The following is a 576,716-nucleotide window of genomic DNA, read 5'->3' as shown; positions in this document are numbered from 1 at the left end:
CTAATTTAGGGTACCTAAGCATGAAGAAAGTAATACAATCAAAGAAGTGTAGGTGATTAAAATTAAACAATTCGGCCTACACTGATTAAGGCAAAAATAGCATTATTACAATAAATGTTTCAGCCAGAAATTTAGGCTACATTTCTAGCAAAAGGAAAATATGCATATATTTGAGTTGTATCTTTAAAAATAGAAAAGATCATGATAGAATGATAAAGTTGGAATTCAAGAGGACAAATTGGGGAAAATATTCGTTTATAGGAAGGGGTGTTAGGGATTGGAATAACTTACCTAGGGAGATGTTCAATAAATGTCCAATTCCTTTGCAATCGTTTATAAAACAGGGGGAACAAGAGGGAAGCCTCCGCGCAGGATGTGTTAAGAATATTGATTAAATTCATCTGGGCGTTCCCTGGGCAAATTACTAGGACATTTTCTAGACGGCTGATTCTCTCACACCAGAAACATCTTTTGTAAATATATTTCATTCAGGTGACCACCTAGCCTTTAACATGACAGCAAAGAAATATCAAAGTAAGTCCTTTTCAGAACCGAAATTTACAACCTGAGCCAAGTTTGTAGAGAGCAAAGCGTTGACGTTGCGTGCATCCAAGAACCACACAGAGATATTAACCAGGTAAGACCCAAAATTCATGGCATGTGACTTATTGCTGAAATACCTCATAGTAAATATGAAAGTGCCATGTTTACAAAACCTGAAACACTAATTCTGTCAACGGCATTGACAATAGAGAATGAGATCGAAATTATAACAATTAAACTTTCCAACTGTACAGTTACATCGATCTACAAGCCTCCAGACTTCAATTTCTCGTTAAAAGAACCAGTGAACTTTAGAAACCAGAAAGTGAATTTTGTGGCGGAATATTTTAATTCCCAGAGTACCGAATGGGGATATGAACACAGTGATGACAATGGTGTGTTACTACAACACTGGGCAGATGCTATGTAACTCTCTCTTATTCATGATAGTAAAGTGCCACCTTCTTTTAACAATGGCCGTTGGAGAAGAGAATATATTCCAGATTTTTTTTTTTTTGCTATTGGCTTTACGTCGCACCGACACAGATAGGTCTTATGGCGACGAATACAATCTAGATTTTATCTTCGTCACTAACAACATAGTTCACAACAATACAGCAAAGGAGTATGCAACCCAGTCCCCAAGTCTCAACACAGACCAATCGTATGTCAGTTTTACTCCGCTATCCGACCTCAGTATATTCCCTTTCGTCGCAGATGCAACTTCAAAAAAGCAGACTGGTCAAAATTCTCTGCTGTACTGGATGATATGGTCTAAAACACCAAACCAGTTCCTGAAGCAGATGAACAGTTTACTGAGGCTGTTAAGAAAAGTTCTCGTAAATCTAATCCCCGTGGATGTCGCACCAGTTACATCGAAGGTCTCAATCTGCTTGCAGTCTCGCAACAAGAGGACTACTACAAGCTATTCGAACAGAACCCAATGGATGAAGAAACTGTAGCAAATGCCCTAACTTCTCTAATAGCCTCATCGAAAAGACTGGTCAAAATTAATGGAAGAATTGGATATGACGCAGATTAGTCAAAAGGCCTGGAGACTCCTAAAGAAGTTGAGCGGAGATTCAACCATGAATAACACACATTCTTCTGTTACAGCCAACCAGATTTCCCACCAACTTCTCATGAATGGCAAAATAAAACTAGAATCCAAAACCCAGAGAGCTATGTGGATGGTACCTGCAGGTAGGGGTGAAGAAACATCTGAGCTCATACAACATTTCAACATTACTGAGTTAGAAAATGCAATAATCAAGTGCAAATCAGGTAAAGCTGCGGGTTTGGATGATATGCGAGTTGAGAAAATAAAGAACTTCGGAAGACACATGAAAGAATGGTTGTTACAGTTTTATAATGACTGCTACAGATGTCCAAGATTCCAAAATTGTGGAGCAAAACACGTGTAATTGCTTTTCTGAAGCCTGGATAGGACAGCAGAGACCCCAGGAACTACAGACCAATATCTCTGCTGATTATAATATTTTTCCTGCAGCTTCATTTTGAGGAATGTCAGTTAGTATACTAATCTCACAGAGCTGTGAATGTTCCGTTGGCTGCCATTTTGTCATGTCGGCAATTCTGAACCCATTTTGCCCACCAATTCTTATATTTCAGGAGTCTAAGTAATCTAGTCCCTTTAAATGAGTGACTTACAATCTGGAGCGACGCAATACTCCATTATACCTCTAATCTCATTGCAGTGGACAACACGCAGACGACAGCAATTAGAGAGCTTTGGTCTCAAAATGGCCGCTGGCGCAAAGAATTCTGGGAGCGCGAATAGACCTGTGTATATAGATAGACTTTCAACGTATGATGAAGTTTGAATTCTTTTGGATTTGGTATACTTTGGAAATAAATAAGCTTCTCAAATATCCAGTACGTCCAATGGTGTAACATGAACCCGTCCTAATGAGGCCCAGAGGTCGCATGAGCTGATATGTCTGCCTTGCAGCTCGCATCTAGAGTCACAAGCCATCTACAGTGAGATTAGAAAGATGAATGGTCTCAGTATAGGAGAAGAGAACTAGGAAGAAGGCGAGGGGCGTAATTACTTTAAGCGGCAAAATAATGGGAGTTTCTACTGAGCGAGCTGGTTTCGTGGTACGATACACGTAACAGTAAGCTGGAGATGGTGGGTTCAAACTTCACGTCGGTAGCCCTGATGATGATATTCCATGGTTTTCATTTTCACACCAGGAAAATGCTGGGTCAGTACTTTGTTTAATTAGGGCCACGGCCGCTTAATTCCATACTTTGCTAATAGATTTGAATGCTGGTTTGTTTCCTGTTTATTTTGTTCGTGCGTTCCTTCGTTGATTCACTCTTTCGCTGTTCATTCTTTGTGACAGTGAATGGCTGCACGGTTTGGGTCACGTAGTTATCAGCTTTCATTCGGGAGTTCGTGGGTTCGAACGACACTGTCGTCAGCCCTGAAGATGGTTTTTCATGGTTTCCCATTTTCACACCAGACAAATGCTGGTGTGAACCTTAATCAAGGCCACGATCGCTTCCTTCCCACTCCTTAGCCCTTTGTGTCCCATCGCCGCCATAGGACTTATCTGTGTCGGTGCGATGGAAAGCAGATTGTAAAAGTAAGTGTAAAAATCCTTCCTTGCTTGCTGATTGCTTATGTATTGGTTGGTTTGATTGTTGTAATGCCTTTTCATTGATTGATTGATTGATTGATTGATTGATTGATTGATTTGTTATTTCGTTTTTTGTTGTTCCCTGATTTTTCTTTCATCATTTCTCTTTCCTTTCTTTGGTTGGTCGTTCGTTTGTATGGTTGTTTGCTTGCTTGTATTTGGATTGACTTACAACCTATAGTTTCCTGGTATGAGATCCCACGGCACAACAGCCCCGAAGGGCCATGGCTTACCAAGCGAGGGCTACTCAGCCCAAAGGCCTGCAGATTACGAGGTAGCGTGTGGTCGGCACGGCGAATACTCTCGGTCGTTATTCTCGGATTTCTAGACGAAGGCCGCTATCTCACCGTCCGATAGTTCCTCAGTTGTAATCACCTAGGCTGAGTGACCTCGAACCAGCCCTCAGATCCAGGTAAAAATCCCTGACCTGGCCGGGAATCGAACCCAGAGCTTCCGGGTAAGAGGCAGACACGCTACCCACACACCGCGGAGCCAGCAGTTTCCTGATATGACGTACTTAATTATTATCAGGACGAGTTCGACATTTCGAAGTGAATCTCTTTTCTTTTCGCCCTTTGATAGAACCTATATTTAAATTCGTGATAATCGGAAGGTAGTGGTGGTAGTGATTATTGTTTTAGAGGAAGTACAACTGGCAACCATCATCTATTAACACGAATCAGATGGAAAAAAATGGAAGGGATTCAACACTTCGAGAAATGAAGGTATCGGCCAAAGAGAGATTAGCGCCACAAAGGGCGTGAAAATGAGAGATCCCTACGCCTCGCAACATAATACCGTCGGGGTCGGAACAGGACAACAGTTCACCAAGGGAGGTCGGATAAAATAGATGAAAGTGAAGAGCCTGCCACAAGTAAGTGGAAGCAATGCCAGGACTCAGCTGAGGGCCCTGTCGTCGCCAACACACGCTCCGAAAGTCAAAACCCCTGTAGCCCCTTTTACTCGCCCCTTACTATAAAATGGCGGCAGTGAAGAAGTGCATGTGAGAGAGCTCCGTAAACCACCTAGCAAATCAGCAAGTTTAACTGCAATTCGTGTGTACTAGGTCAAGTTCCATAACTAAATAACACTCAGTGGCTACATACATCCATTCACAATGTCACTAAAGTCATTGAACAAGCGGATTTCTTCATTCGAAGAAAAGCTAAACGACATCCAAGCTCGCTTCGAGAAAGCAACGCGCGCCGCCAACAGCAGTGCTACCAACCCCGGCGATGTTTCCCTAGACGCACTCGCCCTGGAGTTCCACTCTTTCAGAGCTGCTGTCACCGAGGAGCTCAAGGAGGTGAAGTCCGAACTTACCCAAATGCACAACCAGATCTCCAAACAGGACGACCTAATGGACGAAGCAGAGCAGTACAGCAGGAGAAATTGCCTATTACTCCACGGGGTGGCAGAAGCTCCGAACGAGGACGTCTATGACAAGGTGTTCGGTGTTGTGAAATCCCACCTAGGAATAGACTTGACATTGGACAATTTAGATCGCTGTCACAGGATTGGGAAACCAAGGAGAACAACTGCTGAGGTAGTGACGGGGGGGAAGAGGCCCATCATAATAAAGTTCACGCGATATCACGAACGTGACCGTATCTGGCGTGCAAAGAAATCGCTGAAGGGATCGGGTATGCTGATAACAGAATCGCTGACAGCAACGAGAAAGGACATACTAAACGCCGCGCGTGACCACTTCGGTCAGAAATCTGTATGGACTAAGGATGGACGTATCATTATTCTAAGCTCTGATGGGAAAAAAATTCAAGTGACCACACGAGCTGACCTTAACAATGTTATTCAAGCAGCTAGGGGGTGAAACAGTGTGAAGTAACGACAATGTGGATTAGTTTAAGTTTGTATTATAGTGTTTTATTATTGAGTGTGAATGTGATTGAGTGTATGAAAAGCCGGCGCGATATCAGAGGAAATACGCAGGTAAGAAGCATGTATTCTTCTTATTCTGTTTTGTGTGATGAATACTGTTATAACCACTACCAGCTGTGGACCTGACTGTCCCGCTACCCCTAACCTCTCCTACCCGAGAATGGAGACACCCCGCTGCCAAGGCTCATTAGCGAAAGTATTTCAGGCCAACGCACGTTCATTGAACTGCATTCATTTAAATTCTCAATCCCTACCTGCTCACCATGAGGAGCTAACAACTCTCCTTGAAAACAGTAATGTACACGTAGCTTGTATCAGTGAGAGTTGGTTACGCGCAACTATCCCTAGTAGTATGGTACACATAACGGGCTATAATATTTACAGGCATGGCCGAATAGATAAAAGAGGTGGAGGAGTAGCCTTGTACTGTAGAGATGATATTAAATGTAAAATCGTATGCACATCTGCCCACTGTCCTGACCCGAGACCTGAGTTCATTTTTGCCGAGATAACTGTGACAACAGTTGTAACGTTCCAGACGTTACAGTGTAATTATATTAATTTTATTATGTGTAATTAATTCAGGAATTTAACGTCATGATATTTATCTTGGTATGTAATTGTATTATAATTCATGTTTAATCATTTGCTCATTATCATTTCATTACTTTGTAACTACGACTTATAAACGAGGGCTGAATATCCTCATATTCACTTAGATTCTTGCGACAGTCGGTTAAAATTAACTTGCAGTAGATTTCCTCTATCTTGCCACATCACCGAGGAAGTTGGAAGGACAAATTTAGACATCAAGTTCTGAGAAAAGCGAGCACGTGTTCACGCGTCCTAACGTAAGCTACCGTATTTCGACCAGAATTATTCGAACTGATCAACGCCTATATTTTCAAAGGAGCGTCATGTTGCCATGGATACTGAGTGAAAGGACGAATAGAAGAACAGTTGATATCATAGTTAAGACCCGTCAACTCTAATATCTGGAGTGGGGAGAGACGTGTCATCTGATTGGACCACGTGTAGCGACCTGTAATTAGCGCGAGAGAAGGTTATAAAAGGGCGTGTTGGAGCTCGTGGCTTCATCTTCTACTGATCTATTGATCTTCTACGAGACCTCTCTACATTATTCTACGTATTCATTCGCTACTTGATCTTCTACGTGATAATCTACTTGATTCTTCGTCTCGGTACTTCGAAATTCTGAATGAGGGATGTATAGCCACTCTCATCAGGAATTACGTACAGCACGGCTACAAGACCGGTTTGAACCAGTCTAAGTCAATAGATAGTTTTAATCTAGATAGAAATGAAACTTCAGAGAACATTTTCAGTAAAGTTGGAAGGATTCTTAATTGAGTATCCTCTCCATATAACCCAAGGTGGTTCTTCTAACTATGACTTAGGGCTTATCTCCAATATATGGGATAGAGCATAATAGGGAGTGTTAGTTTTGAAGTCATCTTCCAATTAGTGGTGGGTGCAATTTGCAAGGCAGGAATGGTACTTAGATGCAGATGAAGAGATCTCAAAGACGATCGGTGAAGTTCCAGCTACAAGGATGGAAGCTTTCCAAGGACCAGCAGAACAAGATTACATGGTGAGCAAGCGAGTTAAAGATATTGCAAGTTTTCGCGAAGTAGAGTCATTCAATTTTTTATTAAATTCATTTTTTATTTTAAATTCAGTTCTCGTTAAACCGTCGTCATTTATATTAAATATAATAAATAGTATTTTTTAGTTCATTTTAATCAATCTGCCTTAATTAGCCTTTTGATTTTTAATTCTCCTGCTTAATGATTAGTGCACTATCACCCCACCCCTGTGATAAGAGTCTGTCCAAGCTTGATTATAAATTTTTATCTTTAAGTCCTCAACTTAAAGATTGGCGCCCTTAGCTTGCTTGGTTGCATTTCTCGTTTGATGATTGTTCTCCGAGAGGGGAAGTCACATAAATGCCGCTCCAACGTGTGGCGAGAAAATCATTAAGTACGGAGCAGTTAATGACAGTAACGATATCAGAATTCGTATTATGGGCAAAATTTGGATATCCACGTTTCATTAAGAGTGTTTGATTGTGGGAAGGGTCATGGCTGATCACACGAAAGAGGAGAGGATGTTGCGCAGTGGACGGGCGATAAAAGGCAATAATGTATTGAGTTCAGAGGAAGAGTTGTGTAGTCTTGTAGAGGAAATTGAAGATAGAAGTGTAAGTAGTATGGAGAGTGAAGGCAAGCAGAAAGAAGTCAGTATGGAGTCAGATGATAGTAGGATGGGGGGCGAAGCGGAAGTAAATACTAACAATGAAAGTAATAATAATGATCAGTTAATGGGAATGATGCAGTTAATGTTAAGTAAGATAGAGGACAGTAAAACTGAAATTAAAAATGAATTGGAACAAACTAAATCTGAGCTTAAAGGTGAATTAGAACAAACTAAATCTGAGCTTAAAAGTGAATTAGAACAAACTAACACTAAAATTGAGAATATTAAATATGAACTTAAAGAACAGTTAGAGCAAACTAAAGCTGAATTAAGTAGGGAGATGAGGGAAAATAAGGAGGAAGCGAATCGGAGAATGGACGAACACAGTAGGCAGTTACGCGATCTGGTGGTAAAAAATGAACATTTTAATAAGCGATTAGAGGACCAGAAAAGTGAATATGTACGACAAGGGAAAGAGGTAGAAGAAAAGTTTGCGGAACAGAGAAGTGAATTCCTGGAATTAATGGGGAAGGAAAACAACTCTACTAGGGAGGAAGTAATGAGGCAGGTCACTAGTATTGATAAGAGAGTTGAGACTCAAAGAGGGGAAATACGGATATTTAAAGACCACGTACAACAAAAGATTGACACGGTAAAGCTTAGAATAGAAGATGAGACCCGGGCAAGTGAAGAAAGGTTTGCGATAGCTGAAGAGAATAAGATTGAAATTAGGACATTGAAAGAGAAGCAGGTTAATTTGGAGAGAGAAATTGATAGGAGAGACAGAGATGTAGAATGCCGGATGGAGAAAGCAGAAAATCAGTTAAAACAGGTGGCAAAGGATAAACAGGTTTTCACGGGAAGGCAATGTCTAGGAAATAGCTACATTAGGGAAATTGAACTACCTAAATTTAATGGGAAACAAACGAACCCGCTAGATTTCCTTAAGATGATAGAAAAACGGTTTGAAAAGCGTCTAGAGGAAGGGTCTATGGACTGGGAAGACGTTATGGAAAATATTGACCATGCTTTTGTAGGAGAAACTCGGTCTTGGTTCATGGTATATAGGCAGACGATGACGAACCTGAAAGAATTCAGAAATAAGTTCAGAGAGAAATTCTGGAATGAAGCGATACAAGCTCGGGAGAGAGAAAGGGTGGTATTTGGGAGGTACAAACAGCATGAGGGAGTTACTATGACCGAGTACTTCCTGGCACATGTCATGATTTGTCAGAACTTAGATGGTATAACCGAGGGGTCTGATGTAGTAAGACTACTTTTGAGACATTTTCCGGACAGGGTGAGAGAAGCGGCCTGCATGCAAAAAGTTGGTACTATTCAGGAGATGGAGAACCTACTAGGCAGTTTTGATGCTTTAGGTAACCTTAGGAGTAGAACGGAGAATATTCAGAACTTTAGTCATCACAACGGAATGAGACATAACGGTAGAACACAGAATCACGAAGCTCGCAATCAGTTCAGACCTCAGCAGAACAGCAGGAGTGGAGTACCGGAATATAGGACAGGAAATTCCCAACGGAGGCCAGAGCAATGTACTAATGAGTCCAACGTCAATACACAAAGGGAACCTTTAAACTAACTAGAGGCTGTAATGTTAGGTCAGAATTCCAGCCTAGTACGAAGGTAGCGAAGTGTCTTGCCATGAAAGTGTTACCATATGACCTAGATGTTAGAGACGATTTGTTGTATGAACCCGAGCAGAATAATGGAGATTCAAGTAATAAAGTAGTATATCCCGTTGTTAAATTGAAAGTCTGGGGGGCGTGGGTTAAAGTTTTGATTGATTCTGGTAGCCAAATATCATGTATTAGTTCTCAGTGGTATGAGTCATTAGTGAAACAGGGTATTCAGTTGGAGGAAATGCCTGTTAAGTCTACTTTCATCATTACGGCTGTTGGAAAGAAGTCTAAGCAAATTTGTAAACAAGTAGCTGTCCCGATCTGTATTAATAATTCTATTAGCGTTCAGATATGTTTGGTAATTCCGCATTTGATATATGATCTTATCTTGGGATCTGACTGGTTAACGTTAAAATTGGCTCAGTTAAATTACAATGATCTAGTGCTAAATTTGAGGTGGAATAATGAGGATATCAAGGTCAAGTTTGAGGAGGAAATTCAGAGGAAAACGGAAGTTAGTACAGTGTGGAGAATGAGAGAGGTTTCTAAAGTAAATGAAGAGGCTAGTGAGGGCCTGAAGTTGTGTCAGTTGTGGATTAATGAGGATAAAATATGTGGCTTGAAAGAAGCCGTAAGTAGAAATGAGTTAAATGAAATCCAGAAGGACAAGTTATTAGAAGTGTTATGTGAACACGTGGAGATTTTCTCCGAGAAACCTGGTGTTACCCATCTGTATGAACATTCTTTTTCTGTGCTGGATAAGACTCCATTCAGCGGACCGCGGTATCCGATACCACACAAATATGCAAAAGCCGTAGAGGATCAAATTCAAGCTATGTTAGCCGACGATGTGATTGAATTATCAAACAGTCAATATGTTAATCCCTTAATTGTCGTGCCTAAGTCTGATGGATCAATACGTTTGTGTATTGATGGCAGGGAGATGAACAGACGTATTGGTGCTGATCAGTTGAGATCACAAACCATTGAAGAGTTGATACAGAATTTTCAGGGTAAGAGTTGGTTTTCTACGTTAGATCTTAGGAGTAGTTTTTGGCAGATACCTTTAAGATCAGAAGACAGGCCTCTTACTGCTTTCAGCTATAAGCATAGTTTGTACCAATTTAGGCGTGTTCCTTTTGGGACCCGTACGAGTTCGGCAGCTCTTATTCGCGCACTAAGTATTGCCTTGGGAGATGATACTGGAGATTATGCTACTATTTATATCGATGATTTGGTTATAGGATCTAGTACCTTTGAAGAGCACTTGGACCACTTGGAGAGGGTTTTTTCTAAATTAGAGTATGCTGGTTTTACTCTGAAACTTGACAAATGTGTTTTCAGTAGACGAGAGGTGACTTTTTTGGGGCACCGTGTATCGGCAATGGGAGTGACGCCTGAGAGCACAAGAATTGAAAAAATATTGAATACTACGACACCTAGAAATATTAAGGAGCTCAGATCGTATATTGGTGTATGTAATTTTTTCAGACGATTTGTAGTGAGATTTGGTAACTTACTAGAGCCATTTAGAGAACTATTGAAAGCTGGCAGTAAGTGGGAATGGACACAAGATCATGATAGAGCTTTCCTAAAATTAAAAGGAGGATTCAGGCAGGCGGTTGTTTTGAGATACCCCATGCCCGATAGGAAGTATGTGTTGCTAACGGACGCATCTCACTGTGGTATCGCGGGTGCATTATGTCAAGTAGATGATGATGGTAATTTAGGGATTGTGTCTTTAGCTTCCAGAGGTTTAAGTGCTGCTGAAAAGCGTTATACTATAACGGAACTTGAATTCCTAGCTATCGTATACTCCCTGAGTAAATTTAGGATGTATGTTTTAGGTACCGAATTTGAAATTAGGACGGATCATCATGCTCTTTCTTTTGTATCCAAGTGTAAATTATCATCTAACAGAGTTAGTAGATGGATACTCGCCCTACAAGAGTATGATTTTAAGGTAACTCACATTAAGGGAAAGAATAATGTCCTTGCTGATTTATTGTCACGTGATCCGAAGTTGTGCGAAGAAGGTAGCCTTCTAGAGCCACGTGAGGGCATTATTATATGTACATGTCTGTCTAAGGAAAATGAAACTGCTCTAAATAGACTACGTAACCTATTGGTTGAACAGTCGGTAGACGAAGAATGTCGGGAACCTTTGTCTGTACTTCAGGGAGGAGAGCAGCTCACTGTGTCGCATGGTAGGCACACGTACAAACTGGTTAACGGGTTTCTAGCCAGGAAATGTGGCGAGGATCTCTGGGGGATTTGTGTACCCAAAGCGCTACGTGTGGAATTGATTTGGTTTATCCACAAGGAATTAGGACATTTTGGAGCTAATAAAGTTCTGTATGAGATCCGACAGAATTTTATATGGGACAAGATGGGAAGAGATATAAGAAAAAATCTTTCCACTTGCGATCTGTGTCAGCGTAGCAAAGTTCCTAACCGCTATTTAGAAGGACCTCGTCAGGCAGTAATCTCAGAAAGACCTGGTGACTTGGTGTGTACTGATTTATTTGGACCTGTGGTTAAGGGACAGTTTGGCTTCCAATATATTTTAGTCATTATTGATGCCTTCTCGAAATTGGTCAGATTATACGGTATGAGAAAAGCCACTGGAAAATCTTGTAGTCGTATAATCAAAGAGAAGTATATCCCTGAATTAGGTACTCCTCTTAGAATATTATCAGACAGTGGACCGCAATTTATTTCGAGAAAATGGAAGTCCATAATTAGAGAGCTAGGTATTACACAGGTTCATTCATCCATTAGATACCCTCAGGGCAATATGTGTGAGCGCGTTATGAAAGAGTTATCTCGCATGTTTAGATGCTTAGTGTTCGATAAGCATACAGCCTGGGTGGCTCATTTATCCCGCATAGAGACATGGATCAATGCAGTTCAACATGAAAGCACGAGATTGACGCCGTCACAAGTTCATTTTGGTTGTAAGCCTCAGAATGAACTAGTGAGAGTGTTGGGTTTGCCTGAGGAACCACCTCGTAATGCTGAATTTTACGTCCGACTGGCACGGGAGAACCTGATTAAATCTGGAGATAAACGTAAAAGGCAACAGAAACGTAAGGTACTTGATAACTTTGAGGTAGGTGAGATGGTTTTGGTGAGAGTTCCTATGTTGTCAAATAGTGAGGATAAGGTAACAAAGAAATTTTTTCTTTTATATCAAGGCCCTTATAAAGTACATAGAAAACTAGGACCCTGTGCTTACAAGTTAGCGGATGGCGAGAGCGTAATGAATGGTTCATATAACATTAGTAGTTTACGGAGATACCTGTCGTGTGAGGTGGCTGAACCGGATTGTGAGATATAGGTCAGTAACTCGGGGAAGTTGCTACTTGTTATGTCAGACTTCGAGCGGTATGAGTTACGTCTCAATTGTGGTGGTATTTCCTAGTTGTGTTTGTATACAAAGAAGGTGTTTTGTGTGGCGGTAGATTTACGCTCGTTCATTGACGATAGATCATCTGTTTTCCGTATGTGAGGCCATGAAATTTTATATATTTGTTTTCTGAGATGTTACCGAAGGCTAATTAAAGCTGACGACGGCAATAATTAATTTTCCCGTATGTGCATTTCTAACTTGCAATAATTTTACCGTGAGCTTAAATCACGTGTGTATTTGTGTGAAGTGTATTACATCCTGCTTCAAGATAAGGTTGAAACATTCGAAAGAGTGATAAAAGTGTAAATTGTGTGTATCATTTGTTTTCCATTTTTTTAATGTAAAAGATTGGAAGAGAACGTGTTACTGCTATCTAGCAAAGAATGTCAGAAAGATGGGAAGTAAAAAGGACAAATAGACACTCGGCAGAGTTTGTAATCTGAATTGTATATATATTATGTTATATTCTCTAGGGTAATCTTGTTTTTTTACAAAAGTGAAAAATTGCTTGTGTTGGGCATAATTTAGTGGCTAAACCTCAAGATGAACTGAAATAACAGACATTCGCAATGGTAAGCAGTCTAAAAGAGATATGGAAAGAGTGAGATATAATTAATTGTATGAAAATACTGTCGCTCGTTATGGGCAGGTAATAGAGGTATTTCAAGTCAATGTGGGAGTAAGTGTGTGAGTTCTCAACTCATGTGATATTTGTTAAGAACTCATGGGGGCGTATGTAACGTTCCAGACGTTACAGTGTAATTATATTAATTTTATTATGTGTAATTAATTCAGGAATTTAACGTCATGATATTTATCTTGGTATGTAATTGTATTATAATTCATGTTTAATCATTTGCTCATTATCATTTCATTACTTTGTAACTACGACTTATAAACGAGGGCTGAATATCCTCATATTCACTTAGATTCTTGCGACAGTCGGTTAAAATTAACTTGCAGTAGATTTCCTCTATCTTGCCACATCACCGAGGAAGTTGGAAGGACAAATTTAGACATCAAGTTCTGAGAAAAGCGAGCACGTGTTCACGCGTCCTAACGTAAGCTACCGTATTTCGACCAGAATTATTCGAACTGATCAACGCCTATATTTTCAAAGGAGCGTCATGTTGCCATGGATACTGAGTGAAAGGACGAATAGAAGAACAGTTGATATCATAGTTAAGACCCGTCAACTCTAATATCTGGAGTGGGGAGAGACGTGTCATCTGATTGGACCACGTGTAGCGACCTGTAATTAGCGCGAGAGAAGGTTATAAAAGGGCGTGTTGGAGCTCGTGGCTTCATCTTCTACTGATCTATTGATCTTCTACGAGACCTCTCTACATTATTCTACGTATTCATTCGCTACTTGATCTTCTACGTGATAATCTACTTGATTCTTCGTCTCGGTACTTCGAAATTCTGAATGAGGGATGTATAGCCACTCTCATCAGGAATTACGTACAGCACGGCTACAAGACCGGTTTGAACCAGTCTAAGTCAATAGATAGTTTTAATCTAGATAGAAATGAAACTTCAGAGAACATTTTCAGTAAAGTTGGAAGGATTCTTAATTGAGTATCCTCTCCATATAACCCAAGGTGGTTCTTCTAACTATGACTTAGGGCTTATCTCCAATATATGGGATAGAGCATAATAGGGAGTGTTAGTTTTGAAGTCATCTTCCAATTAGTGGTGGGTGCAATTTGCAAGGCAGGAATGGTACTTAGATGCAGATGAAGAGATCTCAAAGACGATCGGTGAAGTTCCAGCTACAAGGATGGAAGCTTTCCAAGGACCAGCAGAACAAGACTACATGGTGAGCAAGCGAGTTAAAGATATTGCAAGTTTTCGCGAAGTAGAGTCATTCAATTTTTTATTAAATTCATTTTTTATTTTAAATTCAGTTCTCGTTAAACCGTCGTCATTTATATTAAATATAATAAATAGTATTTTTTAGTTCATTTTAATCAATCTGCCTTAATTAGCCTTTTGATTTTTAATTCTCCTGCTTAATGATTAGTGCACTATCACTCCACCCCTGTGATAAGAGTCTGTCCAAGCTTGATTATAAATTTTTATCTTTAAGTCCTCAACTTAAAGATTGGCGCCCTTAGCTTGCTTGGTTGCATTTCTCGTTTGATGATTGTTCTCCGAGAGGGGAAGTCACACAGTTAAAGCCCTAATAGGAGTTGTTTATCGGCCACCACGGGTAGGTCACCTCTCAGACATTGAAGACATCCTGCAGAGACTATTACCTGCTTATGAACATATTTTAATATTTGGAGACTTCAATACTAATTTACTGGAACAGACTGGAGATACAAAGCAACTCTTAAGTATTTTCCAGACGTGTGACATGACAATACTTCCACTAAAACCGACAAATCATACCTCATCTTCACATACACTAATTGACTTAATGGTCACTAACAACCCACAGAAAATAGTATCACATGGACAAATTCCTACCCCTAGTATATCGACACATGACTTAATATACTTATCTTACTCGCTCAAAGTACCGAAGTATAAGTCCAGATACATCACATTCAGGGACATTAAACATATAAACTTAGATCATCTGAGAGTTGACGCCTTGAATAGACCTTGGGATGACGTAAAAAATATAAACGGTATTGATAAGAAAGTTGAAACTTTAAGTTCACTTATACTTGGTCTCCTTGATAAACATGCACCTAAGCGTACAGCCAAAGTCTCCCGACCTCCTTCTCCATGGCTGACCGATGACATTAAACAAATGATGTCTCACCGTGACGCGTTACACCGGCTCTACAGACGCACACACTCTTCCAGTGCGCTTGAACAGTATCGACAACTTCGGAATAGAATTAAAGTAATAATTCGAAATAAGAAATTTTCTTTTTACAATCACCTGGCTGGAAATTTAAATGTGTCAAACACTTGGAAACAACTTCGTTCCATTGGAATTGGGAAAGCTTTGCCCCAGCCATGTAATCCAGACATCTCTCTGGAGAGATTGAATGCTCATTTTTCTGAAGTAAAAATTAAACCGGAAATACGCACAATATCACAGACTATAAAATCTCTTCTGAACCAGCCACCACCAAATAGGCCATTCTTTGAATTTCGCGAAGTCACAGAGATTGACGTGAAACGCGAGGTATTATCAATTACATCATCTGCTGTAGGACCTGATGAAATACCCATACTCATAATACAACACATCATTGACATTATTCTTCCTGCCATTACTCATATATACAACACGTGCCTCACAAGTGGCCACTTTCCAAAAATGTGGAAAAATGCCATTATAAATCCTGTTCCCAAAACTTCCTCACCTGTACTTATAACAGATTATCGACCTGTTTGCATACTTTCATCTCTCTCCAAGCCTCTTGAACGCATAGTACACGTGCAATTAACCGACTATTTAAATAAATACAAACTACTTGACCCTTTACAATCGGGTTTCAAAAAGGGACACAGTACGGCCACTGCCCTGCTGAAAGTTACAGACGACATGAGACGCGCTATGGACGAAAGGCAGGTGACGTTACTTACACTTCTTGATTTTAGCAGCGCTTTTGACACAGTAAATATAGACGTACTGGTTGCTAAATTGAAATCGCTTCACCTTGGACAGACAGCCCTAGAATTCTTTCTCTCATATCTTACGGAACGAAAACAACGCGTAATTATTCAGAATAGGTCATCGGGATGGGTAATGAAATTTTCAGGAGTACCACAAGGCTCTGTACTTGGACCACTTCTCTTTGTTATCTATATTAACGATATATCGACACGGCTAAGACACTGTAAATACCACTTGTATGCTGACGATCTGCAGATCTATTACCATTCCAAAATTTCAGACATCAATCAAGCAATAGGTTATATGAACTCTGATTTAAATAATATCTGTGCATACGCTCATGAAAACTGTATTTTAATTAATCCATCAAAATCTAAAGCTATTATTGTTGGGCAAACGAAACAAATCAGTGCGGCAAAAAACAACAACATTCCGCCACTAACTTTATCTGGTAAAATTATTCCGTACGAAAACTCGGTAAGAAATCTTGGGGTAATTATAAACGACAATCTTAACTGGGGAGAGCACATTACAAATATCTGTAGAAAAGTGTACGCGTCCCTTCACCCACTAAAATATCATCAAAATATGTTGCCACTAAACATGAGAATTAGGCTTATAAATACTCTTATCCTCCCTATATTTTCCTACTGTGACGTAGTACTAATTGATGCCACGAGAGAACAACTAAGCCGATTACAACGTGCTATGAATTCGTGTATTAGATTTATCTTTTCCTTACGCTATGATGTTCATGTTACCCCTTATTATCGACAACTTTCCCTTCTAAAATTTGAACAATATAGAAACCTCCACGTGGCAGTATTAATCTTTCGAGTATTAAAAGAGAATATCCCATACTACTTATCTTCACAACTCAATTTCCTATCCTCTTTCTACCAGCATAATACACGCTCTGGCAGTACACTTGCTATCCCTCTCAGCAGGTCAGCAGCATTCAGCCGTTCCTTTGTTGCAAATGGAGCTAGAATATGGAATTCTCTCCCCCACAACATTAGAGCCATACAATCCTTAAATTCCTTCAAGTTGTCTTGCCGTGAGCATCTCCTCGATATGTGCCGCCAGGCTGAATGAATCTGGCAGAGTGAATGTGTGTATGAATGTACGTTTACTGTGCTTAGGGTATTTAGTGTCAATCAACTTTTAATTTGTAACGATAGTTTAAGACATGACTAAGAATATTTATAGAGTTTATGTTATTATGTTTCATATTTTGTTTCTAGTTTGTAATGGTAGTTTTAAGATAAGATTATGAATATTGCTCTCAGATGTACTATGTTAATGAAGTGTGGTTAAGTGTAAGAGAGGACCATGAGTCCTAACTTCGCCACTACAAATAAAGGCAAATATAATAATAATAATAAATGCATTCTACCGCCCCGTCCCCCACAAGAGGAGGCAATCGGAAGGGAATCTACCGATAAACCCTAGACCACATCAGTGGGCACGTATGTACGAAAGTGCGTACATTTGTTTGTATTATGCATGGGTACGTATGCATGTAATGTGTGCTAACTTCTATGCATTGTACCCTTCATGAGGAGTCAATATAAAATTACAGACGAACTTCGATATCTCGAAGTTAGGCTGAAAATACTTCGAGTTATCAAACTACTACGGCTCCTCAAAAGAACATCAGCTGTACTGCTATTTACCTCCTAATTTTTGAAACTGTTCTCTTTTTTAATCTAAAATGTTAATACTATTCGATATCATATTAAACGTTTTATTTTGCCATACGAAGCAACATTCTCGTTTTAGAACACTTACTAATTCATACTTTTGAAAAGAAATCTGTAATTTTCCTGCTTGGTTTTCTCTGTAATGGTGTGCTCTCTACAACTTTCTCTAACAGATTAACAACACCGCATGCGTCCTCGCCAACTGAGGACGGTCACCTCGTACTGTAAACAGCTTGCCGGGGGTTGGGAAGTGGCCCAAGGAGAGGTTTAAGCCACTGTAGTACGTGGCTGCTGGGGGTAGCGAAGTAGCCCAAGGAGGGGTTTAAGCCACTGTAGTACGTGGCTGCTGGGGGTAGCGAAGTGGCCCAAGGAGGGGTTTAAGCTACTGTGGTAGGTGGCTGCTGGGGGTAGCGAAGTGGCCCAAGGAAGGGTTTAAGTCGCTGTGGTACGTGGCTGCTGGGGGTAGCGAAGTGGCCCAAGGAGAGGTTTAATACTCTGTCGTACGTGGCCGCTGGGGGTTGCGAAGTGGCCCAAGGAGGGGTTTAAGTCGCTGTGATACGTGGCTGCTGGGGGTAGCGAAGTGGCCCAAGGAGGGGTTTAAGCCGCTATGGTACGTGGCTGCTGGGGGTAGCGAAGTGGCCCAAGGAGGGGTTTAAGTCGCTGTGGTACGTGGCTGCTGGGGGTTGCGAAGTGGCCCAAGGAGGGGTTTAAGCCACTGTGGTAGGTGGCTGCTGGGGGTTGCGAAGTGGCCCAAGGAGAGGTTTAAGCCACTGTGGTACGTGGCTGCTGGGGGTTGCGAAGTGGCCCAAGGAGAGGTTTAATCCACTGTGGTACGTGGCTGCTGGGGGTTGCGAAGTGGCCCAAGGAGAGGTTTAATACTCTGTCGTACGTGGCCGCTGGGGGTTGCGAAGTGGCCCAAGGAGAGGTTTAATCCACTGTGGTACGTGGCTGCTGGGGGTTGCGAAGTGGCCCAAGAGAGGTTTAAGCCACTGTGGTACGTGGCTGCTGGGGGTTGCGAAGTAGCCCAAGAGAGGTTTAAGCCACTGTGGTACGTGGCTGCTGGAGGTAGCGAAGTGGCTCAAGGAGAGGTTTAAGCCACTGTGATACGTGGCTGCTGGGGGTTGCGAAGTGGCCCAAGAGAGGTTTAAGCCACTGTGGTACGTGGCTGCTGGGGGTTGCGAAGTGGTCCAAGGAGAGGTTTAATCCACTGTGGTACGTGGCTGCTGGGGGTTGCGAAGTGGCCCAAGGAGAGGTTTAAGTCACTGTGGTACGTGGCTGCTGGGGTTCCGTAGTAGCCCAAGGAGAGGTTTAAGCCACTGTCGTACTTGGCTGCTGGGGGTTGCGAAGTGGCCCAATGAGAGGTTTAAGCCACTGTAGTACTTGGCTGCTGGGGGTTGCGAAGTGGCCCAAGGAGAGGTTTAAGCCACTGTGGTACGTGGCTGCCGGGGGTTGGGAAGTGGTCCAAGGAGAGGTTTAAGCCACTGTGGTACGTGGCTGCTGGGGGTTGCGAAGTGGCCCAAGGAGAGGTTTAATCCACTGTGGTACGTGGCTGCTGGGGGTTGCGAAGTGGCCCAAGGAGAGGTTTAAGCCACTGTGGTACGTGGCTGCTGGGGTTCCGTAGTGGCCCAAGGAGAGGTTTAAGCCACTGTCGTACTTGGCTGCTGGGGGTTGCGAAGTGGCCCAATGAGAGGTTTAAGCCACTGTGGTACGTGGCTGCAGGGGTTCCGAAGTGGCCCAAGGAGGGGTTTAAGCCACTGTGGTACGTGGCTGCTGGGGTTATGAAGTGGCCCAAGGAGGGGTTTAAGCCACTGTGGTATGTAGCTGCTGGAGGTTGCGAAGTGGCCCAAGGAGGGGTTTAAGCCACTGTCGTACTTGGCTGCTGGAGGTAGCGAAGTGGCCCAAGGAGAGGTTTAGGCCACTGTAGTTCGTGGCTGCTGGGGGTAGCGAAGTGGCCCAAGGAGAGGTTTAGGTCACTGTAGTTCGTGGCTGCTGGGGTAGCGAAGTGGCCGAAGGAGGGGTTTAAGACACTGTGGTACGTGGCTGCTGGGGGTTGCGAAGTGGCCCAAGTCGAGGTTTAGGCCACTCTCGTACGTGCCTGCTGGGGGTTGCGAAGTGGCCCAAGGAGGGGTTTAAGCCACTGTGGTACGTGGCTGCTGGGGGTAGCGAAGTGGCCCAAGGAGAGGTTTAAGCCACTGTGGTACGTGGCTGCTGGGGGTTGCGAAATGGCCCAAGGAGAGGTTTAAGCCACTGTGGTATGGGGCTGTTGGGGGTTGCGAAGAGGCCCAAGGATAGGTTTAAGCGATTGTGTTACGTGGCTTCTGGGGGTTGCGAAGTGACCCAAGGAGAGGTTTAAGCCACTGTGGTACGTGACTGCTGGGGGTTGCGAATTGGCCCAATGAGAGGTTTAAGCTACTGTGGTACGTGACTGCTGGGGGTTGCGAAGTGGCCCAATGAGAGGTTTAAGCCACTGTAGTACGTGGCCGCTGAGGGTTGCGAAGTGGCCCAAGGAGAAGTTTAAGCCACTGTGGTATGTAGCTGCTGGAGGTTGCGAAGTGGCCCAAGGAGGGGTTTAAGTCACTGTGGCACGTGACTAGTCAAACAACACACTCTGACCAAAATGTAGGAAGTGTTTTATTTTTCTTAGGTTTATCCTACGGGAACTAATTTTATCTGGGGATTACACATAAGAGTAATGTTTTGCATATACTTCGAGTTACAGAAAAAAATCCACAGTTGTAGCCCTTCAGGCAAGCAACTCAGTATCGAAAACATCCTAGGGATATGAGCTACGAATTTTAGGTAAATAAAGTGTAATAAAGTATGAGAATATACTCTTTATTAATTCCTAAAAATTACAATCCTTTTCTTAATCATTCTTATCCATCGATTAGATAAGCAGTTTGCCTTTTTCTACCACTGCAAGCTCTAATAAGAGTCAATGCAGAGTTTCACTTTCGGTGTGGACACTTTCCAAAAAATTAAAAATACCTGAGGGTATTGAACCAAGTAACATCTTACAGGAAGAATTATGTAAATAAGATGATTTGTGTAGGATTTGAATTGAAAAGGACACGAGTAAAGAAACAAGCGATTTTAGGCCAAAAGTAATTTTCGAAATGTTTACAATTTGAAACCTTTTCGGGCCCTTTGGCCCTTCAGCGTTCGGCACAATTGAGGAAATTGTTTTATTTTACATTTTCATAGTATGGGGATCCTACTTTGTCTACTAAGGAATGTCTTCAACATTAAAATTCACAGCCGGGTTTGAAATATCCTTCAAGATATCGAAAAATTCTCGTAATAGAACTTCGAGTTATCGAAAATATATATTCTTTCGAGATATGGAAAATTCGAGTCACAGACGTTCAAGTTATATAAGTTTAACTGTATATTAATACGGGAGGGTGTATATACAAAGTATTTGGGACGAGGAAACACACATAAACAAGAAATGTTCAACAAAATGAGGTCTGAATGTTTTTTGTCGCAGAACAAGGCGAATCTCTCGGTTAACGAAGCCCACCTGTAGTCGTGCCGTGTGCGGGTACGTGACTGCGAGGTGTCGACGGAGAGTCCATAGTTCCTGACCTCTCAAGGATCACTAATGAGGGCAATTTATTAAAACAGGTGATTAATAGCCTGTGAGGGAGTGTCGAACATACATCATTAGAGGCCTTGTTCTCTATATCAGATGACGGTGACCTTAATAATAATGTCCGCCTCTGTGGTGTAGTGGTTATCTGCCACCCCCGGAGGACAGGGTTCGATTCCCGGCTCTGCCACGAAATTTGAAAAGTAGTACGAGAGCTGGAACGGGGTCCACTCAGCCTCGGGAGGTCAACTGAGGAGAGAAGGTTTCGATTCCCACTTCAGCCATCCTCGAAGTGGTTTTTCGTGGTTTCCCACGTCTCCTCCAGACAAATACCGGGATGGTATCGAACTTAAAGCCACGGACGCTTCCTTCCCTCATCCATGTCTATCCCTTCCGATCATACCAACCCTCCACAACGCCCGTTTCAGCATAGCAGGCAAGGCCGCCTGAGCGAGATACTGGTCCTCCTTCCAAGTTGTATTCCCTACCCATGGACTTGCGCTCCAGGATACTGCCCTTGAGGCGATAGAGGTGGGATCCCTCGCTAAGTCCGAGAGAAAAACCAAGCCTGAAGAGTATATAGATTAAGAAAGAAGAAGACGACAGAATAATAATAATAATAATAATAATAATAATAATAATAATAATAATAATAATAATCCCAGGAACCTACTACGCTGTCGTAGCAAAGGGAGAGGTGATACTCCCGCGTGGCGCGTCCCACGTCGCGGATAGGAGGTTCCTAACTGGCTTGCCGGCGGACTTGAGCGAAATAAAATAGCTCTCGCGGACCAAACACATATTAAAGGCGGCTGACAAGCAGAAGCCGTAGAACAGCCAGGAAACATCTTGAGGCAACCTCTAAGGCTCTTTACCTTAGTTGTAACATCGAGATCGACAATTGTCGGTCTCCCCATTGCCTTCAGCCTTTTAGCATGATGGAAATGTCGGCTGATATAGAAACTACCCCAAGCCCAGTGATTGCACTAAGTTTTCTCGGTCATCGGATTCTGGGGGATCAAGAACATTATGCGGGAATGTATCGGAGCTTCCCAAATATCTTTGTCCCAAACACAAGCATCTTCTTGGCACCATCAACATCAAAACTCAAAACTCAAAACTGGCAAATTGAAGCAATTAACGGACATGTTGGACAGAGTAAAGATAAGAATTTTAGCTCTTCAAGAAACCAGATATACGGATGGAAATCACTTTGAGTAAGGCAAATACAGAATGCACAAAGGAAAACCAGCAATTCTAGTCATTAACACCATTGCAATTTGGCATCAGGTTTACTGTAAGGAAAAATTTCATAACTTCAGTTATGAGTTTCATATCTCCCTCTGAAAAAATTTCAGTCTGACAATTAAATCGGGAAACTAAGCCCATTCACTAATAATTCTCATGCATCTACAAGTAATTACAACCAAAAATACCCAGAAAGGGTGGAAGAATTCTGGGGACTTCTAGAAGAAACAGTAGCCCAAATTCCTAAACATCATACCAAAATTTTCATGGGAGATTTCAATGCACAAATAGGCAAAGGAAAGAAGTACAACCGTAGAACTCTGCCCTGCCCATAAAAGAACCAATGAAAATGAAGGAAAATTATTCAGCTTCTGTGAGACTTTTGATATGAAACTAATGTCAGCTCATTTTCTAGTACGCCCGCAGAAGAAAACAACGTGGAGGTACACGAATATCCATTTAGGAGAATTTCAGATAGACCATGTAGCTATTACAAAGAGAAACCAGAAGGATATCATAAATGCAAAAGTCAAGAAAGGTATCATCGACTCTGATCACCACCTATCTCTAATCAAAGTGAAGTTTCAATCTAACAGACCCAAATGTAGATCGCGGCGAAACACACGAATCGACCCAGAGATTCTAAAGCAAAACTCAACCTCTTTCCTGGCAAATATCTCCGAGCAAAATGCTAATAGTTGGTCAGAACTTAAAGACGAATTTGTAAAAGCAGCTAAGTGCACTAACATGCCACCGAGGAAACGTAAACATAAGTGATGGAACGATACCTGCGATAAGGCGTTAGAACTCCGCATGAAAGTATGGCAAGACTGTAATTCACACAAAACCACAGCACAGAGAAGTGGTATGCCTTCATTAAAATCCATAAGGAAACGTCACAAATTATAAGATTCCGAAAACGTCATTATGGTCAGATCAGACTGGCAGAAATCGAGCAAGAGTTCAAGGAAAACAATACTAGTAACTTTTACAGAACCTTTAAAGAAGAATTTTCGAGTTGTAGGGCAGCCACTCTATGTTTTAAACGGCCGGATGGGACTTGAGAAACAAATAATGAAGAAAACTCTAAACTTTTAGCAGATCATTTCAAAGACTTTCTGAATTGCGAACCTCCTACTGAGCAACTCACTTTCGAAACATCAGAACCAAATCCAGATTCAGAGCATCCAACAATAGAAGAAGTTGAACAAATAATGCACGAGTTAAGAAACAACAAATCTCCAGGGGGAGATGGTATAATTGCCGAAATGTGAAAACTAGCTGGCAGAAATCTCACTCAGTAAATCCATAAAATTCTTACAGATATCTGGACCAGTGAAACAATTCCTGAAGACTGGAAGTGTGCAATGATTCACTTATTACATAAGAAAGGAGGTAAAACTGACATAAATGACTACAGAATTATTTCCCGACTAGCAGTCACCTACAAAATTCTTTCAAAACTCCTACTCAAGAGACATAAAATGCAAACAGATCCTTTGATGGAGAATATCAGGCAGGGATCAGGAAAGGCAACTAGTGCGCAGAACAGATTCTTAACCTCAAGACCAGCCTACAAGTTCGTAAAAGCAGGCAAACGATTATTACTTTTGTGGGCTTCAAAAAGGCATATGAATCTATAGACAGACCGACACTTTTCCGTGTACTGGAAGAATTAAAAGTAGACAGGAAAACAAGAGAATTAATCATGCAAACACTAACAGGCACCACTTCCAAGGAAATTCTTAGAGGAATTGTCTGAACCATTTGATGTTAAAAAAGTAGTCCGACAAGGAGATGGGTTGTCCCCTTTAATTCTTAATCTTGTTTTGGAAAGAGTGATTAGGACTTGGTAAAAAGAAGTAAAAGGAATAACCCTTGGCAGATTATGCGAAAACAAAATTAATTTACAGTGTTTGGCCTTCGTTGATGACTTAGCAGAATTGTCCAATAACAGACAGGAAGCGACTGAATCCATTGAGAAACTCCATGAAACTGCATTCAGATCAGAAAACTCACTACATGGAAGGATCTCTTCGGTGCCCAAATGGACAACCAATGAAAATCCAATATGGCAAAATATCCCAAGTGTCCAAATTCAAATACCTGGTACAAGTCATTCAGCCTTCAGAACTCAATCGTGAAGCAAACTACAAAGAGCATACAGACTCACTTGGAGCAGATATAATAAAAAATCTATATCTCGAAATGCAAAATGAATACATTATAACACTGTAATCAAGCATGAAACTGAAACACTGATCATTGGGGGCAGATCATTGATTAAAGATGTAGAAAAACAAGAAAGGAAAACCTTAAGAAACATTTTTGGACCAGTCTGTACAGGGAGAATTTGGACAACAAGGAAATCTCATGACCTGTACCAACACTCAGAGAAAATCTCAGACATGTTCAGGAAAGACGTTTGAAATATTCTCAGAATGAGTAATCAGAGATTGACCAAAATAATTCTCAACCTTGCCTCATCAATGAAAGTAAAAAGCAATTGGCTACTCGTAGTTGGAAAAGATCTTCAGGAAATAGGCATCTCAGATGATATTATATTAGACAGATGTAAGAAGAAAGTTAGCTGCCTCTGTGGATCCGTGGTAGAGTGTCGGCCTCTGGATCCCAAGATAGTGGGTTCAAACCCGGCAGAGCTAGTCGGATTTTTGATTTAATAGAGAAATGTACACTCAAGTTCGAGCATTAAATAAATTTCATATTTCAGTCTTTGCTATAGTCTGTAATTGTCCTGGTTCTTTTCGTGCAAGTTATGATGTGGTATCTACTACACTTCTGCCCACACAAAGTGCACTTACAATCTTCGTCTGGCTCATGGAACTTCTGGTTTACGCATATCTTGTGGTGAAACCAACGAGCTAGAAAGAGGACTATAGAGTGGCTATTCGACCGCCATATTTGAATCTTCTTGAACGCCGCGTCCGCCATATTATTAGCGATCAAAACAAGTGGGCGTGGCGATCGAGCTACAACTCGTTGGTGATTGAGAACACAAAGTGCACGAAAAGTAATCGTCACAATTTCTTCATTGCGAAAGTACTCAAAGGAGCATAATGTATTCTGCAAGTGCATACATAATTACGCATTAAACAAAGAAGAGAAATCAATGAATTTCCAGTACGGTTCCATAATTACAATAGGAATCAGATTAGGCCTACACTGTCATTAAGCATTACAACGCACGGAGAATGAAAATAATAGAACAAAAAATCACTGAAGGTACGAAATAGATAAACTCTAAATGTACATTAGCTGCAATAAAACCTTTTTTTGCTAGTGGCTTTACGTCGCACCGACACAGATAGGTCTTATGGCGACGATGGGACAGGAAAGGCCTAGGAGTTGGAAGGAAGCGGCCGTGGTCTTAATTAAGGTACAGCCCAGCATTTACCTAGTGTGAACATGGAAAAACCATCTTCAGGACTGCTGACAGTGGTATTCGAACCCCCTATCTCCCGGATACAAGCTCACAGCCGCGCGCCCCGCAATAAACCTATTACCGGTATTAAATGTACATTAGGCCAGCCCAACGATTTAGAAAAAAGACACCTCTTGATACCTCGTGCCTGTCAATAACCGACTCGTAAATGTATTTTTATTTTACAAAATATGGAATATACTTTCTTCTTCGCAAGTAAAACTGGCGTTTCATGTTCATTTTAAAGTTCTCCAGAAAAATGGTTTTATATTTAACTCTATTAAACAGACATAGGCCTATCTTTTAAAACATTATAAATTGCCTGGTCATGATTTAGGTGGTTTATTACAAAGGCAACCTTTTGTCGCTCATACATTCAAAGTTGTGAAATTTGCGGCACATTAGGACTCGGGCAAAAGGGAAATGTTCAATAAATTTCCAAGTTTTTTGAAAACATTGGACAAATGGCTAGGTATACTATTGATAGGGAAGCTGCCATTTGGGCGATCTAACACCTTCACTCACGTGCATCTCTGATGATCCTGATGGAATATGGTGGCAGTAGCATGGGCATATGACATGCTGAAAGCAACAAATACCGATTCTTCCAGCGAGTTGTTTCACTTTGTCGACCAGCAACAGTTTATTTCTCCCTGAAACTTTTTAAAATTTTGAAGAAATCACTCTCACTCACTCGAACACTAGCGACACACACTTTCACATCCGTGTCACAATTTGAATATGATCAGTAGCAGAAATGGGTACTCTTGCCATGCTTACCCAAGTCCTACACGTGCTGTCTATATACCACCAACCTTACAAGCGATGATGTTGAACTGATGGATAAGACAAATGCCTATCAGACAAATATCAAACCTGATCTGGGGTTAGATTCTCAGTGTATCTCAGATATTGGCCTATAGTACATACTGTAAATACGTCCCAGGTACCATGACATTTTTACCATGTTAAATCAATGTAAAACCATTTTGAGCCATGAACAAAAATTCCTTCATCTATAGTTCTTTTTGGTAGGCTACATTTATTTCAATGCAATACAGATCATGATGAACCAATCCAACTACTGGTGTGCTAGCTGTGGAGACCTTAATTTCAATCATCATTAATTTGCATTTAGAGCAGTTTATATGTTGAGTGAGGGCATATGATTCTGCTGATGGTGACTCATCTGTTGGATGGGGATGTCAGGCTTGCTCAGACCCCTTGATAGGAGTAAGATAAGTGCCAACACCGGGTTTCATCCTATCCCTACCTTCGTCATACGCATATGCACAAGTCGCCCATGAGCATAAGCTAGAAAGTCCTGCCTGCTTCTGGCCTCTCCAGAGACCACATAACATCATGTAATGGATTAGAATGAATTCCAATTTCATCCCCAGTGAAAGCATGGTGCCTTTATAATAATCTGCTAATACATTGACTGTTTCCTTCCTACTACTTACCCTAGTTAACTGCAAATACCAAACCACTTAAGCAGAAGTCATCAGACTGATGGCCATAATTGTAACATATTTATAATTTCATATTTTATAGCTTTGTACCGGCACTGTTTATCGTAGTGACATGCTGCTCATTTTGAGCCTTGCCTGTTGGCTCAGTTTTGACATAAGTTTTTCACTCACCTTTGCAGCTGCCCTTCAAATCTTGAGCCAGTAACATGCAAGATTTTGAATGAAACTGTAGCTTGATGATCTTGAAATCATGAGATTTAGAGTCTTGTGAAATTTTTACATTTTCTGTGTTGATCAATATGCTTTAATGTAATGTATTAAGGAGAAAGTAAGTCAGTCAGCTTGTGTTCTTATAACCGACACATCTGTCTGCATGTATGTATAAATATTAATAAAGAGATGCAGTTTTATTTGGTACACCTATCTAGTACTTCAACAAGATACTGCTAGTTTTACATAGAGAATGTCACAGAGACAGTCAGTGTCCAAGCAAAAAGTACTTTTCAGAAAGAGGAAGATATTTGCTTGCTTCATATTGCAAATGCCAAGACAGGTGTTAGTTGGACCGTGAACTTATTTCAAAGTAAAATGTGAATTACAACAGTAGTAAAATGACTGGAATCTACTGAACGAAGGTTATGAACTTTAATCCTGATTCTGACACTGTGAAACAGTTGACAACCTACCCACACGCACAGGCTCATCAGTATTTTAAGGACCTAAAACAAATGGGTGTGGTGATGAATCAAGGACACAAGGTGCAGGAAAAATGAACAGTACAAAATTTTCTTCATTAGGAAAACAGTAAAGTCTCTAATATATTTTTAGAAAGCAGTAACAATACAAAATTGCGTATTACATAAAGGAAAAAAATCATAATATACTCATCAAAAATGTTAAGGATATTTGCAGTTTACCTACCAATTTATGCTGTATTTATGGTTAGACTGGAATACATTGTGAAGAAGATTCAGTAAAAATTGTGACTGGCAATGGATTGTCCAGCTCCATGACTAAATAGTTAGCATGGTCCAAAGGGTCCGGGGTGTTCACCTTCAACAGTTAATTCCCATGATTCGGGGGATGGGCATGTGTGTGCCATCTCTAGCATTAGAATTCATCATAGGTAAGGCCCCATTCTTGCAGACACGCGAATCGCCTAACAGGTATCAAGTTAAAAGACCTGCATCAGGCCTCTTCGGAGGTCACACAACATAATTATTATAACGTACATTATTTAAATCATCAGAGGTGCCAACTTTGAAGTGGATTATCAGTAATTGCCCTCCGCCCCCAAGAAAAATTTCGAGTCAAGTCCAAAGCATACGCCTTCCTTCTTGATAATGACACACCCCTTTTGCCCTTCCCTCTAGCAATCTATCGAAAAGTATATCATATTACACAATAACATTTGCACGCAACCTGTTGGTTCTATGATAAAACATTCCTTGTAGCTTGTTTCTCACGCAGCAGCTGCTTTTCAGTGTAGTTTTTCTTGAAGCATCCTTCCAACTGTGATGACATTTTCGTTTTCTGAACCATAAGCGATACCAGTGCAGTGCAGATCTTTCTGTCAACTGTCAGGTACACTTAACACAGCAAATACAACATTACTGAAGGATTTGTAGAGGAGCTCCTTCATTCACAATTAATTTTACAACGCTTATGGGTAGCAAAAGGAAGTCACGATCGAATAAGTAACGTTGCCAACTCACAAGCACTGAAATAAAGTCGATTTAGGAGAAAGGCTCGAAAGGACTCAAAATTTTTCCTTTTCTTTTGTTTCCGTCAAAAATTATTTTTTCGTCATAATGTCAGCTTTTCCGTAATTATTTCCCCTTTGACGGTAACTCCGTTATTGTGAGGTGAAATCCGTAATAATTACGGACAATCCGAAATAGTTGGCACCTCTGAATCATGGCAGCCCTGCCTTCTTCACAGCTAGGGGCATTTGACTAAGAATTGGTAAACAAACCCAGTACACTAGAACTGAAGTGGCGTACAAGCAAACTTGTCAGTGTGACTCGCTTCTATGAACTGAAATACCTCATCCTACACTGTCTACGGCAGATCGTATCACACTAGATAAGCTGATGATAACATTGTTGACATGAATCAAAGTGTTGGTTCCAAGTTGCGAGAAAAGTTCCAAGACCCCCATTCAGTAACAGATGGGCACTGCGCAGGCCATTCATGCAAATACCACCACCTCAAGAGCAATATATATGAATTTAAGCATGGAAACACCGTATACACACAGCTGCTACTCTGTGACACGAGCTTTGAGACAACAGAAGAGTTATTATAAGTACCCACACTGTGCACAAGACTCCATGGTGGGGAACTAATCAAGATAACCCCCTCAGGACTCCTCCACATGGTGGATTGCATTCGATGGGCTAAAGCACATCAGACTTGGGCACGAGATCAATGATCCAGAATGTGGTTCACTGATGAAGTGAGAATTGGTTTACACCCTGATGATACCTCCCCGCGTGTGTGGAGGGCAAGAGAGGAATGTTACAATGAATGATTCTCGTTAGAATGTCACCAACATCTTGGAGGTTCGGCGCTATCCTGGACAGGCATTGTTTCACCGCTGGTTCACGTTCTACGTGACGGCTGATGTGTACAATGCAACACACTCCAACCCATAGCAAGTCATTTTGCAGAGACTGTAGGAGATGTATTTACTCTATAAGACGATAATGCTTGTCCACATCGTGCAGCAGCTGTGAACATAGCTGGAAGGATATGTGATCGGCAGAATGGACTGGCCAGCGTCTTCCCTGGACAGGAACTGCATAAAGCATGCGTGATCCCTTCTTAGAGTAGGAATTTCAAACCATCAACATCCACCACTAACGATTCAGGTCATAAAACATGCTGCCATCAAGAGGTGGGATTGTTTGCCTCAAGAAATGTTCAATAATTTGGTACTGAACATGTCCCGCTGCATTCAAGAGTGCCACAGGGTTTGTAGAGGACAAACACTCTATTGACTTGTGGATGCATTAAAAACTATCTTTAATTTGTGGGGTTTAGTTACAGACCAAGTGTTTTAATTTTCACTGGATCCTAAGTTATTGAGTATATTTTCATTGTACTTATTATTCTATGTTTCACATGAAGCAATATGATATCGGTTCTACTTGAAAGCAACAGAATCTGGTATATACTGAATATTTTTTGATTGGTGTGTATTTTTACACAGACGTTAACTATATATATACATAATAATTAATTACAAAAGCAATCAGAATACTCTTAGCATTAAGTACATTCAGCAATACAATATTTACAGAGAATGAAAATATTACAGCAAACATGAAAGTTCAAATATACATACACTAAATTTACAAACAAAAAATTATATTACACCTGCCAATAACCAACTGTTAAATGCACACGTGGAGCGAACATTCAAATAATATTTTCTCCCAAAAATATTATTTGAAAAAAAAAAAGAAAAAAAAAGTAATGTACAGCAAGCATTATTTTCAGCTTATTAAGGACTTTCAACTTGTGAGGTTACTTTGATTTTAAACATGATTCTTCACTAGAAAATCAAGTAAAGGCAATATTTCAATCAAACAGGCATGTTTTCGGTTACACTTGGCTTTGAGGTAACAGTCTTTTCGACTGCAATTAGATGACCACATTGTGGCAATGACGTGCCTGGTGTCCAGGCTACTTGAAATTTCTGCTCTTGTTTTAATAAGTGAAGCTAATACAGGAAGCACGAAAAGGAAAAAGGGACTGAGCAAGTTGGCCGTGCGGTTAGGGGCGCGCAGCTGTGAGCTTGCATTTGGGAGGTAGTGGGTTCAAACTTTACTGCTGGCAGCCTACAAGATGGTTTTTCTCTTGTTTTCTTTTTTTTTTTTTTTTTTTTTTTTTGCTATGGGCTTTACGTCGCACCGACACAGATAGGTCTTATGGCGACGATGGGATGAGAAGGGCCTAGGAGTTGGAAGGAAGCGGCCGTGGCCTTAATTAAGGTACAGCCCCAGCATTTGCCTGGTGTGAAAATGGGAAACCACGGAAAACCATCTTCAGGGCTGCCGATAGTGGGATTCGAACCTACTATCTCCCGGATGCAAGCTCACAGCCGCGTGCCTCTACCCTTTCCTATCCCATCGTCGCCAAAAGGCCTATCTGTGTCGGTGTGACAAAGGCAATCGAAAAAAGAGGAAAAGGTCAGGTGGTGACAGACATACAATAGCCAGTTATTCAGCTCCTCATGGGTGCAATGTTTTTCATTCCCTGCAAGCATTCTGGTAAGACTTTATACTGCTGCCAGGCAATGCCTATGGGATGTAAATACATGAGATACACCATAGGGTGGTCGAAAACAACATGAACCGGGAACATGAGCATTTGAATGTTGGTCAACCTGATAAATATTTTGAAAAAAGTAATTCAGTATCTCACGTAGTCCTTTTATCAGCTGTTGAAGGTCACTTCGCAAGCAAATTCAAATGGGCTATGCGAGGCAGAGTCGCTAAATCTCCACACAACTTGATACTGCTTGAAAGCACCAATCGAAGAAAAAAATTTGCTAGGGGAGGAATTAGACGCTGAAACTCTGAGCGGACAGTATCGCACCATAGCAACTATGCTAAAGTGACACCAGCTGAATCCATGGTGTGTGTGTCTTTGATGATGATTTCTCATCATTGGTACCGGAGGGGCAATAGAAAATGTTCATTAAGCAGTAGTGGACATGGACTCGCACTGTAACGCAAACCTAGTCAGTATCGACCGCCGTCCTGTCAGCATCGATTCATCAACTGGTGCTGTCAAACTGGTCTTAACCCTGTGCAGATTTAGTAACACCTTCTCCTAAAGCCCATTTGAATTTGCCCATGACGTGATTGATTTGCTAATTTCGGCAGCTGCTAAACTGACAACAGTGAGGAATATGGAATTATTTATCAGTATGGCCAATACTATAATGCTAATGCACCTGGTTCACTATGTTAACAACCACCCTATATATTCAAAAGCCAATTAAATCCACTTATCCTCAGCATAATACTCCGTATAACTCTCAAAGGCAACAATAATTTAAGTGTGAAAATCAACTTGTTGGAATAACAAAAACATGCCAAAGTAGTCGCAGAACATTGCCAATAAAAGTGCATGAAAGTGCTAAGAGAGTTGCAAAGAAAACACACAATCGGTTTCTCAATCAGCTGAATCTCAAAGTTTGACTATTAGAAATCTAGAGCAGTTTCTAATTTCACACACATTACGGTCAAGGAAATGAACAGGTACTGTGTTAATGTGTATGGTTTAAGAGACTACAGATTCAAAGATGAAAGTGAGCAAAAACATGAGTCTCTGTTAAAAAAGGGCATGAGAAGTAAACACATTCGCTCTACTGAATTGATGGAGCCATTATTGATTCAAAGTATTTCAAAAGATAAATAATGTTATAAACATAACCATGTTTTTAGGAAAGGCCTTGTACATGAATTTATTCTTATAAAATAATAAAATCTATTTCCAGCCACAAGTTTTCTTAAATGATTTACTCCCCTATGTATTTCAAAGACTGAGCAAATCTTTTCAGAGTGAGGGGTCCAGAAAAATGTAGACACTCTTTGATAGTCAATATTAATGAACAAAATGACACACCTTACAATCCTTGCATGGAGGTAAGTTCATTTTCCGGGTTCAAATTGACCCCCATTACCAGCCAAACAACGTCGATGCCACTGAACTGCTGACCGAACTACGGCCGTCAGGGTTGCCAGTCTGATAGCCACACAGGATGAGGAAGCCTCGATGGCTTCTCGTAGCTCGTTCAGTATAGTTGGCTTCTATCGATAAACTTCATTTTTCAACATCCCCCATATGCAGAAGAGTTGTAAGGTCTGAAGGCCGTGGTGAGTACTCAATACTCCAAGTAGGCTCTGACATCTCTGTGGTAGTAAGGTGGAGCGCCATCTTGTTGTAGGTAATATCTTTCATTTCCAAACACCTCTTGGAAGGCAGGCAAAATTGATGTTCGTAGCACATGAAGATACACCTCACCAGTTACGGTACGTTGAAAGAAGAACAGGCCAATCAAACCGCGCAATGACAGACCATACCACACATTAACACCAGGTAGATTAACATGTTGTCCACGTGAACGTGAGGATTTTCAGAAGCGCAGTACACGCAGATGTGGCGGTTTACAGTACCGTTCAGTTTGAATTGCGCCTCATCTGACAAGACAATCATCCCTGCAAACCGTTTATCTTCATGAAGCATGCCTTCAAACCACTCGCAGTACTCCATCGTTCGATCCGGGTCGTCCTCGTTCATAGCGTGCAACGATCTTGGAACGTACACTTTCCACTTTACAGCCTTCAGAATTCATCGCATGGTTAATCGGCTTACCCTGCCTTCACGTGCACCCTGCTTCACAGATTTTTTACGTGATCTGGTAAAATGTTGCAACACAGCAGCGCTGGAAGCTGGATTTGTTGATGTTTTCGGTCAGCCAGACCTTTTCTTATGCACATCCTGAACAGTACCGTCGGCTTCAAATTTATCCCAAATAAGATAAATTGCTGTACATGTTGGTGGCCGAGTACGCCATTGCCGCTGTACCTCCATGTTTTCATACTTCCAGTACCACTTCAATATGGCTTTGCGTTGTTCAAACGACAATCTTACTTCATTCATTGCTGCACTGTCATCTGCTGGAAAACGCAAGCCAAGATTGTTGCGCCATTCTGTTGAGAATACAGTGGACTACGCTACTGTGCAAGAATCGCAATGATATGTCATTTGTTCCAAAGATATTAACTATCAAAGTGTCTACATTTTTTTGGATCCCTCTGTAGAACTTGTGACTGGTAACAGTTTATTTCATAAAGAATTAATAAACTTTGCCTGTATTTTGACAAAGATTGGAAAAGCCTAGAAGATATTACAGAAAAAGAAAATCTCTCTCATTTCACATGGTACGGGCCAAGCTACTGCCCTTTAAATAATATTAATTTAGTAAACATCTGTCTCACTTGCTTTCCTCCTTCCTTCTCAGATCTGCTTCTACAAACATGATGCAGTCTACAGGTAAAATACTGATGTAAAATTAATTTAATGAGCGAGGCATAATGAGATTCCTCACCTGGTTCCACGGCAGTGAACAAATGATCAAATTCAAAAAATAAACAATTCGGCAACAAACTTAACACCTCAGTCTGAAGTTTTAACATTACTTTTCTTTCATGCTTTCCCAGTAGTTCATAATTATTTCTAAAAACTTTTTCAGCAATTTTACATAGTTTTACTACATCCTGAGATGGATTCACAAGAGAACCATTCACATTCTTTTCTACTGCTAATCTGCTTCCGTATGTACTGCTATTAGCCAATAGAACCTCCAAACATTGTAAACATTTCAACTTCTTAGATGCCTGACGAACTACACTCCCTGCAATGTACTCAACTACATTATCAACATATATACTAATAGAATCATAGTTACGACTAAAATAGTCGTGATCCAGTTCCAGTGCATTTAACATAAATCTGTTGTCGATTGTATTCTGAAGAGAACTGATACCACTGGCAGGGACAAGGACATCACAGTCAGAAAGTTCACAATTTGCACTTTCAGATGGCTGCACACGTGCAATCAAACATTTCCTGTACGCCGACCTAAACTGCAAAGCATTTGGATTATTCCTGTTCCCACCTCTAGAGCGTAAAGAAGAAAAAAATAATTCCAAATGATCTTGGCTCAACCTACGCGTCAGAAAATATTTCATAATAGGGTCATCATTCCAAACATATGCCTCAGCCAACTCCTTAACAGCCACAAGATCAACAGTGAGCCCATGAATTGGCATTTTCCAATTTGAGTTGCAAACAAGTGTTCCATCTGAAAGTTTCAGGTGTTGTAGATAATTGATACAGTCCTTAATTTGATTGCAGACAGTTACTCTGTTCTTTCTGGAAATAGGAGATTTTGTGCCTTTACCCAATGGATGACAGGAATTCAAAATATCAAATATTAAATCAATAATCTTAACAAATTTAACAGTGGGTTCACATCCTGCAAATTCCTGAAACCCTAATGCATTACAGAAAGACATAGCACAACCCACTGACCTGCTAAATGTCTGAGCAGCAAGGGCAACTTTCATTTTTTGGGTTTCATAGTAGATATGTCGCCGTCTCAGTTTATTTGCAGCATGTAAACCCTCGTTTTCCTGGAGAGTAACTAGACTACAAAAATACTCCCATTTAATCTTATTTTCGTCACCACCTTGAATAGTGCCATCAACAAGAACTTCCCTTTCTGCCAGCAAGTTCCGCATTAACTTTAACATATGTGCAGCGTCAAAAATACAATACACTTTTCTCTGCTGAAAAGATGGGTGAGGCCAGCACTGTACGTTATCACCAGAAAAAGTTACACCTAATTTCTGCATAACAGATTTATTTGTAGGTGTTCCATCACAGACTACACTTACTATACTGACTCCTGTTTCATGCAGTTTCCTAAGATACTGCTCTATTAAATTAGCTTTCATAGAAGCTGATGTGCCATCTACAAGGCAATAACCAACAGGTATCTTCCAGTTACGATTTAAAGCCGTAACCATAAAAACAAGAGCTTCCCTGGCCAAGGGACAGTCATCACTTCCAATAAAACCCTGTCCTAAATTTACATAACCACAAATTTGATTACCGTCCCACACAAGATCTTTCTTTATTGCCATTTCATCAAACATTAGAGATGCAAGGATAGGCTCGGCACTTCCCTCTACCTCCTGTGTAATTTTCCTGAAACTTTCCTCTGTGAAGCCTGGATTACCATCCAGAACTGATGCCCAACGACGGAGAGTCCTTGGATGAGGAAGTTTAACGTGTTTCCTGAGGTACTGATAGGCTCGTGAGGAATAAAAATGTAGCGTCAAAGCAAATCTTCTTATCTCCTCAGTATAATTCTGTCCACAACCCTTGATCTGAAGTTCTAGAAGTTCCTTCAGTACACCTGTAAAACATTTGTCTAAAATTTCAGAGCCAGATTCACACAGTCTTTTATTAAGTCCTGAAATTAGCTGCTGGTAATTAATTATTTTACTCCTCTTTCTATTAATGTTCTGTTGAAGACATTTAATTTTTTTCTTTAAATTGGCATTTACTTCCATTGCATTGTCATACATTCTTTTCATTTTGCGTGGACTAGGGACGCAGTACGCATGATCATTTCCTATGATCTTCAGTTCAGCACTTCCTGAAAAGAGGAGAAAAAAGTAAAAGTGAAACAAACGAATAAACACAATCCACTGTTACCAGTAGCATTACTATTGACAAATAAGGACTAGATCTTTCTACAAGGAAAAAATTGTCAATTTACTGGATATAGCAGCATTCCGAGAGACTACATCTCTGATGACTTGAAACATGCTAAAGGAAAGCTATACAGTATTCAGACTTTACAAAAGCATTTGAAAGTATTAACAGACAATACATTAAAACCATGATGATACGAAAGGACCACATATTGGTAATTACTAAAATAGTTAGCCTACCGTATTTTCTCATGTATTAGACCCCTTCGCGTATTACATCCCCCTTGGCTTTTCGAGACGAAGAAAATGAAAAAATAAAACTTGCACACAAGAACCCCCCCAGATCCCCTTTGCCTGTCCCTATATCACTGGTTTTGTCCAGGTCCTATCCTAATGTCCGCACGGCAAGAACAACTCCTCACCAATCGTGCAACAATAATCACTACCACCAGCTATCGAAGCACCACTCACTCATCAGTTCCTAAGTACAAAGGTTGACAGTAGGCTACAGAGCACCGCTTGGCAACACCCTTCCTGAGAAGGCCGCGAGCATGTAAACAAACGACAGTCGTTATGCGGGTGTGAAAGTCTTGTCAACCGGGCTGGAGTAATGATGAGCTCACATCTTGTGCAAGTAGAGGGCTGCCATATTCGCTAAAAGTGAGAGAACCATCAATTTCACTCTCGCTTCTTGAAATTTTTATCTAACATATCCAGACCAATGGTTTTGTCACTATCTTACCGTAACCTATCCAGATCAATGGTGGTGTCACGCAGGATACTAAAGGCCTAAGGGCTGGTAAGTGACTCTAACCTGCACGTCCCCCGGCCAATGGTCTAGTAACTAGCCGGACCTATCCAATCCAGACCAATGGTTTTGTCGCTCCTCGGACATAACCCATCCAACCCAATGGTCTTGTCACTAAGATTGTGTAAGTTGGCAAGCCTGCCGAGTGTTACATGTGCCATCTCTAACCTCACTTTTACACACCGGTTATAGAAGTTTTACACCGAATACTGTAACAAACCATCCCATAGCGATAATGATGATAGGCCTAGACCGAACACTTCGTACTTTAAACCATTTGAAATAATTATTGTGTTAATGTCAATTATGTTAAATCGCATAGTTACCTGAATTGTTCAATTCCATATTTGTGGACGAAGATTCGAATAGTGGCGGCGTAGGACTGGAGGCTCTCATATTGTTTCGTATCGTAGGTGGAGGTCTAGTACGCTGTATTTTCATAAGGTGACTCGGAAAATCAAAAACTGTAGGGATGGCTCTGGACAGCAAGCGACTTCTATCATTGTTGATCACTATGTATTTTTCTTCAAAATGTCGTGAACACAGGAAACTGTGCTTTGTCGGAAACCATTTATCACGTTTCATATTTATTACCCATTGTTTCGTGAGTTCCTTATCTTTCAGAGGGAACCTAGAGAGAAAAGCATAGATTGATTTACAAACACTGACAACGGGGAAACATACTCTGCTAATGACCAAACATTGCATTCTTTACTTAAAAAAAACTTACCTGAAATATGATATATCCTTTGAGCTGCCTCTACGGAACGTGCAGTTGATTGCTGCACATATAGGCGGCATAATTTATGCAGTTAATTTATCAGATTCAGGGCAAATAAACCACGATAAGAACACACAATAACCAGAATAAACCGTAAAACACGGGCGGATATAATATGGCGTCGCTATTTTGCCTTGGCACCGCCTAGAGCGCTGTAGCAGACGTGTTAGCCACTCTATAGTCCTCTTTCTAGCTCGTTGGGTGAAACCCATGTATGGAGAGTCGTGTTATCACGTGGCGCTGTGTGTTGCACTCTCTAGTCCATCTATCGTCCGTCATCGCCGGTGAGGTGTAGAAGTCTACGTCAATTTCACTTTTCTTCCTTTCCCTGATGTTTACTAGTGCCCTGCTTGCTTCCGCTGATTGTAGGTAGAATTGTGATCGTATGTCTTCTATGAAATACGTCTCCCGCATCATTTCGTATACCATCCGGGATGGTGCTGTCTTTCCAACTCGGGTAATCGATATTCCATGTCGTGAGATGTCGGCATGTAAAAGATGTCTGGTGATACATTTGTTATTTACCCGACAAAATTCATTAAATCCCAGCCATAGACGCCCAAGAGAGTTTCGGTTTACTCGGTCTGTCATCTATTGGCCCTAGAGTAAAACGGAACGTCGAAATTGACGAGCAGACAGTAAGATGGCGTCAAATCGAAATGTCTGCACACGGTAGCTGAGGCCATACGATTATTACTATTATTATAATAATTATTATTATTTATTTACTTATTTATTTATTTATTTATTTATTTATTTATTTATTTATTTATTTACAAGAAAGTTCAGAAAATTAGTCGACAATCGCCACTTTAAACATCATCCAAGCACTAGCACCAACAAAACCTGGTCAGAAGATCGCAAGAAAACCCACAGCGAGAAGATGAAGAAAAAGGCAACATCAGCTAAATATGTTCAATCGCGCTCCACAGTTTGGTATAACAAAGAAAGAATAATAATAATAATAATAATAATAATAATAATAATAATAATAATAATATAAGATAGATATTAAGCAAATTGTGGTAGTATGATATTCTACCCACGACAATGCTAGCAAACTAGGGAATTCGATCCCGGCCCTTATTTCTAATCCCGGGATTTCGGGATTACACTTGGTCAGTCCCGGGATCCCGGGATCCCAGGATTATCCCGGGATTGAAAGTTACAAATAAAAAATAAGATATTCTTACAGAAATCAGCTGTTTAATCAACAAATCGAAATTTAGACAAAATCAACATATTTTACGATATACACCCAGCTAATCTAATCACTCTAACTAATCAGATTTAGTCAGACTAACCAGATTTAAAATCACTCAGTCTCGATGTTAAAATTATTTTCCAAGAATCAGTGAGATCTCTTTAAACATAAATTTTAAAAAACCCTTATGTAACAAACTAGGCAAATAAACTTTGAAAATTAACAACAATCTCTCTGAACATAGACTAAATAGGCGACTTTCATGCAACAACATAATAAGTAGGTAGAAAGTTTCTTAGCAAAAAGTATTTAAAACTAACATTAATCAGTCAAATTTCACATTTCTCGTAAATATAAAGAAGACTACTTTAATAGGAACATTCTAATTTGAACTGAGAAAATATGATCTGAGAAATAACAACGCGTCCAGTATCTCATCACCAAGCCTGCTTCTCAATTTGTTGCACATATATGCAGCTGCTGAGAAAGCACGTTCAGGTTCGATGGAAGTTGGAAGAACAATTAGTAAATACTTATAAATACTCTAGGTTATAGCTCCGAGTAGAATTCGAAGACTCGTATAGGTTCATTTCCTTCTTAACAATTCTGGAAAATTCATTTACATTTAATGCTTCAGGAGACATAATTTTCCTGCTGTTTTCTATTTCCAGCTGAAGCTTTTCTTTAAGCGTCAAATCACTTTTTTCTGTATTTGTAGGCTCAACTTGCATATATTGTTCTTCTTCTTCGTCACTTTTTTTTAACCATTTAATCTCTCAATTAAAGAAACAAGCTGTTTTTTTTAAATCACGACTTTGATCGGACTTGAAAATGTACGTTGGCAGGTTCGATCCTGGCTCAGTCCTGTGGTATTTGAAGGTGCTCAAATACGACAGCCTCGCGTCGGTAGATTTACTGGCACGCAAAGGAACTCCTGTGGGACTAAATTCCGGCACCTCGGCGTCTCCGAAGACCGTAAAAGTAGTTAGTGGGACGTAAAGCAAATAACATTATGAAAATGTACGCTTTATTTTATCATCGAACGCCAACGCCACATTGTCATTATGAGGATTTTTTAGGTAGCATAATACGCCACTCAACTCATTTCTTCGGCGATTTTTCATGCGATTTTGTAAATGTATCTTGAATTTAGAAGCCAACTCGGAGCTATTGTCATTTAACTGCTTAAAAAGAAACTTAAGGACAGCATCAGCTGTGCATAAATTCGCATCAGTGCGACAGAGTGTCTTCTACAATTAATTTGACTGGATCAAGACTTCAATGATTTCATCGATGAGCTCGAAATCGGACTCTTCCAACTGCACTCGATTATTCAAATTTATAAGCGCCTTTTAGACGCTAAATTTCAAGAACGCATTCACTCACCTCACTCATACGGGAGAGAAAATGTACTAATGCACACATTGTGGTCAGACTTTCACGCACATAGGGGATGAATAATACAGTCATGCGCTAAACGAGAACCGGCATTTACACACCGAAAAGACGCATAAATAACGCACTGATTGTTTCGCTTCGCGAAGTCTATTTTGCTTTTTTTTTAATAACATCAGTCCCGAAAATCCCGGGATCCCGAAGACTTAATCCCGAAAACTACGGGATTGAAAAGTGCTCGGGATCCTCTATAGCTAACATACCAGCACTACTCACACGCCATAGTCCTAAGAGAGTAGTTCCTCGCGTTACTCGGTGACAATGCGTTCAAATCGACTCGTAAAGTGGCACAAATTCACTTAACTGTGGAGGTAACATTTAAACGTATTTTAATCCAGTAAAATGAACGATTCTTCTCCTAAAACTCGAGATTAAAAGAATGAAAAGTGCCAATGTTTGTTTTGGTAGCTTTTACGATATCCTCGTACCCACAAAAATTGGGGTTGGGATATAACTAGGCACCAGATATTAGGCAAAATGTATATCCTTTTTACAAATAATAAAAAAATATTTAATATAAGTTCATTTTGTTCAGCGAAGATTATTCTGCCTATGTCTGCCTATTATAATGTGTGATGCCTATAATTGTCCGTTTGCCCCATTTCTACGAAATTTGCATTGCATTGAAAACAATATTTCTTTCAAAATAATGTGACACCTGTAATTCCTTTTAGAAAAAGATATACTCAGCGTCTGTGTTTTTTCCTACTTAGTGTTAGAAATAACCTAAACTCTCAAGAATTTTTACAAATAGAATTGAAGGTAAGCTTCTTGCACCCTGTAATCAAGGATATGAATATTTTCTCTCAGCACTTTCAGTTTGCCTTCTTCACCCCATTGCAGTCTGGTATTTCTGAAAATTAAACGACAGTGTTGAGTAATTTCTTCTTGATTTTTACAGGTTAGTTATTTCATCATGCCTAAAGAACCGGATTTTTTTAAGTTGCTTTACGTCGCACCGATACAGATAGATCTTATGGCGACGATGGGACAGAAAAGGGCTAGAAGTGGGAAGGAAGCGAACGTGGCCTTAATTAAGATACTGCCCCAGCATTTTCCAGGTGTGTAAATGGGAAACCACGGAAAACCCTCCTCAGGGATGTCGATAGTGGGGTTCGAGCCCACTATCTCCCGAATACTGACCGGCAACATTAAAAATTAAACTAAATTCATTAAAGAAATCGGTGGTGATGTGTTGTCGACTGGCAAGTCAATCCTATGCAGTAAAGTGTTGAAACGTCAGTGACCTGTGCGAAAAATGCCATATCTTGTAGCATATAGAAACCACGAAATTTGGATCTGCTTTGTGTGGACACCAAAGACATATAATCGAATCGTAACATACTAATGTTTAAAGGTTTTAAATTAAATTTCACATTTTATATACATTCATTCTGAAGCTAAAGTAAGGCATCTTTAATAGTAAATTTAATTGCATTAATAAGTAGGCAACAAGCGTACATGAGCACATGCACGCCACTTACCGGTGTATTGAAACTCCTATTCGCCTCGTATTCTTTCTTCGTGAATATGAAAAACAACACCGAAACACCACGCGGGTATTCATCATTCTGCCACACAGTCGTTTTCCGAAAGATTAATGTGAAATGTACATAAAAACAACATAAAACAAAACTGCAGGTAACACAGTAACGTGCATGTTTACTGGTACAGTGAATCTGTAGTGACGTAAGATGGCGGCAGCCGCAAGTTTTCGGCTTCAATAGTACGAGTGCTACCAGATAGGGTGCTGCCTGTCTGTTTACTGTATGTCTGTGGAAATGTCTGTGTCTGCGATAGACAGGTGATGGAAAATAACTTTTACTATCGTCTTTTTTTTTAATGCTATTTGTTCAGGGCGTAGACCCATGTGGATCTTTTGCCCCTACTGGCATCATATTGTACGAACCTGCGTGTAATTGGAATGGCGGTAGTGTGGAATGTTGTGTGTGAGGAAAGGAAGATAAAGGACGTCACAAACACCCAGTACACAGGCCAGGGATATTAATGATTACAATTAAAAATCCTCTGACCCGGCCGGGAATCGAACCTGGGGCCGCCGGGTGACAGGTTGACGCGTTGCCCCCTACACCGCGGGACTGGACTACTATACTCTTAGTAACACACATCGTCTGTCTGTCTGTCTGTCTGTCTGTCTGTCTGTCCGAGCATCATGAAAGAAATGGCTGAAGAGAATTTTATGAAAGTCTGTATCTAAAGTCCGAAAGTAAGGCGCTACAATCTAGGATATAAATAATTGTATTCACGCTGAGTGAAATGATAGTTTAAGGGAAGGCCTAAACTTGAATTCTCAAATACAGTATATTATTAGTGGTCTTATCGAAAATTCCGTCTGTGCGTGGGGGCGATAGAATAACACCCACGGTATCCCCTGCCTGTCGTAAGAGGCGACTAAAAGGGGCCCCAGGGGCTCTCAACTTGGGAGCGCGGGTTGGATACCAAGGGGCCCTTAGCTAAGTCCTGGCATTGATTACACTTACTCGTGCCAGGCTCCTCACTTTCATCTATCCTGTCCGATCTCTCTTGGTTAACTCTTGTTCTTTTCCGAAGCCGGCGGTATTAGGTTCCCGAGACCTAGGAAGTCTTTCATTTTCACGCCCTTCGTGGCCCTTGTCTTTCTTTGGCCGATATCTTCATTTTTCGAAGTGTCGGATCCCTTCCATTTTTTCTCTCCGATTAGTGTTATATAGAGGATGGTTGCCTAGTTGTACTTCCGCTTAAAACAATAATCACCACTACCACCTTATCGAAAAATACTACATAACAAAAATTATATAGAATTCTGGCCATTTATGCCATACATTTTTATCGTACCAATCGACGTGCAGTTCGCCTGCGGACGTCAGATCAAAAGACCTACACCTGGCGAGCCGAACTTGTCCTCGAACATTCCCGGCACTAAAAGCCATACGCCATTACAATACCGTACCAATAAGAGAGACATTCATGAATTTCGATTTTTGTTGCTTAGTTCACATCAACACTGGGTATTGTTAACATGGAAATGTTGTTCAATGATGTTAACTAACGATGGTTTTTGTCATGATTGTGTTACGGTGTAAAACCACCTGGTCATCGGTCTATATCGACAAAGAAAATTGTGAAGATGATCATAAAAATGAGAAGAAATATAAAGGAACGATCACTTGAAGCATTAGACAAGAGGAAGTCGTGAATGAAGAAGGGACTCTCTTTACATTAGATGCCCTCATGTCACAGTCAGAAGAAAGCTAAATGTGAAGGCCTACAACATAAAACTGATCGGCAAAAACATTGCATTGACCATTGTTGTGATGTGATTTGTCTCTTCTGCGTTCTGAGTGAAACAGCATGCCTGAATACTGGCGGAAAGTAGCTGGGGAGTTAGATATCTTTGCACATGCTATACCATTCTTCCGTCAACGAGGGGTACTTAGAGCTAGTTACTTACTTACTCCCTCTTCATGGATTAGGCTAGCCTGTTCCGACCTCAGATTTCATTCCATCTCTTCATAGGACGACCAATATCTCTTCTTCCTGTAGGATGGTATTCCAGTGCAAGTTTTGGGATTCTGTCGTTATCCATCCTCAGAACGTGGTTTTACCAATGTATCCTGTTTTGGAATATTCTTTCATTCACTGAGAATATATTTAATTGTTGCCTTATCTCTTCATTTCGTATTTTATCTTTTAGGGAGTATCCTTTCACTGATCTTAGGAATCTCATTTTAGAAGATTGTATTTTATTCCTATAGCTTGTTTTATCCACCCATGTCCCACTTCCATATAATAACAAAGTTGGTACAGCCATAGACTTATAGAATTTAAGTTGAGTATCTTTTCTTACTTTTCCTTTCAGTATTCGGCGAATTGTCCCACACATATGTTGAAATCGTCATCACCATTAAAAGATATTTCACAACCAAGGTACTTAAAATTTGAGACTTGTTCTACTGGTTGATTGTCAATTACTATCTTCGCTCTGATAGGATACTTCCTTTGCCATGCCATAACTTTGGTTTTCGTTCTGGATAGCCGAAGATTATAACTTTTATAAATGGTGTTTAACTAATGTATTGATTTCTGGAGTTTATCTTCATCATCCTGCAGGATAAATTGATCATCTGCAAAGAGCGTAGTATTTATGTATGTGTCTGTGTTCAATTTTATTCCAGAGTGCACAATTCGTTTCCAATTTCTGATTACTTCATCTATATACATAGGCTTATTGAATAGTGTTGGAGAGAGGCTGCATCCCTGACGTACACCTTGATTAATTAATATTTCTTCCGTTAGTTTGTATCCTAGATCTAACACGATTCTCGTCCTTCTGTACAGACTTTGGATAACTTGAATAACATGTTTAGGGTATCCATTTTTTACTATTATATTCCATAACTGTTCTCTATCTACCCTATCAAAAGCTTTTTCACGGTCGATAAAAACGACATAAGTATTCAAGTTAAATTCTCTTCTCTTCTCCAGTATCTGTTTGAGGCTAAATATATTATCTGTACAGGATCTGCTTTTTCTAAATCCACATTGTTCTTTCAATAAGAGATTGTGTGCAATGATTTTAAGTCTATTGTTTATTATTTTAGAATATACTTTATAGCCAATATTCAATAAAATTATTCCTCGATAGTTACTGCAAAAACTTCGATTTCCTTTCTTGAAAATGATATTATTTTAGCTTTCTTCCATTCTTCGGGTATATTTCTTCTTTTTCAACAAAGATTAATTAAATGTAACAATCTAAATTTAAGAATAATCCCACCATATTTGAACAACTCCATATTTATATTGTCTAATCCTGGTACTTTTCTATTTTTGAAGGATTTCAGAACAGTATTAAATTCTTCTATATCTATTAGGTCAATTCCTTCAACGGCAATATCTATATGTTGATTTTCCTGACTCTCTCCATACTCTCCGATATGCCACAATTCTTTGTAGTGTTGTATCCATGATTCTTCTTCGATTACATTTATATTAGCAGTTTCTCTTTCATCACTGTTGAGGTGCTTCATTAACTTATACGCCATCTCTTGCCTACCATGGATATCATCTTCTATTGAGTTTATTACCCTATCCCATGATTCCTGCTTGAGTTTTCTGGTTAGTGACTTGACCTTGTTCCTGCTGTTTTTATATTCTTTCTCATTTTTTGGTGTGCGATGCTGTATCATTTTCAAGTATAATATTTGTTTTTGCTTGACAGCTTCTGAAATTTCTTTATTCCATATTTTAAGAACAGTTTTTCTCCTAAATTTCTTCTTCATTCCAACGGCTTCATCTGCTGCCCTCTGAATTGCTGAGGTTATGATTTCCCATTATTTGTTAATATCAGTACTTGTCGGAATCTGACCTAAATACTGTTGCAGCCGATTTTGATATAAGTATTTTATTCCATCATCCTGTAGTAAATATACCTTATAGATTTCTTGGTTTCTGTGTATATTTCTATTCAGCCTCATCCTCTATTTAGCAAGAATTCTGATTTTTGCAATGACCAGATAATGATCTGTGTATAAATCGCTACTTCTATGTACTCTGACATCTGCTACATTTGGGCCTAACTTTTTATTGACCATTATATAGTCAATAATTGATCGCTAGTCGGCAGAACCAAAGTAAACTTGCGGAAGTGGGGCTTCTCAAGTGATTCATCACTTTGTGATTGCGGAGAGCAGCAGACGATCCAACATCTATGTCAGTGTGTTTTATGTCCTTCAATGTGCACTATGAAAGACTTGATTGCAGCCTCCCCCAACGCTATTGACGTCGCCCAATACTGGGCAAGCATCATCTAGCTCTTGAATATTGTTGCTCTATCTGTGATTGTATAATAGACTTGTATATTTGTATAGTAGAAATGTAGATGTTGCTTTTTGTTAAATATCTATAAGTTGATACTTCTGACACGAATAAAGAAAGAAGAAAGAAGAATAATTGATCGCTGTCCTCTTGCAGTCCATGTAAATTTATGCATGCCTTTCTTCTCAAAGAAGGTGTTAGTAATTTTTAATTGATTATAGGATGCAAATTCTATCAATAATTTGCCATTTTAATTTACAGTTGATTCACTTTTATTTCCCTCTATTCCTGCAATTGGTTTGTTCCCTACTCGGGCATTGAGATCACCAGCCAGAACAACAAAGTCATTTTTACATATGTTATCGAACACTGATTGAAGAACTTCATAAAACTGTTCAGATTCTTTCTGTTTGTTTTCTTCGGGAGCATACACGGCTACCAAGGTTAATTTCCCTCTCTCTACCTTCAACCTCAGCACTAAAATCATTTCATTTATAATGGTGTAGCTTTCTATTTTGTTTTTCCACTTCTTGTCTATTAATATTGCGACTCCTGTTGCAGCTCTTTTATCCTGTGTAACTCCGCTATAAATCATAGTGTATTTATCAATAGAGCTAGTTAAAGAATTTATTAGCAATGTTTTATTCTCCTTGTGTTTAAGTCTTCCTCTTAAACCTTCCCTACCGAGCTCGATAGCTGCAGTCACTTACGTGCGGCCAGTATCCAGCGATCGGGAGATAGAGGGTTCGAGCCCCACTGTCGGCAGCCCTGAAGATGGTTTTCCGTGGTTTCCCATTTCCACACCAGGCAAATGCTGGGGCTGTACCTTAATTAAGGCCACGGCCGCTTCCTTTTCCTATCCCATCGTCGCCATAAGACATATCTGTGTCGGTGCGACGTAAAGCAAAATAGCAGAAATAAACCTTCCCTACCCCACCTTCTTCCTGTAACACTAATCGTATCAGAAAATCATATATACCACGACTCCCAGAAAAATCGAACATGTCCAAAATTCGCCGTGGGATCAGGCCGAGGAGGTTCAAAATCGGGGTTTGGAAATAGAGCATTAGCATTTCTTTCAGACAGTAGAAACTCTTTCCTGTTGAGGGCTTAAAAGTTTTCCGAATGTTCAAATTCATTTAAAAAATAAACTCCCAAGAGAAGAACACTTTGTTATATAAAGGGGGTAAAGAAGCAATTCTTTTACAATGTGCTTTACGTCGCGCGGACACAGATAGGTCTTATAGCGACCATGGGACTGGAAAGGGCTAGGAGGGGGAAGGAAGCGATCTTGGCCTTAATTAAGTTACAGACCGGCGTGAAAACGGAAAACATGGAAAACACGGAAAACCACCTTCAGGACTGCCAGCAGTAGGGTTCTAACCCACTATCTCCCGAATGTAAGCTGACAGCTGAGTGCCGCCAAACCACGCGGTCACTTGCTCGGTGGTAAAGAAGTATAATTCATCAATAAAGGAAGCCAATACGATCAGGAGAGAGAAGAAAGTAACACCTATGTTGCTGCAATTACGTTGCACGCATTATGTTTACGATTTTCGAAGATCCCTGTAGAAGGAGTACCAAGAGTAGGCCTATTCGTAATGAGGAGATATATCTGTTTTTTATTATTGATAGTGCACCCTACGGGTTAAGGTGAACTACAGTTATTTCTCCAGCTAGTCAGATTTCGTCTCAGGGTATCCATATTTTTAGAAAAATCTTTAATTTTTCTATAAGTTCAATTTTACATACGTTCAGAGAAAGATACTAGTTCCAAGTGCAGTTCTGAAATTCGTATGTCATCACCAAATCGCAAAGTCCACAAATACAAACTTCGATCAACGACTTCCAACGCAAATCCGCTCAGAAAATATCTTACATGCTAAGTATGACTATAATCTAATACTACGAATAATAACTCACTGAATTATAAAAATAATTAAGCTTATTTATTAAATTAATAAAATCGCGAAAGAAATGGTAAAGTACCTAAATATGTTCATGAACTTCCAATTAATATCTCAAAAACAAAGATTCTCATACCTGAATTAATTCTTTAAGTCAGCGCTGGCTTATATTTAGCTTATGTTTGCTTACTACAACATTTTGAACTGGATATTTCTGAAGTGAAATCAAATTTTTTTCTAAATCTTCCATGCAAAAATTAAACCGTGCTACTTGCGTGCACAAATATAGCTTAATTATCTGATTATTGTCAAAGTTCATGGTTTTACCAAGTATTTATATCATTTACGGCGTCAAAAATTCATAATAATCACAACGATAACAGTAATCATATTATAATAATAATGACCTGTATTATAATAAAAATGACCTAAATTAAAAACAATCTGCATAGTCTGTATTATCTGAGTTCTGAATAATAGTGATCTGAATTCGTTGGTATCGGATAAAATAAAGAAAACAAGAAATCGACTGACGTGCTAAGTTACTTGGTCCTACTGCCATTCAAATTACGGCTCCTAGCTTATTACTCACTTTTATAGTGTTTCAATTTAAGAAAAATATAAACGATATTTCATATATATATCGTATTATTTCCCTACTCTAGCTATATAATTCCTTATTTAACGTAACACAGTTCAATGTGCACATAGCCGATAAGCTTCTATCATATAAACATGTGTGCAAGTACCTGCAGTATGATATCTCAGTATTATATTATCACTCTGGCTATATAACAATCTTGTCTTTTACACGATCTATATTCATGGAGAATACGACACAACACACATAAATCTATCCATTACCAGTTATTACTACTGCCAAATCATTCTCAATACTCAGCTAAATACATATAACTTAACCATCCATACCTTGCTATAAGTTTTCCCTGGGGTATGTTTCCTTTCAGTAATTGCTTTGTTTCCATCCATATATCACGTATTGTTCATTTCACACATGTCTCATTACTTACCATTCTGCGCAATATTTCAATTAAATCATAACAAACACTTCCATATTATCCTCAATAACCTTCATTTCAACTCATATTCAACTCACTTAACATTCATATATAATACATATAACCTCCAATAATCATCTAATACATTGAGACATCACGTTCGTTTCACGCAGAATTCCTTTCTTAATACTCAACTTATCGTAAATACGACACATAACCCCATATACGGTATCTATTCTTCATACATTACCATACAGCAAAGAATATGTTGATTTTAATAAAACACTTCCAAATACGCGTTCTACTATGACGTAATCTAGGTTTGGATAGCACTATGTCATTCGTAGATCTTTTAAACTAACTGGCACTCTTTGAAATCAGCTGTTTTACTATGTCACTTTTTAATCGTATGCTCACTCATTGATTGAAATTATACAATAATACTTAACCAGTATATCATGAGATATCGTCTGAATTCCACATTGACTTAATATATTAATAGCATCTTAAATATATCGCACTTCACTTCCTTATATAATTTGCACACTTAATTATTTCATGCTTGGGCTATTCAGTTCTACAGCACATATCATGAATACGTTAATAAAGAACTATTCTACTTATTACTACCACTTAACTCGTCATTCGACATCTCGTGCCTTAGTTGCTCCTCTCCGTCTGCTCCATGGCTGGATCTTAGGTCATGGTTCGACGACTGGTCGGATCCTTCATCTCAAGTGGCTCTGGTTGCGTGACCTCCATCTTTCGTGTCGGGTTGTCTTAACTGCTAGGATGACATCTCTCTCCAGGTTGGTCCATGCCGGTTTAGTAAGCCATCATTTCCTCAGAAGTACTGTAGACAATATAGAATATTTCTGAAAAATAGATATTCATTTTGGATTTCTGATATCTTAAAATTTCTGTGGATATCTATATATTCTAGCTTTCTTCTGTAGATTAATTTTTTTTAAATTCTTGATGTCTGCGTATGGGTAAATCGCCTCGTCTTTTTGAAATATACGGAGATAGCTTATTTGATTTTGGGAATGATTGTTTCTCTATTTATAATATCTCCGCTATTATTTTCTCCAGTTGCAGTTCCAATTTCTGCTCTCGTGTACCACCAGATCTTATGCTTTCAGATGATCAGCATATATATCTGAACGAAGTTTTCAAAATTCGCCGGGTTCTTATCCTCCTCACTGTATTTTATATATTAATACGCTCTTCTCTTCGATATTAATGTCGTTTCAGCTTAATATCCGCGTTAGAAATTGTTCAATCTTCTCAATTCTTCAGAGCAATATCAATCACCTCTTGTCCTTGCGAGATTAAATTTTCAAGTCAGTTTTTCTAATAATCCCTTCGATTCTTCTCATTTTTTTAAACAATTCAGTCGATTCTACTCTGTCGCACATTGCCTTCGTAACATCGTACTTCCGAATCAGTCATGGCCTTTTAATGCTTAAACGTCGATATCTTGCTATATATTCCTGTGTCTTGGGTGGTCTCTACCTTCCGTAGGCGCCATTTTGGAACACGTCCAAGAAATGCATTGGGTACAATAGTTTTTAACGTCGCACTAACACAACGAAGGTTATCGGCGGTGCAAGGATGGGAAGGGGATAGGATTGGGAATGTAGTGACCGTGGCCTTAATTAACACAGAATTCCAGCATTTGTCTGGTGTGAAAATTGGAAACCACGGAAAACCATGTTCAGGGCTGACGACGTTGGGATTCGAATCCACCAACTCTCGAATGTGAGGTCACAGCAACACGACCCTAACCGCACGGCCGTCTCGCTCGGTAATGAGCAGATAAAGAGTAACTCAGAAGTCAAAACATTAGATGAAACTGTGGGGACATGTTAGTTCAGTGGGTTAGCAACTTGGTTTCCACCCCTATCCTATCAGGCTCTATGGCTAAATGGTTAGCGTGCTGCCTTTGGTCCCAAGGATCCCGCGTTTGATTCCCGGCATGGTCAAAAATTTTGACCATCATTGGTTAATTCCGCTGACATAGGGGCTGGGTGTACGTGTCGTCTTCATCATCATTTCATTCTCATAACGACGTGCAGGTCATCTACGGGTGTCAAATCAAAAGACCTGCACCTGGAGAGGCGAACATGTCCTCGGACACTCCCGGCACTAAAAGCCATAAGCCATTTCATTTTTTTACCCCGATCCTGGGTCGAGTCTGTAGTCTGTCTGTCTACCGCTTAGTGCCGTTTCCTGATACAGCGTCGGGGATGAAGCGAGATGAAATATGGCATGTTTTACGGCCGGATGCCCTTCCTGACACCAACCACAGTCGACGAGCTTATGATGACACGAACGATGGTGAATGAAATTGAGTAAGCAGGTGGAAGGAATCGGTTGTAACCTATGGATAGGAACTGCCCCGGCATTTTCCTGGAAGTAACAGTGGGAAACCACAGAAAACCATTCTTAGGGTAGCCGACAGTGGGGTGATTCGAACATTAGATATTAATGCTGTAATATAATGCGTAGGTCTATTATTAAGAACGGTATTGTTATTGTTTCTGTTGCAGCAGCTTAATTATATTGAAACTGCACTAATGTGAAACGAGATAACAAACAATAATAACCGCTTTGTAACATTTTACACTTTCAACTTTCTGAAGACAGTTTAGTAGAGTTCTTTTGTTTCATAGTAATACTTACCTCGTTTCTTTGCCGGAATAACGTGCACGAGTGGCACTGCATTCACAAACGAATTATTATATTAAAATAGTTCGAACAGATTTGGTTCGGATAACACGGCGCATCGATTAATCGGAGGTTGGATAATCAGGATTATTATTATTATTATTATTATTATTATTATTATTATTATTATTATTATTATTATTATGAGCCTCCGTAGCTCAGGCGGCAGCCCGTCGGCCTCACACCGCTGGGATTCGTAGTTCAAATCCCGGTCATTCCATGTGAGATTTATGCTGGAGAAAGCGGAGGCAGGACAGGCTTTTCTCCGGGTACTACTGTTTTCCCTGTCATCTTTCGTTCCAGCAACACACTTCAATATCATTTCAGTTCATCTGTCAGTCATTCAACATTGGCCCAGAGGAGTGCGACAGGCTTTGGCAGCCGGCACAGTTCCTATCTTCGCCGCTAGATAGGGGCTTCATTCACTCCATTCCTGACCTGTCCAAATGACTGGAAACAGGCTGTAGATTTTCCTTTTTAGTTATTATTATTATTATTATTATTATTATTATTATTATTATTATTATTATTATTATTATTATTATTATTATTATATGCGAATAAGCCTATTAGGACTACGCGAAGTACTTAGAGTCCTGCATTTGCCTTCCCTGCGCCCATATTTATTTCACTGTGGCTTCCTTTCTGTCTACAGAGTCCGGCTCCATGACTAAATGGTTAGCGTGCTGGCCTTTGGTCACAGGTGTCCCAGATTCGATTCACGGCAGGGTCGGGAATTTTAACCATCATTGGTTAATTTCGCTGCACGGGGGCTGGGTGTATGTGTCGTCTTCATCATCATTTCATCCTCATCACGAAGCGCAGGTCGCCTACGGGAGTCAAATCAAAAGACCTGCACCTCGCGAGTCGAACATGTCCTCGGACACTCCCGGCACTAAAAGCCATACGCCATTTCATTCTGTCTTCAGACCTCGTTGCTCCAGTCTCCTTTGGTCCTTCCTCTTTGTCAACTAGCTATTTGTGAATTTTGGATTTGAAGATGATTCTATTTTGGACATCTGCTGGTGTAATTCCTACCTGTTTCAAGTCGGTTTCGATTTCGCCAATCCATTTCATCGTGTCTGGGTTGGCTTTACTCCTGTGTTCGTAGAATTCAACTATTTGTTCGTCAGTCCGTCTGAGTGCATTCTTTTAATATGTCCATAGAATCTTAACATGCGTTTTCTAATGTGCATATTTGTGCATTGTTTGATTTCCTGTCTGTCTCTCAGTCGGTATTGTCCGTCGGTTTGTTTTGGGCCTAAAATTTTTCTTGTGATTTTGCATCCCTTTTTATCATCGTTTTCAACGTCTGCTTTCCTGTTCAAAATTAGCGTCTCTAATCCATAAAGACATTCTGGTTTAATGACTGTATTATAATGTCTTAGTTTTGTGTGCTTAGAGATACGTTGTTTGTTGTAGATATTTTGGGTTAGTCGGTGTGCAGTTTCCATCTGTTGGTTTCTGATTTCATTGGCTTTTGTTTCGAGTCCATTTTTTTTTTTTTTTTTTGCTTTACGTCGCACCGACACAGATAGGTCTTATGGCGACGATGGGGTGGGAAATGCCTAGGAAGTGGAAGGATGCGGCCATGGCCTAAATTAAGTTACAGCCCCCGGCATTTGCCTGGTGTGAAAATGGGAAACCACGGAAAACGATCTTCAGGGCTGCCGACAGTGGGGCTCGAACCCACGATCTCCCGATTACTGGATACTGGCCGCACTTAAGCAACTGCAACTATCGAGCTCCGGTAGTCCATTTTTCTGAATTGTTTCACCAAGATACTTAAAGTGTGATACTCGTTTAATTTTGCCATATTTTGTTTCCATGAATTTTGGTGCTTGTTTGTTGCAGGACAACTTTTTCCGCAATTACTTTTGGGAGTTCAATCTGGTTCTGGACTGTGGAAATGTTAAGACTGCTAGGTCTTCTGCAAATACCAAGCAATCTATCGCTATTTTTCCTCTGCCTAAAGTGATTCGTTGGTGAATTTTGAAGTCTAATTTCTCTTTGCGTCAGTCTTGTACCACTTTCTCAAGGACGCAGGTGAAGGGTGACAGCGAGAGTCCATCTTCTTGTCTTGCTCCCGTTTTGTTTTCGAAGGGATCTGCGATTTCCCCCATGAATTTAACCATGGACTTCGTATCAGTCAGTGTCTGTTTTATGTTTGCAAGTGTTTTCATGCCTAAACTTTGTTCTTTCAATATCTGGAAGAGTGATTCGCGATCAACTGAATCACAGAGTTTTTTAAAATCAACAAATGTACAGATTATATTATTATTATTATTATTATTATTATTATTATTATTATTATTATTATTATTATTATTATTATTATTATAAACGGTATGGGCATTCACTCATGAACCTCTCCTCGCAAATTTTAGATATTTTGGATATTTTTATTCGACAGGGGACTCGTGTGTCTGCACAGAGTATGGCGCACTTATAATTGAAGAGTTGTCGTACAACCCTCTCTCTGTCCAGAGTCACCTGTGCGCTCATTTTGCTCTCAGAAAGAAGATGATCTGCTCAGCGAAGCCAACTGGGAATGCAATAAGACTATTAGATGCTCGCTTTTCTTCCACGAAATCCCATTTACAGAAAATAAGGGAGGCGGTGTATACAGGCATTGTAACCATAAATCAAGTTCTTTTCCTGAGGTCATATATCAATGGCTCATTTGATTAGGCCGGCCACGCTCTATTCACGGCTTTGTGCCTGCGTACAATGAACAAGAATATACTCGTCATGCGCAGCAAGGTGACGATCTCTTACTCAGCAGCGCGACAAGAGGCTTTCACGGCGCATTGGACAAGCCTGTGCTACTACACACTCACAAGTCATGTCCTCTGGCAAGCCTCAACAAATCGTAATGCAATCCCTCAGCACAAATGGAAACAACCATCCAACATTTGATTTTTCATATCAATGTTCTGTTGGTGTTTTTTTTTTTTAATTACTAAGCAACAAATGCATTTAAAAATGCTCTCAGAGGGAAACTATAATTTAATTTCATAGACTGCAAATGTTAAAAACATTCAGTATGCAACGGATGATATTAAATTATGGTCTACTTCTGGGGATTTCATTTTTTGGTATAAAAGTCAAAATGAAATGAAATGGTGTATGACTTTTAGTGCCGGGAGTGTACGAGGATATGTTCGGCTCGCCAGGTGCAGGTCTTTTGATTTGACACCCGCAGGCGACCTACGCTTCATGATGAGGATGAAATGATGATGAAGACGACACAAACACGCAGCCCCCTTGCCAACGAAATTAACCAATGATGGTTAAAATTCCCGAGCCTACCGGGAATCGAACCCGGGACTCCTGTGACCAAAGGTCAACACGCTAACCATTTATTCACGGAGCCAGACATTTAAAAAAAGTTAAAAGGCAGGCAATTATATAAGTGGAGTTACATACTTCCCCTAGTGTGCCGGCACTGCATTGTCCTACAAAGGAGGCTTGCAGTAGTATGTTACAGGGTCGGTGGATGCAGATTGGGTCTCGCCCCACGTGGTCCAACAGCTCTGCACTCCGACCGGCCAACCAAGCAGAGGAGGAGTGACCATGGCTCTACGCCTCTGTATTCGGGAGACGGATAGGGGCTGGTCCCCATCGTCGGCTGTCCTGAGAAAGGGTTTTCGTGGTTTTTCATTCTCCTGCACTAAGGCGAAAGTCAGGACAGTTCCTAGTATAGGCCACGGTCGCCCACCCCCTCACCTTCTCCGAACATCTCCTTCATCGTATGATATCTTCCTGGCCTGAGAGACGGCGTTACCGTCTAGGAGGCCCGCCTTCCCCTTCAGAGACGGAATGAAAACGTTTTAATAGTAGAAGTGATAGGAATAGTAGTATGTTATAGCTCTCTTCGTCCGCAAGGACCACAAGTGAGGAAAGGACTGATCGAAGATATACCACGATGAAGCAGCCTAGCTGGAATACAAAGTAGGGAGGATTACAACATTACGAAAGTTAGAATTCAATAGAACAAACTGGGGAAAATATTGTTTTACAGGAAGAGAAATTTGGGGTTGAAATAATTTACCAAGGGAGATGTTCGATAAGTTTCCAACCTCTGTGAAATAACTTAAGAAAAGGGGGGAGAATTTGCCACCCGGGCGACAGCCTGAAATGCAGACCAGTAGTTTCTGACTGACTGACTGACTGACTGACTGACTGACTGACTGAAAAACGTCTAACGGGGATGAATGTGGATGACGGTCGCAAGTTTTGACGTACTGTATAATACATACCACCCGATAGCTACTGTCAGAAGAAAGTACCTAGTGAGGATGGGCTTGAAAATTTTACTGTTGACATTCGATTTCTTAATTCTAAACAAATGTACGCATCCTCTAAACAATGGCGATGTATAGTCGATCTGTGATATGACAAGTAACATACATGCGCTAAAAGAACTACGTCATTTTTCGTTCTTTTCTTATTTTATAATTTGTTTTACGTTGCACCGACACAGACATGTCTTATGGCGACGATGGGGTAGGGAAGGCCTAGGAATTGGAAGGAAGCGGCCGTGGCCTTAATTAAGGTACAGCCCCGGCATTTACCTGGTGTGAAAATGGGAAACCACGGAAAACCATCTTCAGGGCTGCCGACAGTGGGGCTCGAACCCACTATCTCCCGATTACTGGATACTGGCCGCACTTAAGCGACTGCAGCTATCGAGCTCGGTCATTATACTATCGTTACGTTTTTAAACAGGGAGAGGAAGAAACCGGGGAGAATGAAAAAAAAATGCAATATATCCGAGAAATGCGTAACTGAAAAGAAATCTCAGGAAGGCGAAGAAAGAGACGATGCATGTGCAAGTAGTGACGAGGTATATGATATCTAGGACTCTATGAGCTGAAGTCTTGGAAATCTAAATATTACACCCAAACTGCCGTATGCGATATCGGGGAATATTTAATTCATTAATTTTATATTAGAAACGAAGCAGCATTCGACAATTCTAGCAAGGACTGCAGAACATTTCACAGCCCACCGGCGTAGAAAATTTAATCCACCATAGCAGACTTGGAGCAAGCTCGGTTGGGGGGTTGTTAAGCAATGATGTCATAAATGCACTTAGCAGGAAGCTGCACTCAGGCGCTATGAAGTGAGCACTCGTCGCCACACCCTCGGAACCGAAACTTTCTAAAGTTTCCACGCATATTTGTTAGACAGAGTAACCTGTGATATGCGACGAGGATAGCCGAAATCCTTTGAATTAGATGGGTAAATCCCGTAGAAAAATAGCTTAGCCAATCAAAATACTCCATTTTTAAGCGCCGAAATTTCCCACTCAGAATATTTAGTCTATCACGGGAGTTTGTACAATGTTGCACAACTGGGCTTCTAATAACTGTGTCAGAGTGTAAGTAAATTTTGGTGGACTCATTTAAATTACAACCTAATTGAAATACAGTTATCGTGTGCGACTGATCACGTGTTGATGGCGTGAATAGAAACGGAAGTCAGAAAGTGTCGCCATCAAACAAATGGCTAATGTTTAGTTTAATGGAACCCACGCCAAGTGAATTACACAAAACGGTACGATGGTACACCTACTCTTAGCTCCGTACCGTGATACCCGAAAATTAGGAACAACGGACACCTGATAATGACTTGTAGAAGCCTATGAATTAATTTGTGACGCTGTGTAATACAGCGGAAGGTTCGGTTGGAATCACGTAGTCGGACCGAATGTTGATAACGGAGAGGTGAACCGAACCATCAGTTGCAATCAGTCTACCTCAGTACGAGAAGCCATGTGCGTGTAAAGTATTCCTCTGTGTCCAACCGATGTCGAGTGAACGCCAGGCAACCGACTATTCAGGATTAACATCAATATAATTTGGAAATAGCAGTTAATACTCAATATTTATTCACATTCAGTGGGTAGGATAGGCTCCAAGCAGATAACCTTTTTAGCTTAATAATGAGCCATTGCCTAGGACAATGTACGATGTCATAAGGCAAGGTGCAAAACAAAACGCCGGGATGAAGGTAGCAAGTTTGTTATAAAGACAGTTTAGTTGGAAAGACCAGAACTGAGCAGAGACAAGAGGAGCGTACTTAGCAGGTAGTAAAAGGAACATTTTGGTAAATGACAACGTCTTGTGTATTCACCAGTCTCCAAGTTCGCTAGCCTGTAAACAATTGCTAGCCAGCCTTCTATAGCAGGTGTACCGATGACTGATATTTTAAAGGGCCACTACTTTTCCCGCAGAGTTGACCAGCTGATAGGAAATTATGTAAATGCAGGACAACTTCACACCACCATAATAGAGTGAGATTGTCACCGGGCGTGATTAGGTTAACAGTTAGTATTAGAGCATAGAATTAATTTCAAGAAGAGGAAGAAGAGTGTTGCGCGTGTGCAAAAATAAGGCGTATGTTATCAGTGTATAAATAATGTGCCAATTTGGATATACACCAATCTTCACCATGACAACTTTAATATTTAACATGGCTTAAAACCCATGAAGGTGCAGCCAGGAAAGCATGGGATAGCCTGATAACGCAGCTTGGATGATGTGAGTATACCAGATCATTGAAATGTTGTTTTAATTAATCTGTAAATAATTAACGATATCCGTGACCACGCTGTCATCCGATAGATACAATTACGCCACTTTTTAATCTTATGTTTTAGGAAAAACAGGTAAAGTCGTCTGAAATATAAGTGATATGTCATGTACCATAAATTACGGGCATGTCGTGAATTAACGTTGAGGGCCCAGCATTAAGTCATTATCGGCTTAACGTGTGTGATTTCATTATATTCATATGGTGGGGTATCTACTGTGTCACTAAATAATATCAAATATATCTACCGTGTCCCTGATTTCTAAGTCATATGAAAATATTAATAATATGTTTTGTTGCGAATGAAATTTTGTAATGATGGGTCACGACGATTTAATAATTGTCATGATAATTTTCACGACGTGATTAACAATACCTATTTATGAAATCTTCAGATAATAATAATAATAATAATAATAATAATAATAATAATAATAATAATAATAATAATAATAATGCGATTTTCATGAGTTATTTACCCAATTCTAAATTAAGGGGTCTACTAAGTTTTCAACATAACGTCAGAATATGAGGATATTAATATCTTTGGTAGGATCTGTTATTGATACCCATACAGTAATAACATAATTAGGAACTTCTAAGAAATAAATGATAAATTTGTTGTTTATGTAATAGTGAATTAATTGATACAGTGCCAACAGGATGGGTAGAAGTGAGTGGAGATCTGAAATAAATGAAAAATATCGATCAATAAGGAAATTTTGTCCCACAGTGAGAAAGTAATAAAAAAAAACAAGAAGAGAAAAATATTACGTTGAGGTACCAGTGAAAATAATCCTGGATTAATAAGTGACGTGTTACGCCCGTTATGAGAACAAATGTCTACAAGTAAGGATGGAAAGAATATAAATAAATCTCCGAGGAAATAATAAGAGAGAAATAGAAATAAGAATCAACGTTGAAAATAGAGTTGAAATAAATAGGGACAAGACGTGTTGTGATTGAGAAAGGCAGGTGCCTGCTTATAAATGCTCGGACACAGAATATAAACACCGTCATAATCACAACATCCATACGCACTGGAAATATTTAGTTGATTTCAGATTGTGCCCTCTGATATGAAGCAGAGTTAAATTAATTCCCAATTATTTTCTACTTTAAACTTACACCTGTGGATAATAATAATCGTAATCAAATGACAAATACCTGTCACGGTAACATTTTTCTACGAAGATTAGATAATAACATTTATGTTCATGATTTTTGCTTGACCTTTCATGTTTAATTTTATCTAGGAAGAATAATTATAGGATATTATACTAGGATCTTACAACCTGATGTAGGTTTGTGAAGTAGATTGCATGCCTATTTATTTCGATCTGACCCTTTTGATGTTAAAATTAAGTGAAATTTCAGACTTGTTTAAAGCCGGGCTGAGTGGCTCAGACAGTTAAGGTGTTGGCCTTCTAACCCCAATTTGGCAGGTTCGATCCTGGCTCAATTCGGTGGTATTTGAAGGTGCTCAAATAGGACAGCCTCGTGTCGGTGGATTTACAGGCACGTAAAAGAACTCCTGCGGGACTAAATTCCGGCACCTCGGCGTCTCCGAAGGCCGTAAGAGTAGTTAGTGGGACGTAAAGCAAGTAACATTACATTATTAGACTTGTTTAAATTGTTAAGGTGATCATGATATGAGATACTTGGGCTTGGTCACACACCGACCACGGTAAAACATTATCATAGCCACTGTGACGAGTGAAATCATCTGAACATTTAGTAATAATAAGTCATTTGAATGAAAGCTGCGATCAGCATCTTAGAAGTAAATAATAGATTGGTGCGTGATTGTATGGCTCTGTGTAAACAGTATAGGTTAGATATGATAGAGTGTCTTCTCTTTCAGGAGTGTATTTAGATGGTAGAATTAGGACAACAAAGGTGCTTAGCTGATTCTCTCTCGTGCCATTTAGTTTGTTTTATTGTTATCGTGGGAGGATTCACCCACACTATAAAGTAAATATGAGGTCAGTAACGTTAGGGAAGGAAGGCAGCTTGGTTACTTCTTTTGAAACAACATTTCGCTTACAGGATCCAAGCAAATTGCAACTGAATAATAAATCACTGAACATACCTCTGTAAAGTGTAAATAAAATCGACTGCAAATTTAAAACTTTAGACTTTAAGGCATTTCCTTAGTAACTAATATAAAATATCTGGGTTAAAAATTTGAGTGGGTAAAATGTTAATGGGTATATGTTAGGCAGGTCTGTTCGGCTGATCTAAAGGAATAATAAATTGACCCACAGAATCCATGTATCCAGCGCAGCGATGAAATGTGCTCATAACTGTTTACATCTTGTTCATATACAACTCATACAGGCTATAGTTCGCTCGTATTTAATTCATATCCAACTCTGGTCGATTAGGTAATGTAATGAGTTGATGTAATAGTGATTGAGTATCCATCCCATACCAAATCATGAAAAGCCCTGTGCATTTTTATGCTAATTTAGAGAACGGTAATATAACAGGGAGCAGAAAACTCCCAAATTGAAGTGTGTTCTCACGAAACTCCTCTCATTTATTTTGGAACACTTTCAATTCATAAAGTTCAGTGTAACATTTGTTTTATTATCTTAATTTTGATAACTTTCAATTTAATTAAGGATAACTTTAACACTGCTCAGAGTTACCTTATGTAACGATTACAGTATTTGACATTTTAAAATGAAATATAACTAAGCTTACGTCAATCATCACCTTTGGTGTCAGCAATCAGTTTTAAATTACACTCATGTACATATAAACAGAACACCCTGAAAGACTAGAGATAGGAAGTACATATTCACAGGGCATGTTCATTTGTATGCTCTGCAGAAAGGATTAGCATTTCAGTCACCTAGGCTCAGTATGTGTCCTGTTGCCTAGTAGGCACTGGGTCCTTCATGGGCACTGATAACTTCTTCCATGCGAGATGGCATCTACGCGTATAAGACGCGAATGGCGTCCTGGGGTATAGCCATCCATGCTGCATTTACCAGGTTCCACAGTTCTTTGCTGGTTGGCATGGGGTCACAGCACCGCACCCATCGTTTCACCATATCCCACACATTTTCGATTCGCGACAAGTCCAGTGATCAGGCGGGCCAGGACAACATTCGTACATCCTGTGACAACAAGAAGGCATGTGTTCATGCAGCAACATGTGGTCGCGCATCGTCCTGCTGATACATGGCGTCTGGGGTGTCGTGCAGAAAGTGTACTGCTACGGGTCGCAGGATGTCATTCACGTAGATCAAACTGGCCACAGTGCCCTGGACACGCACCAACTGTGATTTGTGGTTGTACCCAAAACCCCCCACACCATAAGGCTTGGAGTTGGCGCTGTATGTCTTGTGCGAATGCAGTCAATGTGATGCCTCCACCCCTCCCTCCTGTCTGCGGCGAACCAAAATGCAACCATAATTTTCAAACAAACAGATCCTGGATTCGTCCGAAAACACTACCTGCTGCCATTGCTGTCCCCAGTGATGTCGTTCCATACTCCATTGGAGTGTAGCATGTTTATGCACGTTAGTCAAAGGTAGGCGGAGAAGTGGACGACGCGCCGGTAACCCAGACCGTACTAACTGGCGATGGACTGTCACTTCTGATAGTGTACGATGTGTTGCACTGTTCGCTGTTGCGCCAGAGCCGGGGAAGATGCAGATCTGTCTTGCAATGCCATTCGGATAAGGTGAAGATCTTCTCGGGAGTGGTCTGGGTGGTGTGTCCAGACCCATCTCGTCGTCTTCTATGGCTTTCTGTGAACCATTCTGTACACACCCGTTACACCGCCGGCACACTTCGTCCCACACGAGCAGCAATTTCCCGGATGGATGCCTCACGTTCTCTCATGCCATTAATGCGCCCGCTTTCAAACTCACTCATTTGACGGTACGGCTCTCGCATACAGTACGTCTGCGAGGCATCCTGCATGTCTGCTCAATTCACACTGATCAGTTTATAGCGACAACAAGAGCCGCAGGAGATTTTACCAGTCGGTGCTGGTACGCCGAGATATCCATGTGGACCTTGAACCTGTGGTCCGACATGGTTCAAATGCTAATCATTTCTACAGAACACACTAATGCACATGTTCTGTGAATATGAACTTCAGTCTTTCAAGGTATTCTGCTTTTTATGAACATGAGTTTAGTTAATCATTGTAATTGATGGTGATCTTGTAAGAGAATTGGAGAATTGTTGCTTGGGACGTAACCCAACTATTGGTTGTTGTTCTACAATTTGAGTAAATTTTATGAATTTTGTTGTACACTGAAACATTTTAGAATTGAATTCAGTTCACGATTACAATAAATTAACTAGTTACAGTTTTGTCTGGGCCATTCTCATTTAGTAGCGATAGTACCCGTAGTATTTAATTCCCTTATTAACCAATTGAGAAGAAGAATCCCGAACTGATCGCGTCTCCGAGCGGTAAGTATATTTTATTACAAAGCACTGTAGCAGAACCCTAGACCAGATTACCGCCACTTCAAAGTTTCCAATGGTACAATATATATAAAGTAGGAGTTTTGTCTGTACTTTGCTAAGAATTTAAAAAGTAATGATATTTCTGATTGGACCGTATCCACAGTAAGAAGGAAATGCAATATTTAATTTGTCTGTCTGTCTGTCTGTCTGTCTGTCTGTCTGTCTGTCTGTCTGTCTGTCTGTCTGTCTGTCTGTCTGTCTGTCTGTCTGTCTGTCTGTCTGTCTGTCTGTCTGTCTGTCTGTCTGTCTGTCTGTCTGTCTGTCTGTCTGTCTGTCTGTCTGTCTGTCTGTCTGTCTGTCTGTCCGTCCGTCCGTCCGTCCGTCTGTCTGTCTGTCTGTCTGTCTGTCTGTCTGTCTGTCTGTCTGTCTGTCTGTCTGTCTGTCTGTCTGTCTGTCTGTCTGTCCGTCCGTCCGTCCGTCCGTCCGTCCGTCCGTCCGTCCGTCCGTCCGTCTGTCTGTCTGTCTGTCTGTCTGTCTGTCTGTCTGTCTGTCTGCCTGTCTGTCTGTCTGTCTGTCTGTCTGTCTGTCTGTCTGTCTGTCTGTCTGTCTGTCCGTCCGTCCGTCCGTCTGTCTGTCTGTCTGTCTGTCTGTCTGTCTGTCTGTCTGTCTGTCTGTCTGTCTGTCTGTCTGTCTGTCTGTCTGTCTGTCTGTCTGTCTGTCTGTCTGTCTGTCTGTCTGTCTGTCTGTCTGTCTGTCTGTCTGTCTGTCTGTCTGTCTGTCTGTCTGTCTGTCTGTCTGTCTGTACACTGGCGCACAAATTATCCAAACAACATGAAATAAGGAATGTAGATTACGGAAAATTTGGCAGTATATTTGTCGAGGTACATACACATTTAATCGATTAAAGGTACAAAACTACATCGTAATATCCGTGCGATACAAGCCATCGCAAATGTGACATGCTGGTCCATTAATAACCGGTGTAATCGCCTGACTGTTGAATGCAGGCATTCACACGTGCATGCGTTGTGTCGTACAGGTGCCGGATGTCAGCTTGTGGGATGGAGTTCAATGCCTGTTGTATTTGGTCCGGCAATACAGGGACGGTTAATGCCGGTTGTGGATGACGCTGGAGTTATCGTCCAAAGATGTCCCATACGTGTTCGATTGGGGACAGATCGGGATCCAGCAGGCCAAGGCAACATGTTGACACTCTGTAGAGCACGCTGGTTTACAGCAGTGGCATGAGGGCGTACATTGTCCTGTTGGAAAACAACCCCGGGAATGCTGTTCAAGAATGGAAGCACAACAGGTCGAATCACCAGACGGACGTATACATCTGCAGTCAGGGTGCGTGCGATATCCACGAGAGTGCTCCTGCTGTCATAGAAAATTGCTCCCCCGACCAGAACTTCCGGTGTAGGTCCAGTGTGTCGACGCCGCAGACAGGTGGAATGCAGGTGCTCACCTGGCCTCCTTCTAACCAACACACGGCCATCACTGGCACCAAGGCAGAACCGGCTTTCATCGGAAAACACAACGGACCTCCACTCCACCCTCAAATGAGCTCTCGCTTTGCACCACTGAAGTCGTAGACGGCGGCGGTTTGTGATAAGTGGAATGCACGCCGCAGGGTCTGGCTCGGAGCTGTCCTTCAAGTAACCGATTGGGAACAGTTCGCTGCGTCACTGTGGGTGTCAACTGCACCGATTGCGAACAGTTCGTTGCGTCACAGTGGTGCCAGCTGCCGCTCGAATTGCTGCTGCAGACGCAGTCCGTTGTGCCGCAGTTATACACCGAATACGGCGGTCCTCCCTCTCGATGGTGCCACGGGGTCGTCCAGAGCCTGGTCTTCTTGCGAGCGTACCTTCTCCTGGCCTACTTCTAACCAACACCTGGCCATCACTGACACCAAGGCAGAACCGACTTTCATAGGAAAATACAACGGACCTCCACTCCTTTCTCCAATGAGCTCTCGCTTTGCACCACTGAAGTTGCAGACGGCGGTGGTTTGTGATAAGTGGAATGCACGCCGCAGGGTCTGGCTCGGAGCTGTCCTTCAAGTAACCGACTGCGAACAGTTCGCTGCGTCACTATGGGTGTCAACTGCACCGACTGCGAACAGTTCGTTGCGTGACTGTGGTGTCAACTGCCGCTTGAATTGCTGCTGCAGACGCAGTCCGCTTCGCCACAACTATACGCGGAATACAGCGGTCCTCCCTCTCGATAGTGCTACGGGGACGTCCAGAGCCCGGTCTTCTTGCGAGCGTACCTTCTCCTTGCCTACTTCAAAGGGTACGTTTATGCTGCAGCTTCGCCGCTGGCACATGGATGCTCTCCCCAGCACCTCGCTGCTGGCAATAGCCAGGCTGCTCGCCATGGACCTTTTACCCTGCACCAGTCCCGCGTGCACGCTGCTGGCATCTCACATTTGTAGTCGAAATTTCAAAACTGCGGAAATGATAATTAAGGTTGTTTGTATTTTGCATAATTTGATTATACATATAGAGGGGCTGAACACTTACACTACGAAGACGTACTTCAAAGTGCTATCCCGTCGAGGAGAAACAACACAGCTCCAGCTGAAGCTTTTGAAGTGTGTAATAAATTCAGAGATTTTCTTAACGAGTGAGTCGCAGTTCTCTTGGCGAATGTGTGTATGTGTATGTTCAGTCTTCAGCCCTAAGGCTGGTTGGATCCTCAACAGCTCTGCCATCAGCTGTAATAAATGGCCTAGGCATCACTGAAGAGGCGTACTAGGGAAATGAGGAGTGAGGTAGTTTCCCGTTGCTTTCCTCACCGAGCCAGAAGTTGCTATTACATATCAGTCTGCCAAGCCCACTGAAATGCATGCACCAACCAATCCTATGAGCAACGTCTTCACACCATTCATAGCAGGGACTGTCTGCACAAGGAATAGCATTACTAGCATCGCTCATACCTCAGTCGCTTTCATATAGTTAAAGCCAAGGATAAGACAGAGACAGATCAATTAAAGTAACAAAATTGCTCTAGCCCATACCAGAAGACTGTAAACACTAAGTCCTGCCAGCAAAGGCATTTGACGAATGTATATTTCAATAATTTGGTGTACTGAATGTGTAATAAAAAGGGTAAAATGCCTCGCCTGGATTTTTCAGTACATTTCTACTGCGGGAGTTGACTGAAGAATGAAGTTACAAATGCTTCATTTTGTAATTTAATAGTGTACTTTTGAATAATGTAAAATAAGGGGTTATGGAGTATCTCATTTTGACTTTAGTTAGGTCTCCTAAAACAAAATATAGTTATAGTTTGAAAGAATAACAGTCGGACTTTCCATGAAAAACGAGGTACTTCATATAAATCACCTGCTTGTAATGAGAGAGGTCCCTTAAATAGTAAGAATAAGAGAACAAAGGTGACATAATCGTTCCGCATTCTTTTGCCACTTCATTTCATAGTTTGATGATGATGATGATGATGCTTGTTGTTTAAAGTGGGCTAACACCTATGACATCGGCCCTTGATGGTACGAGATGAGACGAAATGGATTAAAAGTTATAATTAACCCACTGACCAGGATTAGAAAAATGAGGAAAATTATTATGATTTTAAAATAAACAGTGGATCTAATTCCCAATGCCTTATTTTCCTCTAAAATTAAAACGAGTAAAATGTAATAAAATTGAATAAGGCACTGACATAGAAGTAAAATAATATATTTAATTCAAATTAAAAATACACAAAGATAGATAAACACATAGTCAATAGAATAAAATAGTAGTTAACAATAAAAAATTTTAAAACAAATAGAAATTTCACTTTTAAACACTATAAAACAGGCCACTATCCCTCATAAGACAGAGAACGAGATCTATTGGCCGCTCGTTATCTCGTCACTCCTTTTACATCTTATGAACTTCTTATGATGATCCGCATGCCGCTGGTTCCAAATAGCATTGCGTTCGAAGACAGGTTCAGATAGCATGTGAGCAAGTGATCACTGAACATGTGTATAGAGTGCGAAGAGAGGAAGAGTGGGAGAGCGGGTGACCTTGAAAGAACCAATTACAGTAAAAGTTACAGGATAGCCAGCGATGTGCCAGGCTCGAAAATCAAACGTATTTGAGACCACGGATATGGCGAGGATAGCAGCCAGCAGCGCAGCTATAGGCCGGGCTTCAGGTAAAAGCACCGATTGAGATCCATTGGTTTGTTTCATCATCGCCTAACATCGAGCAGCGAGGCTTGGCGATGTGCCAGCAGCGAAGCTACAGCACAAACGTACCCAACCAACACATGGCCATCACTGACACCAAGGCAGAACCGGCTTTCATCGGAAAACACAACGGACCTCCACTCCATCCTCAAATGAGCTCTCGCTTTACACCTCTGAAGTAGCACACGGCGGTGGTTTGGGGTAAGTGGAATGCACGCTGCAGTGCTTCTGGCTCGGAACTGTCCTTCAAGTAACCGATTGGGAACAGTTCGCTGCGTCACGGTGGTGCCAGCTGCCGCTCGAATTGCTGCTGCAGACGCAGTTCGCTGTGCCATAGCTATACGCCGAATACAGCGGTCCTCCGTCTTGGTGGTGCCGGGGTCGTCCAAAGCCCGAACTTCTTGCGAGCGTACCTTCTCGTGACCACTACTGCCAGCACGCATGCACAGTGGACACATTCCTGCCAAGTCGTTTTGCAATAGCGCAGAAGGAAAATCCACCTTCACGTAGCCCTGTTATACGGCCCCCTTCAACCGCAGTGAGCTGTTGATACTGACCTCTTCGTCGTCGTAAAGGCATTCTTGGCCCCTCACAGTCACTCTGTCCAATTTCACAGGTGACTAACGCTCTCGCTTTTTTTTACGGGGGGCCCCTGTAGCCCGCTCCCCCGCCGTGACCATCGACTCAATCTACATGGCCTCCGACATGCTATTAATTTCTAAGAAGAAAGAGATCGCAGGGAAGAGTGGGAAAGTGATACAAGGAGTATCTGCCGGTTTCCGAGTCAGACTCGCTACCACGGCAAGAGTTTGTACTGGTAAGGTAGTGTTGAGGTGTGGTATTGAAGGGTGAGGGAAAATCCACATAGCCAGAAAGAGCCTACATGTAAAACCTGACATTTTGTGATAGCACATGCAAGGATGTGGACTGGGAAAGGTCCAGTGGTAGCGTTAGTTGAGAAGAGGTATCATGCACCAGCTAGCCATGAACCATAGTCTCGCCGTTCCATCTGCCAGGGGATCAGTCCGTCTGGGCACTGCCGTGACTAGCGCGGGCCTTGCCGGCTGCGGAGCCATGCGTCGAGTACCACTAGGGCCTGCCGCACCGCACCACCTCCTTGGGGTCCCTCGTACCCAGTCTCCGATCCCGGAGAATGAGGCCAAGCCCGCCGAGGTGGGGGCCTCCTGGAAGTGGGTGGGTCATGACGCCGGGCCTCCTTCCTCTCTGCCCGCGCCATGGCCCGGTAGACTAGGCAACTGCGATGGGAGGCCGGGTGGCCCCCCGCGCAGTTGGCGCAAAGCGCCGCCTCCTTAAGTGTCGCGCAGGCCGTGTAGTGGTGATCACCCCCACAACGGTTGCATTTCACTTGGAGCCCACAGCTCTCCTGCCGGTGGCCCCACCTCAGACAGCGGAAACACTGCGAGAGCTGCTGAGGGGGACGTTTCCATCTCACCTGGCTGCCGCTACCCGCTGAGGTCCTCTCCTGATTTGTTCCTCGGCAGACTGCTGTCCTGGGAGCAGTCCTGGGTTGCGGCTGGGCGGCCCTCTCCTGGTGGGCCGGCGTCGCCTTCTGCTTCCTGGTCCGGCGTCGTCTTCTTCTTCTTTCCAGGGGTTGCTTCTCAGCAGGGGAAGAGGCCTCGTCCTGGTGGCCCTCCTCTCGGCCTGGTGACCCCGGGGTAGCTGGTGGCTCCGCTGCGTCGTCGTCATCTTCCATCTCCTGGTTGGTGGCGGCGGCGTCGGTCGGTGCTAACACTCGACTGCTTTCCCTGTCCTGAGGGGCGCATATCGAGGTCTGTAGCTCGACAGACATGCAGGCAGGCTGGGCCTGGGCAGCAATCTCAGAACGCCAGGGGACGTCCTTCTCCACTGCTGTGCTACTGTCCACCATCACGGGCGCGTTCCTGGCTTGCGCCCGGGTAACAGGCCCTTCCTGGTAGGCCTGCGTCTGCGACCACTTCGCCTTGGTAGGTGGTCGACGATCCTGGTTGGCGGCCTTGTTGGTCTGCGTGTACTTCGTAGAGTACAGCCTTCCAACTGGGGTCGCGCCGTCGCAGCGCTCGGGAGCACCGCCGTCGTACTCGGTCCTCGGCTCCGTCTGTATGGCTGCCTCCTGGTAGCCTGAGACGTTCAGATGCTCCATGAGTCCTGGTAGCCGGGCAACCTGGAACTCCTGGGACGCGCGCTCCTCGTAGACCTTGAAGCCAGCTGCGTCATTAGGGCGAATGATGATCGCCCAGGCAGGGACCATATGGCCTATGATCTGCAGGATTAGCTCCCCGATGGACTCCGCGATCGCGTTGAGGTGGTCGAATACTCTCAGCGTCCCCTGTTGGTTGTCCTCCCCCCACCGGTTGAACACCACCAGCCCCGGGCGTTCATAGTGGGGGGCTTCCATCGTGTAGAGCGCGTCTTGTAGCTTCTCGAAGGCTGCCTCGTAGTCGTGCTCGACCAGTCTCACTGGTAGGGTCGGCTTCTCCATCCTGGTCCTCCTGAAAATAATAAACTCCTGAAAGAGAAATAGCGAGCACTGAAAAGTGCTCAGCTCTGACAAATGCTCTTTCGAAGATGTACTAACAAGTACAGCTGCCTGACTAGTACTGGGAAAGTACAGAGCGCCTGGCGAGGAGAGAGAGAGCGAGCGAGAGGAACACGTCCTTCCGCTACGGCTGTCGAACTCGTCCTCTTACTAACGCTCTCGCAAACCTGATGTGCAACGTCGACAGATGTTGTGTGACTTTCTCTGTTCAATGAAATTTTGAAAATAGTGTTTAAAATTTAAGATGATAATAGGTAGTCTCTAAATGGCGAGAGGGAATTTCATCCCCGAGTGAGGACATAGATATTTACTCTCCAAGATCAAAGTACAGCAATGTAAATATCTACCAGATAGGCGTACAGTATGCCTTCAAATATATAATCTACCTGATGTTATTCACGGCAAGAATGATTGGATTGTTCGTGAGTTTATCAGATAATTTGTACCCAAACTACCAAAGACACACCTTATCCACCGTGCAAAATCAAGCAGCAAACGTGTTGAATTATCTAATTATATTACTTTATGCTAAATGAATAACAGGAATTTTAATTTTTTTTAAATCGAAATACTGTCATGTCCATCCAAGGAATTGTAAATCGTAGCTTATACGCTTAAACCATGTACCTTTTTAAATTGTAACAACAAAATTATAACGTGTCAGTTTTCTTTCAATGGACAAATGTGGGAAAATAAAACTGACTGTTTACATCGAGCGCAGTATAAATCAATCCGGAATATCATGAAAAGTTGAGGGATTTTTCTTCCTGCGATTATACCGCTTCGTTTTAAATACTGCAGCCCAATCAGCACTTCACTGAGCAGTGGAGGAGAGCTTTGTAATAACTAGCGAACGTCAATTCCCCCTCCCTTTCTTGCAAAGAGTTTTCGCTCTCTCGCTTCACTGTGACGTATGCTTGTTACGTAAGCTGCCCGCAATTACGTCACACCAGCCCGGCCGCACTGGGCTAGCCTCAATGGGCGCCCAGCTGAGCACTCTACAATAGACAAAGCACAGGGGCAGACCCTTAGCGTGGCTGGAGTAAATCTCAGTGGCGAATATTTCTTCATGGACAGCTTTAAGTGCCCCTTTCATGTGTTACATCAAAACAAAATCTTCATTAGTGGAGAAAAATAGTTATATGTCGCATACAAGGAAATCTTATGTCCTCGGTTAAAATTTAACCTGAAATGAAAATCCTGTTTCCAGTCATTCGACCAGGTCAGGGATGGAATAAATGACGCCTCATCTAGCGGCGAGGATAGGAATTGTACCGGCTGCCGAAGCCTGTCACATTCCTCTGGGGCAATGATTAATAACCGGCAGATGAAATGAAATGATATTGGAGAGTTTTGCTGGAATGGATGATGACAGCGAAATCCGGAGTACCCAGAGAAAAACCTGTCCCGCCTCCTCTTTGTCCAGCTCAAATCTCACATGGAATGACCGGGATTTGAACCACGGAACCCAGCGGTGAGAGGCCAGCGTGCTGCCGTCTGAGCCACGGAGGGCCTTTAAAAGTTTTTCTATCACCCTTAAATTCATAATTACTCTGGTGCGAAGCCGGAGTGCGTAGCTAGTACCCCATAAATCTGCGTTCTTTACCTTTATCTTCATGTCCGTCTTCGTAGCGTAACGGTCAGTGTTATTAGCCCCCGTCCTCGGGGGCTCGGGTTCGATTCCCGGTACTGCCAGAAATTTAAGAATGGCAGGAGGGCTAGTATGTGGATGAAATGGTACATGCAACTCACCTCTATGTGCCTGAAAAAGGCTGCACCACCTCGGAATGAGGACACGAGTTTGTATTTCATTACCTTTATCTTCCACTCCTCGAAGGGTCCATACTCGAGAAACGATCTACGCCGCTTTTACTATGGCTAGGGAACACTACATCTCTATCTTCGTACCCTAGCCGTGCCAATAAAACATAATCAGGCCAGACACCAAACTGGAAGTCGGCCTCCCCCACCATGCCTAACTGTGTACTACCAGGCGTAGATGTCTCCTTCACCGATGCAGCCCTACTGAAGTACCTCAAGAACGAAGGTCACAAACCTAAGCCGGATTCAAGTGGACTTTAGACCCACCGACCGAGTCCTCGTACAACTTGCCACAGAAGAAGCAGTACAAAAGGCCATAAGATGGGGCATTTACATAAACGGAATACCACGCTTCGCCGAACCATGTCCGCCCCATATGGTAAACGACTGGGGACCGGACCCGGGAGCCAAGCCACCCCGACAATTTCAGCAACCAGCAATAAGGCCACCTCCGCCATACACCCCACCACCCCACCCGATAACTTACCCACTCGCCACTACCATTTCCACCATCACTACCACCATGGTCACTACTCCCACCCACACATCCCGCAATACTCCCATAACCACCTCAGTAATGACCCACTCCACTCCTACAATGATGTCTCCCCCACCCCCTACCAGCCTAGTCGATTCAGGCCACTAATTGAAGAAGACGACGCCACCAGCATGACTATAGAAACCGCAAGACAGACGCCATCACCACCTCCAGCTCCCGAGTCCAACGGAAAAATCCCGCCTCCGCCCGAGTCCAACGGAAACAATTCCCCACCGCCACCACCAGCGCCCCAGCCCAACGCCAGCTGCGTCGTCAGAGGAATTAATCCAACCATACCATCTGAAATCACACAAGAGATACGACGCTCAGGACTTAACCTCAAAAAAGCATCCAGGATCCACAACACAGCCGAGCCCACCTACATGGTGCGACTCCTTCTCCAGCAACCCGAAGACGCGCAAAAGCTCATTCAACACGGGATCCAGCTCTTCGGAAAGCAACACCGAATAGAACCATCTCGCTCCCCTCCTAAAACTCACAACCGCCCAAACCCACCTCACAACCAGCCCCGTACCCAACACCATCTCCCGAATCCTCAGCGCAATACCAATCTCCTCCACCTTCTACTCACATCGCTAGCCAACATTACCTCATTCTACCACCAAATTCTTCCCCTCCTACTCCCTAGTACCAGATAAGTAACTATATAAACTGTAATTCGCAATATATGTAACATGTATCCAACCTAATGTAAGAACAATATGTAACCAATGTATAACCAATGTATGTATGTAAAAACCCAATAAAAAGCACGAGAACAGAACTACACCCCTTAGCCAAGAGGTCAACGCCCCAAAGTCTCCAATTAAACACAACACCGTTCCCCCCTCATCCAACTCCTCAAATCTCAAACCCCGCCCAATCTCCTGGCCAGAGAGAAGGCGTTACCTTCTAGGTGGCCCGCCCCTTCCCTTCGGGAAGAGGAATGAAAACTTCCCCCTTGGTCCTTGGTCCTTGGTCCTAATGGAGACGCCTTTGCTACGCTCCCCACTCAGGCGAGGAGCCGGACCTTCTAATCCTCGAGAAGGCATTATGACGGAAGTAGTTCAGTAACACACTCACTCAAAGTTCATTTCACTTTCCTCGAACCGCCGCACTTCTTCAGAAATCATTACTATGTCCAGTTTGTTTCCAGGGAGACTCCTCGACCTTGACCTACCAGCCGCAGGCCACACACGAACTAGGCTGTCCTCTCTCCTTCCGTATGTTAAGACCTCACAGAACATCTAATTACCTCTCTACACTTTCCCTAGGGTTGAAAACTTGAAGTTCTCACAGAGGAAGCAGAACACCCATCACTCACTACAATAGAGTGCATCAGGAACATTTTACGACCAAGAGCCAGCCTAGTGGCCATGATCGTTAAGGCATGAAATCTTAAAGGTCTGACACCGTGGCTCACTGATTCGAGTCCCGTTGCGGCCAGTGGTGGTGGTATACAATTTCTGGATTGAATTCCAAACCTGCCCGCACTGTTCATATGGAGTAAATGAATTGAAATGAGATATGGCTTATACTGCCGGCATGTGTTCGAGGACTTCGGGTCGCCAGGTGCAGGTCTTTTCATTTTACTCCCGTAGGTGACCTGCGCGTCATGATGAGAATGAAATTATGATGAAGACGACACATACACCCAACCCCCGTGCCAGCGGAATTAACCAATGATGGTTAAAATTTCCTACACTGCCGGGAATCGAACCCGGGAGCCTGTGGCCAAAGACCAGCACGCTAACCATTTTGCCATGGAGCCGGACTTCATATGGAGTGAGGGCATATAATGCTGTTGATGGTGATTGATCTGTCGGATAGAGACGTTAAGTCTTGACTGACCCTTGGTGTTATTCGACAGGGTTAGGCTATGGGCCGACACCGGGTTTCAGCTTCTACCAGCATCATCATCATAAGACACTCAGACACGCTGATCGCGCATGGGCGTCAGATTCAAAGACCTGCTCTTAACCTCTCAGAAGCCCATGTCATCATTTCACGAAGATATTCTAAGCGAGCAACATCAGTATTACTTCACTGTTAATATCGTGACCTCTAGGGAACGAACTTTGGACACTAGAACATTGCGTACAAGTGGCTACAGGTTTTAGGAAGATATTACTTCTTCCTTTCTTCAAGCTGTATCTAAATAGAAGACATTGCATGAAAGGAGCTATGTTCATTCGAAGTTTAATGCTGTACATTCCAGCAAATTTAGCAATATGTAAAATATTTCATTCATCACCATTTTCTACAAAGAAGACATCAAATTAAGTCAGGTTCGTAACGTAACTATACAGACCAATGTTTCATTCAAGCATAGTGGTGCTCTGTGCACAGTAAGTCTCTGTATCACCAAGAGTTCATGTAAACAACACGATTACCGGGCGAGCTGGCCGTGAGGTTAGGGGCAAGCGGCTGTGAGCTTGCATCCGGGAGCTAGTGAGTTCAAATCCCACTGTCGGCAGCCCTGAACATGGTTTTCCGTGGTTTCCCCATTTTCACACCAGGCAAATGATGGGGCTGTGCCTTAATTAAGAAAGTTATGTAGATTTTTTAATGTGCTAACCTTGTCAACACTCCTACGGCTTCCTTCTTCCTTAGTTAATAACCAATCAGAAATGTTGTGTATATTTCTGTAGCCAATTAAAATTGTGGGTGTGTACAGGCATTCTGTCGATCTCAAGAGAGTTCTGGAACTTACCCCTCTGAGATACTATAAAAGCTTGGCGCTTCAGGGCAGTATTGTCATCTTCATCGCTCCGGTCTAGTGTGTGTGTACAGTGTAATTAGGAGGCAGGGGCTACCTGCCATCGTCGGAAGGCCCATCTACTCAAGATAATGGCAAAAATTCCTCAACATGTGATAGCTCCAGGCAGATAACTTGAGGGGAAGGTTTCAAACTTCTTTGATTAATGTCAAGTTCTAAAAATCACTGTTTAATTGTAAATTTTCGGCAAGTCTGGCGACGTTGTTCAAATCCCTGCTGGGAAATATGTAATTAGGGAATAAAGAGTGTTCACCTTTGTTAATTCCCATTCAACTTGGTATAGGGTGACTAAGATTGTCCAAACCTCTAAATTCCTCACGCTGCTTTGGTACTTAATATTTTGCATCTAGTCACCCCTCTGCAGTATAGGCATAGCCTCTGCAACTTCGGGCCTAAGCCCATTTAGGATTTTAAGTGTTTCTCTAAAAGGAGTGCAAGTGTTTTGCCTCCTAGCCTTTTGTTCATGGACGATCGTCTGAAACATTTTATTTTTGCATTAAGGCCAATTAATATGGGCATCCATTGCCCCTGTTTAAACTGTAATTACTGATAGACAAATGTGTAAATGACTGTTGACCAGAAATGACTGTAAACACTGTATTTCAAGTTTATCTGGCGTAATTTTATAAGAAGCTTGTGCCTCTGAGAGGCTGGATTGTAGTAACTTTTAGAGTTCAGTCTCCTGGAAATCAAATCAATGGAGCAAACATGTTCTTGTAAAAGTGTACCTGTTTTAGGCTATATTGCTCAACTCCTATAAATTATCGTCTCAATAATTTTCGCTATTGTACCTGATTTTTGGACTGTCAGTCCATTTAACCGTTACTTTTTTGTTTTTTATTCATATTTTCGAAAGAAGGAATGAAATAAGATTTTCAAATTTAGTGCTTTAACTTTTGCTCTGATCATTTCCCTGTTCACCCATTCACCCCAGCATCTTCTCACATCTCTCTGGCCCACAATACCACGGTAATAATAATAATAATAATAATAATAATAATAATAATAATAATAATAATAATTCCGTGTGGGTATTACTAGCCTTGTTAGAATGGGTGTCATCCGTTGTGTGTGTTATTCTGGTGGATGATAGGATTCAGTGTGATATGCGAGTTGCAGGAATGTTGAGGGCAATACGAAAAACAAGTCCCCGAGCCAAGGGAATTAACAATGTATGATTAAAATCTCCGACCTGGCCGTAAATCGAACCCAAGGTCCTCTGAACCATCGTACCATGTGGAGTTCTGAATGGATTTATTTCCACCCTTCGAAAATTCGACCGTCTCTGCCAGATTTGAACCCGGAGGCCGATACACTACCACTGATTCGGAGAGGGAATTAATATTGAAGATTTATTTGGTGGTTTGGTGGTTTGGTGGTTTTTGAGCCGGAGGTGTCCGAGGATATGTTCAGATCACCTGCTGCAGGTCTTTTCATTTCACGCTCATGGATGATCTGGATATGAATATGAAATAATGATGATAACAAGGTAGAGAGAAGGTGAAAGCCGGTGCCAGCACATAGCCTTCTCCTGTTGAATAACACCAAGGTGTTTGCTAAAGCCTTAACGTCTCAATCCGACGGGCGAATCACCATCAACAGCGCCATATGCCCTCTCTCCATATCGATATTGTGGAGAGGTTTATTTGTGAATCCAGGCTTTTGGCACCCAATCTAGGGAGTAAAAATAATATACCACCACGTCTGGCCAGCATTCTGATGGTGAAATATTTTACCATCGACAGGACTCAAACCGGCTAATCACAGAGACCTAACGCCTTAACGATCATGTCCACTGCAAACAGAAAAATACAGAAAGTTCGATAATCGATGCTCAGTGGCGGTTCGCTGCTCCACCGCCTTTTCAAAAACATTTAACGTTATTTCACTGATGTCGAACTGATGTAACTGATTACATAAAGAGATGGACAAATGTAGCGAATCGAACTTACGTGATGTGATATTAAGTTACACAATGTTATCTTTATTATTTCTGCTGTAAACATTACACGTTTTTTTTTGGGGGGGGGGGAAGTGGCAAAGGCTTTCAGACCGTGGCTGCTGTCCAGCCAACACGATGTTTTCTCTTTAGTCGTGAGGCGCTCGGACTGTGGCAGCAGAGCCCTCAGTGGGTCCCTAGACTTTGCAAGTGTGCGGGGTGCGGGAGGAGTTTGGAAGGATGATGTGGTCTTTTCAGGGGAAGAAAGACTGCAGGTGGGTGTAGGGTCTGCCCGGCAGAGCCCTCAGTAGGTCCCTAGACTTAGCAAGTGTGCGGGGTGCGGGAGGAGTTTGGAAGGATGATGTGGTCTTTTCAGGGGAAGAAAGACTGCAGGTGGGTGTAGGGTCTGCCCGGCAGAGCCCTCAGTAGGTCCCTAGACTTAGCAAGTGTGCGGGGTGCGGGAGGAGTTTGGAAGGATGATGTGGTCTTTTCAGGGAAAGAAAGACTGCAGGTGGGTGTATGGTCTGCCCGGCAGAGCCCTCAGTAGGTCCCTAGACTTAGCAAGTGTGCGGGGTGCGGGAGGAGTTTGGAAGGATGATGTGGTCTTTTCAGGGGAAGAAAGACTGCAGGTGGGTGTAGGGTCTGTCCGGCAGAGCCCTCAGTAGGTCCCTAGACTTAGCAAGTGTGCGGCGTGCGGGAGGAGCCTGGAAGGAAGAGTGCAGGAGGGTGTATGCGCTGAACGGCGGAGCCCTTAGCAATATCGCCAACTACTTTACAGATTTTTCCTCCCCGTCTTACATTAATTGTTGTTACAGATTAACTCCAGAGCATTTGACAAAGCAATGAATTCCATTATACTGACTATCTAAACAATTCAGTTCTACAAATAAGCTAATATAAAGATTCAAAATGTAACCATAACGTGACGGCACTATTTGTAGGGTGGTCAAATTCTTAAATTCCTTTTCATGTTTTGAAATTTGAACAAGGAGAGAGAAATTTGGAGGTGCACTGTTTATCTGTTTTCATGAATGTCGTTATTATCACGTGTGATTGTGATCAGTGAAAGAGTGCAGTGCCATGGTAGTCGGGATAATAATTTCGCGTGGCTATTTCTCGCCGGTACGCAGCAGTAATCCCAACTATCGGAGTAGAGTGGCTGCATAAGAGACAAAGAATATCACAACAAGCAATGGTCAATGTAATGTTATTGTTGATCAATGTTATACGTTTTCGATATTGTAGGCCTTCACATTTAGTTTTCCTCCGACTCTAAAATACCACTCTTATCATAGTCGGTACGGTAAAACTGAACAAAACATAAATGATCGGAAATTGTATTCACTATAACTTTTGTTATGTAGTACTTTTCGATAGGACCTATAACAAAGGTATTTAAAAATTAAATTTTAGGCGCCTTCCCCTAAACTACAATTTCATCCAGAGTGAATAAAATAGTTTATAGCTTAGACTGTACTTTCTTATTCGCTGACTCTATATACCGATTTTTATTAAATCCTGTTAACCCATTTTCTCGTGGCTCGGCGTTGATATGGACTTAACAACAAAAACACAAATTCATAAATATCTGTGTTATTATAGCCGGTACGGTAAAAATGTATGACATAAATGATCAGAAATTTAATTCTATATAACTTTAATTACTTAGTATTTATCGATAGGACCACTAATAATATAAATATTTTAGAACTACATTTCAGGCCTTCCTCTAAACTACCATTTCACTCAGCGTCAATAAAATGTTTTATAGTCTAGATTGTAGTGGCTCATGACTTTACATACCGATTTTCATTAAATTCTCTTCAGCCGTTTTCTCGTGATGCGTGTACATACATACATACATACATACATACATACATACATACATACATGCATACATACATACATACATACATACATACATACATACATACATACATACAGACGACAGAAATCACGGAAAAGTAAAAAGTGCGCTTCCTTGTTACTATGGACATGACCGATACAGACATACCATTCGTTTCAAATTCTGAGCAATGTACAGACAAAACTCTTATTTTATATATATATTGCACCCATAAGCGAATTGCGTAATTAATGCATAAATTAAATGTTCAATTTTTTCGCATATGAGAATACAGCAGTAGGCTGGGAAAAGATTGCAGTCCCACAAAGCAACTGCCAGGCGCCGTTCAGACTGAAAAAATATCCACAGAATACGTTTTAAGGCACGAACAGGATGTAGCTAGCCCGAGTGGTACGTCCAATTATATTTTATGATGCCGACGGAAAGTGAAAGCTTTCTATCCAGTTCCCACGTGAATCCGCACGTCGGAATGCACTTGGCCCAGAAGAGTGAGTGAGACACGAATAATACCCGTCATCCCTTAGCAGAAAATGGAAGAATCCAAACTACCAAGAGCGCGAACGTCTCAGCCAATCACAAAATTGCACATTTTAATGTCTTGTCATAGCGGGAATCTACAGCTAGTATTTCGCGATTTGGTGACCGAAGTAGCTGTAAAATATTGTGTCCTGACTTCCAAGTAATATTTAAGGATTTATCAGTGCAAGTGTGTGGTTAATCAGTGGTTAAATAAGAAATTTTCAACTTTTCATGGAAGAGTGGTATCGCCCAGGAAGTGAACCGTCATGGCGGGAAGGCGCCATACTCTGACATAAAATAGAGCCACTGACGCGCGCCGTCGTAGGAATTAACCTGTGATCGTTTCTCATAACGCAATGTAACACATAAATCGGAACAGAATTAGGAAGATTTTGGACACATTTTCTAAAATCCTAACCTACGGACACGTGATAAATCGGTCCCAAGTGCAGGATTATTACGCCACATCCCTTCCACAGGACTATTTTTGAAGTGGGGGGAGGACTGTTTACAAAAGCAAAGACACCAGGGTGGTGAACCTCAGTCTCGTGGTAAACTTCAGTCTCGTAGGAAATCTTCAATCTCGTCGGAATTCTCAGTCTTGTGAGAATTCGCAGTCTTGTAAGAATCTTCAGTGTCTTATACAGTAGTTGACATCCGAGTGAGTAATGTATTTATTTGTGAGAGTAATATCTTAGCCGAAATGAACACTTTGACAAACTTTTATTAACTTTAGATTATGCAGATATAATCAGGCAATTAAATTAACAAATGACAATGGTAGTTATATTCTCAACACTTGCCATGAATGAACTTAAGGTGCTAGGACCGAGGTGAACATTGAATCTCGTCGTAACACGTAGCTGCATAACATTTTCCCTATTTCACGTGTAGCTTGTATATTTCGTGGAAAAGTCATATGTTGGAGAACGATTATTATAAAATTCTCCATATCATTGGGAACATTACATGTAATTTTTCCACACTCTCATAGAACTATTATTGCAAGTGAGATATTTGGGAGCAGAATTAGTCCAGCCAGTTACAGGGAGAAAAACTTTGTTTTCATAATTGGAATGCTGCCGCAGTAAGACCTTGAGTCCAGTGTCATGGTCAGAGAAGGTGAATAACCAATAATCCTTTACACAAACAATCTGAGAGGGGTGAGAGAGAGGCAACAACAGGCAGGTAGCGGAGTCCAGACTTTCGACTTCACGTCAGGTGATCAATGCAGTGTCATTGAATATTCTTCGTAGGAGTGTTAAAATGCGAGTGTTAATATAAATATGGACGTGTGCAACGATATTGTAAAAATGCATCAAGTTTGCGTGTGTGACCTCTTGGATAACATCAGCTTGAAGATGAAATACTAAATTCATCATGGCGGGGTCCGGAGGATTATCTGACCTGCCTCCAGCACAAATAAGGTAAATGAGCAAAATATAAATATGTAAACAAGTAGGGCTATGAACAGTCGATGATCAAAAATGTAGTTTAGAATTTTAGATAGGACTGTAAATAATTCACGGATCGGATGGTAATTATAAAATTAGGATAATAATAATAATAATAATAATAATAATAATAATAATAATAATAATAATAATAATAAATGTGTTAGCGTGTGTTACTTGCGCAGTTTTCTTTTAATGTAAGTCATTTTGATATGTGAGAATCCTATTTTACTAAGAAATTTACCTACGGCGTAGTGCAGATTTTTAAAGCGATGATAATAATAATAATTGTGGTAATGAGCGGTATTTTTGTTGACATTTTGATTTTGTGGATGCTGCCATGTTAGTTTAAATGTTTATTTTTCTATTAGCGCATTAGGTTTATTATTTCATGTTCTGTAATCATTATTCAGATGACCGTTTCCGGTAGCTCTCATAATTTGTATTTCGCGACGAAGGTTGATACGTGAAGATTTAATTTCTTTATGTAACGTGGTTACACAGTTCGATAGCCGTGTTTTTGAGAGGCAATCTCGTTATTTCAGTTATTTAATTAGTGACAGGAAGCCATTGATAAGTTAGCTCTGATATTTCATAAGATGTGAAACGGTGGATGATCAAAGTAAAGAGCAAAGTAATAGTAATATCCCCGATGTTCTGTGGTGAGAAATGGAAAATGTGATATTTGTACCATGTTATTAATAGTGTCGTATAAATGGATGCGTGAACGACACAGTTATTTCGCCCGCCGGATACGAGCGAGGCCGTATTATGAGTTACTACGTCGAGAATATTGATGAATAAATAGAATTGAGAGATGAATTATTTAACCGAGAGTGTTAAATATATGACGACATGTGTTATGGTTGTAGGCGGAAAGCCTGTAGTGCTTCAAATAGTTTCCAGGGAAAATAAATGCTCGGAAAATATGCAATCGAGAGCCCGAGATAAGTTGTGAACAGAGCGACTAATCAATGCGTGTTTCGACAGTCAAGTCTAATCATTGATGACATGTAATGCGAATAATTATTGTCCGTAAAGATTGAATAAGGTCATGTCCAGACATTTTAGTCTGAGGTTAGAAGGTTGCCATCAAATTCACATAATTTTTGCTACTTGGATCAGGGTAACATTTTATGCTTCTTCATTGCGCATATTTATTTTTTTAAATTTTATTTGGCAGCGATTTTGGGGATCTGGATTTTTATTATGATATCATTTCTTTGTATATATTTTGTCACCGTATTATTTTAAAATCGGATACGTGAATTGTGTTTGATTTAATGTCTGTAAATAAAATAAAATAGGTGTAGTCAGGTTATTTTAATTTCAGTATTTCTTGGGAGCAGTGTTTCTCCATTGACATGTTCATTTATGTAAATAAGATTTCATGTGTTAGGGTAAGAGATCATCGATTAGTTCATAGTCAAAACCATAGTAGTGGTATGCTCAAAAAAAAAAGACAGTCAGTAATCACCAAGTCTTAGAAATCCACTACATTTCAGTTAGGCAAATGAAGCGATCTTTAATAAGCAGTTGTATCACAAGTGCCGTAAATGAGTGACATAAATTAGATGGGATCTGCCTCCATCTAGAGTTGGTACCACACAAATATGCGTGCACAATGAAAATGCAGACAGCGGCAAACTAGGTAAAGTTAATGATGTAAAGGGGTCGCTTTTATTTCAGATGTAAACCTGAGGCACTTGGCCTAATTAATTTAAGTAATTTTAAGCGTCCAGACTATCACAGCCAAGTAAATAAGGTTTAACAAATTAAATGAGTGGTGGTAGCACTCAGGTGTTCAGTTCAGTAAAAATGTCCTTGTTTTCAGCCACAAGCAGTTTAAACATGTGGCAAAGATTATATAACAGAAAAAGTACAATGTTCATGGTTGTTTTCCTTTTCTCTCTTTTCGTTATTATTACACATGGTCAGTGTATTTTGTTATTATTTTAGAGTGGGGTGCTTCCCAAATGAATTTAAACATGAGTTAAATATTTGACAGACACCTTAACGTCAATGTCAATTGGATGGATTAATAAATCAATTAATTAATTACTGAATTTATTGTGAGATGACATTTTCAAGGTATTGTAAATCATTCATTCAAATGAGACTATATTTCTGACCAGTGTTTAAATGTGGTCACGTCATCGTCATGGAGACAGTGGTTCGATGTAATTCAGAACACTGAAATTTAATCAACATTCAGTCGAGATTTTATTAAGGCAGATAATTAATTTATTGTAATGCAGATCTTTCAATTGTTTTAAATTTTAAATTTCATTTCACATCATTTTATTTTACACCGGTTTACTTTCATTTACATTTTGCAAATTTGGTTAAATAAACCATTTGATTTATTTCAATTTTAATTCAGTCTTTGGGTACCGTTATTTAATAGTTTAGTTTACCCCATCTTTCATTTCCTCACCCCCCGATCGATGTGTGGCCCATCAACCCGAGGGATCGAAGGACGCACCACCTCTGAGGAAGAAGAGTCTACATGTGGCGGTAGGTATTTTTTAAATGTCATTATTTTCAGGAGCAGCCGGCGCACATATCAAGAAAGAAGACCACCGCATTTGGGTGCCTTTAAAAGGGCACAATAAAGATTGTCGAATAGTGTGATATCAAACATGAACAGAGGAAGAAGACTGACGGATCAAGAAATTGAGGCTTGTTTTGAAGCATCAGACGATGAAGTTGTTGGCGGAGATACGTCTTCATCAGAAGAGGAAAGTATACAAGACAGTGATCATGATTCAAACTGGATACAAAGTGCAGAGAGTGATCAGGATGATATGTCAGAAGACGAAGATAGTTCACACTCTGTAAACATTTCTGAAGATGACATTACCTTGGGAATAAGACTTCATTCCTTGAAAAGGAAAGATGGTACAATCTGGTATAAAGAACCTCCAGATACTAGAGGAGGAACACGTGCTCGAAACATTGTAACAGAGAGACCTGGAGTTAAACACATAGCTAAAACTGTGACGACTGCTGGCAAGGCTTGGAGCTTTTGATTTACAAAAGAAATGATAGATCAGATAGTAAATTATACTAACATTTACATAGATATGAAGAGAGAACAATATTCCATGGAACGTGATGCCACTGTAACCGATGCAGACGAGATCAAAGCATTATTTGGAATATTGTACATTACTGGAGTAATGAAATCTGCACACCTGAACACGAAGGACATTTGGGCATCAGATGGCACTGGCATAGAGCTCGTAATTTTCACTATGTCACGCAAACGGTTCCATTTTCTGATGAATTCTCTTTTTTATTTGCTATTTGCTTTACGTCGCACTGACACGGATAGGTCTTATGGCGACGATGGGACGGGAAAGGCCTAGGAGTGGGAAGGGAGCGGCCGTGGCCTTAATTAAGGTACAGCCCCAGCATTTGCCTGGTGTGAAAATGGGAAACTACGGAAAACCATTTTCAGGGCTGCCGACAGTGGGGTTCGAACCTACTGTCTCCCGAATACTGGATACTGGCTACACTTAAGCGACTGCGATGAATTCTCTTAGCTTTGATGACAGCTCTACTCGGGATGATAGAAAAACAGTGGATAAAATTACACATGTGCGGGAAATATTTGAAGCTTTTGTAAGAAACTGCCAATCGTCACACACAATCTCTGAATATGCAACTATAGATGAGAATTTGGAAGTATTTCGTGGCCGCTGTAGCTTCAAAGTATTTATGAAGTCGAAGCCGGCAAAGTCTGGCTTAAAAAAAATCTTCACGCTTACGGACTCTGTCTCATTTTTCACATCGAACATGGAGATATATAAGGGAACGCAACCTGATGACCCCTACGTAATCAGTAATGCTGCAAGTGACCTTGTCAAGCGACTGATAGCTCCCCTATCGTTGATGGAAGGAATATAACTGTCGACAACTGGTTTCCCAGTATACCATTAGCATAAGATCTGCCTCGACATCATAAACTGACCCTGGTTGGGACTCTCAGGAAGAATAAAAGGGAAATACCTAAGGAGTGCATCGAAGTAAAGAATAAACCAGTATATTCCAGTGAATTCGGTTTCAGCAAGGACAAGATGACCCTCGTTTCCTATGTGCCTAAAAGGAACAAGTGTGTGCTCTTGTTACCAACAATGACACTCCTTCCATAGACCCAGAAACTCGTGAAGCACGGAAGCCGGAGAGGAACAGTTTTTATAACAAGACTAAAGTAGGTGTCGATGTTATACACCAGATGAGCCAAAACTAGTCAGTTAGCTGTAGATCCAACCGTTGGCCACTAACAATTTTCTACCTCTTGTTGAACGCAGGGGGCATCAACGCACAAGTACTTGTGCAGGAAAACACAAATATAAAACATCAAAAAAGGCTTTCACGGCCGCAGATCTTACAATCACAGCAATAGAACCAGCTTTTGGGTGGTTAGGCCGTGGGGCATAATGCAGAGTTTCGTCCAGACGTGCCATTTGGACTCATCAGCTGGAATGGCACGCCCCTCCAGGACTCTGCATAGCAGTGGCAGACCAAACTGTGTGGCCCCGCCGAGTTAGCAAATCAAGTTTGCTAACCTGCTAAAGGAGAAAAGATTTCTCCGTTCAAAAAATGCTCCCCCATTGGAGATACAACATCAAAAAAGGCTTTCACGGCCGCAGATCTTACAATCACAGCAATAGAACCAGCTTTTGGGTGGTTAGGCCGTGGGGCATAATGCAGAGTTTCGTCCAGACGTGCCATTTGGACTCATCAGCTGGAATGGCACGCCCCTCCAGGACTCTGCATAGCAGTGGCAGACCAAACTGCTGCTGCTGCAGAGCTTTCATTCCCCGCCCGAAGGACGGGGCGGGCCCCCTAGATCGTGTCGCGATCTCTCGGGCCGGGAGATGTGGAGAGAACAGTGAGAGGTGTCAAATGAAGAAGAGGGAAAAACGGTGTGAAAATTTGGAGATTTATACAAGAGTGTCGAGAGGGAAGTTTCGTGGGAGTGTAAGGTGGTGAAGTGTTGAAGCGATGTGATAGAGGACAGTTGTGAGGTGTCGGAGATGTTCAAGGGTCGGTGGTGGTGGGAGGGAGATATTAGCAGAAGAAGGAGTGGGACGGACATAGATAGAGCGTTGGAAGGGAGGATGATCAGGCCGGGTATGGCGACGAGAGGTGGAGTGGTGATATCTAGGGCGGGGAGGTGAGCGAGAGGGTTCGACGGGATGACGACGGCCGTAGAGAAGTGCTCCGCTGGAGATCAGGTGGGCGACGGCTGCTGCGCTGGAAAGCTGAAGTCGGATTAAATACGTCGGACCGGTGGAGTTGTAGATACGGAATGCCCTCTTGACGGGTATGGCTTGAAGGCGAAGTTGTTCTTGAATGTCGGTTGCCGGGATGAGTGGGCTTACGCCGCGGACGACGCAACTGAAGACTTCGTTTGTGGCTGATGTGTCTGACGGTGTTGGAAGTTGATGAGCGGCTGCTGCTGTTACGACGGACAGTGGTGGCGGTGATGTCGTGGTCGGCAAGGCAGATGTAGACAGCGTAGAAGGGCGAGTGAAGTAGCGGGGAGGAATACGTAATAGTCGAGGTGGATCAACAGGAGGTAGCGCGGGGAGAGAGGTGGATAGAAGCGGCGATGAATGGGACGACGTAACAGTTGTGATGGAAAGCGAGGAAAAGGTGTGAGCAGCGGTCGCAAAGGTAGTGGTGATGGTCGTGGTGGTGGTCGTCATGGTGGTTGGTGGTAGGGAGGCTGACATCCAACGAGGAGTCGGCCTATATGCTTTGTTGGCTCGGCGCGAGTGGAAAGTAAAGATGTGTAGCCACCCGGCCGATCAAAAATAACAGGAGTGTCTTCTGCGACGAGTTGTGGAGTTCACTTGAGGTTTACCCAGATTTGAGATCCTGGAGAGAAGATACCCCCGGACCAAACTGTGTGGCCCCGCCGAGTTAGCAAATCAAGTTTGCTAACCTGCTAAAGGAGAAAAGATTTCTCCGTTCAAAAAAAAAATGCTCCCCCATTGGAGATACAACATCAAAAAAGGCTTTCACGGCCGCAGATCTTACAATCACAGCAATAGAACCAGCTTTTGGGTGGTTAGGCCGTGGGGCATAATGCAGAGTTTCGTCCAGACGTGCCATTTGGACTCATCAGCTGGAATGGCACGCCCCTCCAGGACTCTGCATAGCAGTGGCAGACCAAACTGTGTGGCCCCGCCGAGTTAGCAAATCAAGTTTGCTAACCTGCTAAAGGAGAAAAGATTTCTCCGTTCAAAAAATGCTCCCCCATTGGAGATACAACATCAAAAAAGGCTTTCACGGCCGCAGATCTTACAATCACAGCAATAGAACCAGCTTTTGGGTGGTTAGGCCGTGGGGCATAATGCAGAGTTTCGTCCAGACGTGCCATTTGGACTCATCAGCTGGAATGGCACGCCCCTCCAGGACTCTGCATAGCAGTGGCAGACCAAACTGCTTGCTTGCTTGCTTGAGAGTTTTCATTCCCCGCCCGAAGGCGGGGCGGGCCCCCTAGATCGTGTCGCGATCTCTCGGGCCGGGAGAAGGGAAAAGAAGTAGAAGGTGTGATAGAAGAGGAAGATGGGTATAGCGATGTAAATATTCATGATGAAGTAACGGTGGGTCCTCTTAGCTGGGGAGATGGGAATGATAGGAATTGTGCTCGAGGAGTGAAGTTTAAGTGAATGTAGCAGGGTGGAAATGGAATGTGAGGAGTTGCAGAATTGTTGTGATATTGTTAAGGGAAGTGATGAGGAGTCGGATGATATCTAGCGTTGGAGGTGGTGGATGGAAGAAACTAGGTGGGGAAAGGCGTGGGCAAACGGGTGTACTAGGTTGGAAAGGAGGAATTGGCCGGGGGCGGCAATATGGTGGGTTGAAATGTTGGCGAATAGGTTGAGGTGGGGAGAGAGAGGGCTCAACTTTATGACGATGGCGATAGATGTAAGCTCCATTGGCAATAAGTCGTTGGACATCTTCGGCAGTTGGAAGGTGTATGCGGACCATATACGTCGGGCCGGAGGAGTTCTTGATCCGAAAGACGCGACGAACTGGGACGCCTTCGGCTTGAAGTTCCTGGAGAATCGTTCGAGCTGAGAGAGCAGGATCCACTCCGCGTATCACACAGCTGTACATGGTGTGACAGGTCGATGAGGACTGCGTGGATGGTGGTGCGGCGGAGGCTGCTGCGTCGGCGGCGTGCGTAGATGGTGGTGACGAAGGCAGTGCTGCAGCTGTAGACGGAGATGTCTCAGTGGGTTAGTTCAGGTGTTGAGGTCCTTCAGGGCTAGGGCAGACAGGGAGGAAAGAAGTCATGAGAGGAGAAGGATGGCATGTTATAACAGTTGTGACCGGGACAGAAGGATAGAGAGGGATGGAGGGCGTGCTGGTCGTTGCGATGGTAGTGGTGATGGTGGTGCTGGTGGTGGTGGCGATGGGAGTTGTGTAGAAATGAGAGGAAGATGGTTGGGACGGAGTCCACTGTGGTGGTGTTTCGTTGGCAAAGTACGAAGGACAAGACGTCACTCGGTGGATCTGGCGGTCCAAGTAGATTCCGCTGGCGAGAAAACGTGAAACGGCGTCAGCTGAGTGGAGATGTAGCAGGACCCGACGTGTAGGGACGAAGTCTTGCAGTATCCTTGAGACGCTTCGGGCTGGGACGAGTGCCATTTGGAGTTTGGCAAGTAAGTCCTGGTCAGAGAGAGCGGGATCGATGTCATGGAGCACGCAGCTAGACATGGTGCTGGGGAGGCTGACTACCAACTAGGTGTCGGCCCAATATGCTGATTGAATCGGCGGGAAGCTAAGTTATAGATGGTGAGCCACCCGGCCGAGCAAAAATGATTTGAAGGTGCGACGGAGTTCGGTGCAAACCAAATCAGAGCTGTCTGTTTTTCCCTGGACCAAACTGTGTGGCCCCGCCGAGTTAGCAAATCAAGTTTGCTAACCTGCTAAAGGAGAAAAGATTTCTCCGTTCAAAAAATGCTCCCCCATTGGAGATACAACATGCAGAGTCCTGGAGGGGCGTGCCATTCCAGCTGATGAGTCCAAATGGCACGTCTGGACGAAACTCTGCATTATGCCCCACGGCCTAACCACCCAAAAGCTGGTTCTATTGCTGTGATTGTAAGATCTGCGGCCGTGAAAGCCTTTTTTGATGTTGTATCTCCAATGGGGGAGCATTTTTTTGAACGGAGAAATCTTTTCTCCTTTAGCAGGTTAGCAAACTTGATTTGCTAACTCGGCGGGGCCACACAGTTTGGTCGGGACACCTGCTCTGGTTGGAGAGGGGAAAACACATCACACACGCCCGAACTTTTTCGGCTGGGTGGCCATCATCTTTAATAGCCCACTCAGTCGGCCCAATATAAACACAAACAGGCAGACGCCTAGTTGGCAGTCGCCTATCCTCATCATGACCTACTGCCTCATCCCTGGCGTGGAACTCCACATTCCCGAAGATCACATATTTGAAGACCTCCAAGCAGACGACGTTCCAGTTCTCAACGCCTTCAGACTACAGGACGGCCAGACCGCAGCACCATCTACTCACGTTTTAGTCCAACTAGAAGGAGAAGCAGCCCAACGCCGCCTGTTCACCACCGGAGCAAACATCCATAATAAAACCTACGCAGTGGTGCCAACCCCCCCATGCATCCTGAACCAAATAAAAGCCGACCCTTATCACATCCCCACCATCCAGGTGCCCCCATCGCCCCTACCAACCTTACCCACAACAACAACAACAACAACAACTACCCTCACAACCATAACTCCGTCAACTTGTACCCCCTCCCCAGACATATTCACCACCGTCACAACTTCCCACCCATCCCCAGTAATGTCATCATCCCAGCAGACCCCAGCCACCCCACTACTGCAATTTCCGCCGGACGCCGCAGTCTCACCACCAGCAAACCAACAACAGACGCCCCCACCAGCCGTCTTCAGCTGTGTACTACGTGGGATATCTCCAGAAGTTACCGAGCAAAACATAATCCAAGAACTACGGAAAACTGGAGTCAATGTACTTAGAGCCATCAGAATTTACAACAGCCACGGACCTACTTTCATGATGCGCCTCCAGATGCCCAGTAAAGAAGACGCCCAGCACCTCATCAGTACCGGCGCACAAATCTATGGTCGCCGCCATCGAGTAGAGCCCTCCCACTCCCCACCCCTACCCCCACGAAACCGCCAACCTTCGATCAATTCACACCGCCGCCCCCAGCCAACCCTCCCCTGTGTTCCCCCATATCTACAACAAACTCCGTTCCCTCTCCCAACTGGACCCATCCCTCTACCTCTCCAAACATACGACCTTCTTCGCCTCCTCATTCTATCTCTCCATAACATCACCACCACCCTCCAGTTCCTAACCTCCCATAGCTACCCCGGACCCTACGTCCGACCGACTTAGGCACATCATACTCATCTTTAAGAATTGTATCACCTCATCCATCAGTCTGCATTGTAAAACTCACCAAATATCAATAAAGTCTTATATACCAGCACTTAGACAAGACGCAAATCCTCTCCCACCTCCTAACTCTCCACATCCTTTACCCACCTCCTTCTTCCATCACATCTCCCCAACCCGCCCGCATCTCTTGGCCAGAGAGAGGGCGACACCCTCTAGGTGGCCCGCCCCACCCCTTCAGGGTGGGGAATGAAAGCATTGAAGCAGCAGCAGTTTGGTCATACTCCTGTCCACATATTTTTTCGGTTGGGTGGCGCTCTTCTCATCGCCATTTTCTGCTGTCTCAACCGCCCTAAACAACAAGAATTGGGCAGACGCCTCGTTGGCTGTCGCCTCTCCACCATGGCTCCCTCTTGTCTTGTGAAGAATGTGGACACTGCCTTTTCCCCTGCCGCAATTCGCAAGTGGCTTTGTGACGTCGGGACTGACGTTCGATTGGTCCTTCGTCTTCAGGATGCCTTCTCTGGACAGCCGTCTCCTGACATCGTGGTTTTCTTCAGTGATCCCAACATGGAATCTTTGGCCCTTCTTCGTGGTGACTTAGTGATTTTTAATGTCGCGCATGCCGTTCTTCCTACCCCTGCCCATATTTTACAGCACCTGGCCTCTGATCCTGCCTTCCCTCTCTCTGTACCGTCTCCCCTCCCTACTTCTACAGCTGCTTCCCCCACTCTTACTATCACTACCACTACCGTCACCACTTCCGTTCATCTTTCCCCATCTTCTTCCACTCTCACTCTTACGTCTAGTCACTCCTCCCCGTTGCCATCTCCCACTGTATCCTCCGTCTCCACGGCTATTCTGAGTCCCCAGCGGCCCCCTGCCGTTTCTGTTGCTCCTGCCAGCGCCACTCCGCCAGCCTCTGTCCGCGAGTCTGGCGCTACTACGACGCATCCTCCGTCTTCATTCAGCTGTGTTCTCCGTGGCGTTGACCCAGCTATTACTGACCACGACCTCCTGCTCGACCTCCATCAGGCAGGCGTCCCGGCGCGGCGAGTTTTCCGCATTTTCAACATCCATGGGCCGACGTACATGGTTCGCCTTCAGCTTCCTACCGCTGAAGACGTCCAACGATTGATCACCAGCGGTGTCCATCTTCATCGGCGGACTTATCGTGTGGAACCTTCTCGTTCCCCACCCCGTGCCACGAGCTCCCCTCCCCCTTCCCCCAACGCCCGTTCACGACCACCACCGTCACCCGACCCCCCGTCGCCCGCTTTTTACCCTCCTGTTCCGCACCTACTTTCCAGCCCGCCGTCTCTTTCCTTTTTCGAACTTCTCCGTTTACTTGCCACCTCCATCACCAATATCACTACTACACTCTATTATCTTCTCCTCCAATCTTACCCCTCTTGTTCTCCTTTCACTACTGTTCCATCGTACTCACCCCCTGCCCCACCTCACTCTCTGTAATACTCTTTTGTGGCTCTCTGTACTTTTGTATAACTCACTGTAACACTTTCACTTTTCTGTAATGCGCGCCTGAGATTTTCTCTGTCAATAAATTTCTCGCCCCTCTTCCCTCTGGTGTTCGCGGGGGTTCGCTCGATCGGGTGCTTTGCGGCTCCTCCCTGGGTCCCGGCTTGTTGTCACGGTCTCCCTGCGCCACTTCACTTACATTCATCCCTTTTCGGTGTGTACGGTACATGCCTTCTACATGTCATTTTTACTATTTATTGCTTTACCCTCTGGCCGAAGAGCTGCTTTGTTCAGCTGATGGCCCGCCTCCCTTTTGGGAGGAATGAAATGACCTCATGGACGACGACGACGACGGGACGACGACGACAGTTTGGTCTGCCACTGCTATGCAGAGTCCTGGAGGGGCGTGCCATTCCAGCTGATGAGTCCAAATGGCACGTCTGGACGAAACTCTGCATTATGCCCCACGGCCTAACCACCCAAAAGCTGGTTCTATTGCTGTGATTGTAAGATCTGCGGCCGTGAAAGCCTTTTTTGATGTTGTATCTCCAATGGGGGAGCATTTTTTGAACGGAGAAATCTTTTCTCCTTTAGCAGGTTAGCAAACTTGATTTGCTAACTCGGCGGGGCCACACAGTTTGGGACAGATATCACAGACTTCACTTCTCTTGGGGAGCGGACGCATACTTCCCGTCGCAGCCACTTCAGATCTTTTGCTCGGCCGGGTGGCCTTCATCTATATTCGCTACCCAGCCGACCTCAATTCAAACATATAGGCTGGCACCTAGTTGGAGGTCAGCCTTCCCAACACCACCATGCACACCTGTCTTCTCAGCGGTGTTGATCCCGCTCTCACCGATACTGACATCTATCACGAACTCCGCTCAACTGGCGCCCCCATCTACGATGCCTGCAGGCTGTTGGATGGCACTACTGGATTACGGTCATCAACGGTTCTTCTTTATCTCCCCAGAGTGGACGATGTGACCCGCCTCCTCGACACCGGCGTTACTATCTATCAACGCTTTTACCACGTGGAGCCTACTCCTCCGAACATCATCGCCCAACTCAACACAGATCCTGCTAACCTGCTCGCCGAAGTTGATTCTCCACCCAGGACGCCGCAAGAAGAGTCACTGCCCCCTTTTCCCACTTCCACGACCACCACTACCACCACCACCATTACGACTTCAGTCTCTACCACTTCCAATACTCCCCCCGCTACTGTAGTAACCTGTCATCCTTCGTCAATAATGATATCATCCCTTCCTCTTACTTCACTTCCCGCACAATCTATCCCCCAGCAACCCCCTACGAACGTCTTGGATTCCCACGCACCACCGCCACTATCTCCATGCCCTGACGCCGCAGCAACAGCCAATTCTCTGTCATCGCCAACGCAGCTACCACCATCATCCACAGCTATGCCTAGCTGTGTACTTCGCGGCATCGACCCTACAATCTCATCACGGGAAATACTCCGGGAACTTCAAGCAGCTGGTGTCCCCGCCCGCCGTGCGTCCAGGATCCAGAACGACTCCGGTCCTACATACATGGTCAGACTACACCTTCCAACTGCCAACGATGTACACCATCTTATTCACAACGGAGCAACTATCTACCGTCATCGGTATAAAGTGGAACCCTCTCGTTCATCGCCCCTACAACTTCGTCATTCCCTTCCAAACACGTCTCGTCGCCCCCGGCCAGTCCCTCCATCCTTCGAACCTCGTCAACCAGTCTGTCCGCCCCTTCCCCCGCCAAGTTTCTTCGCTACACCCCTTCCGACGTACGAACTCCTTCGTCTCCTCACTACCTCCCTTTGTAATCTCACCGCTACCCTCAATCTTCTAACCTTTCATCTCCACCCAAGCACACCGCTCTAACCTCCACACCTCGCACATAGCCCATCTGTCCTTGTAAATCTGTCACTAAAGCAATCGATAACCGACACGTCCTTTCTTCTCATCTCCATTACTTACTCATACCGCATTTTCCCCATCTCCCCCTTTTTCTCACTTCCTCTCAACCCCGTCATCTCTCCTGGCCAGAGAGAGGGCGACACCCTCTAGGTGGCCCGCCCCACCCCTTCAGGGTGGGGAATGAAAGCATTGAAACAACAACAACAGTTTGGTCTGCCACTGCTATGCAGAGTCCTGGAGGGGCGTGCCATTCCAGCTGATGAGTCCAAATGGCACGTCTGGACGAAACTCTGCATTATGCCCCACGGCCTAACCACCCAAAAGCTGGTTCTATTGCTGTGATTGTACAAATATAAAAGTTACTCACCGTTCCTTCCTAAAAGACCTTGGAAGGAGTCTATTGGATGACAATCTCAAGAAGAGGGCAACAATCAACACCTTGCCGAAACCTCTTCAGGAAAAAATAAAGCATCTAATTGGATCTCAGGAATCAACTGAACCAGTAACCATAAGGAAAGAAGGAAGGTGCTGCTATTGTCCTAGAGCCAGGTATTGCAAGACTACGAAGTAATGTGCCAACTATGGGAAACCAATCTGCAAGGACCATGTGGTGGAGTCCTGCCCACAGTGTGTGTCAGTGAAGTGAAAGTGTGTGTAGGATCATGTGCTGGGAGTATTGTCCAGAAGGTTTCTCAGTGAGAAAAAAAATGTGCCTAAGTGTGTAAATAAGTGTTGAGTATACATTCTTCAATGAAAAGCACGTTCATAAATCATATGTAAGTAAGTGTGTAGTGCAGGTGTTTCACTAAAAAGCTTATTGATAACGACAAATAGTCCGGAAGATTTGTCAGCAAGACAAAAATTTTCCCAAGTATGTAAATAGTGTTTAGTGTATCCTCTTGAATAAAAAACTTATTTACAGTTCATAAATATGTTAATAAGTGTTTAGTGCAGATATTTCAATATTAATCTTACTCATGAAGATAAATGTTCTAGAAGGTTTCCCTATGAGACAAACATGTGCCATGATATATAAATGAGTGTTTAGTGCATATTTTTCAATACAAAACTTATTCATAACTCACTGTAAATAAGTGTTTGATGTTCAATGCACAGTTTTCAATTTTTTTAAAAAAGCTTATTCGCAATGACAAATAACGAGTCTAAAATGAAAGTAAGTCAATGGGAAAAATTTACCCCACGCGAGTCCTAACGTAAATCATGCAGGTGCGTATTAAGCACCTTCAAATATCACCGGACTGAGCCGAGATCGAACCTGCCAAGTTGGGGTCAGAAGGCCAGTGCCTCAGCCGTCTGAGCAACTCAACCCTGCGAATAAAAACTTACCTGGTACAATCGAGATACTCAGAGTGACACCCCTCTGCTCTCAAACACATTCGGCACCACCTAAACAGGTTTGCAGAAACTCGACGGGTCTCATCCTATGAAATATTCTATATACATGGACCGATTAGCAGTGTGTGCCGTTGTTTTAATGTAAACAAAACGTTCTAAGCAACACTGTACTGAAATCTATATAACTTACATAAAATAACATGTCCAGACTGACTGACTGACCTGACTGACTGTCTGATTCATCTTGGCCGAGCTAAAACTACTGGACATAAAGAAGTGAAATTTTGACGATACGATTATACTGCAGTGTAGGTGCTCACTAAGGAAGGAATTTTGGGTAGTCCGTCGCTAAGGGGGTGAAAACGGAAGTGAATTTTTAAAATGAATATGTCCATATCTTAAAAATGAACAGTTCAAAGACGTGAAATTTGGTATTCTGAATCTCCCTTAAAAACAAAGAAATGCATGTTATTTTTGTTACGGGGATTTCCGTGGAACGTAGAGGTGAAAGAAGGTGCCGGGGTGAATGGGTCTAACTACAATGTCAAGAATTGAATTTAAAACTTAAACTGAAGGTTATATTTTCAGAACTTCAAACTTAACATTTTTTTTAAATGACAATATTACAGGTACAAGTAGCAATCATTAAACAAGATTGGGAAAAATCCAAGATTCAGAATCTCAACACTTTGGGCTTTAAGCCCCTAGCTTTACATTTCCTGAGCTACAAGCTCAAATTTACAAACGAACACAAATTATTCAGGGGCAGAAATCCCCTAATTCCATAGCACTTGCTCTCTAAAATCTAAATATCCAGCCTTCCAGAGGCACTCTTTACAATTACAAAATTTTGGAAAAGAGCTAACAGGCTCTCTGTTCCTTCTAGCCTATTCAAGGCAATATCCGAAAATTACAATCACTCGCCCATCAAGGCACAACTTACAAACTGAAAGGTAATGTTATACAGGGATATCTAGTAATCAACCTACAGGGCCTTTGCGGAAAAGAACAGGTTAAGTAAATGACCCGAAACACAAACTGAATGGAGGCGTATACTTGCACTCCTAGACATGAACACTAAAACAACCTAAGGGGCTCTAGGCTGATGAAACAGGGGCTATTCCCAAACTACTGAGGTGACTCATATAGAATTTACTTTACCGCATTAAAGAATGAAAAACAGTTATAAAAACATAGTCACCTCAACCAAATTGAAGAGAGGGTACATCACTCTCTATCCCCGATTTACAGTTAAAGATTTATGAAGGTTTTACATTTGCCGGCAGAAAGTTAAATTTTTAGAAAAGAAGGTTACATAGTTAGCGATTCGGACCTTTCCCTCGGGTTAAACTGCGGAGTTAGCAAGAAAGAAAGAAAGATGTTATATGGCCATTACCTTGTAGATGTAATGTTGAGTGAAGAAAGAGGCCGCCCGCCTCCTGATTTGGCACACACACGCAATAAGATGCCGATCAATTGCGTAAGAAACGTGAAAAGCCGCAGTTTATAAACCCTCAGGGAAGTTCCAAGATCATTCAAGATGAATCAAGACACGCCCTCTTAATTTTATTGGCAGATACAAAGTGAAGAAGAAATACGGGATTGGTTGGAAATTAATTACAAAAATTAGGGATTGGCTAGATTCAAAACTGGCGGAAAGAAAAGGAAGAATTGCCAACCCAAAAATAAATGAGCATCAATCAGTTACAAAAACCTAGAAAAACAAAACTTCTTTAAATCATAAGTTCTTTCACTTCACGCCAGGGTGCATGATCATAGTTTTTTGTTGTGTCATCTGTGGAAAAATGTCCAAACTTCTTGATGAATGGCAAACAAAACAAGGAGAAATTCACTCAGGTTAGGCAACAGCACAATAACAAAATTACATCATATTTCTGTGGTGACATCCTCTGAGTAAAGTACTAACTTGTTGTATTATTGGTTTCACTTTTGATTGATAGAGGAGTTCTTTTAGGCGATAAATTTTGAATGCGGGGCGTTGGGGTGTACCTTCCGGTACAATTTTATTTTCAGAAAATCCGCTTAAGGGGGGTAAAAATAAGAGAAAAGGGGGTTGAATCTCTTTTATGAGAATACTTATGTCTCAAAAACTGAAGATGTTATAGACGTAAAATTTGGTACATCGAATCTTCTTTTAAAATAAATAAACACTTGTTTTTGCTTTTGGAAAATTCACTTAAGGGGGTGAAAAGAGAGAAAAGGGGATTAATTTTAAAATGAGTATATTTCATAAACTTATCATTTTTTTTTTTTTTGCTAGTTGTTTTACGTCGCACCGTCACAGATAGGTCTTACGGTGACGATGGGACAGGAAAGGGCTAAGAATGGGATGGAAGCGGCCGTGGCATTAATTAAGGTACAGCCCCAGCATTTGCCTGGTGTGAAAATGGGAAACCACGGAAAACCATTTTCAGGGCTGCCGACAGTGGGGTTCAAACCTACTATCTCCCGAATACTGGATACTGGCCACACTTAAGCGACTGCAGCTATCGAGCTCGGTACTTATCATATTACAGGCGGAAAAATTGGTATATGGGATCCTTTTTTAAAAATAAAGAAACATGTATTTTTTGTTTTCGAAAAAATCCACTTAAGGCGGTTAATAGAAGTGAAAAGAGGGTGACTTTTTAAAATGAGTATATCTCTAAAACTCAACATGTTACAGAAGTAAAAGTGAATATTTGGAATCTCTTTTAAAAATAAAGAAACGCGTATTTTTTGATTTTCGGAAAATTCACTTAAGAGGAGGGTGAAACTGGCAGAAAATAATGTTGAATCCTTTAATTGGGATACTTATATATAAAAAAGTGAATATGTTAAAGAACTCAAAATTGGTAGGGAAATCTCCTTTAAAAATAAAGAAACACGAACATTTTGTTTTCGGAAGATACACTTGGTGGACTGAAAATAAGTGAGGAAGGAGTTGAATTCATTTTATGAGGATACATATATCTCAAAAACTGAAGGAGTTACAAACGTGAAAATTGGTATTTAGAATATTTTTTTAAAAACAAACTTGTATTATTTTTGTTTTCGAAAAATCCGGGGATGAAAAGAATTTAAAAAGCGGGTGAATTTTCAAAATGAGTTTATAAACTTAACATGTTACAGACGTCAAAATTGGTATTTGGGATCTCCTTATCTCACATAATCATCACCTCGCTCAGCTGCTGGCCTGAAGCTGCAGATAACTCCGCTACCGCGGTCGCATGTTTTGAGTTCACCGTACCATCAGCATCCCGCCTACATTGCACAGTTGTAAAATACTCTGGCGAAGAGAGAGCCTGTACGTCTTTTACCCAGACGCCCCGAGTTCAGCTCCTGTTCACTTAGCAAACGTGAGCCCAACTGTGGAACTCTTTCATATAAGAAGCTGTGAAGCTGGCCCAAAGAAAGTCCTAGCTGGACGGCTGAAGACGCCAGTACACTAAAACTCTAATGTCTGGAGGTTATCTGCTTGGCAAGCCGAAGTCCCTCATGGGCTCTATGTGCTACTGGATGTATACTAATGGAGCAAAATGGAAAGCAAAGTCATCTCCGTACAGGCCATGAAGGCTCTTGTAGGGGTGGAAGGTAAAGGCATCCACCGTCCCTAACCTCGGCACTCGATGGGGTAGAATGGTTAGCTCTACGCCCGGCCGCCTTTGCCCCCAGGAATTAACCTGGTACTCATTTTGGTGTAGGCTGAGTGAACCTCAGGGCCATGTGCACCTCCGAAAGTGGAAATTTCGTTTCTTAAATGTTATTACTTCCTGACGGGGAATCGAACCACGGCCTTCCGGGCGAACCGAGCACCCCTTTACCGCCTCAGCCAGCCAGGCAACCCCTATACTGATGGAGAGTTATATAGACACGCGATATTGGTACTGAATCACAGGTTTCTATCGTCATCCAGAATTCCGACTATTCTCTTCTGTTCAGATAAATGCACATCCAGAGTACGAAAAACACAGAAAAATCCCTCCAGACTTCATGTATGTATGTTTAGTCTTCAGCCCGAAGGCTGGTTGGATCCTCAACAGCTCCGCCATCAACTGTCATAGATGGCCTAGGCATCACTGAAGAGGCGTACTAGGGAAATAAGGAGTGAGGTAGTTTCCCGTTGCTTTCCTCATCGAGCCAGAAGTTCCTATTACATATCAGTCTGCCAAGCCCACTGAAATTCATGCACCAACCGACCCTATGAGCAATATTTTCACACCATTCATAGCAGGGACTGGCTGCAGAAGGAATGGCATTACTAGTATCACTCATACCTCAGTCACTTTCATTTTGTCAAAGCCAAGGATAAAGCTGAGACAGATCAATGAAAGTAACAAGATTGCTCTAGCCCATACCAGAATACAAACCTATTAATTATAGACTGTTATGCTTCTCAGCGTTCAGCCTGTAAGCCTGTGTGAAATAACTAACTGCCTCCACAATCCTCCATTTACAAATAGATCTGTGGTTTCGTTTAGTTCCACACCTCTCATCATCAAATCACAAAAAACCGAGTCTATATCATCACTTTGATCTCCCCCACTTCTCTTACCATCCATGCCCGAGTCCATTATTCACCTAGGTAATCTACCTTCCTCCATTCGCCTCACATGACCCATGGGCCTTTATCTCTTGACTCCGAGAATCATCTTGCCATTGCTCCCACTCGTTAAAACCAACATTTCCTCTCTGTCCCTTCCAACTTATGAATAAAATAGCCCGCGGCCACCCAGCTTTCACTGTCTTACAATAAAGCCGATCTGGAAACAGACCTATGTAAAGATAATTTAGTCCATAAGCTGGCTTACTTTTTCAGAATACTGTTGATCGCAAGTGCGAGCTCACTGTATTAGATTTGCTGCATCTTGATTTACTTCACTTAGTATACTATCATCCTGAAAGAATGCACAGCCTGAATACTACAAATGATGCACCTGTTCCGGTTTCGTTTGCCCTATCTGGCATTTAGTCCACTTAGGTTTCTCCCCAACAGGCATCACTGTATTCTTGGAAATTCTAATTGCCATATCATACTCATTGCACTTCTTTACAAACTCTCTGCATGCTTTCAGCACAGTCTGCCATTAAAACCAAGTCGTCGATATAGGCTAAATAGCTTATTCCATTTCCACCCAACGGCATACCTCCTCACGTAGCTATCAGCTTGTATTCGGAAGATAGTGGGTTCAAACCCCATTGTCGGCAGCCCTGAAGATGGTTTTCCGTGGTTTCCTATTTTTACACCACGCAAATGCTGGCGCTGTACTTTAATTAAAACAACGGTCGCTTCCTTGCCATTCCTAGCCCATTCCCCAGAGGCTGGGGGCGGTAGAATAACGCCCACGGTATCCCATGCCTGTCCTAAGATGCGACTAAAAGGGGTCGCAGGGACTCTGAATTTGGAAGCGTGGGTTGGCAATCACGGGGCCCTTAACTGAGTCCTGGTATTGCTTCTACTTACTTGTGCCAAGCTTCTCATTTTAATCTATCATGTCCGACTTCCCTTGGTCAACTCTTGCCCTTTTCCGACCGCGACCCTATTAGGTTTGCGAGGCCTACGGAGTCTTTCATTTTCACGTTCTTCGTGGCCCTTGTCTTTCTTTGGCCAATATCTTCATTTTCGAAGTGTCGGATCCCTTCCATTTTTTTTCTCTCTGATTAGTGTTATAGGTTACAGAAAATGGTTTCCTAGCTGTACTTCCTCTTAAAACAACAATCACCACTACTACCACGTTTCCTATCCCATCGTCGCTTAAGACCTATGTGTGTCGGTGCGACATAAAGTAAATTGAAAAAAGAAATACCTCCCTGCCATTAAAGTTACCTGTAAAAGTCTATACTTTTGGAAAAGATACAACATTGTGTACACAAGGGAATGACGACTCCTTCCATTATAGCGTGTCCCCCATTGCTACCTAATTATTCCCTTATCAATTCTATAGGGCTCTTCTTTTCTGGGAAATTTGTCCACTACTATAGCGTGGTAAAAGGCAATTTGCTGTCTATTCACTGGCTCTTAGGACGCGGTCTCGGCGTCTTTTTCTTCTTCTTTCCTTCGGAGGCCGACCGAGAACACAATTGTTGCCTCCTTGTGTGACCGATTTCTCTATAAAGTGATTGAATTCGGGACGAGAGTAAATAAAGATGTGAAGACCAAGGACAGGCGATTGTGGTGACATTAGGAGCAGTCAGCCTGGACACAATGTGTGTCGTATTCAGGCTGAAGTTACACAACTACTGTACATCCTGTTTACAGAAAACGAAAGTGAAAAGATTGAGAAGGAGCGAGATACACCCAATATACATTCTTCATTTTTAAATGTTATAATTCGCATTTCTTCTATCATCCATACAGTAATAATATGGAAGTGTAGCGACGTGTAGGCCTACAGGCAAAGATATATATGAAAATCAAAATATACTTGAACTGACTTGGTACCTGAGACAAAGAGACTGAGATAGCTCCCTCTTGTATAGGATTTACCACGAAAATTAAGCCTCATAATTACTCTTTTCATCATCATCAATGTCATCATCATCATCATCATTCAGGGGTCCGCCTCCGTAGCGTAACGGTTAGTGTGATTAGCTGCCGTCCTCAAGAACCCGGGTTCCATTCCCGGTACTGCTAGAAATTTATGAATGGCAGGAGGACTGGATGTGGTTGAAATGGTACATGCAGCTCACCTCCACTGGCGGTGTCCCTGAAAAGAGCAGCACCACCTCGGGATGAGGACACGAGTTACCTTTGTCCGACTCGTTGGCTGAATGGTCAGCGTACTGGCCTTCGGTTCAGAGGATCACGGGTTCGAATCCCGGCCGAGTCGAGGATTTTAAAACCTTCGTTGGTTAATTCCAATGGGTCGGGGACTGGGTGTTTGTGCTGTCCCCAACATTCCTCCAACTCGCACACCACACATAACATGCAGTTACCTACACATGACAGATGCGGCCCACCCTCATCGGAGGGTTTGCCTTACAAGGGCTGCACTCGGCTTGAAATAGCCACACGATATTATTATTATTATTCAGGGGCGTAGCCAATGGGGGCAACTGAGGGTTAGAACCACCCCCCTCTCCATCGAAGTTTTACAAAAGAAAATAAACGAAAACTGACAATAAACAAATGAAAGTCGACTCTTTTAAACATTCAGAGAGACATAATTGTAAAACGAACAGATCTCTCGAATCTATTTTCTAAGAAGCCTTCAAAGTTGGATTTTAGATTGTAATCTGAACATTCGTCCGCCTCTGTGGTGTAGTGGCTAATGTGATTAGCTGCCACCCCCAGAGGCCCGGGTTCGATTCTCGGCTTTGCCACGAAATGTGAAAAGTAGTACGAGGGCTGGAACGGGGTCCACTCAGCCTCGGGAGGTCAATTGAGTAGAGGTGGGTTCGATTCCCACCTCAGGCATCCCGGAAGTGTTTTTCCGTGGTTTCCCACTTCTTCTCCAGGAAAATGCCGGGATGGCACCTAACTTAAAGCCACGGCCACTTCCTTCCCTCTTCCTTGCCTATCCATTCCAATCTTCCCATCCCCCCGCAAGGCCCCTCTTCAGCATAACAGGTGAGGCCGCCTGGGCGTGGCACTGGTCAACCTCCCCAACACAGAGTCTGAAGCTCCAGAACACTGCACTTGAGGCGGTAGAGGTGGCATCCCTCGCTGAATCCGGAGGAAATACCGACCCTGGAGGGTAAACAGATAAAGAAGAAGAAGAAGTGCTTTACAACTTCCCGCTTCTAAGATTTGCTTGAAAAGTGTTCTTCTTCAACCAATTTCCCCACATCTATGGGGTCGCGGGTGCGAACTGTGTCGCACATGTGGATTTGCCCTGTTTTACGATCGGATGCCCTTCCTGACGCAACCCTATATGGAGGGATGTAATGACTATCGTGTGTTTCTGTGGTGGTTGGTAGTGCAGTGCGTTGTCTGAATAAGAAGATGAAAGTGTTGGGACAAACACATAGGCCTATACCAAGTTCCCGAGCCAGAAGAATTAATCACATGCGATTAAAATCCCCGACCCGGTCGGAATCGAACCCGGGACCCTCTGAACTGAAGCTGTCGATGGTGACCATTCAGCCAATGAGTCGGACTATTGCTTGAAAGGATTTAAAGAATATACTATTCAAAAGTCCTGAAAACGAGTCGGCAAATATTTCAGTTTCTCGGAATAAATTAAATACGTTTTTAATAAAGTATAGAAATTGTAGGAATAAAGGCAAAAATAGGTTCTAAAATCAATTTAGCCATTTTTAGGTACTGTATGCCCTCTGTTCTTAACCTTATACAGTAAATACATGAAACTTGTAAATACAACTTCATTTTAAGTTATCTCTTCAGGAACAAAATAGATTTTTGTCCAAAATCCGATGTCTAGTGGTATGTCCCTTCAGTTTCTGTGAAGCTCTCAAATTTGGCTTTGTAGCTGCCCATGTTGGTGTGGAGTATAAGAGGTTTTTTTTTTTTCATCTTTTGTTAGTCTGAAGGACTGCAATAAACCATGCGAATTCTATTCCTCAATCCATTTGACGTTACACTTTCTTAATCTGCTTACACTCCAGGGTTGGTTTTCCCTCGGACTCAGCGAGGGATCCCACCACTACCGCCTCAAGAGTAGTGTCCTGGAGCTTCAGACTTCTGCTCGGGGGATACAACTGGGGAGGATGACCAGTATCTCGCCCAGGTGGCCTCACCTGCTATGCTGAACAGGGGCCTTCGTTGGGGATGGGAAGATTGGAAGGGATAGACAAGGAAGAGGGAAGGAAGCGGCCGTGGCCTTAAGTTAGGTACCATCCCAGCATTTGCCTGGAGGAGAAGCGGGGAAACAACAGAAAACCACTTCCAGGATGGCTGAGGTGGGAGTCAAACCCACCTATACTCAGTTGACCTCCCGACCTTCCAGCCCTCGTACCACTTTTCAAATTTCGTGGCAGAGCCGGGAATCGAACCCGGGCCTCCGGAGGTGGCAGCTAATCACACTAGCCAGTACACCAAAGAGGCGGACTTGACGTTACACAACAAAAAATTAAATCTACTGTGAGAAAATGAAGTGCAATTTACAGTAGTCTAATATAGTCTTACATACCTTACCATGATAATGATACCGAGTAAAAGTTATGAAATTAACGTTGTTGTAAATATTTACACCGTCATCTAATTGCAATGAGTTCAAAAGACGGCTTTTTTACTCTTTCGATAAATTGGTCCTGATCTTTTCACGGTTATTTCTGATTCTCATTTTGATTAAGACCTTACAGAAGAGAATCGAATTAATGTTTTTTTTTTCTACATTGCTGTAATCATTATTGAAGCAAAAGGTACAATTGGTTAAAAGTTTCTCAGTTACAGACTTGGTAGAGGCAGAGGCGACTGACATGACTGAAGATAGCGTTTTCATTATTACAACCACCTGCCAACATTTTTATTAACGTCATACTTGTTTGTAGTTCTTTTAATTTGGTTTTAATGGTAAATTAAAATGGAACAGAATACTCCTGCCCCATGGTTTCAGATCACCCATGTCAGTGCCTGTCGTAAGAGGTGACTAAAAGACGATCCAAAGGCTTTCAACTTGGGAGCGTGGGTTGGCAACCACGGTGCCTCTAACTGAGCTGGCCTTATTTCAACTCATTGTGCCAGGCTCCTCACTTTCGTCTATCCTATCCGACCTCCCTTGGCCAACGCTTGTTCTCTTCCGACCCCGAATGTATTAGAGTATTTGAGGACTGGGGACGCCCTTCGTGACCCTTGCCTTTCTTCTTCACCCTGAGAGTGGGCGCGATAGAAAAGCAACCACGGCATCCCTTCCTCGTCGTAGTAGGTGACTAAAAGGGGCCGCAGGAACTCTCACCTCAACTCACTTCCAGTCCTCATACCACTTTCCAAATTTCGTGGCAGAGCCGGAAATCAAATCCGGGCCTCCGGGGGTGGCAGCTAATCACACTAACCACTAAAACTAGGCGGACAGCTGTGAAGCACACTCCCTGAAAGTCCGTACAAACCTCCTGTGTGTCACGAGATGGGAAACATTACCCATTGACCTGATGGGAAAAAACTCGTTTCATTCTGTGAAAACATATGTTACCCATTTGTTCAGTGCGTGCATTATGCGTGAAATTGTCAGCTTCCAAGTCGTGGTTACAGGAGTTTCCCTATTTCACGTCGTTATATTCTGCGACGTTTGTAGCAAAGAGTTAAGTGAAATTTGTTTTAAATGTCCCCCTAAAGAGTTATTGTCAAATTAATATCAAAATCAGCAAAATAAAATGGTATTATTAATAGATATTTTAATTGATATTGAGCTTATATTAGACACCTAAAACAACATTTTTAGCACTTAAAAATCCAAGGTATACATTATGACCGACACTTAACATCTACTTGGACAAATGTGTTTAAACCGAGCGAGTTGGCCGTGCAATTAGAAGCGCGCAGTTGTGAGTTTGCATCCGGGAGATAGTGGGTTCGAAACCCACTGTCGGCAGCCCTGAAGATGGTTTTCCGCGGTTTCCCATTTTCAATCCAGGCAAATGCTGGAGCTGTAGCGTAATTACAGGTCACGGCCGCATCTTTCCCACTCCTAAGCCTTTCCTGTCCCATCGATGCCATATGACCTATCTGTAAATATTTATTTATTTATTTATTTATTTATTTATTTATTTATTTATTTATTTATTTATTTATTTATTTATTTATTTATTTATTTAAAAACTTAATTTTTCTCGATTTAGTATTGTACAGTAACAGACATCGCCATGAAACTTTCCCTAAAAGTTCTCCCGCCCATCATGAGCCTCACATTCATTAAAAAGCTGAGAGGCCCGTTGACACGCGTACTCTGTCCTCGCAGCTCGTTGTGTTTTTGTTTCAGGCTCCGTCATTGTTCAGACTTCCGAGAAGTGTGAAACGTCCGTGACTGGACCACGACATGTCATCTACCTTGACGCTCCTCGCTCATAGCTGGTACTGGTACAATTCCAGCACCTTTCTGATTACTGCTCTTCTAAATGAACACATCTCCATTTCACCGCCATGATTTAGATGCAAACACAAGTAACCGTTTGGTTCGCGTACGATTCTAGGCTCTGCGGATGAGTGGTAGAGTTCTACCAAGCTCGATAGCTGCAGTCGCTTACGTGCGGCCAGTATCCAGTAATTGGGAGATAGTGGGTTCGAGCCCCGCTGTCGGCAGCCCTGAAGATGGTTTTCCGTTGTTTTCCATTTTCACACCAGGCAAATGCCGGGGCTGTACCTTAATTAAGGCCACGGCCGCTTCCTTCCAATTCCTAGGCCTTCCCTATCCCATCGTCGCCATAAGACGTATCGGTGCGACGTAAAGCAAATGGCAAAAAAGAAAAAAAAAAAAGAGTTTCGACCATTCGGATCCCTAGAACGTGTGTTCAAACTCCGCATAGGTAGCCTGATTTTTGAATGGTAGAGAAAGTCAATTCGTCCGCCTCTATGGTTTAGTGGTTAGTGTGATTAGCTGCCACCTCCGGAGATAGGGTTCGATTCCCGGCTCTGCCACGAAATTTGAAAAATGGTACAAGGGCTGGAACTGGGTCCACTCAGCCTCGGAAGTTCAACTGAGTAGAGGTGGGTTCGATTCCCACCTCAGCCATCCTGGAAGTGGTTTTCCGTTGTTTCCCACTTCTCCTCCGGGCAAATGCCGGGATGGTACCTAACTTTAGGCCACGGCCGTTTCCTTCCCTTTTCCTTGCCTATCCCTTCCTCCTTCCCATCCCCCCGCAAAGCCCCTGTTCAGCATAGCAGGTGAAGCCGCCTGGGCGAGGTACTGGTCATCCTCCCCTGTTGTATCCCCCAACCCAGAGTCTGAAGCTCCAGGTCACTGCCCTTGAGGCGGTAGGGGTGGGACCCCTCGCTGAGTCCGATGGAAAAACCGACCCTAGAGGGTAAGCAGATTAAGAAGAAGAAGAAGATAAAGTCATTTCGACACTCCATGTTGAGGGATGTACGATCTCTGGTGACACATCAGTGTTTTCCCGGCCAAGTTAACTAAAAACTACCAACTATCAGCCAACAAAAATTCGTTTCCCTGTCATCTGGAAGAGTAAAACAGAAAGTCAAAACTGACACGTAGGCAGCTTAGATAGCATAAAGTAAAAATGTCTATACTCATATAATTATTATTATTATTATTATTATTATTATTATTATTATTATTATTATTGTTGTTGTTGTACCGGGAGGTGCGCCTCAACGCCGCGAATTCAAAATCAGCGCCTTAAGAACTCCTCTATCGATCAAAAAATGAAACTAATAACACAACAAGTTGGAACCTTAATCAGAAGATGTCTCCACCGAAATATTAAGTAATTTTGTTATTGTGCAGTTTCCTAAACTGACTGAATTTCTCCTTGTTTTGTTTGCTATACATCAAGAAGTTTGGATACTTTTCTACAGATGACACCACTAAAAACTATGATCATGCACCCTGGTGCAGGGTGAAAGAACTTATAATTTAAATAAATTTTGTACTTCTAGGTTGTCCCTAACTGATCTCTGTTCATTTATTTTTGGATTGGCAAAACTTCCTGTTCTTTCCGCCAGTTTTGAATCGGACCAATCATAAATTTTGGTTATTAATTTTCAACCAATCCCGCATTTCTTGTTCACTTTGTGTTAACCAATAAATATTAACAGGGTGTGTCCTGATTAGTCGTGAATGGTCTCGAACCTTCCCTGAGGGTTTATAAACTGCAGCTTTTCACGTTTCCTTGCCAATTGATCGTCGTCTTTCTGAGTGTGTGTGTTTAAGTAGGAGGTGGGCGGCTTCTTTCGTCGGCAGCTAGAACATCTACAAGGTAATGCCCATATGAATTATATATTTCTTGTTGTAGCTACCTCCGCAGCTTAATCCGAGGGGAAAGGTCCGAATCTTTAACTATGTAACCTACTTTTCTAAAATGTAAATTTTCTTTTGGCTAATGGTAAACTTCATAAAGCTTTAACTGTAAATCGGGAATGGAGAGTGAGCTACCCTCTCGAGCTCCCCTCCATCTTGGTTTGAGATGATTACGTTTCGTAACTGTTTTCTTCCTTTCCGTAATGCATTAATTCAATCTTATTCGTGTCACCTCAGTAGCTTGGGATTAGCCCCTGTATCTCTGGGCCAAGAGCCCCGTTAGGATTTTATTCTTCATATCTAGGAGAGCAAGTGTACGCCTCCATTCATTTTGTGTTTGGGGCCAGTTATCTAACCTGTTCTTTTGCATGAAGGCCCAGTAGGGTGGGTATTAAATACCCCTGTAAAAGTACTGTAAGTTCAATTTGTAAATGGTGGTTTGAGAGACCAGAGATTGTAAATTTTCATGTAACGTTACCTTGAGTGGGCAGTAAGAAACTGGGAGCCTGTTAGCTCTTTTTCAAGTTTTGTAATAGTAACGAGTGTCTCTGGGAGGCTAGATATTGTATTTTGGAGCAAAGTGCTCGTGAGTTAAAGGATTTCTGCCCTTGAGTAAATGGTTCCTGGGTTGAATTAAAGTTGTAAACTGGATCCGGTATCTCTGGAATTGTAAAACTAGGGGCTTGAAGCCCAGAGTCTGTAAAAGTCACTAATCTTGGGTTTTCCTAGTCTTGTTTAAAGATTGCTATTTGTACCTGTCGTGTTGTTATGTTCACTCAGTGAAAAAGATTGTTAAGTTTGTTAAGAAGAATCGACGAGCTCAGTTCCTTTATAAACGAGGTAACTTAATTCATTTGGCGTCCGGCTCCATGGCTAAATGGTTAGCGTGCTGGCGTTTGGTCACAGGGGTCCCGGGTTCGATTTCCGACAGGGTCGGGAATTTGAACCATAATTGGTTAATTCCCCTGGCACGGGGACTGGGTGTATGTGTCGTCTTCATCATCATTTCATCCTCATCCCGACGCGCATGTCTCCTACGGGTGTCAAATCAAAAGACGTGCACCTGGCGAGCCGAAGTCTTCGGACACATCCCGGCACTAAAAGCCATACGCCATTTCCATTTCATTTGGTAGTAATTAATCATTGCCCCAGAGGAGTGCGATAGGCTTCGGCAGCCGGCACAATTCCTATCCTCGCCGCTAGACGGGGACTTCATTCATTCCATTCCTGACTCAGTTTCATGACTGGAAACAGACTGTGGATATTATTATTATTATTATTATTATTATTATTATTATTATTATTATTATTATTATTATTATTATGATTATTATTATTAAGACATGACGTTAACATTAGAAGACATTTTGGGGTTTGTAGGCCATGGTATTTTTAATTCCAGACGTCTCACCGGATGCTGCATCCGGCATTTTACAAGATCTAGCCTCCCACAAGTGAAAATAAAAGACTCCCCCAGGCATTGCAAATCTAACGCCATCGCCCATCGGGGTCGGAAAAGGTGGTGGTGGTGGTGGTGGTGGTGGTGGTGGTGGTGGTGGTGGTGGTGGTGGTGGTGGTGGTGGTAATTGTTTTAAGAGGAAGTACAACTAGGCAACCATCCTCTATTTAACTAATCAGAGGGGAGTCCGACTCCTTGGCTAAATGGTCTGCGTGGAGGCCTTCAGTTCAGAGGACCGCGGGTTCGATTCCCGTCTGATTAATTCTTCTGGCTCGGGAACTGGTTGTTTGTGTTTGTCCCTACACTCTCCTCTTCACATTCGCATAACACACCACAGAAACACGCAATAGTGAATACATCTCTCCATAGATGTTGCGTCAGGAAGGGCACCCGGCCGTAAAAAAGAGCCAAATGTACAGGTGTGGGGGGAGAGCGTCAGAAAAAGGAGGAGGATAATCAGAGAGGGGAAGGAGTCCGACACTTCAAAAATGAAGATATCGGTTAGAGAAAGGCAAAGCCCACGAAGCGCGTCATAGTGAAAGACTCCGTGGACTTTAGGGGTCGGAAAGGAACAAAAGTTAACCAAAGGAGGTGGAATAGGAAAGAACGTGAGGAGTCTGGCACATGTAAATGGAAACAATATCAGACTCAGCTTGAGCCCCATGGTCGCCAACCCACGCTCTCAAGTCGAAATTCCCCGGGGTCTCCTTTTAGTCACCTTTTATGACAAGCAGAGGGGTACCTACACAACATTGTGCTTTCCCGACCTCGAAGTGGGAAACATTCCTTGTGAGGACCAAATTTTAGACTATTCAGTCATCAGGTGAATATTATTGTATTTATCTATTTATCGTATGGCAATATTATGTACAAATATTTACAACTATTTACATTTACAAATGACAAGGAGGGCTTAAGTTATAGCCACAGACCTAATGTGCTTATCCACTCTAGGGCTGCCAGCTGAAATCAAATAAGTCTCCTTGATTTGCCCTTCTCTTGTACTCCGACATAATATGCTGAATAGACTGTATTGGAGCCCCACACTCACACTGAGGAGATGGAATTTTTCCCCACTAGTAAAGGGATTCTGTCAGATTCCATAATTGGTCCGAAACCTGTTAAGAACAGTTCAAGTTTTCCTTAGTAGCTTAGAGCAAGGCGCAGGGTTGTTTATCTATATATATAAAATAAGAGTTTTGTCTGTACATTGCTCAGAATTTGAAAAGAATGGTATTTCTGTATCGATCATGTCCACAGTAACAAGAAAATGCAGTTTTTACTTTTCCGTAATTTCTGTCTGTCTGTCTGTCTATCTGTCTGTCTGTCTGTCTGTCTGTCTGTATGTATGTACACGTATCACAAGAAAACGGCTGAAGAGAATTTAATAAAAATCGGTATGTAGAGTCGGGGGTTGAACCGCTACAATCTAGGCTATAAATTATTTTATTCACGCTGAATGAAATGGTAGTTTAGGGGAAGGCCTAAAATTCAATTCTCAAATATTTATATTATTAGTGGTCATATTGATAAATACTACATAACTAAAGTTATATAGAATTAAATTTCTGATCATTTACGTCTTATGCATTTTTACCGTACCGGCTATGATAACACAGATAGGCCTACTCATGAATTTGGATTTTTGTTGCTAAGTCCATATCAATGCCGAGCCCCGACAAAATGGGTAAACAGAATTTAATGAAAATCGGTATATAGAGTCGGGGAATAAGAAACTACAGTTTAAGGTATAGACAATGTTATTCACCCTGGGTGAAATGGTAGTTTAGGGAAAGGCACCTAAAATTTAATTTTTAAATACCTGTGTTCTTGGTCCTATGAAAAAGTACTACATAACAAAAGTTACAGAGAATATAATTTCCTATCATTTATGTTCTATTCAGTTTTACCGTACCGACTATAATAAGAGTGGTATTTCAGAACCGGAAGACAGTAAATAATGTGAATATCGAAAGCGCGTAACATAGATCAACAATAACATTACACTGACCGTTGTTTGTTGTGATGTTCTTTGTATCTTATGCTGCCGCTCAACTCCGATAGATGGGATTACTGCTGCGAAACCAGTATAACAGCCTAACTGAATATTGGCAGGAAATAGCTGAGGAGTTAGAAAACTTTTTTCTTTAGCATGCCAATCCTCTGGTTCATACATTTTCTGATACTGCTGGTACGTTACACACTGGTTCAACATAGTATGCCAGCTATTCGATACCTACTCTGACGCTCTGTTTTGAATGAGCAGTGTGCGCACTTAAGTCATCAGAGGTTAAGTTAGTAGTAGTAGGAGTAGTAGTATGAACTGGTCTAGAATTACAATTTAGCCCTATTCCAAATTATAGTACCACAATTCACCAAATAACTCAAAATTCAACCCTGAAAAGAGCCGTTTCTTATGAAAAGCTTCTTCCTCTTCACTTTCATTAAATCTACATTAATTTTCTTCCAAATTAGCAGCGAAGATGTGGTTTCTTCTCTGGCTTGGAGGAAATATTGCCTCCACGTCAAACAGTTCTTTCCCCCGCCAGTGTAGTGAATTGAGATTTTCCGACTCATCGGGTACTCCCAGGAAACAGATAAGTAAACGGGCATAGTTTTTGCCCTGGTACTATCCACTGTTTGACCCCCCCCCCCCCCCCCCGCCGAAAAAAGGACGAAGATTGTTCACGGATCACGGATGTCTGCGTCTTGGTCATTCCAGCTATGTAGCTTTGGACTGTTAGTTTGGCAGCACAGTACTGTTCATTAAAAGTGAGAAAATGTGTGGTTTTTCATTTGATCGAGTATTTCATATGAAGGCATTGCTTTTAATCGCGCCATTCCTACTGACGTCATTGTAATGACCCATGTTCATTTCAGTTGGGAAAACCACTGAGTCTTTCTGAGAATCTGTACAGGCAGGCGGAGAGTGAGTGTCTGCCATTATAATGAAAACTCCCCAACCTGATTGTGACTGACGGTAGGCAAGCTGGCCTACCATTACAATGAAAATTCCCTAATCCAGTCTTCATATGTGAAAAGACGTTGGTGACTTGCCCGTCGTGCTTCTAGGGCAACGTTAAGAGCTATGCAACTTAATACAATCTTGCTCACAACGTTTACACTACCTAACCTAGAATTCTGTATAAAATTTAGAATTCCGTAGCGAAGCACGGGTACATCAGCTAGTCTTTAAATAAGACCAAAGCTGAAGTCTGGTGCTCTGGTGTTCTTTCCACTGGCCATCTGCATCGAAATGGCTCTTTTTTAATCTCTGGGCATAACTGAATGGTGGATATCCACTGTAGCTCTGAAATGTATATCCCTTCAGAATATCATTATCCAAGAGAGAAATGGTAATTAATATTAGCACTAGAATTACAAAAAGAAACCACTTTTTCCTTTGCGAAAATCAAATGATCAAAAATATGTCTCCGGTGGTGGTGGTGATTATTGTTTTAAGAGGAAGTACAACTAGGCAACCATCCTCTAGGCCTATATAACACTAATCAGAGAGTAAAAAAGGAAAGTATCCGACACTTCGAAAAATGAAGGTATCGGCCAAAGAAAGACAAGGGCCACGAAGGGCGTGAAAATGAAAGACTCCCTAGCCCTCGCAAACCTAACAGCGTCGGGGTCGGAAAAGAACAAGAGTTGACCAAGGGAGGTCAGATAGGATAGATGAAAGTGAGGAGCCTGGCACAAATAAGTGGAAGCAATGCCAGGACTCAGCTGAGGACCCCGTGGTTGCCAACCCACGCTCCAAAGTACAGAGTCCCTGGGACCCCTTTTAGTCGCCTTTTACGACAGTCAGGGGATATCGTGGGTGTTATTCTACCGCCCCCACCCACAGGGGGAAAATATGTCTCCCAGTCATGGCCATCCGTCAAAGGCTGCTAATTCCAAATAGTAACCAGCCATAAGACACAGTCTGCACGGTTGTTATGGTTACTCTTCCATCACACATTCTGTCGCATTACGTTACATAAATTTCCGGATGATCCTCAGCCATAAGACATGTTTATGTCAAAATGGCCACCTATCTACACTATTCAGTGCAAAATACTTGCAGATATAGCTTTTTGGAACATTATAAATGTTGACGACTTGCAGACTTCTTGATCTGAGCTTGTAAATATGAATAAAATCCTCAACACTGAACCAACATAATCTTCTCCAGTATGCCTTCAACTTCGATGCTCCTCCCGAAGTACACACATTACCTTGTCAACTCGATTCCAGCTTCAGTTCCATGTTAGCAGATTTATTCCCATGACCTGGGGATTTCATTCATTTTTGTTTCTTTTCAACAAAAGATGGGGGGCCAACCGAACAGGTGTTTCGTAAATACATTTCTATCTTTATCGCCAGTCATCTGTCTCCACTCAGTGGATATTGAAATACTGTCAATAACTCTAGTTCCCAGGCGCCACTATTGACCCGTATTCGTCAGTGCAGGTGTTGGCGGCCTCTGAGGAAGTCCGCACGGAGCCCTATGGAGTTACAAATAGAGCCAGGCGCCCCGCCGAGCGAGGCCAGCTCATAAATTACCCGCTCAGGACTTTGGGAGCCAATTAATTTTAAATCGTTAAAATAATACTGGGAAAGTGATGTACAATTCCTTCGGAAATAAATTCTCTGCAGACATTGTGTTGTCCTTAGCTTGATTGGTCCTGTGTAACAAACACACACCGACAACTCAGGACTTCTCCTTCGAGCCCGGGTTGGATCATCAACAAATCATCCCCCTGTGGGTAGGGCGGTAGAATAATACCCACGGTCGTGGTGGTGGTGATTATTGTTTTAAGAGGAAGTACAACTAGGCAACCATCCTCTATATCATATTAATCAGAGGGAAAAAATGGAAGGGGTCCGACCCTTCGAAAAATGAAGGTATCGGCCAAAGAAAGACAACGGCCACGAAGGGCGTGAAAATGAAAGACTCCCTAGCCCTCGCAAACCTGATAGCGTCGGGGTCGGAAAAGAACAAGAGTTGACCAAGGGAGGTCGGATAGGATAGATAAGAGTGAGGAGCCTGGCACAAGTGAGTGGAAGCAATGCCAGGACTCAGCTAAGGGCCCCGTGATCACCATCCCACGCTCCAAAGTTCAGAGCCCCTGGGGCCCCTTTTAGTCACCTCTTACGACAGGCAGGGGATACCGTGGGTGTTATTCTACAACCCCCACCCACAGGGGGTAATACCCATAGTATCCCCTGCCTGTCGTAAAAGGCAACTAAAAGGGACTACTGGGACTCTGAACTTGGGAGTGTGTTTTGGCGACCACGGGGCCCTTAGCTGAGTCCTGACATAAAACCAAACCCCATGGCACTACAGCCCTTGAAGGGCCTTGGCCTACCAAGCGACCGCTGCTTAGCCCGAAGGCCTGCAGATTACGAGGTGTTGTGTGGTCAGCACAACGAATCCTCCCGGCCGTTATTCTTGGCTTCCTAGACCGGGGGCGCTATCTCACCAACAGATAGCTCCTCAATTCTAATCACGTAGGCTGAGTGGTCCTCGAAGCAGCCCTCAGGTCCAGGTAAAAAATCCCTGACCTGACCGGGAATCGAACCCGGGGCCTCCGGGTAAAAGGCAGGCACGCTACCCCTACACCACTGGGCCGAATGAGTCCTGAAATTACTTCCACTTACTTTGGCCAGGCTCCTTACTTTGATCTATCCTATTCGGCCTCCTTTGATCAACTTTTGTTCTTTGCTGATCTCGATGGTATTAGGTTTCCGTGTCTTTCATTTGCACACCCTTCGTGGCCCTTCTCATTTTTATGGCCGATACCTTCATTTTTCGAAAATGTCGGAGCTCTCTCATTTTGTCCCTCTGATTAGTGTTAACAGAGGGTAGTTTTCCAGTTGTACTTCCTCTCAAAACAATAATCACCACCACCATCAACAAATCAACTCGGTAACAGCTAGCAGGTAGTGCATTGATTGATTGATTGATTGATTGATTGATTGATTGATTGATTGATTGATTGATTGATTGATTGATTGATTGATTGATTGATTGATTGATTGATTGATTGAGAAATGCAGACCTGAAGTACTTAGTATTTTCTAGACCTACTTTACATCACTGCGTTCACGGTTGTTAAGTTACACTTCCGTCATACATTTTGTTACATGACACTATTTCGTTACACTAATATTTGGATTACCCCCAGCACTAAGACATATTTATGTCAAAATTGCTTTGACAATCATCATCATCATCATCATCATCATCTGTTTACCCTCCAGGTTCGGTTTTTCCCTCGGACTTAGCGAGGGATCCCACCTCTACCGCCTCAAGGGCAGTGTCCTGGAGCTTCAGACTCTTGGTCGTGGGATACAACTGGGGAGTATGACCAGTACCTCGCCCAGGCGGCCTCACCTGCTATGCTGAACAGGGGCCGTGTGGAGGGATGGGAAGATTGGAATGGATAGGCAAGGAAGAGGGAAGTAAGCGGCCATGGCCTTAAGTTAGGTACCATCCCGGCATTCGCCTGGAGGAGAAGTGGGAAACCACGGAAAAACACTTCCAGGATGGCTGAGGTGGGAATCGAACCCACCTCTACTCAGTTGACCTCCCGAGGCTGAGTGGACCCCGTTCCAGCCCTCGTACCACTTTTCAAATTTCGTGGCAGAGCCGGGAATCGAACCCGGGCCTCCGGGGGTGGCAGCTAATCACGCTAACCACTACACCACAGAGGCGGACTGCTTTGACATTAAATCAGTTAATATCAGCGAATAGGTCTGGTTTCATTATTCTTCTATTTAATGCTATGAAATACGTGAGACGCTTTGTTAAGCCATCTTTCATATTTCTCGTCGACATTAACAGCCAAAATGATGACAGTAAAGAAAGACTGAGGGGCTGCCTGGCCGAGGCGGTAAAGGCGTACTCGGTTCGCCCGGAAGGACGTGGGTTCGAATCCCCTTCAAGAAGCCGTAAAATTTAAGAAATGAGATTTCCACTTCCGGAGGTGCATATGGCCCTGAGGTTCACTCAGCTTACACCAAAAATGAGTACCAGGTTAATTCCTGGAGACAAACGCGGCCGGGCGATCAAGTGCTGAGGTTACCAATAGTGGAAGCCTTTACCTTCCACCACTCCCAGGGCCTTCAAGGCCTGTACGGAGATGACTTGGCTTTGCTAAAGAAAGACTGACTTCACTACAAACAACATAGTCTAATGATAGCATATTTAGTATAGTGGAAGTGGAAAAATGTTACATTATCAGATTCGGCGGACGATTTCCGAAATTTACTGAATGATCTTGGGATGTTAAGTAGGCTACACGCGTGAAAAAAGTCTATCTTTTGCTGTTATGCATTCCTCTGCACTGAGACTGCTAGTCACCAGTAATTCCGTATTTCCTAGCTAACAAGTATAGGCCGCTCATGTACCCCCTGGGAGAGGCGAGACGGGAGATGGATGGAGATGGGTAGCAGTTGTCAGCGCGAGGAAATTGATTTCTAAATGAGGCAGCCCTTAATGTATTTGTATAACCGGGGGAGGCTAATTAACAATTAGGGCCAAGAGCTCTGCGGTTTAGCCAACACGACACGACTGAGTGGGAGAGGATCTTCCTCTTCGTCTGCTCAGTATTGTTCACAGGAGAACTGATACAAAGTTAACCCTTTGCGCTCTTCCACCAGACATTTCCTAGCAATAATATTTATGCACTACAACAATACTGTTACTCATGTTATATTTATTTAGCAGCATATTTCAAATACATTTTCTCCGGCTTATCACAGTTATTTCTGAGGTCTCAATCCCAAACGCAATCCCCAGCTTTGCGGTGTAATTTTAATTCTCAGTGAGATTATTATTACTATTATTATTATTATTATTATTATTATTATTATTATTATTATTATTATTATTATTAATATTATTACATCATATATGCACATACGATATGATCGTGCTGTTTGTGAGGTTATGTCATGAAACATGTGCTATGTATAAATATTCATATCAGTTCAGTTTTGCACAGCTAAGGAGCGCGATTGAACTTTAGCAGATCAATTTGCTTTATGTTTTATTAGCATATGTGCCCGTTCTTCGCACGGTAATAGATTTCATGATTCCATCATGGATTTATGCGAAGTTACATCCCTGTATTCAAACGTTTAATACGGCATGTTAAACTCATATTCTCCTACAAAAGCAAGTGACAGTAGTATAACGTGAAGTACGATAAAACTGAACAGAGTGGAGACAGAATGAGGATGATCACAGAGTTTATTGCATGGTTCAGTTCCTGGTCGGAAGTTTTGCGTAATTCTCGTTACATATTGTTCTTCATCTGAAACCGCGAGTGGCGCTGTGGCTGAGCAATCATGAAACCAATCGTTGACGAAAACATCTCTTATTATCTGTTCTAACGAAAAGAGTAAAAATGACATGACAGCAGGTAGAATTCTAATAAGTTTGGTTGTGTAAACTTTGTGGCAGTGCAAAATCACGGTTTCGGTTTCGTATAAACCCCCAGTCAGTACAAGGATTTAGAAATAACATTTGCCATAAAACCTACCCAAGGACGGGAGTGGATTCTAAATATAAAGTTTGGTAGAAATATACCCAGTTGTTTTCAAGTTATAAGAACTCCGACAAACAAGCAAACAGACATCAAAGACAAAATAACTTATATGCAGATGGTCATTATTACACCTGAAACGGATAATTGAACGAAAATTTCGCCAAATTAGTCAATGTACAGACACACGGTCGTAACGATGTTATTTATATAGATAAGGAATCTGCTCCACGTACACCTTTTGGGCTACGTCCACTGGACATAGCCTGCAAAACCATCCGTTAATAATATCTCCCTTATTAATCATCCTATCGAAAAAGAATATATAGAAAAAAAAATTAGAAATAGATTTCCATCAGGGTTGGTCGTTTCCCATCCAGGTTCGTCTCGTATATTTTGTGGCAGAGTAAAATCACTGTTTCGGTGTCCTATAAACCCCAGTCCAGTCCGAGACTTTGAAATGCTAGGGACCATAAAACCTACCTTTGGACAGGGGGATGCTAAATATGAAGCCTGGTTAAAATATTTCCAGTAGTTTACACGCACCCGCTTTTAGGCTAATTCCGCTCGAACTCAGGTTGAAAAACGGTCCGTTAATGATATCTCCCTTATTAATCCTCATATCGAAATGATGCAAATCAGAAAAAGGTTTTAGAAATTGATTGCCAGTAAGGCAAGTAGATTTCCATTAAATTTGGTTGTGTATATTTTGTGGGAGTGCAAAATAACGGTTTCGTTCGTTCGTTCGTTCGTTCGTTCGTTCGTTCGTTCGTTCGTTCGTAATCGGTTTACCCTCCAGGCTCGGTTTTTCCCTCGGACTCAGCGAGGGATCCCACCTCTACCGCCTCAAGGGTAGTGTCCTGGAGCTTCAGACTCTGGGTCGTGGAATACAACTGGGGAGAATGACCAGTACCTCGCCCAGGCTGTCTCACCTGCTATGCTGAACAGGGGCCTTGTGGGGAATGGGGAGATTGGAAGGGATAGACAAGGAGGAGGGAAGGAAGCGGCCGTGGCCTTAAGTTAGGTACCATCCCGGCATTTGCCTGGAGGAGAAGTGGGAAACCACGGAAAACCATTTCCAGGATGGCTGAGGGGGGAATCGAACCACCGTCTACTCAGTTGACCTCCAGAGGCTGAGTGGACCCCGTTCCAGCCCTCGTACCACTTTTCAAATTTCGTGGCAGAGCCGGAAATCGAACCCGGGCCTCTGGGAGTGGCAGTTAATCACACTAACCACTACACCACAGAGGCGGACATAACGGTTTCAGCTTCGTATAAACTCCTATTAAGTTCAGGTATTTAGAAACAATATTGGCCCTAAAACCTACCCAAGGACAGGTGGATTCTAAATATGAAGTTTGGTAGAATTATATCGAGTAGTTTTTAAGTTATAAGAACTCAGAAAAACAGACAGACAGACAAACATAGGGACAGACACCAAAGCCAAAATACATGCAGATGGTCATTATTACACCTGAAACGGATAACTGGACGAAAATTTCGTCAAAATAGTCATGTACAGACACACGGTACTTACGATTTTATGTATATGGATTTCCACTTCTAGATTTCATGTAATAAAAATTGCATTTATAAAATGGTGTAAAATTTCTCTTCCCAGAATCTCTTCTTCCTTTCGCGAGTTTTTTCTTCCGATCTTCCGTCCATGCAGTGGTGGTTAACGTCGTTCCTGACGCCAAACTTTTGTGGAGGGATGCTATCAGTATTGCGTGTTTCTGTGGGGGTTGGTAGTGTGGTGTGTGTTGTCTGAATATGCAGAGGAGAGTGTTGGGACAAACACAGCTTTTAGGATGTGAAGAGTGGGCATTTTTTTATCCACTTCTCTTATTGCACTGCAATCGCATTGCAGCCCGACAAACAAGTCTCAAGTTCATGACATCTCATGGCAAAATTACATGAGGTTACCATGCTGATTCCAAGACCACTGTCATCCTCCTGAGGCTACCATTCCTCAATGGTCATGCTAATCCAGCTTCTGTCATCTCCTGTAATCATCAGCATAATCAATTTGTTGAACTGGCGGATATGAAAGATCCAATAATTCATTCTGAATAGCTCTGAAAAGTTAATTTACCACTAGGTTGTTATGAAGTCATATGAATATCTAAGAGATTGTAAGACACACTAATCTGTTGTTCTTATCACCAAATGCAGTTTAATAAACGCTACAATGTTAACAACTGAAATTCAGAGGTTTATTCTGCTAGCTGAGGGGCTACGTTCAACGAACACACTTTCAGTGGATCCATAAATTCGATATTCAACTGGACTGAGCCGTTAAGTGATAATCACTGTTTTTATATAGACTTTGGATTGATGGATTTTCAGACAGTGTTACCTAGCAACAATGCAGGCTTATGGTTGGCGGTTGTCTGAAATTAGCTACAGTTGATGGATTGCCATGACCGAGAGACATATTTATCATCAATACCCTCAGGCGTCCTTTGATTTTTGAAAAATGTCTACACCGAATGGAGTTACAAGGGCTTGAATAAAACTCTACATTGGCTCACATTAGCGCTCGTAGTGGTAGTTAAAGGTGAACTGCTAAAGTAATCGACCGGAAAACTATCATTAAAAAAAGCATTGTAATTTTTAGAATAAATAAATTATATATTCTCATACTTTATTATATTTCAATCACCCACAATTCGTAGCTCATATCCCTAGGATGTTTTCAACATTGAGTAGTTGCTTCCCTGAAGGGCTAGAACTGTGGACTTTTTAAATGTAACTTTTTATTACATGGAATCTGGAAGTGTAAATAAAACATGATAGGCCTTTGCAATTGGTGACGTAATGACATATGACCAGTCTCGAAATCTATTCCCAACACTCACTACCAGTCCGGCGCAAAGTCGTCCCTGTCTCGTAAGTAACCCCTTCCTTACCTCTCTTATTATGAAATAATTTTAGGGTTTCAGCGCCTTCTCCCTGAACTGTGACACTGATAAATCTCTCCTTGATTCCCACATCCCTTGTTCTGTTGTTGAAAGTGTTTAACATCGCACTAACTCATAGGCCTACTAGATTTCCGCGATAATACGAAGGTAGTGGTCGTGGCCTTAATTAAGGTACAGCCCCAGAATTTGCCTCCTGTGAAACTGAAAAACCATGAAAAGCTATCTTCAGTGATGTCAGCAGCTCAAATTTACCAGGTTCCGCTGTATCTAAGAGATTGTAAGCCCGCCTGACCTCCAGCATTTTTCCGTAACATCACTTTCCAAAAGCGTCTATTGTCATTTTCTGCACCAGTTATTTATAAAGTTTCACTTCCATTAAGTCTTCAAAACATATTTCTAATATGCATATCGATGTTTGAAGTGAGAACATTTCTTAAAAAATGCCTTCCTTGCTTTTTCCTGTATTTTATGTCCGTCTTACTTCTGTCATTGTCAGTTATTCTACTAGCCAAGTTGCCCTGCCAATATTCATCTACCTCTAGTGTGTAAAGCTTACCACCACGTCTTGTCACAGTTGTGTTGTCAAACTACAGAGACCTGACTTCTCTGTGTCTAGCCAACTTTCGACTATCGTGTGACAACCACTCATTAAAATGGGATAATTTCCGTAAGGAAGAAGAATGTAACAGGGAATCTTAAACTGCTATTGTTTCTGATGTTTTGCTGATTCACGAGAGACTATAGTCTACCACTTTGACGGTGACGTTCGGATATGTCTTACACCACTCACGATTCTTGTTGATGACCTCTTTGACGGTGAAGGAATTCAATTAATAAAATAATGGGCTTTTCAGTCGGTCAAAACGTATTACTTTGGACGGGTGATCAAATTAAACAGCAGTATGAAAAAGCACTGGTTAGTTAGAAACAAAACAAGAAATAAAAGAGGTTGTATAAGTATCCAAAAGAAAAATAAGGTGGAAGTTTCATACGAGTGTAGTACATAAAGTAAATACATGCATAGGCCTACCTCTCCATTGAAAATACCTTTGCCTTTCAGCATTTAGTCTGCACTTCTCTGTGAATAAATACACGCTTCCAGAACAAAAACAAACCCATAGGACAACAGCTCTCATAGAGTAGGCTAAACCGTGTACTATCACGCGGCCACTGCTCAGCCCGAAGGCCTGCAGATTACGAGGTGACGTGTAATAAGCGTGACGAATCCTCTCGGTAGTTATTCTTGAATTTCTGGACCGGGGCCGCTATCTCACCACCAGATAGCTCCTCAATTGCACTTATGTAGGCAGACTGGACCTCGAACCAGCCCTCAAATCCATGTAAAATCCCTGATCTGGCCGGGAATCGAAGATGGAGCCTCTGACTGAGACGCAGGCTCGGTACCCCGGCAATAAGCGCCTCCACAATCCATTATTTGCAAATAGCTTCGTGGTTTCTTTGTTCACTTCTTATCTTATCTATAAGTTATCGGCTAAATAAAGAGAAGAGCAGTAAAGGACGTGAAAATGGGAGTCCGTAGATAGGGCCTAAGAGTCTAACCATCGTCGCCTTGATCTTCTGGTGGCGGTAGTGGTGGTGGTGGTTATCGTTTTAAGAGGAAGTGCAACTAAGCAACCATTATCTCTTAATACTAGTCAGAGAGGGAAAAAATGGAAGGACTCCGACACTTTGAAAAATGAAGGTATCGGCCAAAGAAAGACAAGGGCCACGAAGGGCGTGAAATTGAAAGACTCCCTAGGCCTCGATACCTAATACCGTCGGGGTCGCAAAAGAACACGAATTGACCAAGGGAAGTCGAAGAGGATAGATGAAAGTGAGGAGTTTGGCAAAAGTAAGTGGAAGCAATGCCAGAACTCAGCTAAGGGCCCCGTGATCACCAACGCACTCTCCCAAGTTGAGAGTCCCTGGGGCTCCTTTTAAAAGTCACTTCTTACGACAGACAGGGGATACCGCCCCCACCCACAGGGGGATATCATCAAGGAGGGCCGACTATCATGGATGTCAGCTGTGAGAAGGGAGACAGCATGGGAGGCACGGTCCCCACCCACGCAGCACTTCGTCCTCCTCTCCCCGTGGTAACCATGGTGACGGGAGTCTGCGGCACCGCCTCCTTTGTACCACCAATCAGAAAAGCGCTCTCACTGATAAAGTGTCAACGTGAAGCAATTAGTGAGCTTATTGCTACCAGGGCCAGGTACAGTCTGTTCAACAAGTGCATGTACGCAGCTTTATCACCTTCTGGTAACATGGACCACCGCATCCGAAATTACTGCCTTAGACTACGGCACGGCAAAGTACTGTGACTTTCCAACGTGCAAAATACCAAAAAAAGTTAAATTCTACCCCCGGTAGGCATATTTAGGAAACAGAAAAGGCGTAGAAATATAATGTGTAGCATACCTTAGGCTAAGTAGCAGAGACAAGGGATCCTTCCTTTATGCTTGCCAGGGACCCAGGAACGCGACCGAAGAAGTATCATTATTTAGGCGTATACAGACTTTAACAAGAGAAGAGCAGTAAAGGACGTGAAAATGGGAGTCCATAGATAGGGCCTAAGAGTCTAACCGTCGTCGGCTTGATCTTCTGGTGTCGGTAGTGGTGGTGGTGGTTATCGTTTTAAGAGGAAGTGCAACTAAGCAACCATTATCTCTTAATACTAGTCAGAGAGGGAAAAAATGGAAGGACTCCGACACTTTGAAAAATGAAGGTATCGGCCAAAGAAAGACAAGGGCCACTTTCAGGTCACATTTCTCACTTGTAGAAAAAGAAAGTACTTTATATGGAGATGAGTCCGGTAACGCTTAGTTCTTCTTCTTCTTCTTCTTCTTCTTCTTCTTCTTCTTCTTCTTTCGGTGCCTATCCGTTTCGGATGTTGGCGATCATGATGGCTATTTTCGTCTTGTTTGTGGCAGCGCGGAACAGTTCAACTGATGACATATTGCACCAGCCTCTAAGATTGTCAAGCCAAGATATTCTTCTTCTTCCAGGACCTCTTTTGCTGTTGATTTTCCCCTGGAGTATTTTTTGGAGTAGGTTGTATCTATCTGTGTTGCGCATTATATGTCCCAGATACTGCAGCTTTCGGCATTTCACTATCTTGATCAACACTTCATAGTACATCAATCATGGAAAACACACAGGAACAGAACGTACCAGCTACAACAGTGAAACTCTTTCTTAATGAAATATTAAAAATGTCCTCCGTTAGTACTGATACTAACATCAACCCGCCGTCGCAGGGATAGACTGAACGCGATTGACCTGCCTAAGGCATTTCATAGGGTAGATCATTGAAGACTACTGGCAAAAATGAGTGCAATTGGACTAGACAAAAGAGTGACTGAATGGTTTTATTTCTAGAAAATAGATCTCAGAGAATTAGATTAGCCGAAGCTTTATCTGACCCTGTAATAATTAAGACGTGAATTCCTAAAGACATTGTTATTGGACTTCTATGTTTGCTTACATATATGTAAATGATATGAGTAAAGAAGTGGAATCTGAGATGAGGATTTTGCGGATGATGTTATTTTGTATAGAGTAATAAATAAGTTACAAGATTGTGAGCAACTGCAAAATGACCTCGATGAAATTAAATGGCATATGGCTTTTAGTGCCGGGAGTGTCCAAGGACAAGTTCCGCTCGCCAGGTGCAGTTCTTTTGATTTGACTCCCGTAGGCGACCTGCGCGTCGTGATAAGGATGAAATGGTGATGAGGCCGACACATACACTCAGCCCCCGCGCCAGCGGAATAAACCAATTATGGTTAAAATTCCCGACCCTGCCAGAAATCGAACCTGGGACCCCTGTTACCAAAGGCCAGCACGCTAACAATTTAGCCATGGAGCCGGACAATGGTATGATGACAAACGGGGTTAAAAGTCAGGTTGTGAGTTCCACAAATAGGAAAAGCCCTCTCAGTTTAAATTACTTCGTTGAAGGGGTGAAAGTTCTTTTTCGGGATCATTGTAAGTAGGGAATACGTAGGTGTTAAGATAAGGAAAGATCTTCATTGGGGTAATCAATAAATGGGATTGTGAATAAAGGGTAGGCTACATATCTGTGCACATGGTTATGAGGGTATTTAGTGGTTGTAGTAAGGATGTAAAGGAGAGGGCATATAAGTCTCTGGTAAGACTCCAACTAAAGTACGGTTCCAGTGCATGGGACCCTCGCCACGATTACTTGATTCAAGAAATGGAAAAAAAATCCAAAGAAAAGCAGCAAACTTTGTTCTGGATGATTTCCGACACACACAAAAAGTAGCGTTACAAAAATGTTGCAAAGTTTGGGCTGGAAAGACTTGGGAGAAAGGAGACGAGCTGCTCGACTAAGTGGTATATTTCGAGCTGTCAGTGGAGAGATGGCGTGGAATTACATTAGTAGACGAATAAGTAAAGATCACAATATGAAGATAAAGTTGGAATTCCAGAGGACAAATTGGGGCAAATATTCGTTTATAAGAAGGGGAGTTAGGGATTAGAATAACTAAGCACTGGAAATGTTCAATAAATCTCCAAATTCTTTGCAACCTTTCAAGAAAAGGCTAGGAAACAACAGATAAGGAATCTGCCACCTGGGCGACTGCCCTAAGTGCAGAACAGTAGTCAATGAACAGCACTACCTTTCAGAAATTGTTTGAAGAGAGACAGGTGAGTAACTTGCCTGAGAAGAGTGTAATAGTAATGATGAACAATGCCCCCTACCATCCCTACCATTCAGTCATTCTTGACAAAGCTCCAACGATGGCTGTTAAAAAAAACAAAAAGTGATTTAATCAAATAGTTGAAGGATCACAATATTTCTTTCAGAAATGGCAAGTGAAAGGGAGAATTACGGTATCTTGTGAAGCGAAACAAGCCCCAGGTCCAAGTTCACGTGGTCATGTCGTCACTAATAACAGACGTTTCTCACTTTTTTCTTTTAATAAAGCTGGTTTATAATAGCTTTAACCCTAAAGTTTTAACGCAACTTCTAACTCTAAATTTTACATTAAATTACTGTAGCAATTGGGTACAGAATGAAGAACAAGAGGGATATAAGAGATTTCGGTATTTAAAATTGAATAGTTAAATTGGTTAATACAGTCCAGTGCCTTTGAGAAACTTAATGACTTGATTGCTCATTGAAGGAGATGAGAATGCCTCCTTAATCTTTTTAGGTATACCGTGGTACTGGGGCCATTGGTTGTACAGCGAACAGTCTGATGACGTGCTTCACGGTCAGCACACTATTGCATGTTATGCAGATGGGAGGCTGTTTCTTCTCAAGGGAGTAGCTGTGATTTATCTTGGAGTGACCAATCCTTATTCTACATTGGACTTGATCTTGCCTGTGGAGGCTGTGAAAAATAATATTGTGACGCTAGTGCGATAACAGGTATAACTTGAAAACAATATTCTCTCACCCATGGGTAACTAATACAAGTATCAAGCTCGAATTATTAGTTTATTATTATTATTATTATTGTTATTATTACATCATATATGCACATACGATATGATCGTGCTGTTTGTGAGGTTATGTCATGAAACATGTGCTATATAAGTTATAAATATTCATATCAGTTCAGTTAATGTAAATACCTGTAAATGAATATTATAATTTATTCTTACCTGTAGAGAGCCTCCGTGGCTCAGGCGGCAGCGTGCCAGCCTCTCACCGCTGGGTTCCGTGGTTCAAATCCCGGTCACTCCAAGTGAGATTTGTGCTGGACAAAGCGGAGGCGGGACAGATTTTTCTCCAGGTACTCCGGTTGTCCCTGTCATATCTCATTCCAGAAACACTCTCCAATATCATTTCATTTCATCTGTTATTCATTAATCATTGCCCCAGAGGAGTGCGACAGGCTTCGGCAGCCGGCACAATTCCTATCCTCGCCGCTAGATGGGAGCTTCATTCATTCCATTCCTGACTCGGTCGAATGACTGGAAACAGGCTGTGGATTTTCATTTTCATTCTTACCTGTATATATAAATTGTAATCCATAATTGTGAAGCACACTATAACTTCCAAAATGGTATTAGGCACGAGAACGATTGAGAATATTCCATACATTATAATCTATGTATTATGCACTCTCGAGTTTCGAGAAGGTATTGGTTGTAACGTATCTTTCTGGAAGCCTGGCCAGGATACCTATATAAAGAGACGATTTTGACGGTGAGGTTAGTTAATGTTAAGTGAGTTGTTGGAAGAGTGTTATTGTGTAGTAAGATTATGCTTGTGACCACGAGTGGACATGCTTTTAAGCCTGCCGAGGCGGGATAAAGGGAGTGGCTGTATGGTTGCCATGGAAACGAGGGTGGAGCGACTGCGGTTGCCATGGAGATAAAACTTTAGGGCAGCTCGTCTTGCTGGGAGTTGCCAAACCTGTCACTGTCACTGATAAGAACCTGATTGTTTGTATAAGAGTGATCGCAAATGGGACGACACCGCCTGGCCAGGTAGTCTACAACAGATCACAGCGGTCAGAATGAAGGAGGGAACAAGTGAGCCGGAAGCGAGGGGTAAGAGTATGTAGAAAGGAATGCTGGAATGTGGCAACATCGTGAAATGGCACGTGCAGTGCTCCTCCCTCCAACCTTACCTGTCAGACGCCAACTTTAGTTAAGTCTAGTAGATCACGTAACGGGAGATATGTAGCTTCTTTAGCTGCCTGATTAGTGGATTCATTGCCATGAATACCCCTGTGTGAGGGTATCAACACAAGGATGGCTTGTTTGCCTTCGTTCATGATTTTATTAAATAGGGCGTAACAGTTGTATTTCTTGTACAAGAATGTGTTTCGATGATGGACTCTCTATTGTTTGTAATGCAGTTTTTAATGAGAACAAGTCACGAAGGATTTTTTCTCATTTGCGGAAGTTGGTGGTGGTGGTGGTAGTGGTAGTGATTATTGCTTTAAGAGGAAGTACAACTGGGTAAGCATCCTCTATTAACACTGACCAGAGGGTGGGGGAAGGAAGCGATCCGACACTTCGAAAACTGCAGTTATAGGCCAAGGAAGACAAGCGCCACGAAGAGTGTGAAAATAAAAGACGGTCTAGGCCTCAAATGCTTTAATACCGTCAAGGTCGGAAAAGAACGAGAGTTGTCGAAGGGGGGTCAGATAGGACAGATGAAAGCCAGAAGTTGCTATTACATATCAGTCTGCCAAGCCCACTGAGATGCATGCACCAACCGACCCTCTGACAACATTTTCACACCATTCATAGCAGGGACTGGCTGCATAAGGAATGGCATTACTAGCATCGCTCATACCTCAGTCACTTTCATATTGTCAAAGCCAAGGATAAGACAGAGACAAATCAATGAAAGTAACAAAATTGCTCTAGCCCATACCAGAAGACATAGTGCACTGTAAACACTAGGTCCTGCCAGCAAAGACATGTTGGACACTACATCAGTTAAAATAATGTCTGTGCAATAATTTAGATTGATACAAAGCAAAGTCATCTCCGTACAGGCCATGAAGGCCCTTGGAGAGGTGGAAGGTAAAGGCAATTAATGAGGTAGAATGGTTAGCTCTACACCCGGCCGCCTTTGCTCCCAGGAATTAACCTGATACTCATTTTTGGTGTAGGCTGAGTAAACCTCAGGACCATGTGCACCTCCGGAAATTAAAATCCCGTTTCTTAAATTTGTCGAAGATTGATATAAAATTAAATAAGTAATGTAGGTAGATGGTAGCCTACTTGAATTCAATTAGGCCTATATGAAATGAAAATTCACAGCCTGTTTCCAGTTTCAACCGAGTCAGGAATGGAATGAATAAAGCCACCATCTTGCGGCGAGGATAGGAATTGTGCCGGCTACCGAAGCCTGTCGCACTCCTCTGGGACAATGATTAATAACTGGCAGATGAAATGAAATGATATTGGAGTGTGCTGCTGGAATGAAAGATGATGGGGAAAACCGGAGTACCCGGAGAAAAACCTGTCGCGCCTCCACTTTGTCCAGCACAAATCTCACGTTGAGTAACGGGGTTTGAACCACGGAACCGAGCGGTGAGAGGCCGGCGCGCTGCCGCCTAAGTTACGAAGGCTCGAACGCAGTTATTACGAGTATGGCAATGATTATTTGCGCAAGTTTGAATAATAATAAAAAGTTCAAAACTTATTTTCCAACCTAGAATACAAAATTTACTTTTAGATCATTCTTTAATTTTAGGACATTTTTGAAGAATTTTAGGACATAAATGCCTTGCTTATGGGGCATTTTGTAATAATTTATAAGTCATAAAATTCCTAGCCTTTTGTAGGCGTTTCCTCAAGGAGATTGAAACTCTTGCGCATGTTCTGGGATCTTGTTCTCATGGTGAACTTTTAAGGAATACGCGTCATCATAACATTCGCTCATTAATTGCGACAACACTGAAATACCATGGTTTCCATGTATTTGAAGAGATTCATGGCTTGGCGGACAACGGAAGCCACAGAAGAATCGACATCATTGGTTTCAAAAATAAGAAGAGAGGTTACATCATCTACCCCACTGTTCGCTTTGAAAGCCATAATTCGCAGCCCTCAGATGTCAACCTAGAGAGGAGGAATATTAACCTACCAACAATTCCTTACGACAGGGAGAAATACCAGCTAAAGGAAATCGACATAGTGGATCTGATGATTGGAACGAAGGGAATAATTCCCGCTTTTGCCGCCAATTTCTGGAAGCAGATGTCTCTGCCCTTTACAACGTTAGTGGAGATTGCCATCATAGCCTTAAGAGGTTCATTGATAACAGAAACCATTATTACAATTAGGTTACCACCAAAATTTCTCAAGAATATTTATCTTCTAAAAAGGAATTTGTCGCAAGGCAACCTCTGCATGAGAGGATGTATTTCATAAAATAAAATAATTATAACCTAAATCATTCGTGTAATGCATTGTCTAAGTGCAGAGCCAATGGTTATTAATTTCAGAAGTGGAATCTCTGTTCTCTCATACGAGAGATGTCTGAAGACAAGTGACTCCTGAGTCTCTCTAGCGGGGAGAATCTGAACCACCTCAACTGCCTCGGCGTTGCATTTCATTTTGTCAGCATTAACGGAGGAGGGCGATTTGCTACAGAAATGAGATCTGGAAGAGACCAGCTTATCGGCACGACGTCTACAAAATCAGGCTGTATACCTTTGAACCTTAGCGTAACAAGATCATGTACTCACATTCGAGATGATAGCACCGGAGATAAAGATCCGATCCGAACACTTGGGGTACCATTTGTCTGAAAAAGTGGGGTCTGAGAGGAAATATGACACTCGGTGCAGAGGCGTAACGAAGATGCAGGGAAAAAAATCGGTCCCCTCAAAGCAACTGAATAAAACCTATCAATGAGACATATAAATTTAGCTACAGCAGATACTTTAATATATACAAAGAACTTACTATAAGATTATAAAACTAATTAATTTAGGTCTAGAGCCACCGTGGCTCAGACGGCAGCGCGTCGGCCTCTCACCGCTGGATACCGTGGTTCAAATCCTGGTCACTCCATGTGAGATTTGTGCTGGACAAAGCGGAGGCGGGATAGGTTTTTTTCCGGGTACTCCGGTTTTCCCTGTCACCTTTCATTCCAGCAACACTCTCCATTCTCATTTCATTGCGTCTATCATTCATTAATAAATCACTTTGGGAGTGGCGACCCCATCGTACTAATAGCCTATATCTGCTTCATTCATTACATCCCTGACCCGGTCGATGACTGGAAAACAGGTTGTAGGTTTTCATTTTCATTTTCAATTTAGGTCTATATCATCTTTCAGACAATATATATATTTTAGATGAACATAATTTAAAAAAGGAATACCGTGTTTGTTAAAAAGGTACTAGCAAAATTTAGAATGAAATATTTTTTTCAAACTAGAATTAATTCAGAGAACCCGCAATGGACATCGTGCAGAAATAAATTGAAATTAGTATAACTGGAATTATATTTTGCTTAACCACAATAGGGCTACAGACGTGGGAATTCGGAAACCTTACCTCAATTGGATTTACAGTATATTACATAGTCATTTCCAGGTCCTTAGGGGTAAAGGATCGTCAGTTTTCAGACAAACATCGAGAAACTTCTCTCCACCCCAACGGATGTTAAGGATTCATACATGAATCAAGCGAGATCTTCCTCTTCAAAAACACATCAAAATTTTCTCCTTTCAATATTTCACTTATCTTGCACATAATTTGATACTCCTGGTTTCCTTCAAGCACTAGTTTCATTTACATTTCACTTTCTGTCTTTTCAGATATGCTTCAAATATATGTAAAACTGTATTTACGAGGGAAAATATGTTTAAGAGGTGATGGATGAACTAATCATTCGAACTGAAAATGGGCAGTAAAAATGTAGTCGAAAGAAGGTGAAATTGCAAAAAGAAGCCGTTAAAAAGGGCTAAAAAAGGTCCAACAAGCCCAAAATGTAGTCGAGAGAAAGTGAAATTGCAAAACGATGCCGTTAAAAATGCCAAAAAAAGGTCCAATAAGTTCAAAATGTAGTCGAATGAAGGCGAAATTGCAAAAAGAATCCATTAAAAAGAGCTAATAAGGTCCAATAAGCCCAAAATGTAGTCGAAAGAAAGTGAAATTGCAAAACGAAGCCGTTAAAAATGCGAAAAAAAGGTCCAATAAGTCCAAAATGTAGTCGAAAGAAGGCGTAATTGCAAAAAGAAGCCGTTAAAAAGGGCTAAAAAAAGGTCCAATAAGCCCAAAATGTAGTCGAAAGAAAGTGAAATTGCAAAACGAAGCCGTTAAAAATGCCAAAAAAAAGGTCCAATAAGTCCAAAATGTAGTCGAAAGAAGGCGAAATTGCAAAAAGAAGCCATTGAAAAGGCTGAAGGTCTAATAGGCCCAAAACGTAGAAAGAAGGCGTGATTGCAAAACGAAGCCGTTAGAAAAAGGGTAAAAAGGACCAATAAGCCCAAAATTTAGTCGAAAAAGGTGAAACTGCAGAAAGAACCCGTTAAAAAGGGTTAAAAAGGGTCCCACAAACCCAAAATGTACTCAAAAGAAGGTTAAATTACAAAACGAAGCTAAAAAGGCCCAATAAGCCCAAAATGTAGTCGAAAGAACTTGAAATTGCAAAAAGAAGCCGTTAAAAAGGCTAAAAAAAGGTCCAATAAGTGAAAAATGTAGTCGAAAGAAGGTGAAATTGCAAAAAGAAGCCGTTAAAAAGGGCTAAAAAAAGGTCCAACAAGCCCAAAATGTAGTCGAAAGAAAGTGAAATTGCAAAACGATGCCGTTAAAAATGCCAAAAAAAGGTCCAATAAGTTCAAAATGTAGTCGAATGAAGGCGAAATTGCAAAAAGAATCCATTAAAAAGGACTAATAAGGTCCAATAAGCCCAAAATGTAGTCGAAAGAAAGTGAAATTGCAAAACGAAGCCGTTAAAAATGCCAAAAAAAGGTCCAATAAGTCCAAAATGTAGTCGAAAGAAGGCGAAATTACAAAAAGAAGCCGTTAAAAAGGGCTAAAAAAAAGGTCCAATAAGCCCAAAATGTAGTCGAAAGAAAGTGAAATTGCAAAACGAAGCCGTTAAAAATGCCAAAAAAAAAAAGGTCCAATAAGTCCAAAATGTAGTCGAAAGAAGGCGAAATTGCAAAAAGAAGCCATTGAAAAGGCTGAAGGTCCAATAGGCCCAAAACGTAGAAAGAAGGCGTAATTGCAAAACGAAGCCGTTAGAAAAAGGGTAAAAAGGACCAATAAGCCCAAAATGTAGTCGAAAAAGGTGAAACTGCAGAAAGAACCCGTTAAAAAGGGTTGAAAAGGGTCCCACAAAACCAAAATGTACTCAAAAGAAGGTTAAATTACATAACGAAGCTAAAAAGGACCAATAAGGCCAAAATGTAGTCGAAAAGGGTGAAATTGCAAAAAGAAGCCGTTAGAAAGGGCTTAAAAAGGTCCCACAAGCCCAAAATGTACTCGAAAGGAGGTGAAATTGCAAAACGAATCTGTTAAAAAAAAGGCTAAAAAAGGCCCAATAAGCCCAAAATATAGTCAAAAGAAGTTGAAATTGCAAAAAGAAGCCGTTAAAAGGCTAAAAAGGTCCAAAAATCCCAAAATGTAGTCGAAAGAATGTGAGATTGCAAAAAGAATCCCTTAAAAAGTGCTAATAAGGTCCAATACGCCCAAAATGTAGTCGAAAGAATGTGAGATTGCAAAAAGAAGCCGAAAAACACCGAAAGACGCAGAAAAGGTCAAATAAAACCCACCATCTTCTAGTCTACAATGACCCAAAATGAACATATATATATATATATATATTACTAGCTGATGTGCCCGTGCTTCGCTACGGAGTTCTACATTGTGTACAGAATTCTAGGTTAGGTAGTCTACACGTTGTGAGCAAAACTGTATTAAATTGCACAGCTCTTAACGTTACGGTACCCTAGAAACGCGATGGGGAAGTCTCCAAACGTCTTTTCTGATGTGAAGACTGAGTTAGGGAATTTTCATTGTAATAGTAGGCGTGAGCCATGAACACTCTTTAACTTCGGGGGACAGGGGGGTGAAGGCGAGGGAGAGGGGGCGAATAGTGTAGAGTCCCAGGGCAAGAACTATGCCCTCTTACTCATCTGTTTAATGGGAGTACCCGATGAGTCTGAAAATCTCAGTTCACTACAGTGGCGGCGGAAAAATCTGTTTGACTTGGAGGCAAATTTTTCCTCCAAACCAGAGCAAAAAACCCCTCTTCGCTGCTAATTTGGAATAAAATGAATGTAGAATATAACGAAAGTGAAGAGGAAGACGCTTTCCTTAAGAAACGGCACCTTTCAGGGTTGAGTTTTGAGTTATTTAGTGAATTGTGGTGCTATAATTTGGAATAGGCCTAAATTGCCATTCCAGACCAGGTACTACTACTACTACTACTACTACTACTACTACTACTAAGTGAGCCTCTGCCTTACATGTGCACACGGCTCATTCAAAACAGCGCGTCAGAGTAGAGATCGAAGAGCTGGAATATTATGATGAACCAGTGTATTACGTACCAGCAGTATCAGAAAATGTTGAACCAGAGGAATGGCATGCTAAAGAAGAAAGTTTTCTAACTCCCCAGCTATTTCGCGCCAATGTTCAGTCAGGCTGTTATACTCGGTATGCAGCAGTAACCCCATCTATCGGAGCTGAGTGGCAGGGACAAAGAACATCACAACAAACAACGGTCAAGGTAATGTTATTGTTGATCAATGTTACGCGCTTTCGATATTGTAGGCCTTCACATTTAGTTGTCTTCCGACCCTCAAATACCACTCATCATAGTCGGTACGGTAAAATTGAATAAAATAGAAATGATAGGAAATTGTATTCTCTTTAACTTTTGCTATGTAGTACTTTTCGATAGGACCAATAACATAAGTAATTAAAAATTAAATTTTAGGCGCCTTCCCCTAAACTACAATTTCTTCCGGGGTGAGTAAAATTATTTATAGCTTAGACTGTAGTGTCTTATTCCCCGACTCTATATTCCGATTTTCTTTAAATGTTGTTAACCAATTTTCTCGTGGCTCAGCATTGATATGGACTCGGCAAGAAAAATACAAATTCATGAATATCTGTGTTATCATAGCCGGTGCGGTAAAAAATGTATAAAACATAAATGATCGGAAATTTAATTCTGTATAACTTTAGTTATGTAGTTTTTATCGATAGGACAACTAATAATGTAAATATTTGAGAATTACATTTTAGGCCTTCCCCTAAACTACCATTTCACTCAGCGTGAATAAAATAATTTATAGCCTAGATTGTAGTGGCTCATCCCCCGACTTTACATACCGATTTTCATTAAATTCTCTTCAGCCGTTTTCTCGTGATGCGTGTACATACATACATACAGACAGACAGACAGACAGGCAGACAGACAGAAATTAGGGAAAAGTAAAAAAAGTGCATTTCCTTGTTACTGTGGACATGACCGATATAGAAATACCATTCTTTTCAAATTTTGAGCAATGTACAGACAAAACTCTTATTTTATACACTGACTGACAGAGCAAATGCAACACCAAGAAGGAGTGGTCAGAACTTTATGCCAATTGCAGGGTAGACTGACGTCACTGAGGTATGCTCATGATGTGAAATGCGCCGCTGTGATGCGCACGTGGCGAACGATAAATGGGACACGGCGTTGGCGAATGGCCCACTTCGTACCGTGATTTCTCAGCCGACAGTCATTGTAGAACGTGTTGTCTTGTGCCACAGGACACGTGTATAGCTAAGAATGCCAGGCCGCCGTCAACGGAGGCATTTCCAGCAGACAGACGACTTTACGAGGGGTATGGTGATCGGGCTGAGAAGGGCAGGTTGGTCGCTTCGTCAAATCGCAGCCGATACCCATAGGGATGTGTCCACGGTGCAGCGCCTGTGGCGAAGATGGTTGGCGCAGGGACATGTGGCACGTGCGAGGGGTCCAGGCGCAGCCCGAGTGACGTCAGCACGCGAGGATCGGCGCATCCGCCGCCAAGCGGTGGCAGCCCCGCACGCCACGTCAACCGCCATTCTTCAGCATGTGCAAGACACCCTGGCTGTTCCAATATCGACCAGAACAATTTCCCGTCGATTGGTTGAAGGAGGCCTGCACTCCCGGCGTCCGCTCAGAAGACTACCATTCACTCCACAGCATAGACGTGCACGCCTGGCATGGTGCCGGGCTAGAGCGACTTGGATGAGGGAATGGCGGAACGTCGTGTTCTCCGATGAGTCACGCTTCTGTTCTGTCAGTGATAGTCACCGCAGACGAGTGTGGCGTCGGCGTGGAGAAAGGTCAAATCCGGCAGTAATTGTGGAGCGCCCTACCGCTAGACAACGCGGCATCATGGTTTGGGGCGCTATTGCGTATGATTCCACGTCACCTCTAGTGCGTATTCAAGGCACGTTAAATGCCCACCGCTACGTGCAGCATGTGCTGCGGCCGGTGGCACTCCCGTACCTTCAGGGGCTGCCCAATGCTCTGTTTCAGCAGGATAATGCCCGCCCACACACTGCTCTCATCTCCCAACAGGCTCTACGAGGTGTACAGATGCTTCCGTGGCCAGCGTACTCTCCGGATCTCTCACCAATCGAACACGTGTGGGATCTCATTGGACGCCGTTTGCAAACTCTGCCCCAGCCTCGTACGGACGACCAAATGTGGCAAATGGTTGACAGAGAATGGAGAACCATCCCTCAGGACACCATCCGCACTCTTATTGACTCTGTACCTCGACGTGTTTCTGCGTGCATCGCCGCTCGCGGTGGTCCTACATCCTACTGAGTCGATGCCGTGCGCATTGTGTAACCTGCATATCGGTTTGAAATAAACATCAATTATTCATCCGTGCCGTCTCTGTTTTTTCCCCAACTTTCATCCCTTTCGAACCACTCCTTCTTGGTGTTGCATTTGCTCTGTCAGTCAGTGTATATATAGATATATAGATGTTGGGCCTCGTCTTCGGACACTCGAGAGAAAAAGGATTTTCCCTCGACTTCCGAGTCCTAGTAATCACATTTGAGTCTAAAGAAAGTGGACCATGCAGCGAACTTTCTGGGATGGAAAGTCATGGACGATTTCAATTATATCCTTGCTCGATGTTGAGAAGGCTAGGCTCACATACTATGTCTTGGGTCATAACATTTCGTAGGTAGTTTCCTTTTATACATTCCAGTTTCAAAAATGGTCGTTTTGCAGAAGAAGCGGAAACAGGAATAGTTATTCCTAAAATTTGAGATTTTATTACCAGTCTTCACTGTTATTTTAATAATAACCTGGCGCAGATATTTGTGAGAGAGCATGCTACTTGTATTACGAGAGAGAGCTGTCTTAGACTCAACACAGTCACAACAATTTGCAGACAGATGCAACCATCCAGCAATTACTCTACATACGCACGGTAAAAACAAACCGATTCGGCCCATTCTACAAACACACCACCGTGCAGAGCGGCATTCGGGTTAAGTTATTTATTCATTTATTTACACTTCCTTGGAAAGTCCGACGACCCCGTGAGCCCCGGACCCGTCTGCATTTTAGGCCTTGGAATTACGTTACGCCACTGACTAGATGGGCCTCGCGGGATTCAGGGTGAAGGGGATTAAGAAAGGGACTATTGGTTTGTGATCAATAGCTCGAAAATTAAAAAAACATACGAAGGTCGAATTGAACCCGGACCTCCGGGGGTGACAGCTAATCACACTAACCACTACACCACAAAATGGTCCGGGTCACAAAAGAGTAACGCAGGAAGGTAGAGGCCCAAAATCTTAAGTTGGAAAATGGTTTTGAAAAGTCATCGAGTTCACCGTTTAAGTATCTATAGACTGCAACTCCTCGTTTGGAATACCGTTCGAAAGCTGTGAACCCACAACAGTTGCTCTACGACCCTTAGGGACACAGTTATGCTGAATAAGTTGGTTGAAAATTAATTTTAATTTTCTTATTCACTTCAGAGAGTAAGTTCCGACTCATGATGAGTATATCTTACGCCCGACATAACAGCACCATTGCGGTAGACTTGGGACAACTAGGGCATAAAATATACCGTGTAAGAAAATTCAAAAATTATAAAATGTTTTGAAACATTATCGTGTTGGTATCATTTGAAAGATGAATTCAAATAGAGTTGAATATATCATCATGATTTCACACATTATAATAGCACGAAATCATACGATTTCCGGCAGAGGTATTCGAATATTTGAAGGGCGAAAAAAAAGTCCATTCGACACTCCATGTCATTAGGATATCGACATATAAAAGATCTCTGTTGAAACATTTTTTGTTAGTGGCTTTACGTCGCACCGACACAGACAGATCTTATGGCGACGGTGGGATAGGAAAGGCCTAGGAGTTGGAAGGAAGCGGCCGTGGCCTTAATTAAGGTACAGCCTCAGCATTTGCCTGGTGTGAAAATGGAAAGCCACGGAAAACATTCTTCCGGGCTGCCGACAGTAGGATTCGAACGCACTGTCTCCCGGATGCAAGCTCGCAGCCGCGCGCCCCTAACCGCACGACCAACTCGGCCGGTAATATTATTATTATTATATTATTATTATTATTATTATTATTGAGGAAAGCAATGGCAAACTACCTCACTCCTCATCTTGCCTAGTATGCCTCATTTTGGTGCTGCCATTGGTTTTTGGAGTTTTCTTATAACCGCATAACCTTTGGTGGTGCTATTTGAGGATCCAACCAGCCTCTGGGCTGATGACCTAACAGACATTATTATTATTATTATTATTATTATTATTATTATTATTATTATTATTAATATTATTATTATTATTATTATTATTATTATTATTATTATTATTATTATTATTATTATTATTATTATTATTATTATTATTATTATTATTATTATTACAGTCTTGCCTAAGCCACCGACAAAGGAGGTCGCATTGAGCGGTGAGTCCCGGGAGGGGGAGTGGAGTTCGAGAGTGTGGAGTGCTGGAAGGTCGCCGAGAAGTGGGCCGACAATGATTGGTATAGAGCAGTACAGAGCGACGATAGGAAGATGGCAGAGGAAAATGAAGAAAAAAGAAAAGAAGCCAGGTGGGTGTAAAATGGATATGGAAAGGAAAGGAGAACTATTGTTATCGGCAGCAGTGATTATAATTTTACTATGTATTGGGGGAGTCGAGTTGAACCCAGGCCCGTCATCTAGTAGAAATGAGGAAAGAGAAAATATGGACGCAATCAAAAGAGCTGTAAGAGAGGTGTTGACAGAAGTTTGCCCTTTCGGGCAAATAAAAGAGATGATTGAAGAACAGACCAGTAATATTGAAAAAATGGAAGTATGTATAAGAGGAAAAACGGACGACATAGCAGCACAGGTGAGAAATAACACCGAGGAAGTGGTAGCATTAAGGGAAAAAGTAGGACGACTTGAAGAGGAGAATTTAAAGCTGAAAGTAGAAGTGGAAGCGAATACTTTATATAGAAGGAAGAAGTGCTTGTTTATTTATGGAGTGCCTGAAGAGACGAGTGAAGTCAAAGTAATTACAACTTATAAAGTAGTGGACCTAATACAGGGAAAAATGAAAATAAATTTTAGTGAAGTGGATATTGACGATGTGCAGAGAGTGGGGAGAACTAGAGGCAATAGGCCTATAAAGGTTCAATTGTTTTCAACATTGATGGCGGATATTGCGTTAGCAAATGCGGGCAATGTCCAGAGGGATAAAATATGGATAAAGAGAGACGTGGGAAGTGACGCGATCAGAAATGAGAGGCTACTCAGCAAACACAAGATACTGGCTGTAAAACAGGGGCTGAGGGCAACTATCAGAGGTCAAAATCTAGTGGTGTCAGACAGAAACTGGAAGAGAATCTGGTCTGTGGATAGATTGATGGATTTAGAATCGAAGTTAAAACAAGAGGGAGAAAAGGAGAGTAGTGCAATAAACTGTAGGCAAGTGAGGCGAAATACAAATAACAGTGTGCTGAGGATGGACTTAGAGATGAAGTCAAAGCGTGCTGAAGAAAAAGGAAGTAGTGCAGCGATTAGTGGAGAGGATAGGCAAAATACAAGAAGTAACAGTGTACCGTGTGAAGAGAGGCAGGGAGAGGTGTCAAGTGATAAAGTGACCAATAGCAGTGTTCGGAGTGAAGAAGTGCTGGCAGAGAGGCCAAGTGAGAATGTGACTATTTGCAGGGAAGAGAGAAGTAAGGGAAGTGTATGCAGTGAAGTAAGGGAAGAGCAGGGTAAAAAGGTAACGGCAAGGTTAAACTTGAGGAGTCTCGACCAGAGTTTGGCCGGATTCAGGAACAGAGATCTGACAGAAATGTGGGGTACAAGTGGACATGAGAGAGGGGTAGTTACTAGAAGTAAAAAACAGTAGTAGGTCATTCGGTTACTGAAAGTAGAGTTGAGAAGCGAGAATGGTATTTATTTGTGGAGGTTGAAATGTTGTGATGGAGAAGTGGTATATAAGTTATGATATGTTATAGGGTTGAAATGTGGTGTTGGAGAAGTGGTGGTATAAGATGGTGGATGGCAGAAGGTGAGTGTAATGGTAGAAGAAGTAGAGGTGGTATATGAGGTGGAGTTGGTGTTGTATTGCTGAAATGTGGTGTTGGAAAATATTGAGGGCTAGGTATTTTTGATTATGTGTTATGATTGAGGAGGTAAGGTGGAGTTGGTTTTGGTCTATAACTGTGGCGTTAGGTCTTTTTGTTTTATTGTTCATTTTATTTTGTATATGGTGGAGAGGGGTGGCTTAGGTTGGACTACGTTTATTAATTTTATTAGTTATTGATGTTTTAAGTGTGAATTTAGAATTAGACAGGGGAGTAGCTGGACGTGGCATGAAGAGACGGAGGATGACTACCGTGGTGACCTAACTTTTGAGGTCACGTTTCCGGAGTATCTGACGGGCTTCATGGCACGGCCAAGGTGTACAGTAGCAGTAGTTAGTATTTATTTATTTATTTATTTATTTATTTATTTATTTATTTATTTATTTATTTATTTATTTATTTATTTATTATTATTGTACCGGGCGGTACACCTCCACGCCGCTAATTTAAAATTTGCGCCAGTTGAAACTCCTCTGCTGGAGGAAGTCTGAACTTTGTCTACGCTATTAATTCTCTACTTTCTCAGAAGATGTCACCACGTGGAAAATTTTGAGTTTTTGAACTGTGTCATTTTTGATGTGTTTTTGTTTCGCTTGAAGTAAGAAGTGTGAACTTTCTCTTCTAGAGGACACTACTGAAGATCAACAATAGTGCACCCTAGTGCGAAGTCAAAGAACTATTTTGTTGGAGAATTTTTTTTTCAAATGTTTGTCTTTGCTAATTTTTTTTCAGTTATTGTTTAAGTTGGCTGTATACCCCTCTCTTTCCCCTTGTTTTGCATTTAACCAATCCCGAATTTGTTATTAATTTCTGACCAATCGTAGGTATCTTCCCCCAACTTGAATATGTTGCTGTATCCTACCCAATAAAAAGTTTGTGGGAGGGTGTTTTCATTCCCCTAACACCTAGAACCTTCCGCGAGAGGATATAAACTGCTGATTTTAGGGTCTCCGGGCCACTTCTGTTCAATCTTTCAGTGTATTAAGTACATAGCAGGAGGCGGGAAGCGCCTCTTTCCTCGGCAGCGGTCAACAACAAGGTAATGGCCGATTAATTACTTCTTTCTTTGCTAGCTCAGCAGTTTAACTCTCGGGGCGGGTTCTAGGCGTTCCACCATGTAACCTTTTCCTAAATGTAACTACTCCTTTCATATATTCTCTTTTAAAGCTACATACTGGGGTAGAGAGTGCTAACCCTCTCGAGCTCCCACTCATATTGTTTTGAGGTGAACTTATTTTTCTCAACCTATTCTTCGTTAATGTAAAACAAATTGTTCTCTTCTTAAGTCACCTCTTTAGTATGGGATTAGCCCTTGTATTAACGGCCTAGTGCCAAGTAGGTCTTAATCAAAGTGTATTAGGAGTGCAAGTTCGCCTCCTCTCAAATTGTTTTTTTTTAGAGGTCATTTAATTAACCTTCTTTTCATTTAATAGACCTCAGTAGATTGGGTATTTTACCCCTGTGTTTATGTCCGTTGAGGACAACTTGAAGGTGGAGTTTGGTGTGGCCTGGGAGAGGCTTAAATTTGAGAGCGAGTGGCTCTTTTGAAAATTGAGTGTTGCATGCCTCGTGGAGGCTTTTCAGTGTAATTTGGAGCTAGGGCTCCTAGGCATGAATGGGGTTTTCTGCCCTTCTGTTGAAACTTGTGTTTGGAGGTAAAACTGAGCTGATTGCCCAAGCATTGTGTTTTCAGGGCTCGAAGCCCAAATCCTGTAAATATTGTAACTACCCTTTGACTTGCTACTTTGTACCTGCCATGCTTGTTACCGTGTTTTTGTGGTAGTTATGCGTGAAAGAAGGTGCGGGGTGGTGAACGGGTCTCAAGCTACTAAAGTAAAATTAATTTAAAATTTAACCAGGTTATATTTTCTTTTCAAAAACAAAGAAATAACAAGCATGGCAGGTACAAAGTAGCAAGTCAAAGGGTAGTTACAATATTTACAGGATTTGGGCTTCGAGCCCTGAAAACACAATGCTTGGGCAATCAGCTCAGTTTTACCTCCAAACACAAGTTTCAACAGAAGGGCAGAAAACCCCATTCATGCCTAGGAGCCCTAGCTCCAAATTACACTGAAAAGCCTCCACGAGGCATACAACACTCAATTTTCAAAAGAGCCACTCGCTCTCAAATTTAAGCCTCTCCCAGGCCACACCAAACTCCACCTTCAAGTTGTCCTCAACGGACATAAACACAGGGGTAAAATACCCAATCTACTGAGGTCTATTAAATGAAAAGAAGGTTAATTAAATGACCTCTAAAAAAACAATTTGAGAGGAGGCGAACTTGCACTCCTAATACACTTTGATTAAGACCTACTTGGCACTAGGCCGTTAATACAAGGGCTAATCCCATACTAAAGAGGTGACTTAAGAAGAGAACAATTTGTTTTACATTAACGAAGAATAGGTTGAGAAAAATAAGTTCACCTCAAAACAATATGAGTGGGAGCTCGAGAGGGTTAGCACTCTCTATCCCAGTATGTAGCTTTAAAAGAGAATATATGAAAGGAGTAGTTACATTTAGGAAAAGGTTACATGGTGGAACGCCTAGAACCCGCCCCGAGAGTTAAACTGCTGAGCTAGCAAAGAAAGAAGTAATTAATCGGCCATTACCTTGTTGTTGACCGCTGCCGAGGAAAGAGGCGCTTCCCGCCTCCTGCTATGTACTTAATACACTGAAAGATTGAACAGAAGTGGCCCGGAGACCCTAAAATCAGCAGTTTATATCCTCTCGCGGAAGGTTCTAGGTGTTAGGGGAATGAAAACACCCTCCCACAAACTTTTTATTGGGTAGGATACAGCAACATATTCAAGTTGGGGGAAGATACCTACGATTGGTCAGAAATTAATAACAGAAATTCGGGATTGGTTAAATGCAAAACAAGGGGAAAGAGAGGGGTATACAGCCAACTTAAACAATAACTGAAAAAAATTTAGCAAAGACAAACATTTAAAAAAAAAATTCTCCAACAAAATAGTTCTTTGACTTCGCACTAGGGTGCACTATTGTTGATCTTCGGTAGTGTCCTCTAGAAGAGAAAGTTCACACTTCTTACTTCAAGCGAAACAAAAACACACCAAAAATGACACAGTTCAAAAACTCAAAATTTTCCACGTGGTGACATCTTCTGAGAAAGTAGAGAATTAATAGCGTAGACAAAGTTCAGACTTCCTCCAGCAGAGGAGTTTCACCTGGCGCAAATTTTAAATTAGCGGCGTGGGGGTGTACCGCCCGGTACAGACCTCCCCCCCCCCCCCCAAACGTTCCTCCAGGGGTGACACATGAAATTGTTTGAAAACAAGGTCCAAGTTTTGATGTAGATATGGGGATTAATTGCCAAAAAATTTATAAGATTTTCTTAATGTGGTTTGATTCAGTTTCAAAATTTTTGTTGTAACTGGAGGTGAAGTAAAGTCTTTATGGTTGTAGAAGTGGAATTCAGAAGATAAACTTTTAATACTTGAAAGGGAAGAAGAATTTTGCAATGTCCACCAAATATTGCTGTGGAATTCCCAGGTGTAGTCATTGCTTATCGTAACTGTCCATGTAGTTGATGTTGATTAAGTTGAATGGCCAGACCGGCCGTTGCAGCTTGCGTCCAAAGGGAGGCCGCTCGGACCCCTCAAGTACCCTGAGATACCGCTCGCCCGCACTATGAGGGGAGCAGAGGTGTTGAAACACGCCGCGCCCGCGGTGAACATATACAGGCTGCGGGCAAGTAGCAGGTCGTGCGCCGCGCATCAGCCTTGGCCGGGAGGAGAGCTCCGGCTCGCCGTGCACCTGACGTCCTCGCTGGAGAAGAGGGGGCCCGTCCTCTGCCCCAGTTGCTGCACGGCGCCGCGCGGCTGCGGGGGCACTGAAACATTAAAGCTAGGCGGCAGAATTGTGTTGGACCATCATTTTTTTGAGGGCACAGGCTTGGTGAAGAGGTTGAGGGGTCAGCGGCGTGCAGATGTCCATGGCACTTAATATAATTCAGCCACAGTGTGTATTGGAGCAGGAGACGGGAGCGTGGTAATGGCCGAGGCAAGGACAGGATGGCAGTTTAACAAATCGGGGGAGGTTTCACACAAATGCTTACATATAAAACAAAATATTATAGAAGGGGCAGAAAGCCTTAAAAGTGAAACTCAAAAAAAAAAAATATATATATATATATATATAACCTTCTTAATCCTTTCAAAATAATATGAAGCAAGTTAACACGGAAATTACACCGGTTTCACCTGTGACAGGTGAACCCTAAATATCCTCTCGGTAGCTGGATTGCTTACTAACAACGTAACTGGCGTAAGAAAATCGAGAATGATACAAGGCCCATGAAATCTGGGGGCAAGCTTGCCCACGGGAACAAAGTTCTTGACCATCACCTGGTCACTTACATTCAAAGTGGTGGGTCTCCGTCCACGATCATACCTTTCCCTAACATTTTCATGAGATACCTTAAGATTGGCTTTAGCCTTCTTCCAAAGATCTTTAATATTATCCGGATCTATTGTCTCGGGTAGAATGTCACTCAGAGACCAGAGGTTAGAGAGCGGCGAGTTGGGAACAAACTTGAACATCAAAGAAGCTGGAGTAAATTTATGTGATTCATGAACCGCCGAATTCAAAGCAAAAGCTAACCAATGCAGGGACGTGTCCCACCTGGAATGATCATCATGATGATAGGCAATAAGTGCGGACCTGAGATTACGATTAACCCGTTCAGCCAGAGATGGTTGAGGGTAATAAGCAGAAGTAGTTACATGAGAGATGGATAAGTCAAAACAGAATTTACGAAATAACTTAGATGTAAAAGCCTTAGCATTATCAGATACAATATATTGGCACGGACCAAAAGAAGCAAAAATAGAATTTAAGCAAGTAATGGTAGACTGAGCGGTAGCCAGCTTAGTCGGAAATAACCAGGAAAATCTTGTAAAACCATCTACACATACAAAGATGAATTTGTTGGCATTTCCCTTCGACTGGGGGAAGGGACATACATAATCAATATACAGGCGTTCCATGGGGCGCGACGCTTGATGCGAAGACAAAAGGCCTACCTTGGTGGACATGGTGGGTTTACTGAGCAAACAAGATTTACAAGCTTTTACAAGTTCACGGATTTCACCGTCCATACCTTTCCAGATGAACATTTCACGAATCTTTTCACGAGTTTTAAATATTCCCAGATGCCCCCCCAATGGGGTCTCATGATAGTATTTGAAGATCATAGGCACAAGGACAGCTGGAACGACAACCTTCATCATCTTGTCATGCCTCGAAGGGCAACATAAAACACCATTCCTCAGAACATAAGGGACGACATGTTCCCCAGAAGAAAGGGTTTCCATTATCGGAGCCAGCGTCGGATCTTCATGTTGGTATTTCTCGATATCCCTAAAGAGCATGGGGGCATCCGTTAAGATGGCATTAACATCAGATAGTATGGACTCGGGAGGTGATGAACTGTCGACCGGTTCTTGGGTCTCGACGTCGTTTGAAAACATACGGCTGAGTCCATCAGCGACAATATTTTCGGTACCTCTGATATGTCTAACATCAAACTGGAAGGCAGAAATACGGATGGCCCAACGGGCTATACGACCAGTACGACGCGGCCTACCTAAGACCCAGCTTAAGGCTTGATTATCTGTCTCCAGGTCGAATTTAACATGTTCCAGATAGAGACGGAACTTCTCTAAGGCGAATAAGACTGCCAAACCTTCGAGCTCATATATGGAATACTTGGCTTCTTGAGCCGACAAGGTCCTAGATGCATAGGCGATGGGTCGCCTCCCTAGTTCAGTCTCTTGAAGAAGGACTGCCGCTACTGCTGACGACGACGCGTCGGTTTGGACGATGAATTTCTTCGAGAAATCAGGCATAGCAAGTACAGGGGCATTACAAAGAGCTAATTTAAGGTCTTCAAAAGCGGCTTGTTGAGAAGGTCCCCACTCGAATTTGATGCCTTTCCTACGAAGAAGGTTTAAGGGCGCCGCTCTATTAGCGAAGTTAGGAATAAACTTCCTGAAGAAATTCACCATACCAATAAACCTGGCGATGCCTTTGATGTCCTTGGGAGGTTTAAAATCACGGATGGCCTGTGTTCTAGAATGATCGACGGTTACACCATCAGGTGACACAATATGCCCTAGGAAAGACATAGAGGGCTTAGCAAAGGCAACCTTGGACAACTTAACAGTTAACCCAGCTTTACGAAGGCGATCGAGAACTTCTCGCAGATGACCTAGATGCTCTTCAAAAGTCTCTGAAAATACGACGACATCATCCAAGTAGTGATATAAGTACTCAAATTTGATGTCGGAGAAGACCCTATCTAGCAGCCTAGAGAGTACAGCTGCTCCCGTGGGGATCCCGAAAGGCACGCGGTTGTATTCATATAAATTCCAGTCCGTGGCAAACGCTGTAAGGTGTTTAGACTCTTCGGCAAGGGGAATTTGATTATAGGCCTGATTCAAGTCCAAGATAGTAAAGAACTTGGCCTTACGAAACCATGAAAAACAAGAATGAAGGTCGGGAAGGGGCACAGATTGTAACACCACCTTCCGATTGAGAGCCCTGTAATCAATGACAGGCCTGAAGCCCCCTTGGGGTTTCGGGACTAGAAAAATAGGCGAGGAATACGCTGACTTAGAGGGCCTAATAATACCATCCTTCAACATCTGATCGATAATTTCTTTCAGAGCCTTCATTTTAGGTGGAGATAGCCTATACGGTGGAAAACGGACAGGAATCGAATCCGTGACCTCAATTTTGTATTCTATCAGGTCAGTAACACCAAGAGTATCAGAAAACACCTCTGGAAACGACTGACACAGCTTACGAATACTATCAGCCTGCTCCTCAGGTAGATGTCTAAGGTCTAAGAACATCTCATCCTGGGTAGGCGAAATAGAAGAACATGATGCAGAATTACACTTTAATAAAGGGATGCTACAATTAGAGGCAAATTTGAAAGTGCAAGACCTACTCTGAAGATCGAGCACAAGACCAGTGTGAAAAATAAAGTCGGCTCCCAATATAATGGGGCAAGACAAGAGCTTGGCCACAAACAATTTAACTTTCCAAGTGAATTTAAAAATACGAATTTTGACCAATAAGGAACCTAGAATTTCTAATGGGGATGAATTAGCCGAAACATATTGAACAGGAGATGAGACATAGTCAGGTAGTTTACAAACAGATTTCAATTTAGAATACCATTCAGCCGAAATAATCGAACAAACACTGCCTGAATCTAAGAGAGCTGTAATAGGTTCGTTATTTAACTCAATCTTAAGAAAAGGAACAGGTGCGGGGGAATCCGCCGCAATTCTAAGACACTCTTTGGGGCATTCAAAAGATGAATTTGAAGACTGATCGTTCTCTGAATTTACAACCTGTTTACTAGGGGCTGAGTCTCGGGAAGATGGATTAGTCGACTCAGCCGAAGCCACTAGTCACTTTTTATTATTGCCATAGGTAGAATTTGCACCAGAAGTTGAGCAGGAGGGGGTGCTAATCGAGTTTGGGCAATTCTTGGCGATATGTGAGAAAGCCCCACATTTAAAACAGCCTTGTGCTGAACCAGCTCCATTATTTGCCCTTCTAGTTTTGACCAATGGACATTTATTGCGAAGATGGTCAGGCGACCCGCAAGCATAACATTTACGGGGTGTGACTGGTCGGCGAGGTGGAGGCCGAGTATTACTAAACGAAGGAGGGGGTTCTTTTGCCACACGCAAAGAATCGGCGTACCTAACTCCTTCCGCTGAGACGGCCAACGCTTCAAGTTCAGAGAAAGTTTGCGGGCACGCCGCGAAACACAAGTATGACCTATAAGATGGTGAAATACCTTCCACAATAGCTTGTACAATCTGATCTTCAGGAAAATGAAGGGCAAACACCCTAGTATAAAACTTAATGTCTTGTATGAAATCAGCCAAGTTCTCATCCAAGCGCTGTACACGATAATAGTACTTCTGAATCAGAGAAGACATCGCGCGGCCGGGAATAAAATTTGCAAGCAAGTGTGCATGAAAATCTTCAATAGATGACTGTTAGGCTATGGCTCTTACTATTTTGTCAGAAAGAATACCAATTGCATAAGGATAGATAATTTGCAAAATTTGACATGGAGAAAGAGAAAACACAAGGGCATGATCCTGAAATTCAACCAGAAATCTTAAAAATGAAATTACTTCACTGGTGGTATTAACCGAAAACTTAGAGATACCTGTGAGCAACATTGCCAATGGGTGAGGCAAGCTGCTAAACCCGGGTGACATAGTAGGTAAAGGTTTCAATGGCAAGGAAGTTAATTCCGAACGGATGTTACTCAACGATGCACGGCGTTCAGATTCGTTGTCCAATGGGGCAGAGATAGTTTGAGCAGCAACGGTTATCCTATTGACTTCTCCCTTATGAGGCTCTTCCTCGCTACCTACATTCACTGTGGTGGGTAGATCGCTTTTGGGAGGAACCTCCCCTGTTAACAATTGAGTGACCTTGCTAGATAATTCAGACATATTTTCAAGCAGCGTACTAGCTTCCTTCTTCTGAACGTCATTCAACTTTAGAGACAACAGATCGTTAACTCTATTTGAAAAGTGATATAGCCTAGCTTGCACACGCTTAATTTGATTAGGAGAAGGATCATTTTCATCAAAAAAACTAACTACAGAAGCTAGCCCAGTAATATTCTCCGTGATCGTGGAAAGAGAATCGTCAATTTCTTTCTCTCCCAAATTGGGGATGGAAATGGGCAAATCTAGGGACTCTCTAAGCTTGTTTGTGTCTACTGCAACCGTGCCTCCAGATTGTACATTTCTAATAGTCAATTCATAGATCAACTCCTCCTTGCGCAAATAGTTAAGATGGAGAACATCGCGAGGGCCGGGCATTTTGACAGAACAATTTTAAAAAAACTCAAAAGATTCCAGCAACTGGGAAAATAGTTAGAGTTCGGAACAAAACAATGTTTAGCCGTCAAAAGGGGCAAAATTGAGACCCATTCAACCACGCTCTGCTACCACTTGTTACCGTGTTTTTGTGGTAGTTATGCGTGAAAGAAGGTGCGGGGTGGTGAACGGGTCTCAAGCTACTAAAGTAAAATTAATTTAAAATATAACCTGGTTAAATTTTAAATTAATTTTACTTTAGTAGCTTGAGACCCGTTCACCACCCCGCACATTCTTTCACGCATAACTACCACAAAAACACGGTAACAAGTGGTATCAGAGCGTGGTTTCGATCCACGGACCTCTGGGTTATGGGCCCAGCACGCTTCCACCACTTGTTACCGTGTTTTTGTGGTAGTTATGCGTGAAAGAAGGTGCGGGGTGGTGAACGGGTCTCAAGCTACTAAAGTAAAATTAATTTAAAATTTAACCAGGTTATATTTTCTTTTCAAAAACAAAGAAATAACAAGCATGGCAGGTACAAAGTAGCAAGTCAAAGGGTAGTTACAATATTTACAGGATTTGGGCTTCGAGCCCTGAAAACACAATGCTTGGGCAATCAGCTCAGTTTTACCTCCAAACACAAGTTTCAACAGAAGGGCAGAAAACCCCATTCATGCCTAGGAGCCCTAGCTCCAAATTACACTGAAAAGCCTCCACGAGGCATACAACACTCAATTTTCAAAAGAGCCACTCGCTCTCAAATTTAAGCCTCTCCCAGGCCACACCAAACTCCACCTTCAAGTTGTCCTCAACGGACATAAACACAGGGGTAAAATACCCAATCTACTGAGGTCTATTAAATGAAAAGAAGGTTAATTAAATGACCTCTAAAAAAAACAATTTGAGAGGAGGCGAACTTGCACTCCTAATACACTTTGATTAAGACCTACTTGGCACTAGGCCGTTAATACAAGGGCTAATCCCATACTAAAGAGGTGACTTAAGAAGAGAACAATTTGTTTTACATTAACGAAGAATAGGTTGAGAAAAGTAAGTTCACCTCAAAACAATATGAGTGGGAGCTCGAGAGGGTTAGCACTCTCTATCCCAGTATGTAGCTTTAAAAGAGAATATATGAAAGGAGTAGTTACATTTAGGAAAAGGTTACATGGTGGAACGCCTAGAACCCGCCCCGAGAGTTAAACCGCTGAGCTAGCAAAGAAAGAAGTAATTAATCGGCCATTACCTTGTTGTTGACCGCTGCCGAGGAAAGAGGCGCTTCCCGCCTCCTGCTATGTACTTAATACACTGAAAGATTGAACAGAAGTGGCCCGGAGACCCTAAAATCAGCAGTTTATATCCTCTCGCGGAAGGTTCTAGGTGTTAGGGGAATGAAAACACCCTCCCACAAACTTTTTATTGGGTAGGATACAGCAACATATTCAAGTTGGGGGAAGATACCTACGATTGGTCAGAAATTAATAACAGAAATTCGGGATTGGTTAAATGCAAAACAAGGGGAAAGAGAGGGGTATACAGCCAACTTAAACAATAACTGAAAAAATTTTAGCAAAGACAAACATTTGAAAAAAAAATTTCTCCAACAAAATAGTTCTTTGACTTCACACTAGGGTGCACTATTGTTGATCTTCAGTAGTGTCCTCTAGAAGAGAAAGTTCACACTTCTTACTTCAAGCGAAACAAAAACACATCAAAAATGACACTGTTCAAAAACTCAAAATTTTCCACGTGGTGACATCTTCTGAGAAAGTAGAGAATTAATAGCGTAGACAAAGTTCAGACTTCCTCCAGCAGAGGAGTTTCAACTGGCGCAAATTTTAAATTAGCGGCGTGGAGGTGTACCGCCCGGTACAATTATTATTGTGAACATGTATTCGGGGCTGAACGCCTGTTATGTTCATTAATAAATACGATATTATTATTATTATTATTATTATTATTATTATTATTATTATTATTATTATTATTATTATTATTATTACCGGTACAGTACATAACCGCACGATCCGATCAGTACAGAGTTAGGGTTGTTACTTTCTGCCAAACAAAATAAGGGGCACATCACTAAAAATATGGGTCATTGTAAGACACTGCTGGTTTGAAAACAGGATTAAATTGCCTTGTGGAGATATCTGGCCCCAACCGTCGGCTGTCCTGAGAATGGTTTTCCATTCTCCTACACTAAGGCGAATGCCGGGACAGTTCGTAGAATAGGCCACGGCCGCTAACCCCCTCACCTTCTCCGAAAATCTCCTTCACCGAACAAATCTCGTGGCCTGAGAGACGGCGTAACCGTCTAAGAGGCCCGCTTCCCCCTTCAGGGGAGGAATGAAAACATTTTAGTAGTAGTGTTTATGGATATGTTCGCAGACTTAATGCGGACAGTACCAGACCGATACCCCCTACCAAGCGGTGACGACTTCCAGCACATCTTATTCGGCAAAACAATTTTCTCGAAAATTGTTCTATTCAAGGCTTACTTCCACATACCGATGGTAGAAGAAGATATGCTCGAGACAGTTGTAATCTTGTTGGGCTCACTAATTGTTCCTTTTCTTGGTTAATATTCGAAGTGCAATATTACAAATAGACGACACCAAATCTAAACTGTATAATTATTAATATTATTATTATTATTATTATTATTATTATTATTATTATTATTATTATTATTATTATTATTATTATTATTATTATTATTATTTCGGGGATTCCGTGGAGCAGAAAGAGTGAAAGAAAGTGCTGGTGTTGAATGGGTCTAACTACGATATCAAAAATGAATTTAAAACTTCAAATAAAGGTTGCATTTCTTTTAGAATCTCAAACTTAACAAACAATATTTTCAGGTACTAGTAATCAGGTACAAAATAGCAATAGAGATACAAAAACTGGAAAACCCAACAATAGATAATTTACAAATTTTGAGCTTCAGTCTCCAAATTTACAAGTTTCGCAAATGTTGCATTAGTCAGATAAGAAGAGATATCTCCCAACACACAGTGTTCACGAGCACTTGGCTCCAACAGTAACAATTTATGGCCTTCCAAAGGCATCCCTCAATATTACAGTAAACTTAGAAAAGAGCTTACCTGCTCTCCAACATTAACCGATTTCTAACAGACCGCTTAAGGCAACATTACACAAAACCGTACGATCTCTGGTCTCTCTCGGCACAATTCACAATTTAAAATTTTTTGTTTTCACAGGAGTCTCAATTGCGCAAACTACTGGGCCTTTATGGAAAGAAGAGCAGGTTAAATTACTGGCCCGAATACAAAATGAAAGGAGGCGTACACTTGCACTCCTAGAAAATTAGAACACTAATTGGGCTCTCGGCCGATGATACAGGGGCTAATCCCAAGCTACTGAGGTGACTAGAATGGGGATTAATTTAACACTTTACAGGAAAGAGAAACGGTTACAAAATCATAGTCACCTCAAATTAAATTGAAGGGGAACTCAAGAGGGTAACGCACTCTCTATCCCCGATTTACAGTTTTAAGAATTTATGAAATTTTACATTAGCCGAAAGAAGGTTTACATTTTAGAAAGCAGGAGGTTAAATAATTCGAAATTTGAACCTTCCCCTCGTGTAAGTCTGCGGAGGTAGCTACAGAAAAATAAGACTGGTGGTCATTACCTTGGCTGATGGACTGCCTGGCGAAGAATGAGGCGCTCCGCCTCCTGTCTTAACACACACTCTCAAAAATACGGCGATCAAAAGGCAAGGTAGCCACAACAGCCTCACCTTATATACCCGAGGGGATTGCTCGAGATGATTCTGGACTAAATCCGGACCCACCCTCTCATTTTTATTGGCCGAATCCAAAAACCAACAAGAAGCCTGTGATAGGCTGAAAAATAATTACATAAATTTCTAATTGGCCAAGTTCAAAAGCTGGTGGGATGAGAAGAAAGGGTTGCCAACCCAAAAATAAATGAACATTAATTTAGTTATGAAAACCTGGAAAAACAAAACTTCCTCAAATCACAAGTTCTTCCACCTTGCACCAGAGTGCATGACCTCAGTTTTGTAAGAACATCTATGGAGAAAATTTCAGACTACTTGCTTTACACCAAAACAAAACAAGAAATTCAGACAGTTTAGGAAACTTATAAATGACAAGCTTCTCAATTATTCTGATTAATGTCCCAACTTCATGCAGTAGCAATTTCACATTTTGTTTAATAGATGGCGTTCTTTAAGGCGCTTCTTTTCAATGTGCGGTATTGAGGTGTACCTCCCGGTACAATTATTATTATTATTATTATTATTATTATTATTATTATTATTATTATTATTATTATTATTATTATTATTATTATTATTATTATTGTTACCGTGTTTTTGTGGTAGTTATGCGTGAAAGAAGATGCGGGGTGGTGAACGGGTCTCAAGCTACTAAAGTAAAATTAATTAAAATTTAACCAGGTTATATTTTCTTTTCAAAAACAAAGAAATAACAAGCATGGCAGGTACAAAGTAGCAAGTCAAAGGGTAGTTACAATATTTACAGGATTTGGGCTTCGAGCCCTGAAAACACAATGCTTGGGCAATCAGCGCAGTTTTACCTCCAAACACAAGTTTCAACAGAGGGGCAGAAAACCCCATTCATGCCTAGGAGCCCTAGCTCCAAATTACACTGAAAAGCCTCCACGAGGCATACAACACTCAATTTTCAAAAGAGCCACTCGCTCTCAAATTTAAGCCTCTCCCAGGCCACACCAAACTCCACCTTCAAGTTGTCCTCAACGGACATAAACACAGGGGTAAAATACCCAATCTACTGAGGTCTATTAAATGCAAAGGAGGTTAATTAAATGACCTCTAAAATAACAATTTGAGAGGAGGCGAACTTGCACTCCTAATACACTTGATTAAGACCTACTTGGCACTAGGCCGTTAATACAAGGGCTAATCCCATACTAAAGAGGTGACTTAAGAAGAGAACAATTTGTTTTACATTAACGAAGAATAGGTTGAGAAAAATAAGTTCACCTCAAAACAATATGAGTGGGAGCTCGAGAGGGTTAGCACTCTCTATCCCAGTATGTAGCTTTAAAAGAGAATATATGAAAAGAGTAGTTACATTTAGGAAAAGGTTACATGGTGGAACGCTTAGAACCCGCCCCGAGAGTTAAACTGCTGAGCAAGCAAAGAAAGAAGTTATTAATCGGCCATTACCTTGTTGTTGACCGCTGCCGAGGAAAGAGGCGCTTCCCGCCTCCTGCTATGTACTTAATACACTGAAAGATGGAACTGAAGTGGCCCGGAGACCCTAAAATCAGCAGTTTAAATACTCTCGCGGAAGTTTCTAGGCGTTAGGGGAATGAGAACACCCTCCCACGAGGATTTTATTGGTTCATCCATAAACCCCCTACACAATACTAAGAAGAAACACATAATTGGTGGAAAATTAATTTAAGAAATTCGGGATAGGCTAGATTTAAAACAAGGGGAAAGAAGGGGTTAATATTGCCAACTTAACCAATGACTGAAAGAAATTTAGCAAAGAACAAACATTTGAAATAAAAATTTCTCCAACAAAATAGTTCTTTGACTTCGCGCTAGGGTGCACTATTGTTGATCTTCAGTAGTGTCCTCTAGAAGAGAAAGTTCACACTTCTTACTTCAAGCGAAACAAAAACACATCAAAAATGACACAGTTCAAAAACTCAAAATTTTCCACGTGGTGACATCTTCTGAGAAAGTAGAGAATTAATAGCGTAGATAAAGTTCAGACTTCCTCCAGCAGAGGAGTTTCAACAGGCGCAAATTTTAAATTAGCGGCGTGGAGGTGTACCGCCCGGTACAGATCTCCCCCCCCCCCCCCCAAAAGTACCTCCAGGGGTGACACATGAAATCTGTTTGAAACAAGGTCCAAGTTATGCTGTGGATATGAAGATTGATTGCAGAAGCATTTATAAGATTTTCTTAATTTGGTTTGATTCAGTTTCAAAATTTTGTTGTTGCAGGTGAAGTAAAGTCTTTATATTTGTAGAAGTTGAATTTCTGAAGATAAACTTTTAATACTTAGAGGTAGAGAAAAAATTTTTCAATTGCCGCCAAATATTGCTGTTGAATTCCCAAGTGTAGTCATTGCTTATCGTAACTGTCCATGTAGTTGATGTTGATTCAGTTGAATGGCCAGACCGGCCGTTGCAGCTTGCGTCCAAAGGGAGGCCGCTCGGACCCATCAAGTACCCTGAGATACCGCTCGCCCGCACTATGAGGGGAGCAGAGGTGTTGAAACACGCCGCGCCCGCGGTGAACATATACAGGCTGCGGGCAAGTAGCAGGTCGTGCGCCGCGCATCAGCCTCGGCCGGGAGGAGAGCTCCGGCTCGCCGTGCGCCTGACGTACTCGCTGGAGAAGAGGGGGCCCGTCCTCTGCCCCAGTTGCTGCACGGCGCCGCGCAGCTGCGGGGGCACTGAAACATTAAAGCTAGGCGGCAGAATTGTGTTGGACCATCATCTTTTTGAGGGCACAGCCTTGGTGAAGAGGTTGAGGGGTCAGCGGCGTGCAGATGTCCATGGCATTTAATATAATCCAGCCACAGTGTGTATTGGAGCAGGAGACGGGAGCGTGGTAATGGCCGAGGCAAGGACAGGATGGCAGTTTAACAAATCGGGGGAGGTTTCACACAAATGCTTACATATAAAACAAAATATTATGGAAGGGGCAGAATGCCTAGAAATTGAAAACTCAAAAAGAAATATAACCTTCATATCCCCTTTCACAATAATATGAAGCAAGTTAACACAGAAATTACACCGGTTTCACCTGTGACAGGTGAACCCTAAATATCCTCTCGGTGGCTGGATTGCTTACTAACAACGTAACTGGCGTAAGAAAATCGAGAATGATACAAGGCCCATGAAATCTGGGGGAAAGCTTGCCCGCGGGAACAAAGTTCTTGACCATCACCTGGTCACCTACATTCAAAGTGGTGGGTCTCCGTCCACAATCATACCTTTCCCTAACCTTTTCATGAGATACCTTAAGATTGGCTTTAGCCTTCTTCCAAAGATCTTTAATATTATCCGGATCTATTGTCTCGGGTAGAATGTCACTCAGAGACCAGAGGTTAGAGAGCGGCGAGTTGGGAACAAACTTGAACATCAAAGAAGCTGGAGTAAATTTATGTGATTCATGAACCGCCGAATTCAAAGCAAAAGCTAACCAATGCAGGGACGTGTCCCACCTGGAATGATCTTCATGATGATAGGCAATAAGTGCGGACCTGAGATTACGATTAACCCGTTCAGCCAGAGATGGTTGAGGGTAATAAGCAGAAGTAGTTACATGAGAGATGGATAAGTCAAAACAGAATTTACGAAATAAATTAGAGGTAAAAGCCTTAGCATTATCAGATACAATATATTGGCACGGACCAAAAGAAGCAAAAATAGAATTTAAGCAAGTAATGGTAGACTGAGCGGTAGCCAGCTTAGTCGGAAATAACCAGGAAAATCTGGTAAAACCATCTACACATACAAAGATGAATTTGTTGGCATTTCCCTTCGACTGGGGGAAGGGTCCTACATAATCAATATACAGGCGTTCCATGGGGCGCGATGCTTGATGCGAAGACAAAAGGCCTACCTTGGTGGACATGGTGGGTTTACTGAGCAAACAAGATTTACAAGCTTTTATAAGTTCACGGATTTCACCGTCCATACCTTTCCAGATGAACATTTCACGAATCTTTTCACGAGTTTTAAAGATACCAAGATGTCCTCCTAATGGGGTCTCATGATAATACTTGAAGATCATAGGTACCAGAACAGCTGGAACGACAACTTTCATCATCTTATCATGCCTCGATGGGCAACATAAAACACCATTCCTCAGAACATAAGGGACAACATGTTCCCCAGAAGAAAGGGTTTCCATTATCGGAGCCAGCGTCGGATCTTCACATTGGTATTTCTCGATATCCCTACAGAGCATGGGAGCATCTGTTAGGATGGCATTAACATCATATGGTGTGGACTCGGGAGGTGATGAACTGTCGACCGGTTCATGGTTCTCCACGTCGTTTGAAAACATACGGCTGAGTCCATCAGCGACAATATTTTCGGTACCTCTGATATGCCTGACATCGAATTGGAAGGCAGAAATACGGATGGCCCAACGGGCTATACGACCAGTACGACGCGGCCTACCTAAGACCCAGCTTAAGGCTTGATTATCTGTCTCCAGGTCGAATTTAACATGTTCCAGATAGAGACGGAACTTCTCTAAGGCGAATAAGACTGCCAAACCTTCGAGCTCATAGATGGAATACTTGGCTTCTTGAGCCGACAAAGTCCTAGATGCATAGGCGATGGGTCGCCTCCCTAGTTTAGTCTCTTGAAGAAGGACTGTCGCTACTGCTGACGACGACGCGTCGGTTTGGACGATGAATTTCTTCGAGAAATCAGGCATAGCAAGTACAGGGGCATTACAAAGAGCTAATTTAAGGTCTTCAAAAGCGGCTTGTTGAGAAGGTCCCCACTCGAATTTGATGCCTTTCCTACGAAGAAGGTTTAAGGGCGCCGCTCTATTAGCGAAGTTAGGAATAAACTTCCTGAAGAAATTCACCATACCAATAAACCTGGCGATGCCTTTGATGTCCTTGGGAGGTTTAAAATCACGGATGGCCTGTGTTCTAGAATGATCGACGGCTACACCATCAGGTGACACAATATGCCCTAGGAAAGACATAGAGGGCTTAGCAAAGGCAACCTTGGACAACTTAACAGTTAACCCAGCTTTACGAAGGCGATCGAGAACTTCTCGCAGATGATCTAGATGCTCTTCAAAAGTTTCTGAAAATACAACGACATCATCCAAGTAGTGATATAAGTACTCAAATTTGATGTCGGAGAAGACCCTATCTAGCAGCCTAGTGAGTACAGTTGCTCCCGTGGGGAGCCCGAAAGGCACGCGGTTGTATTCATATAAATTCCAGTCCGTGGCAAACGCTGTAAGGTGTTTAGACTCTTCGGCAAGGGGAATTTGATTATAGGCCTGATTCAAGTCCAACATAGTAAAGAACTTGGCCTTACGAAACCATGAAAAACAAGAATGAAGGTCGGGAAGGGGCACAGATTGTAACACCACCTTCCGATTGAGAGCCCTGTAATCAATGACAGGCCTGAAGCCCCCTTGTGGTTTCGGGACTAGAAAAATAGGCGAGGAATACGCTGACTTAGAGGGCCTAATAATACCATCCTTCAACATCTGATCGATAATTTCTTTCAGAGCCTTCATTTTAGGTGGAGATAGCCTATACGGTGGAAAACGGACAGGAATCGAATCCGTGACCTCAATTTTGTATTCGATCAGGTCAGTAACACCAAGAGTATCAGAAAACACCTCTGGAAACGACTGACACAGCTTACGAATACTATCAGCCTGCTCCTCAGGTAGATGTCTAAGATCTAACAACATCTCATCCTGGGTAGGCGAAATAGAAGAACATGATGCAGAATTATACTTTAATAAAGGGATGCTACAATTAGAGGCAAATTTGAAAGTGCAAGACCTACTCTGAAGGTCGAGCACAAGACCAGTGTGAAAAATAAAGTCCGCTCCCAATATAATGGGGCAAGACAAGAGCTTGGCCACAAACAATTTAACTTTCCAAGTGAATTTAAAAATACGAATTTTGACCAATAAGGAACCTAGAATTTCTAATGGGGATGAATTAGCCGAAACATATTGAACAGGAGATGAGACATAGTCAGGTAGTTTACAAACAGATTTCAATTTAGAATACCATTCAGCCGAAATAATCGAACAAACACTGCCTGAATCTAAAAGAGCTGTAATAGGCTCGTTATTTAACTCAATCTTAAGAAAAGGAACAGGTGCGGGGGAATCCGCCGCAATCCTAAGACACTCTTTGGGACCTTCAAAAGATAAATTTGAAAATTGCTCGTTCCCTGAATTTACAACCTGTTTACCAGGGGCTGAGTCTCGGGAAGATGGATTAGTCGACTCAGCCGAAGCCACTAGTCACTTTTTATTATTGGCATAGGTAGAATTTGTACCAGAAGTTGAGCAGGAGGGGGTGCTAATCGAGTTTGGGCAATTCTTGGCGATATGTGAGAAAGCCCCACATTTAAAACAGCCTTGTGCTGAACCAGCTCCATTATTTGCCCTACTAGTTTTGACCAATGGACATTTATTGCGAAGATGGTCAGGCGACCCGCAAGCATAACATTTACGGGGTGTGACTGGTCGGCGAGGTGGAGGCCGAGTATTACTAAACGAAGGAGGGGGTTCTTTTGCCACACGCAAAGAATCGGCGTACCTAACTCCTTCCGCTGAGACGGCCAACGCTTCAAGTTCAGAGAAAGTTTGCGGGCATGCCGCGAAACACAAGTATGACCTATAAGATGGTGAAATACCTTCCACAATAGCTTGTACAATTTGATCCTCAGGGAAGTGAAGAGCAAACACCCTAGTATAAAACTTAATGTCTTGTATGAAATCAGCCAAGTTCTCATCCAATCGCTGTACACGATAATAGTACTTCTGAATCAGAGAAGACCTCGCGCGGGCGGGAATAAAATTTGCAAGCAAGTGTGCATGAAAATCTTCAATAGATGACTGTTCGGCTATGGCTCTTACTATTTTGTCAGAAAGAATACCAATTGCATCAGGATAGATGATTTGCAAAATTTGACATGGAGAAAGAGAAAACACAAGGGCATGATCCTGAAATTCAACCAGAAATCTTAAAAATGAAATTACTTCACTGGTGGTATTAACCGAAAACTTAGAGATACCTCTGACCAACATTGCCAATGGATGAGGCAAGCTGCTAAACCCGGGTGACATAGTAGGTAAAGGTTTCAATGGCAAGGAAGTTAATTCAGAACGGATGTTACTCAACGATGCACGGCGTTCAGATTCGTTGTCCAATGGGGCAGAGATAGTTTGAGCGGCGATGGTTTTCCTATTTACTTCTCCCTTAGGAGGTTCTTCCTCACTACCTACATTCACTATGGTGGGTTGATCAGATTTGGGAGGAACTTCCCCAGTTAACAATTGAGTGACCTTGCTAGATAATTCAGCCATATTTTTCAAGCAGCGTACTAGCTTCCTTCTTCTGAACGTCATTCAACTTTAGAGACAACAGATCGTTAACTCTATTTGAAAAATGAAACAGCCTGGCTTGCACACGCTTAATTTGATTAGGAGAAGGATCATTTTCATCAAAAAAACTAACTACCTATGCTAGCCCAGTAGTATTCTCGGTGATCGTGGAAAGAGAGTCGTCAATTTCTTTCTCTCCCAAATTGGGGATGGAAATGGGCAAATCAAGGGACTCTCTAAGCTTGTTGGTGTCTATAGCAACCGTGCCTCCAGATTGAACATTTCTGATAGTTAACTCATAGATCAACTCCTCCTTGCGCAAATAGTTAAGATGGAGAACATCGCGAGGGCCGGGCATGGTGACAGAACAATTTTGAAAAACTCAAAAAATTCCAGCAACTGAAAAAATAGTTAGAGTTCGGAACAAAACAATGTTTAGCCGTCAAAAGGGGCTAAATTGAGACCCATTCAACCACGCTCTGCTACCACTTGTTACCGTGTTTTTGTGGTAGTTATGCGTGAAAGAAGGTGCGGGGTGGTGAACGGGTCTCAAGCTACTAAAGTAAAATTAATTAAAATTTAACCAGGTTATATTTTCTTTTCAAAAACAAAGAAATAACAAGCATGGCAGGTACAAAGTAGCAAGTCAAAGGGTAGTTACAATATTTACAGGATTTGGGCTTCGAGCCCTGAAAACACAATGCTTGGGCAATCAGCGCAGTTTTACCTCCAAACACAAGTTTCAACAGAGGGGCAGAAAACCCCATTCATGCCTAGGAGCCCTAGCTCCAAATTACACTGAAAAGCCTCCACGAGGCATACAACACTCAATTTTCAAAAGAGCCACTCGCTCTCAAATTTAAGCCTCTCCCAGGCCACACCAAACTCCACCTTCAAGTTGTCCTCAACGGACATAAACACAGGGGTAAAATACCCAATCTACTGAGGTCTATTAAATGCAAAGGAGGTTAATTAAATGACCTCTAAAATAACAATTTGAGAGGAGGCGAACTTGCACTCCTAATACACTTGATTAAGACCTACTTGGCACTAGGCCGTTAATACAAGGGCTAATCCCATACTAAAGAGGTGACTTAAGAAGAGAACAATTTGTTTTACATTAACGAAGAATAGGTTGAGAAAAATAAGTTCACCTCAAAACAATATGAGTGGGAGCTCGAGAGGGTTAGCACTCTCTATCCCAGTATGTAGCTTTAAAAGAGAATATATGAAAAGAGTAGTTACATTTAGGAAAAGGTTACATGGTGGAACGCTTAGAACCCGCCCCGAGAGTTAAACTGCTGAGCAAGCAAAGAAAGAAGTTATTAATCGGCCATTACCTTGTTGTTGACCGCTGCCGAGGAAAGAGGCGCTTCCCGCCTCCTGCTATGTACTTAATACACTGAAAGATGGAACTGAAGTGGCCCGGAGACCCTAAAATCAGCAGTTTAAATACTCTCGCGGAAGTTTCTAGGCGTTAGGGGAATGAGAACACCCTCCCACGAGGATTTTATTGGTTCATCCATAAACCCCCTACACAATACTAAGAAGAAACACATAATTGGTGGAAAATTAATTTAAGAAATTCGGGATAGGCTAGATTTAAAACAAGGGGAAAGAAGGGGTTAATATTGCCAACTTAACCAATGACTGAAAGAAATTTAGCAAAGAACAAACATTTGAAATAAAAATTTCTCCAACAAAATAGTTCTTTGACTTCGCGCTAGGGTGCACTATTGTTGATCTTCAGTAGTGTCCTCTAGAAGAGAAAGTTCACACTTCTTACTTCAAGCGAAACAAAAACACATCAAAAATGACACAGTTCAAAAACTCAAAATTTTCCACGTGGTGACATCTTCTGAGAAAGTAGAGAATTAATAGCGTAGATAAAGTTCAGACTTCCTCCAGCAGAGGAGTTTCAACAGGCGCAAATTTTAAATTAGCGGCGTGGAGGTGTACCGCCCGGTACAATTATTATTATTATTATTATTATTATTATTATTATTATTATTATTATTATTATTATTATTATTATTATTATTATTATTATTATTATTATTATTATTATTTAATCCATTTACCGTCCAGGGTTGGCTTTTCCCTCGAACTCAGCGAGGGAACCCGCCTCTACCGCCTCAGCGTGAGAGGTGGTGATTACTGTTTTAAAAGTAGGCTACTACTGGGCAACCATCTATATCCATCTTATATATATATGAAGTGTATAATAAGAATTTTGTCTGTACATTACTCACAATTTAAAAAGAATGGTATTTCTGTATCTGTCATGTCCACAGTTTACTTTTCAGTAATGTCTGTCTGTCTGTCTGTCTGTCTGTCTGTCTGTCTGTCTGTCTGTCTGTCTGTCTGTCTGTCTGTCTGTCTGCCTGCCTTTAATTTCGTGTGGCTATTTCTAGCCGAGTGCAGCCCTTGTAAAGCAGACCCTCCGATGAGGGTTGGCTTTATCTGCCATATGTAAGTAACTGCGTCTTATTGTGGTGGAGGATAGTGTTACGTGTGGAATGTGAGTTGTAGGGATGTTGGGGACAGCACAAACACGCAGCCCCCGGACCATTGGAATTAACCAATCGAACCCGGGACCCTCTGAACCGAAGGCCAGTAAGCTGACCATTCAGCCAACGAGTCGGACATGTATATATGTATGTATGTATGTATGTATGTATGTACGCGCATCACGAAAAAACAGCTGAAGAGTATTTAATAAAAATCGGTAAGTAAAGTCGGGGAATAAGCCACTATAATCCAGGCTATAAATCATTTTATTCACGCTGAGTGAAATGGTAGTTTAGGGGAAGGTATAAAATTTTATTATCAAATATTTATGTTATTAGTGGTCCTATTGATAAATACTACATAACTAAAGTTATATAGAATTAAATTTCCGATCATTTTTGTCTTATACATTTTTACCGTACCGGCTATGATAACAGAGATAGACCTAGTCATGAATTTATGTGTTGCCATTTCAACGCCGAGCCACGATAAAATGGGTAAACAGAATTGAATGAAAGTCGGTATATAGAGTCGGGGAGTAAGAAACTACAGTCTAAGCTATAAACTATATCATGCACCCTGGATGAAATGGTAGTTTAGGAGAAGGATCCTAAAAATTAATTTTTAAATTCCTATGTTATTGGTCCTATCGAAAAGTATTACATTGGGTAACAAAAGTTATAGAGAATACAATTTCTGATCAATTATGTTTTATTCAGTTTTACCGTACCGACTGTAATAAGAATGGTATTTCCAAGTCGGACGAAAACTAAATGTGAAGGCCTACAATGTAGAAAGCTCATAAAATTGATCAACAATAACATTACATTGACCATTGTTTGTTGTGATATTCTTTGTCTCATGCTGCCACTCATTTCTGATAGATGGTATTACTGCCTGAATATTGGCGGGAAATAGTTGGGAAGTTGCATAACTTTCTTCTTTAGCACGCCATTCCTCTTGTTCATACATTTTCTGATACTGCTGGTACATAACACACTGGTTCATCATAGAATTCCAGCTATTCGATCCATACTCTGACGCGCTTATTGGAATGATGCACATTTAACGGAATACTGGCAGAGGCTCACATATGACCTAGTCTAGAATTACAATTTTGGCCTATTCCAAATTATAGCACCACAGTTCACTAAATAACTCAAAACTCAATCCTGAAAAGAGCATTTTGAAGAAAAGTTTCTTCCTCTTCACTTTTATTAAATTCTACATTCATTTTATTCTAAATTAGCAGCGAAGAGGAAATATTTGCCTCCAAGTCAGGTAGTTTTTTCCCCCGCCAGTGTAGTGAATTGAGACTTTTCGACTCTCGGGTACTCCTATTAAACAGATGAGTAAAAGGGCATAGTTTTTCACTTTTCCACCGCTCCCTCCCCCCCCCCTCCCGCCCGAAATTAATGAGTGTTCACGGCTGCGGCCTGGACATTCCAGCTCTGGAACATTGGGCTGTTAGATCGGCAGCGTAGCAGGCCTACTGTTCGATAAAAGTGAAAAAGTGTGGTTTTTCATGTGGTCGAGTATTGCTTTCAATCTCGACATTCCTACTGGCGTCATTGTAATGACCTATGTTGATTTCAGTTGGCAAAACCACTAAGACAGTCTTCATGAGGATGTAAAAAGGCAGGTGGAAGATGACTAACTGCCATTATAATGAAAACTCTCCAACTTGATTGTGACTGATGGTAGGCAAAAGGGCCTAACATTACAATGAAAATTTCCTAACCCAGTCTTCACACAAGAAAAGACGTTTGATGACTTTCCCGTCGCGTTTATAGGATAACGTAAAGAGTTATGCGATTTAATAAAACCTTACACACAACGTCTATATTACCTAACCTAGAATTCTGTATACAATGTAGAATTCCGTAGCGAAGCGCGGGTACATCAGCTAGTCCTCTGTATAACACTAATCAGAGAGAGAAAATGGAAGGGATCCGACACTTCGAAAATGAAGATATCGGCCAAAGAAAGACCAGAGCCACGAAGGGCGTGAAAATGAAAGACTCCCTAGGCCTCAAGTGCTCTAATAACGTCGAGGTCGGAGAGGAGAGATGAAAGTGAGCAGCCTGGCACAATTAAGTGGAAGTAATGCTAGGACTCAGCTTAGGGCCCCGTGGTCGCCAACCCACGCTTCTAAGTTAAAAGCCCCTGGGGCCCCTTTCAGTCGCCTTTTACGACAGGCGGGGATACCGTGAGTGTGTTCTACCGCCCCACCACCAGCGGGACTGGTGGTGATGATTATTGTTTTAAGAGGAAGTACAACTAGGTAACGGTCATCTATATAATACTGATCAGAGGGGGGAAAATGGAAGGGATCCGATACTTCGAAAATTGAAGGTATCGACCAAAGGAAGACAAGGGCCACGAAGGGCGTGAAAATGAAAGACTCCCTAGGCCTCGAGTGCTCTAATACCGTCTAGGTCGGAAAAGAACAAGAGTTGACCAAGGAAGGTCGGATAGGAGAGATATAAGTGAGGAGCCCGACACAAGTAAGTGGAAGTAGCTAGGACTCGTCTAAGAGTCAACGAGACAGGAGCGTGAGACATTTAGTAAGGGATACAACTGGGGAGGAGGACAAGTACCTCGCCCAGCCGGCGATGGGAGGATTGAAAGTGATAGGCAAAGAAGCGGCTGTGACCTTCAGTTATGTACCAACTCGGCATTTGCCTGGAGAAGAAGTGAGAAACCACGGAAAATTATTTCAAGGATTGCTGAGGTGCGAATCGAACCCCTTCTACTCAGTTGAGCTCCCTAGGCTGAGTGAGCCCCGTTCCCGTACCACTTTTCAAATTTCGTGCCAGAGCCGGGAATCGAACCCGGCCCTCCGGGGTCAGTAGCTAATCACACTAACCACTACACCATGACGATCATCTTCACCCAACAAACCATGTCAGAAAAAATGACACTGCAACTCCTGATCAAATAAACTTCACTTGTATCACAGCATCTTTGGCGACCAAGACCTACGGTAACGACTCATGTAACGTCACTGACCGTACATTGCCTTCCAGATAAGCTATATAATTTCGTGTGATTCTTGTTAGTGTGGTGCAGCCCTTGAATAAAGTAGACCTTCCGACAAATCTGCCATGTATAGGAAACTCCCAAGTTATTGTAGAGGAGGATGTTATGTGTGGTGTACGAGTTGCAGGTATGTTGGGGACAATACAATGACCCTTCCAAGTTAAGGAAATTAATCATTTAAGATTATAATCCCCGACCCGACTGAGAATCGAACCCAGGGCCTCTGAATCGAAGGCCACTTCGCTGACCATTTATTCTAGTAACCGGACATTTCTTCCAGGCCTGTCAAATGCAAGCAGCAGATTCTATCATGGTATGGAATTCTTGACATGACATTTTCATTTAGTTAAGTTCACTCTTCATTAGAATATACGTTCAGCAAACGAGGAAGTCTGTAGCGTAGCTATAAATTGTACATATTATGTAACCGCTACACCAGGGGTCTTCAATTATTTTTCCTCGGGGACCGGATTGATGGTAACATTGCTTTAAAGGAGATTCTGGGGTCCAAATATTTGGTTGAGTAAGACATATTCTGGTCTTGCTTACGGTGATTGGTTTTACCGTAAAAATAATTATAGAAAATGCCTTTGCTGGCGAGACCTAGTGTTTACAGTGCACTCTGTCTTCTGGTATGGGCTAGAGCAATTTTGTTATTTTCATTGATCTATCTCAGTCTTGTCCTTCCTTGGCTTTGACGATATGAAAGTGACTGAGGTATGAGCGATGCTAGCAATACCGTTCCTTATATAGCCAGTCGCTGCTACGAATGGTCATTGCACATAGGGTCGGTATGTGCATGCATTTCAGTGAGCTTGGCAGACTGATATGTAAAAGCAACTTCTGCCTCAGTGAGGAAAGCAATGGGAAACTACCGCACTCCTCATTCCCTAGTACACCTCTTCAGTGGTGTAAAAGTTACGCCGAGTAAAAGTTGCGCCGTGTTAAAATCAGTAAAACTTGAGCCGTGGTCATTAATCATTCTAGGATCTCATTAGCGAGAGGTCTTGTTTGTCTGGGAATTCCACAGGGAAGTTTCGTGTTTCAGAATGTGACTGTGTTCACTGCCTACGTACCCCTTATCAGGGTTTTCAAAAAATATTTCTGATTTCTTCATCTTTATATCGGCATCACTGTGTACAACAATTTCATTTGTCATTTATTAATCTTTTATACCCAGGGGAATACGACAGGCCTCGCCAGCGCACACACTTTCCTTTCCTTGGTTCATTCTTGACCCCTATCACTTCATAAGGGGTGCATGTCAGGGGAAACGTAGGATGAGACAGTTTTTTCTGTTTTCACTGGTCACTGGTTCAACAAATTCGCTATCATTTCATTTGCCATCCATTAATCTTTGTCCGGAAAAGAACGCCAGACCTCGAATTCGGCAGCATTTTCTTCCTTTAGTGGTATTTCATCCTTCATTCATTCTATTCCTGATCCTGTCAGTTAGCTACAAACATTCTGTAGATATTCTCCATAAGACCGAAAAGCTGGTTCCGTGTTTTCACACTTGGTTTGTAAAGAAAGTCAAACTACGTAGTTATACACATTTCACCCACTGATATAAATACGATGCAGGTCTTCCAAATGTGCAAGAAACCAACATTGATAGAGTGAATAGCATTTTATATATATATTAACTAGCAATTACCGGCGGCTTCGCTGGCGTGGATTTTGTAATTTGAACAAAGTAATCGTTCCTCAGCATTTTACTAAGACATTACCGGTATCTGAAAATTCATAAAGTATAAAATCTCACCTAAAAATTGAGTTCCATTTACCCCAGAAATTCTTTGTAAACCATGTTTGTGGTATTACCTTTTGGGGCTAATACGACCGTGCGACATAGAAGCGAGAAATGGTCTTCTCTTAAGTCGAAAAAATAAATACATGTTTCTTTATGTTTAAAGGAGATTCCAAATACCTATTCCCACATCTGTAACATCTTCAGTTTTTGAGATATACAAAAGTATCCCCATAGAAGTAATTCAAACCCTCGGTCAGTCCTTCCCCACTCCCAACCCCATTTAAGTGTATTTTCCGAAAATTAAATTCGTGTTTATTTATTTTTAAAGGAGATACCATATACCAGTTTTCACGTTTGTAACATCTTTAGATTTTTGGTATATATTCTCATACGAATAATTCAACTAATTTTTCAATTCTTAAGGTGTTTTGCCAAAAACCAAAGAATACGTGTTACCTTTTTAAAGGAGATTCCAAATACCAATGTTCAGGTCTGCAACATCTTAAATTTTTCAGATATACTGTAGATATGCTAATTTTAAAAATTCACTCCCTCTTTTCACTTCCTCTTACGTGGATTTTCCGAAAACAATTATGTTTCTTTACTTTTACAGGAAATTCCAAATACCACTTTTCAAATCTGTAATATGTTACGTATCTGAGATAATTTGCAGATATAGTCTTTTTTAATTCACCCCGTTTGTCACTCCTGTTCACCCCCTATTCGTCGGTTTATCCAAAAACACAAAAATGCTTGTTTCTTTATTTTCAAAGGAGATTCCAAATACTAATTTTCACGTCTGTAACATCTTAACATTTTAAGATATACGTAGTACAGGCTGACCGCATGATGGCGCTGTGGTACACTATAGCGCATAGGTGGTGCCGTGGTATTGTACCATGTCAGTTAGTCTCTCGTCTCTGCAAGAGACAGTTTAGTGCATGCACTGGAAGCAGGTGTACGGTCGTTATTGTGACGGTGATTTGAATGCGTCTGTCGGACCTTGACATGCCACAGTTTGAGCAACGGGCAAACATCAAGTTCTGCCGGAAATCAGGCAAAACCACTGCCGAAATGTTTGAAATGATGCAGCAGGTTTGCGGTGAGGACGCTTTGAGTCGCAGTGTTGTGTTTAGGTGGCACCGATATTTTGTGCACGGACGGGAAAGTTTGGAAGATGATGTGCGTACTGGTCGGCCACAAACAGTTCGAACGGAATGCAAGATCCAAGAAGTTGCAACGTTGGTGCGTGCTAACCGCTCCCAATCGGTAGACGATCTCGCAGCAGCAATAGGGGTCAGCCGTGGTACTTGCCACAAAATTCTGACGGATGACCTCTACATGTCTCGTGTTACCCAGCACAGTGTGCCACGAATCCTGTCGCAAGACCAACGTGATGATCGCATGACGATTTGTGGTGACCTCAACAGTGCTGCTGACGATGATCCGACGTTTCTCAACCGGATATTAACTGGAGGCGAAACATGGTGTTTCCTCTACGATCTGCAACTGAAACGACAAACCGCCATCTGGAAAACGCCATCATCATCACGACAAGACAAGTCAAAAGGCAAGGTGATGCTGGAACAGTTATTTGATTCAAATGGAATCGTTCATATGGAATTCCTCCCAGACGGTGCAACGGTAAACAAAACCCGCTGCAAGGAGATCCTTGGCCGTTTACACGATGCAATTCGCCGTAAGTGACCTGGGCTTTGGCGTAAAAAGAATTGGCTATTGCTACACGACAACGCCTCTTCACATCGTTTTGTCCTTGTCCAAGAGGAACTTGCAAGCAAGAGGAACTTGCCACACATTCCGTACTCGCCTGATCTCGCACCATACGATTTTTTCCTCTTTCCTCGCCTGAAAGCACTCCTCTGTGGGCGCAGATTTCAGTCGTCCGAAGAGGACATGACGGCGACAAGAGAAGCCATACGGGATCTTCCTGCCAACTGCTTTCAGCAGTGCTTCCAGCAGCTATACCAACGTTGGCAAACGTGCATAACGGCCAACGGCGACTATTTTGCGGGTAGATGTGGTTCTGTGTAGGTGCACGCCGTGTAATGCGGCAACGTGTGCAACGAACAGAGTCGTGTGGGTGCCTATCATCCAGGCGTCAAGTCTCAGAACTTGACTGTACTACGTAAGCATCCTCACAAAAGGTGGTTAAAGGCTTTTTTCCCCTTTTTCACCCCCCCCCCAAATGGGATTTTCTGGAAACAAAAAAATACGTGTTTCCTTATTTTTAAAGGAGATTACAAATACCAATTTTACGTCTGTAAACTTTCAAGTTTTGAGATATAGATATCCTCATTTTAAAAATTCACCCCGTTTTTGCCCCCTCAGTGGCGGAATATCCAAAAGTTCTCACTTAGTGAGCACCTACACCCTAATATAAATGTATCCCGAATATTTCATTTCTTTATGTCCAGAAGCTTTGGCTCGGCGATGATGAATCAGTCAGTCAGTCAGTACATGTTATTTTATACCAGGTGTCTCACGAACGCCGTACTTTCTACTTATAAATGTCCCGCATGCATAAGTGATGAGTGGGGTGTCTACCAACTGACTTTCACAGGGGCACTTCTGCCAGCGGGTAGGTTACGTCAGAATATGAAGAGACAAGTATCGGCTTGTCGCTTGCAGCATGTTACTCAGCGGTACAGGTCTAATGCACCCCTTGTATTAGGGAACCTCTTTTTCCACCGCATAGTTCTAGGCTGGTGAATGGTACAGCCGCACTATATTTGCTGTGTGAATTTCGGCAATGGCTAGTGTGTTCAGCAGCGATAAATACACAGACATCATGTTAAATTGGACAACCTGGTCGCAATGCAGCCGAAGCTCCAAATAGACGTCTGCCTTCTACACGCGTATTTCGCAGAACAGTATTAGTTTTAGTTTCATACGAGTAACTCTTTTATCGAGTGAAATGTCTACACGTGTATAAATTAATAAGTTATTATATTTTCTTTTCTACATCATTGGCGTGTTTACAAACAGTAGCAGCCATTAGGGGGGTGGGGCGAGGAGGGACAGTCGCCAACCTCCCCCTCCCCCACTCCACTTACATTTTTATTCCACTTTAGCCAGCTGGAACTAGGAATTATTCAACTATTTGTACATGCCTTTTCGTCTTATCTGCTAATTCTCTCCTTTATTTTTAATTCTTCTTCTTAATCTATTTACCCTCCAGGGTTGGGTTTTCCCTCGGACTCAGCGAGGGATCCCACCTCTACCGCCTCAAGGGCAGTGTCCTGGAGCTTCAGACTCTGGGTCGGGGGATACAACTGGCGATGACCAGTAGCTCGCTCAGACGGCCTCACTTACTATGCTGAACAGGGGCCTTGCGGGAGTGAGAAGATTGGAAGGGATAGACAAGAAAGAGGGAAGGAAGCGTCCGTGGCCTTAACTTAGGTACCATCCCGGCATTTGCCTGGAGGAGAAGTGGGAAATCACGGAAAACCACTTCCAGGATGGCTGAGGTGGGAATAGAACCCACCTCTACTCAGTTGACCTCCCGAGGCTGAATGGACCCCGTTCCAGCCCTCACACTACTTTTCAAATTTCGTGGCAGAGCCGGGAATCGAACCCGGACCTCCGGGGTTGGCAGCTAATCACACTAACCACTACACTACAGAGGCGGACTTTTTAAATTAACATAATTATTGGCGGAAATACGCACAAACTACCGTTCGTCACGGCTAACTGATTTGTATAGCACTACAGCAAGTAGGAGAGTTTGCTTGTGCTATGAGGAAAGGTAGTAGGTACATATTTTTTTGCCAAGGTCGTAGACACTGAGTTATAATTCAGCCGGTTGTCGCGCGCATTCTGTAGTCTGGCAGTCTCTTTAGTGTCTGTTAGTTTCTTAGTAAGAATTAAAATACTAAATGATTTTCATTGCATAATCATGCCGTACTTCTGTTTAATTTTATCAGGCGAGCTGGCCTTGGGGTTAGGGGCGCGCAGCTGTGAGCTTGCACCCGAGAGATAGTAGTTTCGAATCCCACTCTCGGCAGCCCTGAGGATGATTTTCCGTGGTTTCCCATTATCACACCAGGTAAGTGCTGGGGCTGTACCTTAATTAAGGCCGCGACCTCTTCCTTCCCACGCGTAGCCCTTTCCTGTATCATAGTCGCCATAAGCGCTATCTGTGTCGGTGCGACAAAAATTCAATTGTAAAAAATATATATATTTAATTACAATTGTGATTTAACGGGAGATAATACCAACTTTCCCTTCACTGGGCTAAATTATTTATTTTGTGTTATGAGTAAATGTATTTAACCTGTCCCGTGGTTTGTTTGTGAGACCTGATGAAAATTTTATTATACAGCATTGAATCAAAGTCTCAAAAAAGCTATTATTACAAATAAACCCCGGGGCAGGTTAATTACATTTACATTATAAATAACATAACACAAACGAAAGAATTTAGTCCGGTGAAAGCAAAGTTTGTATTATCTCCCGTTGAAATTACAATTAAATATATATTTTTTACAATTGACTTTTTGTCGCACCGACACAGATAGCGCTTATGGTGACGATGATACAGAAAAGGGCTACGCGTGGGAAGGAAGAGGTCGTGGCCTTAATTAAGGTACAGCCCCAGCATTTGCCTGGTATGAACATGGGAAACCACGGAAAACCATCTTCAGAGCTGCCGAGAGTGGAATTCGAAACTACTATCTCCCGGGTGCAAGCTCACAGCTGCGCGCCTCTAACCCCACGACCAGCTCGCCCGGTACAATTAAATAGAAGTACGGCATGATTATGCAATTAAAAATCATTTAGTATTTGAATACACACTAAGAAACTAACAGGCACTAAAGAGACTGCCAGACTGACGAATGCGCGAGGCAAGCGGGCGAATTATAACTGTGTCCACGACCTTGGCAAAAAATGTGTACCCCCACAACCCTTCCTCTTAGCACAAGCAAATTCTCCTACTTGCTTTAGTGCTATAAAAATCGGTTAGCCGCGACGTACGGTAGTTTGTGCGTATTTCCGCCAAAAATTATGTTAATAATTGAAGAAAATAAAGGTATGAATCGGCAGATAAGACAAAAAGGGCTTGTACAAATAGCTTTTCTTAAATAATTCCTAGTTCCACTTGGTTAAAGTGGAATAAAAATGTAAGTGGGGGAGGGGGCGACTGTCCCTCCTCACCCCACCCCCTAATCGCCGATACTGTTTGTAGACACGGCAAATATGCAGAAAATAAAATGTAATAAATTAATTTATACACTGTAGACATTCCACTCGATAAAAGAGTTGCTTGTATGAAATAAAAACTAATACTGTTCGGCGAAATACATGTGTAGAAGGCTGATGTCTGTTTGGAGCTTCGGCAGCATTTCGACCAAATTCTCTGTAGATCAAAATGATGTCTGTGTATTCGTCGCTGCAGAACACACTAGCCATTGCTGAAATGCAGACAGCAAATATAGTGCGCCTGTACCATACACCAGCCTAGAACTATGCGGTTGGAAAACGAGGTTTACTAATGCAAGGGGTGCATTTAACCAGCGGCGCTGAGTAACAAGCTGCGAGCGACAATCTAGTTCTTATCTCTTCATATTTTGACGTAAACTGCCCGCTGGCAGTAGTACGCCTGTGAAAATCAGTTGGTAGACACCCCACTCATCACTTTATGCACGCGGGACATTTATAAGTAGAAAGTACGGCGTTCGTGAGCCACCTGGTATATATAGATTTCAAAATCTCAGTTGTACAGATATTCACACCATTCGTTGAACCTGGAAATAAGACCCCGCGGTGCAGCGCAGGTAGCAGTTGCTTAAGACAGCTGTCAAACCACTTTTACTCCCGGCGGAGAATCTCCACGGTGCAACTTTTACAGTTCCTCTTCAGTGATACCTGGGCCATCTATGACAGGTAATGGTGGAGCTGATGAGGATCCAACCAGCCTACGGGATGAGTACTGAAATGACATGTCGTATGGCTTTTAGTGTTGGGAGTGTCCGAGTACAAGTTCGGCTCGCCAGGTGAAGGTCTTTTGATTTTACGTCCGTAGCCGACCTGCGCGTCGTGATGAGGATGAAATGTTGATGAAAACGACACATACACCCATCCCCCGTGAGTAGTATAATTGGATGGTTCGGGAGCCGCCACCGCCACCGGGCTCCCAGAGGCCACCTCCACCACCACCACAGCCAGAGGCCTCCCAGATGCCTCCTCCACCACCACCACAGCCAGATGCCTCCCAGATGCCTCCTCCACCACCACCACAGCCAGAGGCCTCCCAGAGGCCACCTCCACCACCACCACAGCCAGAGGCCTCCCAGATGCCTCCTCCACCACCACCACAGCCAGAGGCCTCCCAGAGGCCTCCTCCACCACCCGCGGGAAATTTGAATTTGTAAACAAAGCCACGTGCTTTTTGACAGCTGTCATCGACAACAACGTATCGCTAACCTCAGTACTGCCATCTTGACGGGCCTAAACCTCAGTAGTGCCAACTTAACCTAACTAGCGCGAGATAAACAAAGCCACGTGCTTTTTGACAGCCACGTGCTTTTTTGACAGCTCTCATCCGCCATCTTTAAACCACAGAGCACTGTGCTGCCCTCTTTATCGTAGTAGATGTAAATTCGTCACCTGTCATCGGCAGTGCTGCCATCTTGGCGGGCCTAAACCTTAGTGCTACCAACTTAACCTCACTAGCGTGAGATAAACAAATCCACGTGCAGCTGTCATCCGCCATCTTTAATCCATAGAGCACAGTGCTGCCCTCTTTAGCTACTTACCTTCGACGTGCAGCTGTCATCCGCCATCTTTAATCTATAGAGCACAGTGCTGCCCTCTTTAGCTACTTACCTTTGAAATGTGGTGGCGGATAATTTGAAAAATGCTTTTTGACAGCACCCATCTTTGAGCACCGTGCTGCCCTCTTTAGCTAGATACCTGTGGTAGTAGACAATTCTACGTGACAGCAGTCATCTTTGAGCACCGTGCTGCCCTCTATGTGGTGGTGGCAAATTCTACATGCTCTTGTTTGGAAACAAACTCACGCGCTTTTTGACAGCCGTCATCCGCCATCTTTAATCAACAGAGCACAGTGCTGCCCTCTTTAGCTACATACCTTTGAAATGTGGTGGCGGCAAATTCTGCGTGCTCTTGTTTGGAAACAAAGCCATGTGCTTTTTGACAGCTGTCATCCGCCATCTTTAATCAACAGAGCACCGTGCTGCTATCATGCGGGCAATTTCATCAGCTGTCATCCGCCATCTTTAATCTACAGAACACCGTGCTGCCCTCTTTATGGCTACTACCTTAAGCACGTAGTAGCGGGCAATTTGAAAAGTTCTGTTAGCTATCATCCGCCATCTTTAATCAAGAGAGCATAGTGCTGCCCTCTTTAGCTAGATACCTTTGAAATGTGGCGGCGGCAAATTCTACATTCTCTTGTTTGGAAACAAACCTATGCGCTGTCATCCACCATCTTTAAACCACAGAACACCGTGCTGCCCTCTTGCGTCAGCTGTCATCCGCCATCTTTAAACTATAGAGCACCGTGCCGCACTCTTGCGTCAGCTGTCATTCAAGGAATACCTTTGTTCTAAGAAGATATTACAAGAGAAGTGATTAAGAATATAATCGAACACGGTACTCGATACAACATATGATTAAAACATCGGTTGATGTGTTTACAACATATCTAGCGTATACCTTTGTTCTAAGAGAAAAAGTAAGACAAAAATTTTGAACAGCTTACGTAAGATAGCAACTCTTATAACTTCCTTTACTTTGCTAAGGCATAGCTTTATCGAACGCAATCTTGCACATATCGCGTACCTGCATGTTTATACTTGAACACATACTGTTGTTCATAGTTCGATATTGTAGAACACTAAATTGCAAGACTAGAATCAAACACTTTTGAGGAAAAAATTCTGTTCTCGACATACTTACCGAACTAGACGATAACATACTTACGAATTTAATCAACATCTTCTTTCTTGCTCTTATTCTTCTTCGAGAGGAAGGAGTAGGAGGAGAAGGTAATACCTAATCTAAAATAAAATAATATGCCAATTCTACATTATTTATTTACATCTTGTATGTACAAGTTTTATCTCGAATCGTTTTACCGTAGTGATGTTTGCGTACTTCTCGATGCAATTCTTGAATGTACAAGTTTAAACTTGCCGTACTACGCTCTCAGCGTACCTCTCCCTGCAATATGTACAGTGAATTGTGATGTAAGACAGCGTAACGTAAGTACACACTTCTAACATAATGTTTACACACACACATCTGCTTTATGTAAAGTAGTACCGATCAATACTACTATGCCCCCAGGCTAGAGTGTTGGTAGAATTTGGAATGACAAACCGTTTGCAATCAATATTATTAAGGGCTACCTTACTAATTAAATGAGTGTACACCTGGTGCTTCTTGCTTCTAATGACAGACATTTGCTTATGCAAAACAGGTGGATTACTTTTAATGCAATTGTTATAGTTTTCAAAACTTAGCTGATTCTGAACGACATTCTTTTTAATCCCCTTCAATCTCTTTATTTGTAACTCATTTAAGAGTTTTATGCAATATGACTTGGATTTAGTACCTACAAATGAATCGATAATATTCCCAGCACATTCATCTTTCATTTTACCTAGAACCTTTTTGTTCACTAGCGGTAGATGATATTGATTATTTACAGGATAGTTACTTGTATCAAACCTACCCAAGTCTGGCTTTATATCATTGTAATAGTCATAAGTTTTGATTTGATAAATAAACGAATCGGTATCTGTGTAGAGCAATTGCGCATAATGCGCGTACTTCTTCATCATATAATCGTAATGGAATTCATACATGAGTGTTTTAGCCAATTCAAGTACTGCGAAGCCGACGTAGGTAGGTTTGTCATACTTAACCTTAACACGATTCATCTGTATAATAACTAAATTCTCATGTATGATGGTGCAGCTGTGGAAATTTGGTTTACTTATTAAATAGTTAGCACCATACCTTTTCTTAATATTCTCCCAGTTTGTAATCAATTTTACATCAACGCGTTTGTCAACATTTTCCATAGTCTTACCAAACACACTGTTATTCATGAGCTTGTAGAAATCTTTTTCAAACTCGTTAACCGCATTCGTTCTTAAATTATTGTTCAGATCGATATATGGCTTAAGCCACGGTGACTGATTAAATTCTAGTACGCGATGAATTTTGGATAACTTCAAACCATGCTGCAAACACTGTTTTAAATTTCGGTAATGAATGATATAATTAGATTTATCGCACAAATTAGCAATTAGCATTTTCGTCGTTGATGCGATGTACGGGGGCTTCATATTTTCAGGGCAGAACGGTAGGTCATTATGAGAAGTGTGTAACTCTTTAGGATACTGTAAGTCAACTTCGAGGAAATAGCCTTTATCAGCTTCATCGCCTAGGGCGTGCAGCTGTAAAGCATCAATTTCGCACTGCGTCAGCCAGCGGAAACCACTCACCGGTAGATGCTGACTCATCGCCCACCCATACTGATTATTAGCATCGAGATAAACGATATACTGAGATTCCTGACTAGAATCGAAACTCGGCATGTACTTATTATTTGCCTTGGAATACCGCCCGCTGCACTGACTTAGACCGCCTCGAATAGATGATTTTATAAAGTGCACCATATCAATACCAGTTAGCAGTTCCAAATTCACCTGCGTGTATTTTAACATCGCGTCCCAACTTAACCCAGGCGCAGTAAAATACTGACATGGGTCAAGGCTGTAGGTTTTCTTGCAAACACAGCGAAAATTTTCAAAAACATCAGCTAACAAAAGTACATCCGTCTTTAAATATAAATCGGAGTATTCACCCAGCGTTTGAATGTGGAACTGCTCCCAGATATGTTGTGCATGTAAATAGTCATCATCACTAATATCTGCTGAATTCAGCGAGCTGTAAAAGGATTGTTTCGATGGTAAGGCACGTTCTTCGAGGCGTTCTAAGCAGTCAAGATATTCATAACAAAAAACACCCTTACGCCGAAGTGAATTAAACTGCGCTTCTTCGGGAAAAACGCGTCGAATATCCGTAAATTGTTCAGGCTGTAAATGACTAGAAAGTTTATCGGGGCTACTCGCCATAAAGCGAAACGAGTCAAGGAATCTCAGTTTTATAGAATGCTCAGCATCTACTTTTACAGACTTTGCAAACGCAATGTACCGCTCTTTATTCTGAGGGATTATATCTACTTTTTCATCCGAAGCTCCAAATTGTGAAATGATGAAATGAGAGTCGTAACCAGATAAGTTATGAAAAATTACAGGGATAAATTTAGGAAATCTATACTTAAGATTACAGCTATAATGAGCGGCACATCTGTAGAAACCAGTTAAATGATCATGATCAAAAACTTTAGGGTCATTTTCGGAAAATTCCCCATCACAAATGCTACACTTTGTAGCACGTTCATGATCATTTAACTGAATTTCGGTGAGTGGCTTCATAGGAATATTACTATTTAGAATACGACCAAGACGAACTGCATCACTTTCAAGTCTTTCTAAAAATACTTTAGCAGCATCATGTCCTCGATACAGCTCTAACTTGTTCAGCGTACTATCGTAACTACACTTGATGTAATACACGAAGCTATACGGGACATGCATGTGCGTAGTATTAGTAAAGGAGTTGTCAGGATTAGGTAAGCATGCGTTGCATGGCGTGAGGATGGCTTCAAAGTCTGCATAAATCACGAACGGTACCCACATCTGCTTGTTAAAATTTGTAAATTTTAAAACATTATTGCCTGTAGTAGCTATCTCTGTACGTACATGATTGCAGTCATTCTTGGAATGCTTCGTTAACTGAACTTCAGTTCTAAAATACTGCAAGCATCCATCACATAGCCACTTTTTGTTACACCTGTTTGACAACTGACTACCAACAAGTCTACTCAGATTTTTAATCCAGCAAAAGTGGCTATTCTCACTGTTTTCAATATAGAGTAAGTTAACATGAGTACTCTTCTTATGACATGTATAATACAGAGGACCTACTACAGACTTTTTCTCTACACTATACACATTAATGCTAATGTTATTTAGTTCCTCAAAGCGGTTAATATCCTTTATCTGCACAGGAAATTCTATACTATCGAAATTTAGTTGCGTTGAATAGTGTAGATACGATGATGTTCTATTCGCTACATTCCGTTTCACAGGATTTAAAGCCGACATCACCGCCCATGCAAAACATGCTTCGTCATTGTTTTGGATGTTTACAACAGCTTCTTTTCGCTGAATCCATGTCGGCAGCTCGATGTGCGAAGATCCACGCATAGGATTGTACTTATTGATGTTAACTTCTAGATACATTATTTCAACTAAAGCCCACCCTGATTTCTTTTCCTGAAATTCCTCGTTCTTAGTTGAAATAATGTTAGAGACATCCCTAAGTACATCACCAAAATTAGTCGACTCACTTATGACAAAATTCTTCGTATTAAATGATTTAATGTCCGTTATTTCGGATTCATCCGTGCTTTTAATGTACAAGGCGAAAAGTTCAAAATTAACTTTAAATAAACTATGATTGGACAAAGATTTAGCAAGAAGCTGTTGTACATCCGGTTGAACGCAATTTAAAAAGTTTGAAGTGCTCTGAAACTTTTGACTGGTGCGAATTCGGTAACTAGCAATCCTACTTTTAAATGCTGTATTAATTTCCTCGATGTTTGCGTTACTACCACTTCTACACGCATTATTTTTATGCGCATTACTCCGTAAGTGCCCCTGAAAATGCGAAGATGGAACATCAGTGTTACAGTGCTCGCAGTGAATAGTTTGAAGTTCATTTTTCCTAGGTTTTTTACTACTAGTACTTTCTACAGCTACATCGGTAGCTGCACGCTTTTTCCCTACTACTACCTGAGGGCAAGTAGATATTTGATGTACCTCTACTAAGTGAGCCTGGTATTGGTCTACATTAGCGAAATACACCCCACAAACTTCACATAAAGCGGATGTTATGCTAGGGTGTTTTACTTTTTTTATGTCGCGTAAGGGCATCTACCCTCGTAAACGATGCCTCACACTGCTCGCAGGTGAACGTGTCAGACGCCTCACGATGTTTCGATTTTTTATGACGCGTAAGGGTATCTCGTCTTGTAAAAGTTACATCGCACTGCGAGCAGGGGAACATCTGAAAAGAGAACAACCAATAGAGATTAGGAGAAAGTTACGATGTTCGGAAGAAACCAAGTTTCAACGTATCGAGGTCGGACATAGCTGTGAGTTTGAAATTATAAGATTGACCTCGTCTATAGCATGAGGATTGAAGAGAACAACTATTTATCAATAGACTAAAGTTACGATGTTCGGAAGAAACCAAGTTTCAACGTATAGAGGTCGGACATTGCTGTGAGTTTGAAATTATAAGATTAACCTCGTCTATAGCACGAGGATTGAAGAGAACAACTATTTATGATTAGCTTAAAGTTAAGATGTTCGGAAGAAACCAAGTTTCAACGTATAGAGGTCGGACATTGCTGTGAGTTTGAAATTATAAGATTATCCTCTTCTATGACATGCAGATTAAAGAAAATAACTATTCATCAATAGACTAAAGTTACGATGTTTTAGAAGAAACCAAGTTTCAACGTATACAGGTCGGACATTGCTGTGAGTTTGAAATTATAAGATTAACCTCGTCTATAGCATGAGGATTGAAGAGAACAACTATTTATGATTAGCTTAAAGTTAAGATGTTCGGAAGAAACCAAGTTTCAACGTATAGAGGTCGGACATTGCTGTGAGTTTGAAATTATAAGATTAACCTCGTCTATGACATGCAGATTAAAGAAAATAACTATTTATAGACTAAAGTTACGATGTTTTAGAAGAAACCAAGTTTCAGCCTGTTGAGGTCAGACATAGCTATGTGTGTGTTTGAAATTATAAAATTAACCTCGTCTATAGCATGAGGATTGAAGAGAACGACTATTTATCAATAGACTCAATTTACGATGTTTAGAAGAAACCAAGTTTCAACGTATAGAGGTCGGACATTGCTGTGAGTTTGAAATTATAAGATTAACCTCGTCTATAGCATGAGGATTGAAGAGAACAACTATTTATGATTAGCTTAAAGTTAAGATGTTCGGAAGAAACCAAGTTTCAACGTATAGAGGTCGGACATTGCTGTGAGTTTGAAATTATAAGATTAACCTCGTCTATGACATGCAGATTAAAGAAAATAACTATTTATCAATAGACTAAAGTTACGATGTTTTAGAAGAAACCAAGTTTCAGCCTATTGAGGTCAGACATAGCTATGTGTGTGTTTGAAATTATAAAATTAAGCTCGTCTATAGCATGAGGATTGAAGAGAACGACTATTTATCAATAGACTAAAGTTACGATGTTTTAGAAGAAACCAAGTTTCAACGTATAGAGGTCGGACATTGCTGTGAGTTTGAAATTATAAGATTAACCTCGTCTATAGCATGAGGATTGAAGAGAACAACTATTTATGATTAGCTTAAAGTTAAGATGTTCGGAAGAAACCAAGTTTCAACGTATAGAGGTCGGACATTGCTGTGAGTTTGAAATTATAAGATTAACCTCGTCTATAGCATGAGGATTGAAGAGAACAACTATTTATCAATAGACTAAAGTTACGATGTTTTAGAAGAAACCAAGTTTCAGCCTGTTGAGGTCAGACATAGCTATGTGTGTGTTTGAAATTATAAAATTAAGCTCGTCTATAGCATGAGGATTGAAGAGAACGACTATTTATCAATAGACTCAAGTTACGATGTTTTAGAAGAAACCAAGTTTCAACGTATAGAGGTCGGACATTGCTGTGAGTTTGAAATTATAAGATTAACCTCGTCTATAGCATGAGGATTGAAGAGAACAACTATTTATGATTAGCTTAAAGTTAAGATGTTCGGAAGAAACCAAGTTTCAACGAATAGAGGTCAGACATGCCTTAAAATCTTCGCGCTGCACACTGTTACTCGGATGAATAAAATGGGTGCGTTCAAGCCTGAAACTCGAATGATAATATTCTGGTCGTACCTAAAAGAAAAGAACAAACATATATGAATGTAGTGTAGGGTACATCAGTTAGCCTAGCTATCTTTACAACTCAAAGTTCGAAAACATACCTTAAAATGCATGTGCTGCAGACTGTTACTCGGATAAATAAAATTCGTACATTCAAGCCTGAAACTCGAATGATAATATTCTGGTCGAATCTAAAAAGAAAAGAACAAACATATATGAATGTAGTGTAGGGTGCATCAGCTAGCCTAGCTATCTTTACAACTCATAGTTCGAAAACATACCTTAAAAATGCACGTGCTGCAGACTGTTACTCGGATGAATAAAATGCGTACTTTCAAGCCTGTAACTCGAACGGTACCTAAAAAAAGAAAAGAACAAACATATATGAATGTAGATGTCTATTACCTAGCGTAGAAGTTGCTTTGCAAACAGTAACTAACAGTTCTAGCTTACCTTAAGATAAAGGCTGAAGAATAATATTCACAGCAGACAGTACTTAGACGGGAGATGTGTACGTAATAAACGCATACAGAGAACTGTGAGCGCTTCACGCAGACTGCAGCGAGTCAATATGCTGCTTGTTACCAAGCGGATGTGAAAATCGCTGACAACTGCAATACAGTCGGGACTAAATGTTTATGCAACAAGAGCTCTCCTGAAGGTCTTACACTGAGTCCCGCAGGCTGACATATTTAAGCCGGGATCGAACCTGCTGTTGATGCCGAGGTGTCAGAATTTAAGAGTTCTGCCGCGGATCGAGCCTTGGAAAGTTAGCACGCGATCCTCGACTTCTGGACTTAAACGGGAGGGTACTAAGCTACATCCGCGGTATTCCTTACCTGTAGGCACTTAAAGGTATTGAGCTAAAACTACATTTAGCTAGATCATGTAATTACACGTTATGACGATCGCGCAGGTCCCTCGCCTAGCATTTGCTATTTTTTACGGCTTCCAACAGTAGGAGTTCGAACCTGCTATCTCCCGAAGTAGCGGGAATGATTGCGGGTACAAGAGTGTTGAGGGTGATTCATTTGTCGGATGGAGGTGTTAAGCTAAGTGCAGGCTTCTTCGGTAGGAGTAGGCTATGTGCCGGCACTGGGATATCTAGTTATAAAACCCGCTACAACAAATTTATCGCGTATATTGCGATTTAAAATCCTAGTCAGGAAGGGTAACCGGTCGTAAAACTATGGTGTATGATCTAAGAGGCGGGGTGTGCAAAAAAGCCAGCATTAAGTACGGGCTGTTGATAGGGGGGGCGTTAAACCTTGTGCAGGCTCCTTCGAAAATGATTTTGAGTACACGACGTTTATGGTGATTCATCTGTCGGATGGAGGCAATAAGCCTTGTGCAGGCTTCTTCGGTAGGAGTAGGCTATGTGCCGGTACCGGGATATCTAGTTATAAAACCCGCTATAACAAATTTATCGCGTATACTGCGATTTAAAATCCTAGTCAGGAAGGGTAACCGGTCGTAAAACTATGGTGTATGATCTAAGAGGCGGGGTGTGCAAAAAAGCTAGCATTAAGTAAGGGCTGTTGATGGGGACGTTAAACCTTATGCAGACTCCTTCGAAAATGATTGTGAGTACAAGAGTGTTGAGGGTGATTCATTTGTCGCATGGAGGCGTTAAGCTGTGTGCAGGCTTCTTCGGTAGGAGTAGGCTATGTGCCGGTACCGGGTTTTACCCTCTCCCTACTATTGTATATTACATTCTTAGGTAGTTTCGAGGGCGTGCAAAAAAAGCCAGCATTAAGTAAGGGCTGTTGATAGAGGGGTGTTAAACCTTGTACAGGCTCCTTCAACAGGAGTAGCCTACATGCCGGCGCCGTGCAGGCTCTTTCGATAGGAGTGGGCTATATGCTGGCACTGTGTTTTAACCTCTCCGTACAATCATGATATTTTATGTTAGGAGCTTACACGGGCTGAATGCTACTCAGCTAAGAAGACGTTCCGCGAGTTACAAGTAGCTTATCACCACGCAGTGTCTTCGTTCAAGGTTACTACAGCCGGAAGATGCGTGTACAATTTCAGCCAACACATGCATTCCGCACCTCGCTGTGAATGACTGCGCCGATACCGCTTCAAAGACTGTGGAACAAAAAATGTAACCTATAGCCTACAGTTTGGTTTAGTGTGCATGCCTCTCACCCGGCAGTCTCGGGTTCGATTCTCTTTGGGATTAAAAATATGTTTTACAGCCGAGTGCCCTCCCCTCCTGACGCAAGAGTTTAAATCGCAAGAATCCGTTTTACGGCCGATTACCCTTCCTGACGCTGAAAGACCAGGATTTAGCTAGTTACCCTTTCTGATACAACAACTCTAGGATTTATATTTTTAGACTGCACTTGGCTAGAAATAGCCACACGAAATTATTATATAGAAAGAGAATTACCGGCTCCTACAGTTTGGTTTAGTGTGCTTGCCTCTCACCCGGCAGTCTCAGGTTCGATTCTCTTTGGGATTAAAAATATGTTTTACAGCCGAGTGCCCTCCCCTCCTGATGCAAGAGTTTAAATCGCAAGAACCCGTTTAAGGCCGATTACCCTTCCTGATGCTAAAAGACCAGGATTTAGCTAGTTACCCTTCCTGATACAACAACTCTAGGATTTATATTTTTAGACTGCACTTGGCTAGAAATAGTCACACGAAATTATTATATAGAAAGAGAATTACCGGCTCCTACAGTTTGGTTTGGTGTGCTTGCCTCTCACCCGGCAGTCTCGGGTTCGATTCTCTTTGGGATTAAAAATATGTTTTACAGCCGAGTGCCCTCCCCTCCTGACGCAAGATTTAAATCGCAAGAATCCGTTTTACGGCCGATTACCCTTCCTGACGCTGAAAGACCAGGATTTAGCTAGTTACCCTTCCTGATACAACAACTCTAGGATTTATATTTTTAGACTGCACTTGGCTAGAAATAGCCGCACGAAATTATTATATAGAAAGAGAATTGCCAGCTCCTACGGTTTGGTTTAGTGTGCTTGCCTCTCACCCGGCAGTCTCGGGTTCGATTCTCTTGGGATTAAAATACGTTTTACAGCTGATTGCCCTTCCTGACGCAAGAGTTCAAATCGCAAGAATCTGTTTCACGGCCGGTTACCCTTCCTAACGCTAAAAGACCAGGATTTAGCCAGTTACCCTTCCTGATGTAACAAGACTAGGATTTATTATTTGTTTTAGACTGCACTTAGCTAGAAATAGCCACACGAAATTATTATATAGAAAGAGAATTGCAGGGCGGATGACAGCTGACGCAAGAGGGCAGCACGGTGTTCTGTGGTTTAAAGATGGTGGATGACAGCGCATAGGTTTGTTTCCAAACAAGGGAATGTAGAATTTACCGCCGCCACATTTCAAAGGTATCTAGCTAAAGAGGGCAGCACTGTGCTCTCTTGATTAAAGATTTCGGATGATAGCTAACAGAACTTTTCGAATTGCCCGCTACTACGTGCTTAAGGTAGTAGCCATAAAGAGGGCAGCACGGTGTTCTGTAGATTAAAGATGGCGGATGACAGCTGATGAAATTGCCCGCATGATAGCAGCACGGTGCTCTGTTGATTAAAGATGGCGGATGACAGCTGTCAAAAAAGCACATGGCTTTGTTTCCAAACAAGAGCACGTGGAATTTGCCGCCACCACATTTCAAAGGTATGTAGCTAAAGAGGGCAGCACTGTGCTCTGTTGATTAAAGATGGCGGATGACAGCTGTCAAAAAGCGCGTGAGTTTGTTTCCAAACAAGAGCATGTAGAATTTGCCGTCACCACATAGAGGGCAGCACGGTGCTCAAAGATGACTGCTGTCACGTAGAATTGTCTACTACCACAGGTATCTAGCTAAAGAGGGCAGCACGGTGCTCAAAGATGGGTGCTGTCAAAAAGCATTTTTCAAATTATCCGCCACCACATTTCAAAGGTAAGTAGCTAAAGAGGGCAGCACTGTGCTCTATAGATTAAAGATGGCGGATGACAGCTGCACGTCGAAGGTAAGTAGCTAAAGAGGGCAGCACTATGCTCTATGGATTAAAGATGGCGGATGACAGCTGCACGTGGATTTGTTTATCTCACGCTAGTGAGGTTAAGTTGGTAGCACTAAGGTTTAGGCCCGCCAAGATGGCAGCACTGCCGATGACAGGTGACGAATTTACATCTACTACGATAAAGAGGGCAGCACAGTGCTCTGTGGTTTAAAGATGGCGGATGAGAGCTGTCAAAAAAGCACGTGGCTGTCAAAAAGCACGTGGCTTTGTTTACCACACGCTAGTTAGGTTAAGTTGGTACTACTGAGGTTTAGGCCCGTCAAGATGGCAGTACTGAGGTTAGCGATGCGTTGTTGTCTGCCAAAAAGCACGTGGCTGTCAAAAAGCACGTGGCTTTGTTTATCTCGCGCTAGTTAGGTTAAGTTGGCACTACTGAGGTTTAGGCCCGTCAAGATGGCAGTACTGAGGTTAGCGATACGTTGTTGTCGATGACAGCTGTCAAAAAGCACGTGGCTTTGTTTGCAAATTCAAATTTCCCGCGGGTGGTGGAGGAGGCCTCTGGGAGGCCTCTGGCTGTGGTGGTGGTGGAGGAGGCATCTGGGAGGCCTCTGGCTGTGGTGGTGGTGGTAGAGGTGGCCTCTGGGAGCCCGGTGGCGGTGGCGGCGCCCGAACCATCCAATTATACTACTCCCGTGCCAGCGAAATTAACCAATGATGGTTAAAATTCCAGACCCTGCCGGCAATCGTACCCGGGACCCCTGTGACCAAAGGCCAGCACGTTAACCACTCATTTAGCCATGGAGCCGGACGGGATGAGTAATGAACATACAGTTATAGAAAAACGTATATATAGTGTATATTAGTATCAATTAGCACTACCGGGCGAGTTGGCCGTGCGCGTAGAGGCGTGCGGCTGTGTGCTTGCATCCGGGAGATAGTAGGTTCGAATCCCACTATCGGCAGCCCTGAAGATGGTTTTCCGTCGTTTCCCATTTTCACACCAGGCAAATGCTGGGGCTGTACCTTAATTAAGGCCACGGCCGATTCCTTCCAACTCTAGGCCTTTCCTATCCCATCGTCGCCATAAGACCTATCTGTGTCGGTGCGACGTAAAGCCCGTAGCAAAACAAAAAATCAATTAGCACTGTACTGCTATGCATTTTTAAAATTTCAACTAGTGTTTACACACAATACCTTCTCATAGAGACAACATTTTAGATCAATAATAGGCCTATTTGAAATATAGCACCAATATGCAATGAAGTTTCTCTGACTGTGATGATGTTCGATTTGATATTCATAAAGAGTGTCCTGCCTTACGCTGTAGGTGCTATTCACAATCATTATGGTGATAGGAGTATGGAAATGTGGAACCAGTAATCATAAGAGTATATCAGCAGATTGACGCTGTCTGCGAGTTTCAAAATATTTAAACAGAATCTCTTGTAAATAGCGTCTGTGTGATGACCTTGTGCACCAAAATATATATTGTGTAGTTCTGCCTAAAACTACAGTTGTATTATTTTTAAAATGTTGTAGTTGAAAAACAAAAGGCAATGACAGATAATGCAGATATGTCAATTTTGCCTGAAATAGGAGGCAGGTGGCAACACTATACGAAGTGGTTCCTTTCGCTATGATCAGCTATCCGTTACGGTAGGCGACCAGCCGGTCGGACTAGCGTTGCGCGACGTTGTCACGAAAATTCAACGAGAGACAGTCCCTCACCTGTCCCCACCCTTATTCATTAAATATTAATAATAAACTTTAAATGGATGGATTATAAATAAATTAAATATTATTAATATTCCTAGTCCTTTTTCCCAATGTATTGGGGTCGGCAGTGGTCAGTAGCGGCGATTGGTATTTAGAAGAGGGGAGGGGAAAAATGTACAAACAACAAAAAGTACCCGAGTTTGTGGGATGCAGTGGCCGGAGGGTGGGGGTGGGGGGTAAAACATCAAAACTGAAAAGAAAAGAAAGGTTACAAAATTGTAAGATTTTTGATGCTCTGTGAGCTAATTTCAACAAAGAGGTAAAGGTTGACAGTTTACCGACTTAAGTGCGGTAATAATGGTTATTTGAGATTTTGATTCGATACTATATGTCTTTTCACGAGGGTTTAATCCTGATGTAAACATGGTATGTCCACACCTCCGTCAAAGAAAGAGTTGTGATTCGCTGAGCGTGTAGTACCGACCTCCACCCCGTCAACTTCTCGTGTTCGAACGTACAGGGTTGCGCATTACATACGACAACAGTGCGAAGATCTGGATCCTGTTCACTTAGTTTATTGAACACATTCACAATGCACTGCCTATGGTCACTTCTCAGCGGTTTTCCTCTTTTGTGCTTCACTACACGCGATGGTCTTACCTCTTGCTCCATTTTTCTCACTATGAATACTGACACTGACTGCTACTGGAAGATGCAACACCTTATCTCCACGCTGTACAGCTTGGGACTTTCCCTCACTACGAGAAGATTTCCTGTATTACACCATTTCTTGTGCCTTCGTTTCTCGTTAGGGTCTTTATTTATGCTTGGCAAGGACTATCTCGCTCGACCTTGGCCGCCAGTGATGGTTCAGTTGACGACTACCGGTCGTGCGTACGTACGGCAGAATACGGTGCTCAAAATCATTATCAAGCATTTTATTCACCATGTTTACAGTTTATGCTCAAAATCATTATCATGCATTTTACTCACCATTTTTATAGTTTATGCTGAAAATGTTCCCCATGCGCTGCCAGACATAATCGGCATCTCCTAATGAAGTTTTCGGTTACTCTACCAAGTTCTTCAGCACTGATGGATGCAATTGCAGCTCTTATATTGTCTTTAAGTTTAGTGTGTGAGGGTTGTTCCCATGAACTACATTTTTCAATATTCCCCACAAATAAAAATCACATTTCGTCAAATCTGGGCTACGAGAGGGCCATAGATTTTTACTTATGATCCTCGTATCAAACACGTTTCAGTAAGGAGATAATGACCTTTACGTCTATTTTTATTGTTTACTGAACCTGTACGTTTGAATCTCTTGACCAGGTGTTTTATTGTCCGATTGATAGGAATGGGTCTCCCTGGAAATTTCGCTCGAAACTTTTGTCTTGTCCCAGCGCACGATTTTCTGCACTTAATGTAAGTATTGCGCAGATATACACGTTCACATAACGAATATTTCACATATGACAGCACTATGCACAGTCACAATAAAACATTATACAATAAGACATACAGTACGCAGTAGCTTCATTGAACACCCTACTATCTCGGAACTCAGCTCTCAACTGGAGGAAGTGCCGGAAACCGCGCGCGCCAGCGGCCGGTAGCGGCCTGTCATCGGCGGCCAAGGTCGAGCCAGAAATTCCTTGCCAAGCATAAATAAAGACCCTGTATATACCGGTATGTATGACAACCCTATTTTAATTTGATTACGTACTCTTCCAAACTCTCTGAATGTAATAAAATAAAATAAAATAAAATAAAATAAAATAAAATAAAATAAAATAAAATAAAATGAATGCGTCGTACTACTTTTCTTCGAGCTCACATACAGTCGAGTGAGTGCGACGGTTGCTTCTCCAATCAATTACGTCTATGTCCACGTGGAAAGGCAAGGCACTCCGCCTATTTGTTTACATCAGGATTAAACTCTCGTGAAAAGCGGTATATATAAGAAAACTTTCACCAAAGGAACAATACTACACATGTATTACAATTAAATAGAAGTACGGCGTAATTATATAATAAAAAATCATTTAGTATGACTACACACTAAGAATCTTAGATACTAAAGAGACTGTCAGACTGACGAATGCGCGCGGCAAGCGGGTGAATCATACCGCAGTGCCCATGACCTTGGCTAAACAATATACCCAGGGAGGTGAAAAGAGTAATTGGAGTGGCCCTTCGCCATAGCTAGCCTGTGAAGAAAGTGGGCCCACTTCGAAGGATAAGGAAGCCTTTGAGGCCATGCCCTCTAGGCACAACCGTGAGCTACTGAATGAGGGAGAATGCGGTTAAAACTAACTGTATTTTATTCCCATTCAAGAACAAGACACCTAATTATAATAAACTACACTCTACACAAAATAATAACATACAAAACTACATTTTATCAAACTAAAGCCGCTCACAGACCACAAATTGGCAAGAACAAGCATTGCAATCACAGTCCAAATGTGAGCATTACTGTCCTTTGAACTGCGTAACTCTGGTGAAATATTGTCTAATTCTTGTTCCCTGGACCTTGTCATCTTGCGCTTTGAACATGTGTCTTAGTCCAATGTTGAAATACAGTTGTCATATTAGCCTAATCAGATAGAGGACATGGTTGTCTTCTACAGACTGTCCAATACAATGTTCTGTCAACTCAGTGAAGACGGATTCATGTAAAAAAATTCTTAACACTTGCGACGTCTCTAGCGTATTTCCCGTCGCTCTATTAGCGGAATTTTGTACTTCCCTTATCCTTTTCTCAGCTCGCCTGCACACACTAATTACGTCTTTCGATGCGAAAACGAAACCACCTCTACCGTATTCTTAATCTTTATTAGGTGACAGTTAACACCCGAATTTTCAACTTTTCTCAAACAACGAATGCATTGCTCAAATGCTATTTTCCGCTCAATCTGAAGCACAACAAAATGAGCGATGTGTTTCACAACCTCAGATGAAAACTCACTGGTATCACTTCCGGAAAGTTCCTCGAGATAATGATGACTCGATTCAGTGTCATTTTCCGTTCCATATTCTTCGTTGTCAAAGCGTGGAGACGAAAAATGTATTCCCTAGACCGGGTCCTTCTTCACAGTAAAAAGGATGTCCTGTAGGGCCAGGCAATTCAATCCTCTTGGTGCATGGAGTTGTTTGTGAATCAGTATTTTCTTGAAAGCTGAAATGAACTGTTTAGCCGTAGGCTTTTTGTTGCATCCGAATCGAGAAGAGGTATAAAAAAATGTCAATATGATCTTGGCTCACTTTATACACTGACTGACAATGACAATGCAACACCAAGGAGGAGTGGTTCGAAAGGGATGAAAGTTGGGGAAAAAACAGAGACGGCACGGATGAATAATTGATGTTTATTTCAAACCGATATGCAGGTTACGCAATGCGCACGGCATCGACTCAGTACGATGTAGGACCACCGCGAGCGGCGATGCACGCAGAAACACGTCGAGGTACGGAGTCAATAAGAGTGCGGATGGTGTCCTGAGGGATAGTTCTCCATTCTCTGTCAACCATCTGCCACAGTTGGTCGTCCGTACGAGGCTGGGGCAGAGTTTGCAAACGGCGTCCAATGAGATCCCACACGTGTTCGATTGGTGAGAGATCCGAAGAGTACGCTGGCCACGGAAGCATCTGTACACCTCGTAGAGCCTGTTGGGAGATGCGAGCAGTGTGTGGGCGGGCATTATCCTGCTGAAACAGAGCATTGGGCAGCCCTTGAAGGTACGGGAGTGCCACCGGCCGCAGCACATGCTGCACGTAGCGGTGGGCATTTAACGTGCCTTGAATACGCACTAGAGGTGACGTGGAATCATACGCAATAGCGCCCCAAACCATGATGCCGCGTTGTCTAGCGGTAGGGCGCTCCACGGTTACTGCCGGATTTGACCTTTCTCCACGCCGACGCCACACTCGTCTGCGGTGACTATCACTGACAGAACAGAAGCGTGACTCATCGGAGAACACGACGTTCCGCCATTCCCTCATCCAAGTCGCTCTAGCCCGGCACCATGCCAGGCGTGCACGTCTATGCTGTGGAGTCAATGGTAGTCTTCTGAGCGGACGCCGGGAGTGCAGGCCTCCTTCAACCAATCGACGGGAAATTGTTCTGGTCGATATTGGAACAGCCAGGGTGTCTTGCACATGCTGAAGAATGGCGGTTGACGTGGCGTGCGGGGCTGCCACCGCTTGGTGGCGGATGCACCGATCCTCGCGTGCTGACGTCACTCGGGCTGCGCCTGGACCCCTCGCACGTGCCACATGTCCCTGCGCCAACCATCTTCGCCACAGGCGCTGCACCGTGGACACATCCCTATGGGTATCGGCTGCGATTTGACGAAGCGACCAACCTGCCCTTCTCAGCCCGATCACCATACCCCTCGTAAAGTCGTCTGTCTGCTGGAAATGCCTCCGTTGACGGCGGCCTGGCATTCTTAGCTATACACGTGTCCTGTGGCACACGACAACACGTTCTACAATGACTGTCGGCTGAGAAATCACGGTACGAAGTGGGCCATTCGCCAACGCCGTGTCCCATTTATCGTTTGCTACGTGCGCAGCACAGCGGCGCATTTCACATCATGAGCATACCTCAGTGACGTCAGTCTACCCTGCAATTGGCATAAAGTTCTGACCACTCCTTCTTGGTGTTGCATTTGCTCTGTCAGTCAGTGTAAAACGGCAGATACTTGAGCAGTTGTTTCTAGATTATCAGATAACCATACATTGCAATAGCGCTCTGCATACACACTCCGAAGCCAAGAAATCCAGTTTTTCGGCTACCGGAGCAAATAAGAGACCCAGACGCATCTTTCAGGTTACTGATATAGTCATCACAGTGAACAAAAAACTATTTCTTTTTGTTGCGTTGTTTGAATTCATCGCCTGTTTGGAATAGTTTTGTAGGACACTCCGAGAGTTCAAAATGTCGAACAATCTATTAAATAATTTAAGGAAAATGGCCATCCCCTTCACATTCTCAAAACCTTCAATATTTGTTTCTAGACAGAATAGCAGGGCATCTGCGACGGATTCACTGAGCAACTTAGCAGCAAGCTTTACAAGGAAACTTCCATTCCATATAAATAATCTTCGACAACAGCGAGTACAGGTGTTCTACCAAGACCATCAAGTGTTCAAAGAACCTCTGGAAAATCCAGGACTACTAATATGGTGGCATAACGACAGTCCACCCTGTGTGACTCTGCCAATCAACATAGACACCCTTCCAGCCAGTTGGAATTCACGGGATATAATAAGACAAACGGTGCAGAAATGGTAGGTGACACGATCACAAAGCTCTAGAGCTGATGGAGAAGAACCTTCAATCAATCAATCAATCAATCAATTGGGTCCCATACCCCAACGACAGACAAGGAATTTTAGCAACTGACCAGGAGCTATCCCAAATGATCCCATGCTCACTGGAATAGAACCCAGAACAGTCAGATGACAACCAAGCGACAATATCATGAGCTCCCCGAAGTTTATTAGCTAAATGCAGTCCTTCATTCTCTTGTACCTTCTGCAGAAGTGTGATATGATTCCAAGATATCATTTGTCCAACCTTGCCATACAAAATTTTCTTTTCATCTAGTGTATTTCGAACTAGTTCAAGCATGTGGAATGGATCTAGGAAAAAACTAATCGGAGATTTTGTCACAGGATGAGGAAAAGATGACAATAAACCATCATGCTTGATATTGCAACTTAACTTATTAGCCATGCTTATATTTATTCACTGATCCATCATATGTCAGTGACACCATAGTAACTTTGGCATCATTCAAAATCCGCAAGCATTGCGTAAGTAAAGAACACCGTTGTTCCCCACTAATCCCATCTGTAATAATATGTTTATTGCAGCCGAACTGGCCATTTAGTGTGTGAAGTACACGAATGTACAAATCTTATTTACAGGTCTTATTCACTACAGAATTTCACCAGCGACTCTGTTCTCATCTTACAGTTTAACACGTGGTATATCTCACATTAGTCACCGCACCTTGCGCATGTACAGTTCGTGCCAGCCTCGTGAAAACTCTGGATGTTGCACAGCTTGTGGTGAAATCCGTGCACTGAGAGTCTTGTCACTGTGTGGCGGAGTTCGTATCCTCCCTGCATCCATTCACGGCTTGTCTAGCGTCAGTAACGTATAATTCCTCCCATATCTTGCGTTTCTTCTCATGCAGTTCCCTCAGTAAGTCCTGGTAAGCTAACGTCGCTGGTAGTAAGAGCTTATGTCGCAGCTGTTCTATAAAGAAGGACTCTCTGGTCAATTCATACACGAGCCGAGAGGGTGTGTATTTGGAAAGACAAGGCACCCTTTTCAAGTATGTTGCCTTCAGCTTCTCTATCATTTTGAGATTTGTCTTCTTCAGATGTGTCCATAAGTTTTCCAGTCCGGCAGGTTCAACTTTGAGTTCGAACAGTCGTAGGGCGGTTTCCAGAGAGAGTTTACCTATTGACTTGATGTCACTTATGGCTCTCGTCGCGGCGCTAACTCTGCCGTTTATATGACGTGTGAATACGTTTCTCTGTGCCTGGAGGTTAACTCCCAGGTACGAGAAGCTGGTGACTGACTTAAGCGGTGTCTCGCCAGTGTAGAAAGTGCCAGCCAGGTCTCCCTCTTCTTCTGAAGGTCATGGAGACTGTCTTCCCTTCATTCAATGCCTGGTCGTTTTCTTGTGCCCCGTCCACCAACTGGTTGAAGGTTTTCTGCAAGTCGCCCTGTCGTCCGCATACATCAGGTTTACATGGTCGTGTTTTATTGTCTCGACGATGTCCTGCTGTAGCTACGATGAAGAGTAAAGGGCTTAGTGGGTCCCCCTGCAGTACCCCAACATTTGGTTGTATCAGGCTCGATTTATCTATGACATCATGTATTTCCACCCAGTTATTACTGAGAAGGTCTCTGATGATTGGCAGCAGGTAATGTCTTGAGCCTAACGCGGTTTTCAGCTTCATTAGAATTGATCTATTGATTGTGTCGAACGCCTTGGTACCGAGATCGATAGCTGCAGTCGCTTAAGTGAGGCCAGTATCCAGTATTCGGGAGATAGTAGGTTCGAACCCCACTGTCGGCAGCCCTGAAGATGGTTTTCCGTGGTTTCCCATTTTCACACCAGGCAAATGCTGGGACTGTACCTTAAATAAGGCCACGGCTGCTTCCTTCCCACTCCTAGCCCTTCCCTGTCCCATCGTCGCCATAAGACCTATCTGTGTCGGTGCGACGTAAAGCAACTAGAAAAAATGCTTTGGTGTAATCTATGAAGATTGCATGAAGCTTTCTCCCTTGGTTTGCTAAGGCCATTTCTATATCAGCTTGGAGACAGTGTATAGCTTGTGTAGCTGATCTCCTACACCTGAAACCAAACTGCGAATCGGGGAGTTTCTCATCGATAATATCTCGAAGACGCTTACATAATAGTATTTTAAGGATCTTGAGTACGGTGTTCTCCATCGCAATGCCCCTACACACATGTGGATCAGCCGTGTTACCTTTTTCCTTGTACAGCATTATAACCTTTAAGTGTTTACACTTATCCGGTACAGTTCCTCGTTTTAGGCACTCATTGAGGAGTGCTGTGAGTGGAGTCACTAGAGCAGGAAGCGTAGTTTGAAGTAAGAGGTGCCTTGAGAAAAGGGAGAAGCTTGACCTTAAAGGAACTATGGGGTAAGAAGGGTAAAAGTGACGAAGGCGTAGTGACGGGAAGTAAAAAGACAAGTAATAGTAGTAAGTAAACTGGACTGCTTTTGAAATGTTTAGTGAATTGAGTGTAACTAAGGTAATTTGGAATTGATTTGGAGTGTTACGTATAGGTGAATGATGAGTTGGTGGCATGAGAGGGATGAGAATTTGTAAGGTCTAGTGAATTGTTGTGGAGTTAGATTGTAATTATATTTATTGAAATGTTAAGTGATTTGAGTGTAATTAAGGTAATTTGGTATTGATTTGGAGGGTAAAGTGTAAGGTAATTTGGTATTGATTTGGAGGGTAAAGTGTAAGGTAATTTGGAATTGATTTGGAGTGTTCAGTATATATGAATGATGAATTGGTGCCATGAGAGGGATGATAATTTGTAAGGACTAGTGAATTAATTGTGGAGTTAGGTTGTGATTATATTTATTGAAATGTTTAGTGATTTGAGTTTAAATAAGGTAATTTGGAATGGATCTGTATAGGTAAAGTATATGTGAAAGATGAGTTGGTGGCATGAGAGGGTCGAGAAGTTGTAATGATTAGTGAATTTTACGTGGAGTTTGATTGTGGCTGTATTTGAGTGCAATTAAGGTAATTTGGAAGAGTGATTAGTTGAAGGATAAGAGCCTGATTCGGATGGATAGGAGATTGGAAAGTTTGATGGTAATTTTTGAGTGATTATGATTACAAGCAGATCTGGTGATATGGTAAGAATGATGATAAAGGGGAGAGTGTGTCTGTTAAGAGTAGTTGAAAGGAATAGTGAATAGTGAAGATAAAAGAGATTATGAATAAGAGGCTGAGTTGGTGGCAGGAGATTGGAAAGTGTGAAGGTAATTTTGGGTGATGAATGCTATGAGGAATTATATGTTGGAACTAGAAGAGTTTATTTTGGTGAGGTAGTTAGGTAATGGCGTTTAGTAATTAGGAAGTACAGTAGTTCATATTAAAATGCTAAGGTGCTTGTGACACACAAACATGACAGGTGATGTAATGCTAGAGCTGGGTTTGCAACCTGAGGAGGTCAGCAGCGAGGACACTGTACGGTCTGGAATGTGCTAGGTTGCGAGTTCAGCCGGAAGAGATATGAAGGTTTTTAAACTACATGTGCCGTTTGCCGATGTTCTTTTATTTTACCACATTTTATTGTTTGTTTATCCTGTTGCCGTATTGCCATGGCCATTGTATCTCCGATAAGGAGTTGTTCATGGGCCATATGACAAGTGTCATTTGTTCATTTTATCTTAATTTATTCTCTTATAGGTGGCTGAACATTGTTATTTTTCTAATTCAACAGATCAATTGGGTAATTTACTGTAGATCTGGAGGAAAGTAATAAAGATACTTAATACTATAATCCAAGAGGAACACTACAAAAATTCACTATATAGGCCTACCACCATCACAGACAACCAAATACAAAATACTTTTACTTCGCGCTTAACTCTCTGTTCATGCTGGGAAACCTAAATATTTTTCTGTGGCAATCGGAACACATACTCTACACACGCCATCAATGCATTGCTCGAAGAAACTGTACATATGCTGAAACCCAAGACTAAAATATATTCTTCTATATTACAATTGATTTCATATACTGGCTCTATTTTAATTAGCAAGACGATGTGCAAGTGGCTATACTGTTAAGATGTTGATATTTTTCTTGCAGTCTCTAGTGTGTGGCGCTAAAGAATGTCAAGTATTGAAACTAACATTACCTTACCTAAGCTACCTGGCCTGTCGCCATTAGTCGCTGTCGGTGGAGGACCAAGAGCACCATCCCGCTCCCTGGACAAGGAAGCTGCAAGTGCATGGGTCACCCAAGCGACCTTAAATTTCGCTGGGGTAGCTCTCTTTTGCGCCGGCAAGAAAACCCACCTCGCTGGTGAAGCTGAACTGCTGTAGTGCGAGCGGGTTGTCGAGACAGCTGTACTTGGCTTGGCTTAGATGTTCGCAATTTTTTAAACATTATAAAAGGCGTTCTATGGAATAATTAGAAAATGTTAATACAAAGTTCTTTACTGCTGGGGTAGATGGGGTTCAGTGCACGCCACTGCTGCAAACCATTATTATTTATAATATCATCCAAACGGAACAATAAAGCATATCAGCCACTATCTTAACGTAAGTCCTCAAGTGATAATTATCTTAGGAGTTAATGGCTGTAAGTAGCTGGGATAGGCAGGGAATATGTTCGGGAACGCATTCTCTCTCAGTTTCGGCCAGGATAAGTATGTATTATTCACTTGATCAGGGCTAAAGTGCTCCGTACAAATAACACTATGAACATCAGGTTTCTAGTTCTTCCTCTTAAATGCCTTAGTCCAAAGGGCCCGACGGTCTGGGTTCTTAACGAGCCTACATCTATATATATAAAATAAGAGTTTTGTCTGTGCATTGCTCAGAATTTGAAAATAATGGTGTTTCTGTATCGGCCATGTCCATAGTAACAAGGAAATGTAATTTTTACTTTTCCGTAATTTCTGTCTGTCTGTCTGTCTGTCTGCATGCATGTATGTACACGGGCGTTTTCATGGCCTGCTCCGTATATCAGGAGAACACGCACGGAAGGCGATAGCGCGGCCGGGTGACTCATTTGCCGAGAGATATTGCTTCATGACCGGCTAAGATCCCCTGATGATAATTGAAGGGCCGCGGTACTTTGACCGTGCAAAGGTAGCATAATGATTAGTCTTTTAATTGAAGTCTGGAATGAATGGTTTAACGAAACATTAACTGTCTCTTTTGAGTCAAAAGGCTTAAATGAATATAAAAAATGCAGTACGGTAGTGATAACCATTGCTTCACAGACAGCAATAGCTCAGTTCATCTGCGGCATTGGTAGCGTGTTCAATGTGTTCGCTTTAAAATAGCGTCGTTTCTGTAGGAATACTAATCGTGTGTTTAACGAGTGATTCATACAGTAGAACAGCGTGTATTCATTGTGTTGTGCTATGCGAAGCATTCTTCTTATACAGAATGCCGCTTTCGATTCATTCGCAAATTTCCTGGAATCCTCCCTCCCCATAGGAGTACGGTACGTAGATTAGTAAAGAAGTTCCGCACCACCGGGTCCATTCTTAACAAGAAATCACGCAGGAGACGAACCGTTTTAACAGAGGAAAAGCTTAACGAAATAGGAGCTCTCTTGGAAAGAACTCCAACAAAATCCCTGTCGCGTCTCGCCGTACAATCTAATGTGTCATTATCTTCTGCCCACAAGGCAACAAAACTGTTAAAAGCAAAACCGTACAAACCGACCTCTGCCCAATATTTAAGAGGACCTGACAGTTTCGCTATGGTTCGGTATTGTAACTGGTTGCTTCAGTCAGTTCACGATGGGTATATTGACCCAGAACTTTTATTTTATAGTGATGAAGCATAGCTACACTTAAGTGGCTATGTAAATAGTCAAAACAATCGCTACTGGTGTGCAGAAAATCCCCACCAGCTGCATGGCCGTTCACTTCATGATGTAAAAATAGGAGTTTGGTGCGCAGTAAGTGCTCGCAGAATTATAGGGCCTATATTTTTCCGCGAAACGATAAATGCTGTTCGATATATAGACCTCATTCTCAGACCATTCTTTCAAGAGCTGACGGAAGAAGAAAGGAGTAATGGTTATCGGTACTTTATGCAAGATAATGCGACGACACACACAGCTAATCGGTCTATGGAGGTAATACGGGAAGTTTTCGAAGATCGTGTGGTTAATTATCCCCCTAGATCTCCTGATTTAAATCCCTGTGATTATTACCTGTGGGGGATGCTGAAGGGAAAAGTGTATGTGAACAATCCTCACACAAGAGAAGAACTACAAGAGAACATTACACAAGTTATTTCGAACATCACACGGGCTGTGATCCGCCGAGTGTCTACAAACCTATTTACGAGGTGTCAGGCGTGTTTGACACCTGAGTGACAACATTATGAACATCAAATGTAATGCCAGGTAGGTTTTAGACTAATAGTTTCACTAGAAATGGATTTCTATAAGTGTGGTGAGTAGTGGGGAGGAAAGCGCGCATTATACCCGCTAGCGACGGAGTGTCATTGCGCCAGCCGTGACGTGCTCTGAGTGGTGCTGCGAGAATGCTAAAGAAAAGACCCGTACTACAGTATTTTATGGCACATGTATTATAATATAAATGTTATTATAGGCCTAGCTACCAACACATAATTTCCAACCTCTTCAATAATTGTGACTTGTAGGTAGTGATGGGCAACGCTCTCGCTCGAGACTCTCGAGACTGACGTCGCAGATCTCGAGACTCTCGCAAGAATCCCGAGACCGATCCTCCTGTAGCGCAAGCTGTGCGACGTACCAGTAACTACGACTGTAAACTTGATAGTATATCATTGGCAGTTATTGCGTGAAATAACGTTCCCTTATGAAAACGTGTGAGCCAATACATTTTGTCAAAAGCCTGGAAAAGTACATGTTCAACTATGAACCCCTTAATACCATTAACTAAAGTGGAAACAGAATGTCAGTATCTTAAATTGTTCACGACTTATTTGGGGTGGACATCTTAGATGAATAACAATGCATAATTTGTGAATAATTGTAGATAGGATGTACGCCTACTTGGATACTAGAGGCGTGCATTATTCGAACCTGAGACGGGGAAGATGTGCTTTGCTACATACGCAACCCCCATTGCACGAGTGGAACGTGTAATAGGGGTGATGGGCAACGCTCTCGAGACCGATTCTCGTGTGCTGCGAGCTGTGTGACGTCCCAGTAACTACGAGTGTAAGCTTGATAGTTATCATCAGCAGTTCTCACATAGAAACGTGTATGACGATAATTTTTGTCAAAATCCTATGAAAGCACTGCATGTTGAACTATGAGTTCCTTACCATTAACGAAAGTGAATACAGAATGCCAGTATCCTAAACTGTTCACGAGTTATGTCAGGTGGACTTCTTAGATGAATAACCCGTATAATTTGTTAATAATTGTTATTAGGATGTAATCCTACGTGGATGCCTCACAATCGTTGTCGGCAGGGTAGTTTCTTGTGATTCAGACCGGACCGGAGGTGTTCTGTGACGATTCCTCTTCATTGATATTATGCGTTTGTAAGTACCGGATCGTGCCTTTGCTGGCAGGACCTAGTGTTTACAGTGCACTATGTCTTCTGGTATGGGCTAGAGCAATTTTGTTACTTTCATTGACCTGTCTCAGCTTTATCCTTAGCTTTGACGAAATGAAAGTGACTGAGGTATGAGTAATGCTAGTAATGCCATTCCTTCTGCAGCCAGTCCCTGCTATGAATGGTGTGAAAATATTGCTCATAGGGTCAGTTGGTGCATGCATTTCAGTGGGCTTGGCAGACTGATGTGTAATAGCAACTTGTGGCTCGGTGAGGAAAGCAACGGGAAACTACCTCACTCCTCATTTCCCTAGTACGCCTCTTCAGTGATGCCTAGGCCATCTATGACAGCTGATGGCGGAACTGTTGAGGATCCAACCAGCCTTCGGGCTGAGGACTAAACATACATACACAAGTACCGGATCATCCCAAAAGTATTTCTGCCGATGTATTTTACTTCTTTTGAATAAGCAACAAAGTGGGCTTTGCTATGTGACATCTCTTAAAAATAACCAACATCCACGACTTACGTTGCGTTTCGGACATCGTCTTCAAGTTGTCGCGTACAATTCGACACAGTTCGCATTGCACCGTCATATATCGAAGTACCTACCTAGTTATGACGCGAATACTCTATAGCAATTTAGATTGAACATTCCACTCATGCGTAATGGTGGTTGCATATGCAGCAAGGCGGATCTTGCCTCGTCTCGAGTTCGAATGAATAATGCACGCCTCTAGTATCCAGGTACGTGTACCTACAGTTGCTGTCAGGTTCTGTACTTAAACCACTCATTCGTGTACCTACCAGTGCATACAATGCCCGAATGCGTATCCTTTATAATTATGTTATACTTCGTCAAAATAGACCTCGGTATAAATGAACGCCCTAGTCGCTTGTTGACACGTAGGCTATTTACGAAAATGAGAAGGCCCGTGGTTGGCTATTCGCATATTCGGAACAAACAACATTCAGCTCCGACTACCTGCAGGCCTAAGACACGCAACTCGCCGCAAATTGTGGGGACAACGCTCTCGAGATTTCTAGAAATTTCTCGCGAGAAATAATGCCTGCGCTAGTCTCGAGAAATCTCGAGAAATCTCGAGATCTCGTCTCAGACTGCCCATCACTACTTGTAGGCCGTGTATGTATATACATGCATAACGAGAAAACAGCTGAAGAGAATTTAATGAAAATCGATATGTCAAGTCTGGGGATGAGCCACTACATTCTAGGCTATACAGCATTTTATTCACACCGAGTGAAATGGTAGTTTAGGGGAAGGCCTAAAATTTAATTTTCATATTTTTATATTATTAGCGGTCTTATCAATAAATACTATATAACTAAAGTTATATAGAATTAAATTTCCGATCAATTATGCCTTATATATTTTTACCCTAGCGGCTCTGATAACACAGATATTAATGAATTTGTATTTTTGTTGCTAAGTCCATATCAACGCCGAGCCACGAGAAAATGGGTTAATAGAATTTAATGAAAATCGGTATATAGAGTCGGGGAATAAGAAATTACACTCTAGGCTATAAATAATTTTATTCGCCCTACATTAAATGGTAGTTTAGGGGAAGGCGGCTAAAATTTAATTTTTAAATACTGGTACCTATGTTATTGGTGCTATCGAAAAGTACTACATAACAAAAGTTATAGAGGATACAATTTCCGATCATTTATGTTTTATTCAGTTTTACCATACCGTTTATGATAAGAGTGGTATTTCAGAGTGGGAAGAAAAATAAATGTGAAAGCCTACAATATCGAAAGCGCATAACACTGATCTACAATAACATTACACTGACCATTGTTTGTTGTTCTTTGTCTTTTATGGTGCCACTCAACTTCGATAGATGGGATTACTACTACGTACCGTACCGAGTATAACAGCCTGACTGAATATTGGCGGGAAATAGCTGGGGAGTTAGAAAACTTTCTTCTTTAGCATGCCATTCCTCTGGTTCATACATTTTCTGATACTGCTGGTACGTAACACACTGGTTCGTTATAGTATTCCAGCTATTCGTTCCCTACTCTGACGCGCAGCGTGCACTCTTAAGGCAGAGGCTCACTTAGTAGTAGTAGTAGTAGTAGTAGTAGTAGTAGTAGTAGTAGTCGTAGTTCGAAAATAAGACTGGCAAAGGACATCCAGTGTACTGTTAAAGGAATACAACAAGGATCGGTACTGTTCCCCCTACTTTCTCTTTGTATGACATATAATCTCTTGAAATAGAGAGAATGTGGTACTAAATCATTAGAATATTCCGTACTTCCAAAACAATTAAAACAGTTCATACGAGTATTTGTATTCTATTGTATTCTATCCTACTGGCAGAAGAGTAAGATGAAGACCGCAAGGTTAATGGAAGTGGCTAAAGATCTTCAGGAACTAGGAGTATTCGAAAGTGACATCAGAGACTGTTCACCACTCAGAAGTATTCTGAGACAAAGGAGGTTCCAGCTCAATTTGCCCCATAACAGGTGCCCTCTGGACAAAGAAAAGGAAGGAACAACATAGCCAGAGAATGCACACGTACTGGGCAAACATCAAAGACCACTCCCACCAAAAACATTCAATATCTTGGTCCTTAGTTGGCCTTATTGAAACAGAGAGAGTTTATATTTGCACCACTGAATTGCAATCAATGCTAGTGTAGTCTTAACTATCAACAATCTCTGCTAGACTAGGTACAGGACAAGCAAGTGGCTGAGTAATTAATTAATTGATTTCAGTAGACTAAGTCTCAAAGTCTCCCTTGATGATATGCCACTGAATTTATGCACCCTCAAATGACACTGATCTCAGCTGGCATTAAACTCACAATCTTAGGAACAGAACAACTAACTGACTGTGCCAGTCAGGGAGTCTGTCCTTATGCACTTAAAAAAAAACAGGATCAGAGATATGAAAGAAATCTACACAAGTACACATATTTTTAAATATAGGCTATGTATTGGTTTTCAAAGCATTTCAATTCTATCAAAAAATAATCTTCACCTTTCATTAAATACAGAGGAAAAATAAACTTTGGTATTTTATGTACACTTACAGTAGGTCTACTCACATTTTGCTTTAGGCCATAACTTGAACTAAATTATTTTCTTTAAAGCATCTAGATTATTGCTATTTAGCATAGTCAGTGCAGCGTTAGTGTCACCAGTTTAAACCAACCACTGGATTAGCTGAAGTTCGGTGGTGATTGTACAAGAAATGATGAACAGGATTTCCACCCTACTATGTACATGGTGAATAGTCTACAACAGTAGCCAAACATGAAAGGTTTGGTGAAAAATGAGTTTAGAGTGCTATATGGTGAAAACTGACATACAAAATGCAATACAACTCTGAATACAATCCAAATAGAAGAAAATAATCATTTAAATCATAACTCAATCTTTACATCTGCCATCAATTTTCCCCACCAAATATATACAAAAACCAATAGGTACAATTTTAAAGTAGTTTGGAATAACTTTTAGGGAGGGATAAGATAGAATTTCAGAAGAGAAAGGTATATTTTGATAAATTCTTGTTATAATGAATACATCTTCAAATAAACTTGGGAGTTATAAATAAATAACATATTTGTGCACTCATTCTTAATTTTTGGTTTTTCTTAATACAGGCTTACAAATCTAAGGACTGATAATTTGGCTTTCTCCTATAAACACCAATCACAGTACAATGTAAACTTTAGTTAAGATTTTTTGGAGGTGTGCTAAAAATTATTAGTATTTTTTACCACCTTTTTGCAGGTAGGTACGAACAGGTAAAAAGATCATTGATAATTTTGCCCATTTCCTAGGCTGCATGGACAATTTCTACTCTAAAAGTCTTCTTTACATAATGTGCTACTTAAATGCAACAGTGAGGCTGAATATTGTGTTATAGAATTGTAAATTGTGCAGAAAACACTGTTTTAAGGTTCTGATTGTTTTTAACTTCAGGTCATATTGATATTATATCAATAATATATAATTATTTTTAATATTTTCGTTCATTTATTAGGAACATATCCTGCTTTTAAAATGTACCAATAACCATTGAGATTCTCAGCAAGGATATTGTATGGCAAGCAACAGTTAATTTCATGAGTCATTACTATTCTGACACTGACTGTATGCCTTTAGACATCTATAAAGGTTAATATTGCTAGTTAGCAACATGACCTATCACACAGAATTGTTCAAAAATTTAGTGGTTATAACAAAGGGAGCTATCTCACAATGAGCTGGAAAGAGAAGTTACTAGATTGTTCATGAAGCAATAGTAACCTACACAGTGGCACACACAATGTCATACACTGAAAACTGTTGATAAATTACTCATTTCCAGTTCAGAGCCGACATGATGGTACAAGTCGTTGCTTCGACACTACCTTCCAGTTAGGAAACATGATGGACAAGAGTCAAGGTGAAAATTGTGCTATTTTATGCAGAAACAAAGAGTATAGCTCACACCCACAAACATTTTAGTGTTCATTTTGATATGCAGTGGGCTCCCTGCTGGCAAACAGTGGATAGACTAACCACCAAATTTGAAACCAATGGCAGTATTATGGAGAGAAAACGACACCGTGCTAAACCAGTCTGATCATTAAAATGCATCGAAGCTGTGAGAGAGGCTGTGACTTGAACTATGGAATTATCAGGCCAATTTTTTTCCAACAACACAGTCAACAGTGTGTGCTATATGGTCATGTCGCAAAATAGTTTCCTGCCAGTACTCCTGGCAAGAAGACTACCAATGGAAACACAATAGAGAATGCAAGATACAGCAACAAACAACCACCAGAACAGATTCATGTGAGTTGGGCTACTCTTACAGTTCGATTCATATAACATTGCAGCTTGATAATGACATTTTAACATAGAAATTGATAACAGCTAATAAACTGATGGCATATGACAAGGAAGGCGAGTACGGCTTGCTGTTTAGGCTATGGCAGAAAATTATGCCATGCAACACAACACATAGTTCATTGATGAGGCGTATGTTTACCTAAACAGTGCTGTGAACAAAGAGAATGTCTGATTTTGGGAAAGGAAACCACATAATATAGTGAATGAGGTGGAAAATGATGGTCCAAAAAAGAGTGTGTGTGGGCCACAACTGCCAGTCAGGGAATTGAGCCAAATTTTTTCAAGTCAACAGTGTGTGCTATGTGGACATTTTGCAAATATGCTTCTTCCAGAACTCTTGGCAACAAGACTACCAATGGAGACACAATGAATCATGCAACATGGAGCTCATATGCATACAGCAAATGTTGTTCTGGATTTCCTGCGAGAACATTTTGGGTCTTGTGTGATGTCCCATTGATATCCTGCATATTTTCAGGGTGGTTCGATCTGGCCACCACATAGCACCAATATTAATCTCTGTGACTTCTTCCTGTGGGGATATTTGAAGAAGACAATAAACCACCACAAACCAGAAAATGTTCTGCAATTGCAAGTGGCCACTGTGACTTTTTCCCAGAAGTTGGATGAGTACTTGTGTTGTAATGTGGTCACAAACATGAATGTCCTTCTCAATGAGGTTTTGCATCAAGAAGGTAGACACATCAAACACATACTGCAAACTGTATAACCAGAGAGTATTTTAATACCAAATTGTATGGAAGATGTGGTATATTAAACAGTTTATAGGCCATTTTCAGGGTATGACATTTCATGGACCACCCTGTATGACCATTAAATTTAACATACGGTAACTGTATTCTACTGTATGTGTTTCTGAACTGAGTTAATGTAACTCCTTAGTCCTCTTTTTTTAACATTTTTGCCAGTGAAGCTAATATTAAATGTCGGTTCTCTGAATGTATACTGAAATAAGAGAATTTTGTTGCAGAGGATGTAATTGATGTTTTACAATGTTAAAAAAATTCAAAATTTCTCCCCTGAAAAATTCTAAGATATTCTATGAATCCTACAGTAAATATCATAGCTTTGCAAGTAAATGGTATCAAAGGGTAAATTATGAAAATGTGACCATCCATGGAACTTGAATTGCAATTCCTCATGGTATGGACAGATCTGTGCACCAATTCTGCCAGGGTGACCAAAGCACAAGATAGCCACAGTCAGATATTTTAATTTAGTTAGTTGTCTGTGAAACAAATCCCTTCTTAAGGACTAAGTCACTCAAATTTTTCCAACAATATCTGGGTGCTGAGCAATTTTGTCCAAGTTTCAGTCCCATACAGTACTGTAAGTACATGATGATGGTTTACCTATTGGCAATAACTCAAGAAATAAACAGTATTGAGAAAAACATTTCATTTTAGTAACCAATTTCCTTTTAAAACAATTATAAAAAATATTTAAAAAATTCTCAAAGTGTAATCTATCACACCATTAAAATTATACAATTCCTTCATATGTGCACTGCCTTTTCTTTGGCAGGATTGTTTCATAAGCTGTGGCAACTGTTTTATATCTTCTGATAAAGTAGCAACAATATAAAACCACTATATGTGTTCGAAGGCCACTGGAATGTGTTTTTCAACCCGAACACCATGCTGGGTCCAGGTATAAGAGCTAACGGCAAGGGGGAAATCGAAAGACAAGAATAAAGGAATCACTGTTTTATTATGGACAAAATGAACATAAATCTTGTGCATCTGCAAGTCCTGTTGTAAAATTCACAATATTGTCAACATTTTTTAAGCACTTTTCAACAACAGTCACTGACATCTCTCTGAAAGCAGTCACGAGATTCCACTCTGAACAGTTCAACAGTTGCTGCATAACTTCGTTGAAGGGCCTAGCTACAACAGATTTTCAAACGTATATACTGGTCGAAACAGACTTCCAACGTATTAGGTCGTGTTACGTACATGTAGTACGTGTTGAAGAGATGTTAAGTACAGAACAAAAATGGCCAGCCAGACACCAGTGGGAGCCGAACCCACAACCTCCCGATTTCGCGTCGGTTGCTCTACCAATTGAGCTATGGTGGCCTAGGCCATCTTTGTTCTGTGCGAAAGGATCTGAGCTACAGGTCTGGCACTGCGGCTAGCACACTGTAGAGTGCATTTAAGTCGCCCATTGTGCGGTATGTCAATAAATATTGAATTTTCACAACCGCATTGTAATCGAAACAGACTTTCAACGTATTCATTGTATATACTGGTCTTACCATGCTCCCACATGTTCTGAAGGTATAACACAGCTGTCATGAGTTATGAACTGACCTCCACATTTTAGAGTAAAGGCTTGTTCCTTCATTTCTCTGAATGATATTGTGATGATATGTTAAAAGTGATTCTCAAATGCAGCATTTTGAAGGATGTTAAGGTATCACCCACTACTCTACAAAGCCATTACAATATAAAAAAATATTTTACCACTACAATTATTTTCTTACAACTAGAACATACAGTCTATGACCATACTCTGTGAGGAATGTATACATATAGCAACAGATCAAGACTAGAAGATCAGAGAGCATAGAAACTATGCACCAAAACAGCTTTTGTCATTTCATATTCTAAAATTATCTATTGATATATCCATGAGAAAGATTTATCTTCCACATGAAGAGTGAAGGCTACATTGTCTGTATAAATACCTATTTCAGTTTAATAATAATTTTCTACTTAAATATATAATTTAAAGAAGGATATTTGAAGGTACTACTGGGGGTAACAATGGAAACCACCTCTCAATAATTTCAGTTATTGAAATGAGCATTAGCAGCATCATCAGTTAAAGTGATTACAATACTAGAACCTCCTTATGAAATATTGTAACAATTTATCTTACATAGGACTTTCCTTCCAGGATCAACTGTTAGAATCAGGATAAGCTTTTCTTGAATGAACAACTTACATCAAAATGAGCATCTACTGGATTGACTGTTAGTTTTTGCTTAGATTCACAAGTAACATTTAAATAAGCTCTTTCTAATATGGACAAGACTACTTCTTGCTCAAGAGTGTTGGGGCAAGCAGTCAAAATCTCCTGAATTTAATAAGCCCTCCCAATCCAAAGTAAATTGTGTTACATTCTCTGTGCGCATGTATGAACTACAATATTTTTAAACGTTTCTCTCTTGAAGCATGTGACTCAAACTGTTTTATTGGATCACATTTTCAGAGAGGAAGGTAGTCAGCATTAAGGTCACTATTGCCAGTGTAGTAAAGAAGCACAGACTTCAGTGGTATGGGCACATTATGAGGATGAACAACAAAAGACATGCCAGAAAATACTTTGACCTTATCCATGGAAAAAGACCAAGGGGAAGGCCAAGCCAGTAAAATCAGATGTGGAAGAAGAAACAGTCTCAGAAGGAAAGATGTCCTGGAAAAGAAGATGTAGCTACACCACAATTGGAAAATTGAAGTTGGAAAATAATTACAACGATTAAGATAATTTTCAGATAATCTGTCGTTACACATGAGCAAAATCATTTTTAGAATTCCTTGCCTTCAGAGTTCTGTCTATTAGATCCTATTAGCCAGCATACAGGCATGATATGACAAACACTGAGCTGTTATTTCATATCACCCAACATGGCTGGAAGACAATTGATTCCTACTCAATAGTCTGGCTGACACTGAATCAATTAGATCTACATTTATGAATTTGTAATATTTTAAAAGTTTTTATATTAAGAGGAACAACAATTTTACTGAATCAACTGTCATTTTTGCATGAAACGAATTTTAAGAACAGAAGAAACTTTTAATTACATCATCATCATTTTACATGAACTGTTCTAACTTCATCACATTACATCTAGCGACTTATTAAACCTGATGACGATTCAACATGCACTTATTTTAATTTATAAATAACCTATATCACATGAGTGTGAATTTTATCCATGTTTTGTAACTTTTAGTATATTCATTTTGAGTTAATTCTAGACAGCTCAACATGACATAATGCAGCCGAAACATATCCTGTAATTTTAATAAGATGCTTTTACAACTCTGAATTGTAAATAAACTTATACATATTGACTCGGTGGAACCAATATACCAATTTTTCAATTTATATAACATAATTGTCAATACGGATCCAAAATTAAATTTATTTCATGCAATTATAGCTACAAACACAGCCTGCAAAGACCTACTAGCCGATGCTCGACTGCCTTGAAATATCTCGTAGCTATTCAAATGGGGAATCGTGTCCAATGTATTTTTGCTTTCAATACTTAATATACCAGAAACAAATATTACATTGCACTTTATTTTCTGTGTCTTCTGTGAAATTCTACCAATCTCATAACTTTCTTTTGCTAGCCATTAATGTGCAGGAAATAAATGAAATGACAGATTCTTCTATCTACCACAGAGAACGACAGGTATACTTCCTCCTTCTATCTTTCTCCTTACTTGTACATACGTCTACTCTATTTGCTCATTTACTGTAAATGGAAGATCAGACTGCATCCTGATTTGTCCAGTTGACTGAAATGTTACAGAATGTTATCGGTCTTAGTGTTCTGCATGATGTAAGGTGTGTCTTCATGAGATGTGTCTCCTTAACAAGATATCAAGAAGTTCTCAAGCTTCTCCACTCCCTACTTTGCAGATCCACAGTTACAACACGATCTTAGCTTCCCACTGACAGTGCAGATAAAGAAAAGTTCTAACAGTGTTGATTGTTGACGTCAACAAACATATTTTGGATTGATACCTGCATCAAAATAATCTCTTCCAGACTAATCAAGCTAAGGACTTACTGTAACTGTCAATGGTTTCTTAGTTATGATTAAGTCTATATCATGAGACAGAATATAACATTCACATCAAAACAATCACCTTAAGGAATATATGTGGCAGAAATGCTCTGTACTGTAGACAAACAAGTTCCATGTAATGACTGACTGTCACAACAAATACAGCAAATTTTGTGTCGATTTCTTCATGATTGTTCTCATATGGTAGAGTTGGCCAAGGAATTAATAATTGAGGAGCGTTTTTTCAAAACTCGACATTTGCAGCAAACATCATTTTTCAGGAAATGTGTTTTTTTAATTTCCACTTAGAAGCATATGCATGAAACATTTCAAATTTTCGTCGATGTTAGTTCTAATAGAGACAAGCACGATGTCTGAATAGAACTTGTTGAAACTTAAGGTGGATGAGGTAAGATTAGAAGATAATTTTCTCAAGTTTTTTCAAAAGTCGATATATGCAAATATTCTGGTAAAATGGAACTTCACATTAATACCCTAACTGAATGATATACTTTTGTTTATGGAATTATTTACTTATTTTTATTTTTGTTATTTTGTGAATAATATTTTTTGAAAATTTATTTATTTTTGAGCTCCATTGTCATACATGTTTTAATATAGGCTACTTGGTATTGTAAGATTACATAATATTATTAGATTCTAATATACTGAGCATCAAGCAGTGTAACATAAAACAAAATAAGGTATTAATCTATAATATGAATCCTATTGTAATGAATGAACACATTAATATCACGCAGGTTAAATTCAAGTCTTACAAAATAAAGTCTGCTCCAAGAACTCATCAAAACACTTAGCCATCAGAAGGCTGTTACTTGTCTTCTAACACGAGCCTGTAGAAATTCACAGTATCATCCGGTATTTCAAAAAACTTCAACAGAGCTTGAACATCTTTCTTCTTTTCTTTGCTCACCATATTTTTCTTTGGTAAAACAGAGGATTTTAGCAATACTTCATGGCTGGATTTCATTTTCAGAACTTCAACTTCCACTGGGTATGCGAAGTAGGTATCCTGTACTGATACGAAGACTCTTTTATGTCTCTTATTATATGTGATAACACGTTGACTATTCATTTTAAATGGCAACCTAGCTCGTAGTACCTTCTGTGAACTCTCTTTTAGATCTTTGATTTCCCAGTCCCTGCTCAGAATTTTAAGGGTGCCATGCTTCTCTAAGATATCATAGTATTGTTTGGGAGACAGTATGTTTTCCTGTCTTCTGTAAGATTTCTCAATTCTACCGAACACTCTGTCTGGAGCCATGTAGCTGTGTCCCCGAATAGGGAAGAAATGTAGAATATTACTGAATAATGTGCTTTTTGCCAAGAAAGCAGTAAGTGTGGCCAGGATGACACTGTTTTTGTTTTGGCTGCTACAAGAGTCTGAGAATAAATGTATCGTGGTAGGGCTATCTTTGTGCAGTTTCTTTTCCAGGTTAAAAAGAAAGTCCAATAAAGCCGAAGCAACTTGGTTGCAACCTCTTGAAGATTCTGTTTCTAGCCAAGTATAGAAAAATATGTCTTCCTTTCTCTGCTCCTTTGAGTGAATCCTGATGCAGAGATTGTATAACCACACTTGTCTAGCATAGAAAACCTCACTCACTGATAACTTTGGGATTGGTTGATTCTGTTGCATGTCAAAACATATCTTGATGACACCTGGGTTTTCTTCTTTCATTATTTGATAAAACCGCTTTGCACGAAGTTTATGCAATCTATAACTTGTCCTCAGTTCATTCTTCTTCTCTAGGCATGTTTCTGTCTTTATTTTCATTAGACTAAATTTACAAGTGGAGCAGGTATCAGTGTGAGGAGTTTTGAATGACAGATTGAAGCACTTATAGAATATATACTTGTATTTTGACAGCGAGCACAGTTTCAATCCAGAACTTTTCCTTTCTTCACAGAATGTCTTCCACATCTTATTGACTGAGAGATATGACGGTAAATATCCTCTCTTAGACTTTCCTCTGCCATGATGGCTCTCTCTGCATTTATACCTTTTGATGTGATTCTTAATGGCAACTGTAATGTCCTTGTGTTCCTTGCCTGTTCTGTCACCACCTCGATTTTCCTTGGGTAACTTCCCAGTGTGATGAAACCTACTAGCCAGGTAAGATAATCTGTCCTTTGACATCCCCGAAATTCCTTGAAAAGTTGCAGCACAGACAGGAAGCATTTCATCAGTTTTCTTCCTAATGCTGTACTTCACAGAAACAGTTTTCTTCTTCCTAGCACTTTCAATGTTCACTACCCTGCGCTGAGGTGTGGAAATGTGCATATACTTCAAAAGAAACTTGTCTTGATCGATCTTGTTTAAAGATGGAATTCTGTGATATCTTCATAGCAGAGTTCAGCAGCTTTGCATTGTTTCATCGTTTTAGCTTCTGTACTTGTGGGCAAGTCTTTGAGTCCATGCATGCATTTAATATTAGGTTCGTTTTTAGTTCTAGTCAGCTTTCCAGCTACTCTCGTCTTGTATCTAGACTTTCTTCCACCGACACATTCCTGAACCGGCACGCCAGCTCCAGAATCTTCAGATTCATTATTCATACTGTTGTAGAGTGAAATAGTTCCTCACGCAGTAACTTGCTTAAAACTTCTCAAGAAGTGAGTTTTATTCTGTCGACGACAATGAGAGCTAATCGCGGGAACATGTGGTATGCAGTTCCAAGAATACATCCTTTCAATAATGGAGTCCGGCATTCCATTGTACCACAGAATAACACTTCCGATTATCCATGAGAATGCCACATGATTAATAGTTAACTGCACTTATCGAGTTTTGCTTCAACTTTCCGAGAGCATATATCGACTTTTGCAAAAACCTAGTGATTTCAACCACTTCTATACACAGCAAATATCGACTTATGCAAAGGATGATTGCACAGGATGGTGAGCAAGGTCAAACTGATAACATTAGCATGCATAACTCAATTTCGAAAAATTTTGCATTTATCGAGTTTTGAAAAAACGCTCCTCAATTATAATATACTAGCAGAGAGATATTGAGCCCTTCTGATAATCTTCCGTTTCTCATTTTCAACAGTCACATCCATCATCAGGACCTCCAGGAGAAGAGAACCTTTCAAACTCCAAAGAGAAATAATTCTTGGTAAAAGGTATGATAATCTTATAACATGATGGAAACAGGTGGTTGATACAGACTGTAGTCTTCATTATACAAAAACATATATTTCTTATAGCCAAATGAAAGTTCTTAGGAGTGTAAAATAGACAACACATATTGTCTGTTACTGCAATACCTATTAACACTGTTGCAAGATTTACTCAAAAGAAGCAGAATACAGATGCAATATCATGACAATTAGTCCTCTTCAACACATTCACTACTGCCTTAATTAAACCTACACTTTGCCCCTGAAGGTGATATGTTTTTATTTCTTTTTATTTGTTAGAAGGTAGTAGATGGTTTTTACAAATACACATGAAAAATCATTGATGATACACATGTACGTATGTGCGCCATTGGTACTGAAGAACAATATAATATCCTAGGTGCCAGTAGGTGCACATGTGCGTCATCGATGTGCGTGTTACTAATACAGCATATTTATATTGTATTGTAACAAATGATGTTATGTAATAATCATTCACACCAAGAATACCCCTCAATAACTTTTTTTTTGATTCAATAGTGAATATTATTGTAGTCATTCACATCATGTGTAGCACTAGTAGTAAATCCTAAAGCAAGGCTCAAAGCAAACTGCAGGATTTTCAGGGCACTGAGAACAATAATAAATAAAAGCAACAGGTCATTAACCAATAACCTGAAAACATACCCAAACCTCAATCTGAGAGCCGTTACAGAAGAATAAAACCCAATTACTGTGCCGACACGTGAAGACCAGCCAAACCGAATCATACGATGCACATGCACATCAATAGCATGTAGTGCAGGAACAACATGACACTCAAGCATGTCAGGCAATGTGAAAGAAAATGGAATCATAGGGTAATTGAAAAAAGACTTTAAAAGAATATATGGTATGATTTGATTTGGTACCTACTCTAATTTCAGTTACAGTTATAAATCACAACTAACAGAGGAATCTTCCAACACATGCTATTTTCACTAAATAGGTTATTGAAAATTAATGATCTACAGCTGTCATTATTATTACTCAACCAAGGCACACACTATTTATAAACTAAAGCAAAACAAACACCGTGGCGACTGCTGCTCAAGCCTAAAGACCTGCAGATTACAAGGTATCGTATGGTCAGCACAACGAATCCCCTTGGCCATTATTCTTGGCCTTCTAGACCAGGGCCACTATCTCATCGTCAGGTACTCCTCAACTGTAATCACGTAAGTTGAGTGAATTTCGATCCAGCCCTCAGATCCAGACAAAAATCCTTGACCTGGTCAGAATCAAACCTGGGGCCTCCGAGTAAGAGGCAGACATGCTACCCCTACACCACAGGGCTGGCAAAAACTCTGTTTATAGCAAATGAAAACTGTATGTAACAAAATAAAAAATAAACTATTACTCATGCTGATTGATTGCTGCTTCAGTTTATGGAGTATCACCAACTGGCATTATCAATCCTGCAGCAATAATGTTTGCTTTGAATGGATACTCTGCAGAAAAATCTATGCATTTCAGAATATTTGCTGATGATTACAGCATTATGTCTGAATGAGGACTTAACCAGAGAAATGAAGTTGTCCGGTTGTCCAAATTGATCTAAACAGTTTAAAAAACTATTATGATAAAAGCTCCTGGAGTCCTTACTGATTATTCACTGAAATATCTACGAACAGTATATAAGCAGCCAACAGTAAATTTGAAATTTTTCTATAATTCCATAAATATTAGTATCACACACACATCCTACCATCACAGTGACCATTTAGTTCACATACCAAGAGACAACAAGGAAAGATGACAAAATACATTTAAAGGCACAAGATAGCAGCAAATAGAGCTGCAACAAGAAGAGAAGAAATGATGGGTTATTTTTTCAGTCATCAATTTCTTTTAAACAGTTCAAATATGAAACGAACCTGACAGAGTACACACCAGTGTGAGTCCAAAGTTTACCGACTGGTGCTACAGTAAAACTTGTTCTAAGTGGAATCGCAAGGGACCAAAAAACTTTTCCGAATTAGTTTCTGTGTTACACAAAACATCAGATTATTTTTATTTTTTGCCTTAAAACAGTAATTTTAAATATTATTTAGAGCTTGTATCTGCCTATGCATGATAATTGGCTACCCAGATTGATGTACATAGTACTGTAGTACACTGATTTGTTTATTATTATTATTATAGCGGTTTATTATTACATACAGAATGAAACACAGTATATTATTTTGGCACTATCACAACATTATATTATACACTCAGAACACTAGAAATATGCTCCTTAAACTTACTAAGCTTTCTTTCACAAATCAAACAAAGAAACTTGTTTCCTCTTCTTTCTAATCGTGTATTTCTGAATGTATTCCTGAACTGAGTACCTTAGTGGAAGCGTTAGAGGTAATGGCAAATTACTTTACGTCACAAGAGCACTGTGGGCCTGTTCCTGGGTTTGGATCTGTTTTTGATCTTCATCTTCTTGTTCATTTCTTCCTTCCATCTCCTCCTCTTTCTCACAAGGGAAGTATCAGGTAAGACAGGTCGAAACCTACCTTGAATTTTTTTTCACACAATCGTTGTACACTAAGAGGATAGCGTGCAGAGAATTTGCATCCAGTTTTAACTGCAAGGCTCCAAAATCACACTTGGAATCCTGGTACACAAGCATGATGGGCGGCGCAGCTGGACGTCCCTGAGCCAGCTTGGAGTTGTGGTGTGGTGGAACGTATACGCATCCAGTCTTTCAACCCGCCCTGAAGCTGTATTGTTTCACTCACTAGTCAGTCACTCTCAAATGTAAGCAGAAATAACTGGTATAAACTGCATGATGACAATTTAGAACTTCATTGTCACACTGTTCTTCACACGTTTCTTTCTACTTCTCTGAACAATATTTAGTGGGCACTATGAACTCAGAAGGTCGCTCTCTTGTTTAATTCATTGCAAACGATGAATATTTTATCATATCCTGAAATCATGGGGGTGAAAACTGAAAATGTATGAAGGACAGCAGTTTAAGGATTGTTTTCTGTGGTGAACGTCAACTTTAACATCACTACGCAAAGCTAGAATTTCTGTTAATCGGCAGTAGTAAGTTTTCCATTGCTGGAGGAAGAATTTGTCTAACAGTTGAATTATGCCCTTGGTACGTGGAGGAATCTGAAGCAGTTCAATTGTTTTGCATGGGGGGATGTCTTCATGACAAATTGTACCACTGTACGTGGTCCACAAATCGAAAAGTTGTCTTCAGAGAATGGAAAAAAAAAAGGCTTCTCTAAAACATATTTTCAGTTCTGTTTTCCCTACTTTTCCTCATTTTGTGGCAGTGACGACGATGTCATCTGTATAAACATATTTTTTGAAACCAGAAACTGAAGAATCAAGTCGACTCCTGCAGTACGATAAATAATTTAGGGAACAAAGAACCGTCCATACCGATTGTTGTTATTATGGTGTATGAATGTATGAGTGAACTAACCGATTGGGCTATCGAGTGAGTGATTTTCTCATCTACAAAAAATAGAGTCCTTTTCGATCACATTTCGTACTCGAATGCGCTTTGATCGTGTTTTAAATAGAAAACAGGGTGTAATGGAGAATCGTTCTCGAACTGTCTCTAGAATTTCTTCTGCAGATTTATTCTTTTGTTTTTCGTCCCGAATATGCGAATGGGATACACATTTCGTAATTTTCCTAATCTCAATTCTGTGTTGTTTCTTGAAATGGCTGATCCAGGCATGAAAGGTGAAGAAATTACTTTTTTCGATAGATAGGCCTAGTTCACATGTAATTTCCGAAGCCCACAGTCATAAATTTTCATCACTTACTTTCACCTACCCTTTCTTGCCTCCTGGAAACAGGAGAGTTTTTCATACATAATTTTTTTTATTTTCAATCAGACTTGCTGAAACACCCATATTTTCCAACTGCTTCTTCCACAAGTAAAGATATCACTCTGACTTCACCAAACTAAAATGTTTGTGGATGTGTGAAAGTGATAATCGCTTTTTATCACCTTCGTTAAGCCCAAATTTTACAGCTCTATTCTTTTACTCCATACTGATGTTTTCTGGCACACTTTTTATGTGACTAGGAACATAACTAGAATTGGACGACCGGGCAAGTTGGTCGTGCGGTTAGGAGTGCGCAACTGTGAGCTTGCATCCCGGAGATGGTGGGTTTGTACCCCACTGTCAGCAGCCCTGAAGATGTTTTCCCGTGGTTTCCCATTTTCACACCAGGCAAATGCTGGGTCTGTACCTTAATTAAGGCCACAGGCGCTTCCCATTCCTAGGCCTTTGGTATCTCAGCGTCGCCATAAGACCTGTCTGTGTTGGTGCGACATAAAGCAAATAGAAAGAAAAAAAAAAGGAAAGGAAAAAAAGAACTGGACGACTTGCATGGCAACATCACTGGATTCCGGGGAGTCATATTCTAGATTCAAACTGGGATCCGGAGCTTCGCTTGCAATTGGCAGAAGATTTTGACAAACGGATTCACTTGAGTTACTTTTATTGTCTCCACTGTGGAGAATCCTCCTCAATACATTGCCCTCCTGTACGATTATTTTCCATTAAATCAATCAGATATTGTCCCATTTCCTTTTACCTGGAGCTAATTTTTCCTGAAAACGAAAATGCCTTTACGTAGAAATAACTCATTACAAACTCCACTACGTTAATGGGATTTAAAATGTCATCCTCCGAGGAACTCATTTTCACTGTCTTGCTTTCTTTAAAACAGCCATCGAATCCATAAGGTTATTGCTGGATACAGTGGACCACCTCACAGCTAGCGCGTGCGGCTCTCCTCATCACTGGCTATGGGTATGCCAGCCACCAGGGCTGTCCACTCCAGTCAACATGTACATCCCATTGATCTATATGAGAGATTCAATACATGATTTTGGAGACTTGCAGTTCAAACTGGAGGCTGAATTTCCGCACATTGTCCTCTGAGAGAACAATGATCGTGTCAAAAAGATTTCAAGGTAGGTTTCGACCTGTCTTATCTGATACTTCCCTTGTCAGCCTTTCTCACTGCTAGGAGGGCTGTATGTGATTTGAAAATATGGTGTGTCATAAATTGTTCATCACTTCGAATGAAGTTCTCTGCCTTGCAGGGAATGTTTCTTGCTTGACACAAGTTGGCTATTGCCAATGAATTTTCAAGCGCTTCATTCGTTCCACCATCCGTATTATCACTTTCTCCAAACACACGTGTTAGTTTGTTGAAACAATGACACTGATCATACCAACACCAGAAGTGCACAAATATTGTACTAGGACTACATTTCCTAATACTTTCCGCATTGTACAAGTAGATTTTAAAGAATTCTTCCATTTTTCATTTCCGTTTCTGTGTTAAGGAGATTCCACATTATACAAAAGTAAGAACACACCATTTATTATTATTATTATTATTATTATTATTATTATTATTATTATTATTATATTATTATTATTATTATTATTATTATTATTATTATTATTATTATTATTATTATTATTATTATTATTATTATTATTATTATTATTATTATTATTTTCTACAAATTGTAGGTACAATTTAAGGATGGTGAATGGAGAAAGGGCATAGCCCCACATACACAAACATGCTTCGACCTCCACTTAAAATTACAATATTAAAATATAAAATAATATATTCTAACACCGTAAGCTTCGCCAGGACCGAGACAATATTTCACAGTGAACCAGTGTAGCCTTTATTCAAGTTCCACTTTGAGCATGTTTTACTGTAATTCAGTCCACTGTTCTATGAAAAACTTACAGGGAAATGACTGCTATAATCTATTAGAGCTATCAATAGTATGAGTACTGAAACGAAATAGATAAAACAACACTTGTTACCATTTTATTTCCACATTTATTGCAGCAAAATAGAAATTAAATAAAACATGTAACTTTTTCAAGTTGTATTATGCTTAGGAGCTTTAATAAAAGAAAAATCCTCAAGAGATGATCAACATATAAAATAAACTTAAATATAAAAATGTAAAATATATGAAACATTTTAAAATACACTCCATATATTGTTCACTTAAATTATAACAAACAAAAATTGTCCTATGGGACTGATCATACAAAAAGAAAATTAAAGCAACAGTAAAAACTAAGCACCAATTTTTATAAATAGATGGCAGAAATGGGCATCACACAGTCAGTGTTCCTGAAAAAACAGACAGCTTACCATTTGTCCTCAAAAGACTCTGACCTTCATACCATAAATTAATTCTTTGGTAGAGCTAGTATTTACCTAATATATTCTGAACTAAGCCAGCTGTATTATTCACTATAGCAGTATGGCAATGAAATACACTTGTCTTTAGTATGATTTAGATGGCAGAGAATGTGGGAAAGATTTTAAGGAAGCACTTGTCTACAGGCAATAATGTGCACTTGACAGACAGGCAGATAGAATAGGAGACTAGGGAAACATTTTTAGAACAGATGATGAAAAAAGAGGGCGAACATCCAGAAACACAGACTAGCATCAATATATTTGGTGTAAATTATTTCTGAGATGAATTAAACACTTCTAAAACTCAATAATTTAGTAAAGAATAGTATTTGTAGGTACAGGTGAGGGTAACTTCAAATGCTGATTACTTTGGAAACATAGGGATGACAGAAGGTAGAATCTAAGAGAATAGTGGCCTCCATAAATCTTACTTTTCCTTATAACACATATGGCAGAAGAAATACAGCTAATGAGTGGGAAAATAAACAATAGAACATAGGAACTGTAATATCCATCAATTTCAAAAGAAAAAATTACACTAAAATGCAGGCCAAAATTAAATATTAACTACTGAAGAAGAACTTACACAGATTTGTAATTAATATTAAGGTTTTAAAGACATTGTACCAGTACATAGATCATCTTCAATTTTCAAGGTTAAAAAAAAAAAAAATGCAACATTTCTCTGACTTATGTATAAAGAATGGACACTAGCTTATATCAATATCAAAATTTGTTATATCTGGTGGGTTGCTGACTCTCGTTTAACAATATTTCATGCTTAGTACCTGTATATATGGACTATTTACTTGACTACAAACCCATAACTACTAACAAAGAACATCACAATATTTCCCAGTAACACTACAGCAGGGTTGCCAGGTCTTTAGGATGAAAATGTACAAAACTTTGTTACATTGAGAATGTTCTACTATGTATTAAAAACCCAAAACAGTGAAAATCAAATTGTAGTAGTAGTAGTAGTAGTAGTAACCTATGGCTTTAATGAGAAGACTCCAATACAAAACTGATATCTCTAGAGAACATTAATACACAAACAACAATAATAAAGAACAGATGTATTGTTTCATCTTGTCCGTAGCCCTCCTTAAGCTACACGTGTCCCCCAGATGGTGCAAAATGAGTAACAGCATGGTAACGATATTTCGATCATATTAAAGTTTAAAATTTATTTTAGTGATAAATCAAAAATATATGCCACATGCCACTAAACTTTGTATGTACATTTTCACTGTTGTAAATGAAATGAAATGGTGTATGGCTTTTAGTGCCGGGAGTGTCCAAGGACAAGTTCGGCTCGCCAGATGCAGGTCTTTCGATTTGACACCCGTAGGTGACCTGCGCGTCGTGATGAGGATGAAATGATGATGAAGACGACACATACACCCAGTCCCCGTGCCAGGGAAATTAACCAATTAAGGTTAAAATTCCCTACCCTGCCGGGAATCGAACCCGGGACCCCTGTGACCAAAGGCCAGCACGCTAACCATTTAGCTATGGAGCCGAACTTCACTGTTGTTATCGGTGTTTACAAAGAACTCGTTACAAAACAATATCTAACAATCCAGTCCAAAAGAATTATCCCTACAAATGCTAAAACAAACACTTAATACAAAAAATTTGGACATACACATTCCAAATAGCTGCGGAACTACCAATTATATTACTGTATTTTATTATATCAATAACCCTTCAATAGTTGATTTATGAACAGGGAAGTATAAACTGAATGATGTATCTGTAGTGTGACATTTTCCTCATATGAGTTTGGAATAAACAGTCTTTGATTCATAGAAAACATAATTCATAGCCATATCTTCGAATGCGATGTAATGACAACATGTCAACATGACAATTTTATTAAAATGAAATATGTGATAACAGAATTTATGAGGATGGAATAATACGTCATAATTCACACCATAATTTAATATAATATTGTCACATTTATATTTAAAACGCTACATATGGAAACTCAGAATTCAAGATATGACATGACTGAAGTTGTACGAACGCAGCAAGATTGTACTGCCAATTGTTATTACTCCTCACTCTTTCTTTGGATGTGATTGAGACCACTTGGGAATGCCGAGCATTGATATATTTGCATTCGTAACCGCCACGTTATATACACGCATATCGTCGCCGTGTAGACAACAGAACGGGTCACAAACTGTCGTACGGTCGGACTACCAGAATTCTAATATTAAAGAAACTATGCTTCTTTGAATATTGCATTTGAAACAACTTCTCAACCGCGTGTGTTCTTTTTAACTAATATCTAATTTGCATCTACTTGGCCTACATAACAATGTGATATTATTTTTCAGTGCGCGATGGATGTGAATGTATTCTTAATTTGTGAGTGTGACATCAAGATGGAATTAACATGTGAGGCGTAAGGACACCGCCCAGGAGAGATTAAAACACAAAACCAGACCCCGGCAGTGGCCAGTTCATTGAAAGCTAAGCCCTTGCTTCATTATTTAATAATCAGTTATTCTCTTTCAGGATGTTGAATTTCTCTACATATCTCTTAGTGTAATGAGCAGAGCATGTAGAATATTTAGAAATATGAAGCTGATATTGTGTCGAGTGAAATTAAAGGATTCAAGGGTGCAAGTCTTCATTCAATAACCTAAAGCTATTACAAACTGTCCACTTCATGTCTGTATCGAATTCACATCTTTGACTCATGGAAAACATAATTCATAGCAATAATATCTTTGAATGCGATGTAATGACAACATGTCAACATGATCATTTTATTAAAATGAAATATTGAAAGCTATGTGAGAATTCGATAATTTAAATGTACCTCGGTTCATATAATTGAATTTCTGGAAGTCATTCGTCAATATATATTTATTTCAATGATGTTACATTGGCCAGACTAAATTAGGATCTTCAAGATGATAATTATACATCGTAGAATTATGTGATTTTGTATCTGTATTGCAGTGTAGAGCAAGAATTTTATTTCAGTGCAGTGCAGCAGAATTATGGAACAATTGTACAGTAATTTTATTACAAGAGGAGCGAAGACTGTGATAGCTATGTGTTTACTGTGAATCTACATGTTTAATGTGAATCTACATTTATTGAGATAGAGAGGAATTATGTTGAGTATAGAATCTTCGTGTATGAAAATGAGTAGGTCGTTTACAGTAATGAATAAATATGAAGACGACAGAATAAGTGATCTTCGATATGAATCAGAATAGATATTAAGAGCTGTATGTCAAGTTCTGCTCTTGTTGTATTTCTTTTAGGTACATTGTATGGGAGCCTGACCAGATCCTGTGACCAGCATCGTTATTGTAGTATTGTGCATGTGCATGATGATTTATTACAGCTATTCGCGACAGAGTGATCCAGAATCATCAATCCAGAATGGCTATGCAACTGAAGTGTATTTTAGGAATGTATTTTATCCATTCTAGGGAACAAGCCAATGCCACATTTTTGTTATTTCTGCTTGCATGTTGGTGTATAATTCTTTTATTACTCTAAGATGTCATATTTGTATATCATATCTTCAAAATAAATCCTTTCACTTTCATGATATCCACATTTACACTGAATTACGTGATTTGGTAGAGGGAAAAATCTCTTTCATATTTTAATGAATATCCGGATGTTACTGCCATTAATGTAATATTAATTTTATATTTGTTATAACTGGAAACAACCTGAAGGTGAGTACTGATACTGATGTGAGGATTTTTCTTTGGAACCGCAGGCGAAGGAAACGATAACTCACCAAGTTATACATATACATTCCATATATATCAAATCGTATATTTCATATATTTCAAGCCATTATTTTCAAATGGTACTTTAAGTCATTTTCTTATAAGATTTTCAGATATTATACATTTTTAATATTGTTATCATTCATTGATTTAACATAATGTAAAAACTTATTTATATTCTTCACATGGGCTAATTACTATGATAATTATTTGTAAATTGAATTAGATTTCACGAACATGTTATCTTTGTTTCGAGTATGTCATTGTTAGAGATCTTTCTACCGCCATTATCGTCAACTTCTCTCTTATCAACAATGTAATATTGTGCCTCCACAACAATGCCAAAAGAATGTCAATAAACCACCCATCCCATATTTAATATAATTTGTAGATATAGGGAATCCTTTCATATCCCTTCATTTATATTAAATTACTGCCATTGCACAAGACGCCTGTCTGTCTCAGGTATTATCAATACCTAAGTGGTGATTATCTGTCGTGAGAACCTACCCTTACAAGATCGAATTTTATGCTTAGCTGGAGTTATAATGTGATATTTACATGTTTATGTGCAAGCCCTACATACCGGTATATAAATAGAGTTATTTGATGAATCCTATTTTGACAATAATTCAGATCCGATTATACTTAAGATGTATATATTTATTGTGATAAGCAGACCCAGCCAACAGCTGGAAACTGCAGATGATGATGATGATGATGATGATATTTATTGTAATGACAACCAGGTTTGCTAGGATGCCGTTGTATGATTGATACTGGTTGCGCACGATTACTATTAGTGACATTATTTGAGACATTCACCACCCTCATTCATTGGTATCCATTGTTTTGGATACCTGGCGCTTAACGTACCCATCTGACATTACCACATGTTACATTTTTGACACCCACTTTGGGACATGTCACAATAGCAAACCATGATCTTCAGGACAGAGAGCTACAAATGTTGTAAGTTTACAGACCTTGAAAAACCCACACCATATGATTGGATAATATTGGAATTATCTGGTTATTTCCCTCCACTTTCATGTATAACTTCTTATAATTAGGTCTCCCAGTAGGAGTGCAGGTTAGAAAAGTTGGGATGGCATAATTCAGTAGGTGCTTGAAGCCTTCTTACATTACTGATAGAATTCATTCAATCAGGTACGAACATGTGTTCTGGTTGAGAGAGATATCACGCACGGGATGGGGCACGGATAGCTGAAGTACATTTTCAGGTGCTGTGATACAAGTCTGATTTAGATGCAATAAACAACATTTGTTTGCCAAATAGACTATTTTCTTGGATGAATAGAGATATTTAATCAGACGTTTTAATATGGGTGTTGTGAGCAAGTAAACAAATTAATTTTAGTGTAAAATTAGCAAATAGTATTGCATTACAATGGCCAAATCCACCCAGGTCAAAATTTCAAAATTGAGGAAATGTGCTCAAATTGACAGAGCACATAAATAAACCTTGGAAAAGTCTGCTAGGAGTGGAGCTGAATGGACCATAAAGTGAGGGGAATAAAGAAAGCACAGCGCAAATGGTTCACTAAGCTGTGCACGAGTGCTCCTAACCCTTTTTCCGCTCACATGTCCAAGGATTATATGTCCAAATGGTGTGTTCAACAGAAAACATGTCATGCCGAATCCAAAACGTGCCATTCACTAAAGCTGAGAGGCAAAGGAGGTACAGGGAATGTCAAAAAGCACCAAGTGGAGAGGCATGCAACCACCTACTTTGTTATGGACAACCGATCCAAATTTACTACAGTCGTGGACGTTGCAAATGCTCTTAATCTGTCTTCATTGCTAACAACCAGTCGGGCATAAAAATGTACACTGCAAAACATCCACAGACAAAAATATCCTTGGTATACAAACGTTCATCTAATTGTATGTCCAAAAATGTTATTGTATAAATGTCCAATTCATCTTTCTTTCCTTCCTCTTCTTCTCAGTGTCCTCTATACAATTTAAACTGTATGACATTCTAAGAAGGTATAATTATTATTCCAGATCTCTTTGTCAGAACTTCCAGTATCATAGATGGTCGACCCAAGGTATATAAAGTCATTTACCATTTCCAGTTCCCTTCAACGACCTGTCAGCTGGATCTGTGCCACTCTGTCAATTACCAATTACTTGCTCAGGTTGATCTATAGCCCATATTCTAAACTTGCATCTTTTAACCTTGCTAGTAATTCTGCAAGTTCATCTTCACTGCTGACAAGGAGAGTGGTGTCATCAGCAAAGTGCAGGTTACTGATTTTTCGTCAACCAATTGATATGCCTCCAGTCCAGTCATTGAGGCCTTTCTTCATCATATATGCAGTATAGATGTTATACAGAATAGGCGATAATATGCAGCCCTGTCAGACACCCTGTGAAATAATGAAAAATTCTGAAATGCCTTTCTACCTTTACAGTTACAATGTTGTTCCCATACAGACTTTTCAGTAATGATATTAGATGTTGTGGAATGCCAAATTCACCAAGAACCTGCCAAAGTTTATTCCAGACAACACAGTCTACGTTTTTTTTTCCTTCGCTATTTTGCTTTACGTCGCACCGACACAGATATGTCTTATGGTGACGATGGGATAGGAAAGGAAGCGGCCATGACCTTAATTAAGGTTCAGCCCCAGCATTTGCCTGGTGTGAAAATGGGAAACCACGGAAAACCATCTTCAGGGCTGCTGACAGTGGAGCTCGAACCCCTCCCGATTACTGGATACTGGCCGCACTTAAGCAACTGCAGCTATTGAGCTCTGTGACAACACAATCAAAAGCTTTCTTGTAGTCAATGAAGTATATTAACCTAGGAACACAGAACTCAGGAGAATTTTTTTCAATTATTTGCCTCATATTAAAAATTTGTTCCCTTGTTCCTTTTCCTGCAACAAATCCTGCTTGCTCAATGGATATGCGAGGCATTATGTAAGACTTGAGGCACTGGTTTATGATGCACAATAAAATCTTACTTGCATGAGATATCAGAGCAATTGTACGATAGATGGAACACTTCCTGACTGACCCTTTCTTGTGCAAGGGGATTAAGTTAGAGCTTGTCCAATCTTTTGGCCATTTTCTCATCGTCCATATCCTATTACACAATGAGTGCATCACGTACAAGCTTTCTTCACCCATTTCTTTAAGCATCTCTCCAGAAATACCATCCAGTCCAGGTGATTTGTTTCTTTTCAAATGGTTAATGGCGTTCTTGATTTTACTTTGTAGAATGGAAGGTTCCAATGCAGAAGGCCCTCCTGGTTGCTGGACTGCTACATCATCATTTCTTCCAGAATACAGCTTTTCACAGTATTGTTTCCACCTCTCTAGCACTTCTTTTCTATCTCCAATTAGGCATCCATTCTTGAATTCTATAACCCTTGTGATTTTGTTGAAGAGATCCTTTGTTTGATTTTGATTCTGGTTTTGTTCTATTTCCTTGTAAATGCTGTGGATGAACTGTGATTTATCATTCCTACAATTATGCTGTATCTCTCTACACAAGATCCTGTACCTATTTTCATCCTGAAAGGATTGGATGCCATGTTTCTTCAAGCTACTTCTTTCCTCAATCAGTTGCAAAGTCTTGTTGGATATCCAGGGATGTTTTGCACTCTGTGTCCTCCTAGCTGGCTCTGGGAGAGATGAGGAGACAATCTTTTTTATTCTGTCCCAGGTCTGACAAGGTGATTCTTCTTCCTTTAGTAGCAAATCTGGGAGCTTTGGCTGTACCAGTTGCCCGAAGCATGAAAGAGATTCCTGGTTAGTGGGTCTAAACTGTCTTGTTCTTATCTTAAACATACATGTTTCAAAGTTTCTAAAGTGATTTAAAGGAATCTTTAATGGTGTTCTCTCAAGAACAAAACATATCATTTTTGCTTAATAGTATATTTACGGTTATATTTAGTGTTTGATAGACTAAAAAGCTTTAAAGTTACCTTCTTTCAGTTTGATTATAAGGGCAATTATTTCAAATTCTTGAAAATTTTGGATATTCAGAGGTTGAACACTGTTTGGTTTTTTATTGACATTTCTTCTAAGATTGTTTCTTTCAGATAGTTTTGCCTCATATGTTTTATAAAAAAAACTGTAAGGTTTAAACAACTCAGAGGTCAACCAGAGAGGTTAGTTGAGAAAAAAATGTATCTACAACGTAACAATCCTCAAATTAAAATCTTCAACACACACATGGAAGCATCTCCAGTTTCCCATGAAGGACACCTGCAAAATTTTACTGATCTTTTGTGGGATTCCATTAGGTTTTCAAATCACCACATGAACAGTGCTTAAGTATTTCATAAGCTGATGATAATCCTTTCCAATTAGACATCTTAGACATTTTATTTTGCAGGGTTAAAAAATCTGTTATTTCTATTACCATGTCATTTTCAGCATACTGTTAAAACAGGAGTTTGTTTTTTGTTTTGTTTCTTACATTCTTTCAACTGTAGAGGAAAATAATCTTCCAAGTGAAAAATGCATAATAACCTGTATTCTTTCTATCAGTAAATTGCACTTCATTCCAATTTTGAAACACATTGAATAGATTAATACTGTAATTTATTTCTTGACAGTGACTAAAATAACAGGAAATCTATTCCACAATTTGGTTGTGAAAATGAATTGACATTTTTGTCACTTGTACTATAATGCTATTCAGTACTATGGATACAGAGGAATCACTGAGGGTTGCATATTCCTAAACTTCACTTACTCTGAAGGAGAGATAACTTTACTTTCATAAAAAAGGGTAGAAAAAAGATCATGTCAGTAAAAATGTATTTCTTCTACGATGGATAGGTGTGTTGACTAAGTGCTATGGCTAATGAATCACTTAACAAATCTGAAATTATTTAAAATACATAACAGCTGTTTTCTCATTTCTAGGTCTCTCATCCACTAATCATCTTGGACAGAGTGGCTACTTCATGTCATACTTCTTGTTTTTGTTATATGTTTATTTTTATTTTATAACAGAATTACAACAAAACTTTCAACTACTGGTAATCATATTCAGTTGACTGAAAGTACACTTATGCTTCTTTATAGAAAGAGACCACTAGTTATAGATTATTACTGAAATTTGTATTATTATTATTATTTTTTTTTTTAACTAAGGAATAAGGAATTATTGAAGTCGTGGAGAACTTCAGACACTGTGGAACATAGCTCACTCTTTAAAATATAGATGCCTGGCAACCCTGCACATGCAAGTCTAGAAATATGTATGTTACAAATGATTCTCAATGGTAGTGGAGCAATACCTTATGAGACCATCAACAGATTTCCATTATTATTGCTGTCTTCCACAGTTTTTTAGGCTAGCTCCTGCTCCATAACCTTGAACTGAAGTTAACTTAAGCCTCTTAATTATCCACAAAATAAGTCTGTTATGTTTGAATAAGTGACTTAAGGAAACAAATTTTACCAGAATACCTCTTGCATATGGACCAAAAGCAAATAGGAAATCATGGCAACAGGATTTAAATTTTGCCCACCTCAAGAGTTTTAAGAGTTCTATCCCCACTTTGGTTGGCAAGTCACTTTATAGGAAAAGACCACTGGTTACAGGTTACTACTGAAAGTGAGAGTTGTTTTATTTATTTTTTAACTAAGGAATAAGGAATTAGTGAAATTGAACTATAACAACACATAAAAAACACACTTCTTGGTTCAATTCCACATAAACACAAATTTTCTAACACAAATGTACTGTGTTTCTTATTCCAAGATTGATAAATTAACTGTCAGCTGCTATCCAACAAGCCTTTATACTGAAGTTTTCCTCAGAGAAATGTGTTTCTTGATGTATCATTTAACAAATAATTCAACAGCATATAAGAAGAAATGCACTGAAAATGTTGAATATACTTGAACTCCCCGAGTCTTGATGGGTGCACTGTTCATGCCAGGCACTTAACAAGTCACACTGTAATAATGAGGTACATACAAGGACAAAGGTTTGTACAAGTGATTTTAAGGCAAAACACTTAACAACTATCTCTTGAGAGTGGCCCAATAGTAAACAACAGGACAGACAAGTGATGAACACAAATTTATAAGCATAGTCAATACTCATTCTAATATTCTTGAGTGTGATTGGTTCCAAGTTCAAATTTGGGACAAATTGTTTAGTGATGGTGTAGTAGATTGGTTTCTCAATATTTTTCTGACTTTTTCTTATATTTTGAAACTAGTTGTATCAGGTAAATACATGTGTGAAACTAAGCAAAGAAATCAGTAACAGTGTAAGTATATATATGAAATGAACTCCACTTTTTGTAATATTTTATTAATAGTAACCAGCTATATAATAGGCCCTTTTAACCATCATCTTTAAAACTTTCTGCTATGAAGATTGAATAAGAAATTCACAATCATCAGAACAGATTATAACCATTTTTTGCTTTTTCTTCAGTTAATTTATGTATACTGAAAACCTACACCACACCCCCTCCTGCTGAAATTTAAATTTTCATTGGTTTTTATTTAGTGCATTTTCTCTCAATGTTTTTCTAATTACTAGACCAGTAATCAAGAATAATCATACAAGGAAAAAATTCAGAGGATTACCTTAAGTCAGAAAATGCTGGTGACTGAGAGTAATGTCACTCTGCAGTTTCATACAACTTGTTCCAGATTTAATATTTGGAAGTAATCCCAAGCTCAGGAACATCTGGATGACCACTCAACATACTTCTAGATCAGTAACAGATTAGGAATGGAAGTTGACAGATCTCTCTCAAATCCAGCACGTCTGCTCTAAAATATGTTTAACTATCTTCACAAAGAGAACTATACATAAAAGAATATGTCGTATTAAAACACTCTTCACAAATATACATCAATAAAGGGGTAAAATATCAATTCTTGTACAGTATATAAATATAAAAATATCAAACAGTATAAAACATTATGAACATTCCTTCAATAAACACATTAAAGGTATGCACTAAACAAAGGGATAGTCTGGGTTCTAAAGGACACCTCATATGTGGAACAACTACCAGAGAAAATTTAAAGAATAATTGATTAAAAAGAGATGAAGGAAAGCTTGACATTATTGGTCAATAAGAACACATGCTAGAGGTCTAGTTATGAGTACTTTATCTTCCTGAACCCAAAGCTGCATCACACTGACCCTTCTTTTTTGGCTCAAAAATTAGGCTAAATTTTGTGTATGGGTCCCAATGCTTCTCTGCACATTACACATAACTGGAAACTTTGCACTCGTCTCAGTATCAAGCTAATTGCTCATCATAATAATTGAATTTCCATAATGGTATCAACATAAATATTACAATAACCCATACATCGAGGAAATAAATCTCCTGGAGCTCAAAACTTTCAAATGTCCATCTCAAAATGCCCACATGGATCTGGTTTTCTTTCTATACAGTGTCGTTTTGATCCTATTTTATACTTCAAAATTCAGATGTTAAAGATTTAGAACAAATGTTAGCATTGTTTATATATCTTATCATATCCTAGATTTAGCAGTGCTGAAAGTGTCACACAAATCACACAGTTCCCAATTACATAATAAATTGTACAAACAATTCCTCAGGCATTAAAAAATCTCTCTAAAAAAATATAGAATTATATTTTTAACAAAAACAATTATCTGGCTAAAACCACATGATCCAACTGAAACATGGACTGTGAGGCACTTAGACCAGCATGAAGTTGTCAGTGGTGTACACCACAACAATAAGCTTGCCCTGAGTAGGAGAAGGATCATCAACTTTCTTGTCCATTAGGGGAAGTTCCAATGGAGTTGGTTGCTGGTTCAAGGGGGCAGGCAAAAGGACTTGGCCTGCAAAGTTGTTGGATAGACATACTTTGTGATGGAAGACCTGCAGGACAGAAAGGAAATCTTAGAAATGATAGTAGTTTTCAAAAATACGAAGCAGATTCACAGAATACACATCAAAAGAAGTTTCACACCATCTATGCACTGAAGGAGTTTATGACATTTCACACAAGAGTGGACACGATTCAACTGAACTCATCCACAATACCTATTGTTCCTCAAAAGACAATGAACAAAGGCCTATTCAAGAAGTTTCTCGGGGTGCAATATGCTCATTGCTCACTAACCTCAGCAACTTTCATATTTGCTCATTTATCTTTCACAGTTATGCCTGTGTAACATACCATGCACCAGCCCTTCAACTGTTAGTACAATGTGTACTAATCTTCAATGGCAAATCCATGAAGAGCTTTTAGATTGTGTGATCTGTCAGGTCTAAAAGCAGCTTTTTATTATTATTATTATTATTATTATTATTATTATTATTATTATTATTAATAATAATAATAATAATACCGGGCGAGTTGGCTGTGCGGTTAGGAGCGCGCAGCTGTGAGCTTGCATCCAGGAGATAGTGGGTTCGAACCCCACTGTTGGCAGCCCTGAAGATGGTTTTCTATGGTTTCCCATTTTCACACTAGGCAAATTAATTAAGGCCATGGCCACTTCCTTTCCATTCCTAAACCTATTCCATCATCACCATAAGACCTATTTCTGTCAGTGTAACGTAAAGCAAATAGCAAAAAAATTATGATAATAATAATAATAATAATAATAATAATAATAATAATGACGATTATGATGATAATAATGATAATGGCAGCAGATACATGTGTAATTTTGGTGCAGCAAATCTCCACCTGTAAGAAGGAACTGTGCTTTGTTTATGATTTTCTAGCAGTGTTTGAGACAATATAACATGTATTGAGAGTGTGGTAGTGTTGTCTAGTGGATCTGAGATCATTTCATGTTGATATTTTGACAAATATTATGTATCTTTTGTACCCTAAGTGTCAGCCATTTTGTTTTGCCTACAATTCAGTCCATACATAACACTACGTAGAGAGACAGTCGGTGTATTTGTTTATCATGTTTACTCTAAGTGTCAGCCATCTTGTTATATTTCCCATTAATGCCATGGAAACCATGAAGAAGACAGGTACTCTACATGCTTCACAGACATTGTCTAGGACATGGAGTTTATACTTCTGGGTGCAATTACAATGGACGTAATGGTTTTGTATTGCTTTCCTCTGTATTCATCTATGTCCTATTATCCAGCACCTTCTTTCTACATACTACCACAATATTACCTGTGTAAACCTCAACAATAGTGAAGGCAGAGATGATGATCATCAGTACGGTGGAACTGGCAGAAGAGGGAGTCCTTCCCAACTAAGGCTGATTAATAAGATCACTGCCCTGTGGTTAGAGAAAGGATTCTCAAAGGCTTGGATACCTACCCTGAGAGAAAAGGGCCCTAGGGCTTACAACCTCAGTTCTACAGACGTGTTCAAATTATTAGACTAAAGAATATATTTTGAATAATCCTAAGTTCCATAGTATAAAAATAGGAGAGAAAAGTATAATACCTTATTATTTTTACTGGTTAATTCATTCTTGATTGATACTAAGACATTTCCCTTTCAGGCAACTCACAGATCAATAAATTTTATCACGGTTGGCAACATTTGTCAGATTTCCTCCAAATTGTATGAGTGTAACCTTGCAGTGCACATGCTTTGACATTCCGTTTATGGTGTTATTTTATGTTTGTCTGGTGAACTTAGGCTTGGTTTTCATTTTAGCATACCCCTTTCTACCTTATCAAGACATTATAAAGCCTGTAAACTTGATTTTGTTTAATATAAGGATAACTCTTCAAAACTCTGAAAAATAAAGTGAGGTTATGGGAAGACAAAAAGACATTTCACCTAGGAAAGCTGCAGTTGTGGCTGCACTTATCGCTAAAAACTGTTATACACAATAGGAAATAGCTAACAAAATGAAAATATCATAGAAAACCGTCAGCAGAATCAAACTTTCAGTCCAGGAAAGTGGTAAATACGAGACAAAGAGAGCAAATAAGTGTGGACGCAAGAGGAAGATAACTCCTAGAACAATGAGACGACTCGTGAATATGGCAACACTGAATCGTACACTTACGTCTACTGACTTGAGCCATCAACTAGAAGGTTTTGGTGTTGAAGTGTCTCCTGTGACATTGAAGAGGAGTTTGTTTGAAGCTGGTTTAAAAGGATGCCGACCAAGGAAGAAACAGAAAAACACAACAGCAATGAAATCCAAGAGACTGCAGTGGGCCAGACAAGTGCAAGAGTGGACAAGTGAGGACTGGGCAAAGGTATGTACAATTCTACGACAGATTAATGGGGATTTCATTGCAAAATTAAGAGTTTGTGCTCCAAATTGTTATGCAAATTGTGATGTCATTCGAAAAATACAAATCTGAATTTTGGAATTGTTGGGGTTTTCTGTGCTAATATTAAATTAGCATCATTTTTAATTTAGAATTCTGTTCATATCCTTCAGGTATCCTTCAGCGAAGAATCTGTGTTCTCTGTGATGGAAGAAGGCAGCCAGTATGCTCGTAGGAGGCCAGGGGAAGCCTTCAAGTCCGAATGCGTGCAACAATTTGTGAAGCATTCCACATCAATTATGGTATGGAGTGTGATGTCTGTGAAAGGGCCTGGCAAATTGCATATTGTAGAAGGGACAATGAGGCAAGATCAATATAAAGAAATCCTTGAAAAGGAACTCTTTCCCCAAATAAGTGAGTGGTTCCCAATTGAAGATAGCATTTTTATGCATGACGGGGCACCTTGCCACAAAGCCAAAAGTGTCTCCAAGTTTTTGGAAGAGAAGCAGCTGAAAGTGTTACCCTGGCCAGGGAATAGCCCTGACATGAATCCTTTTGAAAACTTGTGGGCTATTGTCAAGCAAAGGATACGAAAATTCAGAATAACCACCAAACAAGATCTGATGAACAAACTACAGGAAATTTGGTACCACGACGAAGAAATTAAAAACTCATGTGAAAAGTTAATAATTACAATGCCAAACAGGATAAAGTTGTTAATTAAGAACAAGGGTATGCACACCAAGTATTAGATGTACAAATGTAACATGTATGTGGATGTAATCTTGTAATAAATGTAAATATTTAACCAAACATGTCTTTAGTCTAATAATTTGAACACGTCTGTATATTGAAAAACAAGAGCTCCTGTTTTCTCAATGACTTCAACAATTTACATGATGAAAACATCTTCGGTGACAACTACTCCAGGGGGCAGCCGGAAATGGTAATGCTTCACCATGAAAAGTGATGCAACTAGGCTTTTGGATTCTGGAGAGCACGGAATGTGATATAAGGAAGAATCTATTAAAGAAATTATTTAAAACAGACAGTTTATGTAGATAGTTGTAGATACACTTTCAATGATTGAAAATTATCACATCGTTGTCGTCGGCTGTAACTCGATCCAAGTACGTATAACTTCTTCCTGCATACAATGACCAGTTCAACTCAGTTTATGGATGTGTTTGCGATGACTAAACAGACCAATCCTGGCATAAACACACACACACACACACACACACACACACACACACACACACACACACACACACACACACACACACACACATCACACTGAATGGATGCAGGAGGACGGGGTTGTAATCGACGGAGTTTTCTTGCTTATCGCTTGGCCTATTGATGTCTGCGGCATTCTCTTTCAAGCAAGTTGACAGCAGTGGATGTAGTGTTCCGCCACAGTGAACAGTCCACCGAACATTCTTCCCATGTCTGTACATTTATACCAGTTGTCTTCACGATCTGTTTCAGCTGGGGCTCCATGAGGTCTACCGCCGGAGCAAAGTTCACCACAGAGAATTTGGCGGGGAAGCCTGGTATCACCCATGCGGTGAACATGGCCTCAGTTGATGAGTGATGCTATTTAGCTGCGCTTTGTCGAGAACTGCCATGTTGGTCACATAGTCCTCCCACTTAATATTCAAGATGTATCTCATTTTCTGTTGGTGGAAGCACTCAAGTTTTATGATATCACGAGCAGCCCCAATTCTTTTATCAATGTCTTGTTCACAGATACACCATTTAGACAAGATGCTTCCAAGATATGAAAAATGGTCAACCTGTTCCAGAGTTGTGTCTAAGATGAGAGAGAATCCACAAGGGATAGCTGCCCTAGAATAAGGGGTACCGTATGGTAACAGCCTCAAATACCTTCGCTGTTTTCTTGTTTTGTTTTTTAGGATTAATGGCAAGACCAAAGCGATCACATGCAGTTTTACAGGAGTTGAATGACTGTTGTAGTTCAGCAGGTGTTAGAACAGGAAATGCAGTGTCATTGGCAAACTGCAGTTCTGTCACCCGGGTAACTTAGAGTACATCTTTGCGAGTGATGTCTTGCCAGACTGAAAAGGCCTAAGTTGTCTGCAGATGATTCATGCACCATGGCAGCCATGTACAGTGCAAAGAGTGTAGGAACAAGCACACAGCTATTGATGAGCGGAAAGTGACTATATTTATTTTACTTGACTTCAGTAGTGCGTTTGAAACAGTAAATATTGACATATTATTAGCAAAACTACAAAGATTTAACCCGAGTCCCTCTGCTATTCAGCTCTTTGCTTCATACCTCACCAATTGACGACAAAGTGTTGTCATAAACGGCATGACCACGGACTGGAAGACGAAGCAAACAAGTGTTCCACGGGGATCTTTGCTTGGACCTCTTTTGTTTACTCTATATATCAATGATATATCTTCTCAGTTCAATAACTGTAAGTATCATTTATATTCAGATGATCTACAAATATATTATCACTGTAAAGCTGTTGATACTCAGTTTGGAATTCATCAGATTAATTCTATTTTAAATCTGATTAGCTCCTATACTAATAAGAACTGTTTATTAATTAATCCTAAAAAGTCACAAGCTATTATAACAGGGAACAAAGGCAGTTAAATATCCTTAATAAGAAGTTATTGCCTTCACTTTTGCTTTGTCACTACGTCCTCTCAAAACTCGCCAATCACTTCTTCCACTAAGCATGAAAATTAAACTTATCCAGACCCTCATATTTCCCATACTTAATTATTGTGATATTGTAATGATAGATGCCACCATGGAACAAACATTAAAATAATAGAGAGCAATGAACCCATGTATTAGGTTTATATTTTCAATTAAATTTTCAACTCATATCTCTCCTATTATGAAATTCTCTTCTGGTTAAAAATCAATAAACTACGACATCTTCACATTGCAACTCGTATATTTCATCTGTTGAATGAATCTAAACCCCAGTATTTATCCTCAAAGTTTAATTTACTCTCCTCCTCTTATGAACATAACACACGATCGACTACTACACTATCAATTCCTGTGCATCGCTCATCTTCATTTAACCACTCCTTTCAATGTCTGGTGCAAGGCTATGGAATTCCCTTCCAGTCAGTGTTAGGAATTGCACTTCTTTAGCGTCTTTCAAGCGGTCTTCCCGAGATTACCTATTAAATGTATAACCAGCTTGTATGAATGGCAGTATGGATAGAAGAATGAATGAGGTTAGGATATATATTTTGTTATATTATTTCATTATTCTGTTTTATGAAGTTTACTATAGATAATATGTGCTTAAGTGTAAGAGAGGGCCGTGAGCCTTAACTTTGCCACAAATGAAGGCATGAAAATAAGTAAACAAATAAATAAATAAATAAATAAATAAATGAATGAAGTTCTTGGTACACCTTCAAAAATCAACAATCAATATTGCTCGTATCAAGCTAGGGAATGAATGTTTTGGAGATTAATAATAATAATAATAATAATAATAATAATAATAATAATAATCGTATGGCCTCAGCTACCGTGTGCAGACATTTCAAGTTGACGCCATCTGGCTGTCTGCTCGTCAATTTCGACATTCCGTTTTACTCTAGGCCCACTAGATGGCAGACCGAGTAAACCGAAGCTCTCTTGGGCGTCAATGGCTGAGATTTAATTAATTTTGTCGGATAAACATCAAATGTGTCACTAGAGATCTTTTACATGCCGACATCGTACGACATGGAGTGACGAATGGACATTTTTCCGCCCTTCTAAAAACCGACTACCTCTACCGGGTTTGAACCCGCTATCTTGGGCTCCAGAGGCAGACACACTACCAACTGATCCACAGAGGCAGCTTTGGAGATAAAAGTAACATTTGCAATGCCCTGAATAATTATTTTATCTCAGTCCCTGCCACACAATTCTCAAATATTGTTCCCAGTCCTGAACGCACTGCTACAATCAACAATCGTCCTAATTCCCTTTTCTTAGAACCATGTTTTCCAGAAAAAGTGTCTGCAATTATCAATTCTCTCAAACATGCTCACTCAGTTGCTAGCGATGGTATTTCCAGTAAACTTCTCAAAATCTGTAATCAAGCACTCTCGTCCAATATCTGAACTATCTTGGGATCCGGAGGCAGACACACTACCAACTGATCCACAGAGGCAGCTTTGGAGATAAAAGTAACATTTGCAATAGGCTTTGCCCCTGATTCATAAAAAATCTCTACAGTGGTTCCTATGCACAAAGGGAATGATAGATCCGACCCAGGAAACTACCGACCCATCTCGATACTGCCTAAATTATCTAAAATCTTAGAAACTGTTGTCAAAGTTAGGCTTATTAGTTACCTTGGAAAATGCAATTACTTTTCCAGACTTCAATAGGGCTTCAGAGAAAAGGCTGGGGTGAATCCTGCCATAATGGATATTATAACTGAACTTCAAAATCATACTGATAAAGGTTGGAAGACTGCTGGGCTGTTTATTGATTTAAAAAAGGCTTTTGATAGTGTTAGCCATGAACTTATAATATACAAACTGGAAAAGGCAGGTGTGAGAGGTCCCTCATTGCTCTGGATTAAGGATTTCTTATCAAATCGACAACAATATGTTCAGATTGGCATGAATGAAAGTGAACTACAAAAGATCTCATTTGGTGTACGACAAGGTTTCATACTGGGTCCAATTTTGTTTCTCATATATATTAATGACATAGCCCTGTGCTCTTTCAAGGGTAAAATATCACTTCTGGCAGGTGATACTTCACTGTTCTAGTCATCAAATTCTGAAGATCAAATAGTTGCAGATATCCAGCATGACTGTCATATTTTAGATGAATGGCTGAGAAAAAAATCTCCTAACAGCCAATTACTCGAAAACTGTCTGTATGATGTTCCATAAATCACAAAATGACTTAAATGCAACTACAAATATATTATTTGGCACCTCGAAGATGCAATGGGTTAAAGAAGTTTATCTTGGACTAATAACTGATAGTGCTCTCTCCTAGACACCTCATATATTAAACTTAAAAAATAAAATCTGTCTTGGCTGGTATCATTGGCGAGATTAAGTACCTACTAACAATTGATACTCGTCGTCTAACTTATTTCACAATGATACAATCTTGACTTAATTGTGTTTCATTTGGGCCAAAGCAACCCAAAATAACTTAAATACTTTAGAGGTCTTACAAAACAGGGTTATTATATTTATGTATGGATTCCATCAACTATATTCTCAAAATAAAATTTACTCTGAAACCAATATATTACCATTTAAGAAATTAATCTCATTAAATGCATCACTTCTTATTCATAAAGTCTTGCATAATAAAATGTTCACCAACTCTGAATATCCTAAAGTCACTGACATCCATTCATATAAGACAAGGCTAAATAATAAATTTCATGTTTTTCAAAATTATATAACAAGGTTTGGCACTTAGGGAGTGCAACACTTACTAATATCTGAATATAACAGCATTCCTGACAATATAGCAATCATCTCTAAAACTGTGCCATTTTGTAATAAGTTTAAGAAGTACCTGTTAGGCACTATGACTGTCTAACAGTTATTTCTCATATTCTTTATTTCCAAAGTCACCTAAAAAGTCAAAAACGTTGTTCCTCCTGTATTGTTACTTTGATAAAAATCCACTTACTTAATATAATTCTCTCCATTAGGTAAATAGTGATACTCAAATCATATGTAAAACCACTATTATTACTCTTTCACTTTTAGCCCTTACGGCTGGTTTACACGGGTAGAGTAGCGAGGCGAGTAGAGCGGATAGTAGAGCTACTAGCATTGTGTAAACGACTGGGATAGTAGCAAGTAGAGTAGAGGAGCTAGTATGCAGTAGAGTAGAGTGGGTTTCCACTGTGGTAAAGTAACTCTACCACAATTCTACCCCCTCCACCGGAACCGAGCTCCGAGAGCTGGCAGAGAAGGCCGAGGATGCTCGATTTTTTCAGTTGGCGCATCATTTGCCTATTTCCATGTGTGTACTGACGGTATTCCGCTGAGTAAACTGAGCATTTTTGTGCGTTTATTTGGTGGCAAAATCAAGTGTACGGAAGAAAAAACATGTAAATTTGTAGAACTGACAGTGAAAAAAGAATGTTTATGGAACATAAACAGCATTATTTACAGAAACTGAGACGGGCAGCGGAAGAGGACTTGATTACGAAAATGGGTAAAGAAAGTTTTGGTTTCATGGAACTTAAACTTTTTTTTCTTTTTAAATACGATGAACCTACAATCAAGAACTGACGAAAATTCATAAATCCAAGAAGTCTGGAGGTGGTGCCACCGACATCTACACTCCCTCTCTTAAGTGGTTTAGTAAAGTATAATTTGCAAGGTAATACTGAAAGCCGTCCGCCTCTGTGATGTGGTTAGTGTGATTAGCTGTCACCCCCGGAGGTCCGGGTTCGATTCCCAACTCTGCCACGAAATTTGAAAAGTAGTACGAGGGCTGGAACGGGGTCCACTCAGCCTCGGGAGGTCACCTGAGTAGAGGTGGGTTCGATTCCCACCTCAGCCATCCTGGAAGTGGTTTTCCGTGGTTTCCCGCTTCTCCTCCAGGCAAATGCCGAGATGGTACCTAACTTAAGGCCACGGCCTCTTCCTTCCCTCTTCCTTGTCTATCCCTTCCAATCTTCCCATCCCCCACCAGGGCCCCTGTTCAGCATAGCAGGTGACACTGTCTGGGCGAGGTACTGGTCATCCTCACCAGTTGTATCCCCCGATCCAATGTCTCATGCTCCAGGACACTGCCCTTGAGGCGGTAGAGGTGGGTCCCTCGCTGACTCCGAGGGAAAAATCAACCCTGGAGGGTGAGCAGATTAATAAAGAAAGCCACAACATAACATTATAGCTCAGTGATATTAAGGGGAGGTACACCTTTAGAGGTCAAACAAATGCAGGTGTATTGTCCTATAATGGAGAACAGACCTCCCTCTTTTCGATGGAAGAAGGATTTTAAAAAACCTATAATAGTTTCGAAGATGCAAAAACAAATATAAACAAGTGTCAGCTGGATTGTCCCTTTAGATGAAGGTTTCTCAAGTTTCAGTGTTACACAGCGTGTTCATCATGTGTCTCGACGTGTTTAAGTTAGACAATGATGCAGGACTTTGTACTTTAATCATATTGATAACATACATAGGGATCTTCTACCTCGTATCACTTGACAATGCCATTAGTTTTAAGCAATAACAGTAATGTCCACAACAAATAGAATAATGTTCATATTTTGTTTGGAATATCCAAAATAATTATTGTTTACAGTACAATGTCAGGTCTTGAAACTTAATCTCTACACTTGGGCCGTACAAGCAATGAATAAATGAATTATATAAATAGATCAGTCATTGGGGTATTTATGGCAAAGTAGCTACTACAAATTAGGCCTACGCCAGCGTGATTTACAGTGTATTGATGGCTATTATCATTGGCCAAGAACTTCAGAGTCACCTCAAGCTTAAATCTCGGTGTTATTGCATTTCTCATCACTGTGTTGTGTCTTTGAATTTGCGGTGTTATAGCATCTAACAGTGTCTGAAAGTTATCAGGCTTCGATCTCATACACTTTCTGTATTCTTCTTTAGCCTATGCTCTGTCGCAAGTTCTCTCAGAATTAATGTTGATGCCCCGAGTATCTCTCCTAAGCCAGCCTCTTACCTATTCCCTTCTTTCCTCATTTGCTTCTTCTAATGCTTCACTAACCTCTTGCATTATTATTTACAGTACAATGTCAGGTCTTGAAACTTAATCTCTACACCTGGGCTGTAAATGCAAATGTCTTTAAACTCTTTGTTACGATGTGCTTTCGTCTTGACATGGTGCTACTACTCTACTCTACTGTATGACTACTCCCGTATGAACGATACAAGTGTCAACTCTACCAGACAGTAGTAGAGTAGAGTAACGTGGCTACTCTACTATCTACTCTACTCGCCTCGCTACTCTACCCGTGCAAACCAGCCCTTAGACCTTAATCTGCCATTGTTGAGATCATCTATGTATTGTTCCTCCTGACAGAGCTCTTGCTCTCTGGAACCCTATTTATCAACAAAATAAAATAAAAATAAATAAAAAAAGGAACCATAGTGAAATGAAGAAGTTCTGGGAGAAGAAATAAGGACTAACCAGGAAGTCATTTGTTTACTGTGGATCAAAGTGGGCCAAAATAATAATAATAATAATAAGAAGAAGAAGAGCCTAGGCTTGCTTACAATAGCATAGCAATAAAATTAAAAGGAAACAGCAACAACAACAACAACAACAACACATCCAAAGAATTGCCTGAAAAAAATTACATGGAATTATATCAGAGCAAGAGAGGGTTCTTTTGAACGCTTTAACGTCACTAACGCATCTAAGATTTTTGGCAATGCAAGAATGGAAAAGGCCTCTGTTAATTGCTTGGCATGAAAATGGGAAACTAAGATAAAACATCTTCAGGGATCCCAACAGTGGGATTCAAATCTACCATTTCCTGAATGCAAGCGCTCAGCTACGGCACCTGAACTGTGGAGCCAACAAATTAAATTTATATTGTATACAATCAACTGAAAAACTTAAAAAACTTCTATTATTAGGCTATGTTTAATTCAAATCCATTTGAATTATCAACTTGAATGTTAATCTGAGCCTTCAAATTGGCTTCTGTGTTGTAGTTTACTTGTGGTTAAGTAGCTGGCTCTTTCATTCCTCTATCAGCCAGCAGCAGTTGTTCGTTTCTACATGTCTTGATCATGCCCAATATTGTTGAAATTCAGAGCTCTTACAGCTTCCAGTCTTTCAATACAATTAAGACATTTTTCATAAATCACTCCATACTATGTAATCCCAAATAAAAGTATAACATACCAAGTGAGTTGGCTTACAAAATCTTACATTAAAATACAGAACATAACCAATATGATCAAAGTGAATAGTTTTACAGCGAATGGTATGTTCAGATAACAATCTAAAATCCAACTTTTGAGGCTTCTTGGAAAACAGATTCAAGAGATCTGATGGTTTTACTATTTTGTCTCTGTGAATGTTCAAAAGAGCCAACACTTTGAGTTAACTTTCACCTGTTTATTGTCAGTTTCTGTTTATTTTCTTTTGTAAAAATTGGATTGGAGGAAGTGGGGGTCTAACCCCCCAGTAAACCTCCCTTGGCTACGCCCCTGATGCTGGGGTTATACCTTAATGAAGGCCCTGGCTGCTTCTTGCTAGTCTCTTTTCTACGCCATCGAACTAAAAATCATGTGTGCTAGTCCAGCGTTAAACTACTAGACAAAAAGAAGGAAAAAACATTTACTTATCTAATTTGAACCAAGGAGGGTTTGCCATTACAACACAGAATAACTAGATAGGTTCGTTTTATAAAATAATTCTCGAGTTTGTACTATAAAAAATTAACAATGAATGCCATGCAATCCATACAAATAATTTGTTAGTAGGGATACGGAATATTTTATAATTATTGTGATCAAAATAATATCTTGAACACATTTTATAAGGTATGTTCTCCAGTTAACAAAAAAATCTGTAATTGTTCCCCTCACACCAAAAATAAACCAGTCATCTTAATATCTGTGATTCTGAAATTTATCTGAAAAAATATGGAAAGTAATAAACAAATAGTGGAAATTGTTACCCTTATTCTGATGGGAGAATCCATTTTCTTGCGATAGAATACAAACGATGCATTCCAAGTCGGATTTAAAGAGTTTCCAAGGACAACTGTTCTTCCTGAATTGCCTTCACAGTCAATCTTGCAAAAAGCATCACAAGCTGAAAACACCAATAAATATTCAGACAGGAAATGAGTTGTTCCATGGATCAGATCTTTCCAATAACTGAGGATATTTCTAGTCAATAAACCAGATAAATAAGAAAGAAACTTTCTCTAATAAATTGTTATAAATTAGCTTTATTCCAGATTTTTGCTATAATAATCACTAAATTGCATTCTCATGATGTAAAAGTCCCACTGTACTATTCACCAGTCATCAGCAGCAGCTCCATTTATCCAACGCTCCCACATGCCTGCCTTCACAATAAAAACCTCCATTACAAATCCTGTGATGTATACCAGAAGAGCATGATATTAAATTAACCCAACACCAACTAAATTGTACCTGTTTACAAACTGAAGTGTTGTGAATCTATAGCAGCAGCCAGTAAGAGCCATTCAGGCAGAAAGTATATCGCAGAGTGATCAGTAGTCATATTACTATAAACACGCACAAGTGTAGTGGTGTAAGTTTAGTTCGTATGTTGTGTAGTAGAATTTAACAATGGGAAGCCACAGCTAAGGGGTCACTGATTTCGTTCAAACTTTAGAAAGCTGATCTGCACCAAAATTAAACAGATGGAATGAAGGCTTTGAGGCGCTGGCTCTTATTGAATGAAAAACTAACCCTTTAAATATAACAGCCTGCATACCTGTTGGCACTTTGCGTGTGTCTGTCTGACATACTGCTGATCTAGTGGTAAATGTACCTGACTTTCACGCAGGTGTCATGGGTTCAAGGTGCACCTGCATCTCAGTTCACCTTCTCTTTTCTTCTTCATTTCTCTTTACCTTTCATCTGTTATTCTTTGTGCACGTGGTCTAGAAATTGTGTAGATTAAATATACACCGTGTCATAAACCCATTTACAATCGTCCTGCTGTGTCACTCGTGGCTTGAAAAATCTTCCCCTTTTCTGTTACAGTATTGTTATAACCACTGCTGTAGTTATGATAAGAGATGGAAAGAGAGTGAAACTGTTCATGTTTTACAACAAAGAGTCAGTAAAGGTAAAAATAAAAAAGTGCTGATACTACAAATTGTTTTAAGAATTTTTTTATTTAAAATGCCAATCATACAAGTTTGTCATACTTTTTCTTTGCATTTTAATTTGTCATAGAATAAATCAATGAAGGTCAACATTGTAAGATGTAGTGAAACCATCTTCAAGCAAATACATTATGAATTAAGCATTTTGTTAGAATGTGGACATATATTTGTTTAGTAATTAGAGGAATATTATACCTACAACTCAGGATAATAAACATATTTATTATGTAGCTTAGAAGTGAAACTTCCACAGTGTGTAGAGTTATTTAGTTCTTCTTCCAGTTTGAACCGTGTTGTTGTTTTCTCTACATTTCGTACAGTTTGCCAACGTCTCGAATACATTGCAGTATTCTGCATCAAGGCGATGGAGGTAATCAGTCTCCCAGGCAGCAATCAAACTACGAGAGTAGTTACTGTCCTTTGCTTTAAATATCCTTCTCTCTCTGGATGACGTAAACTCCTAGCGTTCTCGTGAAAATTCTGGAACACTGTGCGTCATAGCTAGGTGGTGGGAATTGCCAGTGCTATTACGTAACTTGAAGTTCGTCCTGCGTGTTTATGTTGTGGTCTGCATATCTAAATCTATGTATAAGAGGCATCCAAGAATTGCTAATTTTATATTCTTCTTCTAAATCCATATTGTTTGGGTGTTTCTTGATTTCAATGGCCTCACAGATGTTCCTTTTGAGATTCCAGGGGACAGGACCAAGATCTTAGCAGCTATTCTCTGGAATCTCGAAAGGAAAATCCATGAGGATATCAAAATTAAGAAACACCCGAACAATATGAATTTAGAAGAAGGATATAAAATCAGCAATTCTTCGATGTCTATTATACATAGAGTAAGAGATGCAGACCACAACATAAACATGCTGGAGAAACCTCAAGGTTACGTAATAGTACTGGCAATTCCCAACACCTGGCTGTGACACTTAAGGATCCAGAATTCAAACAAGACTGCTAGGAACTTATGTCAGCCAGAGAGAGAAGGATATTTAAGGCCAAGGACAATAACTACTTTTGTAGTTTGATTGCTACCTGGGAGACTGATTACCACGGATCAAGAAGGGGTATTTCAGTCGCCTTGACAAAGAATACTGCAATGTATTTAAAACATCAGCAAACTGTACGGAATGTAGAGAAAACAACAACACGGTTCAACCAGGAAGAAGAACTAAATATTTGTTATGTTACTTCTCTTATTTAATCTGTGCATTGTTTACATGGACAAAAGGAAAAAAACAGACTTTTTTTAAAAAGAAGAGGGAAAACAAAAGGTAAATGAAAAATGATGTTCTGACATGTCAGGGACACTGGCCACCAGATCAAAGGTGCTACAGTTACTTACGCAAATAGCCAACGGGTATGCAGGCTTTAAATTTAAAAGGCCATTGTCTTATTAAATGAAGGCCAATGGCACATATTTTCATACACATATCTGCTTATTTTTTTTTTAAGTTTGAACAAATTGAGTGAACACACAGCTGTGGCCTCTCCTTGTGAGTCAAAGACAAAAATATTCTCCTGTTTCTTTTTTTTTTTTTGCTAGGGGCTTTACGTCACACCGACACAGATAGGTCTTATGGCGATGATGGGATAGGAAAGGCCTAGGAGTTGGAAGGAAGCGGCCGTGGCCTTAATTAAGGTACAGCCCCAGCATTTGCCTGGTGTGAAAATGGGAAACCACGGAAAACCATCTTCAGGGCTGCCGATAGTGGGATTCTCCTGTTTCAAGTTATTAACTGGAATAAGAAAAGAGTGACAGTATTGTTTAAAGTATGTTTGTATCAGTTTTGCAGACACATTCACATATGAGAACACTTCTGTATTTAGCTGTATTATGTTTCATACTTCTGTAATTACTGTACAAAACAAAATATTTTGTTACCTTGATCTACCACAGTTGTAAAGTCTGGTTTTCACACACATGTATTGTCATTCTCACTGTGATGGACTGAAATTTCTGGACAGTTTACAATAATTTACCTTCTGCTGCAATAATCCTATTTCAGAAGAACTGAGTGCGCTCTGGACGAGCACAGGTGCCGTGAAGTCACTGTTCAATTGAATTTTAACAAGCCTTACTCTGCATACCATGCTCAGCACGCAGAGACTGCCGAGTAGGGAGTGCAGCTGCTCTCAAGTATGACATTGCAAAGCATGTAACATGCTGGTTACTGGCTACAGCTACATAACTTTGTGTATCAAGTGCTCTGCACGGAAGAGCTGAGTTTTAAATCATTCTGACCCTGCAGTCACAAAGATGAATTTCCACATGAATATGTAAGTGTTAGAGATACATTGAGTCATATGATGAGCTTCACATGCAACAAAGTTTCTTCTGTTGTATAAATATCAGAAAATTAATTAATTACCCATGACTTAAAAAATATGGACTAAAGCATGTCCAGCTTATGTATTTACAACAACACCAATTTTTCTATTCCAAACTCAGATAGTCCAGCTTTTATCTGGGAAGTTTGGCAACCTTGTTCCTATGCAAAATAAAGAACAAGAAATACAACATACTAAAAAAATTCAGAACAAAGAGATATACACTACAGAAGCATACTTCAAACATCACACACACACACACACACACACACACACACACACACACACACACACGCACGCACGCACTCTCTCTCTCTCTCTCTCTCTCTCTCTCACACACTTATTCTCCTAAAAATACTCAGCAAATTATGATACACAGCAGCATTCAGAAAAAGGAAAAGAAAAAACACTTAACAGAATGTAATCTAGGAATTACACCCAGCACACAGACATCTATAACTTACCAGGTGTTAACCAATGGAAATGCTGATTGATTGATTGATTGATTGATTGATTGATTGATTGATTGATATTTGTTGTTTAAAGGGGCCTAACATCGAGGTCATCGGCCCCTAATGGTACGAAATGAGATGACAAATTAAAAGTCCAAAATCCTCCACTGACCAGAATTCAAAGCCTGAGGACAAAGAATGAATGGATTGTTATGAAGTTAAAATGATCAGTGGATCCGACCCAACCCACAGTGCCTCACCTGCACAGAACCTGACACAAAACAATAGTAGTATGGACCAAGGGACTGCTTCTATAGCACGATGCTGAATTGATTAGAATATGCTCGTTCTCGAAACGGGTCCAAAATCTAGGTCATCGGCCCTCATAATGGTATTTATCGCTAGAAACGCAGAACCATGGTATTTCCCATGTTGCGGTACTAATCAAGAGTAGCGTAGACTCGTGGTATTCCATACATTATGTTACGACTCACAGGTAATGAAATTCGCACATGTATTACAGGCCTAATGTGTTTCGCACATTGCGGCGCCCTTGACAGGCAACGCAAACCTATGGTGTTCATCATCTAAGTGTACTAACCACAGGGACTCGTACTATCCCGTGGTGTTCCTCATAGAGTGGGTACTAATCATAGGCAAGCCAGAACCATGAGTTCCTTCATCCCATGGTGTCGCTCATATAGTGCTACTAATCACAGGTACTGTTAAAAGCAGTCATGCCCACGTTTGCTACTAATCACAAACCTATATGGTACCCAACACAGTGGTACTACATGCAAGTAAAGACGACGCATGGTGTTCCCCGCGTGGTAGTACTAATCACAAATAGTTTCTTGGTTCTAATTTGGTCATCCCTTGGTCGCCCCTCTTAGTCCCCTCGTATGACAGGCAGAGGATACCATGGGTGTATTCTTTGCCTGCGTCCCCAACCCACAGCGGGTCAATGGAAATGCAGTGACGCCCCAAATTCTATGACAAATTGGACAAACCTCGTGGAGGCTGTTGTTCATTTCCGAGTACACAATTTGTCCTGCTTAACCCCAATAATAATAATAATAATAATAATAATAATAATAATAATAATAATAATAATAATAATAATAATAATAATAATAATAATAATAATAATAACGTTATTGGTTTTACGTCCCACTAACTACTTTTTAAGGTCTTCGGAGACGCCGAGGTGCCGGAATTTAGTCCCAATTTAGTTCCCAAACAAAATTCCTATTTTCTTAAACCGAAATTGGCCGAGAAATAAAATGTGTTGCATTATATATTGAACACCCCTCGTATAAACCAGGAATATGTATTTTAAAACAACACTAGATTTTATTGTTCTTCATTGTATATCATTGGGTCATTGTTATGTCAATTTTTAAGATTCATGGCTGAAGATGACTTCCAAGAAAAGTAGTAACATAGTGTTTTAAACTATAGTTATTATAATAAAAGTATATGGAATACGTGGAACTCTTTGCTTCATTTCAGTTGTAATTATCTTCAATACAGATCACTATGAAAATTATGCAATTTGTGTGGACGTTTATTTCATGCTAGAATTGTCTTGTTCAGTCATTGGAAATACAAGCACAAACAGCTTTAAGTGCAAGTGAGTTAAGTCATATTTTGAATTTTATAGGTCATATTTTTATGTCTTTTAGGTCATAAATGCATACATATTTCATATATTTTTAGGTCATACAAATCCGCCCTCTACTCATCACTTTGGTCCAACCCTGCCTATTTCTTTCACCTGCTCCTCCACTTCTTTCAGCCATCTGTCCCTTGATGTATCTCCTGGTTCCTTGCCTTTCACCTCCTTCTCATGCATTTCCTGAGCATCCTCTTCTTCTCCATTCTCTCCACATGTTCATACCATTTTAGCCCTGATTCCTCTGTCTTATGCTGTAATGGTTCCACTCGCACTAATTTTCTAACTTCCTCATTTCTTATGTTATCCACTTTTGTTACTCATTCTACTTCTCAAAAATCACTGTTCTGGATCCTGCTTTTCTTCCCATCATTACCGAAGTTTCTGAAGGTTATGTCAATATTGGGATGTTGCACATCTGGTAGATCGCTCTTTTTCTGTTTTCGAGAATATCTTTACTTCGCACCAAGCTTCTAACATTTTTGAGGAATGTTTCTGCTTGTCTCTCTCGCACACTTTTTTCCTTATAATTTCTTCCATTTTCCTGTATTAAGCAACTTAGGTTCTTCTTGGTTGTGAGCATCATCTCAGTCTTCTTTTACTAAATTTCATGTCATATCCTTGTATAATTTCATCCCATGCACCCAACTGCTCCTGAACTTCTTTCTCCCTATTTCCCCACAGCATCAGATCGTGCTTTCATCACTTTTGTTCAAATTGTTGTGCACTTTAGAGTGTCGTCGTATAAATTTTGCTGTTCTCTCCGAATATGTTTCCATCCTTCACCCGAAAATACATCACTTGCTTCAAAAGTCATGAGTTTGGCATGCGGGAAACACGGCTAGCCCATCAAAGTTGATATTTTGATAATCATTAGCCTCCATGTTAGTGGAACTGTTCTCTTGCAAGATACTGATGTTGATTCAACATTTGAGCCATTTTACTCCAAGTACAGCGTTTGTGATATTTTTTCCATATTTTAAATGTCTTTTGTTAATCAAAGTCTCACATCCATAAGTACGTGTTGGGATCACTATAGTATTGTAAATTTTTTTTTTTTTTTTGCTAGTTGTTTTACGTCGCACCAACACAGATAGGTCTTACGGCGACGATGGGACAGGAAAGGGCTAGGAGTGGGAAGGAAACGGCCGTGGCCTTAATTAAGGTACAGCCTGGTGTGAAAATGGGAAACCACGGAAAACCATTTTCAGGGCTGCCGACAGTGGGGGTTCGAACCTACTATCTCCCGAATACTGGATACTGGCCGCACTTAAGCGACTGCAGTGTAAAAATTTAGCTTGGTCAGGGCACTATGGTCATGATGCACAAAATTCCTTTGAAATCTTTATACAGTATTCTTATTTGCTTTCTTTATAGATTTTAATAGAACATCATACCTATTATCATATCAAATTTTCCGGCCAATGCTCCATGTTAACTTGAAAAACGAAAAACCTTGTTTTACACATTTATTCTTCCACCAAATGTGCTACTTTACTCAATTGTCCTCAAGTTTTAACATCGACAGACCTACATAATAAGAATGTATTGTTTCCAGCATTCAAGAGGTGATTCATGAAGAACCCAGACATTTTTTGAAAAAAGACTAATTTCCATTTTTATTTCATCAAGATGGATATTTTTGTACGAAAATTTTAACTATTTTCAGTTTACATCATATATTTTTTTCATTTTATTCCATTCATGTTCTTAAATATGTGGCTGAAGAAGGTCTAAATATAAGCTGAAATGATGTTTCAAGGTTTCAATCATGACCTTTATGTGTTTTTAATAAAGGCTATATTGAATTGTTTTGATAGGTGGATTTTTTAATTTTCTCCTTTTTCAAAGGAATTTTGTGTATTATACATCATCAATATGGAACATTGTGAATATGAGTTTCATAAACTGTAGTATTCTGGTCATGGTTGATGAAGACTAGTTAAGGAGATGATCAAACACTGCACTAAAGCATTTGAGTCAAGACTGTATTTCAGCACTTATCTTAGCATTTGTTGAGAGGTGAATACCGAGGGAAGGAAAACTTTCAATACTGTGCAGGGAGTAGCCACTGATCACGATGGCAGTAGCTGCCATATCACAGTAAGATGCAGGTTAGTAAAGAACTTTGTATTGTCAAAAGTGAAGTTTCCAGAGGATACCATAATTAATTTCACTGACTGTGAAAATAAAAGCTCTTTACACTTTTTGAATCATGAAATTACTAATACTTCAGCCTAGTGTGGCATCAGGCTCATCTGTTAGAATGCCACACCTCTCCAAGATGCTGGCAGCTAGTATGCTGCTGAGACACCACTGCAAACCAACTTTGAAGCAGGGCACTACGGGAGATATGTAGCTCCACTTGTATAAATGCCTGCCTTTGATTTTTATATCAAAAATGAAGTTACCAGAGGGGAATAATACTTTAATATCACTGATTCTAAATACTGATATAACTGTTCTAACCTAATACCAATACACACTTAGTTAAATAATAAATACTGTAATGTTATTCTTTTTACATCCCACAAACTACTTTTGACAGTTTTTGGAGACCCCAAAGTGCCATGATTTTGTCCTGCAGGAGTTCTTTAATGAGCCGGTAAATTACCAACACAAGGCTGACATATTTGAGTACCTTCAAATACCACCAGATTGAGCCAGGATTGAACCTGCCAAGTTGGGGTCAGAAGGCCAGCACCTCAACTGTCTGGCCACTCCGCTGAGCTATGCTTAGTTAAATGCATTCAAAATAGCTTGCAGGTCATCCTCTGATAAGCTGAGAATATTTTTCACAATAATTCTTCATGGTTCACCAATTGAATAACAGTTTAGACTATCCACTTAAATATAAATGCTATATATAGTCATGTTAAAATTAGTACATGTTTTGATGTTTGTTGGGTCATTTTCAGCTAATAAATAATTATGGAAGACATCTTAAAATTCATAAAATATGTTAGAGAAGAGACATGGTAAAATAAAATTTTTAAGACATTAGCACATTAAGAAATTTTAAAAAACAAAATGCAGTGTCTTCCTTTGTCTTGAGTATATCATCTTAATCAAGTTGGTCAGTGATGACAGTGTGAAAGTCTCATATTATAGTAAGCAGAGATAGCACTAGTTAAAAGGTCATAACAGGCTTGAGGGAACTTCTCTTTTATCTTAGGCAGTGAACCTTAACATCTCACAGAGTGCTTCTAAACATTAAGATGGAACGCTGAATATGTTGTCCAGTAGTAGTAGTAACTTAGCTCTTCTATGACTTGGTAAGAGATATCTAGAGAAAAAGAAAGGTAAGAAAACTGAACAGTATGCCAACGAAGATTTGACAAGCAAGAATGAATGCCGAAATGCAGGCGACCACTTTGCAACAGGTTCAGTATGGAAGAACATTCATTATTCTCCACAGCTTCCACAAGCTCTCTACGACATTCTTTGGCACTGCAACCCCGGTCTGATACACACGCTGTTCTTGTCTCGTCATATCCATTCTGCATAGTGCCCGATTCACTAATGCCATTCCATCAGCCTGTGCGTGGTACCTGTCCAACATACTGTGTCCATGTACTGCGAGTGTCATGCTTTCCAGAACATATGACCACTGTATATGGTAGCACCATGCAATTGTGAGGAAAAAAATTGTTGCTATAACTTATTCCCCAAGCCTCATGTATATACATATTCACCAGACTCCTTAGCTCAATGGTCATTATTGAGACCTTCGATTCTGCAAGTCCTTGGTTCAATTCTTGGCTGAGTCAAGGATTTTAAACACGTATGGTTATTCTTCTGGCTTAGGGACTGGGTGTCTGTCCCCCCCCGTCACGTAGGGTTGGTGTCAGGAAGGGTGTCCAGCTGTAAAAATATGGCCAAATCCACAAGTGTGACCCAGTTTGTGCCTACAACCCCACCAGAGTGTGGGAAAAGTGGGAGATGATGATCCCCCCCTCCAACACGTACATGAAATGAGCACACCTTGGATCATCTCAGGCTCCTTGTGCTAGCTGACAACATGATGGGAAGAGTACAATATATATGGCTTATATTCTGTGTTAATGTTATTGCTGAATAAATGATCCAATCTCTTCAGTTTTATCAAGCAATATATCATCCATTTCAATAAGTAAAAATGGGTAGTGGACAAAACAGTGAACTCTGAGATACGAAAGTCCATTCTTTTGAATTCAAGATGATGATAATGATAATAATAATAATAATAATAATAATAATAATAATAATAATAATGCTGGCCCCGTGGTGTAGGGGTATTGTGCCGGGGGCCCGGGGATGCAAGTATGAAGAATGAGATTTCCACCTAATCAATACTTTATTACAAAATGTTTGAAGTTATCTACATTGAAACAGTACCGGTTTCGACCTGTAAAAAGGTCATCATCAGCTGTTGGTGAACCTGCTTAATAGCGATAGTACGTAAAACATTACTAAAACTAATTTAACAAGAATGCCTTATTCTAATATAATATTGCTTAAGATTTATACATATGGTACAATATGGGGCTTAGACTCATTGGAGTTCCATTAAAAAATCTGTGCTGTTGCCAACATCCGGTCCTGGTCAGGACATGGATTTTTCTCTCGACCTGAGGGCTGGTTCGAGGTCCGCTCAGCCTACGCGATTAGAATTGAGGAGCTATCTCACGGTGAGATGGCGGCCCTGGTCTCAAAAGCCCAGAATAACGACCGAGAGGATGCGTCGTGCTGACCACACAGCCCTCGTAATCTGCAGGACTTCAGGCTGAGCAGTGGTCGCTGGGCAGGCCAAAGCCCTTTCAAGGGCGTAAGTGCCGTGGGTTTTTACAATAATAATAATAATAATAATAATAATAATAATAATAATAATAATAATATTTGCTTTACATCCCTCTAACTACTTTTAGGGTTTTTGGAGACAAAGAGGTGCTGGAATTTTATCCCGCATGAGTTCTTTTGTGTGTCAGTAAATCTACCGACCTTCAACTACCACCGGACTGAGCCAGGATCGAACCTGCCAAGTTGGAGTCAGAAGGCCAGCGCCTCAACTGTCGAGCCACTCAGCCTGGCTCAAGACAGCAGTATTAATCATAAACTATATAATTACAATCAGAACTATATAAAAGATACAAATTACAGCTAACAGCTCAATGTCCTCTTCAAGAGAATGTAGCTTGACAATGAAAACCTTCAATTCTGTACATATTAAGTATGCAATAAGAACTGCAAAGAGTAAGAATTACAACCATGAATTTAATCAACATCAATAACACAAGGATAATGAATACGAAAAAATCAGTTTGTGTCCTCTTCCCGAGATGATTAAACTCTTTATGTGTGCAACCTCAATGGAGATAAGGTGCACGTACCTCTTTAACCACCTACCAGCCCTCTTGCAAATCTTAAATTTTTGGCAGTACTGGGAATCAAACCCAGATCTTCAAGGATGGCACCCAATACCACTAACCATTACACCATGTAAGTGGACAGAATAAATACCTCAAATGCCTGATAGGGAAGAGTGCTTGCATTAGCAGTAGAGTACAATGGTGGGAAATGAGACAGTGATATACTCTGATCCTTTTCTTATTATTTAGAGAGTTCCATCCAAATTCCAGAAATTTTAATGTGTCTCAGCAAAATTAAAATGTAGAGGGAATAAGTACGCAAAATCTGAACTTCCTAGCTTGTCAGGAAGTCTGTAAAAACCCTGAGGAACAGACAAATTTTTATGTATTTAATTCTATACTTACTACCCGTTCTGTTGAATTGCTTCAAATTTTCAGCTCCCTTAATGTAGACGACAGTGACCCACACAGGATACCGATAGCCAAAGAAACCTGCCTTAGGACGATCTTTGTTGACGCTCCTGTTGGATCATGAATGGTCATCATTAGGACCGGCATCTCTATGCACTAAAACTCCTTCACATATGCATGCAATTTTGCACTAAAATGTGGAAAATATACACTAAAAAATAAATAAATATGCATTGTTGCTACAAACTGAAAGACTTACAGAGGTTGGCTGAAAATGCATTAACAGAGGACTTGGGTTTGACCTGTGTAAGTACAAGTCGTGATTAAAAAATTTCCATTTGAGAGCGTTGCTGCAGCAGACATGCAACGTTGTGCAACTCCGATGTGGGTATATAAGCATGGACATGTAGACAAAGGAATTAGTGTTGTGCTGAGGTACATGTGTTAAATGCAGCCTCGTGAACTACAGCGATGCATCCAAACAGGAGGATCAATGTGCTGTTACTGTTCTTGGCTACGGAAGGACAAATATCGGTGGACATCCATCGGAGAATGAAGATTGTGTATGCAGCATGTCTATCGAAAAACACCATTGTGGAATGGTGCACCAAGTTCCGTGGGGGTCACATTTCCACACAAGACGCCAGTCGATCTAGGAGGCCAGTTTCATCCATTACAGACAAAAACAACTCAAGTGGGGAACACTCGAGCACCCGCCCTACAGTCCTGATCTCTCCCCGCGCGATCATTACACCTTGAAAGTTCGACGCTTCCTGTCAGACGAGGATATGCAGCAGGCGGTTAGAAACTTCTTCACGCAGCAGGACACGGTGTTTTACCACACAGGAATCTTCAACCTGGTGTGTTGGTGGGATGAGTGCCTCAATGCTCACGGCAATTTTGGTCGATTGTCATCTCTATTCGGGACTGTACGGCCGTCGAACGGAAACTTTTTGATTGCCCTTTACAGTATGTGCTGTGTGCTATCCTCCTTTCCCTTCTTTGCCATACTACTGTATGCACCAAAACAAACACTGAAATGTTATTTAATTGCATTGGTACAGTATGGGGTTCAAAATGTGTACCAAACGTACCACACATTATTCATAACTGTTCTGAAGCATACTGAACATGTCGATGAACAATATATACATTTTCACAAGAACATCAACACACGGATTGTGTGTGACCACAAGGATCCTGAATTTTACAAAAACGCTAGCAGAGGTAATGTTACAACTTGGAAAAAAATAAATTATTTGTATGCACAAATATAAACACTGCTTGGACTGTTTGCTACAAACGGAAAGACTTACAAAGTGGGCTAGACTGACAATGATGAAATATAAAGGTGGTGGTGCAGAATGCTTAATGAGTCTTTGATAATGCTTATTAAGATGTTGTTGTTGTCGAGTGTATTTCTGGGGATACCTAAACCTTTCAAAATGTTCCAGGCGTAACCCCCCTTGCTACCACATAACAATCCTTTATCTGACCAATGTTCAAGGTGGATATTATAATATTTCCTTAAATATGGGAGGCATGGTTCACAAATATCTCACATTAATATATGGAAGTGGGTCTATGTCTTGAAAACTGATTCTTTCAACATGCCCCATAGCCATCATCTGAAAACCATATGCTGCAGAAGAAATCAGGATCCTCATACATCATGGACGACACTAGGCTGCAACACTGCAATAGGGCTCACTTATCCCTTTCTGTTAGAAACTGAGCAACTTCAATGCAGTATGCAAATCCACCTAGCATCTGCCAAACAGACTTATGGCTCAAACCAAGTTTCAGATATGTTCAAGTAACTAATCTCATTTTGGTCCTATTGAAGTTACAATAAGTAAAACACTGAAGTGTTTCAGATATGTTCATCGTACACTACATTCTGAGGACTGTAACACCTCTTGGAGAAGTCATCCATGATTCCAATCTGTGGTGACAGTTCTAGGACGCCCTGTTGTCCCCCACAGATGGAAGACTAATCCCACAGGATGGAAGTTGTCATCGGCAGCAAACACTGCTCTATTATTTGGTGTCTCATTATCAAAATCACTCCTTGTACTGTTCTTTAATGTGAAGCAAACTCTGCCCATTCCGATGCCCCACTCCACATGACCGGAAATAAAGTTCCACGATAAAGAACTTCTCCCCTGTTGTGAGAAACATAATTGCAGGAATCAACACGATGCTGAATTCACAATATTTCAAACTATTCCATAGAATAAATAAACACTTCATTGCTAGGGGAAACGTGGACAAAAGATGAGCAATAAATTCATTGTTAGTCATTCTTAAATGTTGTTCAAGTTAAAATTCCTTTGCACTTCTTTGAACAAACTTGACAGCTTATTTATAACTGTTAGGCTCTTCAGTCTACCAAAATCAACTTTGAGTAAGTAAATTTATAAACTATCTGAAAGAGAAAACATATGGTAATGGAATTACACCTGAAAAAAGAAACAACTTAATTAAATTCTATTTTAACACCTGATTCTTTAGTTATTTTCAGCAGACTGAAGAGCCTAACCATTATAAATTAACCCAGTCGAAACTGAAAAGAGATGGCTTCAGATATTACAAACTTGACAGTTCATAATGACACCATCTGTTGAAAGCCACTATTACCTGACACCTGCTGATTTAAATATGTCATGCTGCTCTTTTCTTTAGGTATTTTTAGTAAATGAACATTTAAAAATGAAACGTTTACTAAAGAAAAAAAAAAAAAGAGGAAAAGTCATGAGGCCCTCTGACGAGGTATAAGAAATGTAATAGACAAGTCCTGCTCCCTCCCTTTTGCTCAAGTTGTCTGCTTGTCTAGTAAGTGGTAAATGGAAAATGCCATCACTCAGAGTTGAAAACAGCAGGTCTTTCCTGCTGGAAAGGGATGTCCAAAACATAGGCAAACTGATTTCATTGTTTGATATTTTTCAAACAATCTGTAATTTCAAATATGCTGAAATATGTTATGCTTACAAGGGAACAGTCCGTACTGTCATGTCAAAATCGACAATGAAATTTGGCAGAGACTATGAGGAGACCCATAAAATAGTGATGTACAAAAATTTACTTACCATTTCAAACTGGAAGCTTTCAAAATCTTGATACAAAATCCATGTGACAATGCAGCTTACTGGACAACACTTGATTCTTGCTGGCTCGCACGGCGCATAGCGAAGTGGAGTTGCAGTTGTGCTGGAGAAAGAGAACGAACTGGCAGGCTGCCATGCACTAAAGTCACTTTACTGTTACAGAACGAATGTGAAACATAAATTATGTGCGTTAATCACATGATGAAAACACAAATATTTTTGGCACCATGCACAAGGAATATGCACTTTGAGGCTACATTGTTCTTCACAATTTTCTTTACTTGTTTGAAGGCAATATTTCACAGACACTTCTAACTTGGAAGGTCTCTCCGTTGTATAATTGGTTGCAAACCATGAATATTTAATAATGTCCTTGAACCGTGGAGAAAAATATTTTAAATGAATGAAGGACTCCATTTTCAGTATGCTGTTTCTCTGATAAACATCAAACTGAAAGCCTTCACAAGTCAGCACAATGTCTGTTAAGCGGCGGTACAAAGCCTTCCACTGCCAGAAGAAAAACTTGTCCAAGGGCTGTATTTTCCCTGTAGTGCTCGGAGGAATCTGGAGAATTTCTATACTGTTGCCTGGAGGAATGTCTTCAAGACAGCTCTTATCACTATATGTAGTCCAGGAATCTAGCAGTAGCAAACACTTCTCTTCTGCAAATGGAAAGAAGGATTCTTTAAACCAATATTTTAATTCCTTTTTCCCCATTTTCCCTGATTTTGTGGCTGTTACAATTATATTTCTGGTATGAAACATTTCTTTGAAAACTCTCGGACTGAAAGTTCCAGTTGCCTCCCTGTAGCACAATGAGTACCAGCCACACTAATTGTAGGCATAACTGTGTACGAATGGGTGAGAGCACTAACTGATTGAGCAACTCTTTCTGTATGTTTCTCACCAACAAACTATAGAGTCCTTTTCGCTTTCATTTCGCACATGAAACCACTCTGATCAGTATTGTATATTGAAGAAGGGTTGTAGTCCAAGAATCGCTCTGTAGCTGCTTCCACAAATTTCTTTGCGGCTTTATCTTTTTCATCGTCTTCTTGCAGATACGTACGGGATACAAATTTTGTCATTTTTCTACTTTTTACTCTGTACTTTTTCTTAAAACGACTCAACCAACTAGCACATTTGCTGAAATTAGTTCACCCCATTGAAATCTCTCTTGAAATTTCCAAAGCTCACAGTCACAGGTCTTCATCGCATGCATTCTGCTTCAGTCTTCTTGCTTCTGTAAAGCGAGAAAATAAGTTTGTATGCATCAATTTCCTGTGTTCAGTGGGACTTAATGAAGCAGATTCTAATTGATTCTTCCACCTGTATGGTTGTTGTAGTGATGTCAGCTTACGACAACTTTTGCGAACAGTGGTTAATGAAAGACGCTTCTTAACCCCACTTATTTAACCATAAATTTACAGCTTTTCTCTTGTACGCAAGATCTACAGTTTGTTTCACTTTCAGACTGGAGGCATAGCTTGAACTAGTAGATTTACTAGGTGACTGTGGAGTTTCTTCACTGGATTGATGGAAATCAGACTTGGGGCTCAAAATCGGATCCATAACACATCTTGTTTCTGGCAATGGTGTGCTGCCTTCTCTTTCAGATAACGCAGATGAGGTGTCGCTGCTTCCACTATCACTTTCAATGTCACTATTTCTCTCCAGACACAACTCCGAGACAACGCTGGCACCCATGGGATGATTTTCAATTAGTTCCATCACAGGTCGACCCATATTATTATTTCTTTTTTTTTTTGCTAGTTGTTTTACGTCGCACCGACACAGATAGGTCTTACGGCGATGATGGGACAGGAAAGGGCTAGGAGTGGGAAGGAAGCGGCCGTGGTCTCAATTAAGGTACAGCCCCAGCATTTGCCTGGTGTGAAAATGGGAAACCACGGAAAACCATTTTCAGGGCTGCCGACAGTGGGGTTCGAACCTACTATCTCCCGAATACTGGATACTGGCCGCGCTTAAGCAACTGCAGCCATCGAGCTCGGTAAAGCATATTCTAGAACATTAGCCGGATTCATGGCTGCTCTTTCAAAGGAACATGTGTCAACTGGCTAGCGCAGAAAGCTCAAGGTAACCCAGTTGCTTCAGCTGGTCTCCAGGGCTGTCCGTGTCGAGCTATACACTAACGCGTGCAACTCTATTAGACATTTTTGTATCGATTTCAGGACCTTACAGATTGAAATGGCAGCTGAATTTTTGTACACTGTTTTCTTATAGACCCCTCATCCTCTCTACCAAATTTCATTGTCGATTTGGATAAGACAGTATGGACAGTTTCCTTGTTAGAACATGTAATAACACCAATAATCCTCAAAATATACATTGTCTAAAAATCTGGGCCCTAGTTATCACACAGGGAACCACATACAAATAAAATTACTACCCTACGTCAGTCAATTTCACATGTATTATATATACTCCTATGATACAAAATTCAAACAAATAATTTCATCAAAAATTAATATCCCAGTAGCAAACCTATTGAAAATATCAGTTCAACAAAAATTGACTGTTCAGGCTTATCAATCGTAAGTTATTCATCAACATGTTGGGATCTTAATTTAAATTATAAAAGCCAAGGCATTTATTACAAGAGAAGATATTTATCTCCTGAAGTGCCTCTGAGGGAGTCATTTACCAACTATGTATACGTGTATGTATGTAGTATGTATGATTTTTTTCTTTTTTTACCATTTATTCACAGCATGCCCCATTACATGACAATGATACTACATGCTTGAGTAATCATATTACAAATGTAATTTAATTTTCTAATTACATGTAAGATACATTCTTAATTCGACTGTTGTTACGATGTAAACAAGCAAAAAAAATAAGTAATAATGTTGTTCAAATACAAGTGAGTTCATGAAATGCAAGAAATGTTTAAAATAATTTTTTACTAACCTTCTTTTGCTCACTGGCCATGACTCTGTACCTAAAATATCTTTAAGATACAAGATGGCAGACGAAGTGAATCACCAATTAGCGAGTGCTCTTGATAATATAGTGAATGCAATAGAAATGAGTAGAAATATGAAGAAGGAACTGAAGATGACGATATTTGAATCTCTAAGTACTCATCATCATCATCATCATCATCAATGTCCCACTCCAGTCGCCCAGGTGTGGTTAACAAGCCTCCTCCCCTCCATTCTCTCCTTCCACTTCTCCTGCTCCATTACTTCTGCCACATTCAATCCAGCTTCTCTAATGTCCTTCCAAATTTGATCCATCCACCTTCTTCTCGGTCTTCCAACAGGTCTCTTTCCCTTAACTTCTCTCTCCAATTACCTTCTTGCTACCCGTTCCTTTCCCATTCTTTTTACATGTCCGAACCATCTCAGTCTTTCTTCCTGTATCTTCCGTACTAACGGTTCTATATTTAGCTCTTCTCTGATTTTAATTTTTGAATTCTATCTCTTCTTGTCTTTTTAACCGATGTTCTTAAAAATGTCATTTCTACTGCTTGGATCTTACTATCTTGTCTCTTATTAGTTATCAGCGTTTCTAGTCTGTATGTTACAATTGGTATGAAATACTGTTTATATAATGTTAATTTCATTCTCTTGGGTACTTTGTCATCCCATAAAAGTGTCACCTGTGGTGGGACGGCAAACTGAAAATAATAATTGTGTTTCGTAAAATTATATTATCGAAGTTCGGACATGTAAACTATTCACCTTTTATTTTAAGAAACCTCAAGAAAAGACTTTAGGGCTCATGAACTTTTGAAAATGATCAATTAGGGAATTGCTTAATATGTTGTTTTACCATTTTATTTTTCTAGACAGATCAAGAAATTATTTACCTATTATTTGGAACTGTAAATGAACATTGCAAGAATTATTTTTGAAGTGTTCTTTGTATTTAAATTTTATGTAGTTGTGTTTCACTGAATTTTGAAAAGGTTGTGTATCATTTGCATTAATGTCAAGAAGCTTCAAGAAAAATAAAAAACAACACTCTGGACTTTGAAGAAGAATTTTTTTTTAAAATGTAACTTGAAAAAAATTAATATTGTGTTTTGGTGAAATGCGTACAGTGCATAACTTTTAGAACAGTATGTACTGCCACGTGGAGGAAATAGGTGATGTAATTCTAATTGCATCAGCAGTTTAGAAACTGGCCAGAATAACGACCTTTCCAATTGTCGAAAATTGAAATCTAGAGAGAAATTCTGTGTTCCTATTGGTTACTTCATGATCTGTCCATTTCCGGCCTTGTGTGTGTGATGCGTGATGTCTGCGTCTTTTCCATCTGACTGGCCTAGCGAGCGCATGCGCTGGGGGCCTGTTCCCCTGTCTGGGAACTCCAGCCTCTCTAGGTAAGTGCTATTTCTATTATGTTTGATTTTATTTAATTCATTCTTGTGTTTCGGCCGTTTCTATTTTACGTAACTTTCCGTGATTTAAATTCTGTGTGTCGGAGTTTGCTCTAGATTCCCGCATTCACCAATTTTAATTCTTGGCAGACTGTCACAGAATCTTTGTTTTCAGAGGCAACTCTCTTGTCTGGTTTACCATTTTGTAATTTAATGTAAATGTAATTTTCCCTCTTGAATAGTGATACGGTATTGTAAACTTTGATTTCATTTGAGATTGCCTCCCGTCATTGAGTGTCAATTCCATACTGGAGTTAATTCCTTATTGTCCGAAGAGACTGATTAGATTACGGCTTTGGTCTTTGTGGCCGTTGTTGAACAGCAATGAACAGAAATCAGTGAAGCAACAGAAGTCCTTGTTATCATTTAATTTTGTCTTATCATGTTGGGTAAACAAAAACATTTAAAGAACTGAAGAATTTATGCAAAGCAAATTATTGTATGTAGCTTTCTTATTTAAAAATTATTACATATTTAGGCATATGAAGAAATGGACTATGAAGAATATTTATGTTCAAAGAGATTTTTATACATGACTTGTGGGGCAGGGTGTGCCACGTGTAAGTGGCCCTTTCCTGTCGTTTTGTAATATCCGCTAATATGCAAATTCAGCAGAAAGGATTATTCCAGAAGATAATTATCATTGGCCAGTATATTAGGATTTTTAATTGGTGAATGTGGCAAACTGGAGTGTTGTTATTGGTTATTTGTAATCACTCCAATTCCTGTTTGTGGCTCCTCGCGTGTGCGAGTTAATTTGTCCACGTCTTTGAATTTGAATCACTACAGCGGGCAGATGCGTTCTGCGTCCGTCCAGCAATGGGTCTTCAGCCAGCCAAGGTAAGCGCTATGTTATTGCCTTATGTTATTTAAATGCATTCTTATGTTTAGGACCTTTCCCACTTAATGTAACTATAGTAATTATGTAGAATTTCGTCTTGAAAGCCAGAGTTTCCTCTAGTTTTCCACATTTTCCAAAATAGAGAATTTATACGACTTAGCGATTATGCTAGTCGGCAACGTGTTATTTTCGGAGGCAGACCTTCTTTTCTAACTCTACTTGTGATTGTAAGTAACTGTAACTCTCTTTCTTGAATAGCGTAATTAAATATTTGATTCTTTCGAGGTTGCCTCCTTTCATTCCGTAAAATTAACTTTAATGTGAATCTCCATGTCAAAGTTTGTTCACGACCGAAGAGCTTAATTGTTTCCCTTACACATCTTTTGTTTTGTATCTCAAGTATCAGTTAATCCTCAGTTCATTGATTTGTTAATTTATAATTGTATGTTCATTTTCTTAATAATTATTTGTCTGTTGGGTGTATTATTGTAAATCTTTTCTCCCCCATAACGTCATATGTTCCCATGGACCTTATAGGGCTTCCAGCACCTTCCACTCTCCTTAGTTGTCATTTTTAGGCCTGTAAGTGTTCCCTTGTATTTAATTTAATATTGCATATTGAAAGATACTTGTCACATTTCCATGTTCTGATGTGAATTCTCCGCCACTGCTTCATTTTACTATTTCCTTTTTTTTTTTTTTTTTGGTTCCGTTAATTTTAATTCTTGTGTGGCAAGATTTCGTTTGACCACGTGTTTTGTAGTAAAGTGATAGCTTCACATTAAGTGTCTATATTATTTTACTATTTCTTTATTCACATTTTATGGCTATATTTATTATTTCATTATTATACTGTCTATTATTATTATTATTATTATTATTATATTCACATTATTATTATTATTATTATTATTATTATTATTATTATTATTATTATTATTATTATTATTATTATTATTATTATTAGTATGTGTAGGCATAATTATCCCAATTACGGTTACAGTCTTGTAAGCCTATTTAAATATCCTTTGATTTAATGTATAACTGTAAGCTACTTTGACATCTATTTGTTTTGGTTTATTTGGTTTTGTATCTTTTGTTAATGTTAATATATCTGAGCTCAAGGGTGATCACCGCGCGCTTCCCTTTCCCCACAACGATATGTGTTCCCATGGCTTTATTAGGGTTCCTACCACGTTCTGCAATCCTTCCTTAGTTGTCGTTGTTAGACCTGTAAGTTATGTTTTATAAGTTAACCTTTTTACTTTCCGGCTAGATGTGAAGCCACCGCTACATTCATGTTTTCCTAATTCCTATTTCCCTAATTCATATTCATTTATTATTATTATTATTATTATTATTATTATTTGTAGACATGCTCACCAACTGCTGCTACATTGGTAGCAGAGCATGGTTGTGGAAGAAAGCGAGACACACAGCGATTATCCTTAGCTAAATTTCAAAATTTGATGTTGCATGTTACGTTGCTGTAATTACGAGAAGTGTAATTTAATTAATGGCATGTTTTTTTATAGGTTGTAATTGTCACATGTACATTCTTAATCCCTGTTTATTTGTTTTTCATGATTCTTGCTCAAGTTCAAGACATCACGAGGGAGCTGCCTATTATTTCCAGATGAGGCAGTCGAATGTGTTTTTCGTTCTGCGATGTGCAGTCTGTATTGCTGTGTTTCACCCTGTAATTAATGGTTGGAGGAAATGGTAAGTCACTATTTATAACAAACTCTTTTCAGTTTCATTGTTAATTTTCATTAACATTTTATTTGTGGCAAGCCTTCTGTTGATCACGTGTTTTTTGGTAAAGTTATATTATCACACTGCGTATGCCGTGTTTTGATTTAAATCTTCAGTTATAAATTTCAATGTGTGTTCATTAACTTAGTTTCGTCCATCCATGTTTGATCATAACATCTGTGATCACCTGTTGCTTTGAACTATCGGTATGTCATGAAATTATGCTAAGTGCTATACTCCTCCTGTGATTTTCCTTACCTTCTGAACACCTGATGTACGTGTCTGTGGGAGACAGCTGATTACTTGACCTACTGCGAGTAGTGCCGGCATATTCCAATCTTATAAATTTACTTGTGTCGCAATCTGCTTCTTCTTCTTCTTTTTTCTTCTTCTTCCAGATGACGTAAATTGTAGTGTTGATTGTCGTACTAATCATCGTGTTTGGATTAATAAGTTTTAACATGGAGTCTCATTAGATTTTCTGAAACATTTGTTTTCGTAAATTTTCGGCAACATTTTGAGGTTAAAGTTCATAATTTTTCTTTGGTCTTTTGAGTGTTTTGGGTTTTGTAAATTTTGTGTTTTAGCAGATTTATTTCAAAATTTATATCTTGTCGCCTGCTGTGTTTCCTTTGGCATCATTCTTCGTGTGTAATCTTTTAAAATTATCTGTTACGTCGTGTTTTAGCTCAGTGTGTGTCTAAATTTCTGGACATGTGTTGTGTTGCGTTCGGTCTTCTACTGTACCTGAGTTCATTTCCAAGTAGTTATGGGACTATTTGGGGCGGTTCCCAGCCAGTTACTAAATTCTCTGATCAGATAAGAGTTTATGGGGTCTCTTAATCTGTTTGAAAAGGTTCCTAGTTCTTCTGTTGAGCATTTCCATAGTGTAAGTGTCTTGTTTCCTTGTCACGTATATTTTTTTACCTGTGCATTTCTATACTTGCTAGGGAGGTTTCTATGAGGACTGGGATAGTCTCATAGGGTGAAACATGCTTACCATATTTATAGACCAGCGTCAGCTGAGGCCATTACGGCAAAATTTTGATGGATTACGGATCTGCACTTGTGCTCATGACATTTTTGAAGTCTGGTGTATCTGATATGAGATTCCTCGTAATATTTTTCTTTGTATTAGGCGACTAGATAAAAAATAATGTCAACTGTTATTGTAAATTATTACTAGGAAGATTTTCTTCAAATGTTTATTTCGTTATCAATATTCTGAGCTATTAATTTCAGTTTAATCTGTTGTTGCTTCGCAGGTAGTCAACATTGTGTTTCAGTTATTCTGAATTCGTCATTAAAAGTTGTGGTGAAATTTTGCAGGTGTTACTATTTAGTAAGAGTTCTTCAATTAATATTCCTTCATTATTCTTGTTTTGTTTGATTTTCTCAGTGTTAAATTTTCGTTCGTTTCCGGTTTTGTGTATTCTAAATTTATTTACCCAGTTTGCTCGAGTATGGGATCCTGTGAACTGAGTAAAGTTTTCAAAATTACATAATGAGCCGTGTTATCTGTCCACTAATATTTGTAAATAGTTGTATGTCATTTGTGTTTGTCTTCGGTGCCTTGGGAAGGCATATATGTACTGAAACTTAGGACTTAAGGTGCTGAGAGGCCATTCCTATCCTAGGAGTACGATATTGGTTCTAAGAGTCTCATTGTCATGTGATGGATTCAAGGGTACTTGAGGTCATGTTCTGTCCTTTTTTTATCTTCTGTGGGTACTGCTTGATGTATGGGTCATCACACACGTGTGTGTGTATTGTGTTCTTGTAATGTTGTGTGATGGAATCGGTGGTATTGAGGTCGTTGTATGCCTTTATTTCATGGATTGGTACTGCTGATTCAGGGGTCATCGCACTTGCGTCTTGTGTGTGTTTTTGTGGTGTCATGTGTTGAAGGACAGATAGGCTCGTAGTCTTGTGTGTCATGCTGTAATCTGATATGCCATGGTATGAAGGTGTTATTTGTGCCTTTTTACTTCTTATATCAGTGAGTTGGATTTCGGTATGTGCACTCTTGAATTGCGTTCATTTTTCATTGCAATATACTCTGTTTGTCGGTAAGGTTAATGTGATCTATTCTGTATTTTGGCCTTAATTGGGTTATAATTGATTGGTGTGACACGTGATACATAATGTGAGTTTTGTCAGTGTTAAAATTTTAAAGTAATGACATAGTAAATGAATAGTGACTTACTAACCTCATTTAAGTGAATATTGGAATAACTTAAATATTTCCCTGTATTGAGTTCCCTTGCAATATCCTAAATTTTTTCCTTCTATTTCTTTTTTTTTTTTTTCAAATGTTGGGCAATTAAGAATGCACATAATAATTTAGTTTAGTGGAAAATTTTAAAGAGGATATGGTAGTGTATGATGTGCCTAAACGGTAAGGTTGTATGTATATAGTACTTCAGTCTATGAAGGTCTAGTTTGGATAATTTATTACTTGGAGGATGCTTTCTCTTTTATGCTGACCTGCCATACCTGTAGTGCTTGAAGAGGTGAATTGAGTGAATGGTAATGTGTCATGCTGTATCCTCAGTAACATGTATTTTATTTTACTGGTGAATGTTCTTTATTTGAATTTTGGGGAGTTATAAGGAATTTTAGTTGTAAGCAAATTTTCTTTTGGGTAAAAAGCTGGCCAGCCATTTCTTGGATTTTATAGTTCAATTAGGAGTTGTTTTAGTTGTAATGAGAATGGTTGTTTGTGACCATGCTAAGTGTACTTTAATATAATGTACAAGGCGTGTTTTTTAAGTACCATTTTGATATTCCGCCGACGCAGCACTGCGGTCGGCATTCCGTGCATGCACACTGTGTACCTGCATCTATTGGCAAGGCTGAGACGCCATTACGGCAATAGTCGCCCTTGTGTACGTTTGTTGCCTAGCAATTCAAATGGCCTCGCCAATCGAGAGTCCCGCCGACTGTGAAGTCCGGTCTGTTATTCGTTTTCTGAGTGCAAAAGGTTTGAAAGCTATCAATATTCATCATGAGATCTGTGCAGTTTATGGACCAAATATTATGAGCGATGGAATGGTTAGGAAATGGGTTCGAGCATTTAAAGGTGGCCACAAAGATGTGCATGAAGAAGAATGGAGTGGGCAACCTTCAGTCATTAGTGAAGATTTGGTGCAGGCAGTTGACCGAGTAGTGAGAGAAAACAGACGCTTTATGATTACGTCATTATCTGACGTGTTTCCTCAAGTTTCTCGAAGTGTTCTTTATGAAATTGTGAGTGAACGATTAAATTACCGAAAGGTGTGCTCATGCTGGGTACCGAAAATGTTGACAGAGGAGCACAAAAGCAAACGTTTGGGCAGTGCCTTAACTTTGCTGGAGCGTTACGAGGATGGTGATGATTTTTAGAGTCAAATTGTAATGGGGGATGAAACCTGGGTGGCCTACGTTACACCTGAATCAAAATAGCAGTCTATGGAATGGTGACATGCAACTTCACCCAAGAAAGTTAAGGTTAAGCAAACAATGTCAGCCCGGAATATCATGTGTACCATGTTTTGGGACAGAAAGGGGGTGTTACTGGTCGACATTTTGCCCCGTGGTGAGACAATCAATTCAGCAACGTATTGTGAGACCATAAAGAACATGCGCCGCTCAATTCAGAACAAAAGGTGTGGCATGCTCAATAAGGGCGTCCTTTTGCTTCATGACAACGCCCATCCATATGTGGCTCATCGAACCCAAGACCTCATCATATCATTTCGCTGGAAACAACTTGATCACCCTCCATACAGTCCCGATCTTGCGCCCAGTGATTACCACTTGTTCCTGCATTTGAAGAAACATATGGTCGGCAAATGCCACGACGACGATGATGGTTGCAAGTAATCAGCTTCATTTTCCGTATCAAAATCTAATCACAGAGAGTTACAATAATTAAAAATCTTCCACCTTTTTGATACTTTTTAATGGTGTCGAGATGGCCGTGTTGCAGTGGCTGACAAATCACGTGGCCAACTTCTATGAGGATGGTATGCAAAAGCTCGTTGTATGATATGACAAGTGCCTCAATATTGGTGGGAATTATGTTGAAAAGTAGAGTAATGTACAGGCTTTCATATAAAAATAAAATTAACAAATCTGTTTGTTTTTCATTTATTTCAAAACGGTACTTACTTAAAAAACAAACTACATATTTTAGGGTAAGATTAAGATTTTCATTCATGTGCATAACTAGGGATTCTCTGTAAAATTTCTTGGTACTAGGGTAAACTCCAGTAGATTTTCTTTTAGTCTCTCAATGTTTTTCCTTCTGAAATTTTGAAATAGCACTTGCCAGTGGGGGGCTGGGGTATCCCCAGGTCTATGGGAGGGGACCTACCCGAAGGGGTCTTGTAGAGCCACCATTTTGGTGCTCTAATTTAGTTACTAGTTAATTAAACTAAATGAAAAAACTCCACCCTTGAACTCATCTACATTCAAGTTCTTCTGTAGTTCTGGCCGATGGCCTTATTTCTTCTGTTCGCCGTTTCTGCTGGGTGTGTGCTTATGTTCCAGTAACTGCGATACCATGGTCCTTCTTCAAAATATGGTGCCTGTTTGGAAGCTGCAATGTACCTATTGGCCACTAATATCCGACGCTGGAGTGGACAGGTGTTTCTTATGGTGGCAGTGGGCAGTACTGCACCAGCATCCTCTGCCTGTTATAAGCCTGTACAATGCATGAGTGAGCTGAAAAGAAGCTGCGCAGGTGACCTCGGTGGGACTGAAAGTGTGTGGAGATCGTGGGCATCGGCCGTGGTCAGCGCCTTCATTAATCAGCGATACTGGTGGTCAACTTGTGTTTCTTCGACCTGTATGGACGTTCCTGGCGAGAACGAAGATCAAAATTGATGTGATGTGGCGGATTCATGGTGTTGCCAAAGCCTTCAAATCTTTATTAAAACCTCATTTTAAATTTTTATATAAAGTATTAATTGTTGAGCATAGCTCGAAGATGGGAGATGGAGAATGTCACCTGTGGTGGGACAGCAAACTGGAAATAATCATTGTGTTTCGTAAAAGTATATTATCGAAGTTCGGACATGTAAACTATTCACCTTTTATTTTAAGAAACCTCAAGAAAAGACTTTAGGGCTCATGAACTTTTGAAAATGATCAATTATGGAATTGCTTAATATGTTGTTTTACCATTTTATTTTTCTGGACAGATCAAGAAATTATTTACCTATTATTTGGAACTGTAAATGAACATTGCAAGAATTATTTTCAAAGTGTTCTTTGTATTTAAATTTTATCTAGTTGTGTTTTATTGAATTTGAAAAGGTTGTGTATCATTTGCATTAATGTCAAGAAGCTTCAAGGAAAATAAAAAACAACATTCTGGACTTTGAAGAATTTTTTTAAAAAATGTAACTTGAAGAAAATTAATATTGTGTTTTAGTGAAATGTGTGCAGTGCATAACTTTTGGAACAGTATGTAATGCCACGTGGAGGAAATAGGTGATGTAATTCTAATTGCATCAGCAGTTTAGAAACTGGCCATATAAGGTCATGTATTTGGATTGGTCAGAATAACGACCTTTCCAATTGTCAAAAATGGAAATCTAGAGAGGAATTCGGTGTTCCTATTGGTTACTTCGTGATCTGTCCATTTCCGGCCTTCTGCCAGCTTCGTGTGTGTGATGCGTGATGTCCGCATCTTTTCATCTGACCAGCCTAGCGAGCGCATGCGCTCGGAGCCTGTTCCCCCGTCTGGGAACTCCAGCCTCTCTTGGTAAGTGCTATTTCTATTATGTTTGATTTTATTTAATTCATTTTTGTGTTTCGGCGGTTTCTCATTTTACAATACCAATATAAATGGTCCGTTATTGGACATTATAAATTTTCCAGCTAACTCATTCTTGGTTGCCAGCGTTTCGCCCTCGTGTGCTAGGGTGGGCTCATCAGTTGGTACCTAGCACACCTACCAATACGCTGGCTAGTGCATACCGTGGAGGCCACTGCGTAGGCTAACTAGAGCCACCGGCAGTGCCAATGCACTAAGAGACTTTGTCTCATTATCAAAAATTGATGCCTGCTTGGCCATCAGATGATATAGATGTTGATTCCCATACGGAATCTGAAATATTTGTCCTGAATGAGCAAATTTATAATACCAATATAAATGGTCCGTTATTGGACATTATAAATTTTCCAGCTAACTCATTCTTGGTTGCCAGCGTTTCGCCCTCGTGTGCTAGGGTGGGCTCATCAGTTGGTACCTAGCACACCTACCAATACGCTGGCTAGTGCATACCGTGGAGGCCACTGCGTAGGCTAACTAGAGCCACCGGCAGTGCCAATGCACTAAGAGACTTTGTCTCATTATCAAAAATTGATGCCTGCTTGGCCATCAGATGATATAGATGTTGATTCCCATACGGAATCTGAAATATTTGTCCTGAATGAGCAAATTTATAATACCAATATAAATGGTCCGTTATTGGACATTATAAATTTTCCAGCTAACTCATTCTTGGTTGCCAGCGTTTCGCCCTCGTGTGCTAGGGTGGGCTCATCAGTTGGTACCTAGCACACCTACCAATACGCTGGCTAGTGCATACCGTGGAGGCCACTGCGTAGGCTAACTAGAGCCACCGGCAGTGCCAATGCACTAAGAGACTTTGTCTCATTATCAAAAATTGATGCCTGCTTGGCCATCAGATGATATAGATGTTGATTCCCATACGGAATCTGAAATATTTGTCCTGAATGAGCAAATTTATAATACCAATATAAATGGTCCGTTATTGGACATTATAAATTTTCCAGCTAACTCATTCTTGGTTGCCAGCGTTTCGCCCTCGTGTGCTAGGGTGGGCTCATCAGTTGGTACCTAGCACACCTACCAATACGCTGGCTAGTGCATACCGTGGAGGCCACTGCGTAGGCTAACTAGAGCCACCGGCAGTGCCAATGCACTAAGAGACTTTGTCTCATTATCAAAAATTGATGCCTGCTTGGCCATCAGATGATATAGATGTTGATTCCCATACGGAATCTGAAATATTTGTCCTGAATGAGCAAATTTATAATACCAATATAAATGGTCCGTTATTGGACATTATAAATTTTCCAGCTAACTCATTCTTGGTTGCCAGCGTTTCGCCCTCGTGTGCTAGGGTGGGCTCATCAGTTGGTACCTAGCACACCTACCAATACGCTGGCTAGTGCATACCGTGGAGGCCACTGCGTAGGCTAACTAGAGCCACCGGCAGTGCCAATGCACTAAGAGACTTTGTCTCATTATCAAAAATTGATGCCTGCTTGGCCATCAGATGATATAGATGTTGATTCCCATACGGAATCTGAAATATTTGTCCTGAATGAGCAAATTTATAATACCAATATAAATGGTCCGTTATTGGACATTATAAATTTTCCAGCTAACTCATTCTTGGTTGCCAGCGTTTCGCCCTCGTGTGCTAGGGTGGGCTCATCAGTTGGTACCTAGCACACCTACCAATACGCTGGCTAGTGCATACCGTGGAGGCCACTGCGTAGGCTAACTAGAGCCACCGGCAGTGCCAATGCACTAAGAGACTTTGTCTCATTATCAAAAATTGATGCCTGCTTGGCCATCAGATGATATAGATGTTGATTCCCATACGGAATCTGAAATATTTGTCCTGAATGAGCAAATTTATAATACCAATATAAATGGTCCGTTATTGGACATTATAAATTTTCCAGCTAACTCATTCTTGGTTGCCAGCGTTTCGCCCTCGTGTGCTAGGGTGGGCTCATCAGTTGGTACCTAGCACACCTACCAATACGCTGGCTAGTGCATACCGTGGAGGCCACTGCGTAGGCTAACTAGAGCCACCGGCAGTGCCAATGCACTAAGAGACTTTGTCTCATTATCAAAAATTGATGCCTGCTTGGCCATCAGATGATATAGATGTTGATTCCCATACGGAATCTGAAATATTTGTCCTGAATGAGCAAATTTATAATACCAATATAAATGGTCCGTTATTGGACATTATAAATTTTCCAGCTAACTCATTCTTGGTTGCCATTTATATTGGTATTATAAATTTGCTCATTCAGGACAAATATTTCAGATTCCGTATGGGAATCAACATCTATATCATCTGATGGCCAAGCAGGCATCAATTTTTGATAATGAGACAAAGTCTCTTAGTGCATTGGCACTGCCGGTGGCTCTAGTTAGCCTACGCAGTGGCCTCCACGGTATGCACTAGCCAGCGTATTGGTAGGTGTGCTAGGTACCAACTGATGAGCCCACCCTAGCACACGAGGGCGAAACGCTGGCAACCAAGAATGAGTTAGCTGGAAAATTTATAATGTCCAATAACGGACCATTTATATTGGTATTATAAATTTGCTCATTCAGGACAAATATTTCAGATTCCGTATGGGAATCAACATCTATATCATCTGATGGCCAAGCAGGCATCAATTTTTGATAATGAGACAAAGTCTCTTAGTGCATTGGCACTGCCGGTGGCTCTAGTTAGCCTACGCAGTGGCCTCCACGGTATGCACTAGCCAGCGTATTGGTAGGTGTGCTAGGTACCAACTGATGAGCCCACCCTAGCACACGAGGGCGAAACGCTGGCAACCAAGAATGAGTTAGCTGGAAAATTTATAATGTCCAATAACGGACCATTTATATTGGTATTATAAATTTGCTCATTCAGGACAAATATTTCAGATTCCGTATGGGAATCAACATCTATATCATCTGATGGCCAAGCAGGCATCAATTTTTGATAATGAGACAAAGTCTCTTAGTGCATTGGCACTGCCGGTGGCTCTAGTTAGCCTACGCAGTGGCCTCCACGGTATGCACTAGCCAGCGTATTGGTAGGTGTGCTAGGTACCAACTGATGAGCCCACCCTAGCACACGAGGGCGAAACGCTGGCAACCAAGAATGAGTTAGCTGGAAAATTTATAATGTCCAATAACGGACCATTTATATTGGTATTATAAATTTGCTCATTCAGGACAAATATTTCAGATTCCGTATGGGAATCAACATCTATATCATCTGATGGCCAAGCAGGCATCAATTTTTGATAATGAGACAAAGTCTCTTAGTGCATTGGCACTGCCGGTGGCTCTAGTTAGCCTACGCAGTGGCCTCCACGGTATGCACTAGCCAGCGTATTGGTAGGTGTGCTAGGTACCAACTGATGAGCCCACCCTAGCACACGAGGGCGAAACGCTGGCAACCAAGAATGAGTTAGCTGGAAAATTTATAATGTCCAATAACGGACCATTTATATTGGTATTATAAATTTGCTCATTCAGGACAAATATTTCAGATTCCGTATGGGAATCAACATCTATATCATCTGATGGCCAAGCAGGCATCAATTTTTGATAATGAGACAAAGTCTCTTAGTGCATTGGCACTGCCGGTGGCTCTAGTTAGCCTACGCAGTGGCCTCCACGGTATGCACTAGCCAGCGTATTGGTAGGTGTGCTAGGTACCAACTGATGAGCCCACCCTAGCACACGAGGGCGAAACGCTGGCAACCAAGAATGAGTTAGCTGGAAAATTTATAATGTCCAATAACGGACCATTTATATTGGTATTATAAATTTGCTCATTCAGGACAAATATTTCAGATTCCGTATGGGAATCAACATCTATATCATCTGATGGCCAAGCAGGCATCAATTTTTGATAATGAGACAAAGTCTCTTAGTGCATTGGCACTGCCGGTGGCTCTAGTTAGCCTACGCAGTGGCCTCCACGGTATGCACTAGCCAGCGTATTGGTAGGTGTGCTAGGTACCAACTGATGAGCCCACCCTAGCACACGAGGGCGAAACGCTGGCAACCAAGAATGAGTTAGCTGGAAAATTTATAATGTCCAATAACGGACCATTTATATTGGTATTATAAATTTGCTCATTCAGGACAAATATTTCAGATTCCGTATGGGAATCAACATCTATATCATCTGATGGCCAAGCAGGCATCAATTTTTGATAATGAGACAAAGTCTCTTAGTGCATTGGCACTGCCGGTGGCTCTAGTTAGCCTACGCAGTGGCCTCCACGGTATGCACTAGCCAGCGTATTGGTAGGTGTGCTAGGTACCAACTGATGAGCCCACCCTAGCACACGAGGGCGAAACGCTGGCAACCAAGAATGAGTTAGCTGGAAAATTTATAATGTCCAATAACGGACCATTTATATTGGTATTATAAATTTGCTCATTCAGGACAAATATTTCAGATTCCGTATGGGAATCAACATCTATATCATCTGATGGCCAAGCAGGCATCAATTTTTGATAATGAGACAAAGTCTCTTAGTGCATTGGCACTGCCGGTGGCTCTAGTTAGCCTACGCAGTGGCCTCCACGGTATGCACTAGCCAGCGTATTGGTAGGTGTGCTAGGTACCAACTGATGAGCCCACCCTAGCACACGAGGGCGAAACGCTGGCAACCAAGAATGAGTTAGCTGGGAAATTTATAATGTCCAATAACGGACCATTTATATTGGTATTATAAATTTGCTCATTCAGGACAAATATTTCAGATTCCGTATGGGAATCAACATCTATATCATCTGATGGCCAAGCAGGCATCAATTTTTGATAATGAGACAAAGTCTCTTAGTGCATTGGCACTGCCGGTGGCTCTAGTTAGCCTACGCAGTGGCCTCCACGGTATGCACTAGCCAGCGTATTGGTAGGTGTGCTAGGTACCAACTGATGAGCCCACCCTAGCACACGAGGGCGAAACGCTGGCAACCAAGAATGAGTTAGCTGGAAAATTTATAATGTCCAATAACGGACCATTTATATTGGTATTATAAATTTGCTCATTCAGGACAAATATTTCAGATTCCGTATGGGAATCAACATCTATATCATCTGATGGCCAAGCAGGCATCAATTTTTGATAATGAGACAAAGTCTCTTAGTGCATTGGCACTGCCGGTGGCTCTAGTTAGCCTACGCAGTGGCCTCCACGGTATGCACTAGCCAGCGTATTGGTAGGTGTGCTAGGTACCAACTGATGAGCCCACCCTAGCACACGAGGGCGAAACGCTGGCAACCAAGAATGAGTTAGCTGGAAAATTTATAATGTCCAATAACGGACCATTTATATTGGTATTATAAATTTGCTCATTCAGGACAAATATTTCAGATTCCGTATGGGAATCAACATCTATATCATCTGATGGCCAAGCAGGCATCAATTTTTGATAATGAGACAAAGTCTCTTAGTGCATTGGCACTGCCGGTGGCTCTAGTTAGCCTACGCAGTGGCCTCCACGGTATGCACTAGCCAGCGTATTGGTAGGTGTGCTAGGTACCAACTGATGAGCCCACCCTAGCACACGAGGGCGAAACGCTGGCAACCAAGAATGAGTTAGCTGGAAAATTTATAATGTCCAATAACGGACCATTTATATTGGTATTATAAATTTGCTCATTCAGGACAAATATTTCAGATTCCGTATGGGAATCAACATCTATATCATCTGATGGCCAAGCAGGCATCAATTTTTGATAATGAGACAAAGTCTCTTAGTGCATTGGCACTGCCGGTGGCTCTAGTTAGCCTACGCAGTGGCCTCCACGGTATGCACTAGCCAGCGTATTGGTAGGTGTGCTAGGTACCAACTGATGAGCCCACCCTAGCACACGAGGGCGAAACGCTGGCAACCAAGAATGAGTTAGCTGGAAAATTTATAATGTCCAATAACGGACCATTTATATTGGTATTATAAATTTGCTCATTCAGGACAAATATTTCAGATTCCGTATGGGAATCAACATCTATATCATCTGATGGCCAAGCAGGCATCAATTTTTGATAATGAGACAAAGTCTCTTAGTGCATTGGCACTGCCGGTGGCTCTAGTTAGCCTACGCAGTGGCCTCCACGGTATGCACTAGCCAGCGTATTGGTAGGTGTGCTAGGTACCAACTGATGAGCCCACCCTAGCACACGAGGGCGAAACGCTGGCAACCAAGAATGAGTTAGCTGGAAAATTTATAATGTCCAATAACGGACCATTTATATTGGTATTATAAATTTGCTCATTCAGGACAAATATTTCAGATTCCGTATGGGAATCAACATCTATATCATCTGATGGCCAAGCAGGCATCAATTTTTGATAATGAGACAAAGTCTCTTAGTGCATTGGCACTGCCGGTGGCTCTAGTTAGCCTACGCAGTGGCCTCCACGGTATGCACTAGCCACCGTATTGGTAGGTGTGCTAGGTACCAACTGATGAGCCCACCCTAGCACACGAGGGCGAAACGCTGGCAACCAAGAATGAGTTAGCTGGAAAATTTATAATGTCCAATAACGGACCATTTATATTGGTATTATAAATTTGCTCATTCAGGACAAATATTTCAGATTCCGTATGGGAATCAACATCTATATCATCTTCTCATTTTACGTAAATTTCCGTGATTTAAATTCTGCCTGTCGGAGTTTGCTCTAGATTCCCGCATTCACCAATTTTAATTCTTGACATACTGTCACAGCATCTTTGTTTTCGGAGGCAACACTCTTGTCTGATTTAACTTTTCGTAATTTAATGTAAATGTAATTTTCTCTCTTGAATAGAGATATTGTAAACTTTGATTTCATTTGAGATTGCCTCCCGTCATTCAGTGTCAATTCTAAAATGAAGTTAATTTCTAACTGTCTGAAGAGATTGATTAGATTACAGCTTTGGTCTTTTAAGCCTATTTAAATATCCTTTGATTTAATGTATGCTGCAATTTACTTTGACATCTATTTGTTTTGGTTTATTTGGTTTTGTGTCTTTTGTTAATGTTAATATATCTGAGCTCAAGGGTGATCGCCGCGCGCTTCCCTTTCCCCACAACGATATACGTTCCCTTGGCTTTATTAGGGTTCCTACCACGTTCTGCAATCTTTCCTTAGTTGTCGTTGTTACACCTGTAAGTTATGTTTATAAGTTAACCTTTTCACTTTCCAGCCTAGATGTGAAGCCATCGCTACATTCATGTTTTCCTAATTCCTATTTTCCTAATTCATATTAATTTATTATTATTTATTTATTTATTTATTTATTTATTTACATTTTATGGCCTTCATTGGACCACTCTAGCCAACTTTATACAAAGAATTTTTCAGTTTCCTGTTAGCCCAGTACTTTTTCATTCTCTCTGATCTTATCCTTCTTTCTTCATCAGAAATCACCCTTCCTATTGTCTGTTTGTTGATTCTGATTTGCAGTCTGGTTTGCTTGTCTGAGTTCCTTTATTTTGTCGGTTTTGTATCTTAGGTCTTCCACTGTAATTTATAGTTCATCCATATCTTTCTTTATTTCTGTAATCCACTTAATGTTGCACTTACTATTCCATAATTTTTCTACTATTCTCCTAAATTTTGTCACATTCTGAGGTCCACCAGGCATGTCTTTTACGTGTGCTCAATGGGGCTAAATTTTCAGCTTGTTGCCTAAGAACTGGAACCAGTTCTTCTAAGTTATCTGTCAGTTTTATGTTTTGTGTGACTTCTCTATATTTATCATTCCTAATTAATTGGTGTGGATCAAAGTTCCTCTTTCATTTATTGCGTTTTGGTTTCTTTTTTAGTGGTGTGAACTTAATTTTGATTTTGACTATGTAATGATCTGAACTCTATCTACTCCACTTAACACCTTAACATTATAGATTTCTCTGTGGAAGGTTTTGTCCATAAATACGTGATCCAGCTACCATTCCCCTTTTCTCCAATCAGGATGTTTTCAAGTTTTAAGTTTGTTGGGCTTCCTTTTGAAGTAGGTGGACTTTGAGATCAGCTTGTGTTCTCTGCAGAGTTCAACAAGTCTTTGACCATTCTTATTTGTATGTTTATGTGGAGACCATTTCCCAGTGACATCTTGGTATTTCTTTTCTCTTCCGAGTTGGGCATTGAAGTCCCCTAATAGGATCTTAACGTTGTTAATATTTATTTGGTTTACAGTTGGTCAAGGAGATACCAAAACTTTTCCACTTCTTCCCTATTCTTTGTTAGAAAATTATTTTCATTAATAGGGGCATGGGCATTTATGATGGTATAAATTTTGTTGGATGCTTTTAAACTCAAAGTTGCAATTCTAGGTGAGACGGCTTGAAAATCGATTATCGAATCTATTATTTTCACACTGGCTATAAACCCAGTTCCAAATTGGGGACACTGATTCATAACCCTTGGTCCAGGTTTCCCGTTGTAAATTCTGTAGCCTTGAGATTCGAATGGTTCTTCTGTAGTATTTCTCATCTCCTGGAGTCCTGCTACTAAAATTTTCTGTTTATCTAATTTGTCCGTCAAGTACTTTAATTTTCCTGCTTTAAGTAGAGAATTTTGTAAGTTGCAAAGTAGTTGATCTGTTCTTGTTTGATCCTGTTCTTAAGTGCTGGCATAGGAATGGGTGATTGCCAATGCTCTGACTCTTTGATGCCTTCAAGGTGGCTACCCACCGAATCCGATGTAGCCTTCTCCTGCTTTCTTGGACAGGATGGTGGAATTTTTTTCCTAAAAGACCTTTCCATGGTTGACTTTCAAAGGTAGTTAACCTTGGGTGGAGCAAGCTCCGATTTACAACTACGGTTGTTAACCGCAGAGGGACAACCCCAGATGCTCAGGGTTCTGGGTTGGCATTTCCTCCTAACCCAATGAGGTATGGTTTTCCCCACCAGTTGTTGTTGTTGTTGTTGATGATGTTGATGTTGATGTGTAGACATGCTCACCGACTGTTGCTACACTTAAAACCCAAAAATATCCTTTGAGTCTGACCAAGGAATATATTAATAAGAGCAATCTGCAAATAAAACTTGAACCACTCTGTATGCCAGTCAACCCCATTGAATATATGTAAGTGACTGCAGATCTTACTTTCCTAGAAGAGGCCTGAAAGAAAGACTGTTCACCATATGATATAAAACCTCTGTACAATAGAAGAAAGATATCAGTCTAATCAATGGCTAAAAATATATACAGATGGCTCACAGGACAAGAAAAACAGAACTGGGGCAGGAATACATTCATCTCTCTTCTCACTCCACTTCCCTGTAGGCCAGAACAAGACAAATTTTGATGCAGAAATAAAAGCAATTTCCCATGCACTACAACAGTGATTACCAATGATTACCAAAAATTTGTTATCCTTACAAATTCAAAAGCAGCCATCCAAGCCGTCTCGTCAAATAATACGTCTCAAAATAAAAAAGAACTGAAAAGGTTCTATGTATGATAAAAACCCTCCAAAGACTCCACAAACAGACCTCAGTTCAGTGGATTCCCTCTTATGTTGGAATAACAGGTAATGAAGAAGCAGAAAGATTAGCCAAAAAGGTACCACACTACAACAACCTGTCAGACTGATTTTATGTCAGAAAAAAGGATTCTGAAAAATACTATTAAAACAGGCATGAAGAAATGGAAAAGAAAACAGAAGAAACCAAATTATGGAAGGATACTGATGCTAAATGGGATCAGTATAATATAAAACCAAGAAGAGAAGCTGTAGCCTTCTTCAGATTTAACACTGGCCACGACTGTTTTGCAGCTCATTTGAAACAAATTAACATCCTGAGATCCAAAAAATGCACACTCTGCCATGACCCTGGTAGCAAAATGGATAAGGAGAACACCTGCTACATTGCAACAAACTTGATGTGACAGCCAGAACTTCAGGAAAACTCGCTCAACTATACTGGAACGCAAAAAAGCTGATGGATTGGAATACATTTTTATATAAAAGCAATTTCTAAAGTCAAATAATTTACTGTAATTCTATCTCTCATATTTGTCAGAAATACACTTTAAAAATATAAAATCTGAACCCATCTCTTCAGTTTCAACTCAGTTAATTTATAACTGTTAGGATCATCAGCCTGCTGAAATTAATTTTGAATAAATACATTTATAAACTATCTGAATAAGAAAACACATGGTAAAAGAATTACGGTATACCTGAAAAAGACACTGTTGACTTTGCGTGTAATGCGCTCGCACCACAGTTCTTCATGTCTTCCATCAGTTCATCGACAGTGTTCAAAAGCAGGTTGCGGTGGAAGATGACACCACGAACCAGATTCAAGGTTCTGTGTTCTTCCCCTTTGATGGGAATTTCACCAAAGTGATCGCACTTGAGCAACAGATCAGCTTGCACAACAGTGCGCATCTTTAACAATGAACTACCGTTGCACATATTTTTTAAGGTCTTCCAGTTTGCCGTAGACACCTATGTATCTACTAAACAAAATAGACTTCATCAGCTTGAAGTAATTCCCAACGGTTCTGGTAGCAACCAGGAACTTAGAGAAGCAAGATCCCATAATTCTACACTGCACCTGTTCCCAGAGGGTTGATCCCCTGAGGGAATCAAAAGATAAAGTTTCAGTCGTTTCGAAGCCATGTCCAAAACCATCTTCCCTGAATGCCACCCACTCCGATCAGGGGCATCTATACCGAACCAAGCAGCCAACGCAATACCCACGTGATTGTAGCAGGTATTGCCTGGGGTCCGATGTTGGAGATGTCTAATATGGGCTGAATGAGGCAATGAGCACCAGGGCTCCCTTCCACCTATCAACTCTAATAGTATGTACCACAAAGCATATACAGAATGATAAATATAGATTAAAAAATAAAAAATAAATTGATAATAATATGCTCTTCTGGCATTAGGCTGTGCGGAGTTCTGCGTTGTCAGGTGGATGGTGCTCCCGCCTGATGGGCTGGGGATACTGTCTGGGCTTTTGAGAATAGTCGCACACATAAGAGGTCCTTCCCCAAGCAGCACGCACATCAAATATTGAGTTGGTCTAAAAATAACCCTTTAAAAAAAAAAAAAAAAAAAGAGGGGACCTATGGCCACACGACCCTTTTGGTTGTCTTCTACGATAGGAAGGGGTTACCTGTGGATGTATTCAGACCCCCCCATCGACAGAGGGTACAATTCATGGTTCCAAAGCCACAATCCATTTCCGCACCTAGGGCGCTCCTTTTAGTTGCCTCTTACGACAGGCAGGGATACCATGAGTGTATTCTCCATCTGCATCCTCCATCCACATGGGGTACTGTGTTTGTTTCGATCAGCTGAAAGACAGCTGTTTCACTCAGCTAACGATTCTGAATTTCTCTGTGAATTATGCCTACTTTGACCTGAAGACATACGATTTTTATGATCAACAGATGACTATCTTTCATTTTAAGAAGCCATGCACCAAATTAACAGCGAAACTCCCAACACTTGCACGCTCTCTCAGGCCTCAACTCAACTATTAGTTGTAAAAAGCGGCTGACATAAGCCGGCGATGGCCTTGGTGAGAGGCTCGCATACTCGCTTGCTACTCACGCTCACAACACTTAGCAGGCACCTCGGGTCTAAGGGCAACTTCCCAGCAAGATTTCTGCTTCCTACCTCCAGGGACTTTAGCCACCTACTTTAAAATATTACTTCAAACATTACACGAAAAATCAAGAATGACGGTATCTCCTGAAGTATAGACAAAAATTACTTAATACAAATGACATTTTAATCTACAGTAGTTACTTTTTTCTTTTGCTTGTATTTTATCCTCCATTAGGAAAGGGTTAGGAAGGCAGCAGCAGAAGCCTTAATTAAGGTACAGAAGGTACAGTGAGATGTTTATAAATATGTAGTGATGCAGAAGAAGAGTATGAAGTGAGTCTAAGAGGGGAAACTGTGGATTCTGTTTCGAAACAAGGAACAAACAACGGCAAGTTACTCAATTAGTTACTTGAAGTGATAAACATTTTGATAACAGTTAATTAAATTAAAAGTTGTTTCTAAAGTTAAATATTTTTTTTTACTGAAAATTGTAACATCTAAACACTTATACTAGGAAATGTATTAAAGATAGACAAATGCTGTCACAGGCTTCTTTGTAGAATTTTTTATGCTGAAGAATTCTTACCCTTATAATATTGATCTATCTTTAACAGTTTAGCCAGCTAAAGGTGCTTGTACGTCCGGTTTTACTTCGACTTGCTCCACTTAAATCGTTACTGCTCGGCTTCCACTGATCATACATAAATGTTTCTAAACATAAACCTTTATCGAGAAATGCATTACAGAATGACGAAAACCGCATCAAAGTCCATCCAATGGTTCTCAAGATTAGCCTGAATAGACATACAGACAGATAAAGTGACAAACAGTATTGAGAACTTTATTTTATACTATCATGTCTGCCAACTTCACAAAACCAAAAATCAGGATATTCTGATATCAAAATCAGAAAAAAATCAGGAGATACAATTGGTCAAAACTGCTTATATTATGTCTTGTGCAATACATACATTATCCTAGGAAGATCCATGCAACATGTCATCAAATCCACATTTAAATCAACACATATTTCCAACTAAACTGAGTGGAATATAAATCCACAAATATTTTACTCTCATATGTATTCGTATTCAGTGATACCTAAATATACAACACCAGAAAATTTATAAGAACATGTATGGTATGGTATGCCTACCTTCCTTCCATCTTACACAGAAGCTTCTCCATCAGTAAAAAATTGCTGTTGATTAAAAGAGGCAGCAGTAGCAGATTTTGCCTGTCTGAGAAATCCTCTGTCAAAGGTTTGTTGAAAGCAGTTGCCCTGTAGCCTTAATTTTACTGTCAACTGTTACAAGTGAACTATGTAGGATGAGTGGAATGCAATTTTTTTAAAGACTTTATTGGCGAAGTAACATATAATGTTTTATTTATCATGACCTAACCTGTACTGTTATTTGTAGAGCATAACATAATTTAATGACCTAACCTGTACTGTATAATGTTGTAACATAGGCATTTGTAAATAGTAGAATTCTGTCTATAGTTCCTGGAAAGATCTAGAAAGTTACATAACTTTTGTACTGGGTGTGTTACTTTGTTGGTATGTGTTCTAGAAAGTGTGTTCTGTTTATTCTGGAAAAATACGACTTTCGCGATCATGCGTATTCTAGAATGTTAGTCTAAGTTCTCGATCGAAAGTAAGGTTGTGATTGGTGAGTCTAGGTGGCGATAGGGAACACGTGCACGCAGATTGGTTGCCTCCAAGGCCAGTAATTCCTATATATAGTGAGCGAGGTAGTGTTCAAAAAAATTCTGCACCCTGAATTCTGTCGGTCTCGGTTTATCTGTCTGCGAGCAGCCTATCTGGATGACGTCCCTCCGGTTTTCGGGATGGCACACTCCTCGGGTAAGCACTCTTGAATTCCGTTCCTGCTAAAAATTCCGTAATGTTCCGATTTGGTTTTCATACAGGAGTCTGCCCTAACCTCGCCTAGATTCACCAAATTAGCTACTTATGACGCCTTAGTTTTTCAGCTAGACTTACCTGTTCGTTTCCGAGGCATTCCCGTTTTGTTTCACTAAAATATGTATATTGTAGTTTAATAATATTTCCCTTGGGGTTTGCCTCTGATAGTTTTGTATCACCTTAGGTACGGTACGCTAGATTTTGGATAACCTGTAAATTGCATTGTACTACTGCATTGGTAACTTGACGTACAGTTGATTTGTAATTTGAATTTACACTGCTACGAATAACCTATGTATGCCACTGAACTTATAGCTCATAACTTGGAATGTCTATGTAGAATTATCTTGTAAATAATATTTTAAAAACTAAGGATCACGGTGATTCATTTCGGAATCCGCTATCTAAGCCATGTCCATGCCTTTGGTAGGTTCCCAGCCCTTCCATCTTCCCGTTTTGTCGTTCACTAGTTGGCCCTACTGATAGTTACCTACTTGTTTTGTTGGAGATCCGCGTAAAGGCTAGTTACTGTTTTTCCAAGTGTGTAGTGTTTTCTTATATTGTGTATTGTACTCTTACCTTCCCCTTTTAACTGTGCTTGTGCCTTGTTTGGTGTTACCCCTGTAGTCCGAGGTAACATCAACAACCTCTCCAAGTTTTCAATATTATCTCACCCATACTGTGAGGGATTGTTAAAATACCAAGAATAACACGAACTAATCTATCAGTGAAGTACTTTTAAAATGATGAGAAAAATTCTTCCTTCTCGTCATGCTTCAGATGCTCTTCCATAATATTAATTATCAGCTGACACGTTTCGATCCTACGATATCTTCGAATTTTATTAATCCTGCATAAGCTTTGACAGACTAAAATACTTCACTGTTATAGACATAAAGGGTGGTCAGAACTGACCCAGCAAACTCACCAAGGTGAGAAAGTTTTCGTCAGAATAAGTATAAATGAGAAAGGAACAAATACACTATTGCCAAATTTGTCACCATGGTTAAATTGGAAACGAAAAAATGTAATGTTTATGTCACATGAAAAATAGTATTTACATGGTAATGCAATGTATGCTTCGACTGCTAACCTCTTTCCTCCACATAATGCCATTTTTTTTTGGATCATGTTAGTTTATATCCCGTAAACAAATGTTCTAGGACTTTTTGCAATATTTGAGTATGTGCTGGTCATATCTATCTGGTCCCTATCTCCAATTTACTTCCTCGATCCATTCCAACCACCCTGTATAGATATAGTGTTGAGTATGAAGTGGAATGAATCTTCGTAGAGAGCTTTTATGACTGGATGCCCTTCCTGACAGGAGTTAATGAGATGAAATTAATGGTGTGCTATATGATAGTAGGAAGGGAGAGGGTGAAACTCAGTGCCAGCACATAGCCTACTTCTATTGAATAACACCAAGGGGTCTGCTTAATGCTTACGTCTCCATCCAATGGACGAATCACCATTAATAGCACCATATGTCCTCACTCCATATGAACACTGCAGAGAGGTCTGGAATTGAATCCAGACTTTTGGCATGCAATGCAGTGATTACAAATTGTTTAACACCACCTCTCCTATCCTGCCAGCCAACTTTCTGATGGTGAAAATTTTTTCAACCAATGGGACTCAAACCGGCTAATATGGTGTGAGACCGTATAGACTTGATGCCTTAACAATCATGGCCAACAGGCGGGCTTTATTACAGATGAAGTAAGAAATTTATAATCACTTAACAATTAAGTAGATCAAGCCAGATAAACAAATTGGTTGATGCAGCTTCCAAGAAATGAAAGAGTTCCTTGGATTATGCTTGTGAATGGGACTTGTCCAGCTGTCATCGTTTGCATGCTATTGAAGTGATCAAGCTGTTTTTAACACTAAAATTGCTCGAGGAGTTTGAGTAGAAACAGGTTCTAATTACTCGTAAGGTTCTGGAATCTTGCCAAGAATGAGGAACAGTTGCACAGAGAGTACAAAATACAGCCTCCCAAAGGCAAAGGCATGTGTAATTGAGCATCAAAACATTATCTTACAGTGATAATAGTGTAAACCCACATGGAGGTGAAATTCTTCATACAGTTCATAATAACCAATACATCATCATTTGGGGTTGCACTATTTAATTACACTTAGATAATTAGTTGGGTTACTATATAGAAATGCATACTGGTTACTGTGAAGAACTTCTTGATAATGCCTGTGAACATGAAGCGCCAGTGAGTAACTGAACCTTATCAGATCTTGGTACTGCATGACAACAATCTGAATGTACGTCTGGCACTCAACATGTTAATATTGTTCATTTCACTACTAAAACAAGGAAGTTGAAATGTGCAGACCTGAGATTGATGTTTGAAGAAGTGAAGATACGAATATAGAATGCTCCATTTTCACCCGGTTTGTGGGTTGTTGGCATGATGATATATCGGCCTTGAGGAAGGCGTCCATTGTAATACAGTTCTCTCTTACGGATTGGATTGAAGCAAATTACAGTCGGAGTGAAGTCCCACTGCTTTTTCAGACGATACTTCCGGTTCTCCTCTACCTTGAACAAAATGCAAGCTAGACACAGTACTTACTTACCTAAAAACTGAATGCTTTAATAACACAATAAATATTTTATATATCAAGAAAACTCACAGCCATTAGTTCATGTCAAATACATAATACAATACAATACAAATACAAACTTGCCAAACAGATGTTAAGTACAGGAAAAAAAAATGGTCAACCAGATCCCAAACCCATAACCTTCTGATTTCGCATCAGATGGTCTCTCACATGAGTTACAGTGGCCTCAGTCACTCATGTTCTGCTGGAAGAGATATGAGCTACAGGTCTGACTACTACAACCAGTATAACTGTTGAGTGCATGACAGTCATCTGCTGTCGGCCATTCAAACTGAATATTTAGCTTTCACAACCGTATTGCCTGAAAGTCTACAATGAGACAGGTAGCTCAGATCTCTGCCAACAGAACAAGAATGACCGAGGCCAGAAATCAGAAGATTGTAGATTTGGTTCCCACTGGTGCTCGGGTGGCCATTTATGTTTTATAATGAATATCTCTTCAGCATAGTACTACTATATGCATTCAATGTAACCTAACAAAGGGAAAGTCTATTTCAAGTATTGGCCATTAAAGCTAAATATTCAAAACATTTACATGTTCCATTATCCTCCTGGATCGATATGTATGAAAATGAAAAAATGCTAAATAATAATGATTCCTGCCAGCACAGAACAACACCAAGATAACTGGTCTCAAAAGGCAACATGGAGATTTGAAGAACAACTTATTACAAACACAAATTCAGACAAATAACCAAATGTCAGCAACTCTGTGATGCACTAGTCACAGTTCAATGATTTCTAGAGAGGGAATACATATCATCATCATCATCATCATCATCATCATTTCCTCTCTTCCAGATGACACCTGGTGGTTACTCTAAACTTTGTTCTCTCCTTCAACCATTCTTCATACAACACTGTGTTCCAGTCCAGCTTCCATTGTCTAATACTATTCAAGTCTATCCATCATAATCTCTGTTTTCCTCGCCCTCTTCCCTGTCATCTGTCTTCCGAGTGCTTGTTTTGGTATTCTTTCTTCATTCATACACTTGGTATGTCCAAACCATTTCAGTATGCTGTACTCTGGTTTTTCATTTAGCTTCTGAACTTTTAGCTCTTTTTATGTCTTCATTTCTCACTCTCAAAGAAGACCCGGCCAACAGCTGGTAGCCAGTGCAGATATAACTGCACGGAGACCAAAACCCTGCTCAGATCTTGGGTCAGCGTGACCGTGAATGCTAACGTCACTACATTGTATGATCAAAGATAGCCAATGCCCTGAGAAAGAAAAGGGCTGGACAGTAGATGAGGGAATATCCTGCCTTGCTGTGAATGGATAAGCTCAGAGAGTTGATATGATAGCGTACTCTACTTCCTCCTTCCTTCTCTCTCTATCACGACCCTGTTCTACCTCCCTTTTCCAATTCTCAACTCTTCATTTCCCTCTCCTACCTTTCCATTTAAATACAAACAAAAAAGTTTTTCACCTAAATACATAGTTATATTTACAAGGCGTGTATTTACATTACAAGGGACTAGTTTCAACCGTACTCGGGGTCATCATCAGCAATATTTAAACAATACACAATATTTGACAAAATCCTAAAACATGTTTCTAAGCAGTAAGAACATTATGAATATATAATTAACACTATGATGTGAGGTTGAATTAGGCAAAGTGCTATGGTGCTCAAAATGTTGCAAATGAAAGTGAAATATTATGAGTGACATAGGTGAGCAATATATAATACAATATATAATACACGCTAAAAAGTCCTGGAGATACATTATGGTTGTAGACTGAGTGCTATGGAACTAAGAATGAACACAACATAACGTGACACATATAATAAAAGTATACAAGTATGTACAAATGTTTGAGTAACAAATGTGTAGATGATAGTCTCTGGAAGAATCTGTGAGGAGTTGATTATACACAGTATCAGCTTAAGCAGAAAATTAGATACTTGGTGTATTAAGTAACCAAGTAATGTTGATATGGCTGCATGTTTGATTGATGGAACTGTGCAGACTGAATATGAAGTTTTAGAATTCTTCTGGAGTAGTAAGTAGACACTGCACGTGGTAATATTAATGTGTGGAACTCAGTTCATAGCGGAACAAATGGGACCTATTAAAATTGAGAAAAGCCAGTAAAAATGCAAAGTACTCAGAAAGAAGAATAGATGACAACAAAGCGAATGGACACTCACCTTGCGCGGCAGTGTGTGCAACTTAGCTGGTAGTGTGCAACTGGTTGCGGAAGGAGATATATGGGAGGGGAGGAAGGTGAGGGGCAAGCACATGCAGGTTGGGCAGAGAGGAGGTGGCTTGGGAGGGGATGGGGGTTGGAGGGGGAGGAGGGGGAATTTAAGGCGGAGCTGAAGGGTGTGAGAGAAAGGGTAATCGTTTCGGAAAGTAATGTCTTCTGGTCTGCCCGGTCTGTGCTTTTAATAGACTTTTTAGATAAACATTGATAGTTTTTTCTTAAGAAACTTTGGATGAATTGTGACATTTTGTATAAGGGACTTGGTCTATAGTTGATACTTGGGCGAATGGGAATGTCAGCCTTGTGTATTTTGGGGAGAGCTTTAAAAACACATCAGAGCTAGTAGATAAACTGAACAAGTTCAATATGCAACCTGATTACTCTATTCACTCTTTCGATATACCGGTATATATCTATATGTTTTTTTAAATGTTTTCGAGAAAAGAACTCAAAAAGGATGTCGGGTTTCTCTGAGATTTCATTAAGATTGTAATTGGCGTTAAAATATTGGTCTAGGTGTATGTAGTAATTCCATTACATTGAATAAAGGACCCTTATTTGCTAATTCAAGAATGTCCATGTCTTGTTTGATATTGGTGAAATTATGGTTATAATCTTGCATGTGTTAGCCGATAGCTAAAAATTTATTGTGTTTTATTGCGTTAGTGTGCTCATGGTATCTTATATTGAAGTTTCTTCTGGTCTGCCCGGTCTGTGCTTTTAATAGACTTTTTAGATAAACATTGATAGTTTTTTCTTAAGAAACTTTGGATGAATTGTGACATTTTGTATAAGGGACTTGGTCTATAGTTGATACTTGGGCGAATGGGAATGTCAGCCTTGTGTATTTTGGGGAGAGCTTTAAAAACACATCAGAGCTAGTAGATAAACTGAACAAGTTCAATATGCAACCTGATTACTCTATTCACTCTTTCGATATTGTAAATAAGTATCATCATCATTATCTAACGGCTTCGCCTTGTCGCTGCAACCATTGATCTCTTCTCTCTGCGATCCTTTTCATCTCTCCATAACCTTGGCATCCCATCATCTCAACTACCTCTTCAATGATCTTCCGTGGTTTCCCTCTGCCTTTCTTTCCCATCACCTTGCCTTCGAACAAATTCTTTATGAAGTTATTATGCCAGAGAATGTGACCAAAAACTGACGCTTTTCTCATTTTTATCATTGTTATTAAATGTCTCTGGGTGTTTATTTCTCTAAGCACTGCTTCATTAGTTTTCTTCTCAATCCAGCTAGTTCTTGTCATCTTCCTCCATAGCCACATTTCCACTGCCTCTAGTCGTTTCACGTCCTCCTTCAAGAGAGTCAGCCGTATAGCAGCACACTCCAAATGAACGTTTTGATAAAGAATTTCTTTTGTTCAGTATTTAAGGATTTATTAGTTAAGAACTGCTTCTTCTCCTCAAAGGCTTTCTTACACAGGTAAAACCTTCTTTTTATTTCCACAGTGCATCTGTTGTCATCGGTAAAAACTGATCCTAAGTATATGATTTTTCACGAGAGTTTAATTCTGATGTAAACAAATAGGCGGAGCACCTTGCCTTTGCACGTTGACATAGACGTAGTTGATTGGAGAAGCAACCGTCGCACTAACTCGACTGTATGCGAGCTCGAAGAAAATTAGTACGTCGCATTAATTTAATTTGATCTTAGTTTATTACATTTAGATGGTCTGAAAGAGTACGTAATAAAATTAAAATATGGTTGTCATATATACCGGTATATATCTATATGTTTTTTTAAATGAAACAGTGATTAAATAATGAGATATGAAGGCAGAAGGCAAAAGGCGTGGTGTAATGCAGGAAGTCTTCTCATAGTGAGGGAAAGTCCCAAGCTGTACAGCGTGGAGATAAGGTATTGCATCTTGCAGCAGCTGTCAGTGTCAGTATTAACAGCGAGAGAAATGGAGCAAGAGGTAGGATCATCCCGTGTAGTGAAGCACAAAAGAAGAAAACCGCTCAGAAGTGACCATAGGCAGTGCGTTGTGTTTTTTAAATAAAATAAGTGAACAGAACCCAGGTTTAGCCGTAAAAGAGGTAGAGAAACTAAGTGCAGAGTTGTGTGGTGTGTCGGCTAGTTCGGTTCATAACATGCAGACAGAGTTTAGAAAGACAGGGAAATTAACAACGCCGGGAAAGGAACGTAAACGACCTCAAAGAATCGAGAAGTACGACGATATCATCAAAAGTGGTATTAGAAGGAAAATTCATGAATTTTTTTTCGGAATGAACCACCTACTTTACGCAAAGTATTAGACAGTGTGAATAAAGATAAAACTTTACCCACCTTCAGTTTAACTACATTGTACAGACGTTTAAAGGGCATAGGGTTCCAGTTTGTTAAAAGAGAACGTAAACCTGTGTTAATGGATAGGGAGGATATTGTATTGTCTTTTTGAGTTGTTTCTTTTCGATAGATGTTACAGAATTATCAACAGTTCCGTCTGACATGTCTTATCATGCTATATGCTCTATCATGATAGGAACTCTACAAGATAAGAGATATACATTTCAATTCGAAAGTTGGTATTCTATTAGGTTACAGTCTAACGGACGGACATTTCAAACAGCAGTCCTAAGATAAACCTTCCTACGCGTGTAATTTTGTGTTCTAATCTACGATAGCTTTCTTTAATATTCAGAAATGAATAAATAAATAACGTAGGCCCTAATCTTTAGCAGTAGATGTCCCTTCAAACCCCTCCGTTTAGTTTCACACAGCTCAAAAACTGTTCCTGGTCTATTTTAGGTCATATGAGCAGCACTGTATGTCCGAACACGAGACATTGACGGGGCGGAGGTCGATACTACACGCTCAGCGAATCACAACTCTTTCTTTGGCTGAGGCATGGACAAGCCTTGTTTACATCAGGATTAAACTCTCGTGAAAAATCATATAGCAGAACTTGTGCACCTGTTTTATTAAAATATTTCCAATTCTGAGCTGTGCCTCTGGCTTCATTTTAGATTTGCTTACAACCATAACATTAGTTTTATTTACATTAATGTTAAGTCGGAAATCTTTTAAGATGGATGATAATTTGTTGAGCATGATCTGCATGTTCTTCTCATTGTCAGCCAGAAGTGCAATATCGTCGGCAAATCTAACACAGTGTACAGTTGTTCCATTTATTTTAATGCCAGGTGTTTTGGATTTAAAAATTTTCATGGCCTCTTCAATGTACAGATTAAATAGAAATGGTGATAAGGAACACCCCTGTCTTACTCCTTTCCTGATTCTCACCTTGCATTCTTTATCATTACTTTCGATGTTTATTCTTTGATTGATGTAGATGTTAAGTATTGCCTTTCTGTCTTTCCAGTCCAAATGAATGTCCTTCATAATTTTGAACAGTCTTTTCCACTGAATATTGTCAAAAGTTTTTTCCAGGTCTACAAAAGCTATATATGTATTTCTGTTAAGCTCCAGTCTTCTCTCCAAGATGGTTTTAAGTGCTATAATAGCTTTTCTCGTTTCTACTCCTTTCCTGAACCCAAACTGATCATCATCTAGATTCTGCTCAATTTTCATTTTGATTCTGTTTTTTAATATGTATGTGAATATTTTTGCTGCATGTGAAACAAGACTTAGTATTCTGTAATTGGAGCATTCTGTTGAATCTCCTTTTTTGTGCAGAAGTACTGCTTTGCTTTCTACAAAATCCTCTGGCATATCTCCGTTTTCATAGAAGTACCTGGTGATTTTGAAGAGTTCGTCCTTCATCCTTTTTCCAGAAATTTTCCACAGTTCAGCAGGCAGTTTGTCTGGTCCAGGAGCCTTGTTCTTTTTCAGCTGTTGCAGTGCTGTTTTGAATTCACTTCTCGCTATGGGAGGACCTAGTTCATCTTGTGAAACCTGGTCTTGTTTTATGATGTACTCATCTACATTGTCAATTTCTTCTCCATTATATAGATCCTCCAAATACTCTTTCCATCTCTTCATTACCTCCTCATCTTCTACTAACAGACTTCCTTCCGTATCTTTTATTACACTGAATTTCATTTTAGCCTTGAATTGTGTTCTTTTTACTTGATTGTATGCTCTGTCAACATTTCCGATTTTCATACAATGTTCTATGCTTTTACAAATGTCATCCATCTTTCTTTTGCCTCTCGGCACTTCTGTGTAACTAAGTTTTTAGTTTCTTATAGTTTATCATTCCTTCTGGAGTATTTTTCCGGTGTTCTTTGTTTCTTTCCTGAATGAGATTTAGTATTTCTTCAGTCATCCAGTTCTTCCTCGGTTCAAGAGTCTTTTTTCCTAGCACTTCATCTGCTGCCGTTGTAAGTGAAGCTTTGACAGCATCCCATTCTGTTTCGTTGCAGTTGTTGTACATGATCGTGTCTGTCTTTTCTTCGAATGCTACTTGTGTTAAGGGATCATTTAACTTTTCTAGATTCCATTTCTTGCTTCTTGGTTTCCTAAACTTCTTCAGCCTAATTCGACATTTTGCTAATACTGGGACATGGTCGCTGTCGATGTCTAAGCCAGGATAGCTATGGCATGACGTTACCCGATTTCTATACCTTCTCTTAACTGGAATGTAGTCAATTTGGTATCTGTTATTACCTCCAAAATCCTATGTGTAACGTCTTCTATTAGGCATGTCAAATACAGTGTTCATTATGATCATGTCTTGTTCTTCACAGAAGTCCATCATACATTCTCCTCTATCATTTGTTCTCCTCTATCATTTGTTAGTCCGAGACCGAATCTGCCAGCAACTTTTCCAGTAATATTGCTGCCAACCACAGCATTGAAGTCTCCCATTATGATTATGTTATCTTTGTCTTTGTTTAGTTTAATCATATCTTCTATTTTATTATACATTTCCTCAACTTCATCATCGTCATGTCCAGTAGTAGAGAAGTATACCTGTATTATTACCATATCTGTTGGTTTGGCAGCTATTTTCACCATAATTATTCTATCATCAACATGATACGTGGTTAGCACGTTGTTTGCCCACTTCTTTCCTAATATTACAGCTACTCCATATTGTCCACCATTTTCATTTCCTCTGTACACAATTCTGAATGGGTCACTATGGAAATCACCTTTGCCAGACCATCTAGTTTCACATAATCCCATGATATCTATTTTGTTTTCACCCATAATTCGTTTGAGTTCTTCTAGTCTTCCTGTTTTTAGCATTGTTCTTGTATTCCATGTTCCTATTTTAATCCCTTCTCCAAACTTCTGAGGTTTTCGCTTGCTGACGACCTGGGATACCTCAGTTACTCCCCTGCCGGATCTTGGTGTCCGAGTACCATGATCAGTAGTATCTAAGTTACAATTCGTACTATCCATGGTTGTTATACTAGGAAAAATAATGTGGTGGTTTCCTGTTGCCTTCCACATCGCAGTTTTACTGTCATTCGAGTCTTCCTGACCATGCCAGTAAATTTTCAGCGACAGTCCAGTAGATGCTTACAATATAGTGATTATAGTCCAGTAGACACCTTAGTCCTGCACTGTGCTGATAGTGATAGCGCTGCTTCCACTACCAGGAAGAGAGACTCCTCCACCTTTCCAGTTGTTGGGACATATCCTCATCCACCCTTCAAGCCGTTGGTCCTCTTCACTTGTAAACCTAGGTAGGGGCCCTATAACAGGGTGCTACCGTCCGGAGCCAAAATTAATTCCGATAATTAAAAACAATTTAAACAAAAACAGCCACTTGAGTAAACTAGAGATACAAGTTTTCATCACAGTATTAAATCTAGTTGTAAACAATAATTTTTTCACTTTTGACATTGTCATATACCAGCAGGACGGTTTGGCAATGGGATCACCAGCCTCAGGCATCTTGACAGAAATATACCTAGATTTCCTCGAATACACCAAAATTAACAATGAATTTGAAAACATTCACTTCTGGGCCAGGAAAATGACGATGTTTTCATAATTATGGATGAAAAATCAATTAACACTTCCACCACCCTCCTAAGACACAACAGTATTGATCCTCATATCAAATTCACACTAGAAACTGAATCAAATCAAAAAATAAACTTTCTAGATTTAACTATCACTAGACACTCAGAATCTCCAAGTTATAAAATATTCAGAAAACCTACTCAAACAGCTTCCACCATTCGCCAAGTTTCAATGCAGCCCCAGTCGCACAAACGAGCTACATATAATAACCTAGTTCATTGAGCTTTCAGCATACCTATGTCCAAGAAGGATTTAAAGAATGAACTAAACACAATCCGCAGAATTGCAAACTCCAACGCTTTCAGCAATCATTTTATAGAAAGGATAATCAATAAACACAAACATCGCCCTAAAACTACCCTCACAAAATAAATAACTAAACCTCTAACATTTTCCACCTCCACGTTCAACAATGATATTTACAAGATAACCAATATCTTTAAGAAACAAGGCGTTAAAATAGCTTTCAAAACCAACAATAAGAACATGAACATTTTACACAAGACCAGCAGTATTTTTAAATCAGGAGTTTATAGGATCAAATGCAATACCTGTGACAAGTCCTACATTGGGCAGACCGGAAGAAACTTCAATATAAGATACCATGAGCACACTAACGCAATAAAACACAATAAATTTTCAGCTATCGGCTAACACATGCAAGATTATAACCATAATTTCACCAATATCAAACAAGACATGGACATTCTTGAATTAGCAAATAAGGGTCCTTTATTCAACATAATGGAAAATTACTACATACACCTAGACCAATATTTTGACGCCAATTACAATCTTAATGAAATCTCAGAGAAACCCGACATCCTTTTCGAGTTCTTTTCTCGAAAACAATAATTCAGCCAACCAGAATTCAATCCTAAGTTTAATTAAAGGTACTTTTCCGAAACACTTACCCTTTCTCCCACACCCTTCAGCTCCGCCTTAAATTCCCCCTCCTCCCCCTCCAACCCCCATCCCCTCCCAAGCCACCACCACTCTGCCCAACCCGCATGCGCCTGCCCCTCACCTTCCTCCCTTCCCATATATCTCCTTCTGCCACCAGTCGCACACTACCAGCTAAGCTGCACACACCGCCGCGCAAGGTGAGTGTCCATTCGGTTTGTTGTCATCTATTCTTTCTGTGTACTTTGCATTTTTTTACTGGCTTTTATCAATTTTAATAGGTCCCATTTGTTCCGCTATGAACTGAGAGTTCTACACATTAATATCACCATGCGCAGTGTCTACTTACTACTCCAGAATAAATCTAAAACTTCATATTCAGTCTGAACAGTTTAAAAAATCAACCATGCAGCCATATCAACATAGCTTGGTTACTTAACCCCTTAAGCAGGGAGCTTGGTACACACCGGCTCACTCCCAGGTGGGGAGCATTTTCCCTGATTGAAAACAATATTTAATTATTTGACTGAAAACAATCTTAGACTAAAATGAACTATTGAAGGGCCCTAAGAGAAATATTTACTTGAATATAGTGTATTTAATTGTTGAAAAATGCTATTAATTTTTCAATATTTTGTGCAAGAACGTACTAAGTGCTTTCACACTGTGATATTGAGGTTGCTTCTTCCTAATAGCAAAGCTCTGGTTTTTCGTTTATACAGTAACTTTTACCTGAATATTTTAGACAGTTTATTAACAATCTCTGCCTGAAAATAAATGTTTCTTTATATGCAAATTGTAGCTTTAAGAAGTTTACATGTACATGTACTCACAAAATTTTCTATTACGTTGGTTAGCAGTTTTTGAGGGATCAAGTTTATACACCTACAATTCATAAGTGGCACACACAGACTATATTACTCTACATTACAGGTAATATTTACAGTATTTACAGTCTGCACCGTGTTATGCCTTTTACAGCTGTTCGTTATGATACACAAGGAAACAGATCATGTTATATAAACTGTCTCGGCTTTGCATAATTTGTATGATTCCATTCTGAAACACAATCATTTCCTTGGTATATATGGATGGTTCACATCAATTGACACTTTGCCATCAGGGGTATAAGCTTCCGAAAATTTTGCCAACAGATGGACAAATACTGGAATTATCTTGTACATTTTGGGAGGAATTTCTCCATTATTCACCTCATTGTCCGAGATTTGTAACATGCTGTCGAGGGAAAAAAAATTAATAATAATAATAATAATAATAATAATAATAATAATAATAATATTGGCTTTACGTCCCACTAACTACTTTTCAGCTTTCAGAAACACTGAGGTGCCAAACTTTAGTCCCACAGGAGTTCTTTTGCATGCCAGTAAATCTACTGACAAGAGGCTGATGTATTTGAGCACCTACAAATACCACCGATTTGAGCCAGAATCCAACCTGCCAAGTTGGGGTCAAAAGGCCAGCCAGCACCTCAACCGTCTGGGCCACTCAGCCCGGCAAGAAAAAATCTGCTGTATTATCAACTCATAGAAAATAGGCGAACAATTTATTGTGTGAGAAATATAGTGTCCTAATTTAGGTTTCCGTACAATCAGCTGCAGCAACAGTATAGCCATTAAAAGCTTTATTTTGTCCTTATTTATTCGGATCCGGTCTTGATCTTGAGTCCTTTGTTTCATCTTACTAAATGGGTTTTACGTGCGATTTCTTGCTGGGTATTTGTGTCTGTTCAGCTGTGTTCAGGCTTATCTCGTCATAAAAAATTATTAAAATATTTTGCTTGTTTTTGTTTTTCCTAAAAACTCTACCTTCACATGACGATGGAATTTTGGATCAATGCGGGGCTTTGTCCATTTTCAGTATAAGTTGACGAAGAACTAGCACTGGTTGGATTGTAATCAGTATTATTGTCCTCACTGTCACTGTCCTGATCGCTACTTGAACTGGAATCGAACATGTGTAGTCTTTTTCGAGACTCCCGAACATTCGCATCAGCTGGGCCCCAACCCTGTACATTCAACCCTGCAGTACTTATTCCAGGTAAGTTCATGTCACTTACGAATTCCCCTCCGGCAGAACTTACTTCACTATGATAACTATTCTCCCAATTAAATTCCAACATTTCGTTTATCATGGCCAGTAAATTATCTTCCTCTAACGGTGGGTGTTGGTTATTCCTTTTAGATATTTTAGCGGGAAAAAATTAAGAAAAAGGATCGAATAGAACCCTGATCTCTGTAGTGTGGATGGAAATCATGAATTGTGCCTGTATTATGGATGCGTACGATAATAAATGTTGTGTAACTTGCCGTAAACACACACTCCAGTCGTGATGGAAGAACACAAGACTGGGGATAATGAATCAGGCCACAGTTCCAAAATATCATCAGAGAGGTCTGTTCAGTATCATAATCACTAGAAATCCCTCTTACAGCAATATTATTGCATCCAAGGTACAATTAGGCGATGAACTAAAGCTTCAGCGCGAGGCTATTGGGCTTTAGGTCATTCTTTCCCGCACGTAAGTTGCATACTTAATGATGCAACTCGTGGATGACACATTGGTATTGGAAGAACATAGTTGAAAAAATTCACATCAGAGGGCACTCATCCAGAATACGCTGCTGTAAAATAAATAAACCTCTGCAGGCAAGCAACTGAGAAAAAATATAATTTGAATTGGCGGATATATCCGCGTTCCCACCGAGCAAGCGAATTGTAGTCGCGGATCTCGCTGCGTCACCCACCGAACGGGTTAATACACCAAGTATCAAATTTTCTGGTTAAGCTGATACAGTGTATAATCAACTCCTCACAGATTCTTCTTTTTTTTTTTTTTTTTTGCTAGGGGCTTTACGTCGCACCGACACAGATAGGTCTTATGGCGACGATGGGATAGGAAAGGCCTAGGAGTTGGAAGGAAGCGGCCGTGGCCTTAATTAAGGTACAGCCCCAGCATTTGCCTGGTGTGAAAATGGAAAACCATTTTCAGGGCTGCCGACAGTGGGATTCGAACCTACTATCTCTCGGATGCAAGCTCACAGCCGCGCGCCTCTACGCGCATGGCCAACTCGCCCGGTACAGATTCTTCTAGAGAGTACCATCTACACATTCGTTACTCAAACATTTGTACTTACTTGTATACTTTTATTATGTGTCGAATAGAACCCTGATCTCTGTAGTGTGGATGGAAATCATGAATTGTGCCTGTATTATGGATGCGTACGATAATAAATGTTGTGTAACTCGCCGTAAACACACACTCCAGTCGTGATGGAAGAACACAAGACTGGGGATAATAAATCTTAGTTCCATAGCACCCAGTCCACAACCGTAATGTATTACCAGGACCTACTGAATTCTATCTGAAACACCATCTGTCTAAAATCATATTCAAGTTAATCTACAACATAGACCATCTCATGTGTACTTTTATACCCAGAGTTTTTAGTGTGTTTAGTGTACTTGTATTGCAGTATATATTGCTCACCTATGTCACTCATAATATTTCACTTTCATTTACAACATTTTGAGCACCATAGCACTTCGCCTAATTCAACCACACATCATAGTGTTAATTATATATTCATAATGTTCTTACTGCTTAGAAACATGTTTTAAGATTGTCAAATATTGTGTATTGTTTAAATATTGCTGATGATGACCCCAAAATGGTTGAAACTAGTCCCATGTAATGTAAATACACGCATTGTAAATATAACTATGTATTGAATAGGTGGAAAACTTTTCTGTTTATAATTTATATGTAACCTCAGTTCAATATGGACTAACAACATGAAGTTCATAACCCTTGACCTTTCCATTTGCCCGTAGCTGCCCCCTCCTCTGTAACATTTCCCTGTACCCCATCTTCCCTTTGCTGTTCTACCAGCAGCAACTTGTACCAATTCTTCACTGATACCTCTCATGAAATCTTTCCCCAACTGGACCGCTTAGGCCTCAATTTCCATCCCGTTAAAACAAAAGTCCACCAGTCTTCAACTTCTCCCCTTCCTTTCTCTCCCTCTTGTCTACCTACTGTACCCTGTACATTGTTTGAAGGAAACCTAGCCTCATTCCTGTCCTCTGTTAGCAGCCAGGATATCAGAAAGGAAATCAGCATGGAAAAGCTTTCTGACAGAAAGGAGAGAAATAAACTGAAATGGTTTGGACATGTTAAAGCAGATAATGGACGCTAAAACTGAAAGAATTCCCGCCCCACGGTGTAGGGCGCAATGCGTCTGCCTGTCACCCGGCGGCCCCGGGTTTGATTCCCGGCCGGGTCAGGGGTTTTTAATTGTAAATTATTAATATCGCTAGCCTGGGGACTGGGTGTTTGTGTCGTCCTGAACATTCCTTTCCTCACATTCAACACTCTACACTTCCGCAATTCCAATTACACGCAGGTTCATATCATATGGTGCAAGTAGGGGCAAAAGATCTCTATAGGTTGACACCCCGAGCAAAAAACTGAAGGAAAGAGAACAAGAGGTAGACCTAGACTAAGGTGCCTGGACTTAGGCTAGAGCACCATATTAAAAAGGAACCCAGATTGGAATTCAGTTAAGGAACAGCAATGGTGAATGGATAGAGGAAGATGGGAAAGTGCCATCCATGTCCTGAACCCACTTGGAGCTGGAAAAGGGAAACATGATGACAATGATGACAATGAGTACATAGACAAAAGGTTGATTACGATGTTGTTGTAAACTTCTCTTTCATACAAATGTTATCAGGCAGTTACCTTGATCACATAAAAAGTGATAAGGTGAGACGGCAATCCTGGTTGTCTATCACCTGTATCCCACTGCAACATCTGGATCATAATCTCATCAGGTTCCTTGATATCAAATAAAAACTGCAACAAATAAACAAGGTACTTTATTCCATGCTAAAGAATTAGAGCTCTGCTTGCTAATGCACAACGCAAAACAAAATACCTGAGGGTTTCTGAAGAATGTATCTGGGAAATCAACTGAACCTCCAGCACGATCTGACTTTGAGCCTTTGACACCTGTTGTCCACTCTCCTTGAACTGAAGCTTCTCTCCAGGTTTTGCCCATGGCAAAGATATTAGTATTAGGCGTACGGCAAATGACCAGCTCGGTGAAGTTTGCCACGAAATCTTCCATAGGCATCCTGCCCAACAGTGAGCAAACCAACCTTCATCTTGTATAACAACAGAAGATGATGACAAAAAATATAATATTATTGCCAGTATAATATTACTACACCATGTTATTATACTAATATTAGAATATTTCTGTATGTGGAGGCTAATCTTGAAAATCACTCAACTGATTTCAGTAATTCTTTCACTGTTAGAAAGCTAATTTCTTCCATATTATTATAGACTATATATCGATATAATTATGCTGATTAATCAGGGGAATGAACAACCTGCATAAGCAGAAATGTTTCAGGAAGAAGAAGAAGAAGAAGAAGAAGAATCAGGAGAACAGATAGGGTTATTTTTAAAGCCCAGCAAGTCAGAAAAATTGTGCATCTAGAACTCTACACAGTTAGTCCAATCAAAAGTGAAGCCCACTAAGTTTACTTAGATTTCAATTTTCAGCAAACACACACCATAAACAATTTTGTCGTAAGTCCAGCATTTTTCCAGAAAAATAAAACCTTTCTGCGTTTTGACACATGCTTCATCTGATAAAAACTAAAACAGTATGCAAACGGGGTTTAGAATTACATTTCCCACAAAAATGTTTACATTTATTTTCTTTGCAACTTCAACATTTTGCCAGATCTCATGTTGAGCATGGTAGAGCTGGGGGAGGATTAGGGTGATAATTAATTAATGTTATTTTTACGTCCCACTAACTACTTTTGATGGTTTTCGGAGACGCCGAGATGACGGAATTTTGTCCCGGAATAGTTCTTTCATGTGCCAGTAAATCTACCGACACGAGGCTGGCGTATCTGAGTACCGTTAAATTCCACCAGACTGAGCCAGGATCGAATCTGCCAAGTTGGGGTCAGAAGGCAAATGCCTCAACTGTCTGAGCTACTCAGTCTGACTGGATTAGGGTGAAAATTGTAATTGTTAATTGTAAACCATTAGTGGTGCAAATCCAATTATTGTTATGCTCTTTCACTCCGTGAGAGAAATTTTAGTAGCAGCAGCAGCAGCAGCAGCAGTAGTAGTACCGGGCGACTTGGCCGTGCGGTTAGGAGTGTGCAGCGGTGAGCTCACATCCGGGACATAGTGGGTTCGAACCCCACTGTCGGCAGCCCTGAAGATGGTTTTCCGTGGTTTCCCATTTTCACACCAGACAAATGCTGGGGCTGTACCTTAACTATGGCCACGGCCGCTTCCTTCCCATTCCTAGGCCTTTCCTCTCCCATCGTCGCCATGAGACCTATCTGTGTCGGTGCGACGTAAAACAAATAGCAAAATAGTAGTAGTAGTAGTAGTAGTAGTAGTAGTAGTAGTAGTAGTAGTAGTAGTAGTAGTAGTAGTAGTAGATCTTTTAGTTGACACCGTGTAGGTGATCTGTGCATCTTCGAGGATGGGGACCTACCCAAGATAAATTATAATGCTGAAAAGACAGCACTAACACCGAGCCCCCGTGCCATGGGAATTAACTCTTCACAGTGCTCGTATGGAGTAAGGGTAAATGACACTTGATAGAGATTCATTTGTCGTACAGATATGATAAGCCTTGACTGCCCTTTTGAGTTATTCAGCATGAGTAGACCAACTTTATTATTTTAACCATTATGACTTTTATCTAATAATCACAACACTGGAAAATCACTGGTGCTATGCGTCCCACAAAAAAACTGTTTAATCCATATCTGTAGTACATGATTCGAGAACCATATTCATTCTCTTCATCAGTGACCAGAAGTTCACTAAATAATTTGCGGACTTGATTCAATTACATACAAACAATATACTATCAAATAAGTTATAAATAAAAATACAAGACACTATTCAACATACTTGAGGAATTACAAGTCTACAGAAGAACAAGGGAATTGATCTGGCAATCTCTAACAAGCACAACAGCGAAAGTTAAATTTTTAGGAGAAATTTCAGAGCCATTCAAAAGGGGTCAGACAAGGTGATGGATTATCACCACTATTATTAAATCTAGTACTGGAAAAAGTGGTTTGAGATTGGAAAAATGAAACTAAAGGGATCAGTATTGGTAGACTCCTCAAAAACAAAATTCACCTTGATTGCCTCGCCTTTGCAGATGACTTTTCAATCCTCTCCAACAACAAACAAGAAGCACTCCAGTACGTAGAAAAACTTCATTAAATAGCGGCAAGAACAGGTCTGCAAATTTCATATGAAAAGATTTAATAACCATCCTCTAATCACTAGATATGGGAAAATCTCCCAGGTAGATAAATTCAAATATCTAGGCAAAATTATTCAACCAAACGGGATAAATCAGCAAGCAAACAAACAATTACAAAATTACAAAAGCATACAAAATTGACTGGAGCAGATACAACAAATCTAATATCCCAAAACGCAAAACACGACACAATACAGTTGTCAAACCAGAAGCCCTTTATGCATCAAACTCTGATTGGTGGCAGATCACAAATAAAAAATATTTAAAAACAAGAGAGGAAAATTCTAGGACCTAAATGCAAAAATGGCATTTAGATGAAAAGGAAATCACAGGAAATCTATCAACTAACAGAAAAAAATCACGGACACCATTAGAAAAAGAAGATTAAAATTCTGTGGTCACCTGATCAGGATGGATAACAATAAGCTAACAAAGAATATATTAAATCTCATAGTCTCTCTAAAAATCACAACAACTGGCTTACAGAAATAAACAAAGATCTTCAGGAAATTGGTATAAATGAAGACATCATGCAAGACAGAAAAAATTCAGAAATCTCAAACAAACACAAATTTACTCATCAACCTAAAGGACAAGCTAAAGGATGGACGGAAGAATGCAAAAAGCAGCACAGTGAAAGGATGAAGAGATTCTGAGAAAACAAGAAATGTTGTGCTAAACAAGTTCACATGCGTTCATTAGTTTGATGAATAAAATCTTAATAAATTTTGATCGTGGATGCTTCGTTGTAGGTGTTTTTATGTGGAGAAATGATTCAGGTGAGATGGAATTCTTGGTTCTTTCTTCATAAAATACCAGTCATTCAATGAGGTGAGACTGTCATTTTGTGAACAGAATAACATTAACATCATCCTCATTCAATGAGGTGAGACTGTCATTTTGTGAACAGAATAACATTAACATCATCTATTTGCATAAGATGGAACCAAGTCCTACTCTCTGCTCTGACGTGTGCTCTATTGAAAGCGACAACTGACAAAAGACAATTGTTAATGCTTCTCATTCAGTGCAGTGAAATTGTCGTTCTGGAGCAAGAAGCAACATTAACCTTATCTACTGGCATCATACTGAACCAAGTCCTGTTGCCTGCTTTGATGTGTTTGCATTACATAGTAACATTGGCAAATGACAATAATTCAATATCCAATATATTTTGTCTTCTGGGCACTTAAGCGTTTGAGTAGTTAGACATCATCACCATTTGCTCAGACAGATTTAATGAGTGAATTAGAATCCGATGATTATTTATCAGGAGATTAAAATAATTATTTGTTTCATGACATTGCCTCCAGACAAAAAAAAAAATGATCACAAAATGTTTTTACTTTTTGTTACAGCTTGGAGCTTTGGACATAGTTTAATCAAAGATGCATCCACACGTACGGATACTTAGATGAAATGCCCAAAATGTATTGTATGTCATGCACTGTATATGTGTGTATCATGATGACTTCAACATTAATTGTTACAATACTGTAGTTTATACAGTAATACGTTTATATTTAGGCTGTTCCCGATTCCTGTTCCAATGTTTCATCACAGTGTAGACCAGGGCTGTCCAACCTTTCCATGTACTGGGGCGCACGTGACCCTTGGCCGTTTAATAATAAGGAGCCATCTGATGGCGAGATGGTGGCCCCGGTATAGAAAGCCAAGAATAACGGCCGAGAGGATTCATCATGCTGACTATATGACACCTCATAATCTGCAGGCCTTCGTGACGAGCAGCTTGGTAGGCCATAGTTCTTCGGGGTTGTTACACCATGGGAAAATATAATTAATAACTGATGTATACTTTTCGCAGTCAACATAAATGAAACTTGAGGTCGAAACATTTCAGCTCTTCATTGAATGTAAATCAAATTTAAAACTAAGTTAAAGAGAAGAGAAAATTAAATGCACTTATAGACAAATAGCATACTGCTTCTTGTCTCGATACAATTCAAATTCAGCTGAGGATTCTGTGAAGCTTTTCCACGGCCGTGAACAGCCGATGCTTTGCAAGAATGCTGAGAAAGAAGGATTTATGAAACATTCACAATGCAATCATTCTCCGATGGGTGTTTTGACTGGGAAATGCCAATTGTCAGCATATTTACTTCATCCCCAGCCTTTCTCTTGAACACCTAGCACTCAACAGAAAGCCGGGATTATAATGTACGGAGTTGTACACTGTGTTCTTCAAAAGCACTCAGCACCTGAGAGAATATTCTGAAATAGCAGAGTTTTGGTATGTTCAGGGAGTACTGCTAAAGCAAGAAGAGAAAGAGCTGGATCAGTATTGTGGTAATATCAAAGGAAAATTAACAATTACTTCAATGTTCAAAAATAATCCTAAACTTTCAGGTACGGATAATGATGGTACAATTAAATTTGCGTTTGGAGGGCGCTAAAGAACTATACCAGGGGCGCCATGGCGCCCACGGGCTCCGCGTTGGACAGGTCTGGTGTAGACCATTAGCATAACGTGACTGATTGTGGAGTCTTACACCATTGCTTTTACCAAATCTACTGAAACTTTGCCATAATAGGTGCTGTTATTTACTCTTGTAGTGACTTGTATACACTTTGATGGTTATGAATTTCATGTTTTTGGTCCGTATTGAACAATATATAAGTAATAATAATAATAACTTAAATGTTTCCACCTTTTCAAAACAATATATTCACAAAATTACAAAATTATACGGTACTAGTTTCGACCCATCTAGGGGTCATCATCAGCCGTATTGGAGCAAAGATCATTTGTGGCGAAATCCTAAGACAATATTATTTTAAAGAATAACAAGTGAAATGAGATGTTATGTTATGGTTGATCTTTGCTCCAATACGGCTGATGATGACCCCTAGATGGGTCGAAACTAGTACCGTATAATTTTGTAATTTTGTGAATATATTGTATTGAAAAGGTGGAAACATTTAAGTTATTATTATTATTACTTGTATACACTTATTAAAAACTATTTAAAATAGTATTCTGGTTCAATCCGCCTTGTCACTACACTTTCACCGTACATGTTTCCGGAACAATAACCATTCTCTTCATCAGTAAACATCAAAGAATAAGGATAATATAACAATTTTCCTTTGTTTAGCCTAAATTCAAAGAACCATTATACCATAATTCATAATATGAATGATCAAACAATTATTAATGGTACATTAGGAAATTACCATCATATAAAATACTCAATATTCAGACGATGTTAAATGATACATCAATTAATTATTTTTTAAATTTTTTTTTCAATTTGCTTTACACCACACCAACACAGATAAGTCTTATCGTGACAATGGGACAGAATGACATGATGAGAAGGAAGTGGCCATGGCTTTAATTAAGGTATAGCCCCAGCATTTGCCTGGTGTGAAAATGGGAAACCACTGAAAACCATCTTCATGGATGCTGACAGTGAGGTTCGAACCCACTATCTTCCAAATGCAAGTTGATAGCTACGTGACCCAAACCATGCAGCCATTTGCTCGGTGATGTTAAACGAGATTCACTTCCTAAATATACTCAAGATCTTCTCATCTTATATTTTTCTTCCTTTTTTTCCTTTCTTCCCCATATGATTAAATGGTAGACTTTGTTTCATCTAACAGATGACTTGAATTGTATTGATAGGAGGATTTTATAAATATTTTCTTTTGTAAAGTGGTAGTTTATATAATGGATTTTTATCTGCAATTCCTTCATTGAAAAAGTTACCTTACATGAATTATTTAGAGATTACACTGGACTATGTGTGAGAGAATGATTTTGGCTGCAATTCTGAACGTGAGAAACCTTCGGCCGACTTACGTCGAAACTCGAAGGTGCAAGTTTCAACAGTTGTGCCACCTCTATGTGCTTAAAGATGACAGTCCATTTCCTCACAACTTTTTCCTCATCCATAACTAGGCTATCACAAGACAAATATGCACCATGCTAGTCATCTTCACATGATTATGTTCCTAATCTGTAGGTAAGCTATCACATGACAAATATTTGCTACCCTTTACTGTAATGCTCCACAGAGAATAAATTTATAACTTCTGAGTAGAATGCGAAATACAAGCACAAACAGGCACACTGGGTTATTCAGCAATCTCGCTGTTAACCAGAAAGCCAAACTGAACATTTCTGAGACTAATGTCTTGCTCCAAGCAGGTGCAACTTACCCTGTGGAGCTCAGGAATTCAAGGCCTTTTCCACTTATCATGCAAATTTCCTCGGCCTGCCCCCTGCGGCGAGGGCTCATATCTGTGTTGGAAATCACGTTCCTTTCAAAAGGGATGACAAAGAACATTTTCAGGGCTAGGGAAAATGTGATCGTGAAAATTTGTTGCATGATAAGCGATTTATTTTTATATAAATTCAATACGATGAGAATCAGGACTTTGAATTTACGACATGTTAAGCGAGAAAACGTGTTAATCAGGAACACATTAACGAGGTTTCACTGTATATTGTAATTTCAAAAAGTAAGCAGAATATAAATAGAACCAAGAGTAATATTACTGAGATAATTAAACTTGCATTACTGAAACCAGCTTATTTATATCAGACTCGGCGGTCGGCCACCCCACGTTACAGTATTTGTATTTGATGATCATAGGTCTTGAAAATGTTTGCTCACATAAATATATTGTTGAAAATGACACCACGAACTTGACTGACCTCTCAGCAGCTTCAGGTTGTCATATCACGCTTTAATGCAAAGGTTAGAAAAATGATATTTAGAAAATGCATTTTGCGATGCAGTGTAACATAAAAGTTCATGAACTGTTCTTTTTTTCTTGATCTATCAACACTGTTAGCAAAGAGAAGTAAGCAGTGAAGTATTTAACCTTTCAGCGGAGGGGAACATTTGTGTGCCACTTTACCCAGCAGACGTAGGTAATTCAGATGTGAACGCTAAGAAAATGCAGCGATCTATTTAAAAAAAAATCACTGTTACAACAGTTTAGCTGAGATTATTTTCAAATGTTTACAGCAGAGACTCAAAAGAATGTAGTTTACATTCACTGAATTTTTATTTACCTTACAGTCTGCTAATGGAGAAGAGATCTTCCATATTTTATATGGAATGAAAGTGATGTTCTTGTATTTGCATGGGTTGTTTCACAATGCAATGAAAACTAGGGTAATTGCTGCCTCAGGAACTTTGAGCAGAAAAACCAGGAACAATAGTTCAAAGATTAATTTAACACAAATCCTAGGTTAATGGGTCGATTAGTTCATGAGAAAGAGGGCATGTACTTTGGTGTTTCCTTGTCCATTACTTGGTCACGAGCACCATGCCCTCACATTCCTTATGTTATGCATCCAATCTTTGCTCAGTTCAGTCTGGTGTAGTGCTGTTCTCATCTGAATTATTAAAACTTAATTACTTCTCCTTCATTCATTCTGCACCATACCATCCTTCTGCACCTCGCAATATCGTATTTCAAAGTGGCAGTGAGTCAAGTAATTATGTGAAAAACTTATCAGATGTAAGGCTTTTCAAGCATTTTGCTGTATTAACCAGCGTTTTGTCTTAGGTCTGACACTAGACTCATCAGAGCGGGGATGTGTCAAACCCTACCCACTGACGCTAGGGTGTATGCAGGTGAACATATCAGAAGCCCTTGTAAGAGGCACAGTCTGATAACTGCATACAGGAGATAAATCTCCACAATGGAATTATTGCCCGCTTAGCAATTCCGAAAGGAAAATTCTAAATTCCCATGGAGGGAATTAGATATTTTTCACCAATAGAGCATGTCAAAAATGTCAAAAACGTATCAAATGTAAGGCTTTTCAGGCATTTTGCTCTATTAACCAGCGTTTCGTCTTAGGTCTGACGCTAGACTCATCAGAGTGGGATGTGTCAGACCCTACCCACTGACGCTGTGGTGTATGCAGGTGAACTTATCAGAAGCCCTTATAAGAGGCACAGTCTGATAACTGCCTACAGGAGATAAATCTCCACAATGGAATTATTGCCCGCTTAGCAATTCCGAAAGGAAAATTCTAAATTCCCATGGAGAGAATTAGATATTTTTCACCAATAGAGCATGTCAAAAATGTCAAAAACGTATCAGATGTATTCTTTTCAGGCATTTTGCTCTATTACCAGCATTTCGTCTTAGGTCTGACACTAGACTCATCAGAGTGGGATGTGTCAGACCCTACCCACTGACGCTGGAGTGTATGCACCACTGTTATTCAACATCTATACTAATGATCAGCCTCTACCTGAAGGTACCCAGAGTTTTATCTATGCTGATGATTGTGCAGTCACTGCTCAGGCCAACTGTTTTGAAAAGGTAGAACAGACTTTATCCAAAGCTCTGAAAGAATTTACCAACTACTACAATGAAAATGACTTGAAGCCAAATCCTGCCAAAACTCATAGCTGTGTATTTCATCTCAATAACAGAAAAGCAGCTAAAACCTTACAAATCACCTGGGAAGGAATCCCTCTTCAACACTGTTTGACTCCAAAATATCTGGGAGTGATTCTGGACCGTACGCTTACGTATAAGAAACATTGCCTAAACGTGAAACAAAAAGTGTCTGCCAGAAACAACATAGTGCGGAAACTTCGAGGCACCACCTGGGGAGCTCACCCTTGCACTGTGAGAACAAGCGTGCTAGCACTGTGCTACTCCACTGCTGAGTATGCATGCTCCGTGTGGCATAAGTCCAGTCATGCCAAAAACATAGATGTAGCACTAAATGACACCTACCGTATTATCACAGGTTGTTTAAGACCTACTCCCATAGATAAACTCCACTGTCTCGCTGGTATAGCACCACCTGAAATCCGACGTGAGATTGCTGCTAGGCATGAGAAAAGCAAGGATATGACTACGGAAGTCCATCCTTTGTATGCCTGTCAACCAGCACATCCTAGGTTGAAATCAAGAAAGAGCTTCTTGACAACCACTGAAGCTCTTAAAGGAACTCCACAAGCAAGAATCTCAATGTGGCGGGAAAAATGTCAACATTTGAGAGAATGGATGGTTCCAAAGGAAGAACTTCCTCCTGGACATTCTGAAAAGTGGACAACATGGAAGGCTCTCAATCGATTACGCTCCAGTACCACGAGATGCAAGACCAACCTACAGAAATGGGGCCTTCCTGTGGAGACAGTTTACTGCAAGTGTGGTAAAAGCAGACTAACGAACATCTTCTACTGTGTCCATCTTCTCCAGCCACTTGTACCATTAAAGATCTAATGAAGGCAACTCCAAATGCGCTTGTCGTGGCCAACTTTTGGTCAACCAATGTTTAAAATTTCTTTGTTTAATTTTTGTCTTTCTTACTTTGTACTTCTGACACGATAAATAAATAAATAGACTGTGCCTCTTATAAGGGATTCTGATAAGTTCACCTGCATACACCCCAGCGTCAGTGGGTAGGGTCTGACACATCCCACTCTGATGAGTCCAGTGTCAGACCTAAGACAAAATGCTGGTTAATAGAGCAAAATGCCTGAAAAGCCTTACATCTGATAAGTTTTGACATGCTCTATTGGTGAAAAAAATATCTAATTCCCTCCATGGGAATTTAGAAATTTCCTTAAGTAATTATGTGTCTTAAAAGGCTTCAAGGCATTGAAAGAATTAATAGGAATTCTCAGCAGATGATGTCAACATACATATCAGTGAAAAGAAGGCGATTTATACCATAAATCTACATAAGGAAACAACACTCTGTAATGAAACATACATCTGCTTGAACGCAGCAGAAATTTAGGCCTATATGCTGTCCAGCAGAAAGAGGTCAGACTATTTCAAACTCTTTAGAAAGAAAAAAAAAAAAAAAAAAGAATCCATGTACATACATACATACATACATACATACATACATACATACATACAAACACCTTCAAAGAAATACCATTCCCATCTCAACAAACTTTAAAACCTTACAAGCTAGAACAAAATGATGTTAGGCCTACAGAGGTATATAGCACACATGGAGGTCGGCATCAAGGGGTTAACCAGGTTGCAACAGTGGTTTCTTATGTCAGCTAGCACATCAAGAACAAGCTGGAGCACATTCCCTTCAATGAAACTTTGAAGGAGTACAAACAAAGCCATTCCTTGCCTGTCAATAGGAGACAGACTTATAAAGAACTTCACATTAGGTATTAAAGGCCATGCAATGGTTATTTATTCTAGTATCATTTAAAGATTTTATTTGTGTTTTAAAATATTATACAGACACCTCATTGCATACCACTGGACAACATTTCAAGTACCACAGATGGTATGCATGCTACCAGTTGAAAAATGCTGATGTAGAACATTTTAAGGATGACAACAGAAAATCACTTAAATCTGTATTAGAAGATTGTCATAACTTACCAGAACTCTCCTTCAGTGTCACAATTCAGTCCAAGCCTGTATCTCTCCGAGTCCTGTATTTTTGACCAATGAGGATTCTTGGACATCAAGCGAGTCAATTTGGATGTGGTGTAAACATTCTCAGTTTCGCTGCTACAGAAACAACACATTATTAATAATAGCACAAACTCTGCCATTAACCTTAACTTGATGAGCATTTTTTAAACTTTAGAAACCTTACAAGCTAGAACAAAATGAAATTAGGCCTGCAGGGGCCTACAGCATGGAGGTTGGTGGGATGTGAAGAAAAGGAGGTCTATACGACTTATGAAGGTCTGCATCAAGGGGTTGACCAGGTTGTAACAGTGGTTCCTTATGTCAGCCAGCACATCAAGAACAAGCTAGAGCCCAAGAAAACAAAAATTGAAAGATCTAAAAGAGTGTGAAAATATTAATTAGCATGAAACTATATCTGGGTCTTGACCTTAAGATTGACAATAGGCTGATGATGCCCAAAAACAGGGCAAAACATGTAGTGTATACAAATCACTTAGAATTTAATCACCACAAACAGTGAATTATATTGAATAGGTGGCTACAATAAATTTTATTCTAATAGACACTTAACTTTCCCATTTCTTGGCTTATAGACTGCAACAGTTTCTGCTTCCATTCTATTTGAAGGTACCTTATCCAAATAACATGTTAACTTGTATGCTTTATAAAATATATTATCCTTTCCTTGCTAGTATGATGATGATGATGATTCTTATTTTAGGGGAAAATAATGAGATTATTAGTCCACTTCTGGTCAAAATTTGTCCACTTCCACTGTATTACGACAATGCGCACATGCCATTTTAAAACAAAATATCTTCAGAATTATTATACAATACTTTAATCTAGAACTCAATTTTAATTCATTTTTAATTATTTTTAATCATATGTGTTAAATCCAGTTAACACTACAAAAGAGTACAAAAAAGTGCAAAACATTTATTCTTATTTTATAAGGACTGACCTTTTAGCTTCATCCCTGGCAACTTTGCCACTCGGTTCACCAGGGCCTCTCAACCTAACCATAGAGATCTTTTCATGGCCTCTGAAATAGAAAAAGGTCAATGTCACTACACCATATGTTCAGGAAGTAATGAAAGAAGTAAAATTACAACTCTTAACATTGATGCTTTCACGGCCTGTACTTGTAGACATGATATGGGCTTTTGGGCTAATGCCGTGTCAAGAAAACAAGGTGAAACTCTCCACATTTTGCAGAGAAATTTGCGCCACATCTTCAGAAGAAAATCTTGACTGTTCCCGAGGAAGACTTCTATAATAATGAGGGTTTGAATTTAAGAATGCTTTACCATTGGAGCTGTAGTGGTACATTCATTCATCACCAGATGGCTCCCTGTATGCTGGTACAGTGTAAGTATTCCAAGCAGAGCTGACGACAACATTAAGCTTCAATTAAGATTTTCTATCACACCATGTATGCGTGAGAAGTAACAAGAGAGAACATCAGATGAATCAGGGATGAATGCGGAAGAAAAAATAAATCGAAAGTAATAAAATAAAATGCAACAAAAGACATCAGGATACAATAGAACAGAGCTGAAAAACAACAACAACAACAACAAGAAGTTAACAGAGCAGAAGTGAAAGCAGGAAGCTCAGATAGTAACAGGAGGAGCGTTAATGTTCAGTAATCTTGCAATACCAGGAGCTCGTAAGCTCAAAAGTCTTTACTATACCAGGAGCTCATAAGCTCACAAAAACTTAACAAATCTTGTTGAATGGAACACACATTTAAAGTGGAACAGTCAAATATTTGACCCTTAGGTCTCCAGAATTTTACACTAAGGAAAGGGAAGGCTAGCCTTTACACACCCGGGAGGCTAAATAGCAGTGAAAGAAGCCTTGGCTTCTAGAAAGTTTTACAAGACACAGGTCTCGAACCCAGGAGCAAAAATTACATTAATTTTACAAGTTGCCCCTTTGTGGGCCATGAACATGACCACATCAGCCAACACAAAATACATGAAGCAGTAAATACACTGCTGTAACCATTTACCTATGCTACCCTTGAAACGAATATGAATATTAAGGGACATAAGGCCCATACTACGTGGCCATTAAAAAGGAAAAAAGAAAGGTTATATTTGCGAAGGCCGTAAACCAAAATTGAATGGAGGCAGAAACTCAAGCACTCCAAAGAGTAATTTACACCACACAATACCTAACTGGGCATAAGGTCCGTTGAAACAGAGGCTAAGCCATGCTACAAGGTGACTAAGTTATGGAAAATATAAGGCCGAACAGATGATGATAAATTTAGAAGATTCAAAAGAGCTTGGTCACCTAAACTAAATGGGAAGAAAGTTAACGAGTGTAACCACTTGTGCTTCCTTATATTTTACAAGTTCTCATTAGGGAAAACTATTTCGAAATCTGAAGAGAGGCAAGGAAACCTACATAAATTTAAGTTAGAAACGTGAAGAATCCTACATTTTAAGTTAAGAAGCTGAACCCATGCAGATAGTTCACGTGTTTAATATTCTGCCATTTCTTGTTAAAACTGCCTCCTCATGCAAGTTTCCCCCACCTCCAGCATCTCCTCCTGAGGAGATCTCTCCTTCATGTAGCACACTCAATAACCCACTGCCACAAGATGTTAGTCTCAGAAAAACTAACTTATTATATAGCATATTGGCAGAGATTTCCAGAATGAATAAGTAACAAAAATTGTGATTGGAGGCTAAAATTTAGATGTCAAGCTGTATGATAGGTGGATATTTAATTACAGGAATGGTAACAGTAAAACAAATGAAGGCAGATAAAATGACCAACTTGAAGCAATAACTTTCTTGATAGTAGTTGCTAAACACTAGGCTTCGCTAATGAAATAGATACTAGACACATCTGGTCCCTACAGATGAAACTTCTGCAATATGACAGTTCAGTTAGTAGAACACAGATAATGACATAGTAGAATGTCAGCGGTAGATTTAAGCACCACCACCACCACCACCACCACCATCCTGCTCAGGTCGGGTCGAAATTCTGGAAGATCCCTTTCCATCTTCTTCTGCTCATCTTCTGTCAGCCCTTTCTCCATCAAATCCCTCGCAGGCAATGCAACCATCTTGTCTTCTGCCAGTCTCCTCCTCTGCTCCCTTACACACTCACTGCATCAAATCCTTTTATTAACGTAATCGTCATCTCTTCTCATAATGTGCTCATATCGTTACAGCTTTCTCTTGTAAAATTTCTTGGAAATTCATTCCAGCTAAACATCTTCTCAAATTTTCTTCTTTCGTACTTTGTCCATTCTTATGACTCCACTCATCCACCTCAATATTTTCATTTGCATTGTTATTATTATTATTTTAAATTGTTTTGGAAGTGATTTCAGGATTGATTAATGAGCATTAGCATTTTTTTTTTTTTTTTTTTTTTTTTTTTTTTTTTTTTTGCTAGTGATTCAATTAAAGATAAAAATTTCATTGTTCCGTATTGCGCCAACTTCGACTACTTCAATCATAACCTAATTTTTTTTTTTTCTTCTTAAAAAATAGCGCACTGTGCATATAAGTTTTCATTTGTTTTCCGATATTGCGCTTTTTACTACATTTTTTTCTTCTCTCTACAATTGTTTTTTCAAGTCAACTGTTTACCAAGAACTTATCTGGAGTACGGGTGCTCATTCAGTTGCACTAATTGGCGTCGTATATTTTTATATACCTAATTGGCTTCCCGCAGCCGTGACAGGTTCTGGACCTTAGAAACGTTCTCCACTCTACTTTGGTGTTTGGCCGCAGCGCGTGACCTTGAGTGTGCCGCGCTGGTCACCGGGAGTTGGCGGCTTTCTACTACAGATCTGTTCGTCTGCGAATTCAAGCCTTTTTGATCTTCGTATGTTGATTAGTAGTGTTGTGACTTTATGCAGGACAGAATGTGGTGTCGTGTCTTTGTGCCTAACAGAGTGTGGAACTGACCTCCAACATTCATAAACATTTTATATGTTTTTATGGCTGATGATGACCTAGACTAAGGTCGAAACCGGTCCCATTTAAATAGAAATGTGATTGCTACGTTTCTTTCCTTTGAGTATTGAATAGGTTGAACCTCCTTTCCAGTTATTTAATTAGTGATTCAATGTCGCCCTAACACATCAAAGGTTTATGTCAAGGACTTAAAAGAAGAGTTCATATTAGACACTACATCCACATTTGTAAAAGCCAATATACCTGTACAGAACTTCGACAATCCTGCAATTCGGAGTTTGCTCAAGAAATATGTTTCGGGCAGTGAAGATCTACCATCGGCAAACTGAATCAAAAATATATATATATTCCAATACTGGGTGAAAGAGAATGAAAACAAATCAAGAAAGATGATAAGAGGATGTTTTTGTATCTTGCAAAGAAACAACAAGAATAGTAGAATCTACAAACTTGACCATATTAATGGCCTATACTGGTCCGTATTGACTACTTAAAGTGATAAACTTACTGCACTGGAAACAGAAGATAAAGAATTCGCCTAGTCAATACCAACCAAAAAACTATTTAATATTAATCGTATGTGTTTCGAGAACATATCATTCTCTTCTTCAGCGAAAGTATTTCACAATTTCAATGACTTGATTAAAATAAAAATACACAGATGTTCAGTTTTTATCATAACACAACTTGAACAATTGAAATACAGTATATGGTAGCTATTACATAATGTCAATTTTTTTTTATCTTCAGAGATCTTAAACTAATAAAATGGTCCACTCAGATAAAAGACCAGAATTTTCCTCACACAATGGATCGTATTGCTAAAATCTTTAAACTATCATCCTCATGATCTGTATCGATGTGATGTACAAATGAGAAAAATAAATCAATGATTCCACCTAATCATTACCATTTATTTGCCTTAGGCAGACTAAGAACTGTAGAACATGTTTCATCTAGTGACTAGACATCATCAGCTACGTCATGTTTAGGTGCAATAATCACAAGAAGTAAGAACATATTCATCACTTCTTAATTCTTAAAAGACATTTCAAGGGAATCAGTTGTGGGAAAAAAGTGTGTGTGGGGGGGGGGAGGGGTGAAATTATATTTCAGTTTAAATTATTTTTTCAATAGTTAAAACGGCTTATAGCTAAAATACTTTTGATGACATATTCAATCTAATTTTAAAAGTTAAGTGGTCCTTATGATAGCGTGAGTCTCAGATGTTTTGGGAACGTGATGAGTTATCTTCTGACACTTGTTCTAGTTTGAAAATTTTTTAAAAAATTTTAGTTATATTATGCATGTGTTGATGAGAATTATAACCACACTGGAGTTAGCATGCCATAGGAGAATCTAAAGGGTTGTTTTCCATTAGACTGCATTTATTAGTTGGCTGGTGGCTTGCAACTCATCACGTTCCCAGAACATCTGAGACTCACGTTATCATAAGGACTACTTAACTTTTAATCACCTCCTCCCCCGCCCCCGACATACACACACTTTTTTCCACACCACAGTCCTTTAGTTTGAGCTAAGTTAATTATTTTTAAGGTTTTCTAAATGTCTTTTAACACTAGAAAGACAGAATGAGTCACACCACCCAGAAAGACGGAGGGGTCAAATATGACCCTCATGTGATTAGGGTTACCAACTGAACATTTCCAAATGCAGGACATTGCTTAGCAAACAGTAGGACATTTAAGAAAAATGCCTGACAATTTCAATCGATAACAAAATTATACATATATTACGTACAACTTTTTACAAAAGGAAATGCCTTACTTAATGATCAGTCCTTGCTGCAGTTCATTTCCTTGAAGCTGTATTTTTCAACAGAACCTACTTTTGAAAGAAGACACAAGTTATTTTCTTGAAGTACATATTTATAAAATTCTTCACACGACACATCTTTGAAATTGAACTTCACAAGTAACATTCCTTTCACTGATTCTACCAACAAACGGTTCCTTTCCTTTGTCCACTGAGCATTTATGAATGAAAACACATGTTCAGTGGAGACATTGCTGCCTGGTATGGCAAAGAAAAAATAGCAAATGTTCACAAGTTCAGAAAATACCTTAATGTTCTGGCACTTACTGAAAAAAAACAGACCATTGTTGGTCTAGTGTTGTATCTTTATCCAAAGTTGAAGTTTTAAAATAAGCCCTTACGTTGCAGAACTGGTCGAATAATTTTGAATCATCTATTTCTACACCTTTTGACTGTAAGTACTGAATACATGGTACAATATCATCAAAGCTGAGGTCTTTAATGTTTTGAAGTTTCAACCATTAGAAGTTGGTTAAGATATAGTCTATTATGGATTTGGTACCCCTAGCCTCCCATGTGTAGCAGTGAATAGCCTTATGCTTGAAGAATGTATTCATAACAGCTAAACCCATACTAGCACAGAAGTCCAGCAAACGCTTCCCATTCCCATTAGCTTCCATATCTTCCCCACATTTACCAATCACCCTTTCGTATCCTTCAGTTCTATTCCCAACTCTTGCATTGAAATCGCCAATTAGCACTATTCTATCCTTGCTGTTGACCCTGACCACAATGTCTCTCAATGCTTCATAAAACTTGTCAACTTCATCATCATCTGCACCCTTACATGGTGAATACACGGAGACAATTCTAGTCCTAATTCCTCCAACTGACAAATCTACCCACATCAATCGCTCATTTATGTGCCTAACAGAAACTATGTTGTGTGCAATGGTATTCCTGATAAAGAGCCCTACCCCAGACTCTTCCCTTCCCTTTCTAACACCCGTTAAGTACACTTTATAATCTATCTCTTCCTAGTTATCTCCCCATACCCGAATATCACTTACTCCTAGCACATCCAGATGCATTCTCTTTGCTGACTCAGCCAGTTCTACTTTCTTTCTTCCATAAGCCCCATTAATATTGATAGCTCCCCATCGGATTCCATTTCGTTTGCCAAGTTATTTCCAAGGAGTCACTCGCCTGTCAAATGGGAGTGGAACTCCGTTACTCCCATAGGTCCGAGACTTGCTTAAAATGTTCTGAGCTCGGTAAAATCATGAAGCAGGATGCTACCCTACTTGCACATAGCCCAAGTGAGGATCTCTCCTCTAACGGGTTATGGACCACCGGTGGATTGTATAGTCCTAGCCGCCTGAGCACAAGGCCATGACTCAGAATATGTCCAAGATACCCACTTCCATTCCATAGCAACTGGATCTCGACTCTCAGAACCACTAACTATGCCACTCAGCCGTTGCCCATGGTTCACGAACTAGGACGTGACTACAGTAACCCACACCATGAACCATAATTGGTGTCTCAACTAAAACACCAAAATACAAAAAGACAGAAACATTTCAATTTTTAAGAAATGAGTATGGATGGTAGGACAAGCCATCAAAACACAGATATGCAAAATACAAACCTATGATAATCCTACCCTCACAGCACTTTTTGATGACTTGATGCTTACAGAAAATCTCGTTTAACCCTACACAGCATCCATCTTTTCCTGTACAAGACTAGTACATTGATTCTTGAAATATAAGAGGGAAAAAAAACAAGCATCAAATGTTCATGATTTTGAGAACATGACGGAGATATTACAATGCAGAGTCACCAGATTTAGGTCATGGATTGAGTTTGCAGACAATGACTGATGATACACAACGAACAATATTCAAAATTAGCCTTTTTTTAAAAAATAAGTATGAATATTTGCCAATACAAACTCATATTACTGGCATTCTTTTTGAATGATCACAGTTGATTCAGACTACAGAGCAAAAAGCATTCTACTTACCTAAACATTGCCTGGATGCTTGATTCTCCCAAATGAATCCTCTTGACCGAAGTTACACAATATGCATGTCCTATGTATAAACCAATGTCTGTTCTTAATCCACGGAGCGTATCATTGGTGGCCTATAAATAAGGTGCTCTTTCAACACAACATGTAACACAACAGCATCAAATATATAAAGATCAAATGGATACAACAATTCAACAAAGTACTTCTTGCCTTTAGCACTTTCATGTCTATCTTTCACTGATTCACGCATACTACCGACTCATCATTTTTTGGGTTAAAAAAAATTACTTGAAACAGGATAAAGATAAAACTATGATTTTTCATATTTATAAAGCTAAACATCTGCTCTTTCAAATACTGAGTGGTCCATCCACCCCTTGTGATCTAGTTCTATGCAAACCGCTGCATTTACTGCATTTACTGCATTTCTGAAATACATCGGTCCCTCTCCCTAAACTGGGGTAATATAATGAGGTGTGGTTATGGACTAGCAGACAAGAGGAATTGTGAGTGCCACTATTAATTTATTATAGGTACCCCGAATGAACTGGTAAAACGAGCACAGACACCAAGAACACGTATTTTACAACAGGAAGTACCCACACACCAGAAACAGGCTTTGTATTGGCAAGGAACTGCCCTCTGCATGTCAAGCCTTGCAACAGCTCACTTGGCAGTCAGAGATGTGATAGTGGACAGTGCACGGCTTTTGGAGGTCTGAATCTGACACAAGTTTTGTGTGTGGTTTTTTATCCAATTGCCTTGGATGTGGCAAGGTTGCATACTTCATAGTTTCTACAGCCTGATTTGTTCATCTGACCCTAAGAAGGGCCATTGGTATTGTGGCATATGGTATGGAGTTGGGTTGGAAGAACCTACAAAACATGTGACATGATCTGAGTTACCTACGTCATTTAACGCAGCACCTGCTCGACTGACAACCTCCATAGTCGATACAGAGCTGCGTGCAATGTTGTAACAACTGTCTAACACGTTGCAACATCTCCGGCATAATGGATCGGCATGGCTTGGTGATGAGCTCTCTAAAGTGACCAGGGCTGGCCAGCTCTGGTGCATACACCAGTTATTTTGCACGGGCCCACAAAAAAATATTAAGGGGCGTAACATCGGATGATATGATGGGCCAGGGGAAAGGTCCTCCCCTGCCTATCCATTTACATGATACGGCTGCCTCCATAGTGTAATGGTTAGCATTATTAGATTCCATCTTCAGAAGCCTGGGTTTGATTCCCGGCACTGCCAGAGATTTAAGAATGGTAGGAAGGCTGGTATGTGGTTAAAAATGGTACCTGCAGCTCACCTCCAATGTGGGTGTTTGAAAAGAGCTGAAACATTTTAGGATGTGGGCAAAAGTTTACTTCTGTCCGGCTCCTTAGCTGAATGGTCAGCGTAGTCGCCTTCAGTTCAGAGGGCCCTGGGTTTGATATTTTAATCTTAAATTATTACTTCCCCTGGCTCGGGAACTGGGTGTTTGTACTGTCATCAACATTCCTACAACTCATACACCATATACAACACTATTCTCCACTACAAAAACACTCAAGTTCCTATACACAGCAGATGCCGCTCACCCTCGTTTGAGGGTCTATCTTACAAGGGCTGCACAAGGCTAGGAATAGCCACAGAAAATTAGTATTATCAGGATAAGACGCATGGAGATATTTCCAGACAACCACCGCCGTGTGCAGTGAGCTCTGCCATACTGAAACAGCATCCTGCAGCAGTCAAGGAGTGGCACATATTCCAGTAATGGTGGTAGTTCATCTTGGAAAAAAAAATGCAGATAACATTCTCCCATCAGATGACTCTCAAAGAAATGGGGACCAATGAGGTGATCACCCACATTACCACACCATCTGCTCTTGCCCCACTGTACCTGAAAAGATGTCTATCGTACCTAATGGGGATTATCCATTATTGTTTATTTTATTTATCAATGATATTTTAGATGGACATGGGGGGAACAACTGGGCGGTACCGGTGATTAATGGGTTGGAGATTCCGGGATTTATTTTTGCAGACGATGTAATTTTGCTGGCTCTAACCACAGATGGGATGCTGAAAAGTTTAAATGCAGTGATGGGTTATGCAAAGAAATAGGCCTTGAAAATTAACGGGAATCAATCTACAGGCACAGGCACATAAAGGAAGAAAAAAAGAATTGATTTGGATGGTGCAGGGAGAGAGGCTGGAACAAGTAAGCAAGTTGGAATATCTAGGAGTGATTTTTAACAGAAAAGGGTCTTGGAAGGATCAAATTAGAAGAGAGAGAAGTAAGGGGATGACAGCCCTAGCCTCAGTCATCAAAAACTTAAGTAGCCAAATTTCCGGGAATTAGCTATAAAACTTTGAGGTCAGTATTAAGAACGGTTGTATTCGGTAAGATTAAGATAATGTATGGCGTGGAAGTATGGGGGTTGGAGGAAAAGAGTAGATATAAGACAAACTATTAGCAAATTTGGTAAGGCTGTGATGTTGCTCTCTCAGTGCACAGCAAATGCAGGGGTGGAATTAATGTGTGGGGAAGATATACTGTAGAGGTGGAGTGTGTGATAAGAGTAGTTAAATATTGGATGATTTTGAAAAGAGAAGAAGACGGGAGGGTGCTGCAAGCCGCATATAACCAACAATTGAAGAGCATGTATAAGGGGTGCTGGCTAGAAAAAATTAAAAAATACTTGGAGTAGGTGGGGTTGGGGTACATATGGGAAGAGGTTTGGATGAAGAAAGAAGCTAGAGGACTGAGGGTGCTTTTGAGGAGGATTAGAGATTTACAAAGGTGGAAATTATTAGAAGAAAGTAGGCAAAGAGGATAGCTTAAAGTTATGGAAGTGGCAGGGATAAATATTAGATATGTGGAAAGGTTAACTAGAGGAGGATTATTATGGTGGTTGATGGGACTACACAAGAATAAGGGTTAGTTAAAGGGTAGAGATAAGACAGTATGTGTATTATGTGGGATAGTAGGCAATGATTTTCACTTAATTGGTAATTGTAAAGAAACAAGAAAGGTAAGAAATATATTACTGAGTGTCAAACAACGTGAATTATTAGAAAAGGGGGATGAGCAGAAAATTGTAAAGTGGATTATCAGACAATGGGAGGTTGGAGGAGATTTTAACAGGTATTTATGTGCGATAAAGAGAATTTGTGAAAGAAAGTTGAGGGAGGAAGATGCATAGGAAGAAAGGTGAAAGAGTGAAAGGTGCAAAGTGAGAGGAGTGTGTAAGAGTAATAAAATATTCTATTAGGGATAAAGCTGTGTATGAGTAGAGTAGATGAGTGTGGTTAAGTGTGAATTGTGAGTGAAGGACTATTATACCAAAGTGTAATAATTTGGAGTGACATTGAGATATTGAAGGTGTGGGTAGTGTAATTATTGTAGGGATCTGATTAGATATTGTAATTGTAGAAGTGTCAATCAATTGTGATAGGACATGATATTATGTAACTGTTGACTCATAACTGTACTGGAATTTAGTGGTAGTAGGTTAGTGTATAAGAACTGCTAAGTCAGTAGGTAAGCAGGCAAACACATGTGCTGAGGATGATGAAATGTGAAGTCAGTGTATTTGGCAAACAGTGTACTGTTGTAATAACTGTGTGTAAAAGTTAAGGAAGATTTTGATGAGAGGGATGAATAGGTAGGGATAGATTAAGATTTATATATTAATGTTTAAGTTCAGGAAGAGTTAGATGAGAGAGATTATAGGGAAGGGCTAGATTAGACTTACTTATTTCAACTTCATTAGGTCTTGTAGTTCTATTTTATTTATATTGTATATTCTGAAAAGGCAATGTGAATATCCAGGGGCGACATTGGACGTGGCATGCAGGGACTGGGGATGACTACTGTGGTGACCCTCAACTTAGGGGTCACGTTTCCAGAGTATCCGATGGACCTCGTGGCATGTCCAAGGAAAATCGTTTTTCCTTGCGTTTTATTATTATTATTATTATTATTATTATTATTATTATTATTACTACTATGAAGGTGGTTTGAAAAGTCCATGCAAAGTCCGAGAGATGGCACCACAGGCGCGTATCGAGGTCATGTTTAGTTAGTAGCATCTCTTGAATGAATGCACACCAAGTTTCAGCCATATTGGTCTATTTCTTTGTGTTTGGCATTTGTGTGAATCAAGGAAGTCGAGTGATTTTCGAGAAATGGATGAAAAAGAATTTTGTGTGGTGATTAAACATTACTTTATGAAAGGCAAAACGCCTCAGGAGACTACAGAGAAGCTTGATAAGCATTATGGTGACTCTGCACTAGTGATGGGCAATGCTCTCGCTCGAGACTGACGTCACAGATCTCGAGACTCTCGCAACGATCTCGAGACCAATCCTCCTGTATTGCAAGCTGTGCAACATACCAGTAACTACGACTGTAAACTTGACAGTATAGTATATCATTGGCAGTTATTGCGTGAAATAACATTCTCATATGAAAACGTGTGAGCCAATACGTTTTGTCAAAAGCCTAGAAAAGTACTGCATGTTGAACTATGAGCTCCTTAATACTATTAACGAAAGTGAAGACATAATGCCAGTATCTTAAAATGTTCACGACATATTTGGGGTGGACATCTTCGCTGAATAACCCTGCATATTTGTGAATAACTGTAGGTAGAATGTACACTTACTTGGATACTAGAGGCGTGCATTATTAAACTTGAGACAGGTAAGATGTGTTTTGCTACATATGCAACCCCCATTACACATGAGTGGAACGTGTAATCTAAAATGCCCGACTTTGCTCCAATTCTTTCAGCAGGGGTGATGGGCAACGCTCTCGAGACCAATTCTCATGTGCTGCGAGCTGCGCGATGTGCGACGTCCCAGTAACTACAAGTGTAAGCTTGACATTTGTCATCAGCAGTTCTCATATAGAAACGTGTGGGACGATAAATTTTGTCAAAAGCCTAGGAAAGCACTGCATGTTGAACTATGAGCTCTGCAATACCATTAACGAAAGTGAAGACATAATACCAGTACGGTATCTTAAACTGTTCACGATTTATTTCAGGTGGACTTCTCAGCTGAATAACCCGTATAATTGGTTAATAACTGTTATTAGGATGTAAACCTACCTGGATGCCTCACAATCGTTGTCAGCAGGATAGCTTCTTGTGATTCAGACCGGGCCGGAGGTGTTCTGGGACTATTCCTCTTCATTTATGTGTTTTTAAGTGTTGGATCATCCCAGTATTTCTGCCGACGTATTTTACTTCTTTTGAATAAACAGACGAGTAGACTGTGCTATGTGGCATCTCTTCAATACAACCGAAAACCACAACTTATATTGCATTTCGGACATCGTCTTCAAGTTGTCACGTACAACTAGACGCAATTACACATTACACTGTCATATATCGAAGTACCTAATTATACAATTAAAAATCCACCAATCAATACTTATTTATTGCATATATTAAACTACAGGACCAGTTTCGACCTCATATACAAGGTCATCTTCAACTGAACCATACATACATAATTATATAATGAAGCTTTGATTAAGATTGTGTTGTTAAAGGAATGCATATGATGATGATGTACATTTAGTCACATACAAATGGGGCACGTCTTAGCGTGAACTGGCGTATATGTCATTCTGTACAATATTGCAACTGTATGTCTAAAATATTATGTTGAAGGTCTTAAAATTAGTGTATAAAATATGTCTTTACTTAAACTAACATATATATACACATACAAGATAAATACAATATATAAAAAAACTTCATGCATATGAACATTCGTTCTTGCTTGTTGGTCAATACATCGACTAACTTCCGTATTTAAGTCTTATTTACAGTGGTACACTTTAGCTGCTATTCTTGGAGTTTGTAAAATTGCATAGGGTAAAAAAAAAAAAAAAATTGTCTTCCTGTGTATATGTGGGATAAAACACTTTCAATTTTAAAAAGGTGCCAAATGTATGGATGAAATTCAACTAAAATATGTTCAGCTCTGCTGTGTGTGTTGCCCTTTTATTGGAACCAATTCATGTTGTCCTGTGGCGTCCGTAAATTTGGATGACATTGGGTTCAAATGAAGATTATAGATTACGGTACCTAATTATGACGGGAGTACTCTATAACATTGCAAGGAATTATTTCCTTCGTCACTAAAATATCAGCAAACACAAGCAGTGGTCATATGTTACTGAATGTGGGGTCTGAAAACGCTGTACACCTACCAGTCGAAAGAATTGGAGCAAACTGAAGCATTTTAGATTACACATTCCACTAATGCGTAATGGTGGTTTCATATGCAGCAAGATGCTTCCTGCCTCGTCTCGAGTTTGAATAATGCACGCCTCTAGTATCCAGGTATGTGTACCTGCAGTAGCCGTCAGGTTTTGTGCTTAAACCACTCATTCGTGTACCTACCAGTGCATACAATGCCAGAATGCGGATCATTTATAATTATGTTATACTGCGTCAAAATAGACCTCGGTAGAAATGAACGCCCTAGTCTCTTGTTGACACGAATTTACGAAATGGAGAAGGTCCGTGGTTGGCTATTCACAATACTCGGCACAAACAACATTCAGCTCCGACTACCTGTATGCCTACGACTGCTCGCCGCACAATGAGCGGACAAAAGTCTTGAGAGCTCGTGAAATTTCTCGCGAGAAATAGTGCCTGCGCTAGTCTCGAGAAATCTCGAGACCTAGTCTCAGACTGCCCATCACTACTCTGCACCTTCGATTAGAACAGTTTATAAGTGGTTTCAAAATTTTTGGACTGGCCACATGGGCACAAGTGGCGCTGAGCGTTCTGGACGGCCTGTGGAGGTTACGAATCCAGAAATCATTGATCAAATCCATGATATGGCGATGGATGACAGAAGAGTTATGGTGCGTGAGATTGCTAGTCCTTTGGGCATCTCAACTGAACGGGTACATAATATTTTGCATAAACATTTGTAGATGAGAAAGCTATCCGCAAGATGGGTGCCACGATTGCTCATGCTTGACCAAAAATGGAATCGTGTGAAGTGTTGCAAGGATGGTTTGCAGCTGTTCCAGAAGAATCCGGAGGGCTTTAAGCGTCGTTCCGTCACTGTGGATGAAACATGGATACATTACTATACTCCTGAGACCAAACAACAATCTAAACAATGGGTTACCAAGGGGGATAATATATAAGTAATAATAATAATAATAACGTAAATGTTTCCACCTTTTCAATACAATATATTCACAAAATTACAAAATTATACGGTACCAAGGGGGAATCTGCACCAAAAAAGGCAAAGACCGTTCCTTCAGCAGGAAAGGTTATGGCGACTGTCTTTTGGGATTCGCAAGGGATAATCCTCATCAACTATCTGGAAAAGGGTAAAACTACTACAGGTGCATATTATTCATCGTTATTGGACCGTTTGAAAACCAAGCTGCAAGAAAAACGCCCGTGATTGGCCCACAAGAAAGTCCTTTCCCATCACAACAACGCACCAGCACACACCTCAGCAGTTGTGGTCGCAAAATTAATGGAAATAGGATTCCAACTCGTTTCACATCCCCCCCTATTATCCAGACTTAGCTCCCTCGGACTACTATTTGTTCCCCAATTTGAAGAAATGGCTGGCGGGACAAAGATTTCATTCAAACGAGGAGGTGATTGCAAACACTAATGGATATTTTGCAGACTTGGACAAATCCTATTATTCGGAAGGGATCAACAAACTAGAACATCATTGGATGAAGTGTATAAGCTTAAAAGGAAACTTCTTGTATATAAGGAACACAATATACAAAGCACAACATAAAAGTTTGTAAATATTCACACAGTATGTACAAAAATGAATGAAAATTGACTTGCTGCTTGAAGAGCTGTACATGTTAAATAACCAGAAACTCATTGACTGGTAGTCCGAGAAATATATACATTTACACACTCGGATTTTTATATGTACAATGATATCTATCTTGATGAGATAGGATGTCCGAAGGAATGAATGTTCGTGATACCTGATGACTATCTGTAGTTTGGAGAATTATAAAGGGAACTTGGAGTAAAGTTCGTGGTAGCAGAATGCTAGGCAGAAGTTTGAGAACTTGAAGGGAACTCGGAGCAAAGTTCATGAGTAGCAGAATGCTAAGCAGGACGTATGTCTATGATACGGGAGGCAGGATAACTTGAGGCGAAGATGTCCTGAGGTGAAACCTCCTAATCAGAATTAGTCCACCTGTTCAGTACACGTTTTTTTTTTTTGCTAGTTGCTTTACGTCGCATCGACACAGATAGGTCTTACGGCGACGATGGGACAGGGAAGGGCTAGGAGTGGGAAGGAAGCGGCCGTGGCCTTAATTAAGGTACAGCCCCAGCATTTGCCTGGTGTGAAAATGGGAAACCACGGAAAACCATTTTCAGGGCTGCCGACAGTGGGGTTCGAACCTACTATCTCCCGAATACTGGATACTGGCCGCAATTAAGCGACTGCAGCTATTGAGCTCAGTAATATACACGTTTTTAAGAGGGTCTGACATACGGTGTAGTCTGATCGCTGGACACTGCTGAGCGGCTGGAGTGGAGAAGACATCGCCCAATTTATACGTGCTGGCTGACGTCACACAATTACGTCAGCGCGCTGTTGTCCACACCTTGTGGTCTCCAGAAACGTTGATGTGAGTGCGGGTTGCGGAACTTTCAGGCAGTGGAAGGACACACGTAAGTAGTTTTTATTTTTGCATGGACTTTTCAAACGCCCTTCGTATTATTATTATTATTATTATTATTATTATTATTATTATTATTATTATTATTATTATTTTGTGTGTTCATTATTCTGTTTATTCCAAATATGAACCATGTATTGGGTGGAAACCTGAGAGGTTCAATAAATCTACTACTTCAATGGGGATTATCCACACTCCCGTAGTGCATATTATGGCAATTAACGGTTCCAGTGTTGTGGGGACTTAATTCTTATTAAAAGGTTTTATTATCCATCTAATCAATACAATTACATACATTGATAGTCATTTATTCATTTAGGACTAATTTCAACTGCTAAACCAGTCATCTTCAACTACTTTTTTGACAAGATAGAATCTAAAAAGGACATAATCTTGAAGTTGAAATAAAATATCATATTAAAAGATCAAATTAGGAATATGAATCTTCAAAAGTTATAAACTCACTTAGTCAAAAGGAACATATATACAGTGGAATCATTCAGTACTATGTGTAGTCTATCTTCAATCCTGATGAACAAGTATTAATATGAAAATCAACACTAACACTTCATTGGTCTGTATACATAAAAAATAATATAAAAGAGGTACCAAATATGGACATACACACAAATTGATGACATTTATAACAAAGTACAGTCCTCCAAGAAATTATGCTGCTATGTTAAAATTAAGGGATATCTGAGCATCTTTAAAGGATATCTTGTTGAGGTGAATAATTGAATAACATTATCTCTTCCTTAGTCTAGCAAACTAATATAAAATATGAAGAGTACACTGCACATAAAATTATGAAAGTGTGGATACAATCCTCTGTAAAAAGTATAACACTGTTGCATTAAACCAAGGGATATTCTAGTGGTGAAGCGAAGAATTTAAGTCATATCAATCCGCGTCGACGAAGTAAAAGATATCAAGAAGAAAAATGGGAGAAATTGGTCTCAGAGAAGTTGATGTGAAAAAGTTAATGGCAGATCTTATACAATAAAATAAGCTTACCCCTCTAAGTTCCAGCAGGAGTGCACTGTTCAGCAGCTGTTAGTACTGTGTGGGTTTGGCCTCAAGGTGATGGGAAGGGGAAGTAGAGGAAAGGAGGGAAGATGACCGGTTTAGCAGTCAAAACCAGTCCTAAATCAATTAATGACAATCAGTGTATGTCAATTAATTGATTAGGTGGATAATAAATTCTTTTAATAAGAAATAAGTCATATCCATAAATATGGACCTTCAAAATGAAGTTCACTGCTTATACATTATTGTGAAACTGCACTTATTAAGTTCTTTGATTTGTAATAGTAATTTAAGCTCCTGAAGAAGAGAACTTTGGTTCTTGAGACATGTTCAGTGTATTGAAATTGTAATAAATTTCATATTAGTGTTGATAAGGTGGACATTCATATTTAATTGACCTCTTAATGTGATATATTGGTTGTCAATATGGATCAATTTACTATTAAATGTTAAACATTAATTTATTGAAACCACCTATTCAATACTGGTTGAGTCTTTATGACTATAACAATGTCATTACATTAAGTTTGAGTATGGTACATGTTTCGCCTCGCATTGCAGGCATCATCAGCCATTTCTATCTCCAAGTCAGAGCTATGAGTGGACGCTATTTTAGGATTAATCATAGTCATTATTATTTATATAACAGTGCAAAGGAGTGATCGAGCCGTCCATGTTTTAAAGTTCTAATGTGACATTCTACTCTTGTTCACATTTAATGGAAATATATTGACTGTTAACTTTCATAATGTCGGTAATGAGAACGGGTTGATGCAATTGGGATTAATCATCTGTACATTTTTACAACTTATTGGAGATTAACATGTGCTAGAACTATTCTTAAAAACTATTTTTACACAATTTATATAATATATTCAAACTTATGGTACATTTTGGAACTGAACTGGTTGAACTTGTCTTGAAGTTTCAATGGGATGTCTTACTCATATCCTGTTAAATGGAGAATATGCTGATACTGGGATGGCATTGTAGTCTATTGAAGTCATAGCATTTAAATATTATTTTTATATTTGTAGGACATTGAAACATGTTCCTCTTATATGGTTTTTTTGGGAAGGTCTAAATATTCTACAGATCAGCATCACTTCTTAGAAGAATGAGCATCAATATTAGGTGCCTTATAGTGGAATGGCAAGTATGCTGTTGGAGAGTTTGATCAAGATTTGTTAGATGACGGATTAATACATGACAGAATAAACTTGTTGTATGTTGTTTTGTTGTGGAGCTTTTTGAGGTTATTCAGTGTAAGGTTGAAGAGCAGTTCACTGGATTCTGGATGTAGTGTGTGGCTGGTGGGTATGTTGAAGTCCTTTAGACATTAGGAGGAGGTCCTGTTGTGTTGTTTGTGTGAGGTAGTCTGAACATCAGTTTACTACTGAACATTAAGGTCAAGATTATCAATTATGTAAATAAGATGGTCGCTAAAAAGGCAGGATCAGCGTCCACATGCTGTATGGTCCATTGACAGAATGCCACCCGGGCTTTGAAATCATGACCTTGGAGTTCCTGGTTAAGTTCAGACGGTACAAGTGAAACTGCTGGGTATGCAATATCCGCATAAGAGATGCCCAGCTGATGTCCATCTCCTGTGCAATGGCCGGTATGCTAGTGTGAGGGTTATTATGCCGGAGAGCATCTAACACAACCTTTTCAATGTGGGCAGATGTCACGGGATGATCTCAAATAGGCTTCATTCCCAGGGACGCAGTAGGCTGCAGACATCTTTCCACACTCCAAAATGTCACGTCTGTCTGTTGTAGTCTATCCAGATAGCGTTCTTGATACAGGTGGTGGGCATTATATGCATTCTGCCTAGCTTCTCCATAGATGAGTAACATAACCACATACTCGTCGCTCTGGAATACATCACGAGGCAGGAATAAGCTTTGTGTTGTCCTACGAAGGTTGGAAAATGTACTATATAGCTAACTGGTTGCCTGTGTCCTAGCCACAGACCATCAACTCCCCATCCTCCCCCAAACCAGCTCCATACCCTATGTAACTATACCAACCACATCTACAGGGCCAAATAAATAAGTCTAACGAAACTATTAAGTACACAATCTTGACACACTCCAAGCAATTGGCGGTTAAAAAGAAATTGCTTGCATGCGATTCGAACCTCCGTACCCTCGAGCACTGACCACTATGGCATCTCCGATCACACCCCTGCCAAGTGAGCTATTGTGAGGCTTGACATGCAGTGGGCAGTTTCCAGCCTATACAATACCTGTCCCTGGTCTGTGTGTGCACCTCCTGTTATAAAGTATGTGTTCTTCATATCTGTGCTTGTTCTACGAGTTTCATTTGAAGTACGAATAATGAACAAATAGTGGCACTCACAATTCCTGCTGTCTCATATTACTCCGGTTTAGGGAGGCTAGCACCAAGTCTAACAGATACTTGAATCTCAAGGTCAGAGTTGGCAAAATCTTTAGGGAGGGAGACTGATGTACTTCAGAATTTTAGTAAACATGGCAGTTGCATAAAACTAGATTGCAAGGGGTGGCTGAAGGTGCCTGAAGGAAAATAGACAACAACAATTCTATAAATAAATGAAGTACGAGGCGTGATTTTTAAGTAGGGCCGTTTGAAAATAACTACACAACGAACCACGATTTTCAAACACCACATTTATTTGCAGTTTCTACATACTTCATTTTTCAACATAGCCGCCAGGTTTGTTTCAACACTTATCATACCTTAACGACTAAGTTTTGAATACTCTCTTCATACACACTTGCCACCTGGTCCGATAACCAAGAGTTCTTGATCTTGCACTGGGACAGAGTCTGTTTGGCCTTCACCTTTACAGGTGAATCTGTGTCTCTCCATTCCATGCTCTGTTGTTTCAATTCGGGCGTGATACGTGAAACCCATGTTTCGTCTCCCGTTATGATCTGACTCAACATGTCATCACCTCCTTCGGCATAACGAGTCAAAAACGTCATCGAACACTCAAATCTGTACAAAAACAAAAGATCTGCACAAAATCTGTACAAAAACAAAAGGTTTGAGTGTTCTATGACGTTTTTGACTCGTTATTCCGAAGAAGGTGACAACATGTTCAGTCAGAACGTAACGGGAGACGAAACATGGGTTTCGCCTGTAAAGGTGAAGGCAAAACAGACTCTGTCCCAGCGCAAGATCAAGATCTCTTGGTTATCAGAGCAGGCAGCAAGTGTCTATGAAGAGGGTATTCAAAACTTAGTTGTAACGTATGATAAGTGTTTAAACAAACTTGGCGGCTATGTTGAAAAATAAAGTATGTAGAATCTGCAAATAAATGTGGTGTTTGAAAATTGTAGTTCATTGTGTAGTTATTTTCAAACAGGCCTTACTTAAAAAACACGCCTCGTATGTAACAATTATTACTACAAAATATATTTGTAGATCATTCTAGACATATCATTAAGACATCATGTCCGACTCGTTGGCTGAACGGTCAGCGTACTGGCCTTCGGTTCAGAGGGTCCCGGGTTCGATTCCCGGCGGGGTCGGGGATTTTAACCTTAATTGGTTAATTCCAATGGCACGGGGGCTGGGTGTGTGTGTTGTCTTCATCATCATTTCATCCTCATCACGACGCGCAGGTCACCTATGGGTGTCAAATAGAAAGACCTGCACCTGGCGAGCCGAACCCGTCCTGGGATATCCCAGCACTAAAAGCCATACAACATTTCATTTTTTATTAAGACATCATAATAATAATAATAATAATAATAATAATAATAATAATAATAATAATAATAATAATAATAATAATAATTTTGTATGACTATTCCTAGCCTGGTGCAGCCTTTGTAAGGCACGCCCTCCAAAGAAGGTGGGCGGCATCAGCCGTGCATGGGAACTGCGTGTTTTTGTAGTGGAGAATAGAGTGTGTGGTGTGAGAGCTGTAGGAATGTTGGGGACAGTACAAACACCCAGTCCGCAAGACATGGGAAATAACCATTTAAGGTCATAATCTCTGACCCGGCCAGGAATCGACTCTGAGCCCACTGTACCGAAGGTGAATACGTTGACCATTCAGCTAAGGAGCCGGGCATTCTGACAGGAAGTTAGGTCTAAAATGAACAACACGTTTCCAATGACAATGTGTTCGGTTCTCTATATTTCAGTGTTTTACTAGCGATTTATGTATTTTACAGAGGATGAGAATGTGGTCAATGTGGAAGAAGATATGGAACATGTTCCCATTACTGTCAGGTTTCCAGTGTAGCAATAATGTCACTATACATCGCAACAACATCAAATAATCACTCCCAAACAAGTGAGATTCAAACATTACATGGGAACATTTTTTTCTAGTAGTATGAAAATTCCCACCAGACAGATGCACGAGGTGGTATACTCAAGACAACTATTCAGAGACACACTCCAGAATGATTAAATTTTCAAAAAAATAACTGTTAGGTTTTTCAGTCAGCCAAAACTAATTTTGAGTAATCTGAAAAAGAAAACATGGTAACAGTATTATACTTACATACATAAACATTATAGACCGTTATGCTTTTCAGCCTTCAGGCTGCAAGCCTCTGTGAATTTACTGGACGTCGCCACAATCCTCTATTTGCAACTAGTGCTGAGGCCTTATTTAGTTCTGTACCTCTTATCTTTAAATCGTTAGAAACTGAGTCTAACCATTGTCGTCTGTCTCCCTCCATTTCTTTTACCCTATATAACAGAGTCCATTATTCTCTCAGGTAACCTTTCCTCCTCAATTCGCCTCACATGACCCCCACCACCGAAGTCGGTTTATGCGTACAGCTTCATCCATCGAGTTCATTCCTAAATTAGCCTTTATCTCCTCATTCCGAGTACCCTCCTGCCATTGTTCCCACCTGTTTGTACCAGCAATCATTCTCGCTACTTTCACGTCTGTTACTTCTAACTTATGAATAAGATATCCTGCCGTAAAGCAAAGTTGATCTGAAAACAGACCGATGTAAAGATAGTTTCGTCCGGGAGCTGACTTCATTGACTGTTGATCGCAACTGCAAGCTCACTGCATTAGCTTGAATACGCCTTAATTCAATCTCACTTACTATATTACCGTCCTGGGAGAACACACTACTTAAATACTTGAAATTATCTACCTGTTCCAGCTTTGTATCACCAATCTGACATTCAATTCTGTTGAATTCTTACCTACTGATATCAATTTAGTCTTCAAAAAGCTAATTTTCATACCATACTCATTGCACCTATTTTCAAGTTCCAAGATATTAGACTGCAAGCTTTTGGCACAATCTGCCATTAAAACCAAGTCGTCAGCATAGGCCAGACTGCTTACTACATTTCCACCTAACTGAATCCCTCCCTGCCACTTTATACCTTTCAGCAAATGATCCATGTAAACTATGAACAGCAAAGGTGAAAGATTATAGCCTCATCTAACCCCTGTAAGTATCCTGAACCAGGAACTCATTCTACCATCAATTCTCACTGAAGCCCAATTGTCAACATTCATTTAATAATCTACCTTTAATTCCATAGTCCCCCAGTATGGCGAACATCTTTTCCCTCGGTAACCTGTCATATGCTTTCCCTATATCTACAAGACAAACACAACCGTCCATCCCTCTCATAGCATTTTTCAATTACCTGGCGCATACTGAAAATCTGATCCTCGCAGGCCCTCTGTGGTCTGAAACCACACTGGTTTTCATCCAACTTCCTCTCAACCACGGATTGCACCCTCCCTTCTGAGATGCCAGTGAATACTTTGCCTGGTATACTAATCAATGAGATACCTCGATAGTTGTTGCAATCCTTCCTGTTCCCATGCTTATAGATATGTGCAGTTACTGCTTTTGTCCAATCTGAAGGTACCTTACAAACACTCCATACTAACCTTACTACTCTATCAAGCCATTTCATCCTTGCCTTCCCACTATACTTCACCATTTCAGGTCTAATTTCAGCTATTCCTGCTGCTTTATGACAATGGAGTTTATTTACCATCCATTCTACTTCCTCAAGCGTAATTTCACCAACATAATTTTCCCCCTCCCCATGAGCTTGGCTGTTCGCAACACCACCAGGATGATTTCCTTTTACATTGAGAAGATGTTCAAAATATTCCTTCCACCTCTTCAGTGATTCCCTGGGATCTATTACGTGTTCACCTGAATTACCCAAAACACTGCTCATTTCCTTTTTCCCCTCTCTTCCTAATATTCCTTTTTATTGCCCAGAATAGTTTCCCCTGCTGCTTAACATAGCCTTTTCAGGTTATTATCAAAATCTTCCCATGACTTCTTTTTGGATTCAACAACTATTTGTTTCACTCTGTTTCTTTCATCTACGTACCATTCCCTGTCTGCATCGGTCCTTGTTTGGAGCCATTTCTGATATGCCTTCTTTTTAAGTTTACAAGCAGCTCTCACTTCATCATTCCACCAAGATGTTCGCTTTTCCCCATCTTTACACACAGTTGTTCCTAGGCATTCCCTTGCTGTTTATACTACAGCATCCCTGTATGCCACCAATTCACTTTCTATATCCTGAACCTGCTTAGGGTCTACTGTTCGAAACTTCTCACTAATCATATCCATGTACTTCTAATTTCCTCGTCCTGGAGATTTTCTATCCTTATTTGTTTGCAGACAGATTTTACTTTCTCTACCCTAGGCCTAGAGATACTTAGTTCACTACAGATCAGGTAGTGGTCTGTATCATCGAAAACTCCCCGGAAAACTCGTACATTCCTAACAGATTTTCTGAATTCGAAGTTGGTTAAGATACATTCTATTATGGATCTGGTACCCCTAGCCTCCCATGTGTAGCGGTGAATAGCCTTATGCTTGAAGAATGTATTCGTAACAGCTAAACCCATACTAGCACGGAAGTCCAGCAAACGCTTCCCATTCCCATTAGCTTCCATATTTTCCCCACATTTACCAATCACCCTTTCATATCCTTCAATTCATTCCCAACTCTCGCATTGAAATCACCCATTAGCACTATTCTATCCTTGCTGTTGCCCCTGACCACGATGTCACTCAATGCTTCATAAAACTTGTCAACTTCATCCTCATCTGCACGCTCACATGGTGAATCCACGGAGACAATTCTAGTCCTAATTCCTCCAACTGACAAATCTACCCACATTATTCGCTCATTTACGTGCCTAACAGAAACTATGTTGTGTGCAATGGTATTCCTGATAAAGAGCCCTACCCCAGACTCTGCCCTTCCCTTTCTAACACCCGTCAAATACACTTTATAATCTCCTATCTCTTCCTCGTTATCTCCCCTGAACCAAATATCACTTACTCCTAGCACATCCAGATGCATCCTCTTTGCTGACTCAGTCAGTTCTACTTTCTTTCTTCCATAAGCCCCAATAGCTCCCCAACAAATTCCATTTTGTTCGCCAACTTGTTTCCAAGGAGTCTCTCACCTGTCAAATGGGAGTGGGACTCCGTTACTCCCATATGTCTGAGGCTTGCTTAAAATGTTCTGAGCTCTGCAAATTCATGAAGCAGGATGCTACCCTACCTGCACATAGTCCAAATGAGGATCTCTCCTCTAACAGTTCAGGGACCATCAGTGGATTGTATAGCCCTAGCTGCCTGAGCACAAGGAAGGCCATGACTCGGAATATGTCTGAGATGCTCACTCCCATTCCATAGCAACTGGTATCCTGACTCTCAGGACCACTTACTAGGCCACTCAGCCGTTGCCCATGTTTCACGAACTAGGACACGACTACAGTAACCCACATCATGAACCATACTTGAAAAAGCAAAAACTTACTTAAAATAGTCAATTGAAATCTTGGAACTTTTCTTAATGAAGTCCTCTTTTCTCTCCACTCTAGCATAGAATGCGAGGTGTTGAAACACTGTTGCTCTGTCATTAGCGTTATTAGCCAGTTAAAATTCAAGATTTCAAGTTAGTAAGTAATTAAACATAAATTAACAAATGTTAATCTGAGTGTGATTTCATACAATCTAATGATACTTTCAAGAACAAAATATGTCATTCTATTTTAATTAAGTTGTTTCTTTTCTAAGCATAATACTGTTGTCATATGTTTTCTTTTTCAGGTAGTTTATAAATTCAAAATTAGTTTCAGCAAGCTGAAGAACCTAACAGTTATAAATTAACGAAGTTGAAACTGAGAAGATATGGCTTCAGATATTACGAACTCTCCAGATTGTCAAAGCCTGAGAGCAGCTCTGGTTTCTCAGGAAAAGAACCAAAGATAGTAGCCTAAGGCAGGCTTGGGCTTTGGCCAATGACCAAATTACCCATCCCAAGTTTCAGTTGGGCTTAGCCTGGATCTTGTCAAATTTTCCCTAGTTAATTCTAGTTCAGAGCATAGATCAAGTGCACATATTTATTTATTTTTTTTTTTTATCATATAGCATATACACAGAAATAATTATAATTTAATATTTATATATGCAAAATAACTGAGGTGTCCTTAGGTACAGATCTTTCTCTTCACCCTAATAAAAACTCTCAGAGCAGTCGTGAGTGCTCCTTGGTGCTGCAGTCCAACATAGTGGAGATCTTTTCCATTTGTACCAGTGATTTCCATATACCCCATGATTTGTCCAAATACAATTTAATTTGGTTCAAACTATTTGATGTTGATCCCAAGCACCCTCCCAATGATGGAAGGCATATAAGAATACTCGGAGTGTGTAAAATTATCCGTTCACGTGATTACTGCTCATGGACAACAAAGTTGGTTGCTACAATATTCTCTGCCATACAAATAAGTGGATGTCTTGATTAAGTCGATTGATACATAGTTGATAGATATCTGCACAATAGACAGTTGGTGATTATTCATGATCTTTAAGTATGCCTTCGTCAGAATATTGCCTCTCTATGGACGTGGTAGAGGAATGTGGCCAATGAGTTAGAGCTGACCTGATTGCTTCAGAAATCATGCATATGCATATTAAAAACAGAATCAAAATGAAAATTGAGCAGAATCTAGATGATGATCAATTTGGGTTTAGGAAAGGAATAGGAACGAGATAAGCTATTATAGCACTTAAAACCATCTTGGAGAGAAGACTAGAACTTAACAGAAATACATACATAGCTTTTGTAGACCTGGAAAAAGCTTTTGACAATGTTCAGTGGAAAATTATGAAGGATATTCATTTGGACTGTGTACCGGGTGGTACACCTCCACGCCGCTAATTCAAACCTTGCGCCAGTTGAAACTCCTCTACTGGAGGAAACCTGAACTTTAACTACCAGGTTAATTCTCAAGTTTATCAGAAGATGTCACTACCTGTAAATTTTGAAGTGTTCTGAACTATATCAATTTCGATTCAATATTGTTTTTTCTGTAGCAAGAAGTGTGAACATTCTCTTCTAGATGACACTACTTACGAACTACAATTGTGCACCCTAGTGCGAAGTGAGGGAACCCTTTTTTTTTTTTTTTTTTTTTTTTTTGTGTAAGTTGGCAATGTTAACCCTTTCTTTCTGCCAGTTTTGAAACTGGCCATTCATAATTTTCTATAATTTTCCACCAATCCTGGGTTTCTTCTTCAGTTCTGACATGTAATCTTTTGGTCGTCCAATAAAAGGCTTGTGGGCGGGTGTTCTCATTCATGAAAGGTCTCGAATGTTCCGCGAGGGTATATAAACTTCTGATTTTCGGGTCTCCGGGCCACTTCAGTAACATCTATCATTGTGTAAATTATGTAGCAGGGGGCGGGAAGCGCCTCTTTCTTCGGGCAGCAGTTCAACCACCAGGTAATGGCCGTTTTATAACTTATTTTCTTGCCAGCTCAGCAGTTTAACCCTCGGGGCGGGTTCGAAATCTTTTACCATGTAACTTTCCCCTAAAATGTAAAAGACTTTTGGTTTAAATTCTGCCTCTGTAACTACATATTGGGATAGAGAGTGCTTAAACCTCTCGAGCTCCCACTCATATTGCTTTGAGGTTAACTTATTTTCACAACCGTTTCTTCCCTTCTAATGTAATGTAAATCGTTTTCTTATATAAGTCACCTCTTTAGTATGGCATTAGCCCTTGCATTAGTGGCCTAGTGCCAAGTAGGTTTTAAAGAAGTGTATTAGGAGTGCTAGTTACGCTTCCACTCAAGTTTGTATTTTGGGGCCTTGTAATTTTCCTGTTTATTTACTAAATTGGCCTCAGTAGGTTGGGTATTTTTACCCCTGTGTTTATGTCCTTAGAGGACAGCTTGAAGGTGGAATTTGGTGTGGCCTTTGATAGGCTGGAACTTTGAGAGCGGGTTGCTCTTCCAAAAAATTTTTGATTTCTGTGTGCCTCGAGCAGGCTTTACTGAGTAATAGGGAGCAAGAGCTCCTAGGCATGATTGGGGTTTTCTGCCCCTTTGTCAAACCTGGTACCTGGCTAAAGTTGGGCTAATTGCTCAAGAATTATGTGTCTGACTCTCGGAGCCCAAATCCTGTAACACTGTAATTGTACATTTTCGATTTGTTGCTAGGCTACTGAGTACCTGTTATATTTGTTATTTCTTGATCTTCAAAAGAAAATATAACCTTGTTAAATTATAAATTAACTTTAATTTCGTAAGTTGAGACCTGTTCATCCCAGCACCTTCTTTCACCTCTAACTACCACGAAAAACTCCGTAACAGACTGGAAAGACAGGAAAGCAATACTAAACCACTACATCAATCAGAGAATAAACATCGAAAGTAATGAAAAAGTATGCAAGGTGAGAATCAGGAAAGGAGTAAGACAGGGATATTCCTTATCACCGTTTCTATTCAATCCGTACATTGAAGAGGCCATGAAAATGTTTAAATCAAAAACATCTGGCATTAAAATAAATGCAACAACTGTACACTCCATTAGATTTGCAGGTGATATTGCACTTCTGGTTGACAATGAGAAGAACATGCAGATCATGCTCAACAAATTAACAACCATCTTAAAAGATTTCCAACTTAACATTAATGTAAATAAAACTAATATTATGGTTGTAAGCAAATCTAAAATGAAGCCAGAGGAACATCTCAGAATTGGAAATATTTTAATAACACAGGTGCACAAGTTCTGCTACTTAGGATCAGTTATTACTGATGACAACAGATGCACTGTGGAAATAAAAAGAAGAATTTCCCTGTGTAAGAAAGCCTTTGACGAGAAGAAGCAGCTCTTAACTAATAAATCCTCAGATACTAAACAAAAGAAATTGTTTATCAAAACGTTCATTTGGAGTGTGCTGCTGTATGACTGAAGGATGGACTCTCTTGAAGGAGGACGTGAAACGACTAGAGGCAGTGGAAATGTGGCTATGGAGGAAAATGACAAAAACTAGCTGGATTGAGAAGAATTTATTTTCTTTTTTTTTTGCTAGGGGCTTTACGTCACACCGACACAGATAGGTCTTATGGCGACGATGGGATAAGAAAGGCCTAGGAGTTGGAAGGAAGCGGCCGTGGCCTTAATTAAGGTACAGCCCCAGCATTTGCCTGGTATGAAAATGGGAAACCACGGAAAACCATCTTCAGGGCTGCCGATAGTGGGATTCGAACATACTATCTCCCGGATGCATAGAGAAGAAAACTAACGAAGCAGTGCCTAGAGAAATAAACACCCAGAGACATTTAATAACAACGATAAAAAGGAGAAAAGCGTCAGTTTTTGGTCACATTCTCCGGCATAATGACTTCATAAAGAACTTGTTAGAAGGCAAGGTGATGGGAAAGAAAGACAGAGGGAAACCATGGAAGAATATCATTGAAGAGGTAGTTGAGATGATGGGATGCCAAGGTTATGGAGAGATGAAAAGAATCACAGAGAGAAGAGATCAATAGTTGCAGCGACAAGGCAAAGCCTTTAGATAATGATGATGATGATAAGCTGAACATCTATTCTCTTCATGTAATGATTGCTTATCTGGACTGGGGCACAGAATTCAGCGACAGAGTAAATTAAACCAATGACTGAACATCAGAGAGCAGTAGCACTGGGTCCCCAAGTGCTGAAGAGACATATAATAAAAGTAAGCCACACACTGAATTATATACTGGTGGAGGATTAATAGTCAACATCAGCTGACAGCATATAAGTTGTGTTGACATTGTAAATAAGTCAACATTATGCCAACTACTGAGCAGCAGCTGTTGTCAAAACAAAATGGAAAAGGACAAACAAGTGACAAATCACGAAATAAAAAGAAAGATATGAAGACATAAAAAGATAAACATAATGACAGGTCAAGGCAGGAAGAGGGTGCAACAGAAAGTGATATAAAGACAAACAAGAAAGCAAAAAATGACAAGACAGTCTCCACATCTTATACATGGTCATCTCTAAGTATAAGAAATACATGTAGAACAGAGCTGCGGGCGCCCAGCTCTGTAAGTGGGCGGGCAGGCAGGCATGCGATGAGCGTATAGTATTCAGCCACAGTGATGTTGTGGTCACGTCACACACCGTGAAGTTCTCCCAGTCAATCTAGATCACTGCGGTGATACACAAGTTTGAAATGGAGGCAGACATTAATGAAAGTAAGAGGGCAGAAATCAAAGTAATTTTCAATTTACGTTGTAAGAAATAAGTTATCTATGTTTATTGCAGTTTATATATTTTGATCGGATACAATAAAGAGTCCTACAACCTCAAATATTTTTGTAATGTTCGTAATGAAATAAAATTTTCACTATGAAATTTTAAGAGGCGCTTTAGAAGCATTTCTAATATGATATAGTTAAGGTGGATAAGCTAAGCTATGGCTTGTAGTTGCTTGGGTTTAAATTATCTGATAAACTCACCAACAAACCAATCACGCTTACTGGGAATAACATCAGTTAGATTATTTACTTGAATGCATACTGTAAATCTATTTGGTAGATACATTTACACTGTTGTACTTTAATCTTGGACAGTAAATATCTATGTCCCTCACTCAATATAACACTCCCTCACCATTTAGAGGCCAGCTATTTTCATCGGACACCTGATAAGTTTTAAATACTATTTTCAAATCAGTGAACAGGGAAATTCACACAATACAACAACACTGTGCAAAATCAAGCAGTAAACTTGTTGAATTATGTAAACATATCACTCCTTGGTGACTGAATAACAGGAATTTTACTTTTTAAGAAATGGAAATACTGTCATTCCCATCCAAACAATTGTAAATCATAGCTTGTACTCTTAAAATTGTAAGACACAAATTATGTGTTATTTTCTTTGAATGTATAAATATAAGAAAATAAAACTGACTGTTTACATCAAGCGCAGTATGAATCAAACTGGAATATCTTGAAAAGGTCGGTTTTCTTGCAATTATAGTGCTTTTTTTTCTTCTTAAATACCGTATCCCATTCAGCATTTCGCTGATTAGTGGAGGAGAGCTTCGTAATGACAATCGAACTTCACTGTTCCCTTCCCTGCAAAGTGCATTCGCTCTCTCGCTTCACTGTGATGTATGCTTGCTATGTAAACCGCCTGCCATTTATGTTACGCCAGCCTGACCGCACTGGACAAGCCTCAATGCGCACCCAGCTGAGCACCTCTGATTAGAAGAACTGGGATTGGTTTGACAATGGTCACCTGTGACTTGTCAGTGTGCTTATCTTATTCTGTGTGTCCTTTAATGTTCCTATCTTTTTATACAGAACTTGACTTGTCACTTATTTGTTCTTTTCCATTACTTATATTCCTTTTCTCCTATTGTTTGTCCCATGTACCAAGTCTTTTTTCTATACCTATCCAATTTTTTTTACAATTTGCTTTATATCACGGTGATACAGATAGGTCTTAATGACGATGATAGTACTTATAGGGCTAGGAGTCAGAAGGAAGCGACCGTGGCCTTAATTAAGGTACAGCCTGATGAGAAAATGGTACACCATGGAAACCATCTTCAGGGCTTCCAACAGTGGGGTTCAATCCCACAATCTCCCGAATGTAAGCTGATTGCTACGTAACCCAAACCACGCGGAAACTTGTTCAATCTCTGTCTTCTTCATCCCACTGAGCTCGATAGCTGCAGTTGCTTAAGTGCGGCCAGTATCCAGTATTTGGGAGACAGTGGGTTCAAACCCCACTGTCGGCAGCCCTGAAGATGGTTTTCTGTGGTTTACCATTTTTACACCAGGCAAATGCTGGGGCTTTAACTTTATTAAGGCCATGGCTGCCTGCTTCCCATTCCTAGCCCTTTCCTGTCCCATCATTGCCATTAAGACCTATCTGTGTCGGTGCGATGTAAAGCAACTTAATCCTATACGAGTTCCCTTTCATGTTCTTATCTTTCTAAGTACCTTTATAGCAGCGACAAGGCTCGGTATTAGTATCAGCTTGCCTCACGCTCTCTCAGATTAAGTTGTCAAGACTTGTGCAGGATGACTTAGTGTCATCCAATAGCAAGTAACAGTTACCAAATTCTGATAATCTGTAGCCCCTCTTCTTTCTTGTTGAGATAGCTATCAATTTTCATAATCTCAGTAGCTTCTCAGTAGGGATAAATAATCCTAACCTGGATGGAAACTGAACCTGGGATCCACTGACCCACAGACCACTTTGCTGACCACGGCCTTATTTTGTGATCAAGGAAGAGGCGGGCACGTTCCACCACAGCAGATTTTTCTGGGTGGAGGGGGCAACAATGATGCTTATGTTCTTTCAGTCTGATGTTACTGCTGTGGTTTTTTTTTTTTAGTCCTGGTATATAGTAAACCTTCACGGATGAACAGGGAAAGTTAGTGCTATTCTGAGTTTGATTTAATTTCTGCTCATTCTTAATACCCTTTGAAGCTTTATATTTTTCCTCCAAATTTTACATCAGAACAAATTTTGTGTTTCATAGTCAATATAAAGTTTCAAATACAATAAAAACTCCTTAACACAAAATCCAAGGAAGAGTTTGTGTTAAATCTTTTAGCGTTAAATGAGTCCACAAATTTAAGGGTTAGAACAATTGCTTAACAGTACAGTATTACAGAGCGCTGGTGCATTGTACAGTATATGACACCACATATGCAATGCACTGTTCAGGTACTCCAGTCATTTTCAGGAAAAAGATTCAAGTATGTTTTGCTGTCGCTTAGCTTCAGTAAACTCAGCGGTGACTTTGGATTTGCAGCAGAACACTAATATATTCAAAGTGATTAAAATTTTCTGGCAGCTAGGTGGAGTTATCCTGTCCTTATCACTGTCTGTACCTAAAACAATAACAACTGACAATGTTCAACAGTGTTCTTTCCTTACATGCTATAAATTTCATTTTTGTTCTATATTGAAGTGCAATTATAAGAAATAAATTCAATACAATATTGAAGTAAATTAAGTAAATCTCTAGAGGTACTACCTCCAGGACTAAAGTTTGGGACAGTCTGGTGCAAAAAGGAATTGGACAAGGATTAATAAAAATGATCATGGCAATGTACAAGGAATGTTGTTGTTGCATGCAAACACAAGTTGGCAGGACAAGTTGGTTCAAAATCACCAGTAGGCTGAGACAGGGAAGTGTTCTATCGCCAATCCTATTTACAATAGTAATGGATGACATCATGAGAACAGCAAAAGCATCATATGGAGGAAGAGAAATGAACACGTTATTTGCAGATGATATTGTGATTTGGGGAGAAGAGGACATGAATGTTCAAGAACAGTTGGATGTGAGGAATGGGAAGATTGAAGAATGTGGATTGAAAATAAGTGCAGAAAAGAGTAAAACTCTTGTTATGACTAGAGGGGAGAAAGAAGGGAAAGGTCAGATTAGTCTTTCAGACAAGCCCCTGGAAGTAGTGGAGACGTTCAAATATCTGGGGGGTGAATTAATGGAGAATGCTCGACTGGATGCTGAAATTAGTAAGAGGATTCAAGCTGGAAGCTGTTTCTATCATATGTTATGGGACAAAGATGTAGCAATGGAAGCAAAGAAAATTATGTACAAGATATACTACATACCCATAACAACTTACGGAGCAGAAACTTTGACAATGACAAAGAAGGATGAGAGTCTAATATAGGCAGCCAAAATGAAGTTCTTGAGGAGTATGATACAGAAGAGCAGAAGATACAAAACAAGGAATGAGAAAATCCAGGAAGATTTTATGGGAAAAAATGAATGATATGGTTTGGGCACATAAAGCAAATGAGTGATGAGTGTGTGCTGAGTCCTCAGCCCTAAGACTGAATGGATCCTCAACAGCTCCGCCATCAGCTGTCATAGATGGCCTAGGCATCACTGAAGAGGCGTACGAGGGAAATGAGGAGTGAGGTAGTTTCCCGTTGCTTTCCTCACCGAGCCAGAAGTTGCTATTACATATCAGTCTGCCAAGCCCACTGAAATGCATGCACGAACCGACACTATGAGCAACATTTTCACACCATTCATAGCAGGGACTGGCTGCATAAGGAATGACATTACTAGCATCACTCATACCTCAAGTCATTTCATATTGTCAAAGCTAAGGATAAGACTGAGACAGGTCAATGAAAGTAACAAAATTGCTCTAGCCTATACCAGCAGACACAATGTACTGTAAACACTAGCTCCTGTCAGCAAAGGCATATGAGTGATGAAAGAATGCCAAAAAAAGTGACAGAAATTCAAGGAAGGAAAGACCACGGACGACCACGAGTGAGATGGAAGGACACAATCCAACGCAGTATTAGAGAAAGAAACCTGGATCGGGATACAGTGTTGGAGGAGGAGTGGTGGAAAGACCGAAGAAAGTGTAGAGGAACCATATTTGCCCTTATCCGGCTACAGCTGATTAATGGGAAATGGGTGGTGGTGGTGGTGGTGATGATGATGATGATGATGAATATTTCAATTATCACATGATCTATTTAATTTTTATTTTGGCTGAAGATGACCACTAAGTGGCTGAAACTAGTCCCAAGACTAATGTAATAGTATTTACTTGATATATTGTATTGAAAAGGTGATTTATTTCTTACATTTAATGTGCACTTTATTGAAATTAGTTTGTAGGGTAAGAATACAAGCTGATTGTTGACTCGGTAACATTCATCGTTCATGATGGCCACTCTAATTGCACCAAGAAACAGGCTTTAACTCACTTACTCGCAGCTTAAGATCCAAACAAACTGTGGTTTGACAATGGTTACCTTTCAACTATGTGCATTTCTGGTAGAGCAACAAGTTTAAAAGTTCAATTAATAGCATCAGTCGTCTGCGTTAAACGAGATATAATGACATAGGGGGCTGAAAAAAAGAGTTTGTAGTTTGTGGTAACCAAAATTCGTATCATCCAGGAAGACTGCCGGAACCAACAGTTGGTTGATGTTAATTGAGTGTTCACCTTGGGCGAGTTCGTGATACTGAGGTTTTACTGTATTGTGCGCATATTTTTGTTTTGAAGATGTTTTTTCTGAAATGAAAGTAAGAATGTATCATACCTTTTCTGTACCCATTAATAAACATTCATATCGCCTTTTTCTGAACAGTCCGCTCCTTGGATGAATTGTCAACAGAGTGGCTTTGGGATCAGAGAGCCCCAGGTTAAAATTCCTACCTGACTGTGTCTGGAAAATTCCTTGAGCTCAGAGGCTGGGAAGTCAATTTATTGTATACAGTGCTACAGGATTTTCATCCCAATTACAGCAACATTCTTTGTTATACAAAGTGAAATTAAACCAAGCCTAACATAATTAAATCTAACCTAAACTTATATAATTAACCGTTGCTTCTTAGCTGGCTACTTTCCTGACGACTGGAAAATCGCTAACATCACTCCGGTTTTTAAAAGTGGAAAGAGGTCTGATGTCAGAAACTATCGTCCGATTTCTATATTTCCCACTCTGTCACTCATCTGTGAAAAGATTATCCACCAGAGTCTTCTTTCTTTCACACTTCCTTATATATCGTCCCAGCAGCATGGTTTTCTTCCTGGTAGCTCCTGCCTAACTAATCTGGCTGTTCTTCTCCATCGCGCAACATCTGCTCTTAACGCCGGTTCTCAACTGGAAGTGTGCTACATTGATATTGCAAAGGCTTTTGATACCGTAGACCATGCACTTCTTTCCTATAAACTCTCAGAACGTTTTAATATCCATGGTCGCTTCCTAACTCTCCTGCAGAGCTTCCTCAATACCAGAACTCAGCGTGTGGTTCTTGACGGGTTCAGTTCGACTTTTGTTATGGTACATTCTGGCGTCCCACAGGGCAGTGTCCTAGGTCCGCTTCTTTTTGTCTTATTTATTGATGATCTCATTAATTCTATATCCTCCGTTTCTTGTGAAATTCTACTATTTGCAGATGACTGTAAAATATTCAAACAAATCGATTCTTTATCAGACGTAAACTCCTTACAGAGTGGGCTTAATTCACTCTCTGAATGGTGCTCCACATGGCGTCTTAAGCCTAATCCTGCCAAGTGTTCCACTATTTCGATTACGCTTCGTAAATCCCCTATTCTCAGTAAATACTCCCTCCTCGGTAACCCGTTCCCAACTCTAACAGAACAAAATGACTTAGGAGTGATGTTTGAAGTAAATTGTTATTTGTCCCCCATATACAAAAGATAACCGCACGAGCAATATCACTTCTCGGTTTGTTGTATAAATTTTCTGACACCACCGATATCCATGCCCTCTGAGCCTACTATGTATCTTGCATCCTACCGATTATTGAATTCGCGTCTCCCATTTGGTCTACCTCTTCACCCACTAATCTGAATCATATTGACCACGTGCAGTCATTCTTCTGTGCCATTGTTAGAGCCAGAGTATCTGACTGTCAAAACTTGAGCAGTTATCAGATACTACACAAGTTAAACCTTCACCCGTTATCTAGTCGCAGGAAAGTAGCCGGCCTTAGATTCCTATATAGCACTGTTAACGGTTTATTTCGTTCTCCTGAACCTGCATCCTTTTCCTTACATGTTCCAACTCGCAAAACCAGGGTTAATCCGCCCCTTCATATTCCGTATTCCCGCCTCTGTCTCTTTCAAAGAAGTTTATTTATCCGCATACCAACTCTCCTTAACTCTATCTTCTGACAGGAACTTGGACGTTTTTTCTTCGTATGCCTCCTTTAATCAATTCTTCCCTAACTTAACCTAGTTCATTTTCTTCATATTCCTTTTTTCTCTTCTCATTGCTGTCCTCTCTTTTGTACATAATATAATATTTATTTTTCACTGTACTATACCATTACTTAAGTGTTATATCTGTATTTACATGTATCTTACTGTGCCTAGCTATAAGTTCTTCTCTTAGTTTTACGTTCAATCTTCAATTTTTCTCGTTTCTTTAGCCTTTATGTTTTGTTGTTATTTGTTGTGTCTCTACAGTTAGTTTGTTTCTTTTTAATTTTTTCCTCTATTTTTATCGTTAGATGTTTTTTTGTCATTGTTCTCCCACTCATTTTTTATGTTTGCCTTGTGCTACTCTATTGTAAATATGTTTTTCATTGCGGAACTCGGTAATTCGGCTTCTCGCTGTTTTGGTTTCCCAAATAAATAAATAAATAAAAAGTAATATATCCCGTTATTATGGTCTTGGGCTTAAAAACATTGTTCTGAAATAGAATACTGTATGTACTGTGTTGATTCATAATTGCCATCTGTCAAAGCTAACCATGAATTATTTTTAAAATATTGTCATATTTGTTCTGAAATCAAGAACATCATTTTTTTGAGATGCATTGTTATATAGTAGATAGTCTGTAAAGTGGTGAATTTTGATGGGCAGATGTTCTAACTTTTTTATTTAAAAATGATAAATTGTATCTTGAATTTGGGTGTGGCACATGGAAATTCAAGAGGGAAAGGAACTCAGGATTATCAATTCGAAAATTTATGATTTTATAAATGAAGTTTACTGCACCTTTCTGGCTTTGATCTTATGAAATCTTTAATTCTTAAATTAAGCAGAAGCTCACTGTATGAAACCAAATATGGATAATGAGATGTTTTAAAATATAAATATTTCAAGTATTTCTTCTGAACCCTTTCAAGTTGATACATATATTTTTTGCACCTAGGGCTCCATGCCACGCTTATGCATTTTAGTTTTGGCCTGACCAAGATGGTGTACAAATTATTACATGCTTTAATGTTTTTAAATGGCTTCACATTTCTGATCACAAATCCCAAAGTTCCGCATCCTTCAGTGGTGATTGTCTCAATACACATCTTAATTTACATATAACATATCACACTAACAACAAAAATCCACAAGAGAGAATATATCCACCCCACCGTAAAACTGGGCTTGATCCACATTAGTGCTGAACCCAGATAACTGGAGAATAGGTCAGGAAAAAATATCTTTCTTGAACAACAATCACCCATTAAAAAAAACAGCATCCAAATCATAGTAATTTTTCTTTCAGTAATGTATTAAGTGTCATTTAGAAGCATCCTATCCAACACTATATTGCTCTGGATATTAAATTTGTAGTTTGTTGTGTATTCTACATGTTCTCATTGATGAATGATAATATTTGACACACATATAAACTTATCATTATTCTGAGAAGCTTCTTATCATTAACTACACCCATAGTTACGAGATAAGATTAGACCAGTTTCTCAGAGTATTAATTGGCAGTATGCTGCCTGTAGCATGTTCTCTAAGCATGGATATTACTCAGTCTTCTAAACAAAAATCAACATGACAGTAGTGTATCAGAAACAGTCAGCATTGGCTACACAGCCAACAACTTTGATGGGAGTACCTGTAACAGCTGATCAGCAGATCTGGTTGTGTTTGTTGGTGCCAACTGTAGCTCACTTCATCATCTATGTTCTTGACCTTGCTTTCTGTATAGCAGTAATCCACTGTCATTACAAGGAGGGAAATTTCTTCTGGGCAGGTCTAAGCCTGTTTGTTTTGTATATCACACCATTCATCTTCTTCACATCCATCGTCTCCAAACCTGATGAGTGGGACGAGCAGCTGAAGCGATCCAGAGCTCCATACTGGTTCACAATACGACTCACCAACTTCCTGCTTTTCCCAGCATGGGGAATATACAGGTAACCTGCTTCTACAACCTTTACACTTAAAACGGGAGATTCAGAAGACTAGATTTTAATGTACAATTGTATGCATATTTGCCACTCTATCTTTTGTCATTCATTAAAAACCAGCCTTAAAACTGAGGCATACATACATTATATACATAATATTAGACTGTTATGCCTTTCAGCATTCAGTCTGCAAGCCTCTCTGAATTAACTAAGCACCTCTGCAATCTTCAATTTGCAACTAGCTTTGTGGTCTCACTTAATTCCACACCTCTTACCATTCCGCACCTGAGAGGTAAAAAGGGATATGTCAATTTTTAATGATTCTGAGTTAAGCAGTTGTTCTGTTACCATTCCCTGCAGAGTTAGTGTGACAAAGAAGTGGTAATCCAAAGTGCTTTTAAGAGGGAAAAGGCACATGTGGGACATCTTCATTTTGCCGGAAACTTAACAAAATGGACATTAGCCCTTTCGCTTCTCACGTATAGCATTACATCATTAAAAACCGAGTCTAACAATTGTCGCATCGGTCTCTCTCTACTTCTCTTAGCATCTACTTCCATTGTTCTTCTAGGTAACATATCCTTCTCCATCCACCTCACACAACTCCCATCAATGAAGCTGGTTTTTATATACTCCATCCATCAAGTTTAGTCCTAATTTAGCATTCAACTCCCCATTTTGAGCACCCTATTGTTCCCACCTGTTTGTAGCTGCAATCATTCTCACTACTTCCATGTCTGTTACTTTCAACTTATGAATACGTCATCCTGACCACCCATATTTCACTCCCATGCAACAAAACCAGTCTGAAAACAAACTGACATAGATGGTTTTGAATGGGAACTTGCTTCTTCCTTACACATTTCAGTTGGTCGCAACTGCCAGCTTTGCAGCACTTTGGTTCAATGTCACATAGTATACCACCATTCTGAGAGAATGGACACCCAAAATACTTGACATGATCCACCTGATCCCATTTCATATTTCCTCCCTGGCATTCACTCTTTTGGTATCTTCCCAACTGACATCACTTTAGTCTTGGAAATGTTAATTTTTCTGCACATAATTGAATAGAATAATAATTCGAACACTTATTTAGTTTATGTCACTGGTTTTGTGGGCAGCTGATAACTTAAGGCACTTGACTTCTGTACCCAAGGTTGTAGTATCAAATACCAGTATAATCAGTTAGCATTTGAACCAAAATTTTACATGAGAAGTATGTTTCAGTAGATTTACTAGCTCGTTCACAGTAAGATTTTTGTCACTTTGGCATCTTTTAAGGCCACCATCAATAATAATGAATGAATGGTCAGGCCTACTTAGGACCAGATTTGATTTCCCTTCCCTCCCCTTAATAGTATACCACCATTCTGAGAGAATGCACACCCGAAATACTTGACATGATACATCTGATCCCATTTCACATTTCCTTCTTGGCATTCAGTCCTTTGGTATCTTCCCAACTGACATCACTTTAGTCTTGAAAATGCAGAGCAGGATGTTTCCAAGTCTTCATTGTCGCCATCATCACCAACACTGTCATCATTTACACCATCACTATCACTCGATCCACTGTAAACACTGCCTTAAGTGTCACAAAGTTTTATTACAAAGTTATCAACTACATCTTCCAAATAACAGTCTTCTACGTGTTGCACTTCATGACAGGAAGTAGCTCAGTGGGCTTTTGTAAGTTTTCATTCATGCGTTGGCTTATCTGTTGTCTTTGTTTAGCAGAGAACTTGCCCTTCTCCATTTCTTGAGTGTTTACTCTAGCAATCACTCATTTCTGGATGCCGTTTCTGCATGTCGTCCTGTCATGTGTACTGCCAGGTTGCTCTAAGTCTTCCCTCATTCTGTCAATACCCATGGTTCTGGCAGAGTTTCTCGTAGTATATCAATTATAAATTATATTATTATTATTTGATACAGCCATTTATGGGCTTGAAAACACAACAGCCTTCCATTCCTTCTTCAAGGTGTCTTTCCTTGCCTTTTCCTTTCCTACCAGAGATCCTTCAGCCTCCAATTTCTTTTTATCCATCTCCTGCAGAAATCTTCCGATGTACTATGGGCATGTTGCGAGATGGCCGGGCAAGTGCTTAGATGGGGGGACAGGAGCTCCTGACAGTACACTACCAGTCAGTACTAAAAACATTGATCATTTCAGTGCAGAGGGAAAATGCAGAGCATGATGTTTCCATGTCTTCACTGTTGCCATCATCACCAACGCTGTCAGCATTTTCACCATCACTATCACAATCGCTTCACCCACTGTCAACACTGCCTTCAGTGTCACAAAGATTCATTACAAAGTTATCAACTACATCTTACAAGATGCCATCTTTTTGCACTAAAAGTCTTCTACTTGTTGCACTTCATGACAGGAAGTAGCACAGTGGGCTTCTGTAATAGTCGCTATTCCTTCATACACTAATGTCTGCAGTCATGTTAGGGACATATCATCTGTATACTGTGTGATTTAACAGTCCTTTACTTTACGCCACTTCTCATATTGTTGCCGCAGGGCATGACATGTCGAATCAGGTAGTCGTAACATCTCCCTTTTTAAGAATCTCTGAATGGGCAGTTTGTCAATTACTACAATTCAAGGCTGAGAAGTACCTTCTCCTTGATCCACGTCTCAAAATTTTTCAAATTAATTTGACTGTGATAATCACCGGTAGTGGTACCCATCTTGTAAACCAGCTGGCAGCATTCTATAAAACCAGGCGACCCTCCAATATGTACAGTTATAACTCTGTCGGAAGCCATTATATTTGTTAATACCTACATAACATCAGTATGCTGCCAGCATTTCCTGAAGATCAAATATGCACTTGCCAATTTTTGCCTAGATATAATATTGGCATACTTTCCTGTCTGAATTTTCTAATTTTCTGTAGGCATGAACACCTCCAATTTACAATATTCTTTCTCTATATCAATTTTTACCATCCATCTAAACCATAACTCCTTCAATATCTGGCTTAACGTTGACGTCTTTCACTTGAAAGCAATTAGTCTTTCTAATACAGGAAGGAGTTTCTTACAGGTAAGCAATACCTTCTGCCACAAATAAAAGTTTTCATCTTTCATCACCTGACAATCAAAGTCATCTATTTTGTTTTCAAGGACTCAGGTCATGGCCATTTCTCGCCCAGCATGGACAAGATACCACCCTTGTCGCTAAGTTTGTCTCTTATACACAGTATTGTTCACTCTGAAACATAACAGTACTTCACAATAATGTTTGCCCTTTTGAAGTCCTGGTGCACTCATTGTAGGGTTAGTTACAGGCACAGAGAGACATTTACTCTGAGCTTCATCATCACATATCTTTATAATTCCTGCATTAAATTTCTAGCCTCACTGTGAATTGTTTTACCCCTTGGTCTCTTTGCCGCCATATTATATACCTATGTATACTTAGTTTGCTATGGCCTATAGTAAGTACTAGAAACTATAACTGAAATTAAAAACTTCAACAAAGTATGACCTATTAGATTACTCTCTATAACACACTGAAAATGTCAGTGTTGTGCACATGCTCAACCCTGTCCCTCTCCCCACCCAACTGTTCGTCCGGCCATCTCTTCGCGCGTTCATAATAATACCTGCCCGTTTTAAGTCCTGGTGCACTTCCTGAAGCCAAGAAGATTGTGATTTCCACTTCTAATAATAATAATATTTCCCATGCCAATCTCACAATCCTCATTTATCCTTATCGATCGTGAGCCTGCTCTTCAGAGTTATAAATTTGGAGGATCCAGCATACCTTGTTGATCTCCTTCTTCCAGGTGTTTCGGGCTCTTCCTGAAGGTCTTTTTCCATTAAGAGATCCCTTGTATAGATCTACTGGTACTCTGTTATCCTGCATCCTCAGTACACATCCAGCCCAGCACATTCTGTTGGATTCTATCACACCCATTATAGTGTGTTGTTGAGAGAGGGTATAAATCTCATAATTAGATCTTTTTTGCCAGCTTTGAGAGATAGGATTAAACCATGGGGCAAATAATTTTCTATAAAATTCATTCTCAAAGACTTGGAACTGCTGCTGCTCTTTCTTGGTTATACTCCATACCTCAGAACCATACAGAAGTACTGGTTGAATTATTGTATTCTTGATAATCATGTTTGCATTGCTTGTTAAAAGCTTGGAGCCTAATATAGGGCTCGTAGAGTAAAATGCCTTATTTGTATTCTTAATTCTAGCTTGGTGTTCCTGTTGCCTTCGGTTTTGCTCATCGATTAAAACACCAAGGAATTTAAACTGCTCTACTCTTTTAAATATATATTTTCTAATCTTCAAAGGCAATCTGTCAACCTCCTCATGATTCTATCTTTGTACAACCATGTAATGTGCCTTTTTATCACTTACCTGTAAGCCAATTTTTACTGTCATTTCCTCTAGTTCCACACATACCAGAGCCATCATATCAAGAGGTATTACAAAGTATTATACGTTTAAAAAACAATAAAGCTTCAGGTAGTGACAACATTCCTGCTGAGCATATTAAATTTGCCTGGTATGAAAATGGGAAACTATGGAAAACCATCTTCAGGGCTGCTGAGAGTGGGGTTCGAACCCACTATCTCCCGGATGCGAGCTCACAGCTGAGCGCCCCTAAGCGCACGGCCAACTCGCCTGGTAAATCCTTTTTTGTGTTGACAATTCCATACATCTTGCAGATGTTCCTGTGAGGGACCCACCTGGAACATAATTTATGGAACTGTAGGTCATTTGTGATGATTGCTTGACAGCTCCCATAACTGATTCTGACTTGTTTTGCAATTTCTGATACTCTCGCCCATCGATCATTGTCAATAATGTCTTTAACGGCACAAATGTTTTTGTCTCCAACGCTGGTCCAAGGATGGTGATGGTGTTGCTGATTTTCCACATGTTCTCATCCTTCCTTGAACTTTTTATGCCAATCAAACACACGCATCTTTGACAATGTTTAATCATCAAACTGTGCAGTCAATCTCTGGCAAATTTCCACCACTGCAACTCCTTCACAAGCAAGAAATTTTATAATTATGCACTGCACAGTGGAGGGGTGCACTTGATGCTCCGACATTGTGAGCATTACTGACAAACTGGTGGAAAATATCTAACAGCCCGCTCTCCCCACTCATAATGGTCCCGCCTAAGCATAGCAGAAGCGCGGAGCCAGTCCTATCTTCTCACAGCTTCTGCTTCTTTAATATCTATAATCTTTAACTGCCATAAATCTGACAAATCAAAGTTGCAGTTGTTGGTTAATGTGTTCATCAGATTATTTGGACTTTTTCCTGGTATCTGAATCATCCAGCCTAATCTTGTTTCAACAGCAACCAGATTTTCATCTAATGACCCAGTTAGAAGGGATCCTGAAATGTCAGCTCCTACCTGTAATCCTATGTCAGGTGGATTCTTCCCTGTGAGAGACAAACTGATGCATTTCTCAATGATCTCTCAACACTTTGAACACAACCACAAATTTTTGCCTGATCTGAAACACTTACAGAGCCAGGAAATTTAACATTTAAACTTCTTAAAATTACATCATCATAGATACTGTGTCGGTTTTGACTGGTTTCAATCCCCCCCAAAAAAGACCGTGGCTCAACACCTTTTTTCTATTTTTTTACCAGTTGTTTTACGTCGCGCCAACACAGATAGGTCTTATGGCGATGATGGGACGGGATAGGGCTAGGAGTGGGAAGGAAGAGGCTGTGGCCTTAATTAAGGTACAGCCCCAGCATTTGCCTGGTGCAAAAATGGAAAGTCACGGGAAACCATCATCAGGGCTGCCGACAGTGGGGTTCGAACCCACTATCTCCCGAATACTGGATACTGGCCAGACTTAAACGACTGCATCTATCGAGCTTGGTCAACACCTCCCTCCCAGATAGTTTTATACTGTATTCAGTTCCTTTACAACATCTGTAGAAATATAGGATCTTTGTGGTCCACTGTCAAAAAGCACATGCAGTACACTACTTTCACTACCTTCTAACTCTTAGACTGCATAGGTAAATCTGGACACATTACTATTACACAACCCTTAAAACATATAAGACACTAGCAAGATACCCGTGCTTTGCTACGGTTTAAAACTGAAAGTTGTTATTCAAAGTTTTACATTTTGGAGAGTTCACTGTCAGCTGAGCCTGTAAAATACGCCCTCAGTTCATACATCAAATGGTTTGGGGAGAATAATTGTTTATTTTCAGATCTAACATTCATTTGAACACCGTACAGAAGAATTTGAATGTTTTTAACCCTATCTTATTTAAGATCTAGAATGTAAAAGCGACCAACCTGTGAAGTTTTAATTTTGTATGTCGAACAGAAATGGAGGAATGAATGCTTTTTTTAGGGGTGAATGTTTTTAAATATTTATTAACATCTAGGATATACAAGACCACCCTTCATATAAAATTTTAAGTTTGTGTCTGAAACAGTTTTGGAAGAATGGATGAAGAGTGGTGTTGAGAGTCAACCACTATCTAAGACCTTAGAGGAGAAATATTTTCAAGTATACGATATTTTACACCTAGGGCATAAAAGAAGAACTTCTCGTATAATTACAACTTTGTACATCAAGCAGTTTCGGAAGGATGAATAATTTTGCTTATGACCGAGCTCGATAGCTGCAGTCGCTTAAGTGCGGCCAGTATCCAGTATTCAGGAGATATTAGATTCGAACCCCACTGTCGGCAGCCCTAAAAATGGTTTTCCGTGGTTTCCCATTTTCACAACAGGCAAATGCTGGGGCTGTACCTTAATTAAGGCCACGGCCGCTTCCTTCCCACTCCTAGCCCTTTCCTGTCCCATCGTCGCCGTAAGACCTATCTGTGTCGGTGCGACGTAAAACAACTAGCAAAAAAAAAAAAAAAAAAATTGCTTATGGAGCTAACAACATTCAACACTTTTGAGTGGAACGTTAGAAAAGATTTCTTATTTCACACCTAGGATTTACAATATATACCGCTATTTGGAATTTTGTCTTCATACCTTAAACCATTTCAGAGGAAGGAATGAATATGTTTGTTTTCAAATCTTCACCCCCATTTAACCTTCTGAGCAGTTAAATTTGTTTCAAACTTTCTGTTATTTAACACCTAGGATATCAATTGAAATTTTAACTTCGTAATTCAAACGGTTTCATACAAATACAGTACATAATTTGTCATCATTCCTCACCCCCCGCAGCAGTCAAAACCCTTTAGGGATGTATTGTTTTAAGTCCATTTCTTATCTGTATCCACATAAAATGAATTTGACTCCATTCACAACCCCCTTAAGCTAATTCCCTCCCCCTCCCCAAAAACGTATTTCTTTACTTTTAAAGGAGATTCCAAATACCAATTTTCACGTCCGTAGCATCTTTAGTTTTTGAGATATAAGTATCCTCATACAAAGAATTCAACTCATTTTTCAATTCATTCATCCCCACTTAAGTGGATTTTCCAAAAACAAAAAATATGTGTTCCTTTACTTTTAAAGAAGATTCCAAATACAAATTTTCATGTCTGTAACATCTTCAGTTTTTGAGATAAAAATATCCTCAAAAAGACTTCAACCCCTTTTTCAGTGCTCTTTACAACCCTGCCTTAAGCAGTTTTTCCAAAAACAAAAGAATATGTGTTTATTTTTAAAGGAGATTCCAAATACCAATTTTCATGTCTGGAACATCTTCAGGTTTTAAGATCAGTATCTTAACAAAATTATTCAACTCCTTTTTTCAGTCTCAAACTGCAAAATTATTCAACATTACTGAGCGAATGTGGGGAAGTTAACTCATGTAGGAAATGAACTCATACATGCATGTTAGTTAGTGACAGAATTGTGCCTAAGCCAACTAAGAGACAATACAACTTTGTTGAAGTCTAGAGCAATTCGATATGTAGATTATAGTTATAGCGCAGAACATCTGGTATATCACTCCTTTGCTGTTTTGGGAGACGTCTTTACTCCATACTAAGCTTCTAACATTTTTTTGGAATGTTCAGCTTTCTACAAGAACAAGTTACGCAGAGTGTGCTTATTAAGGTTTAAAACAAAAGTAACATTAATAGATGATAAGGAGTTGTTCTTGTTTCCAGTTATTCACATTTAGTTGAGATTGTTGGCATATTGCACCACATCAGATTACCTTTAATCGCAAGGCAATTAAGAAACTACAGTTCAAAAAAATAAATAAATCTCAATTTACAATCTGTCTATCCTTCATTCCTTAAAAACTCTGTGGTAGCGAATTAAAAGTACATCTTTGTGATGCTAAGCAAGTTAGCCTGGTTCAATAAATTATTTAAATTATATATAGTGACTTTCTTTTATCATTTTGTGTGACTGTCTCAATTATTCTGTTTTATGCTTCTGAATTTATATATGCAACTATCGCAACATAAGAAACTCCAACAAAATCCATCATACAATTACTCAACTCATACAAATATGACATCAATTCACTGACAACTGTACTGTAGCTTTTGTGCTCAGGTACCTTGATAGATAGATTTTAAAAAAAAAATGTGGTAATAAGAGAAATGCTTGCAGGTATGCAAAACAGTTCTTCTGGGCAGTCGAAGCACTAACTCACAATGGTGATGAAAGAGAAGAAGCTCTGATAATGGCAACCAAGACAAGCCGCACAGAATTAATGCTGTTTCTACATGCTTTCCTCAACTGTGCTCCACAGAGTCTTCTTCAGCTGACTATACTCTTTGTTGAGATCGACAACAATGTAGAGACAGGTGAGAGATAAGACTACAGTGAGTAATGAAGGTTAATAGGCATTAGTTTAAATTTTACTGATTAACTCTCATACCAAACCAAACCAAACCCCATGGCACCACAGCCCTTGAAGGGCCTTGGCCTACCAAGTGACCGCTGCTAGCCCGAAGGCCTGCAGATTACGAGGTGTCGCGTGGTCAGCACGACGAATCCTCTCGGTCGTTATTCTTGGCTTTCTAGACCGGGATTAACTCTCATACTGAATAATATTCAATTACTTCTGTCCTGTTCTCAGGAGAAAGAAATTTATCATCCTCACCATTATAATTTTCCCATCCCACTTATTCGGGTATGGTTCATGTGCGGTCTTAATTTCAGTCTGTCCGTGTAGCACTCCTCTCTTGGGACTGCATCCCAGCAGATCCCTCCAGATGTTAGTTTTTAGAGCTTTTTTTTTTCCCCCTAGTTCTTCCAACAGGTCTGTTTCCAATGTTTTAAAATACTTCCTCCTTCCATGTGTCCATAAACCCAAAATCCAAAAAGTAAGGCAACGAATGACTTAATTCAATGTTTTTCTCTTATTCTGTTATTCCTCATTTTGTCTATCCTAGATTAGTTTGAAACACACTTTAACGAGACTTCAATTTTTCCACGGGAAGTATCATCTCTTGACAGTCTACACGATTCTAATCAGGATACAGTATTATAAGAATAAAGCATGTTCAAAGCAGAAGTTATTTTGATCTCAGAGGTATCTGTTCCTCTAGAAAAAAAGCTACTGAACTTGATAACAGGAATGAGCAGATTTTGTTTAATGTAGTTATTGAATTCAGACTGTTCACTATTTTTGCTTGTGATAATACATCCAAGATGTCTGAATTGGTCAACTGTTTCCTTCCAGCAAAATATGTATTCATTTGTCCTGCTAATAGATGGACATTGTAGAAATGTATGTATGTATGTATGTATGTATGTATGTATGTATGTATGACCAACCCTAGTTCCATATCTCTCCATGGAGTTGGGTATGAAGAGAGAGGAATCATCGTAGCAAGTTTTTACGACCGGATGCTCTTCCTAATGTAAACCTAATCAGAGGAGTTAATGAGATGATATATGATAGTGGGAAGGGAGAGAGTGAAACATCGTGCCAGCACATAGCCTACTCCTGATGAATAGCACCAACGCGTCTGCTCAAGGCTTAACATTCCCATCTGACGGACTAATTACCATCAACAGCGTCATACGCCCTCACTCCATACGAATGCAAAGAGGTTTGGAAATGAATGCAGACTTTTAGCACACAATCTAGTGATTAGAAATTGTATTCCACCACCTCTCCTACCATGCTGGCCAACATTATGACGGTCAAAATTTTTCGACCAACAGGACATGAACCGGCAAACCATGGTATCAGACCATATAGACTTGATCATGGCCACCAGGTGGGCTACCGTAGAAATGGATGTGCTTATTTTTAATTCATATGCCTTTAGATGATCCATCTTGGACCTCCATCTCAGTGCATCTCCAGGAAACTAAATCACCCACAAAAGCAAATGATCTAGGGTCTATGATGATGTTTTGCTTCACATCCTCTGCTAGATTAACTGTGATCAGTCCAAGAATAGTTCATTTTCCTTCCTCCTATTCTCTTCAAAAGATTTTTATTTTTTATTCTTTTTTACAATTTGCTTTACGTTGCACCAACACAGACAGATCTGCTGGCAACAATGGGATAGGAACGGGCTAGGAGTGAGAAGGAAGTGGACATGGCCTTTATTAAGATACAGCTCCAGCCTTTGCCTGATGTGAAAATGGGAAACCACAGAAAGCCATCTTCAGGGCTGCCGACAGTGGGGTTCGAACCTACTGTCTCCTGAATGCAAGCTCATAGCTGTACGACCCTTAACACATGACCAACCTGCTTGGTTCTTCAAAAGAACAGAACTGCTTGTAGTTTTGCATAACTGTCAAATTCGTGATCATAACTCCAGGACCTCCAGTTTTAGTTTAAATTCAAATGACAGGACGTGTCTCTCATTTTAAAATTCCACATGTATTGGGATTCGAAGAGTGGCTGCCTTGGTGAGAAGCCAGGGACAATACTACTTGTCTGTCATGCCCTCTTATTCTTTTCACTCACAGTCTCTGATCAATGCATCTCTGGTGTGATTAGTATTTCTTATCTTGTATGGGATCTGCCTTGTCAATACCTAAACATACAATTACAAATTGTTGTCTACATTAATTTTAAGAGTATATGTTTCAAGAACTTTAATTTTCATCAGCTCACAAATTCTAAGACATCTTAACATAAAAATGCACAATCACGAAATATAATTTAAACAAAATCTAAAAACTAAGCTTCATAAACTCAATAAATCACGAATTAGATGAATGGCGTACAATGATCTTATATGAAGTTATAATAGTTGTACAGTCCTATATTTGATTATGTCACAAATCAAAATTTTAAAAAGCCATAGGCAGCTCTGTTCACAAATATTAATTCAATGTGATGAACATCAGAAAGGTTCTATTGGTTATCTATATTCCATTTGTGTTTGGCTTGATGCAGTCACAAAGATGCACACAAAATGCTGATAGTTGTGTACCCTAATTTTATTTACAAACTTCATACATTTATCACACACACACACACACACACACACACACACACACACACACACACACACACACACACACACACACACACACAAAACCACCATTTTGAACAGCTGCCTATCATGAAGAATAAGAAGAAGACTGCACAAGATGCATGTCAACTACCAACTCAACAAAACAAATTCACATACTTGACTTCAACAACATGGCTAATACGACTTCCACACAAATCATCAAAACAACTCCAACTAACCAATAACGCAACTCCACCATCAAGACCGCCTTCTTACATATATTGCCTGGCCAGGCTTCTAGAAAAATATGACGCAACATGTGTTGTATGTATGTTGGGTATTCAGCCCGAAGACTGGTTTGATCCTCTGCAGCTCTGCCAACAGTTGTCATAAATAGCCTAGGCATCACTGAAGAGGCATACTAGGGAAATGAGGAGTGAGGTAGTTTCCCGTTGCTTTCCTCACCGAGCCAGCAGTTGCTATTACATATCAGTCTGCCAAGCCCACTGAAATGTATGCATCAACCAACCCCATTCATAACAGGGACTGGCTGCATAAGAAATGGTGTTACTAGCATCACTCATACCTCAGTCACTTTCATATTGCCAAATCCAAGGATGAGACAGACAGGTCAATGAAAGTAACAAATTTGATATAGCCCATACCAGAAGACAATATCTTCTCATAAATTCTATAGTGCCCAATAGCATAGTTCCTATTTAACAAAGGTTCTACATAGTTCTCGTCATCCATGGCGTTGTTCTGGATATTACGGTGTATTGCACAATATTGTAGTGGATTATACATCATATATACAGGTAATAATAAATTATATACTATTAATTATGTGTTCTTACATTAACTAAACTCATATTAATATATAAACAGCACGTTTCATGACACAACCTCACAAATAATACGATCGTCCGTACACGACTGTGTAAGTAATAATAATAATAATAATAATAATAATAATAATAATAATAATAATAATAATAATAATAATAATAAGCTAAGCTAAAGCTTCTAAAGCATGATGGTAAAACAAAGACATGAAATTAATACCCCAGGTGGCAACTTTTCAAAGAAATCCACCGTCGCCGACAAGCGACGCATGCATCCCGTTCAGATTCTGGTGGGGATGCAACATCATGCTAAAGACGAGTTGGAGCGTCTTGGAAATCCTGAACAGTCACGAAAGCTGAAACCCATATCTAAGACTTTTGTTTTGGCAACGTTCAACATAAAGAGTCTAATACAAACTGGTAAGATAAAACAGCTGACCAATGCCCTCAATGAAAATAAAATCACAGTAATGGCTCTGCAAGAAACTCACTTCACCGACGAAGATACATTTGAGTCTGAAGGGTATCGGTTCTTCAAGAGCAGATCCCATAAGAGTAATGAAAAACACCCCTATCTTCGGTATAGCTTTTGCTGTCAACACAGAATCCTTACGTCAGTCTCAAATTTTGAAGTTGTTAATGATAGGTTATGCCTATTATCCCTGCATTGTGCAAAAAAAAACATACGCTAGTCAATGCACATGCTCCAACTAATGAACAAAACAAAAAAGACCTAGAAGGCACAGATAGATTCTGGAACGTCCTGGATGCCAGATTAGCGAAAATCCCGGAACACCACGTCTAGATCCTAATGGGTGATTTTAATGCACAGGCAGGACGTGAACGTAAACACAGGAAAATTGTTGGGCTCTACCCAGCACACAAAAGAAAAAACAAGAATGGAGAACACCTCGTTGAACTATGTGATAACCACAACCTCCAAATGATGTCAACACACTTTCGTCACTTACCAAGAAAACAGATGACGTGGAGATGCCCAAACAAAATGGGAGAATTCCAAATAAACCATGTTGCTATATCTCGAAGATACAGTCCGTAAATCATGAACGTTACCGTAAAAAAGGGAATAAACATAGACTCAGATCACTACGTATCAGTAATCAAGTTTCGGCCAATCCCTCTCAACAAAAATAAGAACGAACCTACCACAATTCGCTTTGACACAAAAAAGCTCAGAGAAAGAGAGAATGAATTCAAAGAACTTTCCCAACCAGTAAAAATCGATAACTGTGAGAAGACCTTAGGGGATCGCCTGAATGCCTGGAAAAAGTATTACACCTCGAAAAAAGAAGAAGATTGGAAGATGTACAAAACGCAACAAGCACAAACAGCAAAAATAATACGCAGTGAGAAATGCAAGTATGAAAAGGAACTACTGGACAAGATTGAGCAAGACTTTCATAGAGGTGAGAGACCCGTGAATACTTCAGAAATTTTAAAAAGGTGCAACATCAAATGAAGAAAACTGCAAAATCTTAGCTAAGTATTTTAACGATCTTCTAAACTGTGAAAACCAGCCAACCGCATCAAAAACAAACAAACCAGCAAGCCAAAACCTGCCACCTTCTCCATCAAATCGCGATGAAATCAAACGCCATATAAAGAGACTGAAAAATAACAAGACTCCTGGTGAAGAATCCATGATTGCGGAACTGTGGAAACATGCCCCGGAAGCAACCGACATCCTACACCAAACCATTATAGATACATGGGAAAGAGAACAACTACCAGAGGACTGGAAGCTAGCCTTGATCCATCCTTTACACAAGAAAGGAAATATAAAAGATGTGAACAATTACTGTGGAATTTCTCTTCTGTCAGTAGCCTACAAGATCCTGTCACTATCCATCCTTGAAAGACTAGAACAGCAAGTTGAACACAAACTCGGGGAATACCAAGCAGGTTTTTGTCAAGGCCGATCAAGTGCAGAACAAATACTTAACCTAAAAAGCATAATAAGATACCATATGCTGAGAGGTCAAACCTATGTGTCTACATTTGTAGACTTCAGGAAAGCATACGACTCCATCAACTGTGATGTGTTGCTTAATATCCTTGCAGAAATGGGAGTCAATGAGAAACCGCTGGCGATAATAAAGCAACACTAACTTATACCAAATCCAAAGTAAAATTCCAAGGATGTCTCTCTGAACCCTTTGAGATCAAGACAGGTGTTCGACAGGGATATGGGCTGTCACCTCTTTTGTTCAACTGCATACTTGAGAAGGTAACACAGGAGTGGTGAAAGACGTTAAAAGAAAGAACTTTACAAACCCGTAAGGATTGGGACAAAGAAAAATGGAGTGGAAATAGATTGCTTAGCGTTCACTGATGATATAGCTCTTATGACAGAAGAATGTGTTCAATGTGTTGAAGGAAGTAGTAGAACGAACAGGTTTACAAATTTCCTTTCAAAAGACAGAAGTAATGTCAAATATCAAAGATGATACGGCACAACTAAACACCAAATATGGAACGATAAACCATGTTAATAAATTTAAATACCTTGGGGAATGGATCAGCAAAATGGACTTAGAGGCCATAGCAGCAAGAATCAAGAAAATAAAGTCACTTTCCAAACCACCCACAACATATACAACAAAAAGTGCTTTTTCCCTGAACACAAAAATTTGTCACTACAACACTGTCATAAAACCAATATCGCTGTATGCATCTGAATGCCTCATCCTGTCCGATTGACCAGTCTAAAGCATTTGATAGGGTGGATCATGGGAGACTACTGGCAAAAATGAGTGCAGTTGGACTAGACAAAAGAGTGACTGAATGAGTTGCTATATTTCTAGAAAATAGATCTCAGAGAATTAGAGTAGGCAAAGCTTTATCTGAACCTGTAATAATTAAAAGGGGAATTCCTCAAGGCAGTATTATTGGACCTTTATATTTTCTTATATAAATGATATGAATAAACAAGTGGAATCAGAGGTAAGGCTTTCTGCAGACGATGTTATTCTGTATAGAGTAATAAATAAATTACAAGATTGTGAGCAACTGCAATGTTGTGAGATGGACAGCAGGCAATGGTGTGTTGATAAACAGGGTTAAAAGTCAGGATGTGAGATTCACAAATAGGAAAAGTCCTCTCAGTTTTAATTACTGCATTGACGGGGTGAAAGTTCCATTTGGGGATCATTGTAAGTATCTAGGTGTTAATATAAGGAAAGATCTTCATTGGAGTAATCACAAAAATGGGATTGTATATAAAGGGTACAGATCTCTGCACATGGTTATGAGGGTGTTTAGGGGTTGTAGTAAGGATGTAAAGGAGAGGGCATTTAAGTCTCTGGTAAGACCCCAACTAGAGAATGGTTCCAGTGTATGGGATCCTCACCAGGATTACCTGATTCAAGAACTGGAAAAAATCCAAAGAAAAGCAGCTGGATTTGTTCTGGGCGATTTCCGACAAAAGAGTAGCGTTACAAAAGTGTTGCAAAGTTTGGGCTGGGAAGAACTGGGAGAAAGAAGAAGAGCTGCTCGACTAAGTGGTGTGTTATTACAAGTGATGAAAATCATTTTTCGTCCGTATTGAAAGTTTCATAAACTGTATATAGGATAATATTTTTTTGTTTATTTCCACCTATTCAATACATTACAAGATGTTGGCATTTACTTTAAAACATTATTCAGATGAGACATGTTTCGCCTCCTACTGTGAGGCATCCTCAGTCATTATCAAAAACCTTATTATTTTACCAGGCATCTGGTTAAAGATATTCAAAAATGTGTTTGATGATTATAAGAGAGGTAAGATTTACGTTTGTTATAAACATGTTCATGAAGTAACTAAAAATCTAATATATTGATAAAAACATATGTAGTTCTTTGTTGAATAGGACTTGTTTGATTGTACTATAGTAAAAGAAGGTGGCTTGAAGCCGTAGTCATTAATAGATGTCTAATACATAGTGGAAAATATATGGTAAAAAGATATAAGTCAAAATATAAAGCTTAGTATAAAAAATATGAAGGAAAAACATTCCAATTGCTTGACAAAAGTTACTTGACGTTGGCATGCATTTGTCCGTGATATTTATTGGTCAACAGTTCGTAGGTTATTTTAAATTTATTCGGCAAGATTGCGTTGACAAGAAGTTAGGCCAACTATAAACATCTGGTGAACTTCTTGTCAATGCAATCTTGCCGAATAAATTTAAAATAACCTACGAACTGTTGACCAATAAATATCACGGACAAATGCATGCCAACGTCAAGTAGCTTTTGTCAAGCAATTGGAACGTTTTTCCTTCATATTTTTTATACTAAGCTTTATATTTTGACTTATATCTTTTTACCATATATTAGCAGTTATTGACCTATACTTTAAACTTTGACTACGGCTTTAAGCCATCAACTGTCACTTATAGTCACATGACGCCTTCATTTTTAAATGTACTGCTTATGAATCTACCAGTTTTTATGTATCAATTGATTGTATTATATATTCTCATTGAACTGATTTCATATGCCTTCCACTATGTATTAGACTTCTATTAATGACTACGGCTTTAAGCCGTACAATCATACGACGTCCTAATCAACAAAGAACTACATATGTGTTTATCATTTTATTAGATCTTTAGTTATTTCATTGAACATCTTATATGTACTACCTATGAATCCACTAGTTTTTAGTATCAATTGAATGTAATGTATATTCTCATAGAACTGATATTTTATGCCTTCCACTATGTATTAGACATCTATTAATGATTACGGCTTCAAGCCACCTTCTTTTACTATAGTACAATCAAACAAGTCCTATTCAACAAAGAACTACATATGTTTTTATCAATATATTAGATTTTTAGTTACTTCATGAACGTGTTTATAACAAACGTAAATCTTACCTCTCTTATAATCATCAAACACATTTTTTAATATCTTTAACCAGATGCCTGGTAAAATAATAAGGTTTTTGATAATGACTGAGGATGCCTCACAGTAGGAGGCGAAACATGTCTCATCTGAATAATGTTTTAAAGTAAATGCCAACATCTTGTAATGTATTGAATAGGTGGAAATAAACAAAAAAATATTATCCTATATACAGTTTAAGTGGTGTGTTCCGAGCTGGCAGCGGAGAGATGGCGTGGAATGACAACAGTAGACGAATAAGTTTGAGTGGTGTCTTTAAAAATGGGAAAGATCACAATATGAAGATAAAGTTGGAATTCAAGAGGACAAATTGGGGCAAATATTCATTTATAGGAAGGGGAGTTAGGGATTGGAATAACTTACCAAGGGAGATGTTCAATAAATTTCCAATTTCTTTGAAATCATTTAAGAAAAGAAGAGGAATACAACAGATAGAAAATCTGATACCTGTGCGACTGCCCTAAATGCAGATCAGTATTGATTGATTGATTGTTTGGCCATCTTGATAGATCTTCAGTCTTCATGCAAGAGGTGTAGGATAAGAGGAAAGTTAGGTAAATACAGGAAAATGGAAGAAACATAAAGATGACATAAACGCCCTCTCGTGTTCATTCTATTGTGTGTTCAGGTAAATACAGTAAAAGGGAAGAAACATAACAAAGATAAATACACTGGCAGAAAAAAATATCCAAACACCAGGAAGGGGTTGTGCTTGATTAACGAACGTTGGTAGACGTGTTTATATATCTCAAAGATGACAATTCAAATTTCCCACAAATCGCATTAGAGTGGCGCTAGTAATGGCCCCATGACATCGCACATCAGGTTTGCTTTAAATACGGGCTGTACTGTGTGAGAGCATTAGTTACCTGTGAAATTGGACGAAGTGACTGCGAGTGGGTCAAGAATGCCTTTACGACGACAAAGAGGCCAGTATCGACAGCTCACTGTGGTTGAACGAGGGCTATTGCAGAACGACTTGGCAGGAATGCCTCCACTGTGCTTGCGTGCTAGCAGCAGTAGTCATGAGAAGGTACGCTCGCAAGAAGACCAGGCTCTGGACGTCCCCATGGCAGCACCAAGAGGAAGGACCGTCGTATTTGTCGTATGGCTGTGACGCAGCGAAGTGTTTGAAATCGGTTACTTGAAGGACAGCTCCGAGCCAGACGCCCTACGGTGTGCATTCCACTTACCCCAAACCACTGCCTTCTGCGACTTCAGTGGTGTCAAGCGAGATCACATTGAGGGATGGAGTGGAGATCCGCTGTGTTTTCCAATGCAAGCCGGTTCTACCATGGTCCCAGTGATGGCCATGTATTGGTTAGAAAGAAGCCAAGTGAGCGCCCACATTTCATCTGTCTACGACATTGAGACACTAGACCTACAACGGGAGTTCTGGTCTGAAAAGCAATTTCCTATGACAAGAGGAGGATTCTTGTGGTTATCCCAAGCACCCTGACTGCAAATGTGTATGTCCATCTGGTGATTCAACCTGTTGTGCTGCCATTCATGACAGCATTCCCGGGGGTGTTTTCCAACAGGATAACGCACGCCCCCATGCCGCTGTTGTAACCCAACATGCTCTACAGAGTGTCGACATGTTGTCCCAGCCTGCTCGATCACCCGATCTGTCCCCAATCAAGCACGTATGCCACATCATTGAACGACAACAAAATCCACCTTCACGTAGCATCATTGGAGAACGACATCATCCACAACCGGCATTAACCGTCCATGTATTGACCAACCAAATGCAACAGGCATGGAACTCCATCTCGCAAGCTGACATCCAGTTACCTCGACAAATTTACTGCCAAAATTTTTGTATTCTACATTCCTTATTTTATGGTGTTTGGATTGTTTCTTTCTGCCAGTGTTCATAAATGCGCCCTCGTAGTATTCATTCTATTATATGTTCACATAAAAACAGGAAAAGGGAAGAAACAAAATATAAATATACATATGCCCTTTGTGTTCATCCTATTATGTGTTCCTTTTCCTGTTTCCATCTCTCAATATGCAAGTTGAAAAAAAAAGTTATTTATAAGCTGAATGTAACAGGCACAAAAATGCTACAATGACTCTGGATTCAAACTGATGACAGTAATGACAAAAAGACATCTGTAATGAAAAGATAAACATTTTTATGACAGATGTAGCTCAATATATTATATTCATCCATTCATATTTCCAGACACACACTGGGTAGGGTAATGTACCAAAACCATCCATTTTATTTCATCTTTCCATCATTCTTCTACAATCAGCGTGCTACTGTCTATGTCCATATAACAAGGCTATAATGATGGAGCCATTTTATACGAATCTAAGAGGGCAGGTACAGGGGAGATTAATCCTTACCCCTTGAATTAAAGTTCTCTGTGTTGCCTCTACTATTTGTAATTTAAATGTGAATTTCTACCTTATATGATCTGTATTCATCTTTCATGATTTTGTAAATAGCACGTGGTCTTAAATTATGTACTTAGGCCTATAAACATTTACAGCAATATATACGGAAGCAAATAAAAGCAATATGTACAATTTAATATATATTATCATCACTATCGTTATTGCATACAGATTGGGTTCATTATTTCACTGAACAAATCATTGATAAAAAACAATTTAAAAACTAATTCAGTCTCTGGTTTCATACCTTGCGGTGGTTTATCGTCTGAAACCACTATAAATCGGGATCTGTTGATTTATAATTGCGCCAGCCATCAGCATCAGCTATGTGTTGGGTTACGGTACAGAAGTCGACAATTGACAGTTCACTTTTAGGTGCCGTCAAATTCTACTAGATACATTCATTTGGGTACAAGGAATGAGCGGAAGTGCAAAAATACTGGGATTTTGTACAATAACCTGACATACAACAATGAACAGTACACTGTATATGACTAAGAGAGCACATGTTTTGTTTACTTTCGCTCGAGCCTTCATGCGTGAGTGGACTGGATACAGCTGACGGCTACACTGCCATCTAAATAGTAGATTTTTGACTGACTGTCAAATAGTATCTGGATTCTACAAAATTTCTCGCTGAATCAAAAGATGGCAGTACAGTATAGCATCGTGTATTTTGTCGGCTAAAAGACGGCAGGCGAGCGGTGGGCGATACAATGTCACATCGGGCCTCACCTGAAATGTGACCGGAAAGGGAATATCGTAATGTCGGGGCTCTCCTGAAAGATGAGGGATAAGGGTTAATGAATATCTGAGAGGGAAAGAGAAGCATGAGGAATTAGAAAATGATGGTTAGATTTTGTATTGAATGATTTCAATGTAACAGACATAAAAGTAAAAGTCACAGCACTGTATGATCATAAGGGTGCTTTGTCAACTCTAAGGCTTGTAACTAAATAAAGATGGTCATTTTAGCTTCCAGATCTTTCCAATATGTTTGCTTTAGGACAGCAAAACTCTGGAATTTCAATTCTAAAACTGATTTCAGATAAAATGGGATATTTGAGGTGCAAATTGAAAGTTTCAAAAGAAAGGAAAAAACACAGAATTTCTAACTACTCTTGTTTTGTCTCACTGTGTTCTAATTTCCCTTCTTCTCACTTAGATTCCATGCAGGTTCTGTGCATCGCATCATCACTCATGGTGCTAGCAGCTACAATTGTATCATTTCAACGATTTGAGAGTCAAAAAGTGCTGGGAAGACAGAAGCCTTGGGCTCAAGAGAAGGAGAGCATAGCCAGTGTTCAAACCATCAACAAACCTCAAACACAGCCACCGAAAGAAGAGGAAACAACCACTAATGATGAAACAGAAGGAACACCATACCTTGAACCTAAAGCCCAACAACATTCTCCATTAACAAATGCAAAATCTGACTGGGAAATCATGGGTCTGGATCTGGAACGCGATATACCTTCTGTGAGTTTATATCTTTTTCCCAGACGCATGTCACTGCCTCAACGTCCTCCTCCAGAATCACCAAAACATGATGAAGAACTGTCCAAGTCCGAGTCTAGTGTGAGGATATTGTCAGAACCATGGTCTCCATCACCACTACCATCACTTAAAAACACCACACTGGTTTTATCACCTCCAAATTGTCCACCACCTCCTCCACCATCGTCAATGTCAGAAATATCCCAGAACACAGCAAAAATATTACCTTCAAATCGCCCATCATCTCCGCCACCACCAATCCCAGCAACTTCCAACTACATAGGAGGAATATCACCTCCAAATTCCCCACCACCACCTCCACCACAAACCTCAGAAACATCCAATTACTTAGGAAGGATATCCCCACCCAATTTTACACCTCCCACACCACCAAAGCAAGATGTTCCACAAGTAATTAGTACTGAAAGGCTGGCATTACCTAGGTATCCTCCTTCCCCTGAACTGAAACCAATAAAACTCCAGCCAAGTGATCAAACAGACAGAGAGAGAGTATCACAAGAACTACCACTGCCCAGTCGCAAAACTAAGTTCAAAGGACTAGAGCAAGATGACCTTGTAGGTAAGAGTGTATTATTTATAGGTTGGTGGTTCTTTCTCTTATCTCGCATTCTATCCCTGGTATCTTTTGCACATTTCTTTCCAGCAGTAGCTGCAGGAGTGTACATTGTCCATTACCTCGCCACAGTTGGTTACATGGTTAAAAACATATCATACACTGGTATAAATAGAATACTAGTGCCCATATACCTGGGATATGTGTACCTTTTTTGTATTATAGAATTCAGAACTCGGTTTAAGAAAGCACTTCTCACCTTATGCGTCTACATTGCTCTCGTAACAGCAGAAAATGTAACTTTAAGCTCAATATGGTATTTTGAAGTTGAATGGGAAGGTTGGTGGTACAAATACACATACATCCTTATAACTGGTAGTTTGACAATTAGTATTTCAGCAATGGTCACCTATTATCTGATGTTAAAGCCAAAACCAAGAACTTTCTATGAAGACATCTGATCTACTCACAACAACTGAAGCACACAAGATGGAGCTGTGGTTCATTTCTGTGGCTAGGACAGAAAACAGTAGGGACTGCCTCTCAAGACTTCGATAGTCTTCACTCTTGAGGTCCATGATCTCAGACACTCCTCCAGTGAAATCAACCAGTGCATTAGCCAGATGACCTCCAGCCAAGGCATCATACGAACCATGCAGCCTGAAACAACCGCATTTATTAATTTGCTGAAATGGGGAAAAGAGAGAAGTAAAGAAACATTGTCCTATATATAAAGGAGAGAAATGTATGTAGGGTAAAATAAAAGCTGCTTTTGCTCTTTCTTTTTCAACCACATTTTCCACACCATTGTGGAGTCATGAGCATGACCCATGTTGCACATGTGGACTTGGCCCAGTTTTAAGGCTTGATGCCATTTCTGACTCCAGTCCTTTGTGAAAGGATGCACTTGACAATTTCAATGATGGTCGGCAGTGTATCATATTGATGAAAATGAAGCGAGTAATAAGATAAACACAAACACAAACACTCAGTCCTCGACCTGGGACCTCTGAACCAAAATCATACAGCCTTTTGAAGGCGTGATCAGCTGAGTGGCTTAGCTGCTGGCTTTCCGCCCGGGAGACAGGTTCAAATCCCAGTCGATCCTGGATAGAGGTCTTCATCTCAAGAAACATGTGGTGTCAGGAAGGGCATCTGGTCTTAAATCCTCAGCCAAAACAAAAATGAGCCTGGGTGGATCCAGCGGCCCCAGAAATAAATGGGACAAGCTGAAGAATCCTATGGCCTCAACTACCATGTGCAGGCATTTTCATCTGAGGCAATCTACGCTGCCCGCACGTCAACTTTGGCGTTCTATTTTACTCTACTAGATGGCAAACAGAAACAGATCTATGGCTGAGTTTTCATTAATTTTTGTTGTGTGAATAGAAAATGTCACCAGAGATCTTTTACAAATCAACATCATATGATATGGAGTGCCGAATAGACTTTTTTCCACCCTTCCAAAATCCAACTACCACAGCCAAGTCTGAATCTGCAATTTTGGGATCCAGAGACCAACACTCCACTGCTGATCCACAAAGGGGGCAAGAATCAAAGGTTACAATTGTGACCATCCAACCAAGCATTAAATCAACTCTGGACTGAAAATATATATTGTCTATTCTACAAGATGAAGATTTTTAGTGAACATATGCGATTGGCTTCTTAATATTTCATATTTAAGTACAGACATATCAAATATCGAAAACAAAACCTAGACAGCAAGTCGTAAGCTCCAAATCATTACAGCAGATTATGAAGGAAATAAATAGTGTCCCATTTACAAGTACAATAAAGTTGCAATTCAAAAAGTATGTTTGTTTGGGAAACCACATCATGTTATAAACAGTTTATAAAAGTTTATTTTTCCTAAAAATGTTAAACATCTTATACTGTACTCTCCTGCCATTCCTCTATCATTCTTTCTTGTTGAAACATCTGTTGGAACAGATTACATAGCATTTCTGTTCTCACTTCAACATAGTATATCCATGCCTCAACAGGGATTTCATCGGTGTCAGTCATTTTCCCATCTTTCATTTTCTCCATGACATTCACACTCTCCTCCCTGCAGATGCCAGTTGTTACACTTTGATTCGAAGTGCCATCACTCAACACAATCACTGCATTCTCCTCATTAAGTAACTGTTTGAAATACTGTTTCCATCTCCTCTCAATATTTCCTTCGTCCTGAATCACCATTATTGCTCCTCTTAATCTGTTTGAAATGGGTGAGATCTTTCAACGCTTTAACTCTTGCCTTAGCTGTTCTGAGGAGATTTGCTTCACCTCCCATGGTCTTCAGGCAGCTGCCTTTGCTTTCCCTATCGCCACTTTTTAGCGGCTTTATTTGCCTGTCTATAGTGCTCTCTTTCTTCATCAGTCCTGGATTCATTGCTCTATTTCTTTGGCATTTATTTTGGACATCATCACTCCACCACCATGTCTCTCTATCCAGTTGAGCATCTTTCCCAGAAATTTTACCCAGAACTTTGATATCTATTTTCCTGACTTCCCACCATTTCAAAACTCCTTCCACCAGCTGTATTTCTCAGAGCACTTTCTCCTTGAATTTATTTTGCAGACTTGAAACATTTAACTTCCGCCATCTAATTCTAGGCATAATTTTCCTCATTGTCATTTTCTTCATACCAGTGTATTCAAATTCAAGGACCAACACTCCGTGCTGAAGAGCCACACATTCCCCAATTATAAGCTTACAGTTCTTAACTTCCATAAGATGCTGTCTTCTACAGGGTCTTTTTTTTTTTTTTGGCTTGCTCCGTGTGTCAGGGGAACATGCACAGAAGGCGATAGCATGGCCGGGTGACTCATTTGCCGAGAGAGATATATTGCTTCATGGCCGCCTAAGAAGATCTAATGCAGTACGGTAGCGATAAACATTGCTTTACAGCAATAGTTTAGTTTAACATCTGTGGTAGTGGTGGCGTGTTCAATATGTTCACTTTAAAAAAGCGTCGTTTCTGTAGGAATATTAAAGTAATTGTGTGTTTAACAAGTGATGTACACAGTAGAACAGCGTGTATTCATTGTGTTGTGCTATGCGAAGCATTCTTCTTATACAGAGTGCCGCTTTTGATTCATTCGTAAATTTGCTGGCATTGTCCCTCCCCGTAGAAGTACGGTACGTAAATTAGTAAAGATGTTCCACACCACCGGGTCCATTCTTAACAAGAAACCACGCAGGAGGCGAACCGTTTTAACAGAGGAAAAGCTTGATGAAATAGGAGCTCTCTTGGAAAGAACTCCAACAAACTTCCTGTCGTGTCTCGTCGTACAAGCTAATGTGCCATTATTTTCTGCCCCACAAAGCAACAAAACTGTTAAAAGCAAAACTGTACAAATCCACCCCTGCCCAATATTTAAGAGGACCTGACAGTTTTGCTACAGTTCGGTATTGTAACTGGTTGCTTCAGTCATTTCACGATGGGTATGTTGACCAAGAACTTTTATTTCATAGTGATGAAGCATGGCTACATTTAAGTGGCTATGTAAATACGGTAGTCAAAATCACTAAAGTTGTGCAGAAAATCCCCACCAGCTGCATGTCCGCCCACTTCATGATGTAAAGATAGGAGTTTGGTGCACAATAAGTGCTCGAAGAATTATAGGGCTTAATTTTTCCATGAAACAATACATACTGATCGATATATAGACCTCGTTCTCAGACCATTCTTCATTCTTTCAAGAGCTGATAGAAGGAGAAAGAAGTAATGGTTACTTCATGCAAGATAATGCGACGGCACACACTGCTAATCTGTCTATGGAGGTAATACGGGAAGTTTTCGAAGATCGTGTGGTTAATTATCCCCCTAGATCTCCTGATGTAAATCCCTGTGATTATAACCTGTGGGGGATGCTGAAGGGAAAGGTGTATGTAAACAACCCTCACACAAGAGAAGAACTACAAGAGATCATTACACAAGTTATTTCGAACATCACACGGGCTGTGATTCGCCGAGTGTCTGCAAACCTATTTACGAGGTGTCAAGTGTGTTTGACACCTGTGCGACAACATTATGAACATCAAATGTTATACCAGGTAGGTTTTAGACTAATAGTTTCACTAGAAATGGATTTCTATAAGTGTGAATTGCCGTGAGTAGTGGAGAGAGGAAAAGTGTGCATTATACCGGCTAGCAACGGAGTGTCATTGCACCAGCCGTGCTGTGCTCTGAGTGGTGCTGTGGAACAAGCTAAAAAAGACCCTGTACAAAAGAGGAAATCTATTTAGCTCTCTCTTCTCTCACTTTTTTAAGTTATCAGGTGCCTGTTGCTTTACTGGAAGTAGATGTTATATATCACTAGACATAATTCCAAATAAAAATTTACAATACTCTCGCTCTCCTCATTCCTTGTATCAAACCCCCAGCCTCTGGGCAGCCTCCTCGATAGCTGCCCTTCCTTATGAGTGTATACTTGTCCATTCAGGTCGCAACACACAAATACCCTTTTCCATTGGTACACCAGTTATTTCTAGTTCCAAGTTACTCCAGAAGGCATTTTCTCTTCCTCCTTGCAGCCAACATAGGCACCAGCAATGAATGAAGGAGCACTGGGCAAAGATCAAAGCCCAGAGAAGACAGCTGAAATAACGTGGTCCTTAGCAGGCTGATACAACAACAACAGCAGCAACAACAACAACAACAACAACAACAACAAAAGCCTCTATCTAACCATCAGATAGCTCTCTCAACTGTTCTTACACAGGTTGAGTTGGCCTCACATCAGCTCCCAGATCCAGGTGAAAATCCCTAGATTGTGGGACAGGCACACAACCTGAACAATGTGATTCTGAAAGTTAAATATTCAATGTGAATGGCCCACAGTGGATAACTACTGCACTGTACAGTTATACTGGCCCAAGGCTTACACCTATACTTCAAATCACAGCCAACAGAATATGCATGCCAATGTGACCATAGCTCAGGCAGCCTCGAGTATAAACAGCCTAACACACGGTCTGTTAAGAGGATGTTTACAAGAAGTTATTTTGAAATGTCAAATCTACCATTTAGTTGCTTCATACCATATGAGGAGAAACGGGCTCTATATATTATATTACAGAGAGTGACCTTCCCACATTCACAGGGAATGTCAAGCTTAGTTTGGGACCTGCCCAGGGATTTAAGATAACATACCCCCATTTACACAAGGGACAGAATTTTAATAGTGGTAACCATATAACTAGTTATACAGAATATATATCTTTTTGTTTCAGAATTTCACAGCCCTTCCATGTAATCTCCTGCATTGTGTACCACCCACTGTTAGTGACAGTGAAGTCGTAGGACAGCACTGGTAGCATCAGTTGAGTTGAACACTTGAATAAAATGGTCTACTCCCTGAAGAATGTGTAGAAAATTTATCAGTCAAATGCTGAGAAGTGGTTCCTGAATTTAACTCAAATGAGTTAATTAAACAAACATGTAGCGGTTCTTGAGAGCTTAATATAACAATTATAAAAGAAGGAAATTTGGAACATGAAAGTAAATTTAGAATCATTAAAACACATCACAACATCAAACTTAAACAAGGTAAAATACATGCCAACTAATGGCAGGATGTGGACAGTGGAAAGAACCCTACAAGGTTATGGATCAAAGAACTTTTGTGGCCAAAACTTTGACCTAAGAATAATTTAGTTAATACCAATTTGTTATTAAAAAAAACATCAAAGAAAGGGAAATAAGGAACACTACCAGTAACAAACACAAACCCTGATGCAATTAAGTTGCAGTCTTACAATCTTGCCAGGACTAGTCTTCATGGAAAATACTCTAAAACTTCAGAAGTGAAGACAAATGAGTCCACTGCACAGAGTGGGTCGATATTCAAGGACAATTACAAAATGACGTGAAGCGATCGCTTCACAAAAAATAAAATCCAGGTCATAAGGAAAATAACATAAAATAAAACAGATTTACTAAGGTCAACCTTGCATAGAAACTTAATCTTAAGGTACAAAACTGTTAGAAAAAGTTTGCCTCATGCCAACATGAAGATGGATGTAAAACCTCTTTATACCATCATAAATTATAATTGATTTCTGACAGAAAAATCAATAGGTAAACTCCTATGACAAATTAAAACTTGAAATTAAATTTCATAATGTAACTTAATTTTATTTTAAGATTTTCTTACCCCAAGAGAAGCCAGAACTCCCGGACAACACGTCCGCTCTACATGATCCCGAAGACAGAGAATAAAGGTCCCCTGTGACGCACTTCCCGAAAGTACCCCGTGCTCGGTGGTACAACAGGAAATGGCACAGCAAAATTAATGACCAATGACTGTACAGGAGTTACCTTTTGATTTATTTGAAACAATCAAATTTAAATTTTTAATTTGATGTTTGTTGGCCTGTCCTTGGAAACTTCTTGAAGATTGTATCTTGAGCAAGTCCCAGAAAAATCACCACGTGCAGTGATTTACTAAGGTCAAGCTTAGAGAGAAATTTAATTTTAAGGTACAAAACAAGGTGTCCCACAAATTTTGACAATAAAATTTAATACAATTTTAAATGATCCAAAATTTCCTTGAAGTAGACCAAACATATAAACTCTTGCAGCACACAACACCAATAAAAAAATATCAACTACAGTTTGGGCAACACGTCTGAGAATTGCCAATGCAAGACAAATGACGTTCTGCAGAAAGTTCATCCATTTTTATACCAAAGCCAGTCACTTACAGTCATTCTTCCTCTTTTGTTGATTTTCTCTCACCCTGGAGAAATCGTGAGCATGAAATGTGTTGCTCACCAGGACTTCGCACTGTTTTACGGCCGGATGCTGTTCTTGACACCAACACTATTGGAAGGATGCCTTCACTATTGTATGTTTCTGTTGTGGTTGGCAGTGTGCTGTGTTGTGTGTATATATGTGTATATGAAGAGAAGTGTATTGTGACATATACCCAGTCGTCCCCAAGTTAGAGGAAATAACCAGATGCAGCTAAAATCCTTGACGTGACACACATCTGAACCCAGGATCCTCAGAATCAAAGATCGCGATACTAACCATTCAGCCAAGGAACGAGACAAAGCCAGTCACAAGATAATGTTAAAAATGTTAAAAAAGAGCTAATCCATCAGTTTGCACAATGACAGTTGAGCACATGTTGCATAAATAATAATAATAATAATAATAATAATAATAATAATAATAATAATAATAATAATAATAATAATAATAATAATAATAATAATAATAATAGTTTTATACCTCACAAACTACTCTTAAGGTTTTCAAAGACCCTCAGGTGCTAGAATTTAGACCTGTAGGAGTTGTTCTGTCTGCCAGTAAAGCTACCGACACAAGGCTAGCGTATTTCATCACTTTCAAATATGGCCAAACTGAGCTGGGATCAAAACCGTCACCTTCGGCTCGGAGGACCAGCGCTTCTCTTTCTGAACCACCAGCCCAGCTACACAAGATGAAATCTGAGTTGTTCAATAGATGGTACTGGGAAGAAATATATGATCCACTTTACTGCCCAGATTTAAGCACTTGCAACTTCTACTTAACCCTAAAATAAAGGAATCACTTTGTAACATCTAATCCATACATTTTTCAGGTAGGAGAACACTACCTGAGCGATTAACTGAACAGGTACTGTCAACATCACTCTGCAACTTCAGTGTCACTAGAAATATGTATTACACTAAGCTGGAAACTACATGGAAGAGCAGTGAAATTCTGGAACAAATATCCGTTAAATAATTGCAATTTTTAAAAGTCTAACCCAGGAATTACAGAATATAATCACCACCACCTAGAGCAGTTTCCAACCACAGGCCAGGTCTGCTTGGAACATAAGCCTCTGCATCGTTTTCTGTCCATCAACCACTTCTCTTCTCTCACTGTCGTCCAGTTCCCTCTTCTTGCCTCAATGCTCTTCTTTACACCTTTCAGCCATCTGTCCCTCAGTTTTCCTCTAGGTCTCCTACCCTTCAACTCCATTTCTAACATCTTTCTTGTAATCCTCTCCTTTCCCATTCTCTTAACATGTCCATACCACTGCAACGTTGATTTTTCTATCTTTTCCTGTAGGGGTACCTTCACTGACTATTTCCCAAACTCTCACATTTCTTACTCTGTCCATTCTTGTTACACCTACTCGACACCTTTAAAACTTAATTTCCACTGCTTGTATTTTACCTTCACCCCTTTCCATCATCCACATACATCAAAACTGGCACAAAATAAGTCTTGTAGATAATTCCTCTACATCTCTGTGGTACATCCCTGTTCCATATCAATCCTCAAGCACTCTTAAAGAATCCATCTGCACAGATTCCTGTTTCAATGATTCCCATCCTGTTTCCCCCATTTTCTTCAATTACATTTCCCAGGTATTTAAAGCTTTCATCTCTTTTCAACTGCTCCCCTCCTAATGTCATGCCATTGTACGTTCGGTTCTTGTTTTGTGTCATTACCAGTATAATACAGAATTTAAAAGTTTATTGAGAAATGATAAATTTTTAAATTTCCTATTGGGAAATACATAATACAGTATGAAATTTGGATATTTATAGTTATTTCAAAAAGATAACATAAAATCTTCCCCACAAACCTTTTCAATGAGAGACACAGGTAATGATGCAATTCTAATTTTAAGATTACTAAATTGTATTTCTGAGATTAAGATTTAACAATCTTTGATCTGACGTTTATTCAGTTAAGACTATGTTCAAGCTACAGTATGAATTATATCTACAAATAAAATTTTAGGTATGCCCAAGTAATTTATATTTTACCAAAGATTTTGTTTTATAATGAATACCGAAATATTTTGTAGAAAAATTTTGTACAATGGAAATTAATAAACATACTCTATTTTTTAAAATAAAATGTTCTGCACAATCCTTGCAATCTTTTCCTATAACTTATTACCAACCTACTACATTCTACTCTGCTGGTGACAACTTTCTTTTAATCAATGATAAACCATCACTATATCCCAAGATTTCAAGACAAAGAAAGAAACCGAAGTTAAAGTATTATCTCCTTTCATCCGAGGGAATGGATCGCCAAGGAGAGAGAGAGAAAGACTAACATACCAGGTGTATACATAAGTCTTTTCTGGTTTCAATAGCGCCAATGAACAGTACACAGCGTATGAATTTGACACATACGTCAGTTTGTTCGTCTGACATTAACGTACCAACAGACACAAGGGAAGTTCACCAAATACCAGCGTCTGTGTTGTATCGTTCAGTGATCACGTCGATATTTGTGCCTGAAAACGAACATTTGCAGAAAAAATTGTTCTTATTTAATCAAAAGAAAAAGGCTGCAGAAAGTCATTGCTTGCTGGTATGGTGAACATGCTGCATCGATTAGAACATGTGAGACATGGTTTTGACAATTTAAACGTGGCGATTTCAATGTGAAAGACAGTGTGCGCTCTGGTAGACCACAAACGTGCCAAGACGAGCAACTGCAGGTGAAGCCCAGCGAAACCGTCAATGTACAACACTATCATCAACAAATGATTAATTTAAATCATGCATTGATCAAAAGATAACCGGAATGGGCCAGAAAGCATGGCAAAGTAATTTTGTTACACAACAATGTGCCATCTCACACACCAAAACCAGTGAAGGACACCTTGAAATCGTTTGGATGGGTCATCCTTCTGCACCCGCCGTAATGCCCTGACCTGGCGCCATCTGACTCGCCTCTTCGCATCAATGGGGTATGCACTCTCAGAGCAGCACTTCAGTAATTTCGAGGATGTTGGAAAATGGCTCGACGAGTGGTTTGCAGCAAAAGTCAAGCAGTTTTTCTGGCATGGTATTCATAACTTACCTGAAAGATGAGCTAAGTGTGCAGAAGCCAATGGCCAATATTTTTGTTACAGTAGTTCAAGACTTGTGTACACAAACAATAATAATAATAATAATAATAATAATAATAATAATAATAAGGTACAAATTGAAACACTTCAAGAGACTGCTGTAAAGACGGGACTTCAGATATCCTTCGAAAAGACGGAACTAATGATTCAGGACAAAAAGGATCCGACACAAAATATTGTCACCAAATATGGAACAATTAAAAGAGTACAGAAGTTTAAATATCTAGGGGAATGGATAACCCCAACAGGACTACCAGGAATAGCATTACAGGAAAGGGCAAGAAAGATGGAAGCAGCATACCAGTTATGTCAAAATGTCTACAATAAAAAAATCAGTTTCATTCACTGCAAAAATCAGACATTACAACACTGTCATCAAACCAGAAAGTCTATATGCGATCGAATGTATTCCACTGAACAGGAAGGGCTTACTAGAAAACATAGAAAAGACAGAAAGGAAGATCTTGAGGAAGATACTAGGGCCCAGGAAAGTGGGTCAAGAATTTAGACTGCGTCCAAATGAGGAACTATACAAAAGGACTGAAAAAATCACAACATCCTTCAAGAAGAGAAGACTCTGCTTCTACGGACACATTAAAAGAATGCCACCAGAGAGAACAGCCAAGCGAATTCTGGAATACATGGAGAACAGGAAGACACAAACTAGCTGGCTTAAAGGGGTCAAGGAGGATATGGAGGAAAATAATATATGACAGCAGGTAGTATACAACAGACTGGAATACAGAAAAATCATCAACAAAATTAAGGGATTCCAAGATCAAAGTAGCAAAAAACGGACCGACAACAACTGGTCACGAGAACGTAAAGAAGCCCACTCCGAAAGGATGAAGAAGTACTGGGCCGATCGAAAGAGGAAGAACCGTAAATGAATGATGCTTAACGTGGTCCATAGTAGACCCATTCGAAAACAAGAATAATAATAATAATAATAATAATAATAATAATAATAATAATATAATATGAATAAAGGAATACTGGTAGTAAATAATATAACTTAGACACTTAGTAATATGAATAAGGAAATAGGAAATGACGCAGTAGCGGTGAATTCATATCAAAACGTGGAAACGTGACGAGTATCTTTAGATATGCAATATTAAATCAAATACAGGCAATACTTACAGGCCTAAAAATGACAACTAAGAGAGGAGAGTGGAAGGTGCTTGGATGTCCTATGAGGTCCATGGGAACGTATGATGTTATGGGGGAGAAAAGACTTACAAGAAACACCCTCAGACAAATAATTGAGAAAACGAACATACAATTATAAATGAACAAATAAATGAACTGCGGATTAACTGATACTTGAGATACAAAACAAAAGATGTGTAAGGGAAACAATTAAGCTCTTCGGTCACGAACAAACTTTGACATAGAGATTCACATTAAAAGTTAAATTTACGGAATGAAAACTTTGACATAGAGGTTCACATTAAGGATAAATTTACAGAATGAAAGGAGGCAACCTCGAACGAAACAAAATTAATTACACTATTCAAGAAAGTGTTTCAGTTACTTACAATTACAACTAGACTTAGGAAAGAAGGTCTGCCTCTGAAAACAATACATTGCGGACTAGCATAATTGCTAAGTCATATAAATGCTCTATTTTGGAAAATGTGGAAAAGTAGAGGAAACTCTGGCACAAAAGGTGATATTCTACATAATTAATGAAGTTACATTAGGTGGGAATAGTCCGAAACACAAGAATGCATTTAAATAACATAAGGCGAAACAACACATACCTTGGCCGGCTGAAGGCCCATTGCGGGACGGACGCAAAACGCGCCGGCCCGCTCAAGTGATCCAAATTCAAAGACACGGACAAATTAACTCGCACACACGAGGAGCCGCAAACAGGAAATAGAATGATAACAAATAACCAATAGCAACACTCCAGTTTGCCACATTCATCAATTAAAAATCCTAATATACTGGCCAATAAAAACACTAGAATTTTTGCCAATGATAATTATCTTCTGGAATAATCCTTTCTGCTGAATTTGCATCTACGCGGATATTACAAAATGACAGCAAAGGGCCACTTACACGTGGCACACCCTGCCTCAAGTCATGTATAAAAATTCCACATCCCATTCTATACTTAAGAAAATAATACAATTTAAATCAGGAAATGTAAAAGAACATAAATCTTCTTCATAGTCCATTTCTTCATAGGCCTAAATATTTAATAATTTTTAAATAAGAAAGCTTCATACAATAATTTGCTTTGCATAAACACTCGAGTTCTTTAAATGTTTTTGTTTACCCAACATGATGACAAGACAAAATTAAATGATAAGACAAAATTTATATCACAAGGACTTCTGTTGCTTCACTGATTTCCGTACACTGCCGTTCAACAACGGCCACAATTTTGAATAAACAAAAAACAAATTTCCCTTGAAAATTAGGTGTTTTCTTTACCACAAAAACTGGCAAAAACTTATGCATACACCTGTTAATGGCAGATCAGTAAGGAAGAGGGAGCAACAGAAAGATGAGAGAAGAACAAATATGAAAATACACGAGAACAAAGACATTCTCCACATCATCAAATGCAAGCTCATGACCATGAGCCCCTAACCGCATGGCCAACTCGCTCAGTAGTTTAACAATTTATCACCCATCACGAAGTGGGATGATACATACAGGTGGTAAAAGGTTAGGAACAAAGGACAAACACAAAAGGAGAAAACAATTTTAACACATTAACATCAGTACTGGAAAGGAACGCATCGAATAAAGACAAATACAGAGGGAGAGGAACAAGAAAAGGTAGGCATAATAGGACAAACATAATGGCAGAACAGTGAGGGAAGTGCCACAGGAATGTTAATGGAGCAACTCTGTACATTGCCTAAAAAATAAAATTAAAAAATGATATGATTTTTTAATTATTATTTAGGTACTGTGTAGGTATCATAGGAATGAAATGTTTCAAAACATTCTTCAGCCTGTGTGCACCAAGCAAAAGCCTGGATTCTACTATGTTGCTAAACCAAAGAAGTTACGAACCTTGAAAGACACTGTTGTTTTTGTTGTTGAAATCATCTACTTTAGCTATGATACAAACCACTTTCCCCCATTTTTTAATATCTATGTCTGTACAGCTACAACTTATGTAGGATAAAGACTCGCTGTAGAAATATGAAAAAAGCTAGCGTAAGTCAATTTTTTCCTTTTCTTATTTTCTTCACATTTTACTTTATGTTGCATTGACACAGATAGGTCTTATGGCGATAATGGCATAGGAAAGGAATAGGAGTGGGAAGGAAGCGGCTATGGCATTAAGGTACAGCCCCAGCATTTGCCTGGTGTGAAAATGGAAAACTATCTTCAGGGCTGCCAACAGTGGGGTGCGAACCCACTATATCCTGAATGCAAGCTCACGACCATGAGCCTGTAACTGCATAGCCAACTCGCTCGGTAGTCGGACAATTGATCACCCATCACGATGTGGGATGAACTGGACCGTAAGGTAAAACAATCTTCGGCGAGCAGTTGTTAAGATCTCTGGCAATGCCTTTTACAAGCATAGGGAACACTTAGAACATGAGAGAAGGAAAGACAGTGGTCGAATAAAAAAATTCATTGTGGCTCCATGTTAGTGTGGTGTACGAGATGTATAAAGCCGGAAATTCGGTATGTTATGGCATCCTCCTAACACGGGTTTAAGCCCTTGATTCCTTTTTTCATTAGAACACAAATGCACTGAACTCTACAATTAAAATAAAAACCAGATGATGGCAAGTAAGTTTATGCCTAACCAGCAAATGTACCAGTGCTTCCCAACGGTATTGTAAATTGTAGATGGATCTCTACATAAATTACTGTACATGCAGTATTAAATAGCATGTCTCTTAGCGTTATCCAAGGAACACCACGGGGATGTCCACATACGTGATTTCCGATGTAAGGTGCCCGCTAGGGGATTTTGATGATAATGGCAGGCCACGTTTCCTACTGCCATTTGCAAGCGGGTTTAGAAGTTTCGACTGTAACAGCAGGCTCACTAGCAGATGGCTACTGGCTGTTTCAGTATGCGTGCCAAATTTGAAGATTCTATCCTTCTTATACGAACGCAGATCAAATATAAATGGGAATTTGAATGTACCACTGCTGTTAGTAATAATTCTGAGGCAGAGTGTTGGCAGGGTGTTGGTGGGGGTGTCTGGACAAGAGGTTTGCGCACACGAACGACGGTGGAGAGCTGGGATGCTTCAGTACGCCATAAGTGAGCAAGAGGTGCACACGTCTGCTGCGCACCACATCATTATCAAAATTTCTTGCAAAAGAGAGCACCAAAACTTCCGAAATTTTGAGACGGTTCCACGCACAGTTTGGGGAAGAGACACTTTCGCAGACTCAAGTGGGCTAAAAAATTTGTGGCAGGAAGAGAATCTGTGAAAAATAAACCTCATGAAAGGAGACTGCAGTCAAGCAACACTGCAGACAACATTACTGCCATTCGTGACATATTGGTGTCGATTGGCAAATAAAAATTTCGCAAATTATTTTAGCCATAGGAATAAGTTATGGAAGTGTCAAAACCATCATCTGAGATGAAATCCATTTCAGAAAATTGTTTGCCAGGTGGGTTCTTCATCTTCTCAATCAGGAACAAACAAGTTTTACGCCAGGAAGTTGTCAGAGACTCCTGCGTCATAATGAGGAGGAAGGAGAGGATTTCTTGCGTGGTATTGTAACTTGTGATGAAACTTAGGTGCATCATTACACCCTAGAGTCAAAGCAAGCAAGCACAGAGTGGCGGCAAAGAGACGAAGCAGGTCTGGTCAAGGCCAAAACATGCCCATCTGCTGGAAAGGAGCTTGCAACCATTTTCTGGGACTCCACAGGCATTTTGCTGGTGTCTTTTCTTCACAAACAAAAGACAATTAATGCAGCCTATTACTGCTGCCTTTTGGATGAAGCAAAAGCTGCATATCACAACAAGCGACACCGGCAACCAATCTCAAATGAAATTCTCCATTACAGACTATGAATCTCATAAATTCTCACAAAATTGTACAAAACTATTTTAATCCTCCTAGTCAATACTATACATTATATATACTTGTCCATTATGTAAATTCCATACGCTTAATAATAATATTATATATTATACCATAATTATATATTTATGAGAGGAAGTTTCATCTTAATTAGATGTAAAATATGTAGTACTGACAAGGAGGATTAAAATAGTTTTGTACAATTTTGTAAGAAATTCTTCTCCACAACAATGCAAGGCTGCATACTGCTACTTTAACGCAGGAAAAACTGGAGGAAATTCACTTGACACCTCTGGAACACCCTCCATAAGTCCAGATTTATTGCCCTGCAACTACCATTTATTTGTATGGACCACTCAAACAAGACCTAGGAGGACAGCAGTTTGATGATGATGCAAGTGTAGAAGAGTTTGTGTGCAATTATCAGGACAGCATCAAAAACTTGCCAATTCAATGGAGAAAATATGTATCAAAGGCAGGACACTATGCAGAAAAGTGATCTCTACATGTATATTTTTTGGTTGATGCAACCACTTTGTGTCCAGCCTTTCTCATGGACAGTCGAGATTTCTTCTGATGGAGCGGAGCACAGTTCTCTGCAAAACGTAAAGAATTTCACCTTATTTTCTTGACACGACATAACCCCAAAAGCCTATACAGGATCATGTCTAAGTACGGGCCGTGAAAGCATCAATGGCAACAAAGTAATTCCTGTTTATATTTGATCCGCCCTCGTAAATATATGTGTAAAAAGTACAAAATTAATCTAAAATGAGAAATGCAGCTCTATCTCAAGTACACAGGGATAGAGATACAACAAAAAGTCATAGGACCACAAAGTTGTAGATGTTTCCAAATTGAGCTGCAACTGTGCTATCTGTTTTAAGATACGACTTACCGTTTAGCCACCAATTCCCCGAAATGGTCTCCAACGTCATTAAAATTGCATCCAAATTCTTATATTTTTTGGAACAAAAAAGTTACACAATTGAATATCCTGGAATTTTTCCTCAAAGGAAAGAGAGCCCAGTTTTCAGGATTAGCACCTGCATACATTTGGAGAAATTAAGGAAGAAAGTAGACATTAATTTAATATATGACAACAACTGAGGACAGACAAATAGGAAAAATATGTTAATAGCAAATGCATATACAGTGAAAACTCGTCAGTGCGTTCCTCATTAGCACATTGCCCGCTTAGCATATCATAAATTTGAAGTCCCGATTCTCATCGTATTAAATCTATATAAAAATGCCTCACTTATCGCATAAATTACTGTACACACAGTAAGTAAGATTATATTAAATATCATGTCTCTATCCCTTATATGTTAAACAGAGCTGCATTTCTCGATAATAATCAAATCTCCACAACCCGACTGAACGGCAGTAGGCAACTCATAGGATGAAAGCTGTAGATCACTGCAAATTGAGCAGCAATTATGTTATTTGTTTTTTTGATACAACTTGCTTTTAGCGACCAATTATCCCAATAGTAAATAGAGAGCTGGAGTCAATACTGTATGTTAAATTTTAAAAAAAAAAATTATACAGTATTTACATTTCACATTTACATTATATCTAGCACATGTTTCGGGAATATGCACATTCTCTTCTTCAGCTACTTACGTTGAAATTCGTGTACTGCAATAAGACCTAATGAAAATGGGGGCCCTCTTTAAGAAAGCTAAAACTATGACAAGTACAATATAACATTAAAAACTGATGGATAGTGGCATGGATTTAATTCCATCTTGTCATTTCAATATAAACACAGTAGGATGATGTCTATATGGATAAAATGTTGTGCACTGAGGACTGTTGCAATGTGATGGCACTGCGCCCTTGGTGATCCATACTCCCTTATAAACTTAAAGTAGGATGAAATTAAGAATAATATAAAATTATGTAAAACCAAGTTGTCAAGCCGATACTCTCGGCAGGTGTTTATGCAGCCAGGTTGATATGAACTTTATATGGTCTGTAAGAAGGAAAGGTAAAATAAGAACTGTTAAGTGCAAGAGTGTAACAAACAAAATGAGAATACAACGCGTACAAATTGATTAAAACTTACCGATGTTATAATACAAGTGGTACCCAAGGCTGTCATGCGACTGTCAAAGGGATATAGAAGCAACTGAAGACCATGTGAATGCAAGAAGATATTCCAGATACTCTGCCATGTGCGAACATATGTACGAAAACAATCATCATTTCACTAATATTGAACAGGACATGGTATTATTACACCCATTAAATAAAGGCAAACAAATGGATGTCCTTGAGAAGTTAGAAATTTACTAGTTACAAAAATTTGATAGTGATAATAGCCTTAATGAACACATGGCAGAGGATAATCAGTTGTTTAAATTGCTGACCCAATATTCTAGAAAGAGGGAAAAAGAGAATTAGAGAAAGCGTGGAAGGAGAGAAACATAATGGTAACACGTAGACGTCACTCTCCACCCCCCCTTCCATCCGCCGCATCTCCCACTGCAACTCCGCATTCAATCGTCAAACTACTTCAGTTGCTTCTATATCCCTTTGACAGTCGCATGACAGTCTTGTGCATCATTTGTATTATTGTATTTTGTTGAATTCCAAGTCAGAGGAGGAGATGGAGGAACTTAAAGAATGGCCTTCCACAAGGGAGAGTGCTAGCTCCTATACTTTCCACACCAATGATCAACCTCGCCCGCAAGGGACAAAAAACTTTATTTATGCAGATAATGTCGCTCTGGCAGCTCAAGAGAAAATGTTTGAACTTGCTGAAGAGAAGCTCTTCCATGCTCTACAAATTCTGAGTGGTTATTTACCAAGTGAACCAACTAAAGCCAAACCCATCAAAAACACAAGCCTGTGCCTTGCACCTAAAAAATCAACAGACAGCGAGAAAATTGCAAGTGATTTGGGAAGGTAAAATATTATAACACTGCTTCACTCCCAAATATCTAGGAGTAACTTTTGTCCGAGCATTAACCTATAGAACACACTGTCTGAACACCAAAAGGAAGGTATTTGCAAGGAACAATAGTATCCGTAAATTATCAGGTTCAACCTGAGGGATGCATCCTCTTTTTTTTTTTTTTTTTCTAGGGGCTTTACGTCGCACCGACACAGATAGGTCTTATGGCGACGATGGGATAGGAAAGGCCTAGGAGTTAGAAGGAAGCGGCCATGGCCTTAATTAAGGTACAGGCCCAGCATTTGCCTGGTGTGAAAATGGGAAACCACGGAAAACCATCTTCAGGGCTGCCGATAGTGGGATTCGAACCTACTATCTCCTGGATGCAAGCTCACAGCCGCGCACCTCTACGCGCACGGCCAACTCGCCCGGTCATCCTCTCCTTTTAAGAACTTCAGCAATAGCCCTCTGTCATTCAGCAGCAGAATACGCCTGCCCTGTCTGGTGTAGATCTAGTCATGCTAATCAAGTGGATGTCGCCTTAAATGAGACATGCAGACTCATTACAGGATGTTCGAGATCTCCACCACTTGATAAAGTTTATTGTCTAGCAGGTATCCCACCTCCAGATATTTGCCGTGAGTGTGCGTCCAGACTGGAGAAATCTAAAGCACTGAACCTGATGACCCATACGTTATATGGGTACCAACCAGCAACCCAACGGATCAAGTCAAGGAAAAGCTTTCTTCATACTACTGAAAGCCTCACTGAATTACGATCGAACTTCAGAGTGAATTCATGGCGTTCATGATCCAGCCGCCTTGCAGGACGGATGACGCTTTCCGAAAGACTTCCTTCAGGCCACGAGGAAAGCTGGTCAACATGGAAGATGTTCAACGGTTGCGTTCCAGAGTTGGAAGAACAAAGACCAACATGAGAAAGTGGGGTTTTGTCTGTGACTCCACTCTATGTGAATGTGGTGAAGAACAGACAATGAGCCATCTTCTTGTTTGTAACTTGTGTCCAACCACTTGCTCTCTCCAGAATGTGATCGACGCTGCCAAGAAAGCATGTGAATTACCTGCTTATTGGTCACACCACACTTAATTAAATTTGTATTTATGTAGAGCTCAATCACATTGTTACCTGCCATCATCAGAAATGATTAATGGTTATAGTACCAGATTTGTTATTGTCCTGATATTATTGTAAGTTATAATGTATGTTTCTGACATGATTAAATAAATAAATAAATAAATAAATAAATAAATAAATAAATAAATAAATAAATAAATAAATAAATAAATAAATAAAATCGGTAAGTTTTAATCATTTTGTATGCGTTGTATTCTCATTTTGTTTATGATACACTCTTGCACTTACAGTTTTTATTTAACTTTCCTTTTACAGACCATATAAAGTTCATATCAACCTGGCTGCATAAACACCTACTAACTGAGAGTATCAACTTGACAACTTAGTTTTACATCATTTTATATTATTCTTAATTTCATCCTACTTGAAGTTTATAAGGGAGTATGGATCACCAAGGACACAGTGCCGTCACATCACAACAGTGCTCAGTGCACAACATTTTATCCATATAGACATCACCCTACTGTGTTTATATTGAAATGACAAGATGGAATTAAATCCATGCCACTATCCATCAATTTTTAATGTTATAAACTTGTCATAGTTTTAGCTTTCTCAAAGGGGGCCCCCCCATTTTCATTAGGACTTATTGTAGTACACTAATTTTAACCTAATTAGATGAAGAGAATGTGCATATTCTCGAAACATGTACTAGATATAAAGTAAATGTGAAATGTAAATACAAAAAATAAAAAAATTTAAAACACACTATTTTGATTATGATTAAGTCAATAAGGACATAATACTGGCCATTATGGTCAAGATTATTAATAGTGATTATGCCAGCAAGCAAGAAAAAATGATAAATTTAAGAATACAAAGGTTAAAATTCTTAGTATTTCAAAAGACCTGAACTTTCTAAAGAAATGTATTAAAGGTAATGTTATACCTAAACATTTGAATTCAGTACAAAAGAGGAGTAGATTGCAGCACCACAAAATGAGAACACAGCAGAACGTAAATCACTTGTGGATGAAAGATTAAATTAGGTTTTACACCTAAAAAAAAAAAAAATTAAAAAAAAAATCGAAGATGAACAACACACTTTATGAATTACATCTACTCATCACTAGCCAAATTTCGGTTTTGGAGTGGGAAGAGGCACAATTTAACACTGACCTCTCATTATTTACAATACTAAAGAAAAAACAAGAAGTTTTGGATAGAAAATACCAGAAGCTCATTGAGGACAAATGCATTACAAGAAAGGAAATGCGTAACAATATAACACACACATTTTATCCACCATTTAAAAACGTGACCAATGTTGATTTCAACAATGATGAAGTTGAGATCTTAAGTAAAGGTCCTAAACATAAATGGCCACACATGGGTAAGACCATTCAAAATAGGGAATTAGTGAAACTGATAGCGGAATCTGAAGTAGCAATTGCAGAGGTCTCCACAGATGAACGGGAGACTGAGGTTCGAAGAAAATTTGTAAAATAATGGAACACAAAACTATCACAGATGTCAAAGTGAATGATAATCTCAGAATGATTAACAAGAAGATCAAAGATAATAACATAATTGTTACGAAGGCTGATAAGGGTAATACTATAATTTTGATGAATAAAGAAAATTACGTTAGTTAGGGCAAGTATTATAATAAAGGTTCAAACTGTCGGTTCGATTTAAACTTCTGTTTATCTGTTAGTCGTGTATTATAAAACTTAATCTTAAGTTTAACTAGAGATTAATTTTACTGCCACTCATCTACCATTCAAACTGGAGTTTAAGAATACATAACCTTAGAACATGGCAGAAGGAATGGATCTCGAAGATATTTTCGAGGTGTTTGAAGAAATACTAAACGATGACGAAGAAGTGGTACAAATTATTGAACGACCACGGGCACTATGAGTTTTACAAGCAAGGGGACGTCACTTTCATATATGGAATGAAAAATAGTTTTTAAATAGGTTGAGGCTTAGAAAACAAACTGTCATAACCCTATTTCAGCAAATTGGTGCTAGAATAAAACAAGAAATGAAAAGGTAAGATTGTAAAAATGACTTTTTGAACTGTTCAAATATCAAAAGTGGAAATTTTAGAAAATAAAGCAACTTCCTTCTTTTTCAGAAATCATGCTGTAGAACCCCTCGGTCAGCTACTAATAGCATTGCGGTTTTATGCCTTCCGAAGTATGTTTATTAAAATGGGAGATTTTGGAGGAATTCATAAGACCACTGTTTCACGGACTATATAAATATTTCAGTACTAATTGCACAAGCAATTCTATATCCTTACAAGTAAAATTAGGATAACGTTTAATGCTTTTATCCACCATTTTACCTACAAGAAGTAAACAAAACATTATCGATAGTCATTTTTTCTTGCAAGTCACTGCAAAACATTATCGACAGTAATCTTTTCTCACAAGTCACTGCTATCAAAATCATATATTTCCTTCTTCACCTCAGTTTAACTTAGGCCGGCTGTTAAAAAACTCTACATCGGTTTAAACTCAAGTTACAGTTTAACTCAATCTTCAGTTTAAACCCTCATTATAATACTGGCCATAAATCCATTTTTTTTTAAAGGGGAGATAAGCTTTCGTCAGATAGAGAAGCACCCCACCAATGCTATGCAAAATAAATTTAAGCAAATTTTAACCAATCCTAACTTTTCGATGGAGTCAAAAGAAGCAAAACGATTGGTAAACATGAACCCAAGGTTACCTAAATTGAGGGCAATGCCTAAGGTACATAAACAAGGCATACCCATTAGACCGGTCGTAAACTTTAGAAGTAGTTCCACATATAAAACGGCCAAATTTATACACACGTTTTTAAAGAAATATTACAGATTTAATGTAGATACTAGTCTCCGCAATACTATAGATTTTTGTAATAGGACAAAAAATGTAAGTTTATCAGTACAAAATACTATCCATAGCTTTGATGTTAAGGATATGTACTCTAACATAGTGATTACGGAGACTATCAATATTGTTAAGGATAACTTAAACACATACAGCCCATTGAGTTAAGTAGAAATAGATGAATTCATCAACGTATTACCGTTCACACTTGAAAACAACTTTTATAATTTTAATAACAATGTGTACAAACAAGTTAATGGGTTGGCCACGGGATCACCAGCGTCTGGTATCCTTGCGGACATATATATCAACCATATGGAATCTAATAAAATAGTAGACAAAATAAGAGGATTAGATTTATGGTTGAGGTTTGTTGATGATACGTTCGTTATCATTAACGTTCAGGAGCTCAAACCAAACAAGCTGTTAGACCAGTTAAATAACTTAGATAAACATATAATGTTTACAATCGAATCAGAGGATAATAAAAGTCTGAACTATCTAGACTATCAGTAACTAGAGATAATAAAAACATGGTATACCAAGTATTCAGAAAGCCTACACATACAAATGTTGTGATCAGGAAAGACTCAAACCACCCGGGAGAACACAAGAAAGCAGCATTTTATAGCATGATCAATAGAGCAGTAAATATACCACTAGATAAAAATGAATTTAATAAAGAGATAAACATCATCTACGATATTGCCAGAAGAAATGGTTATCGTAAGAGCTATGTCAATAGGATAAAGAGTAAGGACATGAACAAAACAAACACTTTACTTGTAGACAGGAAAGAAAAGAAGAACTTTGCTACATTCACTTCTATTAATAAATAATCATACGGCTTGGCTAAACTCTTTAGGAAACACAATATCCAAGTATCCTTTAAAACAGATAATAATAAAATCTTATTCGATTCAAATGGCATAAACACCAATAGTATTTCCAGTAAGTCGGGAGTATATAAACTGTCATGTGAAGACTGCAAAAAAAAGTATGTAGGACAGTTGGGAAGAAGTGTGTTGGTACATTATAAAGAGCATGTGAATGCAAGAAGATATTCCAGATACTCTGCCATGTGCGAACATGTGTATGAAAACAATCATCATTTCACCCCTCCTTCCATTTTATCCATATAGACATCATCCTACTGTGTTTATATTGAAATGACAAAATGTAATTAAATCCATCAATTTTTAATGTTATATTGTACTTGTCATAGCTTTAGCTTTCTTAAAGAGGGCCCCCATTTTCGTTAGGACTTATTGTAGTACACTAATTTTAACCTAATTAGATGAAGAGAATGTGCACATACTCGAAACCTGTACTAGATATAATATAAATATAAAAATTTACAAATAGTATTGACTAGGCGGACCATCCATCCCTATTTACTGTGATTAAGTCAATATGGACCCAATACTGGCCATTATGGTCATGATTATTAATAGCAATTATCCTAAAATGAAGGTTTGCACTGTCATTAAAACTGCCTCAATATTTCAACATTTTTTGGGGCCAAAAAGTTGCAAAATTGAACATCTTGGAATTTTTCCTCAAAGGAAAGAGAGTCCTGATTTTGGGATTAGCACTCGCATACATACAGAGAAATTAAGGAAGAAAGTAATACAGTGAAGAAAGTTGACATTAATTTATGAAAACTGAGGACAGCCAAATAGGACAAATATGTAAATACCAACGGGATACATTGGAAAAATGAAATATCCCTCGCTAAATCGTGATCATACGAGTTAAGCATTCCAGAAAGCGGTAACAGAGGATAAATTTTGATGCAGGGATTCTTAGATAAGAAAATAACTTGTGGTATTATCACTTCAGCCTAATAAGGAAAGGCAGAGGTAAGAAATTAAAGCAGAAAATGTAAGTAGAAGAGAACAGTAAAAATGATAGTAAACGCCATAAAACACTCTACAGTATGAGATAATGGGCTACACTCTGAGGTACTGTTGAAATACACAGTTAAAAAAAATTAGGGGAACATGTTTTTGAACATGTGTCGTGCTCCACAAAACAATGCCTCACACCCAAGTATATTACCAACTAAACCTTTATTCTTTACCGTTGAAGTATACAAAAGAACATCGATGGATTCACGTTCATTTTCAGAACACAAATGGAAATGTCCAAATAGGGGTGAAAAAGTGATAACAGTCCTGCAGGGTGGATTTTTATCACAGTTGGAGAGCTTCAGTTGGTGTATGTCCCCCACAAGCATCTATCAAGCTAGGCACCTATGTGGCATGCTCCGTATAAGTCAACAGATGTCACATTGAGGTATCAGGTCCCTTTCTTCAATGAGAGCCTGTTCGAGGTCTTGGAAAGTCTGTGGTGAAACAGGACGCTCTGGAACACTTCTGTCAAGCCTATCCCACACATGCTCGATGGGATTAAGTTCGGGACTCACTGCTGGCCATTCCAGCTCCTGAGTGTCCAGTTCTCGCAAGACAGCTCTGGTGATATGCACTACATGAGCCCTGACATTGTCGTGCAAGAGTATGAATTCAGGGCCAACACCATATGCAGCAACCAACACATGCTGTGGCAGTATCTGCTCGATGCACCCCACAGCGATAAGATTACCACGGACGACGACAAGATCCGTATGGCCATCAATACTGATGCCACCCCACATCATCACAGAACCTTGTCCAAATCGGTCGTCTTCCTGGACAACATTTGGCATGTACTGCTCACCACGGTGTCTCCATACACGTTGACATCCATCGTGCTGTGTCAGAGGAAATCTGGACTCGTCTGTGAACAACACAGGTCTCCATTGGCGAAGTTGCCAGTTAATGTAGATACGGGCAAACAGAAGGCAAGCTGTGCGATGTTGCTGCATCAAACGGGACACTCGATCAGGACATCTGGGTCATAAAGACACTTCTCTTAACCTGTTCCTTACTGTCTGGTCAGACACCCTTAGTCCATTGACCCTCCTGAGGTGGTGTTTCAGTTCTCTGGCAGTTGCTGAAATATGTCGCAACACAAAGATGGTCAGATAACGGTCATCCTGTGGGGTTATGCGTCCACGACCTTGCCCAACCCTCCTTGTGAACTGGCCTGTCTCACTGTAGCGTTTCCACAAGGGGTGAATAACTGATGGGGAGACATTGAGATCCACAGCAACACGACAAATAGTCCATCCTTCCTGGATCAAAGTGATGGCCCTTGCGACTTGAACTTTGTTAAGATGTCTCTTAAGATGTGCTGGTTTATGTACAACGTGCTCAAATGACTGGAGTAGCCTGTGTGCCTCACAATGACACATGGATGCATCAATATTCACTTTGTTTTGAGGGGTCACCTGACAGTTTAATGCAGGGCTATGCCTACAGATGAAGTATAACTTTGACGATATGACATACCCTGAGTAGCTAAGGTCTCAAGGTATGCTGTATAACCACTGGAACTCTACCAAATTAACGCTCATATACCAGATGTTACAAAACATATTCCTCAAATTTTTTAAACTGTGCATTAATAGCCACCCTTAATGCTATTCGAAGACTATTGTAACCTCCAACGGTTACAAGATATTAGTATCACTCCATATTGACGGTTTACAATAGAAAAGCTATTCTACTGTAAAAACCTCCAATGGTATTCTGTGAATATCCCACAGAATGGCAACTTGATGTCTCTCTCCCCTTCTACTCAATGAACAACCACGAGTTTACAAGAATAATGATGAAAATGGCATTATGTTACTTCCCTGCTAGAGACGTTGCACCATGGTAACCAGGTTCGTTCTCGGTCTGCACGAGTGTCCGTCACTCAATGCAAAGCATGAAACCCGCAGAAAATAGTAATTTTCTCTGTTATTTGAAGAGTAAGCAAAATTATGTACACAACAAAAGTCCTTTAAAATGAAGGGATGTTTCACATATACTGTAGTCCACAGATTTCACAGAATATCAATAGTAATACGAGAAAACTGAAAATTCCTGTTCTGGACTTCCTACAAACCTCAAGTCTATTCAGTGATTTTTAAATCATATGCATATCTAAACCTGCTCCTGGATGAGTATACTCTAAATATGAACATTGGTCGAGATCTAACCAGCCATTTCGTCATGATGGTGGAACATGGTCAAACAGACACCAAAGCTACAAATCACTGAAACGGTCTCAAGTTGACCTAAAACGAATATCTGAAAAACTGTCAAAATAAACAAAATTACAGACAGCAGACCCCCTACACCTTTATTTACATAGATGGACAAGTGCAGATCTTCATTTCAAGATTTACTACCTTTAAACGGTACGTGATATCAACAAATGGACTGTAACATCAGACACCTCTTCTTGTCCCACTAACTACTTTTATGGTGTTCAGAGACACCCAGGTGCCGGAATTTAGTCCTGCAAGAGTTCTTTTACGAGCCAGTAAATCTACCAACATGAGGCTAATGTATCTGATCATCTTCAAATACCACCGGACTGAGCCAGGATCGAACCTGTCAAGTTGGGGTCAGAAGGCCAGAGCCTCAACCGTCTGAGCCACTCAGCTTGGCACACCATTTTTTGTGTTCTACATGGTTGGTCCTATGACATTTCCTCGTATCTCCTATATTCGTGGGTTACACTGAGTTAGAAACTTCAAATAGGGTGAAATTTGGGTACAGTTTTCACACACTGCTTTATTTTTCGGATACTTAAGTGACAGAAATATGGCTGGCAGATGGCCACTGGTCATGTCAGTGTGCGTGCCAAATTCAATGCTTTCCTATAAGTATGTCAAACTATAAAATATATGTGTAAAAGGTACAAAATTAACCTGAAAACAAGAAATGCAAAGATGACAAAAAGTCATAGGACAAAGTTGTAGATCTCTCCAAAGTGAGCTGTTTTGAGATACAACTTACCGTTTAGCCACCAATTCTCCGAAATGAAGGTCTCCACTGTCATTAAAATTGCCTCCAAATTTGTATATTTTTCGAGACCAAAATGTAATTCACAACTAAGTATTTATTTTCCACCTAGTCGTATAGGGACTGCTTTTATAGCACAATAATGAATCGCTGATACTTGTAGTCGAAAGGGGTCCAAAATCATATCGATTAGGTGGAAAATAAATACTTAGTTGTGAATTTATTGAAGTGTGATACAGACCATGAAGCTGATTTTATGTAAACCAAAATGTTACATAATTAAATATCTTGGAATTTTTCCTCAAAGGAAAGAGTCCATTTTCGGGATTAGCACTCCCATACATATGGAGAAATTAAGGAAGAAAGGAATACAATTAAGGTAGTTGACATTAATTTAAGATATGATGAAAAAATGAAATGGCGTATGGCTTTTAGTGCCGGGAGTGTCCGAGGACATGATTGGCTCGCCAGGCGCAGGTCTTTTGATTTTACTCCCGTAGGCGACCTGCGCATCATAATGAGAATGAAATGATGAAGGCAACACATACATCCAGTCCCCATGCCAGCTAAATTAACCAATGATAGTTAAAATTTCCGACCCTGCCGGGAACTGAACCCGGGACCCCTGTAACCAAAGACCAGCACGCTAACCATTTAGCCATGGAGCTGGACTAAGATATGATAACAACTGAGGACAGCATAATAGGACAAATATGTAAATACCAAGTGGATATACAGTGAAACCTCGTTAGTGCATTCCTCATTAACACGTTTTTCCACTTAGCACGTTCTGATTCTCATCATATTAAATCTATATAAAAATACCTCACTTATCGCAACACAAACTTTTGCTATTACCACTTAGTATAATCACATTTTTCGTAGCCCTGAAAATGTTATTTCTCATCCCTTGTGAAAGGAAGTATTGATTAGGTGGAAAATAAATAAATAGTTGTGAATCTATTGAAGTGCGATACTGACCATGAAGCTGATTTTATGTGAACCAAAATGTTACACAATTAAATAACTTGGAATTTTTCCTCAAAGGAAAGAGTCCATTTTCGGGATTAGCACTCTCATACATATAGAGAAATTAAGGAAGAAAGGAATACAGTTAAGGTAGTTGACATTAATTTAAGATATGATAACAACTGAGGACAGTATAATAGGACAAATATGTAAATACCAAGTTAATATACAGTGAAACCTCGTTAGTGCATTAAAAAGGAATGTAAACTTACATTTCTCATTTTAATAGTATTGAAAAGTGGAACCATTATTTCCTTCTTTTAATATGTAAATTTATAACAAGAAGTTTACCATTTCTCTACTGGTGCTTTAAGTATGTTTTTATGATACATATAGTACGGTTAAGTTAGGTGTCGCTGTTTGAATAAGAAAACTGAAATGTTTGCTACAAAATGCAATCAATCATATTAGGAACAGTATCGTATTGAGCTTTCTCGTCGACATTCGAATGCGGTGTTGGAGGAGTCGATTAGTAATACCCGTCAACTGGTGTTTCTTAAAGAAAATTAGAAATGAAAGAGTACATGTTTTCATAACAAATACGTAAATAACGTGGTCTAAAGTAGTTGTTAACTCGTTAGAAATAAAGGCTAAGTAAAAGATTGCTTACTTTTAATACTCTAGACGGAAATTAAGTAAGAATGCGATACACCTCGAGACATGGCAAAGCGCATCACTAATTTCAGAGTTTTTATTTTTTATTTTTAAGAAATTTTATTTATTCGGGGTGTTGACCTACAGAGATCTTTTGGCCCTACTTGCACCATGTGATATGAACCTGAGTGTAACTGGAATGGAGGAAGTGTAGAATGTTGAATGTGAGGAAAGGAACGTCAAGGACAACACAAACATCCAGTCCCCAGGCCAGGGATATTAATCATTTACAATTTAAAACCCCTGACATAGCTGAGAATCGGACCAGGAGCCGCCGGGTGAGAGGCGGACGCGTTGCTCCCTACACCGTGGGGCCGGACAATTTCAGAGGTTAGTTTATATTTTCTGTGTCTAGTTAAATTTCGGAGAACTCTTTCCATGTAAATATATAGCGAGAATGTTATCATTTCTCTACTGGCGCTTGGAATATGTTTTCATGGTACATATAGTATGGTTAATTTAGGTTAGGTGATGCAGATTGAATAAGAAAACGGCAACATTTGCCACAAAATGCTATCAATCATCGAACCATATTGTTTTCTCACAATGTACACTTGCGAGCTCTCTCGTCGACATACAAAATTGCTGAACAAATGCATCGTGTAAATCTCGAGCCGACTCCTACTTAAAATAACTTTTACATATGAAAATACGGTGTTGCAGTGATAACTGTCTCACCATGTTAACAGCTGAGGTTGAGACTGGCTATTGATGCTAGGACAAACACGTGCACACTCCTTACTTCCTTTTTAATTAAAATTGGTACCAGTTTCGACCAGTATTCATGGTCATCAGCCAATTACAAATAAGTGTAAAACAATGCATAGAAAAAATAAAATGAGAAGTTTAAATAATTCTGTGTGGTTTCTGTTAATGAAGCACTAAAATCTTTAAGGAGCACTGTGCGTTGAAATATAGCCAAAAAACACAAATAAAATAATAAATAATCGTATGGCCTCAGCCACCGTGTGCAGACATTTCGAATGACGCCATCTGGCTGTCTGCTCGTCAATTTCGACGTTCCGTTTTACTCTAGGTCCGCTAGATGGCAGACAGAGTAAACCGGATCTCTCTTGGGCGTCTATGGCTGAGATTTAATTAATTTTGTCGGGTAAATACCAAATGTATCACCAGAGATCTTTTACATGCCGACATCGTACGACATGGAGTGTCGAATGGACTTTTTTCCGCCCTTCAAAAATCCGACTACCTCTGCCGGGTTTGAACCCGCTATCTTGGGATCTGGAGGCCGACACACTACCACGGATCCACAGAGGCAGCACAAATAAGATGCACAGTTAAAAAATGAAGTTTGGATGATGCTGTCGGATCCAGTTTATATAGCATTATAACACATAAGAGAGCACTGTCTGTTGAGATTTCAAAGTTAGGTAGAAATCTAAAGTCAAATACGTATTTTTAGTTGTAGTTTATGGAGCACTGTATAATTTTAAATATCAGTAATGCGTGTCTATGAAGAAGTCTCGAGATCTCCTTACAAGGTCAAGAACTATGTGCATGCCTTCCGTACATCTGCTTAGGTCTCGGAGAGTAGAAACTCCGCTGGACAGTCTGGGTTTATAAGAAAGATCCTGTACATACTGCCTTCCTTTATTAAGAAATTAAAATTGGATATATGTTTCGTCCTTTATCAGGACATCTTCAGTCGAAAAATAAATGTACAGACCTTGAAATTAAGTATAAAAATTCAATGACAATTGCATCCAGCTGAAATGCGATGTATGAAATGTCATGTCATAACAGTACTAAAATATTAGTGGATTTGACCCTTACCCCTCATCTGTCGGGTGAGGCCCGACATACAACCGGAATGGGAATATAGGAACATACAAATTGTACAGCGAGAGAGAAGCAAACCTCACCCAGCGAGAGAAGATGGCTGCTGCTTTTCGTAGAACACATGCTCTATACAAGAGGAAAGCCATCTTAAGGTGAGCTAAACTAATACACAGTAATCAAAACAGAGTGTCTGTATGCTAGTGAATGCCTCCGAATGACAGCAATGTCGGGACTAAGAAAGATCCCCCGCAAGACAATGGGTCCAAAAATCGTGGATGGCCAGTATAGGTTACGAGGAAGGGGAGAAATGTAGCAAGAGAGTGAAAGATTGAGTCAGTGAAGAAAAGAAGACAAGTTTTATAGACATCTGTTTAGAATGGATGAGAACAGGCTAACAAAACAGATTTTTAAAACATTTTATAGTAGACCTAAAGTTTCCGACAAATGATTCAGGGAGGTAGGAAAGGATCTTGAGCAGTCTGGATTAAATCGGGAAGACATCCTAAACCGAACAAAGTATAGATCGGTAACAACAACAAGAACAACAACAACAATACTAAAAATAATAATCTATGGCCTTATCTACTGTGTGCAAACATTTTAATTCGACACCATCTGGCTGTCTGCTCGTCAATTTCAACGTTCCGTTTTACTCTAAGCCTACTAGATGGCAGACAGAGTAAACCAAAATTCTCTTGGGCATCTGTGGCTGAGATTAAATGAATTTTGTCGGGTAAACACCAAATGTGTCACCAGAGATCTTTTACGTGCAGACATCGTACGACATGGAGTGTCGAATGAAATTTCTTCCACCCTTCAAAAATCCGACTACCTCTGCGGGGTCTGAATCCGCTACCTTGGGATCCGGAGGCCGACATTCAACCACTGATTCACAGAGGCATAGATATAGATCAGTGATCGACAGCTTCAGAGGCTTCCATGATGAACAGAAAATGAATAGGGAATGGACAGAGGAAAGAAGAAGATTTTGGGCTGCAAAGAAGGCTTCCAGTAATGTGGGACTGTTGCTTAGCGTGGTCTCAAATGGCCATAAACGAAAATAATGATAAATAAGTTGGACTTTAATCATCACTGATGAAGGGACTCTATTATGTTCCCAAAACATGTTCGATGAAAAAATGGTTTTCAATGATAAAAGTGTATTGACAAGGTGGATTCAAGCATATACTATTTTAAATAGTTTTTAATAGGTTTAGACAAGTCAACACAGGAACAAATACAAATACCTATTACGGTTAAATTTATCAACAGTGTATAACATACTGGAAATGAAAATAAGGGAACTATATCATAATTACATAATAGAACACAGGAGGGAGAGGGTTGCAAAGAGAGTAGGGGAAAGTGGAGCTGAGGGGATCATTGCTGCACTATGTGAAGATCTTGCTACCCAACTACTAATCTGCCATCCTGGTTGACACAAAAATTATAGAGATGCATCCCTGTAAAGTTCCCTTCGGTCTAAACATACTGTACCATACCTGCCTTCAAAATATCCCGGGCTAGTCGTGGTAAGAGCGCATGGTTTCCGTTCGAAATATGATATGGGCAAAACTAATAAACTAATCTCTCCACGAGCTTAATACCAAAGGTACATGACAGGAATACGGATACATAGACTACGTGAATACGAGAGAGAAATGGGGTAAAATGGATTTATTACAAAAGACACTAACCTATTCACTAACGCCACAAAATATATTACAACAACAAAGCCTGATGACCTAACAAAATCAAAGAAATATGTGTCGCACACATGTCCATCATAACACAACAATTATAACACAAGGGACTCTGCCTTAATAAAGAAACACATGACTTGGGAGTGACTTCGGATGATTACATTTGTTTAAATTAAGTCGACGCAAACTTCGCTTCAATGTCATAATCCCCTAAGGAATGCGCTTCGAAAAGTGTTTTTACACGACTGCAGTAGATAGTTTAACACACTAGTAATCAATCCAAACTATACATATATACATAATAACAAATTAATTCAATGCAATGCTAGCCCTGAGCTGCAACTTATAACTACACAGATTCTAAATGTGTGGCCGCCGACACAAAACTGAATGGCATGAATACCAGCGACCATCTATTTAGCTATTGAGCTAATTAAACGCAAAAATAATCTAATGCAACGCTGATCACATCGACACGTATTTCAAAAAAACAAACATAAAACAAATCAAAATCAGCCATCACCATCTCACACATATAATGAATCACAACCAGATAGGCATTAAAACACATGTAAATAAAGTAGGGTGTTGAACCTGTAAAAGAAACACATGAAATATGCATAAATTCTCCACATGTCGTCATCGAGATCTCCCTCAGCAGGCAGACACATGGCTTACGTCCAGAAGTCAGATGCAAGGGCTATTCATTCTGGAACACTTTCACTATCACAAACAGCTGAGACCTGTAACATCTTAATTTTCTGGGGAGAACACGAATAACGGTCCACCTAGCACTCTACAAAACATGGCCTTGGGGTAGTGCACTTGACTTGTTACGAAAAGGGGTGTGTCTCTACCTGCTAACTCTCCTTCAGAGACAAGGATAAATTCACAACACTTGCAGCTCTATTACTGCTTCACACATAAAATGACCTGCAATCTCAATTTGCAGATTAAAACAAACTCATATCAATAAGGGCTTCAGCCTCTTTGATATGAATACACACATCACATACAATAAATCTTGAGACCATACTCAGGCTTTGCATTTGGCAGTGTACGGGTTCTCGACCCTCCTCATGTCATCATTACGGCAATTCCAGCCTCCTTCAAATGTCCCAATCTAGCAACCCCTGAATTATACATCAATGTCCTTGTGATTCCACACTGCTTTCATAACCAGCCCCAGGTTAACATTCATCTATCTTAATGTTCACTTCTGGCGTCTTATACGGCCAGTCAGCTGTTCGATAAGACTGTTAGTCATGCTTCCCTAGAATAGCAATGACTAACTAACAGCGTTGAATTTTCTGCGATTCTGCTTCCGGACCACATCTGAAATTCCCATACATGAAAATTAAAAAATAAGATAAAACTACAGCTGTAAACTGATCTCCCATACGTCATCACCGGCGTGTAGCCTATGTAAATAATGATCAGAGCTTGCATACTAACCACACAATGGAATACACTGAAAATACACAAAACACTCCTATATCTATAATGGAATACCCTTAAACCCATCTACCTAACTGAGAAAAAGATATAAAAGAAATATAAAAGGCACCATTGTGCCCTCTGGCTGAAAATTAACTTTAAATTATTTATTTACAAGTGATCTAAAATAGTATGCAACTATCCCCCAGGCATGCTATAAATAACAAGAAGCTTAGCTTGCATCAGCTTCATCACCCACGCCAGAATAGAGGAAGTCACTCCATCGAGCCTCGGCACTGGCTCCATAGTGCTGATTGACGTTGCTCCTATAAAAAAGCTGAATTAGGCATTTCTTCTTTGCCGCTAGTCACACACGTGTGAAAGATCGCGCCCTTAATGCTTGGCCATTAATTGGCTACAGCCTGCAAGCAAAAATTAGTTTGTTCTGCTCAAAATTAATTGAAGAGCAGCTAGGCCCAGACGCAATCAGTTCTTAGCGTGGCACAGCAACATACGGTCACGACAGTTCTCACGATTGCGCACGCGGATTGTTATAGAAGTTATACTTCTATAGACGTGAGTTATTTGCTGGGATATAGGTGGCACTGAATAACACCGTTCATCACCGTCCTGATAGCGTCAGATAAATACGCCGCTCCCGCACTAGGCGTCACTTCCACGACCGTTAATATGTTCATACTGATCACTTCCGGATTGAATTAAAACACTGCACATACATTGTGCCACAGTTAAACACAATTATTAATTGTACTTGTCACAAATACGTATCACTGGTTATTATTTATAAATTGGTTGGTGGAAAAACACTTTTCTTATCTATACTTTCTTATCTATACGTATCACTGGCTCAATTCTCATATATCAGAACAAAGCGTCTTCTGATAAATATGGTCTCGGCGGGCGATCAACCAACCGGCATGAAATTCAGACTAAGAATGAGATAACGCTCCCCTGTTACTCGAAGTTATAAAGACCCATAGAGTTTCATTCAAAGACGGGGACTCCCCTCTGATGAATAAAATGTCTGTTGAGTGGGCGGTTTAGTTTGAATGAAAAGCCGTTGATAATGTGAAATAAACATCTTGGCCTTAAGTAGGCACCAAATACATCTTCAGGAATCAGAAAAAAAACACTTGTCTTGCTGGACACATCAGAACTGTGGAATATCAGCGCAATGACAGATTACTATTATAAATGAAACTGGTTCAAACATGCAGTCAGAAAGTTGGTTATCCTGCCATCGCGGTTCGGCAACTCGCCAAATCCTCCTACTAGCTTGTGATTGGCTGAGTTTGAAACTGGCTGGACAAAGAGTGCTGCAGCGGTTCCCAGTAACAACGTTCAAATTTAAAAACAAAAATCGTTGTCTGAAGACCTGCACTGGCCGCTCCCTTTGTGCTGACGTGGGCCGGTATCTAACCGTCTTCCAACAGACTCCCACACAAAGCCATGTTGCGCATTAAGCCCACAGTGTTATATCATTATTAAAATTATGCCAATGAAGCATATAATGATATGGTTCAGTACCAAACAAGAAAAAAAAAATTAACAGTTGATGTACTGACATTGATGGTAATTTTAATAATACTATTGTTTTTTACATCCCACTAACAACATTTGATGGTTTTCAGAGACAATGAGGTGCTGGAATTTGCTGATGTATTTGAGCATCTTCAAAGATAATATATTTTCCTCCATATCTTCATTTTACAGTTTCTTTAATCTTAATTTCAGAGAGAAATCAGACCCTTTAATAACACATGGTTCACACAAAACAGAAAAAAATATGTTTTTAAATTATCATTATTAACAAATACATTACAAACAGGAAATATCCCTGTGGTAATTGTCACTTACAGTAGTGTAATAATAAAGTAAAGTTAACATAATTACCCAACAACAACAACAACAACAACAACAACAAAAAACAAACAAACAAACAGACAGACAGACAAACAAACAAATAGCATAAGTACAACAAGCAATTCCATCGAAACAAAATATTACAAGAAATACTACTAGTTTAACATTCTAAATCCAGCATCATAAAAATTCACACACAACTTCAGTATTTCCAGTGCTTAACACTACGGCTTACAATACTATAGGTTGAACTTACTACCAACTTAACACTAGAACGGACAGAGCGATCATTTTGACCGTTAGCCAATTTCAAGGTATTGCCACGCTCGAACGTTTTTACGCATGAGATTGCACTTTGGTGACTTTTAGTCTTTTAGAGTTATGTACATTCACGCAAAAAAATTACATCCGTAGATGATAAGGGAACACTGATTTTGTCCATTTTGACCGCTTCACTTCCTTGATACTGAGAGCTCTGTTCTGCTCACTGCTTGCTACCTGTGATATATTTAGAAGTGGCGCTATAGGGGTGTATGATGTAACTAAATAGTATGGCTCTAACTGTGGTCGTGAGTGGATGAGTTAGTGCCTGTTCCTTGTGTAGCATAGCGAGTAATAATGGCTTTGCAGCAGAAACTTACTCCTGTTAAATTATTAGCAGAACTTGAAAAGCTAGGAGAGGATGAATCAGGTGACGAAGATACATTATCAGATATAGACGCAATGAGTGACGATGAGGATTTTATATATCAACAGTGTGGTAATATGTTGGACAGTGATATTGAGTCGGCTAATGCAAATGTGCACACAGTGGACTTCGCACTTCCTTATTCCTTCAACCAGCCATGATCAATCTTGCAGCAGAGGATGGTCTTTTAGCAGCGGGCAACCTGTTTGAAGAGGAAGGGGGCGAGGTGGGAGAGGTCATGAACTGGTAAAGTCTCCTTCATTTGCACCAGGGGATCAGGTATGTGGTAAGGATAGAACAACTATTTGGACAGTTATCGACAGTAGTGGGAACCCCCCTGGAAGAATGGCTGTTCAGAATGTACTGAAAGAGGCAGCAGGGCCTACTTCTCATGTTAAGCGTAACATACAGACTAATAGCAAGGTTAGTGCCTGGCATTTATTCATTGACACACCCATGTTGAAGCATGTAAAGATGTGCACAGAGACCGAAGCTCGTAGACAGACAATGGATAATAAATGGTCTATTTCTTTGGAAGAATCAGATGTTTTTATTACTTTGTTATACGGCCGCGGAGCTTGTGAACTTACTAGTCTAGCCGTAGGACACATGTGGTCTTCTTTGTGGGGTCCCCGTTTTCAGTAACACTATGGTAAGAAACAGGTTCAAAGAAATTCTCAGGTATTTGTGCTTTGATCTCCGTAAAACTAGATCCACTCGTGTGCAGAGAGATAAATTTGCTTTGGTGTCTGCTATTTGAAATAGATTTATTGAGAAATGTTATGCATGCTATAAACCAGGAGCGAATGTCACAGCTGCTGAACAACTCTTCCCCAACAAAGCTCGGTTCAAGTTCACGCAGTATATGGCAAACAAGCCAGATACATTTGACATAAAATTCTGGTTACTGGTAGACATTGATTCTAAGCACATGTGCAATGGGTTTCCTTATCTTGGGAAAGACTGAATGCGACCTGCCAATAAGTCCCAGGCTGAAAATGTTGCCATGAAACTTATGGATCCATACCTCGTGAAAGGACGTAACGTGACCACTGATAACTACTTTACATCGGTAAAGTTGGCTGAGAGACTGAAAGAGAAGAAAACTAGTATTGCTGGAACAATCAATTGAGTAAGGAAGGAAATCCCGGAGTCAATCTAAGCATTATGTATGAATCTGTACGATACTGTCAAACTTCAGAAGGAAGATCACACTACTCCCACAATATATCAAGAAAAAGTGCACAAGAATGTGAATGTCAAGTGAACTCTATTTGTAAACAGAACAAAACCTCTGACACGTGTTCTTCCTGCAACGAAGTAGTCAATGGAACTGTTTGTTTAAGGTCATCACTTGCATAAATTGCTTGTCAAATGCCTGAATAAACTTGTAAACAAAGAGAGCCTTCTTTTTATCATGAGTTTTCACAAAGGCATTCCATAGCAAGTCTGCCAAAATATTTCATCGTTACCTATCAGAAGTGAGAGAATATGAATGATATTTAACAATGGATTGATCTGTATACAATACATCCCAATGGTTAACTATGTTGTTTTAAAATATTTTATTGAACATTCACGTGTTTTCCAGTTCATGGATGGTAGATATATATCAGTAAGCGGCAGCGCTTAAAATGACTGCCTGCTGTCTTTTTAGGTATGAGGTAAGGTCGGCCATTCTAGTGTTAACATAAGAGATAATAAAGTGAAGTTAAAACCATAATTACCCTACAACAATAACAACAAGAGTACAACAAGCAATTCCATGGAAAGAAAATATTACAAGAAATACTACTAGTTTAACTTTCTAAATCCAGCGTCATTATATACAAATTCACACACAATTTAATTATTTCAAGTACTTAACACTATGGCTTACAACACTATAGGTTGAACTTACTACTAGCTTAACACTACAAGTGATAATAAAGTAAAGTTAAAAATATAACTACCCAACAACTACAAAAAGAGTACAAAAAGCAATATCATGGGGAAAAAAAGTATTACAAGTTTAACATTCTAAATCCAGCATCATCACATACAATTTCATACAAAACTTAATTATTTCCAGTACTGAACACCATTGCTTACAATACTATATGTTTACTACTAGTTTAACATTCCAGGTTCAAAATCAAATCAAAATCACTTTATTTGGAAATGAGGTGTCTACCTCGGTGGCAAATGGTACACTAAAATACATTACATTTTAAATTAAAAAGAGAAGACATTTTCCCAGAATACAGTATTTATTTACAATAACAATTTTTTCAATTAAACACACAGCTCATCCGTAATAAATTTATATTGTTTACTATACAAATGCTATAAGATTAAAATTTACATTGCATTTATTTATTTATTTATTTTTTCACTCATTTTGGAACATAAGTAGCATAACGACCTGGTGCGTCTTAACCAGAGCGCCTTTTGCCGCTGCTTTTCAGAGTTCCTGAAGGGGCTTCACAGCTACCATAGCAGTTCCAGGGCCCCTCGAAGTCCCCATTGTACTTCACCCCTACAGGCAGTCCCCTACTTTGGCTGTCCAATCTCCATAGACCAGGGGATGATATTAATTTATTCACAAAAATGTTTTATTTACAATAACCTGCAGTGGTCGAATGCACTCTAACACTTCTCTTCTCTGTTGCTGTTGCTGTTTATTCTCTTCTTGAATATATCTACAGATTTTGGAAAAGGATCAAACACTACCCCTGGTAAACTGTTCCACTCCTTCACACCCTTCCCAACGAATGAAAATTTACCCCAATAGCTTCTGCTAAAATCCTTTCTAATTTTATACTTGTGGTCAGCCCTGCCGATATAATTGTTTTCCAATTGAAGCCTCTCATGGATTTCTCCTCATGCTTCCTCTCCTGTATAGGCCCTATATGATCCTATAAGTCTAGTTTTCTCCCTTCTCTTAAAGTTCCCCACCCAGGTTTCTCTAACATTTCTGATACACTACTTTTTCTCCTGAAATCCCTTGTTACAAATCTTGCTGCTTTCCTCTGCACGCCATCTATTTCTTTTATTAGGTATTCCTGGTGGGGATCCCAAACATTGTTTGCACATTCCAATAATGGACTTCAGTAACTTTTCTCTTTTAATTCTTTGTTGTATCCTTAAGTAGCCTCATTATGACATGCAACGATCTGTATGCTTTCCCAACAATGTCATCAACATGACCCCTCCAATGCAAATTACTTTCAAATCTCACACCTAAGTATTTGCACTTTCCATCTTTTGGGATAATTACTTCATCCAAAGTATATTTAAATTCAGTTTTAAAGCTCCTGTTTGTAAATGTTGTAACAGTTGATTTGCCTCCATTAACCTTCATATTATTCTCTTCAACTCATTGTCGGACACTGTCAAGGTCCCTTTGTAATTCTGAACAATCCTCAATGTTATTTATTTCCCTATAAACAATTATGTCATCTGCATACAATCTTATTTTTGATGTTATATTTTTCTCTAAATCGTTTGCGTATATTAAGAAAAGTAATGGACCGATTATCCTATCCTGTGCAATTCCCTTCCAAACTTTCTCATCTTGCGATACATTATATCCTACTTTGACTATTTGACTATCTGAATCCTTGAAATTAGAAATCCTCTTATCCAGCATACAACCCTTATGTTCAATCCTATTCCCTCTAATTTTTTAAAATAATATTCCATGTTCCACTCTATCAAAGGCTTTGGAAAGGTCTATGGCTATGCAATCTAACTAGCCTCCTGAATCCAACTGATACTAAAGTAAGGTTAAAACATAATTAACCAACTACTACTACTACTACTACAAGCAATTCCATGGAAAGAAAATATTACAAGAAATACTTTTCGTTTTGTACTTTGGAGTACGCTTTGGAAGATTTTGTTAGAATTAATGCCAAAATAATTTTATCATGCGGTTATATACGTTAATTAAGGTGTGTGTTGGAATCATTTTTATCATGGCCAACTTTTACGCATTATTTTATTTATGGAAGAAACTATGCGGTGGTGATGTAACAAAGTTTTATCTGTGCTGTTTGTACCAGTTACAGGATAATGCCTCAGTTGGTGGAGAAGAGGTACAAGCATGCAGTTGCAGGTTGTAAAAACTACAAGAGGCCCTTTTTGAAGGCTGTTCTCAAACAGGTTGGTGAAGGGGGGTGAGAGGAACATACCAACATTTTTTGCTGCTTTGTATTCAGATAATATCAAACAGATAAAGGCCACCGCAAGAAATAAAAAAAATTCTGTCAAGATGCACCTGCGAGGTTGGAGCAGACCTATGCCTTTGCAATCCTTTGGAAATAGCTTAGTGAATAGAATGAACATTATATTTGAGGAAAGTGAATTTGAAGTTGATTCTAGTTTTGACATGCTCTGCAAGGGACCAAGCTTGCAGCCTGTCAAGTATGAGGCAGAGTCACAGAGGATTTTGCAACTGGCAGGACAAACCATCACTGCTACAGTCTCCAGGCTTGAGTTCACCCGGTGAACTTACTGATCCTCCATGGGAAGCAAGAAAGAAAACTGCAAAGGCGACCTTTAAACAAAGAAAATTAATTGCAAAGATTAAGAAGAAAGACTTATCAGATTCAGAAGAGGATGAACCACTTAGTACATTGAAAGACAGGACCAAGCCAATTCTGATGAGAAACAGGGTCAGAGAACGGACCAGGAAAGGTTGTGTGGAACCAATGGTGCCTCCAGTGTATAAAGATGAAACTGAATCGTGTGAGGAGGTGTCCATTGATCATTGTAGTAATCAGATGAGTCCTACTGATGATCTCTTCACGTCTGAGGAGGAGAAACCTGTGGCTTTGTACTTAGAGAAGTGTCACACGGACAACACAGTCTTCTGACGACGTCAAAGAGGTGCGTGAGTCGGTGTTTATGCAGGCAAGAGTTTTCAATGAAGAGACACAGGGGGCCCATGAATGAAGACGATCTAATGAAATTCACGGAATAGCTGAGCAAACAAGTTTTTGTACTGGGGGGGCAAGAGTCGAGGGTTTTACAGGCAAAAAAATCTGAGCAAGTCCCGAGTTCAACAAATTCAGGATTTGTGCAAACTAGTTTGTGTACTGAAGGGCAAGAGTCAAGGGTTTTACAGAAGGGACAATCTGAAGAAGTCCAAAGATCAATAACGCCAGGGTTAGTACAAACAAGTTTGTGTACTGAAGTGAAAGAGTCAAGAGTTTTGAGTCAAGAGTTTTACGGACAAGAAAATCTGGAGAACTCCCAAGGTTAACGGAGACAGGGTTTCTACAGTCAAGGGTGTCTTCCAAGGTGCAGAAGACTCTCTTATTTGCAGAGGATGAAGAACAGGGTGTAAACTCGGAAGACAATTGTGACACGCAAGATGACAAGATGATTGTCAATTCCTCACAGAGTGATTGAGACTTTCAATCACTCAGAAGACTGTCCCAGCAGCTGCAGGTAGTGCTTATACCTGTCACATTTAGTTACTCCCCTGGAGAAGAGAAGGAGAATACGGGCACTGATAATGGGTTCTATTCCAGTGAGGTTGATGTGCTGGATAAGGAAGATTGTATTACTGCCGAGGATGTAAAAAAAATTCTTGCCAAAATAACAATTTAGTAAAGATGGCGATTCTGCTCTACGTAATGTTTCAAACTCTTCTGACTTTATTGAGAAGTCACCGTCACCAGTTAGTTTATGGACAAACGGAACATTATTAGCTCGTCGTATTCTTCAAAAGCCTGCCGATACTGCTCTATACCCTACGCGTAAGACGTGTAACTGTGGACAGTCTTGTCATACCACATCTGAGTCGGGGGCAACACTTTCGTCAGAGGAGACTGCAAATGACATGAATTTCAGGGTGGTTCTGGAAGAAAGTGAATCAAAACAAATTCAACCTGCTGAGATTATTGGGGAGGTTTTGGAAGAAGGCGAATCAAAAACAATCCAACCTGGTGAGATTATGGGGGAGGTTTGGAAGAAATTGAATCGAAACAAATCCAACCTGTCGGTGCGCTACATTCAAGCCGAGCGACTCGTCATATCTGCAGATGGTCTCGGCATGTTGTTTCTATGGGCCATAGGACACTGTTGCGGGACCGGACCACCAATGTTATAAGTTTAGAGCAAATTTTAGAAGAAAGTGAATTGAAGCAGATGCATGCTTACGATGCTGTAGACTCTAGACAAAGATGTTACAGTGGCAGAAGGTCTTATCGCACTGTCTTACCTGTTACAAGTAACTATTCTCATTATGTATTACGTATAAATTTTAACCACATGAAATAGTGGATTGTATTGTATTGAACAGGTGGATTTATAAATATTATTATAATATTTGTCTTACCTGAGCGGAATTCAAGCAATACAAGTTTAGAGCAGATTTTAGATGAAAATGAATCTGAGGACATTAATCCTGTTTCTGTTTCCTGCTTGGATATGAGTTTGATGCACAGATCAATGTCCCACCGTATAGTTTTTCCCATGCCACGGACGTCTGTTCTTGAAGAAGTCTCATGGTTTCGTTGATGTCTTCGCTAACCCTACACTCTCCGTTCTCAAAGACGTCAGCACTGTGGCATATGACGATTCCGGATCTTCTATTGGTAATGATGAAGTACTGGATGAAGCAGAATCTGTGATCACAGCAAGAGATGTGGTGCTACGACACTGCAGACAGACTGAAACCCTGCCCTTCAGCGAGGTTTTCCCTGACTGGTGGTTGGAGAAGTGCAAGAAGATTGGTGAAGGAGTATACGGAGAGGTATTCTCATTAGAGCGCCCCAACATTGCCCCTTCTGTTCTAAAGATCATCCCAATAGAAGGAGAGCCGGAAGTCATGAGTGAACCACAGAAAACATACGGAGAGATCTTTTCGGAGATTGTCATAGCCATGGAGCTGAGTGAACTGCGCCATAGGACTGATTTTTAAACTACAGGTTTCTCGGAGTTGATCCGCTGTTGGTGTGTCCAGCGGAAGTATTCTTCTAGGCTTCTTTATCTGTGGTTCGAGTTTGACAAAGAGAAAGGTTCAGAGAATGATGCCCCTGATGTGTTTTCTGATTAACAGCTGTTTACTGTTCTGGAGCTAGCCAATGCTGGGATTGACCTGGAACGTTACGCCCTGAACTCCACGGAGCAGGCCTTGGAGGTGTTTGTGCAGGTTGCCAATTCCCTAGCTGTGGCAGAGGAAGCACTTGAGTTTGAGCACCAAGATATTCACTGGGGAAATATTCTCCTCAAACGAACTGCTGAGAAGACCAGCTGGTCTGTCTTGGATGGGGAAGAGTGTTATGTTCCTACCAAGGGACTACAGGTGACCATAATAGATTTCACTCTCTCTTGGATGACTTATGACTGCTGCTGCATCTAAAATAATCTGGCGCAGGGCCCCTCACTCTTCACCTCTCAAGGAGACTTCCAGTTTGAGGTTTATAGACTGATGAAAACAACTGGCCAAAACGACTGGCAGTTATTCAGGCCATTTCAAATGTCCTGTGGTCACGCTACATCGTGGACAAGATGGAAACAGCTGCCCGCTACCGCAGGAAGAACACCAAGATCCACAAATCATCCCCCAGTGAATTGAGACATCTTAAAGAAGGGATTCTTGACTCAGCTTTTTCAATAGCAGTGATGAAATCGAACTTAGTGTCTGTTTTTTAAGACCGGTAGACAGAGTTCGTGTGGATGACATTACAGCAGTGAAATGGAAATGGCGTATGTCCGAGGACAAGTTCGGCTCGCCAGATGCAGGTCTTTCGATTTGACGCCCGTGGACGACCTGCATGTCGTGATGATGAAGATGATACATACACCAGTCCCCATGTCGGCGAAATTAACTAATTTTAGTTAAAATTCCCGACCCTGCCGGGAATCGAACCTGGGACTCCTGTGACCAAAGGCCAGCACGCTAACCATTTAGTTATGGAGCTGGACATTACAGCAGCTATTGGCATATGCCTAGCACTGCCAGTGGTGAAGACATGTTAAAAATTGCATGTTTTAAAATCAGATGTGCAGTATTGCAGTCTATGCGATGACGTCAAATTCACTACTATGTTGCAAGTGCTCGTATTGTCAATATTCTTGGCACAACTAGTAGATGCCATGTTGCTGCAGTGTATAGGTCAGAGATAAAATATAGGTACTTACTTGACATATGCCTTTTCAATCAAGGAAACCCAGAACACATTAGGCCAAACAGAGCGAGCTGTGAGAAGTCGAGTGTCCAGCACTGGAAGTTTATCATCAATGACAACATCTGTCCACTTGCCAAATCTCCGAAACCTGAAGTAGAATATACCTGCATAATTCTGATTTTAATTTTTTTTACACTAAGATCTTTCGGCACCTCGGCATCTCTGAAAACCGTCAAAAAAGTAGTTAGTGAGACATAAAACTACTAACATTGTTGTAGATGGAAATAATGGTAATACTTTATAAGTAGTACATGTTTTGACCAACGTTGGATTATCCTCAGCTACTGAATACTCAGTCAAGTGGACGTTAGACTGAGTGCTAGCAGCAAGCGTTCCCATCGACTCATTCACAGTAACAGTTTTCCCAGCTATCGGCATATGCCTAGCTCTGCCAGTGGTGAAGAAATGTTAAAAATTGCATGTTTTAAAATCAGATGTACAGTTTTGCAGTCTATGCGATGATGTCAAATTCACTACTATGTTGCAACTGCTCGTATTGTCAATATTCTTGGCACAACTAGTAGATGCCATGTTGCTGCAGTGTATAGGTCAGAGATAAAATATAGGTACTTACTTGACATATGCCTTTTCAAGCAAGGAAATCCAGAACTCACTAGACCAAACAGAGTGAGCTGTGAGAAGTCGAGTGTCCAGCACTGGAAGTTTATCATCAATGACAACATCTATCCACTTGCCAAATCTCCAAAACCTGAAGTGGAAGATACCTGCATAATTATCATCTCCTTCAGGATCCCATTCTTGTTTTGCGCGCCCAGGAACTACCTGTCGACATGATCAAAACAAATTCAAATTGTCAATACGCTGTGATATTTCTTCAGGCAACAAAAATGAGTTCCTCCGTTCTTGTCTATGAAAAGAACAAAAATGGATAAAATAAGGAAAGTGGATATCTGACAGCAGCTTGGATTTGAAAGAAGCCAGTTGGAGACCCTAGAACTTATGAAATGACAATGGTATGGTCACATGAAAAGAATGGCTCCCCTCAGGACTCCTCGAGCATACTTTAACCACAGTCTTCCTGGGAAGAGACCAAGAGGAAGACCTTGTGATGTTTGGGAGAAGCAGATTTTCAAGGACCTTAAAATTAGAGATGTAAACTGGCATCGCATATATCAACAACATTGATGGATGGACAGGACAAACTGGAGGAGGCTCGTACACAATCACACCTGGCTTGATGGAGCAAAGAAATGATGATCATTGAAGAGACCATACCTCCAACCATCTGAAGTCTCTCTCTCTCTCTCTCTCCCTCTCCATAGCTTTGGTTAGTAACAGACAAGATGTTTGAATTGCAGACCTTGAATTCTGAATGAAGTCCAATTTAATGACCAAGTGACTATGTGGTTTGGGTCACGTAGCTGTCAGCCTGCACTCAGGAGATGGTGGGTTTGAACCCTGCTGTCAGGAGCCCTGCCGTGATTTCCTATTTTTATTTACAATTTGCTTTACATTGCACAGATGACGACTGTGGGATAGGAAATTACTGGGAGTGGGAAGGAAAGCAACTGTGACCTTAATTAAGGTACAGGTGCAAAAATGGGAAACCATGGAAAACCATATTCAGGGCTACTGACAGTGGAGTTCAAACCAACTATCTCCCAAATGCAAGCTGATACCTATGTGACCCAAGCAGCATAGCCACATGCTTGGTGTTTCCCATGTTTTCACCAGGCAAATGCCGATGCTGTATGTTAATTAAGGCCACAGTTGCCTCCTTCCTGCTCCTAGCCCTTTCCTTTCCCATCACCGCCATCCTATCTGTAACACCAATAGAGTTGGTCCGTTATTGGACATTATAAATTTTCCAGCTAAAGCATTCCTGGTTGCCAGCGTTTCACCCCAGTGTGCTAAGTTGGGCTCAATAGTTGGTAAATAGCACACCTACCAAGACGCATGGCTAGTGCATACAGTGGAGGCCACTGTGTAGGCTACTTGGAGCCACCGGCAGTGCCAATGCACTATGAGAGACTGTCTCTTTTCAAAAATTGATGCCTGCCTGACCATCAGATGATATAGATGTTGATTCCCATAGGGAACGTCCAATAACGGACCAACTATATTTCAGGTTCCCTATGGGAATCAACATCTATATCATCGTATCTGTCGGCGTGACGTAAAGCAAATAGTACATACATACATTATCATTATAGACTGTTATGCCTTTCAGAGTTCAGTCTGCAAGCCGCTGTGAATTTACTAAACATCGCCAGAATCCTGAATTTGCAACTAGTGTTGTGGCTTCATTTGGTTCTATACCTCTTATCTTTAAATCATTAGAAACTGAGTCTAACCATCGTCATCTTGGTCTCCCTCTACTTCTCTTACCCTCCTCTATCCTCCTCCATTCGCCTGACATGACCCCACCATCAAAGCCGGTTTATGCGTACAGCTTCATCCATTGAGTTCATTCCTAAATTACCCTTTATCTCCTCATTCCGAGTACCCTCCTGCCATTGTTCCCACCTGTTTGTGCCAGCAATAATTCTTGCTACTTTCATGTCTGTTACTTCTAACTTAAGAATAAGATATCCTGGGTCCACCCAGCTTGCGCTCCTGTAAAGCAAAGTAGGTCTGAAAACAGACTGATGCAAAGGTAGTTTCGTCTGGGAGGTGACTTCCTTCTTACAGAATACTGTTGATCGCAACTGCGAGCTTACTGCATTAGCTTTACAACACCTTGATTCAATCTCACTTACTATATTACCATCCTGGCAGAACACGCAACCTAAATACTTGAAATTATCGACCTGTTCTAGCTTTGTATCACCAATCTGACATTCAATTCTGTTGAATTTCTTACCTACTGGCAAACAGTAAAAAAAAAAAAAAAAAAAAAAAAAAGTCCAATTGTATTACCATCTAGCTGTTGTACCCATTGTTGACGGTAAAACTGCAGCAGTACTGTCATCCAACAGAAATAACTGGCAGCAAGAGAGACAGAGCATACTCTACTACAGTAAAAACAGTCAGTGTAATGTTATCATTAATTAGTTTTAGAAGTTCCAGAACATGTGCTATAACAAGTAAAAGCATAAATTCATGGAGAACTATTAGAGTTGGAAAGAAAATGCACATCAGCTTTCTTTGCAGAAACATGAATTTTAAGCATGGCCATGCATGCTGGGCTTAATTTTGTGATCATCATTAGTTGTTCTGCTCCTACTGAATGTTGCAAGCAGATTTTTAAACATTTTAGTATTACATCCCTGACGAGAAGTCTCCACCTAGAGTGATCTTCAGCTCTTCTTAAGATAATCTAAAGACCCAAGTCAGTGATCTTTGCTTGATCTAATTATCCACTTGCTGTTCTCCCTTGTGGTCTACTGTGATAAAACTGACTATCCGCCCATTATTTTGGGTTTTAGCATATAAATCATGTGCAAGTTCAGTAATTATCGGTCCATCCATTTTGGAAAGGTTAATTAGTTGTTTTAGAGAATGACACTAGGGGACCAAGAAAACTGGATAAAGACTTTCCACAAAGATAAGATCTTGCTTTCCTTCTGTTCAACTTGCACATACCAGATTTGCAGAAACAGAAGTGTGGAAGTTTATGAATGCCAATGAGCTTGCTTTGGCTATCAGGCAAAAATCAAAAGAACAAACTGAAGTGAAACTAACAGTTCTCTCTTCAGATAGGTTTTATGGCGATGATGGGGTAGGAAAGCACTAGGAGTGGAAAGGAAGCGGCCATGGTCTTAATTAAGGTACAGCCCCAGCATTTTCCTGGTGTGAAAATGGAAAACCATGGCGAACCATCTTCAAGGTTGCCGAAAGTGGTGTTCGAACCCACCATCTCCCAAATGCAAATTCACAACTGTGCACCTCTAAACACATGGCCAACTCGCTCAGTGTTCACCCTTCTTGGTAATTACTGCTGCAAGTGGAGAATGAAACCTAACTGCTCCAAAACAGAGGCCATTTACTACTTTCATCTGAGCAATTTGCTTGAGTGTACATTTTAATGACACCCCACTTCAAAACAATCTGACACCAAAGATGTACCTGGGAATAAGAGAGAATTTTGTCCATAAACAGCATTTAAAGTATCTAGCTAACAAGCTTAAAACCAGGAAAAGTAGTATTCACAAACTGTGCAGTACTAGGTGAGGAGGCTCGGCTCTGCTTAGTGTACTCAGCAGTTGAATATGGATAAACAGCACATATATAGGAAAATTGAAATTAAATGGCATATGGCTTATAGTGTCGGGAGTGTCCGAGGACAAGTTCAGCTCACCAGATGCAGGTCTTTTGATTTTATGCCCGCAGGTGACCCACGAGTCGTGATGAGGATGAAATGATGATGAAGACAACACATACACCCAGCCCCCGTGCCAGCGAAATTAACCAATTATGGTTGAAATTTCCGACCCTGCCGGGAATCGAACCCGGGAATCCTGTGACCAAAGGTCAGCACGCTAACCATTTAGCCGGACATAGGAAAAGTGATACCCAGCTTAACAACACAATGAGACTGATCTCTGACTCCATTATACTCCGCACGGCTTTACTTCTAAATTGAAGTTTCACAAAACAAATGAGCATCGCCTTACCCCTGTTGCCAGCGGCCAACCGTTACGAGAACAGCTGATGCAATACAACCGCGATAAACAGCCCTCGCAAAATGTAATACCATACTGAGAAAAGAGAATGATTCGGGATTAGAAACAAATTCACAAAAACTACACGTACTAACAACATCCAACACTTAAAAAAAATACATTATTAATAATAAAAGAGGAAATAACACATCACTCACCACCAATGGCTGGCACAGGAAGGAGGTTATGGCCTACAAAGGGACCACTCCACTAATCTCAGAGTCACTTTCTTGCCACTTGTCTTTCCCGAAATACACTGAGACATTCTAAATATGCACAAACGAAGTACACTAACCAATACATGGACGTAAATAAAGCTACAGCTATTTTTATACACTGAACTACTAAACCTAACTACAAACTTATGCTATGCTAAACTGTAAACTACGCTATACTATGAAAAACACTCATTACTGAAGAAAAATGCTGAAGATTGCGAACCATACCGAATACCATACACGCTGAGCAAGACAGGTTAACCACGTAAATATTAGAGTTGCCAACTAGGTTTCAAGATCGCACTCTGCCGATATGTCAATATGAATGGCAGCTTAGGATTGGTTGTATGCCTATGTTTCAGCAGATAACCACCAGACAGAGCCAAAATCAGCCAAAATGTCAATTTAGAAATAAAGCAGTGCGGAGCATAGATCCACGGCTCCCTAGCCTCAGACATACAGTCTCTCCTAATCTTTGCGAACATGATGCTCTAGTTTGCAAATATACAAGAATAAATCTTCCAGTTCAAATACGAGTCTATCCTAATTTTTCAATCATTATTTTTTTTATCATATGGCTGCTATGCTAAAATTTATAATCGAGTTACTCTATCCACTGAAGTAAGGATGTGGTAGCCATCAAAACATCATTCATACCTCCATGGTATGAACATTGAAGGCATTCATTCACAATGTGTTGGATAATCTTCTTCCACTACACATTGACATCCCTGCAGCCACAGGAAACGAAGTTCAAATCAAGAAAACATCCTATCGCAACAGCCCAACAATTGGACAAAGAGAGCTTCTACGTTACAACAAAATGGACAAAAGAATGTGTACCATTACACTATTCCAAAAGTGAAATTCACCAGAACGAATAACTCAAAAAATAATATAGAAATCTAGAATAACACAATGTCAAAATTTACATAATTACGAGGGCGGTGAGAAAGACAAAAACTGGCTAATTAGATTGTTATGAAACTCATCATAAAAAGATCCTTTACAAAATAAATTTGCTATCTTCGAGAAAAGGCGTATCGCAATTGAGTTGGAAGCACATTAATAGAAGAAACTACAAGAAAAAAAGAGATTTTAACGAAATAATATTATCTACAAGAAGACGTCAAAGGAACGTATAACAATATCAGCGAATACTGATAAGACGCGTAAAGGTCAAGAAAAGCAGCCAACGAGATTTGAAAGACTGCCAAGCTACTACACCAAGAAAGAAATACCTACCAAAGAAGCAATAATCCAGAATTACATTACATTACAACAAGAGAACTGATTACACAAATCACACACAGAACACACATTGAATTTAAATCAGACATGTTGGTAATCTGAAATAGAAATTAGTAGATAACTAGAGAAGCCTTAAAGGAATAATCATTACTACAATAGAAGGTCTAGAATATAACATTAAGCATCAGCTGATATCACATGTCTTTATTCATTTTTATATTTGCTCAAGATAAGACGAAGTGTCTTTAAGAAGATGTGTGGAGGACTGTCCGGAGTGACCTAAGCTAGATCGAGACGAGCCAAGACCGCAGCCGACAACTGCAGCACCAGCCATGGAGGTGATGATCGCCACCATCGATGCAGGATGAAAGAGAGATAAATCGTCCCAGAAGCACAGAAAAAAGAGAAGTTTCTTTTATAAAACATGTAGATTAGTAGATCTTATTAGAGTAGTTCATTTCTTATCAGAGAAACGTTAATTGTGTCAGTTAAATGTTTCATACAAGCTTTAATATGTTTGATTCTCGTGAGCGATTGATCAACAAGTGGAAATAAAGAGAGTAGGTAGTATTTTACAGCAATATAACCAAACCACAATAAGACTTTAGAGTAAACAGGAGCAGTTATGATGCTAGAGTTTCCAAGTGCTAGGCTAAAAATGAAGGTAGTTGAGATAGGTCATTAATCATGAAGGGAGTACATGAATACGATAAGATGCAAGGTCACAAGTAATGAAAAGATATCAGACAGAAGAGATATTTGTACAAACTGAGAAGACAATGACCGCAATGAAGAGAATGCAGAGGAAGAAAGTCATACATGCGTCAAGAAAGGGTAAATATGAAGAGAACAGAGAATATAAGGAGGGAAATGGATATTGAGGAGATTATAATATTGTAATAAGTAAGAAATGGAAAATTAAATGGATAGGCATACTACAATGAAATAAAAGAAGAAAGTGAATGACTGAAGAAAAATATTGAATTGATTGATGCAAGCAGGGGTCAAGATAAGACAATTAAGTGTCTTGAAGATGTGTGGAGGACTGTCCGGAGTGATCTAAGCTACATCAACTTAGGTAATGAAGCTTACATTCCCAGACTCAGATTGTAAATTTCAATTTCAGGCACAAATGTTATCATCATCATCATCATCATCTTCTAAAGGCTAAGCCTTGTCGATTCTTACTTCACGGATATTACAAAGGAACTCCCCATTCCGCTGATGAAGTTGATGAAGGAAGAATATGAACAATGATCAGCAAGATGAACTTTACAGACATTACCAAGTCAAATATTTTGAACCTTAATGTAATAATTTCACTTTTCCTCCAAGATTTTCTCCCTATGTTAATAAATACTAGTGGTTAAGATTAACTTGAGTCTCATTTATGACTTGATATAATAATAAGATGCGTTAGAGTTAAGATAATGAATTAAGAGGTAATCAACATTAATATGTCGGATGGCGACGTCCATGAGGTTGACCGGCAAGTAATATTACATTGCAGGTTATAAATTTCATTTTTTTGTCCGTATTGAAGATCTGCTTGTGATACAAATTCTTATAATTTTGTTAAATACCACCTATTCAATACAATAATAACATAACAAAAACTTGCATATTTATTCAGTAGTTAATATGGTACACGTTTTGCTTCTTTTTCATGAGCATCATCAACCAATTATCATTTACTTACGGTTATATAAGATCGTGAATCTATTCTATTGGATTAAATTATGCTTGTAAACCTGATTGACAAATCTTATATTTTACAAGTCATATAACAATAAAATTATGTCTTTAAGTTAAAACATATTTGTCTAAAATCTATCTAAGTAACATTTTATTGACGAAACTCATCTGGTGAACATCCTTTAAAATTATTTTAAAAACCTTTTGAGATCTGGCTAATTATATTTATTCAATGTTGCTTGACTTGTCTGATTGTCGTTGAAACTTTGTTAACTATATTAACAGTTTTCTACAGTTGATAATTGCCTATGTTATGAACATTTAAATTTGTTCTCGATGTTGCTGGAGTAACATTTGTACAAAATGTATTGGCATTAATCTTATGTTGCCAGTACGAGAGTATTGTTTATGAACAAACTTGTTGGTGAATAAAAACTTTCAAATGTGAGGTAGAATTTGAATGGTTCTCGTATGTTCCAAATTGTAAATTTGTCAACCTCCCCTTGGGGTTACAAGTTACAGAAATAATAAAGAGAAAATATTTGCTACCGTTGTGCATTTACCAAATATGTACACTACACGAGGCATATCAACATGTACAAAATTAAATTATAAACACTTTAACCACAGAAACTAAAATGAACACGATAACCAACATGACAGCTACGAAAGGATAACAGGGAAGCGGCTGGGAACCATATCCAGGGAGTGGAAGGTATTGGTAATACTGAAGAAGCGAAGTCAATGTAATCCTAAACTTTACTTAACAATTTCGATGCAAATTCAAATATAAAACAATAACAAATACACCATTAAAATTTGACGACATTACAGCTGTTATTACAGTATAAAATGAGTTTAGATATAAGTTATGTAAATTTTCACCGAAACACTGCACATGATGTTCCACTGTTTGTGGCGATACTTTTAAAAAGCGTACAAAATTTAATTTACCAGAACAACAAAACGGGAACTGTCTCTTTGCAAAGATGAGGCGACTTACCGAAATGGCTATGTCATATTAATTAAATTCGGTAGCTAAAGGAAACACGGGTACGCTCCGGCAAAGAAAATTAAACAAAACACTACATTTGAAACTGAATACCAGAAAAGTGAAAAATAATAAAGTGCTTACCGGATGGCGGGGCCAAGAAGACCCATACCTTAGGAGGTGACCGTTCCCTTCACTGGTTAAACAGAAAAGACGCCTTCGCAGAGCCAGGCTCTAGCGACAACGCTTCTCTCCGGAAATTAGGAAATCTCACAAAAGGCCAATGAGCGTCCGATCTTTTCCTTCACCTACCAATCACATTCACTTTTATTTTCTCCAATTGGAGCACAGAAATTAGTGCTGACCAAGAACATTTGGGAATCCTCGAGAAATTAAGAAATTGATGCAACTTTACGAAACCGGAAATCTCCCACGCCGATGTGGCGCGTGTGGTACAGTATGCACCAGAATTACCATGACGAATGAATAATTTTAAAATCATATTAACATCAAACAAATTAAACAATTCTAAAATTCACATACCGAGAAGAGACAAAAGGGAAAACAAATGAACAAATACATTACATATATACAATTTCATCGCCATTTTCCGAGTCCAAATAATAGAATCCCAATAATCACAACATACTCCCCCCCCTTTAATTTGGAGCACAGCTCCAAAAATAAAAATTTTATTCACAATTTTAGCAGTCCAGTTTCTGCATATTTTTAAATATAATTAATTTACCTTTTAAAAAAAGTCACTGGAAAACAAAGGAAAAAACGTCACTGAAAAATAAAGGACATAATGTTCACTGAAAGAGCAAGCACATAAAATATACACTAAAGAGATACAAATTTTCTTCTCACTGTTCCTTTCATGTTCTTAAAGCACCACACTGAAATTATTTTCTTTCAAAAAATTTAAACGTTCCCTGAAAAACAAAACATAAAACTTTGGACACCAAACAAAAATGACATCTTTTAGAATGAGTTCGTGAGTCTCTTTTTTTAAATTTATTTATTTACACTATGGCACCACGAGTTCTTGCTGTCCATGTGACTGATGACGCGGCCGCGGTCTTCAGCCTCCACACTACAGTTCAAACTGGGCGAGTACGCACAGTCTAGCACGACTGGCGTCATTAGAATTTTCATTTACAGCGCTGTTAGTTGACATGTCGAAGGATAGATGAGATCAGAGTATGTCTGGTAAACATTTGATCAGGATCTTAGTATGGCATGATGGTCACCATCATGCAGACGGTCCCCCTTTTTGACTAGGGACTTCAGGTTGTCAGGCAGGAACAGTAGTTGTCACCTGGACATCTGGTCACTGGGTTGCAGAGCAGAATGGCAGAGCCCAAGACATATCACACCTCTCCACTGGGCACGATAGCAGAAATGGGGATAGTATCCCCCTCCGGCTACTGCAACAGAAATTTACCCGCAGCAGACAGGGAATTTACAAGCTAAAGCCACCCTGGTGGACAAGAGCTTGGAGGCACCCAACTGGTGTCTCCTCGACCTTCATTTGGGAGGTTCCCCCCACCGGTTTGGGACTAGCTTAGCCCCCCCCCATTCAGGCAAGCACAATGAATACCTCAAGATAAAATTTAGGAAAAGTTTGAAAGAATCTCAGAAAACTCTACCGGAGTTTACCCCGATTTCAAAATTTGGACAACAATCCCTAGTTATGAAGGTCTTAATTCTACCCCAAAATACACACTAAATTATATCTAACATGATTATAAATAACCCTTCCCATTACAACTAAAGTGACTTAATTAAATTATTAACTACAGAACCCGAAAAAATGGTGTGCACCAATTAATTAAAATTTGCTTACAACTAATTCCTTATAACTACCCCAAAATAAAAATAGTTTCTAAAGTATTATCTCATAACTAGGGAATCTTTATCTGAGACAAATGCACACGACTGATCCTCTCTCTTTCAGGATCACTGACTAACAATGACACAGGGGTTAAAAATTTCAAAATTGTGCAGAGACCTCTAAGGGGATAACTTGCTAATTGCATGGTCCGCAGCACTACTAATGGGATGAGTCTTCACATAGACCTGGTCACCCACAGACAGATTGTGCGGTCTTCGCCCGTGATTATAGTTACGTTGAACTTTAGCGTAATAAACCTTCAAATTTTTACGCGCACGATGCCAAGCAGCACGGATCGTTTCTGGATTAGCGACATCAGGTAGAAGATCGTTAATGGACCATAGATTAGAAAGAGGAGTATTTGGGGTGAACGCTAGCATTAATGAAGCAGGAGTTTGCTTATGACTTTCATGAACAGCGGTATTGAAAGCAAATGATAGCCAATTAAGTGAAGAATCCCACTTGGAATGGTCAGAAGAATGGTATGCAATAAGAGCAGATCTTAGGTTCCGATTAACTCTTTCAGCATAATAAGGCCTGGGATAGTAAGGTGTGGTAGTCACATGAGAAATAGATAGGTCAAAACAGAAGTCACGGAATTGCACAGATGTAAAGCTCTAGCATTATCACTCACCAAAAATTGACAGGGTCCAAATGAAGCAAAGATCTGTTTTAAGCAAGAAATAGTAGTACTAGCATTAGCCATGCGAGTAGGAAACAGTTATGTAAAACGCGCGAACGCATCAACACACACAAGTATGAAACGATGGCCGGTCCATGAACGCGGGAATGGTCCAATGTAGTCGATAAATAGTCTCTCCATTGGGCGAGAAGCTTGCTCAGATGACAACAGACCAAGGCGAGTATTGGGAGCAGGTTTACTAATGTTACAGGTTTTACAAGATTTGACCATGGTGCGGATTTCACCATCCATAGATTTCCAAATGAAATGTTTACGAATTTTCTCCCTGGTTTTAAATACACCAAGGTGTCCGCCAACAGGGGATTCATGAAAATATTTGAAAAGAGCAGGAACTAAATTAGAGGGTACAACAATTTTGGGATCTCTGTGACCACGAGCAGGACAACACAGAACACCATTTTTGAGGACATATGGTTTGACATGTTCACCAGACGTTAAAAATTAAATAATTGAAAAAGAGGTTCAACCTATTCAATACATAAAAGAAAGAAATGTAGTGATTACATTCTTATTTAATAGTAACTATAAATGGGACCGGTTTCGACCCTAATCCAGGTCATCGTCAGCCGTAAAAACATGTAAAACAATGCATATGAAAAAGAAAAAGATTAAGTGAACTCTGGATCGGTATAAGATGAAACATAAATTAACGATGGGCGTAGAAATTGTGAGTTACTTAAAAGAAAACAGTACGTAATATTAAGAATGGTAGTATGGCACACGCAGTGATAGGCGAAGTCTCACAATGTTTATGAATATTGGAGAACGGTCAAATGGGTCAGTTTCCACACTCTGTTAGGCACAAAGTCACAACACTATCACATAATATATATATAATATATATGAAGATATGTCCTTCAATTCAGGATCGTCTTCCTGATGTTTAGAAATATCTTTGAAAAGGACAGGGGAATTGGTCAAAACCACATTAACAAAGGCCGAAACTTGTTCAGGAGGGGGATCAGCAGACTCTAATTGAGGATCAGAACTGCCAGGGTAGAACATCCTACTAAGAGTGTCAGCAATAACATTTTGAGTTCCCCGAATGTGACAAGCTTCAAATTGAAAAGCTGAGATGCGTACTGCCCAACGCACAAGACGACCAGTTCTTCTTGGCTTGGCCAGTACCCAACTCAATGCTTGATTGTCCGTTTCAAGATCAAAAGGTAGATGTTCAAGATACATTCTAAATTTCTCCAAGGAGAAAACAACAGCTAAGGCTTCCAATTCATATATAGAATAGTTGCGTTCAGCAGGATTTAGACTACGGGAAGCATAAGAGATAGGATGACGTCCATCTTCAAATTCCTGAAGGAGAACACCAGATATACCTGTAGATGAGGCATCGGTTTGGAGAATGAAACATTTAGAAAAATCTGGCATTGCCAGCACAGGAGCATTACATAAGGCAGATTTCAGATCATAGAAAGCTTCAAGTTGGGCATCATCCCACTCAAATTTAGCATCTTTCCTCTTCAAGGCATTTAATGGGGCTGCTCTTTCAGCGAAATTAGGGATGAATTTACGGAAGAAATTGACCATGCCAACAAACCTAGCGACAGCTTTGACATCGTTGGGAGTTGGAAAATTTTGGATAGTTGCAGTACGAGATTGGTCAATAGAAACACCTTTCTCGGACACGATATGGCCTAGGAAGGACATCTGAGGCTGTAGTCCTGCTTTACGGAGTCTTTCAAGGACTTCACTGATATGAACAAGGTGTTCTTCAAAGGTTTCGCTAAAAATTACCAAATCGTCGAGATAATTATAAACGAATTGAATTTAATGTCTGACAACACATTATCCAGCAGCCGAGTCAACACAGCGGCTCCCGTGGCTAGCCCAAAAGGCACGCGCTGAAATTCATAGAGGTTCCAGTCAGTGGCAAAAGCCGTGAGATGCTTGGATTCCTCAGCAAGAGGTATCTGATAGTACGCCTGATTCAAAACAAAAGTGGTAAAAATTTTGGCATTAGCAAACCAAGAGAAACAAGAGTGTAAGTCAGGAAGTGGAACATATTGAAGCACAACTCTCTTATTCAACATCCGATAGTCTACTACAGGCCGAAAACCACCCTGTGGTTTAGGGACTAGGAATATGGGAGAAGAGTACGCAGATTTAGAAGGACGAATTACACCATCAGAAAGCATTTGGTCAATGATAGCCTTAAGGGCTTTCATCTTAGGAGGCGACAGCTGGTACGGAGGAGAACGAACAGGTATATTGTCAGTTACTTCAATTTTATATTCCAAAACATTGGTCACACCTAACTTGTCTGTCAACACATCAGGAAATTTATCACAAAGATTCCTAAGCTGACTGGCCTGGTCAGCAGGCAAATGATTAAAGTCAAAAGCTTTTGTTTCACTTGTGTCCTCAGACACAGCACTGACATAAGGAAGGATAGGAGAACAGTTACACAATTTAAAGATCTTCATGGCAAACTTAAACTGGAATTCATTGTATTGAAGATCCAAAACCATACCAGTTTTGGCAATAAAATTTGCACCGAGAATGAAAGAACAAGATAAATCTTTAGCCACTAGCACAGGCATTTTCCATGTGAAATTACGTATTCTAATTTTGAGATTCAGACTTCCAATCAAATTCAAGGAATTAGAATTAGCCGTATGGCAGGTTAAAGACGCAGGTTTTAAAGCAGGGAATTTACAAACAGATTTTACAGAGTTACACAAATTTTCACTCATCAAGGTGAGGCTACTTCCAGAGTCAACTAAAGCACAAACAGGTTCATCGTTCACTTCTAGGCAAATGTAAGGTAATTTACATGGAGGAATAGCAGAAATACCACAAGATTTTGGAAAATTGACACTAGGGTCAGACTGAGGCTTATAATCGACTACAGGCTCGGGTGAATCATCATCTAATTGACAGCGATAACAGACGAAACATGAAGATACACTATGAGTTTTGGCACAAGAATCGGCGGTTAGTCATCTGGAATTGCTATTACCAGAACGCCCAGAACCAGAAGAATTGTGGGGACACTGTCTAGAAAAGTGTCTATTTGACCCACAGTATCTGCAAGAACTAGTGGAGGGAGAAACTCTATTCTCATTCGGATTTGAATTGCCTAAGGACTCAATCTTAGGACAATTTCTTGGGAAATTTTGAAGTTGACCACCCATGACAGGTTTTGATTTGCCTAAGGGCCCAATCTTAGGACAATTCCTTTGGAAGTGATCCGTAGAACCACAACTATAACATGCACATGAATTACGTGGCTTGGAAGAAGTAGAAACGGTACTAGTGACCTGAGAAAACATGCTCACAGGAGGAGCTAACGCAACACGTAACTGGTGGGCATACCTAATGCCTTCAGCAGAAACAGTGATAGCTTCCAACTGAGCGAACGTAGCGGATCATGGTGACAGAGCAAGATACGACTGATATTTGGTGCAAGACCCTCAATAATGCTAGCAACCATTTGAGACTCAGAATAATTTAGCATAAAAATCCTAGCATTGAACTTGATGTCCTGGATGTATTCAGACAATGTCTCATTCAAATGCTGCACACGAAAATAATGCTTTTGCACCAAAGAAGACAAAGCACGGGAAGGAATAAAAAACTCGAGCACATGTGCGTGAAATTGGTCAACTGTCCACTTTTCTGAAATGGCTCTTATGACATGCTCGGTAAGAGCTCCAGATACATGGCAGAGGTGCCAACCTCTGAAGTAGGTTATCAGTAATCTCTCTCTCACGAAATATTTCTGGTCAAATTCAAAGCATACTTCTCCCTTCCCGATAGTGACACTTCCTTTGCGCTTCCTGTCAGCAATCTAATCTAATTTAAAGTATATCATACCACAGAACAACATCTGCACATTACCAGTTAGTTCTGTGATAAAACGTTCTTTGCAAGCTAGCTTGTTTTGCACCCATCAGCTACTTTTCAGTGTACGTTTTCTTGAAGCATCCTCCTACCTCTCGCCCCCTCCTCTTATGACGGCATTTTTTACTTCTGAACCATTAGCGATTTCTATGTAGCTTAATGTAGTGCTGAATTGCCTGATATTTTCCATCAACAATGAAAACACTTCCTAAGAGAGAGTTGCTGTCATGTAACAAATACAAAAATTACATAAGGGTTTACAGCGGAGAAGAGCAATGAATTTCACAATGCTCAGGGGTAGCAAAAGTCTGATGATGATGCTTGAAGTAAAGGGGCCTAATATCCAGTGACTATTGAACTCACAAGGTGTTTGAGCAGTAATGTTCGAAAGGATTGGATAGTTTTCCTTCTTTCCTTTTTCTCGTAGATTTTTTCATGTCATTTTTCCGTAATAATTTTACCTTATGGCCGTAATGCCGTAATCGTGAGGTGATATTCGTAATAATTACGGACAATTTGTAATAGTTGGCACCTCTGACATGGGGATATAACACTTGGAAGAAATTGTCACTACTTAAGGAATACACAATACCCTGATCTTTAAATTCAACCAAAAAACGTAGAAACACCATGACTTCGTCAATCGAATTAGCAGTGAACTTGGCTACACCCTTAAATATAGCAGTTAATGGGGGAGGCAAATTAGAAAAAATTTGAGAAGCGGCAGGTGTAATAGGTACCTGAACAGCACTGGATTTATTAAGAGAAGGCATCACAGTAGTAAAGAAATCTTGATTTGAACGCTCCTGGGATATGGTAGGTGTACTAAAAGTGAGGTTAGGACTGCACCTCGATTGCATCGAAACCAGCACAGGTATTCGCATTTGTGAAACATCTTCACACACTTGTGACACCCCTGAAGCATTTGCTACAGGTGACACTTGGACACGGGGATACCTTGGCACAATAGGAAGAGAAACAACTTGGGTCGCAACCAGAGGTTGAGATAAAGACACAGTAGAATTAACAGTTCCCATAGGATCGGTTGACATAGCAACCTGCGTACAAGAAGCACCACTATAATTATTGATGGGCAGAGAAGCACTAGTAAATACAGCAGGAGAAGCTAGCAGGGGAATATCATTACACGTTACCACTGTACTAATTTGTGAAGCCGTAGATACAGAAATAGTATCACTATCACACGTTTCAGATCGAATAGGCACATTAACTATTGAACTTGAACTAGGTAAAGAATTACCTTCCAGCAATCGAACAATTTTATCAAAAATATCACCAAACTGCAATAACAACGATTCGCACTCGCATCGCTCGTTTTCAGATAAATTATGAGCCAACAGGTCGCGAATCCTGTCCACGTAATGCTGTATTTAGCCTTTCGCACGTGTTAACTGTGCGTCAGACGGTTTAGAAGAACAAAATGACACAATAATAGCTTTATATTCTACGATTTTTTCTCTAACAATCGACAAAGATGCACACACTTCATCTGTTGATAACCCTGGGACGAAAACAGGTTCATTTAACGATTGTTTCAACAAGCTCATGTCATCCCTAACCCTTCCAGTCGAATTCAACTTACGAATGCGAAGTTCATAAGCCAATTCCTCCTTCCTCAAATGGGACGGACCTGGGATAGCACGAGACATGTTGATAAAAAAAGGAACAATATGAGATAATACTTAAATTTTAGGTTATAAACATCGAATTACCGTCAACTTTGCTTCTTCAGCAACCACGCTCTGCTACCATACTGCAACCTCCCCTTGGGGTTTCAAGTTACAGAAATAATAAAGAGAAAATATTTGCTACCGTTGTGCATTTACCAAATATGTACACTACACGAGGCATATCAACATGTACAAAATTAAATTATAAACACTTTAACCACAGAAACTAAAACGAACAGGATAACCAACATGACGGCTACGAAAGGATAACAGGGAAGCGGCTGGGAACCATATCCAGGGAGTGGAAGGTATTGGTAATACTGAAGAAGCGAAGTCAATGTAATCCTAAACTTTACTTAACAATTTCGATGCAAATTCAAATATAAAACAATAACAAATACACCATTAAAATTTGACGACATTGTTACAGCTGTTATTACAGTATAAAATGAGTTTAGATATAAGTTATGTAAATTTTCACCGGAACACTGCACATGATGTTCCACTGTTTGTGGCGATACTTTTAAAAAGCGTACAAAATTTAATTTACCAGAACAACAAAACGGGAACTGTCTCTTTGCAAAGATGAGGCGACTTACCGAAATGGCCAAGTCATATTAATTAAATTCGGTAGCTAAAGGAAACACGGGTACGCTCCGGCAAAGAAAATTAAACAAAACACTACATTTGAAACTGAATACCAGAAAAGTGAAAAATAATAAAGTGCTTACCAGATGGCGGGGCCAAGAAGACCCATACCTTAGGAGGTGACCGTTCCCTTCACTGGTCAAACAGGAAAGACGCCTTCGCAGAGCCAGGCTCTAGCGACAACGCTTCTCTCCGGAAATTAGGAAATCTCACAAAAGGCCAATGAGCGTCCGATCTTTTCCTTCACCTACCAATCACATTCACTTTTATTTTCTCCAATTGGAGCACAGAAATTAGTGCTGACCAAGAACATTTGGGAATCCTCGAGAAATTATGAAATTGATGCAATTTTACGAAACCGGAAATCTCCCACGCCGATGCAGCGCATGTGGTACAGTATGCACCAGAATTATCATGACGAATGAATAATTTTAAAATCATATTAACATCAAACAAATTAAACAATTCCAAAATTCATACCGAGAAGAGACAAAAGGGAAACCAAATGAACAAATACATTACATATATACAATTTCATCGCCATTTTCCAAGTCCAAATAATAGAATCCCAATAATCACAACAGTTAACTATATTAACAGTTTTCTACAGTTGATAATTGCCTATGTTATGAACATTTAAATTTGTTCTCGATGTTGCTGGAGTAACATTTGTACAAAATGTATTGGCAATAATCGTATGTTGCCAATACGAGAGTATTGTTTATGAACAAACTTGTTGGTGAATAAAAACTTTCAAATGTGAGGTAAAATTTGAATGGTTCTAGTATGTTCCAAATTGTAAATTTGTCTGATATCGCCTTTACGGATAGTGAAATGAGCTTACTGAATGAAGGAGCAAAATGTAATTGGCCTAACCATCATCAAATAGAAGATATAATAACCACTATAGCTGAAGTAGAATCTAATATAGGCAAATTGCCTTTAGACTCATAAAATGATACAAGATTCGAGGTTAAAAAGAAACTTCCCACCTTAGTAAAAGAAATAAATAATAACTTAAATCCCGACCTCACTAAACAAATCAAAGAATTAAAGACTAAAATCAACGAAAATGATATAGTAACCAAAGCTGATAAAGGGGAAACTACAGTTATTTTAAATAAGCATGATTACATTAAGAAAACAGAAGAATTTTTTTTGAATGGAGCCTATTCGATAATACAGAAAGATCCTACAGTCAAACTTGAACGGAATCTAAAGAAACTGCTTAAAAATTCGCCTTTCCTCTTTAATGAACTAGAGTGTCAGAAGCAGATAAATATGAATCCCAAGATACCAACAGCCAGAGCCATGCCCAAAGTCCATAAAGTTAATATACCTATGCGACCTTTGCATGAATAGCCCAATGTATAAACCTTCTAAATTTTACATCAGTTTTTTTAAAAAGCAGTATAAATTTTACAATAATTCTACAATCAATAACTCAATAGAATTCTGTGATAAGCTTAATAAATTCGAACTACAACCGCATCATAAAATGTGTTCATATGATATAACTAGCATGCACCCTTGCATACCGATTAATGAAACTATTAATATAATCAAACTCAATTTATTGGTGTGAAACAGACGAATTCATAAATGTATTGAGATTAGTTTTATATAATAACTAGCAAGATACCCGTGCCTCGCTACGGTATTATACTGAAATTTATAACTGAATGCTTATTGTTTTAGATATATAATCTGCCGAAATTCGCGATCTGACTCGTTTGCTGCGAGAATCCACCGAAATTCCTGATCTGACTCATTTTCTATTATTTTACGGCACGTTTCCTCCCATTTTTCAATCTTCCTTTCCAGCAATCGATTTCGTACTTCCCGGGCTAGGCTCAGGTATTCCTCCCTCTCAGTTGGGTCCGTAAATCTTTGCCATCTTTTCCTATAATCATTTTTAATATGGATAAAATCCTTCAGGAGATCCGGCGTGGTGTCATATTGGGTGCCTTGGCGGCACTGAACCCGCGGCCGGACTGCATTCTTAGTCATTACCCGTCCAGGAGCCGTTTCCGGCGCGGTCTGCACATTTGACGACGGTCTGGAACATTATTATTATTATTATTATTATTATTATTATTATTATTATTATTATTATTATTATTATGTGTTGCTGGAATGGCTGATGACAGGGAAAACCGGAGTACCCGGAGAAAAACCTGGCCCGCCTCCGTTTTGTTCAGCACGAATGTCACATGGAGTGACCGGGATTCGAACCACGGAACCCAGCTGTGAGAGGCCGGCGCGCTGCCGCCTGAGCAACGGAGGATCCTTATAAGTACATTAATAACAGTAAAATCAATTGGTCTCACCTCTTTCTACACCCCACCGCCGTTAAGTTTATTTACCGCCACCCCCCCTACCCCAAAAAAATAATTGAAAGAAGCCTTGTTTCTTTATGTTTAAGGGAGATTCCAAACACCAATGTTCACGTCTATTACCTTCAGTTTTGAGATACAAGTATCCCCATAAAAGTAATTTACTTTCTTCACTTCATTTCACACTACTCCCCCCCTAAGTGAATTTTCCCACAAAAATACTTGTTTCTTTAATAGTAAAGGATCTTCTAAATACCAATTATCACGACTCTAACTTCTTCAGTTTTTTATTTACGTGTCCTCATGAAAGGAATTCAACTCTCTTACACTCCCGCCCTCCAAGATGGTTCCCCCCCCCCCCCCCCAAAACGCGTTTTTCTTTGTTTTTAAAGGAGATCCAAATATGAATTTTCACGTCTGTAACAACTTTAGTTTTTATTAGATGTATGTATTCTCATACAATTAAGTCAATTAATTTTTCAATTCTTTCACCCCCCCTTCATTGGATTTTCCGAGAATACGTGTTTCTTTACTTTTAAAGCAGATTGCAAATATCAAATTTCACATCTGTAACATCTTCATTTTTGAGATATCAGTAGCCTAATTAAAAGAATTCAACACCATTTTCAGTCACTTTTAACCTCCCCCCTCCACCCAAGTGGTATTTCCGAAAACTAAAAATACACGTTTCTTTATGTTTAATAGAGATTTTAAAAAATACCATTCTTCACTTCTGTAACATGTTAAGTTTTTTTAGATATACTGTAAAAATTCTCATTTTAAAATTTCACCCCTTTTGAGTTCCACCTAAGTGGAGTTTCCAAAAACAAATCACCTATGTTTCTTTACATTTACAGGAGATTCCAAAGACCCACTTTTTACATCTGTAACATTTTACGTTTCCAAGATATCCTGTAGATATAGTCTTTCAAAAAATTCACCCCAATTTGTCACTCCTGTTTAACCGCCATTAATTGGATTTTCCAAAAACTAACAAATACATGTTTCTTTATTTTTAAAGGATATCCCACATACAAATTTCCAGTTCTGTAATATCTTTCGTTTCTGAGATATATTTATCCTCATTAAAGGCATTCAACCCATTTTTCACCCTTTTACACCCTTCCTATTGGGATTTTCAGAAAACAAAAGAATACGTGTTTCTTTATTTTTATAGGAGATTCTAAATACCAATTTTTAAATCTATAAACTTAAAACGTTTTGAGATATAGATACACTCATTTTAAAACATCACCTTTTCACCCCCCCCCCCCACCCACCCATTAATTGGATTTTCCAAAAACAAAAAAATACGTGTTTCTTTATTTTTAAAGTAGATCTCAAATACCAATTTTCAGGTCTGTAATATCTTCAGGTTCTGAAATATAAGTAGACTCATGAAAGGCATTCGACCCCTTTTTCAACCTTTTCCACCCTTTCTATTAGGATTTTCCAAAAACAAAATATATGTGTTTCTTTATTTTTACAGGAGATTCTAAATACCTGTTTTTACATCTGCAAACTTTAAAAGTTTGGAGATATAGAGTCACTCATTTTAAAAATTCACGCCCTTTTCACCCTCCCATTAATTGGATTTTCCAAAAACAAAAAAATACGTGTTTCTTTATTTTTAAAAGAGATCAAAATTACCAATTTTCAAGTCTGTAATATCTTCAGTTTCTGGGATATAAGTACCGGTATCCTGATTAAAGGCATTCAACCCATTTTTCCCCTTTTCACCCCTCCTATTGGGATTTTCTGAAAACAAAAAAATACGTGTTTCCTTATTTTTAAAGAAGATTCTAAATACCAATTTTTACATCTGTAAACTTTTAAAGTTTTGAGATATAGATACACTCATTTTAAAATTTCACCCCCTTAACGACGGAATATCCAAAAATCCTCTCTTAGCGAGCACCTACATCTTAATATGAATATATCCCCAAAATTTCATTTCTTTATGTCCAGTAGTTCTGGCTCGGCGATGATGAATCAGTCAGTCAGTCAGGACAAGTTATTTTATATATATAGATATAATGGTTACTGTGTCCGCCATGTTGGAATATGGGAGAGTCTGGCGACGTCACCATCCAGTCCACCCGTTTACTCTTAGACTCTGATGAGAAAAACAGAGAGAAGAAAGAAAAGAACAGCAGAAAGTGTCATAGCGTCAAGAGTAAACAAACATTGTGTGAGAAAGAGTTCAAAAGAAACGTGTAGTAGGGAATCCTGACTGTGTACCGAGGTGTAAGTGATTTACTAGCATTAGTTAATAAATTTTAGTATAGAAGCTACCATTCTAGTGTTAATTTATCTCACTACTCCACCAACTCGTCACAATTTCTTCACATTTAATCAAAAGATATATCATCAAATGTGTTTGGGAATGGGTGACCCTGCATCACGTATACTAGCTAACATTTATATGGATCATTTAGAACATGTTAAAAATTTTAATAACATAGAAGGACTAAACATCTGGCTGAGATACGTGGATGACACGTTTGTTATAATAGACAGTAAACTGAATAATGTGATAATATTGTGGATTTTCTAAATAAATTAGACAGCAACATACAATTCACTAAAGATGAAAGTAACAATTCGCTAAGTTTTCTTGATATAAATGTAAAGAGAGCAGGAAATAAATTTGATTTCCAGATTTATAGAAAACTGACGGTTGCTCCAATAATGATTAAAAATGAGTCACTCCACCCCAATTCTCACAAACAGGCAGCATTTTTGAGTCTTGTTTACAGAGCCCTAAAAATTCCACTAACAAATAAGAGTTTAAAGAAAGAACTTAATTTCATAAAGGATCTGGCACTCAATAACGGTTATAAAATAGAGATCGTTAACAAGATCATTAATAAGGTGAAAATAAAATTGGCCACAAATCTCATACCAAATAAAAATAAGAAATCCAAATTTGTAACTTTTACATTTACTAACCCAGCTATATACGAAGTCACTAATACCATCAAAAAACGAGATATTAACATTGCCTTCAAAACCCAAAATATGAACCGAAATATTTTCTTCAATGGGAACACAAATGCAAGAAACTGGGCACAGTTTTACAACTATTGAAAGAGATTTAAGAATTTTAAGAAGAGTAGAAAAAGGAAAAGAAATGACGGAATTGGAAAACATATACATTCATTTAGATCAGCAATACAAGAAAATTAAAAACTTAAATGACGAAATTGAAATAAAGAACCCAATCTTAGTACAATTACCGGAATTAATACAAATGCTTAAATCTGATATAAATAAATTCTATAAACAATTTAATCCGACAAAAGTTAATGGCTTATTGACGCAAACAATCTCAACTCCTCCCCTTACTTCTCTTAGGCAGTTCCCTCCACAATCTACTGCAGCTATCAATGCACCGCCTACCTCAACTTCCCCTTCCAACTCCCCGCCAAAACGTAAACTCATCCACACTCACTCATATAATACAAGGAGTGCAAACAGAACAACAAGTAGTTCTTAAGAGGGTAGGAGTAACACTAGACAATTATGCAGCAGAAAGAAAAGTGACAATTCTTTCGATAAGAAGTTTATACAGAATTATAATCAAAACCATAAACATATACACTGACTGACAGAGCAAATGCAACACCAAGAAGGAGTGGTCAGAACTTTATGCCAATTGCAGGGTAGACTGACGTCACTGAGGTATGCTCATGATGTGACATGCGCCGCTGTGCTGCGCACGTAGCGAACGATAAATGGGACACGGCGTTGGCGAATGGCCCACTTCGTACCGTGATTTCTCAGCCGACAGTCATTGTAGAACATGTTGCCGTGTGCCACAGGACACGTGTATAGCTAAGAATGCCATGCCGCCGTCAACGGAGGCACTTCCAGCAGACAGACGACTTTACGAGGGGTATGGTGATCGGGCTGAGAAGGGCAGGTTGGTCGCTTCGTCAAATCGCAGCCGATACCCATAGGGATGTGTCCACGGTGCAGCGCCTGTGGCGAAGATGGTTAGCGCAGGGACATGTGGCACGTGCGAGGGTTCCAGGCGCAGCCCGAGTGACGTCAGCACGCGAGGATCGGCGCATCCGCCGCCAAGCGGTGGCAGCCCCGCACGCCACGTCAACCGCCATTCTTCAGCATGTGCAAGACACCATGGCTGTTCCAATATCGACCAGAACAATTTCCCGTCGATTGGTTGAAGGAGACCTGCACTCCCGGCGTCCACTCAGAAGACTACCATTGACTCCACAGCATAGACGTGCACGCCTGGCATGGTGCCGGGCTAGAGCGACTTGGATGAGGGAATGGCGGAACGTCGTGTTCTCCGATGAGTCACGCTTCTGTTCTGTCAGTGATAGTCACCGCAGACGAGTGTGGCGTCGGCGTGGAGAAAGGTCAAATCCGGCAGTAACTGTGGAGCGCCCTACCGCTAGACAACACGGCATCATGGTTTGGGGCGCTATTGCGTATGATTCCACGTCACCTCTAGTGCGTATTCAAGGCACGTTAAATGCCCACCGCTACGTGCAGCATGTGCTGCAGCCGGTGGCACTCCCGTACCTTCAGGGGCTGCCCAATGCTCTGTTTCAGCAGGATAAGCTGGACGAGATTTCCTTTTACGGTCACCATCCTGGATGTGGGAAGGGCGTAAATGTAAAATTGAAAAATTAGGATAGACTTGTATTTGAACTGAACATCCGAGATATATCTACACTAAATTTGTGCTCAATTAGTTCAGTAGCATAGGCGTGTTTTTGCAAGAAACACAGACCATCTTATTTTAAGCTATTATATGATTTTTGCAAATCATTTTGAAAATGTAGGCCTTTAGGTCAATATTTTGCAATAAAGCATAGTAATGTGAAAGTTCCCTTTAGGAATGTTTGTGCAAAATTTCACAATATTCCGCTCAGTAGTTTAGATATGATATTTCAGAAGACAGACATTTCATTTTTATACATAGAGATTAATAGATAATAATAATAATAATAATAATAATAATAATAATAATTATAATAATAATAATAATAATAACAGTAGCAACAACATTTGATTTTACCTCCCACTAACTACCTGTTCACAGCTTTCTGAGATGCCAGGGAGCCGGAATTGTATCCTGCAGGAGTTCTTATATGTACCAGTAAACCAACAGACACGAGGCTGACTTATTTGAGCACCTTTAAATACCACCTGACTGAGCTAGGATCGAACCTGCCAAGTTGGGGTCAGAAGGCCAGAGCTTCAACTGTCTGAGCCACTCAGCCCGGCAAGATGTGCAGAAATGAAAATCATTTCTATTTCAGAATTTATGAACAGTTAAGTTGAATTCTGGTACATATCTCAACTGAGTCATCAGCCAGAAGTTATATAGATCTTTAATAGGCTTGGCTAAGCCTACTGGAAAAACTCATTCCCTGAGACAGTACTTAAGGGACATACTAGGGACAGGTGACATATTGGACAATTTCATTCCTAATTTGGATTGTTGCTGGTCTTTTAACAACAATTTACAAATATGAAGACAAATAGCAAAGTGATGGCCTATCACCAAATCTGTTCAGGTGTATCTTGGAGAAAATTGTAAGAATTAGGAAAAAGAACATAAAATTTCGCCAATAACATTGGGGAAAAAACCAAAGGCGTAAAAACGGCCAGACATTTGAAGATGATTTTGCTATACTTTCAGAGAGCCTAACCGATGCAACAATACAAATCAATCTCTTGGAAGACATAGCAAACAAAACAGGTTTGAGAATCTCTGTAGAAAAAAACAAATTTTTTTACAAATAAAAACTGCTCCAAAATATTTGAGGACAGATATTGGTCGAATGGAGAAAGTAAAGAAAATCAAATACCTGGCAAAAATAATTCAAGAAAATGGTTTAGAAAAATCTGCTGTAGAATAAAGGCTAGGCAAGATGGCATCACTAAGAATTTTTAAACAAGAAATGCTTATCTAAAAATCTTAAAATAAGATGCTACAATACAGTGGTAAAACCAGAATGTCTTTACGCAAGTGAATATCTAGTTCTGAACTACTTTAGATAAAATGAAAATAACAGAAGGAAGAATCATGGGAAAATTCTTAGGTCGAACGAAAACAACAAAACAATGGAAATTAAGAAGTAATAAAATATACCAGAACATAGAAAATACAGTAGAAGTCTGCTATAGCGAGTACGGGATATAACGAGAACTCCATTATAACATCAGCTTTTTTCTGTCCCTTCAAAATTTCTACCTTAAACCGTGCATGATCCTTCAGTTACTGTAGTGATAACTTTGATTTGATTATTTGGACTCGGAAGACGGCGATGAATTGTATATGTAATGTATTTATTCATTTGGTCTTTTTGTATTTTTGGATTGTTTGATTTTATTATGGCCTTAAGATTGGTTCTTTATCATGTAAAGTAAGATGTATTAGGAAACTCCACTTCTTGTTGTGTACACGTGCCAGTTCGGCATGGATATGTCCGGATATTGCATCAGTTTCGTAATTTCTCGAGGCTTCCCAAATGTTCTTGGTCAGCACTAATTCTTGTGCTCCTATTGGAGAAAATAAAAGTAAATGTGATTGGTAGGTGAAGGAAAAAGATCGGATGCTCATTGGCCGTTGTAAGATTTCCTAATTTCCGGAGAGAAGCGTTGTCGCTAGAGCCTTGCTCTGCGAAGGTCTTTTCTGTTTGACCAGTGAAGGGAACAGTTGCCTTCAAGGGTACGGGTCTTCTTGGCCCCGCCATCAGGTAAGCACTTAATTGTTTTTCACCTTTCAGGTATTTATTTTCAAATGTAGTGTTTCATTTAATTTATCTTACCGGAGCTTACCTTGTATTTTCCTTCAGCTTCCAATTTTAATTAAAATGACTTAGCATTTTCAGTAAGTCACGCCATCATAACAAACAGGTTAACAAACATGACGACTAAGAAAGGATAGTGTGGAAGGTGGCTGGGAACCATATCCAGGCGTTGAAGGTATTGGCATTGCTGAAGAAGCGAAGTCAGTGATGATTCAAAATTAATATACCTTTACTTAAAATTAAATTGAAATGAAAGCACAAATGATCCACAAAATTACACCTTTTAAAATCGGTAAAAAAAATCAAACAATAATTACAATGATTACCCAGAAGGTTCAAATTCGGTGATTTTACTTAGTATAACTTGATTACGGAAAATTTCACACATGGCGTAACGTTTAAATTACGTAAAACTGTCAGAAGGAATAAAATTTTGGTAACATGTCCTTAGGTTATTCATAGAAAATACGGAAAATATATTTAAGATAATTACCCTAGTGCAGCGCATTTTTAGCGGCCAGCCTCCTCATAAACACTTCTGAGGTAGGTGCCTTTTCTAAAGGTGTATACATCAGCCCCAAGGGGAAATTAATTTACGAAAACAACAAATGGGAACTGTCTCTTTACAAATGTGGAGTGACTTACTGAAAATGCTAAGTCATTTTAATTAAATTTGGAAGCTGAAGGAAAATACAAGGTCAGCTCCGGTAAGATAAATTAAATGAAACATTAAATTTGAAAATAAATACCTGAAAGGTGAAAAACAATTAAGTGCTTACCTGATAGCGGGGCCAAGAAGACCCGTACCCTTGAAGGCAACTGTTCCCTTCACTGGTCAAACAGAAAAGACCTTCGCAGAGCAAGGCTCTAGCGACAACGCTTCTCTCCGGAAATTAGGAAATCTTACAACGGCCAATGAGCGTCCGATCTTTTTCCTTCACCTACCAATCACATTTACTTTTATTTTCTACAATAGGAGCACAAGAATTAGTGCTGACCAAGAACATTTGGGAAGCCTCGAGAAATTACGAAACTGATGCAATATCCGGACATATCCATGCCGAACTGGCACGTGTACACAACAGGAAGTGGAGTTTCCTAATACATCTTACTTTACATGATAAAGAACCAATCTTAAGGCCATAATAAAATCAAACAATCCAAAAATACAAAAAGACCAAATGAATAAATACATTATATATACAATTCATCGCCGTCTTCCGAGTCAAAATAATCAAATCCAAGTAATCACTACAGTTACAGTGAGAGCCCTGTCACTGATGCATTCGTTATTACGAGCGATTAAGCGTGCACGATTTTTTCCATTACCGATATTTATGCATCCAACCATTCTATTGCATGCGATCGATCATCTCTGGCATGGTTTTCTCACTATATCCACTAGCGAGCTCTCTCGTCGACATTCGAACGAGACGTCAAAATCGATTAGTAATGCCAGTCAACTGATGTTCAGCAAAGAAAAATGAAAATGAAAGAGAACATGTTTTCGTAATAAATGCGTAAATAATGTACTGTGGAACCTCATTTCTCATTTTTGGAGGGACCACGATAATAAAAGGTACAACACGGGAAAACAGAAAATCTGGGAACGAATGAACCATCAACAACATCAACAATAAACATTTTTTAAAAAAAATATGTATACTTATACTCTTACAAACACCCCTAAACCAAACCAAACTACAGCCTCAAAGGTCCTTCCGCCTACTAAGCGGCCGCTGCTCGGTCCGAAGGACTGCAGATTACGAGGTGACTCATGGTCAGTGTGACGAATCCTCTCTGCCGTTATTCCTGGCTCTCTAGACTGGGGTCGACATCTCACCATTAAATAACTCCTCAGTTAAAGGTAGCGGTAATCGTAGAATGAGTGAACCTGGAATCAGCCCTCATATTTAGGTTGAACCATGCTAATATAGCATGTTCAGTGAGATGATGTTTCCCGTATTACAAAGAACTTGTATCGGCCTCGCCTCAATTCACTTAAGTGTTTCCATGTTTGTATCAGAGAGGGCAGCTTCCTCGGACGTGAGCATGGGAGATCATTCTTTCGGCGAGAGAGTAGTTTTATCTCTTTGCAGCTCTTCCTTGCATTGTTACGTGTGTGAAATGTAAACGTGGACCCCAAGCATATTTGAGTGGCGTTTTTGTGCCACAAATGGATCTTAAACAGATTTAAACTTGATCCGTACTACCTTTCTTCTTGATGTCTTGAGTATTGATATGGCAGGTATGGTAAATCTTGTATTTATATTATTACTATACATAAATTGTGCCCTTCGCCTTTTAGTAATGATGGCCGGTTGATATGAATCCTTATGCTCTACTGCATGAATAGGCCGTGTGTCTGTGGTGGTTGTGATTGCGCTATATTAATAACTGGATCTCTGATTATTTTCGTGCACTTCATGGTATTGTGTCTAGCCGTCAATGAATGCACACCCTGTGTGTCGACGCGAGATCCATTCATGTTGTACGCAACGCGTGAGATGATGGTTTTTATGTGCTACTACTGAGTCCCTATTATCCTGCTGGAAATTGTGCGCGCCATTGATGCTGCTCTGTCATACGCGAGACCCTGGTTTGTGACAGTGTGAGTCATACTACTAGTGATTGAGTTTGACTTCTTTATGAGGGCTAATGCTCAGATTTTTTTTGCCGTTCCGGCGATGTCTGAATGTTTGGGAGTGTGCTTGTGAGTGAATGGGGAGAAATAATGACATCTCAATCTGCTTATTTTATATTTTAACCTTGTTTCTGTGCCTCATGTTTGTTTCCGACGCGATAATATTTGTTTTGCCTTGGTTTTTATCGCGGCCGTTGTTTGCCTAGGCGGCCGCCATTTTATTTTCTTATTCAGGCCATGCGCACGCCTATGATGCTCCTTGAGTTTAAACTTTACTTCCGTGGTCCAGAGATATTTGTCTATTGTTATGTTGCGATCTCCCGCATTTTTTTTCTGTACTTTTGCCCTCCATGCTGCGTGGAAGCTTTGATCTGTGTTGTAATTGTTGTGGATGTGGAATTTAAATAGACAGGTTCATAACGAATTTTATCAATCTCGCGGAAAGAATGACCGAAATAAGCCGTACGTATTGTATTTGCATTACCAGATTATGCTGTGAGATTGAGAATATAACGGCAAGCCCGTGTTATGAATAATTTGAGGTTGGTATTTGATAAGTTTGTGCTCACGCGTTAGCGTCATGGCTTCAATTGGATGGGCTGTGTACATGTATCATTTATTTATTTCATTGCTGGCTTCATTTCTTGTTTCCACTTGATTTTATTATTATAATAAACCCTCATTTAAATTTTCTTGGCATTTTATTGCTAATAGCTTTGTGTTTTTTCCTGTTATGATTTTGATATGAGCACAGTTTCCAGTTCAGGGCTGTGTTTGGCCTTTCCTAGTCGAGATCCACGCCTCGAAACTCCAACGTGTGAGTTTTATGCGTAGGTGTGTTGTTGGTAAGGGTGGGGGTGTGGCTCAAGGTATAAATGCCTAACCCGGCCGGGAATCGAACCCGGGCCCCCTAGGTGAGAGGCAGGCAAGTTAGACAGCGGGGCCAGCTTCAAACAATTACCAGTACGCAACTTCAAAATCTCGAAACTTTACATTCAGTTTTACCAGGACAACTTTGCCAGTTTCTCCTGAAAACTTCTTTCAGTGCAGCAACTTTGATCAGCCAAACACTTTGAAAAATCTACTCCAACAACAATCTAACACAAGTAGTTTTTAATTTCCTATCTAATAAAATAAAGCACATTAGATACCAAAGCACCCAACATGATGGCGAAATCTTTTTTTTTTTTTTTTTTTTTTAATCTTTCATTGTAATTTGCTCAGCGGTACCATACTGTTCATAGTCAGTTTATGGAAATCTTGCACCGTGTAAATTAGGCCTACATCGACTTTTAAAGGTTATGTTGAACTCGAGAATATGGTTTTGAATGTAAGTATCGATCCTCAAGTTCTCGAATGCATTATATTCAATTCTGCCTAACACTAATCACAATCAAATTGGAAAGAGAAAAAATGGCATTAACACTTCCGAAATTACGGTTACTCGCGACCTTGAGCTCAGCTGGAAAGCACGCTCACTGTACAAGTCGGTACGGCTGCAAAATGATGCATAGTTTCTAAATGTAACGTGCGCAAATAAAACTACTGCAGTTTTTATAGTATTTTAACACAAAAATGAGAAATTCCCAGTCTTCTGAAAATCCACAGCCTGTTTCCAGTCATTCGACCAGGTCAGGAATGGAATCCCAGTCTTATATTAGGACAAAAACAGTAATAGGCAATCCCAAACTTTCCATGGTTTTATGTATGTAAGGGAGGCTACAATATCTGTTCTGGTCTCGATAACATAATTGTATATGATAATATTAAAATAGAGGCCGATGACCTTTAATGTTAGGCCTCTAGAGAACAAGCATCATCATCATCATCATCATCATCCATATTAAAATACTAAATTTGTGTTACTTAAGAAGGATGTTTCGATTCCTGCCTGAAAGCCCAGTGACTATACAGTGTCCTGAGGGAAGTGCCAAAAACCTGTTCGGCGATACACTCTGGGAGAGAAAAAAAAAGAACGTAACCCTGGACATAATGTAGACGTTTTGCAAGTTTTGCGAACATTTGAAGAAACTCGTTCTGTCTTCAAGTAGAGCTGTCGAAATGCGCTGTCTCTGTCCAATTGTTATGGACACACTCTGCTTTATGATTTCCGAGGATTCTGTAAACAATACCACCCGAATGCGATGTTAAGATGGTCCTTAGGCTAGTTCACCGCCAATCGCTTTTCCAGTATGGTACAGTACTTCAAGTTCCTGCACTGATGGGACATCACGGTAATAAGATCCGTAAGTATGCCGTAGCCGTCCTTTCGTGACATACAGTTTCTTGTAAACAGTGTGATTGAGGATTTAGCGTTGACGGGACAAATTTCCAGATGGTTGACCCGGGAAATCGTTTCTTCGAGGAACGGATAATGCAGGATATTTACAACGTGATTTAATTAGGATGCTCGCAGGACCACATAATTTGAACGAATAATGCGGGAAAACAGTTTCCGGGAACATATAATCGAGGTTCTACTGTATCCGATAGCAATTGTAAACTCATTAAAAATAAAGGCTGAAGTAAACGATTTCTTAATTTTAATGCTAAATAATGCAATTAAGTAGAATGGGATACACCTCAAGATATGGCAGAGTGCAACATTTATTTCGGAGTTCAGTTCATATTTTCTCGCATCTGGTTACATTTTGGAAAGGCAGTTATCATGCAAATTTATAGCGAATAGTTTACCATTTCTCTACTGGGACTTGAATTATGTTTTTATGATACATATAGTATAGTTAAGTTAGGTTAGGTGACTGTTAGAATAAGAAAACTGAAAAGTTTGCTACAAAATGCGATCAATCATCTTCGGAATGGTATAGTTTTCTCACTACGTGTACTTGCGAGTTCTCTCGTTGACATTCGAAGGTGATGTTGGAGTCAATTAGTAATACCTGTCAACTGCCGTTCTGGAAACAAAATTAGAAATGTAAGAGGGGAAGAGGTTTTCGTAATAACATGGTCGATAACAGTCGTTAACTCGTTCGAAATAAAGGCTAAGTAAAATATCACTTAATTTTAATTCTCTACACTGAAATTAAGTAAGAATGCAAAACACTTCAAATATGGCAGAGCGCATCACTAATTTCAGAGGTTAGATTATATTTTCTCGCATCTGAATTGTCGGTAAAGCTATTCTATGTAAATTTATAGCGAGAAGGTTATCACTTTTCTACTAGCGCTTGATATAAGTTTTCATGGTACATACGCTGTTAAGTCAGGGTAGGTGACACTGTTTGAATAAGAAAACTGAAACATTTCCACAAAATGCGATCAATCATCTTTGGAATGGTATTGTTTTCTCGCTACGTGCACTTGCGAGCTTTCTCATCGACATTCAAATGCGGTGTCGGAGGAGTTGATTAGTAATACCCGTCAAGTGGTGTTCCGTAAAGAAAATTAGAAATGAAAGAGTACATGTTTTCGTAACAAATACATAAATAATGTGGTCTAAAGCAGTTGTAACTAATTAGAAATAAAGGCTAAGTAAAAGATTGCTTACTTTTAATACTCTACACTGAAATTAGTAAGAATGCAATACATCTCAAGACATGGCGGAGCACATCACTAATTTCAGAGGTTAGTTTATATTTTCTTGTGTCTGGTTAAATTTCGGGGAACTCTTCGCATGTAAATTTATAGCGAGAATGTTATCATTACTCTACTGGCACTTGGAATATCGTCGCTGCTGGGACAAAACCTCCTATGTGAAATAATTTTAGCTTAGAACTTTGGCTGGTAAGGTTCTGTCATCTAAGGTGCAATATCGTGTGCATATTGTCAAGGCATTCTCGCTCTTCACAATGTATGTGCTGCGGGTCAGTATATCCCCAAAACATTATCACATAGGAGGTTTTGTCCCGGCAACGACGATATGTTTCCATGGTACATATAGTACAGTAAATTTAGGTTAGGTGACGCTGTTTGAATAAGAAAACTGAAACATTTGCCACAAAATGTGATCGATCATCGAATCTTATTGTTTTCTCACTATGTACACTTGCAAGCCCTCTCATCGACATACGAAGGCGATGCCGGAATCGATTAGTAATACCCATCGACTGCTGTTCTCTCAAAGAAAATTCAAAATGAAAGAGGATAAAACGTTTTCGTAATAAATGCATAAATAACATGGCCGATAGCATTCGTTAACTCGTTAGAAACAAGGTAATAAACTATCGTTTAATTTTATTGTTATATACTGAAATCAAGTAAGAATGTGATACACCTCAAGATATGGCAGAAAATTATCACCGATTTCAGAGGATAGTTTATATTTTCTCGCGTATAGTTAAAATTCCAGAGAAACTATTTCCATGTAAATTTGTAGCGAGGAGGTTATCATTTCTCTACATGCGCTTGAAATATATTTTTGTGATACATATAGGTTAGGTTAGTTGACGCTGTTTGAAGCAGAAAACTGAAACGTTTGCCACAGAGGTCTCCGAAGTGATACTATCATTTTTTTCAAAATGAAATTAGATCCAAACCTTCACGTAGTATCGGCTTTCAAAAAATAACGAACGAGTAAGCCATAGTGCAGATATTATCCACAAAAACTCAAGTTTTGAACAAATTAATTGCTGTTTCATACCCATTTTAATGTGCATGGGGTTTTCCCCAACTTTTACAAAAAATTAAATACAGTAGAGGTCTGCTATAACGAGTACGGCATATAACGAGAACCCCGTTATAACAATAACTTTTGCCCGTCCCTTCAAAATTCCTATATAAGACTTTGATTACAGCGAGAGCCCTACACTGACGCATCCATTATTACGAGCGATTTATGCCCCACCAGCAACCTCCCTCGTCGTCATTCGAAGGCAATGTGGAGTCGATTAATAATACCCATCGGCTGCTCTTCCGCAAGGAAAATGAAAATGAAAGACGAGAACATGTTTTCGTAATAAATGCGTAAATAACGTGTCCAATAACCGTTGTTAACTCGTTAAAGATAAACGGTGAATAAATGATTGCCTAATTTTAATGCTAAATACTGCAATTAAGTAAGAATGAGATAGGCCTACACCTCAAGATATGGCAGAGTGCGTCATTGATTACGAGGTTAGTTTATATTTTCTCGCGTCCGTTAAATTACGGAAAGGCTATTTTCATGTAAATTTATAGCAAGAAGGTTATAATTTCTCAACTGGAGCTTGAAGTATGTTTTCATCATACATATGTTAGAGTTAAGTTAGGATAGGTGACGCTATTTGAATAACAAATTGAAACATTTGCCACAAAATGCGTTCGATCATCTTCGGTACAGTATAGGTTTCACACTATGTGCATTGCGAGCTCTCTCATCAACCTTCGAAGGCAATATTGGAGTCGATTAGTAATACCTGTTGATTGCTGTTCTCTAAAGAAAATTTGAAATGAAAGAGGATAACACGTTATCGTAATAAATGCGTAAATAATGTGGCTGATAGCAGTTGTTAACTCGTTAAAAATAAAAGCTGAAGCAAAAGATCTCTTAATTTTAATGGTATACCGTATACTGCAATTAAGTAAGAATGTGATTCACCTCAAGATATGGCAGGGCACATCACTGATTTCAGAGGATAGTTTATATTTTCTCGCATCTAGTTAAATTTCGGAAAGCTATTCCCAGGTCAATTTTTAGCGAGGAGGTTATCATTTCTCTACATGCGTTTCAAATAAGCTTTCATGATACACGGTTAGGTTAGGTGATGCCGTCTGAAGAAGAAAACGGCAATGTTTGCCACAGAAGCCTCTGGAGTGATACCGTATTTCTCCGAATCCAAGATGTTTTTTTTCTCAGAATCTCATGTGAAAAATCAAGGGTAATTTTGTATTTGTGGCCTGATAGTAATAAACACCACTGGCAACTACCGCAGTAACTACGCTGTTTCTTTTCACCCCTGGGCGCGCACATACACAAAACTCATTGACAATAACTGACCGCCTCTTTATCATACATTGCTAGCCGCGGCAACCGGTTGTACAGTGCCTATGTGTAACGTTACTGGATCTTGGGAAACAGTGAAGAGAGAATGACATTCTATTATCCTCCAAAAAAAGTTTCTCAAATCTGCAGAATGGCATCAAAACCTGCGAGCCTTTGAATTCTTAGAAAGGCCACGGCTACTCAGTAGCAGAGTTACAACGCGTCTGCTGTACCTGACGCTTAGTAAATTAAGTTTTATAGACAGCAGAAATATTTTTGTGATGGATCGTTGTATTGTAAAGATACGTGGAACAGGTATTGCCGGCAAATTTTCAATGGGTTCTCGTCGATGTTATGATGCCAATTTTAAGTTAATAGCTATTAAACACTCAGGAATGTATAATAATTGTGCAGCCGCAAGAAAATATGGCATAGGCCTAACTAAAGCCAACATACGGCGTTACCGTGAAGACAAAGATGGATTAAAAATGCGAACTGCACAAAAAATGCATTCAATGGCCTGCAACAAGGACGCTTTAAAGAAGTCAAAGATGAAATTGTGAGGTATGTGCACAAAAATGCAAGGGTGGAATTGCCATACCGCAGCACAATAAACTCATTCATTGACTCTCAAAGTCCGCGATTAAGACCTATACATCGCTACCATCGCTACCATAGCCGCTGAAGTCGGCCGAATCCGGCAAGCAAGATGTGCGTATAACGGCAGCCAGTTATATCTGACGCTGAGTGAGTGTAACCATTTTACAGTGAACAAGAATATCTTCCTGATGGATTGTCGTATTGTAGAGACGCGTGGAATGTGTATTGCCGGGAAATTTTCAACGAGTTCCCTTCGATATTATGATGCCAATTTTTCGTTAATGGTTATTAAACGCCGTGAAATAAAGCACAATTGTACAGTCGAAAAAAAAAAATGGCATAACTAAAGCCAATGTTCGACGTCTACAAATAGTCCAAGAATGCGTACTGTATAAGAAAGACATTCATATGAATTTACAAAGCACTTTCTAAGCCTGATTAAAATTTTGTGAAGGAAAAAGTGAGGGTCGTCTTGGATTCGGAGATATACGATAATATATATTTTTCATACATACATATCAGTCTGCAAGCCTCTGAAAATTTACTAAATGTCGCCACAATCCTCGATTTGCAACTAGTGTTTTCGCCTCATTTAGTTCTATCCCTCTTATCTTTAAATCGTTAGAAACTGAGTCTAACCATCATCGTCTTGGTCTCCCTTTACTTCTCCTAGGTAACCTATCCTCCTCCTTTCTCCTCACATGACCCCACCACCGAAGCCGGTTTATGCGTACAGCTTCATCCATCAAATTCATTCCTAAATTAGCCTTTATCTCCTCATTCCGAGTACCCTCCTGCCACTGTTCCCACCTGTTTGTACCAGCAATCATTCTTGCTACTTTCATGTCTGTTACTTCTAACTTATGAATGAGATCACGAGTCCACCCAACTTTCGCTCACGTAAAGCGAAGTTTTCACAATGAAATTAAACACACTTTCACGCAGTATTGGATTTCAAAAAACAACAAACAAGTAAGCCGTAGTGTGGATATTATATGGGGATATTATCCGCGAAAATGCAAGTTTTGAAGAAACTGATTGCCATTTCATACTGATTTAATGTGTATGGGGGTCTTCCCGACTTTTACAAAAAATCGAATATAACGACAATCCGCTATAACTAGTAAATTTTTCACTGTTATGAATTCTCACTGCAACAGACTTCTATTATATACAGAAACAATGAGAAAAGGGAGATTGCTATTATTTGGACATATCTCCAGAATGGATGATACAAGATTGTCAAAACAGATATTCAAATACCTTTGGAAGAAAAATTCAACAACAAGCTGGATACAAGAGGTTAAGAAAGTTTTAGTAATAAAGTAAGAGAACAAGAAACTACAGAGAGATTTTTAGTTTTAAGAATGAAAAGATTCCAAGGAAGAATGAAAAGGAATCCCAGTCCAAAATAGTCTGAGAAGAAAAGAATAAAGCATAGCACAATTATGAAGGAATACTGGAAAGAACAGAAGAGGAACTAACAAGGAAGGACGAGTTGAAATTGAAATATAGTCCCTAGCAGGCCTTATGGGAAAGGAGAAGACAAATGCCATAATTTCATTACTGTGTGAGCTAGTTCTTTTGCTCACACTCTCCACTACAAATGATACAAAAGAATCAGAGCAGCTGAAGCTCCTGGCAGAGCCAAGGAGGCTAGACTTTCAGTAGACTTATAGTGTAACTGTACAAGAGTATGATTCCCAATTTTAGGTCAGGAAATTTTTCATAAAATAATTTTTAATATAAAGTAGTAAATATTTTGTGAGTTTTCAATTGAGATGTAAGAACATTATATTATAAGAAGAATTGGTAGAAAGGAATTTTGTATCTGTGTATCTTTATATTGGTGTAACTTTAGTTTGGGTAAGAGTCTGCCGACATGGCAGAGCAGTAAAGATTATGCAGCCGGGAAAACAGCTACTATATCAGTAAAGTTGGTTTAATGTGTTGCAACATGTGGATTTCGGCGGACACTACGCTGCATGGAGCGAGTCTATATATGTGTGTACATGTTACGAGTTTATTGGTATTATTGTGCACGACTGTTACAGTTGCTGATTATTGCTATTGATATTACTGTTGGTGACGACTGATACCACGAAGTGGGTGCTGCACGAGTTCTTTACAGGAGCATTACTGCACAATTACGGAGTGAAGAGTGCATTGCTCGTTAATTGACATTCCCAGTGAGCGGTTGATAGAAGATGCTACATGGTGACATTTTGTAAGACTATGGATTTTTCCTTGCCGAGGAAATGCACATTGAGGGCAGCCTTTTATATGTGTAGTTTGGAGATAATATGTGGTGCACAGAACTAATTATGACTTGATGAAATATAGCCCAATTGTTCATTACTTGCTTATTCTTGGAAGAATACAACATGCTCGCTGCTATTTAATATGGAGAGAGCCTTTATAAACTTACGCAAGAATGGAACTGGGTCATTATTCTTTTTACATTGTCCACTGTGCATTCAGATTCGGTAACCTGTATGGACTCAGTAGGTGAACAATTTTCATTTATACTTGTTTGGCTGCAGTTCTCTTCGCTTCACTTAATTTGATATTTTCTTCGCAAACACATGACATGATATTGTACGTAGGTAAGATTTGATTCGATTTCACCTAGCATGCTGATGTGACTATGTTAATTCCTCATACAGTGCCAGTACTTGGTATTCTCAAACGGTGATGGTGCTTCTTATTCAATGTATATACGAGGTCAAAATGGGATGAAGGTCTTGTACTTCTAAACTGTCAATAAGAGGCTAAGCAGTCTAATCTGGATAATTTGAATAACATGCCCATCAATCCCATCACTGCAGTCTTTATTGAAGGGGAGAAGGTGAAAGTACTAATGGATACAGGTAGCCAGATGTCCTATATTAATAACAGCTTCTACGAGGAGTTGAAGTGTAAAGGAGTGGAGTTTGAGGAGATCCCTGTGTCTAATATATATGCAATTTCTGCTGTTGGCAACAAGTTGCAGAGAATCAGGAGTCAAGTCCTTGCTAAAACGAGTATTGGGGATGTAGTGATTGAACAGATATGTTTGGTGGTTCCAAATTTGATTTATCCAGTTATTTTGGGGTCAGGCTTTCTGAGTAGGAGCAAGTGTAAATTGGATAATATGCATGCTGAAGTAAGTTTGCAGACAGGTGAAGATCTGAAATCTGTTAGGCTAGCCAAATGTGTGACAGAGAACCAATTTGCATATGGGATGTGTTGTATCCAGGTGGAGATAGAGAACAACTTGTCTTTGTTGACAGAGAGAGATTTTGAAGAATATGATGATTCAAAGAGAGAAGAGGGAAGTATGTCTGATGAGAAAGGGAACATTAAGTGTAAAGAAAAGGAGATTAGAGAAATTGTTGAAGAGACAGATCTAGATAAAGATAAGGGAAAATTATTAGAGTTATTATTAGATTGTAAGGATGTGTTTTCAGAGAAACCTGGAATCACCAATTCGTATGTGCATTCCTTCAATGTTACTGACAGGTCGAGTTTTGATACTTATCGGTATCCTATACCCCATACATATGCTAAGGCAGTAGATGATTTAATTAAAGAAATGTTACTGGATGGGATTATTAAGAAGTCAGTGAGTCAGTATGTTAACCCATTGATTGTTGTTGGTAAGAAATACGGCAAGGTACGGGTTTGCTTAGATGCTAGGCAAATAAACGCATCACGGCTGATCATGAGAGACCTGAGACTGCAGAGGAGCTAGTTCAAAGATTCGAGGGTAGTCCCTGGTTGACTTCTGTTGACTTAAGTTCAACTTTTTGGCAGGTCCCTCTCAGAAAAGAAGACAGGCCATTAACAGCCTTTGTTATATCGTGGGAAACTGTACCAATTTTGCCGCATCCCAGTTCGCACTAAAACAATAGTGAGCAGTTATCATAAGTAGAGCCCTGCACGGATGCAGATATCCGCGAAGTTAGTGCCTTGGTGGATACAAACTCCATGGCAGTGCGGATAATTTTGCTGATTTGATTGATATTCACTCAGGTATGCTCTTATTTTTCCTGAAGATTAGGCGACCCCTGACAGTGGTATGGAAGAATGGTGATACGTAAAGAGCCTTGAGACCATAAAGCCGTAAATCTAACCAAGCCCAACTGGCTCCTGCCTGCAATTAATGGAAGGAAGGAACAAAGGTCAATACATCAGTAGTCACAACAGAAAATCCCTCATAATCCTGTGACTGTAGAGGTTCTGGTGCCAGGTGTCAGGCCTATCGTATTATGTTAACAGATCTGTCAGTTTCAATACCTTGGGAGCAATACACTGTAGTTAAATTTTTAAAATATCCACGGATAATAATTCGCGGATGCGGATCACCATTCGCGGATACGGATATTGCTTTGTATATCCGTGCAGGGCTCTAATCATAAGCATGAGCATTTCAGTGGTACACGAGTTTCGTGAATGGCTGCAGAGGATGCTTAATAAGGTTCCGATGTTTCCATGGTCGTCTTTCCAAACTTCACACAGAATTTTATGCTCATACACTGTTCGGTTTTCACATCCATGCTCTAATGCCACCCTGACAACAATATCACCATGGCACAGACTCCGGCATAACTAAGTACTACCCTGCTCCTTGGTGGAATTGTGCAGAATCACGTCTAAAGGTCACTTGAAGGTTACACGGTACCATACCACTACTGACAAAGTCATTATGATCATCATCGCCATCGTCAATTCCCATTTTCCAGCTACGGCTAAGTAGAGGCAAATATGGTTCTCCTCCATTTCCTTCTAACAATCCACCCCTCCCCATCTAATAATGTGTTCCAATCCAGGTTTCACTGCCTTATGCTGTTTTGGACTAAGTCCATCCATCTCAGTCTTGGTTGTCCTTGGCCTCTTCTCTTTCCATAGTTTCTTTCGGCATTCTTCATCACTCATCCTGACAAAGTATCTACAGTTAATTCTAATTACAAGTACAGCCAAATTCTCCAAACTTTCCGGTAAATCTATACATAAAAATCTCTAAATGTGAGTAACTTGTATGATATAGATTTTATTTCCCTTAGGGAACCTGAAATATTTGTCCTGAATGAGTAAATTCATAATTCCAATATAATCAGTCTGAAAATTATTTGGCAGAGGTTCACCCCAGTGTGCAAATTTGGCCTCATCAATTGGCAACCAGCTAGAAAAATTTCCAATTTCCAATAACAGACCAATTATATTCGATTTATGAAAAAAATGAAAAAAAAAAAAATGTTGCACACAAGGACCCCCAATATAATTCATCAGAGAAAAACGACGATTCCGCTTCAAAGCGGGTACAAGTCTTATTGCAGCTCTGATGACATTGCACAAATTTGTGAATAGTTTCGTCCGTACAACTCAAACAATGAAAACAAGCACCGAAGTCATGCGGTGCATGTGTGTTTCGTAGTTAAGAAATGTCCGCCTCTATAGCATAGGCCTAGTGCAGCTCTGATGACGTTTCACGAATAGGTGATTAGTTTCATGTCCGACCTGCGCATTGCAAGCATGCATCAGTCATGCTATATGTCTGTGTTTTGTAGTTAAGACTCCTACATAACTAAGTACTACCCTGCTCCTTGGTGGAATTGTACAGGATCACGTCTAAAGGTCACTTGAAGGTTACAGGGTACCATACCACTACTGACAAAGTCATTACAATCATCGTCAATTCCCGTCAATACATCTACCAACTGGGAATATCAGAGACCATCCAGCGTAATGGTTAGCATAATTAGCTGCAGTTATCGGGAGTCTGAGTTTGATTCCCGGTACCATAGTGCCAGAGATTATGAATGGCAGAGAGGTTGATATGCGGTAAAAATGGTACCGTACATGTAATTCCCCTCCACTGGGGGCATGTCTAAAAAAGAGCCACATCACCACGGGATGAGGAAACGAGTTTACTTTAGTTGAGAAATATTCACGGTTGTTGCTATTAATATAGCAAGCGAGATAATTAACAAAGGGATTGTTTAATATCTTGCAACTCAGGCCAATATAGGTACTTTTTGGAGAGAAGTAAGTTTAAAATGTGATAAAAACTGTCACAGGTGAACATGTAGTAGAAGTGGAAAATATTTATTGAAGACTTTATTTGTAAAGTGTGGTAGTATGTTTTATTTGTAATGACCTAACCTGTACTGTGTAATATTTGTAACATATGGTATTTGTAAATAGTAGATTTCAGTTCTGTACTTACTGGAAGTATCCAGAAATGTTACATGAATTTTTGAGCAGGGTATGTTGTATTTTGTTGGTTATGTGTTCTAGAAGGCATATTCCAACTATTCTGGAAATGGAAGATTCGCAACCGTGCGTATTCGAGAATGTTATTTAAAGTTCGTGACGGGAGTGGGAATTGTGATTGGTGAACCTAGGAGAGGATAGGCGGACTCATGCATTCTGATTGGCTACTCCAAGGCCAGGGTTTACCTATATATAGAGAGCAAGGCAGCATTCATGATAATTCGGTCTGGTCTTGTCTTGGCCTGGTCTGCCTTAGTCTGTCTCGGTCTGAAGTTTTACGTTGTGTGCAACGCCTTGCTAACGGGATAGGCCACCTTCGTGTAAGCACTCTTGAATTCCGTTCCAGTTAAAATTTCCGTAATGTTCGGTTGTTATTTTGTATAGGAGTCTGCCCTAGCCTAACCTAGATTCGCCAAATTAATTATTTATGACGCCTTAGCTTTTCAGCTAGGCTTGCCTGTTTGTTTTCGAGGCATTCCCTTTTCTTGTTTCACTAAATATGTAGATTGTAGTTTAATATATTTACCTTGCAGTTTGCCTCTGGTAGTTCAGTGTCTCTTGATGTACGCTCGAGTTTTGGAGAGTACGTTTACTTCACTGTAAATTGCATTGTACAACTGGATTTGTAACTAGATGTATAGTTGGTTTGAAATTTTTGAACTTGTAGAAAGATATTATCAAAGAATCTAAGTTACGTGTACCACAGAGAATATAGTTCGTAGGTTGCAAGTTGGTGGATTTTGTTCGGAATGTATTTGTAAAATTTCATTTGTAAATAATATTTTTCAAATTTAAGGATCACGGTTGATTTATTTCGGAATCTGCAATCTAAGCCATGTCCATGCCCTCGGTAGGTCCTACCTGCTTCCACTTTCCTGGTTTATTGTCCATTAGTCGGCCCTACTGATATTTACGTACGTTTTGGTCGGCGGAGATCCGCGTAATTTCAGCTAATGTTTCTCTGAGTGTGTAGTGGTTTCTGATATTGTGTAGTTGCTCTTACCTTCCCCCCTTTACTGTGTTTAGTGCTTTGTTTTGTGTAACCACTGTAGTAGCGGTTAAAAAAACTATCCAATTACAACAATTGTTTTACTCACCAACGTACCTAACAAATAATAATAATAATAATAATAATAATAATAATAATAATAATGATTTTATGTCCCCAGTTACTTTTAACAATTTTCAGAGACGCCAAACAAAACATACTAGGGTATATGCATTAATATTTAATAAATGGAAACAACGAACATACGAAATAAACATTATGATAATAAAATGTATTACCACCACACTTATAGATATCCATAAATGCGGCAAACTTTCCTGTTATTTATTTTTATTCTTTCCACCGTGAAACTTTTGGCACTATCCGGGTGACAGCATACCTAACCTAAACAATGTGGTCTCTCGTATCTCAGTTACATCTGTTTAGGTAAATCCTGATGTGATAAATGCAGAGAACAAGCATGAAATATACTTAAAAATAAGGGTTTGGCTTTCAATAGTCGCAGTTATCAAAATAATGCTTCCAGTCAATCTGTATTACATTCAGAGGTACAACTCTTAACATACGTGAGTTATCAGCTGGTGGTTTGGCACGCTTGCTATAGCACGGCTTAGTTCAGAAAGAATGGCTTCTGCTATACATCTACCAACTGGGAATATCAGAGACCATCACCAGAAACCATTTGGGAATAGAATCACATTGTCTGGACTCTACAGTCAGGAATGAAACTATTCGTAAAAGGTTCATAAAGACGGGACCTCGAATGCTCTCGATTGCAAAGCACGACTGACGCGATAGCAGTGAAGATGACATTAATTGGAATGACGACACACCGGTAGAAGGGAAGTTGGCAGCGCAAGATGATAATTCAAATGAAAGCAGTAATCAGGTTTACTCAGCTTTACTGTGTGATAGGCCTACTGCTCAACTGACAAGAGACAAATGACTGGCCATTAAGTTATTTTGTATCAATATTGCATAATATGATAATACGACAACCTCATCCCTTTTCTCTACAGGGTCGAGTATGAAGTGAGACAAATCTTCATAGCAAGTTTTTACGACCATCTGCCCTTCCTGGTGTCAAACTCATCAGAGGAATTAATGAGATGAAACGAATGACCTGATATGAGTAACTAAAACTAACTAACTATATTTACTTTATATCCGGCCAAGCAGTGTAGGGGGCAACGCGTCCGCCTGTCACCCGGCGACCCCGGGTTCGATTCCCGGCCAGGTCAGGGGTTTTTAATTGTAAATGATTAATATCCCTGGCCTGGGGACTGGGTGTTTGTGTCGGCCTTAATGTTCCTTTCCTCATATCAACACTCTACACTTTTGCAATTGCAATTACTGTACAGGAGAAAGTAGGGGCAAAAGATCTCTACAGGTTGACGCCCCAAACAAACAGCACTTTTTTTAAAAAGGGGCAGGGGGCCTAAAAGTCGTGTTCACAGTTTGTCTTTTTACATTTAGAAATTAGCCAGTATAAGTCAAATACATTCATAAGTTTGTTAAAATTTCTTAGCATGTTTACATGTACAATTTATAGCTCTTTATAGCTAAGAAGTCATGTGTTCACTGCACAAAATTGGAGGTTATTGCATATTGGACCCTCCTTTACTTTTTTGGCTGTAAAAGTGGGGGGAAAAGGGAGTGTAATATGCGAGTAAATATGGTATTTCAGGTTCCTTATGGGAATCAAAATCTATCATAAGATGGTGTGGCAAGCATCAATTTTTGTGGAAGATACAGAGTCTCTCGTAGTACTCTGGCACCGTCTGAGGCTCCAAGCAGGCTGCGCAGTGACCTCCACAATACGCATTGGCCATGCATCTTTGTGAGTGTGCTGGCTGCCAACTGATGAGCCCAAACTGGGACACTGGGGGTAAGTGCGGGCAACCAAGAATGAGATAACTGAAAAAATGTCTAATTTCTAACAATCAACCAATTATATTGGAACTTCTAATATAACAGCGATGGCCGATATATTTTACATTTTCTCTTTGTATGTCCAAACACTTTGAAGATGTCACCTGTGTATCATCAAGAAAGGACAGCAGAATTTCACTTTTGTCTCAAGAAAGGACTCTGGACACTGCAGGAGTTATTTTTATGTAACTAGAAGAAAATATTAATCTGAATATGTTTGTAATATTTCTTAATGAAAACAAGGCATATAAACATACTGGGTCTCAGTGAAACTAAGTGGAAGGGAAAAGGATCAAAGGAACTCAGAGAGGGATATCATCTCTTCTGGTCAGGTGGAGATCAAACAAAAAATGGAGCTGGTGGTGTTATGGATCATCAAATGAAAGATCATGTAGCAGAAGTAAAATATGTTTCTTATCAGATTCTTCACATAATGCTGAAATTGGATTCTTCCCAGAACATCAACACCATTCAGTGCTATGCACCACAGACTGGTTATGAAGATGAAGAAAAAGAACATTTTGAAGAAGACATAAAGGAAAGAATAAGAGGAGATGGAATGATTTATCAGCTAGTTGTTTTACATCGCACCGACACAGATAGCTCTTACGGCGACGATGGGACAGGAAAGGGCTAGGAGTGGGAAGGAAGCGGCCGTGGCCTTAATTAAGGTATAGCCCCAGCATTTGCCTGGTGTGAAAATGGGAAACCACGGAAAAACATTTTCAGGGCTGCCGACAGTGGGGTTCGAACCTACTATCTCTCGAATACTGGATACTGGCCGCAGTTAAGTGACTGCAGCTATCGAACTCGGTGGAATGATTATCATAGGGGATATGAATGCTCAAGTAGGAACTGAGAGAGATGTCTATGAAAGTATTCTAGGAGCACATGGATGAGGTCCACGAAACCCAGAAGGAACTAGACTACTTGATCTCTGTCTGAGGAACAACCTTGTAATAGGGAACTCATGATATCAAAAACAAAAAAAGCCGTAAGGTCACAAGATATGGATGGGATGGAAAAAGTGAATCTCTTATAGATTACTTTTTGATCGAGAAACAAGTACAAAATAAACTGTTAGACGTAAAAGTGATTCCTAGTGTCTCCTTGGAAAGTTATCATAGACTCCTCATTGGATACTTCAAGTTTAACAAGTTAAAAGAAGTAAGAACCACAGAGGTAAAGAAACTCAAGACTTTGAAGCTGAAGGACAATGACAGAATAATAGAGTTCCAAGAAACATCAAAACAGTAATACAAAAGACAGATGAAAGAACAGTTGCTACTTTTGCTATTGGCTTTACGTCGCACCGACACAGATAGGTCTTATGACGAAGATGGGACAGGGAAGGCAGTGGCCGTGGCCTTAAGGTACAGCCCCAGCATTTGCCTGGTGTGAAAATGGGAAACCACAGAAAACCACTTTCAGGGCTTTGAACCCACTATCTCCCGGATGCGAGCTAACAGCTCCATGCTCCTAACGTCACGGACAACTCGCCCGGTGAAAGAACAGTTGAGGAGGAATGGAAGGATCTGAAAGAAAATCTAGTAATGATAACTGAGAAGGTATGTGGACGAACCAGTGGCACAAGAAGATGGAAGGAAACTCCATGGTGGAATGACAGAACAAGAACTGCTGTCCTGAACAAGAACAACATGTTCAGAAAATATTTCAAGAACCGGACTGACCATAATAAGGAACTATACAGGGTTGCTAAAAAACAAGCAAACAAAGTTGTTACAGAAGAACAAGAGAAGTAGTTGAACAAGTGGAGTGATGAATTGAAAGAGGATTTTAATGGTAATAAGAAAATGTTATATGGGATGAAGAAAAATAGATACACAACACTCCAAATACCTAAGAGATTATAATAAAAATCTAATCACTGAAGATGAGAAGATCAAAGAGACTTGGAGGACTTACTTTGATGAATTCCTAAATGTGAATTGCATGCAGCCTACACAAAAAGACAGTACTGGTACTACCTCCTGCAAGTCTGCCTCTGACAACAGGTTAGACTTAACATGGAGGGATGTAGAATACGCCTGGAAATACATCAAAACTGGAAAATCAGCTGGTGCTGATGAAATTAATGGAGAAATGATCAAGGCTATGGACATTTCTGGAAAACATTTGATCTACAGACTCTTTCATAAAATCTGGAAAGAAGGGGACATACCAGTCGATTGAAAAACGGGCATCATAATTCCAATTTTCAAGAAAGGAGATAGAAAGAAATGTTTCAACTATAGCGGCATCACTTTAACATCTCAAGTTGGTAAATTTTATGAAAGAATTAGAGCCTATAGAGCGTAAAATAAGACCCCTTATTGAAGAGAACCTCTTCGAAGAACAGTATGGATTCAGGAAGGGGAGATCAACAACTGATTTAATCTTTACAGTCCGTCAGTTAATGGAAAAATACTACAAACACAACCGAGATTTGTGGTTAGCCTTTCTGGATATCAAGAAAGTATTTGATGCTGTGAACAGAGCGAACGTGTAGGAAACACTGAAGAAAATTGGAATACAGGATGACACGATACATAGGATCAAGAATGTGTATGAAGATACCCAAAGTAAAGTCAAAACACCTGCAAGAATGACTGAAACCTTTGATATAAAATCTGGGTTAAGACAGGGTGGTGTTTTGTCTCCTTTTCTTTTCATCACTGTGATGAACGAAATTCAGAGAAAAGTTCACCAAACTATTGGAGGCAAGTAAATGAAAGTTATCTTGTTTGCAGATGATATATGCTTGTGGGGAGACTCCAAAGAAGACCTTCAAGGACAAATAAACTCCTGGACAGAAGCTGTTAAGGAATATGGACATCTTCTGCCAAGAGAAAAGTGAGGTTATGGTCATGAAGAGATACGGACAACCAATGGGACACATTGAAATGGAGGGGAAACAGCTAAAGATGAACCATCAATTCAAATATCTTGGAAGTGTTATCTCTGATACCGGTTCTATAGACAAGGAAATTTCCCAAAGAATTCAGGCAGGTAGCAACTTTTACAAAATATTTAAAGACATAATATGGAACAAGAAAATACCAACAAAATGTAAGAGTCATATTTGAAACCTATTACATACCAATCCTGACCTATGGTTGCAAAACATGGACCATGAGAAATAAAGATGTTAGTAGAATCCAGGCAGCAGAAATGAGATTTTTCCGTAGCATGATCGGTTAAACATGGAGGGACAGAGTCCGTAATGAGGAAGTCCGCAAGAAGGCTCAAGTTGTAAGACTGCAGGACAGAATAACAGCGCAGCGACCGAGATGATATGGACATATGCACCGCATGGGAGATAACAGGTTACCGAAAAAAATGTATGATCTAAAACTTGAACACAAAAGACCAAGTACAAGGATATGGTGAAGATTGACATTCAACAGCGAGGACATACTTTGGAAAGCATCGAAGAAGAAGAAGAAGAAGAAGAAGAGAAGTTCAGAGACCGCAATTGGTGGAGAAGCCTCGTTCGCCAACCCATCGCTTAAGATGGAACGACGTGGGATATGTATATGTATAGGGAAACTTCAGTGTATCATTTAAATTAATTTAATTTCAGGAAGTGTGAAGAAAAGACATTCTGTATGTTTTAATGTAACTTGAAGAATTTCATGTAGTTGTGTTTTATGTGTATCATTTAAATTAATTTGAAGAAGCATGAAGAAAAGACATTCTCACATTTTAATGTAACTTGAAGAATTTATTGAAAATTAGTTTTATTATTGTTATTATTGAAGAAGAAGAATTACTGAAGGTATTATCACTGTATATTCTGTACGTCAAAAATTGTAACACTGTACTTTGGCAAAATGTGTGCGGTACATAAATTTTGGATCAGTAGATATTACACATGGAGAGATTAGGTGATGCAATTCCTCTTGCATCAGCAAGTTAGGAAATGACCATATATGGTCAGGTAATAGGGATGTATAGAACTAGCACCGATAGAGTGCACTGCTGTTTTACTGGGTAAGCGCAATGCGCTCTTCATTTGTCTCCTATGTACTCATGCCACTAAATATCCACGAATTTAAGTTGCTTAAACTGTTATTTTCGTGACTATTGTCAAGCTGTTGAAGTGTTCCTCTTTGAAAATGTCAGGGAAGCCCATTTTCGTTTCACCAGTTTCCACAAAATAAAGAAATGAGGAAGAAAGGGTTACATGCTATTAGAAGGAAGAATTTCGGTGAGAAGAATCTGACCGAAAGTATTAAAGGGTGTTCCCATTATTTTTAACCCGGTGACTTCACGAAAATTTGTTGGGCAAGTGTGATTTACGAAGGGGAATAATTCCTATTTTCTACCAATAAACTGATTAGGCATTTTGATAACAACCACCGAATTTATGCGTTTGAATTTAAAGGTGAGAGAGCAAGATTAAAACCGGGCGCTGTTCCATCGCTTTTTCCCCTCGACCACGAACACAACGAAAACAGTGAAGAAAGAGGCCATACACTAAAAATTTGCCTGATTACCACGATAAGCCTACAATATCGGAATACGCAGAAATAACCTCCCTTGAAGTACGGGAAGAAATCGTGAATATACCCGAAGAAGTGCATGTTACATTTGTGACTCCCATTTTCAAAAACACCAGCATTCAAAAAATTCTACAGGTAATTTGGTTGTTGAGCAAGCAATGCGTAATCGTGATGCCATATTGCTTTATACAGGGTTTGTAGACGTCCAACATCGTAATTTGGTGTTTGCTGTTCTGGGAGAAAACAGATATAATTTACAGATATTCCCTCCTGAACCCAGACTGTTTCTTCTTGACTGTTATGAAACTTAAGGACAACAAATCTGACAAAGAACTAGGGCTTAAATTCGGAATCCATAAAACTACTGTTGGGAGAAATTTAATGTTTGGATTAATTTCATGTACTGCCAATTTAAAGAGTTGAACATTTGGCCTGATAGAGAAAATATCCTTGAAAACAGCCTCCTTGCTTTCAGACAGACATGCCTCTCGACTAGAGTTATAACTGGTGCAATTGAGATTATACATAGCAAAACTTGTTCCTAGTTATAATAATAATAATAATAATAATAATAATAATAATAATAATAATAATAATAATAATAATGTTATTTGCTTTACGTCCCACTAACTACTTTTACGGTCTTCGGAGACGCCGAGGTGCCGGAATTTAGTCCACGTGAGTTCTTTTATGTGCCAGTAAATCTACCGACACGAGGCTGTCGTATTTGAGCACCTTCAAATACCACCGGACTGAGCCAGGATCGAACCTGCCAAGTTGGGGTTAGAAGGCCAGCGCCTTAACCGTCTGAGCCACTCAGCCCGGCACTTGTTCCAAGGGCAAACATTCCACTTTCATAGGGCTAACTGGCCTCAACCGTTTGGTAGGGGGATGTTGAAAAGTTTATACATTTTGGCTGCATGTTTCTGAACACTGAATAATGCCAGTCTTGAGCAAGTGCTCTAATGCGTAGCTTACAGCAGCAATATGCTTACAATATGCCTTGGGGCCTGCTCCAGCAAAACGTTCACATTCCCCTCCTATAACAACACGAGGTAATCCTAAAATAAACTTCACATCATAGGTCTTATGTTTTGTGTACTCTGATTTCACAGCATTGCATTTTAGAATTTCAACTTTTTATAAACAAAACAAACTTTCCACTGAAAAGTCTGTATTCAACATAACACAATGTGTTATACAGGGTTTGTAGATGTCCAACATCGTAATTTGGTGTTTGCTGTTCTGGGAGAAAACAGATATAATTTACAGATATTCCCTCCTGAACCCAGACTGTGTTTCTTCTTGACTGTTATGAAGCTTAAGGACAACAAATCTGACAAAGAACTAGGGCTTAAATTCGGAATCCATAAAACTACTGTTGGGAGAAACATCCAAGTACACAAAACATAAGACCTATGATGTGAAGTTTATTTTAGAATTATCTCGTGTTGTTATAGGAGGGGAATGTGAACGTTTTGCTGGAGCAGGCCCCAAGGCATGTTGTATAACACAGGTGTTCCATCTATTTCCGATTTTCTAAATGCGAAATAATCCATCAGATGCAAATTTGTGATAGTGATCTTCACCTTATGGCTGATGGTCAAATATTCAAAGGAACCGGCACTGGGAAACTCAAGAATATTTACATGCCTTTGGTGGTGTACAGAGGCTGTATCTGCAGTTTCATGTAAGCCATCAACCTTAAAAAATACACGAATCGAAGTCTATAAGCAAGGGGAGCAAGTGGATGTTTAAATATCTATTTATGATTTAAGTCTTGTGGAGGTATATTTATATATTTATCAATGTACAATACTCAAGTAATTGTTATCTTAAGGAAAAGGCATGCTGACTCCTATCTAATTACCGCTGTACCGGTACTAATTCTTCCTTCCTCCCGCTAGTTTTAGCGTTTCTGGTCCGTAGCTCATTTTGTAGCTGTTCAAGGCTTAAACGTTGAAAATCGTCCGTAATATACCAGGGAATATACCTATACAATTAATTAATATAGTCTTGTAGTAAAACTAGAGAAGATACAATCGGCTTTAGCTCAGAAAAGTCGGTTACATTCTATACATTACTCGCAGCTGACTGGGATAAACATAAGACGATCGCCTTGCGCTTACCCAGTAGTACACGAGCGCTATCTGGCGCGAACTTTCTCTGGCTACATCCCTATTGGATTGGACAGAATAAAGACCTTTCCAATTGGTGAAAAACAGGAATCTAGAGGAATTCTCTGTCCTATCGGTTATTTGTAATCAGGCCATTTCCGGCTTCCTGTCGGCTTTGTGTGCGTGCTGTGATTCAGCCGCGTCTTTACCATCTGACCATCCTTGCGAGCAGGTGTGCTCGGGGACTAGCTCCATTGGGGTCTCCAGTCCTTCACGGTAAACGCTAATTTTCTAATTCATTTGCATTTACCTTAATTTAAATGCATTCTTATGTATCAGCCTTTGTTACCTTTAACGTAACTTTCCATGATAATGTAAAATTTTATTTTGTGCGCCAGAGTTTCCTCTAGATTACCATATTCACTATAATTGAGTTTTAGTAGGATTTGCTGTTAGGCTAATCCATTTCGTGTTGTCTTCAGAGGCAATCCTTTTCTGGCTCAAAGTTTTGTTATTACAGGTAAATGTAACATGCACTCTTGAATAACGTATTGTATTAATTTTGATTCCTTTAAGGATGCCTCCATTCTCTCAGTGAATTCTTGATGAAAGTTTATTGCATTTATTTTGAAAATTAATCGTCAACTACTCTGCCATTTATTTGTGTCTTTGATTCATAATTGCATCTTTCAATTTTTTTTAATATTATGAGTGAGGTGGATGATCGTAAACCTTTTCTTCCCCACAACGGCATACCTTCTAATGGACCTCAATAGGGCCCCTACATGTTCCACAATCGTTCCTTAGTTGTTTATTAGACCTATAAATTGTTTCCATTGCGTAGGGTTCAATTTTGAACATTTATAAGTCTACCATCGTACTCCAAGCTTAGAAGTGAAATCGCTGCTACTTTATTATCATGTGTTCACGCTTATTTCCTTATTTTTATCATTATCATTTTTATTATTATTTATGTACGTGCAATCTCGAAAGGTGCTACAGAAGAAACCACAAAATTCCTGCAACTGAAGTTATAATATAGCCTATGCCAAGTGGGGGCATCACACTAGTATAAAATAAACATTAATAAACTCACCTTGTAGAGAATTTCCCCAATCCCTGCCAAGACAGTGATTGCTGCTACAAACCAAGGAGTACTCAGCTGTCCTGCAATGATATCTTCAGGAGCTGTAACGTCTCGAGCAAAGAAGTGAGGGTTAGGACATAGATCCTAAAACAAGGAAGAAAAATATTGTATTTTACTGTAAGCAAATTATTTATTCATTTACAGTATGGTATGAAAAACGGTATACACAAATTATGTGCATAACACAAGCAGGCTACAGTGAAATCACAAGACCATAATATTAGTCAATAATCCAGATTAGAATCCATAGGAAGGCTTCACCAGATGTGAGATGAAGATCTCTTTAAGTGTCCAGAAAACCTGAGGTGGGCACTCAACAGCAGTATGTTCAACCGTCTGCAAATGCTCACTACAATCCCAGTTCGGTGAGCTCCGCCATCCCCGTTTAGTGAGTGTAATACCACATCTACCTTGACCAGATGAATTGATGTTCTCAATTGACAAGTTACCCACATATGAAAACCTTACAACAGCCCGTGGTTCCATGGGTGAAGCTAATGAATGACAACACTAGGATGAGACCAAACTGTATTAATAGACCTCTCAGTCAAAAAGTATGAAGAAACAGAAGTAGAAAAAAAAAAAGGTCCTTCTCAGGACCTACAAATTCAAAATATTGGACCATCATTACTCATCTATCAACAGCAAGTAATAAGTAAAAATACCACATTACAAATAGAAATTACAAATATTACCAACCCGAGGTCGTTTCCACTCAATCCTTGACTGAGCAGGGAAGGAACCAATGCTTGTAGTGACGTCGCCAAATACTGGATCACAAAACAGAGACTTTTGTTTCAGATGAGTATTCCTCAGTGTTTTGTATTTTTGATCTGAGAATGGCACAGGAGATTCAAGAGTCCCTTTTCCCATCCTGCAGCCCTACAAAAGAAAATGTTTCATATTAAATGAAGAAACAGAAAGATCATTTCTGTAGATGAGGGAGAAAAGGGTGATTTCCAACAAAAGAGCAGCGTTATGAAAATGTTGCAAGGTTTGGGCTGGGAAGAACTGGGAGTAAGGAGACAAGCTGATCGACTAAGCAGTATGTATATTATAAAATACAATTTGTTTATTGACAACCACTTACAATCACTTGTAAGCAATATGCTAAAGCTGTCAGTGGAGAGACGGCGTGGAATGACAGTAGATAAACAAGCCTAAGCAGAGCTTTTAAAAGTAGGAAAGATCACAATATGAAGATAAATTTGGAATTCAATAGGACAAACTGGAGCAAATATGTTTATAGGAAGAGGAGTTAGGGATTGGAATGATTTACCAAGGGAGATGTCTGATAAATTTCCAAATTCTTTGAACTTATTTAGGAAAAGATAAGGTAAACAACAGACAGGGAGTCTGCCACCTGAATGACTGTCCTGAATGCAGATCAGTGGTGACTAATTTCTTTGGAAGCCAGGCTGAGTGGCTCAGACAGTTGAGGCGCTAGCCTTCTGACCCCAACTTAGCAGGTTCAATCCTGGCTTAGTCCGGTGGTATTTGGAGGTGCTCAAATACGTCAGCCTCGTGTCGGTTGATTTACTGGCACGTAAAAGAACTCCTGCGGAACTAACTTTCGGCACCTTGGCCTCTCCGAACAACGTTATCGTAGTTAGTGGGACGTAAAGCAAATAACATTATCATTATTATTAATTTATTTGAATGACTTTCAAGCTCCAAAGTAAGCCATTCCCAATGCAATACCTTAGTAAAAAAACTAAAATCAGAGTGTAAGAGAGGGCCTAGAGGCCTAACTTTCCAAATGAACAAGGCACTATGTATTAATTAATTAATTCTAATCCAATTTCGACAGGTTTCTTCTGCTTCCTAGCTTCTTAGGGATGGTGGGCTTCACAAACATTGAGGAGTCACCTTGACAAATCTTCAGTTACTCTAGGAAGTGCAGGATAAGAAGAAAGTTTGATCAAGACAAGGAAAAAGGAAGAGAGAAGAAGATGAATATAAATGTATTCCAATTTATGTCCCTATTTTTCTATATGCGAGTCATTTCTGTTGTAGGGTGAACGAATTGCATGGCCATGTCCTTCCACAGCACAGAAATCATCTTCTAAATTTCATATCTCCCTAACAAGATATCAAATGGATATCATTTCAAATGAACCAACCATGCCTTTACTGCCTCAGTAGGTAGGTCCCCCGTCCCAGATAGAATTTTCTCAAATATGTACCCCAATATGCTCCCTGAATATTGTTATTTGTTCCACACTGCACAGATACAGAGGTCTTACAATGGGATAGGAAAAGACTAGGATTGGAAAATAAGTATTTGTGGCTTGAAATTTTGTACAGGCCCAGAACTTGCCTGGTGTAAAAATTGGTAACCACAGACATCTTCAAGGCTACTAACAGTGGGGTTCGAACCCCACTCGTGAATGCCTCACAGCTACGTGACCCAAACCATGCAGCCAACTTGCTCATGAGCCATGCTGTTCAAGCAAAACACATTGCTTTTAGTGTTATGTTGAATAATCTCTTCTTGGCATGTACCTCTTAGTCTCGTGAAGATGTTCAGCAGCTAGTCACGTAGGCTACAACAATGGTATATCAGGAAAGAATCCCCCTCACCCATGAAAGGTTTTTCACCGTGCAGTGCACAAATTTCTTTAAAGCCCCTTTCAAAGGAGTCTACAACCAAATGCTTCAAATGGAAACAAAGATCAAGAGACCTCTTTAGTTGCCTTCCAAAACAGGCCGGGATAATCTACTGATAATTCTACCCTATTATTCACAAGTATTTCAATTAGCAACAAAGGCTGGAAATCACAGGATTCTCATTCAATCATCTCTCATGACAGATGAGAGACTTTGCACATCCATTCTAAACCTCACCAGCAAGTGGTAATTTAAGATCTTCAATTGGGTCCACGAAGAATTAAACCTGAGGTTAGAAATTAGATATAATAACTAGGTAATATTTTACAAACAATTATACTCTCAGAGATTGTCATTACAGTTACAGAGAGACAAACAATCTGATTCCTCTCACAAAAGTAGTAGCAAAATATTAGGCCCTACATGGAATTGAATAAAATATTACAGCAAGCTACCTGCACCAGTTTATTGCCTGATGTAACCTCTTTCAATGGTTTGGTTTATCCACAACAGAACCATCAAATGTGAAAAGAACAACAGTTAGAGACAAAAGCAAAGAATAATAAAGTTAAATAAACAAAGATGCTGAGAGAATGATTATGAATCAAGCTGAGAATATTTTGGGTTGCTGATTCCTATATTCATAAGTGACAACACATCAGAAAGTAGTATGCTTGGAGGAAATAATGAACAGTGATACCATTATCAGTCACATAATCAAAAACTTCATAAAATATATTCCATATCCTCAACAAACCAAATTCCATTACAGAAAGATCTTAAGTATTTTGACACACAAAATTTATCAGTTAAAATGAAACAGTAAATACAATATCACTTTCAAACAGCAAAAGAGCAAAGGTTCAATCAAATTATGGCATATCTTAAATATGACTTTGATTTTTTAAATTATATTTTCATTTAATAACCCAAACCAGAAGATAGTTTACCTTATTCTCAGTTGAAATCGGTAATCGTTATGAACTCACGTTATACGACATCACCTTAAAATTTCCCATCAGATCTTCTTTGTAACACCCTCTCAACCCCATCATGCAGTGGTCGCGGTAGATGGGAAGGCATATTACTTTCTCCTTTTCTGTCACTGTCAAGCTACATTTACCCATACATTTTTCTGAGATTATTGACGGTACTTAATTTCACCCAGACTTTTCGAGGACCTAGTTGAAACACAAAACAAAAAGACATAGTTAAAAGTAAGCACACGGAAGTAACTAGCTACGAACGCATTTTTATATTTATAATAAAAGAATTTCACTTTACCGGTGCACTTGACATACTTGAATTAATGACCTTTATATAGCATTACAAAGAGAGAAAGTAAAGTTGAGACTGACATTTGAAATTCCTGTCTCCATAGGTCACAGGCTATAAATAGTAATGACCAGAAACATTAGGGTTAAGGCTGACATGTCAAGTGGCGCAATTGTTAAAAATATGCATTTAGCAGATTAATAATCTTCATTAACGGGCATACGAACTTAACCTACCGAAATGTTACAGACGATCTCCAAATCAACACTAGCAAATGCACCGCCCATCAGTTATTTACATGCAAACTATGCGAGTTTACACTATCGATGCAAAATGTCGATCATGGTCATCACAATACCAACCAAGACAAACTACAGTACATACAGTACAATTGTCTTGGTCATCATCAAATTCGATTTCCCTTGATCGATAATGACGGCAATACATCGAGGTAATCAGAACCAAGACCAACTACAATATCCGGTCTTGATAATATTGTAGTTTCTTTTTCCTATTTTGTTTTACGTCGCAGCGTGAGATAGCGGTTGGTCCAGGGGAGAGGGGAGGTGAGATATGCCCCTCAATTTCCACCAACAAGTGAAAATTAAAATTTCTTTTAGTAGGGTTAATTTAGCAGGCAGTAGTTGGCATTACACATGCAGTTGCGTGTGGTACGGAAAAGTCATAACACAACACCGTTCACATGATCCTTGGGCAGGTCTATTACGGTGACGATGGAGTAGAAAAGGGCTAGGATTGGAATCAACCGTGGCGTACGGCCCCAGCATTTGCTGGTGTAAAATGGGAAATCACGGAAAACCATCTTTAAGACTCCCGACTGCGGGATTCGAACCCATCGCCTCCCGAATACAAGCCCTTAGTTATACATGACGCAAACCACGCAGCCAACTTGCTCGGTACTGTAAGTTTCAGGCTGTATTTTTTTTATTTCGTGTCAGAGTGTTGAAAAAACTTAAAATATAAATAAGGCATTACATACAAACAAAACAAAGTACATTTTATGTCACAAAACATGTTTCACACAATGTCTCCCCAGAAATGGCCAACAGAAATTCCCTCTTCAGTGGCTTGAATCAAGTCTTGATGTGTACAACGAACAGGGCAGGACTGATAGTCTTACAGGTGTTGGATAGTTTTGCTCCCCACAATCGCAGAAGTCTGACTGATATTTCAAATAACCACATTTTTAGGTTATCATTGAATTTACCTACTCCCTTCCTCAAGCGATTGAGTACCTTCCAGGTTGTTAATTCCAAATGATGACCAGGGGGTGGAGATTCAGAAGGCACCATCCAATCAGAAAGATGCTATATTTTTGCTCGCCACATATCACAACGTGCTGTCCTTGTTGGTTTATCCAGAGCCTTGGAGACATTGAAGAAACGTTTCCTGGACTTCAGTGTTCTGGGTGGAGGTCGATGTCCAAATAACGGGTGGTTACTTGTGAGATCCACCTTCGAACTCTCTTGCCTTGCAAACACTTCTCGCCGAATGTCTGGAGGAGAAATACCAGCCAATCAATCAATCAATACTGATCTGCATTTAGGGCAGTCGCCCAGGTGGCAGATTCCCTATCTGTTGTTTTCCTAGCCTTTTCTTAAATGATTTCAAAGAAATTGGAAATGTATTAAACATCTCCCTTGGTAAGTTCTGAGAATCCCTAGCTCCCCTTCCTATAAATGAATATTTGCCCAAATTTGTCCTCTTGAATTCCAACTTTATCTTCATATTGTGATCTTTCCTACTTGTAAAGACGCCACTCAAACTTATTCGTCTACTAATGACATTCCACGCCATCCCTCCGCTGACAGCTCGGAACATACCACTTAGTCGAGCAGCTCGTCTTCTTTCTCCCAATTCTTCCCAGCCCAAACTTTGCAACATTTTTTGTAACGCTACTCTTTTGTCGGAAATCACCCACAACAAATCGAGCTGCTTTTCTTTGGATTTTTTCCAGTTCTTGAATCAGGTAATCCTGGTGAGGGTCCCATACACTGCAACCGTACTATAGTTGGTGTCTTACCAGAGACTTATATGCCCTCTCCTTTACATCCTTACTACAACCCCTAAACACCCTCATAACCATGTGCAGAGATCTGTACCCTTTATTTACAATCCCACTTATGTGATTACCCCAATGAAGATCTTTCTTTATATTGAACCATTCAGTTCATATTCGGAAAATATGGATTTTAGCATAAATTATAGGAATTACATGAGACCACAAAGAATGTCGCCTTGGGTGGCATTTTATTGTCAGAGTGGCTGAGAGGCTGCACTTCTCGTGGGAAAGTTGCATCAGACGAGACCTGAAGTTTCTGGAAGCTCATAAAGATTTATTAACCCAAGCTAGCCTCTTGAGATTAGCGTGGGACGCGTACATCTACGTGAGAAATCCCGCGGAAATTTAGAGGGGCGGGAAACGAATTTTATGTAATATCTGCTCCCACATAGGGAATCTGCAACATTGCATTACAAAAACTGCAAGCAGAATATTTCACTGGAAATTTTGATATGTTGCACGACATTAAAGACATCATAATTGAAGGATAAATAAGTGTGCATCAGGACGTGGGAGAGTTTTCAGCTTCGCGGGCAAACGTGTGAAGCGACCGCACACGTTGAGCTCTGTCGCGTGGATGACTGATTATTTATAAATACAGCCGTACAAGGTCTGTCTAGGGAGGTCAAGTCACGAATGCTACTTATGGAGCCGCCATATTGGGTCTTTAAGCGAGCGTAACCAAAGGCATGTGTATTCGAATTTAGAGGATTTCGCTACCGTACATTGAAATAAAAACAAAATACCAACTATTTTTCATAATGAATTTAATTCGGCATCTACTGGTCATGTATATATAACTGTATAACACTTAAATGATATGAATACATCCACAGCTATTTGAATAGGAAGATAATTAACAGAACCTGAAATTCTTTTTTTTATTTTCTTGAGAAACAAGAATCAACAGAAAAGTTCATGTTCTTCTCTTTTACTTCCTTACAACTTGGTCTTACTGTGTTTCTTATTAATATCATCTGTCAAATACGTAATCTTATTGATAGAAACATAGAAATTTGTACAATACCTGTGTCATATTATGATTACCGGTACATGAAATACTGAACTTGAAGTACTGTACTTAAAGAACTAAACGACGGTTGTAATAAATTACCTTCAGCGTTTTCTTTATAAAAAAAAGTATTTTCCGATACTGCGTTTCTAAAAGGTTGACAAAACTGAATGCCTCTCGAGTTGAGTGCATTAAATTATGTATGGTAACTGTTGTTATCCATTCATGTGGTATTTCTTTGGGTTCTAAGGCAAAAATATTCTTCACATATGCAACAAGAGTGATGTTCTTAGCTACTCTTAACTAGTTTATTGATAACCCATGCAGCTATACAGTACAAAGTGGTGGTGGTGATTATTGTTTTAAGAGGAAGTACAACTGGACAACCATCCTCTATAAACACTAATCAGAAGAAAACAAATGGAAGAGGACCAACAATTCGAAAAATGAAGGTATCGGCAAAAGAAAGATGAAAGCCACAAAGTGCGTGGAAATGAAAAACTTCGTAGGCCTCGAATGCGCTAATGCCGTCGCGGTCGGAAATGAACAAGTGTTGACCAGGATAGGTCGGATAGGCTAGAATACTGAAAGCAATGTCAAGATTCAGCTAAGGGCCTCGTAGTCACAACCCAAAATAGATTTCCTCCCATGGGTGGGGGCAATAGAACAACACCCACGGTATTCCCTGCCTGTCATAAGAGGCGACTGAAAGGGGCATCAGGTGCTCCTAACTAGGGAGCGTGGGTTGGCGACCAAGGGGTTCTTAGCTGACTCCTAATATTCATGCATATAATAATAATAATAATAATAATAATAATAATAATAATAATAATAATAATAATAATAATAATAATAATAATAATAATAATAATAATAATGGTTAAGAAAATTAAAGCCATTGGTAGACACGATTCCATAAGAAATAGGAATTCATTCACTATTAAGTTGAGTTAACCTAGGTTAGGCTATTTTAGGGATTACATTAGGATATTATGTTAGGCTACGGTACATTAAATTACAGTAGTTGGTTAGTGCGAGTGAAGCGAGTTTTGTGATCTCTAAGTATTTGTCCAGCCATATAATGTACTCTATAGAGCATATAAGATGACTGAAATTTAGCTGTAAATAATAACTACAGTACAGTATAAGACTGCTATTATCAATGAAATTGTTGTAATGATGGCCATCTGGACATAAATTGTTGGTTTGAAGTGAGAGGTCTATTGTTTGTTATGATTATAATTGGTAAATGAACAGGAACAAGCATTTCAAATATCTGTGAAATATTTCTACGTTGCATGTAGGGTTAGAATGATACTGTCTGTAGTTTATATGAAAAGGAATGAAATGAAATGGCGTTTGGCTTTTAGTGCCAGGAGCGTCTGAGGACAAGTTCGGCTCGCCAGGTGCAGGTCTTTTGATCTGACTCCTGTAGGCGACCTGCGCGTCGTGATGAGGATGAAATGAAGATGAAGACGACACATACACCCAGCCCCTGTGCCAGCGAAATGGTCCAATTACGGTTAAATTCCTGAACCTGCCGGGAATCGAACCTGGGACCCCTGTGACCAAAGGCCAGCACACTAACCATTTAGCCATGAAAAGGAAATTTTCATAAACATCAGTACTACTATTACACATTTCCTGTTAATTTTCTTGCTTGTTTTGAAAGACAATTCTCTTTCTTTGGGAGATTTCCTATTATATGTCAAAGACTTAGGTGGAAAAGGGGCGTTGAAAATTGTTGGGATGGAATTCCACGTGAGTAGTTTCCGTCCATCTGCCCTCTTTAGTTCAAATTGCGATTCTTCAAAATGATGCTAGAAGAAAATACATAATAAGGCCCGATAAATATAAACATCGTTCATATAAACATACTATTATTCAGGAATAATACGAATGTATAACTTCACTAACCTCGTACAAGAAGCAATTATCTGTAGGTTGCCATTTGTCACGCCTACAGTTTTGTACCCACTGAGCTCTCCTTTGCTTATCTCTCGGGAAGCGAAACACTCAAATTCCGTCAGTCGTCTTATTTTGACAATTTGGTGCGGCGCAGTATCCCGTTTTCCTTCAAAATACAAGTAAGAACTCACATCATTACATCGGGCACGCCCACATAACAGCGATATATGAGACCCAATATGGCCGCCACCGCAAAGGATTGTGGTAGCGTGACCAGACCTCCCTAGACAGACCTTGCAGCCGTAGGGAGCGCAAGCTTCATTCTGCTTAGCAGAGGGGTGACACTTCATAGGGAGCGTCCGAAGCAGTTCCGAGATGGGCCAATCGATCTCCGCCAACTAGTGAAAACTAAAATTCTCTTTTAGAGGGTTCATTTAGAAGGCAGAGGTTGGCATTACACATTCAGTTGCGTGGTACAGCAAATTCAGAACACAACACCGTTATCACTGCGCGCGAAGGGACCTTGGTCGTACGGTATGTAATAGTGCTTGTTAGACGAAAATTTGTTGAGATTCTTTCGCATTAAACGAGATTTTTGATCCAGTTTTTTGAGAGTATGGTGTGAAATTATAATTATACGCGTTCTTAGTGTGAAGAAATAGTATTATGATCATGAACGTACTTCACATTGAACTACCTAGCTGTTGCGAGTAAACGTCTGTGTGATTGTGCTTCTTACCTGCTGTTTGGAATAAATAAATTCAAAATATAAACTGTGTGCATGATGCTATGTTTTACTTCTTCCTTTCCTTCTCGTGTTTTCCATTCCCATACATAAAAGTCGTGGGAAGGGTTCAACGAACGAACGAAAGAATGAGGTTATGTTAGATCGTGATTTAGGCAAGTATGGGCGTTTTGGGGTTTTATATGAATTGCATTAACATTTTTAGTAATCAATGTTGCATTTACCACTTAATAGATGTAAATTTACATTAAAATGCGAACGGTGAAACAACGATACAAGCTAGCGTTATAACAGTATTGCCAACATACAAATACGGTAATTGCATTTTACTTTTCAAGTAAAAGACACGAGAGAAGCTTTATATACAACTTTCCTACCGAAATACAATCATTATCTCTATCACAATTAAAATTTTAACAAAGTAACAACTATCATCATCGTGTTTACTACGAGGTGCTAACGTGGGATTTATTTCCTTATGTTGGCAGAGAGAAAGTGGCCACTGTAGCTTCCATGACCTGTTTTCTCAGCCAACTTTATTATACAGGAGTGACGGATCTATTTCTCTTATATGATCCTTGCTGCTGGGTACATCGACGCTGAGAAGCTGTTACTCGCACGACGATTGACGACGATCCAGTGCGGAGCAGATCATCATTGTCTTCGACCAGAGTAGTCTGAATCTATTATCTACAGGAATTGTAAGTAACAACTTGATGTGACTTTGATAACAACTTACTTCAGTGAAAATTTACTTGATTGTCTGAAAGAATACTTCTCGGCTTGTAATTTATTCACGTAAAGTCATGCAGCATAAGTTGAGGCTCATATTGTTCTAAACTGAAGATAAATGCTAGTGTAAGCTCAGAGGTCTGATGTACATTCAATCCGTTCTGTACTAATATCGGTCTTGAACAGAGTCTAATTGATCCGCAGAAATACGGGTGTGAGAAAGAAGGTAGTCTACTATTAAAGAAGCAGTCCAAGGGAAAATAATCATCGGAAGGGAGCTATAGGCATTGACATCAAAACACATTGTAATGTGACTTTCCTTACAGTTCTCATACGTCACGAGTGTGCCGGACGCTGTACCTTCATCTGCGGCAAAGCAGCCATCAAGCAGAGCCGCAGGACCCACTTCACTACGTCGAAGCAGTAACCTGGACCAGCAGCGAAGTCCATCCGTCGCATCAATTACATCAAGGAGGCGGCAAGCACGTCATCCGCACGCGCTGAAGTGAAACAACCACCGACCAAGATGACACCAGTTACGAGTGATATTGTCCGTCTACCGTGTCATCATGATGGCTTAAGCCACCAATGTCAAGCCGGGGAACTGTTTGGGAAATGTCACAGGACCAAGGTTAGATCTTTCCATTATGAACATGCATCAGCTAGTTAAAATTCAGGGTCGTAATAGACGAATTTTGGCCTTCCGCCAATCTTAAGAGGTATGTAAGGTGAAGTATTAATGTACAGATGTTCGGTGTATGTCAACAAGAATGTGTAAATTCTTGTAATCTTGAGTGAACTTGCCAGGCTTTGTAGACTTCTTTACTGAAAAGTCTGTGATTTGATCAGATCTATTATAAATAATCTTTACAAATCAAGGGGAGGTGTTTGTTGTAACTGTACGAGTTTATGACTTCGCAATTTTTAGGTTAGGAAGTTTTCATAAAAATAATTTTAATATAAATTAGTAGATATCTTGTGAGTTTTGAATTGAGATATAAGAACATGATACAGTACTGTAGAAGGTAGATACGTGTGTGATAACGTGACAGATAAATACCGGTAATACGAAAATGAGAATGTGATCAAAAATGTAATTTTAAAGCATGTAGCCTACAGTTTCATAGTATTTCCTCATTAGCATAATATCCGAAGCATTGAAATAATTTAAACCAAAATACAAGCCATATGTGGGCAGAATGTAGAAACGTGCACGATGGCAAATGATAAATAACACGAAAATCAGAGTGAAACAAATGTGTGGTTTTAACCACACATGTATGTTCATACTTTCAATGCCGGTACCGGTACCTTCTTTCTTTGTAGGCTATATCCATCATGATTTTAGCAAATCTCGGAAGGAAATGTCTAAGGCTTTGGGATTAGGCCTAACTTCATCCAAATTACAAGTGATGTGCAGTAGGAACGAAAGAATAAATAAATTATATTTATTGTTATTAGCTTTACGTCGCACCGTAACAATAGGTCTTACGGCGAACATGGCATAGGAAAGTGGCCTTAATCAAGGTACAGACCCAGGATTTGCCAAGTGAGAAAATAAGCCACAGAAAACCATCTTCTGAGATGCCGACTGTTGGGATCAACCCCCTACTTCCTGAATCCATAACTAACATGTGACCCAAACCGTATAACGAACTCGCTCCGTAGATAAATAGGCCCAATGTGAAAGTGAGAGTAAAAAATATTGTACCTTATATACAGGTCTATGTACTGAATGTTCCAAATGAAACATCTGCCTGGCATTCTGGGTGACCATAAAGGTCCAGAAGGAAAACACTTGTGTTACATTTCTTGTTTACGGACTCACCACCATAATATGTAGGCCTAACATGAGTGCAGTCAAGAGCAGTCGTTGCTGTTGGAGAAAATTATACTTTCTGCCGCTCTGGTTTGGTAACAGCAAGTTTTGTATTATTTTGTGGAAATGCAATTCACACTGCAGCTTTAGTCGCAAAGTACCGTACATACCCTCAACAATAAGTTTACTTAGTTTTTGTTGGATACCAAGTCCTCTATAACACATTGAAACCCAGGGTGACCGAATAGTCTTTAAAATGTGTTTATTTAACTATATGCTAAATAGCACCTCTTTTTTCCTTTCTCAAATAAATTCAATTTTGAAAAATAATATAGACATAAGATTCTTAGAATTCACATGCCCATGTCCCTCCTGGAAACAGTTCTCACATTAATAATAAACTCAGCCATTTGCATAATACTTTTAAGGGCAATAAATCAGTAAATGCTCATACTTGAGACACATAGCAGCCCTACTCAAAACAGACTGAGATTCAACTCATCAATCTGAGAATGTACTCTCTTGTATTCATACCACAAATGAGAATCTACTCTCAGACTCTTAAATTTGTGAGTTTATACGACACGACCTCCAAGACATGAGTATATACCCAGATAGTGAGTACATTCTCATGAACATTATTCTTATGAAGTGGAGTGTGTTGTGTTTGAGTCATCAGTTCACAGACTGGTTTGATGCAGATCTCCATGCCATCCTATCCTGTGCTAACCTTTTCATTTCTACGTAACTGCTGCATCCTACATCTGCTCTAATCTGCTCCTCATATTCATACCTTGGTCTACTCCTACCGTTCTTACCACCTACACTTCCTTCAAAAATCAACTGAACAAGTCCTGGGTGTCTTAGATGTGTCCTATCATTCTATCTCTTCTTTTCGTCAAATTTAGCCAAATCGATCTCCTGTCGCCAATTCTATTCAGTATCTCTTCATTTGTGATTCTATCTATCCATCTCATCTTCAACATTTTTCTGTAACACCGCATTTCAAAAGATTCTATTATCTTTCTTTCTTAGCTAGTTGACGTCCATGTTTCACTTCCATACAATGCCACGCTCCACACGAAAGTCTTCAAAAACATCTTTCTAATTCCTATATCAATGTTTGAAGTGAGAAAAATTTCGTTTTCTTAAGAAAGCTCTTCCTTGCTTGTGCTATTCTGCATATTATGTCCTCCTTACTTCTGCCATCGTTAGTTATTTTACTACCCAAGTAACAATATTCATCTACTTCCTTTATGACTTCATTTCTTAATTTAATATTTCCTGCATCGTTCGACTGCATTCCATTCCTTTTGTTTTGGACTTATTTATTTTCATCTTGTACTCCTTACCTAAGACTTCGTCCATACCATTCAGTAGCTTCTCGAGATCTTCTGCTGTCTCAGATAAAATAAGAATATCATCGGCAAATATCAAGGTTTTGATTTCCTCTCCTTGGATTCTGATTCCCTTTCCAAATTTTTCTTTGATTTCCTTTATTGCCTGTTCTATGTAAACATTGAAAAGGAGGGGGACAAACTGCAGCATTGTTCTCACTCCTTTCTGGATTGCTGCTTCTTTTCAGAGCCCTCGATTCTTATCACTGCAAACTGATTTTTATACAGATTATAGATAATACTTCGTTCTCGGTATCTGATCCCAATCACCTTCAGAATCTTAAGTAGCTTGGTCCAGTCAACATTATCGAATGCCTTTTCTAGATCTGCGAATGCCATGTACGTGGGCTTGTCCTTCTTGATTCGATCCTCTAAAATCAGACGTAAAGTCAGGATTGCTTCACGTGTTCCTACATTTCTTCTGAAGCCAAACTGATCTTCTCCCAACTCACCTTCAACTTGTTCTTCCATTTTTCTGTAAATAATACGTCTTAAAATTTTGCAGGCATGAGATACTAAACTAATGGTGCGATAGTTTTCACACCTGTCAGCACCAGCTTTCTTGGGAATAGGTATAACAACATTCTGCCGAAAATCGGATGGGACTTCTCCTGTCTCATACATCTTACACACTAAATGGAATAGCCTTGCCGTGCTGGTTTCTCTTAAGGCAGTCAGTAATTCAGAGGGAATATCATCATCAATTCCAGGTGCCTTGTTCCTATTTAGGTCGCTCGCAGCTCTGTCAAACTCTGACCTCAAAACTGCGTCTCCCATTTCATCAGCATTAACAGACTCTTCTTGTTCCAGAACCAAATTATCTATCTACATCTTCACCTCGATACAACAGTTGGATATATTCCTGCCAACTTTCTGGTTTGTCTTCTTTCCCTAGAAGTGGCTTTCCATCTGAGCTCTTGATATTCATACACCTAGATTTCCTTTCTCCAAAGATTTCCTTGATTTTCCTGTATGCAGCATCAACCTTGCCTAGGCCAATACAACCTTCGTCATCCTTGCACTTCTCCTTCAGCCAGTATTCCTTAGCTACCTTGCACTTTCTATCTTCATTCTTTAATCGCCTGTATTCTTTTCTGTCCTCTTCATTTCTAGCATTCTTGTATTTTCGTCGTTCAGCAATCAGGTCTAGTATCTCCTGAGTTATCCATTGATTCTTAGTTGATCTTTTCTTCCTTCCTAACATTTCTTCAGCAGCACTGCTGACTTCATTTTTCACGACTATTCACTCTTCCTCTATTGTGTTTCCTTCAGCCTGTTCATTTAGTCCTTTTGCAACATGTTCCTTGAAATAATACTTCACGCTCTCTTCTTTCAACTTGTCTAGATCCCATCTTTTTGCATTCTTTCCTTTCTTCAATTTCTTCAGCTTCAGATGGCGTTTCATGACCAACAAGTTGTGGTCAGAATCCACATCTGCTCCTGGCAAAGTTTTACAATCCAAAACCTGGTTTCTGAATTTCTGCCTAATCATAATGAAGTCTATTTGATACCTTCCTGTGTCTCCAGGTCTCATCCACGTATAAAGCCGTCGTTTGTGGTGTTTGAACCAAGTATTGGCAAAGACTAAATTATGATCAGTGGAGAATTCAACTAGCCGACTTCCTCTTTCGTTCCTTTGTCCCAATCCGAATTCTCCTACTGCATTACCTTCTCTTCCTTGGTCTACCACTGAATTCCAGTCTCCCATCACAATCGGATTCTCGTCACCTTTTACATATTGTATTTTGTAAGTCTTCATATGTTCTTTCGATTTACTCATCATTCGCTGAGCTAGTAGGCATATAGATCTGCACAATTGTGGTGGGCATTGGTTTGGTGTCTATCATGACGGCAATAATTCTTTCACTATGCTTGTCGTAGTAGCTTACCCGCTGTCCCATTTTCTTATTCATTATTAAACCAGCTCCTGCATTTCCTCTGTTTGATTTTGTGTTGATAATTCGGTAGTCGCCTGACCAAAAATCCTGTTCTTCCTGCCAACGTACTTCACTTATACCAACTAGATCTAACAATAGTCTATCCATCTCCCTTTTCAGATTCTCTAATCTACCACAACGATTCAAACTTCCAACATTCCACGCTCCGACTCGCAGAATGTCAGTATCCATCTTCCTGATGACCGTCCCCCTCTCGTTTAGTCCCCACCCGGAGATCCGAATGGGGGACTTGTTTACCTCCGTAATATTTTACCCGGGAGGAAGCCATCACCAGTACTATACTAATATTATAAAGAGGAAAATTTTGTATATTGTTTGTAACGGATAGGCTCAAAAACTACGGAACCGATTTTAAAAATACATTAAAAAGCTACATTGCCAGTGAGTAACATGGGCTGTATTTTTTCAAAAGAATTCGAGGTGGGGGACACGCGGGAAGATATAAAAATAATAGGCTAATATAGGCAGAATATGGAATTTGCCGTGCAAGGACGAGACAAAGTTCAATTTAATCGCCTTGACGCAAAGAACAAAATTTGTTAAGCCTTACGGTCCCGAAAACAATGTTTTAAGGCCCTAAAACCAACCGTTACGGAGATATTGCCACCACACTACCCCTGCTCCAGGAATTCGATAGTCATGAACTGCCGTAACCATGGCAACGTCAGCTCCAAGATTCTACAGCAGCGAAATTATCTACAATACATCACAAAAACCTAACATGTTACAGACATGAAAATTGGTACTTGGAACCCCCTTTAAAAATAAAAGGACACAAATGTTCGTTTTCAGAAAACCCACTTAAGGGAAAGGGTGGTGAAAAGAAGTGAGGAAGGAGTTGAATGATTTATATGAGGATACATATATCTCAGAAAATGAAGATGTTACAGACGTTAAAATTGGTACCTGGAATCTCCTTTAAAAATGTACACAATTTTTTTGAAAATCCACATAAGGGGTGAGGGGGCGAAAAGAATAAAAAGGCGGGTAATTTTTAAAATTAGTATCTTCTTCTTCTAGCGATTTACCCTCCCCTGTAGGATTACGGCTGCGAACTGTGTCGCACATGCAGATTTGACCCTTTTTTACAGCTGGATGCCCTTCCTGACGGCAACCGAATGTGTAGGGATGTAATTACAATTGCGTGTTCCTGTTGTGGTTGGTAATGTGGTGTGTTGAGGAGAATATTGGGACAAACATAAACAACCTGTCCCCGAGCCAGGAGAAATAATCACACGTGATTACAAACCCCGACCTAGCCCGGAATCGATGCCGGAACCCTGTGTATCGAGATCTCAACGCTGACCACTCAGCCAAGGACTGGGGCAGTTTTGATAATGAGTATATCTCATAAACGTAACATGTTACAGACGTGAAAATTGATATTTGTAGTCTCCTTTAAAAATAAAGAAACACGTACTTTTTGTTTTCGGAAAATCAACTTATACAGGAGATCGAAAATAATTGAAGAAGGAGTGGAATTCTGTTTATGAGGATACCTATATCAGAAAAGCTAAGATGTTACAGACGTGAAATTTGGTATTTGTAATCTCCTTTAGATATCAAGAAAACTTATCTTTCGGCGTAAAAAAGGACTGTTTCTCACACATAGAGTTCCATGTCCCGAGTTCCAGATATAGGTCTGCCAGTAGCCTGGTCATCTTAGCCGCAAAAAGCAATGCCACGAACGTGTTTTAGAAAGAGGTTCTGGGGTAAATGAAATGCAATTTTTCGGTGAGTTTTTATACTTCAGGGATTTACAGATAATGTCTTAGTGCAGTACCGAGGAACAAATAATACGAAATCCTCGCGAGCGAAGCCGTGGGTAATAGCTGAGTCATTCATACAGAGAGAGAGATGCATGTCCTCGGGAGTTAGTTACGGCTGTAGTTTCCCGTTGCTTTCAGCCGTGTAGTATCGACAAAGCGAAGCCATGTTGAGTATTATTACAAGGCCGTATCAGTCAATCTTCTAGACTGCCGCCCTTGCAACTTCTGAAAAGCTGCAACCCCCCTTTCGATGAATCATTCCTTAGTCGGGTCTCTCAACAGATACCCATCCGATATGGTTGCAACTGTGGCTCAGCTATCTGCTTCATTGGGACACGCAAGCCTCCCCACCGCAGCAAGGTCACATGGTTCGCAGGGGAGGTGAAGTGAAGTATAAACTCAGAAATGCTGAGTATATACTAAATACTCATGTTTATTCATACCAACCAATGTTAACGTCCGCCAAGAACAGAACGGAACGGAAACCTGGCTTCTAGCGGCCAAACCGTGAACACGATCGGCAACAATCGAGCATGGTCGAGCAAGATTGAGGAGCGCAGAATTCCCTCGTGACGTAGGCGTGCATGCGCTCTAAGCAGGACGTGCGTGTTGTAATTCGAGCCACATTTCCGTCTTCACTCATTCTTTTTGGTCTTCACATTCCGGCATTACATTGTAGTAAAGTAATTAGCGATCATTCTACATAAGTACAGACGTACCACAAGTCGTAGTGAACGCATCATTTTATTAAACCCATATATGATCAGAATAAATTTTTGATATCAAATATAACTAACTGCTTGACATGAAGATGAGCTCTGCATGGTGATAATATTTCTGGTTTTCCTGTCGTTATTTGGTCACTACTTCCATTTCTGGTTCTTCTGATCATTGGATGTATCATTTGAATTTTTCAGTTTTTATTATAGTGCTATGATACTCTTTCTAATGCACGAAGACATGTTTATATACAATACACCATTGGTATGATGGGACCTTCGATATTTAATTTGTATCCATTCAATTTATAATTATTTTGCTGCCGTATATGCTAATTACAGAAATTACGGGAAGGGAAAGGAGGGAGAATAGTAGTAATAATAAGAACATTTGAACAGAACAGAACTGAACTCCTGAGTCTGATAGGATATAACTGAACTTTCGGAATTTTTAAAATTACATATTTCAGATCGTAGCTATTGCATGTTACGAAAATGAATAATTGAACTCATATGGCTGGTATTATGTTATGTTCTTATAATGCTAGTGGATTAGTCATTAATAATTCAATACATTTCGATATAAACTTTTTTATTACCACGAACGTGCGGTATTTGACATCAAAGAGCAAAGAAAATTGCCACGCCAAGACCGACTCCAATCCTCAGACCTTAATGCTGCTCTCGATCGTTCAAAGACGGCGAATCGAGTAGCCGGAATTGTTTGAAATTTGGGTTTGTTTGATTTGTTTTTATCGTATGTAGTCTGTGTAATTTTATGAAAGTTGACGATAAATGTTAGATTTTTTTGTAGAATATAAGTGTGCGAGTGTATTTATATGAGTCAGTGGATACATACGACCATTAATTATACGCAGTAATGTGAAAATATGCTTGTTTTGATCATGTTTTTACCCATTAAAGATCATGAGTGTGCTAGGTGGACCAGGTTATAGTCTAACTATGGCAACGCTTTCATACAACTATTCTTAAGTTTCCTACGTAATAGAACATTAGGAGATAAATCGATTAGGAATATACATCGTGATTATTTTGAACTCCATGACAAAACTGTAGTGTGCATGCATCATTTTGAGAATAAGTCTGAGTTTAGGGAAACCATTTCTCTACCTCCAAACTATTCGTGTTCCTCGAAAAATATTAATTTAGATAGATATTGTGTTATTCCGTCAGTGTCTATGTGCTTCAAAGTGTCGAGTGATTTAGATGCAAGTTTATAATACAATAATCTGCCTGCGGAAATATTTGGCTGGTTCTTGGAGTATAACAAAACTTGTAAGTGTGACAGTTGGAGCAATCTGTATACTGTTACACAGAAGAAGTAGGTAGTGACTTAGAGGGATTAGGGTAGCGCCCTAGTGTAGGCACTCCAGTATATAACACACAACTTCGCAAAGAAATATATATGAATTGTCCTTTAAATCCTTTAGAAGAGAGATGTGTTCATTACCAATGCCAGGGACCCACCATCCCACCCAAAAAGGTATGTTTACTTTTATAATACAACGAAAGTTTTGACGCACCAATGACCATTAGCTGGCCAGCTACGAGCACGGCCATTGGCCGACATAAAGTCATTACCATAATTCTTAACTGGCTGGTTCCTTTACCAACCCATGCAGAATAAAAACACACCAATAAACACGCCAAGAAAAATATGTAATTTAGTAGCTGTAACCTATCTTTCCAAATCCAGGCCAAGCTCTGTCATGAGAACAGTGGCACCCTTTGGGGGCCTCACTCCCTTATAGAGGCTCTTAACTATTGCCGTGGTGCATACTGCCTGCACGGCAGGAAAAATAAAATGTAATTTAGTAGCTGTAACCTATCATTGCGAATCCAGGCCAAGCTCTGTAATGAGAACAGTGGCCCCCTTTGGGGTCCACACTCCCTTCGAGAGGCTCTTAACTATCGCCGCGGCGCATACTGCCCACACGGCAAGAAAAGAGTAATTTAGTGGTTGTAACCTATAATATATTTCGCAAAAACAGTCCGTTGGGCATTTCCTTAACAGTTGGCGACAGTTCGCAGATCGTTGGTAAATCGTAAAGGACACTCCTATCGGCGATCCCATGAACTAAAATTACAAGAGCATCACCAACCGTCGAGCTTCCGTGTACAGCAAGCGGAGTGAGTGGAGTGCCTACACTAGGGCTATGCCGGGATTAGCTGGGTTTGTAACGTATGGTTTTACACCACCAACATCTTCCGATTCATGCTGTGGTTATCTGTTATCAGCAGACTGCGCCGATGAAGCTCGTCCATGTGGTTAAATATCAATGATTAGTCAATAGAGTTTTTGCACTCATGTTTTTTAATGGGTAAAATATATTATACCTTCAGTGTCTGAACGTTTCATTACTAAGGTTACTATCATTGTGTGAAGTGCTGTTATGCCATATGTCAACATTATGTTAATATTACCAGGGCCGTTCATTCGGTTAACATAATCATTTCGGGTGTACTTGGGCTAAGTGACTCAGACGGTTAAGGCGGTGGCCTTCTGACCCCAAGTTGGCAGATTCAATCCTGGCTCAGTCCGGTGGTATTTGAAGGTGCTCAAATACGTCAGCCTCGTGTCGGTAGATTTACTGGCATGTAAAAGAACTACTGCAGGACTAAATTTCGGCATTTCGACGTCTCCGAAAACCGTAACAAATGTAGTTAGTGGGACGTAAAGCCAATATTATTATTATTTCGGCTGTACTTCCTATTCGTTGGGTGCTGATTTAAAAAATTGCCCACCACTTCAAAAATAATAATAATAATAATAATAATAATAATAATAATAATAATAATAATAATAATAATAATAATAATAATAATAATAATAATAATAATAATAATATGGACGATGAATCTATGGATAGTTCTTATTCAGAATCTTCTAAACAGACGCAAACCCAATTACCACCGAGCGATCAACACGGGTAAACTCCGCAGAATAAGGAAATTTCAGCTGATCAAAAAGGTACTCAACTTAGTGCTGTAGCCCAGTCTACAACTGTCCCAGAGTACTATCATAAGTTCCACTACGGTCCCTATATAGTGTTTGTGGAATCATCCACCCATAGCCTCAGGACGGCGTTTTTATGAGAATGATTTAAATGTAAAATGCAAAATCCCTGCAACGCAAGGGGCGCAATCGTATTCAAGTGACCTTTCAAACGGCAGCACAGGCAAATGCCTTCCTAGGAAATCCGATGTTTGAGACCCTCCTCTAACGTCCTACGTGTAGGACATATACGAGGCGTTGATAAGAACTTATCGGATGACGAAATACTCCAACAACGTGAATCATCAGTGCCTATTAAAGCCATTCAACGACTAAATCGAAAAGTCGTTCAAAACGACAAAATCGAATATTTACCCACAGAATCCATTAAAGTCATTTTCCGAGCGCAGAATTTACTTCAACAAGTGTCATTATATATAGTTTATTTAGAAGTTGAGCAATTTATCTTTGCACTTATTAGGTGCCGAAAATCCCAGAGGTACGGCCATATCGAAAAAAACTGTAAAGCACAAGCTTATAGATGTGGCAAATATTCCCAACAGCATACTACCAATCAATGCACTGAACATTTCACAAAATGTGTTTATTGTAAACGGGAGAATTTGACGGGCTCTCCCGAATGTCCGGAGCACAAATACCAGTTACAATTGAAAAAATCATGAGCACCGAATATATCTCATTTGAAGAAGCGAAATGCAAGGTAGCACTCCCGATATATTATCCGCAACAAAACCCTCAACATTTTCCCCCATTATCCCAAGATCATACTCCTACTCCCCCTGAAAACCCCGGAAAAAGGAAATTTACGCAAGTTATTATGCAATCTCCTCCTCCTCCCCCTGCCCCAGGATATGATAGAAGGGGGTATATGTCCATAATCCGCAATTAAATTATTCCTTTTGAACGACCCACTTATCAACCAACTATGGTATCAGATTGCTCAACAGTTCAACCTTCAACATCTACCTCGCAAAATGTGTATAATAGAGATATGTCAGCCCCACAGGCCCACCCGATACACAGTAAGAAAAAATTCAACAAATATTATTAATACAAACACTGGTCAATGAACCCCAAATTACTCACGTCATTTATAAATTACGAGACCACATAGCAAACATTCTAGATGTGTATGATAAACATCCTACAATGGAATGCTAGGAGTGTAATACCAAAAAAACATGAACTGCAATTCCTTATTCATGAAATTTGGCTCATATTCTTATAATTCAAGAAAAATGGTTTACTCCACAATCCCATTTTTTTCTCCCGGTATATAATATTGTACGACAAGATGGTCCCGGCTCTGCTGGCGTAGCGATATGTATACAAAACTCCTTTTCTTATTTGCCTTTTCCAATCCACAATCCGATCCCCCAAACTTACGTTGTTGGCGTCACACATAATAATGTACATTTAGTTAATATATACTGTCCCTCTGATATTTATATCTCGAACACAATGGTCCGATTTTTTCGCAATTCGAATCTTTATCACATTTCATTGTGTTTGGTGACCTCAACTGCCACCATACAGAATGGGGAAGTATATCTGATACATGGAAAGGTTCACACCTCCTTTTTGCTTCTCAACGGCATAATTTTAAGTTCCTTAATGAAGGTTCTCCTACGGGAATCTCCCCTCCCGGATCCCCTCCCAGCGCCGTAGATTTAACTCTATGTCGTACATCCTTGGTCCCAAAGATTACTTGGCATTCTTTATCACATACTCACACGAGCGACCATTTCCCAATTATCATTACTTATGGTCTTGGTAAACCACGAACCTCGATACGATTAGTAGAAAAAGCCAGTAACATACGATCTTTTAGAAATTTTAATAATGATACATACATTGCGTACGTACATAATTCATTCACAAGTATGCACGGTCATAATCTTCCATTCTTAACTCTTCCTATAATCCTTAATTATTTACATACTTATCATCCATTTAAACCAATACTTTTATCTCCCCGCAGCCTTTTCAAATTATACATTGGTGGGATAAAGAGTATCATGAACTCATTCAACAACGCAAGACTTTATTTAAAACTTATCGTCAATCATTAACGCAAGCAAATTATTTAAATATAAAGCGCCATATCGCTAAAACTAAACTTATATTTAATACTAAAAAGAGAGCGAGATCATTCATATCATATCATCATTAACTTGTAATGTCCCGGCGACCCATTTGTAGAACGCTATACGAATAATTAGAAGTGCCTCTCATCATCAATCACAATAACCTATACCGCGAGACATTCTCTGTTTGTTTCTCTATTGCCTCACGCCAGATTATACAGTACCTCAACTCCCGTCCCCCTCCTACACGATGCATCCTCATTTTTCTACTTTAGTACAACCTATACAGTTGAATGAACTACGAGCTGTGCTGTTAACTGCAAACAGTTCTTCTCCCGGTCCGGATTCCATAACTTACACCATGCTTCGACTACTTCCACCTCAGGCACAACTTATACTCCTTAATTATTATAATGATATTTTACACACTGCGCGCATCCCCACTCAATGGAACGATTTTCATTTAAAACCCATACTGAAACCACATAAACTTCCCGATACCCCCGAGAATTTCCGCGGAATAGTACTGAGTTCTTGCATACGCAAAACCTTTTGTAAAATCACACTACGGCGACTAATATGGTCGTTAGACTATTACAATTGTGCCGCCATGTAGGAAAAGGGTAGGCAGATAATTCCCAGCGGCTCAATTTCTTCTCAGGGTATCCATCTCTCGAGTAAAATCTGAAGATTTTACATTAGGTCTCACTTAACGTGAGTTCGAAGATAATGCCGGTTCACCGAGGATGTAATACCAAATAATTAATTCACCTGACTAAAGTACCAACGATGTAAGTCCCTGATAAATTCAAATCAGGCATCAACTCAGTCAATTACTTTCTTGGCTTACCAACTAGCTTATCAACTACGGTACCGGTACGTAAAAGGGAAAGAATTCATCACACACAAATTCTAGAAAACATAATAATAATAATAATAATAATAATAATAATAATAATAATAATAATAATAATAATAATAATTATTATTATTATTATTATTATTATTATTATTATTATTATTATGATTATGATTATTATTATGATTATTATTATTATGATTATTATTATTATTATTATTATTATTATTATTATTTGAATAAAAGATTGCCCTAGGAAAAAGTAATGTGATTTAGGGTAGTATTCGCGTTGTTACTATGTACAGATAATAATTCAGAGTCACCGGTGGCTCGTAGAAAAGAAAAATAAATGCAATGTTAAGCTATTTACACCAATTCTGAAATGACGTCAAAACTGAATATTACTAATTACAATTGATCACTGGACATCCACAGTCTTCATTGAAAACAAGTCATTAAGTTGACGCAAATATCGTTATGATGTTTAGATTGCTCATTATCATCAAAATCAGGCTAATTAGATCTGAATAAAATGCATATGTTAGCAGAATAAAACGTAAAATAAACAAATAGATCTGAGTTTGAATATGAATATAAATATAAATCTGCTCATAAATCTGAACATAAGTTTGAACATAAATTTGAACATAAATCTGAACTCATTTAATTTGGTCTTTCTTCTATGATGCGCATCGGTAACGACTTACGGGCTAAGGCATATTTCCCTAATGCCTGTTAAATCTGGCTCCTAGCCTATCATTTCCCTATCCATTATTCTCTTAAAGAATGTAAATTCAAATAAACTCTGTGTCAGAATAAATAAGTTATCTATCTAGATTTCCACATAATTTTTGCTTCACATACACATCTGTCTCAGGCTCTATGTGCTCTCCCTTTGTCATATTCCATAACATTTCTCATCCTCGCAAGTTACTCAATTCATTTGGGCAGTCAGAATGTAAATACTACGCATTTATGCTCGGAAATATATTACCGCATTTATAAATATAATATTTGCATTTGGCCATGAACACCGTTATAAAATATATCATAATATTCTCGTACTTGAAATACAGCATCTACTATGGTCATATAATCCCATCAAAATCTCAATTCTACTTCAATGTATATCACTCATACCTTAGTTTAGGTCATTCCCGCGGTGTGCTCAGTTTCACGTACATGTATCATTTCACACAAATCCTTACCTCTCATAAATGTGACATGGCATTTCCTTGGATGCAGGCAATCCTTGCCCTCTCCGTAACACATAAATAAACATTTCATTATACATTGACTTAATTCGCCGAGTTACCAATACTGTAACATGATTTCAACATTCAACTAACAACTTCATTATCATAACCTCCACTACAACATGTCGCGATTACTCTTATATTACCATGCCAAATATGTCACAATTGCCTTTCTTATAAACACATCTCAATAACGTTATATATCATAACCCCAAACTGAGTTCCATACTCTTATGTTGCGGAGCAAAGAGTACGTGATTCTACACATTCATCTCAGACGCGCGGACCAAACATGACGTAAACATTTAGTATAACCAATACGAGATTTATCAAAATTCCACAATGTGTCAAATCATTGCTATCAGCTGTTATAAAAGACACTTCCTTCAAATTCTCGTAACTCATTAGTTATTCTGAACCAAAAATGCGGTGGCGTATATGTAATGTACTAGAATCTTATTCTACACTGCTCGATCGTATTACTATAGACTTAATTATATTGAAAGAAGATACAAGAATTTAGAGGAGATTCTTGAAAAAAGGGATTGTCGTAGTAAAACAAATAATATAATTCACCGGCCGACGAACCAGAGTTAATTGAAATAATAAAAAATAAGCAAAATACGTTGATATACGCCTAGAAGGATCCCAAGAGCAATCGCGTCGCATTCTGTAAGGAGGGAACAATTGAAACCCAAGAGAAATACTTTCATACGGCAAGAAGACTACCTTGGTCTAATTCAAGAAGGAAGAAAATAAACTTTCGAGATTTTCCCAGAAAGAGCCGATATATATATATACACGGAGAACTTAATCCCGACGAGATCAAAATTATATCTCAGAGAGCAAGAAAATGGAATAACAACTGGAGAATTATTATTGTCAGATGGATCATATCATGATAATTTTCTGCTCCGAAATGTATATTTTTGTTATCAGCAGAAGTAATATGATGTGTGCCTGCTAAGCATGCATGATGGACCAAACTGGGGAGCGGTACATCCCAACCAGATGACCAACCCATAATGAGGAAGGCAACGGCCAACCAGATGACCAACCCATGATGAGGAAGGCAACGGCTAACCAGATGACCAACCCATAATGAGGAAGGCAGCGGCCAACCAGATGACCAACCCATGATGAGGAAGGCAACGGCCAACTAGATGACCAACCCATGATGAGGAAGGCAACGGCCAACCAGATGACCAACCCATGATGAGGAGGGCAACGGCTAACCAGATGACCAACCCATGATGAGGAAGGCAACGGCCAACCAGATGACCAACCCACATCCTGACCGCAGAGCTAACGACATCCGAGTGGAGGCGGAACAACTGGACCAAATGTAACGACAAGCGAGCTAAGTCTTTACATTTTTAATTACGTAGTTTTTGATTTGAGTATACATTTACTTGTGGCATGTGCTGATAAGTTGGTGATAAAATCCATTTAATTAAGAGTGCAAGTGAATAATGGAAGTGAAGTGTGAGATATTTGAAGGGGTTAAAGGTATAGTGGTGTAAGTCACTTTATCATCGTTTTTAGGAAATGAGCATAATGCGAAAGGTATTGTAGTTAATTCAGTAGACAAATTTTTGTGATGGTATTGTTTTAGAGGTACTACGTAGGTCCAAACTTAGGGATTAGGCTTGATTTGAAATTTTTTTTGCTCAAAAGTTGTACCTCACGCACTAACCAAAGTCACTTGCACCACTGTGCCTTACCAAAGCCTGTGACATACACCACTGTATGACCTAAAACCAAAGACTTACACCACTATGGACATCAACAAAATGATGTAAAGTTGACTTGCACTTCTCAAACACATTTTTATTGAACATTACACAAAGTATAAGAATAATACAAACAATTTAATTTTTTATCACGAATGGAGTCTTGATGTTTTTAACATGGCAATACGGATTCAGTCTATTTCATCAGGATATGTGGTTTCCACAATTTCCAGAGGTCCAACATCTACAAGCTCCTCACCTTCTTCAATAGTGGTTCGCAGGGAAACGAAGAATTCATGTTTCACTGGTGGAATGTATGGCAGAAGATCAAGCATATCTTTCTTTTTAGCCTCGGTAACAGGCATTCCCCTTGGGTACAAAACATCTTGAGAAACGTTGGCCAGAGAATGTCGCCTACCGGGCTTTGCTGCCTTTAGATTTAGTTTAGAAAATGGGATATCCTCATTCACAGTTTCTTTGTAGAAGAGGGTGTAAGGTTGATCTTTCAAAATTCGTATCCATTGAATTTTCAACCAATTAACAGCAATGTTGTTCTCATTTTTCTTTCGTCGCGTGATACAACTTTCCAACTTTGCAACAGATTTGAAATCCTCTCGGCTCATTTTCGTCACCATGAATGGATTGTTCCTTCGGCACTTCATTATGATACTGTACCAGTCGTCTGCAGTATAAATGGACTTGTTCTTTGCGTACGATTCAATTGATCCAAATTCAGCGTCGTTGGGTAGAAAAGAGTGGCCACTTACCATAAATTTGTGATCGATAATTTCTGCATTGCTTTGAGGGCCCTGTATGTACTTCATGAGGTACAAGGAAAACTTAATATTACGGTTTTGGCCCGTGCATGCGTCACTGTACAACACTATGTGCCTAGCAGATGACGCTCTTGCTGCAAGATGTTTGACGATACAGGAACCAATCTCTTGAGACCCACGAGAAGCGATCGTTTCATCCCAGCAGAACATGAAGCCTAAACCTGTTCCAAGTTCATGGCAGCCAAGGTTATAACAATACATATTCCGCTTATAGTAAGCCACGGACGTCGTCAAAACAGGAAATGGCAAAGCCTTTTCGAGGTCGAATGTCAGACCATAGAAAGATTCGTCTTCCCGTGCTTTCACTTTGTCCCGATCTCTAGCCTCTCTCACCTTTTCGGCATTTCTGAGGTGTAATTCTTTTTCAGCCTTCAGCTTTGTAGATTCGTCTTCATCTTCACACACTTCAATCTTCTTGTCAAGCACATCGCATCTGGTGCACGTATCTTTAAGAGGCCGGTGGAAATGCAAGTTGAACTCATTGCTAAAGGTTCGACGGTAGATGGCTTCAGAAACAGGAATATCACCTTTTTCCGTGCACTTTTCTTTGTACAGTTCATACATTGTACGTACATTCATGTCAGGAGGAAGGTATTTCCTGTTAGGGTTCTCTGATCTACTGTAGTGCGATTGATACGATGGGAAAGATGCTATGTGGTCACGCACACCATTCATGGCAGCCTCCGGTGTTTTATTTTTGGGGGGATGGCGTCCTCGGCCATCACTTCCTGGTTGTTGACCCTCTCGTACTTTTTGTATTGCCCTTGTCATTCGCCCATCCGAAACTTGGAGTGTTTGTAAGAAAAAACGCTTGCACACAGTAACGCTATTGCCTCTGACTTGGAATCTGAAGCTGTTTGAAACAGACTTTGCATTTCTCGTTGAATTTCGTGGGCGTCTTACATTAGGTTTCTGTTGCACAATCAAACCACATAAAAATACGTTTTGTTCAGAAAAACTGCTTAGCTTCCAAAAGGTGTCGAAAATTTCTCGCCTCGCCACTTCAGGTACGTTCTCCACACACTTGTTTTTACATTTACAATCAAAGTTCTGATACAGCTTACCGGCCACTTCTTTTCCTCTAGAGGACACGTACGGGAGCCCTGAATTTCGTGCTCGCTTTCGCTTTTGAGCTTTACTTTCGTGTTTTTGTCTTTTCCTCGTTCTCGGGTGAGCGTTTTCTCGATTCTCAGAAGTTCCAGCAGTAGGAAATTCGCTGGAATGGTTGCGCTGGCGTCCGCCGTCTACCTCTTCATCTCCTTCTGATTCTGAAACAACAAACATCTCGTTACACTTACTACCGAAATAAAAAACTGCAGGGGAAGCTTCGATTCAGCATTCAAAATTACGTGAAAAACGATACTCAACACGACCATTTTCAATAATCACAGAAAATTCACTAAAAACATCACTCTTCATGCATTTTTCTCCATTTTTCCTTTCTTTTTTTCCGAACCGATTACAAAGGTGTATTATTCAGGGAATAGTAGACCAAAAGGACCTAAGGCATAATCTAATGTAAGTACTTGCTAAAAACGTTGCAACAAAATAGGTTAGTAGGTGAGTAACTGAGAGGTTAGAAGGTGAATAGTACTTACCATCATCTGTTTCTGATGTGTTTTCTCCTTGTTCACGCTCCCATTCATCACTGGACTCCAGCTCATCCAACGGATCACTTAAACTTATTTCAGAATCCATCGTTTCTTTGAGTATTCACGCATGCATTCAACACTCGATGAACATCGCGGAACAATTACAACCACACTGGTGTAAGTCTGACTCACACCACTTCAGTTATCAGCAAAACAGATGATCCATTACCAGTCTATCTTGTGCTGCCATCTAACGACGAAATGAGTGAAGCTCTGACTTACTCCACTTTTTCTATGAACAGTTTTTTATTTCTACATCGCCTTTCTGTGCCTAAGTCAACTTCTACCGAAAATTGACTTACACCACTTTGACTTTAACCCCTTCATATAGCTCGTTTACCGGTTACGTCTTCACTCTTGCGATACAGGTTTTTCAAGTTTTTTTAACAATCCCTCCGCTTCTATTTTTTTAAACAATTCACTTGACTCTCTACTGTCCCGTAGTGCCTTCAATATTTGTCCGTTCCCAGACATGCATGGCCTTCTATAATATCGCACTACATATATATTCCTTGTATCTCATAGATCGGATGGGCCATACCTTCATTCGGCGCCATTTTGAAAGCTGTCTACGAGATGTAAACGGGCACACAATCTTTTTTCAAAATTTCAATATGCCTTTATAAAAGGTCGTAATACCCAAGATCCGATTAATATATTGCTTCTTGATGTTCTGCTAGCCCGCTGGAGAAAATATAGCACAATTGCTATATTCCTCGATATCAAAGCTGCCTATGATTCGGTACCGTTACACCTTCTCTGGGGAAAACTGGCTGCGAAGGGATTTCCTTTCAAAATTTTATTTATGCTGCATCAATTACTTCTCGTATCGCACATTAACGATTAAATCACCACACTACAATATCCCGAGTCGACAGACATCGCATGGTTTTGCCTCAGGGTGCTATATTAAGTGGCATATTATTTGCCCTATGCATGAGTGACTTAGAACAGATCATGACACCATTTGCTAGAGTTTTAGCTTTTGCAGACGACTTTGTCTTGTCATCTATGTTACACATACAAGTATCGATTAATGCAGACAAGCGATAGCAACTGTCATGAGCAAAATACTAACTTGGTTCAACACACATGGCCTACAACTTTCTATTTCAAAGTGCTCTGTAATGGTATTCAGCACTCACCATAACTATTTAGGCATACTTTTCGATCGTAATCTAACTTGGAAACAACACATTCAGACATTACGACAAAAAGCAGATAGTTATCTCAAAATTCTAAGAACAGTTACGAGACGTTAGTGGGGAGAAGAACCCTCAATTGCGTTAACGCTCTACCGGGCAAGTGTACGCTCATATTTGGACTACAGTGCTAATATTATTGATACAGCGCCGGAAACCACTTTATCTCAACTCAATGTAATCCAACATCAAGCCTTAAGACGTTGCATTGGTGCCATAAAAACTACTCCCACTAATGCTCTATTTGTCGAAACAAGTGAATGTCTCCTTGTTATTAGACGCCTAATGCTTGCAAAAGAAATATATCTTAAAACACCTCTCCTTATCCCGTTCCACCCTCATACCGAAGCTACAACATCTCCACGAATACCATCGCCAACGCCCTCCAAAAAACGGAAGAACTCCCGCTTGATATTGCACCCGCTCACCTCCTGAGTCCCAGACTAGCCTTAATCTCAGGTGTGATCAGTTCGTAAAAGATAATTTTTTTTATCAATAACAAAATATATATATATATATATATATATATAGGCGCACCAAATGAACACAGGGATGAACGGGGCATGCAGATTAAGGTAACGGGAGACGACTCATTCATGGATACCAATTATAGACTCCACAATAGGGCTGGGAAGTGACAACTTAAATTTCATGGGCATACTGGACTAACTACAATAAAAAATATGGAAACTGTTTCCTATTGAAATTGCAATGCGGAGCAATTTATTGACCTATTTTGCAAACTGCACATGATGACAATTATTACATTGGGAATCTTCCATCCTGAAAAAGAAATGACATAATACTTGGATTCACCTCACTACTCTGGTAGTGTACAATATTTGGTGAATTCGCCCCATTGGTTACTGGGGATCGAATCAATATCCGTATGAGTGGACGTTTCACCGCTTGACATCTTCTTTTGGAGACGAAGGCATGAGAGTAACTTTTTACTGCCGTCTCCCCGTTCCGTTGGACATGAGTCACTTCCGGTATGTACATTCTAGTGGGTCGGACCCCCACCGTAGAAATGTTATCGTATTTAAAACGGGAATTTATAGTACGGACAAACTCTAGCCTATATTTCAAGATTCACAAACATGCCAGGTATAGCTCAATAACTCAAAGCTTATCTCAATATTTATTTTTGTCAATACGACAAGACGTACGGAAAGGTTCATTACTAAGCTCTGACAATGAAGACATGGGCCGTCCGTGGGTTATTTCGCATCCACCGCTAACAATCTCCCACGTGGAAACCCAACATCCGATTCCGACCACTACGACACATGCCGACTGTCCCTATCATATATTCCTATGATTATTAAATAATTATCATTATCATTCTTTATCTGATCATAATCATATTCTCTGATTACTATCAATTATATTATTATTATCATTAATTTCAGTTATAATCCTATATTTGATTATTATCATTGGTCATCCGGAATGATTATATGCTAACCCTTGCCGACGTTTCAAACGAAGGGTCGTTCTTCCTCGTAATTTAACCGCACAAATTAATGATCAGTTTCCTAATAAATTATTATTATTATTATTATTATTATTATTATTATTATTATTATTATTATTATTATTATTATTATTATTATTATTATTATTATTATATTCGTAACACTGAATCATCATCCATTAAATATCTTAATTTCCTTTCATCAATTGTTATTATTCTCAAATCCTACTGCAAATTTTCTTCTTCTTCTTCAACTTTATTATTATTATTATTATTATTATTATTATTATTATTATTATTATTATTATTATTATTATTATTATTATTTTCATCAGTGGAGATTATCATTATCGCATCACTTATTCATCATGGATTTAATATTTTACATTGATCTCACCATAATTAATCTCAAATTAAGCGAATAAATTCTTCCTATTATTCCTCTTCATATTATTATTATTATTATTATTATTATTATTATTATTATTATTATTATTATTATTATGTTAACTTAATCTCACGTGTTACACTACCGTTAGCGATATTTATGGTTAATGCATAAGCTTTTACAATTACGGTCTACTTTGGCACTAAGCAATTGATTTAAAACAAGATTCACTTGAATTATTATTATTATTATTATTATTATTATTATTAAACATGGAAAGTTTTATATTATAATTTCCACTTTTTAGAATTCAGTCACATATGTTAAATCCAGTTATGAACCACCAAGATCTGCTTTATATCTGTCGGGCAACACGGTATTTGGGACCACACCTTCAGTTTCGTACTGCCGTTAATTTTATGGGGACACATGTCCTCCCAAGACACATCTCACAACCTATGGCACATCGCGGCTGGGCAAATACCTCCAATGCCGGAGATTGCTAAACTATTCCTTCCAATTCATTTGAAGTCCATTTTTTCATTGGAACTCTTCAAACATTTAATTCATAAATTAATTCTCGGTGCGTGGATTCTGACACTCATAACACCGGAATCGGCATTTTATATCATTTTAGGCCTTGAGATTCATCTATTTCATCATTACAAACAGTACGGGTCAATTTTACATCATGCCGGATTTTCGTACCTCAAGACTTCCAACTCTAAATATGGGCTCAAACCACTCTGGGCTTTCAACATAACGTAACCATTCTATTCACGTGCCTCTATCGCTTTTAAACAACTTTTAATGGTTGAGATAAAGTCCAAAAACGTGAAATCAACAATTTACGTAAAAAATCAAACTTACTGCCCGAATTAAAGTCTTTAACGCTACACTGTATCTTGCTATGCACCTCAAACTGGATGCACTGAGGATGAGAAGGATGAATTTTGGAACAGTCTGGATGCCCTCCTTCGAGCAATTCCCAGGATGAGTCCATTATTCTTGGAGGAGATTTAAATGGACATGTCGGGTCTCACAAAGAAGGATATATGCGATGCCATGGACGACATGGGTTTGGTGTGCGAAACGATGACGGATGTCGGATACTCGATTGCGCAGAGGCTCATGATCTGATTGTTAAAAACACATTTTAAAAATAGGCCAACACATCTGGCTACTTATACAAGCGGTGGTCATGCTACTCAGATTGATTATTGGCTAATCCGTCAACAAGATTTTAAGCTGGTAACGGACACTAAAGTAATTCTGTATGACAGCATTGCCCCTCAACACGGATTGCTTGTCCTCGATATTCGTAGCAATGTTACACAACCCAAACCTAAATCTAAGACTGGGCCTGACCGAATTAAGTGGTGGCGGATGAATGCCCAACGAAACGAGTTGATGACAGCCTTGGCAAACTTCTCCGTGAAGTCCGATCAATCGGTTCAAGACATGTGGAAAGATGCTGTTGAACAGATACATCAGGCGGCGACAAAAACGTTGGGAAAAACCATACCCAGACGAAAATATATTGATAAACAAACCTGGTGGTGGACAGACGAAGTCAAGCAAGCAATCAAGGAGAAAAAGATAGCCTACAAGACTTGGTGGAACTCACGTCTTGATACTGATCTTCAGCAATATCGCGACCTGAAATCTGCAGCAAAAAGAGCTGTAGCTGCAGCAAAGGACCATTATTACCAGTCACTATACGACCAGCTCGACGCACCATCAGGGGAAAACAATATATATCGTCTTGCTAAGTCCCGTCACCGTTCAACTCAGGACATTGGACACGTCATGCACATCAAGGGAGCCGACGCCAAACTGCTACGAGATCAACAATCCATTTTCCAGCGTTGGGCAGATTACTTTAATAACATCAGCAACAAAGAATTTACGCATCCACCAATTTCTAGTCCTGATCCTATCGTAGGCCCTGTTCCCTCAATTACATCCGATGAAGTAATGCTTGCCATTAGCAAAATGAAAAATGGAAAAGCAACTGATCCAGATGACTTACCAGCGGAAATCTGGAAAATGCTCGGAAAGCCTGCTTCAGAGTTACTTGTCTCACTCTTCAACCAAATCATCGCCGAGAAACAGCTTCCACACTCATGGACAACTAGCACAACAGTTCCAATCTGGAAGGGGAAAGGAGATGTGAGTGATTGCTCGACCTATCGCCCTATACGACTCCTCTGTCATACTTTCAAGATCTTTGAACGTGTACTTGACGGCAGACTCAGATGTGTTGTGTCTGTAACACCAAACCAGTGTGGATTTGTTAAGGGATGCAGTACCATCAATGCTATCCATGTCACACGCCTCTTGATGGAAGAGCACAGAGAGAGACCGAAGAGTGTACACATGGCATTTCTAGACCTAGAAAAGGCTTTTGACAGTATCCCACACGAACTTATTTGACGAGCTCTTCGCTTTCATGGCGTCCCTGAAGAGTATGTAAGCTGGGTGCAACTTCTGTATCGCAATTCCACTAGTGTCGTCCGCAGTCCTGCTGGAATCTCTCCGCCTTTCGATATCACTGTGGGTGTTCATCAAGGTTCTGCCCTTTCACCATTGCTATTCATCCTCTGCATGGATACGGTAACAGCTGACATACAGAGTTCACATCCCTGAACCCTTCTTTATGCCGACGATGTGGTAAACCAGAGGTACCATAAGTATCAGTGAAGAAGACCTGCAGAAGACCATGCAATTTAAGTACTTGGGATCCGTCGTCACCTCAAACTGTGACACCACTCCTGATACTCGGATGAGGGTAAATGCAGCTTGGCTCAAGTGGAGACAGGTCACTGGAGTCCTCTGTGATAAAAAGATGCCTCAATATCTAAAGGCAAAAGTTTATAAGAGTGTGGTAGGGCCAGCAGCGATCTATGGGACTGAATGTCGGCCCATGACGAAACAACAGGAGCAAATGTTGACAACCATGGAGATGAAGATGCTTCGATGGTCCATGGGGCTGACCCGATGTGACCACATAAGGAACACGGACGTCCGGCAAACGTTTGGTGTCGCGCCCATCATAGACAAAGTGAGGGAAGCCCGTCTCCGCTGGTACGGCCACGTCATGAGAAAACAGGACGATTCAGTTGCCAAAACTGCGCTCCACATCAACCCAGAGGAAACAAGACCACGAGGAAGACCGACAAAGAGATGGACTGACAACATCAGGGCAGACATGCACAGTGTAGGCTTAATACCAGAAGATGTCAACGACAGACAGAAATGGAGGAGATGTAGCAAAGCAGCAGACCCTGCAAGTCGGGATTAATACTAAGAAAGAGAGAACGCTACATGTTATCTCCACATTGATCATTATTTCCGCTAGCAAACTCACAAAGCGTTATCATCATTATTATTATACTTTAACTTGCAAACGCACAAAATCGTATTATTATTATTGTTATTATTATTATTATTATTATTATTATTATTATTATTATTATTATTATTATTATTAAGACCTTCCGTACGCAACACAAATTTTACACTCTCTGGCTCCTTCATAATCTGGCTGTCTGGAAACAAATATTCATACTAACATACAAATAATCATCGCAGTGATTGAAAATCAAATAACTGGGTTAGCACAAAAAGAAATCTAACACTTGAAATGAACTTAAATCAAAGTATTCACAAGCAGCATGCATTAATTGAAAGAAATATCCCATATTTACATTATATACAACAAACAAATACTCAATTAATTAATCTAACCCATAATTACGTTAATATAAATTAGTTCGTCCGTCTATCTTAAAAATCATGGATTCGGTAGGCGATCCATTTTAAGTAACCATGATCAATCTACAATCTACACCGAATCCCATTTTATCGCGATAACATCCCTAAATCTTAAATTCGTGTACTCATTCCTATGTAGAATTCCATTGTCTCGTAGCGGATGAGAAGTCGTATTCTGATCTCATATCGTTCGGCGATCACGGACATATTACTTGATTTCTGTCCTCCACTTTTCGCGCGCTAAGTCGGCGTCCCTGATGGCGTGATCATCTTGACCAATGGCGAGATAGCGTGGGTCATTTCCTAGAATTCTCTACTTTAATTTATTACAATTACAATTAATCAACATGGGAATGGTATCACAAAAATCCCCTCTATTCAATTTTGTGGTTGGAATAATTTAATTATTTTTATCGGAGAAGCTAACTGGAGTTCACCTTGGTTTCTCTTATGTTGGCGCATCTGCGAGTCTCTGACGAATTTTGTCATTGGCTAACACTGCAGCGGTTAGTTTAAATATCTTTTCCTGGGAACCTGACAACAAAATGCCTCGAGGCGTTGGAAACTCTATTTCGTCATATTCTCCGTATTGGTGATGCACTTGGCCTCGCCTTGTTCAGAAATAAATGTTCCTTCACTTCCTTGTAGTAATTATTTCTGTTGTGAGCGCTTGCTTTTATTCCTCTTAGCTTCTGACAAGGAAATATTCTACCCATTATGACAGGCTAAATTTTGGCGACAGATTGTCGCGACCACGTCTGACTATGTTGAAACTCTTCCTTCCACACAAAACTGACACTGTACATAATTTAATATTCCCATAAGTCTGCATTTATATTATAATATCAAATCATTATAACTAGGGCCCATCTCATCCGGGTACAATATCAGGCTTATGTTGAGATGAATTTTCTTCGCTTCTCATTACTACGCTCGCCTCAGTCACCAAGGCATTCCTTTCCTTACGATAGTTTAAACTTTATTCACCATATTGTTGTTACTTCCCGATCCATAACCCCAAATTGCGCAATAAATACCTCATTATTTACTTCGTCGAATAAGAAGGTAAAAATCTCGTCAATTGGAAGTGACGTCAACATCTATACAGATGGATCGAAATCCCATCCAGGCGTAGGTGCGGCCTTTTTGATTCCAGTACGTTTTCAAGCGTTCAGTATCATCTCCCGAATAATGTCTCTATCTTTACAGCTGAACTCTTTGCAATTAGGCAAGCACTACTATATGTCCAACAATATTCCTTCAAAAAACTAAACATTTTTACTGACTTCCAAAGCGTGCTACAAGCTCTAAGTACCAATATACGGTCGTATAATGGATATAATGTTAAACATCTTCTATATCAACTCGAAAGTTCGGGTATCTATCTTACTTTAATATGGATAAAAGGACATTCAGCATACCCAGGTAACGACAAAGCTGATCTTGCCGCGAAAGAAGTTAGTAACTCCCCTTCGGAACCTCTTAAGATAGAGACTCCTCTTCCTGATTATTTTCCTATTCTAAAACGTGACGCTTTACAAACTTGGCACAACATGTGGCAACATTCCACACGTACGAAAGGACAATTCTATTATCAGTTACAACCAAATATTCCACTGACACCTTGGTATCTAAAAGGCTCATGCACACGACGGCATATTATTAACATTATACGATTAAGTTTTAATCATGCACTCACCCCGTTATACAAATAACGTTTTTATCTCTCTAACCTCCCTTACTGTATACGTGAAAAACCCGAAGGCGATAGTAATCATCTGTTTTTCCAATGTCCTCAGTATTCTTCCTCCCAACGTATCTTATTCAAGCAATTAGTACAATTACACATACCTTTGCCAACAAATGTTTCTTGTTTATTATTCGAACTTTCTTCCGATATACTTAAACTTATAAACTAGTTTCTTTATAACGCGAAATTAATTTTGTAAACAAACGATCATCTTTTGTTTTTCTTTCAACGGGCTTACACTCCTGCGTTCTTTTGTCATTAACATTTGACAACTGTTTACGATTAGGCGCATAGCTTGCAGTCATAAGCGTGTGTATACATGAGTGATGTAGGTAAATAAGTGAGTCGTTTTTATTGCGTGTGTTTTTGCGTAGAAACGTTTCAAACAAAAACAAACAGACTAATTATACCCCCTGATTTGTGACTGGGTAACATTCAAAAATCCCAACCCCCACCCCGCAAGGTGAGAAGAAGAAATGCCAGAACTTCTATTGGTAGAAGCATCTCTCAGTTGTTATTCGTGGATTCACATTTGGTATTTCAAAATACACAAATGTGTGCTCTTCCTTGTAGAGATGGGGAATCATTCATTTGAATCGATCACAAAAATGATTCGTTCATTCCATTACCACGTGACCGAGAGCCGAAAGTGAAACTATGGACGCAGATGAACCATTCCGTTATGTTATTTATAACTGCTAGTGCTTTACAAGTTACAAAAAGTGATATGTAGGTAATCGCTATTTTTTTTAACTAGAGTAATATCCTTTTTTGAGGTTACAGTCGAAAAATGCTAAGCTACCGTCCGACTAATCCTTTCCAAACTTAAGAAGCTACCATACGAAATTATACGACAATCGAATTTGAAATTTATAGTAGATATATGAACATTTTTGTGGCAATTCGAAAGTGGATATTGACAGTAGCTCACCATCAATTCTTTTCTTTTAATTATTTTTTACTGAAAAAATATTTTTAAAATATGTGTGGTGTAGTGGTTAGTGTAATTAGCTGCAACCCCCGGAGGCTCGGGTTCGATTCCCGGCTCTGCCACGAAATTTGAAACGTGGTACGAGGGCTGGAACGAGGTCTACTCAGCCTCGAGAGGTCAACTGAATAGAGCTGGGTTCTATTCCCACCTCAGCCATCCTGGAAGTGGTTTTCCGTGGTTTCCCACTTCTCCTCCAGGCAAATGCCGGGATGGTACCTAACTGAAGGCCACGGCCACTTCCTTCCCTCTTCATTGTCTATCACTTCTGGTCTTCCCATGCCCTCGCAAGGCTCCTGTTCAGCTTAGCAGGTGAGACCGCCTCGACGCGGCACTGGTCACCCTCCCCAGTTGTATCCCCCGACCCAGAATCTGAAGCTTCAGGACACTGCTCTTGAGGCGGTAGAGGTGGGATCCCTCGCTGAGTCCGAGGGAAAAGCCAACCCTGGAGGGTAAACCGATTAAGCAAGAAAGATGAAACCAAATGTAAACGTGATGACCTGACTGTGAAATAATCAACCGTGACAAAGCAACAGCTAAGTTACCCTTTACGGTACGGTTTTTTGAACTTCGATTATTCTTAACATTCCTTACAATTTGCTTTATGTTCGCAAGCTATATTTACTAGATAGCAACTTTAGGCAACTCTCTGTTGTAGGCAGTCAAATAACAGGAAACAAATCTGTGACCACATGGATGTAATGTCATCCTCAAATGGATCATGGTCAAATTAACAAGATTAACGGTTCATAAACAGTAAATACCGGAAGACTATGCCAGGCTGAGCGGCTCAGACGGTAGAGGTGCTTGCCTTCTGACCCCAACTTGGCAGGTTCGATCCAACTCAGTCCGGTGGAATTTGAAGGTGTTCAAATGCATCAGCTTGGTGTCGGTCGATTTACTGGCTCGTTAAAGTGCTCCTGCGGGACAAAATTCCGGCACCTCGGTGTCTCCGAAAACCGAAAACGTAGTTTGTGGGACGTAATGCTAATAACATTATTATTAAATAGTGCATTACCGCAAATAAGACATTGCATTATCGAAGTAAAGCATCCGACTGTCTTTAAAAGAATACAGTCTTCTTTACTTCGCACCGACACAGATAAGTCTTATAGCGACAATGGGATAGGAAAGGGCTAGGAATAGGAAGGAAGCAGGGCTGCCTACAGTGCAGTTAAAACTCACTATCTCCCGAGTGCAAGCTGACAGGTACGTGAACCAAACCGTCCAGCCACTTTCTCGGTGACTTGTCCTTTTTTATTAGTACGGTTGCCCCTTAATATTCTGCCGCTCCTCAGAGTAACCATAGAAACCAGAAAGGTGAACGTCAAAGGGGGAAATATGGAACAATTTACGAAAATGCCTTTGCATGTATCAGATAGTAGCTGGTTTACATATCACATTCAGAAGAATCTATCACTTGCAGGATTTATGCCTTTCTTTATTTGCTCCCTTCGTACCTTAATAGTCTTGTATTGCCTACATACTACAAAGAAATCATGTCTAGCTGTTCTCTTCAACTTGCATATACACAAATACAGTAAAGACAATACGCGACACTTAGGGATTTAGCCTTGTTAAAATGGAAGACAATTCGACGGTGGCGCTCCTAGTGACTTGACCTGAAAAGTCGCGCTAAATTCAAATATCACTGGAAATACATATACGAAAATGGATAAATAAATTACGTCTAGAAAGAAAGTATTATTGAGATGTCAACTTCGTATTGCTAAAGCAATTCTGGATAACTTAATGAAAAATTATTTAAAAGGTTATTATTTAAAGACTGAAATTAGACATATAATCAAGATGTGAAATGGACTGCTGTGAAATGGCTTGATCTTTCATTTATGCATTACTTTTTTTGCTTTAGCATTCCTCCCTGAACTGTTACGGTTAGATTAGTCTTTTTTCTCACTTAAAAACATTCTATCATCACATTAAGACACTTGTCAATAAAAATATCGGCACATTCCTTATACACATGATGCAATGAATTAACATTTAAAAGCTGGACAATTTTCCTCTTAAGGGCGGTCTCCACTGATTAACATTTAACACCAACATGTTAAATTTAACATGTTACAATTGACATGTATATTGTGTTTGTGTTTTCCAATTGACTTTGCATGTTAACTCAGAATGTTGAGGTTAACACTTTTAACATGTTGGCGTGTTTTCCGCTCGAAGTGGAAAACATGTCAAGTCAATTCAATGTTCGTGAGATGGTGGCACAGCTTCGGCAACTTCCTTGCCGTTACCATGCCAACAGATAGCCAAACGACGCAAACGACGTGCTTCTCGTGAATAGGATTATAGTTACAACACTCCGCAACACTCATTCTCTTTGTTATAAGCTACAAATACATTACCAGTACCGGTACGCGTACGCATGTCGTTCTGTCTGCACTATACTAAAATTTATAGTCAGAAATGGAGTGGAGCAAGATTCCTTTGGACTTAATTAATGATATAATAGAAAGGCATTGTTTCTGGGATGTCTTATCAAAGGAGTAGAGAGATAAAGCGAAGAAAGCCGACAGTTTCCAGGAACTCTATATTATAATTATTCCCGCGAGTGCATCGAAAAAAACCCAGCGTACCTCCGCTCCCAGTACAGTCGAGTATTGCACAAAATCAGAAAAAGTCTGAAGTCGAGGGGCGGGAACGGACGAAGTTTATACTTCATAGTGTACTTCATAGTGTTTTGCTTTTGAAGCAATGAGCAGGATGAGGGGAGGAAATGTGTCTAATAAAACTGGATTTGTAGATCATAACAAGAAGCAACAGTGGCAATAACAAAGGCCAAATCTTCTTCATCTGAGTCCATTGTCCTTGTTTGAAAATACTAGATACCACCTTAATTTATTACCGCAAACTCATATGATGAACTACCTACATATAAACAAAGAAAGTTAAGTTTAACATGTTTATTAAGTGTGGACACAATGTTAATTTTTTTGCTAGGGGGTTTACGTCGCGCCGACACAGATAGGTCTTATGGCGACGATGGGATAGGAAAGGCCGAGGAGTTGGAAGGAAGCGGCCGTGGCCTTAATTAAGGTACAGCCCCAGCATTTGCCTGGTATGAAAATGGGAAACCACGGAAAACCATTTTCAGGGCTGCCGATAGTGGGATTCGAACCTACTATCTCCCGGATGCAAGCTCACAGCCGCGCGCCTCTCCGCGCACGGCCAACTCGCCCGGTGGACACAATGTTAAATGAAACAGTATTCAACATTTAACCTGTTGATGGTGTCACCAGTTAACATTTAACATGTTGTTGTTAAATGTTAATCAGTGAGACCAGCCTTTATCCAAATCACTTCTGTGACATTTCAAAACCCACAGATCACACCTACAACAACACATCGGTATTGAAGGTTAACTGCTGCACTATACAATAAAATATGCGTATTATATTTCAAGCCAGTTAAAATATGGGTCGAACAGGTCAGAAGATTATGAAGTACTATAAAAATCTCTGTCACTGGAAGAATATATGTGCAAACACAATATTACTTACATTTTCTTGTCACGAGGGAGGCGAAAGAAAGACCGCGCATTCTTCTCTACTTCATAATTACTACAGCCAAACACAGCACATACCTTTCTCCTCATGTTGAGAGGAGATATCAAGGAATGACACACGCTACTATTTAATTATGTCAACTCACTGAAAACGCATAAATAACACCAAAAACGTCACACACAAATACACGTGCTCTTATGACAGAATCAGCAGTTCTAAGGTCTACCCGCTAGAGAGAGCTCTAATAGCTGTCCCTCGATATCTCGCTGAGTGTCGCGTATTGTCTCTACTGTATTTGATATACACTTCATGACATGGCAAGATTTAAAAACAATATCGATTCTTACTAAGGGCTGAGAACGAGAACGGGGAGGCTACCATGTTCCACAAGTTAGTTCATACAAGACCGACTCCAATCCTCAGACCGTAATATAAGAAAAACATGGTGGCCGAAGTAGCCGGATTGCTGGTATTGGCTAACACGAAAATATCACGTACATATTATATAAACGACGGTAATTTAACATGATAAATGTAACATCTTATGGAAAATCACTTTTACACGTATGAAAACGCTTCGCTAACAAGTACGCATCTCATATAATCAACTAGAATCACATATTATATTATATTAGAAAGGAGACCAACAAGCTGAATATTTAGAAAAATCGATTCGTCAATTAATGTTTTCTCTTAGATTTCCCTTCGCTGGATAAATGAAAATGCATGATAAAACTGTTAAATGATATTTCTAACACCATTCTGAATATTTCAAAATAAATTAAGGTGCGAAATTCTTCGATTTATTCGTTCTCATGAGAACTATGAAACATAATTTGTTGCCTTAGTTTTGAAGTGGTGGACAATTTCTTAAATTCTGCAACCAATGAAAGGGAAGTACATCCGAAATAATAATGTTATTGGCTTTAAGTCCACTAACTATATTTCTACGGTTTTTGAAACGTCGAGGTGCCGGAATTTAGTCCTGCAATAGTTCTTTTACGTGCTAGTAGATCTACCGACATGAAGCTGACGTATTTGAGCACCTTCAAATTCCTCCGGTCTGAGCCAGGATCGAATCTGCCAACTTGGGGTCAGAAGGCCAGCGCCTTAACCGCCTGAGTCACTCAGCCCAAGTACACCTGAAATGATTATGTTAACCCAAATAACGGCCCTGGTAATGTTAACATAATGTTGATATATGGCATAGCAGCACTTCACACAATGATAGTAACTTCAGTAATGAAACGTTCAGACATTAAAGATATTATAGGTTTTTACCCATTAAAGAACGAGTGCAAAAACTCTATTGACTAAGCAATCACATGGGCGAGCTTCAGTTCGGCGTTCTCTGCTTGATAACAGATAACCACAGCATGAATCGGAAGGTGTTGGTAGTGCAAAACCCTACGTTACAAACCCAACTAATCCCTCTAGGTCACTATTTCTTCTGTGTAACAGTATACAGATTGCTCATCTGTCACACTTATAAGTTTTGTCATGCTCCAAGATCGAGCCAAACATTTCAGCAGGCAAACCACAGATTATTGTAAAATACACATGCATCTAAATTACTCGACACTCTGAAGCACACAGACACTGTCGGAATATCACATTATCAATTATATTCTATCTAAATTAATATTTTTCGAGGAATACGAATAGTTTGGAAGTAGAGAAATGACCTCTCTAACCTCAGACTTATTCTCAAAATGGTGTATGCACGCTAGAGTTTTGTCATGGACTTCAAAATAATCACGATGTATATTCCTAATCCGTTTCCCTCTTAATGTTGTTTTACGTAGGAAACTTAAGAATAGTTGTTTGAGAGGCATTGCCATCATCAGACTAAATCCTGGTCCACCTAGTGCACTCATGTTCTTTAATGGGTAAAAGCACGACCAAAACGAGCACATTCTCACATTACTGCGTATAATTACAGATCCTATGTGTCCACTGACTCATATAAATACACTTGTATACTTATATTCTACAAAGACACTAACATTTATTGTCAACTTTAATAAAATTACGCAGACTACATACGATAACAACAAACCATAACAAACCCACATTTCCAACAATTCCGGCTCTTCGATTCGCCATCTTTGAACGATCGAGAGTAGCATTAAGGTCTGAGGATTGAAGTCGTGTTTGGTTCACAGAAGTTCATGAGAATGAGAACGGGAATCTTGAATTAAACTTAACCTAAAATTTCGCAACGACCTGGAAGTTGAGTGTATACAGTTCCGTGAAGTGTGTTTTTTGAAAAGACGTCATAACTTCTTATTTTAAAAAAAATCCTGTAAGGTTAGGTTACGAGTGTTTGGATTGTGATCCGGACTTTTAGTTCTGGTTAAATAAGAAGTAACAGAGTCGTTCTTCACATGTTGTCATTGATTCAAACATGGTGGATTCCCGATTTGGCGAATGGCGATATGAATCAGAACGAACGAGGAACGATGAATCAGGGAACGAGTTGTGGCAGCCATCTCTCGATTCAGATTTCGATTCAAAAACGAGTCGATTCATTTCGTTCACTGAATCTTGATTCAATCGTTCACTGAATCATGATTCAATCGTTCAGTGCAATGATTCGTTCATTATGAATCACTCGTTCGGAATCTCCCCATCTCTACTTCTTTGTCTACTACTCATTCTCTTTGTTTGTCTACTTCGTGCATCGCTTGCGTTCATCATTTTGATGTTAATACTACAGTGTCGTGCGAGCATTCAACTGAAGCAGATCGTTGATAGTGTTCGCTGTTCTTGACTGGTGCTGAACTGTTCGGAGTGTGTGACGCGACTACGTCCTGTCACTGGCTACCTGTAGATAAGTAATAGAGTGCATAGTTTTAAGGGATGTCTCTAGATAGTGGAGGTGGTGGTTTGGGTAGACCTCCAGATTCGATTCCGGTATCGAAAGAAAACCTAATCCTGGAACAAGTTTCTTTAGAAGGGATGATTGTGGATAAAGATCTACCTAATCAAGACGTTATGGATAGCGGCAGAGTTACAACTCCTAACACTAATAATACTACAGTGTCTCACAATGATAAACCCAACACTTATTCAGACATGCACATAGGGCCGTATATTGTCTATGTCGAATCGGATGATCCTGAAAAAAAAAATAGGATACCTACACCCGATGGCTTTAGGCAGACTTTTTTATGAACGGCAGATTCCCAACATCAAAGCCATTCATAAAAAGGGCCGAAATCGAATTCAAATTACTTTTAGCACTCGAAAGGATGCCAATAATTTTCTTTCCAACCCTATTCTTGAAGAGAAACGCTTGAAGGCATTTGTACCTTCCTCCAATATCCACAGAGTTGGTCTGGTGCGGGGGGTAGATACAACTATATCAGAGACTGAACTATTACAGTACATTGATTCACCATACCCAGTGATCAAGGTTCAAAGAATGAATCGCAGATCGTCCAAAGAGGGTAAGACCGAATACATACCTACCGGTACGGTAAAGGTCATCTTTCAATCTCAACAACTACCAAAGACCGTTTCTATCTTTAATGTCATTCTGGAAGTCCAAGCATTCATTTTTGCACCTCTCATTTGTCGTAAATGCCAAAGATATGGCCATCCATCGGCAAATTGCAGAGCTAGGGAACCTCGCTGCGGGAAATGTGCATTAACTCATAACACCCAGGAGTGTACACAGACATTGGTGAATTGCATCCATTGTGACGGAAATCATCCGGCAGGGGATGAAAGGTGTACCGAACATCAGAGACAGAAGGAAATTAAACGGATCATGAGTGTTGAGAATAAGTCCTTCTTGGAGGTAAAAAATTATTTTGCTCCTTTGGAACAGGATTTTAATCCTTTAACATTACCGCAACATTTCCCCTCGTTGGTACCTTCTTCTAGTACATCTGAACCATTAACCCCACGTAAAAGGAAGTTTTCTGCTATTGTAACTAGCCCACCCCGAAAACCATGTAGACCAGGTTTCGATAGAAGTAACTACATGAATTTGATAAGGGACCCTCCACGAGAACAACAATCTATTCCGGCAATCAGATCTCAGTTACTTTCTAACTCTGGGAATGTACCCCAAATTCATAGTTCTACTAGTACAGACCAAGTCCGTTCTGGGAACTGTGTTCCTGAGGCTTCTATCTCTAAGAAGGGTGAATCTTCTAACGTACGCATTCAGTCAGAGGGGAAACTTCAAGAATTATCGAAAAAATTTGACTTCATAATGAATCAAATGGGACAAGATGTTCAGTGGCGTCATTTACTTAAAGTTTTACACGATGAAGTTATTACTCTCTTAACACATCACTAAAAATGAGAATTTTGCAGTGGAACTGTCGGAGTATTCTAAACAAGAAACACGAGTTACTTCAGATTATACAAGTTTTTGATCCACAAATCGTTATCCTTAGTGAAACATGGCTCAAACGAAACTATCACTTCCGAGTCACTGGTTTCAATGTCATACGTTTAGATGGTTATGTTGCGAATGGTGTGTGTATCCTTATTAAAAATAGTATCGATTTCCAAGTCAGAGAGATCAAATATGAAATTCCCAATGTTCAAACAATCGCAATTACTATCAATAATTTAACCGTCGTTTCCTTATATTGCCCTCCTAAAATTAGACCGACATATGACCAATGGAAGAATTTCTTCGCACAATTCCACACGTCCACTATTATTGGGGGCGATTACAATGCCCATAATCCAATTTGGGGAAGTGTTTCTTGCTGCAAAAAAGGCCGGGATATCGAGAACATCATAAATAAATCCCCTCTTACAATTTTGAATGATGGATCACCTACACGGATCACTGCGCCCAATACTAATCCCAGTGCTGTCGATCTGACTATTGCAACTATTGATTTGGCTCATAAGCTTTTGTGGCAAACAGGGAATGATACCCACCAAAGTGATCATTTTCCTATTTTTATTACTATCACATCAACCGAGCTCCGAAAGCCAAAAAAATTTCCGAAGAGTGTACGACAAATGAAACATATGGATACTTCCTTATTTCAAAGGTATATTCAGGATAACTTGTCCATTGTCGATAACGCAGGAAATAATGATCAATACCAGACATTACTAAATATTATCACGTTGTATTTAGACACGTACCATCCACCTGAAATTAAATACCCGTCTCAATATTCCCCACACGTTCGTTGGTGGGATGAAGAATGTTCGGCATGTGTACAGCGTCGAAAAAATGCTTTAAGGAAATTCCGGCATGACGGGACAATGGCGTCTTATCTTCAATACAAGAAAATAGCCGCCCAGATCCAAAAATTATTCAATGAGAAACGACGGTTGGCTTGGAAAATGTTCACAACTTCATTAAATAGGCAAACTCCTCTTCAAGACGTCTGGGCTGCAATTCGAAATTTATGCAACTCCAACCGCAATAATCCACCCCATAACGACTGGGATAGTACGACTCTCCTTCAATTTTATCAAACTCTAACTCCTGATTATGTAGTACCTCAGCTCCAATATCCGATAACTGGTATTACGCATAAATTTCAAACCTTGCTGCGACCAATAATCCCATCGGAATTCGATGTTGCTTTATATCATACGACAACCTCTTCCCCAGGAATGGATTATATATCCTATCATATGCTTAAAAGTTTACCCCCACAAGCTAAGAATATCCTCCTTCACAAATTTGACTATATCTTGGAATTTGGTACTATACCTATGGAGTGGAACTATTTCGTATTAGTACCTATCAAGAAACCTGGTAAACCGAAATATGATCCAACTAGTTACCGAGGAATTTGTCTAAGTTCTTGTATTCGGAAACTGTTTCAAAAGATCTTACTCAACAGAATAATGTGGGCTCTAGAATATTATGACTTACTACCGAAGTACCAGTTTGCATTCCTCAAAGACCGCAGCACGACAGATGCTTTGAATATCTTATTAGTCGATATATTATTAGCAAAATCCAGAAAACAACACGTTATGGCTGCCTTTTTAGATATTAAAGGTGCTTATGACAATGTTAATATCCCATCCTACTCCAGAAACTAAGTACTATGGATTTTCCTTCCACGTTGCTTAATATCTTAGGACAATTATATACGTATCGACGTGTAAGTCTCCCTCAAATCGCTCATCAAAGCAATTGCCGCTCTGTATCCGTTGGGCTTCCACAAGGGGACATTTTAAGTCCGATTATGTATATGTTGTATACTGCGGATCTTGAAAAGGAAATTGTAAAAACGGCTCGGATACTGCAATATGCCGATGATATCGTAATCTACTGCACTCAAAATACCATAGAAGAATGTCGTCTTACTCTAGAGAAGACTTTAGAATTCCTGCAGACGTGGATGATACAAAATGGTTTAGAGATAGCACCGGCAAAAAGTTCAATTCTCATATTTACCCACAAACGTATATATGATAAGTCTCCCATTAGATGCGGTGAACAGGAAATCTCCGTCAAAGAAACCGTTAAGTATCTAGGGGTAACGATTGATAATAAACTATCGTGGAAAAATCATATTGCAGAGATCTGTCGCAAAACGGAACAAAAGCTCCATGTATTAAGATCCTTAACGAACAGAACCTGGGGAGCTGACCCAGCTACCCTTTTAACTGTATATAAAAACATTATCAGGTCTGTTTTTGACTATGGTAGTCAGTTTATAGATATGGCTTCGTTGGATCAAAAACAGCGATTAGACAAAGTACAGTACAAAGCTGCTCGACTGATTACAGGTTCAATGAATTCGACTCCTACAAATGCTTTACTAGCTGAAATTACCGAACCACCGTTACATTTACGACGCAAACATGTAGCTACTAAATATATTCTCAAGAAAATGGCCCGATCTCATCATCCGATTCTTCCCAAGCTGCAGTTATTATCTGAATATTTTGGAAATGGACCTGTAGTACAACACAAATATCCGGCACTCCTGTGGGCTTATGTTCAGTTTATATATTTACGACCTCAGGTTGTTCAAACAAGAACGCACCCTAAGTACTCTATCATGTTTCCTGCGACTATACAGTTACCTAATATCATCCGTACAAAATTCGATGATTCCAGCATCTCCGAGAATTTAAACAGACTGATAGCAACTAAGTCCTTCAAAATTATTATAGATCAATATAATCAATATATTCCATTTTATACTGATGGATCAAAACATCAAGACACATCCGACGTAGGAGCTGCTTTTTATTCCCCTCTGCTGCAATTATCTAAACAATTCACCTTACCCCAATACGCATCCATCTACACAGCTGAAATATTTGCAGTTCGTCAAGTGTTAATATATATTAAACATTCTACGATCCAAAAGGCCCTCATCTGTACAGATTCTCTCAGTGTTCTTCAAGCATTAGAAAATCCTACAAAGGCGGACAATTGGTATATAGAAAATCTACGACAACTATTGTATGATCTAACTATACTAAATCGTTCTGTATTATTTACATGGGTGCCAGGACATTCTGGCATAACAGGCAATGTCATGGCCGATAAACTGGCCAATGAGGCAGCTGATGGACAAGGACTACGCTACCATATTGCACTCCCACACAATGATGTATGGACAATTTGTCAGAAATTTCTCCGAGAAAAGTGGAACGAACATTGGCGTCACTCTGCACAATTTAAAGGTACACATTTCTACAATATTCAAAATAACATTGCTATTAAACCATGGTTCGCAAAAGGAAAGTACACTCGACGTAGAGTTGGGTCGTTCATGAACTAACTAGTTCATTTGAACGACTCGTTTATTTGAACTAGTTCGAGGTCGTTCAAATATTTTGAACGAGTCGTTCACGCGAGCATACAGCATATTAAAGGAGGACGAAGACGTAAGCAAGCACCATCTATTGTAAATCTTACGTACTAGCTCACGTCCAGCACGGAATACTATCTCTCTTGCGCCGCTGGTGCTGTTGCTAAGATAGCTTTACCTAGTTCATTTGAACGACTTCGTTCATTTGAACGAAATGCCGCGAGGGCTGCTTGTATGAAGACAGCACAAATGAACTACCTCGTTCATTTGAACGACTTCGTTCATTTGAACTAAATGCCGCGAGAGCACAAATGAACTACCTCGTTCATTTGAACGACAAAATAACCACGCACGAAAATGGCCAATGGCGTGCCGTGTTAATGATCACATGACAGCACATTTCTCAACTGGTGATGGAGCAGGGAGAAGAGTTATAAAAAATTAGAAAGTTTACCTGTTTCTCTGTCTCTCGTAGATGACTTTTCTCCACCTAGGCAGGCTGGCGGCGCCGCTGGGCACTTGGCAGCTGTTTTCTGCTCGTGCTAGGCGCTCCGCAAGACGATGAAGTACCGAGTTCACAGAATGTCGTACTAGTCGCCTAGCTTTGTAACTGAGCGCATGTTGGTTCGAGTCCGGTCCTATGCAAGATAGGTCCACGAAACACACGATGGGGTGATAATGTCGCTGGTTTACCTCTTATAACAACGATATCCCACATAATATTAACGAACAATACCGTATTCGAGGTTTCTCAGAATTCCATTACGAAAGAAAAAAAAAACGTGTTCACTGTCTGGCACTTACGTAAGCGTTCTATCATACACGACAGTTGTGGGGAATAATACACGGGCACCGGTAAATAAATACTCTGTCTACACAAAATAAACAATGTCAACAACGAAGTCACACGCATTTGGAGCGGAGTAGCAAAACCATGCTAGCACATGGTAACAATTACAACACATCAGTACACATAAGTTATCTTAAGATGCGATTGACACAGAATACGCGAAAGTTTTCATCATTTCCACCATCATAAACCACATAAAAAATACGCCTTAAGAATATTTTCTCTAAACAAATACATCTTAAGCAAATAATACCGTAAACTACGCTAAGGTGAATCAGGAGTGAAAATTTGGCTATTTCCCTTCAAATAGGCCTATCAATATTTCAGTTTTGGGCTTTAAAAACAGTTCAGTTTCCCTGTATAAAAATGTAATTACTATCACCCTACCACCGTTTTTACAGCTCCAAGCCCAAATTTCAAATTTTAAAAGGAAGTGGTCATGTGTGTAACAAGTGCACTCACTCAATTGCTGTATTATAATAATAATACCGAGCTCGATAGCTGCAGTCACGTAAGTGTGGCCAGTATCCAGTATTCGGGAGATAGTAGGTTCGAACCCCACTGTCGGTAGCCCTGAAGATGGTTTTCCGTGGTTTCCCATTTTCACACCAGGCAAATGCTGGGGCTGTAGCTTAATTAAGGCAACGACCGCTTCCTTCCTACTCCTAGTCCTTTCCTGTCCCATCGTCGCCATAAGACCTATCTGTGTCGGTGCGACGTAAAGCAACTAGCAAAAATATAATAATAATATTATTATTATTATTATTATTATTATTATTATTATTATTATTAATAATAATAATAATGTTCACCTCTGTTCTGTGGTGTGGTGCTTAACGTGATTAGCTGCCATCCCCGGAGGCCCGGATTCGATTCCCTGCTCTGCCACGAAATTTGAAGAGTGGTACGAGGGCTGGAACGGGGTCCACTCATCCTCGGGAGGTCTGCTGAGTAGAGGTGAGTTCGATTCCCACCTCAGCTATCCTCGAAGTGGTTTTCCTTGGTCTCCCCACTTCTCCTCCAGGCAAATGCCGGGATGGTATCTAACTTAAGGCCACGGCCGCTTCCTTCCCTCCTCCTTGTTTATCCCTTTTGACCCCCCCCCCTACTAGGCCCCTGTTCAGCATAACAGGTGAAGCCGCCTAGGCGAGGTCTAGTCCTCCTCCCCAGTTGTATCCCCCGACCAAAAGTCTCAGGCTCCGGAACTCTGCCCTGAGGCGGTAGAGGTGGGATCTCTTGCTGAGTCCGAGGGGAAAGCCAACCCTGGAGGGTAAACAGATAAATAAATAAATTTATTATTATTATTATTTTAAGTACGCTTCAGCTACCATGTACAGGCATTTTGATTTGACGTTCTGCTTTATTTCACCAGGAGGGTGATCTGGCTGACTTAAGATAAACACCATATGTGTTACCAGAGATCTTTTACATGCCGATATCGCACGATATAGTTTCGAACGGATTTCTTTCCGCCCTTCAAACATCCGAGTACTTCTGCCGGGTTTGAACCCCCAATCTTGCGGATCGGAAGTAGACTACTGATCTATAGAGGGAGTTTTGCATTCCCATTTATGTACGTATGTACGTATTTACTGTCACTTTGTCGCATACAAAATATTTTTCTATCATATTCCTTCGAAATTACCATACATTCTTATGATCAAGTGAATAGAGAAAAGAACTACGCTTTAACAATGGTGTGATGAAGACAAATTAAAATTGTGTATCTCCTACATTTCTTCCCTGACAACGAAACTATTAATTACCGGTACGTCTGGGTTAAGAATCTGCTGACCGCATTTCAAGTTCATAATGTCAGTCACAACTCACTGTAATATGTTGTAATATTAATGGGGAATGTTTATCGATGAGGGAATTAGATTTTTCATACCAATAGAGCATATCAAAAGTTAATGGGCTTCTGATAAATTCACGTGCATACTCCCAATCATCGTCAGTGGATAGGGCCTGACACATTCCACTCTGATGAGTGTAATGTCAGGCCTAAGACGAAACTCTAGTTTTATACAGCAAACGCCTTAAAGGACTTACATCTGACATTTTATTAGTTAGCTATTCAGGAATATCCCTTATTAACAGGACGTTTCATACGGTTCGTCCTCCCAGCTCTTTAACAGATAAAAAGGATAATTATCACCTTAGTGCAATGTTTTCCCGTGTATAAAGGCAGTAAATACAGTAGCTTCTTCTCTCTCAAACAGCTGATTCATACGCCCCTTAAAACCACCGAGCTTTAAACAACGTAGGAGGTGGGGTGGGGTCAGGGCTGTATGGTTTGCCATTAAATTAAAGGAAGACGAAGACGTACGCAAGTACCATCTGTTGTAAAATTTACGTACTAGTTCGCGTGCGGTACGGTAAACTGCCTCTCCTCACGCCGCTTGTGCTGTTGCCAAGAGAGCTCATAATAAACTACCTCGTTCATTTGAACGACGTGCCACGAGAGCGTTTCCATGAAGACAGCACAAATGAACTACCTCGTTCATTTGAACGACTTCGTTCGTTTGAACGACTTCGTTTATTTGAACGAAATGCCGCGAGAGCACAAATGAACTACCTCGTTCATTTGAACGACAAAATGAGCTCGTTCAAAAATGGCCAATGGCGTGCCATGTTAATGGTCACGTGACAGCACATTTCTCACCTGCTTATGAACTACCTCGTTCATTTGAACTAGTTCATTTGAACGACTCAAGGCGATGAACGGTATCGAATGAACTAGTTCAAGCAAATGAACTGACTGGACCCATCCCTACGACGTCATATCACTACTCTAGTCAGACTTCGCTTGAATCATGCCTGTACACCGGAACATCTGTATCGTTTAAAGCTTAAGGAAAACAACTTGTGTAATTGTGGTCACTATGTCGGCACTATAAATCATATTTTGTTTCAATGTGAGAAATATCCCCGACAGCAACAACATCTCATTTCCACTTTACTATCACTCGGATTTCAACTTCCTCTCACTATTTCTTGTTTAGTATACCATCCGACAGTTCGCTTAGCTGAGTTACTGACTAACTTTTTTCACGCATGTAATATCCTGATTTAATCTGTACGATCCTGCCTCCCTTATTTGTGATCTGGTCATGTATGTCTATAGTAGTAAATCGCCGTGATAGATCACACTGGCGTGAAGATGTAGAACCCTGTGTCCCCGTGCTAAATCCCTGCAACCTAACACATGTCAACTTGTTCTGTTGTACATATCTGTAGTATTTAGTGATGGGACTATCGAATGAAAACTACCGAATTATTCGATAGTCGTCAACTATCGTTACAACCGATTGTTTCCGTTTGCATTCGGTTTTTCATTCGGTTCGCAAATTCCAATTGTTTCCACTAGTCAGCGCTAAAATCGCCACCTCTTGAGTCACGGAGTGGTCAGTCCAACGAGCTAGAATTCTAGCTCGTTGGATCAGTCATTTATTATAAAAATGGCCGCGGTAGTTTTCAACATATAAGTGTACGCGCCAATTCACTCCGCTTCTGTGTATTTCAAGACGGTAATCAACCAAGTCTCTAATGAAAATAAAATGCAATTACCTACTTATATGAAGGTTTGTGAGTAAGTTAATGAGCCTTCAGTTTTAGGAACACTGATAGCGCAACGGTTAGAGTAACAAACTGCAAATAGCGAGGATGCAGGTTCGAGTCTTCCTCTTAGCGCCTTTTTTTAACATAGGAATATTGTTTCATCAGGGAGAATTATTACCGTTTTATATTTCGTTAGTGAGTTATGCAGCCGTTTGAAGGAATTATTTCTTCCGTGCAACTGGTAAAACAGTTCTTCCCTCATTATATGACCGGCGCGCATGCGTCATTAGCAATCTTTTGGTGCTAAACAAGTCATCCAACACGGCTTTCTGCCAACTTTCGAAGTATCGTATCGTAATCTGTTTACCCTCCAGGGTTGGTTTTTCCCTCGGACTCAGCGAACGAACCCACCTCTACCGCTTCAAAGGCAGTGTCCTGGAGCTTCAGACTCTGGGTCGGGGGATACAACTGGGGAGGATGACCAGTACCTCGCGCAGGCGGCCTCACCTGCTATGCTGAACAGGGGCCTCGTGGTGGGATGGGAAGATTAGAAGGGATAGACAAGGAAGTGGGAAGGAAGCGGCTGTGGCCTTAACTTGGGTACCATCCCGGAGAAGTGGTAAACCACGGTAAACCACTTCGAGGAAATCGAACCCACCTCTACTCAGTTGACCTCCCGAGGCTGAGTGGACCCCGTTCCAGCCCTCGTACCACTTTCAAATTTCGTGGCAGAGCCGGGAATCGAACCAGGGCCTCCGGGAGTGGCAGCTAATCACACTAACCAGTACACCACAGAGGCGGACAACTTTCACAGTACAAGGTCAAATTTATCATTCCATAGGCAGTCTATTGCCAAATGCTCATCAAGATCTTGAATTTTTGCAGATTTACGTTGTTGGTGAAGATGAAAGAGAAGCACTAAATGCAATTTTAATATTGTGCACTTTGTCAATGGATAATCATGTTATAGTTTATATAAATACTTTCCATATACGAACCATGAACCTCTAATGATTGAACGTAACCTTACATGAATGGAATTATTTTAAAATTATTATATTCACTATATTTGGTCCTAGGAAAATATGTTGTCTTTTTATTTAGTTTGCTGTGTTTATATTACTTTAATATTTGGTGTCATTACAATAAGGACATAACCTTCGTCTGAAATTACCTAACATTTGTTATTTTATGAACAGACGATCTTACATCCATTAACTTGTGGTTAGGGACACAAAAATGCATTTTATTTAAAATGAAACATAATGACCACAGTTACTTTAATCGGGACATTTTATCTTATTTTATAGACCAACGTATTTCAGTTTCCAATTACTTCACTCGAACATTGTGTAACGTTGGTTACTAGTCGTAGTCTCTATATTTCCGCTTATATTAACAAGACAAACATGCTATACAAATCGGTAGTATAATACAACAATCCACATTTCGGTAGTTACTAGCAAATGACTTATTACTAGTTACTAGTACTACCGCAGTACAAAACGTATAGGCTATTACTACCGATTTCAAACCGAATGAAAACTATCGAATGTTTTCATTCGATAGTCAAGCCTCACAATCGGTAGTCTACCGATAGTTTAAAACATTCGATATTCCCATCACTGGTAGTATTAGACGCCTCGACTATTCCTCATGTCTCTTTCCTACACAACATCTCCCAATACACTAGTGTGTACTTCCGTTTCCCACTACCCTCAAATCTATCCCTTTTTGTAACAGACACTTTGATTGGTGAAGTTTAAAACAACCCAGTGACTGGACGTAGTGCGCTGCGCAGAGTCCAAGAACAAACAAAGAAGAAGAAGAAGAAGATGTTAATACTTTGATACATTGTGCAACACTTCTAACGTGTATTTTGAAAAGTGAAATCCTGGGTGGAATTTGTTGTGTGAAGCAGTGCAAGATATTTGAGGTAATAATCCTTATTTGTTCTTGTTTTATTAATCTTTTGAGGCCAGAATACGCGAAGCTTACTGGACCAAGGTAAATTAATTTCCAAAAAATTGGAACACAAACATATACTCAATTCTTATATTTTCTTATTTTAAAAATATGTTTTGCGGGATATTCGATTTTTAACCACTGTCCTTTTAAAATGACACCAGGCCTCAGGAGGTAAGTTATTAAGATAGCGATTGAGAGCTGCTTCTGTGTGTGTATAATATAATACATATACATAGCATATACATACTAGCATACCGTATGTAAAGAGCAAATGTACGCGTTCATCACACGGGAATTGGTAATAGATTTCATGATTCCTTAGTGAATTTATGCAAAGTTACATGCCTCTATTCAAACGTTTAATACCGGTACTGCATGTTAAACTGCCTTCTACGAAAGCACGTGGCCGTAACGTAAAGTACGGTACGCCAAAGCTCAACAAAGTGGAGACAGAATGGGGTAGATCACAGAGTTTATTGAACGATACAGTTCCTGTTCCGAAGTTGTGCGTAATTCTCCCTATTTTTCGGTATTTATTGTTCATCTGAAACCGGGAGTGGCACTGTGGCTGAAGCCTCATGGAACCAATCGTTGACAACCTACCTTATTATCTGTTCTATCAAAAAGAGAGAAAATGGCTCTTTAGTTAAATCAAATACAGTAGAGGCAATACGCGACACTTACGGATTTAGCCTTGTTAAAATGGGAGACAAGTCGCAAGTGGCGCTCTTAGTGGCTTGACCTGAAAATTCGCGCTAAATTCAAATATCAATGGAAATGTATATATGGAAATGGATAAATAAATTACGCCTAGAAAGAAAGTGTTACTAAGATATTAACTTAGAGGTTTCTAAAGCAATTCTGGATAAATGAATGAAGAATTATTTAACAGGTTATTATTTAAAGACTGAAATTAGACATAAAATCAAGATGTGAAATGGACTGCTGTGAAAATGCTTGATCTTTCATTTATGCCTTACTTTTTTAGCTTTAGAATTCCTGCCTGAACGTTCACTGCTAGATTTTTCTTTTTTCTCAATTAAAAGCATTGTATCATCATATTCAAACACTCGTCAACAAAAATATTGGCACATTCCTTACACACATGATTCAATGAATTTACATTTAAGAGCTGGACAATTTTCCTTTTAACTTGAAGTCTACTTACGGAAAGAAAATCTATAAATTTAGCCTCAAAGCATTCAAACTTTCCCTATAAGTAATACTTGCCATAATGCCATTACATTAGGGTGAAGCAAATTTGCATCATATTGTTTCAACAAAATATATACATTTCTTAAATCACCCATATTTTCTTCAGTGCTTGACAACGCATTACGGCATTCCAAATGGGGTAACTTGGAACACAACCAGCCACACGTATATGCATATGTATTTTCCTGAATTAAATCAAACCCACAGATCACACCTACAACAACACATCAGTATTGAAGGTTAACTGCTGCACTATACAATAAAATATGCGTATTATATTTTAAGCCAGTTAAAATGTGGGTCGAGCAGGTCAGAAGATTATGAAGTACTATAAAAATCTCTTTGTCACTGGAAGAATATATATGGAAACACAATATTACTTACATTTTCTTGTCACAAGGGGAACGGAAGAAAGACTGCGCATTCTTCTCTACTTCATAGTTACTGCAGCCAAACACAGCACATACCTTTCCCCTCATGTTGAGAGGAGATGTCAAGGAATGACACATGCTGCTAATTATGTCAACTCGCTGAAAACGCATAAATAACACCAAAAACTTCACACGCAAATACACGTGGTCTTATGACAGAATCAGTAGTTCTCAGGTCAATCCGCTAGAGAGGGCTCTAATAGCTGTCCCTCGATATCTCGCTGAGTGTCGTGTGTTGTCTCTATTGTATTCGGTTAAACCAAGAAACATGACAGCCTGCAAAACAGTCCATTAATGGTAACTCCCTTGTAATCCTCCTATCGAAAAAACTCACATGAGAAAAAACTTTTTAGAAATTGTTTTCAATTAAGGTTGGTCATGTGTATGTTGTGGGAGGGTAAAATCACTGTTTTGACTTCCTATAAACCCCCAAGCCAATCCGAGATTTAGATATATTGACCCTATTGCCTACCCAAGGACAGAAATATATAGAGTAGTTTCCCTGTTATAAGAACTCGGACAAACAGACAATTCGACAAGAAAGTTTTTAAAAAGTCCGCTCAAAGTTAGACTGAAAAACGGTCCATTAATGATATCTCCTTGTATGGAAATGATACACATGAGAAAAGTTTTAGAAATTGATTTCCATTAAGTTTGGTTGTGTATATTTTGTGGGAGTGCAAAATCAACTTTTCAGTTTTGGATAAACCCGCAGTCAGTTCAGGGATTTAGAAACAATATTGGCCCTGAAACCTACCCAAGGACAGGTGGATTCTAAATATGAAGTTTGGTAGAAATATATCGTGTAGTTCTCAAATTTCGAGGGTATTGAAATTAGCAGTATTACAAAACGGTGACGAACTCCGCCTCTGGACTTGATAACCGCCTGGATTCAGTTAGGAAGTGAGTCCACAAGGTTGTGCAGGTACGTCGCATCCAGGTTAACCCTCGAAGTGGAGGTTATTTATCCTATAGTGGCAGGGATATTTTACCGGTGTTGCAAACTCTTGGTATAAATTTTACCAAAAATCATTGACATGCTATACATTGGCTACATAAAACAGTACAGACTTTTATTCACAAAAATACAAGGAATAAGTTGATGATGGTACTACAGCACTTATTCATCATCCAAGAAATGTAAGACAAAAATTATATTGAATTTGTTTATATTATTTGTGGTATTTTTGTAAAGGTTTTACAATCTATATGAATACAGTTGAAGAAGTTCCACTGTCTGTAATTTCTTTTTTTTTTTTTTTGCCATTTTTGCAGACATTTATCTGTTGTATGTCAACTCAAGACCGTATCAGTGGTTTTGATTTTTCGTGTTTGTTTGTTCCACCATCACAGTGAAACGGTTGGATAGATCTCGACCAAACTTTATATTTAGAGTATACTCCTTCCGAGGGAGGTTTCGATATGCATCTTAAAAATGTCTAAAATAGATGGGGTGTTTATAGGAAAACCAGAACAGTTTTCTTCCATTTTCTCTTACGCTGATGATTTTCTGTAAAATTCGTGGACTATATGAGAAACGTCCCTTTATTGTAAACAACTTTTGTTATATACATAATTTTGCTTACTCTTCAAATGACGGAGAAACATACTATTTTCTGTGGGTCTCATGCTCTGCATTGAGTGCCCGATAGACCGACAACGAACCTCCAGGTTACCATGGCAATGTGTCTGACTGCTTGCCAGCAGGGAAGTAACATATTGCCATTTTCGTCATCATTCCTGTAAACTTGTGGTTGTTCCTTGGGTAGAAAGCAAGAGAGACATTAATCGTCCATTTTGCGGGATATTGGTGGAATACCATTGAAGGTTACATTTGTCCTCGGATAGCACTAAGGGGCGTTGTTAATATTTTAACAGTACTGTGGAGTGTAGCCCATTATTTCACACCATAAGGCGTTTTCTGGTATTTGCTATAATTTTTACTGTATTGCTAATTCCATTTCTGTTTTCCGCTTTAATTTCTTGCCTCTGCCTTGCCTCTTTAGGCTTAAGTCATCCTTTTGTCTGCTTATTTAAGGATCAATGTGCGAAAATTTCTCCTCTGTTACCACCTTCTTATATCCGTAACTCATACCATCACAATTTATTGTTCTTTGAGGAAAAATTCCAAGCTGTTGAAGTGTGTAACTTTTGGCCCCGGAAAATATTGAAATGTGAATGCTTTTTAATGACTGTACAGACTTTTGTTTCAGGGTAGTTTTTTTCTAAACGGTAAGTCGTATTACAAAACTGATAGCACAATTGCAGTTCAATTTGGAGAGATCTACAGCTATAGTCCCATGATTTATTGTCATGTTTCGATTGTTGATACGTTACATAGCGCTGCATTTCTCAATTATAATCAGATATCTCCAGCTCGATTGTGACTGGCATAAGGAAAAGGGGCCTGTCTTTATAATGAAAACTCCATCTCTACTGTGAATGGCGGTTGCGAAGTGAGCCTACCGTTGTAGTAGAAACTCCCGAACTCGATTGTCATGGCAGTAGGGAATGTGGCCTGCTATTATTGTCAAAACTTGGTGTTGTCATCTTAAAAAATCAGGGTATCAATAGCATACTAATAATGCAGATGTTGACTGAAAGGCAAACCTGATCATCCAGAATGTTTAAATAAACATGCTGGTTCATGTTAGTGAACGGGCCCATTAATCATCATCATCTGGAGCAGTTTCCAGCCACAGGCTGGGTCTGCTTAGAACATAAGCCTCTGTCATTTTCTGTCCATCCACCACTTCTGTCACTGTTGTCCAGTTCCCTCCTCTTGCCTCGATGCTCTTCGTTACACCTTTCAGCCATCTGTCCTTTGGTCTTCCTCTACGTCTCCTTCCCTTTGACTCCATTTCTAACATCTTTCTTAGTTTCCTCTCCTCTCCCATTCTCTTAACAAGTCCATACCACAGCAGCCTTCATTTTTCTATCTTTTCATGTAGGGGTACCTCATTTACAATTTCCCGAACTCTCATTTCTTACTCTGTTCATTCTTTTTCAATTATAATGAAAACTCCATCTCTACTGTGAATGGCGGTTGCAAAGTGAGCCTACCATTGTAGTAGAAACTCCCGAACTCGATTGTCATGGCAGAAGGGAATGTGGCCTGCCATTATTTTCAAAACTTTTCATTGCTTGTATTCTACTTTTATCCCTCTCCATCATCCACATTTCTGGTCAAATCCATGATATGAAAAATACCCCCAGAACACTACAGACCCACCTCTCGCTTGAACCTGACCTTGCATACGTCCAGGATGAAATTCTTCATTTGGCCTTCGGTGCACTCCATGACGTGCATCATTGGAATACAGGCAAAAACGTGATTTGTTGGACCACATTATGTTCCGCCAGTCAGCTGCTATCCACGTTCGATGATTTCTAGCCCATTGAAGACACACAGCTTTCTGTGCCTGTGTTAGCAATGGCCTCTTACGAGGTGACGTACTCCAAATGTTCATTGCATGCAGTTCCCGTTGCAATGTTCTCTCGCTAACAGGTTAGAATGGACCTTCATTCACTGACTGCAGCAATTCCTGTTTGGTTCGAAAGCGATTTTGATTCACAAGCCATGAAATGCATCCCCAGTCCCTCTCAGTCAGAATTTTTTTCCGACCAAAATTCTGACGTCTTGTTTCGTGGCCACGTGTAGTACACCACAGCTTGTAGACACGTTGAACAGTCTGCTGTGAAACACCAACGAATCCAGCAACTTCGTGCACTGTATGGCCATGGACACAGCCAAACACGATTGCCCCTTTTCGCCACTCTATCACATCCTTACATTTACCCATGTTGACGTACACTGTCCGCTTGAAACATCAATGTCTCGCTGATTGCCACTGCCTTATGCACACGTAGAGGCAGTGCGTGAACAGTTGAGAACTGGACTCATTTGCTGCGCCATCTTGCAGGCTTAATGATACATCTGTGTATGCACACTAGAGGTGACTAATTTTTTGTCTGGTGAACTTATATAGAAGCATTAAAAGTGAGACAGCATGAAATAACGGAATGTCACCATATCCATTGTTCCTGTTGGCCAACTTTGGATCGGCTGTGAAAAAGTCTTGTAAATTTTTTCCCGGCAGGGGTTGCGTGATTAGTGGCCTCGGGGTTACTGCATTTGGCGAAATTATATTCCCCACCGTAATAAAGGTACGTTTTTGATCATTCAGTCTCTGTCGTGAAAAGTGTGTAGGTGAACATAAATACCGTATAAGGACTTTTGTATAACCCAGCCCAATGGTATTGTCGCTACCTGGACCTAACCAGTCCAGCCCAATGGTTTTGTCACTAGCCGGACCTAACCAGTCCAACCAAATGGTCTTGTCACTAACCGGACCTAACCTCCCAAATGGTCTTTAAAAGATATAGGCGTCTTATCACTATTTCCTGAGTTGGCAGCCTTGTATAACTGGCCGAGATGTCATCCAGACCACGCCATGTTGTTTGTTTAATCTATGTGACATCGTCCGAGGCGTGCTATATGCAGTCCGCCAAACAAAGAATTACTAGAAAATTGTTCCTCCTATTCAATACAACTTATAATCTTGCGGATTACATATACGGGACATGATTCATCTTGTATTTGAGACATCTTCGCTTATAAAACTTTTAAGATTAAAATGCGACAAGACTGGCCGTTGAGAATATTTCTATTATAGATTTAATATTAAAATCTTTTTTTGTAAAATGTTCATCTTGTAGAGCAAAGTCCTTCTCATTTAACCTTTAAAAAACAATGGTAACCATACATGCACATTATAATCTAAAACACTTACGAAACTCACTTCTTCTGTTGAAAACAGGACAAGAGTTTATGTAAAATTGGGTTCGATTTTGTAAACAAATCTTCAATATTTACCAATTATACATATTTTTTTTTTAAGCCTTATTTCAAACTGTACGGAATTGGGGACTTCTCTCAAGGTGTATGGTAAACCAACATGAACCTAGTATACCATTTCAAAAATTTCAGTTGATATTCAGATTTATTTATAAGTCCCTCTCTTCCTTCCCACAGCTGACTTACCTTAAGTGACTTGCCCAAACGTTTTTCAAAAAATAAAAACCACAAACCTGGGAGAGGTAATACTCCCAGGTGGCGGATAGGGGTGTCTTAACCGGCTTGCCGGCGGACTTGAGGGAAATAAAATACCTCTCGCGGACCAAACACACACTCCCTGTGGGTGGGGAGGCAGACGAATAATACACCCATGGTATCCCCTGCCTGTCGTGAGAGTCGACTAAAAGGGGCGACCAAGGGCTGATTATATTAGAACTATGAAACTACTTTTGATTAGTACCATTATGCGCGGAACACCATGGGTCGCTTTTACTTGCGAGTAGTACCACTCTGTTAGGTACTTAATAGTTTTGTGATTCGTAGCAGTCAAGCGGGGTTCAGTGTGGGTTTCCAGTACCCGTGACTCGTACCCATGTGAACAACACCACGGGTCTGGGCGTTGCCTGTGAGTTGTACCACTATATGAGCGACACAGTGGGTCTGCGTTGGCAGTGATTAGTACCCACTATGAGGAACACCACGGGAATGCCGGCACCCGTGATTAGTATACCTAGGTGAGGAACCTCATCGGTTTGCGTTGGCTATGAGTGGCGCCATTGTGTGAGAAACACCATAGGTCTGCGTTACCTATACGATGTACAATACTTGTGAGTAGTACCTTAATGTTTGGAACACCGTGAGTTTACGCTACCTTTGATTAGTACCGCAGCTTGAGAAATATCATGGTTCTATTTTATTCGCGACATGTACCATCCTGAGGGGCCTTAGGTCTGGTTTTTGGACCCCTTTAGAGATCAAGCATACTCGATTCAGGTTTATGCTTTATAAGTGGTCCCTTGGTCAGTAGTACTATTATTTATGTTTTTTTCTTCGGATCCACTGTTTTTTGTTTATTGTTTTTTTTGTTTTGCTTTGTTTTTTGGGGGGTCGTGTCCATCCATTCATTCTTCATGACATTTTCTTATTTTGGTGAGTGGATGATTTTGAATTTTTTGTTGCCATTTCATTTCGTACCATTAGGGGCCAATGACATTGATGTTAGGCCTCTTTAAACTACAAACATCATCATCATCATCATCAAAAAATAAAAATATAATTTTAAATGTACAATAGAAATATTCTCAATTTTGATGATTTTTTTACGACTAAAGATGTCTCAAATAAGAGATGAAATATGTCCTGTGCTTTTAATATAAAGAAAATAAAGTATAAGTTATGTGATCTATAAGATTATAAGTTGTATTGGATAGGTGGAACCTCAAGGTATCTGTCATACAATTTTTGTATTGGATAGGTGGAACCTCAAGGTATCTGTCATACAATTTTCAAGTAATATTCTGTCAGTACGTACCAACTGATGACAGTGCCATTGACTGTTTTCTTCTATTTCTTTTCATGTCTCAGACCATGCACGAAAAGTGCCAAATCTGTGGAATTGTAACTGACAGTGCAGAGGTCCAGCAGCAGGGAATCTTGTTTCACCATTTCCCAGTTTCTAGACCTGATATCTGCAGACAGTGGCTGGAGATTGTGGGGAAGCCATGGCTGCAGCAGCTTCCTTCGGAACGGCTGAAGAACCGGACTATATGCTCAAGACATTTTCGTCACTCCAGCTATCCAGGACCACTATCAAAGATGCTGTATAGAGATGCTGTCCCAGATAGAAGTAAGTAATTGTCATTATTATTATTATTATTGCTCACATTACTGTGACCTATCAAATTTTCCTGTGATTCATTTCAAATTGCTCTCCAGAGGTACTTGTGATTAATTCCTCAGTGGCAGATGAGTGGGGAGAACCTTACTTCTTATATTAAAAGTTACTGTACAGTAATGCCCATCATGCCTAGTTTTGCGTGCTCAGAGCTCTATAACAGACCCAAAAGATAAACTGTTTTAAGAGATTTTTAAGAGATTTAAAAAGGTGATTGGAGCTCTGAGCTTGTATGATGAAAGCCAGTGTTCAAGTAGACAGTGGTGGGAACAAGTCTTCCTAATTGTATAATTACCACCTAAAGCATGTGGGATTTTTGAAGTTAGCTAGTAAGTTGAAATATGTATATTCCTTAGATCCAGAGTGTAGCTGAAATTCCTCACATTTTAATGTATTATTTTTAATTTTTGACCAGGTTGCTCTGAGCAGGTAGAGATTTCTTGGAGTCAGTGAATATCACATTTGCAAAAACCATAAGGTTTTCTTTATTAATTTTAACCTGACATGAACAGAGCAAAAACAATCCTCAATACAGTTAATGTTATTGTATTCAAGTGCTTAAAGAATTTAGATGGACAATGTGTTCAATGTCATTTTATTTCTCTTTTTCTACCTTAAAGACCATAAATGTTTATGAATGAATGATGAAATGACATTTGAAAATCAGTACCCTACATTCACCGTAGTAGGGGAGCAAAAAATTCATACCATACTTATTGAATAATTTGTTTCATATAGATGTGCCTAGACACGAGTCTGGTCCTCGGCCAGGTCCTTCAGCTACGACGACTGCGGTTACTGCTCCTCCCACCACCTCTACTACTACTACTACTGCTGCTGCTATTGCCACCACCACTACTATTACTGCTACTGCCACCACCACCACTATTACTGCTGCTGCTACTACTACTACTACCACCACCACTAGTACTGCTGCTGCTACTGCCACCACCATCGCTGCTAGTACTGCTGCTGCTGCTGCTACCACCACCACCACCATCACCACTAGTACTGCTGCTGCTGTTACAACTACTAATACTACTCATTCTACCACCAATACTGCTGTTGCTGCTTCTTTTTTTCCTTCTTATTCTTCTCCATTTCGTTCAACCTCATCTAATAGAATTTGTAATAACAGTATCTGTCCACAGGCAGTTGGGATTCCTGCATTTCACGTGCAGATATCTTCATCAGCAGAGCCTTTACCTGGACCTTCGACGCCTACTTGCAATGTAACTTGGAATCCTCTAGCACAGTGTACCCCTCCCAAACAGAGAGGAGCTCTATCTCTTGTAAAAGCTCATACTTTCCGAGAGAGAACTCCTCGGAAGCATACACTGCGCAGTAGAATTATCGTTCAGAAAAAAATGCTGCAACAGTTACGCACAAAGTGTAAGATGCTGAGAAATAGTAAGAAGGGAAATAACAAAGATCAGGTGGAATCTGTGGTGACTTCCCTGCAGAACATTTTCTCGAAGCATCGTAACTTTGCAGCATTACTTGCTGACTTGGTGAATAATGTTTCCGAGTTAGGTCAAGGAAGGCATTGGAGCTCTAAGGTTAAGGCCATTGCACTTGGCTTGTTTAAGCGAAGTCCCAGTTGCTATCGTCTTTTGCAGAAGCTGATCCACATGCCTTCCCGTCGAACCCTCACCAAGATGCTCGATTCCTTTCCTTTCCCTACAGGCATCGGCAAGGCTTTCTTCAAACAGTTGAGTTCTCGAGTCAGAACTATGAGTAGTGATCAGAAAGTTTGCTCCCTCATGTTTGATGAAGTTTCTTTGTCCGCTGGACTTCATTACAATGTGACTTTGGATCAAATTGATGGGTATGAAGACTATGGACACCTAGGACGTACCAACAGATTTGCTGATCATGTCTTGGTGTTCATGGTTAGAGGTCTTCTCAGAAAATGGAAGCAGCCTGTTGCTTACTTTTTCTGCAGAGGCACTGTACCTGCTGAGAAACTCAAAGTTTTGATAAAGGACGTCATTCGTGCTTTGCAGAAAGCTGGCTTGGAAATTGTGGCAACTGTGTGTGACCAAGGTCCCACAAACAGCAGGGCAATACAAGAGCTGTGCAGTGAGACTCGCTCTGACCATCCTGGTCCTTTCTTCAGAGTGCGAGGGAAGGAGATTGTTACAATCTTTGATCCACCTCACCTTCTGAAGACTACTAGAAATAACCTGTTTCGCCATGGAGTGTTTTATGAACCTGGGAAGAAAGCAGAATGGAAACATCTGATCAGATTGTTTGAATATGACTCTCAGAAGACATTCCGCTTATGTCACAGGCTCACAAAAGACCACATTGAACCTAAAGGTTATAGGGCCATGCGAGTGAAATTGGCAGCCCAAGTATTCAGTCATGCAGTGGCAGCTGCTATTGAATTATTGTTGGGTATCCAAGCCAGAAACAGTGGAAAGAATGGTGAACATCACCCTATTCTTGAAGATGATGCCAAATATCTTGGGGAGTTTTGTGGTATCATGGACCAGTTATTTGATAGCTTTAATGGTGACACAGAATTCCCCGAAGATGGCAAAATCTTGCGATGCTGTCTTTCCAAGGGTTCGGCTCATTCAAAATTTTGGAAGGAAATGATACGAAAGATATCGAAATGGGATTTTGGAAGTTCAAGGAACAAAGTTAAAGAAGGTTGGAAGAATGATATTCGTGCCGTTCAAATGCTGTGGAAAAAGCTTTCACGGAGTAAGGGCGTTCAGAAGCTTTGCGTTCGGAATCTGAACCAAGATCCCCTTGAAAATCTTTTTGGCATCATTCGACAGCATGGGTGTCAGAACACCAACCTTACCTGCTGGCAATTTGTACCAGCATTAAAGACCAGCATCGTCAATAATCTTCTCAGTTCCAGATGTGGAGAGGGGGGGAACTGCATGGATGATGGTGATGATCTCCTCTGTGATCTATCCCTGTTTCTGTCTGGGACTAGAATGCAGTCTCCAGCAATGGGCTGTTCAGTGCAGGACACACAGTGGTTTTCCGCTGAGGTAGACTCTGTGTTTAACTCAGCGTACAAACACTGTGCTAGACCGTCGCAAGTTTCAAGCCAGGGGCTGATTCTTGAAAGCGGGCGGGAATCAGCTGCTTATGTTGCTGGCTATCTTGCATGGAAAATTCTCCGTAAATATCCATGCATAGCTTGTAAATCTTCCTTGACTTCTTCTTCCCCTCTTCCTGAACATTGTTTCATCCAGCTGAAGGAAAATGCCCCGGAAGATCCAAAGCTGTTGCTGCCTTCTTCCACCTTCACCACCCATGTTTCTGTTACATCAGAAATGTTGTTGTTGAAGCTTGAGGAAGAGGCACATGAAACTTGTCTTCTGAAGAAGCTCATAGCATACATCTTCTCGGAATATGCTTGGAACGAGGTGGGATGTGTTGGACATTGCACCAGTGTGGTGGCAGATGTGGTAGCACTCATGTGTCTCATGTGGGTTTACCATTTCTGTAAGCGAAAGAACTTAGTTCTTCACAGCCACACTGATGATGGATCAACTCTTCCATAGAGTTTCAATCCATCTTGCAAGAAGATGTGGAAGATACTGCACTTGTAATTCAGCTTTTCTCAGAAGGAAGGAATGTTAAGTTACCTGCAGTAGGTATCTTTCTAGCAACCCTTTGTTATTCAGTACAGTGCTAAATAAGGTTAGGAAATTATAATACAGAAAGTCAATGCAAAGAAATATTTCTTTTGCTGAGGTGTTGAAGAAATGACCTTAATTTTCATTATATTGGTAGTATTTATAATGAAATACGGTATGCGCCAAAATATACAATACTCATTTTCGCGCACTGCGCATACGCACGCCTGAGCGTCTCCATGTTGTTACATCGCCATGATGAATTGTTAGTTGTGTAAAGAATGTTGTGCTCTGTGATTGGAAGTGTTTATAGTGGAGTATTATTTTCGCTCGTACGGAAACGGTTATCAAGGTGGGCCGAGTGTAAAGTTAGTGGCGGAAAAATATCGTGAACACTTCAATAAACCAGCACCTAGAAACAGAGTTATGCTATCTATTGCTAAAAAATTTCGTCGTATGGGTAGTGTATTGTGTCAACGCAAGGGAAGGTCTGGTAGGCCAGTAACAGTGTCCACAAGTAAAAATCATGGACGTGTCCTCAATCAGGTGTTGCAGTCTCCAAAGCGAAGTATTCGGCGAACAGCCCTGAAATTAAACATCAGCCCTACATCACTTCAACGATTGTTTAAAGACATAGGTGGATTTCCATACTGAATATAGGTTGGGCAATGATTGACGAAGCACGATAGGCATGTCAGGGTGGAATATTGTGCACGATTTTTGGCCATGGTGTAAGAGGATCCAGATTTCTTGTTCAACGTGTGGTTCTCCGACGAAAGTCACATTCCCTTGGACGGTTTTATCAATCGCCAAACAACTCGCTTTCTTGGTTTCGCTAGGCCAGACACTATCGTCTAGAAACCGCTACATAGTGCGCGTGTAATGATTTGGTGTGCAGTTTCAGGAAACGGTGTGCTAGGTCCGTATTTCATAGAGAATGATAATGGTGCACCTCTTACTGTTAACCAGGAATGCTATAGGAACATGGTGATCAGGCCATTTATTCAGGATCTAAGAAGGTTTTGTCGTGCCAGGAACATGCAGATGAATAGACAGTGGTTCCAACAAGATGGGGCGACCTGCCACACCGCTTGACAGACTATGGCTATGTTGCAAGAAACCTTTCCAGGATGAGTAATTTCCCATGGGGCTGAGTTCCCCTACCCATCACATTCCCCCGATCTCTCACCACCTGATGCTTACGTGTGGGGAATGTTAAAGGAGCAAATTTTCAGTTGTCCAGATCCACCCAAAACTGTGCCTGCATTTCGTCAGAAGATCGTCTCGTTCTTTGGGACTCTGCAGCAACCTATGTTCCAGAATATGTTGGAAAATCTGCGTGATGGTTATGAACACTGCCTACAGCGCAATGGAGCAAATTTTGAACATTTACACTATCATCTCGATAAGCAAGTTAATGAAATAAGACTAACATAATTTCCAGTACTGTATATTTTGGCGCATACTGTACTGTCATGTCCATTCTGTAATAATGGAATTCTCTGTGCTTCATTGAAAGTGAAAATCCACAGTCTTGTTTCCAGTTTCACCGGGTCAGGAATGGAATGAATGAAGCCCCCATTTAGCAGTGAGGATAGGAACTGCGTCGGCTGCTGAAGCCTGTCGCACTCCGCTAGAGCAATGATTAATGACTGATGGATGAAATGAAGTTATATTGGAGAGCATTGCTTGAATGAAATATGACAGGGAAAACCAGACTACCCGGAGGAAATCCTGTCCCGCCTCCACTTTGTCCAGCACAAGTTTCACATGGAGTGACTGGGATTTCAATCACGAAACCCAGCTGTGAGAGGCTAGCGCGCTGCCCACTGAGCCACAAAGGCTACCTCCCAGCTTCATTATCATGTTGGGAAAAAAAATTTTTTAGTGGAATGGATTGAACTGTTAATGAGTCATCACTCTTCTTTGCTGACAGTGATACATGTCCCTTAAAAAGAAATCTTCCCTGTCTGAACGGATGTTGTTCATTGTAAAGAGTTGTTATAAATAACTATTGAGGTAATTTCTTATTTTCTTCAGTCTGTGGACTGTACTTGTTGCTTCACCAATTTGTATTAAATGTGCTAATATTACTTATTGTTCAGTTTACATGTCATTGTATAAATAGAATATTGGTGAGGGATCTGAGTAATTATAACCCTGTCTAAACAGTGATAGGAGCCATATCTTATTGAATCTTCTGCCTGCTGTATAACTCACATGCCTGTATTCTCCCTGTGTCATTCTTCCTTTTGTAGCCTGTAGATTTTATCCTTTCTTATAAAGTTCCTGGGAATACATTTTTTCCTTGTCTTCAAGAACTACAGAGTTTTTGGTTCAAACCTGGAATCTGAATAGTAGAAACACTTCTTTCCATGGTGAAGAATTTCCTTATATCATCTGTGCAATGGGCTTGATATCTAGAAAATGTCTTTCCTCATAGAACCATTTCCCTAGCATACACGCTGTTTCCATCACTGTTCTAGTCAGGGAACTAATTGAATGTAGTTGGTCACAGGCCAGCTGTGTAATTGCATATCAAAAAGGGAGAGGACAATATGTGAAAGCTAGCAGTACCTGATTTTTAACCATGCTATCTACCATCAGTGTGTGCTTCTGCTTCTAACTGAAGAGGGCCGAAGTTGCCTCATCTTTTCATTAGATCTTTACACTATACAGCAGATCATAGGCGTTTGTGAAATTCTAATGACAGCTTATTCTACCCGGAACATGGAAAGTGACAAGTTCTCATCCAAGAACTATGTTATCATTCACATGTGTAAGAGATTCAACAGTTCGGTTAAGTCTCCATTTCCACCAATGGAGGTTTCACTGAAAATTATGCATTTCAGAAACATTTTCTCATCAGAGCCCAGGAAATACAGCAAAACCTCGTTAAGATGTTTCTGCAGGGGGGACAGAAAAAAGAATGTATGAAGCGAGAAAAGATACTACTGAATATACTAATAAAAACTCTTCAATAGGGATATGGAAACACTAGGTACAACTTTTTCTGACATGAGGGCCTTTTTGCATCTTATATCCGCGGGTAGGCCTACAGTGAAAACTATATCTACTATTTCTAAAGATGAATGGAAAGTATTAAAATGTGTGAAAAACATGAGAGAACAAATATGGAAACCTTTTCTGCTGAGGCTTATAAAATAACAGTTCACTGAAAGGTATGAAAAACACCAGACAACAAATACGGAAACATTTGTATGAAGGGCCCATAAAAAGATAGTGTTATTGCAGATCACACTCTTTCCAAAACAAATGTTGGTACTGTAACCGTGTCTCACAAGAAGTCACGGCAGCTTGTACATACGGCACGAGTAACAGATACTACACTAAGCTACAAACATTAGTCGTGATAAAAAAGTGCGAGCTCTCTGAAAAAGATGTGTGTTCATTATGCAGTACTTACAGTAAATGTGTAACTAAAGCACAATTGCACTACCAATTTGAAAGTTCACAGCAGCACTTTAGTTCACAACAATCGCCACGGACGGAACCAATGTTTTATTGAAATGAAATGAAATGGCGCAGGGCTTTTAGTGCTGGGAGTGTCCGAGTACAAGTTCAGCTCGCCAGATGCAGGTCTTCTTTTATTTGACCTCCATAGGTGACCTGCGCGTCGTGATGAGGATAAATTGATGATGAAGACGACACATACACCCAGCCCCCCGTGCCAGCGAAATCAACCAATTAAGGTTAAAATTCCCGACCCTGCCGGGAATCGTACTCGGGACCCCTGTGGCCAAAGGCCAGCATGCTAACCATTTAGCCATGTAGCCTTGAGGCTTGAGATTGATGCATGGACAGCAGCCATGCTTTCCCTCTGCACCCCTTACCCCACTTGCACACGACTTCTTGTCAGACGACTATAGTAGAAGCCTGTTATTTCAGACCTGTGGGTTAAAACATTATTTCCCAGTCACACTCTTAGGCAATGAATTGGAGGTTACACTCATCCATGTAATACTGCAAGGAATGACTGACCGCCATTTTGAATCCGACAAAACTGCGACCAACTTGAGTGATCAATATTTATTATTTTCATTTCCATGCTGATATTGACAATACTTGGAATAAATTGGGGAAGATGTTCCACCTAATCAGCACCTCTGTATACAACCTGTGACAATAAAGTTATGTGAACGAAATTACAACGGTTGATCCGGCAACACTGGCGACACAACGCTGCACCTGTGTAGCAGCAGGTTTTGACCACCTGCTCCCAACTTTGTTTGGTTGAGCATCGTGTGTGTGCCTTGTGAGACCTGTTTGACACAGTGGGTGTTTAGTGCGTTGGTTCTGAACTGCGAACGGGAACATGAACGAACAAAAGATCAATGTACAGTTTTGTTTTAAGCTTGGCAAGACACCGAAAGAAACGCATGCGATGCTGGTACGTGTTTATGAATATCAAGCACTGTCCTTAGAGTGTGTACGAGTGGTTCGTCAGTTTTCGAGGAGGCCGGGAAAGTGTTTCTGACAACCCCAGTAGTGGAAGACCGGCGACTGCCGTCAGTCAATTTCAGATATTACCAACATTTATTAGGATCAACCTATTCAATACAATAGAATTTAAAAAATTAGGACTTACATCCTATTAAATTAAAATTTGAAGGGACATGTTTCGCCCTTTAAAAGGGCATCTTCAGTCTTTTTACACTAACACTTAAGGATAAAAATCAGGATCCTGATTGTCATGGTAAAAATATAAAATGAGAATATAAGATTAGAGTGAAATTATACAATGTGATAAACTGTTATGAGTTCTTAAATAATTTACAATTAAAACTTCATTTAAAATGTTTGTGAAGAATTTTTTTTTTTTTGAAGTTGGTATGATATTACACTAGTAATTTAAAAAAATGATTTTATAAATTAGACAAACTAGGCCTTAACCACATAATAACAAGAAGGTCTATGGCTAAAGTTGCCGTATCAAAGTTCGAGTGAAATTCGGCTGGAAGCAACTTGATTTACATGTTGAAGAGAAGGTTAATGGAACTTAGTAGCCGCTTGAGATGACATTGAAACTTTCTTGTTGAAAAGTCGTGATATTTAACTGTAGTATGGCGCTATGTAGATTATAAAGTTGGATCCAACTATTCCATTAGTCTCGTTATTTACATAGTGGGTTCGCAGTCTCCATAATCTTGTTGAAGGAGTTATAAAGAGTTCATAATTGAATGTTGCCATATAGATCTTTGTTAACTTGTATACTGATAGTTAAATGGGAACATTCTTACTTGTTGTTGGCTGTAGTTTTGAATATAGACTAACTATTGAAGAATATATGGTGAAGAATCTGTAATGAAAAGAGAATGAAAGATATGAAGTTTAGAGGGGAAAAAAAAAACGGTTAATTAGGCGGAATGATGTATATTCAATTACTTACATTCTCGATTTTTACAGTATGAACTGGTTGTCTGTATGGTCTTGGAACGAGTAAGATTTGAATGTCGTGTGTTGTATCTGTGTGGAACTGAGGGAGGGGGGTGTAATGGAGGGAAGGAAATGGGCGGTGCATTGAGCTTGTGTGCTATTGGCTGTTGAAGATGGGAACTGAGGAAGAGGGGTGTGATGGAGAAGAGGAGGTGGACGGAGGGTTGAGCTTACGGGCTATTGGCTGTGGAAGATTAGCAGGGGCGGGGACGGAGGGAGTTACCTTTAAGGGGAAGTTGGGATCTTTATTGGAAGTTAGTTTAAGATTTTTAAGGATTTTATTTAAATTTGGATTTAAAGATTGTAATAAATTGGGTAAAGTTTCGTATAAGGGACTTTTTATTTCGACGGGATCATTGAGATTTAGGTCTTTGTTGTAATGTTGATCCAGATATATGTAAATGTTTTCTAATTTGTTCATTAATTTTCCTTTTCCTACTATTTTGATGATTGTTAGGTCCTGTTCGATAGTTGTGAAATGATGACCTGTATCTTTCATATGAGAGCTCATGGCTGAAAATTTATTATGTCTATTGGCATTATAGTGCTCCTGGTATCTAGTAAGGAAGCTCCGGCCTGTTTGCCCAATGTATGATTTTTCACATTGCATGCATTTGAGCCTGTATATGCCTGAGTTTGAGTAAATACTATTGTTTATGTTAAGTGTATTGTGATTAAAAAATAAGCTGCGGTTGGTGTTTGTCGTCTTGAAGGCAATGTTAATGTTTTGTTTTTTTAGAGGGTTTGTTGCTTGGTAGATGCCTGGATTATTGTATGTAAAAGTGGCGAATTTAGTTTTTTGGGTTTGTTGCTAGTTTATATTTGATTTTAGGTTGATTATTTCTATTTTAAAACCGTTGAATTTTGCTAAGCTTTTAATATAATGAATTTCTGTTTTTAGACTCTTAGGTGATAGTGGGATTTTTAAAGCTCTGTAAATTAAACTGTAAAAAGTAGCTTGTTTATGGGAGTAGGCGTGTATAGATGAATTTTTGATTGTTATTGGAGTGTGGGTGGGTTTTCTGTAAATTTGGAAATCAAATGTGTTCTTGTTGCGTGTTATTGTTAAGTCTAAAAAGTTAATGGATCTGCTGACCTCGTCCTCCTTGGTGAACTTGATATTTTGATCAAGGGTGTTTGAAAAATCTAAAATATCGTTGCTATTGTTGAGATTACTGTCGATTATTGCAAATGTGTCATCTACGTATCTGAGCCACAGGCTGAGTCCTTTTATTTTAGAAGTTATTTTATGGTGTTCTAACGAGTCCATGTATATATCTGCCAAGATGCCTGATAAGGGATCTCCCATTGTCTTGGTGGTAAATTTTGCCATTGAAAGTGAAATAGTTGTTCTTTAGTGCGAAGTTTAGAATGTTGATGAATTCGTCTATTTCAGGGGTGCTAAGATTGCTATGTCTGGATAGGTTGTCCTTGATAATGTTTACTGTTTGTTTTGTTGGTACGTTAGAATACATGTTCGTGATATCATAGGAGCTCATGATGTGGTTAGGTAGTAAGTTAAATTTCTTTAAAAAGTCGCAAAAATCAACAGAGTTCTTTAGAGGGGATTTGTTGTTAAAAGTGTAGTGTCTTTTAAGGAAATGGTGGATGTATTTTGAGGTCTTGTAAGTTGGGATTTTTTTTGCAATTAATTATGGGACGCATGGGTGTTTTTTTGTGTGTGTAGTTAGGGTAAAGCTCTGGCCGTAGGAATATTAGGATTTATGGTGAATAATTTTTGTTGCTCTTGTTCATTGAGTAAAAAAGTTGAATTCTTTATCAGTGTTTTTAAATTTCGCTGGATTCTGATGGTAGGATCTTTATTAACTATTGAAAAAGTCCCGTCTGCAAAAAAGTTTTCTGTTTTTGTAATGTATTCGTTCTTATCTAATAATATGGTAGTCCCTCCTTTGTCCGCTTTAGTTACTATGATATTGTTGTCGTTGATCTTGGTTTTTAAAGTTTTTATTACGTTTGTATGATTGAAGTCGGAAGTTTTAATTAATTCTTTGGTGACTGTTGGTAGTTTCTTTTTTATTTCGTATCTAGTATCGTTCTGCAAATCTGAAGGGAGTTTGGTGATGTTGGATTCAATCTCTGCTACAGTGTTGATCATATCATTTTCTTTTCGCGTGCTTGGCCGATTATGTTTTAGACCTTTGCTTAGTAGGTCGATTTCCTGTTCTGAAAAGTTTGTCTTTGTCATGTTAACTATGACTGGTGAGTTGTTGAAAGGTGAATTGCTTTTTATTATTTCTACGTTCCTATTGGATGATTTTAATTGATTTTCCTTTAAGTATGCAATCCAGGATCCTGATTTTTATCTTTAAGTGTGAGTGTAAAAAGGCTGATGATGCCCTTTTAAAGGGCGAAACATGTCCCTTCAAATTTTAATTTAATAGGATGCAAGTCCTAATTTTGTAAATTCTTTTGTATTGAATAGGTTGATCCTAATAAATTTTGGTAATATCTTAAATTGACGTACATTTTAATACGGACCAAATATGAAATTTGTAACATGTAATGACCGCCGTCAGTGACGAAAACATTGAGAAGGTGAGGACATTAATCACGAACGATCAGCGATTAACTGTGCGCATGATAGCGGATGAACTGCAGATTAACCCTGAATCCATGCGACAATTTGTTACCCAGAATTTAGGGAAGATGAAAACTTGTTCTCGTCTTGTGCCACATCACTTGACTGATGGTCAGAAGCAGGCACGTTGAGAGGCTTCACAGGATTTTGTCGAAACGGCGGATGCGACACCAAATTTCTTGAACTGTATTGCCATTGAGGATGAAACCTGGTGTCTCGGGTACGACCCTGAAACGAAACGGCAATGCATGGAATGGCGTTCTCTGGGATCCCCTCATTGGAAACAGGTCAGAGCCAAAAAGTCAAACATCAGAACGAAGCTCGTCACCTTTTTCGATAGTCAAGGCATTATCCACAAGGAATTTCTACCTGAGGGAACGACGTTTAATGCTGCACGGTACATTGAAATTTTGACCCGTTTCATGAAACAGCTATGCAGGGTACGACCCCAGTATGCACAACAAGGTTCATGGTTTTTTGTCCATGACAACGCTCACCCACACACAGCCAATATCATCAAACAGTTCATGGCAAAAAAGGGGGTGGTGCAACTTGGAACATCCCCCATACTCGCCAGATCTCAATACCCCAGACTTCTTCCTGTGTTGATAGTACAGGACTATTCACCGAACTTTATTGTCACAGGTTGTATATTAATGTTGTATATAGTTTCAACATTTGCGCCGCCTCTGCGCACTTAAAGATGCAGATGCCAGTCCACTTTCTGACGTTTTAATTTTGTCTTCATTAGTAAGGAATTTCACGACTTTTCCATATCCATAATTAGGCTATCACAAGCCAAATATGCACGATGCTAGTTCACACGATTATGTTCCTAATCCAGATATAGCTATCGCGCAACAAATATTCACTACCTTTCTCTGTACCACTCAGCACAAAATAAATTTCTAACTTCTGAATGGAATACAAAATACAAGCACAAACAGGCTCACTGTGTTAGTCAGCTATCTCGCTTCTAACCAGCAAGCACAACTGTGCATTCTTGAGGCTAACAGCTTGCTCCTCAAAAGTGCAACTTATCCTGTGAAGTCCAGGAATTCAAGGCCTTTTCCCGTAATCACGCATTTGTGGCAACGGCTCTTACCCCAGTTGGAAATCAGGTTTGCAGAGCTAGGTAAAAATGTGATCGTACTTAGCGGTAATAACAAAAATTCATGACGTGTTAAGTGAGGTACATGTATATATTTAATATGAGATCGGGACTTGGAATTTACGATGTGCTAAAGCGGAAAACATTTTGCTGAGGAGCAGGCTAACAAGGTTTCACTGTATCTGCTATGCTTTCTTCCCCTATTTGCAATTTGTAAGCACATCCTGCACAGTAGTATGTTAAAGGTATGTCTCTTGCATATCCGTATGTATTTAGTTTCCAAGTAATTAATATGTCTTAACTTTCGTGAGTCATGGTAAGTCATTCATACGATATAATGGAAACAGTTGTACAAACTTCAGTACCTATAATTTCATTATGTCCAAAGTCATTCATGATGTATGGGTGAAATATTATTGAAGACTTCAAATTCAACAATCTAAATTTGTAAAATCCTGATGATTGTGTATTAATATATTTAATTTTATTCTGTTGGTATTACAAAACACCTAACAAGTTGGTTATGCAGTGTGGTCACATATCTAAAAGGTTGCATTTGGGCAGTGGTGGGTTCGAACCCAACTGTCGGCAGCCTTGAAGATGTTTCCCCTTCTTCACATTAGTCAGGCAATTACTAAGGATGTCCCTTAACCCTTTCCAGCCCACTGATGTCATATGGCATCATGATATTTAACATTTTTTCTGTGCTTTGAAAGTTATCTTGAGTGGCATATGACATTATGGTAGGGTACGTTGTGGTGTTAGGAGTTGGTTGGTAGTGCTGGAGCAGTTCAATAGTTGAACATTGCCGAAAATCTATACATGTTCCATGATCAAGTCGACTTGGAATTGGAGACTCCTTCACACCGTACTGCATTATAACATGTTTTATTGGAAGTACTATTCATTTTTGTTTCAAATTATGTTATTTTGGAGAGAAAGGATGTAATTTAAATATTCTATATGTAAGTTCTTGTTATCTTAAGCTTTACAGGTTTTCTGTGTATGTAAATATGTATGATGCCATATGTCATCAGAGGGCAGCAGCTATGTCTTAGGTTATGTTTATCTGAGGCAATTAGATTTTTATTGAGAGGCCTTTCTCATTATTACTGGTTGTTTTCAGATATTATGTAAACATTTAGTAATATATTTTGATCATTAATAAGAAAACCTGCTAATAAACAGCATAACTGAAATAAGTAGCCTACTATTCCAAATTATATCATAATAAATTTTTGTTACAAGTTGCATTTCAAATTGTGGTGTACTATTTATTTATTTTCTTTTTCTAAATGAACCCATTAAGTGAAAAACTTTTATATGAGAAAGAGGTCATTCTTCTTCTGGAAGTGACGTATCTGACGTTGATATCAGTGATGGTGATAAGGAAGAAGTAACAACACCAAATACAGTTACAGAACCAGTGCCAAATACTATTCCGGAAGTGGGGCTGAATTTTGAAGTAAATGTTGAACCTAATCTGGATGACGATGAAATACCGTTGGCTCTTCGACTTCAGGCAAAAACATGTACTTCTGGCTAACCAGTACCCAATGAGAGGCAGAGGGACTTAAGGTTGTGGTGTAAAAACTTAGAACCTATTAATTCAGAGTGCACAGTGAACCACTCTGATCCACCAGGTGAAATGACTCCATATAAATATTTCAAACTATTTTGTACAGATTCTGTCATAGACAATTTTGTAGGCAATTCAAATTTATACTGTGTTCAGAAAACTGGATCCTCGCTGAACACAAGAATGAAAGAGAGCAATTTCTGGGAATTCACATTCTGTCAGACATAGTCAAGATGCCAAGTTACAGAACGTACTGGGCACAAGCTAACCAGATTTCCCCCAATTGCTGACATTATGTCCTGCAATAGGTTTGACAAACTCAGAAACTTCTTCCACATCAACGATGATAATGTGAAATCACGTGATCATCCAGAGTATGATAAACTTTTCAAAGCCAGGCCTTTTATTGCTCCCATCAGAGCTAGATCTGCTGATATTGATCCTGAGGAGTACAATTCTATGGATGAAATTATAATACCGTTCAAAGGGCGAAGTTCACTGAAACAATACATGAAAAGTAAGCCTCATAAATGAGGTGTAAAAGTTTTTTCTCGAGCTGGTTTTAGTGGCATTGTCTAAGATTTTGAAGTGTATGTTGGTAAAAGTACTATTTTATAACCAGGAGAACTGGTTATAACAATGGATCATTTATATAAATGGTATTATGATTGAATTTCAGGTTCACAATTTGAAGAACTTTTCATGAGGACTTGCATCGCATGTGCCCAATGATGCCATATGGCGTCACTAATTTTTGAGCATATGGGAGTCTGACAAAAATTAAATATTGGTGGTTTCATGTTCAGGACGCACATTTTAGATGAAATTCATGGGAAAATACTTTTTCCATCACTGCAGATAATTTGGATTGGAAAGGGTTAATTAAGGCCACAGTTGCTTCCTTTCCAAGGCCATCCCACTGTCGTCATGAGTCGGTGCATTATAAAACCCATAGCCCAAAAGAAATTAAGGCATTATTACAAAGCACATGACATTATCATTGTTCATATAGGTGGAAAACAAGTGTGTTCAGTGTTGACTATGATCCAGTGTTATTCAAAATATTCTTAGCATTTACGTGTTTTACATTCAGTTTGTCTTAATTACATTCATAATGACTTCTATAAATTCTTGCCATACAGTATTTGTATATTTATACTGTGTAAGATATTTTTATTATTATCTTGAAAGAATATTAAGTATAGCATTAAGCATATCTGTTGAATGGGAACTGAAAACCTGTAATCTGGACTTATTTTCCAGAACAATGAACCTTTCAATTATGTGGTTTACCCTCTTCACAGCCTGTTCCTTTATGTGTGCTAATATTTTCAGTAGAATTGTGTGATAATGATTAAAGACTGAAGTGGAAGTGTGGTGTGATATTTTGTAAAGCAGCCACAGGTTTGGTTAAGCATCTGTTTGCACCGAATGAGATTTCACTGGAAATTTTGTATTTTGAAAACTTTTTCTCATCAGAGCTCAGGAAATATTTGTTATGCTCTCTTTTCCTGTATTTGCATTGTGTAGGTTTTATTACAAATTGTATCATTTAAACTTAAAATTGAGTAGTGTTTAAACTTAGAAATAAGTAGTGTTTTAACATTATTGTATGTTATTTTATCAAATTATGCTTCTTCAGCAGCTGAAGATGGCTGAAACCGGTACTGCTAAATGCATTAAATACATTAAAATAAATAAAGTATTGATTAGGTGGGAAATCCAGCTATGTAATTGTGAATGTTATGGTAATCCATTCATTTGATATGATGGAAACAGTTGTACAAACTTTACTTCCTAACATATGTCCAAAGTCATTCATAGAGCAGGGATGAAATATTATTGAAAACTTCAAATTCAACCATTTTATTTATTTAAGTGGTAGTGTTGTATAATGTTGCATGGATGATTTTGTAATGCAGTGCACAAGAACACAGCATCTCAGTAGACTCAGTAATTTTGTGAGATTTTTGAAATTTGTTCATTTATATATCAACAGATTCATGTAATTTAAGAATGATTTGAGGCAGTTTTGGGGCTAAATAATGGTAAGCCAAGTTAACCCTGGAACCGGCAGTCATCGCAAGCGCGACTCATTTCCCTGTTACTCAACCGGCAGAGTCGCTATCGAGATGCATTACGCCAGCGCTGACTAATTTCGAGATAGCGCCTTGACATTCAATATCTTTATGACATATCTTGCATCACGTTGAAGAGGAAATCCTACTCTATAATACAACACAATTCTGATGTAGTTTTTTTAGTGTGACAGTGTGTGCGGTATACACGTGGAAAAATGAGAACGCTTTGCAGACTGTCATTCTGTTGTGCTTGCTGTGGTTGTCCGATGTGCATTGCCTTTCGTGGCGCAAAATTATTGAATTGTCAGAAAGTAGTTAAATTCGTAAATGGTTGTTTGATATGGACGGCGAAGTTGATAGTGACGTATTTTTAAAAGGAATTGACAATGATTTTGACAATAATTCGTAAGGTAGTAGCGAGTTATATGAGCCTAGGCTAAGTGGTTTTGACACTGATATTGACGATGATGTGGAACACCATGAACCAACCACTTATGATAATGACGGTAATGCAGTTGACCAAACAGAACCGAAGTGGACAAGAGTTTATCCTACAAAGCCAGAAATAAGTGGAAGAGAAGTTCAAGGTTCAAAACGCGGGTGTACGAAATTGCCCTCCGGGAAACAGTCTTCCTCTAACATATTTCTATTTGCTTTTCTTCAATGCTATCTGGAATCATTTAGTGAGTAAAACTAATAAATACGCACAGGAAATTATTCGAAATAAAACGAATTCCGGAAATATGGGTCCATATTCTCGTCTGCAAAGATGGGTTGACGTTACAGTATCAAAAATTTAAAGTCATTTCTCTAGTTACAAATATGTGTCTGAACCCTAATAACAATATTGAAAAATAGTGGTGCACTTCAAAATCACAAATATTTCCATATTTTTCTAAAGTCATGTCACTAAAACGTTTTGACTGCAAAGAAATATTCTATAACCTGTTAGTAATGGTAATTTTTGATGCCTACATACTCTATAGTTTGAACACCGACAAACCCCTTGAACATGAGGCATTTATGGTTAGTATTGTCGAAGGTCTTGTAGATGAAGAAACTCTTCAGAACATTCCACCTGGATCTTCAGGAGAAACGGGACATCAGCTGGTATGGCTCCCAGGGAAGAAACTGCGGTTGTGCCCTGTCTGTTCGACTGCAGAGAAAAGTCACGTACCCACTTCTGGTGCCCAGGATGTAATTGTGGTGTCCATAAACAGTACTACCATAAATTAAAACATTTTGGAGGCCTGTGAAAGCAGGAAGAAAGAGGAGCCACCCCTAAGGTAGCGAGGATGAATCTGACTAAGTAGACTCACGTTTTGGTACGATGTGCTTGTGTTGTTTCAGTTCTATTTTACTTTACAATACTTCAACATAGTGAAACCTTTCTACATATTTTTAATCAGCATAAAATTGTGCAAATTTTGTATATAGTAAAATCTTCATATAATGTTACTTTTTACGTACACGTTGCCCAGAACTTTCGGATTATTTTGGAATACTTAGCGTGTGTTGAATACTTCGCGCATACTGCTTCAGGATACTAAATTAGTTTAATTTCCTACTATAGTAATCTTCGTCCTTTTCTGAATAAAATGAGATGTTATACATGAAAATAAATTGAAAAACAACATTTTTATGAATTTTTTAAAAGTTGCTTGCAAAACTCGCCTAAATGCTTGCCGCTTGATGGTAAACCATTTTCAGGTTCCAGGGTTAAGTGAATTTTACAGGAGAGACATCTGAAGGTTCAAAAAAGTCCATAAATCAGGTGATGGACATACGGGATATGTTTGTTTGGTGAGGTACTACATACATTGAGGTATTTTTAACATGGAGGGGGAAGCAGGCCAGCCCCTCTCAGTCCCCTGAATGAAGAGGTGTAGAGTCATGGCCACCTGTCCTCTGCTCGTTTGGTTGGTCGGAGTGCAGAGCTGTCCAACCATGGACCAGCCACTTGTAGACCGAAGCCTACTCTGCAACCACTGACCCAGATCTCTGCCTTCTATGTACAGTATGTATTTCTCCGAATCCAAGACTATGTTTTTTATCAGAATTTTACATGAAAAATCAAGACTCATCTTGCATTCGGAACATAACAGTAATAAACACCACTGGCAGCAACCACAGTAACTCCCACATGCGTGCATAAAACTACCTTCAACATCCGCGTCTTTATTATAAATCACTAGTCGCTGCAGTCGCTTGTACATTACCTTTGTGTAACGTCACTGGTTCTCGGAAAATAATGAAGACAGGATGACATTCTACTAGCCACTACAAAAACGTTTCTCAAATCTGCTGAATGGCACCAACATATTAAGCCTACTGACTTGAACTAATTGCAAGGTCGACCAACTTCCGAACCCCAGCTGCGCAGGAAATGTCATTCAAATCGGAATAGCAATGATGTGACCCTTCAAATTCTTAGAACGGCCACAGTTACTCAATGACAGAGTTACAACGTGCCTATTGTATCCGACACTAACATTAACAGTCTTATAGGAATATTTTCTTGGTGGATCTTCGTATTGTAAAGAGACATGGAGCAGGTATTGCCAGCAAATTTTCAGTGGGTTCTCGTCTATATTATGATGCAAATTTTAAGTTAATGGTTATTAAACACATGGAAATGAAGAATAATTGTGCAGCTGCAAGAAAATATGGAATAACTAAAGCCAGTGTTAGCATTAAGAGAAAGGTAGCTTTAAAAATGTGTACTGTACAAAAAAATGCATTCTTTGGCCTGCAACAAGGATGCTGTACAGAAATCGAAGATGAAATTGTGAGGTATGTGCATGAAAAACGCAAGGATGGAATGGCCATACCACGGCACATAAAACTTATTGACCTTCAATGTCCACATCTTTATTATACTGTACATCACTCTCCGCTGAAGCCGGCAAGCGAGACGTGTGTGTATCGGTAGCTGGTTGTACCTAACGCTTAGTAAAATAAAAGTAACAGTTTTATATACAACAGGAATACTTTTTGATGGATCGTTATATTTTAGAGACACATGCAACAAACATTGCCATCAAATTATCAATGGGTTCTCTTTGATATTATGATGACAATTTTAAATTAATTTGATAGTATATTATTCTTTTTTGTAAGACTTTTCAAGTACAAAATGTTTGATCTGGGATTATAACATTTTATTAGTCACAAGATAAGATATGAAAAGTTGTGCAGCCACAAGAAAATACGGCACAACTAACGCCAATGTTCGGCGTTGTCGGGAAAACAAAGATAGTCTAAACCTGCATACTGTACAAGAAAGACATTCAGTGGCCTGCAACAAGGATCTTTTAAGGAAGTCGAACATGATATTGTGAGGTATGTGTGCGAAAAACGCAAGGTCAGAATGGTCGTAACACCAGATGCGATGTGGGCTCATAAAGATGAGTTCCCTGAACTTTCAAAGGCAGTATCAGATATCTCTAATGAAAAAGATTAGGGAAGCAGGTAGGATTTACATGATACTTGTGTTTATTAAATTTGAAATTTATTATAAATAAAATTATTTCACACAACACTGTTTAAGCCTGATATAGTTTTTTGAAGGAAAAAGTGCGAAAAGTCTTGGATTCAGAGAAATATAGTAAGTGCAAATGGCACAGTGTTTTAGACAAGTTTCTACTGTCTTTGAATGCCATTTCGTCAATGTCACAGCAAAGTCCCTTACACTTTGTAACATTACCAAAAGCAGCAGAATTGTTCTCATACTGTGTATGTATCTTGTGTCTATGGCCATACAATTGTGTGTTAAATCAGTGACCATTTTGTTTGATCTAGATCTTGATAGGTGGAGCTATCTAGTGACATGGCATTGGGAATGTTGCATGAATCAGCTGTCTTATTGTTGGATGTAGATCATGACACTTATTTTTCTTCCAATTTATCAGAAATGGGTGGACTGAAAGAATGCAATATCTGTAACCCGTGTATGACATAAGAGGGGAACAACCAAAGGATCTGTACTTCCTCTCTCGTCTTCTAATCCCAAAAACATATTCATGATTCAATGCTTTTTCGTGTAGCTGAGAAATTTATATACAGTATATCTTTCTGTTACATAAAATACAACATTTTTAACTACTGTAAATAGTGTAAAACAATCAGAAGTACAAGGAATGCATATAATATTGTGGCTTCTCATTGTACACCTCCAAATTGCCAACGTTCGGCTTCCCTGATCACTATCCACGTTGCATACTGCATCGTATAAGAAACTGTCTTCACTTAATTTAGGTTCACCAACGTGCTCTGTGGCTTCGTCTTGAGACAGGGATAAATAATATCCATGATGCACCACAGGTGTATAAGGAAGGAGGTTCATGACATCAGACAGATTCTTATACTGTTTGGGAATAGGCCTATGGTGTAAAGGGCGTAATCCGTTATGTCTATGTAAGATGGCTACACTTCTTGACATTAGTTTCACAGAAGTTTCTTTGAACAGTGTTCTTCAGGAAAATTGAATTGGGTACTGTATTTCTCAGTGGATGTAAAATCTCAACCCCATGGGAGTCTGTAATCGAAAGTCTGCTCAATTTCTTTGAATTTGTCACCCCCTATTATTGACAACCACATGCACATAACAGTCCAGTTCTTACTTTTTCACAGAGCTCGATAGCTGCAGTCGCTTATGTGCGGCCAGTATTCGGGAGATAGTAGGTTCGAACCCCACTGTCGGCAGCCCTGAAAATGGTTTTCCGTGGTTTCCCATTTTCACACCAGGCAAATGCTGGGGCTGTACCTTAATTAAGGCCATGGCCGCTTCCTTCCCACTCCTAGCCCTTTCCTGTCCCATCGTCGCCGTAAGACCTATCTGTGTCGGTGCGACGTAAAACAACTAGCAAAAAAACCTTACTTTTTCATCTCAACTAAGCAGTATTTTCAGAGCTGTCAGTTGAAAGTTGGCGCGGAACGACAATGGTAGATGAATGATATGCTTCAGTGGAGCTTTTAAAAGTAGCAAAGATCATAATATGAAGATAAATTTGGAATTCAAGAGGATAAATTGGGGTAAATGATGTATAGGGTGAGGAATAAGGGACTGGAATCATTTATCAAGAGAAATGTTTGATGACTTTTCAAATTCTTTGAAAACATTTAAGAAAAGGCTACATATTCAATTGATAGGGAATCTGCCTCCTGGCGACAGCCTTAAATGAAGTTGATTTAATGATGTGTTGTCTTGGTACAATACATAAAATTATATGCTGTCATTTCTTGGATTCTTCAGTACTACTCTGCCCAGCGGCTCGCCATCTTCTATCAGACACGAGAAAAATACAAATATGTATATTGCTCAGTGTGTGGCTTACCGTTATCTAGAACCAAGCAGCTCATTTGACAGACTGAAAAGATCCATCATATAATAAGTGCATCGAGAAATTACCAAATGAGATTGCTGAAAACCTTTGATGTGTTTATGCGATGTTAAGCCACTAGCAAAAAAAAAAAAAAATGTATTAGTGTTGTAACTTGCCAGTTCCAGTCATTCTTTTCAGGAATGAATGAATGATTGATTTTATAATTGTGTTATATTGTATTGCTTTCTATCTTATGAATATTAATTATTAATACTACTGATAATGTAATTATGCTCACTACAATTTTTGTGGAAATTTTTACATGATAGTATACCTGTAGTAGGCCTACTGTGGATCCTAGGTAGAATAATGCTGCATAAATCTAAAGATCATGTTTTATTTCAATTTTCCTTTGAATCCCAGATATTCTCTCCGTGGCATATGACTTTCCTCTAATCAACTTGTTTATTATGTATGGCTTTTCTTTTACATTCATTTGTTTGACCTTGTATTAAATGTGTTGTATCATCTGCAAACAAAATCTTCAGATAACTGCTCATTAAGTGGAGTGTTTCCACCACCATTGTATTTTAAGCTAACAATTTGTTTCCGCCCAACTAGAAACAATTCAATCCATTTACATATTTGCTATGCCTCCTAATACCATATTGATTTATTTACAACATCAAAAGCCATTGACAAATCCAGGAATATGCCAGTTACATTTATTTTGTTAATTAGTTTTAATATATTACTGTATTAATTCATGAATTGCTGGCTGTTTTGACTTTGCAGTCCTGAATCCATGCTCTGAATTTTATAGTATATTATTCCTTTTTGTAAGACTTTTCAAGTACAAAATGTTTGCTAGCTAGTAGCTTTACGTCGTACCAACATAGATAAGTCTTATGGCGACGATGGGACAGGAAAGGGCTAGGAGTGGGAAGGAAGCAGGCCGTAGCGTTAATTAAGGTACAGCTCCAGCATTTGTATGGTGTGAAAATGGAAAACCATTTTCAGGGCTGCCGACAGTGGGGTTCGAACCTACTATCTTCCGAATACTGGATACTGGCCGCACTTAAGCGACAGCAGCTATCGAGCTTGGTACAAAATGTTTGATCTGGGATTATAACATTTTATTAGTCACAAGATAAGGTATGAAAAGTGACATCCATTTTAGTCCTACAAGTAGACCGAAAGTACTGTATTGTAGCGTATCCAGGGGTAGTAACCCCGTAGGACGATGCCTCCATTCCTGTATAAACATCCGACTAACTCGGGTTTGGGCAGAGAAGTGGGTTGGTTGTCGATGGGCAAGTCTAAAAGTCTAAGTTTCTCACTTAATTATAAGTAAATGACAGGAAAATGAAGGTATAACTCGAATGAGAAACAATAATTTGGGGTAAGATGAGTTTATTCACAAAATAAACCCTAATCATACGAACATAAAACAAGAAAATCAAATAATAAAATGATAGTCATATAATCTCAAAGATTAAAAGAGCTGGACATTAAAATGTTAATTATTCAAATAATCAAATGTAAAATGAAAGTTCAAGCACAACATTGAATACTTGTGAACTTTAAAATATTCTTCATATGATTGTCTGGAGTTCATGGTATACGTATGCAAGTATGTATTCGATTCGCATGGAGTAACACGATGTTAAGTATCACATTGATACGGTTTTTAATTTTAGAGAGTCGTCGCGAAAATTAACATAAAAAGAAAATTAAGACGCAATGGGTGATATGAATTATGAAAAATACTAGTGGCATTTCCTTACGCTATATTTACAATGAACACAAAATAAGGAAAGTATCTCAAATATCTACATCGGATAAAGAAAGGGAAATCTTACATACCGGTACTATACACTGACTCGACATGAAACACGGTTCACCAAAAGATCTAGTGAGAACTAGATTGACGACCAGTAATCAATCAGCACTCGGGCTGTTCCCCATTAAACAACAAGGCAACATATCCAAACAACATACAGTAAATATCACAAAACACCATCCTGTAAGAGAAAACATATTATTATCCTTTATTAAACATATGCAAAGCAATGGCAACATTGCATTCTTCTGCTGCATTTGCGCACCCAAAAGCGCGTTCATCCGTCACATATTTCCTGCCGTGCTGTGTGCTGAAAAGAAATGTCAGAACTCAATACTGCACTGAAGCTTGCTTGCTGTTTGCCAAGATTGTATCACGGAAATAACATCTCATTCACGCTGTCTATGTAAACACGGCTGATAAGTACACCTGTAAGTCGATCTCATATTTCCTCAACTGCGCGGAAACTCACAATCGTGCTTCTTAGTAGCATACTACAATAATTTATCACAAACATCAGTCTCACTGGTCTGGCATCAATTTCCCATTAATTCTGATTTTCAATATTCTCTCAGAATACAATAGCAGGGACATATTCACTGCACATCATTTTTTTCACTTCATCCGGCATGCAATCGGCCTGCATAATGAACTTCATAACTCAGCATGCATTAAAACCTCTGATATTTCTTACAATCTCATCAGCCTTTCCCAGTATGAATCCAGGTTCGATTCCCATACAAATCATTGTGCGAAACAGTTTCCAACCTACATTGGAAGACTCCTTTTCATTCAACGTTGCGATGCAGCTCCACACATCAGCTCCTGAAATACCATGCGTATTGCAATCTAACTGTTAACTAACTTTCTAAATTACCAAAATTAAATTGAATTTACTCTTAACTTAGCAAGTGTTTAACTCTGAAATTGGATGATCTTGTCAATCTAATCCTCCTATCTCTAATATACAAGAATATCGGCATAATACTAAGCTAATGGCCATGCATAATGTAACAACAAAATAAAACCTAACAACTCCCTCATTATTCCATCTAACTAATCGTAAAGTGAAATAAAAATGTAGAAATCATGCATTCCTCTTTTATCCGTATTTACAACATTTCAAGTGTAAAATAAACACATGCTGTCAGGCTAAATTTACGTTAAAGAAAAATCCCTACACTAAACTGCACTAGTATTTAAACATAATTCATATAACATGCCATTTAAAAAAACATGCGTCTTATCTTGGACGACTCTCTGGACATTGGCAACGGCTCACATCCCTGCCATTGTGGTGTTCTACTCCATGTTGATCATTGCTTTAACACATGGAAACAATCTTCTTTCTTCTATGGGCGGTGCCATCTTCGTGATGAAAGTTCCTGTACACTGCAACACAGAAGACTTTAGGTGAATGTCTCTTCAGCACTCGATTTTGCACGTGCTGAACAAACCCTTGTTAGCTGTAAACTAAGCCAACATTACTGACAAACAAACACACTTGAAATTAAACAAGTAGGGTTTCTGTTATACAGTTTGTTAGAGCAGCTCGCGGTACGGTTCTAAAGTTCTTCGCGAAACGCGACCGACATGAAAATGCGATACAGCTAAGCGTTCCTTCTTCACTTTCCAGTCTGCGGCTATTATTACCGTCTATTTATCTGGAGTAAAATCTTGCGCCATAATAAAAACAGCAATTTAACACTGCACCAGTTAATTCAGTAAACTTCACGATTAAAAGCACTGTTTCTCGGTCATAAAACCATACACTGTTATGTATCTCTATCCGTGTGGTAACATTCACGCACAAGTATCAGAGTAAAACGGAACAGCGTCCACTCCCGATGATCTACTTCATCAGAGTGATGCTCTCCAAAGCTTGGGACGCTGGAGAAGCGTGGCTAACGCCGTTGTAGCTATGGGATTCCCGCATGTTTAAAAGAGCAACCAATCAGCATGCTTGCCATTCACAATGACTTATATACTGGTATTAATTCAAACACACCATAAAACACACTCCAAATGATATAAAATTACTCAGATTCTTTCTATAGCGTATTCCTGATTATATTACACTTTTCGACCTGTGGAAATCTGTCAACTAACAGAACTGATTCCTTTATAGTAATATTTTCTTTATGCAATTTTCCATGTTGGTTAACCTGGGATATTAATTCCAGTAGCGTATACGAGTCCAACACTCGGCAACCTAGATTCCTCGCTGCACACCCTCTTTTCTGCACAACTTGTAAGCAAAGAGAATGCTTGTAAAGAGCGGCAAGGAGTCTCGATTTCAGCAATAGCCGTGTGAGCTCTAAATTCCGCGCTATCCAGACTCCATATTTGCCACACCCACGCGTTCTCATTGGCTGAATGTTACTCTTGGCCAAGCCTTTCTCACGGTCTCGAGGAAGTATCACGCAATATCCAGCGACTTGATGTCTCCATGGACTTCCGGTCTCAGCTATCCTGTGATCTACTACTTTTTACCATGCCTGACAGAAATTTATTTCAATAAAATTATATAATATGGCAAATGATAATCTGAGTGTCTTATATGGGCCGCCAGGATACGGCTCAGTATGTTAACTTTTTTTTTCGAAGTACAGTATTTTTGAAATGCCGGTTGGTAAAGTAATTGGTCATTAGTTATCTAATTTATCATTTGGCAATTTCTTTATGTACTGGAATGACTTTAGAGAGTTTTAATATTTTAGGAAAATTTCCAGTAAGAGTTAATGGATAAATTATAATTTCAGTACATTTCTTTTAAACTGCATCAGGGATGCCATCAATACCAGTATAAAAATTATTCCTTAGTTCCTTTATAACTATTCTTAACTCATCCGATGTGACCTGATTTAGAAACAGAGATTCACAGCACGTAGTTATCTTATATATTTGATTACCTATATGGCCTTTGGTAGAACTTTGACGAGAGTGAAAGAAGTGAGACACTGTGGTGGAATGAGAAGGTGAGAGAAGCAGTGAAGAAAAGAAGAAAGTATGGCAAGAATGAAATAGAGATAAAAAAGAAGAAAGCAGAAGGAGCTTGATAATAAAAGGAAATGTAAGAAAGTGGTAAAAGAAGAAAAATTGGGAAGAATTTACACAAAAAATTGAAGATGATGTAGCTGGCAGTAAAAGAATGTTGTATGGAATTATACGAAGTCACAATGAAATTTCTTGAAATGTAAGATACATATTATGTGACTGTGTACTTAGATTTCAGACCTTTAGGTGAGGGGGAACAGTCTCAGTTGAAAATAATGTGTGTAGGTATTAATCAGAGTTGGGAAGTACAGTAATCGAATTAATTGTAACGATTACATTGTTAGTAATTTTTACTTATTACCTTTTGCAAAATTTAATTTTTACTTGTAATTTTTCAGTTTGACTGCAGAAGAACCAGTAGCTTCACTATTATGGAAGAGGTACTTTTTTTCCTCTTCACTACTTCCCGAGACATTCCAACGATGTTCTTATAAAATTAAAAACAGGTATTCCTTCAAGCGGCTCTGTAGGATGTCTTGACCTATCCTCTTTGGTCTTGACCTTTTATTTCCGATAACGTGAACATTGCAAATTCTTGCCAAGGGCATAGGTTCCCACGATATGATCCATCCGGACTGAAAATCAAATATGAAATACTAGCAGTTACCTGAGGCTTCTCTCACGTGGATTTCGTAATTTGATAGAAGTTATCGTTCCTCAGTACTGTACCAATGAGGGAACATCAGCAATGGTTAAGTCTGCGATCGTGATGAAACTTGGAAAACATATTGAGGTACATGTAAAAAGATGTCGGCGCCAATTTTGGGTGCCGACATTCATTAGGGCGTTAACTAAGGGGCCTAAAATTTGCGACATTTCAAGTTCTGCACGAACAGCAATGAACACCTGCCGGCTTAAACTAAGCCAGTAGTCTACATTGCCTGACTCCTGCCACATCTCTGCACCTCCTCCTATTGGTTCAGACCACACTTTTTCCTTCTTCCCTCGCCTGCCCGTTGCTTAGCTGTTGAATGGGACTGGCACTGTACTTTGCTTCTTTTCGTACTATAATTATTGAAATCCTTTAAATAACATTCCTTTTCACACATAATAAGCTAACTAATATACCTGTGTTTTATTCAAATTTTATACTTTCATTCCTGTTGTTTTTACCAGTTCTTACAATAGCCTTTTTAATTTTTACGTTTGTAACAGCCATTTTACCCAGAAGACTATGATACTTTAATATCGGTACTTGTTGAATACATAGACCTTCATCAGCAATAATGCAAAAGTACTGGTAAGACTACAGGTCTGCCTGTGATTATTCTATATCTACTGCATATGTAAATGCACATCTTTTTTTTTTTTTCCAAGGCTTTTCTTATTACTTCAAACTTTACTGCATTCCATGTCATACCATACTCATATCAGAGTTGTCTATGCATTAAATTGATATATATTTGGCAACCATTGCTGCAATTGAAATGTGTTGTGTCTGTCACTGCAAAACATAAATAATCTTGATTTATGAGTTTCATTTCCATGGTATAAATGTACAGATAAGAAAGGGTTTCCACCTTATAAATACTGTTTATTGTAAGAATTAGCTTACAGTACCAGTTTCGACCTAATTGGTCATCATCAGCTGAACACAAATACCTTTACATATACATCAAGCATTAATTGACATTATCCTGTCGAAGGGTAGATGCCGTGAGGAAACACCATATCTGAATGTGTCCAAATTGGGCATGTTAAGTGTGAATTGGTTATATGTTATGATTTTGGCTTTCAGGTACATAGGTATAAAACTATCTTCTTCAGGACTAAAATTTGACTGTTAAATCTGTCCTAAGCTTAAATGTAATGTACAAATACAATAAACACATTAAAATACACAGAACATATTAAAATGAGTATGAAACACTTCATAGATTTGACTGTGCGTGTCTTTCGTATATCTGCATTTCCGTTTTAGAGTCCATGATTGTACATAATTTGGTGCTTGCAATCATAGGCAATGCTGTAGGTCTTTTAAGAAGTCTTATTATTTACTTAAATGATGTCTTCACGTGTATATGTGAAAATGCTGCTGCATATACTTACCTCTGTCTATACAATCGGATTTTGTTAACAATGAAAGCATTTTATCACATATACACGTGAAGACATCGTTTAAGTAAATAATAAGACTTCTTAAGAGACCTACACCATTACCTATGATCGCAAGCACCAAATTATGTACAACCATGGACTCTAAAACGGAAATGCAGATATACGTAAGACACGCACATTCAAATCTATGAAGTGTTTCATACTCATTTTAATATGTTCTGTGTATTTTAATGTGTTTATTGTATTTGTGCATTCAACTTAGATTTAAGCTTAGGATAGATTTTACAGTCAAATTCTAGTCCTGAAGCAGATAGCTTTACCTATGTACCTGAAAGCCAAAATCATAACACATAACCAATTCACACTTAGCATGTCCAATTTGGACACACTCAGATATGGTGTTTCCTTACAGCATCTCCCTTTAGACAGGATAATGTCAATTACTGCTTGATATATATGTAAAGGTATTTATGTTCAGCTGATGATAACCAATTAGCGTCGAAACCGGTACTGTAAGCTAATTCTTACAATAAACAGTATTGATAATGTGGAAACCCTTTCTTATCTGTATATGTACAAACATAAATAAATCGTTCAGTACAAGCACAAATAAAAACATTCTACCTATATTCCTTATACCAGAGTATGCAATACGGAAAATACTGGTAGTTTTAAACTCGGAGTTTATAATTATTGTTGTCTGGGATTTCGTTATGACGCAACTGATAAGTGTAGACAAAATGGGGTGGGATAAAAAAGTCTGGGCCTGTAACCAGGTTTTGGCATCACGATGTACCGAATCTCCTTACATTCATTGAGATCCTCTACCTGGGCACGTAATTTCTTTAAATGAAAAGATATTTAACATTGTTTAATGGTGGGTGTTTCAATTTAATTAATTTCATATGTATGTCCACACTAAAGGACACTGTCGACAGCTTTAAGGTGGATGTAGAAGTAAATAATCGTTTAAGCGTAGGTCGGACGCGGTACCCCATTCCACGTTTGACCATGGCCGATGGTGCTTAACTCGGGGTTGTACCCACGAATGTGACAACTCATCGGAATTAACATGAACGAAAGTATAAAATTTGAATAAAATATGGATATATTAGTTTAGGTTATTTATTATGATTGTGCATGAAAAGGAATGTTAATTAAAGGATTTAAGTCATTATAGTATGAAAAGAAGCAAAGTATAGCGTCAGTCCCGTTCAACAGCTAAGCAGACGGGCAGGCACGAGGAGAAGGAAAAAGTGTGATGTGAACCAATAGGAGAGGGGAGTAGAGAAGGTGCAGAAGTGTGGCAGGAGTCAGGCACTGTACCGGCTTAGCGTTGGCCTGCAGGTATTCATCGTTGTCCACGCGGAACTTGAAATGTCGCAACTTTTAGGCCCTTTAGTTAACGCCCTAATGGATGTCAGTACCCAAAATTGATGCTGACATCCTTTTTACGTGTACTTCAATGTGCCTCCCAAGGTTCATCGCAATTGGAGACTTAACCATTTTCCCTCGTAAGACATTATCGGAAAATTCCTAAAGTATAAAACCTCACTGAAAAATTGAGTTTCATTTACCCCAGAAACTCTTTGTAAACCACGTTTGTGGTGTTGTCTTTTGGGGCTAAGATGACCATGCGAGATAGAACTGTACACGTGAGAATGTCTTCTCTCAAGTAAAAAAAAAAAGTTTATTTTTAAAGGAGATTTCAAATACCATACTCACAAAAGTTCAACTTCTTCGCCACTTCATTTCACCCCCTCCCCCCGAAAACAAAAAATACATGTTTATTTATAAAGGAGCTTCCAAATAGCAATTATCATGACTGTAACATCTTCACTTTCTGAGATAGTTATATCATCTTAAAAAGAATTCAACTCCTATTTCTCACCCCCCCCCGTCCAAAGTTGATTTTTCTCCAAAAATGCATTTTTTTTATTTTTAAAGGAGATTCCAGATACCCACTTTCACATCTGTAACATCTTTACGTTTTTTAGATATAAGTATCCTCATACAAATAATTCAACTAATGTTTTAATCCTTTCATCCCCCCTTAAGTGGACTTTCCAAAAACAAAAGAATATGTAAATTTTTTTTAAAGAAGACTCCAAATACCAATTTGTATGTCTAAACATCTTCAGTTTTTGATATCGGTATCCTATTAAAAGTGATTAAACCCCTGTTTCCAATCCCTTTTACCCCCAACGTTAAATGGTTTTTTCCGAAAACAAAATAACTGTTTTTTTATTTTTTAAATATTAAAAGTATCAATTTTCACACCTGTAACAGTTAAGTTTTTGAGATATACTGTAGATATACTCAGGGATTATGTGTACCAATTTTGGTTGGCAGCTGTGCCCAAACGTACATGCATAATCTCGCTGCTGTGGAATCCTGGAGCTGACGTCATGGTCACAGCCGTTCATTTCTTTGTCCGATTCCTAGAGCGGGGGTAGTGTGGCGCCAATACCTCCATAACAGTTGGTTTTAGGGCCTTAAAACATGGTTTTCAGATCCGTAGGGGTTACCAAGTTTTGTTCTTTGTGTCAAGGGGCTTAAAATGAGCTTTGTCTCATCCTTGTACGACAAATTCGATATTTCGCCTATATTAGCCTATTATTTTTATACTGTATCTACCCGTTGCCCCCTCGAATTCTTTTGAAAATAAAATACAGCCAATGTCCCTCAGGGATTATGTGTACCAATTTTGGTTGGCACCTATGCCCACCATAATCTTGCTGCTGTAGGATCCTGGAGCTGACGTTGCCATGATTACGGTAGTTCATTTGTTTATCCGATTCCTAGAGCAGGGGTAGTGTGCTGCCAATATCTCCATAATGGTTAGTTTTAGGGCCTGAAAACCATGTTTTAAGGCCCATAGGGCTTACAGAGTTTTATTATTTGCATCAAGGGGCTTAGAATGAGCTTTGTCTTGTTCTTGTTCGACAAATTCGAAATATATTTGCCTATATTAGCCTATTATTTTTATGTCTTCCCCCCGTTGAATTGTTTTGAAAATAAAATACAGCCCATGTCCCTCAGAGATAATGTATATTTACATTGGTAAAATAATTTTTAGAATCGGTCCATTAGTTTCAGAGATTACCCTCCATATATACACAAACTCACAAAATTTGCATGCTCTCTTTATTAGTATAGATGAATACTACTGTAATACAAATGCAACAACAACAATGACTATTTGAATAATAATTAATAATAAAAGAATTCTCATTAGATTATTCCCATAGTGTGTCGTTTGATTTTATTAATAAATAAGTTGTTTAGATTTTTTTACTTGCTAAACATAAACAACATTAATTTGTAAACAGTATTATACATGCAGTAAAACCTTGATTATCCATTCTAATGCCTGGGAAGGGGTGAACGGTTAACCAAAAAACCGGATATTCCTTATTACTAATTTTAATGGACTTTAAGTACATAAAGTACATACCGTATAACCTTAGAATACAGTGCATGAAACCCTCTTTAAGACCAAAATGTAGTCAATGCAACAACAGTACATTCTAAATATATGTCCATTCTGAGCTTTCTAATTACAAGAATGTCTGAAAATTCTGTATCGTCCTCTTGCTCCAAGAAATCCATTAAAGTTTCAGCTGACTCTAGTGTGGTCTGAAGCGGTACATGATTATTTGTGACGCACTCTTCTTCTCAGTCCCCCTCACTTTCACTCTTCACTTCTCAGCTGACTGCTGAGTTCGTGTTCGTGCGAACTGTGTTGCACCTGTAGATTTGACCCTGTTTTACCTTTCTGATGCCAGCCGTATGTGGAGGGATGTATTAATTGTAGTAACTAATCATCATCATCATCATTTCCCTTTATCCAGCTGTAGCCGGGTAGGGGCAAATATGGTTCCTCTCCACTTTCTTCAGTCTTTCCACCACTCCTCCTCCAACACTGTGTCCCAGTCCAGGTTTCTTTCTATAATACTGCATTGGATTGTATCCTTCCATCTCAGTCATGGTCGTCCACAGCCTCTCCTTCCTTGGATTTGCATTTCCATCACCTTTTTTGGCATTCTTTCATCACTCATTCCCTTTATGTGCCCGAACCATCTTATACGTCTCTTCTCTATTCTATCATTCATTTTTTCCAATCCAATTTCTTCCCAGATTTTCTCATTCCTTATTTCGTCTTTTCTACTCTTCTGTATCGTACTCCTCAAGAATTTCATTTCGGCTGCCTGTATTCGACTCTCATCCTTCTTTGTCATTGTCCAAGTTTCTGCTCCGTAAGTTGTTCTGGGTACGTAATACATCTTGTACATAGTATCCTTTGCTTCCATTGGCACATCTTTGTCCCATAACATGTTTCTTACACTATGATAGAAACAACTTCCAGTTTGAATCCTCTTACTAATCTCAGCATCCACTCGAGCATTCTCCATTAATTCACTCCCCAGTTTGATACAACTGAAATCGATCTTTCATGCCATTTTCAAACTGGAGTCTCATCATCATCATCCTATCGCTGACATATTTTGTATATTCCACATATTGTTGGATTTCTTTTCTAAGTATGATGGCCACTCCATTTTTTGCTTCAGGTCCTCTGCTGTAATACAGCCTGAATCCTTCTCTCAGAGTAATCTCCCCTGTACCCCTCTTCTTGGTCTCGCACAGTCCAAGGCAAGTATAGCTATATATTTTTCTATCATGAAGTCAACCAGTTCTTCTGTCTTTCCCATCAAGTGTCAGGACATTTGCTGTCACAATCTTGATGTACTTTGGTGCTTGTTGTTCATTTCTCACAATTCCCCAGCACCTGAAGAGCTGCGCGTTCCTTTTAGCAGAGGACGCCCTAACCTTTCCCGAGGCACCATATCTGCTTTGTCCATATAGGCTATCGTTATGATGGGCTCGCCACACCCAAAGGAATTTTATCCTTACTGCCAGGTTCAAAATTAGGCCGCCCCTAACATGGAGACAGGCACCTTTTGTAGCTGCTCCTCTGGAGTACAGACGCTACAGGTTTGCTCCTTCCACCATCTCCACCGTAGCTAAGTCCACCTTCTCCGCCGTAGATGCCGTTGAGGACTTCACTCGTAACCCTGAGCTGGGACCCATGTCAGATGTTACACACCGGGTCAGTGTGCTCTGGCACCCCTGCCACTCTCTGGGTAGGGCCACCTCCAAAGAGGGTGCCTACCTGCTACCGGGTGTAGTAACTACTGTAGTAAGAAATTGATTACAGATCTTTGTAATTTGGCACTATGCTGTTTCTAATTCTTAATAAATAAATCGTAGTCCCATTCATAAAAACCAAGGCAAAATGTACTTCACTGTCACAGTGGTGAGATATGTGGCACCTTAAACCTTGTCCCTCTAAGTATTCTACCAGTTCGTTCACTCTTCATAAATCCCCTGTATTTCAAGAATATCACCTGATGAACCAACTAATTTCAATTGAACTTGTGAGTTCAAGAACGTCCCAACTCCACTTTTTAACGAAATTCACTTTATGATATGTACAGATAGCTGAACTTCAAGACACATGTCTGTAGGTGGAGAAGACATGTCCCATTGTATGGAGTTGGGACTGTTTTGAAATATCTGAACAGATTCCCATCAAATGTCTCTGGTGTTATGTTGTTTACTTACATGACAAAAAGGAGTCCACTGGTGGTGCTAAAATGAATGGTAATAAAGATTCTTCTAAACATTTGAGGCAAAAAAACAAACAAACCGAAAGTAAATGGGATAAAAATATAAAAAAAGAAAGCACGAGCGTCAGGCCAAGCATATGAAAATACTGTGAGGGAAACATATTTCTACGCAGGATACGTCATCTGTGACCATTGTGCTGCAGGTGTCTCACCCCGTGATGGTCAGGGTACTCACAACACATGCTTTCGACAGAAGGCAGAAGAAATAATCCAGAACATAAACATATTAGACGATTTCCTTATACTGTTTCTCACCACAAAAGAAACCATAGTAAACGCAGGCTTTTGTCAAGTGACCTGAATGTTCTAAATATGCATACCTTTTTCACTAAAGGACATTATCTGGATGTCTGTCTTTATCTGAACCTGAATGTTCTAAAAATGTATACCTTTTTCACTAAAGAACATTATCCAGATGTCTGTCTTTATCTGAAATCTAGGGGTGATGTACATAAACTTAAGTGTGAGGTTACTTATGGATTTTATCTTGATTACTTTCGTATTCACTTTAATTATGGTTTTGGAGTGCCAAAAACAGATGTTTGTGACACAGGTCCTTTCTAAAATGCAAAACTGACCATGAGAAAAATTCTATCATTAGGGAGAAGCTGGCTAGAGATTTAAGTGTTCACAAATGTAGGGCAAATACTTTTTGCAAAGAACTTGAGAAAGCTGAGCAAGAATCACAGGCTCATGCCAATATAGAATTTTGAATTTCAACATAATATTTCTTTTCCCCATATGGAAGTAGGTGAAGTATTCTATTCTCGGCAGTTGTGGTTACATAATTTTTGCATATACAGTTGTAAAACAAAAAGAGCTGTGATGTATATGTGGCCTGAGACAGAGGCATGCAGAGGTGTTAATGATGTTTTGTCATGATTGTTTCACAATTTCCAAAATTACTTGAACAAAAATATAAAAATATTTAAACTTTTTTTTTTTCCAGACTGTTGCAGGGGTCAAAACCAGAATCACACAATGATCAGGATTCACGCTGGTATTCACAGGTAAATTCACCAATATTGCATACAATGTACCAATAAGGGCTCACAGCTTCCTTCCATGTGACCAGAAATTTGCCGTTATTAAAATAAATAACTAAAGGTAGAAAGGATGGAGATGTATGAAGGTTAGATACAACTTGTTGAAACAAAATTTGAGGGAGTGAAAGGGGACTTGATGCTAAATTTCACATATCACAAAGATTCTTTAAAACATCTGTAACCAAAATTAATGAGAAGTTTAAGGTGACCGAGTACAAAATATTCACATTTCAACAGTTGCACAAGTAGGAAATAAGTGTCAGCAAAGGCATGTCTTCCATTGAACCAACACAAGTTTCCTTTGCTCGAAAACAATGTTAACCCAGAACTCTTATCTCAATCTGTTAAATGTTATGATGAGCTAATACCTATTCAGTCAGAAAAACTGAATGACTTAAGGAAACTCTGTTTTTACTTAACACCAGATACCGATACCTTTGTCCATAACTTAAAATACAGACACACTTTCTAATAGTGATCAGGACTGACATAATTTCAATTATTGTAAAGAATAATTTGAAATAAATATGAACAATTTGGTTTATTTTTACATTTTTTTCCTACCCTATCTATTTCAAGAATGACCCAAATCCACTCAATATTTATAATATTTTCAGCAAAGCGATAAGTGAACAGTACAATCTTCTATAATAGATATGTTGAGAAGTCCCTACTTCATCATTTGAATACATATGTTATGTTATTCCTGTAACCATGTTCAAGTATTTAAGTTTTTTCTCTCTCCTGAAAAACGTGTTGTCCTGGAGTTGGGATGTTCTTGAACTCATAAGTTCAATTGTTTTTGTGGTAGTTGGTAGTGTTGTGTGTAGGCCTATATGAAGAGGAGTGTAGTGGTACAATCACAAACACCCAGTCTCCATGTCAAAGGAATTAACCAGATGCAGTTAAAATCTCAGAATCACAGTTAAGGATATTTGCGAATGATGTTATACTGCATAGACTAGTAAATGAGTTGCAGTATTGTGAGTGACTTGAGGGGGGCCTAGAGAATGTTGTGTGATGAACAGTGGACAATGGCATGATGGTAAATGGGATGAAAAGTCAGGTTGTAAGTATCACTAAGAGGAAAAGTCCTTTGAGTTTTAATTACTGTGATGATGGGGTGTAGTACCTCATGGGGGAACATTGTACATACCTAGGTGTTAATACTAGGTGCATCAAGTATAAAGCGGAATTTAAAATAATGGCTCCAGTAGTGAACAGAAATGGGTGGAGCTTTGAGAGGTTGTTGATGGGGATGTCCGGAGTAGGGGTCTTGGTGCGTCACACAGTACAGAGTGACCACTTGCTTCAGTACGGCATAAGCGAGCAAAATGTACACACGTCTGTTGCGCAGCATATCATCATCAAGTTTCTGGCAAAAGAAGGCACCAAAGGTTCAGAAATTTTGATAAGGCTCCATGCACAGTTTGGGGACACAACTCTTTCAAAGTCCCAGGTGTATGAACGGCACAACAAATTTTTGGCAGGACAGGAAGAAGTGGAAAACAAGCCCCACCAAAGACGACTATGGGCAAGCATATCTGCAGACAACATTCGTGCTGTACGTGACCTTATTGAAGAAGATCGGCGCATAAACATTTCTGAAATTGCTTCACTTGTAGGAATAAGCTTTTGAAGTGTTCAAGCCATCGTCAGTGATGAACTCGACCTCTGAAAGTTGTCTGCCTTGTGGGTTCCTCGTCCCCTTACCCAGGAACAAACAAAATTCTGCCAGAATATTTGTCGGAGGCATCTAAATCACTATGAGGAGGAAGGATATGATTTTTGTGTCACATTGTGACTTATGATAAAAAATGGCGTATGGCTTTTAGTGCCGGGAGATCCCAGGATGGGTTCGGCTCGCCAGGTACAGGTCTTTTGATTTGACACCCGTAGGCGACCTGCGTGTCGTGAGGATGAAATTATGAAGAAGACAACACATACACCCAGTCCGCGTGCCAGGGAAATTAACCAATGATGGTTAAAATTCCTGACCCTGCCAGGAATTGAACCCGGGACCCCTGTGACCAAAGGCCAGCATGCTAACCATTTAGCCATGGAGCCGGTCGTGACTTCTGATGAAAACCAGCAAGCATGGAGTGGCGGAAACAAGGTGCACTAAACCATTTAACACTAAATTGAAATTTGGTTTTAAAACTATTTTGATATATTAGGACGTGTCGATCGTATTGCATGCCTGGATGTAATTCATGTTACAGGAGATGCACTCGCATTCAGATCAAGTGTACTGAATGCATCGTGACGATTTTGTAGTTACAAGTAATTTATTAGGGTACATTAAAACATTGCCTTTGGTTGTGGCACCATATACAACCATTAACTCGGCTCAAGGGAGATAGGGTCACCTTCCCTATTCCTCCACTGGAGTAATTCCTGTCTGGCACATCCACGTCGCTGGGGTGGGCACCCTACACTTCAGTAGGCCGGAGTGATAGGATGGCTGAGTTCAGTTGGGGACCCAGTCCTGTGGGGTATAACACAGAACCCATGCCCAGGGATACGGGTGAAGACCTCAATGGCATTGAAGGCGGAAGTGAAAATCACTGGTACGGCGGATCTGGCGGAAGAGGCAATATCTGATCCCTGAGATCTGACTCAGGGCCTGCTGCCTTGCAGGTTGATAGGGGACTATTAAAGGCTAAGGGAGATAACCCCGACAGAAAAATCTTCCGAAGTGATAGACCCAGCAAGTCAGCTTCTGCATAATTTGGAATTGCTTTCAAAACTAAATGAGGCCTCGGATGGAAATAATGTAATCACCAGAATAATGACTCTAGTTCCCTCATTGGTAATGATATTAATGACGGTTCAATACCCGATGCTCCATCACAACCAAAGAGGAGAACATACAAAACTCGATATGAGACTGTAATCAAAATTGCCATGCTAAACATTCTGACACTAACTGGCAAAATAGAGGAATGTGTAGACTTAATGAAAACAAGGAACATAAACATACTGGGTCTCAGTGAAACCAAGTAGAAGGGAAAAGGATCAAAGGAACTCAGAGAGGGATACCATCTATTTTGGTCAGGTGGAGATCAAGCAAAAAATGGAGTCGGTGTTGTTATGAATCATCAAATGAAAGTCCGACTCGTTGGCTGAATGATCAGTGTATTGGCCTTCAGTTCAGAGGGTCCCGGGTTCGATTCCCGGCCGGGTCGGGGATTTTAACCTTCATTGGTTAATTCCAGTGGCCCGGGGGCTAGGTGTTTGTGCTGTCCCCAACATCCCTGCAACTCACACACCACATATAACACTATCCTCCACCACAATAACACGCAGTTACCTACACATGGCAGATGCCGCCCACCCTCATTGGAGGGTCTGCCTTAAAAGGGCTGCACTCGGCTAGAAATAGCCATACAAAATAAATAAATCAAATGAAAGATCCTGTAGTAGAAGTAAAATATGTTTCTGATCGGATTCTTCACATAATGCTGAAACTGGATCCTTTCCAGAACATCAACATAATTCAGTGCTATGCACCACAGACTGGTTTTGAAGATGAAGAAAAAGAACATTTTGAAGAAGACATAGAGGAAAGAATAAGAGGAGATGGAGCAATTATCATAGGGGATATGAATGCTCAAGTAGGAACTGTGAGAGATGGATATGAAAGTATTCTAGGAGCACATGGATGGGGTCCACGAAACCCAGAAGGAACTAGACTACTTGATCTCTGCCTCATGGTATCAAAAACAAAAAAGCCATAAGGTCACAAGATATGGATGGGATGGAAAAAGTGAATCTCTTATAGATTACTTTTTGATTGAGAAACAACTACAAAATAGACTGATAGACGTAAAAGTGATTCCTAGTGTCTCCCTGGAAAGTAGACTCCTCTTTGGATACTTGAAGTTTAACAAGTTAAAAGAAGTAAGAACCACACAGGTAAAGAAACTCAAGACTTGGAAGCTGAAGGACAATGATAGAATAATAGAGTTCCAAGAAAACATCAAAACAGTGATACCAAAGACAGATGAAAGAACAGTTGAGGAGGAATGGAAGGATCTGAAAATCTAGTAATGATAACTGAGAAGGTTTGTGGATGAACCAGTGGCATAAGAAGATGGAAGGAAACTCCATGGTGGAATGACAGAACAAGAACTGCTGTCCTGAACAAGAACAACATGTTCAGAAAATATTTCAAGGACCGGACTGATCATAATAAGGAACTATACAGGATTGCTAAAAAACAAGCAAACAAAGTTGTTACAGAAGAACGAGAGAAGTGGTTGAACAAGTGGAGTGATGAATTGAAAGAGGATTTTAATGGTAATAAGAAAATGTTATATTGGATGATGAAAAATAGAAAAAGAGATAAAGAACACTCCAGATACCTAAGAGATGATAATGAAAATCTGATCACTGAAGATGAGAAGATCAAAGAGACTTGGAGGATTTAACTTTGATGAATTGCTAAATGTGAATTGCATGCAGCCTACACAAAAAGACAGTACTGGTACTACCTCCTGCAAGTCTGCCTCTGACAACAGGTTAGACTTAACATGGAGTGATGTAGAATATCCCTGGAAATACATCATAATTGGAAAATCAGTTGGTGCTGATGAAATTAATGGAGAAATGATCAAGGCTATGGGCATTTCTGGAAAACATTGGATCTACAGACTCTTTCGTAAGATCTGGAAAGAAGGGGACATACCAGTCGACTGGAAAATAGGCATCATAATTCCAATCTTCAAGAAAGGAGATAGAAAGAAATGTTCCAACTATAGAGGCATCACTTTAACATCTCAAGTTGGTAAACTTTATGAAAGAATTATAGAGCGTAAAATCAGACCCCTTATTGAAGAGAACCTCTTCGAAGAACAGTATGGATTCAGGAAGAGGAGATCAACAACTGATTTAATCTTTACAGTCCGTCAGTTAATGGAAAAATACTACGAACACAACCAAGATTTGTGGTTAGCCTTTCTGGATATCAAGAAAGCATTTGATGCAGTGAACAGAGGGAAGGTGTGGGAAACACTGAAGAAAATTGGAATACAGGATGACATGATACATAGGATCAAGAATTTGTATGAAGATACCCAAAGTAAAGTCAAAACACCTGTAGGAATAACAAACCTTTGATGTAAAATCTGGGTTAAGACAGGGTGGTGTTCTGTCTCCTCTTCTTTTCATCACTGTGATGAACGAGATTCAGAGAAAAGTTCACCAAACCATTGGATGTAAGAAAATGAAACTTATATTGTTCGCGGATGATATATGCTTGTGGGGAGACTCTAAATAATATCTTCAAGGACAAATAAGTTCCTGGACAGAATCTGCTAAAGAATATGGACTCATCTTCAGCCAAGAGAAAAGTGAGGTTATGGTCATGAAGAGATACGGACAACCAATGGGACACATTGAAATTGAGGCGAAACGGCTACAGATGAACCATCAGTTCAAGTATCTTGGAAGTGTTATCTCTGATACTGGTTCTATAGACAAGGAAATTTCCCACAGAATTCAGGCAGGTAGCAACTTTTACAAAATATTTAAAGACATAATACGGAACAAGAAAATACCAACAAAATGTAAGAGAGTTATATATGAAACCTATTACGTACCAATTCTGATGTATGGTTGTGAAACATGGACCATGAGAAACAAAGATGTTAGTAGAATCCAGGCAGCAGAAATGAAATTTGTCCGTAGCATTATCGGCAAAACACGGAGGGACAGAGTCCGTAACGAGGAAATCCGCAAGCAGGCTCAAGTTGTAAGACTGCAGGACAAAATAACAGTGCAGCGACTGAGATGGTATGGACATATGCGACGCATGGGTGATAAAGGATTACCAAAACAAAAAAAATTGTACGATCTAAATACTGAAGACAAAAACCAAGAGGGCGACCAAGACTCAGGTACAAGGACATGGGGAAGATTGACATTCAACAGAGAGGACATATTTTGGAAAGCATTGAAAAACGAGAGAAGTTCAGAGACCGCAACTGGTGGAGAAGCCTCGTTTGCCGACACATCGCGTAAGATGGAACGACGTGGGATATGTATGTATGTATATATACATTAAAACATTCAAGGATAAATTTGTCAATAGAGATGATGTGTTCCGTGTACTTAATGAGCTGTTTTTTCCGGATAAGTCCAATCCTCTATGTTGGTGCCAATACTAGTACCGTACATTTCTCAATTACTATACCTTTTGAGGATTTTAAAAGTGAGGTTATAAAGTGATAAAGCTATTTATTTTTTCTGTGAATGAAGAATATATTCTCCTTGTTAAATTAGCGGACAAGGTATCAACTGATATGCAGTACGTATTTACGTTGCCAACGATTTGGGTGTTAAAGTGCTTTATACGAAAATGCATATGCTACCAGAGATTTCAAAATTAATTTTCCTATTGATTATCGGAAGTGAAACAGATGTAGCAATTTGGTAGATCATTATCAGAATCATTGTTATGAGAGAAATGAAATTCGTGACAAAGTTATGTTTCTAACAAATTTCTTGAACGAGGTAGGCTATTATATTTAAAAGCGTATGTTAATAGAAAGGTCATTCAAATACTTGTATTTCTAAAACAAGTTTTGATTTATAGGAAGAAGAATTACGGTCTGGAATAATGTACCAAGGGTGCCCCCTACTATATCTACACAATTCAATAAATTTCTAATTTCTTTGAAATCACTTAAGAGAAGACTAAGTAGACAATTGATACGTAGGGTAATCTGCCACTTGGACGACAGCCCTAAATTCAGATCATTGGTGATTGATTAATTAATTGACTGAATTGAAATGCATCAAATATCCCCCCAGGACTGTTATTTTAGAATGCAATCCTATATTACCTATTTCCTTTACCATACTAGTTCACAGAAAGTATTTATATTTTGAATTATCCACATATTGGTTCTCTAAATATAGACTATTTCTAGATAGTGTTGGTCTATTACCCAAAGTAAAGTTTCTGTTCGTTATTATTGACAGCTTAGCAATTCAATACGATAATCAAAAGGTATCACAGGCATGTTTACATGGAACCGATGTGTCGGCCATGTTGTTTTTGTATTAAGGTTTGATATTATTGTAGATGGTCTTGGCTGGGTGTGTGTGCCGTCTTCATCATCCTTTCATCCTCATCACGACGCGCTGATCGCCTGTGGGTGTCAAATCAAAAGACCTGCACCTGGCGAGCTGAACATGTTCTTGGACACTCCTGGTACTAAAAGCCATACACCCATTTACCTTGTGACTACCACTTGTTTGGACCATTGAAAGAAGAACTGAGAGGAAAGCGATTTCATAATGATGCAGCGGTAGAGGAGTACGTGCGCAACTGGCTGCACACACGTTTGAAGCAGAAATGTGTCTCAAATTTGAAAGACTATGTAGAGAAATGAGGTGCTTGTTGTGTATTTGTTGGTGGGTTCAATAAAATTATAAAAAAATAATTCCGGTTTGTATTTGATTCACCTAGTATAAGGAATGATCTTCATTGGGGTAATCAAGTTGATGAGGTTGTAAAGAAAGGATACTGATGTCTTCGCATGGTTATGAGGGTATTAAGGCTTGTAGTAAGGATGTAAAGGAGAGGGTGTGCAAGTCTTTGCTAAGACTCCAATTAGAGTATAGTTCCAGTGTATGGGACACCACAACAGGATTACTTGATACAAAAACTGGAAAAGATCCAGAGGAAATCTGCATGATTTGTTCTGGGTGATTTTTGATAAAATATTTCAAACTTTGACCTGGGAAGACATCAGATTAAGGTGACAAGATGCTCAACTAAGTGGTATGTTTTGAGCTGTCAGTAGAGAGATGGTGTGGAATGACGTTAGTGGACGAGTAAGCTCGAGTGGAGCTTTTAAAAGTAGGAAAGATCATAATATGAAGATAAAGTTGTATTCATGAGGACAAAATGTGGCAAATATTAATTTATAGGGTGAGAGTAAGGGACTGAAATAATAATTAAGGGAATGTTTAATAAATTTTCAAGTTCTTTGTAAAACA

At 39.7% G+C, this 576,716-nt stretch overlaps 3 protein-coding genes across 8 annotated transcripts; 2 read left to right on the top strand and 1 right to left on the bottom strand.

Annotated features, from left to right (window-relative positions):
* Positions 1–228,117: 228,117 nt before the first annotated feature.
* On the bottom strand, positions 228,118–472,349 carry LOC136877246 (calpain-5). Of its 4 annotated transcripts, none has more exons than XM_068228572.1 (15): positions 472,224–472,349; positions 471,663–471,893; positions 468,802–468,984; positions 468,052–468,186; positions 415,844–416,052; positions 371,656–371,845; positions 318,860–318,981; positions 312,069–312,149; positions 311,069–311,200; positions 300,320–300,518; positions 300,124–300,237; positions 285,985–286,190; positions 254,245–254,360; positions 242,843–242,979; positions 228,118–230,841 (listed from the first exon to the last, which is right to left on the bottom strand). In XM_068228572.1, exons 3-15 carry the CDS (start codon positions 468,973–468,975, stop codon positions 230,656–230,658), a joined length of 2,001 nt encoding a protein of 666 aa, XP_068084673.1. In that variant the 5' UTR covers positions 468,976–468,984; positions 471,663–471,893; positions 472,224–472,349; the 3' UTR covers positions 228,118–230,655. The 4 variants fall into 4 exon arrangements, with proteins under 4 accessions (XP_068084673.1, XP_067007208.2, XP_068084672.1 ...); XM_067151107.2 differs by having other exon boundaries at positions 471,702–471,893; XM_068228571.1 differs by having other exon boundaries at positions 471,717–471,893.
* On the top strand, positions 348,468–380,064 carry LOC136877247 (uncharacterized). 3 transcript variants are annotated; one of them, XM_067151110.2, is made up of 4 exons: positions 348,468–349,573; positions 358,125–358,321; positions 370,280–371,191; positions 376,431–380,064. In XM_067151110.2, the coding sequence occupies exons 1-4, from the start codon at positions 349,209–349,211 to the stop codon at positions 376,451–376,453; spliced, it is 1,497 nt and encodes a 498-aa protein (XP_067007211.1). In that variant the 5' UTR covers positions 348,468–349,208; the 3' UTR covers positions 376,454–380,064. The 3 variants fall into 3 exon arrangements, with proteins under 3 accessions (XP_067007211.1, XP_067007209.1, XP_067007212.1); XM_067151108.2 differs by lacking the exon at positions 376,431–380,064 and having other exon boundaries at positions 370,280–371,765; XM_067151111.1 differs by lacking the exons at positions 358,125–358,321; positions 376,431–380,064 and having other exon boundaries at positions 349,453–349,573; positions 370,280–371,765.
* A 52,388-nt stretch (positions 472,350–524,737) lies between the features above and the next one.
* LOC136876908 (uncharacterized) lies at positions 524,738–576,127 on the top strand. Its single transcript, XM_068228494.1, has 4 exons — positions 524,738–524,823; positions 532,944–533,205; positions 568,610–568,670; positions 575,797–576,127. The coding sequence occupies exons 2-4, from the start codon at positions 532,947–532,949 to the stop codon at positions 575,930–575,932; spliced, it is 456 nt and encodes a 151-aa protein (XP_068084595.1). The 5' UTR covers positions 524,738–524,823; positions 532,944–532,946; the 3' UTR covers positions 575,933–576,127.
* Positions 576,128–576,716: the final 589 nt, after the last annotated feature.

This window comes from Anabrus simplex, chromosome 7, assembly GCF_040414725.1.
Source record: "Anabrus simplex isolate iqAnaSimp1 chromosome 7, ASM4041472v1, whole genome shotgun sequence".
Lineage (NCBI taxonomy): Eukaryota > Metazoa > Arthropoda > Insecta > Orthoptera > Tettigoniidae > Anabrus > Anabrus simplex.
Note: the sequence above shows the minus strand (reverse complement) of the source record. Positions and strands in the feature narration are given on the sequence as shown.

Bases quoted from the DNA above. Each gene is read 5' to 3' on its own strand.
- LOC136877247 (XM_067151108.2), top strand. From the start codon at position 349,209: ATGACAGTAGTGTATCAGAAACAGTCAGCATTGGCTACACAGCCAACA. The intron at 349,574-358,124 runs GTAACCTGCTTC...AAATGCTTGCAG, and splicing joins CCAGCATGGGGAATATACAG to GTATGCAAAACAGTTCTTCT. The intron at 358,322-370,279 runs GTGAGAGATAAG...CTTCTCACTTAG, and splicing joins CGACAACAATGTAGAGACAG to ATTCCATGCAGGTTCTGTGC.
- LOC136877246 (XM_067151107.2), bottom strand. From the start codon at position 471,839: ATGGGTAAATGTAGCTTGACAGTGACAGAAAAGGAGAAAGTAATATGC. The intron at 311,201-312,068 runs GTCAGTCCTTAT...TTGTTTCTGTAG, and splicing joins GCCAGGGATGAAGCTAAAAG to CAGCGAAACTGAGAATGTTT. The intron at 300,519-311,068 runs GTAAGTTATGAC...ACTGTTGGGCAG, and splicing joins GACACTGAAGGAGAGTTCTG to GATGCCTATGGAAGATTTCG.
- LOC136876908 (XM_068228494.1), top strand. From the start codon at position 532,947: ATGCACGAAAAGTGCCAAATCTGTGGAATTGTAACTGACAGTGCAGAG. The intron at 533,206-568,609 runs GTAAGTAATTGT...TTTTTTTTCCAG, and splicing joins AGATGCTGTCCCAGATAGAA to ACTGTTGCAGGGGTCAAAAC. The intron at 568,671-575,796 runs GTAAATTCACCA...ATATTATTGTAG, and splicing joins ATTCACGCTGGTATTCACAG to ATGGTCTTGGCTGGGTGTGT.